At 42.2% G+C, this 576,716-nt stretch overlaps 2 protein-coding genes across 2 annotated transcripts; both read left to right on the top strand.

The window, feature by feature from the left end:
• The first annotated feature begins 134,452 nt into the window (after positions 1 to 134,452).
• SNTG2 (syntrophin gamma 2) lies at positions 134,453 to 573,604 on the top strand. The gene is made up of 17 exons (XM_054979235.1): positions 134,453 to 134,524; positions 318,571 to 318,708; positions 350,403 to 350,459; positions 350,545 to 350,602; positions 381,168 to 381,211; positions 381,311 to 381,352; positions 415,251 to 415,338; positions 425,295 to 425,386; positions 442,634 to 442,761; positions 466,965 to 467,094; positions 476,249 to 476,287; positions 499,884 to 500,000; positions 527,539 to 527,610; positions 533,085 to 533,294; positions 556,938 to 557,030; positions 564,258 to 564,368; positions 573,473 to 573,604. Exons 1-17 carry the CDS (start codon positions 134,453 to 134,455, stop codon positions 573,602 to 573,604), a joined length of 1,623 nt encoding a protein of 540 aa, XP_054835210.1.
• Positions 314,422 to 314,739, top strand: LOC129329693 (ras-related protein Rap-2a-like). The gene has a single exon (XM_054979247.1). The coding sequence runs from the start codon at positions 314,422 to 314,424 to the stop codon at positions 314,737 to 314,739; it is 318 nt and encodes a 105-aa protein (XP_054835222.1).
• Positions 573,605 to 576,716: the final 3,112 nt, after the last annotated feature.

Here is a 576,716-nt window from a genome sequence, read left to right as displayed (position 1 = left end):
AGTTGAACTAACAGAGTGCTGATTCACATCACAACCACTTAACCACTATGCTACAGCAGGTCTTAAATTATTCTCTTCTCCATAACATCTAGCGCACCATTCTCTAGTGATACAATTGTGCTCACATCATTGGCTTGCTACTGCTGGTTTAGGGAAAGGCACTATGTAATGACATCATACTATTGTGTATTATGGACTGGCAGAGGTGAATGCCACCTAGAGCTGCTGTTTTTGCCATGTTGTGTGATATTTACTTATGTCCTCAAAATGGATTCTCATTTGTTCCTCATACCTAATTCAGAGGTTTTCTTTTCCTACTCCATATCCCACGAAAACATATTTCAAATCTTAGGAATTTGCTATTAACTTTCATGCGTTTTCTCCTAGAAGAGTGATCTTGTGCAAGAAGAGTAACATTTAAAGGGTTCCTGAATCACTCTTCACCTGGCCAATGTCTCCGACATCAAAGGAGAAATTATTAATAATCTCTTTATCCAAACAAGCAGCAAGCACTTCAGTGTAAGAATCCTGCCCAATACTGAAGGATTAATGTCACCATTTTAGGGGACTGAACATGTGACCCCAACTTCCAAATTGCCTACCATTAGAACTGAAATGTTTAGTTAATTCATTAGACCAACTGAAAGAAAACTTTTCTACCAACAAAGGTCTCCCACATTAACTGAGCAGCCTATTTTTAACAAATAAATACAGAAACTGCAGGTGACAGACACCATCTTAGAAGAGGCAGTCTCCATTTTCAGTATCAAAAGAGAGAATGCCTCTTTTAACTATTTCAATTACGTCAGAACTCAGAATTCTATTATGTCTTTTGTTATGATGTTGCACAAGAAAAGTAAAACTAATTTTAAAGAGGTTCTTCCGCTTATACAAGAACTTGCACAACCTCTCACACAAATAGAAGCTATTCATATACTTGGAGGACTCTCATAGAACCTCTTCTGTATACATTTATGGAACCGTACTACAGGCTTCTCACAGTGGAAAAGCTTCTGCTCACAGAAGTAAAACAATTTTCTCAAGTTTAATTTTAATTTTATACATGACAATCTTTAAAATTATCATAGTCAAAACCCAATAATGATACACATCATTAACAAGGACATATATCTTGTCAAAATCAGTTCTAGCTTCCTGAGAAATATGCAAAAAATATATTTGTCATAAAATGTACTTGGTTGAATTCAAGTGCTTACTGGAAGATCATCAGTGTTAAATTAATCAAGTCACTTAAACATATAAGTATATCACTTAATGAAGGTCTATTTCAACTAACCATTTGTACCACATTGTCCATTTGTAAGTTCAAACAAGAGCCAGAATGGTGCAGTGGCTACAATGTTGATATAGAACCTTCAACCATAGGTTCAAATCCATGAAACCTGCTGGATAACTGCAAGCTACTGTGTGCTGTCCTGAGTAGAGATGGGCACAAACAACAATACGAACAAAAAAAGGCCACGAACAGCCCAATCTGCTGTTCATGAACAAGCTGTTAGTGAGGCCCCATTCTAAATGAACAGGTGGTCATTACAAGCCTTATTTGTTGCTGTTCATTGCTGTTCGTCAAGCCAGACAGTCCGGCACCTGCAGTCAATTCTCTTGGCAATGTAGGCAGGGATTGTCTGAACTCCTGCTGTTGCCCTGGAAACCCCAATCTAAGCCCAATTTAGCTTGATAGGCAGGTCTTCCTTTCAAGTGTGGAACTCCAAATTTGTTACGAGGGAGCAAAGAGCAGGGGGGAGGTGGGGGCTCCCAGCTCTGGCTTAGTTTGCAGACAGTGGAGAGGGAGAGAGTTGCTGTTGGCATTTTGATAGAGAGTGCATTGGAGCTTGAATTTTCTTTGTGTGTGGTGGGATAGGGATCTACCCCTTCAAGTTCCAGGGCTGCTGCCAAGCTCTGGGCCAAGCTATTATTTATTATTGGTACCTTTCCTGCTGCCTGCTCAGGTAAGGTTTCTGGGAGCGTTGCGGTAGGGATCTACCCCTTCAAGTTCCAGGGCTGTTGCCAGGCTCTGGGGCCAAGCTATTATTTATTATTGGTACCTTTCCTGCTGCCTGCTCAAGTCAGGTTTCTGGGAGTGGTGCAGTAAGTATCTTGACTTGGATGATGGCTGGAGGAGAGCCTGCTGGCACCCACGAACAGCCAACCACGAATATGTTCGTGAACAGGGCCATGTTCGTGGTTGTTCCTGAGTCCCTGTTCGTGGATGGCAATGAACAACAAACATCATGTTCAGTTTTTTTTCTGTTCATGCCCATCTCTAGTCCTGAGCCCCTTGGTGGAGAGGCATGATAAAAATGTACTAAATAAATAAATTATGTATGTTGTGATAAAGGTAAATCAGTAGCTTCATTTGTATTAATATCTTTTCAACCAACAGCAGTTGCATGCTCTGGGAGTCACTTGTTTGGAAATACCTAGTGTTTTAGTTAGCAAGGAAGGAGGAACAACTCAACAACAGGTGACAAATCCATTAGCATGCACCAAAACACATGTCATGAACATATTCATCTTGTATATATTCCTAATGTGAAAGGTTGGTAACTTCAGATAAATTTGCCAGCTGACTGTTGTGTGGTCCCAGGTGGCTTTCAGCTGTTTAAAACCATATGCAGTCATTTGTCTATAAACAATACATCTCCCAAACTAAACAGACTGCAGATATCCTGCTGAGGTTAAAATGCAATCAATTATTCTGTAACTTTCTTTTTCTTTGTAGGCAGTTGTGGAGATATGCATTCTAACTAGAAATGAGCCAAGCTGCTTAAATTAAAAAAACAACAACAACAACACTTTGAGTAAATGTGCCAAGATGAGAAAAAGCCCTCACTACTGAAGGAATGTAAATGTTTGGCACTTCATAAAAAACTATGTTTGTTGTTGTTGTTTAAATTCAATGCTTCTGTAAATGTTCCAGAACTCAGTGGGGGTGGGTAGGGGGAGGTCTTTTGATACTATCCGTTTTCCATTGCTTAATATCAAACTTACATAACAAGATAATGCGCATTTAGATTATTGTAGCCCCAGCAGAACAGCCTGGGCAGTGGTGGGGAGCTCCTGAAAGCCTGTTTACATGGCTGGGCTAGAAGTGGCACATTATTTGAGAGGCAGGACTTGGCCTAGCCACTATACCCTTCAAAAGCTGGTGATGAGCTAACCAAAGGATGGGAGGAGGAGCAGTAATGGAAGTCAAGGAAGTTCCTGGATTGCCAGGAGCCAAGAGCAGTGGGCACAGCAAAGCTTGCACTAGTGGCAGAGTGGCCTGGCTCAGAGGCTTCACACCAGGAGCTTCTGGGGGCCCCAGCTTGAGGACAAACCAGCAGTACAGATGCAAGAAACCCTGCACAGGCCTGGAAGAGGTCAGGGGATGCAGGGGGTAGGAGGCTGCACAGAGGGCCCTTGGTGGGTGGCAGAGCCCTGAAGACCCACAAGACTGGAGGACAACTGGGGGGAATTCCCTGAGGAACACCAAACAAGATGTCATACCTACCAGGGAGGGGGACAACCATTGTTGAGAAGAGGGCACAGAGGGGAAAGGATAGCACAAGGCAATTCATTGTGTAAAGGGACCCCTACAGATGTCAAGGAGGAACCCAAGGGAACCGTTCCACTGTAAAGGGACTAGGAATCTGGTGTGAGGCCACAGAAGGAGGTGACAATTAAACTTTGACAATAGACTTCCGGTTTGGGATTCATGGAGGTCTAACGCAGCTCCATTTGCGGAGCTGACCGGACTGCCGTTTTAAGCGGCCGGCGAGGTGAAAATAGCCCGCGGCCGACTGCTCTCAGGCGGAGAGCAGGCAAAGAACGCTCAAGACCCTAGGGTGAGTTAGATCTCGGACGAGGGGGGGCTCTGCGCAACGGGTCCCCTCCCGATCCTTGAGGTCCCACCCTGCGACGGGTCGGCTACAATCTCTGCGGCAGTTTTGGGGCCAATTCGACTGGCATAAGACCTACATACCCAAGCTTCGATTGGGGGAAGAAGTGGAAAGGAGAACTTAAAATCGAAACAGCGATTACAACCCGAGAAAAGTGAAGGGAAGGTAAAGATCACTATCTTCCGATACGGGACAGATTGATAAAAACAGAGAGGAAAAAAAGTAGATTTTTAAACTGCAACAGACTAGTGAAAAGGAGGGGAAGACTCGGCAGGAGTTGTATTTGAAAAGAGACTAAGTTTAAAGAAGTTATTAAAGAAATCGGACTATTGTTTTGAATACCTGTGGCTTTGGAGCTGTGAGAAAAAGACACCATCGCGAGATCTGCTGTGGGAAGACGGGAGACAGGAAGTGCGTAACAACAATAGAGCGGCTGGAGAGAAGCGGCCCTTGCTGGAGGGCAGGAAGAAGGGAATCGCCATCTTTGAGAGGGGAAGGGTCGCGGCCTCAGCGGAAAAGGAAGTAGGCCATTTTGGATTACAAAATCATAGAGAAACCATAGAGAAAAGACGCCCGACATTTTGGACCCTTTAAAAATTAATTTATGCAAGAAGACCGGGACATTTGAAATAAAAAAGGTACCAAATTTAACGCCACGGAGCTAAGGAAGAGAGCGGACTCGTGGGAGCGAGCTAAAGCAAGCCCCACGATGTCGAAGAAAGAGTGGCAATCGGCAATAGAAAACCTGGACAAAAAACTCTTAGAGGTGATCAAGGAATTTAAAGACATGAAATTGGAGCTGATTAAAGAGGTTAAACAGACAGTAAAATCGGAGCTGTCAGAAGTAAAAGCGGAGCTGTCAGAAGTGAAGAAAGGTATGGAAACAATACAAAGTGAATTACAAGGGACGCAGCAGAGAGTTAAAACAGTAGAAGGAGCGATGGAGAACTTAGCAGACACGCAACAAACAGAGATGAGACTGATGAGGGGAAGGATGGCGGTTGCGGAAAGTAGACACATGGAGAAGCAGCTGAGATTTCGCGGTCTGCCGGAAATGGAAGGAAAGTCAGCGCAAGAACAGATGACTGAGGTGTTAGCTGAATACCTGGGGAAGGAGGAGGAGGAAGTTGTGGCTATCCTAGATGTGGCATATTGTGTGAACTCGAGAATTGCAACCCAGAGGAAAGTACCAAGAGACGTGATTGTACAATTTACAACACGAAACATGAAAGAGAAGATTGTGACTAAACAGTTTCAAGATCCATTGGAGATCGATGGCAAGACAATCATTATAATGAAGGAATTACCCAGATCAGTGTTACTAGATCGGAAAAAATATAAAGCGCTAATCCAGATGTTGAAGGACATGAAAATCAGGTACAGATGGGAGCTTCCAGAGGGCCTGTCCTTTGAATTTGGAGGTGCCAAAAAGCGTATCAGATCTGAGCGGGAAATGGAGCGATTTATAAGGGACAATGAAAAAGACTTACCAACAAGATTATGAGTATGGAGTGTAAAGTATTATCTTGGAATGTAAATGGACTAAATTCACCGAATAAGAGGAAAAATATCTTCCACTGGCTATTAAAACAAAAATGTGATATTGTTTGTTTGCAAGAGACTCATATTCGAAAACAGGATGTAAAATATTTAAAATTGGGAAAATTGGGCAAGGACTTTGTAGCGGCCTCAAGCAAGAAAAAAAGAGGAGTGGTGTTGTATGTAAAAGAGGAGCTACAACCAAAATTCATAATGAAAGATGTTGAAGCCAGATTTGTAGCAGTGGAATGTACTTGGAACTTAAAGAGAGTGTTGGTAGTCGGAATTTATGCACCTAATGGTGCAAAAGAAAGCTTCTTTGAGGATTTGAGGAAGCATTTAGACGATCTTTCATATGATCAGATAATTCTTGCTGGAGACTTCAATGGAGTGACAGACTTGGAACTGGATAAAAAGACTACAATGGTACAAAAGAAAAGAGGATTATTACCAAAGCTCTTTTTTGAGTTGATTCAACAAGAGACTCTTGAAGATGTATGGAGGAGAGAATATCCTAAAAATAGACAGTTTACTTTTTATTCTGCAAGGCACTCTACATTATCAAGAATTGACATGATCTGGGCCTCAAAAGACTTGGCGTTATGGACTAAGGAGGTAGAAATAATGCCGATGGTAGGCTCAGATCACAACCCAATTATGTGGAAACTAGGGAAAAGGAGAAAAAGGAAAGCATGGAGAATAAATGAGGACTTGCTACAGGAAAGAGAGAGCATGGAAATATTGAGAAGAGAGACAAAGTTTTTCATACAATACAACGTGAATAAAGAAGTACCAACTGATAAAGTTTGGGATGCTTATAAGGCGGTTATAAGGGGCATACTAATGGACTTAAATGGTAGAGCAAGAAAGAAGAAAGAGGAGAAGAGACAAGAGATTGAGGAGAAAATAAAAGCCAAAGAAATACAGCTAAAAAAGAGACCAGGGAAAAAGAAATTATACCAGGAAATTAAAATACTTCAAGAACAGCTAACAGCAATGAGTAATAAAGAACTGGAGTGGAACCTTAAAAGGCTGAATCAGAAAGCGTTTGAGGGTGCAAATAAACCTGGGAAGTACCTGGCATGGCAACTGAAGAAGAGAAGGGAAAAGAAAACAATAAATAAAATTTGTGAAGATAATAAAACGTATTTGGAACAGACTACCATTAGTAGAGCCTTTTATAAATTCTACGCTAAGTTGTACAATAAGAAAGAAGTAAATAAAGAATCAATAGCGTCATATTTGGAGAAAATGAAACTTCCAGAAATCTCGGAAGCTTGGAGAAATAAATTGAACAGTGAAGTAACGGATGAGGAAATAAGTAAGGCAATACAATCTGCAAACCTAGGAAAGGCGCCAGGGCCAGATGGACTTACGGCTAAATTTTATAAGACAATGGCCAATGAGCTGGCACCATTCCTAAAGGAGGTGATCAATGGAGTTCTAAGGGATCAAAGGATTCCAGACACCTGGTCTGAAGCGAACATATCATTGATCCCAAAAGAGGGCCAAGACTTGACTAACGTGAAAAATTATAGACCTATATCGTTACTTAACAATGACTATAAAATCTTTGCGAAGATATTGGCGGAGAGACTGAAGGGGTGGCTCTCGGAAGTTATAGAGGAGGAACAAGCAGGCTTTCTGCCAGACAGACAAATAAGAGACAATTTAAGGACAGTGATTGATGCTATTGAATATTATGACAAGCGTTGTGACAAAGAGGTTGGTTTCTTCTTTGTTGACGCTGAAAAGGCGTTTGACAATTTAAACTGGGACTTTATGTTTGCCACTATGGAAAAGCTACAATTGGGAGAAAGATTCATCAGAGCAATTAAGGAAATCTACAGAGACCAGACTGCAGCAATTGTGGTGAACGATGAACTGACTAAGAAATTGACTATAAGTAAAGGAACAAGACAAGGTTGCCCGTTGTCTCCACTGTTGTTCATTTTAGTATTGGAGATCCTGATGATACAAATACGACAAGACGAGGAAATTCGAGGAATAAAAATAAAGGACTATTCATACAAGGTCAGAGCATTTGCGGATGATATAATGTTAATCGTAGAGGACCCATTGGAGAACATGCCAAAAGTGATAGATAAGATCAAGGAGTTTGGAGACTTGGCAGGTTTCTATATTAATAAAAAGAAGTCAAAGATATTATGTAAAAATATGACTAAGCAGAAACAACAATTGTTAACGGAAACAACGGACTGTGAAGTAACAAGTAAGGTGAAATATTTGGGAATCGAACTGACTGCAAAGAATATAGATCTATTTAAAAACAATTATGAAAAACTATGGACTCAGATAGAGAGAGACTTGATTAAATGGAATAGGCTCAATCTGTCATGGTTGGGTAGGATTGCAGCAGTCAAAATGAATGTGTTACCAAGAGTGATGTTTTTGCTACAGACAATACCAATCATCAGAGACTCTAAACAATTTGAAAAATGGCAGAGGAAATTATCAGATTTTGTATGGGCAGGCAAGAAGCCTCGAGTGAAAATGAAAGTTCTACAAGACGCAAAAGAAAGAGGCGGAATGCAACTGCCCAATCTGAGACTTTACCATGATGCAATCTGCCTAGTGTGGCTGAAAGAGTGGATGACATTAAAGAACAAGAAACTATTAGCCCTAGAGGGATACAAAAAAATATTTGGATGGCACGCATACCTATGGCACGATAAAGTAAAGGTCAACTCGATGTTCCTGCATCATTTTATACGGAGAAGTCTATATACAATCTGGAAGAAGTACAGAATTTATCTACAAGAAGGAACTCCTTTGTGGGTAGTTCCATATGAGGTGATAGACCCGAGAGCTGTTGACAATGAACAACAATGTTTAACTTACAAAGAAATAACTAGAATTGAAGTATCTAAACTCAGAATAAAGACACAAGAGGAACTATCACCTTACTACGACTGGTTCCAGTATAGACAGATCAGAGACTTATACAATTCGGACTCTGTAAAGCGAGGTATACGAACAGAGAACTCGGAACTAGAGCAGACCCTTCTTAAAGAGGATAAGAAAAGAATATCTAAGGTATACCAAGTACTGTTGAAATGGTATACTGAGGATGAGACAGTTAAAACTCAAATGGTGAAATGGGCTATAAATTTCAACAAAGAAATAACAATGGAGGCATGGGAATACTTGTGGAAGACTACAATGAAGACAACGACATGTACTAGCATTAAAGAGAACATTTACAAAATGATTTATCGTTGGTACATGACACCAAAGAAGATTGCGCTAGGGAATTCTAACACTTCTAATAAATGCTGGAAATGTAGGAAGCATGAGGGCTCCCTCTATCATATGTGGTGGTCGTGTGAGGTAGCCAGGCAGTACTGGGGGGAAATAATAAGGGAAATGAGTGAAATTTTACAATTTCAAATCAATAAGAACCCAGAACTCCTGCTACTAAACTTGGGAATGGAGGGAATTCCAGCCCATCATAGGACGTTGATATTTTACATGACGGCAGCAGCTAGACTTTTGTATGCGCAAAAATGGAAAGTACAAGAAGTGCCAACTATCGAAGATTGGATTTATAAATTGCTGTATATGGCAGAAATGGACAAGATGACAAGAAAACTGAGAGATCTGGACTCAGGGCAGTTTAACACGGACTGGGAGAAGCTGAAACAATATCTGGAGAAGAAATGGGAGGTGGGAGGAAAACTGTGGCAGTTTGAGAACTACTGAAGTATAATAAAATGTAGAGGGGGGTGACTTTACCGGGGGGAGAAGAGATAAATGGGAATTTATAAGCAGTTAGATTAACAGACATATATATAGATATATATAGGTTAATAAACAGAATATCGATAGAAAATAATTAACTATAAGGATTAAATATAAGGATTGATTAACCAACAATATTTTTTTTCTTTGGTAAGACTTGTACAATGCACCAAACTGAATGTCTGAAGGTATAGATGAGTCAAATTGATTGACTATGTGATGAGAGGTATATAGAATTATTATAAAAAGACAGAATGAGCAATATATAGAGAATAAGTCAAATTGTTTGATTTAAATGAATGTATGATTTACATGGTTTATGATATATAGAAGTATTTGAAATTCGAAAATGGGATAAATTGTTTATCTAAGATGGAAACAAAGACTTACAGTTTGGGTATATAATATTAAAAATAGTTAAGGATGTACTGCTTAGAATAATGGAGAATATATATTTGTTTTAGATAGAGGAATCTAATAGAAGTAAGGGAAAAGGGACAAAGGGTTGGAAAGCTGTTGGAAGTCAACAAAAGGGGGGGAAAGGGAGGGGGTTAGAAATGGAAAATTGGGGAAAATTGAATGTAAATGTAAAAATAATGGATTCTAACCCAATAAAAATCTTTTCAAAAAAATAAATAAATAAACTTTGACAATAAATGCAATATTGGTAATACTATTTTGTGTTGAAGACTTTGTTTATCTCTCACTACCATATCTTTCTTAGATGCCTATTCTTTTATCCCCTTCTCATTCCTTTTAATTTTCTTTGCTTTCTAAAAATTTTAAGTAACTATATAATTTGTGTTTCATGTGTGTAACTGTGTCAGTCTGCAGTAGATGAGCAAGGTTCAAGCCCAGCAGCACCTTACCAACCAACAGTTTCCTGGGTTTAAGCTTTCAAGAGTGAAGCTCCCTTCATCAGATACAAGCAGGAATTTGTATACTTAGTGTGTATAATTTTGTGTGTATACTTTATATCCCTATAGATAGAATGGCTGTGATCCAGAGTAGTTTCTTGAAGTTGTAGAAAGCACTCCTATTTGTCTGAGGGACAGTAAGAACATAAGAAAACATAAGAAGAGCCTTGCTGGATCCAAAGAGTGATCCATCCAGGGCAGCATCCTGTGTTACACATTGGACAACCAATTATTCTGTGGTCCAACAACAGGGCATAGAGGCTGAGGCCTCCCTCTGATGTTGCCTCCTGGCACTGGTATTCAAAGGCTTATTGTCTGTAAATGTGGCGGTTCCCTTTAGTCACTATGGCTAGTAGCCAGCCACTGATAGACTTATCCTCCATGATTCTGTCTAAACCCCTTTTAAAGCTGTCTATGCCTGTGGCCATCGCTACATCCTCTGGCTGCGAATTCTACATTTTAATTACTCACTGAGTAAAGAACTGCTTCCTTTCATCCATCTTTAATCAATTGCCTATCAACTTCATTGGGTGACCTCAAGTTTTCTGGAAGAGGGAGAAGAAGTTCTCTATGTCCACGTTCTCTAAATTGTGCATAATTTTATAAACCTATATCATGTCTTCCCTTAAATTGTCTCTTTTGTAAACTGAGAAGTCCCAGACTCCTCAGCCTTTCATTACAGGAAAGGTGCTCCAACCTCTTAATCATCTTGATTACTATCTTCTGACCAGAACGGCACACAGTAATCCAAATAAGGCTACAGCATAGATCTATTCAGAAGCATTACAAGATTGGCTGTTTTATTTTCAATCCTGTTCCTAATAATCCCAAGCATAGAGTTTGCCTTTTGCAGTGCTGTGGCACACTGGACTAACATTTTCATTGTGCTGTTCACTATGAAACCAAGGTCCCAGCCTCGACAAGTTCAGAACACATTACTTGAAGTTGAGATTTTTTTTTGTTCCAATGTGTATCACCTTACACGCACCTACGCTGAACTTCATTTGCCACATGCTTGTCCACTCACTCAATTTGTGGAGATTCCCCTGGAGCTCTTCATAGTTGGCCTTGGTTTTCATCATCCTGAATGGTTTGCAAACTTGGCCACTACACTGTTCACTCCCAGTTCCAGATCATTTATGAATAAATTAAATAGCACCAGCCCCAGTACCAATCCTTTTGAGACCCCATTGCTTACTCTTCTCCATTGCAAGAACTGTAGATTTATTTCTATTCATTGCTTCCTGTCATTTAACCAATTAGGACCTGTCCTCTTATCCCATGGCATTTCAGTTCTAACAGGTAGTCTTTGACGCTGCTCTGATGTTGTTTCTATTTTTTTTAAAAAGATTGAATCATTTTTCCATATTGTTATTTTCATATACTTCATGATGGGGGGGCAGTGGAAACAACAAAGCCCCCCTCCTTTTTGCCCTTCCATTGTCAGGCTGGGCATCTACCAGGCCCAGTGGGATGCAGATGCAGCTTGTAAAAATCCCCACACCAGTCTTTCACCAGTCTCTCACAGGCTTGGCCATGCCCCCAAAAGGCTTCTGGGTAGAGGGAGGCATGCTCTAGGCCTGGGTAGAGGCTTGAGGGAGGAGGCTGGTACAGATAGATCAGCTCTAGGTCCCAAATGAAAAAGAAGTACAGCTAGAGAAGAGGGGGTGGAATAGAATAGTTCTCAATCCAGCCCCTTTCATCTGAAGCCAATGTAGGGTTGCCAGTGTCTCACAGGGGCAGGGGAGCCATTGGCCCTATGGTGTGATGCCATGCCTTCCTAGGAATCACTGGAAATTCCATGGTTTTCCCAGAAGTGACATCATATCAGTGCTGACAGTTGTTCCCCATATCCCCCCAACCCAGTCTCTCACAGGTAGCCAGGCCTAGCAACCCTTGACCAAGGGAAACCCCTTCAGCTACATTGGACCCTGGTGTGTGGCAGCCAGGGCCTGAGCTCCCACAATGATATTATGAGGCTATATATTTATGAAACAGCACCCCAAAACAAGGCAGAAATTAACTCAACAACTAACCCTGGTGGACTTACAACCTAATTTAGATAAACTATCAGACAGAAAAAAATGGAATACTAAAATCTGGAGGAAGATGCCAAAAACAATTAGACATAGAATAGCTATAATAAATGAGTCTGAGGTGTGTGTGAATTTTTAAAAAGGCAATTGTACAAATATCAGATGGTAAACATTTTCCTAGGCAATGAACAATAAGAAGAAACACAAATATGCAATACAGAAAATAAATACACAAATTAGCAAGCAACAAAGAATCAGAGAATGCAAAGAGCATGGAAGGGGAAAAAAGCTCCCAAAGAAGTCAGAGTGGAAAAATAGCAGCACCAAGAGAATGAATACAGATTGGATATAATTAACAGAATCTGAAAGGCAGGCAAAAAGGCAAAAGTAACCAGTGAAGAGAAATCAAAGGGGGAGAAACAGATTTGTGCATAGAAAAAATAAGGTTCCTGACAGAATGTGAAACATAAAGAAAGCAAGCGTCATGTAGAATGTTGGATTAGGATCTGAGACACCCAGGCTCAAATTGCCATTTTGCCATGGAAACTGGCTGGGTGTCCTTGGGACAGCCACATAGTTGTCAGCTAACCTACTTCACAGGGTTGTTGTGATGATAAAATGGAAGGCTGAAGAATTTTAAAAACCACTTTTGTTCCCTATTGGGGAGAAAATGAGGGCCGGATGGGGTTGCACTTCCCCTAAAAAAGAAAGTTCATAGCTTGGGGGTGCTGCTGGACCCAGTTCTCCAGCTGGTGAAGGAGCTGTGGCCCATCTTGGACAGGAAAGTTCTTTCTTACCACTGGTAACACTGGTAACATCTAGATTAGATTACTACAATGCACTCTACACAGAGCTGCCATTGAAGACTGTCTGGAAGCTACAGTTGGTACAGAATGCTGGCAGCCAGAATACTGACTGGAATGAGGGACCATATCACTCCAGTCTTGTTGCATCTACACTGAATCCAAATTTGCCTCTGGGCCCAATTCAAGTTGCTGGCATTGACCTTTCATCTGTGTAGAGCTTGGGGCCAGCATACATGAAAGACCACCTACTCCCAGATAAATCTACCCAGCCACTCACTCCGGTCATCTCTAGAAGCCCCCGCCATCTACAACTAGAAAGGCAGCAACTTGAGAAAGTCCGGTGCTGAAACTTAGGAATTCCCTCCCCAGAGAGATTTGTCTGTCTCCTATTGTTGTCTTCTGGCAGTTCGCCAGCCTTTTTGTTTCTGACCTGAGAATCAAAATCCTTCAACAGAAGAACTTCAAAAGATGATTAAACTGAGATTTAGCCAAAGGTCTCTCATTACTCTCCCCATGCCCGCCCAGCAGAACAGATAAAACAGTTCTAAGTACAGTTATGCCCTTCTACACTCATAGTTTCAGTGGATTTAGAAGGGTGCACACATCTATTTAGGATTGCACTGTTAGGATTCTTATCTCACTATACCTGTAAATGATAATAAAATCCGTGATTTCCTATGCATTACACATGTTAACTAGTTTAGTATAAGTAGTGGTCTCTGTACTTCTTCAGGATTAGCTCTGGCATTTACACAATTGCATTCCACTCCATACTTCCTCCTACATTTCACGATCCTTTGACCTTGCTGCTTGCTTTTCCAAACCACCAAAATGAATGCAAGGCGATAATTCATTCATAGCATTTGAAAAAGTCCATGAAGGCTTCAGCAGGAATATAAGTTTATTAGTCTTTAAGTTTCTTCAGGACTCATCTTTGTTTTTCGTACAGCAGACAACATGGCAACCCCTCTGGAACATACTGTTAGCTACCTACTGTGAACCTGGTGTTAGGGTGACCAGACCCGGAGAGGAGGTAGGAGGGAAAAAAATGGCCATTGGACCATTGACATCATTTCTGGAACAAAAAAAACAAGAAGTGACATCACTCCTCTCTAGGAATTGTTAGAAACAGAAACAGTAAAGTTTTATCATAGAGTTTCTGGCACTTCCTAGAAAGGCATAATGTCACTTACAGGTTTTCCCCAGAAGTAAAATTATGCCATTGCTGACAGCCTGCCCCTCATGTTCTTGCTTCTCCCTGCCCCATGTCCTGCTGGTTGCTGTATCAATACTACTAGTACAGAACCATGACTTAGCAAATGTGCCTCTTTAAATGAAAACATGCATGAGTAGAGTGTGTGAGAAAATATGCTTTAAAAGGCCACAGGAATATGTGGTACTAAACCATACCCTTCCCTCTGCACCTCTCCTGCAGCTAGGATGCAAAAATCCTGAGTGGAAGGATTGATTGATTGATTGATTGATTGATTGATTGATTGATTGATTGATTGATTGATTGATTGATTGATCGATCGATTGATCGATTGATTGATTGTCTGCCTTTCTCACTGAGACTCAAGGCAGAATGCACAGTGTAAGTCAATACAGTCAATGACTGGGACATCCAATAAACTGTAAAATAGGGTATGGAGTGCAGAAATTTGAAAACAAGCAGAAATCCAATACAGAGGTGAAACAATGCCAAAACAGAACGTAACCAATTTAATATGACATGTTAAACAACATGGAAACTACACAGTAGGACCATACTTGTAGTAACAGACAGTACACAGCAGTATAGTCTCCTATCTCTTTACCAAAGTATCTCTCTGAAACAATTTCCTTGTAGCACAGCTCTATTACCTGCGTAAAAATCCCTTTTTAATGAAGAGTGTGAGTAAAGGGTGCTACTGAAGACTTTAAGCATCTAAAGTCTCCTATCCCTGTGTGAACTTCTAACTGTTTAAAGTGCACTGCCCTTCCCCACTTTACATGTGATGGAGGGATGCTATGTTGGAAGCCATGAGTGTAGTCTGGGTCTAATTAGCCTAGTTCTACCAATGTTTTCAATTGACCTTACCAAATGGTTAGCTGTTCATTCAGAAACTTAATAGATCATAAATTCAGTGCTAAGTGATTTGTTAAAACTGTATGACATTACCCTCTGACATTATAGCCCCGCTTATGTATACTCTGTATAAAAATTATCTTTGCCGCAAAGGAGGGGGGAAAACATAATTAAATGGTAAAGTCTATGAGTGCTGTGCTCTGAATTTTAAGAGATCTATGCTAACAAGATTAACTTTAATAATACTTGTTTTGTATGGTATTTGGATGCTGGGTTAGTGATTAATGCCTCTCCCGTCTACTATAATAAATCTTTGAAGCCTCTAACCTCCCTCCAGTTTTACTACTTTTCTAAAGATAAATAATTGACGTCTCCTACATATATGATTCACAGCAATAGTTATGCACAGCTCCACTTGAATACATTGTTTGCTTGATGATATTGCCCTTTGTGATTATGTGAGCAGTAACTGCATATGTGCTTGAATTAGTGCAGTCATAAGAACATTTTCCTGGGAGCAAGCCTTATTGAACAGACAAGTGGAATTCATAGACCTGCTTATGATTGTTCTTACTTACAGTCTAAAGTTAATTATTGTCACCCAAACAATCTTTGAAGCGCCTTGTGATGTGGTTTGCTGACCCTCTATCTCCCACTGACAAGCTGATATTACCCTGGAAGACTAACAGATATTAGGGAACTATCAGTGCAATCCTAAGCAAGTCTACTGAAGAAAGTGTAACTTAGGGTTGCGCTATGAGGCTGCAGATTTGTGCATAAATTGGAAACAAGCCCCACTGGCAGGAGTGGACAAGGAGGACAAAGCTCCTCTTGCAGGGCTGAAAAGCCACCTGGATAGAAAGAAGGTGCCACCATGTTCCTCCTTGTCAGTTGTACACCTAAGCCAGCAGGGCAAAGGTGGGCACTGCCATGTTTCTCCCTTCTCTCAATGCACTATGCCTCAGCTGGTGCAGGGTAAAGCCAGGCGCTGCTGTGTTTGTGCTCCTGCTCACCAACCCAGATATGGTGGGGAGTTAATCTCAGCCCCCTCCTGCATCTTGGTTCACTGCATTCTGGTGCTCTCAGCAGTTTTCTCACATCTGAGCTCTGATGCTGAAAATAAGCCAGACTTGGAGAAAAGCAAAGTGCACTCTTAACTAGAGATGGGCATGAACCAGAATACGAACCAAAAAACCCCCGCGAACCAGTGGTTCATGGAAGCTTGTTTCCACGAACTTCCATGGAACTGGTCTACTGGTTCCGTTTAGTTCGTATTAAAGGGCAATGCCCCTTTCCCTGCCGCTGCAAAGCGTCAGGGAAAGGGGCAGTTTAAATGGCCATTTCCCCAGGCAAATGGCCATTTAAACATTTCCTGCTGCTTGCAAGCGTCAGGTCCCTTTAAACTATCAGCTGGCAGGTGGCGGGATCCTCCCACTCGCCGTCTGCCTGCTGATAGCTTAAAGGGACCTGCCACTTGCAAGTGGCAGGGCCCTTTAAATGGCCCAAACCCTGTAAACCCCAGCCCCAGCCCTCCACCTCCCACCCCAGGGGGATCCCCCCCTGCCGCCTGCCAGCTGATAGTTTAAAGGGACCTGCTGCTTGCAAGCAGCAGGAAAGGGCCCTTTAAACGATCGAATGCCCCTTTCCCTGACACTGCTAAGTGGCCAGAAAGGGGCATTTAAACCCCACGAACCACAAACTGGTTCGTGAACTTGCCCCAGTTCGTAGGAGTTCATGGTTCCTGGTTCATGGGAACCCCACTAACCACGAACCCATGGTTTGGTTATTTTGTGGTTCATGCACATGTCTATTCTTAACCAAAACAGAATGGCAGACGTTGCCTGCATCTAGGGGTGGGGGATTACAGCATTATATATGTATTTCTTAACACATTAGCAAGACAGTAGAGTATGTGGTGGTAGCTCAGATCCAAGGTTTCTTGGATGATAGATAACAGGAATCCAGTGGCACCTTAAATCAAACAAAATGCATTTGAATATAAGCTCTTGGGAGTTTCGACTCACTTCATCAGCCTCTGCAAGTGGAGAGGGAGGGGGGACAGTAACCTTGTCACCTGCTCTACTAGTATTCCCCATATAGACCCTGAATTGGAATATCATGCTGCTACAAATCTTTAGTATTTCAACAGCCACTGCTAGAACTGAGACTACATCCAGATGTCAGAACACAGCAGGTAGAAAAGGATTAGGCTCTCCTCAGGGCCAACTAAACTTACATCTCCATTGGAAAGGAGACCCCACCCCCCACACACACTTTCAGATCTAGAAGGCAGAGAGGCAAAGGCACAACACATCAACCTTTCCTCCTTTCTCTTTTAACCTCTCCCTGTTTGTCTCCACCACTGTCCCCCTTCCTTCTATAGGCTTCTACTCATAAGTCTGGCTTCTCTTGCCCTCTGCTCCCATTGCCCCTTCTCCTCCAGGCCTCATTTGAAGAAACTGTACCCTGTACTCTGCCTTCTCCATCCTCACCCATGGCATTCTGCTTCTTTCCTCTCCAACCTGCTCACCCTTTCTCTGTTGGAGACACCACACACACACACACACACACCACAACATGAGAGAGTTCAGTTGTTGGACTAATTATGAGAAGAGACATCCAACTTAAATGCAATGGCTTTCACTAGTAACTGTAGAAATTAGTTGTTGGTTGCTTGTCTCCCAATTTGCATAATTTACATTTATTTTAAATTCATAACGTTGCATTGCATTTTGCTGATTTTAGTATATTTCCCAACCTTGGTATATTGCATTGCACTTCCTTTACATCTACTTTCTTTTTCTGCTATTTCTTTCTGGTTTGCATGTTCAATAAAGACCAAGTCTAGCTCGGTTCTATGATGCCCTCTGTCTTGCACCCTCTGGGCTAGCCAGGTTAGACTCCTTGAGACTAGGGCCAGCTGTTTGATCAGCTAAGCTTGGGAGTGTAGAGCAGCAGGGGTCTGAGGCTGGAAGTTTGGATCACAGGGCTTACACCTAGCAAACCAGTTGATCCAGTAGGCAGCCTTCTCAAGCCTCAGCCAAATTGGTTGGGTATTGATCAGGCTCAGCTGCACTTGCCGGCCAGTGTTGCAGCTCTTGAGGCTGTGCTGGGCTCTGTTCAGGCTCCTGCAAAGAATTACCTCTCTCAGCTCTCTGCTCTGGATCTACAGGAAGGTTGCACATAGCCTCCTTTGTGTCACCTCAGCCTAGGCCTTCCACCACTGCTGTTCCTCCAGAGTGACAAAGGATTTTGAGGGACTATGAGCCTGGGTATGTGTCCTGCCTGGCAGAAGCCTAGTGGTGATCTCAGAGGCCAGTGGTAAGGGCTTGCTTGTAGGCTTTTGCAGAGTGGCCTCTGGTGCTGCTGGAAGAGGGTCAGCAGATGCCTCTGCAATGTCAGGCACTCCCTGATCCTGCTGGTCCTCTTGGTCTCCCGGCCTTGGTTCCTCAGGTTCTCCTCCTGAGCACTCTGGGTAAGGACACTTGAGTCACTGGGCTGGTCAGAGGGGAGAGCCAGTCTGGTGCAGTGGTTAAGAGTACGGGACTCTAATCTGGATAGCCAGGTTTGATTCCCCACTCCTCCACTTGAAGCCAGCTGGGTGACCTTGGGCTAGTCACAGCCCTCTGGAGCTCTCTCAGTCCCACCCACCTCACAGGGTGTTTTGTTGTGGGGATAATAATAACATACTTTGCAAACTACTCTGAGTGGGTATTAAGTTGTCCTGAAGGGCGGTATATAAATCAAATGTTATTATTATTGTTATATATAGGGTTGCCAAGTCCGTACCCTCCCAGCAGGAAGAGGGGACCTGGCACTTACCTTTTTCAACATTTTCAGGAAGCGACATCATTACACAGGTGCTGGGAGCACTCTTGCGCTTTGCAGTGGGCTGATTTGGGCCCTGAATATGCCCAATTCGGCCTGTTTGGGCCCAAATTGGCCCACTGTGAAGCACGGGAGCACTCCCAAGGTAGCACAATGACATCACTCCCAACAATGATGTTGCACCTTCCTGGGAATGCATCTGGGAGTCCTATTCCCCCACCTTTCCCCCCACCAGCCAGGTAAGTGGCATCAGGGGGTGGAAGTTGGACCAGGGTATCCCCCACCCCCACTAGGGGACCTGAGATCCCTAGGATCATGATGTCCTTTCCCTACTGCTTTCCTCTTCACAATTCCACTTGAAATATTGCTCCCCAAGACTGCGCCTCTGTATACAAATACTTAGATGTTTTGCCTTAAGAACTGGATGTGTAAAGGCTACACACTTGGTAACAAGCAGAAAGGCAAGGTGGGAAAGTTCCTCTTTGCAGAGTCAAGTGTTGGCTGGATATGCACATTTAAATAATTATAATAACCTACTGGGGTGGCCAGGTTGCCCATTAAAACAGCCAACTTCCAGCCCTCCATTTTCCTATACCCTGCCACCACTCTATGTGGCAGCAGGAGCAAAAATAGGGAGGGAGATGTTGTTGTGTAATACGTGATATCACCATATCAAGAGATGCTCAAGGAATTCCTAGACCGTAGCTTGATATGGGGACATCACTTCTGGGTCATTACCATGAAGTGATATTGCTGAATCAAGTGATACTTCCCTCCACATGCCCTACTCCCCAAACCTCCTGGGATTGCAAGGTTTATGCCCATATAATCCTATAATCTACAGATAAATAAATTGACTATGAGACTATTGTAGTTATGAAAAAAGACTGGGAAAGACTGCCTTTGTCAGCCACTGGTCCGGGATGAAACTTTCGTCTGCATCCACTGACAAGTAGGAGATTCATCTTTCCTTGGGCTACTATGTGCCCTTTCAGGTCAGATTTTCCATGTATGTATGTATGTATGTATGTATGTATGTATGTATGTATGTATGTATGTATGTATGTATGTATGTATGTATGTATGTATGTATGTATGGCTTTACAACCGAGGAATTTTGGACATTAACTTCTGCTCCTGTCAGTCTTTTATCTTATTTGAGTGTGCATGTTTATGCTTTTAATATTGTAGCAGACTTTTCATTCCCTTTGTCAGAGTAGGCTAGAATATTCATCTTAGTTGGGAATTCCACCTTAAACCACATGGCTGTACACTTGGTAATGCAACAAGAATTACACTGCTTTCATTTTATAAAGTCTGATTTACTAATTGCATGTCTGCCTTCTACTATTCAGCAAGTGCAGCTCATTACAGCCTTCCCCAAAATGTAAAAATTGTGGCAAAAAAGAAACTTGTCTCAAGCTCTTGCTCCTTAAATTCACTGTGCCTCATTCCAGTTCAACTATCTGAGAATTAAAGATTGGTTGAGATGGAACTGACATTTCAAGATATCGGAGTCTCCTTGCTGCAAAATGTTTAATATTTCATAGCTCAGTATAATTTTATCTGGGAGGTAATTTCCATACCATAAGACATTAAAAAGACACATGTTGGAAGGAAGAGGAAAGCAAGGAAGCATTTGGTTGTTAAGGCAGTGATTCAGCCCAACCTAAAAGTATTGGTGGCATTGATGCCATAGAATTCAGTGTACCAAGCAGTTCTGCCTAAATCTGCACTTAAACCTTGTTCAGGTCTACATAACCTGTGCTATGTATACAGTCTCTTTCTTGGTATTTCATAAATCTCCAGGTTTCGCTTCCTGTCTGGGATTACAAAAGCATAGAAATCATCCAGAAGTACCTGCCAGGTCACATGTATCACTTTGGCTTAGTGAGTAGGCCTGACATAACACAGGCTTGAATGGTACCTAACATCCATCCTGTGTGAAAATGCAGTATATTGATACTAATCAATACATATTTATTAAAACACATTATATGATAAGGTATAATAAGGGGAATGGAGTCCCCTTCCAACAAGAGACAGATGAGTCCATTCTTCTTTTTTACATGCACTGCTCAAGTTATATTGGTCTGGAGAAACTGTTAGCTGAGAATGGTGATAATGGATTGGATCCCGCCAGCTTTTCCACCCAATTTCACCAAATTCTCCTTTCTACAGTCCCTGTACTTGCAAAGCTTTTGTCCATACATGTCCCATGATGTCCAGTATAGCCTTGTTGGTGGTCTACTTCCTTCTTCACCAGAGGAAAAGCTGGTTGGATCTAACTCATAGCATCAGATAGTTCCATAACGACAAGTATTTTAATCGTGTCAAAGATTTTCTGTTAAAAACAAATAAATGGTGCTCCTGCCCCAGTATTAAACGTTTTGTGCTGGCTTTGGGTTGTAGTTGTGATAACCCTTGAACACTCTGCACTGAAGTTTCTTTTGAGGAGTTTAGGTACATAGCACAGCATACCAATTTAAAATGTTGATGCACAATTTGGGTTGTAGACAGCTTACCAATACCCAGCTGATAATTATTATCTCCCATAGTTTATTGTTATACTTGAAGGACCCTCTGCACATAAATAATGTCTGGACTAGAGCCTTGCACTGTGCAGCTGAGAAATAGATTTCTAGAATGAGTCGTTAGCTGTCATTGGCATTAAAAAGCCCAGGAGTATTCGTGCTTCTTGAACAGCCTATTGTGAAGCTTGTACCGATACCTTGAACACATTATGTGGAAGAAGGCCACATGGATCACATAGAGGATAGTTGAAAGTATATTTATTTCTGAATTACTATCTGCCTTTACAATAGCTCTTATTTCTGACCTTAGTGTCCTCTGGAAAGTGAGAACTTCTCTGTAAGGGCCATAAAGAACTTGCTTCCTTGTCTTTGGCATAGAAAGAGCTGTATAGGTGGGAATTTAGATTTAACCAAACAAAAAAGCACTTTCATTAATATAGATACAATAAATCCAAAATGAAAAAACAAACAAACAACTTCTTCTTATATATTTCTCTTCTAGACAGATTTGTGCCCCACTCAGAGCGGTAAATCAAATGAGTGTATTATTATCCTCACAATACAATTGAGGAGCTAGGGCTGAGAGGGGAGGCTTACTGAAGGACACCTGCTGAGTTCAGGGCACTAGTGAGATTCCAACTGACAGAGTGCTGATTCACAACTAGAGATGGGAACAAACCGAAATACCAACCAAAGTTTGTCATGAACCGGGCCAGTTGGTGGTTCGCAAACTGGTGGTTCATCAGAGCCCATTTCTGACGAACCATGATGAACTTTAGGCCAGTTTGTTTTTTCATTTCATTACTGCAGACAGCCTGGCACTATCAGTCAATTTCCGAGGCAACCAGAGATGGGCTTTCTGCAGCAGAGGTGTTTATCCAGGGGCTTTTCAGCTGATAGGAGGAGTTTGAAAGCAGCAACATTTTTCTTGCCTGCAGGCCCTGTTTTCAAAGGGCCTGCCACTTTTTCTGCTGAGAGGAGGGGCATCCCCCTTCCATCAGCTGAGGTCCTTTTTGCACTGGAACTTATTTGTTCTGCTTCCCATGTTTGCAGGAGTTTGCTTATTCCCTGCTGGCTTTAAAAGCCAGAAAAGGGTTAAATGGCTGGTCTTTCCCTTCCTCCTTTGGGGTATGCACACACACACACTTTTTTTTTCAAAGGCACTGCAACATTGCAACATTGTAATGTTACTGCACATTCCTCCTGGTTTTAAAAGCCAGGAAATAATTAAATGGCTCCTTTTTCCTTCCTCCCAGGCAAGTTTCAGACTTTGAAAAATGTGTGTGTGTGGGGGGGGGGGGGCCAAGCATTTTGCACAGTCCTTTGGAAACGAAATGGCAGGGAAGCTGCTGCTGCTTCATCCCCTCCCAGCTTCCCTGCTACTTTGTTTCCAAGGGCTGTGCAAAATGCTTGGCTTTTTCTCTCTTTTTGAAAGCCTGAAACATGCCTGGGAGGGAGAAAAAAGAAGCCATTTAATCCTTTCCTGGCTTCTAAAGACAGGAGGAACGTGCAGTAACATTGCAATGTTACAATGTTACAACCCTTTCTTGCTTTTGAAAAAAAAAAGAGTGTGTGCATACCCCAAAGGATGAAGGGAAAAACCAGCCATTTAACCCTTTCCTGGCTTTTAAAGCCAGCAGGAAATAAGCAAACTCCTGCAAACATGAGAAGCAGGACTGGTATTGAAACGCTTTAAAGTCTGTGTGGAAAGGACCTCAGTTGATAGGACGATGCCCCTCCCCTCAGCTGAAAAAAGAAGCAGGAGCTTGAAAGCAGCAACACTTTTCTTGCCCTGCAAGAAAAGTATTGCTGCTTTCAAGCCGGCTGATGGGGGATCTCCCTCCCATCAGCTGAAAAGCTGCAGGCATTTAAAAGGGGGAAACTGGAAGTGCAAACCCCTATTCTGCAGACCTGCTGCTGCCCTGAAAGTGATATTTTCACAAACCAAACGAACCAGTTCATGAACTGGGGCAAGTATGTGAAAGTTCATCGTTTGAGAAATGTGACGAACCAGGAACCACATGGTTCAGATTTTTCCCAATTCGTGCCTATCTCTATTCACAACCCAACCACTTAACCACTTTTTGCTGTTATTTTGGTGCTTATCTTCCTGGCTTAATGAAAAAAAGTGACTCAGTAGATATGTAACAGGCAGAGGCATTTTCCAGTCCACAGAACTATACACATCATTCCTGCCTCCAAAGAAGATTGTGCTGAGGGGAATGGCTTTCCAAAATGTTATTTACCCCAACCACATTGCTGACTATAGGCTTTAGTATGATTTCTTTCTGAACAGTGCTGCCTCTTTGTTTGCTATTCTAATCTCTCTAGTGTTCCTCCTGCTACTGGAAAACAATTTGCTTGCACATGCAGGCATACAAGCAGGCAGTAATGCTTAGCTTACTGAGTGGGGGAGATATCCTGCAAATGTTATATCTGCCTCTTCCTCTCCAGGAATAGCAGTGCTGCTCAACAGAGAAGAAACATTTTTGCGTGCATAGCATACACTGGATTCTTTTAGGCAATGCTGCAGAATTTGGCGTGGAAAACATGGCCTGGCAACCAGCAGAAGATGAGGGGAGTGGAGACATGGGATGTGCGATGTCACTTCTGGAGAAAACCCAGATGATATTTAATAATATAATGATCTCATTAGCTTCCTTTCCACACCTAGAAGTTTCCATTCGGCATAGTACTACCTGCTGGTGGGGGTGGAATCACACACAATATGTGTAGAAGTGACTTTACCAAGATTTCATTAAAAATCAGGGTAATGCTTTGAGCCAGCAGGACAGTCTCCCACTGGCAGAATGAATTCATCAAGACTGGCAGAAGTAAACAACTCTAATGGTAAGCTTCACTACTCCAGTGAGCTTGTCCACCTGCACAGACTGTACAAACTGGAAGTATTCATCAAAATAAAACAGGAAGCCCTAGGTACATCCCCAAACCTGATTACTCAGAATATAGCTAGGATTTTTTAAAAAAATGAGGATGTAAAGTGTCTAAATTCCATTGAAAATCAATTGCATTTTCTCTCTGTTATTGAATAACAAATGCATAACACCAAAATGTGTCTGCAAAAAAAATATCCATATGTACAAGAAGGAATGCATAATGTAGATTTTGTGGGGGGGGGGGGGAAACAGTTGTTCATTGAAAAGGGCTACATAGCCATGAAAATGAAAAAGCTTTGGTACTGTGAGGCTTTAAAAGGATGATGGGATTAAAAACTCTCTGTAATTACAAAACCTTCGCTTTTCTTTTAATTGGTTCCAGGGCAGTGTGGAAAGATGAACCCTTTCTTCTCTTACAATACTGCTAATGAGTAGAAATGTTCAAAGTACTCCCCACCAAAGGCAACAACTAGAGCATTTTTTTTTTAAGGATGATATATCCACCTCCTTCTTCCCCTTCTTCCCCAGTGATTGCAATTAATGTCCCCAGTTTATGCAAAGCAGATGAGATGCTAAATGGAAGAATATTTATAGGAATCTTTTGTGGAACTCATCCTGCAGTGAATGAAATACTGAAATTCTCATTCAACGTATCCTGTACAAATACTCTACGATTTGGGCCACACTTGAGTCCATGGTGATCTGATAGTTTAGTTGTCAAAACCAAGCCAGCACAAAGGAAATCCCAGTGAGTCGCTCTCCTCCTTCCGATGATACAGGTCCTAAGTTGCACCTGCTGCCTTCCCTGTACCCCATCTGCAAGGAATCTACAAGCTGTGATACTGGGTTGGAGACTAAAAGGATCTGTCTTTGAATTTCCCTTTCCTAAAACTACCCCCCGTTGTAGGGTCAGTTCTAATATATAAACAAATACCTTGAGTCACAGGGGAAATGGATGGCTGCCCCTCTTCTCTCTTGCACCAACAGAAATCTTCCTCTGAAATGTGAAGGAAGAAGACGGGGGCGGGTGGGACTGGTCCCAATTCCATCAGTGCATCTCCTGTGCCTTATGGCCTTTTGTCTACAAGGCTCACAAAGCCCTTCATTAATTTATTAGGGGAATGTCAGGAAGCTGCTGGGGGAAGAGAAGGCAGAGAAAGATCCACTTTGCAAAGTGCTTGCAGAATTGAGCTAATACATAACAGCTATCATATATGTATATGCATTTACATAAGTGTAGATGACGGGGGAAGGCAATGGCAAACCACCCTGTATCAAAAGTCTGTAAAGAAAACACCGTGATGCAACGTCCCTCCATGGGTCAGTAATGACTCGGTGCTTGCACTTTTATCTTTACCTATGTATATACGCAAGGAAAACGAGCTCTTAAGGTACAAAGGAGCTTGTACCTTTAAGCACTCCTCCTTTCATTTCTTCAAAGTTTTCAAGCAAAGAGATGTCTGTGCAGTTCTTCCTTGCAAAATGCTTGTTTCTTTCATACAGATTCAGATATGTTGTGTACATCAGTGTTTCCCAACCTGTGGGGAACCAGAAATGGCTTGAAAAGCCTCTGAAATACATTTCAAGCCAGTCACCCCTAATGGTAGCTTCTGCCCTTTGCACCCCTTTTCTTTCTTTCCTCTCTATCTTTTTCCATTCTTGCCTCCTCTTCCCCCGTTGTGACAATAATGATCTGGCAACTATTACCTTTACAATAGTCACTGGAAGAAGTGGGGGGGGGGGGAAATGCTGGAGAATGAGTGAGAATGGGTGAAAAACTAAGAGGAGGAGAGTGTCATGTGTGAGCATAGGCTGTGCCTGGTGCTGCTCCTTAGCAGCCTAACCTCTTGCCCAGCCCTCTCCAGTGCCTTGCTGCCATCTGCTTGCTTTAAGAGATGTATTGCACTGAGCCACTTGCCATCCACCTCTTTGCTAACTTCTGCTATATTCCTGAATATTCTCGGTGCACCCCCACCGACCCTGGCCCCTTCTCTGTCTTTTGAACCAGCCCTGGATGGGTAATCCTATGAAGTGAATTTCAACTTGTGAGTCATCATACTAAAAAGGTTGGGTACTACAGGTGTGCATAATTCCCAACATTGTGCACAGAATTCTTGGCCCTGCAACAGGGCTTAATCCCTTCTCATGAGGCCCTGTGGTTTATAGATTTTGCCAAATATTTATTTATTTACATGTTGCTTTCCTTTCTTCCGTTTTATGCTAATAACGAAAACACTATGAGGTCACAGGCTGAAAGGGAGTGATGGCCCAAGATACTAATGAGTTTTCATGACAGAGTAGAGTTTCAGAACTGGGTCTTCTGGTTCCTGGTAGAGCACTATACTGTATTGGCTGTCTAGTAGTTAGTATTAGTACTAGAAATTATTCATAGTATTCTTAAGACATTCTTTACACATTTACCACTGAATTATGCTTCTGATTTGATAATACTAGCTAAGGTATAAAAAGATACTGGCTTAAAAGGAGAATGATGCCTTTTTATGGCTGAAACAGGAAAATATGATGCTACATAGGCCAATGATGTAAGAGGGTTCAACAACCTAGCATAGATATGGGTTTTTGGCTGCCAGTACCCAAAGGAAGATGTGAAGTTGGCAGATAACAGGATTTGGTGACTAATTGGAAGAGAAGAATAATGATATCTCACTCTGCAATTCCTACATTTCATGTTCCTGTTTACAACTTTTTTTTCTTTATAATCTTGAATAACTATGTCTGCATTGGTGGTGAATACCCAATGCAGACATCTGATGAAGTGGGCACCAGTCCACGACAGTTTATAGCGGAATAAAAATTTGTTAGTCCTTAAGGTGCCAAATGACTCCTGCTTATTTTTGCTGCAACAGACTACCACAGTTATCCCATCTGGAATTGAAATAATATAATTTTAATTACTTTTATAGTTTTAACTATAGTTTTAATTACTTATAGTTTTAATTACTTTTTAAAATAATTTGGGAAAAAATTACAGTCTATCAGGTGCTTTTTTGCATTTCCTCAGGGAAAAATATAATTCTTAAGAACCATTTACTCAAGGAATTTTATTAAAGATTTTGGATATAAATTACCCAAACTATAGACACGTCTAGTTCTTGCTATACTGCCCAGATTACTTTTCAAAAGTATTACTAAACCAAATCTTATAGGGCAATTTCTTTGACAAAGCAGAAGACAAAATTTAATTTAAGAAATATTTTTCAATATTGTTTCATATTTTAGAATAGGAACCTTTCATTCACTGCCACTGAAAATGGAGATTCTATTGAAACGTCTTAACTAATTGCCATGATAGAGCTATTCTCTGTGAATTTGGAATCCCTATTTGAAGTCATCTAAGCTTGTCACTATCATCATACGCTGTAGTACTGAATTCTGTAAGTTAGTTCACTGATTGATTAATATTTTATTTGAAATTTTTTTGTTTGCCTTTTCACCAGAAAGGTGGGTTCCTGGTAGAGGTGGGCATGAATCAAAATATGAAGAAAAAATGCACAAACCAGGCTGATTCATAGTTTGTGAAAACGCAGTTCGTGGGACTGTGTTTTCCACGAACTCCACGACTTTTTTGACCCGGTTCATGCGAGTCGTCAGCGGTTTGTAAAACCAGACAGGATGGTGCCGCTGATCGTGTGTGAAACTGACAGCCCCATTCTCCTGCCACTCAAGTGTCAGTTTCACAGGCCCTGCACTGGGCTGAAGCGACGCGGGGTGAGTGAAACTGACAGCTCCCATTCTCCTGCTCAGGGCGGCAGGAGGAAGGGGGGAGAGTTTGAAGGGAAGAACGTTCCCCATGCCGCTTGCAAACGGTGTGGGGAACCTTCTTCCTTTCAAACTCTCTCCCTTTCCTGCTGGCTGGAGGAAGGGTGGAGACTTTGAAAGGAAGAACTGCCTATGGGCAGTTTTTGAGAGTAAAGAGGAATTCCACCACATCCCAGGATTATAGGAAAGATTCAGAAATACTTCAAACACAACTAATTACTAGGGGGTATTCAGTCCACATTAGAGTAGCTAGAAGAAAGGCTGATAGCATTGATAGGAAGGAATTATTAAGGGAAAAGCCACTTCTTAGAAGTAACAACATTTCATGTGCATTGGATTTTTCTCCTTTAGCGGTCACCATTAAAAATATCATATACAGACATTGGCATCTAGTGACCAGTTTACCAGGATGTAAGGAGAAGCCAAAAATAGGTTTCAGGAAGAATAAAAGTATCAAGGATTTCCTGGTTAGAGCAGATACAGCTATTGCAAAGGAGAGATGTAGTCCAAGTAAATTAACAGGTCACTTTAAATGTGTCAGGGCTGTGCTGCCTGCAAGTTTGCTGTAGAACTAAAAGAATACACACACCCTCAGAAGGGGTATACCACCATACTAAAAGATTTCACCAACTGTGAATAAAAAAATGTAGTATATTTAGCTTTTTGCCTATGTGGCCTCTATTATGTAGGCGTTAGTACAAGGGAAATTAAAGTAAGGATGTTGGAACATGCATCTAGGATCAAGAATAAAATTGTAGAGGCTCCCTTAGTGCAGCATTTTTTAGACAAACAACATGTCTCTGAAGATTTAAGATACTTTGCAATTTACAAACATGACCCTAAGCCCTACAGTCTGAAGGATATTAAAAAGACTGTAGACTCCTAGAGTGCTGCTGTTGATATGCTTGGTAGGGCCTTGAGTAAGTATTTGGCTGTTGCTGGTAATGCCTACCAGACCAATCATAGCATTGGTACTGATACTGATGTAATAGTATTGGTACTGATACTGATGGTTTGTAATAGCGTTGGTCAGTAAGAACAATGCCCAAGGATTTCGCTGTTTGGCGATTCTTCCATTTTTGGGCTAGAGCCTCATCAGTTGCAGCCACAAATAGGGTAGTTCCCTCAAAGGGCATCTCCTCAACCTTCGCCCTGGTCTCAGGTGGCAAAGAAGTAGATCGAAGCCAGGCATGTTGTCTCACCAGGATAGCACTTGCCATGCCCTTTGCTGATGTTTCCGCAGCATGCCTACCAGCTGTTTGGACACACGAATAGCCTCGGTCTGCAGGAGTGTGAAGAGTGCCCTCTTGTCGTCAGGAAGGCCTGTAACATACTCTGTTAATTTTTCCCAGAGGTATAACTGATATCCTACCATGACAACTTGGTGGTTACCAATTCGAAGACCAAGGGCTGATAAGGAATATTGACGTCTACCGAAGCCATCCAATTTCCTACCCTCTTTGTCGACAGGGGTAGAATGTGCGCCCAACTGTTGTTTCTGGAATTCTTCAGTTACCAAAGAAGAGGGAACCGAGTGCTTGAAAAGCGACGACCAGGGATTCGGTTTCGTTTTCTCAGCCATGCCGGACGCTCCTCTCGGCTGGTCCGGGAGGAAACGACCGGGCACCCTGACCGGGCGGCTGATCCGCAAGGATTAGCCCCCAGGACTCCCAGGGAGGGAGCCAGGGTCCGGGACGCGGCGGGAAGAACTCCCCGAAATCAATGCGGGGGGGGGAATTGCCCGTTTGTCCCTATGGAGGCCGGCAGATGTGCGCGGCGCCTCGAGTGCCGCCGGGCAACGAGAAACGGCAAGTAAAAGAAACAGGCGGAAGCCTGTAAACAAGCGAATCCCTTCTGTTCTACAAGCGTTTGTGAAGGAGAGGTTGATCTGAAGAAGACTCGCTCTTCCCCTTCGTGGAGTTCCTGAATTTTGTTGGCGCCCCCCCCCCCCAAATGGCAGCAAAGAAGCAAAGTCCCGCTCTCGGTAAGTCAATCTCGGCTACCTTGCAGAAAGGGGAGTCGCTCGAAGAGTTGGTGCGCAGGGCGGTGGGGGAAGCCATAAAACCCTTTGTTGACAAGCTGAACGAAACTGATCAAAGGGTGGGCTTAATTGAAAGCGAGGTGAAAACCATTAAGGCAGCAGCGGGGGGGGCAGAAAAGTCTGCTCTGGAAAGTGCGTCACTTGTGAAGGCTACAAAAAAGGAGCTGAAGTTGGTGGAGAACCAGCTGATCGGGCTACAGGTGGAACGAACGCAGACAATTTTGCGTCTCCAAAACGTGAAAGAGGAGGAAAATGAGGATCTGTGGGATTTGGTCTCGGAACTACTGGCAACACCCGCGAGGACGACTAAAGAAGAGGTTAAAAGCGCCATTTTGGAGGTCCGTCGGGCTTCTTCAAAATATGCAACAAAGCGACAGTTGCCTCGTGAGATCATTATTGACTTTTCAACTAAAAAGATTCGGGACACCATCCTATATAACTCATACAATGCGGATTTGGACTTTATGGGTTTGAAAGTCAAGATTTTGAAGGACGTTCCATTTCTAGTCCGGAAACGGCGTTTTAAATATAAAAAGTTTGCAGCTCTTCTGAGGGACCATGGAATAAAGTACAAATGGTTATTCCCGGAAGGAATATGGTTCAGATATAAAGATCAGGCCTATAAGATATTATCAGAAGATCAACTAAAGGATTTTGAGAATAAAAACCCAGAACTCTGCTGCACCAAGAACGAAGAAAAGGAGGAGCCGGAGGGGGGGGGAGGAGGAGGAGGAGGAGAGCATCGCAACAGCAGTTGCACAGAGAGAATTGCGTCCGGGACCTAGAAGGGGGAGGAAAGTTTAATCAGAATTTGAAATGTTTATTTTCTGTATGATTAACCACTCCATCATTATTCTATGGAGCTATTTTTGTATTATGACAGTATGAAGGGAAACATTGAAGTGTAGTGTTTAGTGTTTGTAGTTCATTCCCCCCCCTTTTTCTTTTTCCACCCCCCTTTGTCCTTTCCCTCTCCCCTTTCCTTGTGATAGTCTGGTGTAGTGTTTTGTAGTTATGAAAAATAAAAAAATTTATAAAAAAAAAAAAAGAAAAGCGACGACCAGGTATCATGCTTACCTTGTACATTGCTTCTACCCTTTTTGAAGTGGGTGGCATCTCTGCTGGGATGCCGTCTCTGCTGGCATCTCTGCACCTTATGGTCTCAATAATGAGATAGATTACACTCCCTTTATCTAAAGGTACTTTAAGAAACAAGTGTAATTGAATGAAGATTTAACCATGATAACAGAGGTAAAGACATGCAGATCTCTGGAGTTACCGACTGAGATGCATTGAAAGGAAAGGAGAGGTGGAACGTACATCTAAAGTAGGAGGTGGATCTAAAGTAGGAGCAAGCTCACAAGTTGTATGTTTATTGCGTGTAGGGTGAGTTCACTTTTACAAAATATGTTTTCTATACGTATGTGTGTAAACATTTTTTTCTCCAGTCTATGCTATTTCTTGCACAGCTATTTGTGAAACATGACTCTGAGGAAGGCATTGAAATGCATGCTATAACTGGATATGTGTAGGTCGTGTGCTCATTAACAGGACTGTAGAAGATGAAAGACTGAAACAGTGGGAAGAACAATTCCTGTACAGTGAGAATGACTTTTGTTTGATTATATTTCTGCCTGTACACACCTTGTTTTATTTGTTAAGTATTGTTAAAAGTAAACTCTGTATTGTGAATTGCCAGCTTATAGCACAGTGTTAATTCGTCAACTCCTCCTGCTCGGGTGGTAGGAGAACAGGGCTGTCAGTTACTCTCACCCCACATCAGCTTCAGCCCATCGGCTGAACCCAGCAGGGGTGAGTGAAACTGACAGCCCTGTTCTCCTGCTGCCCGAGTGAGAGGAGAACGAGAGCTGTCAGTTTGACAGACCCCATGCCGGGTTCAGCCCATGGGCTGAACCCGGCATGGGGTGAGTGAAACTGACAGCCCTGTTCTCTTGTCCCCCGAGTGGCAGAAGAATGGGAGCTGTCAGTTTGACAGACCCCACACCCATGGGCTGAAGCCAGTGCAGGGTGAGTGATGCTGACAGCCCTGTTCTCCTGCCACTCGGGGGACAGGAGAACAGGGCTGTCAGTTTCACATGCCCCGCGCCAGCTTCACCTGAATGGTGTTTTGAAACTGACAGACTTCTCCTACCTCTTCAGGGTGACAGGAGAAGGGGGCTGTCAGTTTCAAACACCGTGCACCAGCTTCAGAAGCCAGCACCGGGTGTTTGAATTCCATGAACTATGAACCACAAATCGATTTGTGAACTGGTAAAAGTTCATGGAAGTTTGTGGTTCCTGGTTCGTGGAATAGCAACGAACCATGAATCAGGTGGTACGTGGTTTTTTTTTGTTCATGCCCATGTCTAGTTCCTGGGGGCAGGTAATGAAACTACACTTTATCCCCTTTATTCACAAGCATGCTATGTTCATTTCTCTCTTAGTCATCTTTCTTCTAAACTGAAACATTCCAAACTCTATAACCTTTCCCCTTTGATCATTTTATTTGTGGCTTTCACCATCAAATCGAATCGAATACCTTTATTGGCATAACAGGACATACATATGCACAGTCAGCAAGGAGACAACAACAACAAAAAATCCCTTGCCCCATCACTTAAACCATTCTTCTCTTCAATGCACAACAAAGAAATTTAGCCACAGACTCAATGATCATTAGTGCGCTTTAATGTTCTTCCTTCTGCGGTACTCCATGGGAGATTTAAGAAAATTCCTTACTCCATAAGGTATTGTGCCTGTGGCTTGAGGGATATAGAAAGTACTGAACTTGTTCTCCTGTACTGCTTATTGTATTGTGATATCCGCACCATTTATCTAGAACCTTTGCTTCAAAATCATGAAGTTCAGTTGGACGGCAGTAAGACACGCCTTTTACTATCCACACATAACGCTGGGCTTTCATCATCTTCCCAGCTTTTCCATAAACTTTTTGAGACAAAATAACAGAAATTAATATAGTATTCTATTCACACAGTATCACCCTAAACAGAGATATGCCCTTCGCAGCCCATTTACTTCAGTGAATTTAGAAAGGTATATCTTTGCTTGAGATGCCACCGCAAGAAAGCAAATCTAAGCAGTTATGTTTAGATTACTATTCAGGTCTATTAAATTATGCTTACTCCTAGGAAAGAGTTTTTTGGATTGCACTACAAAAGTGGCCACACAATAGATCTATACAAGGACATTAGAATCCTGACTGTTATGTTCTGTCACTTTCCTAGTAATCCATAGTACAGAATGTGCCACTTAAAAAAAAATTGTTCACTAAATACATTACTAAAGCTCTCATACTTTTCTTTGTTATAATTTAACATGCTTAAAGAAAGTCAAGGAACAAAGGCAAAAGTGTGATTGTGTTGTGTGAGTTTGTATTGGAAAGAAAAATGAAAAGAAAACAATACTTCTCTAAATGTGTAATCAATTCTCAAACAATAAAAGCAACAATTTATCTTTAGCAAACACATCATGAGTTTTATTGGCAGCTATTCCCTAACAAGTAATATATTTGCTATAGTCATCCTGGCAGAAAGGAAAGCAACTGCGAAGCAGAGGAAATAAAATAAGATGTCATGGCAGTAATGCAAGGGCTATCTACAGGAGCTCAACAATATAATAACTGTCATTACAACAATTATGTCTCATTGTGGTGGTCTTTATCTAAAGAGCAGCTCAGAACTGCTCCCTGAATGTAGTTCAGGTTTGTCAATAACAAGATTATGCTTGAAAAATGTATTTGTCACAATTTGAATTGGACTTGAGAGAAGTGGCTAAGAATTTAGCAGGATCTAGATCTGCAACAAACAATATTATTCCACAGTTATACTAAGTGCCCTTGAGGGAATTTGGAGGCCATTGCTTTGCTCGTTTCCTCATTAGCTATTCTTGATTATTGAGCATTTTCTATCTGATTATGTTTCTAAATTTTTGTGTGACTACTGAGAATATTGAAACTCACTCCTGGCTAATTTTCTTGTTTTAAAACTTTGTTAAGTGTTGACGTTATGAAATTAGATAGTTCATGTTTTAAATTTTCTCTTATCTCTCTTTTTGTTCTGATGTGACATTCCCCCCATGGGTTAGTACTGACTTGGTGCTTGCACAGAATACCTTTACCTTTTAGTGTCGACTTTATGAAATCAAATAGTTCATGTTTCAAATTTTCTCTCATCTCTCTTTTTGATATTTTAAATGGAACACATTAATTTTTAAAAGTTTTTCCATGAATAAAAGATATCTGCAGGATAAAGTATATTCACAGAGAAAACTAATATCAAATCAATATCATATACAGTAGTTATATAGTATTTCTTTACTTTTCTGTTTCTTGAATTGTAGTCTTCTCTTTGATCTTGAATTTATTGTAACTATTCTGAAATTTCTTTTATCTTGCCTGAGAGTCGGTTTCCAAACAATGTTTTCTTAAGAGAGGGGGTTGATTCACCGGACTGTATCTAATTTTTCCAAAAATTCCAAATTTTCTTAAGAGGGGTGGTAATTTCTGACAATGCCCCCCCCCACACACACACACATTGTAGCTTGCTGAGTCCCTGAAATGTTGTACCTGGAATTCATTGAACCTTGAGAAGGATTGGGGTAAAGTGGGAGGTCTGCTGTAGGAGCAGGAAATGGAGGAAATTGCTGCCTAAAAAAACTTAAATGCTCTTAGTTGAATACAGATAACTTTTTAAAAACTTTCCTGAAGTATTACATATTCAGTAAACATTTTTAAAGTGTTTACGCTTATACAAGCAGGGAACAGAGAGCACTTGCAGGGATCATCTCATTTCCCCCTCCCTCACGACTTCCTTTTTCCTGGAAGGCTCCATAGTCTCTCCCCTTGAACAGTTGGACAGTAACACGCGTCAGGTTGTGTGGTAGCAAGTAGCCTGGTGGTTGCTGCCGGGCCTTGTACCAATGAGTCCTCTCTCAGAAACCAAAACATTCCTGGAAAGGGCCTGTCACCTTCCGCTGCCTTTTCCTGAGAGAAACTAAGTCTTGAAGGCTGGCAATACGTCTATGGTTGTTTAGCAATGGCTATCAAGAGCATTTGTTTCTTAAAGCTGCATGTGCTCCTTTGAGCATTTTGGGCTTTTTAACATCCCTATTTTTTCAGTTTTTAAAAAAATTATAGGTTTCATATTTTTCTGCAAACCTGGGACTTTTCTTTCTGTCCAGGCCCCAATTATCAGGTTTAAATATTTGGCCATGTTAAGAATTAGATGTGCTGAGAAGTCAGAAAAAATGCTTATTTTTAGGTGAGCCAGAAGTACCAAATCCACCTGGGCAATTTCTCAGATCCAGAGACTGTGAGATGAAAAGGTAAACCTGTATGAAGAAGGGGGAATCAAATCTCACCTCAGTGTTTGTGCATGTTAACTGAGACTCAGGTTCAATGTGTAATCTCCCATTAGGAAAACTAATAATCTTTGGACAGTAAAGTTGAGAGTAGAGATGGGCATGAACAGAAAAAAAACTGAACATGATGTTCGTTGTTCATTGCCATCCATGAACAGGGACTCGTGAACAACCAACACTGGATCCAGTTCAAGCTGTTAACCTTGGTGTTTAAAGCCCTTCACAGACTGGGACCTGCATACCTGCGGGACCACCTCTTCCATTACGTTCTCTACAGGGCATTGGGTTCTGCAGACAAGCAACTGCAGACATCGGTCTGGCCACAACCAGGGCCAGGGCTTTTTCTGCCCTGGCCTTGGCCTAGTGGAACACTCTCCCGCTGGAGATATGGGCCCTGCGGGACCTGTTATAGTTCCGCAAGGCCTGTAAAACGGAGATGTTCTGCCGGGCCTTTTGCTGAGTACCAGTGGGTGTCCCCCTTCTTCTATCTAAGACCACCAGTTTCTGGGGTTGCCCGTGGCCATCTACTATGCCCATCTACTATGCCTATATATGGATTCCCAAATATTTATTTAAGTAACCTGCACCTGAACTATTTTACTGACCTTTTAAAGGTTATTATTGATTTTATGATTTTGTGATGAACTCACTGTGTTTTATTAGTGTTGTTAGCCACCCTGAGCCCATTTGTGGGGAGGGCAGAGTATAAATAAAACAAACAAATAAATAAATACATAAGGTGCAGGGGAGAGAGGAGGCACTTCCCCTCACACTGTAGTATTGGGCCACGACAGCATTTGTAAAGTAAGAGAATTTCAGACATAAAATGTGATAAAAGCCAATGTGGTATAGTGGTCAGAATGTTGGAAGCCCAAGTTCAAATCTCCACTCTGTCAGGGAAACATGCTGGGTGACCTTAGGCCAGTCACACCCTCTCAGCCTAATCTACCTCAGAGGGTGGTTGTGAGGATGAAATGGAGGAGAGGAGAATGATATGAGCGGCTTTCAGTTCCCCTTGAGGAGAAATGCAGGACATAAATAAATAAATAAGAGGCAGTAGTGTCCTCAGGGACACCATAGCATCTACTTTGGCCTGAAGTGGTAAAGTAAAATTGTAGAAGTATTGCTTTGAGTGGCAGCCTAAGAATTTTCCTTGTCAGTTGGGCTGTGCACATATTGCTCAAACTTGATAAGTGATTAATGTACTAATTAGCTATTTTCAGTCAATATGGAGTAGGAAGGCACTAATGTCTGGTCCTGGTGTTTCTTGAACAGAATTTTCTGCTCAGGATCACACATGCATAACTCTGGTTACCAGACTGAGTTAGTAACTACCACATGCATATTGCCTCATTGAGTTTGAAATACACACATGAAAAGGCCTACCTCTGTGCATATGTTTCCTAGACTTACAGTGCAATCCTATGGAGAGTTATTCCAGTCTAAGGCCATTGAAAGAATGCTGCAATGCCAAATGTTAATCCATGTTTCATAAATAATTTATCAGTACTGGTACTATGAGCTTTGAACAGCAATGTAATTCTGATTTTGGAAAAGAGAACTTAACTGTACGACTAAGTATTTTCCAGAACAAAAAGACTTTGAAAAATTCCCAAAATGCACAGGCTCAACTGGAATCAGATAGTTTGGAATTGCTGTAGCCATTAGTTTTAGCAATGATTACTTTGAAACTAGTCACTATGGGGTGACTGTAGAATATTATTATAGGAATCCTTCAGACTCCTGATCACATCTCTGACATCACAGGTTCTCAGGCTTGGCCACAGTTGTGAGTGTCATCACCTAGGAGCACCACAGGGCTGACAGTGGGGGGTGGGGGTGGAGAGCAGAGTACCTGCATGCTCTGTATGAAGACTGTGAGGGATGTGGGCTGAGGGGCATAAAAATAATTCTGACCTGTAGAAAAATATTTAGTGAATGTTTTGGTATCATAGAGCTTCCTAATTCCCACCTCATCTTCTGCCTACACCATTAATAGAGTAGATGATGCCTGTGCCTTCCCTGAAAAATATTACGTGGGGAAAGGCAGTGGCTTTCTTTATCCTTTTACCAGGCAATGCATCACAATTACAGATACCAGATAATTCCTAGAAAAAGGAATTCCATATGAAACCATAACCATATGGGAAACCCTGACCTACACTGAGTCAGGTGACGTTTTAGCAGAAACAACTATATTTCTCAATTTCCATATTCTATACATTGCCAAATGACCAAACTACACATTTTTCTAAGATCTGGGGCATTATGTGAATCAATCTGAGGTGAGGATTTCCATATGGAAAGAAAAAAGGGGATACAGTAAAAAGGGGAGTTTTAACATCTGCGGCTTTCTCATCTCTGTATGCCAAATTGCCTCTGCCAAAATGTCCTCTTATACACAAGCATGAAACACATGGGAATCCTGTTTTATGTGTGTGTGTGTGCCCACTGTCCTTCCCAAGAGGAAGTCCACTATCTTTCACATACTATTTGCTGTGATATTCTTAGGGAGAGCTCTTCCAAGCAGTAGGCAAATATATGTCTGATACATATATACAGAGTACCATCAATGTTATGACTAGAGATGGGCACGAACAGCAATACGAACAAAAGAAAGCCACGTACAGCCCAATCTGCTGTTTGCAAACAAGCTGTTCCTGAGGCCCCATTCTTAATGAACAGGTGGTCGTTGCAAGCCTCATTCGTGGCTGTTCGTCTTGCTGTTCATCAAGCCAGACAGTTTGGCACTTGCAATCAATTCCCTTGACAACTTAGGCAGGGATTGTCTGAACTCTCTCTGAACTCCTGCTATTGCCCTGGAAACCCCAATCCAAGCCCGATTACTTGATAAGTAGGTCTTTCTTTCAAGTGTGGAGCTCCAAATTTGTTACAACAAGGGAGCAAAGACCAGGGGGTAGGTGGGCTCCCAGTTCTGACATTGCAGATAGTGGAGAGACAGTTGCTGTAGGCATTTTGATAGAGAGAGTGCATTGGAGCTTGAGTTTTCTTTGTGTGTGGTGGGATAGGGATCTACCCCTTCAAGTTCCAGGGCTGCTGCCAGGCTCTGGGCCAAGCTATTATTTATTACTGGTACCTTTCCTGGTGCCTGCTCAGGTCAGGTTTCTGGGAGTGGTGCAGTAGGGATCTTGACTTGGATGATGGCTGGAGGAGAGCCTGCTGGCCCCCACGAACAGCCAACCATGAACATGTTCATGAACAGGGCCATGTTCATGGTTGTTCGTGAGTCCCTGTTCGTGGATGGCAATGAACAACGAACATCATGTTCGGTTTTTTTTTCTGTTCGTGCCCATCTCTACTCTCAACTTTACTGGCCAAAGATTATTAGTTTTCCTAATGGGAGATTACACATTGAACCTGAGGGCCAAGCTACACATGACGAATGACACTTGAACGGCAAGTGGATTGAGTGGAGGGCAAGTGAACAGGGAGAAATACACTTGCTGTTCAAGTGTCATTCGTCATGTGTAGCTTGGCCCTGAGTCTCAGTTTACATACACAAACACTGAGGCAAGATTTGATTCCCCTTTCTTCATACAGGTTTACCTTTTCATCTCTGGATCTCAGAAATTGCCCAGGTGGATTTGGTACTTCTGGCTCACCTAAAAATAAGCATTTTTTTCTGTCTTCTCAGCACATCTAATTCTTAACGTGGCCAAATATTTAAACCTGGTAATTGGGGCCTAGACAGACAGAAAAGCCCCAGGTTTGCAGAAAAATATGAAACCTATAAATTTTTTAAAAACTGAAAAATTAGGGGTGTTAAAAAGTCCAAAATGCTCAAAGGAGCACATGTAGCTTTAAGAAACAAATGCTCTTGATAGCCATTGCTAAACAACCATAGACGTATTGCCAGCCTTCAAGACTTAGTTTCTCTCAGGAAAAGGCAGCGGAAGGTGACAGGCCCTTTCCAGGAATGTTTTGGTTTCTGAGGGAGGACTCATTGGTACAAGGCCTGGCAGAGCTTACAAAAGGCTTCATCATAATCCTGGCAAAGCTTACAAAAGGCTTCATCATAATCTAGAGCCGCCCCCTCCCCAGCTAGGGCATGAGCACAGAGCACATTGGCAAGATGGCCAGACTGCCCTCCCGTCGCTAGTGGCCCACAAACTCCAGCCCCGTTGATATTGGGTTTGGTGGCTTATGAGAGGAGGTAAATTCACAGCCTGTTCTTTACGTTAGTCTTTTATACCTCAAGAACTATAGTGAATTTATCAACACAGGTCATGTATTCACTCAATTTTCTTAATAAAAAGATTTGTACTTTTAGCATGTGCACTTACTAGTATGAAGACCCACTTTGTTTATGCAATAGTTTCTTCTGTATGCAAAACCATAAATATATGCATTGCCCAGGAATAAACATAGGTGCTCACAGGGCTTTTTTTCTGGGAAAAGAGGAGGTGGAACTTAGTGGGTTGCCATCGGAGAAAATGGTCACATGGCTGGTGGCCCTGCTCCCTGATCTCCAGAAAGAGGGGAGTTTAGATTGCCCTCCGCAGCACAGCGCGGAGGACAGTCTAAACTCCCCTCTCTCTGGAGATCAGGGGGCGGGGCCACCAGCCATGTGACCATTTTCAAGAGGTTCTGGAACTCCATTCCACCGCGTTCCAGCTGAAAAGCCCTGAGTGCTCTGAAACACAGACCATTTCTTCTACTTTTCTTAAATGTCAAAACAAAATTCATAAACTCCTGAGTCTTGTAGTACTTGTGTTCAAGTTGGTCACTTGTGACTGTCTGCATTTTTCAGTTGTGTGCTTTAGAACAGTTTCACAGCACTATGAGCCTGCAAGATACTCTGCCTTCAGGAACAGTGCATTAAGGGATGCCAATTTTGGCTTTGGAAATTCCTGGAGATCTGGAGGTGCAGCCTGGGAAGAGCGGGGTTTGGGGAGGGAAGGACCATAGAATCCCCAAAGCTTCCATTTTCTGTAGAGGGACTAATCACAGTAGTCTGAAGATGAATAATAATTCCAGGTGACCTCCAGGCTTCACCTGCAGGTTGGCAACCTGAGCACAGTTTTTTATCTAAAGAAAACAGGAGGAACTGGGCACTGAAGTGAAGCATGGCAAATGAAAGAGGTTTCCTATGCCTCATGTTGCCATAACATGGTGCCATCCTGGATACCTAGATGCACAACTATTTTGGCATGATAAGTAATTATTATGAAATGTGAATTGTAACTAACAGTACAGCCTAACAGTACATAATCTGTATATTCTTTGGCCAAGTTAAAATGGATCAGAGCCCCAAAGAACAAATCAGTCTTATCTGCCTACAGTTTTCTTTAGCACTGTGGCCTGCAAAGGTTATCAGAATCAGTCTCTAGCAGCGTTATTCGAAACAGTGTGAGGATAAAAATCAGCAATCTATCTTTTGATATTCTACTAAGGCATACTCTCTGATACTCCATTTCCCAAGCTATCACCGATAGTTTATTTTTTAAAAATCAATAAAGTAAGTATTGATTAGGTGGTTTTTGGCAACCTCATTAGTAAACTGTGATTTCAAGAATAAAAGTGCCATTGAGGTTGAGAAAATAACTGTAATAACAGGTAAAAATATTCTTTTTTGCACAGAGCACAGAAAGAACACAGAACTCTTTCACACACAACTGAGTTTCAGCCATGGGTACCACATGCGGAGGTAGCCATGAGAAATTTGACATACTAACAGAACCCAGTGTGTGTTAAACCTTTAAGCGTATTTGTCTCAGAACCCTCACAGGGTAGCAGGCTCGCTATCAGAGCAGGCAGAGTTCTGTGCATGCTGTCAGACTTCATGGGACTCCTTGCATGTGGTATTGCTGTAGTAGGGGGGAACAATTCAGTGTGCACTAGGGGAGCTTTGCTGAAAGCAAGAATTGGCTCATATATCTTGATCTGGACAATAAAATTAGTTCTGCTGGTTGCAGATTCCAGTGGAGTAGCTGCATTAGCCAATCTAGCAATTCTCTCAGTCTCTTTAGTTGTTAAATTGCAGGATGTAACAAAGTAGTCAGTGTTATCACCCGTTGCAGTTGCTGTGAAAGATAACTATGTTTTTCTGTCTACTTTTCAGTTTTACATAGAAATGTTACAAACTAGGCATCTATAACTCAATGTTCACATCCCACCCCTTTCATCCTGCTGTGTATAAAAATCCTACTAGCTCAGAATTTATTTCACAGGCCCATGGACTCAGGCCCATGAAGGCTTAATAAATGTGTTGGTACTTAAGGTACCACAACACTTGTCCTTTGTTCTCAACCAGTTATGAAGAAATGGAAGATCATAAAAAGTCTATCTTCTGCTAAACTATTGTCTTTTTTTTTTAGCAATCAGATGCAAAGATAGGTGGTTACTGCTGTCAAAACTGACAGCAAGTGCCCCTCCACTTCCTTATGCAGAGATCTTTCCCAGCTGTACAGCCTCCTTTGAATGGAATTCAATATTGGTTTCATACATGAAAAGAATGCACTCTATCTCAATACAACCACTGATCCTTTAAATTATTATTTTTGCTTTTTTCCTAATGGACCTTGCTTCTTCTGAGCTTGCATAGATGCATTTCTAGTATTCTTTACTTTTCAAAACCAATTTATTCATTCGGAAAGTTTAAAATCATTGTGACTTCCCTTTCTCACATGCAGGGAAACTTTTTTGATCTGATCTCATGCAGCTTGAAAGAACATAAACAAGTGCAAATAAGAAATCACTTGACAGTAACTCAGCTCTGATAATCTTCAGCACAGTCCAATTTAAATGGTTTTTGACAATCCCAATAATTATTTCAGCGCTGAATAGACCATTCCATGTTGCACTGGTAAGTCTCATGTTTCCTGCATAGTTTGGACTATTTCATGAGTAAAATACTGCGTTTTGGTTTTGAACTTGCAAAAAATTTCCACCCTAATATTATTCTTGTAGAGTGCATATTCTTGAAGCTATGACAAATGACGAAAGAAGTAAAAGCATTCTTTTTAAATACATTGTGCAGTATAAGTCTTTGAAGTGCTACAAGGTCCTTAGCGGTCAAAGAAAGTCTTGTCTGTATCATGTCATTTCATGAAATTTGCCCAGCTATGTAATCTGCCTTCAGTCTCAGTGAGAAGGCAGACTACAAACAAACAGACAGACAGACAGACATTTTTATTTATTTAGAAGGTTTTTATCTCAACTTTTTAGTATAATGGTACTCAAAGTAACATACAAATATAACATTTTAAAACTCAGAAGTAATAAAACGCCTGTTATACAACAAAGCTAAAAACAAGCAAACTAAGCAAGCAGCAGCAAAACCACACCCAATCATAAATAAAGATGTTTGAGCACCTGCCGATTCTGCTCACCTGCTCACTCATCATAATCAGAGAGCTGATTCTTTGGTGGACAGTTTAGGTTGTCGGTGAGCAGCTCAGGCCTGTTTACCAAGTTATTTTCTGTGCACAGAGTGCACATAAACACTCCTATCCATTGCTGGCACCTTGTGACTCTGTCATCAGTTGTTTAAATGAAGAAGGAACAAAAACAATCACACTGCCATTTTATGTAGTTACTTCAGTCTGAGCCCTCTGAAATCAATCAGGTTGATAGGGTTCTACAAATGGTGAGGCCTACCATGTGCCCTATGGACACCTGCCCATTATGGCTGGTGAAGGCCAGTGCTGATGGGCTACCAGCCCCCTTGGAGATCACTTCAATCTGTCCTTGAGTGCCAAAGTTTTTCCAGAAGAGTTAAAGGAAGCCATGTTGAGGCCTCTCCTGAAGAAACCATCTTTGGATCCCACCGACCTGGCCAGTTACCACCCAGTTTCAAACTTCCTGTTTCTGGATAAGGTGATTGAGTGGGCAGTGGCAGAACAGTTGCAGATTTTCCTGAAGGATTCCTCTGTCCTGGACTCATTCCAGTCTGGTTTTTACCTGGGCTGTGGGATGGAGGCGGCACTGGTCACCCTTACAGACGATCTTTGTAGGCACTTGGATTGGGGTTGGTTGGTGCTGCTGGTGTTATTAGATCTTACAGCAGCGTTTGATATGGTCAACTATGATCTGTTGACCCACCACATTGCCGATGTGGGGATATGTGGGACTGCCTTGCAGTGGCTCATCTCTTTTCTCCACGGACAGAGACAGAGTGCTGCTCTGGGGAAGAAGTTGTCATCCTACCACCTGTTAGTGTACAGCATCCCACAGGGATGATACTGTCCCTGATGTTATTTAACATCTATATGTGTCCCCTCGCCCAGCTGGTATGAAGTTTCAGACTGGGGTTCCAGCAATATGAGTATGACAGCCAGTTGTATCTGTTGATAGATGGATGGCCTGACTCTACCCCACAAAAAGCTGGAGCTTTTGAGGCCCTGACTGGGTGGTTAAAACAGAGTTGACTGAAATTGAATCCCACAGAGATGGAGGACCTGCACTTGGGTTGTGGGCTGTTGAGTTCAGGAATCCTGGCCCTTGATGGGGCACCACTTGCACCTGTTTCAACAGTTAGGAGTCTGGAGGTGATCCTGAATGCCTCCTTATCAATGGAGGCCCAGGTCACACCTGTGTCAGACCAGGCAGCTTGTACCTTACCTTTCAACCCATGACCTAATGACAGTGATCTAGTCAATGTTCACCTCCTGATTAGACTACTGTAACTCACTCTATGCAGGGCTACCCTTGGGTCTGGTCTGAAAATTACAACTGGTCAAGAATGAGGCTGCATGTGTCCTCATGAAAACATCATATAGGGCATATATAACACCTGTTTTATGCTAACTGTAAATGACTCCCATTGGAGTTCCAGATCATGTTCAAGGTTTTGGTATTAACCTACAAAGCCCTTAGTGGACTGGGACCAGCATATCTGCAGGACCACCTCTCACTATATGTTCCCCAGAGGGTGCTTTGTTCAGCTGATAAGTAGCTGCTGGTGGCCCCTGGCCCCAAGGTTGCTTGCCTAACCTCCACCAGGGCCAGGGCCTTTTCGATCCTGGCACCAGCCTGGTGGAACTCTGTTCCTGTTATATGTTTTACTGAATCTTATGTTTTAATGTGATTTTATTGTGGTTTTATACGATGTTATCTGCTCTGAGCCACCTTGCATGGAGAGCAGATTATAAATTTAATAAATAATAGTACTAATAACTTGGATTAGGATTGCACTGCCGATCATATAGAAAGAAACACAGTGTAATTTTAAAAAAAAAGACTTACAACTTGGTGTTCATTTATGTCTCTCTGATCAATAATAATGGCTGCCAATATATCTGGATTTGCAGCAGTTTTCATATGTGCATTTTCTCACATCCTCATAGGAGCCATAGTTTTACATATACATCCCTGGCATTATTAAATTACCTAACCCAACAATCCATGAACTGGGGAAAAATCCATTGAAACTACCGTGCAGGTCCAAAAGTGGCCTGAAGACAGATGGAAATTAAACTCTGTCACTACAGCTCCTGATCAGCCACAAAACTCTTCAGCACACTGCATAGAGTCTGAGCTGGATGGTGATGAAGAGAGGAAATCCAAGGCTTAGCTCATGAGTTAGTGCAGCTGCTGAAAATGGTGTGTTCACCTGCTGAGCATACTCATAACAAAGTTGTCAGGATTCCCTTATTATAAATCCATAACAGAAAGGCATTAAACCAGAAGTCAGCAATAAAAATGATCTACATCCTGTCAAGGAGTCAGTTCACTTCATTCACCATCAAATGCCCTTTTGAAACAAAATTTTTGGAAGTTGAGGGAGTTAGATGCATGGGAAGAGCAATGTGCTTTTTAATATTAATGACAGGAAAAGATATGCTGTCCAGCACTTGATTATACTGAATGCTCAGTTAACCAGCATTACTCAGGCCAGATTGTCCACTTCAACTACCACACCTCCCACATCTTCTGGTGCATGCACATCCCACTCCCATTGTTACCCTTTCTCCTCAATGGGGACCCAAAGCAGCTTATATCATTCTCCTCTCCCCCATTTTAGCCTCACAACAACCCTGTGAGCAGGTTAGTTTGTGATGAGCCCAAGGGCACCCAGCAAGCTTCCATGGTCGAGTGGGAATTTGAACCCGGGTCTCTTAGTTCCTTGTTGGACTCTCTAACTACTATACCATACAGACTTTCCTTCTTAATATACAAGTTGGGAATTGGGTTAATGTTGCAGTGCACTACCAGTCTCTTTTCTCCTTCAGGTGTCTGGGACTACATTTCCCAGTCTGCACTAAAGCCAAACTAGAGAGAGCATCCTTGATGCTGGTGGAGATAGGCAGGTTTGGGAATAGAGATTATTGGCCCTTACTGGCCTGTGCCAGCTGCTTTATCTGTTTGGCCTGTGCCATAGCAGCAACAGGCTAACTTCAAGGCCAGTCCACACTGTTAGTGTAAGAAAAAGGATTAGGAGATCCAATGACAAGAAAACAGGTGTTTTTTTAAAAGAAAGAAAACAAGCATGAGAAAAAAGGTACGTGTATGCACACGCGCACACATACACATACACACAGTGGGATTATTTTTTCAGTTTTATTCTTTAAAATGTATACCTTTTATTATATATCTTCAGACTGTAGAGCAATGCAAGTTCAAGTTGAACAAATTGAGATACTACTGTTGGGTATGATGCAGAATTTAGCAGAATATATTTTAAGATTTTATAAATGTCTTTTGCTGTGAATTTTGTAGATCAGGCTTTCACAAAGCCGAACTCAGTTCACCAACGTCTTCCCTCTCCACTCCCCTTTGTGCTTTTTCCCCCTCCAGCCCCTGCCAGGTATCAAAACCCAAAAAGTTATTGGGATGCATTCAGCAGCTTCTTTTTTGCCTTCAGCAGGCCTGTGCAAATTGATATTGTGCTTCTGTCACTGCTGCTATGAAGAGGAAATGCAAGTGGGAAAAAACAATGTCCCTTTGTTTTTCTATTTTTTAAGCAGCCTTTTAAATTGGTATTTTTTTTCTTCTGGTCTCTTCTATCACCACACAAATTTTCCTTATGGGTGTTTGAACAAAAGAAGCAGAATAAAAGACTGAAATAAATTGCCACTTGCATAAATCCATCTGTGAGGAATGTAAATAATATCCTTTGCCTTCCCCAACCTCTCAAGCTCAGTTATAAAACTAAGACCGAACAGAGAACATTACAGAGAGCATGAAATCTTGAATTTTTGTATGGTTGGTGAGGAATGGATCACATGTCACACCATTAAATCATAGATTTTCATGTGAGTCATCACAGGGCATTCTGGAGAGGAGCTCTGCAACTGCATTTTGGGAGTATTGAATCTCATCAACATAATGGCTTTAATTTTCAAATTGGAAAAAAGTGCATGTCAAGAGTGCTTTTTGTCTCTTCTTCTGTTTAACTGCAGCATAGAAAGATTGGCCAGAAAATATTGGTCATACAGTCAGAATTTTGGAATAGAATATCATGGATTTGAAACAAAACTTATGTTGTATGCTAATGATATTGGCTTTAAATGAAGAAACTCTATACCTAACTAGGTAAACGTATTGTCTTGCTTTGGCCAAAGTTACAAAGTTAATGCAAGCAAACCTACGTCATTTGGACTAAATACTAAGAAAAAAACCCGAAATTGCTACAATTACAGGTTTTAACTGGCAAACCAAAGGTATCAAATATCTAGAGGTGTTTTTCTCAGAGGATTTATTTAAAAAAAAAAATTGGATGGGTCAGTATACAAATCATAATATTCAATATCAATATCCATCACATTATGTTACTCCCACCCATTCCCCCCCTTTTCAGTTGACTTCCAACAGTTTTCCATCCCCTTCATCTACCTTACACTACATCACTATCTCCTATAGTATTAATTTCTATAATACACAATATAGCATATCCATGTCTACCATATTTAACATGAATCTCTAATATTAATTTCAAAATTATAATATAGAATATTCTATGTTATTCTTAGTTATACATTATCCATATTTTCCACTTCTACCTAATATGAAGTAAAGATCCATCCTCCCCTCTTAACAATTATCCAAAGACCACATTTTGCCTTTCATGTCCCACTTTTTTTCAACATAGTTTTTCAATTTCTCCCAATTCATAACATATTCCATAGTATCTTGTTCTTTCAACTTCCTTGTCAGCTTGTCCATTTCCGCCATATTTAATAATTTCAAAATCCAGTCTTCCACTGATGGTATCTCTTGAGTCTTCCATAACTGTGCATATGACATCCTACCCGCAGTAATCATGTAAAAAACCATCGTTCTGTCCATTCCATCAAATTCATCTAGGTTCATACTTAATAACAACAATTCTGGGTTCTTAATCACATTTTTCTGTAAAATATCTGACATAACTTCTACAATTTCCCCCCAGAATTGTTTAGCTTTTTCACAAGTCCACCACATATGATAAAAAGAACCTTATTTTGTTTTATGGACTACCTCACCGTTCGTTATCTCCATTAAATCCTGTTGTTCTTGTTTAGACATATTTTTACATATTAATTTTGATTTACTCTTATTTACATAAAATCCTGCTAAATCTCCAAATTCTTTTATTTTCTCCATCAATCTTGGCATATTTTGGATTGGATCTTCCACTATAACCATAATATCGTCAGCAAAAGCTCTCGCTTTATATGAAAAGCCTTTAATTTTCAAGCCTCTTATCATATCATCTTCACGTATCTGGCTCAGTAAAATTTCCAATACCATCACAAACAACAATGGAGAGAGTGGACATCCTTGTCTTGTTCCTTTACTTATTTCCAACTTTTTTGTTACATCACAATTTACAATTATAGCTGCAGATTGGTCTTTATATATTGCCTTTACTGCTTGAATAAACATCTTGCCCATTTGCATCTTTTCCATCATAACAAACATAAAGTCCCAATTTAAATTGTCAAAAGCTTTTTCTGCATCCACAAAGAAAAAAACGACTTTTTTCCCTGGATTCTTATCATAGTATTCTATAGAATTCAGTACTACTCTTAAATTATCTTTTATTTATCTATCCGGCAAAAAGCCTGCTTGTTCCTCTGCTATAAACTCCACCAGCCAGGTTTTAAGTCTTTCAGCCAATATTTTGGCAAAAATCTTATAGTCATTATTAGTCAGAGATATCGGTCTATAATTTTTAACATTCGTCAAATCCTGTGCTTCTTTTGGTATCAGTGAGATATTGGCTTCATTCCATGTTTCCGGTATTTCCTGTCCTTCTAATATTGCGTTCATTACTTTTTGCATCAATTGTACTAATTCATCCGTCAAAGATATTATGTAAAAATATGACTAAACAAAAACAACAGTTATTAACGGAAATAACAGATTGTGAAGTAACAAGTAAGGTGAAATATCTGGGAATTGAATTGACTGCAAAGAATATAGACCTATTCAAAAACAACTATGAGAAATTGTGGACTCAGATAGAGCAAGATTTGATCAAATGGAATAGATTGAATTTGTCATGGTTGGGAAGAATTGCAGTAGTCAAGATGAACGTGTTGCCAAGAGTGATGTTTCTGCTACAGACAATACCAATTATCCGGGACTCTAAGCAGTTTGAAAAATGGCAGAGAAAAATATCAGATTTTGTTTGGGCAGGCAAGAAGCCTCGAGTGAAAATGAAAGTATTACAGGATGCAAAAGAAAGAGGCGGAATGCAACTGCCCAATCTAAGACTTTACTATGATGCAATTTGCTTGGTGTGGTTGAAAGATTGGATGATGCTGAAAAACCGCAAATTACTGGCCTTAGAGGGATATAAAAAAATATTTGGATGGCATGCATATCTGTGGTATGATAAAGTAAAAGCAGACTCTATGTTTTTACACCATTATATTTGGAGAAGCCTCTTCACAGTTTGGAAGAAGTACAGAGATTACCTACAGGAAGGAATTCCCTCCTGGGTGGTTCCTTATGAAGTAATAGATCCGAGAACTGTCGATAATCAACAACAGCGTTTAACGTACAAAGAGATAACACGAACAGAATTTTCGAAATTAAGAATAAAGACGCAAGATGAGCTGTCTCCAAGTTATGATTGGTTTCAATATAGACAGATTAGAGATCTTTATAACTCGGACTGTGCGAAGGGAGGGATCAGAATGGAGAATTCGGAATTAGAGGAGGTAATCCTACAAGAGGATAAAAAGGAAATCTCTAAGGCTTATAAAGTGTTGTTGAAATGGTACACTGAAGATGAGACAGTTAAAGTGCAAATGGTGAAGTGGGCTATAAACTTTAATAAAGAAATAACAATGGAGGCGTGGGAATACTTGTGGAAAAATACGTTGAAGATCACGACATGTACTAATATCAAAGAGAATGTCTATAAAATGATCTACCGTTGGTATTTGACACCAAAGAAAATTGCGCTAGGGAATTCGAACATGTCTAATAAATGCTGGAAATGTAAAAAGCATGAAGGATCTTTGTATCACATGTGGTGGACTTGTGAGGTAGCTAGGCAGTACTGGGGGGAAATAATAAGAGTGATAAGTGAGATTTTACAATTTCAAATAAATAAGAACCCAGAACTCCTGCTACTGAACTTGGGAATGGAGGGCATTCCAGCACAATATAGGACATTGTTATTTTACATGGCAGCAGCGGCCAGGCTTTTGTATGCGCAAAAGTGGAAAGTGCAAGAAGTGCCAACTAGGGATGTGCGTTTCGGCATTCAGAATGCCGAAAGAATGCCGAAACAAAAGTGTTTCGGCTTCTTTCAGGGAATGCCGAAACGTTTCGGGGAATCCCGAAACGTTTCGGGTAGCCGAAAGAAAAAAGCCGAAACGTTTCGGGATTCTTTCGTCTTTCATTCGGCTTTTCAATGGGAAAATGCCTCCGTCTTCCCGGACGTCTGGGGGAGGCATCTTCCCACCGAATAAGCCCAAAATTGGTGGGGACCTTCCTCTAACCCTTCTCTAACAACCACCCAAGTTTCAGACAGATTGGACATTGGGGGGCCATGTTATGGCCCCCCAAAGCAGGTCCCCCCATCCTCCCATAAAGGAGCATCTTCTTCATTATTTCCTATGGGGAAAAAATGAAGAAGCAGGCTTCCTTTGCCAGGGGTGGCATTTTGCATGCAAAATGCCCCCTTACCCTCAGGGGCCCTTCTCCCACCCCTCCTCCCACCCCCCACCAAGGCTCAGCCTGCTCCCACTTGGGGGGGCCATTTCATGGCCTCCCCAAGTAGGTGCTCTAATCTCTACCACTGACAGCTGGGGGAGGCTTGTGTTGCCAGGGGTGGCATTTTGCATGCAAAATGCCCCCCAACCCTCTGGGGCCCTTCTCCCACCCCTCCTCCCACCCCCCACCAAGGCTCAGCCTGCTCCCACTTGGGGGGGCCATTTCATGGCCTCCCCAAGTAGGTCCTCTCAGCCCCTAAAGTCCACCCCTTACAGCTCCACACAAACCCAATTCCCCCCAGCTGCCACACACAGACCCAAATCCCCACATTAGCCCCTCACAGACCCAAATCCACCCCCACCTGCCCCACACCCATAACCCCAGGAACAGGCTGGCAAAGGCCAGCCCTCTCCCTTTGTTCCCTATGCTGGGAACTTCTAAACTCTCTTTCCCTGGGCAATTCTGCACAGCCCAGGGGTGCCACAATGGTGGGCACACTTCTGAGTGCCAGCTGGTCCCTGTGAAAGAGCACCTGAACCACAGACACCCTCCCTCAAATTCCCCCACCACCTACAGAGATGGCTGGCCAGCCAGCCCCATTGTTCCCTATGATGGGAACCAACTGCACAACAAAGAATAAAACAAGAACAACACAAAATAAAGTTTTTTAAAAATTATTTTCTCCCTTCCAAAGTACAAGTAGGCAAAGCATTATGACACATAACACCAGCAGTCCCCCACACAGAAAAATAACACAACTCACTTAACATCAGAGAATCACAAAGCACGATTCCTGTCAAAAACACTTTATTTCTTGAACAGCTTTAGGCTACACAGCAGGGGGGGAACACCAAAGGGCATGGCAGCAGTATCTTACACAAAAATAACACAACTCACTTAACATCAGAGAATCACAAAAACACAATTCCTGGCAAAAACACTTTATTTCTTGAACAGCTTTAGGCTACACAGCAGGGGGGGAACACCAAAGGGCATGGAAGCAGTATCTTACACAAAAATAACACAACTCACTTAACATCAGAGAATCACAAAAACACAATTCCTGGCAAAAACACTTTATTTCTTGAACAGCTTTAGGTTACACAGTAGGAGGGCACAAAAGGGCATGATAGCAATGTACTACAAAAAATAATACAACCCACTTCACCGTTTTTGACAGCAATTGTGTTTGTGTGATTCTCTGATGTGAAGTGAGTTGTGTTATTTTTGTGTAGTACACTGCTTTCCTGCTCTGTGGTGCCTTCCTACTGTGTAACCTAAAGCAGTTACAGAAATAAAGTGCTTTTGACAGCAATTTTTTGGGGTGATTCTTTAATGTGAAGTGAGTTGTGTTATTTTTGTGTAAGATACTGCTTCCATGCCCTTTGGTGTCCCCCCCCTGCTGTGTAGCCTAAAGCTGTTCAAGAAATAAAGTGTTTTTGACAGGAATTGTGCTTTTGTGATTCTCTGATGTTAAGTGAGTTGTGTTATTTTTGTGTAAGATACTGCTGCCAAGCCCTTTGGTGTTCCCCCCTGCTGTGTAACCTAAAGCTGTTCAAGAAATAAAGTGTTTTTGACAGGAATCGTGCTTTGTGATTCTCTGATGTTAAGTGAGTTGTGTTATTTTTCTGTGTGGGGGACTGCTGGTGTTATGTGTCATAATGCTTTGCCTACTTGTACTTTGGAAGGGAGAAAATAATTTTTTAAAAACTTTATTTTGTGTTGTTCTTGTTTTATTCTTTGTTGTGCAGTTGGTTCCCATCATAGGGAACAATGGGGCTGGCTGGCCAGCTATCTCTGTAGGTGGTGGGGGAATTTGAGGGAGGGTGTCTGTGGTTCAGGTGTTCTTTCACAGGGACCAGCTGGCACTCAGAAGTGTGCCCACCATTGTGGCACCCCTGGGCTGTGCAGAATTGCCCAGGGAAAGAGAGTTTAGAAGTTCCCAGCATAGGGAACAAAGGGAGAGGGCTGGCCTTTGCCAGCCTGTTCCTGGGGTTATGGGTGTGGGGCAGGTGGGGGTGGATTTGGGTCTGTGAGGGGCTAATGTGGGGATTTGGGTCTGTGTGCGGCAGCTGGGGGGGAATTGGGTTTGTGTGGGGCTGTAAGGGGTGGACTTTAGGGGCTGAGAGGACCTACTTGGGGAGGCCATGAAATGGCCCCCCAAGTGGGAGCAGTCTGAGCCTTGGTGTGGGGTGGGAGGAAGGGTGGGAGAAGGGCCCCAGAGGGCTGGGGGGCATTTTGCATGCAAAATGCCACCCCTGGCAACACAAGCCTCCCCCAGCTGTCAGTGGTAGAGATTAGAGCACCTACTTGGGGAGGCCATGAAATGGCCCCCCCAAGTGGGAGCAGGCTGAGCCTTGGTGGGGGGTGGGAGGAGGGGTGGGAGAAGGGCCCCAGAGGGTTGGGGGGCATTTTGCATGCAAAATGCCACCCCTGGCAACACAAGCCTCCCCCAGCTGTCAGTGGTAGAGATTAGAGCACCTACTTGGGGAGGCCATGAAATGGCCCCCCCAAGTGGGAGCAGGCTGAGCCTTGGTGGGGGGTGGGAGGAGGGGTGGGAGAAGGGCCCCTGAGGGTAAGGGGGCATTTTGCATGCAAAATGCCACCCCTGGCAAAGGAAGCCTGCTTCTTCATTTTTTCCCCATAGGAAATAATGAAGAAGATGCTCCTTTATGGGAGGATGGGGGGACCTGCTTTGGGGGGCCATAACATGGCCCCCCAAAGTCCAATCTGTCTGAAACTTGGGTGGTTGTTAGAGAAGGGTTAGAGGAAGGTCCCCACCAATTTTGGGCTTATTCGGTGGGAAAATGCCTCCTCCAGGCGTCCTGGAAGACGGAGGCATTTTCCCATAGAAAAAAGCCGAAAGAATGCCGAAATAATGCCGAAAGAATCCCGAATCCCGAATCCCGAAAGAGATTCTTGTTTCGGCTTTCAGCTTTAACGATAGAGAATTTTCTTTCGGCTTTCTACTTTCGGCTATAGCCGAAAATTTTTGGCTTGCACACCCCTAGTGCCAACTATCGAGGACTGGATTTACAAATTGCTGTACATGGCAGAAATGGACAAAATGACAAGGAAATTGAGAGACCTTGATCCAGGACAGTTTAACACGGATTGGGAGAAGCTGAAACAATATTTGCTGAAAAAATGGGAAGTGGGAGGAGAACTGTGGCAGTTTGAAAATTACTGAAACACAATAAAAGAAGAGGGAGGTGACTGTACCGGGGACTGGAGAGTTAAATGAGAATTTCTAAGCAATTATTTTAGTTGACTATTATATTTAGTATTAAGTAATAGAGGTGGTATTACAAGAATTATAAGGATGGAAACTAACTAATTTCATTTCTGACAGATAACTGTATAATGGAGAAATAATATAATTAAAATAGAATGAATATAAGTAAGGTGGAAAGAAATATATAGTAACATATAGAAGATAAGTTAAATTGATTGACTTATACTGAAAGTATATTGTGTTTACAGCAGCATTTAGAAATGTGCAGATTATGGGTCAAATTGATTGACCATTTTTGGTAGATAGCTGTATAAAGGAGAAATTATATAATTAAAATAGTATGAAGATAAGATATGTAGAAGGAAGTAATAAGTAACATATAGAGTATAAGTTAAATTGATTGACTTATAATGAATGTATACAATGTTTATAGAAGTATTTAGAGTTAGGTAGAATGAGGGACAAATTGTTTGTCCCATAAGGAAGACGAGAATAGAAGGAGTAAGACAGAGTACAGAGTATTAAAATTAGATAAATGATTATTATTATTATTAAAGAATATATGCCAGAAATGTAATATTTAGTTGATATAGACAAGCTTAGAAGAGAGTGAAAGTATATGTATAATAGATAAAATAAGTTTGAAATGAGTAGGGGAAAAACGGACAAGGGGTTGGAAAACTGTTGGAAGTCAACAAAAGGGGGGAAAGGGAGGGGTTAGAACAGGAACATTGAAAGGAAACTGATTGTATTGATTATATTGATTTCTAATCCAATAAAAACTTAAAAAAAAAATTGTACTAATTCATCCTCCAATACTTTGTAAAATTTAGCCATAATTCCATCTGGTCCTGGCGCCTTTCCCACTTTCGTTGCTTGTATCGCCTCCACAATTTCTGTTACTGTAATTTTAGCATTCAAATTGTCTTTCAATTTCTTAGGCACCTCTGGCAAATTCATTTTATGAAAAAATTCCTCCATTAACCTTTTGTCAATAGGTTTTTTCTGATATAGTTTCGCATAATATTTATAAAATGCTCTCCCAATTGCATTCTGATCAAATAACTCTTTTCCATCTTCTATAATTTTACTTATTATTTTCTTCTCTCTCTTTTTCTTCAACTGCCATGCTAGATATTTCCCAGGTTTATTGGCTCCTTCGAAAGATTTTTGCTTCAATCTTTTCAGTTCCCATTCCACCTCCTTGTTTTCCATCGCTTTTATTTGTTCCTGTAACATTCTAATCTCATATTGCAATTTCTTTTTACCTGGTCTTTTCTTTAATTGTTGCTCTTTTTGCATTATCTTTTCTTGAATTTCCTTCAATTTCAATTCTTTACTCTTATCTCTGGCATTTAAATCTATCAATACTCCTCGAATAACAGCCATATAGGTATCCCATACTTTATGGATTGATACACCTTGATCCACATTGCATTGAATAAAGCATTTAGTCTCTTTTTTAAGAACATCCAAATTTGCTTGGCTAAGCAGGAGATCCTCATTTATTCTCCATCTCAGTTTTTTTCTTTCTCATTCCAAATCTCCACAACATAGGGTTATGATCTGAACTAATTTTTGGCAAAATATCCGTTTCCTTAGTCCACATTGCTAATTCTTTAGATGCCCAAATCATATCTATTCTTGACAATGATTGGTGACTTGCTGAAAAAAACGTGTATTGCTTAGTCTTTGGGTTATGCTTTCTCCAAATATCTTCCAAACTTTCTTGTTTTTGAAATTCAAAAAATGACTTTGGCAATTTTCCCCTCTTGTTCTTACTCATACTTGTTTTTTTGTCTAATTGTAAGTCCACCACACCATTAAAGTCCCCTGCCACAATCACTTGATCATATGTCATTTGAGCCAACTGAGTCATTATTTCGTTAAAAAATTGTTCTTTTGCTCCATTAGGCACATACATTCCCAAAATCAATGTTTTCTTCCCATTACTCTCAAATTCTACCGCCAGATATCTACCATCTCTATCACTAACAATCAGTTTTGGCTGCAATTCTTCTTTTATGTAAATTATAATTCCTCTTTTCTTTTGCTTTGTTGCCACTACAAATTCTTTTCCCAATTTCTTATTTTGTAAATTCTTATTATCTTGGTCTCTTATATGGGTTTCTTGTAGGCAAATTAAATTACATCTTTGTTTGGTAAGCCAATGAAATATTGCTCTGCATTTTGATGGTGAATTAAGTCCATTTACATTCCATGATATTAATTTGTACTCCATATTTAAAGCCTACTTGTTTTAGGTAAGTCCTTTTCCTTCTCCAGCAGGAACACTTCCATTGCATGTTTTGATTTAATCACTTGTCTCACAGATTGAAACTCAAAACTCAAGCCTTCAGATATTTCCCATCTATATCTTATATTCATAACTTTCAATTTCTCTGTCAAATCCCTGTATTTCTTTCTCTCTTGCAAAACTCTCCTCTGTAACTCCTTCATAATTCTGACCCTTGTCCCCTCAAGTACCAACGGGGATTCAAAATGCATTCTAATAATTTCCTCCTTCATTCTTTTTGTAGTTAGCTGGACAATAACATCTCTTGGTAGATTCTTTTGCTCTGCATATCTTGAATTCACTCTATAGGCTATATCCAGGTTGGCCACCACCTCTTCCTTTTCCTTATTTAAAACTCCTGCTATTATTTCAGTGATTTGTTTCAGAGTTGATCCTGCCATTATCTCTGGAACGCCTCTAAAACGAAGTTGTTTTTCCATTGCTTTGCATTCCATCACAGCCATCCTATCACTTAATGCCGATGTTTCTGCTTTTATGCCATCCGTTCTGAGTTCCACCTCTTGTACCTTCTGCTGTGTTGTTTGTAACTCTTTTTTTATCTCATCAATATTTTTCACCAACTCTGCCACTTCAGATTTTATAGCCTCTTTAATATCCTTCAATAAATTTTGCTGTGACTCCTGTATCTGCTTTTGTGATTCCTGTACCATTTCTTGTGTCTTTTGTATAGTTTCATTTATTTCTTTATTTATCTGTGACTTTTTTGTCCAAGCCTTCAATCGCCATCTGCCAATCTCTATCTTTATCTTTTTTTGCCATCGCTGTACTTGCCTTGGCACCCCACGAATCCGCTCTCTTTCTCAACTCCGTTTTCTCACCTGTCACTTTAAACTCCCGTATTGAATCTTAAATTAATAGTCTGATTTTTATATCATTCAAAATGTCGGGCATCTTTTCTCTATGGTACAGTCTATGGTAAAGTTCACAACCTTCCCTTACTCAAAATGGTGAATTTCCCTTCTTCTTCAAAATGTCGGGCATTTTTTCTCTATAATATAGTCTATGGTGAAGTCTTCGACCTTTCCCACTTTCAAGATGGTGAGTTTCCGCTTCCTCTTCAGGTCCTCTGTCCCACATTGTTCTCCTTCTGTTGCTCCCCCAGCACACTTCCTGCCCTTCTAGCCGCAGCTCGCTGCTTTTAACAAGTACACAACTTCTCGTGATCTTTCCGCCGCTTCCCACACTCCTTCCCCGCATTGTTATCTTTCCAACCACAGGAATGCATAACAAAACGTCTTTTTCGCTCTTTTCAACTCTCTTATATTCAAAAAGTCACAGTTTCCACTCCCAATCACTTTCTTACTTCCTCCGCTTTAGGTATATGTCTCTTTAATTGAATATACTTTGGTCTTTGTTTAATTATCAAGTCCGTTAGGGGAGATAGCAATCTCTACTTCTTTTGTTCTTCTTGGTTGTACTCACTATTTCTTTGGTTCAATCTACTTTAATTCCGTTTCTGAAGCTTGGGTACAATGGTCCTGTGCCAATTAAATGACTCCAAAAGCTGCTGCAGAAATAATAGCCGCCCTTCTACGAGGGGACCTCAAGGCAGAAAGGGAATCCTTTATTCAGAACCCTCCCTCTGCCGAGATCACTCACTCTTAGGGCCACAAAGCGTTCCTGCCCGATTTCTGCCTGAAATCAGGGGGCTGCGGGTGGTCAAGGCAGCGCACCAGCCGAAAAACAGCACCTCGGATGGTCCAGCTCCCTGGATCACTTCAGACCGCCATAATCCCAAACCAGAAGTCAGAGGATTTAGACAATATAGACTTAGACAATGCCAATTCACTCTTTAAAAATATGTATTGGTTTGGAAAAATTGACAAAGATTAACAACTCCTGATGTGGGCAGATTACAGTAATAAAAATGAAAATTCTATCCAGAATTTTATTCCTTGACTTGGTTATATTTTCACTCTTTCCAACTCATTGCTGCTTAAAATTAATCAACTGATGTATTTGGAAGTACAAAAAAGCTAGGATAAAAAATATGTCCGTACAGCTTCCACTTGACAAGGGTGGCCTTGCAGCACCATGCTCAAAAATACCACCATGCATCTAAGCTTGTGGCACTCAAATTGGCAAATTGAACAATTAGATTTATCAGTACCACTAACTTCCTGGTTATGGTTTAAGCAATCCCATTGTAAAAAATGGTGATGTGGTTCCAATCAGATTAGATAGTTACTGAGTGCAATTGGGACAGATTTAGGGATGAATTTTTCCTACTTACGCATCTTATTTTTATCAAGATTTTATCCATGCTATGAAAGCAGGGAGCTTCAAATTGGATTAATCTAGGTTTAACTATTGATTATACTAGAAAAGGAATCATTGTAGCCTGGGAGGTAACCTGTCAGGCAATGTAAGATTTCAATATCTTCAGGTCAGAAACCATATTCATAATAAGAAATTGTACGTAAATATTTCCAATCTGGTTCTGATCTGTGATAGAGGTGCTCTTTGGCCAAAGGCACTTTAATTCCTATTTGGTGGTATTGTGTAATAGTGAAAACATTTTGGGCAGAAGTAGGAAGAGTTATTGGTAAGATCTTGAACTGTCATTGCCCACTGAGTCCAGCTTTGTTTCTTGCTAAGCTTCAATGAGTTAAAAAAAAAACCCAGAAAAGAAGAATGGAGCTTTATTAAGGAAGCTTAACTTAGTTGCAGCCAGATCACTCGTAGCCAAATTTTGGTTGCTCTAAGTGGTGCCCTAGAGTGAATGTTGGGTGAAGAAGCATAGGTAGATGACTGGCTGATGAATAAGATCATGACATATAAACAGCCTGAGGCATAAAAGGAATCTGTACTGATTCTGTGTATACAATGGAGTTCATTTATTAGCGAAACCAAAAGACAATGTTTCAAAGTACTGAAATATTTATATGTGACATTTAATTATGATCTACTTATCTCACTGTTCTATGGTTTTAATATTTGTTATTTGTATTCTGTTGATCTCTCTGAATGTAGTATACTCCTGTGATGGGATTGGAGATTGATATTAAATAATACAAAAGGATTTATGGTTCTTCCTTTTTTATATAAATAATTTCAAAAATTAAAACAAAAATAATGGTTTTCAGAAACTCTGCAATTTGGCATTGCTTACTGGTTCTAGGTCTGGGAGATTTCACCACAAATTACTTCACCTGGTAAACTCTGAATGAGTAAGGATTCTAGAGAGCAAATCCCAGGATCAAATAAATTAATATTTATTTACTTCCTTCCTTTACACCTGACCTTTCTTCTCATTTGGGACCCAAAGTAGCTTACATTGTTCTCCACTCTTCCTTCTTCTCTTATAACATTCTTGTGAGATAGGTTTCATTAATACAATTCTCTCCCCTCTCCCCCCTCTTCTGTATTTGACCAGTTTGTATCATGCATCTGACGAAGAGAACTTGATTCTCGAAAGCTTATGCTGCAATAAAATTGGTTAGTCTTAAAGGTGCTACTGGACTCTTTTTGATTTTGCTACTACAGACTAACATGGCTAACTCCTCTGGATCTTTGACCATGGAAAGCACCGCATTCAGCCGAATGGAGAGGAAATCCATCAACCTCATGAAGAAACTGGCACAAATACAAACAGACATCATCTTTCTTTCTAAATGCAAAAGACTGGACATTCTACCCAAGGGACTTTGTGTGAGGAATCCATTGAAATCCACTTACTACACAGACTACAGTGAGAAACTGTGCAACACCTTATCCAGGAAACTCTTAATTTACCTCATTGGACTGATGTACAGCAAGCAACAATGGATCAAGCAAGAGATCTCTGAACTAGACTCTTCCATGAAAAACACTCCCTCTGCACAGACCGGGAACTGGCAGATGTTTACCACAATCTATTCACTGAATTACAGAACAAGAAGGAGAAGAAATTATCAAAACTCCTGCCTGCAACAGAGAGCAAAAACACTTTGGATCCACCAAGCAACATCATTAATCTCTCCAGCTACAAGCTGAGCCCAGCAGAGGAATCTGTCCTCTCATGTGGATTATCTTTTTGCCCAGCCAGACCCACACAAACCATACAACTTTGTGGAGACCTGGAGGCCTATTTTAGATGCCTAAGACTGAAAGAATTCTTCAACTACTCTGCTGAACAAAACGATGAACAAAGCACTGAACAGACACCATCACAGCAGCCCCCACCCCCCCAACCCAGCAATACACAACCATCGTTACAAAACTCCAGAAAAAAGAATTCCACATGGACGCCCCCTGAGGGTCGCAACTCCTCATTGGACTTTTACATTGAATGCTTCCATAGACATACTCAGGCTGAGATAATTGACAAACAACAACACCTAAAGCAGAACCTCAGCCGTGGAGAAAGAGAGGCCATAAACAGCCTCCAAAATAATTCTGGCATCGTAATCAAGGAAGCTGACAAAGGCGGAGCAGTTGTCATCATGGACAAACATAATTATATACAAGAAGCAGAAAGACAACTCTCCAACACAACATTCTATAAAATACTACCTTCTGACCACACGGAGCAATACAAAAGGGAACTCAATAAAATATTAAAAACACTCCCCATGGACATACAAGAATGCATCCATACGAACACACCCCAGGAACCACAACCAGGAAGATTCTACCTACTACCCAAAATCCACAAACCAGGTAACCCAGGACGCCCGATTGTTTCAGGAAAATGCACTATCACAGTAGGAGTCTCGGGATACATGGACTCTATCCTCAGGCCCTATGCCACCAGCACACCCAGCTATTTACAGGACACCACTGACTTCCTCAGGAAAATACAGTCCATTGACAACCTACCAGATGACACCATCCTAGCAACCATGGATGTGGAGGCCCTGTACACCAATATCCCACATGCAGATGGACTGCAAGCCATACGGAATATTATCCCGGACAAAACCACAGCACACCTCGCCACTGAACTTTGTCACTTCGTACTCACTCACAATTACTTCGAATTTGGTGACAACTTATATCTACAGGTTAATGGCACAGCCATGGGCACACGCATGGCACCACAATATGCTAACATATTCATGGCGGACTTGGAGCAACGCTTCCTCAGCTCCCATCCACTGGAACCACTACTATACTTAAGATTCCTGGATGACATCTTCATCATTTGGACCCATGGGAAGGAAGCCCTTGAGAGATTTCATCAGGACTTCAATAACTTTCACCCTACTATCAACCTAAGCCTGGACCACTCTACACAACAGGTACACTTCCTGGACACCACTGTACAACTACATAATGGACGAATAAATACCACCTTATACCAACAGACCGATACTCATATCTACATGCCTCCAGCTACCACCCTAAACATACCACTCGGTCTATTGTCTACAGCCAAGCGTTACGTTACAACCGTATCTGCTCCAATGCTCTCGACCGAGACTCACACTTAAGAGATTTACAACAAGCATTTTTGAGACTACAGTACCCACCAAATGAAGTGAAGAAACAAATCAACAGGGCCAGACTAGTACCCAGAAACAGTCTGCTCCAGGACAAACCTAAAGGAACTAACAACAGAACACCACTGGTTGTCACCTATAGCTCCCAGCTCAAACCCATCCAACGTATCATCAGTGAGCTACAACCCATCCTGGAAAATGATACCTCTCTCTCAGAAGCCCTGGGTGGAAGACCTTTCCTTGCCTACAGACAGCCCCCCAACCTTAAACGACTTCTCACACACAATCATGAATCGGCCAGCAGAGTCACCAGCACAGGTACCAGGCCCTGCAACAGACCCAGATGCCAGCTCTGCCCTTATATCTACCCAGGGAATACAATTACAGGACCCAATGGCATCAACTACACTGTCTCTGGCTCTTACAGCTGCTCATCCTCCAATCTGATATATGCCCTCATGTGCCAACAATGTCCTTCTGCTCTGTACATTGGACAAACCAGCCAAAAGAATACGCAAAAGAATAAATGGACACAAATCTGACATTAGAAATGGAAACGTCCAAAAACCAGTGGGAGAACACTTCAATCTACCAGGACATTCCACCAAAGACTTAAAGGTCGCTGTGGTTCAACAGAAACCTTTCAAAAACAAAATCCAACGGGAGGCTGCTGAATTGGAATTCATATGCAAATTTGACTCTGTCAAGCTGGGACTGAATAGGGACTATGAATGGTTATCACATTATCACAGGTAACAGATTTCCTTTACAGCGGCGTGGTCTGGGGGAGCCCAGTTACGCCTGGTGTGGGCTTTCAGGGACCACAGTTCTCTTTGTCAGATGCATCTGGCAGGGAGAGCTGTGGTTATCGAGGGCTTATACTACATAGAAATTGGATGCTTTTACTGCTGCAAACTAACACGGCAAACTGACTACACACCAAAAGGAGATGTTTACATTTACTAGCAAAGGAATGTTTTGGTTGCCTCCCCCCTAATTGCATCTTGTCCCTCCTCTCCTTCTCTCCCCTCTCCCCCCTCCTCTTCTGTATTTGACCAGTTTGTATCATGCATCTGATGAAGAGAACTTGATTCTCGAAAGCTTATGCTGCAATAAAATTGGTTAGTCTTAAAGGTTGCTACTGGACTCTTTTTGATTTTATTAATACAGTTGTTAAAGATTAACAGTATTTCTTCTGGTATGAGCTTTCATGAGCCCTAGCTCAAGAAAATTTATGCTGGAATAAATGTTGTTAGTCTTATTCTGGAATAAATGCTGTTACTGTTTAAGGTGTCACTGGACCACTATTTTGTTTTGCTAATTTGTAGTGCAATCCTAAACAAAGTTAGGTCCTTCTAAATTCACTGAATTCTTCTTTGTCCCTGGACTTGTATCAATTTGTGTCCGCCTAAAATCATCTGATGAATATTTATTTAACGCCAGAGCCTTTTAACTCAATTGAAAATTAAGACTGCCATCCTCTCCGCTCTTGTGCTGGCACTGTCAAGTCTTAGCTGACTTAGGACAACCCTGTGGGGTTTTCTGGGCAAGAGATGTTCAGAGGTGGTTTGCCATTGCCTGCACTCTTTCTTCAGAGTAAATGCCATAGGAATCTGCAAAAATTCTGAAACAACTTTGAAAGGAGCAGGCAGTAAATTCTACTATCAGTACAGGCTGGTCTCCTATTCTGCCAAATGTCTGTTCTCTAGTCTGTAACAGTAAATTTGAGAACATTACATTGATTTTTCCAAACACTGGTAACCTTTGGCTTTACAAAGTAGCGTTGAAATAGTTTTCACATCACGCTTAACAAAGGAAACAGTACACTTTTCTTTTATTAAAAGAAAAGGGTTTCCCCCCCCCCTTCCCATCTCCCACAGAAGGACAAAATGGTGAAGAGAAGATTGAAAAAACAGATTTTACTTCCAAAACTTTAAATGCTATTATACTACATGTAATAGCTACCCACGATATTGGAATTGATCTGATTCTGTAGAAGACCCGCTGCAAGTTGCATCTAGATATGAGCCATCAGGATTCATACAGAACTTTATAGTTAGATCAATAGCGCAAACCAAACCATTTAGTAAAATTATTCAAGAGGGCTTCATACTCATATAGTAGGGCAGTATTATAAGAAAATGGTTCAAAGAGATGCACTGGTAAAAGGACAAAGACTATACTACTGTGTATGGTCTGTTGCTGGAAGTATGTAATATTTCCCTTTTGAGCAGACAGCAGCAGGCTCAGGGCTGGATCAACGGGGGGGGGCAGGGGGGTAGTCTACCCCCAGCACTGCCAAAGAGGGGGTGCCGGGTGCAGCTGCCAGCTGCCAGGAGCACACTGGCGGCAGTGCAGGGAGCTGAGCGGAGGTGGGGAGGCTGCCTGCACCATTAGCCTGCCCTGCATGACAGGGAGCACGCGGCAAGCCAGCCACCCCCTCAGCAGGGCAGGTGAATGACATGGGCAGCCTCCCAGCCACCCGTGGTGCCGCCGCTGCCAGCTCCACGGCGCACAGAGCAGAGCAGAGTCACCTGGGCTCAGGAGCACATGGTCTGCAGCTGCTAGAGGAGGTAAGGGCTTTTTGCCTTTCTTGGCTGTGGTGGGTTAAGCTGAGAAGCTAAGGGTGGTCCTCTCTAGCTTTGGGGCTTTTTGTGTGTAGTTTTGTGTTGATTTGAGAGTAGTTTTGAGGCTGAGTGTGTTTGGGCTTGATTGTGTTTGAGGGTGAGTGTGTTTGTAAGGCTGCTGGGGGTTGCTGGAGTACAAGCCACACACCCCCCCCTTTGTGCTCACCTCCTGTGCTTAGCAGGAAGTGACCTTTTGCATTGAAAAGGCAACTGCTGGGCAGGGGCAGGGCAGAGCAGAGCAGAGTCACCTGGGCTCAGGAGCACATGGTCTGCAGCTGCTAGAGGAGGTAAGGGCTTTTTGCCTTTCTTGGCTGTGGTGGGTTAAGCTGAGAAGCTAAGGGTGGTCCTCTCTAGCTTTGGGGCTTTTTGTGTGTAGTTTTGTGTTGATTTGAGAGTAGTTTTGAGGCTGAGTGTGTTTGGGCTTGATTGTGTTTGAGGGTGAGTGTGTTTGTAAGGCTGCTGGGGGTTGCTGGAGTACAAGCCACACACACCCCTTTGTGCTCACCTCCTGTGCTTAGCAGGAAGTGACCTTTTGCATTGAAAAGGCAACTGCTGGGCAGGGGCACGAGCCTTTGGCGCGAGCCGAAGGGCGAGAGCTAAAGGGCTCTTGGCCTGTGGCTCTTAGCCGGGGGATCATAGCCGTTTTCTTTCCTCTTTCTGTGTTATTCCTAAAACAGAATAATGAAGTCAGAATGCCAGCAGGGGGTTGGGGGCTTTCCAGTGTATTGCACTGAGTGTCACATGTATGACTATCTGCCTTCTGGTCAGAAGTCCTGGATGTGTGCTCGCTGCAAGGAGCTCCTGGTTCTCAGGGAACGAGTACGTACCCTTGAGGCCAAGGTGGCTGACCTGGAGAAGCGGAGACAGTTAGATAGGCACGAGGACAAGATTCTCAGGGACAGGATAGATGTGTCCCACTCTAAAAATGGCAGCGTTCTTGTTGTCAAGGAGAATGAGGATCTTGTGGAATCAGGGCACTGTACTGAGGATAAGGGGAACATGCCCTCAGAAGGGACCTCTTCTTCAGTTGGTGAGCAGGTTTCCTTTCGCATCAAGGAACCATCCCTGGGTGGGGCGGGAGGGAGGCTCTTGGTAGTTGGTGATTCGATCCTTAGACAAGTAGATAGCTGGGTGGCACAACCGCGTTCTGACCGTATGGTGACTTGCCTGCCTGGTGCGAAGGTAGCGGACATTACGCGTGTTATAGATAGGCTGGTAGATAGTGCTGGGGAAGAGTCAGCGGTCGTGGTCCATGTTGGAACCAACGATGTTGGGAAATGCAGTCGTGAGGTCTTGGAACAAAAATTTAGGCTGTTAGGCAGGAGACTCAAGGCCAGGACCTCCAAGGTAGCCTTCTCAGAAGTGCTACCTGTTCCACGCGCAGGGCCAGAGAGACAAACGCAGATCAGGAGTCTCAATGCGTGGATGAGACGATGGTGTAGGGAGGAAGGGTTCAAGTTTGTTAGGCACTGGGATTCTTTTTGGGACAAGCGGGAGCTGTACAAGAGAGACGGTCTCCACTTGTCCCGAGAAGGAACCCGGCTGCTGGCACTTAAAATCAAAAAGGTGGCAGAGCAGTTTTTAAACTAAATGCTAGGGGAAAGCCGACAAGAGATAAAGTGTCTCTGGTTCAGGATGGTTCATCTCAGAGAGATGAAGGGCTAGGTATAACACTTCTACAGGGAGATAGATTAGAGTTGTCAACTGAGATGGAGACAAACAGTGCAGATGACCTAACTACGTCTCGAGGCAAGTGTGCCGGGGAAGTTACAGGTGTTTATATACAAATGCTAGAAGTGTCCGAGGTAAAATTGGGGAGCTGGAATGTTTAGTGTTGGGCGAATCCATAGACATTGTGGGCATATCAGAAACTTGGTGGGATGAGGAAAATCAGTGGGACACGGTGATTCCTGGATATAAATTATATCGGAAGGATAGGGAGGGAAGGGTTGGTGGTGGGGTGGCTCTATATGTCAGAGAAGGTATACATTCCAGTAAGATTGAGAAGGTAACTGAATTAGATTCGCTTCTGGAAATGCTATGGGTTGAAATTACGGGCCCAAATGGAAACTTAACTGTGGGAGTTTGTTATCGCCCTCCAGATCAGAAAATAGAGGAGGATTATAAAATGATGACAGGATTAAAGATGACTGCTAAACAAAAAAACTGTGTTGTAATGGGTGATTTTAACTACCCACACATTGACTGGGCCAATGGGTGTTCGAATCGGGGGAGAGAAAGTGAGTTTCTAGACTGTCTCAATGACTGTGCTATGGAACAGATGGTTACAGAACCTACTAGGGGAGAGGTGATCCTGGATTTGGTCCTCAGTAATGCTGAAGACCTGGTGAGAGATGTAAATGTGATTGCACCACTTGGGAACAGTGACCATAATGTTATTGAGTACAACATATGTATAAATAGGAAATTGCCAAATAAAACCAACACAGCCATGTTTAACTTCAAAAGGGGTAACTTTTCTGAGATGAGGGGGTACGTGAAGAAGAAACTGAAAGGGAAAGTAAAAAAAGGTCAAAACACTTGGGGAATCTTGGAGACTATTTAAAACTACAATCCTGGAAGCTCAAATTAAATATATACCGCTGGTTAGGAAAGGCACAAATAGGTTTAGGAAAAGGCCAGCATGGTTAACAAGCAATGTAATAGAAGCTGTAAAAGGTAAAAAGGATTCTTTTAGGCAGTGGAAAACTAGTCGGAGTGAGGTTGATAAAAAGGAGCATAAGCTGTGGCAAAAAAAGTGCAAGTCTGTGATCAGACAGGCAAAAAGGGAATATGAGGAGCATATTGCAAAGAACATAAAGAAAAACAATAAACAATTCTTTAAATATATTAGAAGTAGGAAACCAGCTAGGGAGGCAGTGGGGCCCTTGGATGACCAAGGCGTAAAAGGATTACTAAAGGGTGATAGGGAAATGGCCGAGAAGCTGAATGCGTTCTTTGCTTCTGTCTTCACTGTGGAAGATAAGAAGTGCATGCCCACTCCGGAAGCACTGACTTTGGGAGGGGTTTTGAAAGACCTGAGTCACATTGAGGTGACGAGAGAGGAGGTTATGCGACTGCTAGATAATTTAAAAACTGATAAATCACCGGGCCCAGATGGCATACATCCAAGAGTTCTGAAAGAACTCAAGTGTGAACTTGTAGATCTCCTCACAAAAATATGTAATCTGTCATTAAACTCTGCATCTGTTCCTGAGGACTGGAAGGTAGCTAATGTTGTCCCCATCTTTAAAAAAGGTTCCAGGGGAGATCCGGGAAATTACAGGCCAGTCAGCCTGACGTCAATACCGGGTAAGTTGGTGGAAACTATTATCAAAAATAAAATTAGTGGGCACATTGATGACCAAAAGCTGATGAGGAAAACTCAGCATGGGTTCTGTAAGGGAAGATCTTGTCTCACCAATCTGTTAGAGTTCTTTGAGGGAGTGAACAAACAAGTGGACAAGGGAGACCCGATAGATATTGTTTATCTTGACTTCCAGAAAGCTTTTGACAAAGTTCCTCATCAAAGGCTCCTAAGTAAGCTCAGTAGCTATGGGATAAAGGGCCAAGTCCTCTTGTGGATCGAAAACTGGCTAATTAATAGGAAACAGAGAGTGAGTATAAACGGGCACTTCTCACAGTGGAGGGTGGTGAGCAGTGGGGTGCCACAGGGGTCGGTATTGGGTCCAATGCTTTTTAACTTGTTTATTAATGATTTGGAATTGGGATTAAGCAGTGAAGTGGCTAAATTTGCAGATGACACGAAATTGTTCAGGGTGGTGAAAGCCAGAGAGGATTGTGAGGCACTCCAAAGGGATCTGTCGAGGCTAGAAGAGTGGGCATCCATGTGGCAAATGAGGTTCAATGTAGCCAAGTGCAAAGTAATGCACATTGGAACCAAAAATCCAAAATATAAATACAAGTTGATGGGGTCTGAACTGGCGGAGACTGACCAAGAGAGAGATCTTGGAGTCATGATAGATAACTCACTAAAAACGTCAGCACAGTGTGCGACTGCCATAAAAAAAGCTAATGCTATGCTAGGGGTTATTAGGAAAGGGATTGAAAACAAATCAGCCGGTATCATAATGCCTCTGTATAAATCGATGGTGAGGCCTCATTTGGAGTACTGTGTACAGTTCTGGTTGCCACACCTTAAAAAAGATATCATAGCACTGGAAAAAGTACAGAGAAGGGCAACTAAAATGATTAAAGGGTTGGAACACTTTCCCTATGAGGAAAGATTGAGGCGCTTGGGGCTCTTTAGCCTGGAGAAAAGACGACTGAGGGGAGACATGATAGAGGTTTACAAGATAATGCACGGGTTAGAGAAGGTAGAGAAAGATGTGTTTTTCTCCCTTTCTCACAATACAAGAACTCGTGGGCACTCTATGAAATTATTGAGCAGTCGGGTTAGAACAGATAGAAGAAAATACTACTTTACACAAAGGGTGATAAACACATGGAATTCGTTGCCACAGGAGGTGGTGGCAGCTACAAGCATTGCCAGCTTCAAGAGGGGACTGGACAAATATATGGAGCAGAGGTCCATCAGTGGCTATTAGCCACAGGAGATAGATGGTATTCTCTTTGTGGGGAGGTGGTGCTCTGTTGTCTTGGTGCTGGAAGGAAGGCAGTGGGAGGGCTTCTGGTGTCCTGGCCTCACTGACAGTCCTTTAGATGGCACTGGATTTCTAGCCACTGTGTGTGACAGAATGTTGGACTGGATGGGCCACTGGCCTGATCCAACATGGCTTTGCTTATGTTCTTATGCACCATGCGCCGGGGCAGCTGGCTTGCCACACTGGCAGCACGCTCCACCATGCATGATGACATGAAGAGAGGGAAGCCCATCTTGTTAAATCAAGAATTATTGGCAGAGCATACACACACACATCCACTTCTAGTTCTATACAAATCGTGGTATCTCTAATTGGGAAACGTGGCATATAAGTTACATGAGACATCCACATTTACAACATTGAAAAGACTCTATCATGTGCTTCTTCCCATGCACAGCTGGACGTGTGGAATGAGCTTTTTGAACCACTTATGAATTGTACGAGCAATATTTGAAAATTTTTACTCTTGGTGATGTTTTTAAAAGCTGGAAAAGAATGTAATTAGAAAGTAGTTTTTTTTTCTTCCAAGTGTCTTTTCAAAATTAATTTCTGCTCTAATTTTATTTTGTAGGCTGGCTACACCAAATATATGTTACCATAATTTTAGTATAAGAACTTTATTAATTGCTAAAAGCCCTCCTCCCCCCAACTTACCTGGAACCCGTGTTTGTGACCCATGGGGGATGGAGGGGTGTGGAGCACGACAGCTGTCATTTCGGGTCCAGCAGCCTGCAGATGGGTGGCACGGCAGCCAGGAGTTGAAATGCCCAGACAATTGGCAGCAGGTTGGCAATGCTTGTGTTGGTGTGGGTCTTCTGGCTGGCAGGCCTGGTAGATGTAGTTTTCCTCCTGGTCCACCAGCTGTGGGGGGGAGTGCAGAGCTAGCTGTGGCAGGGGGATCCACACAGAGGTTTGTGCCCATGTAGAATCAATCCCACAGCCTATTATCCCGTGCTTTCCCTCTTCAGCTGGTGGGTGGAAGGGGTCAGGGGGTCATTGGACAGCAGGTGGGGCAGCCAATGGCCTTTTTTAATTCCAGCAAGTTTTCTGAGTCTTCTGTCACCTTGCCCTTGCCCCTCATCCCCTTTTGACGCTGCGCCTGTCAAAACTGAACATCGTAATGAAGTATTTTATGTCTGATTTGAACTCTACAATTAACACCTAAGTAAATATTCAGTAATAAGCATTATCCTTTAAATGCTTTACAAATAAATCTCTGCAAGTACACATTAGTAAACTCTTCAGGAGTCTGGGGATGGTTTATGATATCTCATGGCAGCTTATTGATCAGTGCTGTAGCGTGATGCATTAGAAAGAGGCCTAAAAGCACTCCTCCATCATGCACAAATCCTCCACTCTCCCTTTCAACAGCCTCCAATACAGCCATTAGTGAGATGTCGGGAAACCAGGTGCTCTTCCATTGTGCCTGGGTTCAGTTCCCCCTTCAGCCTCCTGCTGCTGTTGATGAGGGCATCACATGAAAGGCAAGCACCAGACGGGCATTCCTGCACCCGATCTGAAATCACTGCCCACTGAGGAAGATTTTATATTTAATTTTTGTGGTCATTTGTGTTAGATTTTGATAAAGATGAACTGCTTTCGGAACTAATTTGGGTTTTAAAGTAGGAAAAGAATATTGGGATAGATCCAGACACTCGGCAAAGTTTTAAGTCTTCCTCCGACTTAAATTCCTCCTTCCTTCAATGGAAAAACTACTTAAGGTGGATGAAGGCTCCTTAGATTAAAGGAAGTCTTCAAATTTTTCTGAGTAGAGTGGCTAGATCCACCCCATAATAGATTAATATGACAATACATGTCAACACTGTCCGGGGTCTGAGGCTCTGCCCCCGGACTCACCGGGAGTAGAGGGTGGGAGGCGGCCTGGAGACAGCAACCCCGCTGTCCCAGTGGACACCCAGGTAGGATGTCAGGCAGGCTGGTGCCCCGGGCAGAACCTGACAAACACAACCTTTATGATATGATATGGGCATGTAAATGTGTCTAAGTTCTTCATACCCATGTAAACCTGGACTGGGCTGTTCTGTATGTGTGTGTTTGTAAAGTCCTGTCAAGTCACAGCTGACTTATGGCAACCCCACAGGGTTTTCAAGGCAAGAGATGTTCAGAGGTAGTTTGCCACTGCTGGCCTCCTCATAATGATCTTGGGCTGATTTCGCAAACATCGGATAATGCACTTTCAATGCACTTTATCAATCGTTTGAGGTGGATTTTTTGTTCCGCACACAAAAAAATCCATTCCAAATGATCTATAAAGAGGATTGGAAGTGCATTATCCAACGTGTGCAGAATCACTCATGGACTTCCTTTGTGGTCTCCCACCCAAGCTTAGTTTCTGAGATCTGAGAAGATTGTGGTAGCCTGGGCCATCCAGGTCAGGGTGACTGGGCTGCTAGCCTCCGAAAACTATTTTTTCTCCTACATTGACCTTATTCATATGTTTTAACTTTAATTTAGTATTCTCATAGGTTATTTATTCCTATGGCTATCTTTAATGAATGTATTTGTTTTCTAAGGTCTATAAAGGGGCCTTATTTTGTTGTGAATAGTCAGGAATGTTGTGACAGTATTCTGAATTAACAAGCACAAAATGTTGTAGATTGTAAAGACAGTTGTGCAAAGTTGCCAGACACTCTTTCACATTTGTCCCCTCCCTGCAAGACACACCTACCTTTTTTACTTCCTTGTCAAAGATCCCTACCTGCTTCTCTCCTTTTTCCAAATATCCGTGCTTGTTCCTCTCCCTTTCCAAAGATCCTTTCCTGTTCCTCCTTCCCCATTCCAAAGAACCTTCCCAATTCCTTCCTCTTCCCTTCCCAAAGACCCTCCCTATTTTTGTTTCCTGCCAAAGATCCTTTCCACTGTTGCCTTACCTTCTTGGTTCCTTGCAACCTCTACCTTGTGTCTTCCAGGTGATGCTTGGGCAGCTTGCTGCTGCTGTGCCCAAGCTTGAGCCAGCTCACTGCATCACGCCACTGCAGCTGGTCATGGGGCAGATCACCACCATGCCTCTCAGGCTGGAGAGAGTTGACACTCAATCCCAGGCCACAGAAGTTGATTGGCTGCCAGCTTTTGATGAAGCTGATGGCTGAGATGTAGAGTTCCCAGTTGTCCACCAATGGCAGCCCCGTTTGCCTGCAGATCGCTGGGTTTGCCCCATTGCCTACAGATTGCTGGTGATTGGCAGGAGGTGGCAAACTGCCCAGTGGCCGCTCAACACTGGCAGGAAACCTGGGCAAGCATTCAGCAGGTGTCTCCTAGCAGGGCATGATGATGTCACTTCCTCAAGTGATGTTGTTGCACCAGTGGTGGGCATGCTTCTGTGCTTTGTAGCAATTTTTGCCCCAGATTGGCTGAATCGGCCCTGTGCAAAGTGCAGGAGCACATCTGCTACTGGCATGATGTCAGTTCCAAAAGAGAACCCTCCTGGTAAGTACTGGGTCTCTTCCCCCCTCCTATTGGGAGTGTAAAGGCACATGGTAACCCTACTGGGATGGGCTCTGTTACTCTGGCGGCAGAGTGATGCCACTTTCAACATGGTCTGTCCCATCACCGAGTGGAGGTCGGTGTGTGTGAAGACCTCAGGTAAGTGTATGGGAGGGATTAACCCTTCCCCTCCATTTTTTCAGGTTTCAGAGTTTTATGCAACCCTGTAGGATCCCATAAGGTTGCTGAAACATGTTTTCCCCAACTGGTATTGATCCTCTAGTTTAAGTATCTGTAGATCAGAGACACCTGGCTGTTAGTATATGTGATTTACTTCACTCATAAGGAATGGCCAAATACAAATGTGACACTCTGGGTTTTTTTTATCTCACTTGCTCGAAGAGGGTTTTTTTTTAAAAAAAGAGACTAGGACATTTTGATTGACAACTTCTTCATGGAGCAAGACGTGCTCTATTATAAACCATTTCCTGCAGAATAAAGGGAAGTGATGTGAGCAAACTTTCTGTTTGGCCATGTTGAGGAAATGAGTCAGATTTCATAAAATAATAAAAAGGGCAAATGACTAGGCTTAATATTTTATCCTAAAATGAAAAGGGGAAGAACCATATACACCCCCTGAACTACTCAGAAGGAGGGCAGGATAAAAAACTGACAGACAGACAGACAGACAGACAAACAAATGACATAACACTTTTAAATAAGATGACATAAATGGCCCAGATTATAGTAGAATAGTATGGCCTTGACACAATGCCCTTTAGGGTGTTAGCAACATGGCCATGCAGTGCTTGAGTGGGCAGTTTGGGGATGTATAGGCAGAAAACTAGAAGGGTGAAAAGAAAAATCATTGGAGCTAAGGTTTTCATAAAATCTGGAGCCATATGGACTACATGGATAAACGTCAATGCTCTCTATATTCATCATGGTACTGACCAGCCCATTTGTTGGAACATACAATGTTGATACTTCTATCATCTTGAGTGGTACTCTGTTTTGTAGCCCAATTCAAAGACGAGGTTAAATCCCTAATGATTTGGGAACATGATATCTGAAGGCTCACTTAAATCTTCAAGACTGCTCTCTGTCTGTATCTCCATCTGACATTTGTTGGGTGGACTTTGTCAGTGCTAGCACCTAATTCTGTTCACAGGCCAATATACATTTTTGTTTGTAAGATTTGCTATTTTTAACATTTTCTTTTTTACCGTTTTATTTTTTTAGTCTTAAAATTTCTATTTCTTCCAACATTTACTTCTTGAGAAGTGATGCTCCAAGTACAAAACAACAAAACACTATGTTCTCAGGCACAGAAATTTCCCAAAACTATATAAATTGTACATGAAGCTGCTCTTCTTCTGGGGGTTGGGGTTAGTTATAGCCTTAAGTTATAGCCTGGGAGCCACCTGGCCTGATTTTCAACCATTACTACAACTTGAAGTGTATCATTGAGTCTCCGTGGAGCAGCAAGTAGCAACCTCATAGGACTGGAGGAATTTGCCAGGAGGCAAAAAAAAAAGTGTCCCTGAACATAGTTCAAGAAGCAATTCAAACACTGGGAAAAGGAATCTGGCTTGGGGATCCCTAATAGAGATGGGCACGAACAGCAATTTGAACCAAAAAAAAAAGCCACGAACAGCCCAATCTGCTGTTCGCAAACAAGCTCTTCGTGAGGCCCCATTCTAAATGAACAGGTGGTTGTTGCAAGCCTCGTTCATTGCTGTTCTTCAAGCCAGACAGTCTGGCACCTGCAATCAATTCCCTTGGCAACTTAGGCAGGTATTGTCTGAACTCTGTCTGAACTCCTGCTATTGCCCTGGAAACCCCAATCTAAGCCCAATTTAGCTTGATAGGCAGGTCTTCCTTTCAAGTGTGCAGCTCCAAATTTGTTACAAGGGAGCAAAGAGCAGGGGGGAGTGAGGTTCTCAGCTCTGGCTTAGTTTACAGACAGTGTAGAGGGAGAGAGTTGCTGTTGGCATTTTGATAGAGAGAGTGCATTGGAGCTTGAATTTTCTGTGTGTGTGGTGGGATCTACCCCTTCAAGTTCCAGGGTTGCTGCCAGGCTCTGGGCCAAGCTATTATTTATTATTGGTACCTTTCCTGGTGTCTGCTCAGGTCAGGTTTCTAAGAGTGGTGCAGTAGGGATCTTGACTTGGATGATGGCTGGAGGAGAGCCTGCTGGCCCCCACGAACAGCCAACCATGAACTTTGTTCATGAACAGGGCCATGTTCGTGGTTGTTCGTGAGTCCCTGTTCGTGGATGGCAATGAACTATGAACATCATGTTCAGGTTTTTTTTTTCTGTTTGTGCCCATCTCTAATCCCTAGGAGAATTGTGGCAGCATTGATCTATGTGCATTAATCAGATGATGTGATTCTACCTACATATGAAAAAAATTACTCGGAATGGGTTTTTAACAGATCTAACAGTGTGCGGTTCCATATCAATACTTGCCATTTTTGCAGATGTAGCTTCCTCTAATGGTATAAGGAAATGTAACTGGTCTCTTCAGCAGTGGGAAATGTTATGGCAAAAACCGTAAAGCTCTAATACTGCATTACATTTGGCTTTCCTCCCCTCCAGAGTGAGATCATTCTGAGGACTACAACTCATAAGAACAAGCCCCACTGGTTTCAAGGGGACACTCAGGGTATTATTTTATTGCCATAGGCATGTTATACATGTGGCTGAACATCAGTGACATCATTAAACATCAGATACATCCAAAACTCTGTAGAATAAACAGTATTATAAGTTTTGGGACCACACAGTTCCTCAAGAATCCATACCTTTCCTGAAGGTGCTTATCCACCCAAAGCTATTGAAACCTCATGCAGAAATCTAGGCTATCATTTTTGCTGTGGTATTTAGAAGCAATACGATCTCATGATTTGATTTTCATGACATATCCCCAGAGAAGCTCTTTCTTGTCATATCTATTTTATCATGCCTCCTACATCTGATGCAAGCCAAAAATATATTAGAATCCACATAAACTCAACAGGCATTAGTTAAGACAGAATCAAGTCAGTTTTACCGCAGAGAACATTTCCCACTCAGGAGCATTAAATAATTTTGCAGTGCCTCTAATTTACATAATAAAAGCTGGCAACACACCCTCCACTATTAATTGCATTTTTCCTTGCCATAAAGCTTTCATTCTTGTTCATCATAAAAATTATGTTTATAAATTAAATTTACTGATGTTTTGTTGGTCGGTTCTTATTAGTGAAAACTGAAACAAAGAAAAAAAAGAGTAAAATATAAATTGTGCTACAGAAAGCAAGAATCCAGAATTTGGCTCCTTTCCCTTTCAATTCCACCAAATTAGTTTCCTGGACATTTCAATTACAGCCAGCATAGGAACTGCACTAAATCTTTTCTAAGAATTGCTGTACATTAACTCCAATGAGTGACATTAGATACTGATTAGGTATAATTTTTAAGCAGTGGTAAGAAAACACCTCCTATAAAATGATAGTGGGTGTTTGTTTGTTTGTTTGTTTGTTTGTTGAAGATGCCACAAAAAATAAATTAGATTTCAAAGTCACATAGAATTTGGTTGTTGGGGGTTTTCCGGGCTGTATTGCCGTGGTCTTGGCATTGTAGTTCCTGACGTTTCGCCAGCAGCTGTGGCTGGCATCTTCAGAGGTGTGGCACCAAAAGACAGAGATCTCTCAGTGACACTGAGAGATCTCTGTCTTTTGGTGCTACACCTCTGAAGATGCCAGCCACAGCTGCTGGCGAAACGTCAGGAACTACAATGCCAAGACCACGGCAATACAGCCCGGAAAACCCCCAACAACCATCGTTCTCCGGCCGTGAAAGCCTTCGACAATACATCACATAGAATTTGTTTAATGAGAAGATAATCTCTGTATGTGTGCTATGAACTCAGTGAAAGTATTGTATTTTAACAAGAAAAGGATACATGAAAGTAGCAGTATACTACAGGGTGTCCTGTGCTTATTTCCACACATTAGAAAAGATCAGGCATCAATGATAATTACTCAGAAATACCCTTGGAAATAATCAGGGCCAATTGAAATAATTGTTTTCTTGGTAGATTCTTTGGCAGGTCCCTTGTGGTTGAATGGAGATTTGCATCTACCTGTTTTTTTAAATGTGAAGTTTCAAAGAATGGGTCCCATGTAGAGCTCCATGTCCTCACCGGCTCAATCTCTAGGGGTTTGTGAGGGTTACTGAGATCTTACAAAAAGCAATACTTCAGTACTGATTTTAGCAACTTGTGTTTAACTGCCAATGAATAAGCTGTAGAATTGACAGTGGGAAAAGCTTTAGAAGCAGTCATGCTTATTCCCTCGAGGTGCATCATGAGACTTTGTGAGACTCTTGCTTCAGGTGGCACTGCCATCTGCGATTCATATTGAAGGCCTTCTTGTTAGTGGCACTTTCCCTATGGAACTCTTGACTCAAGGAAGCTTATCTGGCCACCTCACTCCTATCGTTCAGGCAAGGTGTTGTTATTCAGAAAAGCATTCCCAGCACCAACAGTAGTTGAGCACTGGCTTTGTTGACTGCTTTTGACATAGCTAGAGCTGCTTGTGTTACAATACATGGATTGTTCATGTGTCAGATATGTAGCCTATAATATGCAGCCAATACAAAAAAACCTATACATACTCTGCCCTCTTTGAATATTTATTCCCATTGTGCCATGCATATTTCAGACAGGAAAGCATTAAAGTGAGGGAGAAAAGAGAAGGGTCAACCAAGAGATTGGATGTCATTTACGGTGACTTATGGCATTCAGAGTCCAAACAATACAGATGGATTTAACTGAAGATTTGGAGTTGTAGAAGGAGTTACTTGGCAAGGTTGACAAGAGGGGATCCAGACAGCAATTCAGATAATATTTCAAAGAAAGATCCAGAGGGTACAAGATGGGATGGTAAGAGTCAAGAGCCATAGCGCACAGATAGGATTATAAATCTGAGCACGAGATGAACGAATGAGGGCAACTCTTGTTATAGGGGTTGGCAATAATAGAAACAAACTCTTGGTTCTTCTAAAGTAAACCCCAAGACTGGCTAAGTGCAGAGGTAAATGGAAACCTATAGGTAGAAAGGAAATGTGCTCCAGAGGAGTTCTCAGAACAAAAGCCTTTCCAGCTAAGGAGAATGAGAACCAGACAGAGCGAGGGCATCTTTTCATTGCAATAGCCTCCTTTCATTCCATATATCGAGATCTTTTCTGTTAGGTTAGATTAGCTAGGCAGGTCATGATGCTTTGATTAAATCAAAATGTCCTACAATAATATCTATGCAGCTGACCCTGCCTGAATGTTTAATCTGTCCAGCTTGTCCTTTTGTGCTAAGGCTTCACTTTTCCATGGCTGAGCTATTGAGGCTAGACACAGACTGGGAAAAAGCCACGGACTGTCGGTCCATGGTCCATTGCATTTCACGGACCATAGACCATTCATGGACCCACCCCGCTTCGCAGACCAGTTTGTCGGTCCATGGTCTGTCACTTCCAGGGGCCTCATTCACACTTGCAGCGTGTCTTCAGCACACTCTCCTCCAGCCACCATGCAAGTTTGGCCAAGATTGGCCAACACCCCCTTTTGTGACTGGGGGGACAGCCACATCATTGGTGAGGTGAGTTCCGTCTGTGTCTGCCCCCTCTTTAGGGGCCCAGGAGGTGGTCGTGGGGCCTACCACCCTTCCTTTCTTTCTCCGGGGTGACAGGCTCCTGTACTAGGGGTGGGGCAGCCCCCAACACCCCCCTTTGTGACTGAAGGGCAACCCAATAAGCTTGGTCCCAGAGCCTGACTGCAACCCTGAGACTGGGTTGGGGCAGATCCATATCCCAACACCACAAATAAGAATTGAAAGGGGGGGAAGGAGACCGAAGAGTGAGCCCTCAGCTGAGGAAACCCAATAAGCTTGGCCCCAGAGCCTGACTGCAGCCCTGAAACTGGGGTGGGGCAGAACCCTGAAAGAGTTAGAATGTTTACAAAGTTATACTGTTCTGAATGTTTATTATGTAACTATTTAAAATGTAACTTTATAATTTTATAACTTTACAATTTTGTACTGTACAGGAATGAAGTTTGTAAGTAGAAAGAATTGTAAAAAATGAAAATATATTTTTCCTTTAAAAAAATTCCAAGGCTAGCCCACCACCCCACAGTCCAATAAGAATTGAAAGAATGAAAAGGAGACAGAAGAGTGAGCCCTCAAAGAGCCCAATAAGCTTGCACCTAGAGCCTGACTGCAGCTCTGATCCTGGGTTGTGGCACAGCCCTAGGCTAGCCCACCGCCCCGCAAGCAAATAAGAATTGAAAGGGAAAAAAGGGGAAACAAGAATGAGCCCTCAGTCGAGGAAACCCAATAAGCTTGCTCCCACCTACAGCCTTGCTGCAACACAAGCCCCAAGCCTCCCTCTGGTGCAATCCAAAAAACCCTGCCACGACAAGCAGTTCCTCTGAGCTGGTAACCAGCTGGAAAGTGAAACTGCTGCTCCACACTGTGTCTTATATACTAAACACTCACCTAGAGAATAATGGGAACTCTCTTGTTGGCAACCAGTGCTGCCTATCAAGATTTTCAGGGTAAGACTGGTGTGTTTCAAGGGCAGCAGAAGGTCTGCAGGTGGCTCCTACGTTGCCTAGGGAATTGATTGCTCGGTGCTGGGATGTCTGGACCAACAGACTGACGGACTGGCCAAAGGTAATCACATCAGTGAATAAAGGCACATCCCACAACCCGCTGGCTTGTGAATGCCGAACCGGCCCAGTCCGTGTAAAATTTTGGTCCATTTTTTGGTCTGTGCCCACCTCTAATCAAGACATTATACTCCATGACAGAAATCTATACATTCACTTTGAGGTTTTGAGCAGTGCCAGCCCAAGAATTTCGGGCACCCCAGACTGTTCCAACATGGTATGGAAACCACTGCCTGCTGTTCTCACCACTTCCCATGCTGTGAGGAGGTGATAGACTGCCCAGTCTCCATACACTCTGTATTGCAGGGATGTGGGGGGCACTGAACACACTCCTTGTCCAGTGCCAGACTGCAGGGAGCCAGGGGAGAGAACAAGGAAGAGGTTCTGTTTCTACCCCATGACAAAAAGAAAGAAGAAGCAGGCTCCCCATGCCTCCCAGGGCTGCTGTATGCAATAGGAGACCCCAGTATTATGTGTGGGGTTGTGACAGGGCTGTTGGTTCCCCTCTGCCTCTAGTGCTGTAGATTATCACCTAGGTTCTCCTAGGGGGTAGGCTAGCTCTGGTTGGGAAGGTTAATGTTTTAATTTATTTTTACTATGTCAGGTTCATGTATTGGCTTTGGTGTAATTTTTGATTTATGGAATATTTAAAATGAGCTTTGTGAGTGGCACACATCATTTTTGGGCTACAAGTCCTCTGCAAGATTTTGTAGCCTGGTAGAAGAAATAATGGTGAAGCTCTTCTTTGTCATGCAGAGTAACTGAATCATCAGAGAGAAAATGATAAAGAACAGTATTTTGTGCATGGATAAATGCAAAACGTCTTGTGTCATACTGGCCTTATATCTTTTTTCTCATGAAAAACATTTTTTCTGGATTTCAGTTCATGTTTTATGATACAGAGATAGAGATTGAGAGGAAGCACCATGTCTGGAATATGCTGCTTACCATGACGAGAATGAATGATCTGTGTTTCTTCATGGTAAGATTGGACCTAATTGTTTGTTTCATATAGCACGCCATGTAGTTTCAAGTGGAGAGTTCTTTTTGATTAAGATTCTGCGGCATGGTTGTTAATCAGAACTTGAGAGTTAGACACGACCAAATCAGGAGCCTTGAAAAGGAAATAAACAATGAAGTTTTGCTAAGCGCAGCTAAACACCGTGACAGAAATTTATTTACAAACTACTGGTGTAAACCTGAACACCTTCAATTTTTTTTAAAAAAACACTCTTCAAAAGGAATAGCTCTTATATTTGGAACTCTGCCTTGCATAAACATGCATTTCTACTAACATTTATTCCTTGAGAATAAATGTCATGAGTATGAGTACAAAAGTGACACTTTGCTAATTAAAACCAGATACTGTGGTCTCAGCCATAGACATTTTCTGAGACTAAGTGGTTTGTTTATAAAAGGATGCTCTTCAAATTGATTTATCAAAGTGATGAGAAAATGAAGGATTGATGAGAAGTGATGAGAAAATGAAGGATTTTCAAATATGAATGTATTAGTTTGACAGAAATATAACTCTCTTAAGGTCTTCAGAAATGATTTTCTTTGCATTTAATAATACTTGCTGCTCCCACTTTCTGTATTATCATGGTAACACAGTGGCCATGAGGATGCCATCATGTCTAGCTTGGCCTTTAATATGTGCCTTTGCTAATGTTAAAACTCAACCCAGCAGCTCTGTCTATAAATATGCTACTGAGGCTAGATAGTTTGTCTACAGTGATGGTCTAAGGCCATTTTCGTAGGTGTGGCCCCTGCTGAAGAAAAAATAGGGCCACATTCATATGAACACGTGTCCAGTAGAATACATATGCCCAAGCACACACAGTATACTTGTAAGCATTTCTGCTCTTACCAGCCATCATGGGAATAAAATGTCCCTTCTAGAATCCTAATAGTGCAAGGCCATTACATGCAAGTCAATGTACATGTTTGGTGTAGTGGTTAAAAGCGGTGGGGCTCTGATCTGGAGAACAGGGTTTGATTCCCCACTCCTCCACTTGAAGCCAGATGGGTGACCTTGGGTCAGTCACAGCTCTTCTAAAGCTCTCTCAGTCCCATTCACCTCACAAGGTGTTTGTTGTGGAGATAATAACACTTTGTAAACCGTTCTGAATGGGCATTAAGTTGTCCTGAAAGGTGGTATATAAATCTATTGTTGTTGTTATTGTTGTTATTGTTGTTATTGTTGTTATTGTTATTAGCATTGATTTTCAGTCCCTAAATTTTTTTTCATTCCTGAGGGTAGCTAACAGTTTGTATTGCTGTATCAAAAATCTATGGGGGTTGAACTCAGCATGCACCAGCAACAGCCTCTGAATTTCCTTTCTAGAACTTAGTAGTAGTTGAACTTTTCGTCATGATTATGATACTTTTTGGTGGTCACACGACAAGTTTAAGATGTATATAATTCAAGCAACACAGCTCTTTGGCTCTACAATTTGCCTATCTCAGCCTGAATAAATGCCCTTGGGAGTTAGTTTCATTGAAATCAATGAACATTCTTTCCAGGAAATGTGATTAAGAAAGCATTAACTGATGTTTCCAGTGATAATGTCAACAGCTTTTGAAATCTAGAAGCCAAATATTTCCAAGGTATTAGCTGCTGTATAGTATAATCCTTTGCAACTGAGAACATAGGTCACTTACACATGAGTTATTTGTTCCAGCTTGGATGCTGTGGGGAAACAGGTTTTTTCCTGCTTCCCCACAGCACTGAGGTGCTTCCATATACTTCTCTGGTTTCCCCTGTCTTTCCTGCAATTTTTCCAAAACCTGCTTTGTGGCAATGTTTTGGGAAAGATCACAGCAAGGCTAGGGTGGCATTCATGTGGACAGGAAAGCCTGGATGTCCCAGGTCTCACCCATATCTGCACCATTTCCCATGCCACAGTCCCCCATGGAGGCTATTTTCCCCTGCTATCTGAGGGCTTTTTTTAAAAAAAATCAGCAACTGAATTATTATTGAATTATTAATGGCATTATAACATTACAGCAAACCAGGGCTTTCTTTTCTGGGAAAAGAGGTGGTGGAACTCAGTGGGTTGCCCTCGGAGAAAATGGTCATATGGCTGGTGGCCCCACCCCCTGATCTCCAGACAGAGGGGAGTTTAGATTGCCCTCCGTGCCACTTGGTGGCACGGATGGCAATCTAAGCTCCCCTCTATCTGGAGATCAGGGGCAGGGCCACCAGCCATGTGACCATTTTCAAGAGGTTCCGGAACTCCGTTCCCCCGCATTCCTGCTGGAAAAAAGCCCTGCGGCAAACAGTATATCACCTTCTTTGAATTCCCCTCTTAATTTTTTAAAGAAATAAACCTGAGGGTTTCATTGCAAAGATATACCTTTCCCTTTGTATCTCCACAGTGACAAGTTAGAGACTCATTTTAAAACTGGAATTCACCCAGCCTGATGGACAAATGATACTGTACAGGGTGAGCAGAGTGGAGGGTATGGGCACTTCCAGGAGACTAAAACATGGAAAATGCAGAGAAGCCTGCTATGTGGGAGCTCCATTGCCAGTACACTGTATTGGCAGCTGCAATGCAGAAACAACACAAGCTGATCCCTGCGTGGAAAATGTCACAGATTGTAAACCCTTGCATTCAACTGCATGACAAATGCATGCTGACTTCAAAAATACAGCATAAGCCAGCCTGCTGAAAATTTCCACTTATAAAAAGACTACCATCATCAAATCATGTCTTCATTCTCTCTCCCTTTCTGCTGGAGCCCAAAACGTCTTCTGGAAGATGGCGGACCAGCAGAAACTGCATGCATGGGGAGCCAGAGGTTTACAGCAAAAAGGAGGAAGTGACATTAAATACATGCCCTTCCATCAGTGGAAATTTATTTTTATCTCTTTATTCAGGAAATGTATATGCCACTTTTTTGGAGTCCTGCTCAAGGTAGTTTGCAGGGCCAGCTCTAAGAGATAAGGGTGCTTGGACAGTCAACAAATACACACAACACATTGTGTGGAAGAAAAAGGCCACAACTTTATTGGTTACAATGATGGGAGTGTTGGCCCAGCGTAGGGCATGGATCCCAGCATCGACTGACCCACCTGCCAGCTGAGGACACCTCACCCTTCAGCCTGCCTGCCGAAAGGGAACCCATGGGATGACAGGTATTGGAACTCATGAAGGGCGGCAGCCTCTGTGTGGTTCACCTGTCACCTGGAGGCAGGCATGCCCTGGTAGTCCCTGAGCTGGGCTTGTCACTGGCTATGCCTGGTCCAAGGTCCCATATGGCGACCCCCATATGGGACCTTGGACCAGTCATGTCACAACTTGGATCACCCCAAGTTGTGACATGAATGCAACCAACTGATACCCGGAACTGTATGCAAAGATTGAATTAACAATTGCCTATACTGTGTAAATAATACATACAATTAAAACTTAACAAAATGCAGTGGGGGGGGGATTGCTGTTCAGAGCCCAACTGCTGCTTGCCTGGCCAGCTCCCCTTTAAGTATTATGGAGGAGGACCTAAGAGAAAACCTCTTATCTCAGGTCGGGGACTGAATCCTCACCCTCTCTTACCCAGCCAGCCGTTCTAATTGGCCGGCTGGGTTCTTTAAATAAAGCTATTCCCCGCACAGCCCTTGGCTGTGTTGGGAGTCCATCCAGGGAAGGAAGGAAGGAAGTAGAATTGCTTTCCTTTTGCCCTGCAGCCCGCAAACTACGGCCCCATTGAATTGGGGCTGGTGGCTTACAAGTAAAACAATAGCATAAAATCATGAAAACAATAAATAATGAATATAAAACAAAGCAAGACATTAAAATCAAGCCAGAGGCAAAAAAAAAAGAACCACTAGGCATATGGGATCCAACCCAGTAACTGTGGCTAGATAAAATACTAATTTTATCTGTATGCATAAGCTAAGCCCATGAATCCTGCTCATCAAAGTGTTCTGCCAAATTCATGTAAGTGTTGTTTATGCTGATCAAGTGCTATGCTGATCCCTTTGAAACCAAATTTTGCCACCTTACTGCTTGCCTGCAGAATATTATATGTACAGGTCCAGAGGAGTTAGCCCTGTTAGTCTGTAGTAGCAAAATAGCAAAAAGTCCAGTAGCACCTTTAAGACTAACCAACTTGTGCTTATGCTACAATAAAGTTGGTTAGTCTTAAAGGTGCTACTGGACGTTTTGCTATTATATCTTGGGGTAACAAAACGTCATGTGCCTCTGGAAAATAATCAAGTTATTAGAACACTGTTTTATAAGATTACTTCCCCCACTAAAACAGTAAAGTATTATTCTAAAATAGCATTGGCAATATATTCTTGCGCTGATTTAAAATTATTTGTTTGTATAGGGTAATTGCTTCTTTCTTCTAATATGAGGGAGGGGTTTTCATAGAATTGTTTTTCTACCTTGTAGATGATGGTTATACAAGGACAAATGTTTGTAAGATTTTTTTTAAAAAAATTGAAAGAAGGTCAATAAAGCACAAAGGGGTAGTTGACAGAGAAAGAAGATGATTGCAGTGGTTTTCAGATCAGTGATTCACATGGAGCAGAAGGAAGAAGAGTAAGAAATAAAAGAGAGATAAAATACACAGTGAAAGCATGTATCTCTCATAATGGGCTGTGGCATTACAAATGTTGAATTACTCATGCCAGAAAGATTCTACAAAGATACAGGGGGAGGTGAAGGAGATAAGTGTCACCCTAAAAGATGAGCACTGATAGTCACTCACACGATATTGGCTATGTAGAATATTTAAAGAGGGACCCCTCTCTATTCCAGTTTCATGTAGACAGAGATGAATTTCAATTTTGAAAATAAATATTGCTATTTGTTATCTATTGATGTTTTAGTGGATGAATCAATAGGGATCAGTTTCATCGGTAAGGGCAAATTTTAATTGGTGGCTGAGAAGGTATACTTATTTACTTTTAGCAGCTACTATGATTCAGAAGCGCGTTTCTGCAACAGAGAATGAAAAAGAATATTAAAGCCTAACTAAGGTGCATTAAGTTTGATGGGTATTAAGTCTGATGGGTTGTTAAAACTAAATGGATTACTGTTAAGAAAGAACCACAGCAATTTATCAACCATGTAACTGATTCCAAATTCTTCATAAAAATACACTGAAATAATATTGAATAATATTTGTTATTAGATTTCATGATGAAGATAAAGTGTTCTTACATATTAAACGTGTGGGCATCCCATATAAAAGAGAACATAATGAGGCCTAAAAATGTTAAATATAAATATTTAAGTATTGTAAGAAATACTTATGAAACAGCAAGATGATTAGATGGTGAAATTACTTATATGTAGGTAGATTGTGAACAGCACCAGAATCGTCTTTCATGGATGTTGTGGTCTACCTAGGGAGAAAGGCTGTTTTCACATGCCCGTAACCTCTGGAAAATCGTGCAAAACTCATGGCACGAAGCATCTTCCTAGTGCAATTTCCCATCATGATCCCATTTAATGGCTCAATTTCTGATGTCATCGTGCCATTAAACGGGATTGTGACAGGAAATCACGATAGGAAGACACTTTGTGCTGTGAGTTTTGCGCAATTTTCCAGAGGATTACGGGGATGTGTGAAAACAGCCAAAATCTGGCTTTGTAATGAATGATACTAAAGATACTTGAATCTCTACCAGTTTGGCTTACATTCTGTTCACCAGTTGTGAACTGAGAACCAATTTTTCTTTGAGCAGTTTGGCTGTTCACAAAAAGTTTCAGCGTAGGCATTGGGTTACTTTCCACGTATTCAAGCAGTACAGTACAGTGCAATTGGCGGTGTTTCAAGCATGTGCATTTGTGCACAGCTCAATGGGATTCCTGCATTGCCTCCTCCCCCCACTGACCTGTTGTCATTGCTTGCTGCTCAGCAACCAATCATATAAATGAACAGGGAACAAAAGTCAGTGAACGATTATAAACATAATATTTTACAGATTATAAACATAATATTTTACAGAACCTTGTAAAATTGGCATTTGGATGTAATTTGTATAATTACAGAAATGAACATTTTCACACATTTTGTGCCCCCCCTGTCATTTATTTACCTAATGATCCATTACTCTGGGTAGAATCTTCTTGCCATCTGCTCAGATGCAAAAGCCTTTGCAAGACAAAGAATTTAAACTCTACCAACACTGCTACTGTGCAGCAACAAAGCTGACAGCTGTTCAAGGCAGGCAAGTAAACAAATTGGATGTTCAGCTTCACAGGTGATCACAGCTTTAGAACACAGTGTGTTTACCTTTTGAACTGCAACATTCACAGCATCTGTATTTGATACACAGGAGATACTGGGTAAGATTCCATGAACTCTTACAACAGAGCTAAAGCAAGATCAGATCTATAACGTTCAGCCACACTGGCTTTCGGTCTACTTTGTACAAAGAAATGTGTTGTGTGAATCAGCCCTAAGATTCTGATGTGATAATGATTCTGTAGATGGACAGGCTACAAGTTTAGAAGGGCAATGGATGCTGGGCCTAATGTATTTAACAGTGTAAATGAGAGGAGCGTAATGGATATTTGAAGGATTTCCGTGAATAAAAGGAAGGTGATTTTTGACCATTCCCTCTTCCCTTTGCAGATTCTTAGAGGGTCCTGTAAAGCAGCATTGTGGGGTGAAGCAGGAGGGGGAGCCAGGGAAACCCCACTTTGCTAGAATTCCCTTCTCTCCGCAGAAATTTTCAATGGAATCTAAGCTCAGCAGATAGGTCTTTTATTACATTTGTTTATTGTGCAAATAGTTTCGAATGAAAAATAGTTTTGTCTGCATTTTTTAAATTAACCATTTTATGCTGTAACCATTTTATGAGTGTGTCCCCTTCACACAGAGAGGGAAGTGAAACATCTAAAAAATACAACAAGAATAAGAGCAAGCACCATATAAATGAGTAATGTAAAATGAACACAAAGAAGCTAGGATCTGTTAAAGTCAAAGAAAATTGAAAACACAGCTTGCCACCATCTAAAGCAGAAGAGTTTGTCTCCTATGTAATATATTTCATACAAGCATATACACAGATTATTCAGCCTGTCGCAACTGAAGATGTTCTCATTATCTACCTCAATATTTCTTTAGCACGTCTGACTTCTTGACCTCAGTGCAGCAGTTTCTCCTTCTATATATTAATTATATGGTGTGTTTAAGATGCTGTTCTTTTTAGCAGTTCTTATTTTATAGCATTTCAAAGTCAGTGACGTTGCTTTTGAATTCTGAGAAGAGATAAACAGAAACATTCATTTAACTCTGCAAGTTTTCTTACAGTTTCCTGTGTTCAGCTTTTCACTCAACCTTTTTAAATAGCTGCCCCAGTCCAGAGCCCCATGTGTGCTACACTGGATGGAATACACTGAGCTCCTGCTCAACCAGGCTTTCCAGTTCATTCACGGAATGGGGCAGTCTGTTGAACTGAATAATAAAGCTTTCTTTCTTGGGAGCACACCATGATATATAGACCTAAGAGCTCCATGTATTATTTATTGTAGCTCTTGAGAGGACGATCCAGCAGTAGAAGAAGCTCCTATTAAATTTCCTCTTGGCACAACGGATCAGTGAATTGTGGAGAGGGTTTCCATGTTCAAACTGTATTTAACCAGAGATTCCCCTTTTATTCTAACAGTTCTTTTTCCCTTGAACATTGTTGCCAAAATAAACATAGGATACAATCCAGTCCCAAGTTTAACATGTTTAAGATCTAATGATCAGAATGGGTGAGATTTCAGCATGTGCTTAATTCTCCCATTGTGACAGATGAGACTTAACAGCAAGCAGCTGGATTGTGCTTGCAATTATAGGGAGCCATAGGTCTACTCAGAAGTAAGTTCCATGTTATTCACTGGGGCTTACTTCTAGGAAATCGTATCCTTAGTGATATGAATTGGTCAAGAAGAGTGTGGTTCTTTTCCTCTCTTCATCACAGTCAAGTGTTCAGCTGTGGAATACATCAGTTTAATACACGTTGCTTTTACATAGCTGTGCTAAAGAAACAAAGAAAAACTAGTGACTGCAAAAAAAAAATCATCTAAGAATTTTCTCTACCAGGAACCTCTCTTTTTAACATTTTACTACAAATATTGCTAATTACAGGGTTTCTTTCCTCAAGAGGCCAGCTGCTGTGCCTGATTAAGAAGCATTTATAAATCAGGAAGATGGAGAAGTTATTACTGCTTTACTTATCAGGGAATCTAAAAATATTTTTATAAAAAATTTAATGAGTCAAATACTTAAAGTGCCTTGATGATGGCAAGGAAGGCTGGTGAGGAATGGATATAGTCCTTACAGGAACAGAGGAACTAGAAATAATGTCCATAGGCATAACTTGTGCTCTCTGGATCTCATAGAGCATAAGAGGTTGAAATAGGGGCTACTTAGCATGCCTGGACACTAGTGAAGGGTGTGTGCGCTGTATTTCCCTTTTATAAGAACCAGAATTTGTAACTGTGTATTTGTGTGATACCTCTCTTTGAGCTAGAAGCTTCTATCTGACTCCTTTTCTTTCTGCGCCTTTGTTCTCTCTTTCCTGCTGGTCTTGCAAAAAGCAAGAAAGTTCTGCAGAGCTCTCCTGGGCAAGCTTGCAAGAAACACTCACACAGACCCATTCACATATAGGAAGATTAGCTAGCTACTTGTAATAGGGAATAGTATTATTTAGATTAGGATTCTACTTTTAATTCTGCTACTGCAAAGATGCAAGTGAATGTGAGTCAGCTTCAATAAAAGTAAGTTTTATCTGTTGCAATATTCTAGCTTGAAGCGTTTTCTGACTGTGCAACTTTGTTGCATTACATTAATGGACAAATATCCCCAATACAAGAAAAGCAGAAAACTTTGCTCGATATTTCCCATGGGCTATTTCCTACCAAATAGGCTATTTCAGGGTTTAGAGCTTTTGTAATATTTAAAGGCCTACTTTTCACTACAGTGAAGCTTAAATTGCAAAAACCAGTACACAGGTATTGAATTCGGTTGCTTTAGTTTTCTTTATTTCACAATAACCAGACATAAGGTACTTCTGAGGAATATTCATAAATATTATGAAACTAGGCTTGTCAACTCTAGCCTGGGAAATTTCTGAACATTGAGACTGGTGCCCATGGAGGATGGAGTTTAGGAAGGGGAGGAAGCTCAGCAGGACTGTGATGTCATTCTAACATTTCCAGTTTTTTATATACCATAGAGGGCGAAGCTACAAGTGACGAATGACACTTGAATGACAAGTGTATTCCTCCCTGTTCACTTGCCCTCCACTTGCTCTCCACTCGATCCACTTGCCGTTCAAGTGTCATTCGTCACTTGTAGCTTGGCCCTGAGTCCACCATGGTATGTCCTGACCTGAATAGCCCAGGTAAACCCAATCTTGTCAGATCTTGGAAACTAAGCAGGGATGGCCTTGGGTAGTAATTAGATGGGAGGGGTAATGACAAACCACCTCAGTTAGTCTCTTGCCTTGAAAGTCCCAACAGGGGTCACCATAAGTCAGCTATGACTTGATGGCACTTGATGGCCCCCATGGTGTACCAGTTGGAATCTGCCTTCTGAAGCTGCCATTTTTTTCTAGGGGGACTGATCTCTGTAGTCTGGACATGTTGTAATTCCAGGAGAACTCTAGGCCCTTCCTGGAGGTTGTTAACTCTATTAGAAACAGAGGATCAATAGTGCAAACAAAGGTAATAATAATAACAATAATATTTGATTTATATACCGCCCTTCAGGACAACTTAATGCCCACTCAGAGTGGTTTACAAAGTATGTCATTATTATCCCCACAACAAAACACCCTGTGAGGTGGGTGGGGCTGAGAGAGCTCTAGAAGAGCTGTGACTGACCCAAGGTCACCCAGCTGGCTTCAAGTGGAGGAGTGGGGAATCAAACTCGGCTCTCCAGATTAGAGTCCCGCACTCTTAACCACTACACCAAACTGGCTCTCTGGCCAAACAGGTAAATAGGGATCCTATTCACCTGGGGTGTGTGAAGGATCCCCCATTTTTACTCTCTGCCCTCCACCAGCACTTACTTGGCTGGTGGAGGGAAGGCACAGGAACGGGCCTCCCAGGTGCACACTTGAGGTGGCGTGACGAAATCACTTCCCAGGAGTGACATCACTGTGCTGCTCTGAGTGGCAGGTGTAACTTCCTGGAAGTGACATCATTGCAGAGGTGTGTGTCAGAAGGGCACAATGTGAAAAGCAAAAAGGTAAGCACCCCCCCCCAGGAGGGTCAATGTCCCTGGCAACCTTAGAGATAAACCTTAAGGAACAACTCCTAATGCGGGGGGGGGGGGAGAAAAAACATTTTTGGATCATTGAGAAATACTTTTAATATCTAAGTGGAGAGAAAAATAAACTTTGGCCCTTTTCACACTACATACCTGCTTCCATAACATTGTGAAACGCAGCGCAAAAAACACGGAAGATAGCGTCTTCCGCATTTTTTGTGCTGCATTTCACGATGTTCTGGAAGCAAGTATGTAGTGTGAAAAGGGCCTTTGTTGGAGGAGAGAGAAAAGAACTTTGGAGGCAGAGGAAAAAGACTTATAGGTGGTAGTAAAAAGATATGCAAAACAAGCTTTTAAAAACATCTGCACTTCAATGAGAAAAAAATGGCTTCTACTACATGGGATCTCTGCTGCATGCTAGGAAATGCATGCCCCATAAAACCAAGGGCAGAGTACATGGGTATCCACAGGGGGAAACTCCCCCCATAAACTGAATTTTCTGAAACATTGTATTGGATTGTTGTTGGGGGTTTTCCGGGCTGTATTGCCGTGGTCTTGGCATTGTAGTTCCTGACGTTTCGCCAGCAGCTGTGGCTGGCATCTTCAGAGGTGTAGCACCAAAAGACAGAGATCTCTCAGTGTCACAGTGTGGAAAAGATGTAGGTCATTTGTATCTACTCAGGAGGGGTGGGGTTGAGCTGAGTCATTCTGTAAGAGTTTCCCAGGGTGTGGAATGCTAATGGCGGGAGGCTTCACTGTATCCTGAGGAGGTTCTTTTGCATATGGATTGGTGCTTGATGTGCTAATCTTCTCTGCAGGGCTATTGTCGGGTGTGGAGTGTTTTGTTGGCCTGGTGTTTTTCAGAACTGGAGCCCATGCTCTGTTCATTCTTAAGGTTTCTTCTTTCCTGTTGAAGTTTTGCTTGTGCTTGTGAATTTCAATGGCTTCCCTGTGCAGTTTGACAAAGTAGTTGGAAGTGTTGTCCAGTATTTTGGTGTCCTGGAATAAGATACTGTGCCCTGTTTGAGTTAGGCTATGTTCAGCCACTGCTGATTTTTCAGGCTGTCCAAGTCTGCAGTGTCTTTCATGTTCTTTTATTCTTGTCTGGATGCTACGCTTTGTGGTCCCGATGTAAACTTGTCCACAGCTGCAGGGTATACGGTATACTCCTGCAGAGGTGAGGGGGTCTCTGCTGTGGAAAAGCATAACCTTCAAGCAGTATTCAGACCCACCCGAAAAATACAACAGATGCTACGATCAGCAAAAGACAGCAGAGACCCCCTCACCTCTGCAGGAGTATACCGTATACCCTGCAGCTGTGGACAAGTTTACATCGGGACCACAAAGCGTAGCATCCAGACAAGAATAAAAGAACATGAAAGACACTGCAGACTTGGACAGCCTGAAAAATCAGCAGTGGCTGAACATAGCCTAACTCAAACAGGGCACAGTATCTTATTCCAGGACACCAAAATACTGGACAACACTTCCAACTACTTTGTCAGACTGCACAGGGAAGCCATTGAAATTCACAAGCATAAGCAAAACTTCAACAGGAAAGAAGAAACCTTAAGAATGAACAGAGCATGGGCTCCAGTTCTGAAAAACACCAGGCCAACAAAACACTCCACACCCGACAATAGCCCTGCAGAGAAGATTAGCACATCAAGCACCAATCCATATGCAAAAGAACCTCCTCAGGATACAGTGAAGCCTCCCGCCATTAGCATTCCACACCCTGGGAAACTCTTACAGAATGACTCAGCTCAACCCCACCCCTCCTGAGTAGATACAAATGACCTACATCTTTTCCACACTGTGACACTGAGAGATCTCTGTCTTTTGGTGCTACACCTCTGAAGATGCCAGCCACAGCTGCCGGCGAAACGTCAGGAACTACAATGCCAAGACCACGGCAATACAGCCCGGAAAACCCCCAACAACCATCGTTCTCCGGCCGTGAAAGCCTTCGACAATACATTGTATTGGATTGTTGAATCTAGGAAGTATTTGCACCCCTGCTAGGTGGCTGGTATCCTACAAACAGATGTCTAAAACTATTCCTAGCAAGAGAATAGTAGCAGGTTTTCAGGCTGAAAATCCCAGGCCTGGAATCTTTCTTCTAGAAGAGGGTCTGGGCTGGGGCAAGGTTTGGACACCCCACAGATAACAGGAAATAAGGCTGCATAAATATACCATTAAGCACAATCTTCTACAAATTAGTTCCACTGTTCCTTTCATGGTAATGGACTTCCAGCAGCCCATTCTTGGCTCCCCTAGACCCCTGATCAAATGTACCCATTCCTCTGCCCAGAGCTTAGGATCTGCCAAAGGCCCTTAGGCTGCTCTGGCTCTTGCCCTCTCTTCCTCCCCAAGCAAAGCTAAGAGGAAGATAAGCTAACCAGCATTACTAGGATTTTTTTGTCCTTTTATGATTGTTTCTTGTTCTATTTAGCCATCACGGTTCTATAGCCATTAACAGACAAATGAATTTGTTATTACCCTTTAAAGCCCCTTTGACTGTAAGGGCTTAGACGCTCCATGTAGGATTGGGCTCTAGATCAGCAGCATTCTCTGCATTGCTTTAAGATGCTTTCCATAGACTGCCAGATGGTTTCTAGGATAGTGGAAACTCAAAATTATACTTTCATAACAAGAACACCTGCAGACAAAGCAAGATAGTGTGGTTTCTTGTTGAAGCAAAATAGATATTTAGTTTCCCATTTGCCTGAAAAGCTTTATTTTCTGCATCCAATTTCTGTTTTGCTTTTTAAAAACTCGTGCATGCAAACATTTTAAAAAGTTTGTTAGAGCAAGAAGTTTGTTGAATCCTACCCCATTTGACTTGTCATGGCAGAATTCCATCACTGCTCCTCCTTTTTCTGATTTACCAGCAAAGCACACAGGCTACATTCAGATTTCATGCCAAGTGAATGTTAAGCCTTAATATGCAGAAACTCTGCTTCTTCTTGGACTTGCACAGATGCTTCACTCCTTCCCTCAGGGTTTCCTCCAGGTTTAGAATTACAGCAGCCAGCTCTATAGTGGGATAGCTCCCAGAATTAGCCCCTGTTCTCAGACTGGTGGGGGCAATACTGCAAATAAAACCAGTACCACTAACCACACCAGGCTCTCTCAGCAGGCCCCACAGGATTTCCCTATTTAGAATCCTGGAGAGGAAAACTAACTCCAGGTAAGCCATGCACCTGCATTTGTACACTACAGAGCAGGCTGGTACTGTGTCTACATCTCCACACTGCAGTGACTCTTCTCCTCCAGGAAGCTTTGGATCCAGTCCTGGTAGTCTCTGACATCAGAGGTAAAATAGAGTAGCAGCAACTAAACTTGGTGGACTCAATCAGCAAGCCCCATGGCTGAATCGGACAGCCCTAGGATCCAGGATCCCAGTTTCAAGTCAGGTTACCAAGAGCTTGCTAGAAAGGCACACCTACCTTTCAAAAGAACAAGGCTTGCAGTTCTGTTTTGTGTATCATATTAAATGCATGGAAGAATTATTTAGTACAGTGGTACTCACTCAGTGAGTTACAGAGAGCCACATCCAAAAGACCCACATTTATTTCTATACCACACATGACAACTGCACCTCAGGGAGGCTTACAGCTTTCCTATTCCTCTAGTGGCAGCTGTTTCAAGGTGGGATCCAATGGCCAATCACTGGCCCACTTTCCTGGAACATAGTGTAGGTGCCATTAGGGAATGGTGCTCAAATCAGCCACAGGTGGCTCCTGGTTTAGTTTATTAGTAACATCAGTAATTTTGAGGACTTCCGGTTTGGCTAATGGCGGGCTGAAGCGGTCCAGGGAGCTGGACTGTCAAGAGTGACTGTTTCGGGCAGGCCAGGTGCTCTGATCACCGGCTGCCACTCCCCTCCAGGTAGGAGAGGAGCCAGAACGCTACAAGTTCCAGAGAGAGTGAGATCTCAGCAGGGGGAAGGGTCCAGGACGATGGATCTCCCACATCGCTTTGAGGTACTCTCAAAGAAGGATGAGCTAACATCTCTGCAGCACTCTCTGAGTCACTGTTTGGCATAAGCTCGCCAGGACCCAAGCTTCAGAACCAGATTTGGCTAATGGGTAACAAATGAGGCAGCATGAAAGATCCAAACGGAACAAATCAAGGTAAAAGATCTTTATCTGGCTTTCGGATTTAAAAAGAGAAGGAAAATTTCTACTAAAAATGAAAATTGTGGACTGAGATGATAAAATAAGACAGGAGCAAGATATCTTGAAGGAAGATTTGAAATTTAAAAGATTAAAAAGCGTAAAAGAAGAGAACATAACTTTTGTTTATGCATACTTGCGGTTTGGAGAGAGATAGCTGGCTGTGAGAAAAGGGGAGGAGGTGGAGGAACGGCTGTGTAAATATCGCGAGAGAACGGAATGTAAGAAGAACACCGAGCGGAACTGCCTAGAGAGGCTTGATTTGGAAAACAGGAAGAAGGAAGTAAAGTAGCAAAGAGGACCCTGAAGAAACAACGCGAGATATAGCAGCGAGAAGGTGAGAGGAAGCGGATATTCATTATTTTGAATTACTTTAAAGTTGCCACAGAGACTCTCTGCCTGATATCTGGTGAGATTAAAATAATACGAATATTTAAAGTAAAAAATAAGGAAGATGTCGGGGGGGAGAAATCTAGTGCAAATTTGAAGAAAGTGGAGAAGAAACGGCAGGCTGCCATGTGATCAGCTATAAAATCGCTGGGAGAAAAAGTTGTAGAGGGTCACAAAGCATTGATACAACTTATTCGGGAAACGAACGAAAGTCTAATTAAAAGCATCAAGGATATAGTTAAAATAGGTGTGGAATGGAGTGATGAAGAGCAAGCAACTAGGCAGACAACTCAAGGAGAGGAGCAGGTGGCAGAAATTGAGTACGAAACAGCAGGATGTAAACAACAAATACGCGTGAGATGAGGAGAAACGGAGCAGTATTTGCAAGAAGAATTGAATGAAGATGCATCAGGATTTTTAAAGAATCAAGTGCAAGGATTAGCAACAAGCATGAAAGAGAGAGCCATCCCCAGTTACTTCAAATGGAAGAAGCCATCAAGTGATAGAAGAATTCAAGTGAAGAAGAAAGCTGAGAAAAGTAATATGAAGACAAGAATCAAGCAACAAGTGGGAGTTACTTAAAAGACTGAGGCCACAGTTTAAAGTTTGAAGAGTTTATTTTTCATTTCTTAGAATTGAGATGTATGTTGTTTTTAAGATTAAAAGTTAATGGAGGAAATTAGTAAATTAGAATAAATTGAATAAGGGAAATGTAATGTATAGTTAACTAGGTAACTGATACCAAATAAATTTATGTATAAAATGGTAGAAGGAATTAAGAGGAAGATTAAATTGTTAAAAGTTTTTTTTTGTTTCCTTGTTTATTGGTAGGATGCAAATGAAATGTCGTGAGTTAAATGAAGAAATTAGCAAAATAAGACAAATGGAAAAATTGGGAAATGTAATGTAAAGTTAACTATGCAAATGGATAAAGAGAAAGGTTAAATTGTTAATCTTAATCTATAGTGCTATTTGGGAAAATATTAAGCTAAATGTATCTATATAAAAAAAATGGGAATTATAAATGAATGGTCTGAAGAAACGTATATGAGCAAAAGAAATATGTTTTGATGGCTTTTTTGATAGTTTATTAATAGTTACAGAATTGTATTAAGCAATGGTAAGTTAGGATTTTACCTCTAGTTAGTAGGGACAAATGAAAAGTAATATAGAACAAATGATAAGAAAATATGGGACCGTAGTGCTGTCGGGAGTCTGCAAAGAAAAGGGGGGAGGGGGAGGGGTTGGGATGCATCTAGGGTTAAAAGGGGAAATGTATCTGTAAGATATGAATGAATTGTATGTCAACCCATCCAATAAAATTGTTATAAAAAAAAAAGTAACATCAGTAATTTTATTGAAATCTCAGTGGGAGAGAGGAGGGAGGAACAGGATGTTTTAGTATATCCTTAAATTGGAACACAAGTTTGAAATAATTTTTTGGCTTTCTGCATGTGAGCAGGAGGGCAGAAAGGACTCAATAAGGGTTCAAAAATGTGAATCATGCCACCGATAGACATGTCAATAATGTAATATAAGGAGTTGATGAGGTACATTTCAGCTGTCTAAGACCAAATTGTCATCCTGTCCGCTCAGCTTGTGCTCAGTATGTGAGCTGCCACCACCCACTGTGGCAGTGCCTTCTCTTGTCCTCTTTCATTATCCATACAGGGCTAGGCTTGTTTACTATCATTCATAGAACTGTTTGCTGAATCCTTGTTTTATTGTTTCTTTCGCTTTATATCTCGGTGGCTTGCTGACTGTTTTGTAACTAACCTTTCTTCCAATTGTTTAAACATTCCACAACTATTTCCAATGTTTCCTGCCTCTGGAAGAAAAATGATAAGAAATGTGTACAAGTTCTCCTGAAGATGGTACCGGGTACGGTTTTTAAGTTTACAAGCTTGTTTACCTGTTCTGAAATCAATAGGAAAATTTCTTAAAGTCTCAGCTGGGAGTGTTAGTTGATGTACTTTGGCATAGACCTATGGATCTGCCCCTGGCACTCAAGTTGCACCTGACATTTCATTCTGGAAAGTTTTGAGTTGTAAGCTGAAATGTTCTAAGTTTGGAACAGTTCTTAATTTCATTTTTTCCCTCAACTTACTACTATGCTGCTTTATCACATTGGGTGATTCTGCAGGTCCCAGCATAGCGCTATACTCACACAATGAGGGTGTCTTCCTGCTATTATTTCTGACATCTTCGCACCACGATGCCGTTCTTGAGGTGCAATGACGTCAGAAATTGTGCCAAGAATACGCCCGCATTGCGTGAGTATAGCACTATGTCAGGACGTGCGGAATCGCCCATTTTGATTACAATGACAGACATTGCATTTTTACCTCAATAAGATTGTCTTAATCAATGTTATATCTTATTTTAGCTTTATGTTTGGCATCTCTTTACTGTTATTTGGATTGTTGGACTATACTTATTATTCATTGTCTGAATTATAAGCGCACCAATGGATCTAAAAGGTTGTGGAATGGTAAGTTTATACAAGTTTGTACATCACTGAATATTTGCAGCACGAAGTGATGACTTGCCTATATGAAATAATCATCTCATATCAATCACCACTGATGCAACTTTTATAAGTTACATCAATTACTGTTATTTCACAATAATTTTCATTTTAATGGAGACAGTATGCTGAGAGACATTACTGAGTGGTAGTTAAGCGATTTCAGTGCAGTTCGTCTGGAGTAACTCTGCAAAGGATTGCACTCTTAGAGACAAAGTAGAAGACACAGTGAGAACCCCATCCCTTTAAATAAAAATAATAATAACATTCTATGCTGCCCTTCTGGACAGCTTAACACCCACTCAGAGCTGTTTATAGTATGTTATTATTATCCCCACAACAATAATCACCCTGTGAGGTAGGCTGAGAGAGCTATGGAAGAGCTGTGACTGACTCAAGGTCAGCCAGCTGCTTCAAGTGGAGAAGTTGTGACTCAAACCCAGTTCTCCAGATTAGAGTCCTGATGCTCTTAACCACTACACCAAACTGGCAGGTCTTACCCCATCATGCATAAAATGGAAGGTGAAAGTTCTATTAATTAGAATCCGTATTAATGTTCTCTGTTTTCAGTTACGCATTCTCCTAATCAAAGCCTGTGACATATTCATGAGTAAGCATGCATCAGATGGTGCATCTTACTATATAATTGAGTAAGCGTATTTCAGACAACTCACTTTATACCCTGGTGCACCACCAGAGGGCAGTGCCATGAAGGGAAGCCTAGGCAAGGCACCATGTCCCTCCAGAAAAAGTGCCATGGTGGGAAGTCCAGGGTGGGAGCAGGTGGCAATGCCCGCCTCCTGCCTTCACCCAGCTGGTATTAGGAGCAGAGCAGTTGGCAATGCCCACCCCCCACCTTAACCCAGTTGGTATTAGGAGTGGAGCAGGTGGCAATGCCCATCCTTACCTTAACCCAGTTGGTATTAGGAGCGGGACAGGTGGCAAAGCCCACCCCCTGCCTTAACCCAGATGGTATTAGGAGCAGAGTAGTTGGCAATGCCCGCCCCTGCCTTAACCCAGTTGATATGAGGAGCGGAACAGTTGGCAATGCCCATCCCCCGCCTTAACCCAGTTGGTATTAGGAGTGGAGAAGGTGGCAATGCCCACCCCCTGCCTTAACCCAGCTGGTATTAGGAGTGGAGCAGGTGGCAAGCCTGCCCCCTGCCTTAACTCAGTTGGTATTAGGAGTGGAGCAGGTGGCAATGGCCACCCCCCACCATCACCCAATTTGGATCAGGAGTGGAGCAGGTGGCAATGCCCAACTCGCGCCTTCACCTAGCTGGGATCAGGTGCAGAGCAGGAGGCAGTGCCCTTCTCTTCAACCAGCTGTTATAAGGAGCAGAGCAGGTAGCAATGCCCGCCCTCTTCAACTTACTGGAATAAGCCACTGAGCAGGCTGCAGTGCCCACCCTGTCTTCACACTGCTGGAATCAGGAGCCAAGCATGCAGCAATGCCTACTCTCCCTTCAACCTGCTGGAATCAGGAGCAGAGCAGGTAGTAAAGCCCACCACCCATCTTCACCTGTCACGCTCAGGTGCGGAGCAGGAGGCAATGCTTGTTCCTCCCTTCACCCAGCAGGGAGCAGGTGGCAATGCCCACACTCCTTCACCCAGCTGGGATAAGGCTCAGAGCATTTGGCAATGTCTGCTCCCCTTCACCCAGACGTAGTCAGGTGCAGAACAGGAGGCTTTGCCCCCCTTTACCCGGCATGTATCATGCATGGAGCAGGTAGCAAAGCCCACCACCCCTTCACATGGCCTAGATCAGACAGATCAGGTGTGCAGCAGATGACAATGCCCCCCCTCCTTCACCAGCTGGAGTCAGTGACAGAGGAGGAGAGAATGCCTGCCTGCCCACCCTCCCCTTTCTAGAGCCCATTGTATTTTTCCCCACAATGGGCTTTGTTGCTAGTCCAATATAATTAACTATATCTAAAACAGTGTTTATCTCAGAAAATATAAAAGAAATCCCCACCTACCCTGCATGGGAATCCTCATTCTACCAAGTCAGCACATAAAAGCATGAACCGTATTTAAATAATATAATAATGTTATTCTGCTAATAAAGTAAGCAATCCTGTTCTGTCTTGTCTTGTGAGTTATAAATTCATCCAAAAGCCACCCACAAAGCACATCTCTGCAACTTCAGTCAAATTCTTAACTCACTCTCCCCATCCATAGTAGTATCTGACCTTTTCTTTAGCAGCCTCTCTCATACCATCCCGGTAGTATTCAAACCTTATTGTAACATCAGTCACAACAGCCTTCTGGTCTTGCATATAGATCAGGTCAGGCTTCTGTAACACTCCTCCCATCATCCTAAAATGTGGTTTGTGTTAGATAACCTCTCACATCGGTTTTTTTAAAAAAAATCTTCCTTGGCCCTAATAGAACAGATCTTACTGTGCTGCTGGGCATTGTCCTAATATGTGGGAGCAAGATTTGACATTGGCATCACATTTCCTACAACTTCAAGCATAAGCAGGCTGAGGAGTGCAGGGGTGTAGCACAAGGCAGCCAACATTTCCTTGGGGCCCAGCAGCTCCTGGCAAGTAGCTGGCCAGCATTTTAAATTTCCTGGCCAGCCAATCAGTGGTGGGCTGGCCAAATTTCTGGGGGGCTGGACACAGCTGGTGGACCTGGTGGATGCAGTCTTTATTCATGTCTACCAGTGGCACATAAATTGGGAGCTCGTTGGGCTCCTGAAGCACTCAGCTTTTCATCCTAAAAGAACTCAATTTCACTACCTTGACAGTTCATTCTTCCATTTCTCAAACTCTAAATCCGTGTATTTGACAGGAATGGGATACTTGACCACTTCTTTCTTCCTAATCTACCTGTTAACACCATCAAACTGATTACTACTGCTTTCCAATTTGCATTCTTTTTTTATAGAAGCCAATCCCCGGAGCTGATGTGTGTCTGCGTGGAGCACAGGTTGGCTTTGTGAATAACTCATAGAAGAAGTAATGTGTAGAATGACGCATAGTTCCCAGTGCCTTAACTGCTGCTTGTATATTTTGTATTTATTTTAAGTTTTAAATTGTTTTAACAATATATTTACATATTGGTTTAAATGGCTTTTGAGATTAAATTTTAATCTGTTAGCTGCCTTGGTGACTCCATAAGGGCAGAAAGGCGAGTGTGACAGAGTTAACCAGCTAGAGGACCACACTCACCTGGGATCAGGGGGACTGCAGCTTGCAGAGAGTCGGGAGTTGTTGGTGGAAGGGAACTGTCCAGACAGCATTGAGGAGCTGGCCTCAGGAGGGCAGAGCCAGCCTCAGGTGGAACACCTTTTGGCTTCCAACCCTGGGCCAGAGGAGGGCTAGTAATTATCAACAGCAGTAGCTGTAAGAGGGTGTAGTAGCAAGGCAGGTAGGCCAGGATACTTGTGAAAACAGGCTTTAAAAGCAGCAGCAGCAGCAGCAGCAAGAGGCTCCTTGGAGTGGCTGATGTAGGGAGGGGACGAGAGGAAAGGAGTTGCAGAGCAAGTGGCAGAAGGGGTGATATAAACCAGTTCCTTGCCTTGAATGTATGAAGCCCTGAATAAACATCTGCCATTTTGATGTTTGTTGAGTCCAGCATATCCTTGGAGGAGAAAGAGGGCCCTAGTATATGAACCTTTTCATCACCTACCAGGGACCCAGAGCTTCAGACTACTAGGATGTCACTCAGCCCTGCCACAGCATGGTAAAAACATTGTTAATAAATAATAATAAATGTACCCTTTTGATCTTAAAGTGGGCCCTCTGGACTCTGCTTCAGACAGATATAAAGCCTGTGTTTTAGAAGTCCCCAACTTTTTTGATCCTGGAATGTGAGAAAAGTTATTGCGTGCCTCCACAAAATGACTGCAATGGGGTATGTGCTGCCAATGACAGGATGACTGTCATGGGAACTGAGGCCAATCACAAAATGTTGGTGGATCACCAAGTCAAGCGTCCACCTGTGAGGGAGGCAGCTGTGCTCCGTGCAGACAGAAAGGTGGTACTTCCTGAGATCTTCTGAAGCACCTCCTACTCAAATGCAGTAGAGAAAAGCCAGGATTGGCTCTTTGCTTTTGGGAAGACATGCTTTGCATAAGAAGGAAATGGATGCCAAGCAGCACATTAGTAGCAATATATTACCTGTTGGTGCTCTGTTGGGCATCAATGCTCTATTTAAAGAGATGGATCTAACATTATCATATATGGTTTGACCTTACAGCATGAATGAGAACTAAGCCAACAAAGATGAGGCACAATAGGAATAATTATAACCCCCTGCCTAGTTAGAATAGTTATTCAAGTTCCCCTAAATGAGGTAACCTAATTTGCATATGGAAAACATACCTTTACCTTACCCTTCATTTGTGTCAGGATATACTCAGGCTTTCTTCTGAGACAGCAACAAAGCTTGTCTGGAAGAGGAAAAGATGGAGCAAGGCATTGCAGCATATGGTTGCTGCCTTTGGTGCTCCAGCATTACAGGGCTTGGGCCAACTGCTCAATTAATATGCAAGTAGAAGTTCCCACATCGCAGTTCCTTTAATAAACACTGTCCTTCTATATTTTTAAAAGAGATACTTTGTTTTTATTGTATATCTATTACGGATTTTTTGTAATAATTCTGAAATGCACAAGAAGGCATAAGAAATTATTCCTTAAAATAAGGAATAGCCAATTAAATGCTAAGAAGCAGGAAACACAGTTACCAATTATTGTTGCAGGCCATCTTTGAGATAGAAAAATAAAGCATTCCCTCGGACTCCTTATACTCAGTCCCAGCTATGCCTTTCCCCATATTGGCTAGACAAAAGGGAAGTTGGAAAGCATTTGTTTCCATTTAATGTATTAACCAGAAAACGGATTTCAAATTTTTCTTGTTGTCTCTATGATGTAAGCCCCACTCTCTCCCCCTCACTGTAAGGAAGATTTTCTCTCCAAAACTGTCCAGATTGCTTGCTGTGGCTGGGCAGCCTCTGGTAGTGTGTTTCTGGGTGAAATTTAAAAGTCTTTTTGTCCCACACTTAAAGTTTATATATTTATGGCTTATATCCCAGCCTAAATATTTGGTAGGGCTCACGTCTTCTTTAAATAAAACGGCATTAGAGGCTGAGTAAAGATCAAAAGGAAATAGCAGGCTTATTAAACAGGCAGGGTTGGTATATAGGTAGGCAGGAAAAGGAAAGCTGAGGTAAACTTTGATTGTAAAACAGAATACTTCACAAACATGAGGCACAATAATCTTCTTAAAGTTTAGTTTCAGTAGTTACAGATCTTAAAAAGTGAGAGGTTGGTAGTTTCAGTCTTAGGTTACTTTAACAAGGTTTCTTCATAGATTTCACTTTACCACTTAGGTGTTCTGATGTCAACACAGCACTATTTACCCTTTACATCAGACCCAGAGTCTTCCTCAGAGCCACCCCACCCCTTTAGACACCGGGCAAGAATTATTTTTCTCCAAAAGACATATCCCAGATCATTTAGCTGAAGGGCAGTCTCATTTCACTACCCACTACCTCTGCCAAGAACACTCCCCCCCCCCCCAGTTCTATCTTGTCTATGTAAATTAGTGCTAGAAGTTTTCTATAAACATAAAGCTGTCCCAGTTAGGGCAAATTTTCTCTTTTTTCTCACACAGAGGGTTATTAATCTGACCTTCCTTGTTAGACTCCAAACTTCAACTCCTTCAACAATTCTGTCAGCACCAATTGTTACATTCTTACAGGCCAATCACAGAGAGGGAGGAGCAGCCTGTCAATCATTCTCCCTTCAGACAATTTTTAACTCTTTCCCTTCCACTCTCTGAGTGCTGCACTTAGTAAACCTTTCATTTAAAAGCCTGTTCTGTCAGTCTCTGACTCTAGATGCTGTAGAGACTTGCTGTTTTTAATGAAAGTTGAGGGTCTGGGTACTGGGCTGCATACCCAGCTAAAACTCAAGCAACTTGCTTATTAACTTACTTCTTTATACCCCACTTAGCTTCCCAATGGGGACCCAACGTGGCTTACAACATTTTCCCCTTTATTCTCGCAACAACCATGTGAAGTAAGTTAGTTCTGAGAGCAAGGGACTAGCCCAGAGCAATCCAGAGAGCTGTCATAGCAGAGTGGGGATTCAGAACTGAATCTCTAGTGGGTGCCATAGGTCAGAAGATACTGAATTTGTTCACTGAGGAAGTGGAAGAGAGAAACTATCTAGGTCTGACATAAGTGTCTGAGAGGCATTCTTATGAAGTGTATGGGCCATGGAATAAATTTGCTCAGCTAGAAGGTTCATCGTAGGTGAAATATATATGTTTCCCAATTAAATGCTTGGCTGCATATGGAGCCCTTTTGTTTGTTGTAATTATAACATTTGGTGAAAAAGAAGGGAAAGGTTAACAATTTTATTTAATTGAACTTGTTCCATGCTGCATATCACTTGGTAATAAGTGACTTTCCCCCTTTTTAATTTGCATTGTTTTTTATTTTCTCAACTTAAGGACATTATAAAAATGGTCACCAAACCCAAACGTGCACATAAGAGCTGCAGTCACAGCCCACAGAGGCTACTTACATAAATCTGAAGTAAATGGGAATTGAAGAGCCTCCCAAGGATTACAAACAAGGTTACTTATTGTTGGCTGACTTCTTATGGTAATGCGAGAGTTTGCTACAAATGGAAAATTCCAAACTGGCTTTAGTCACTTGCTGAGAAGACATCTGGCCATTTCCCCTGTCATGACTTTGGGTGGGGGGTGGGGTGGGGGATCGGCAAAGTATCAATGAGGCAATGACTTTTCACATTTTCCCTATTAAAATTAGCCATTTTACTTAATTGCTTGATTTCTGCTAATGTTGTCTTCTTAAGAATTTTTTAATGCTGTCCTTCTAAAAATTGTATTTTGGCTGTAATTTCATTCATCTGTTTTACTTTCTCCTTTTTTTTCAAAGTCAAAGCTATCAAATTCCCTCACATAAAAACAGACTCTTGTTCAAGAAGATGATTTTATAAAGGGAACGTGACTGTAGTTTATGCCAGTGTGTATGGTAGGTATTATTTGTTTGTTGTATGTATTTTTCTGGTCTTAGTGCATTGCTTCTGCTTTTGAATTCCATTTTCTACATCACTTGACATATATTGGATACAGTTTTGCACTGTTTCTAATTTACTAAGTCTAGTCCTACTGCATTGCTTATTAGATTTCTCATGCTTTGATTGCACTGTTTTACATGGTGTAATCTGCCTTGAGTCTCTGTGAGGAAGTTGAGATATAAATAAAGTAGATGAATATATAAGTAATATCCTACTATGCCTCCATTTAATGAACAGGGCTTTTTTTTCTCCAGGCAGTTGGTGACCCTAGTTAGAAATTACATTCCAGTAAATGGACAAGGCCAGGGGTCATTTCGTAGAAAAAGAACTGCAGGAACTCATTAGCATGACTCATTAGCATATCTCATTAGAATATGCCACACCCACCCCTCAGGCCCCTTTCCCCCCAAATCTCCAGGTATTTCCTGAAAATAAAGCAGTATGAAATCAAAGTAGCTTACCCTCCTCTAGAGAGCCAGCCCCAGCAGCCCTGCTTGCACTCACTCACTCTCTCTCTGTCTCTCTCTCACTCACAAGTCAAAATGAAAATAAAACAGAATGAAATCAAAGTAGCTTACCCTCCTCTGGAGAGCCAGCCCCAGCAGCCCTCCTTGCACTCACTCACTCTCTGTCTGTCTCTCTCTAACTCACAAGTCAAAATGAAAATAAAGCAGAATGAACTCAAAGCACCTTACCCTCCTCTGGAGAGCCAGCCCCAGCAGCCCTGCGTGTACTCATTCACTCTCTCTCTCTCTCTCTCTCTCTCTCACTCACTCACTCACTCACTCACTCACTCACTCACTCACTCACTCACTCACTCACTCACAAGTCACAAATGAAAATAAAGCAGAATGAACTCAAAGCAGCTTACCCTCCTCTGGAGAGCCAGCGCCAGCAGCCCTGCTTGCAGTCACTCACTCTCACTCTCTCTCACTCACAAGTCATGAATGAAAATAAAGCAGAATGAATTCAAAGCAGCTTACCCTCCTTTGGAGAGCCAGCCCCAGTAGCCCAGCTTGCACACACGCACGCACGCATGCTCACTCACACTCACGAGTCATGAATGAAAATATAGCAGAATGAATTCAAAGCAGCTTACCCTCCTTTGAAGAGCCAGCCCCAGTAGCCTGGCTTGCACGCACGCACGCACTCACTCACTCACTCACAAGTCATGAATGAAAATAAAGCAGAATGAATTCAAAGCAGCTTCCCCTTCTTTGGAGAGCCAGCCTCAGCAGCTCAGCTTGTACTCACTCACTCACTCACGAGTCACAAATGAAACAGAATGAACTCAAAGCAGCTTACCCTCCTCTGCAGAGCCCTCACTGCTTGCAGGTCTGGAGGACGGGCCACGCAGCCGCCCCCCCTTGTGGCCGTGCCCCCTCATGCAGCTGCACCCACCCCAGGTTCCTACCATGGAATCCAGGAGGTGATGATGGGAGGGGGTGGAGTGGCAGCTGCTGCCGCCTCCATGACTGCCTGCTGCTAAAGACACGGGCAGTGGGGAGCCAGCAGGGAGGAAAAGGAATCACGTGGGTGGGGCCAAAACCCACATGACCTCTTTTCAGATGTTCCGGAATGCCATTCCGGTACGTTCCCCCTCCAAATGAGCCTAGGGCAAGGCTAAAACTATGTCTCATAATGTTTGTGAATGAGAACGAAATGATACGTTGTATTCTACGTGGAAGGGTAAAAGGTACAGCATGCAGTGAAATTCTTCCAATAGTTTGCCAACGCAGTAGCTGGCTGGCTATGGCACAGAGCAAAGCATTTGTTAGACATTGCAAGACCAATGGAAACAGAGCTGTTCAAGAACTGTGAGCTGACATAAAAGAAGAGTTGGCTGTTTCTATAAGCTGTACTGCTCAGCTGCCTGAGCTGAGCTGACACTTGAAGTTGTAGTTATCTCTTTACCATATCAACTACCTGAGCTGAGATCCTGTGCTGAATTCGACACTGTAGCATGGCCATCTCTTCTTCAAACTAAGACATCGAGACTCTGTTGAGGAGTGAGCTATATGTACTAGATCTGATGCAACAAGCCAGGGAAGGGAATGCCAAAATGATGGGCATATAGCATTTAACGGCAATTGCTATACCCCAGAAAAGCTAGGATCAGAGGTTCATTACTTTTGAGATATTGCTGTTTGTGTAAAAAGAAGCTGGTTTTTCTTTTGTATGTTTGTTAATCTACTTAGTTCAGCAGTGCCAAATCTTTATTTTCATGTTATTCTATTGTATTTTTATTTTATTTTATTGTTGCTTTATTTCAAGTCAAATATTATTTTAAAAGAAAGACAAATGTTTCTTCTTGGAAAGAGAAATGCTTCCATTCGTAAGAATTATGATTGTGTTCAACAGGGCAACACTGGAATAATTCGATCACCTTTTGTAACCATGAAGTACAGTTGTTCATTTTTTATTATTAGAGGTCTGGGTTCAAGTCCTATTAAGAATGCTTTAAAAATCAAGTTCATTAAGAATTCTAGATGACTTACTATGAGCAACTGATATCGTAAAACATTATATCAAAGGTTCCCCTCATAGTGCCCATGAATGCCATGGCACCCGCCAACACCTTTCCTGGGGTTCACCAAGTATTTTTTAGAAAATGGGTGGGGCCAGGTCAGGATTTTGCTGAGCAGGGCTTTGGGGTGGCCATTGGAGATCTGTTTGGCTATGCAGATTTATAAAATGTTGCTTTTGGTAGCAGCTGCCACCACAGCACAGGGATCTTCAATGTGCAACTGAATGTAGGCTGTATTTATGCAAGAAAATATTTGAAAACAATATGTTCATTTTAAAAGCATCCTGTTAAACAGAACTGCTATCTGAAAAGCTGAAGAGTTATACATGACCTCATTCCCCACCATTTTGTGGTTGGTTTCACATCTTGTGGCAGCCATTTTATAGTTGCACGCATCATCCTGTGCAGAATTCCAAAGATGCCTGTAGGCTGGAAAAGATGGGAATTCCTGCATTAAATGATAAATCTTGTACATGTTTTTGGATTTGACACACCTTTAAGTTCATGTATAGCATAAATATAGACATGTACAATCAAGTATATTGGACTGCAATCCTCCCCTCCCATGTGGGAAATCTCACTGATTTACAAGATAATGCATGAATATATATGGGAGGTCCTTATCTGTGGTAGCCTACAGGCTCTGAATTCCCTTATCCAATTGGCTCCTTTGCTGGTAGCCTTCCAGAGATCAATTACAACTATTTTCTTCTTGAGAGCTTCTGAAGTGGGCTAAATTATTCCACAAAATAATCATTTTGTACCTGTTTTTATGTGTGGATTTGGGGGGGGGGGGTATCCGTTTTTCAAGTTATTTCAGGGTACATTTGAATATTTGTTGTTTATGACCCACTCATGTGGGTAGGAAAATACTCTTGCTGGCTGCATTGACATAGAAATTGGAATCTGAGATTCTCTGTATAGAGGCCTTAAACTAGGAGGAATAGAAGAAAGAAAATTCATAGACCGTGAACTTGGTCCTTTGATCTTTTCAGGATTAAAACATGTGTTTATAACATGCAGATCCTTCTAACGAGCAACAGAAATATTTGATGTGGAGGGGGAACCTTTCTGTCTGAACAGAAAAAAGTAATATCTCTAGTGATTTGAAACTTAATGTTTACCACTCTCTTTTTATTAATATAGATGCTTTGTGGAAATTCAAATACTGTGTTATTACTTATCTTTGTCACTGTGGTAAATGGATGTCACAATCAATGTCTTGGAGTATGCATCCAAAGGAATGAAAACTTACAGTGATATATTTCTGTTTACTTATGTGTACATAAATATGCACTTGAAGTCACTTTTATTGAAGTTACTTATCCTAGAAGCATTTGACTTCAAATAATGATTGATAAAGGGAAAGGAATGTTTCTGGAAGGAATGTAACAGAAAAACTTAATTTAAGCTGAACAGAAGTCTTTTGGTAATTTTGGTTGGTTCTCCTTTGTATATAATCCTAAAAATATTCAAGAAATAAAGTGTTATTGAAAGGAGAATTATGGTGCAATTCTAAGCAGACATCAATGGGCCTAGAAAGGTATAACTCTGCTGTCACTCTGATCTAATGTGTGTTCAGTGAGGCTTACTACCAGGTATGTGCACAAAACAACAACAATAACAACATTCAATTTATATACCGCCCTTCAGGACAAAATGCCCACTCAGAGCGGTTTACAAAGTATGTCATTATTGATGGTTGTTGGGGGTTTTCCGGGCTGTCATTATTATCCCCACAACAAAACATCCTGTGAGGTGGGTGGGGCTGAGAGAGCTCCAGAGAGCTGTGACTAGCCCAAGGTCACCCAGCTAGCTTCAAGTGGAGGAGTGGGGAATCAAACCGGGCTCTCCAGATTAGAGTCCCGCGCTCCTAACCACTACACCTAACTGGCATAGGCTTTTGTATCTGTGTTTTGAAGTAACTGAGTTCAAGGGGCATATGTCAAAGTAGTATGCACAGAATTGTAGTTTAACAGGACAATGAAGTCAATGGCCTTAGAAGGGACCAACTCTGGTTAGGATAGTAGTACTGTTAGTTATCTGTGTGCCTGAGGCCTTTTACAGGATTTCTAAGTAGCAGAGGAATAAAATAATGGTAAGGTATTGAAGTAGATATCTAGGTAGTTTCTGAGACGTTGTTTCATGTTTTTATCGTAAAACTCTTTGAGTATTCAGTGAAGGGAAAGGCAGCCTAGAAATATCCTAAATAAATAAATAAATGCCACTCTGAAAAGGGAGGGAACAGAGGGAACAGTGTAGTTGCTATGCAACTGCAAGAGCAAACACAGCCTTCTGGGGATCTTATGAAGGATTGTCTTTGTGGTTGCTTAGCAATTGCAAGATAATGCTATTTCTCTTTTTCTAGATTTGTTGAAACTAATTACACATGAAACATGGGAGGCTGCCTATGCAATTTTGCCAAGAATAGAGAAGTGAATAGATGTAAGGCCACTTCAGATAGATGGAAACCCCTCCATTAAGTTTAGGCCAAGCAGCCTCATAGACTCAGAAATGTGAAAGTAGTCATGTCTGATATAGCTCGCCATTGGTTACAAACATAGATATGGTTTGTAGGGTGGAATGAAACAATTAATCTTATATATCAAGGCACCTGTTTATATTTACAGATAGTATCTTTTAAAAAGTGGCACTTTCCCCCTCCCATCCTACTCACAATGAAATTATATGAAAATGGCTGTTGTATTGATGAGATGACCAGCGTAGCCCATTATAAACCTGTAGGTGTAGTGAATATTAGATCGGGCTGTTCTCATTAACATATAATCTATCTGCTCACTTTGAGGTACTAACAATGTTTATTGTGGCATCTGCTAATATTATTGTTATGCAAGCTTAATGATAGCAGACACACTCGTTCTACTATGAAAGGTTAAGCTGCAGTTCAGCTGCCTCCCTTTTCTAATATGAATGGATGTGCATTTCACTTGATTTTAACATCTGTGGATGTGATAATCAAATTCAAGAAAGAGTTCATCAAACAAATGTTCCAAAATTGGCTGACTTTCATAAAATCTAATGCCAATATTTTACTATGTAAGCAGAAACATGAAAAATATGTTCCTCAATTAAGAAATTATTGTTTTATTAATCATAGTGGTTGTGAGCTACCACTCTGCTCAATTTTGAGCTGTGCATTTCATCAGCTGAAGCAACCTTTTTACTGATGGAATTCATTGCCTGTAGCTGGGCAGAATAGTATGATACCATCCCATAGCTTCTTGAAACCTCCACCCATTTTTTTGTATTTTGTTTTTCATGTACTTTCCCCAAATCACACCTTATTTGTCCATCCTCATCCCAGATCCGAGATGCTTTCCTGTCTCCCAGAATTGCTTTCTCTATAGCTCTTGGCTTGGATCACATTCCTATGAATATTTGGGGGTAGGATGAACAAGAGAAGCTATCACCTCCTCTCAGATTATGCAGCAACCTGACTGTGGACAAATGTCCTTCATTTGAATTCAAGAGAGTGCAGAGAGGCTAGTTTTGCCCTGCCACTGTCCATTACCTGAGGAAAACAAAAGGAGGAGGAGAAAGGAGAATGGAAAAACAGGTTTCTGTGAAGCACAGTGGAAGACACCTCCTTCTTCCAGTTCTCCTGCTCTTATTCCTGTTTCATATTGGCACATATGTGACTGGGAGTGGGGGTACTACTCTAGCCATTAGCCCATTTTAACCACCTTGAAGAGTACCTCTTTTCAGGTCCCTGAAAGCTTCAGCTTTATCTTCCACCATTTTGTTTCATTACTCAGAATTAGAGATGGGTACGAACAGAAAAAAAAATGAACATGATATTTGTTGTTTGTTGCCATCCACGAACAGGGATTCACGAACAACCTTGGCTGTTCGTGGGGGCCAGCAGGCTCTCCTCCAGCCATCATCCAAGTCAAGATCCCTACTGCACCACTCCCAGAAACCTGACCTGAGCAGGCACCAGGAAAGGTACCAATAATAAATAATAGCTTGGCCCAGAGCCTGGCAGCAGTCCTGGAACTTGAAGGGTAGATCCCTATCCCACCACACACAAAGAAAATTCAAGCTCCAATGCACTCTCTCTATCAAAATGCCAACAGCAACTGTCTCTCCACTGTCTGCAAAGTCAGAGCTGGGAGCCCCCCTCCCCCCTGGTCTTTGCTCCCTTGTTGTAACAAATTTGGAGCTCCACGCTTGAAAGGAAGACCTGCCTATCAAGCTAAATTGGGCTTAGATTGGGTTTTCCAGGGCAACAGCAGGAGTTCAGACAGAGTTCAGACAATCCCTGCCTGAATTGCCATGAGAATTGATTGCAGGTGCCAGACTGTCTGGCTTGATTAACGAGGCTTGCAATGACCACCTGTTCGTTTAGAATAGGACATCACAAACAGCTTGTTCGGGAACAGCAGACTGGGCCGTTCGTGGCTTTTTTTAGTTCGTATTGCTGTTTGTGCCCATCTCTAGTCCTAAGCAGAGTTACAACCTTCTAAGTCCATTGGGTCAATGTGTTTAGAAGGGTGTAACTCTGCTTGGGTCAAAGACATCCCTAAGTTTATACCATATATCCCTTTTTTATTCAAGGCTTTCCCAGATTATCCTGTAAGACTTATACTTGCCTCAGTAAGTTGGCACACAATATATTTAATCAAGAATGTCACTGTGAACAGGGCTTGGTGTTTTTCAGTTGAACTGCAAGTCCTACTGTGCAAAGATGAATTTAGGTTGTGTTTAGCTCCCTTAATGAATGGAGCAGACTGAATACTCTACCACTCTCTTAGCTGAGGGGCTCTTCTCTGCCTTTGTATAGCTGAGCTCCCCCATCTTGCCCAGAGTGTGTATAAATAACTGATAATGGAGTGGAAATCTCTGTGTCACTCCCTTCCTCATCTACCTGTTTTCTCCTCACCTCTTCTCTATGACTGCAGGATGTGCTCTGACACGAACTACATGGCGGTGGAGTTTAAAGGGTTATGCTGGCTCTCAAAGTATATTGCCAACTCTGTGCAGATGTAAAAACATGATCTGGCTCTTTGCACTCACACAGAAACACATTTTATTTCCCTGATGATCTCTTTCTCTGTCAAACTTGGCATTGTATCTGCAGTGAGCTTAGAAAGTAGCTGGCATGACAGCAATTCACAAGCAGCCAGAACACTGGGCAATGCAATTCAATTCTGTGCAAGGGAGAAAAGATCATTTCTATAAAGCATCTGGATAAATGGCACTAACCGTTGCCTAATAAGGCAGACCACTCACATGAGTTTATGTAAATGCAGTATTTAAAAATAACATTAACAATGTAAGGGTCATTTATGGTAAGTTTATATATAGTTAAATTCTTCTTTGAGTGGTTGCAGTAAATTTTCATAATTTACATTACAAATGCCAACCTTTAAACCAGAATTTAACCCAATTCATTATAATAGGCAAGATAAAAGTTATCTGAAACAAAAAAGTTGTTTCATATTCGTTTATTTCTTGTTCTAAAAGAATATATAATGAGTAATTATGAATAATGATGAAAATCCAGAATTGAACCTATTAGGTTAGAGAGAACCAGCTTTTCTGCTGATAATGACGGGTGGAGGGGTTCCCTTTAACCATAAAAAATAATACGTTGGAGGCTGAAGTAACTAGGAAAATTGTTAAGGCACTACTTTGCTAAGACACTGTTTATGAAAGCAGCTTACATTATTCGCCTCGATTTTATCCTTGCAACAATCCTGTAAGGTAAGTTAGGCTGAGAGTGCGTGACTCTCCCAAGGTCATCCAGTAAGCTTCCACGGCAGGGTAGAGATTAGAACTTGGGTCTCTCAGATCCTAGTCTGGCACTCTAACTGCTCCTTTTGTCAAGTAGGATAGACTGAAGCAAAGCCCACACATTCCCTTGCTATAGCTGCAGCAATTACATTAAACACACACACACACATTGCTCATCCAGTTTGAAGCAGTCGCCTAAGATATATGGAAACAGTTTTTCCTGTGCATAACCAACTGGATAGGGATCAGGTAAGCAAACAGCTTCTGTGCACAAGGTTCTGTCACCCATCCAGCAGTCAAAATTGCACATGCAGAGTATTTTTAAAAGTTAAAATTCTTCTTTTCAGGTGGGATTATTGGGGATGGATTCATTCCTTTCCCACTCCTTTCCTGCTGAATATTTTATCAACGGAGTTTTACTGCCACTGGGAGTGTATGGGGAAAAAATTCTGTTTCAGTTTTGGATCTGAAGGTTCTGAAACAACTATGTACAATTACTGTATTTTTCTTGCTGAGGCATTGCTGGTTCAGATCTAATCCACTTGGGGGATTTGGTTATCATGAGTTTCAGCCCCATTCTTTGCAATGTGAGCTTCCAGGCTCTTTGGGGCAGCTGTTTTTGCACATAATGGTACCAGGCCCAGAACACAGTCTTCCCTCTAAACCATCAGTCCACCCAGTTTTTCCTCATTCGTACTCCATACAGACACAACAACAGACCCTAAAGAAGGTGAGTGTCAGAGGGTGAGTATTATGATGAGAAACTGGCTGGGAAAGGGGTAGTGGGGCAGAGGCAGAGGCATTAAAAACAATCCTGCTTTATGTTCACCTTTTTCTTTTCTTTTTTAGTGTCAATAAATTATTACCTTGTGCTTACTCTCAGGGAAGTGTCTTTAGAATTGAAGTCTTCCAGGACTTTTATCAAGTTTCCCAGTGGCACTTTTCCTCACATGTATACAGCCCTTCACAAATGATACAATCAGTATGTGTTTTGTACTAGCAAAGCACAAAGTTTCAAATGAGTCTCACTGATTAGAGTGGAAACTCATTCCAAATCAGTGTGCTTTTTATATTATTAGGGCTTTCTTGTTCAAATGATGCTGGATGGTCCTCATCCCTTTAAATTTCTGCTGCGTTTTTTCCTGATATATGTACTGTGGATGTATGTGGCTCCCCCCCCCCGCTTTCTTTCAAAATGTGACAATTTAAGGGAACTGAGCAACAAGCTCTCCATTATTTTTGTGGCAAAAATAAAAACTATATGTGCTACTAGACAAACAGAATAAGAGTTTTAAGGAGACAAACTTTTTTTTTCATTTGCTATTTGTTTTTAACATAGTTTACTGCTAAGTAGCAAAGTCTCTGGGTATTTTGCAGGCTATAAAAATCAGCAATAAAACTGTTCCTTTCTGTAAATTGTTCACATTTAGTATTATATTAATCAAGTGGAGCTGTTCCAGATAGAAATATAATGATTGTTCTTTCAGAGCTTGGACAATTGGTCTGAGCAGCTGGTTAGAACAATTTCTGCAGTACATGGCATGTACTTGGAATACTCATACATGCAGAGAACAAGAAGGTAATTTTGCTTCCTCAATGTGTTTATATTTTGTTATAAATGCACTGGAAGCATTTTTAAAATATTTCATAAGCAAGGTATTTACTGTATAAATATTTACTTTGCCAACAATGGAAAAATAGGTATTGTCTCCCATCGTTTGAGGGGAACCAATGGCTCATAACCTAGCAGAGACAGCATAGAAGCATTGATTGTATGAGTCATTGTTTCCCCATGGGGCTTACATATGTATCATCAAAGCACCTTGTAAAAGGATTGCCTTCAATGACAATGCCATTTGTGCATTAGACTGGAGAGATACAGAGTTAATCCTTCATTGAATGTGAGATGCCGAAGATAACTTATGCAGCGCGCTTGTGTGAAGTTACACATAGCTCTTGATAAAAATCAGAGGGCAGGCCAGATTTATAAACACATCACAAGATACCTTATTTACTTTATATAGGAGGCCACTTGAAAAGCAACTGCATGGAGAGAATTGTAAGTCTCTCAAGCCATTTGTATGAAATCATTTCCAGTGAGTTCAGCTACACCAAAAGAACCCCTGGCTGAAATTTATTGGAGCACATGCAGCCTTCTCCATTCAAATGACCTGCCATGGGGAAGTCCCTGCCATGTTGAAGAGTTCCATTTCAAGCAGCTATCTTTGTATCAAATTGCAATATATATATCAGGCATAAGGGTTTATAAGTGAAGCAAGGTTGCTACCAAATTGTTCACAGGGTAAGTCTTCTAAAAGTTGATAGTGCTCTTCATTTTATAGAGAAAGCACTCGCTCTGAAATTGAGTTCTCTTTTTAGTCCTCATCAAGGATGCCAGGTCATATTTGATTCTGCCTGAATGAATGGTGTTGTTCATCTCCGAAATAAAATATATTGGAAATATTCTTTCCTTTGGACATTTGACTGTGAAAACTTTTGCCAGTAAGCTTAACCTAGAATTTCTATTCCTCATGCGTAGATTGGGGAAGCCTACATGAGGGTGAGGATGGTCAGTCATTATGACGGAGGTAAGAGCTTTTCCTATCTGATGGTTCTCTGTTGCAGTTATATACTGTAGCATAGGATGGGAGCAACTGGTTGCAGGACAAGGGAGCTCATGCAGTTTACAGTTCTAATTATCACAGAATTCAGGAACAGGGATTCCATCCCATGAGATTAAACCAACACATTTAAGTATCAGAGAGGCAAGCAGCTGATCTCTCATTGTCCACAAGTAGGCAGGGTGACAACTCACAGCAAAAGCCTTCTTATGCTCCCTCTAGGCATACAGTGAATGCTACTAAAGGAATTTGGTATGAAATGATGTTAGTGATCCATTTGCAGACTGTCATATTTGTAGTTTCTATAACGTATATAAAAAAGAGTTTTGGTTATTCTAAAACTCCCTGTTCATGCTCACTGAAATCTAGATTGCTAAAATGGCAATATTTTAATCTCATTCCCATATTACATTGGCCTGGGGAATATGTAAGGACACATCACTAGCAGCTTTTGAAATGGTACTCAGGTTTAAAAGATGGTTCCTGTGTACCTTCAGAAGCTGCTCTTCAAGGACCACTACTCCAACACTTGCCTGGGCATCAGGACTTTCTTTCACAATCGATTGGATCCGAGCTTGATGTGGAATTGGCATCTTAGCTAGAGATATAATACAAAATGATTAGAGTATCAAAGTCATTGCTATCTTACTTGAATTGACCCCCTACTCCTTTTCTGTGAGTCAGTTGAAAAGGTATCCCACAAGATCTGTCCAACTCAACTTAGCGTTTGTTAATGCAATACCATTGCAAAGTGTATTCCACATGGCCAGTGCTAAAAAAAAATGAAGCAGCCCTATCTGAGCACAGCCATGTGTGCACATCGGATCCAGTAAGAGTGCACAGGAACCAGTTCATTGGTTTGGTAGGTAAAGAATAGATAATTTTCAGTCCTGTTATGAGCCTGGGCCTAGTGAGGCCTAGTGGCTCTGGGGAAGCCTGCACTAAAGTGACTGCAGAGCCTACGTTTCCCAGGTTACTTTTGGCCCTGTGATTGGGTAACAGGGGATTCAGAGGGAAAATTGCACCAATGTGACTCACCCTGCCGCTGCTTGCAGCCTTGGCAGGGAGTCGTTCTTTGCAGCCCCACCTGGAGGAAAGGAGGCAGGCTCCCTTCCCAGGCATCCGGGGCTTTGGCCAGGGGGCGGAGCCAAGTGCCATCTTTAGGCGGCTCCATTTTTCCCCTGGCCACAGTTTGTAAAATGCTCGGAGGAGAGAGGACGTGCTTTTCTTCTCACCTTCCGAGTGCGTGGGCAGCCTGAGCCGGGCGGACGTGTTGTCGGCCCGGGGAGGGACTTGCTCACTAGAGCTTTCGTGCAGCACTTTCAGCCGTGAGTTTGTAGGCACCCGGTGGGGGGAAGGAGCTGTTTTCTCCTCGGCTGCCTTTTGACGGCGTCCGTTTTCAGCCAATTCTACGGCTGTTTAGAGGCGGCATCGGCGGCCTTGTGGCCTTGTGGGGCGCCCTTGCGGCAGCGGTGGAGCCCTTGCGGTGGTGGCGGTAGCTGCCTTCATTTGCGGCGGCGGCAATGTTTGCTGTAGGTGGGGCGGCAGCTCTGGGTGGAGCGGGGGTGTGGGGTGTTATCCCCATACACCCTCCCGCTCCCCCTGTGGGCCAGTTAAGCCCCCCCTTTTTCAGGTGGTATAAGTTAAACAAATACACTCGCCAGGCTTCACCTCCCCCCACCCACCCCCGCTCCTGCATATGTCACTTGGCCCTGGTGACAGTTGGGGTGTGTGGATTTACTGTTGGGGACCATACGCTGGGAGATAGGCCCCATTCCCAGCAGTCTTCCTGCCTGGGGGCCATTTTGGCTTTTGCCTTCATTTTGTAGCTCAGGGCTGCTTGTTTGCTGTTGGCGGCAGCCATTTTGTCATTTTGTTAGGCTGGCGCCACCTGGTGGCTGTTGGGGGGTCAGTGACCAGCTGAATTAGTCAGCATATTGGTTGCTGGCTTTGGCTGTGAGCTTCTCTGACACTGGACAGTGGTCAAGTGGTTGGGCTGTGAGCCAGTGGGACATAAATAATTCCATAGTTAGGCGGTGGGTAAGTGAGACTCATTCCATAGCGATATAAACGAATTGATAAAGTAAAATAAATTGGGTTGGGACATTGGCTGGCATGTGCCCAGTTATAATGCCTCCCAAAAAGGGAACTGGCCCATCTAAGGGCAAGCAGCTGGCTAAGCGGTCTGCACCTAGGAAGCTCCTGCCTACCATTTCCTCATCAGATGAGGATGACAGTGGGCCCACTAGGCGGGAGCTTCTTGAGAGAATTGCAGCTTTAGAGAAGGATAGGAGGCCAGGGCAATTGATGGCTCCATTGAGGCCATGGCGGGCCGCAAAGAAGGTGCCTAGGAATGAATTTTATAATGATTTCTTTTCTAGTCTGTTCGCTCTGGAGGGATCGTCCAGGGATATGGCTGGAGAAGGAAGTCCTTCGACCGTGTTACCCGAGGGTGTTGTGGATGTCAAGGCGGAGGGGACATCTGATGGAGGTCAGGTGACCATAGCAGTGGACCCGCCTTTTGCAGAGGGTAAATCATCTATGCCTCAGCAGGTGGCCAGTTGGCCATGGGGCCTTATGGGACAGCAGGAGGCGTCTGGGGCACCCCAGCCGATCTCCTATCCCTCGCCTACGCCGGGCTGGCCTACATATGGTGCACACGCGCAGGGCGCCCCTCCCACGGCATTTCCTGTATGGCCGGGTTATGCCTCTGGGCTGGTCGGCCAACAGCAGACCCATGGTTTTCCTGCCTGTGGGGGGACAGCCGGTTTGGGCAGCCACGGTCTGCCTCTTTCCACCCCGGGATGGCCAGGTGGGTATGGGGCTCATCTGAGCTCCCCCGCTTTGGGCTTTTCTCCATATGGCACTGTCGCGTATAGCACTTTGCCTCCCGGGGACACGGCTTTGCCTTTGGGGGATCATTTAACTCAGGCAACACGGGAGAAAATTCTAAGGGGCAAATATGTGGAGATTTTTACCCTTCTCTTCAGGGAACTGGAGAAGAAGGATAAAGATGACCTAGATGAGAAGGACAGAGAGAAGACCCATCACAGGCAGATTGACAGGTCCTGGGCTCATTGGCTGCCTGAGTTCCTGATTTACGCTGGGGTTTTGGCCAGGGCGCAGCCTTCCAGGGCCCTCCCCCTGTTTCAATATATGAATATTATATACAGGGGTTATACTGATTTGAGGGGGTGGCATGGCTCCAGTACGATGAGGAGTTCCGCATGCGTGCGGCCTTGACCCCAAGCCTTCCCTGGGATCAAATATTGATCCAACTTTGGGTACAGGTTATGGCCCCCTCCAAGTCCAACCTTGGGGATAGGATCGATAGCGGTCACATGATTATCTGGCCTGCACAGGGTACAGGTTCCCGCACCTCCGCGGGGCAGCAGGTTCAATTACGGCTGCTCTGCTGGGACTTCACGTCCAGAGGGGTGTGCAACCGAAGGGCCTGCAGGTACAGGCATGAGTGCCCGGTATGTGTGGGTCCCCACACACATTCTGCCTGTCCCAAGGGGCAACAGGGGGGATGGGGGAAAACGCTTTGGGGGTGGCAGCGGACACCAGGGGCCTGGAAAAGGGGCCCAGTCCAGTAAGGCTGAGGGTACTTGAACGGTTGTTTCAAGTGTACCCAAGACACAGAGATGCTGATTACTTACGTTTAGGTTTTAAGTTTGGGTTTCAAATTCCACTCTAGGGTCCCAGGACACCTTTTATGGCAGCCAACCTTAGATCAGTGGCTGGCATGGAAGACATGGTCTGGCAAAAGATTTTGAAGGAGTGTGCTGAGGGCAGGGTCTTGGGGCCTTTTGACGCCCCTCCAGTCCCATCCTTGAGGGACTCTCCTTTGGGGGTGGTGCCAAAAAAGGCACCCGGAGAGTTTCGCCTCATTCACCAACTGTCTTTCCCCAAAGGGGGATCGGTGAATGATGGCATTCCAGATGAACTCTGCACGGTGCACTACACTTCCTTTGACCAGGCAGTCAAGGTTGTGCGCCGGTGTGGGGTGGGAGCTGAAATGACAAAGTGCGATATCAAGTCTGCCTTTCGCCTGCTCCCTGTTCACCCAGAAGACTTTGATCTTTTGGGTTTTGCATTTGAGGGCAAGTTTTATATGGACAGGGCCCTTCCCATGGGGTGTTCCATATCTTGCTCGGCTTTTGAGTGCTTCAGTTCCTTTTTGGAATGGGAGTTGCAATGCCGCTGTGCCTGCCCAGACACCATCCATTATTTAGATGACTTTATAATGTCTGGGCCAGCTGGCATGGGGCAGTGTGCCAGGTTATTGGCAGGGTTCATGGAGCTCGCTGAGGAACTAGGGGTTCCTCTGGCTCATGAGAAAATGGAGGGACCAGCTGTTGTCCTGGTGTTTTTAGGCATTGAACTCGACACGGTTCACCAGATCTTGAGGTTGCCATTGGAGAAGGTGGTAGACCTTAGAGCCAGGTTTGAGGAATGCTTGAGTAGAGACAAGGTATCTCTCCTTGAGTTGCAGCAATTAGTTGGCCATTTAAACTTTGCCTGTAAGGCAGTGGCACCTGGGAGGGCTTTCCTCAGGTGGCTGTGTGATGCTATCGGGAACTTGCGGTTGCCCCATCATCGCTTACGAATTAACAAGGGTATGCGGGATGATTTATTGGTGTGGAAGGAGTTCCTTGACACCTTTAATGGGGTGACTTTTTGGAGGGAGGAGCTTTTGCTAGAAGCCGAACTTCAAGTCACCTCAGATGCCTCCGGGTCTACTGGCTTTGGAGTCTTTTTTAGGGGACATTGGTGTGCTGACCAATGGCCCGCTGATTAGGTAGCCCGGGGATTGTCCAAAGACCTTACGTTTTTGGAGCTTTGGGGACCTCAATTGGCTAACCAGGCTGTCCACTTCTGGTGTGACAACCTGGCTGTAGTGCATGTGGTCAACACCATGGCATCTAGATCTCCCAAGGTCATGAGGCTGGTACAGGCCTTTACTCTGAAATGTTTACAGTTAAACATTTTATTTAGGGCCAGGCACATTCCGGGTATTAACATTGGTGTGTCAGACGCTTTGTCTCGCCAACAGATGGAACGATTCTGGCAGCTTGCCCCTTGGGCCGACAGGCAACCGGCATGGATGCCCCAGGAGCTGTGGCAGCTTGGAAGGCAGAAGCGAATAGAGCGATCCAACTGTCCATTGCCCCAGCACTCGCAGGGCCTACGACCGGGCGGAATGGCAGCTTTGCGAGTTCAGGGCATCGGCTGGGCTATAGCAGTCATGGCCCATCCCACCTGAACACCTGATGCACTTTTGTGTGGTGCAGTGTGGGACGGGTCTTTCTGTACAAACTATCAGGGGACAGCTAGCTGCTTTGGCCTTTGCTAGTAAGGTGCATGGCCTTCCTGAATTCTCGGGTGCTTTCAGGATTAGAAAGATGCTGGAGGGCTGGGCCAGGGAAAGGAGAATGCTAAGTGACCCCAGGCAGCCCATCTCCCCATCTGTTTTGAGGGGGTTGGGGACCGCTTGGGGTGAGGTGTGTTCCTCGGCATTTGAAAGGAAGCTATTTCATGCAGCTTCCTTGACAGCCTTCTTTGGAGCTCTGCGAGTCAGCGAGCTAGTGTCCTCGTCTCGTGGGGACGCTTCTGGCCGGGCCCTGGAAGCCAAGGATGTTAAGTTTGTGGGAGATAAAGTCTCCCTTTTGATTAGGCGGTCCAAGACGGACCAGTGGCAGCGGGGGAACACTTTACTTCTCGGCTCCTGCGATGAACAGGAGCTGTGCCCTGTTAAGGCCCTCAGGGAGTATGTCACACTTCGTGGGGAAGGCCAAGGGGTCTTGTTCCACCACGAAGATCAGGCCCCATTAACTAAGTTTCAGTTTTGGGCTGTGACAGAGAGGGTGCTTAAGAAAATTGGCCTGTCAGGGGTCAAATTTGGCACCCATTCCTTCCGGATTGGGGCGGCCTCTACGGCAGCAGCCATGGGATACCCTCAGCAGGCAATACAGAGAGTGGGCAGGTGGCGGTCAAGGGTGTTTCGGTCCTATATCTGGCCCCTGCCTCAATGTTAAATGACGAACTAATTGCTCTTTCCTCAGGTGCTGTGTCGGGCCAGGTGAGGAAGAGGATCCTGATCTGTGGCCACAGCATGGTGTTCTGGGCAGCCCACCAAGCCAGGAGAACGCCGATTGGATCTCAACTGGGTCTGAGTGCTGTGGCCACTGTGGAGTGGCAGGGCCGGCGCGGCCTTAAATGGCCTGGCCTGCTGCCCCTTCTGTTTCAGGGACGGAAGGGTCCTCCCCCTCATATTTTGGTCGTTCACCTTGGGGGTAACGACCTGGGATTTACACGGGGCAAGGCCCTGTCATTGCAGGTAGCTGAGGACCTGAGATTTATAAGCAGCCGATGGCCGAACGTGCTTATACTTTGGTCAGAGACACTACAGAGACGGGTTAGGCAGGAAGCCTTAGATCCCAGGGCAATAGAGAGGGCCTGGCGTAAGGCTAATCACGCCATCAAGAAATCTTTGGGGCAAGGCTTGGGCATTTATTTGCCACACCCCAAGAATTTGCCCACCTCTACAGAGGAGATGGTGTGCATTTGTCACCTGAGGGCAATGACATTTTTATGGATGACCTGTGGCAAGGGCTTTGGGTGGTGCTAGGCCACCTGTGGGGCGTGAGGGTCTAAGCAGAGGCTTGACCCTTAAGGTGGCAGGAGATTTTGGGAATAGGGTACGGGTCGGTGAGCACCCTGTGGCGCTTCCCCTTGGGTGGGGAACAGGGTCTGCCATTAAGGGCGGTATGCTTGTTTACGGCTACCATACACTGGCAGAAGCCTGCAGGGATCCCCAAGCACAAGGCCTTCCCTCATGCCGTACGGCTGGGGCGTTAGGTGCTTGATGGGGGGATCCATTGCCTGGCTGGCTGGGTTGCAGCCATTCAAAGAATGGCCTACACTCGGGGCATGGGGTTCTCCCAGACAGGTCAAGGTGGTAGGTCCGGAGTTGACCTCGTGGCTTGACCTGTACCGCTTAGTTGGCCCTTGCCTTGTTCATGTTATGGCCATTTAATAAACGGCCCTTTAATTCCAAGCCTGTGTCTGTCTCTTCATTCCAGCTGGGGTTGCAATGCGACTCATCCTGCCACTGCTTGCAGCCCTGGCGGGGAGTCGTTCTTTGCAGCCCCACCCAGAGGAAAGGAGGCAGGCTCCCTTCCCGGGCATCCGGGGCTTTGGCCAGGGGGCGGAGCCAAGTGCCGTCTTTAGGTGGCTCCGTTTTTCTCCTGGCCGCAGTTTGTAAAGCACTCGGCCCACCCACCTCTCCCTGTTTTAGTGCAGGACTAGCTGGCTGCTGTTCCAGAGCCAGGTAGGAATTTTTTACCTTTTTTCCCAGATTGGCTGCGGGAAACAGGGTTTTTTCGCCTACCATGCACTAATGGCAGTGTGTGAGGCATTTTGAGGTGGTGCCGTGGGGTTTTGTCATTGGCAGGAGATTTTGGGAATAGGGTGCGAGTCAGTGAGCACCCTGTGGCGCTTCCCCTTGGGTGGGGAACAGGGTCTGCCATTAAGGGGAGTATGCTTGTTTACAGCTACCGTACACTGGCAGAAGCCTGCGGGGATCCTCAAGCACAAGGCCTTCCCTCATGCCGTACGGCTGGGGCGTTAGGTGCTTGATGTGGGGATCCATTGCCTGGCTGGCTGGGTTGCAGCCATTCAAAGAATGGCCTACATTTGGGGCATGGGGCTCGCCCAGACATGTCAAGGCAGTAGGTCCGGAGTTGACCCCGCGGCTTGACCTGTACCGCTTAGTTGGCCCTTGCCTTGTTCATGTTATGGCCATTTAATAAACGGCCCTTTAATTCCAAGCCTGTGTCTGTCTCTTCATTCCGGCTGGAGTTGCAATAGGAAAGTAGGGGGATCGTGCCTGAGAAAAGAGTTGTTCCGCCAGGCTTATGGCTGAGGCTGGGCCTCCACTGGCGGGAGGATATAACATCTACTCCCCTCCCTATGAGAGCTGCCCACTACTGTTCTGAAGCTGCTGCCATGTTCAATTGCACTGTTGCACTTTCTGTAATCGCCACCAAGAAGAGTGCTGCTATTTTTAATATCTTTATACAATGCTTTTAATGTTTTATGTTTAATGTTTAATGAAATGTTTTAAATGTTTTAATGTTATCCGCCCTGAGCCTGCTTGCGGGGAGGGCAGAATATAAATATGATAAAATAAATAAATAAATAAGATAAAATAACAGTGGGAGGATGTTCTAGGGTTGCCAGCCTTCAGATGGTGGCTGGAAATCTCCTGGAATTACTAGTGATCTCCTGGTGACAAAGATTAGTTCCCCTGGAGAAAATGATTGCTTTGGAGGGTGAGCTCTCTGGCATTATACCCCACTGAAGCCCCTCCCCTCCCCAAACCTCACCTTTTCCAGGTTCTACCCCCCAAATCTCCAAGAATTTCCCAACCTGGACCTGGCAATCCTAGTGTTCACTTCTAGGAAGCACAGCTGAGGAGAGGCTGCTGCAGACTGAGTGATCCCTCATCCAGAAGGATGAGACAGTTGGAAGCCAGTCACCAGGAGACAGTTAAGAACAGTCTAGTTAGATGTGTTAGTTTGTTTATTCACCAACCTTTACTATTATATTTATTTTACAAAGTTTTGAACCCGTTATTAATCAACCTTTTAAATAAAGTTCTTTATTATTCTACCTGGGTCCTCATGCCTCATTCGGTCACGTAATAAATCAAACCTACTGAGAAAGAGTAAACAGAAGGGATCGGTTGGGAGCTCTGGGCTCTTCCAAGGAAACCTGTACCAGAGTGAAGGCAGCCTACAGAGAGCTTCCCTGGGCCCCAGCCAGCAGTGACAAGTCCATTATGGTAAAGGACACGTTCTCTCCTTCTGTGAGAATAATTTTTGCAGTCTCACTTGCCTCACAGGATTGTGTGAATAAGGTGGAAATGGGGAGAATGATGTAAACTACTTCTGGTCCGCATTTTGGGGAAATGGGGTATAAATGCAGTAAATATATATGTCTATTTATTGTTTTAAACAGCTATTTCCTTATAGTAATGATGTTTGTTTATCTATGCCAAAGCAGGGAAGAAATATTAACTTCCTGTAATTTTCTATATTCCTTACTCAATAACTTATTTAAATTGGTTTCAGTTTTGTTCTGTCACCAACCTGCTTAAAACATCACTATGTAGACTATAATTTCCAACAAAAAACAGAGTCAAAAAATTAGTGCATGACCCAAAGTCAGATCCAGTATTTCAAACATGGTTGTATTTATTAGCTAGGGAGAAATAATGTAAGTGAAACAAGGCTTTGCCATTTCAGTTGCCCAGAGAAAAGCATTATGAACACAAGCAAACAAGGAAGTAAGAGTTATTACTTTAGTTATTGATTTGGAGATTGCTTCACAACAGCAGCAACATAAAGCAAGATTTTAAGCATCTTAGTTACGTTTTGTTTTTAAGAAAGACGCAAAAGTCTTGTCTCCATAGTTGTCTAGATACATTTTAAAAAAATATAAAGTTACACAACCGCCTAATATTCCTAAGTGAAGATTTCATGCTTTACTTTGGCTGCATAGATTTAAATAATATGACTTGGATCCCTAGCAAATTCCTAGTTGGATCCCTGACAGGGTGACCCGGCAACCCTACCCATCCCCGAGGAGCAGTATTTTGGGGGGCACTTGGAGCTGCATCAGAAGAGAAACTTCCCTCTGCTGAAATTTTAGGTAAAATCCAATTCTATGTCTTTAAGTATAATTTAGTTTAGAGTTCTTAAATCTGTAACACTACTATTGATATTTCACAGTCTTAAAAAATCTTAATAAATGATACAGATTTTCTTTATGAAATTGGCTTGCCTTTTAAAATAATTAAATTATAGAATTCAAAATTATTTGGAAAGTTCCATCAGTATTTTAAGGCACATGTGAATTTCTTGTTTGTTAATTGGCATTCTGTAATTGGATTTATCATTGCAGAATGATCTTTTCCATATGAAACAATATATTCGTATATATTTAAAATGGGTAAGTGTAAAGAGAATGCAACTTAATGAAATGTACACATAAAACCTGATCACTGTAAATGTCAGAAGCTTCTAGGCTATATAAGAAATGCTAACCAATTTTCACTGAATTGTATTAACATTTTAATTAAAAAAGATACAGTTGGATAAGAGTCTCGGTGTGTGTTTGTGTGTGTGTGTGTGTGTGTGTGTGTGTGTGTGTGTGTACACATATATATCTTTATCCAACACATGAACACACATATTCTTATTATTTTAAACTGATGAGAAGTTTATTAATTAAAAAGTAAATAGTATAGACAATTAGAAATTCTCTGTAAATTAATCACCACCCTATTTATCTCCAAGACATTCTCTACTGGAGCCTGTTATTATTTTGATCAAATTTAATATGACCTTTATTTTTCCCTTTTTACATTTTATTGACATTTTCACTTTTTACTTATATAAATTATGGTAAGATGGATGAAATAATAACACACACCTTAAAATATTGAAGCACATTAGATGTCTAGATACATATGTGTGTATATGGAGGTAAAATCCGAAGCATTTCTGCCTGAAACTGAGTCCCATTTTATTCAGTGAAGCTTACACTCAGAAAATTGTTCTTGGGATGGAACTGCTTGTGCACTTTCAGGATATGAGTCTATAGACACATAATGTGATACCAAGGCAGAGCCATAGAGACTGTGTTATGTATTAGAAGATTCTACCTGCTAACTATCAACTACAGGAGAACATACTGGAATTCCTGAGCTAGAAATATGCAGGGAAGTCGCTGTTTTGGGTTGTTACTCTGATTTTTCGGAGTGGTTACAGAAATTTAGGACTTAAGCATTATAAAAAACACATACCCCTGAAAAGTCTGTGTGTTTTTTCTGTTCAGGTGCTTACCATTATCAGCACCAGCCAACTTGTTTTTCTTTGATTCTCCAAATTTCCCAGGTAGTGCCATTTCTCCTTTACACTTAGAGCTGAAACACACAAACTACATGTGAACAGCATATGTTCGGTCCTGCAAGCTTCCCTGGGAGCGGTAGTCTTGCCATCCCCCCTCTCCAAGCTCCTGGAGGAAAACTGAGCCGAGTGGATTTTCTTACAAAGAACAGCTGCTTGACTGAAGAGATTCTCTCTTTCAGGAGCTCAGAGACAAGCTGCAACAGATTAACACTGCCAGCGTTTACAGACCCTATGCCCTTCCTGTGTGCAGTTCACCCAGGGAACAGGACAGTGGTGATTGGGGCTGGAGAGGGGAGGAGATGTGTCTGCTCCAGCAAGGGGGGTGGGACAGTGTCTGGGTTTCACCCTCTCTGGCAGCACTGTTGGTATCTGATAAGTCATGCAGGTTGGGAGTGCAGGCACGCAGGAGGCTCAGAGTGGATGGGGAGCTAGGGTGTGGCACAGAGGGATTGTGAAGGGATATCTCAGCCAAAATGATGGATGTCTTGGGTGTCCCATCAGCAGGGCCATCCTGTTCTCCCCTTCGCAGTTTGCAGGGGAGAAATGTTAGCTGCAACACTTCTGCCTGCTTCTGGCCTCTCCTCATGTGGGGACTGAATCAGGAGCCCTGGCCATTCTATTCCAATGCCTTTCCACTGATCCACTGCCAATCTTTGCCACATTTGTCTGCCCAGTCCCATATGGTTGGTAGCGACGTCAGGGCTGCAGGGGTGTGCCTAGTGCCTAACAGCTTGCCTCCTTTGTCTCTGCCTTCTTGGTCCAATGGTTAGTGTGCTAGTCTTGGGTGTGAAGGCTGTGAGTTTGAACCTGGTCTCTGTCTTTTTTTTCTCTTTTAGGTGAAGGGGGTTGAAGCAGAAGGCTTGGAGCAGGGATGATTGCATGTTGGCATAACTTTTTCTGTCAGTCAGATCCTTGCCACATGGACAGATGGGCATCATATCTACTATGTGGGTGCCTTTCCCCTGTGAGCTGTTGGGGGATGCTCAAGCCACATACCTCTGTTGAGGGTGCATTGTTGCTGAGTCTTTACTCCCTGAGTTCTGATGCTCCATAGGGGCAGACAGTGGTGTGGAGAGGCAGTGGCACTGCAATAGCAAAGCTCATTGGCACAGCTTTCTATTCTGAGTAGTGGGTGTTGCTGAGATTGCTATGGATTCTGGCATGCTTCCTATGCTATCTGCCTTTGTGAAGGGGTGCATATTGTCCCTCTCCCCCCCTCCCCCCGGAATAGCCGCAGGAATCCAACCAGTGGTGTCGCTATTACATTGGCAGATGGCCACCGCTGCTGTAGTATTCCTCAGGATCGAGCTATCAGTTAACTACTGATCAATTACTGGAGAAGGAAAGGAATTGAGATTGTGGATACCAGATGAATAATCTGTGTTGAGAATTTGTCCCCCTCTTCCCCTTGGTATAATAATTTAAAGCCTGGGTATAGCTGGAGGTGCAGAAAGTAAGGAAACTGGAACAATCAAAGTCAGCTGAATAAGCCTTGGACTGGGCACTTATGCCTCCCTTTCTGCAGCTACTTTAAAATTTGGGTGTGTCCAGAGGTGTGAACTGAAGGGCTTTTTCCCCTTAGCCTGTCACCCTGAGTGTGTACTCATACGCATGTGCACCACACTTGCAGAACTATCACTAGCTTGGGATGTCACTGTGGTTCAATTTGTGTTTGTCAGGACCTGCTGGGGTACATATATTTTTATAAATTATACTCTTCTTTGGATCTCTGTTGTGGGAGAAAAGTGAGACAGAAGTATTCTAACACTGATTACTTCAGGTCTTTTTTGCACAGGCAACTCAGAAGAGAACCCTTGAAACACCACATTAAAATATGAAGGGAAAGTTAATTATCAGGAATTCAGAAGAAAACTTGAAGAGGTCCAGGACCCAACATGGCAAAAATCACGAGTGGAAAAAAACCTTAATGACTTTGCATGAATAATTTTTCTTATAAAACCTACCTAGATGTATTTGCAATCTTAACATGCCACCGATGTTTTATCTATACTGTGACATATATATTATATGCATAATACAACAGGATGTAACTTCTAAATCTTACTTGGATAGAGGAATAGTTCTTCTGAAGGTGAAACACACAGTATGGGGAATCTTTGGGCCTAGCATGGTAGAAGGGAATCACTGGAGCCAACACATGCATTCTCCAATGCTGAGTAGAGTATATTTATTGAGAACTTTGCACTGGATACTTTATGTACATAATTCAGAAAAGGCATGCATAAGTTTATGTAAGCAAAATATACCTATCTGAGAAGCCTGTGTACTTGTGGTTTTGTTGTATGAATGTAAGAATAGTCTTCATGCTACTTCCAGGTGAAAACTGAACTATTAAAAATTAGACAGTCTGTTTTGAATTATAGGAAAGAGGAGCGAAGGGATTATGGAAAATGAAAAATGTATGCAGATAAGAAGAGTACAAGTGTGAATTCTGTAATTATGCCAATATCTGTCATAGAGAACATCGAAAATGTTTCCTATATATATTTTTTCCTTCACCCCTTTTCTTTTTTATATCTTTTTATCTTTTATTCTTTTTTACTTCTTTTTTCTTTTTTTTAATTTGCATGTGCCTTTGAAAATTCTTAATAAAAATAAAATTAAAAAAATATTCTAACCTGATTATTAGGTTTAATAATAGTACCATTAGTTTTAACAAGCACAGTGTGTCTTTGTATCTCCTACCTAATATAAGCACATTAAATGTGAGTGCACTACTCCTACTTGTGTGTGTGCACACACACATACGCAGACATATTTTAAATATATTTGTCTTCTTCATCTACATAGCTAAGTGAGTGACAGTAAAAGGGAACAGTCTGTCTATAGAAATTCTCTTTTGGCGGTAGCAGCATGAGCAACCTTTGCTGCCCCTGGGCATTCATTGCCTGTTGGTTCCTTATATTCACAGCATTCTTGATCCAGCAGCCTGGAAGAGACTGTATGTCAGATAAGCCCTGCATATCTGCCATGTATCTGATTGTATCTGTATCTGTTGTGGGCTCTCTGAGTACGTGCAGAGTGAAACCTGATTTCTAGGGTGCCAGGACTAATTGCTTACCTTACAGGAGAAATGTTTTCATGCTGAGTTCCTGCCAAGCTGAGAATTTGACCTTGGAGAAACCAAGCTTCCTGTTTCCTCCTCCCATCTTCACAGAGACTGAACCAAACTCCTCTTTTCCCCCTCCCTTCTTCCCAGGCCTTGCTGCCAAAATCCCTAACTGACTTTCTTTCTCACTGGGGGTGGGGCATTACTCTATAATTGATTGGGTTTTACTAGCTTTAGGCATTCTGGCCAATTCCGTTGTCTGAGCTGCTTGATACCGGTATTAATCCTTAATAAATATTTTAACTACTTCCCCCAAGTGATGCAGTGGAGTGTTTTGGGGAACTACCTGGCAAGACCTGACACAGTTCTCAGAAGAGGCTGCTTTTACCTGCAAGTTTGTTTCCGAAGACATTCTAATATTGGGTTGGAAAGAAAACACGTTACATTGGAAACTGAATCAAGAGGAGAAGTGGTCATCTGGAGTAACTGTCACTGCCAAGGTTGACAAGCTAGGGCTGATGAAATGAATCTGTGCCAGAGCTTTCTGATTATGAGAATTATCACATATGCACAGTAAAATAACCATTATAATTCTACTCCATTCCTTCTGCTTCCACTTTAGTGCTTAGCTTTGGAATGATATTGGAAAGAAGGGTTCAACCATCTATTTCTTTGACTTTTTGAATCGTGTATTTCTAGGGCACACACAAAAGGGTTTCCCAGCAACCATTTGCTTTTTTGTCACAGCATCTCTTCCTCAAAATAAAGAGCCAATGCTAGCTCTGCCTCACTGGAACAGGAGAAGCTTCAGGAGAAGGTAGGAGACGACATGTGTGCAGAAAGAACCCATTCAAATATGATTGCCTTTGTCGTATTAGGATGCTTGACTTGCAACCTCATAACATTTTGTATTGACTCCAGCACCGTGACAGCCATTTTGTTAGACCCAGTTCTCAAATTTTTAAAGTGTGTCCTAGTTTGTTTTTTTTAAAATCATTCCTGCCCAGTGTTCTGGCTGCCAGCCCTAGAACCCTTTCTGTTTACAACCTGCTATTCTAACTTGGGTATTAAAAAGTGATTCAGAGATAGCAGTTGTAGTATTGTTCTGTGCAACAGTCTCTATTGAACACCTCCCAGTGTTGTGTTGGTCTAGAACCACAAGCTGTTTCTCTGTGTGGAAAGGTCTCATGAAAAAAATTTTGTAGCTTTTCAAAGATTGGCTAACTGGAAGATTCAAAATGCCATCCAAAGCACAGTTACCCAAATCTATATATAGAAAGACAAGTGTTCTGACTGATTCGTCAAGGCCCATCCCAAACCTCTGGACCTAGAAACATGAAATTTGGGGAGAACATTCCTTTCACAATGTAAACACCCACTAAAAAGGGATTTTAAGACATTCGCCCCGTAAGGGGCTAAAAAGGGTTAAAAAGTGTTTTCTCAAAGGGCTACAGCTTCCTTGTGTAACTGGCAGGCTGCTGCCTGCTTGCGCCCCGGCCAACTGCCAGCTCAGCCACGCTTCCCTGATTGGGCCAACCTTTCAAGGTCATTTGCATATGCGGTCTGATTGGGGTTTACAACATTCCACACCTCATTCCCTCCAGAAACAGTTGGAACACAGAGGTCATTTGCGTATGCAACATGATTGGTCCTCACCCCCCCCCCCCCACCGCCATTCTAAACAGTATGCAGTTGCTATTGGGAGTCATTGAATGTGTCCTGAGGAAAAATGCACCTCCCAGTCTTCCCCTAAAAGTTCACTAGGGTTGCCAACTAAAAAAAAACAACCACCCACAAACCACAAAATGTTATGTACCCATAAGTATTATAACTAGATTTAAAGTAGTTAAATACTGTAGCGAATCACAAGTATCAAGCTAGTTGTTTACAAACAAATAGATGTCCCTCACACAGGCAACGAAAGCATGATGTATAGTCATCAGACTTTGCCAAGTTTGCTTTACATCAAGAACATTTTTTGAGTAAAAAATTTTGAAACATGAAGGCAAAACAAGTGAAATGTGAGGCCACGTCTTTCCTTCAAGAAATGCCCTCAGAACACAAATGCACACTCAGTGCAACAAGAATTCTTCTGTCCATGGTGATGAAGAAAGAACTTTTTAGAGACCTTCTTTCTTCTTCACATAAAATGAAATCAGGAGAAGGACTGGAGGGAAGGGAGAGCATATACCATGCGTGATTTCACAAGATCCCATGCAACAGACGTTTGTGAATGCCTCCATCCCTTTTGGAATGGCCTGCCAGATGAATGATACAAAACCTCTTTGGCAAGATGTAGAAAACTTTGCAAAACAGCTGTCCTTAAGACCTGACAATTTTGAGTATGTTTGTCAATGGTTGTACTGGTATTTATTTATTTTTAGACTCTGATGACTATGATATTTGGGGTTTTATTGCTGGCTTTTGGTGCAGAACATTTTAGTGGGTTTCTTTGGACTATTTATTTAATGGGTTTTATTGGTTTTAAAATTTTTTTAATGATATTTGTAACTCTGAATGTTTAAAGCCACTATGAATGTAGTAGAATGTGGAATTTTTTAAAAATAAGTAAATAAATACACCCAGAACTAAGTCCTATTGAATTCATTGTGCTGCTCTCTAGTAAATACTGTCTAATATTATGCATGTTTGACAAATACCCATGAAGCTTGCTACTATGCATGCTTATTCAGAACTCCCATTTACTTTAGTGGGTCCTACTCCAAGGTAAATACTGAGCATTAGATTATAGTCTTAGTAACATAGGAAATTTAGCTTCCTTTTACTGATTCAAGCTACAAGTTATGCACAGTTTTGTGTAACTTTCCTCCAACTTTTGAGAATGAAACCAGCCCTAGGAGGCTTTAGTCTTCAGCAGAAGACCAGGGATAAGAGAAGCTGTTTAACCTTTCCCATACAGGTCATTTTCACACTAAAATTCCATCACCCATGAAGAAAACTATACAAGAGCTGAATTCTCTCCCCCAGCAGAACTTGGTGGGGAATAGTTTGGGGCAGGAAAAGCAGCCAGCCCAGTTCATAAAGCATTAAGGACCTTCTGTCCTTTATTCCTTCTACTCATTGAAACCACCTGTACCTGCTTTTGTTTTAAAATAAAATACCAATCATAAACAAAACAAAGAGTGCTCAAAAATAAGTAGTTTATAAAAAGAGAGTCAGTGCCAGAAAGCCACAACCTCGGAGCTGGATGATTTGTCCCTTATGCCAGATATGAATATACATGTGTGTGCACTGTGATTTCTCAGCGGAAATGGAAGGTACCCAATTCTTATTACTAGTTTACCATTTTGAGTGCTGATGTCTGTTCTGGGGCTGATATTTGACTAAAGTGAATACTCAAGATGATTTAGTATATTAGTTACCTTGATCTTGATCTTAATAGGTTAGTTACCTTGATCACCCTATGGTACTTGGCAATGATAAAAAGGTGGATTTTCTTCCTCCTTTTGCAAGTGGAGTGGGAATTAATCTGCACTGTTGATTGTGAATTAATATCTATGTCAAAGCTGATCCACACATGCATGAATACTAAACTGAAGCTGAGAACTTTGTCCATTGGAAATGGTTTTTTAAAAAAAATTAAGATGAAAGTTCTGTCTGTGGTGTTCTATCTTCATACTCATTTGCAGTCATTAATGAAGGTATCATGTGACTTTTGTTCACCTTTGGTTCTTCTCAATTGCTTATTCAATTGCAAGTTTTCCAACAAGCCCATAGTGCTTATGAAATCAGTACCCTTCCCCCCGCCCCCGCATCATAATCTTCAAAACTTCTTTTCCCTCTGTACCTTCATTTTGTAACCCAATACAGCACAAGGATGCAATCTTCTGCAGAAAGCATCATCAAATAACAGAACGTGCTATAAATTTTTAAAAGACCTCTGTCAACCCCAGGTGTGTGTGTTATGTGCCTTCAAGTTGCTTCCAACTTCTGGCCATCCTATGAATGACAGACCTTCAAAAAGTTCTGTCATTAACAGACTTGCTCAGATCTTGCAGACTGGAGGACGTGACTTCCTTTATTGAGTCAAGCCATCTCATTTTTGGCCCTGTTCTTCTCCTACTGCCTTCAGCTTTTCCTAGCATTATTGACTTTTCAGAGAATCTTTTCTTCTCACCCTATGATGAGACAACTCCAGACACTAGAAAAAAACTCTTAAAAGATTTTTTTTCTTTGAAAATTATATTTAGGACGTTTCATGTGTGTTTTGAAAAGATGATGTCAGGGGCTCCTACCTTCTGACAGATGTGAGCTGTGATCATAAGAACACATTGCTGGAAGCAAGCCCTACTGAATAAAAACAAAACTTACTTCTGAGTAGATCAAATGGGTAGCCGTGTTAGTCTTTCTGTAGCAGTAGAAAAGAGCAAGAATCCAGTAGCATCTACAAGACTAACAAAATTTTTGATGCTTTCGTGAGTGAGCAGTGACTCATGAAAGCACATACCCTATCACAAATTTTTTTAGTCTTATAGATGCTACTGGACTCTTGCTCTTTTCTATTACTTCTGAGTAGACCCGCAAAGGACCGCTTCGTTTAAGTCTGAAATCATCAAGCGTAGTTACATTTTTGCATACGTAACCCCTCACAGATACACAGAGAGCGATTGAGCGAGCGCGCTAGCTGTCAATATGTGGCTGGAAGGGGAAGGGAGCCGCTGCGACCTCCCGAAGGAGGAGAGCGCAGAAGTTAAATAGGGAGGTCCGCAGTCGCTCGTTTTCCTCACAGGCTCCCTGTGTGGACACGGCCTGTGACAGCCCGCTTGCCTGCCTCCAGGCAAACGCAACCCCGAGCCCCGTCAGCTCCACCAATTGCTCCCCCCCTCCCCTTCTTCAATTAGCGGGAAGGCAGGCTGCAGATCCGTCGCTGCCCCTTGCCTCGAAGCAGCTCAGACGGAGCGCGGAGAAAGACAGCTGCCCGGCAGCGCCCGCCTTTTCCTCCTCCGCCTCTTCCAAGCTTTCCCGTGGCTTGCTCGAGCCGCCGCCGCCGCCTGCAGAGCTGCTCAGGGGTGCGTGCGCGTGTTGTCGGGAGATTCAATGCCTGGCACGAGCCTCGCTGAGTTCGCCGTTCACAGAGGACTACTCTAGCTGCATGGGAGGAAATGAATGTGGCGGGGAAGCCGTCTCCTTCAGCCCCGCTGGAGCGCCCGGACAGCCTCCTCGTCCCCACTTGGGCAAGTACCCCCACTTCTCTTCCTAGTCCCCTCAGCGCCCCAGCCGCACGCCGCCTCTTCCCCCCTGCCTCAGAGCAGCAGCGGGCGTTCCGGCTGCCTCAACCCCAGCGGAGAGCTCGTGTCTCCTCGTGCTCGTTCGGGCAGCCAATCTTTTTGCCCGCTCCTCTCATCCCTCGGCTGGGTGGGCTATTTCGCGGAAACGCTGTCTCGTGCGTGAAACTTGAGGAAAGCCCTCAGAGTCGCGAAGGGGGTGGCGAGGCGCGAGGAGAGAGCGATCCCGCTCTGGGCTTGGTTTGATTGGTTGTTGGAGGGTCAAAGAAAGGTCTCTGGGTTCAGGGGAAGGGGTTGCCTCAAGCCAAAGGAAGGGTTCTGCTGTGATGCAGGGAGCAGAGCCACAAATGTGTATTTGTTCAGGTCCCTTTCACAACCAGGGGCATAGTTAAGTGTTAAGAAAAGTTAGCTCCTTAGAAACTGTCTTCTCTCTTGCTGAACTAGACCTTAGGGCTGAGCTAGACCTGAGTACGCAGTTGCATCTATTTGCTTCTCGCCTTTAAAAAACAAACAAACCCAAAAGCAGCCTGTGAGAGGTGAGCGGGAAGGGCAATTTAACCCCTTTCTCTCTGGTCGCTTTTCCTTTCCTCATCGTTGCCTCCCCGTGCTTCTTTTCTCGGTGCGATGGGGGAAATACCTACTGCGGAAATCTGTGTGCGATCTGTTATCTTGTACTGTTGCGCTTTTTGCCAAGCTCAGGCATCTTTATAAAAGTTTTTTAAAACCCCAAAGATTAGCTTTAAATATAGTTCATGTATAGCTCCTGGCACCCATCCACCCTCAGAAATCTTTCACTGGATTTGCACTGCTTTATTTTATTTTATTTTTAAGTGGCAGGGAGTTGTGGGTGGAAGAGAGGCATGGTAAATTATAATTTTACAGCTCACTCGTGTGAGAGTTCTCTTTTAAGCCAAATTGAATCCTACCTTCAAAAATACTTGGCAACAACTCTTTAAATGAAGTAGTGGGTTAAGATTTTGGATGCAGAGGGGGAGACAGTGTGCAAGTTATATTCTACAAAGATGTGCTTAAAGCTGTTGATTTCAAAGGGAATTAAGTGCACATGACTATATACTGGATTGTGGCCATCTTCTATAACGTTAGACAGCTCTAAATTTGGAAATTATCTATATTTCACATGTTGCCAGAAGGTAAGGATGTTTGAAGTGTTGTTGGACAGTCATTCTGAAACTAAGGAATGGTAGGTAGTGTTTGCAGCAGTGCAAAGTGCATGAAGACCAACTTTCTGCGCTGAGATAAGAAGCATCTTTCAAAATATTACCAATAGATGAGTCTGTACAGTAGAAGAATGCAGTATGTTTTAAATCATGTTCACAGACACAGGCAGAGAGAGGGTCCAAAGTTTGCCATGTCAACGATTCTTGTAAGATAAGTTTTACGAAGCATGTTGTTGTGATGGCTATTGTTGAGATACGGGGAGAGAACCAGTTAACTGCAGTTACCTGATGCAACTCCATATGTATCTTGCCAACCCATTGTATTATTTATCTGATCAGTTTTTAGGAGTTTAATAAAACATTGGTGTTAATTAAAGTCTTGACAGTCTTAATTTCTCAGTGAAATGCACATATTGCTGCGATCACTTTAAAATGAGTGTAGTTCAACTACAGGAATCTAAACTTGGTGGTTAATGGAGCCAGGCAGAAGAGCCGTTTTATGAATACATTAAAATAATTTATAAAGAATGTCCTCTATTGATGGTTTATTATCAGTAAATGGCACAGTCTCTTGATGGTTGTTAAAAAGTTATCTGTGCCCAAATCCATGAAATCAGCTAGATTTTGGTTGAAATGGTAAATCTTGGTTTCTTCTGTGTTAAAAATAACTTTATTTGCCTATATTGGGACTCATGAGATGTTACTGAACAAGAAATATTGGGCATCTCAAGAACAGTGGCCACATTTCTTTGTGGAGCTGCTAGTTGCACATTTATAAGGAATGCAGTACATGACTTGACTAGGCATTGATGATAATAGTAATTACTCCTTTTATCACTCTTAATTATTGTTACTTAAAGTTAATTGCCTGGTTGGCTTGTCAGCCTTTCAAATATCATGTTGTTGCTTCTGAAAAAGTGAGCTAGTCTTTATACTCCTTGCTAATATTTCCTGCAAACAAGACTACTCTCACCTATTTTAATTTCAAGTAGATGAGAGTTGACTGAATATTGTTAATGAGATCAATATATACCCTGTTGTCTTTTGGATGCTTCTACAATTTTTATAGATTTTGAGATTAGTCTGAAAGGAAAATAAATTTAATGTTTTCTTTAATTTGGTAAGAATATTGGGGGTAGCTCTGGAAAGTTAGCCAAGGCTTGCTCTTGGCATGCAAAATTTTTATTTTGCATTAATGTAGGATTTGTGTTGATAATTCTTGTTTTCATGAGTACAGACAAACTGTCATAGACTATAGGGGTGTGCGCTGGAAAAAAAATCCGTAAATTCAATTCAGTAATACTGGACTTGGAAAAAAATCAGTATTCCCAAATACCAAATTGATTCTCTAGTTTGGCTTGGTATCACAGAGCAAATGTGGAAACATTCACCCATTGTTCCCTATGGGAAACTCAATTTGGGTATTTTTTCAGGGGCCGTGTGTGTGTGTGTGTGTGTGTGTGTGTGTGTGTGTGTGTGATTTTTTGAATTTCACCAAATTTTCAGGGGACCTACTCCTAACTGTCCTCTAACTACTTGCCAAGTTTTATAAAGATTGGACCCTGGGGGGCATTTTATGGCCTCCCAAAGAAGGTGCCCCCAGCCACCTCCAATCTCCATTATCCCCTATGGGGAGAACAATGGGGGCTATCCAGGGGCCTGTGGGTGGCATTTTGCAAGCAAAATCCCCCACATTTTCAGGAGACCTACTCCTAACTGTCCTCTAAAGACACTTCAAGTTTCAGAGAGATTGAATCCTGTGTCCAGTTCTGTGAGCCCCTGAATAAAGTGCCCCTAGCCACTCCATTTGTTCCTATTGTGGGGAAAAACTCGAAGCAGACTTCCACTGCAAAAACACATGGACCAAGGCTGCCATGGTCAGAGGCACACTCCCAAATACAAGCTCCACACCAGACAATCCAAAAGGATCAAACGGTCACCCCCTCCCCCAAAACCCAGCGCCCCCTGAGGAGGCTGACCAGCCACTCTCCGTGTTCCTAAAGATGAGAACTTTTACAAGTTCTTTTCAGGGGAAGTAAGTACAGGGTGCCACAGCCAAGACACATTCTCAATGCAAGCTCATCCCTGGGGAAACCCAAGATAACCAAACTGACACCCCTCCCCAAAACCCCAAGCACCCCCTGAACAGCCTGGCCAGCTACTCTCCATTGTTCCCTATGAGGACCAACATAACACCAGAGAATCACCCAAAGCAAGGGACAGTCCTGCAACTAGAAGCAAATTGAAGCAAGTGAATGGAATCCCTCAAGAACTAAAGAGAAGCATCGGAACCAACTTCCCACCAGAGAATCACATCCATTCCGCCCAAACCAAACTTAAGCAAGGGACACTCTTGCAACTTAGCCCAACAGAACCAGTGTCATTCACAGCAGCCAGGCACTGGGTTCAGTCAATGGGGGAACATACACCACAGAACAGAACAGAACCAAGCAGTATCCAGCCACACACTAAAGGCAACGGCAGGCAAGCACAGTTGCATAAGATGGATTGCACCCACCTACGTGGGATATTTGGGAAACCCAGGTAATACTCTCTTTGCAACTGCCTTTATCATTGGCCCCCCACCTGTGCAATGAGGAATATTAAATTAACATTAGAACAATACATTACATACATTATATTACACAACAGCATTCTGTAGCTTCATTGGGTATTTCTGTGGGTTTCCCTCTGTGACACATAGTGTGCCATTCTCTACTTTCCCTAACATCTCTCTCTGACTCTTCCATTCTCAGTAGCAAGGGAAAAACATTTCTGGGGGGGTGCCCCTGCAGCTGCTTCAGGAAAGAGGGCCTTGCAAACCCTCTTGCCTTCACCAGAAGCCAGGTTGGTGAATGGCAGCTGCGCTGGGGTGGGCCTCCTCTGTGCAGGTGGGCGGAGAGCCACAACCCTCCCCTCCTCCTCCTCTCCACCTCTCTAGTCTTATCCCTCACCTTCCCCCGAGGGCTCCTCTCTGGTCTTCTGTCACTCGTTTTTCTGCCCCCTGGAACCTACACTAACTAGTAACTAACCTTATTAAACAGTTAAATTACCAAACTGCCCAAAGCACTTAGACAAAATTGAGAATTTCTTTTAAAACTTACCCACCTACTCTGAAAACTTGCTTTGTGGGTCTAAACCTGGAGATGGACACACAAATCTCTTTTTAAAAAGCCAATGATCTACAGGAAAACATATGACAAAAAAACTACTTCTTTTTTTTTTTTTGAAAAATTTTTATTGGGTTAGAATCCATTATTTCCACATTTACATTCAATTTTCCCCAATTTTTTCATCTCTAACCCCCTCCCTTCCCCCCCCCTTTTTGTTGACTTCCAACAGCTTTCCAACCCTTTGTCCCCTTTCCCTTACTTTTATTAGCTTCCTCTATCTAAAACAAAAAAACTACTTCTAATGTGTCTGGCCTGGCACCAAGGGAGCCAGAGGTGGGCAGGGAAAGCCTAGCTAAATGTCTCTATCTATAGAATTTGAGTAGAATACAAACACACTTGAACCCTTCTTAATTCCTACACAAACCTATTCAAGGAAGGAAAACTCTGTTTGTCCCTAAAAATTAAGTTTTGTTTTACAAACCTACAAAACCTTCAACTAGCCTATCTGAAAAACACTTTTTAAAAGTCCACACAACCCTCCCTGAATACCCAAAGTACACTCAAACACCACTAGGTAAAAGTGAACCAAGCAACACCCCTACACCCCCCTCTCTGGAGAAGGACCAACCAAAAAACACACCAAGCCAAACCTCTGTGCCAACAGAACTGAAACACCAACCAAAGTACTATAAAGAAAAAGCACCCCCAACAAGGGAAAACACCCCTCCAATGAACCAGCAAAAATGTACAGCAACAACATACCCACAACACAGAACCCCCCTCCCCCAGAAGAAAAAAGTGAATCTAATAAGCAGGAAGGAACTATAAAGCAGCAAACAAAGTACCTCTACAACACAATAAAACAGAAGAATCCCCTCCAGGAAGAACAGCAACATGAACGCTAACCATAATAAGTAAAAGCACTCCCTCCACACATACACAGAAAAGCAAAACCAAACTGCACCTCCCCACACACACACAGCTAAACACCCCAGCTTTTAAAATGCAAACTAGAAAAAAACTTTTCCCTTCCCTCCCCCTCCAACCCTATCTCTCCTAGACACCAGGCCAACCCCCTGTCCCCAAATGCAGAAAAAAACCCAGTGAATCTATGACTCTCAAACCAGGCAGCAGCAGAAGTCCTCCAGGTGCAGCAGCAGGGTCGAATCCACATTCACCCATTACCCGCATGTTTATTGGATAGCTTCCGTTTGCCTCCAATCTGTGATTTTTTCCTCTTTGTTCACATTCCTGCTTCCAATCCGTCTTTCTCACGTGTCCCTCTGGTCACACAGCCGCTTGAAAACCGCTTTTTTGGGCGGGACCTTTTTTTCCCGCCCATTTTTAAAAAAAATTTTGAGCGCACTTTTCCGTTATTTCGATCTTGCCTTATAAAGAAACATCATTGAAGATAATGATGCCTCTCTTTCCCCCACTGACAGCACTGATGGCTCTCTCCCGTTTCTTTTTTGGAAATTTGGAAGCATGTGGGAAGCTTTCGTGAGCATTTCCTATGCAGGACAGTTCAGTGCCTGAATTTTACTGAATTTTCACTTCCTTGGAGTGTCATTATTTCGATATTTCGTAATTTCGATATTACAGTAATATAAAATAAAAAAAATAAAAAACAGTTAAAAAGGAAGTTTCGCGAGTCTGTTCTGAGGATGGATTCACCCCAAAATGATTTTTCAAACTACCAGATTTGATTCAGAAACAGCATAATCAATAAATCCAATGCTATGAAGTCAAAAACAGTCTTTTGCAGACTACGGAGCACTTGCAAGTTGAATCAGCCAATAGGAACTCTCGGAACGGCCGGAGAGACAGGAAGGGGGGTGCTTTTTAAAAAAAACGCGTAAATTGTGCATTGGCCTGTTCACGGCCACTGTGAAACTCCCGTTGAAAACCTGTGACCACATATTCGGGAGAAATGCAAATGAAATGCATCTGTTTAATGAGGTAATGTGACCGGCACTCGGGATTGCATGGGGAATGCGGGGAACATGCCACTTAGAATAAGTAATGTGGATTCGACCCAGGTCTCAGCAGGCAGCAGCAGGAATCCACTCGCTGGGCAGTAGGATCCAGTTGCAGTCCACATTAAGTCCAAAGCAGCGCAGGCCCAGTCCAGACCACAGAGAAAGAGTCCACACAGCCAGCAACAAGCAGGGTTTCGGATCTCACCAAGGAGCCAGAGCACTCAAAATGGAGGCTGCTTTGAGGCAAGCCTGCCTTAACTCCTTGCAGAGGAAAAAAGGGGGGGAACCCTGCAGGAACCACAACAATGCGTGCTCTCTTCAACAACTTATATATTAAGTCCCCCCCCCTTTTTTTCTCAGCCAGTGCTTGCAGGAACAGCCATTGTTGTACTTGTTAACTCCTTGCAGGACAGTTTTTAAAATGCACTCTCCTTCTAGATAATCCTGAAAGGGGATTTAATTTGTAGTACTCTGCATTTTATTCATAACCCCCTTTCAGCCCATAATTTCACATAGAATCAAGACATCAAAGCAATTATCTTCAAAGAAATATGGGTTTTTAAAATTATTAATAAGCCCATGACACTTTCTTCATTTCAGAAAGACATGTGTAACGTTGGAGGGCTTTATATACCCTTCAGCCCTAATTGTTTACAGAATAATTGTTATTTGTGTACAGAATATAAAATCAACGGTTAATACAAATAAGTCTTCAGAAGTACATTCCTCAGGATACATGACATCCAACAAGCCTGATTGACAGGACAATCAGATCTCACTGTAATATAAACATGTTAAATGTCTGGAGCCACACTTTTGTTATGGGTATAGAACCTTCCTAGGAGACTGCTTCTTCCAAGGCTAGTATTTGATTGCAAAGCGAAAAAAGATAAATTGTTGACATTCTCTCTCCACTGTACGGCCAACTCGACCTGCAGCTTAATCTGAAAGAAAGAATTTGTTTACTTTGCCTCCTGTGTAAGTGTTTTAGCTTTAATAATGCTCATATAAGTTTTAGGTGAGGGGTCCTTAGAAAATCCCCTTAAAAACCCCATTGGCATTTTTAAGATAAGGAGATCTTAACAAAGGAACAGCCCAGCCACTACCAAAGTTTACCAAATTAACCCAAATTAATTCAGTAAACTTTTCAGTTCAGGAATATCGAATCTGATTCAGTATTCTCTTTTGAGTTTGATTTTTAAAGGAATCCTGAACCCGAATTGCACACCCCTAAGACACAATAAAATAGTTAAGAAAGAGTCAGTCAAGTCATACAGATTTCTTGATTAGAATGTCCTTAAATAGAGTGCAACTTACATAGGGAAGAAATACTCTCTTGTATTTCCTGGGGGTTCAGTTTGATCTACAGCTTGGTGCTAACGTAGGTTAGTTCCAAGACTCAACTACAACATTCACAAGGTAAATGAATTGTAAAAATATGCTGTCTAAAGAAATGTTATTTTTTCTGTTAGTACCTTTCCTTTATATTAATAATATGTAGAGATACTATAGAATAGAATGGCAGTTCCCAAACTTCTTGAAGCTGTGGCACTTTTGGAATATTGAAAACATCTACTGGGCACCGTTACAAAATGGCTGTAATGAGAGGGAGGGTGTAGCTAAGCACAGAATTCCTGCTATGGGTTGGGGGACAATCACAAGATATTTTAAGGTTCTATGATGGTGGCAGTTATATCTAAATAGGTGTTTCTTGCAGATATAAAGGGGATAACTCATGAACTCTTCGAAGCATCTCCTGTTCTAGTGAGATTGAGGGAAGTCAGGATCGGTTCCTTCAAAAGAAATATTTTTGTAAAGGAGGTAGGCACCATGTTGAGGATCACTGGAATAGAATCTACCCATCCTTGTAAGTTTGACCATTGTCAGGGGTAAATGAAATGTACCCTTGAATATATTTATGTGGACAGGCCACTGAGGTCTAGTACTTGCAATCTTCAGTTCTATTTGTATGGACATTAAAACCAATCCGCCCATATGCCCTGCAACAAATGTCTTGAATTGAAACCAGTTTATCACAGATACAAGTCAACTTCAATTCCTAACAGTACAGTGGTTGGATAGGTTGCTGGTATGATAGGAGTTACTGAAGCCTGTGTATATTATTACCCATTTCACACAATGTTACCCATTGCATACATTATGTTTATTATTACCCAGTTCACACACATTTAAGTTCATGCTTTTATTTGCTTGAATAGAAAGAATACTTTGAACTGCCGTTCTGACTGCTAGATCAAACACAATGTCAACTTCATGGTTAATTTGCTTGCAGCTAGAATCTGTTTCAGAAGCCACTGTTGTATCCTAGAACTGCACGGTGGAATCCTATACATACTTACTATTAGGTAAATCCATAGAATACAGTGGAGCTTTCTTCTGAGTAAACCAGCATAGGATTGTACTATGAATTTCCTGTATTACGCATTAGCTAAGATTTTTGCCCCCTATTCAGGGTATCTAGAAAAGAGTGAGTCTGAACATCCTAAAGCCATATCTCATACACCTGGCTGGGAGGAGGGACAGATATCCAAAGGAGGAAATGGAGCTTTTGAGGACTTACTCCAGTACCTCTTTTAATAAATTAAACAGCAATCATTTATAGCACTGGAAATTCAATGCTTTTGATAATGCGGTTCTTATCCATATGGAACACTTAGTGTGATGTGAACATACTAAAGCCACATATGCAAAATGTTTTGGTAAATCATTAAAGTAATAGATTACTTTAATACATTAAAGCATTTATAGGCAAATAAGGGCTTTAGGAATAGTAGTTCATGCTTTAAGACACATTATTCTGGAGCTTTAAATTTGAAAGCCCTGTTCTTAAAATGTGAATAACAATTATCTTCAACGTTAGCTTATTGTGTGGGTTGAAAACTAATGGCTGGCAATTTTGGAATATTTCTTTGTGAAAGGTGAAGGTTTCTGCCTAACCTATAAGATTAAAAACTGAAGTGTTCTCTTGCAGTAATGTAGATGTCTAATCATTTATGGCCAATCCTGCTCCCTTTGGCATAGACAGTAAAACACTCATTGCCCCATGTTGAGGAAATATATACTTTTAAAAACTTTTATTTATTAAGAGCTTTATGTCCCGCCCTTTCTTTGTTCAGGGCAGCTCTCAACAATATAAATAAATCCTACAATTCAATAATAAAAAAAACCTTAAGATTGCCTGAATAATTAAGTATAATAAAAACAAGAATAATAAAAGTATACAGCTCTAATACCTGTTATAAAACACCTCTCCACCTACTCTGTTTTAAAAGGATTTTTTTTTTACTTTGCAAAGAATTGATTCCACAAGGTGGGTGCAGCCACAGAAAATATCCTAAACCTTGCCCTTATTGATTTACCATAATGTTTGGAAAGGAACCACTGGAGAGATATAATGGGATCTCAGTAAATGAATGGGTTCCTGTACTGAGGAGCACTTCTTCAGGCATGTAGATCCAGGCCTGAAGACTTGAAAGATCAACAGCAGCATCTCAGACCTGGAATTAGATTGGTAGTCAGTGCAGCTGCTACAATGTTGGTTGCATATATGCTAGGTACCATGTTTCAGGGGGATGATGGGAAGCCACGTCCTGAATTTGCTGATCAACAACATCAACAATAATAATAACAACGAAAGACCCCCCAAAGAATGTTTACTTGGACTGACAGAGATACAAGGACACAATATGTGTTAAGGGTGTCCATATTATCAAACAATACATTCCACTTCTCTAAATTTCATTTTAGCTTGTTACCCTAACTTACTTTCTCATGGCTTCAAATACAGATCAGAGATTGTCACCAACCCCATTACATCTTCAAGGCTATCTAGCAAGATATTATTATCAACCATATCAGAGACCACTGAAAGATCTAGTAAGGTTATCATAGAGGTACTCCCTCTGTTCATTACCAAGCACAGACTGTACACCACAGTACTAAAGCCATCTCTGTCCTGTAGCTAGGTAGGGAACTGAAATGAAATGAGTCAAGTAATTTTACTTAAGAAAGCCTGAGGTTTCTCTGCCACTACCTGATCAACCACCTTGCATAGAAATGGGAGATCCTAAAATTGACTAAGGCGTCTTCTGCATGTTGAACTTTGCATTGAGCTTGCTGCATATTCAACCCATGAGGATTGGATCTGCTTCATTCATCAGTTCTGGCCCAATACTGTTTCAGTTCTTTAATTCTTCACTTTGAGGGAGCTGAACCAAAATAGTGTCTGTTTTTTATTTCTGCACTAGAAAAATGCCCTGTTTCTACTGTGAACTTTGAGAACTGTTTAGTTTCTTGAGTCCATCCACTGAGGACTGGTCAGTTACCTGAGTTGATTGCTGAGGAAATTTTACAAGTTTTTTTTTTAAATGGTACCAATGTTGCAATGTTGCTGTTTAAAATAAATTAAAAATGCCAAAAAAGAATGGACTAAAAAGTACAGGTAAAACAGGTAAATTTTTTAAAATATCAAGTGGGCTGTCTGTAGAGTTTTTGAGTTAGCAATATTGCAGCACCCCTCCCCCCCCCACGTGCAAGTTTGTTTGTTTTTATCTTTAGGTGCATCAACATTGCTATTCAGTTTTCAAAAACAGGAAAAAACTTGATTGGTTGCTGTTCAGCCAATCAGGATGCAGAGGAATAAAGGGGAGAGCAAAAGGTGGGGCCAGGGGCCAGGCCTCACATCAAAGAAAGAATTCTGCACTTCAGAAAAGCCCTGGTTTGACTTTCCTGGGGGGCGGGGTGGAGAGAGATGTGCACAGGGAGAAAAGCTGCAGAAAAGCCACGGAAAGATCAATTCTGCTGCAGATGCAGCTTTCTCTGTGTGGAAAGCAACAAAGTCTGGGAAGCAGTTTGGAGACTGAATTGGTGTATTTTGTCTGTGCGTGCAGAAGTCTGGAGAGAAATGGATGCAGTATGGGGCCAGAACCAATGAAAAATACCTATGCAGAAAAGACCTTTGTCCAAGGTTGGCTTCTTTAGCAGGAGACAAAGTATGACTATCTTCTGCCTAGGAAGCATTGATGATTTTAATAATATATCAGGAAGGACAAGGATCTAATTTTCAAGTACTGTCCATAATGACCCTGCACAACCAATCCATTTCAGTTAGGATGAGCGACCTAAAATGATCTATCCAAAAATGACAAGCTGGTGCCTCAGACATACCTGCTGGTGTTGGGTCTGCAGTCAGTGTCTGCTTGAATATAAGCAGCTTTGTAAGTGTCATGTGAAGATATTGCAATAAGCGTAAGGCCTCACTTTTTGGTTTGAATATAGAAAAGATCCTGAACCAGCACAGTTTCAGTTGATGCAATGAGGAGGGAGAAAAGATCCTGCCATCATCACCAAATTAACAAATGTATGAACAGTTCAGAACAGGAAATTGGATATGGCATGCGACTCTTTCCCACGTGTCCTAGATTGGATCTGGCAAGTGGTGCTTTCCCATATTTCCCAGATTGGATCTGGCATGTGATCCTTTTCCATGTGTCCTGGATTGGATCTGGCATGTGACCCTTTCCCACTACAACCTAGGACAGTCCCAAGGATGCCACGGAAGCCACATATTCTTGAGCAGAACCTGACAAGGAAGACTTGGCGTGAGAGTTGAAGTCCCCCACCATTCTAAATTAAAGGAACTCCAGCGCCATACTTGAGATCACCTCTGCTGGCAGAGTCAGGGCATCTGCTGGATGGTAGATCATCAGAATTCCTAATCTGTCCTCGAATCCTAACACAAGAAACAGTCAAACTTTTGATATCTATGAAAGAGGAAAGATGCTTGCAGGATCATAGTCCCATAATTTCTCTGCCCTCTCAGGTGAAGCTGATGATGAACAGAGTGCCCAGCTAGAACAAGGTAAGTTAAACGTGGTTCATGCTAGTCATCCAGCCAGTCTCAGGAAAACATGTCATCTATGGTCAAGTTTTGTAACAGTGATCTCTTTATTCATGGCTCTAGCATTAACCAACACCAGTGCTGAATGGGAATTTCTAGGGCTTGCAGCACCCTTATCTCTTTGGATGGATTGGAGATTAGATGAGGAAAGAGCATTCTTATTATCTCTTCATGGTTCATAAATTTTTCTCCTTTCCCTGCCCTTTCTCCCTGCCTGCTCAGAATGTGAATGATGAACTCCAACATGTAGTCTACAATCACTCTGATTGAGCGTTAAGTTGTCTTGAAGGGCGGTGTATAAATCAAATGTTGTTTTTGTTTTCATCATCATCAAATACCAAAGAAATTCTCCAAAACCCCATCAAGATGACAAACATCCGATCCCTCTATCTCTCTATCCTAGATGTAGTCTCATTGACACTCCAAGTGGATTATACAAAAATATTGCAATCAGAGAAGCATAATAATATTATCGACAGTACAATAAAATTAGAGGGTAACACGCTAAAATATAGTTATACACAAGAGGACAGCATAATACATACAACAACAAATGGGGAAAATGGATTACAAAATTAGTGACATGTTATTATGATATGAACAAAATAATGGAAACTACCTAAAATTGCACAGAGGAATCTACCTAAAATTGCACAGAGGAAACAATGCATCCTGGCAGGATAAAGCCTTCCGGTATGGCTTGAGGATGCTGCTTCAGCAGTGGTGCTGAGGCAGAGAGGAAAGCTGTCCCAGGAAGTCACTCTTCCAGGCCATTTGAGGGCTGGTAGAAGATGCTGTTCTTTTCATCAAAGGGCTCTTCTTGATCAGCAGATGGCAGAGAAGCCAAGGCTGATAGCTTAAAACAGGCCAAAATGGCCGCAAAGATTCAGAAACGAAAAATGTAGGCAGCCTTTCACCAATTGTAAAATTTTACATCGCAGCCAAATTCTCAGGTTTTTATACCCAAGAAAAATGAATACCAATGGGCAGATAATACCTTCAAGGATCTAAATTACTGTATTTTAGAATTCAGTTTTCAGTGAGTTCCATAATAATTTCTCATATGCCTGCTGAGCAAGTTCAAATACCCTTCATGCCTTTTACAAACATAATAGAATTTTATTGCTTTCATAACCTGAAAAAAATGTTGCTGTTAGGCATGAGGTAAAGGTGTTTTGTAGAAATAATATGAGCAGATACTAGCTGCAGATGTAAATTGTACCAGAAGGATCAGCAACCTTCTAACATCAATATATTTAATTCTTGATGTAGCCAAATCTGTGGATATTTAAATCCAGAGATTGAAACTATGAAGCCTCAGGTTTGCAGAAAAATCTGAAATCTAAAAAAGAATGTGTTCTGAGGAGGTGAAAACCTCCCAAAATGATAAAAAGTGCCTTTAGTATTAAGAAAAAAGATTCCTCTGATTTATTTTATTGGACTTATACCCCGCCCTTCCCATGAGTGAGCTCAGGGTGGTTTCCAACAAAATATATTATTAAAATACAATAAAACATTATTACAAGTAGCTTAAAAACCAATATTAATATACATATCAACAGCATAAAAAAGGTGCTACCAAACAAATCTGGCCACTACAGAATCTCGATAACCACAGGCACCGCCATGATGTAACTCCAGGGTGGCTGCAAAAGGAGGGTGTAGCAGTCAGAAGAGGGGATAAAAAGCTGGCCCCTAGTCAAAGTCCCGGCAGAAAAGCTCCATCTTGCAGGCCCTGCGGAACTGTAAAAGGTCCTGCAGGGCCTGGATCTACATTGGGAAAGCATTCCACTGGGCCAGGGCCAGGGCAGAAAAGGCCCTGATCCTAACTGAGGCCAACCAAATGTCCCTCAGTCCAGAGACCACCAGAGGCAAGGCAAACAACAGTATTGTCAAGCCTTTCTTTCTGTCACAAAAATTAAGAGGGAGGAGTCTGTGGCCGTCGTCACACGGGCTTTTATTTAGCGCTAAAATGGCGCTATTTCCCGGCAAACACCCACCTTATTCCAACACTGTAGCGATTTTCTCTCTTCTGCTTTGTGCTTGATAGTTGCGCTATTTTGTGCCTCAGTGTGAATGCCTCACATCGATGTATTTCGCCTGGCAACGTCCTATGCCCTCCCTTCAATCCCAGAATCCATTTCTTCCTGCGACTCCCCTTTTTTTATTTTATTATGTCCTTATAACGCCATAACGACATAACACAATGCAAACTTTCTGCTGAAGTAAAAATGACTCAATCGCCATGGCAGAGTCTTCAGCGATGGGGATCATGTCAGACAGGGAGTTTTCTGTGGGCAAAGGGCTATTTATATAATTTCAAAGTTGGAAAAACAAAAGGGTCGTAATGTTTTGCTCTAACGGAATGTTTATATGCTGTTATTCCGTTATAGCGGAATTAAACGCCAGAATAATAAAAAAAGGGGGGGGAGGAGCTCCTTCTGCGCAGTTAGAGAGAACAGAACAGAGTGCTTCGGTGTGGACAGCTGGTGGCGCGAAGAGCCGTTAGGTGACCCAAAGAAACGTTACTGTGCTGATAACAGGTAGGACGCTATATGCTGTAAATTTAACGGAAGAGATGCCCATGTGACGACGGCCAGTGTTCAGGGCTGTTTTGGCCTTTGAGGGACGACTCATTGAGGTCAGGCCTGGCAACAACCACAAAACAACTTGCTACAATAGGGCTTACATTACTCACGTAAGCCTAGCTGCTTGCTACTAGCAACCACCTCATAAAAGGCAGTGTGATGGAGTGATTAGAGTTTCAGATCAGGATCTGGAAGGCCCAGGTTTAGGGTTTCTAGGCCCCCCTGTCCTCCTGACAGGAGGTGGCAGCCCTGGAACCTACCTGCTTCAGTGCCCCTCAAAGCATGTGTGCGCTTCTGGGCCCATACGATGACATCACTTCTGGGAAGTGATGTCATCATGCAGACCATGGCAGCCCAGGGGTCAGGCCTGTTTTGGGCCCAAATCAACCTGGAATGGGTTGCTGTGGAGCGTGGCAGTGCTCCTGCACTCCACAGCATCCCTATCAGGGCCAATTCAGGCCCAAATTGGCCCAGATCGGGCCCAAATTGGCCTAGAATGGGCCGCTGTGGAGCGTGGAGTGCGTCCGCACTCCGCAGCGGCCTGAATCGTCCTGTTTTGAACCTGAATCAGCCCGTTTGGGGCCTGATCTGGGCCAGATCAGGACTGCAGGAGCATGCCGTGCCCCCCAGGAGTGAGCCCTGGGAGGCCCGTGCCTCCCCCGCCAGCCAGGTAAGTGGGGTCAGGGGTGGAGGGTGTGAGCATGGAATCCCCCGCCCCCGGTGGAGGAATGTTAACCCTACCCAGGTTAGAATCCTCACTCTGGCATGGAAACTTGGTGACTTTGGGTGAGTCACCCTCAGACTAACCTATCTCACAGGGTTGTTGTGAAGATAAAATCAGGAGAAGAGACAAGGTATGCTGCTTTGGATCCCTATTTTGGAGAAAGATTGGATATAAATTAAGTAAATAAACAATAAATATAGGAGAAGATTGGGGAGAGATAAAAGGAAGGTAGGTTGGTAGATAAGTGTGAGGAGAGAAGGAAGCAGGGAAAGGTAAGAGGATATGGTTGCTGCCAGGAGGAGGGAATGAGGAAATAATATGGGGTGGGAATACAAGGGAAAGTGAGGTAGCTTAGTGGTTAAGTGGTTGGATTGCAAATCAGCAATCCTACTATTTGAATCCTACTATTGCCATGAAATAAGTAGGTGGCCTTCAGAAAGCTACTCCTCTCAGTCCCAGCTCCCCAGCTGTATTATGGGGATAATAACAATGTTGACTTTGTTTACCACTCTGAGATGTACACTCTTTTGTCTAGAACAGTGGTATATAAGTGCAGTTTTTATTAAGTCCTTGTATATTCTCTACTGTGTAGCTAGACCTGGCTCAGCTGATGCTGTACAACTTGGCCAGAACTTTTCCAGGGAGAGGCTACCAGAAGGGAAGGAGGGAAAGCTGAAGATGGGGTGAGGGGGCAGATAAAGGCAGCTTGGTGGGTGGGAAAGCAAGTAGCAACAGGGAAGAGGCTATGGGGGCTTTCAGGAAAAGGAAAGAGGAAATAGCAGGGTAGAGGAAATAAGATGCCACTGTCATGCCCTTCTGGTTCCCCCACTTATACAGTACTGTTATGCACTTCTCAATTTCTCAGGTAGTGAGAAGTTCCAGAAGCTGTGCTTGCCTGGGTTGGTTCCCTTTGCTTCTCTCTGTCTTTTCTGCCATCTCTTAACTTCTGTTCCTTCATGCAGAGACACCTCTGCCCCTCCCTTTAACTGGGAGGACAGGGTTGCCTCCTCTAAGCCTTCATCAGTGCTTGGACAACACCATTTCCTAAGTCTTAGGACTCACCAATGTAGATTTCTATAGCCATTAAGAAACATTGGTCAGATAGTTTTTAAATTCAGTCTCACCTAATTTCCCTCTTCGCTACAATCTCCATCCCATTTGTCTTTTTCTCTATACAGATCTCATGATCCCCAGCATACTACACATTTAAGGGCTTTTTAGCAGTATTGCATTGGTGAGGCATTCCATGCAAATGAGTGATGGAAGCAATACATCCCAGTCCCATCATACCATTTGCAGTTGTGGCAATCTCTGATGAAGTAGTGAGCTTTGGGATGATATTTCTCCATGGATATGATGCACCAAGCTGCATTTTATAGCATTGAATAGCTGACTCTGTCCAGATCAGCTGTTCCCTGAGGGTGTGTCGTCACTAGAGATGGGCACTAACAGAAATAAACCCGAACATGATGTTCGTTGTTCATTGCCATCCATGAACAGGGACCCACGAACAACCACGAACATGGCCCTGTTCACGAACATGTTTGTGGTTGGATGTTTGTGGGGGCCAGCAGGCTCTCCTTCAGCCATCATCCAAGTCAAGATCCCTACTGCACCACTCCTAGAAATCTGACCTGAGCAGGCAGCAGGAAAGGTACCAATAATAAATAACAGCTTGGCCCAGAGCCTGGCAGCAGCCCTGGAACTTGAAGGGGTAGATCCCTATCGCACCACACACAAAGAAAATTCAAGATCCAATGCAATCTCTCTATCAAAATGCCAACAGCAACTGACTCTCCCTCTCCACTGTCTGCAAAGTCAGAGCTGGGAGCCCCCCTTCCCCCTGGTCTTTGCTCCCTTGTTGTAACGAATTTGGAGCTCCACACTTGAAAGGAAGATCTGCCTATCAAGCTAAATTGGGCTTAGATTGGGGTTTCCGGGGCAACAGCTGGAGTTTAGACAGAGTTCAGACAATCCCTGCCTAAGTTGCCAAGGGAATCGATTGCAGGTGCCAGACTGTCTGGCTTGACAAACAGCAACGAACGAGGCTTGCACCTGTTCGTTTAGAATGGGGCCTCATGAAGAGCTTGTTCGCGAACTGCAGATTGGGCTGTTTGTGGCTTTTTTTTGTTCGTATTGCTGTTCGTGCCCATCTCTAGTCACCACCACCAGGTTCTGTGGCTGCTGTGTAAGTTGGGAAATTTAGACTCTCTCCTACCAGAACAGTAGGCCATTAACAATATACAATATGTACCACTACATTGTAGAAGCTCCATTATTTCTACAGAATGACATATTGCTGCTCCATTAAATCCTGAAATTAATGCAATAATCAAAAATATTTTTCAATAAGCTTTTAGTTTCTGCTTGAAGTAACTTGTGCTACGTGTTTGTCTCCCTTGGTTTTATGTTATTATCTAACTGATTTTCAGGTGGTGTATATTTGCTTTTGTTGTGTGAAACGCAATTCTCCTGCACGGAATTTCCAATTTGCCTGTTTCTTAAAAAGAAATTATTCCTATTCAGAGGGGTCAATATTTTAACAAAACATTCAGTAATGCACCTATCATTTTAGTTTAATTTAACATTTTTTGATATTTATTACTATGTATCTCACATATTTTTATACTGTAGCCTGAAAAGAGGAAAGGAAGTAAGAATGCATAATGATATTTCATATTATTGATATATACGTATTTTTGAAAGTAACAGTGTAATCAAAATGTGTTGGAGTCATCTATGAGGCTAAGTTATGTGGAATTAACCATAGCTCACTGGTACAACACATGCTTTGCTTGTACAAGGTTTAATTTCTGGTGTTACCATTTTTAGATATGGGAGAGACCTCTCTACACAAGATCATGAGGTCACTGATGGGAGGTCTGGCCTTACGATTATATTTAAACTATATCTGTCTGTATCTACAATGGCATTAGTCTTTTTTCATGTGAAGTGAAGTTTCATCCAAAATGATGGCTTTGTTGCCATTATAGCAATTGTGATGGAGAACAGACAGAAGCTTTAATTCGCACAAGATGGAAGTAATACTGGTTGGCAAAGCTGGGGTTCTGGAGTGGACTGTATGTGCTGATGGACCTGGTTCTTTTACCAGGGAAGCAGGTTGGAGCGATAGCAGCGAGTGCCTTCAATCAGCAGTCGCTACTTTGGTGACTCTGTTAGCCCCAACTAATATAACCATGCTGATCCATGTGACAGTAATCTTGAGGCTGGACTATTGCCATGTGATCTACTTGTCTTTAGAGACAATTCGGAAACTTCAAGTAGCTGGAGTTGGCCATTATGTATATACATGGGGAAACTGTGAGGACTTGTATGGTGGAACCTCATGTTCCCAATTCCTCTCTCTGTTTTGTTTTTTGTCTTTGCCTCAAATTGGTAAAGCTCTTTCCTTCTCTCTCACCACACTATCTAACAACCATTTTCTGTTTCTCTCCTGGCAACCTCTTCCCCTGGCCACTCACCTACTCTGTTTCTTTCTCCCATCTTCACATTTTTTTTGTTCTTCTCCAGTTTTACTTTCCTTTTCTCCTATCTTTTTAATGCATTAGTTTCTCTCTCTCTCTCTCTTCCCCCTCCCCCATGCTGGCACCGAGACCTGGATTTCTCATCAGCGTTGGCTGTGGGTTTCCTAACAATCCCCAAAAGTAGAGTTGCCAATCTCCACTTGGTGGCTGAAAATCTCCCGGGGCCCAAACCTGAGGATGGGGGGGGGGCATGGGGGGCATGCAGGGGAAACTAGTGTTGGGGTTTTATTTATATCAAATCGGCCCTGCACAGGGTGTGTGTGTGTGTGTGTGTGTGTGTCATTCCTGGCATGACAAGCAAGTCCTCTGGAGCATACAGAGGCCGATTTGAGAGCCAGTTTGGTGTAATGGTTAAGAAAGCGGGAGAACCTGGTATGATTCCCCACTCCCCCACTTGAATCCAGCTGGGTGACCTTGGGTCAGTCACAACTCTCTAGAGCTCTCTCAGCTCCACCCACCTCACAGAGTGATTGTTGTGCAGATAATAATAACATACAAAGTTGTCCTGAAGGGCGATATATAAATCAAATGCTGTTGTTGTTATGCAAGAGCATGTTCCAGAGCTCCCAAGCTCATTCACTGCACCTTTCACCTCTGCCAGCCAGGTAAGCAGTGGTGAGGAGCAGAGGCTGGGAATGGGCAAGCCCCCACTCCCACCAGAGGAACAAGATCTCTAAGCTTATCCACTGGGAATGGGATCCCAAAGCTGATCTCCAGGCCATAGAGATCAGTTCCCATGGAGAAAATGGATGCTTTGAAGGCTGGACTCTGTTATTTTACTTTGCAGAGCCCCCCGCCCCAAACCCTGCCCTCTTCAGGCTCCACCCCACCCACCCCTAATCTTCAGGAAATTCACAACCTGGACCTGGCAACCCTATCCAAAATGGCCACTTGCATCTCACAATGCAGTCTCACAAGACCTTAAAAATTTTCTTATTTTTATTCACGCCTCAGACTTGATTAACAGGAGTCCCCAACCTTTTTGAGATTATGGGCACCTTAGGAATTTGGACATAGTGTGATGGGCACAGCCACAAAATGGCAGCCACAGGAGCTGGAACCAACAACAAAATGTCAGGGTATAGTAACTGTTCAACATTTCATACATAAGCTCTGTTTAAGAGGATACCTTTTGAAAATGAAGATATTATTTTTAAATATTTTCTTGCATAGTTATCGCTTATCTTCAGTCATGCAATAAAGATCCTTGTGCTACAGCACCAGCTGCTGCCCAAGCAACATTTTTAAAGATCTACACAGCCAATAAGATCTCCAGTGGCCAGTATAAAAACCCTACTAGAAGAAATCCCTATCTTTGCTGCACTAGTGTTGGTCTAGGATCTGGAAGATGGAAGTTCAAATTCCCTCACAGCCAAAGTCACTGGGTAGCCTTGAGCCAGTCTCACTTTTTCAGCCTAATCTACCTCACAGGGCTGTTGTGGGGATAAAATGGAAGGAGAATGGTTTTTAAAGTACTTTGGGGTACTTACTGGGGAGAAAAGTGAGTTATAACGAAATAGATAATAATGGCAAGGCCACTGATATTACACACATTGTAATAAGCACATTGTCTCACATAGAGGTTCCACAAATGATTTAGTCTGAGGGAGGAATGCATAGGATTACAGCCCTACAATTCCACATGCATCGATAGGAGGGGGAAGTGGAAAAAGATAAATAAGGATAGCTGACTTTGATGCCTAGGTGACCCCATCTTCTTGCCTATGCTTCCTTCTAAATATTCCATCCTCATTTTCCTTAATCTGGATTCAGCTGTGACTCGACTCTTACACATGTTCATCACCATAACATGTAGGTTGGTCCCATGTTGCCAAGGAAAGAAATGTCATAATTGCTTTTATAAATATGTTTAAATTCTTTAAAAGTTTGTCTTCTAATTGTGCTGTGAACTGCCTCAGATACTTCTTAGTTGAAATAAATATTTTAATAATTGCATTAAAAATGGCAGATGTCTGTGCAATTAAAAGGAATTAAATATATATTTAAAGTCAACGAAACCAACTATAAACTATAGATTTTGTTTATCCTTTCTGGGTGCTAAATTATATTATGAAATTAAAAGCCATCAGTCATTTCTGCCAGACTGATGACCATTCAGCCTTCTGTATAATAAAGTTCAAGGTGTTTGTTATATGCATTTATTGTTTTAAATAAATGCAAAGTTATTTTTCAGATATTGCACTGAAACTGACTGCTTATGTTACTGCCACATATTTTTGGAAAGTGGCAGGTTAAAACTTCTTTTTTACTATCAGCAGCAACAAGAGAGAATAGATAGGAAAAATGAAAACAGACAGATAAGTGACAAAGAAGTGCTCCGTTTATATGAAGGCCATATAGTGAGGAATGTTTACTTGTTAAAAAATTGACAGGCTGCCTCCATGATTTCAACTCCTGCATCTATATATTGTGCTGAACTTTCCAGCTCAAGAACAGCATGGTGGTGCGCAGAATGCTGTCATGCTGGAATTCCTCTGCCACTCTCTTTATTCATATATGTCAGCAGACAGATTTCTATAATAAGATTTACTAACTCTCCAAAGGATATAACCTTGAAATGCAGGGGCTCTTTAGCACAGTCTAATCAATATTACCTCATTTATCATCTCCTTGTGAAGCTTGGATTGTAGCAGGGCTGAAGATGCATTTGTTACATTTAGAGAAGTAGTTTTGGGCAGCAAAATCAATAGGAAAACGCAGTTGTTTTGCACAATATTATAGTGATGCTGACTAAGATCCCCTAAGTCTATTTTGACTGATAATGTGGCTTTCTATACAAACATAAGGCAATTGGCCAATTAGGTATACATACTCACATGTAGACTTACCATGTGTCCTCTTATGGTAGGCAGTCTCCTGGAGATTTGTTCTGTTGCCTGCCATCCCTCTGAGAAGTGGTGGGAGAAGAAAGGGGGAAAAGGCTTCGGCCTAGTCATTGGCACATAATTCCAGGTACAATCTGGAAGTGATGATGGAGAGTTCTAGGAATTGCCAAAAACTTTACAGTAAAACCATATGTCAGAAGTGCGTCAGTTTCATGACCCAAACATGACCCCATGGATGTGTGTTTCTTCTGTGATAATTAAGATGATTTGAGTTCTTGGACTGGGTAAAAACATCTGCAAACTGAATAATCTTGATTATGTAACAGAAGTTGATATTGCACAGGAGCAAAGCAACACAATGCAAGGCTATGTTACAGAAGAAATTTGCCATGAAATTGAAGAAATCCAATCAGGAACTTGCTTTGCATGTCTAGCTTTACCATGTCCAGTAGCATCTTAAAGACCAACTAGATTTCCAAGGTATTACCTTTCAAGAGTTAAAGCTCCTATCATCAGCTCATGCCTTGGAATCTAGTTGGTCTTTAAGGCGCTCTTGGACCTGGATCATGCTCTTCTACTGCAAAATCACATGGCGACCCACCTGAAACTAGCTTTACTGGGCAGCAAACTGGAGAAGGATTGATCAGCTAATATCACCGGGTGCAGCTGTGCAATCTGCTGGGAATAGGGTTGTCAGTTCCCAGTACCCTCCCAGTGGGAGGGTGGGACCTGGCACTCACCTGCAGGTTTTTTAGTCATGTGCGTTTCTGCCACCAATGCGATATCACTTCAGGGAAGTGACATCATCGCACTGGCAGGGGGTGTGCTGCTGCGTTTCACACAGGGCCAGTTTAGCCTGTTTGGTGCCAAAATTGGCCATTGTGAAGCACGGGAGCTTGCCCACTGGTGGCACAATTACATCTCTTGAAGAAGTGCCATCACACCCCACTGGGAACATGACCGCTGCATGCTTGCCCAGTTGCCTGCCAGTGGTGGCTGATTGCCAGGGGGTTGCCATGTCTCACCGATCGCCAGCAATCAGCAGGCAACAGGGCAAAGCCATGGGAGATTTCCTATCTCCAGTGGGCAACTGGGAACTCCAGCTGGGAATATACTAGATTATTGCAACACTGCAATAATATACACATGGTGACCTGTTATACATAGTTGGTATGGTATGAACAGCATGCAAATTGCTGACTTACATATCTGGTCACACCAAACTGAAAAGTCAATTTAGAAGCCCCGAATTCAATAAAATATTTCTGCAGCTATTACGAGAAATATTAGATGTGTAATGAAGATAGTGGAAGAAGATTAGATGACAAATTTTGTGGAGGTTTTTTTTTTGTTCCCCTACTGCATTGTAGGTTGACCTGTTATCTTTTTGAAAATTTTCCCCAATAGATACATACAGATCTTAAATGTGGTGATATGATCAATTCTGAAATAAGCTCCTTAAATAAAAAAATTCACCTTCATCGTCTTTAATGCCCAGAGGAAAAATACTTTGCTGTCCACATCAGTTGGAAATCCTCAGCAATCCACACACGAACTGGAAAACTCAAATGGAGAGTTTACCCTTTTCAACTATCATCCTATTTTTAGTAAAGTTCTTTTCATATTTTAATACCCTTCCCATGCTTCTACTTATGTTCCAAATTGAGATTGCTTTTAAATAACATTAGTATGATAAAATCCTTGCAAAATGTGCATTTGCATTGCCCATCAGGAAACCGAAATTTAGATTGAAGGTTCTTTGACCAAGGGAGGCAACGTGTTTATCCAGTTTGAAGCAAAGCTTTAACTTATGGCATTCTGATTAGCTGCAACACTATAAGATTGAAGATGTTTGTACAATATAGGCCTAGAACATAGAAAATCCTTAGGTTCCTCTGTATCCTTAGGTTCTTCTCTGGATGGCATTTAATACAACCCCTCCTAGTAGGGTTGCCAGGCTCCAGGTGGTGGCTGGAGATCTCCCAGAATTCAACTGATCTCCAGGTGACAGAGACCAATTCCCCTGGAGAAAATGGCTGCTCTGATGGGTGAACTCTGCGGCATTATTCCCCACCTCCCCAAACTCCACTCTTTCCTGGCTCCACTCCCCAAATCTCCAAGAAGTTCCCAACCTGGACCTGGCAACCCTACCTCCTAGAAATGTTAATTCCAAAGTTATTCCTGCAAAATTAGTGGAGTTATTTGTAAATCCATTTATTTAGAAATGTAACCTTAATGAGTAAACAAAATATCTGAAGCCATTTTGTTTAGAAAATTTGTATGCTGCCTCTCCAGAGACCAGCTCAAGGTTTGGGTTAAATCCTGATAATGCTGTCTACTGAAAACAGTTCCATAAGTGGTTAAAAAGAAACATTTTGGCCTAGCATCTAAAATGCAGTAATGTAGATGCCAGGCAAGATTCAAGAAGTAAGGCATTCCCAAGTTAAACCCAACCTCCAGGCAATTTGACACCCCAAAGGTAAGAACCACTGGTTTGAATTGAGTCTGGAACCAAAGAGGCAGCTAGTGCAGATGTTTCAGCACATCCCTGTATCCCTTGCAATACTCTGAGTGCAGCATTTTAGGCCAAATAAAATTTCTGGACAAAGGCAGCCCCATGTAAAGCATCTTAAACTGAACTCATGAAGCTGCCTTATATTGAGTTAGTCACAAACAAGCAGGAAAGTCTTCCTCTGAAAAACACTAAAGCAAGGGGAGCCAAAAGCTCGAGGAAGTACACCAAGGAACACCAAATTGTGAGAACCGTGCGACTTATATTACCAATAAATAAACAAGTGCTACATAAACCGTACATATAATGTTAAAGTATTCGCACAATTGAGTTCAAAAATAAAGTTCGTATTGAGTAAAGTTCATCCGTGGAGGGGCTACTTTGTGCCCAGATGCTGGCGGGTCACGATAACCACACCGTCGACAGTCTGCAAAGGCAATGAGTCAAGCACCGTCAGCAGTCTGCAAAGGGAATACGTCAGGCGACGAGCCGTGCCGGCCTCCTTTCTTCACTCGTTCCAGAGTATTCTCTTTCCTCAGGCCATTACATTTACAATTTTACCGCCCTTGAAATTCAAATGAAATTTCAACTCTGTAGGGAAACAATATCCAATTCCTGGGATGGAATTGAATCCTTGAATCTGATCCGGAATTCCATGGGAAGCCAGTGTAAGTGCTGGAAGATGAGAGTAATATATGCCGTATACAGAGTACTGGTTAGGACATGCGCAGCAGCATTCTTGACCCATTGTAATTTCCAGACCCAAGGGAAGCCCTGCATAGAGTGAATAACAGTAATCCAGCCTAGAGGTAACCATTGCATGGTTCGCTGTTATTAGATCATGGGTCGAAAGGTAGGGAGCAAGCGGCCTGACCTGCTGAAGATGGAAGAAAGCAGACCAGGCAACTGCTGCAACCTGGGTCTCCATTGATAAGGAGGTGTCCATAGTCATCCCTAGGCTCCTGACTGCTGGAATGGCACAAGTGGTGCACCATCAAAGGTCAGGAGCCAGAACCCCAAACCCAATGGCCCATGACTCAAATACAGGACCTCCATAACAACAACATTTAATTTATATACCACCCTTCAGGATGATTTAATACCCACTCAGAGCAGCTTACAAAGTATGCTATTATTATCCCCACAGCAAAACACCGTCTGAGGTGGGTGGGGCTGAGAGAGCTAGAAGCTGTGACTGACCCAAGGTCACCCAGCTGGCTTCAAGTGGAGGCGTGAGGAATCAAACCCATTCTCCAGATTAGAGTCCTGCGCTCTTAACCACTACACCAAACTGGCCCAACTTCATGGGATTTGATTTCATGGGATTCACCTTCAGTCGACTCTGCTTCACTCATTCAGTCACAGCCTCCAAACCTCTAACCAGTACTTCCAGGGCAGAGTCAGGCCAGCTGTCCATCAACAGATACAACTGGGTGTCATCAGCATACTGGTGACAACCCAGTCCTAAACTTCATACCAACTGGGTGAAAGGACACACATAAAGATTAAATAACAAGGGGGAGGGTATTTTCCCTTGTGAGGCACCATCCACCAATGGGTGGCATGCTGATAACTGCTCCCCAAGTGCCACCCTCTGTCCCCAACCGTGGAGAAAGGAGACAAGCCACTGTAAGGCAGTCCCTTGTATCCCCACAGCAGCGAGGGATGTGATCAGAGCTTGATTCAGATTATACTTTTTGAGGGGTACCCATAACTGGTGTTGGTATCAACTGAAGCTGACAAAGCAGTGCCATAGAGGGAATCTAAACCTTCAACCATAGGGCAGGATCCACCAGCATACTTAACCTGCTCCTTCATGGGGAGTGCAACCCCTGTCCAGGATGGCCTGTCTCCTCAGTCCTTGAATCCATAGAGCCATTTCCCCACAACAAAGCCATTATGGAGAATAGCACTGGGTGTTGTCTGCACATTGTTGGTGTCTCCTTCAGATCTCTGGATGATTTCTCCCAGCAGCAAATCTATCGAGAAGTCCAGGAGAATCAACTCCACCTGTCACTCTGCCAGCAAAGAAAATATCTGCTAAGGTGACCAAGTCATTTCTATCCCCAAGCCAGGGCTGAATCTGAAATCGCCTGATAATCAGTTCCTTTCAAGACCTCCTTAGTCCTTACCTAACATTGTGCAGCCACCAGCACTGTACTCAAAACTTTATCATACAGGATTCCTTGGAAACCTATGAAGGTCCAAAGTCCTTTCAAATCACTGGAAATTACAAAAATGGAGTGCTTAGAGGGAAGAATGTGAACGAGGGGATACTGCAAGTTGCGCACTTTCCCTCCACTGTGATTTTACTGTAGTATCTAAGTTTGGTCAGCAAGCTTTTTAAAAAAATACAGTCTCTTAACAATCAATCAGTCATGTAATGAAATTAAATCCATTAATTTTCATGGGTTTTATATAAAACACATTTTTTGCCATTTTTGATGGGTTTTTTTTGCAATCTATGACAAGCTTCAAACCACTGAAATTTTTTTTAAAGAAATGTTTTTTAAAATTAAGTGTAATGAAATTGCATATAATGTGTATTTTATTCAGTAGGTGGCAGCTGTAGCTCAGTGGGCACGGCAGATTAGTGCAGCCTGGCAAACCTTGTTTTTATCTGTGAGTTGTTGATGCTTTGCAATTTATGACCATGCATGGCTTGTGCCATTATTACTGGCAATCAACATATTCTGTTAATTTTATACGACCACTTGTATGGCTGTTCACTGTAAAAACGAGTAATTATTGTAGCATCTGGTACAGCAATATGGCGAGACAGCGGTCCTGAAAAACAGGATACCTTCCTAGAGCACAAGAGAGCAAAGAAAAATTATATATGAGCAATCTGACTTCCACTGAATAATACAGAACCAAGATACATATCCATTATCCAAGGTTTAATGAAGCTTTATGGAAAAATAAACGTTGCACAAACCTGTTTCACATCTCTTTTCATGGAAACAAATGCTCTTATTTTAATTGTGCTTCTTTTTCCTTAAAATAAGTGGCATCAGGAGTTTTGGTAAAGATAATGGACTTTGTGAATAGGGACCATTACAGTATTTATACTACTGATTAAACACCTGCTGACGTTTATGGAGCCAGAGATTGCAATGACCGAAAAAGCAAATTGCTGTTTATTTCTGGTGCTTTGATGTTTCTGATACCAGTACTTTAGTTTCTTAACTTCTCTATTTTCACGTGTATACATGTCACTGAGATTAATGTTATCATTTTATAGATAGGAAGCTAAGCCTCAGAAAAACAGTCGCTTCCTAAAATCACACAGGAAATCAATGGATGGATCCCCGAGAAGCATAGCATCCATCCTAGAGAACTTAATAGGAGATTAGACTGTTCTTTCTATATGCAACTATAAGTCCAGTCATTGGAAGACCTAAAACAAGCAAGGAAAATCGGGAGGAGTATGCAGAATGGTGAAGTTGGATGCTTCAGGCCATCCCAAATCCCTGACTAGTTTCAGAGATAAAATGTGCAGGTTAGAGAGGTATATGACCAGGCAACGGGGTAAATCCTTGCAGTTAATTTTCCATTATTGAGCAAGATGCTAGAACAGGTGGCTGCTTCTTTGCTCTACAGACGAGCTCTTGGAAGAGACTGATTTTCTAGAACCAGAAGAGTTAGCTGTGTTAGTCTGTAGTTGCAAAATAGTAAAAAGTCCAGTAGCACCTTTTAAGATTAACCAAGTTTACTGAGACATAAGCTTTCGAGAACCACAGCTTTCTTCATCGGCATCTGTTGAAGAGAGCTGTGGTTCTCAAAAGCTTGTGCCTCAATACAGTTGGTTTGCCCCCTCAGTTGGAAGAATGAGACGGACACAAGGTATTTGGAACTAAGGGCTGCTTTATTAAATACATGGACTCTAAACTGCAGCAAAGGCAAACTGGCGGTACAGGTCAAGCCACGGGGTCACTCTGGGACCTCCGCCTTGACCTGTCTGGGTGATCCCCACTGCCCCAGGTGTGAGCCATTTTTGGAATGGCCTTGACCTGGCCGGCCAGGCAAAGGGTTCCCCCCATCAAGCTCCTAAAGCCTCAGCTGTACAGCATGAGGGAAGGACTTGCTCCCGGAGTTCCCTGGAGGCGATATGCACATGTGGTGGTAGCCATGAAGCATACCATCCCTCCTGATAGACTCCATTTCCCCACCTTTGGGGAATTGCCAAAGGGGGTGCTCATCATCCCGCTGCCTGCCGGGGCAACCTACTAGACACCACTCCAAAAATTGCCTCAAACCTCTGCTGCAGCTCAAGGTAGGTGAAAAGCCCCTTCCTCTCCATGCCAGTCAGGGAAATGAGAAAAAATTCCTACCTGGCTCTGAAACAGCAACCGGCTATTCCTGCACTTAAACAGGGCGAGAAGGGTGGGCCAAACTCACAGAGCAACTGAAGCATCGTGTGTGTGTGTGGAGATGCCTACTAAGGTGTGTGTCTCTGCCCTCTGCTTGTACCTGGATGCCCGGGAATGCAGTCTGCCTCCTCCTCCTTCTGAGGAGGCAAACTTCAGCCTCCGGCATTAGCCGCTGTGCGGCTGCTGGGAAAGGGCCATATTGCCCCTTCAGTCGGAAGAATGAGACAGACAAAAGGTATTTGGACCTAAGGGCCGCTTTATTAATTACAACATCAACTCTAAACTGCAGCAAAGGCAAACTGGCAGTACAGGTCAAGCCACAGTGTCACTCCAGGACCTCCACCTTAACCTGTCTGGGTGAGCCCCTCTGCCCCGGGTGTAAGCCATTCTTGGAATGGTTTTGACCTGGCCGACAGGCAAAGGGTTTCCCCCCATCAAGCTCCTAAAGCCTCAGCTGTACAGCATGAGGGAAGGACTTGCATCTGGGGTTCCCTGGAAGTGATCTGCATAGGTGGTGGTAGCCATGAAGCATGCCATCCCTCCTGACAGATTCCATTTCCCCACCTTTGGGGAATTGCCAAAGGGGATGCTCACCAGCCCACTCCCTATTCCACAACTTTCTCCTGCCAATGCGAAAGCCCAAACCTCTGCATAGGCCCTTGTGCCCCACAGGTGGCCTAGTGCCAACCTGAGCCCTTGCCGCAGGTCATCTAAGATGTTGCCGCCAGGAACTGACAGGTGAACCCCATCTTCTCTGTAAAGGGTGACATATGCAGCCTTGATCCTAGGGTGAGGCAGGTATATTCCTAGGCCCTCCCCTAACACCTTCTGTATGGCCCTACTGGCCCTATGTCCAGCCCGAGCCATACCCCTAGGGTCCAGTGTCTCACTCCAAATGCGGCGAGGGAGAATTTCAGACCAAAAAATATACATGCTGGCCCATCAGTCTTTGATCACCCTAAAGTCAGCGATTGCCTGTAAAGACAGGGCCCTGCCTTGCATTAATCCCAGGTCATTACCACCCAAGTGGATGACCACAATATGCAGGGGAGGACCCATCCTACCCCCAAACTGGAGAGGCAGTAACCCTGACCACTGAAGGCCCTGTCAGCCCCACCATTCAACTGTGACATTTGCACCCAGCCGAGCTGAAATCTGACCGACGACTTCCTGGCTTGGATGGCCACCCAGAACACCATACTGTGTCCCACAATGAGGACCTGCTTCCTCCCTAGGTGACCCGCCACGCCTAGGAGAAAATTCAATCACTGTGATATTCAAAGGAGGGCAAAGGATGAATGTAAGACTGGTAGGCAGATGAGCGCCATCTGCCCACTCGCTGAATGGCTTTGCCAGTATACCCCATAGCCACTGCTGTAGAGGCAGCCCCAATTCGAAAGGGATGGGTGCCAAATTTGACACCCGACAGACCCAACTGACGTAATGCCCTATCTGTCCTACCGCACGCTCATATGCTCTTCAAGTGCTGGGTGCAATGGCCAACTGAATTGCTCTGCTCACTTCTGCTTCCCAAGCTTCCACAGCTCTAGGGGCATTCTGGTAGGCTAGCTGTTGGCCCCAGGGGCTAGTTACCAGAAATGGTCCATCTGTTGGTGAGACAAAGCATCCACCACTCCATTGTCAACACCTGGAACATGTCTAGCCGTAAACAGTATATTCAACTGGAGGCATTTCAGTGTGAATGCCCTTACTAACTTCATTACCCTGGCAGATTTGGAAGTGAGGGAGTTAACTACCTGCACAACCGCCATGTTGTCTCACTAGAAGTGCACTAGATGGTTAGCCAGCTCCTGCCCCTAAATACAGACAGCTACTAGAATGGGAAAAAACTCCAAGAAAGTTAAATTCCTAACTAGCCCACTAGCTGCCCATTCAGTGAGCCACTGGTCTGCACACGAGTGCCACCTAAGATAAACTCCAAATCCTGTAGACCCTGAGGCATCAGAAACCACCTGAAACTCAGCTCCCACCAGCAATTCCTCACGCCAAGAGATCATCCCATTAAAGGATACCAGGAATTCATGCCAAACTTCTATGTCGGCTCGCATGCCCTTACGTCTCCTTCCAAGGAGGCAATTTCAGCCCCCAGCATAAGCCACTGTGCAGCTGCCATGAAAGAGCCGTATAATCTTAAAGGTGTTACTGGACTTTTTACTGATTTTCTGGAAACATTTCAATCTGGTTTCAGGCCAGGATTTGGAACAGAGATTGCTCTGGCCATTTTGGTTGATGACCACTGAGAATTAGACAGGGAGAATGTGACCCTGCTAGTCCTGCTAGATATCTTAGAGGCCTATCAAACATAGTATTCTACAGAGCTGCCACTTAGTGCTGGGAGGACCCATGTTATGGTGGTTTGAGTTCTATCTGGGAAGTCAGTCTCAGGAAGTGGTCTGGGGGATTCCTGCTCTGCCCCTTGGCCATTGGCCTGTGGTGTTCCACAATGTTCAATCTTATCTCCCAATATCTATATGAAGCCACTGGAAGATGTCATGAGGAAGTTTGGGCTGTCACCAATATGCAGACAATTGCCAGCTAATTCCTAGGATTTGAACTCGTGCATGGACTTAGTAATGGGCTGGATGAGGGTGAATAAGATGAAACTGAATCATGACAAGGCAGAGGTTCTCTGGATTAGTAGAAAGGCAGACCAGACAGTCTTAAACTTGATATCTTTCTTGTCTTGGATGGGATTATAAATCCCTTGAAAAGCCATGTTCATCCCTAGGGAGTGCTGCTTGACACAGCAGTGACCTTAGAAAACCAGGTGGCTGCAGTGCCAGTGGTTGCTTTTCCCCAGCTTCAGTCAAATCTAGCCACAGTGATCCATGCCTTAGTTAATTACATCTAAATTGGACTATTGCAATTAGAGGTGGGCACAATAAAAAAAAATTACCGATCAAGCTGATCGGGGATCGGCACCGGCAACGACCCCAAATCACCGATCCACACCGGTCATCTCCCGTTTACAATCCGTGGATCAGGGATCGGGGAGGCCAAAGCGGAGGGGTGCCCTGCTGTTCCCAGCTATGTGGGAAGGTGGGTGGTGGCGGCAACCACCAGGTCCGGTGGGCACGGGGAGCCGCCTCCTCTCAGGGAGGGGACGTTCACACACACACACACACTTAGAGCAGAGGGGGGGGAGGTTTTTAAACCATCCCTGCCTCTCCAAATAGAGAGAGCGAGACACCCCGTCAACATGTTTCAGCCAGCTTTTAAAAAAAAAGCAGGGACAGAATCCTCCATTCCTCCCCTCCCAATTTTAAAAACAAGCAGCCAGTCTTCCAAAAGCATATTTTAAACACACACAGCCATGAATCAGGTTTTCCCACAAAATACAGTGTTTTAAAATCAGGTTAAAAACAGAGAGTGACAGACAGAAAAACAGCCATTCCTCCTACAAAGCCCTGTTTTTTTAAAAAGCAAAAAACGTTTGGAGTGCCCATGGCTACAGAACACCCCCTTCCCCCTCCTTCCCCTGCCTGTCTTCCAACTGGTGAGTGCATTGCTGCTCCATGGTTGGAAGGAAGCCATGCTGATCAAGGCAAGCTGGGCTTCCATTCGGATTTCCAGGGTGACAGAAGGAGGGCAAACTCAGCTCAGGCATTCCCCTGGCTCCGTTGCCAGGGGAATAGATTACTGGCGCCGGAGTGACTGGATCTTCGATCAGATACCAATCGCCCCGATCAAGCCCCCCCCCCAAACGCTGGATCGGTCGCCGTGGACGGCACCGATCCGCTGGGTCCCGATCGCGCGAACACCTTTATTGTGGGTATTTTTCTATCGTAATGCCGATCGTGCCCATCTCTAATTGCAATGCACTCTACTTGGAGCTCCCCTTGAAAAGAAGCTTCAGCTAGTGCAGAATGCTGCAGCTAGACTGCTGTTGGGGCCAGCTATTGGGAACATGTGATCTTGGGGTTGCCAGCTCCTGGTTGGAAAATTCCTGGCAATTTGGGGGATGAAGCCTGGAGATGGCGGGGTTTGAGAATGGGAGGTACCTCTGCAGGCTATAATTCCATACAGTCCACCCTTCTTGATAAAATGAAAGTTCTAAACACTTTCTAGGTGAATTGTTCTATGAATGTGGTGACACAACTTATGCAACAAATAAACTTATTGGCCTTTATGAAGTTACAAGTTACTCTTGATTTCAATTGTTTCAGGTTTCTAAACATTAATAATTCAAGCTGTGTGCATGCATGTCTGAAAATGAGCTTACTGTAATAGCTCTCATTTATTTGAAAATCCCAAATTTCAGATTGGTTCACCAATATATTAATTATATTATTTATTTGTTTAAAACATTTTCACCCTGATCTTACAACCAAATGATTATTTACATGGCATATACAAAGAATATTGTTTACAGGCTTATGATATGTGATTTAAGAAACAGAAAAATCAACAAACGTTAACTTTGAATCTATGTGGGTTGATTCATTATATTTTATAGTAAGTTGTCAATGCTAGTTTCCTTATTTTTATTAAATGGGAGCTATTGATATTGTAGACAGTTCAAAAATGTTTATCATGTGGTCAAATGTCATTGAAATGGCTATATCTTGTAATGGTAGAGTAGTGTGTTGGTGTAACTATTTAGTTGCCTACCTATCAATCAAGCTCTCCCTCAGTTTGAATATGTCAGCATTTATACAGAGAAACAAATGTGTGCAAGAAACAGAACCCAGGACACAACTAGCCATCAATTAAGGTCATTACTGAGAATCTTCAACATGGAACCTTCCACATGGAAGTGCGGAAGATATCTACTAGACAAAATTTCTTTTCTGGGATAGCATTCATGTTCTGGAATTCTCCTTGGGGCTGTTTGCCTTCTGCCATTTTAGGAGACACTACAAGGTCTCTTGATGGAATGTAGGCAGTAGGCATTTGGGAAGAATTTTTTTTTTGCAGTTTTATTGTACTTGTGTCTTACAAATTTGGATATTGTACTGATAGCTTACACATCTGGATTTGTAAACCACCAAAGAAAGGCAGGATATAATACTTTAATAAATAAATAAAAATGACAGCATCAAGATAATTTGTGTTTTACCACTGCCCATCAATTTATTGTGTTTTACCAATGTCTACATCAAAAAGAGAACTGTACAAAAAGGAGCTTATGTGATCTGGGACTCACTGAGGAGGGCCTAAACCACCTCCTCTATACTAGTAAGACTGCAGACTCCAGGAAGTGGTACCCAGTTTGTATTCCAGTATAATGTATGGAATCTATTGCTATAAAACACCTTTATTTTAATATCAGCAAATTGATTTATGTGGAAAAAGTAAAGCATTGCACTTGAGGATACTGTTGTGGTAAAGAAGAGGGAAATGTCCTGTATTCATCCTATTCCTTCCTCTAGATAGCTGCCCCATACTGATAGAGCCCCTATGAAAGATACATTGGATCTGTTTAAAGACTGCAAGTTTGTTCAAACTACAAACTTAATTGAAATGCGTAGTTGAAAAATTATAATTGGCCCTTTTCTTTTGCAGTTTATACCTTTGAGTTACTAAAAGAACAGATTAATTTCTAGCAGTTCTGTTCATTCACGTAGAGCTGGGTTTCACTATACTTTGTCTTCTGCAATCTAATTTTTAGTAATTGGGTTATTGAATGGCTATAATAGATGTCAAGAATTGAAGTAATAGGTATGGTCAGGACAATTTCATGCTTTTCAGATAAGATTATATTATACTTAGGCTGGGTCATGACAGACTTCATGACTTCACCAGTTTAATTAAGTCTAATATCTAAAATGGAATAAAATTGCCTGGCTAAATTGTCATTTCTAAATAATATCATTTGGATGTTTTATTTTGCTAGTCATCTAACATAAGGTCTTTACTTCAGTAGATATGGCTTGACAAGTTTACATTTTGAGAGATTCATTACCAGTACCTGTAGTAGGTTTCAATGACCTTGCAGTTTTGAAAAGTGATGCAACTTAAAATGCTGTAGAAATTCTCCTGATCAGTTATATTCAGAGTGCTGCTGTTGATTTAAATAGCCCTGTGCAGAAGTTTCTAGGGATTGCTTGCAGCCCTATGGACCTGCCCATAGTTTAAGAACATCTGGAGCTGATGTGCTGGCCTTAAGTGAGGTGGGCATATGGCAGAGTATTTTTAGCTGCAGCTCCCAGATAGGAATTCTGTGCCATTGATGTGTGAATTCATTGCCTTTATTGTTGGCTTTATGGAAGCTATCAAAAAATATGGTTCTCCAGAGGACCTTTGAGAGAAGGCTAAAACCCAACAGGTTGATTTTCATTCCAGGGCTTTTATCGGGGTTGGCGAGGGGTGTTAATATGGTGCTGTTGACTGTAGTTGTATTTATATCTTCTTATGCTTTTCCTGCTTCCAAAATACTGTAAGCTACTCTTAGTATGAAGTAGAAGGGCAATATAGAAATGAAAAAAAAACAAATAATCTTGATGATGTTGAATCTGGTAGTATGGAGTTCACCCAGGTTTTCCATAGGCAAAAAAAGTTTTGCATGTTGATGCATGTTTCATTCTTCCTTCAAAATTGTGTTGTTATTTCTACAAAGTTGTCCTATACTATTTTGCATTTTTCAAATTTTTAGAACAGCTTTAAGCTGATGTTAAATGCTTGGATGGTAATTTTTAATAGGAAAGATCCTATTTCCCTGTTTCCATTGTGTTTTAAATTAGTTCTTTCTACACCTGGGGATTCACATTGATCTTCTGGTGAAGTTCATGAACTTTATAGAGCATAACCTCAGCTGTACAGAGAGAATGATCCTTTTGTCCTTCATGAATCTTTTCTTGCCCCCATTTCCCCCCAATGTCTGTACATATGCCCACCATGCAGGAATTCCTGGAAAAGTGTACCCAGGGCCTTGATAAAGTTCCCTGCTGTCTGCAAGGGCACTCAGTAATTTTTAAAAGCCTTTTTAGATCCTTGAGTGCCCATTTTCACTATTTAGGCATTTTTGGAGAAGCTCATCCAGGGAGTTATGAAGATTCTCTACTTCTGCTCTTAGTGGTCCTCTAGTGTGATATTACATTAAATATCACATTAGAAAATCTGAATATATTGATTTTCTTATGTGACTTTTAATAACACACTGGAGAATGACTAGGTCGTAACAGAGAATTCTTGGGTGTGCTTTTCCAAAGATGCCTGAATCGCATAAATGTTCAATGAAGAACTAAAAATGTTGTTTTTCCCTGATTTCAAGCTTGGTAGACAGCAGGGAGCCTTATGTAAGCCTTAGGTGTATTTTCCAATAATCCCTAAATCACAGATGTGCACATCAATAACACTCTTAATCCCCCTCCCCCCCCCAAACTCTGCAGGCATTAGAGGAAAATTGGAGGAAGGAGTAGGAAGAACCATACCAAGGTGTGAACCCCCACAGAATTGCCTATAGGAGGTTTCATAGATCAGGTTCAATCCATTAAGCAGTTCAACAGGAGGCTACTTTTGATTGATTTCTCTTCCTTTGAGATCATATGTGACTTTGAAGTTCCAAGAGCAGATTGCTCAATGTGTAATTGTAATGATTGAGATTGTTGGTTATGATTTGGCTTAGTTCAAATCCTTCCTCAGCTATAAACTTGCTAGGTGATGGTTGTTGTGGGTTTTCCAGGCTGTATTACTGTGGTCTTAGCATTGTAGTTCCTGACGTTTCGCCAGCAGCTGTGGCTGGCATCTTCAGATTACTAGGTGATGTTAGGCAAGGTACTGTGTGTTAGCTTCAACCAGTATGGAATAGTGGTTAGAGACCTGGGAAACCCAGGTTTGAATTGCCACTCTGCTGTAGAATCTTGCTGTAGACTTAGACTATATGTGATGATATTGTTCTTTTACGAGAACTTTTGGCTTAAAATAATTAAAGAAATAGAGTGTATGATAATTTATAAATTATCTCTGATAGCCAAAGTTTTATTGGGTCTAATAGGAGATTACATACCAAGTAAATATAGAAATATAATTCAAGATTTATAGATAGCAGCCAAATTGTTAATAGCAGAAACCACTACAAACAATGTTAAACTGTGGATGCAAAAAATATGGTATTTGCTGAAATTATCTTGATTAACAAGGGATGGAAGACAGCAAAACAAGGGGTTTTTTAAAAATCAAGTGTTAGGAACCTTTTCTAAGGTAGTAGAAACAGGCACATGATTTAACCATAGCTGTCTATAATTGTTCTTCCTTGCTGTAAGCATGTTTATGTATTAATTTTAAAAAGTGATATGATAATATTGTATAAATGGTAATAGCTGTAGTAAGCATCATGTTTTATAGTTGTGTTTGAGTTGTGTTAAACATACAACAATAATAACAACAACAACATTCAATTTATATACTGCCCTTCAGGATGACTTAACACCCACTCGGAGTGGTTTACAAAGTATGCCATTATTATCCCCACAAGAACAATCACCCTGTGAGGTGGGTGAGGCTGAGAGAGCTCCTTGACTGTGACTGACTCAAGGTCACTAAGCTGGCCTCAAGTGGAGGAGTGGGGAATCAAATCTGGTTCTCCATATGTGTTTACTGTCTGCTTATCTCACTTAAAATAGAATAAGGTAAGTGTTGTGATGAATCATTTGCTTAATGCGTAATTGGATAAGGGTTATTTATTCAATTTGTTTCATGGAATTAAGATGCGTCTTTTATGAAAGTTAAAATTCATACTATATATAACAATTAAAAGATACTATCTGTTAGCAAACGAATGTGGTGTAGTGGTTAGAGGCCTGGGAGACTCAATTGTGAATCCTCACTTTGCTGTCAAAGCTTGCTGCGTGCCCTTAATCCAGCCATACAATCTCAGCCTAATCTACATACGGTTGTTGTGAGGATAAAATAGATGAGAAGAAAATGATGTAAGCTGACTTGAATCCCCACTAAGGATAAAAGTGAAGTATAAATGAAGTAAATAAAACCTCCCATTTGCAGCATGGGAATAATCAATAGAGAATTGTTTGTAAACATTCCTGAGATAAAGTATGTGAAATGCTTTGAACAATAAAAGTTATATTAAAACTAAGTATTATTTTATATTTTTGTATTAGTGATAATGATTTAAACTTCTACTTGGATTATTTTACATCCAGACACCAGAGATTATTTTAAATGGCTTGATTTATTGTTCTAGAACAGTAGTAATTCCATTATAAGGCCTTTTGGAAGCAATGATAGTTATGAAAAAAAGATTACCAACAGTTTGTCAAAGTTTATCTTCTATAACTTTTCTTTTTCCTGAGAGAGCTCCTGGAGAAGTTGCTTGAACCTTGGTCAAACCCTGCTTTTACCTCCCAAGCAAACAGTCTGAAGGAAGGGAAGCCAGTGGTAGGGAGGATCACTCCAGGTTGGAGAACCCCTCATTATGAAGGCCTGGATGGGTCTTAGCATGATGATGAGTGTAATTTCATGCTAGGAAACATGGGATCTGAAGTTTCTTCCATGGCCCAGCCCAGTTAATCAAATAATGAGACACAGGAAGCTACTAGTGCAGTCCCAAGCAGATTTAGACCCTTGAAGCCACGGGGCTTTGAATGGTACAACTCTGCTTATGATTGCACTGTACATACACTCTGTCAGGAAATTACTTGAAAAATGCCTACAATTTCCTTAATCTAGAACCAGTGTTGCCTGGTCTCCCTACCTTAAAACCAGGAGACCATTGGCTGCCTGGTGGGGAAGGGATTACCTTCTTCTCCAACCATGGGAATGCTTTATGTGCACTCTGCATGGCTTCTAATGACTTCACTTCTGGTGACATCATCTAATGATACTAGTTCTGGTTTAAACCAGAAGTGACAGGTTCTTAGCAGGGCCAATTCTTTAGAAATTGGTGTAAAATATAAGGGAAATGAAAAAAAAACCCATCACTTCTGGTTTAAACTGGATGTGACTAGAGATGGGCACGAACAGAAAAAAAACCGAACATGATGTTCGTTGTTCATTGCCATCCATGAACAGGGACTCGCGAACAACCACAAACATGACGCTATTCACGAACTTGTTTGTGGTTGGCTGTTTGTGGGGGCCAGCAGGCTCTCCTCCAGCCATCATCCAAGTTTGGTCAAGGTCCCTGCTACAACACTTCTAGAAACCTAACCTGACCAGGCACCAGGAAAGGTGCCAATAATAAACAATAGCTTGCTCCCAGAGCCTTGCAACAGCACTGGAACCTGAAGGGGTAGATCCCTATTGCACCACTCTCAGAAACCCTACCTGAGCAGGCAGCAGGAAAGGTACCAATAATAAATAAGAACTTGTCCCCAGAGCCTGACAGCAGCCCTGGAACCTGAAGGGGTAGATCCATATCCCACCACACACAAAGAAAATTCAAGCTCCAATGCACTCACCCTGTCTCTCTATCAAAATGCCAACAGCAGCTGTTTCTCCCTCTCCACTGTCTGCAAAGAAAGTCAGAGCTGGGAGCCCCCCCTCCCCACTGCTCTTTGCTCCCTTTTAACAAATTTGGAGCTCCACGCTTGGAAGACCTGCCTATCAAGCTAAATTGGGCTTAGATTGGGGATTCCAGGGCAACATCAGGAGTTCAGAGAGTTCAGACAATCCCTGCCTACGTTGCCAAGGGAATTGATTGCAGGTGCCAGACAGTCTGGCTTGACGAACGGCTGACGAACACAGTGAACGAGGCTTGCAATGACCACCTGTTCATTTAGAATGGGACCTCGTGAACAGTTTGTTCGTGAGCAGCAGATAGGGCTGTTCGTGACTTTTTTTGTTCATATTGCTGTTTGTGCCCATCTGTAGATGTGACATCAGTAGAAACCTCTTAGAGTGTGCATGCACCCTTTTGCTGTGTGCTCCAGCCTCTTTCCCTATCCCTACATCTCTTCACCAGCCAGGTGAGCAGTGGTAGGGGATTGGAGGTGGTGGAAGCAGGCAACCCTATCTAGAACAATAATAATTTCTCTTTGGTGAGTACTAGCAAGTTTTGAGATCAATATGAATTAGTCCTATACCTGCATATATTGGTATCTGATAAAGGGAGCTTGATTTTTTGAAAGATTACACCCTGGAAATCTTATTTATCTTTAAGGTGCTACTAGATTCTAATATCTTACATGTACTGTTGGCAGGAGCGGCACCAGGGTTTCTGGTGCCTGTGGCTGGCCGGCCGGACAGGTGCACGCACGCACCAGCCTGCATGATGACATCGCGTGTGACATCATCACAAGCATGCTCACGAGCTGGCCCAATTGCTGCAGCGGGCAGCTGGGACGGTGTGCATGTGGCCTCCCAGCTCTCCCGCTCGGTTGCCCATGTTCCTTGTAATGAAAAGCTCAATTACACCACCCAATCAGCATAGAAAGGCTCCAGTGTGTCATGGAAAGTGGTTAGGTGTTTATATATCACCTTAAAGCCAAAGTACAAATAATGTTGCAGTTTAGCCCAACAGCCCCTTCGAAGACAGATCTGCTCACAGTGAGCAGAATGAATATGTGGAACTGCTCCCCCCCTCGTGGTACACACAGCTGCGGACATTGTGCAGCATGTCAGTTCATCCTGCTGGGTGACTCTTTAGATTTGCCTGGTCTTAACAGAAAATTGTTCCTTAAACATTTCATCACTTGTCAGACAATTGGGGTTGTATATTTAATTATGTGCCCCTGTCCCAAGTTGTATGTGGGCAACACCATCCACCCCTTGCATGTAAGAATATTAGAACATGCTTCTAGGATAAGAAACAGAGTATTAGAAGCACCTCTCACGCAGCACTATTTAGAATTCAAGCATGACCCAGCAGATTTGCGGGTTGTGGGACTTTATGCCACACCCAAAGGAACAGGATACCAATGTGATCTGTTGAGGAAAGAAGCAATGTGGATACATTCTTTGGACACAATGGTGCCCAGAGGTCTGAATAACGACCTGTCTTTGAAGTGTTTTTTGTGATATACTGTCTCTTTATTTGGGAAACATCTTGGCTTTAAGTGCCTAAAGGTCCAAATAGCGATCTGTCTTTGAAGGGGCTGTTGGGCTAAACTGCAACATTATTTGTACTTTGGCTTTAAGGTGATATATAAACACCTAACCACTTTCCATGACACGCTGGAGCCTTTCTATGCTGATTGGGTGGTGTAATTGAGCTTTTCATTACAAGGAACATGAGTAAGTTAATGGCAGCTGGAACATGTTATTTAAAAAACTTTATTTCGGTACTGTTTTTGTGGCATGTTGTATATTATTCTTTGTGTCAAATGCAGAGAGAGATAATGAATGCCCCTGAGGAAGTCATATAGACGAAGAGCTGAATGGAAAGTCTGCTAGCCACAGTTCTGGGCAGTTTCTTTGCACACCAGTTGGGTTTTCCGTATTCTCCCATGTTTCATCTGAAAAAGAAATGATATAGAGGATACCACTGTTAGTACCATCTGCAGAGATCCTTATAGACTTACCCGTACCATCATAGCCCTTTTGGGCTTATCGTGTGGATCTCGGTCTTTTCGCTTGCTCCACCTAAAAAAGAAAAAAGAAAAAGAAAAGCCATCTTTATATACTTTACGTATGAAGAGAATTGGATTTACTTGCATAATCAATATTTGTTGGACTCACCTGTGAAACATATGGGGTGTGTCTAATTGGGACATGTGCAATTTTCCTTGCATGTTGTTGTATATAGGGGTGGTCAATTGAAATTAATATTGCTTTGAGGTTACACACCCATGAACCTATGAATTATTGCTTTGCTGTTATATGCGTTAATTTGGTGTATAACCTGTGGAAATATATGAATTCACTGATATATTGACCACCTGTAATAATCTGTATTCTCCTGTGTGGCTTTTTTCCGCTTCTAGTTTTTAGGATGTGTGTGTTGGCAGTGGAAGCAGCGCGGGGCAGGAGGGCTGGGAGGCTGCAGCTCCGTGGTGCACGCTTCTGCCCCCAGCACCTCTTCTGGTGCCCCCTCCAGCGCCCCGCACCCTGAGGCAACCGCCTACCTGATCTCAATGGGCGTGCTGGCCCTGACTTTTGGTAGCTCAATACTGAGCTAAGATACTAACATCCCACAACAATTTAATTACTCCAGTGTTTCATAGATGAAAAGAGAGATTCCTGTGCACATGTGGCTAGAGCAAATGGCAGCATAGTAATGTGGGTCCAATGTGGGTCCAAGTCGAACCGTATGGACGTCTCGTTTTAACTCTGGTTGTGAGACAGGGCAAATTGCAGTGTGTATGCGTTCGTGTGTGTGTGTGTGTGTGTGTGTGTGTGTGTGTGTGTTTTGAGGGATATGGATTTTTCTAGGGTTATTTCCAACCTCATTTCTGGTTTTGTGATGCCTCCCAGTGCTTGTTGGAGATTCCCTCTGCCTTAACAGGTATCAAAGCACTGCTTTGTTTCCAGGTTTTGACAGTCTTTATTAAATATTTTTGAACTTTCTCACTAATACCAAGGAAGACAGTGGTTGAGAACAAAGAAGTACTCTAGTCTTTACATGATGTGGTGCTTTCTCTGCTTTCAGTGGCACTAGTTTCTGCTGACAATTCAACTAAGATCATTATGTTGAAGGAAGTAGCTCTCAGACTTAGACTGAAGGAGAGACTGGGTTGGATCCAGACAGCTAGGTTCATTCAGGCCTGTCCAGTTCCTCTCCTTATTACATTGCCATTTCACATGACTTTTCTCCACGTATGTCCCATGGTCCCAAAATTTGCCATTTTGGTGGTCAAAGGAAACTCCTTCTTCCCTTTTTCATTGATGGTAAAACTAGTTGGATTCAACCCAGTGTACTTCCACATTAGGCAGGGCAGCAGTGGTTGCAGTGTAGGGAGAAAGAGAAAGGCCAATCAATTAGAAGGTATCATACAATTTAAGAAGCTGTAAAAATAGCTTCTTAAAAATTGTAACATGAAACCAGTTTCATTTTCAATTTTATTCTCTATAGCAATCTAAAAGTGTGGGGGATTTTCGTTTTTGCTCTATTGCTTATACTCTTATCTATATTTAATAATCATCATTATCAACAAAATGAGTAGGAGTTGAATGAAATTAAATATAAATCATTTCTAATGAAAAAGTAACAAGGTACAAAAGTGAACAACTTGTAGGCAGTCTAGTATGCAAATTCACTTACGAAAAGTATAAAGACAGCTTTCAGACTATAAAATAGAATCAAAGATACTTTTCAAAATATTCACATTGTTTGATGTGCCTTTGTATTTCATAGGTGACTCCATTGTCCTCTTTTTACAACGTAGTATGTGCAGCCACTGATATCATATATTTATTAAAAGAATTTTACTGAATTATTGTTTGTAAAGCTGGAAGCCACAGGCATTTGTACTGACATGTAACACAAGAATGCTCTTTCAATTTTATTCAAAATTATGTATAGTTCTACTTTCTTTTATTAGGCAGAGTAGTGCAAAGAATATTATAAAGTAACATAGCAAATATAGTTTTACAAGTTGCTACCATAGATGGATATAATTCATATGAAGCTGGTCCTGAATTTAAAATAGCTCAATTATACCATCAAATTTTGATAGGCATACATCTCTTGGGATGACAGAAAAGTGAATGTAGTTGTTGACAGTATGAAGCAAATTCCTGTTGGGGCAGTAACTAATTACAGCAACAGGCCAACTCTTTCTTACTTAGTGGTTGCCCAAGATTGCATTTGTTCCCATACCAACTGGTGTTTCTTTATTTAGATTATGTATAAAATGGCAGGCATACAGTACTTATTTTATTTATGTGTATGGAAAGTAGATGTAGGGAGATACTGTGAAGGCTATTTTTGGGCTACCAGTTTCTGTTAGAAATACCTGAAGTGCAAGTGTTTAAGGATGACAGCATTGAAGTTGCTTAACTAGCATAAATTAAGGGGATACGAGAGGAAAAAAATTCTTCAATAATAATAATGTCTAACTTCTTTAATGCTCATAAAAGTAGTTTCAATCATGTATGTGTGGATACGTGGTAATCAGTTATTGTCCCTCTTTTAGACAGAATGTTAGATCCTTAGCACTGTAAATGTAGTCATCATCAACATGTCAGCTTGTTCTCTAATTACACTTTTTCTTCCAATAGTAATTGAAGTTAATTGCACCCTACTGTATCTAGAATTCTTACTTCTTTTAGTGTGATGACTAGATTAATGAGATTCATTGGTACTGATTCTCTTGACAACATTTCTTGAAGCCGGATATAGTCTTTCCTTTCAGACCTTAAAAAGAAAAAGCCACCCTGATTTATGCAGTTCAATTAATCACGATTGTAGCATGTTTACAAGACTGCTCTCTATAGAATACTAGTGCTTGTGTAGAGATTGTGCAGTGCAGTAGATAAAAGCTTTTGATCACATTTTTATCTTGCCCTTTCACTTAACCTTTTTTGCAACTATGTCTTAAGTGTTGATAAATTATACATTAAGGACAATACAGTGGGTTGGATCTAGTGGCACTAGAATTGCCAATGCAGCCTCTCCACAGCTGCTCTGGAGGGGTCTTTCCAGTTGTCTGGAGCCAGTCTAGTATGGGGTCTGTAGATAAGTGAATCAGCAGCACTTTCACTTGCACATGTAAGCACGATTTTCTTAGGGTTATTCAATTATTTATGTTCATAGGATTCACTGGGCGCCCTTTTGTTTTTTTCTGAGAGGACTGTGTAATAAATTAGAGGTATGGAGAGAATGGGACAAATATTACAGATCTATTATGCCAGGGTCAGATTTGTGACTCACTTTTAGAAACAGGTTACAGATTATAATTAAGACTATTTTATTAGTAAAATGTGAGTAAAAATGACTTGATTCAAGGTGAGTTCTTTTCCATGTGTCTTCTCTGACAAGTTGCCAAATACTGCAAATAGTGCAGATCCTGTATAAAAATCCTTTTGGATGCACAGTTCTTCTTTTCATAGCCTTCATTATTGTATACTATAGGCAGTTTTCAGCTGATCTCAGGACTGAAACAGTATTTACTAGATACATTGATGTCAGTGCTCATTAGGTAGGCAGAAAAGAAGCTTCTAGAATGGAGTGTAGCAACTTGGTTGAGAGTGACTATCAACCTTGATGAGGACTGCTACATCTATCATACTAGGAAGCCTTTGAACAGCTGCTCTGATTACAGTATTTACACTTGGGATTTTTTTTTCTTCAAAATTCCCTTATTTGATTCCTCTTATACTCTTTTTTCTCTTTCAGGAGCAGAATTTCTCTTTTATTTCTCTTTGAAGGGAAATCAAGGTGCCCGTTTATACCTTCAGCTCTTGCTGGTGTTGTATATAATAAACCTTAGGGTCATGCTTTAGCAGTAAGATAGGAAGGCTTGGGAAGACATTGCCTGTTTCTGAGCATTTACAGAGAAATTCTGAAATTCTGCAGATCCTCCCTTCCTGCTCCCGCTTTTTTCAAATTTCTTTTTGATCAAAAAGGAATTAATTACAAACTAACTCAAAAACTCCTAAATGAAAAGGATTACTGGATTTCAGGGAGAAACTGGGGAGAATTTCTCTTAACAACCCTAATTTTAAAGACAATGTAAAATTAAATATTAGCTAGGGATGCTAGCCTCCCGGCCCTGCAAATCTGGCCAGTGGGGAAGTGGGGAGGCAGCCTGGGAGTCTCTGGAGCATGTAGTGAAATAGCATATGCTCCAGAGGCCCTGATAACAGACTTCCAGTTAAAAAGTGGAAGCTGTGGGGTCTCAGTGGGGCCAAATTGGCTCCAAACAACGTAAAAATGGTGGGTTTGGAGCTCATTTTGCCCCTGCTAAGAGTTCATTGGTTCCATTTTTCAACCAGAAGCAACATCATCAAGGCCAGCAGAGCATCCATGAGAGGAAGCTGGAATTGGCCCCCGTGCCTGCCACACAACCACCTGCCCCCCACTTTGGAGGTAAGGGGGTCTGGCAACCCTAATATTAGCCCACAATATAAAATGCAAATCTTCCCTCAGTGGCTGATTCACTTATTATGGAGTGCACAGGTTGCATTCAGTGTAGGGTTGTTAGGTCCCTATACCCTCCCGATGGAAGGGGCGGTACCTGGCACTTACCTTGCACTCCCCTGCTGAGCCCTGGTTTCCACTGACAGAGTTCCACCAGGTGGGTGCCAGGACCAAAAAGACCCCGGCCCTAGTCGAAGACAGGTGGGTGTACTTGGAGCCAGGGACCACTAACAGCTGTTTATCAGTTGACCTAAGTATCCTCCAGGGAACATACAGTGAGTGGCGGTCCCAAAGATATGCTGGTCCCAGGCTGTTAAGGGCTTTATAGGTTAGAACCAACACCTTGAACCTGATCTGGAACTCCATAGGGAGCTAGTGCAGCTGATGCAACACAGGTGTTATGTGTGCCCTGTATCGTATCCTTATAAGGACACGTGCAGCTGCATTCTGGACCTGTTGCAACTTTCAGACCAGATTCAAGGGAAGCCCTGAGTAGACTGAGTTACAGTAATTTAATCTGGAGGTGACCGTTGCTTGGATCACTGTCGCTAGGTCATGGGCTGAAGGTAAGGGACAAGCTGCCTGATCTGTCACAGATGGAAAAAAGCAGATCTGGCAACTGCAGTGATATGTGCCTCTGTTGATAAGATGGCATCCCTGATCACCCCTAGACTCCTGACCACTGAAATTGGAGCAAGTGGCACCTCATCAAGAGTTGGAAGCTGGATTCCTGGCCCCAGCAGCCCACAACACAAGTAAAGGACCTCCATCTTCATGGGATTCAATTTCAGTTGACTCTGTTTCAACCATCCAGTCATAGCCTCCAACACTTCAGCCAGGACATCTTGGGCAGAGCTGGGCCATCCATCCATCAACAGATACAACTGATGACATCCCAGTCTGAAACTTCATATCAACTTTGTGAGGGGATGCATATAAATGTTAAATAGCATCGGGGTGCCACTGTAGGACACCACACACCAATGGGGGCATGATGATAACTTCTCCCCTAGCGACATCCTTTGTCCACAACCATGGAGAATGGAGATGAGCCACTACAAGGCAGTCCTTCATATCCTCACATCAGCAAGGCGACAGGTCAAAATATCATGGTTGATCGTGTTGAACACTGTTGTAAGATTCAATAACACCAACAGCGCCACCCCGCCCCAATCCAGGTGCCTACGAAGATCGTCAGTGAGGGCAACCAGTGCTGTCTCTGTCCCATAGCTCAGGCGAGAACCGAACTGGAATGGATCAAGGACAGAGGAATCCTTCAGGAAAACCTGCAGCTGTTCTGCCACTGCCCGCTCAGTCACCTTATCCAGAACTGGAGGTTCGAAACTGGGTGGCAGTCCAACAGAGTTGGACTTCAAAGAGCGTAACCCTGCTTAGGATGGCCTACTTAGGAAACCTCAATCATAAAATGTGAAAGGTGACATATGAGATAACATTTCCAAATGGAGAAAACTAAGAAACAAAATTGGTAGTAATGGCCATCACAAAGCAAATGCATGATCTTTCAGAGACCTCTGCCCCTATGTAAGAAGGAAACTGAGTATACTAACATAGTTCGCTATGTTTCTGTTGTTGCCTTTACTGCTCAGATTTGCCTTTACTGCTCAGATATATAAAAAAAAGAATAGCATGTAATCACTCTGTATCTAATCATAAATTATGTTTAAGGTATATCTTGGCTAAACCATTTACTAATGCCATTTTTTTAAAGTCTGAAATATTTGAAATGATAATAAAACTCTATATTTTTTAGTTAAGAATTCATGTTATGTGCCCATTGGCAGAGAGGTGAATCCCACCCCCCAAGTTTTCATGATGAAAGAACTGTCGACTTCAGCAAAAACTACTCAAAAGTTTCTTTCATACTAACATGTTGTCTTCTCAGAAATTTGTGTATTTATAGGAACAGTATTGTTTAAACCTGTATGTTAGCTTTGTGTAAAACAATATTCCCTGGTTGATAAGAGCAATTATGCAGCCAATTCATAATAATTTCCATTCCAGGTGCACAAGTAATATATTATCACAATCAGGTGTCGGTAACAAAAATAAAACAACAAAATAGAACTTGACACATCAGAGTAGTTTCTCAGCAAAGTAGACAGTTAAAGATTTAACCTTTCTATTTCTATCTTCAGTGAGTAGTTCGGTAATTGCTTTAGGCTCTCTGAATGAAATAGTGCCACTTTAAAAACATCTATGCCTTCTTGGAACACATGCCAGGTTTATATTGATTATGTGAGCTAAACTTTACATGTAATGGCACAGCAAAGGCTTCTGTTAAGTGCAAAGTTAAGTGCATAAGGCCTGCTGACCAATAAAGTTAAGTGCATAAGGTCTGCTGACCAATAAAAATATATCCTCTTTGGGAAAGAATTGCCTCTGCTGATTCAAGCTTTCATTTTGGCTTCACTCACAGATGAAGAGGCAAACAATTTTGAACTGAAAACAAGATGTATCTTTTTATTGCTGTGATCATTTCAAGTACTCAGGGTTGCCAGGTCCTCTTACCCTCCCAGCAGGTAGAGGGGACCTGGCACTCACCTTTCTGGACATCTTCATGCGTGCATGAAGTGTGGGAGTGCTCTGGGGGGAGTGGCACAATGATGTCACTTCTGGGAAATGATGTCATTATGCATAGGCCAGGAGTGCTCCTGTGCTTTTCAGTGGGCTGATTTGGCCCCAAACAGGCCTGATTCTAGGAAATGATGTCATCGTGCAGGGGCTGGGGGCACTTCTGCACTTTGTAGCGGGCTGATTTCAGTCCTAAACGGGCCTGATTTGGTCTGTGGCCTGCTGTGAAGTGCAGGAGTGCTCCCAGGGCAGCGCCTGGGAGGTCTATTTCTTCACCTTTCCCCTCCTGCTGGCCAGGTGAGTGGGGGGGGGACAGAGGGTAGGAGCAGGGGATCCCCTAGCTGAAGGAGCAATCCTAAACAGATCACTTGAAACGAAGTTTCATTTTATTCATTGTGGCTTATTCCCAGGCAGTTTCCTTAGGACTGCAGCCTGAGTTGCACATAACTGTGATCCCTTATATCTTTGCAAGTTTTTTGGATTTCAGCCTTGGTTAGGACAACTATGTCATCAAAAATATGGAAAATCAGAATCTAGCCATTCCTGTCCTAAGGAGCTAGCATGGTGGTCTTTATGCATAAAGGACTTGAATTTTATTTTAGGGGAAGGCATTTCCCATAGTTAAAGCATATGTTTAATGTAAAATTGGAGGGGCATCTCACTCTGAAAGGGCATATAAGAGAACTATAATCCATTTATGCGTCTGTTTCCTCTGCAGGCAAGTAACTGTGCTTTGCTGGATGACCCAATTACACCCACTGTAATGTGGCAAACCCACTCACCCCTAGCAGTCGCTGATTGCAAGAGCTGAGATCAGAGTAGGAAATCGTGTAGTGACAGGAAGAACAGCGTATTCTGTGACTGAGAACTCTGGGGGCTTTCGAAAGACTTAAAACTATTTGAATGAACTGGATTCCTTATGACACATGTAGGTCTACACCACTGTTTGGGAATTAATTGGCAGGAAGTCCCCTTACATTTTCTATATGCAGTTCATTAATAGGAAACCATCTTTACAGGTTAGGAATAAATAAATGAAAATATGTTTTTTTAAATATATGTTTAGTTCCTTCCTATACATTGACATAAAAAATATTATCTACATGAATTGAAATCAAAAAGTTATAGACACTATTCATAAATATCCATGCTTTGTAGAGGATTTCATTCCTTCATCGCATCATGCATAGCATGATGTGCATCACACTGAGCAATGAGAGCAGAAATCGCTACATTTCATGGAACTTAACAAAACCTTTATTTACGTTTATTTCATTGTAAATATAGAGGATTTATGATCTAGTACTGTTACCATAGAAAACACGTGCTCTTAAACAACAAGTTCAGCAGTGTTTCCCTATAGTCAAAGCAATCACAATATGCCTGGCAGTTTGGGGTTTCTTCTTGGCTGACCAGGCTCAGTAATACTTGTTTCCTAAATAAGCAGAATGCCTGTTAAAATAATAATGACTGTGAGTACCTGTGATTTAAGAAGACCAGATGTTCCAGCCTAGTCAGCCATCGTGCACTGACAGTATCCATATTAGATGGCTGCATGCTTTGTCTGTGGATTGCCTTTCTGCTCTAAAATACCACTTGGTTCAGTGCAGCAGCTAGATGGTTGGGTTTCCCCAGATCTTTAGTGGCTTCCTGATTATTTCTGAGAGCAGTTCAAGGGCTTGACCCTAGGGACTGCACCCCCATATCAACCTACTTAGTCACTGAGGTCATTGTTTGAGATCTTGCTCAGTGTGCCTTCCAAGGATACCCAACCTAGGGATACCAATTCTGGGGTGGAAAAGTTTCTGGAAATTCTACTTTTGTTCTTGACTATTTGTTTTTGTGGGTTAGAGTCACATCATGATTCCATTAATAATTCTTTAATTTTACATTTAATGTGCCCTCCGGATGTGTTCTTTCCATTCATTTTATCACCTATTCTTTATAAGATTTTTAGAACGAAAGATTTGTGTACAAATCATGCTGCACATGGATAACTGCGTGCACTCATGTTGCCCTGGTGTCTCTGAAGCTGCTGCTGCTCTGCCAGTTCTCCCAGTGAGGCTGGGGCAGGGGGTACGCCTAAGAAGACTTCTTTGGGGAGGAGCTCATAGTGCGGCTCCTCCCCATACAAATGGTAACCCTCAAGAAACTGGGTTAATGGTAACATGGAGAGGAGGCACAGCATGGGCTCTGCTTACACAATCCGGGCATGGAAACAAGTGGCACTGCTGCAGCTCCCGTGCTGCTGGTATTATGTGAGTCTCAGGCCTCTCCCTGTGAAATCAATGGCTTTGTCACAGCATTCACTGAAGCAGGGTGAATTAAGTGAGAACATCTATTTAAAAAGGAAGCACTTGTAATTGTAGATCCTGAATGTTAATTCCAAAGCATCTCCAAACCATCTCTTCCTAAAATTACAAATCAAATTAACTGCTGCTCATTATTAAACTTGCCTTTTGTTGTTGTTTCAGTGAAGAATTTGATTAGGCTGAATTAGAACTGATTGAACAGAAATTTTACGTGATGTCCAAAGTGTTAGACCTTTCCCAATGGTTGTCTATGAAAGCACCTGGGTGGAGGCAAGAGCACATGGTGGAGAGCTGCTGCTAGAAGCTAAGGGGTTGTTGTCTTTCTGCCTTTTGCCTTTCCTAGCTACTGTGTGAGAAGCTGAGGGTGAGTGGGTTCTGTGTAGCTTGCTAGAGAGTGGTTCTGGTTAAGTTCTGTGTGGGGCTGTTGGGGGCTGTGTGAATTGCTGGTTGCTGCTGGTTGCTGTTGCTCTTGGTTACAAGCCCTGCCCCCTACTGTCCTGGGGCCCTGCTGGGCTAGGCAGGAAGTGACCTTTTGAAACAAAAGGCTCCTCCTCGCCAGAGGCAGAATAGAAGCACCCGGGTAGAGGCAAGAGCACATGGTGGAGAGCTGCTGCTAGAAGGTAAGGGGTTGTCGTCTTTCTGCCTTTTGCCTTTCCTAGCTACTGTGTGAGAAGCTGAGGGTTGAGAGGTGTGAGCCCAAGGGCGAGAGCTAGAGGGCTCTTGGCCTGTGGCTCTTAGCCTGGGGATCTGCCTGGGGGACCTGAAATTCTGCTGGTATACCGGTACTGCTGGTACTCTAGGTATATATTTGGAAGGCAATCATGTCTACTGAAGCCCCCTTCGCAGTCACCTGCATGGAGTGTGCCATGTTTGTTTTCCTCCCAGAAGAGAAGATGGAGTTCACTTGCCAGAAGTGTAAGCTGGTCAGACTTTTGGAAGAAAGGGTTCAGAGCCTGGAAGAGAGGATCACCACTCTTCAGGAGATCAAGGAGGGAGAGGTTTTTATTGAAAAGAACCTGGGGGCCTGCAGAGCCAAGGAGAGGAAAGTTAAGGAGAAGATAAAGTCGATCTCCCTTCTGAGCCTCCTCTCAGATCTACGGTACAAACCCAAAGATGCTCTGGTCCACTTGAGCTGAGGAATCGTTTTGAAGTGCTAGAGATGGTGACGGAGATGAGAGTGGAAGGAGAACCGCAAAGATCTGGAAGAGGGTGTGCAGAGGACATGGGGCCACACAGTAGTGGAAAAAAACGGAAGGTGGTGGGCGTCGGGGACTCTCTGCTCAGGGGTATGGAACGCCACGTCTCTAGGCCAGATCCCCTATTCCAAGAGACATGTTGCTTGCCAGGGGCCAGAATTCAGAATATTACTGACCGGCTGCCGAAACTCATCAAGCCTGCTGATAGGTACCCGTTTGTGCTGATTCATGTGGGAATGAACAACACGGCTGCAAATACTGTCACAAGAATTAAAGAGGATTATGAAGCTCTTGAAAGGCAGTTGAAGACATTGGGGGCTCAGGTGGTATTCTCTTCTATCCTCCCAGTCATAGGAAGAGGAAAGCGCAGGGAGTGGACCATACTTGAGGTGAATCATTGGCTGAGATGGTGGTACCAGCAGGAGTGCTTTGGGTTCTGGGACCATGGAATAGGTTTTCTTAGAGAAGGCCTTCTATCACATGATGGGCTTTACCTCTCAAGGGCAGGAAAGAAAACGTTTGGAATGAACCTGGAGAACTTCATCAGGAGAGCTTTAAACTGCCGCAAGGGGAAGGGGACGATCAACATGGGGGTTTCAAGGATGAAGTGAAAACAGTTGGGACCCACCTGGGTAGGACAGGTCAAACAAAGGTACAAGGCTACAAGTGTCTATATACCAATGCCCAAAATATGGATAATAAGAAAGAAGATCTTGAGCTTCTATTGCAAACAGAGGGCTATGATATAATAGGAATTACTGAGACTTGGTGGGATGATTCCCATGACTGGAATGTGCTAGTGGATGGGTATGAGTTGTTCAAGAAAAACCGGAAGGGTAGAAGAGGAGGTGGAGTGGCGTTGTATGTGAGGAGAGGGCTTGATTGTCAAGAAGTTATGGAGAATGAGGCGGACAGCCCGGTGGAAAGCATATGGGTAGAAATAAGGGGAGGAAGGACAAAAAGTATTATTGTTGGAGTCTGCTACAGACCACCTGACCAGAGAGTAGAAATGGATGCTGCCCTCTTTGAACAGATGGGTAGAGTATCCAGACATCAGAACCTTGTAATTATGGGTGACTTAAACTTCCCCGATGTGTGCTGGGAGCAAAGCATCATGAAACACGCAATTTCCTGACCTGCCTGGCCGATAACTTCCTTTTTCAAAAGGTGGAGGAAGCTACAAGGGGCTCAGCCATACTAGACTTGATATTAACCAACAGGGAAGAATTGGTAGATGAGATGAAGGTGGTGGGGACCTTAGGGGGAAGTGACCATGTCCTCCTTGAATTCCAGTTGCTGTGGGGGGCCAAGGAAGTTCGTAGCCAGACTCGTAGGTTAGATTTTTGTAGGGCGAACTTCGATGAACTCAGAGGCTTGATGAGAGTCATTCCATGGGGGAGGGTGCTGGAAGGGAAAGGAGCGAGTGAAGAGTGGGCCCTTCATAAACACAAGCTTTTGCAAGCTCAAGCCCTCACTATCCCAGCAAGACGGAAACATGGTAACGGCTCCAAGAAACCGATGTGGATGTACAGAGAGCTCCAGAATAAGCTAAGGGAGAAAAAGGAAATGTTCAGGAAATGGAGAGAAGGACAGACCTCTAAAGAGGAGTATATGAGGGTTACTAGGTACTGCAGATCAGCCATCAGGGAGGCCAAAGCTCAGTACGAGCTGGGTCTGGCCATGAGGGCTCGCAACAATAAGAAAAACTTGTACAGATATGTGAAAAGCAAACACAAGGTAAAAAAAGGTAATTATACCACTGTTGGGAGTAGATGGAGAAACTCTGATGCAGGACAGAGAAAAAGCAGGCAGGCTTAATGACCTTTTTGCCTCTGTTTTCTCCTTGAAGAACTCAGGCACATCTAGAGATAGTAGAAAATGTAGCAGAACACCTGAGTGGCTAATTGACATTGACAGAGAGGTTGTGGAGAGGCATCTGGCTGCACTGGATGAATACAAATCCCCTGGGCCAGATGGGGTGCACCCAAGAGTGCTGAAAGAACTTTCTAGAGAACTTGCAGAACCCCTGTCCATCATCTTCAAGGCCTCCTGGAGGACTGGGGATGTTCCACAAGATTGGAGAAGAGCAAATGTTATCCCAATCTTTAAGAAAGGGAAGAAGGATGACCCGGGAAACTACAGGCCGGTCAGTCTGACTTCTGTTGCTGGGAAGATATTAGAACAGATTTTAAAGGGATCAATCTGTAAGCATCTGAAGGACTGCTCAGTGATCTGGGGAAGTCAGCATGGTTTTGTTCCTAACAGATTTTGCCAGACCAACCTGGTTTCCTTCTTTGATCGAGTGACCAGCTTACTGGATCGGGGGAACTCTGCTGACGTGATTTATCTAGATTTCAGTAAAGCTTTTGATAAGGTCCCCCATGACATTCTGATGGGCAAACTGGAAGACTGTGGACTGGACTATAGGACAGTTCGCTGGATAGGGAACTGTTTAGGGGACCGCACCCAAAGAGTGGTGGTCAGTGGCATTTCATCAGATTGGAGGGAGGTGTCCAGTGGGGTGCCACAGGGCTTGGTTTTGGGCTCAGTACTTTTCAATATTTTTATCAGTGATCTGGATGAAGGAGTGGAAGGGCTGGTCATTAAGTTTGCTGATGATACCAAATTGGGAGGAGTCGCAAACATCCAAGAAGATAGAATTAAAATTCAACAAGACCTGAATACTCTGGAGAAGTGGGCAGCTGTGAATAGGATACAATTCAACAAAGACAAGTGCACAGTATTACATCTGGGCCACAAAAACGGGAAGCACAAATACTGGATGGGGGATACACTTCTGGGCAGTAGTATATGTGAAAGGGATCTTGGGGTAAGAGTGGACTGTAAACTAAATATGAGCAGTCAGTGTGATGCGGTGGCAAAAAAGGCTAATTCAATCTTGGGTTGTATCAAAGGGGCCATAGCGTCGAAATTGCAGGAGGTCATAGCCCCTCTCTATACTGCCTTGGTCAGGCCACACCTGGAGTATTGTGTGCAGTTCTGGAGGCCTCACTTCAAAAAGGATGTGGACAAAATCAAGAGGGTGCAGAGGAGAGCGACGAGGATGATCAGGGGTGAGCCCTATGAAGAAAGGCTGAGGGCCTTGGGAATGTTTAGTTTGGAGAAGAGGAGGTTGAGGGGGGACATGATTGCTCTCTTTAAATATTTGAAAGGCTGTCATTTGGAGGAGGAAGCCTCAAGAGGAACCCCTCCACTTTATAAACAATCTTTATAAAAGATCACTTTATAAATATCCCTCTCAGAGCTATTTTCGTAGACAGCAATCAAGTTGATACATATAGACTTATGGATACTCAAAGACCTGACATTTTAGCTTGCATCCTGTTTGCTGGTTGCAAACAGACTAATTTTTTAGTGAGTGGTTTTCTATCATATGTGGGGTGTTGTTAGCGATCCCATGTCCCCTGGTAGGCGCGGGAAGTCTCTTGGTTCCATCCTCTGCACCCCACCACCACTCAACTAGCCGGTAGGGGGGAAAGGCGGGGGAACAGGCCTCCTAGGCACACTTCCAGAGCAGTGTGATGATGTCACTCAGGAGTGACATCATCGCACCATCCCGAGAGTGCTCCTGTGTTTCACAGTGGGCCAATTTTGGCCTCAAATCGTTTGGGGCCCAAATTTGCCTACTGCGAAGCTCAGGAGCACTCTCAGGATTGTGACATGACATTATTTCCCAGAAGAAGAAGCAAAGAAAAGGGATGTACCAGGTCTCCCCTCCCACCAGGCAGGTACGGGGTCCTGGCAACCCTAGGTGTTCAGCAGGATGTTTCATTGTATTCCTTACTAACCATGCAGTGCATAACTGGCTTTCCATACATGCACATTTTCATAGAGCCTAATTAAGTTCTACTATCCCCCCTCCCATCCTTGTTACAAAAGTGCTCTGCTCAGCAGGCAATTTTTTAAATAGACAATTTGATTGCTTACAAATCATATAAAGCAATCATCATTAAATTCTGTTTCTATAAAACCTACCCAAGAGCCTTCCCTTGTGTTCATCAAAGTAATCTTTAGTGATGTTAACGCCCACTGATTAGTTTGAGCTGGTAGTGTCTTTGTACAGGCTGTTTTGGGAAATTCCAATACAAACTGGTTCAGCGGGCATTTGTAACTGCTCAGTGTTAACCAAGCAGACCTAGGATTACCTAACATCTGATTGCTGTCTTTGAATATGGTAAGTTTGATGGTCAAATGTGAAATTTGCAGCAGCCCTGTGTAGAATGGGTGGAAGGAAGATTAGCATAACTAGAAGGAAGAATGCTGTACCTGTCACATGGGAAACCCATTCATATGTGCACAAACAAACCTATGCACATGCATATCTTTACATCAAGAATGTACAGCTGTTTCTCAAAGGGCTAAGGCAGGGGGAGGAAGGACAGGCTTCATCCTGGCACTTTGCCCCTTCCCCACTTGTCACGAAGTCACATGCTATTGAACCTATAGGTGGTTATCTTGTCTGGTTTTTCTGAAATCTGCAGCAGCAGGTTCGTGGTACAAGCTGTAAGAATATGACAGCTCATAAAGGAGCAGAAGAAGGGCCAACTTCTCCTTTCCCTATTATAGCCTTTGCAGTGCTAAGTCAGAAAATGAGCAAAGGAAGGATAATGATTACTACAAGCCAGGTTCAAAACAGATTAAACATGATCAGGACTGACTGACGTATTATGCTGTATACATTTTAGTTTCAAAATTAATAAATTGCTTAATTTGTTTAGTTCCTGTAAGATACTGTAATTACTGTTACAAACTAAAATTGGGTCTGACTTATCAAGGGAGCCTTTGTTCTTGAGGTGTCATAAGTGAAAATGTTGGGAACATAAAATATTTTAATGAAATATAAATAGACTTGGTTTGCAAATTATTAATATTTGGGAAGGGAGGCTTTAATCTAATAGAAGAAATAGTTTGGAAATTCAGTAAAGCTCTTTTCAAGTCACTTCGATTTTTAAAATCCTCTTTATCAAAGAGGGTTTACATTCACCTAAGAAATTTCTTTTACATTAAGAAGGATAAGGATTATTTTTTCCTGTAAATTTCTTAAGCACCTATTAATGCCAAAAAGCTTTTTGTTGTGGACAAAAGATTTATTTTTGACCTTTAAAAAAAGAGTAGTTCTATTTCTTGAACTACGCTTTAGAGGAAAAAAACATTTTTCATAAAATCAGCTCTTTGTAAATGAGCAACTCCCTTCTACTGCTATGTTTCTCATTGCATTTTTCACTGAACTGTTTATTATAAGACATTTTCTAGATATATGCTTAGCTAGCTCATGTAAGGAGATGATACTGTTATTTCAGGTTTCACAGCAGCAGCTTGGAAGTTGCTTGAAGTTAATAGGACGAAAGAGACACAACAGCAGGGGGGTGTATTGTCTCTTACCTCCTGCTGTGTGACAAACAGTGTAGAAAGAGCAGTATTGAAAAATTTCTTTCTCTTTGACTGCAGATATTAGATTTCACTCTATAAATCAAGGTGAGAAATCTATAAGAAAAGGATTACTTAAAATATCCATGCATTTCTTCACATGAAGAAAAGACACATTTTCGACTCAAGACTAGAGATGGGTACGAACAGCAATACGAACTAAAAAAAACCACAAACAGCGCAATCAGCTGTTTGTGAACAAGCTGTTTGTGAGGTCCCATTCTAACCAAACAGGTGGTCATTGCAAGCCTCGTTCATTGCTGTTCGTTGCTGTTTATCAAGTCAGACAATCTGGCACCTGCGATCAATTTCCTTGGCAACCGGAGGCAGGGACTGCCTGAACTCTGACTGAATTCCTGCTGTTGCCCTGGAAACCCCAATCTAAGCCCAATTTAGCTTAATAGGCAGGTCTTCCTTTCAAGTGTGGAGCTCCAAATTTGTTACGAGGAAGCAAAGAGCAGGGGGGAGGGGGGCTCCCAGCTCTGGTTTTGCAGACAGTGAGGGAGAGACAGTTGCTGGTGGCATTTTGAGAGAGAGACAGGGAGAGTTCATTGGAGCTTGAATTTTCTCTCTGTGTGGTAGGATAGGGATCTACCTCTTCAAATTCCAGGGCTGCTGCCAAGCTCTGGACCAAGGTAATATTTATTACCGGTACCTTTCCTGCTGCCTGCTTAGGTAGGGTTTCTGGGAAGATTGCGGTAGGGATCTACCCCTTCAGGTTCTAGGGCTGCTGCCAGGCTCTGGGGCTAAGCTATTATTTATTATTGGTACATTTCCTGCTGCCTGCTCAGGTAGGGTTTCTGGGAGTGGTGCGGTAGGGATCTTGATGGCTGGAGGACAGCCTGCTGGCCCCCATGAATAATGAACAACGAACATGTTCGTGAACAGGTCCTGTTCATCAATGTTTGTTGTTCGTGGATGGCAACGAACAACGAACACCATGTTCATTTTTTTCTGTTCGTGCACATGCCTACTCAAGACTAACACTGTACTCTTCCCCATGTACTATAATATGTTGCGATTTTGGTATAGACCAACCTTCAGTTCACTGAACCCCTCTGACACTCCTCTAGGAATGCCAGGTCTCCTGGGGCTGAAAGTGGGGGATGCGGCATTGTTGGGTGGGGCACACTGGCGGGGCCTTACCTTGTGCATGCATGTAACATACGTATACTCCAGAACTTTCCCATGTCATTTGGGAATCCCCCCTCCCTGGCCAGGTGACAAGTGTGTCTGTCAGAGGCTAGGAACAGGGGATCCTCCACTCACACTGGGGGGGGCTAGTAACCCTACACTCCTCCCTCTCCAGCTCAACATGCCATTCCTCAGAAGTCTTGGAGGTTTCCTAGGAAGGCTCCCACAAGCCTCAGAATGGAAATAGGAATGTCTTGCATCACTTTATTCCTCCTTTAGCCCTGAGTTTGTTGTCTCCCAGACAGAAGAGTCACACCAGCATCTTCCCTGGCCTGTCCCTGGAGCCTCTCTTTTGTAGGCCTCTTGTTCTGTCTCCCCGTTCCCACCTGCCACTCCCCCACATACCCAACTAGGCTAGTGTGTCCAGAAGGTGGGGAGCACTCTCTTTGGCTGGTTGGTTGCCAGTCACCCCAGCCCTTGCCACTGTGAGAATGGTGCTGGCAGGTATAGGGCAGAGGGCTCCAACCTGCCTGGCCCCTGCTTCCCCAGGACCTCTCTAGTTGGACTCCTGCCCCCTGAACCTGACTTCAGGGGTTGTCTGTCCACTGCTCCTGCCAGCCCCCTCTAAGCAAGAGGGAAGGCTGGGATGCCAACTGAGCCAGCACAGCTATTAGGCAGGCGTTGGTTGCTGACAGCGCTGCTGGCATCAGCTGTGCTGCAGGCCTCTTCGTCCACTTAGGTCATGGTGGATGCGGCTCCTGTGGGCCTAGTGTTGGTGGTAGCTTATCCTCCCCTGCTGTTAAGTTGGGTCATGGGGGAGACATTGCCTCTACTTGCAGCCCCAGGAAAGGGTCTGTGAGTCCTTGCGGCAAGAAAACTAGCCCCAGGTGAGGTGGCATTGGGCGTTACCAAGCCAGGCCAGGTGTTAAGTATTGACAGCAAGTTATACTGGATGTGTCATCTCTACTTGTAATGTGAGAGTTTGCACTGCATAAGTGATGGTTTATATTGCCTATATTGTTTGACGGTCAGAGCCATTCATTGATAGTAACTTGAACTGGACAGCTGTGGTTCTTTGAATGTCTTTTTTGAATATTTGCTATTTATTTATTTATTCCGCCTGGTTTATTGTAGCGCTTGGAACACATTGCTTGTATTGCTCTGTGTAGGCAATGTTATGACAATTACTAGACACTGTATTTCTATATTTGTGTATGAATAATAAAATTCATTTTAATAGCATACAGAATCTATTCAAATATAATTCATACCTTAGCATAATTTTGTATTCATGGTGGTTCTTTGTGTTTAACAAGTGAATAGTAGAAGCATCTTGGTGACAGATCTAATATGGCCTTACTTCCTTCCCTATGTGTCTATCTGTCACAAGGGAAAGCTTTTGCAGGTACCATCTGCACAGCACTTCTCCCTTGCAGTGTCCTGTACTTGTGGATCAGGGTGATGTCAGGGAGAGTTGTGGGAGCATTGTTAGGTTGCTTGCTTCTCTATATAGCTAACATGGAAATATGGTTTGTGTGTGAATGTGGTGTTACTATGGACTTCAGTGTAGCGGTGTGCATTCTGGAGTTCCTGAGCCAAAAATATTCATGAAAATTACTTTTGGGTTTCCAGAATGGTCATACAATCCAGGATTCTTAGACATTATGAAAAATATCTCCTGAAATATTTGTGTAGTTTTTCATGTTCACCATCATCATCTGCAGGCATCTTGTTTTTCTTTGATTCTTTGAATTTCTCAGGCAGTGTCCTAAGCAAGTAGGCTGGACCCTTTTTCTCCTCTGCAAGTAGGATGGCTGTGGTTACTCTGTTCAAGAGCCTGTCGAATTGGACCCCTTGGTCTGATTTTCTTGACACTTGGGAGGTTCTTTAGTGATAGGTAGCACTAGCTCCCTTGCAATTTTGGTGTTATTTTGTTGTTCCCTCCTTCCTTCCTCACTTTGTGACTAGAAAAAAACAATAGAACACAACAAGGGAGGATGGCAAACACAGAATTTTCAGTGGAAAGGTAAAACAAGCAATAATTGTAAATCAGTCACAATAAGAGTAGGAAGGTGAAATGAATGCAGATAGGTGGGTTTTAAAAAAAAGATGGTGGCTATTTGTCACTCTCCTGCTAGGCCACAGCTTGACCACCACAACTCCATACAAATCAGTAGAGAGAAGTGTGCCTGTGCTGACAGGCACATGCCTGGGCTGTGTGTAAAATCTAATCCCTGTGTTCAATCTGTTTGAAATTTAGGGGATCTTTAGGTTAAAGATAGGACTATGTTCTGTGCAAATTTGGTGACATTATCTTTATAAACAGCTGCCCCAAACCTTCAAAAACATTCCTTATTGAAAATGTTCCAGAAACTCCAGAACTCTAAGAACCACATGGATTTGAATAACAACAAAAACATTTGGGCCTGCTTAAGCCCTCTGCAGAGCACAGGAGCTCTTCTTGCGGGTGGCTGCTGCCCACATGATGATGTCACTTCCTGGAAGTAATGTCATTGTGCGGGCCGGGAGCGCATGAGTGAGGAAGAAGGGGGGAAGGTAAGTGCCAGGTCCCCCACCTCCCACTGGGATGACAGGGGGATCTGGCTCATGTTTTATGTCCCCAGTTCTCTTTGTCTGTAGTCATTGGCAATGGTAAGATTATAACTCTGTCTCCCCCTTTTTCATTTACATGACTGTTTGTCATATGCTTGCAGATCAGTAAGTCTCTAGGTGTGGAAGCAAGGAAGAGTACTGCCCTTGGATTTTTTTTTCTACTGCATTCTGTACAAGTTGATGAACCAGTAATGCCCTGTCCAAAAAACAACAACCAGCTCCTACCAGCTGATTCAGAGCACATTACTGTATTTTACCTGTCATAGTAATGTTACTTTGGGTGCTGGATTCTACCTATCAGCCACCAGTTGGCCATTTTTGAACTACTTTATTTTTCTCTCAAAGGTATGTTTTCATACCTTTGAAAGGTATGACAGAATACCTACCAAAAGAACACCAGGTGTTTAGATTTTGTGGGAAGTTTAGTTCTACTTTTGTCTCCTTCCTTCCCCCATATGCTAAACTGAACATGTGTAATGAACTCAGTAGCACATTGTCTTGTTGCCAGATTCAGTGGACCACGAATAGAATAGAAGGTAGCAAGTGGGCTGTGACAGGAACATTTCTGGACTACAGCTAATGTTTAATTGAAGCTTAAGGCAGTCTTGAAATGAACAAGCAACTTCTCGTACACTATATAAGCAACAAACCCAACACCCCCAGACAGAATTGATTTCCGCATAGCTGTTTCCAAAAGGAAATACTATGAAGCTTACAGTTTCATGCCCATTATGATATTTGAATTTTGTAAAAAGAAATGAATAAAAGCTGCTGCTCAACAACCTCTGCACTTTTCTTCCAGTAATGTGATTTTCTACCTCCCCTTCACTCCAAGGTTTTCTCATCTTAACAAGCTTGCCTCCAGAGTTTGTGCGGCTTCCTGTACAATCAACAGGACCGAATTGCTGCCAGAACGTCTTTTACGTTGGCAGCTATTATATTTACTTCATCCTGAAGACTTACCAGATGATTGGAAGCCAGGTAGTGGAATGCCAATCTTTATACAAAGATCCAGGAAATTACAGATTTGTCAGTCTGACTTCTGTTTTAGGTAAATAGGTGTAAAGCATTGTTCATGGTAGAATTGCCACGCATACAAGACAGCATACCTTCTTGAGGCACAATTTGGTGTGCCTTTTTGAGCAGAAGGGCAAGGTTTACATTTCCAGAATAAAATAAAAGGGAAGTCCTACTTACTAAACTTCTGAAATTCTTTGAGACCCTCAAGAAGCATATAGACATATGTTTCTTGAGCATATGCTTCTTCATATATGCATATATGCATATATATGAAAACATATGCTTCTTCATATATGAGACATACACTTCTTCATATATGTATATATAAGCATATATGCATAGACATTATATAAAGTTTAGTATTATCAAATGCTTCAAATGTGATAGAAATCTGTGTTATACAATGGGTATTTCCCCAAACCATCCTCTTCATAGTGTACAGACTGAAAATATGCATAAAAGTGAAACCAATACAAACCCACTAGATGAATTTGTGGAGAACAGGTTTATTAGCAACACAGTTACAGTAGTTAAAAGGTAGTATGTTTCTGATTACCCAGTGCTAGATAGAAATAATAAAGAATGGCTACCTTCATCATGGCTACATTGAGTTTACCGTGGGTATCTGTATGTCCATTTTTCAAAAAGTGAAAAAAATATTAAGCATAGCAGCTTTCCAGATTGGAATTACCACTCTGATCCAGTTACATGCCCTCAGCCCAACCTACCTCTTAGGGTTGTAGTGAGGACAATATAGAGGCAACTGCTTTGGGTCCCCATTGTGGAGAAAGGTAGTATAAAGATGAAGTCAATGAATCAACATAAATGGGGTAAAAGGTAAATCGTTTAATGGATTTGAAGGAGAGAAGGATATAGAGAAATGTAAGCATATGGAGGCTGCCAGGAGTAGGAAAAGAGGAAATCGTGGGTGGAAGTGGATACAGGCAAAAGTGAAGTACCCCCCAAAAGTTCTTACTGGTTCCCCACCATGCAACTGGGCCTGGCTCAGCCAACACCACACAATTGGGCCATAGGGCCAGCCGGGAAGGGGAAGGGGAAAAGGTGAGAAGGGGGGTACAGGCAAAAGTGGGTGGGAAGGAGAAAAAGGGGGAAAGGCTGTGGGGTTAGAGAAGGGGACGTGGTGGGGGGAGGGAGAAATGATATATAATCATAAAAGTCCTTGCGGGTCCCCACTTGTATTATTATGCATCTAAAGCATCTCAGAGCAAATAAATATGTATTTAGATATTTATTCTCCCATAATATACTTCCTTATTTATAAACAGGAAAGAAATACACGTTGCAATGGGATGGGTCTAGCTAGTTTTCATGTTTTGAAAAAGGAAGACCCCTCTGACCACCAAAAAGGCTTTATATTGCATCATGGGAACTGCATGGGGAAAAGCCATGTCCGATGGGGACTCTTGAAAAACCAGAAGTGACATAAGTATGAATCTCTAGAAATATTATAGTTTTTTCAGAGTTTCTGGTGATTCCTATGTTACTTGTGTCACTTCTGTTTTTTTTTTAAACAGAAGTGATGTGAGACAGCATATGTGATGCTGCGGGGTTGTTGGTTTTTTAATTTCTCCCACCACCATTGTGAGATGTGGCAGGCAATGGAACTGGGGGGTCTCCTGCTACCTCCAGAGGAGTGGGTCTCCAATAGCATCTGATTTATACCTTGTCAAATACTTAACTTTTGGAATTATTCTATCATTGGTTGTTAGCTGAATAACAATATAGTAAAGAGTCCAGTAGCAGCTTTAAGACTAACCGACTTTATTGTAGCATATGCTTTTGAGATGCATCTGACGAAGAGAGCTGTGGCTCATGAAAGCTTATTATGCTACAATAAAGTGGGTTAGTCTTAAAGGTGCTACTGGACTCTTTACTATTTTGCTACTACAAACATGGCTAACACCTCTGGAACTGAATAACAGACATTTTTAATGAAGTATCGTTCAGGCTGTATGTTGTCTCTTTCAGTTGAATCTAATGGGTCTCAATTTACAGATTTTCATTATTTATACTGTGAGTTTCTGGTGGTAATTTGCTATTCAAAGAATATTTTGGACAGGTAGCTTTAATGGCTGCTTTCAACAGGTAGCTTTAATGGCCGTATCTTCTCTCTTCTTAATTGTCATTGATCTTGATTATTTTCTGTGTCTTTTGTTTTGGTTTTGAGATACATTGTAGTGTGAGGGAGAAAGAAATTTCCTGTGTCCTATTCCATAAAATCTGGGGGGATTAGAAAATAGACATGTGTCCCATTCCTTTATTGGGGTAGGTCCTGTGGTTGTTCCCTTCGTCTGCTCTTCTCATTTTGCAAAACTCACCACTGTTTGACTACAGTTGCAATCAGTGGGCTTAGACTGGAGTAATTCTGCATAGGATTACACTGTGACTGTGCTACATCAGTAGACCATTGTCATCTATAGACAGAAAAGCTTTCCTGTCATTCCCAACAACATCTTTCTCCCCTCCTCCCAATTTTCTTTGCTTGCCATGCAGTCTAATAAAAAGTTCTGGAAAACTGAAATGCTTTCTCACCAATTTATGGCATTTTAATTGGTCTTAATAAAGGTACTGTGGCTGCTGTTAGATTGTCTACCCTGTTTCATATGTTGTAGTTTTGCAAAACAAACTCTTCAGGTACAGTACATGCATTGTCACATCTTATTCTAATAACATGTATTATTTCTTTTTGTTATGTGAATGAAGAACCAATCATATGCAGAGCTTGACTCATAACTAAAGAAGTGAAGATTTATTCATTAATCTTCTCCAGTCCTATTTAATGAACTTTATTATTGAAAAAAGAATTAAGAACTTTTGTATTGTAACATGAATGACTTAATAAGCTTTTGAGCCTTGTCCTTGGATGTGTGACAATGATGAATGAACTCTTGTGTTTTTTTTTAAAATCAATGTAATTTAACAGAAGGTAGGGGTTGTATCTTTTCTTCCAACCTCGCACTAGATTTAAACAAAAATAAGTCAGAAATTTTAATCTTGATGAAATGGCAAAATATGTCAGAGACGCAAGCGCCCTAAGTCAGATGACATTCCAGTATGGTCTAATTATCTACAGAAAGCAACTTTATGCTTTAAAATAATCTTTTCAAAAGAAGTCTTTCTCATTCTGCAACTGGGCCGTGGGAAGTAAGGGATCCCTTTCAGCTGCAAGACAGTGCCAGTACAAAAGTGATATAATTCCCTGCCTCCTAGCTGAAGATCTCTCTCTCTCTCTCTCCCCGCCCCCCCCCCATGGCTCTAAGGCCTGAGGATGATGAGGTGTCACCTAGAGCAAACAGTTTTTCATCTTTATTGCCACAGCTTCTATGTTTTCCCTTCCCGCATAATCTTCACCAACAGAAAAGAGTCTTCTACACAACAGTTGCACTGGGTGTGTGTTGCCACCTGTATCCTCAGCAATATTTCCTTCCCAATTCAGTTTTTCACCATGTTTTTAGAAGGGAAGGTTGTGAAGACAATTCTCACTGCACACCTCAATCTTCCAACTTGTGGCCTAGAAAAGAATTGATTTCTCTGCAAACAGTTCACAAGACTCCAGCACAGAGGAATGGCTAGGGGGAAAATTTGATATCAGAGCAGAGTGGAGCAGTTGTGCTAAGGGGCCATTTCCCCATCATTCATTATTTGCTGCTTGAAGCAGGAGGCATCAGGGCAAAGATTCCTACTGAAGTAAGCCTAGCTCCTGACTCCTGAGGATGTCAGACTGCCCATCATGCCTCCTAACCAAAGGGGAGGAGAAGTCCTTGGAGACTGATGATCTCCTTGCTACTCAAGAGAAAGTGCTTTCCATGCACACAAGTACTGGTTTAAATCCAACCAAATGGCTAAAGGAGGGGAAAAAACTGCGAAACAAGCACTGGTGGGTAGTAGATTACCTGCTATGGAACAGAGTAGGACGGAAAGTATTACAAATTTATTTAATATTCATTTTGGATTCTCAAAAAGATATTATGCGATATTATGGCTAGTTAGGATAGGAACTCAAAGTTGTGATTCTAAATTTCCTAGATGCTTAGATATTTGTATATATATGAGCACACATTTGTTAAAACAGCCCTACATGAATTAGAGATTGACAAGGGAAGGCTTTTGTTTCCTTGCTTCATAAGGAATAGCAATGCTAATAATAGCTGTGAGATCTATGTAGGGCTCTTTGCAAAAATGATAGTATTACTGTGTGCCTCCTTATGTTTAGAATGGGATGTAGATGTAACTCACATTTTTCTGAAACAATTACACTTTGTTCTTGGTATATAACTCATTTTAATCCGATTGTTTTAAAAGAAGAGCCACATTCAGCTGAGTTACTTGCAGATAAACTCAAACTGTACTTCAAAGCTGATGACAATTTAGCCAGTCTCAGGCTCAGCAAGAAGTCAAAGGCAATCAGGAAAACACTGCTTTTGCAGTTGTAGGAGGGAAGTAAAAGAGAGCATGCAGTCTCTGCTTAATTTGTTAAATGATGGAAATATATGCACACAGTAGAAACTCTCTAATTTCCTATTCAGTAATCTGAATACTCAGTAATTTAGGCAGAGAACAACTCATCTTTCCCTAACTTAGCAAAGATTTAGCAAAGCTTGGCTATTTTATGAGCAATAAAGCACATTTTTGTGTATAGGAAAGCATTGTTCTCGCTCTATAACTAAAGCACAAACATGAATAATGTTTGAGTATTAGTTGTAGAATAGCTTCAATGTTGTGATTTCCATCACAAGGCTCTCCTCATTCCCCATAATCTTTGAAACTAAAGTAAAGACCATGCAGGAGAAAACATTGTATTGGAAAGTGGGAATGAAGCAATGCTTCCGCCTTCCCTTCCATGCTCAGTGTTAACATTGGTGAGGTATACATGTCTGTAACATCTAGGGTGGCCAGCCTCATGGTACGGCCTGGATAGATCAGTTCCCCTGGAGAAAATGGCTGCTTTGGAGGGTGGAATCTATGGCAGTATATCCCACTGAGGTCTGTCCCTTCCCCAAACCCTGTCTTCTCCAAGCTTCGCCCCAAGGGTTTCCCAACCAGGATCTGGGAACCCTACTTTCAATCTTAATATACCTATAGGAACCAAGGGTGCCTGCAAATCTTGATTTCAGACTGATTAAAAAGTAATCATGTTTTGTTTTGGTGAAGACATAATACAACATTATGGTTAATAGTAATAAAGGAAAGGTAGGGGGAATTTGCAAGGGAGGGAGGAAAGAGCGCAGAAGTGCTCATTGCAGTGGTTGTTCTGAACCTATGGGCAGGGACCATAGAGTGCATCCTAATTCTGCAGCAAGTGGGTCACATGGCTAGGAGAAAGGAGAATGGGCAGAATGAATGGCGAGAGAAGGCTCTAGGAGCCACATGTAGAATTAATTTGACCCAACAAGCTGTTCTTGGTAAGCATTAGAAAATGCCTGCCTTTATACATTGTCACAAGGCAAATATGCAAATAGCAGTTACATTTTAGTACTTTAATTAATAAAAATTATGTACCTATGTTTCAACCACATGATTTTAATGGCTTGTTTAGGTATTCCCATAAGAATTTGAAGGCAGTTCAAATACTGCTATATGGGAAAAGTTTCCCTGATATCAGACTATACCTGCTAACTTTGCACATGCAGGGAGATTTTGGTAAAAAAGCAATTTCAAACAAGCAGCCCTCTAGTCACGTATCTGAAGCTGCATGTTCCCATGATGACTGACTTCACGCCATGATTGAGATTTGCATTGCCACCTAGCATGCATAAGGACTAGTCAATAGATTTAATATAAATAGTTTCCAACATTGGTACCTTATATATGTTCACCAGACTTTAGTCTTATTATAGGACAACTAAGGACTAGCTTCTAATAAGACTTTTTATTCAGCTCCAAAATAGTAAAATGATGTATAGAATCTTCAAAATGATACACAAAAGATTTTCAGCAAGGTTACTGTTTTCTTTTCCAAATTCTGTTTTGAACTTCAAATAGGACACCAAACTGAAAAAGACAATTATTTATATATTTTATTTAAAATATTTCTAACCACCCTGTCGCCCAGTAGATTCCAATGTGGTTTCCAGAATAAAAAGAACATTGATTTTAAACATATCTGTTTCCCATAGATGGGGATCCCCATAAGGGATCTTGGACCAGGCATGGCAGCGGCAGGCCCAGCTCAGGGGGCTGCCAAGGCATGCCTGCTTCCAGGTGATGGGGGAACCACCCAGAGGCTTCCACCCGGTGTGGACCCCTCAAGCATCATCCCGGGGTGTCCCCCTTCGGCAGGCGTGCTGAGGGGGTGAGAGGGTCATCGGCTGGCAGGCGGGTCACCCAATGCTGGGATCCATGCCCTACGCTGGTCAACGCTCCTTTTCCTTTTTTCTGTCACCAATAAAGTTGTGGCCTGTTTTCATCCAAATAAGCTGTAGCGTAATTTTTCTTGCACCAGGACCCTGCCTTGAGCTTGCCCCGCAAGCAGAGTAAAACACTAACAGACTAGAAATAATCCTCCCCAGAATTCCACCAAATCTATACAACATCGTAGAAGCAACTTAAGATAACCAAATGCATAGAGGAGAGAAGTTTTAAGTTGGCACCTAAAACCTAAATAAATTTGTGCCTGTGAAGAAGGAGTTTCATCCTATCTCTGATGACCACACATCTCATTTTTTTAGAGGCATATTGACAAGGGCATTTTCAGCAGTAAATGAGCCAGTTTGTATGTGTGTAAGTGGCCCGTTAAGGCTGCAATACTAAGAACACTTACTTTGACATAGATGGATATAACTCTGCTTAGGATGATTCTGTAAAGGTCTAGCACTTTGAATTGTGCCAAATAGGCAACCGTATAGTTCTTTGAAATTTGGTAAGAGATTATCCTGGAAGTCAATGCTAGGTTCGTCTCCTTCTGGAATTCTAAAGGTATAAGTTACAGAAAACATGGTTTCAGATGCACCTCATCACAGACATAAAGATTTGAATCCAGTGATGGCAAGTGCAATGGAAAATGTACTTGCCCGCCCCCCCCCCCCCCAAAATTCGGAATGAAGAGACAGACACAAGGCTTGGGTATAAATTTGGGCCATTTATTGACTAACATTAAACTTAATAAGGGTATAACTAGCAGTACAGATCAAGACAAGGGGTCAATTGGACCTACTCCTTGACCTGCTTGGGCGAGCACCCCTTACCCCAGGTGCGAGCCATCCATGCGAATGGCTGTAACCCGGCCAGCCAGGTGAATGGTTCCCCCCTTAAAGCTCCATACACCCCAGCTGTGAAGCCCAAGGGAAGGACTTGTACAGGGGGTCCCACAGGCAGTCTGCCCTCTCAGCTGGCAGCCGTACAGCCCTCCAGCCAATCCCTGACAGACCCCTATTCCCCACCAATAGGAAGGTGCCACTGGGTGCTCACCGGCCCGCTCTGTCTACCCAAATCTACCCTGCCAGGGACCTAGGTTACAGTTCCACCACTCCAAATACCTACAAGACAGTACAACGTAGGCAAAAAACACCTCTTCCCTGTGCCAATTTGGGAAAAGGAGAAAAAATTCCTACCTGGCCCTGGTAATCAGCAACCAGCTAATCCTGTACTGCCATAGGGTGCGGTGGGTGGGCCAAGCTTTCAAAGCTGACTGAGCCCTACAGAGGTGGAGCTACCCTTTATAGGGCCAGGCCCACCTCCCAAAGCCTGGATGCCCAGGAATGTAAGGCTGTCTTTCCCTCTGTGCAGTGAGGCAAAAAGTGGCACCCAGCCTAAGCATGTTTCACATGCAGCCGGGTGTGCCATCTTAGTGCAGTTCTTCAGGGTGTATTACCTTGATCTCTTTGGTTCATATTAGGGAGACAGGAAGCAAAGACTTTTAACCCTTTCTTGGTTTTTAAAGCCAGGAGAGATGAAGCAAATGAAGCAATGTTATGACTCTTTCCTCACTTTAAAAAAAAATGAGAATGTATAGCCATAGCCAAGAGGAAGGTAGCGAACAGAGCATCAGCCTTATGAACTGTCCATCACTTTTAAAACCGGGAGGGAAGAAGCAAACGAAGTGGCAGCACTGAGAATCTTACCTTGTTTTAATGATAAAAATAGCAGAAAAAGAGTTCAGAGAGCTGAATAGGGTGGGAGTGGTTACCAGCGGGCAGCCAACCGGGAAGAGGAAAGGGGGGGGAGAGACGCAGTTAGGGATTAAGACTTTCACACACACATAGGACACATCAGCAGCAACTCAGAGGCTGCTTCAAGGAAAAGTTGCACTATGTCCACAGAGGGAAAACTCAGGAGAAGAAGGACAGTATTCGATTCTGCATCCCATGGCTCCCTTGCATGTGTGGAATTCTAGAGATCATGACAAGCAGAATGGAAACAGAACCACTACAAAATGACCATGCAGAAAGGGCCAATGTCTTAGATAGCATATCTGGGTGGGGGGACTTCAGGATTTCAAACAGAGGTGGTTTGCCATTGGCCATTTTCACGTCTTTAAAATAGTGCAAGACTCCTCAAATGCTGGCAGCTTCCTAGTGTGATTTCTAATGCGGGCAGTTACAAGGGTGCTATGAAAACAGCATCATGATGGGGTGACATCAGAAATCTCACCGGCATTCGATGAGTCTTGGTCTATTTTAAAGATGCGTGAAAACAGCTATTGCCTGCTTCTGAAACCCTGGTCTTCACTGGAAGTCTCCCATCCAATTACTAATCAAGGCTGGCCCTGCTTAGCTTCTGCGATCTGATGAGATCAGACACTCCAGTATTTTCTTGCCCTGTGAAAAAGTCTAAAGTTGAAAAAACTGTGTAATTAGGACCTATGATTTTGAGGCTTCTTCCAGAGTATACTAAAGCATGGGTTCCCTCCTTGGTAACATCAAGAGCCCAAAGTTACATGGGAGGAGCTGATGCTATAACTCTTTGCTGGATAGTTAAAAGCTGCAGTTTGGTTTCCTTCAATGTGACTGCAGTTCTGCAACTGTAGGTATGTTAGGTTTTGCATTACTAAGTTTTCAGTATACCCGATCAATCATAGCCAATCTCATCCACTGTATTGTGCCACTACTTTTTGTTGCTTCTGGAAGCAGGAGAAGCCCTTCCTAGCAGGCAAGTCAGGCAAAAATTGATGGATGTCCCAAACAAAGGTGTGTACTCTATTTCTATGTTCTTTCCCACAATCTACATCCATCCCTGTTCTAAACCTCAAAGCTGTGACTCATTGTTGGTAGCTAAGTTAGTAGATGTGGACTCTAGCACCTAAGAAAACATAGAAGCAATCCTAAGCAAGTCTACTCCAAACTTAGTCCCATTTTATTCAGGAAAGTGTTTTTAAGATTGCAATCTATATGACCCAGTTTGTGTTTTCAAGCTTAGCAGCAGATACTTTTTTGGTGCATAACCAACAGGGCAATCTTGAATCCTTTGAAACCAATGGTCTGGTATGAGTAAATCTGCATAGGATTGCATTTACAACTTAAGTAGTGGCTCTACACTCTATATTGCTGTGCAGCGTACAAATGAGTCACATTGAGTAACTTCTACATCGTTAAAAGTGATCTTAGGGATACTGATAGATTTATCAGGTTCCCAATACCCAAATCTGAAAAATATCATTTTATAAACTAAATAAAAAAAAATTTAAAAAATCATTTTAGTGCACAACCTTTACTCTCTGGCATTTTTTTCAGAAAGGCTTTGTGTGTGATGACATTCAAAAGGTGAGTACTGGGTCCCCCCTTTCCCGCCAGGAAAGTAAGGAGACTTGGCAACCCTAATACAGAATATACCTTCAAATTCAGTTTTGCGTCAATTGAACCTTGAAAACACCAGATTAGATATTAGATCCTATTCTTTTAAAATGAATAGAATTGCAGACCCATTAGACTTAATTTTCATTACAGATATATGGTGGGAGAATTACCTTAAACCTATTATTGTATGATTCTGACATTTACTGTTAGGGGGATGTTCAGTAAATGGACATCTTCCCAACCAACCAGCATCACTTCCGTTTCCATTTTGTTTGGGTTCAGTTTCAATTATAGCCAGCTATCCAAGATCCTCCACTTCATCCGGTGGTGATTTGGATGGTGAGATACAAAGCTGGTTGTCATCTACCTATTACTAGCATCCAGTTCTATAGCTACTAATGATTTCTCCTAAAGGCTGTACATAATGGTTAAATAACATGGGATATAAGATTGCACTTTGTGGAATTCCGTAAGATAATTTCCACACTGAGGATAGTTGATCTCTAATAGCTACCCTTTCAGTTCATTCTCCGATACCTACTTCTGCCTCCAAACACCTCAACAACATGGCACGGTCTACTGTACTGAAGGCTGCAGATCCAGGAGAAGCAACAACAAAGAAGCACTCAGACAGAGATCATCAACTAAAACCACTAGAACCATTTCTGTCCCATAGCCCAGCCTGAATCCAGACTGAAAAGCACCAGAGTTATCCAAGAAGACCTCTAATTGGTCAGCTACTGCTTTCAATCACTTTGGCCGCATGGCTCCCCTGTATAAGTAAGGCCCTCCTCCTGTACGACGAGGTGCTGCAGACTTGGAGGGGGAACCATTTGCCTGGCTGCCGGGTACAGCCATTAATCGGATGGCTCACCCCTGGGGCAGTGGGGGCTCACCCAGACAGGTCAAGGTGGAGGTCCGAGGTGACCCCAGCGCTTGACCTGTACTGCTAGTTAGCTAGATGCTTTGCCGTAGTGACAAGTTATGTTGTAATCAATAAAGTGGTCCAATTTTAATCCCAAGCTTTGTGTCTGCCTTTCATTTCAACTGGGGGGGGCGCAAAGGGCAGATGTTGTTCATCTGGGAATTGGAGGGGGAGGTAGGATAGCAGCTTGTCTGTATACCCTGACCCTTCAAAAGATGTGCACTCATCCAGAAAGAAGTGGTAGCTAGACATTAGTAATTTTCTTTCCTTTTCATATTTAGCTGCTAGCATTTGTGTGATATACTTTCATGCTCCCTGTAGTCTATATTCTAATGTGGTAATATAAAAGATCATTATCTGGCTAAGAGGGTGTCCTTGCCGACTCTGCTACTGCTTATCTGTTTGCTAGTACTTTGTGTATGGTCAGAGGTTCACCAGTTTTCAAATGCTTAGTGAAGGTTGCAGCCTATATATTTGGTGATGGCAGGTGCCAAAGGGAAATATGACCAGGAGGGAATGAGGGAAGTCATCCCCCTGACTATAATAAGAACAGAGCACTTGGCCATCTTATGAATGGAACAAACCTAGGCTATTATTCTATTCTCCCAATACTGCCTACCTGGGCCAGCAAATTTTTAGAAGATGACAATATGAGCAGACTTACAAAGCATAAAATTTTACCCTTCATAATGTAATATTTAAATTCAGATCATAAGACAATGTATAAACTTTATATTTGTAAAAGCAAATTACATAAGCACGTTTGCATTATATGACATACAATAAAAATCTTTGTTCCCTTTTAGCATTCTTGCCATAAGAAAATATAACTCTTCTTATGTCAGTAATATATAGGACTTGACCATTGTCCTCAAACCAATTTTTCATGAAGTGAAAAAAAGTATGGTGTGGTAAGTGGTTTGGGAATTTAAGCTTTGACTATTGCTGTACTGAATTCTTATATGAGGTTTTAATGCAAAAGTTACCTCTACTTCTGGAAATGCTATGGGTTGAAATTACGGGCCCAAATGGAAACTTAACTGTGGGAGTTTGTTATCGCCCTCCAGATCAGAAAATAGAGGAGGATTATAAAATGATGACAGGATTAAAGATGGCTGCTAAACAAAAAAACTGTGTTGTAATGGGTGATTTTAACTACCCACACATTGACTGGGCCAATGGGTGTTCGAATCGGGGGAGAGAAAGTGAGTTTCTAGACTGTCTCAATGACTGTGCTATGGAACAGATGGTTACAGAACCTACTAGGGGAGAGGTGATCCTGGATTTGGTCCTCAGTAATGCTGAAGACCTGGGTCAAATCCACATTACTCATTCTAAGTCGCATGTTCCCCGCATTCCCCACGCAATCCCGAGTGCCGGTCACATTACCTCATTAAACAGACGCATTTCATTCGCATTTCTCCTAAATATGTGGTCACAGGTTTTCAACGGGAGTTTCACGGTGGCCGTGAACGGGCCAATGCGCAATTTACGTGGTTTTTTTAAAAAACCACCCCCCTTCCTGTCTCTCCGGCTGTTCCGAGAGTTCCTATTGGCTGATTCAACTTGCAAGTGCTCCATAGTCTGCAAAAGACTGTTTTTGACTTCATAGCATTGGATTTATTGATTATGCTGTTTCTGAATCAAATCTGGTAGTTTGAAAAATCATTTTGGGGTGAATCCATCCTCAGAACGGACTTGCAAAACTTCCTTTTTAACTGTTTTTTATTTTTTTTATTTTATATTACTGTAATATCGAAATTATGAAATATTGAAATAATGACATTCCAAGGAAGTGAAACTTCAGTAAAATTCAGGCACTGAATTGTCCTGCGTAGGAAATGCCCACGAAAGCTTCCCACATGCTTCCAAATTCCCCAAAAAGAAACGGGAGAGAGCCATCAGTGCTGTCAGTGGGGGGAAAGAGAGGCATCATTATCTTCAATGATGTTTCTTTATAAGGCAAGATCGAAATAACGGAAAAGTGCACTAAAAATTTTTTTTAAAAATGGGCGGGAAAAAAAGGTCCCGCCCAAAAAAGCGGTTTTCAAGTGGCTGTGTGACCAGAGGGACGCGCGAGAAAGACAGATTGGAAGCAGGAATGTGAACGAAGACGAAAAAATCGTGGATTGGAGGCAAACGGAAGATATCTGATAAACATGCGGGTAATGGGTGAATGTGGATTCGACCCTGGTGAGAGATGTAAATATGATTGCACCACTTGGGAACAGTGACCATAATGTTATTGAGTACAACATATGTATAAATAGGAAATTGCCAAATAAGACCAACACAGCCATGTTTAACTTCAAAAGGGGTAACTTTTCTGAGATGAGGGGGTACGTGAAGAAGAAACTGAAAGGGAAAGTAAAAAAGGTCAAAACACTTGGGGAATCTTGGAGACTATTTAAAACTACAATCCTGGAAACTCAAATTAAATATATACCGCTGGTTAGGAAAGGCACAAATAGGTTTAGGAAAAGGCCAGCATGGTTAACAAGCAATGTAATAGAAGCTGTAAAAGGTAAAAAGGATTCTTTTAGGCAGTGGAAAACTAGTCGGAGTGAGGTTGATAAAAAGGAGCATAAGCTGTGGCAAAAAAAGTGCAAGTCTGTGATCAGACAGGCAAAAAGGGAATATGAGGAGCATATTGCAAAGAACATAAAGAAAAACAATAAACAATTCTTTAAATATATTAGAAGTAGGAAACCAGCTAGGGAGGCAGTGGGGCCCTTGGATGACCAAGGCGTAAAAGGATTACTAAAGGGTGATAGGGAAATGGCCGAGAAGCTGAATGCGTTCTTTGCTTCTGTCTTCACTGTGGAAGATAAGAAGTGCACTCCAGAAGCACTGACTTTGGGAGGGGTTTTGAAAGACCTGAGTCACATTGAGGTGACGAGAGAGGAGGTTATGCGACTGCTAGATAATTTAAAAACTGATAAATCACCGGGCCCAGATGGCATACATCCAAGAGTTCTGAAAGAACTCAAGTGTGAACTTGTAGATCTCCTCACAAAAATATGTAATCTGTCATTAAACTCTGCATCTGTTCCTGAGGACTGGAAGGTAGCTAATGTTGTCCCCATCGTTAAAAAAGGTTCCAGGGGAGATCCGGGAAATTACAGGCCAGTCAGCCTGACGTCAATACCGGGTCAGTTGGTGGAAACTATTATCAAAAATAAAATTAGTGGGCACATTGATGACCAAAAGCTGATGAGGAAAACTCAGCATGGGTTCTGTAAGGGAAGATTTTGTCTCACCAATCTGTTAGAGTTCTTTGAGGGAGTGAACAAACAAGTGGACAAGGGAGACCCGATAGATATTGTTTATCTTGACTTCCAGAAAGCTTTTGACAAAGTTCCTCATCAAAGGCTCCTAAGTAAGCTCAGTAGCTATGGGATAAAGGGCCAAGTCCTCTTGTGGATCGAAAACTGGCTAATTAATAGGAAACAGAGAGTGAGTATAAACGGGCACTTCTCACAGTGGAGGGTGGTGAGCAGTGGGGTGCCACAGGGGTCGGTATTGGGTCCAATGCTTTTTAACTTGTTTATTAATGATTTGGAATTGGGATTAAGCAGTGAAGTGGCTAAATTTGCAGATGACACGAAATTGTTCAGGGTGGTGAAAGCCAGAGAGGATTGTGAGGCACTCCAAAGGGATCTGTCGAGGCTAGAAGAGTGGGCATCCATGTGGCAAATGAGGTTCAATGTAGCCAAGTGCAAAGTAATGCACATTGGAACCAAAAATCCAAAATATAAATACAAGTTGATGGGGTCTGAACTGGCAGAGACTGACCAAGAGAGAGATCTTGGAGTCATGATAGATAACTCACTAAAAACGTCAGCACAGTGTGCGACTGCCATAAAAAAAGCTAATGCTATGCTAGGGGTTATTAGGAAAGGGATTGAAAACAAATCAGCCGGTATCATAATGCCTCTGTATAAATCGATGGTGAGGCCTCATTTGGAGTACTGTGTACAGTTCTGGTCGCCACACCTTAAAAAAGATATCATAGCACTGGAAAAAGTACAGAGAAGGGCAACTAAAATGATTAAAGGGTTGGAACACTTTCCCTATGAGGAAAGATTGAGGCGCTTGGGGCTCTTTAGCCTGGAGAAAAGACGACTGAGGGGAGACATGATAGAGGTTTACAAGATAATGCACGGGTTAGAGAAGGTAGAGAAAGATGTGTTTTTCTCCCTTTCTCACAATACAAGAACTCGTGGGCACTCTATGAAATTATTGAGCAGTCGGGTTAGAACAGATAGAAGAAAATACTACTTTACACAAAGGGTGATAAACACATGGAATTCGTTGCCACAGGAGGTGGTGGCAGCTACAAGCATTGCCAGCTTCAAGAGGGGACTGGACAAATATATGGAGCAGAGGTCCATCAGTGGCTATTAGCCACAGGAGATAGATGGTATTCTCTTTGTGGGGAGGTGGTGCTCTGTTGTCTTGGTGCTGGAAGGAAGGCAGTGGGAGGGCTTCTGGTGTCCTGGCCTCACTGACAGTCCTTTAGATGGCACTGGATTTCTAGCCACTGTGTGTGACAGAATGTTGGACTGGATGGGCCACTGGCCTGATCCAACATGGCTTTGCTTATGTTCTTATGTTCTTATGTTCTCTATGTACATGCTTGTGGAGAGGAGTGGTCTGTGATCCACCTCTAGTTTTACAAAGCTTCACATGATTTGTTGCACTGGGTGGGGGACTCGTGCTACAAGTCAGAAATTGCACTAGAAATACGCTATACTTCCAGAATTTAGCAAAAGTTTAGCGCAACACCGGGAAGTGTGGATTCAGCCCTAATCTACATTTTGCTATAAGTGTCCAACTGCAAGTTCATATCTTTTCACTAAGAGATGTGAAAAAATCGGGAAAACAGGAATACTTTTTTGCGAGAGGAAACATTCCACAAACATTCTGGTCTCATTCTCAGTTATTAATGCAGTTTTCAAACATCATCTATAATTTACATCTAATTCCCAGGGCTGACATTTTTCTAAAACATTCCACAAAGAAGAAAATTTACACATAAACAACCAGTATACTTAAATATAATTAGATGACTTCTCCAAGAGACATATTATGAATCTGGAACTAGTTTAACTGTTTCTCCAAAGAAACAGAATATCCTTAGATGCTTCTGACAATTTTTCAGCTACTATAATACATAACTGTTACGTACCTTACAAGTAAATTTAAACACAATTTTCTATCTATAGTACAATGTATCATGAATAATTGTTTAGAAGAACACGTTAATGCAGTATCTGGTTAACCAAAAACTAATATGATAAGAACATGGAGTCCAAAATATTGAGTTAGGGAAAAAATAGTATATAATGGTCCTATGAACATACAAAAGGGTGTTTGTTTGTTTTTAGGGTACAGGCTAATTACACTAACACAAGCTGTAGCGTTCTGTTTCATGCAGTTGACATTTTAATGTATTTTTAATATAACAGGACTATAACATTTCAATACAACAAGAAGCCTACAATATTCAAGGCCTACAATATTTAAGATATCATCTGGAACTTCTGTTGCTATTCTCAAAATGTACAGTGAGTCACGCATAAACCCACTTAAACTCAATAACATTCAAACCTCCATAATAAAAAGAACGTAAGATAAAGCATAGGGTCATAACAAGTAAAATGAACAGAACGTCAATTAAGTATTCATAGAGAAGATAATTAGCATATAGGAGCAAAGCTTATATTTGACACTTGAACACATATACAAGGCTGCCTTGGTCCATCATACCTACAGGACTGCCCCTCTCCCTATGCTCCACCATGGCAACTTTGCTCATCTGAACAGGGCCTTCGGCAGGAACCACCTTGAGCATGGGAAAAAATGAAGAACTGCCTGCACGTGTGCATTCTCTGAGGTGGTCCTTACTTTATAGAATGGCTTACCTGAAGAGGTCAAGAAAGCTCCTACTCTCCTAGGTTTCTGCAAACTATGCAAAACTGAATTATTCAAGAAGTCTTTTTACTTAAATAGGAAGACTGGACTGTAAGAAAGTGGTCTTGAAGAGATACAGTCATAAAGAGATAGGGACTATAGACTTTACTACAATGTACTGTCTGTTGCTGGAAGTATGATCCTTCTGGATGTCAGGCTTAGAATTGCTTATGCTCTGTTTCAACATTTCTTCAACTCTGTATTGAATTTCTGATGGTTTTAAATCTTTGCACATTTGTATTTATATACCCTATTACATTGTTTATTGAAATGACTTTGAAATTGACGGTACAGCCTTGCATTGTGTAATCCACCTTGAGTCTCCCTGAGAAAGATGGACTAAATAAGGTAAATAAAAACCAACACAAAGGGCTGCAGATCTTTTAAACCTTTCTTCAGAGAGGTGGACTCCCTCCTTCTCCTGAGTTAGGGCCAGCTTCCCTTCAGGCTTCATAGCATCCCCAAACCTTAGTCACATTGCCCAAGGAGTCCAGGCTTTATGATGTGACCCAAAGGCTAGAAAAACATAAATTTCTCCATCACAGGATAACAGTTAAAACACATGGTGATGCCCAGGCCAACTGCTGAGATCAGCTTTCCTAGGGTCTGATTCAGAAGGTAAATTAAAGACTAGCTTGATATCTAAAGGCCTGTTTGATATCTGTTTAGCATAACAGTCCTCATACCCTGCACAGGCAAAATTATCTTCCTATGCAGCTTTCTAAGTGTGTGTGACGTTGGTGCTCCTTAGTAACCATTCTGTTTTAGATTATCACAGTTCAGAGAAGCAGGAAGCTAAATCCAGATATTGTCCTTATTAGGGTGACTGTGGGCCCAAATGGACATCACTGTGAGTTCTGTGAATGGACCTCCTAGTGTTTTTTCTCTCTCTAAAGTGGTGTGGAAGAGCTGGTTCACATGGCTAGTGTACAGATGAAAAGAACCAGCAAGCTCCATTCAACAAGACCCAATATCATGTATTTGAGCTGGGTGTTGAACTGATGTTTCATTTTAATTTTTTTGTAGTGCTGAAACAGACATCTGTTTGTTTTTACCATTACAAAACAAAATACTTATACTGTGAGAAAAGTATAGGCAAGACATTTTCTTTGCTCTCTACCTGATGCATCTTATTTTCTCTAAGAGCCATTTTGATGGATAAAATTTGGGAAATAATGTATTTTTTCTTAGGATTCTCAATATTAAAATAAATTGTTTAGTGTTAGTTTTGAAGAACGTTTCCATATATACTTCTGTTTGAGAGACATAAATGAATGTACTAAGACACTACGTAAATATGAAACACAAAATTAGGATCAAGGTTTATTGTGTTGAAATGAATAGTGCCCCACAACTTGAGTCTCTGTGCTAAAGGACAGAATACAACATCAGCACAAAGACTCAGACTGTGGGGTACAATTCATTCCAACATAGAATAATACACCCCAATCCTAACTTTGGATACAAGGTATAAGTCTTTTAAAATTTCAAAAAAATGCTTATTTGCGTGGAGAAATTAAGGTAATGAATAGTGAACCTCTAATGGGTTTAGAGAGCAATCTTAAGTAGGTTTGCTGGGAAATAATTTTTATCCGGTGGGGCTTACTCCCAAAAAAGTGTTCTGGAAATTGCATCCACATTATAAACGTCTAATAAAGGCCAACAAGTTTCTCCACTAGGTTTTGGGGTGGGGGTTGCTAGTCCCCCCCCCATGTTTAGATTCTGCTGCTGGTTATTATGAATGTTTTATTGCGGGTAAAAGGTAAAGGTAGTCCCCTATGCAAGCACTGAGTCATTACTGACCCATGGGCAGACGTAGCATCATGACGTTTTCTTGGCAGACTTTTTACGGGGTGGTTTGCCATTGTCTTCCCTAGTCATCTACACTTTACCCCCAGGAAACTGGGTACTCATTTTACCGAACTCGGAAGGATGGAAGGCTGAGTCATCCTTGAGCCGGCTATTTGAACCTGGCATCCACCAGGATGAAACTCAGGTCGTGAGCAGAGCTTGGGCTGCAGTACTGCCGCTTACCACTCCGCGCCATGGGGCTCTTTTGTGGGTACTTAGAGTTTATTGCTGGATTTATCTGGTTCATTGTAGGTTTTAGTTATTGTTTTATTGTTATTGGGAAAAATCATCCACCCTTGCCCCCTTTTCCAATATCATGGCAGTAAACTCTCTGTTATGGTGAGTAGGTCAAATCACCCTCACTACAGGCCTTCCTTTGCAATTTATTTTGTCCCTAGACACCCAGTTGAGAGACTTCCAGTTCCAAAAGTATTCTCAAGGCATGCAGAAGGCTGCTGGGGAAGGCAAGGCTGGGAAAGATCCACAAGCTCTTTCACTTTATGCTTGTAGAGGATCCAACCTATTTTGATTTTAGTCATTGTTGGAAGTTACTTGAGAACAACAGACTTAGAGATAAATAGTTTAAATGAAAATGTAAGTACTTTTGTTTGTATTTAACATTTCAGCAGAATCTCTTCAGGTATTTGTGGTGAAGCCAGCAGCACACACGCAGGCACAGGTAGACAGGCTGGGATTTCATTATGTGTGCTGATGCCTTAAAAAAAAAAAAAACTTTATTATTATGTCACTCTTTCCTGACACTTGCTGGGGAATTGAGGATTGCTTTTGCCAGGAAGGTCTGTTTCAATTGTTAAACGTCAAAAATATGTAGTCATCTACCACGTTTTGGCAGCACAAAATTGTGTGTATGAGTAAATGTCTTTCAGTAAATTGCTGCAACATTGAAGAGAATGAGGAGGAGAGGGAGAAAACCTGTTGTGCTTTTTACATCTGTATCCGTGCTAAAATACTGTCAGTGTTAGAACCAGTAGTTTGAGAGGGACAGCAGGCTGCTCTCATTAAATGACAGGAACATCTGTTGCTGGGAACACATATTCCAGCCATAGTCTGTGACTAACCAGTAATTGCAGTTGTCCTTGCTGTTATTAAATTGTCCAACCATGCAAATACAAGTTCATTTTGTACTCACTTAATTTTGCTAAGAAGAAAGTAGCATGTCTTGTAGCCATTTCAATGTTTACCTTATCTTTCTTGTTTTCCTTTCGGTTTGTTTGCCTTAATTATCTCAATTTGTTGGCTTGTTAATTATATTAATTTCTCTTTCATTTTTTATTTTTTTAAATTGCCGGAATATGTATAAGCACCATTTGATCATTTTTGACTACACAGAAAAAACTCCCATGACAGAGCTCATAAAATCATGCAAAATTGCTCATGAAACCATGCCACTATATGCATAGTGCATCTGTTTAGCTACAGAATGATGTATGTAGTTGCAAACATACATTTTTCTAGTTCCTTTTGTTCTGCTTTAACTATTAACTTTATTGGTGAAAAATCAAAAATGAATTCCAGTTCTGTTGAAGTTCTTGACTGTCTTCTTCAGTTCATGTTGCATAGGACAACATGTGAACTTGGTTTAGTTGTGAAAAAAAGACTTAATATTTTGCGTTTGGGTGAATTAAAAATCTCACCACAGCTTAGCAGGGTGAATACCCCTCACATTTTGGGGGACAACTAAATATTACTAGACGTCACCTTTTTAAGTGCCACAACAGCCTGTTTCAGTGCTTGAACCAGCATGGGGGGGAGGAGCGCTCCTGCACTTCCCAAAACAGGCCCGTTCTGCTGTGGATGAGGCTTGTTTTTGAGGCGCTGCAGAGCGCAGGAACACTTCTGTGCTCCACAGCACCCAAAACAGGCCTGTTCTGCTGTGGATCGGGCCCGTTTTGAGGTGCTGCAGAGTGCAAGAGCATTCCTGCGCTCCATAGTGCCTCAAAAATGGGCGCAATCCGCAGCAGAACGGCCGGCGCGTTCTGCAGAGCCCAGGTCCGCGTGATGATGTCACCCCTGAAGTGATATCATCATGCCTGTGGGGGCGCGTGTGCGTGCTCTGCATGCGCGCACCCCCCTCTCCCCAGAGATCAGTGTCAGGCCCCTGTCCCCCGCTGGGAGATTGAGGGGGCCTGGCAACCCTGGGTGAGAGCCATCTGATTTACCTCTGTCAGAAATGGAAAAATATCATTGCTATAAATCTAGGCAAGGCTATGCCACTATTTGGCGCTGGGCCTGTTACTTGGCTTAGACAACATTCTTCACTCCTAAAATTGCATTGCCTTTTCTCCCCCATGTAAGGGCTCCCTCACCATCTATCGAAACACCAGTTACAATGACTGACATAGCTGTGAAATAAAAGGTGGGACCGTGCAATGTCGGAACACGAATCCCTTATATTTATGCTGGGTGCCCTGAGCATTTAGCATGTGCTCTGTCCAGGATTCACAGCAGCAATACATGAGCATATTCAGAGTGTAACAAATGAAAGCCACCCTATAAATTCATCATTTAATTAGTTGGAACTCTGGAAGATGTAATTATGACTAGGTATTTTATTTCTCCTGCCAGTTATGGAATGGTATCTCACTGAGGAGGTTTTGGTTGAATAACTATAGTGCATCAGCAAATATTTATTAGTCTGATTTGATAATTTCTGTTATTGATCTTTACTCTGTCTGGGTAGAAATTAACTGAAATTGAGGGATCTGTTGCCTCTTATGGGAAGTATGATAATGAACATCAACTGCCACTATTTATTACAGTATGATATTTTGTGCTCTTATTACTGTGTGTTTCTATCTGTATGCCTACAACATATGGCTTTTATTTTTTTAAATAGAGATTTCTGGCTATAATTACTTTTAAAAAATTTACCGAAAAATCTTGAAAAATAGTAAACATGAGTCCGTGTCGGGGAACTGGTGTAGTCATGGGAGCAAGTGTCTGTGGTCATAATCAGCGAGTTTCCATTGCAGAGCGTTGGTTTTGGGAGGCTTCTGCTTCCCTCTCTCCTCTTTTTTCGCTTAGATCCAGCTTACAAACAAACTGTTTTGCTTTTTATCTGGCATGTTTTAAATTCTCCCATTTTCCAATTGATGCCACCACCTCCTTACTCCTTCTTCCTGGACCCTCCCCCCTTTAACTTCCTCCTCCTGCTCTCCATAAGTGTCTTTGATCAGGATAAGGAGGAGATGGGAATAAAGATCGTGGCAACACAATTAAGCATCTGAGCAAAAGCTCAGAAACATGCCTGATACATGAACTTGAAAAGGACAAGGTGGAGGTACTCATTCTTAAGTTCTGCTTGGCAATACAGAGCAAAATTAGGCCATTGTTTCCAAAGGGAAATGTGATTCGGGGCTTTCCATGGTCTGGGGGGCATTTTAGGAACAAATTTTACCAAATTTTCTGGGAACCTACTCCTAGCTGTTCTGTAAAGATCCCCAAAGTTTCATGAAGATTGGACTTCAGGGGGCCATTTGATGGATCCCAAAAGAAGGTGCTCCTAGCCACCTCCAATCTCTATTATTCTCTATGGGGGAAAACTAGGAGAGCTATCTAAGGGGCTGCAGTGGCGTTTTGCAAGTAAAATCCACCAAATTTGCAGGAGACCTACTCCTAACTCTCCTCTAAAGACCCCCCCCCCCAAGTTTCAAGGATACTGGACTCCGGGGAAGGCATGATCTATGGGTTTTTCCAGTTGCTGTCAGTTTCTCTCCACAATAGGAAAAAAATGGGGTGGCTGAGGGCACCTTCTTTGGGAGGCCATAAAATGGCTCCCCAAGGTCCAGTCTCCCACCCTCATCTCCCTAGATAGCCCTCATAGTTTTCCGCAGAGGTAATAATAGAGAGCAGAGGTGTCTGGGGACAAACAGGCAGGAAAGAGTTGATTCTGGCTGACAGCAAGAAACACTGTCACAGCTCCCGAAGTAGGAATTGCCCCCCCTTTGTATAGATCCCCCCTTCCTGGTGGGCTGAGCTGCAAGATCTCAGCAGAGATGTGGAACACCAATTTTTAGCACCCCAAAGGGAAATCTGGTGAGGTTTTTTCCCCAATACATTCAACTGAATAAACAAGTATCCCTCTCAGAAAAGCTGTAGAGGAAGGTTTGCGCATGCACAAAGAGAAAGTGTATCATGGGATACCATCTCTTGTCTGGGACGAATGGGGACAAACATGTGCCAATCCTAGTACAGGATCAAGTACAATGTGGCCGTGGTGTGCAAGTGAGCAGGGAATGAATGGGGAAACACGTGTAAATGCATTCACGTGTCATACATATGTGATAAACATATGAGGAAAACTAATGATTATATAATTTATAAATATATGATAAATTCTCAAGGAAAAATAAAAATGTGACTACAGTTATTGTAGAAAGTAAGAAGATACAATGGCTAGTATATCTTCAGGCAATTTCCAGATTAACAGAAGCTATGAAAGATCACAGAGGCCAACTAAGAGATCTAATGGATTTTGAAAAGATAATCATTCAGCAGAAAGACCATATGTTAGGGCAAATTTATAAACTTCTTCAATATGACACAGAACCAGAACCAGTGAAAATATGCATATTAAAATGTAGTCAGAATCCTGGAGAAGACATAACATTCCCAAAGTGGGAAAATTTATGGCTGAAGGGCATAAAATTTACTGCAAATCAAACATTAAGTGAAAACTGCTATAAGATGTTCTATCGGTGGTATATAACTCCAACAGATATTGCAAAAATGGACAAGAAATATACAGGGATGTGTTGGAAGTGCAAAGAAGCAGAAGGCACCTTTTATCACATGTGGTGGATGTGCAAAAAAACTAAAAGAAAATGGAAAGAGATACACGCAGAGATTCAGGGTATCTTAAAAATGGATTTTGCCATGAAACTAGAAATTATGCTGTTGGGAATATTGCCGATAGTATTGATAGAATACTATATGTACTGCTTAGGTACATGTTAACAGCAGCAAGATTAGTATTGGCAAGTAAAGTGAAAGATGAAAAATGTCCAGCTAAAGAAAATTGGAGAGATGATAGAATATGTGGCAATGGCAAAATTAATGAATTATATAAATAAAAGACTCATTAAAGAATTTGAAAAAAATGAGAAAATTACTTCTTCTTACGGATAAAGATGAGAAATAAAAGATATGAACATAACAATGTAAATTTGGACATGAGCCTTGACTAACAGGTTATAGAAATGTTGTTTATTTTAAGTTTCAAATTTTCTGAAATAGTTTATAGAAACATATACTATTTAATTTGACTTATAATTAGCATAATTTGGTATTATGCTAATTTGGTATGTTATAGTATAATATAGTTAGTATTAAAATGGTTAGATTAGAATATGTCTTATATAATTAATTTGGCGGTAAGAAAAGTATAACAATGAATTTCATTAAATACTTTAAAATACAATATTATATTTTTATACTGCATTTAATAGTGAGATATAGTAAAAGAGAGAGAGGAAATTTCCAAGAATGGTTGTTAGAAACCCGCACATGATATTTAAATGATATATGGTTATTGTGTTCTATAAAATCTTTGTAATGGGTACCTTAATTTTTCTTTAGGGTAATTTATATTCTTGTTCTTCTTTGTTTGTATTCCTTTTATTGGTTAGAAAATAAATATATATATATATATATATATATATATATATATATATATATATATATATATATATATATATTAAAAATGGAATAAAATATATTAAAAGACATAAGTGGATGTTATATTCTAGTACTGTTTTATCATTTCATAACACTTATTTAACATTTCTGAATTCATGAAAATATTAAAATAATTAATGACGTGGGTATTCTGATTTGATAGTGAGATGATCAATCATGCCTTCGCAACATATATTCCTTGCAACTTGCCTAGTCATATATGATAATGCACCATACATTCTACAAACCTTCTCTTTCTGCTGCTTGGGGTGGGTTGGGAAGTGACAAGCCCCTTGCAGACTCTCATATATGGTTGGTGTGCTGCCTTTGGCTTGGTGAGAGGCTAGTAGTACTGCTCTGATGACAATATGACAATTCTGTGAAGAATTGCTTTCCTGCTTCTTTGTCTCCACTCAAGATTTCCAGTTATTTCGATATTTTGAAACTGTCATTCATTTACTCAAACATCCCATTGCTTAATATAGTGTTGGTTCCACCTCACTTGGCAGCATTGATGCTGTAACGTCTCTTCCGGCCCTTTGCAGTGAGAGTATCTGGTTGGAGTTGACATGCTTGTCTGGCACATATCTGCTGGTCTGGTTCTTCCTTCCTCCTTTCCTCTTGTGCAGCATTTTGATATCCCCTGGTCAAATGAAATAGCATCAGTGATAATGGCAGCAGAACACATAGGACTTGCCAAGCCCAAACAATTCTTACTGTCAGAGATGATTTCATTTGAATTAACCTTTCAGGGTTATCTAACATTTGTTTACATTGAATATCATTTTGTTACCCAATCCTTTTGGAGGTATAATCAGGTTACTGTCAACACAGGCTTAACGTCAGAAGTTCTTTTGCGTATATATTTTGTCTATCTTTGCTTAATATAAGCAATAGGATTTCGCTTATACTGTAACATATTCAGTATGATGGTAATATCTCTGTGGGGAAATTGATAAAATAGGCTTTGGCTTTTATCAGCTTAAATGTGACAAATTTGAGAAAACTTTCTCATTGCTTTTTAAAATATTTTTTATCTAGTCAGAGTCAAATTGGAAATTCTCTCTTCTGTCTTTACTCAGGAAAGCTAGCAATATATTGCCTAAAGGCTCAGTTCTGCCTTTAAGGCAAAGTTCTCACTTTGGGAGTGATGAGGGGGAAGCATTGTTCTGGCGGTATTTCTGAAAGGAATTTTGCCTTAGGGATGAAGAGCTTCCTCTCAGGACTATTCATTGTGTTGAGGGAAATTGTTCAGATATTGTATGTACCCTTTACCTTACCATTCAGTTACTGACTGAGTCGGCTAGCATAGACTGCAATCCTAAGAATACTTTTCTGGGAGTAAGTCCCACTGAATATACTTCTGAGGAAAACCAACTTAGGGTTGCTCACACAGTGTGTGGCAGTAATTCAGATACATCTTTTTTATTTGCCCAATTAGAATGCTATGGCAAGGTTTTCTTTCATGGTTTTAGACACTAATTTCACAATAACAACTCTTAATGTTAACCAATTACAAATCCCAGTTCTCACAGCCTACTGTCCTATTCCAGCTACGCTTAATGCCAAATACGTGCATTTGCAACATCATAGTTAGCAGCAGAAAGTAAACTTAAAATTTCTTTTAAATGAATAATTTATTCATAAGCAACTGTTGCGTATGGTGGCTTAGAAATGTAAGCGCTTCAAACAGATTTAATCATTTAAAAATTACCATATTAAAGGAAACCATTAAATACTTTTTTCTCAACAGCAGTTTTCCTCGTGGGGGCTAATCTGTTGATCCCTCATTGCTAGATCATGAAATGGAATTAATCGTTTAGAATGTCAGTTGTGAATCTTTAACTCATGTTAACAATATAATAATTCCCTCTAAGTATCCTTGTCCATTATAATCTGCTATATAATGCTCGGTGCCAGAAAACAGGAAGTGTTAACCTTCAGTGCTGTTGTTGTCCCTCCCAAAGTGTAGTGAAGATTGTATTTTCTATTGAATTGAATTCTGAGTTGTTTTTTTAAAATTTATTTTTCCTTTTTCTTGCTGAAAGAAATCTCTATGATATTCTGTGATTCCCATTGTTTACTAATTAACATAGGGGTCCTCAGGCTTTTTGAACCTGCAGGCACCTTTGGAATTCTAGCACAGGGTGGTAGGTGCAACTACAAAATGGCTGCCCCCGAGAGAGGGAACCAATCACAAAATATCAGAGGATGAGGTTATTCATATATCTACTAGTAACTCTTCAACATTTCAGGCAGAAGCTATGGTTAACAGGATGCCTTTAAAAGTTAACATTTTTTTAAAAAGTTTACATAGCTTCACACAATGAAGATCCTTGTGCTGTGGTGGCAGCTGCTGCTAAAACTTTTTTTTTTTTAACTGCAATCAGATCTCCAATGGCCAATCAGAAACCCTGCTGACAAAAAGCCTCACTGGCCTCACCCACGTCCTAAAAGCACTTGGCACCAGGAAAGGTGTTGGCAGGTGCCATGGTGTCCTCAGGAGCCATGTAGGGGACCCCTGGCATCCTTGGACCTGCTCTATAAGTTTGGAGGCATGCAAACTATTCTTGGCAGTATTCTGCTTTAAAGAGCATAGCCCTTTGTTAACTGCAAACACCAAGCTTACATTGGCTGAACAGAAGTTTGAGATGTGGGTGGGAGGCTAAAAGAAGGGGTGTGCACCAAACAAAACAAAACAAAACAAAAACAACCCTGGGTAATCTGGATCTGGGTTTCAGGGATCAAAAATAATCCGAGATCCTGAAATCCAGGTCAGATTGTCTGATCTGAGTTAGAAAACCCCAGATTTAACTAGCCTTTTTTTATTGGAGAATGTCTATGAGTCTGGGGGGGGGAGTTTTTAAGCAATCTCCACCAAATTTGTAGAGCACTTACTACTAACTGTCCACTAAACACCTCCCCCCCTCAACACACACACACCAAATTTCAGGAGGATTGAGCCTCAAGGTCAAACTCTGCCCTGGACAAACTGCTCCCAGACACTCTCTGTTGTTTCCTATGGAGGAAGCATTTCCAAGCCTTTTAAACTCTATGCCCCACCCCTGCTTGGAATTCTCTGGTTCAACATCTCTCCCTTGCAAGCTTCTTGTTGCCAAAGTGGAGAATCCCAATATCAAATCAAGGAATCCCAATTAAACTAGAGAATCCCATAAATAATCTTTACTGAAACAAGGGGAGGGGGTGAGGCTTGCCAAACCACAGAGCTTAAAAGGCAGGTGGCAGTGGCTTGAAGGAGCTGTTTTGGAGCTCTGGCGGGGGAGGGGAAGAATGGGATAGGAATCTGCTCTGCCTGCTGCCTCCTCCCCTGCCAGCTTTGGTCCATTCTCCTGCAGCAGTGCAGAGCTTGGCTCCATTCACACCACTGGCCTCTCGCCACCGCTTCCATCTCGCCACCACTGCTGCTACATCTCTGCTGCAGCTGCTTGTGGCAACGGCCTATGGCTGAATAATCTGGGCCAGCAAGTGTGAGTGCCCAGGTCCAATCCTGGGGAACCAGTGTAGCCAGATTATGAGTGACAGTAATAGTAATAATAGGAAATAAGGTTCTAATAGGCACAGTTATTATAGTTCACGCTGGTCTACATATACAGCAGAATGAGGTGGTAAAATTCTGGCTGCTGGGGAGGGGGCCACATGCGTAATATATAAATCGATGGTTGTTGTGGGTTTTCCGGGCTGTATTGCCGTGGTCTTGGCATTGTAGTTCCTGACATTTCGCCAGCAGCTGTGGCTGGCATCTTCAGAGGTGTAGCACCAAAAGACAGAGATCTCTCAGTCACTGAGAGATCTCTGTCTTTTGGTGCTACACCTCTGAAGATGCCAGCCACAGCTGCTGGCGAAATGTCAGGAACTACAATGCCAAGACCACGGCAATACAGCCCGGAAAACCCACAACAACCATCGTTCTCCGGCCGTGAAAGCCTTCGACAATACATCAATATATAAATCCTTCCTTAATATATATTAACTTGCTGCAAATAAAAATAATAACATAAGGAACAACAAACAAACAAACAACAAAACCAAATAAGGAGAAAGTTTATATCCAAGCTTTTTGTATGCTGTGCTGGCTTTCTACTTACAGGGAATTGTTAGGGTGAGGAACTTTGTAAAATGTGGTTCCTTCTACCTACAGTCTGAACTGATTCTGCCTTGTCTGCCTATTTAGTGCTCTGTCACCTCATTGTTACCTCCCTGTGTGGCATTTGTAGGCCAGGCCTAAGATTTCCCTTTTACCTTAGGAAACCAGTGGGGCATAGTGGTTACAGTGGCAGATTAGGGCTTCAATTTCATGATAAATCTCCAGAAATGTATGGCATTTTTGTCAACAGAATGGGATTTCTTTGTGTCTCCCACTACAGCCCAAAATGATCCCCCAAAACACTGCAGCTGTGGGAAAGGGGACTCCCAACAGGAGGGGGAGTCAGCAAAAAAAAAAGACCCATCCTTTCTGTTAGTAGAAATTTACCAAGAGATCCAGCCCTCGGCCTGAGAATATCCAGGTTCAAATTCTGTACTCAGCCATGAAATTCACTGTGTGACCTTGGACCAGTCACTCTCTCTCAGCCTAACTTGCTTTACAGGGTGTTTTTTTTTACAAGGGGAAAAATTATATGCTTCCTTGAGCTACTTGTAGACAAAGACCTGCACAGAGCTAATACCTGCATACATCTGCCCTTACAGCCTAAGAAATGCAACAAAATCCTTGTTGTCTGTCCAATATTTACAAAGACTTAATGTAAGTACATACTTTCTTTAAACTTGCAAGTAACGCATAAGAACATTAGGAAAGCACTATACCTTTTTCACAACTTGTTTTATATTTAAACATTTATGTCTCATAGTAACTATGTTACAGGGTAACATAGTAGACTGTGTCCAGCTGGTAAATGAGCAGTCAAACATATGTGTCCTAGGTTGTATCTCAGGGCACACATTTGTCTATCTTTAAAAGATAAATTGCATGTGTTGCTTGAATTCAGATTGGGGCCATGGGAGAGAAGAGAATTAATCACCCAGTTGTTGTTTTTCTTTTAAATTGAAAACAAGCTTCCTATGCGGCCATTAGTGTTTAAAAGGGGCGAAATATGGGTTTTTAAAGGATTTGTCCTTTTCCCTTTAAAATTCTAATACCAACATGGTATAGTCTGGATTCAATTAGGGTTGCCATGCCAATTTCCAAGTGGTAGCTGGAGATCTATCAGAATTCCAACTGATCTCTAGGCCATAGAGGCTAGTTCCTTTGGAGAAGATGGAGGGTGGACTGTATGGCATTATACTCCACACAGGCTCCTTCCCTCTCCAAATCCTACTTTCCCCAGGCTCCGCCCTCAGAATCTACAGAAATTTCACAACTTGGAGCTGGCTACTCTACTTTCAATTAGCAAAACTGAGAGTCTCTCTATACAAGACATCTTACACGGGGACGCTCAAGTGTACAGAGAAATAATGATAGCCAGGAAGAGTAGTTTAAAAAGACAGAACCAAAGGCTCTGTCAATTCACCTCTCTACATGAGAGTAGTTTAAAAAGACAGAGCTGACAGAGACTGCTCCTCAAAGGGTTTGTTAATTTTATCTTTGCCTCCCTGAAGGCTCTGTCAATTTCACTTCCCCTTCAGAGAGGTGAAGATAAAATTAACAAACCCTCCGAGAAGCGATCTCTGCTGGCTTTCTCACTGAGACTTAAGGTGGATTATATAGCATGAGATTAGTGCAATTAATTTCAGGGAGATTTCTATAAACAATGCCATAGTGTAAGTAAACACAATTTTACAAAGACATAGCATTGGTAAGAATCTAATACAGAGTTGAAGAAATGCTGAAACAGAACATAAGCAATTCTAGGAGTGACATTAGACCACATGAAGAACAAGTAGCTCATAGGAGCACATATTTAAGACAACAGGCGACACAGGCAACATAGTGGTGAAGTCTGTGGTCCTTAACTCATTAGCAAGGTGTTTGAGATTCCCTCCCTACAATACAAAAGCCTTTTTGAATAATTCAGTTTTGCATCATTTGCAGAAAGCTAGGAGAGTGGGGGCTCTTCTGACTTCAGGCAGGCCATTCCACAGGGTAGGGGGCCACCACAGAGAAAGCCCATGTATGGGCTGCTGTTGATTTCACGCATGTGCAGGATAGCACCTGCAGGAGTCCCCATTCAGATGAGCAAAGCTGTTGTGGAGGAACATAGGGAGGGAGGTGGTCCTGTATGTATGCTGGGCCAAGGCTATGAAGAGCTTTGCATGTAATAACCAATACTTTGAACTGAGCACAGTAGCTGATAGGTAGACAATGGAGTGACTGCAGAATGGGGGTCATGTTCATGCTCCTTCCTGCTTCTGATAGCAGTCACACTGCAGCATTTTGCACCAGTTGGAATCTCCTAGTTAGTTTGGATGGGAGACCTATGTATAGTGCATTACAATAGTCAAGTCTTGATGTTACCATAGCATGGATCCTTGTTTTTCTAGTATTAGCACTGGATCCAATATAACCCCTGGGCTCTTAACTGAGTCTGCTAGGGTCAGATGGACTCCATCGAAAGTAAGGAGTACAATGTTCTTCAAGATCTCTGCCTTCCCAACAAGCATCATTTCTGTCTTGTCTGGGTTCAATTTGTTCATTTTTAGCTATTGTACTACAGCTGTCAGGCAGCAATCCAAGATTTCTGCTGCATCATGAGGGGACCTGGATAGCGAGATATAGAGCTGGGTGTCATCTAGATATTGGTGACATCCAACTCCCTAGCTGGGAATGAATTCTCCTATAGGTTTTATATAGAGTTTGAATAACATGCGAGGTAAGATTGCACCCTGGGGAACCCTGCAAGATAGCTCCCATTCTGGAGATAACTAATCTCCAAAGGCAACCTTTTGAGTCCGTCCCATGAGAAACTATTTAAACCAGTCCAAGGCACATCCTTTGATGCCCACTTCTGTTTCTAGACACTTCAACAGGATGGCATGGTCTATTGTGTCAAAGGCTGCAGACAGATCCAGGAGGAGCAATAAGGAGGTATGGCCTTTATTTATATTTAGCCAGAGATTATCCACTAATGCTACTAGTGCTGTCTGTCCCATGCCCTGGTCTGAATCCAGATTGAAAAGGGTCTAGAGTGCTAGCATTTTCTTTCCAAAGCTCTTTCCAAAGTTTATGTTCCATTGTGAGATCATCAGAGGATGAAGTGATGAATTGTTCATTCCTCTACTGAAATCCTTTTAAATATTTGAGAATTCTCACCATGACCCACTTTAACCCCTTTGTTTTCTAGGCTGAAAACACTCAGTTTCTCCAGCCTGTCTCACTTTGATTGGTCTTCTGAAATGTTAATAGGACATCTTTTTTTAAAAAATAATTAAACAGTTTTATTGTAATCAAATACATAAGATACAGATTGTAGTTTGTCTTTTACAGAAAACTTTAGATTAAAAAGCTTTACAATAAAGTGTAATAAAATATAGCAATTGCTTATGAGAGTCAGAAGGCGAATGAATACTATTATATACAACATACATAAAAACCCTTAAATTTAGTAAGACACATAAAAGTAATTTAAACATATGAATGTAAATAAAACTGTTTTAAGCCTGGATGGGGTCTATTAATTTCAAGATATTCAAGGAAAGGAAGCCACTTTTCGAGAAAATTTGTGGTTCTTGGGAAGTACTCCATCTGGAGGATTTTATCATGTAATTTCTCTGACATGAAGTGATCCCAGATTTTTATATACCAACTGTTGATTGTAGGGTTGGCATTTGACTTCCAGAGTTCAGCAATTGTACTCTTAGCAGCCACTAGCAGGGTTTCAATGAGGTCTTTCCTTATTGCGGGTATACTAACTTGACAATTGTCCAAGATATCTAAAAAAATGAGTTCAGGCAATAATGGAATATGAAAGTTTGTGATTTGGTGTATTTCATTAAGAACCTCCTTCCAGAATTTTTCTATGTATTTACATTTCTACCAACAGTGATCAAAACTACCTATTTCACCGCAATTTTTCCAGCAGTTTGGGGACTGTGCCGATGAGAACTGAGAAAGTTTTTTCGGAGTTAGATACCATCTATTTAATATCTTGTAAGTTTGTATCTTGGTGACAATTGTTTTGGAATTATATATATTGGAGGACCAAATACGCCTCCAGGTATCAGTATTAAGATATGTTTGGCAGTCTTGGGCCCATTGGGCTTGAATTTTCAATTCTTTAGATTTAAGAGTAGTTAAAATTACGTTATACAATTTTGAAATCAGGCCTTTATTATTGAAGGAAGAGGGCTCTAACATGTGTTCAAATTCTGTATTAGGAGTGAGTAATAGTTTCTTCAGATCAGTCTGATCAGCGAGACCAGATAGTTGCAGGTACATACTCCAAGGTATTTTATTCTTTGAGGTATCTTCAAGTTTAGACTTCTCAAACAGCCCTTTCTTGGAAGTCACATCTATAATTCTTGTGAGATTTAACTGGGTCCAAAATTCAGAGAAGGATTTGCTTTGACCTGGTGGAAACCAGTGTTGGTGTATAAAAGGAGTGTAGCGAGAAATAGTTGGAACTAAATTTTTCCTGTTATAATCCCAAGTCTTTAGTAGTGAGTCTAAAAATATATTGCTATGGATAGCTTTGGAGTGATCTATGGGGTGTTTCCACATGATATCCCTTATAGAGTAGTGTCTAAGCAAAGGTTGGAATATGGTAGCCCAATTTGGAGGATCTGAATGACACAAGGGTTGTGTTATATTAACCAATCTTACTGCAATTTGATATATGTATAGGTCTGGGTAATTAAACCCACCATTGGATCTTTTCCTACGTAATGACTCAAAAGCAGTTCTAGGTTTTTTATTGTGCCAGAGGAATTTATTCAGTGTTCCTTGCCTGATTTTTATTTGTTTCCATGGGATAACAATTGGGATAGCACTAAAATGATAGAGCAGCTTAGGGAAGATAAAAGGTTTTATTAAGTGTATTCTATCATACCAAGAGAGTTGTTGCTCATTCCAATCTTTGATAAGTGTTTTGATCTGTTTCATTAATTTCATATGATTTATATTTATGAGGGAGTTAATGTTGGTTGGAATAGTTATCCCCAAATAACTGATTTGTTTGTAAGCAGTCTGGAATTTGTAGTTCTTGCTAATTTGTTTGCACATGTTTTTGGTCAAGTTGATTGGGAGGATATGAGATTTTGACAAGTTAACCCTTAGTCCTGTAATTGTGCCGAATTCCGTTAATAGTGATTGTAGATGGTTCAGTGATATAAGTGGGTCAGTTAGATAAATTAACATGTCGTCAGCAAACAAACTGACTTTAAATGTCTGAGTTCCCACTTGAATGCCTTTTATTAATTGGTGTTCCCTAATTGCAATGGCCATCTTTGAATTCATTCCAGCTTGTCAAAAACACAGTGTTCCAATTGGACACCAACCAATATGTTGGAACTTGGAACTGATAGTTTAAGCCAACTAGAGCAATCATTTATTTACTAGTAAACTTCCGGTTACTGATTTCATTTCAGTAATTGGGATTTACTTCATGTTGGTAAGGATAATAATAAAAGTCCTGTGGCAAAAGATGAGCAAAAACTATTATGCCCTATATGTTCATTCATACGCCTGAAGAGGCTGTAACCCAAAAACACTTATGACTTAAAACATTTGTTCATGCTACAAGACTTCCTTTATTTTTAATCTACAACAAAGTAACACAGCTGTTCAGCTATGCTACTTCTCTATACTATATACCTAAAACCCATCAACAATATTATGAACAAGCCAGTAACCATATTTCCCAGCAATCAAGAATATTTTCTTTCCTTCTGTTTACTTTTAAAATTCATCTTAGTTTCCTGAATATATTGGTGGTAGAAAGTGCCCTTAAGTCACAGCTGAATTATGGCAACCCCTGTGGGGTTTTCATGGCAAGAAACTAACAGTGCAATCCTTAGCAGAATTACTCTAGTTTAAACCCATTGACTTCAGTGGGCTTAGACTGGAGTAATTCTGTTTAAGACAAGGGCTTTTTTTCTATAGAAATAGGTGAGGGAACTACCTCCCGGGTAACTCCTGGCTGGAGGTAGCACCCCTTCCACTATTTGCGCATGCATGTTCCTGGGGCTTCGTGATGACGTCACTTCCGGGAAGTGTGTGGCCTCCCCGAGAGCTCCCTGTGATTTGTGATGGCTTGCCTCCCCGCCCCTTACCTCGATTACACCAAGGGATGCCGGCCGAACGAGTGAGCGAGCGTGCCACGGGCTGCTGCAGAACAGCTGCGGGGGCTGGAGCACGTGCAGCTCAGCTGAGCCACAGCCAGCGTTTTACCACGCTCCAGCAGGGAGGACTGGTTGGCTGGATGGGTGAGCAAGTGCTGATGCCCACTGCAAAGCAGTGGTGGGGGCTGGCATACATGCTGCTCAGCTGAGCCGTTGTTGGCCGGGGGCAGGGGTCCCAACCCACCTCACCAACAGAGCAAAGGGGGGAGGCGCCCGGCATGGGCCCGCACGCCATTCCCCCGCACTCCCGCCGTGTGTGCTTTCCCCCCTCGCAGGTGCAGACTTACCTTGTAAAACAGGTGGCCATTTCCTCTAGGGGAACTGATCTCTGTCTGGAGATTAAGGGATGGGGGCATCACCATGTGATCTCCTTGGAGAAGTGCCAGAACACCGTTCCAGTGCATTCCAGAAGAAATAAAGCCCTGCCTGTAACAGAGGTAGTTTGCCATTACCTGCCTCTGCAATCCTGGTCTTCTTTGGAGCTCTCCCATCCAATTACTAACCAAGGCCAACCCTACTTAGCTTCCAAGAGCTAACAAGACTGGGCTTGTTTGTGCTGTCCATGTCAGGGCTCTGGATATATTAGAAAATACAAAAACTAGGGAACCACACATATTCACAACAAAAATGGGAGGAAGTGTATGGAAAATTTATTTGCTGTTGAAATTCACTCAGTGCACTTTGAGGCAGTCTGGAATTTGTTCACTGCCTGCTTAAGAGGTTATTCAGCATCCTGTATATGAGGTGGGTCTAACTCCTCTGAGTTTGTCAATGGAGCAATCAGGCTCTCTCGTGGTGGGCTTAAGGACTTCAGCCAGCTTCATCTGCACCCATTCTGTAGTGGAGCCACAAAGAAAAACAGCAGGTTGGACTTGTTACTATCCTAATTTTTGTTTTCTTTTCTACATCTTTAGTTTTTATTGTCTTTTAAGTTTTAAATTGTCTGACAAACATTGTAATAATAATAAAGTAGAGTATAAATCTTCTCAAGACGCATGTTTTTTTGTATTTTTTTATTCACATAAATCAGGTGGCAATGAGCACCATTTCGAAAGAGGTTGAGAGAATTTCTATAATAAATTGATTTTCCGCACACTGTTGGTTACTGTCCCCCCCCCAACATATTTTCCTTGCATTCCAAGAGATCTTATTTAAATATTTTAAAATATCTAGTAAATTATTTGTTTCTTTGTGAAAGAATAGTTTTTAATTCATTAGTAGTAGTACAAGATGAAGCTCCAAAAAACTCAGGGAAGCATACCTTGTCCGTTTCACTCATTTTTATCCTCTTATCAACCTTAGCTATGCCAAGAGTCAGTGATTGTCCCAAGGCCATCCATAAGGCTTCATGAGAAAGTTGGAATTTGAACATGATTCCTCCAACTGTAGTCTGATATTATGCTTGACAGCCCATTGCTGGCAACCAGTGGAAGGTTTAGGGTGGCAAGGACATGAAAATAGGCATTGGAATGGCACTTGTTTCATACATACCCCACCCCCTGTTGACTCCCCACCTCTTTACTGAGCAGCAGCAAACAACTGGAGCTGCCAGCTGGAGGGCTTCTGCTAACACAGGAATGCAAGCAGCACTATCTGTTACCCTAACCGCTAGAAAATGTTATATCAATTATAGATTTTTGTATTATATTGACCCACTGGGATACTGGTGTTGTCTTCTCAGAAAGTGGCGGGGGGGGGGAGGGAAGCTGCAGAGTGAATATAATTTTGGATACCTTCTTCCAAGAGTTTGTTTGATTAGAGAGATTATTCCGCAGAAGAGGTGAAAAGAGACTCTTGCATCTTCTCTCATTTGGTAGTTCTATCCAATAATCCAGGTATTTAGGAAAGGAGTCTGACAAGTAACCTTTGCAGATCCAGCTTGGAAGGATGGGGGTGAGGGCAACGCAACCGAAGACGCAGATCACTCATTGGTATTTAAAAGGCCACAGCTTTATTGGTTGCAGTTTATGGAACCTTAGCACTGCATGGGTCATGGATCCAAGCATCGGGTGAATCAGCTGCTGAGCAATGACCCCCTCACCTCTTCAGTCCACCTGCTCAAGGGGGAAACTGTGGGATGGCAGGCTATGCAATTCCACATGGATACAAACCTCTGCATGGATCCCCCTGCTACTTGGGAGTGATCATGCGCTGACAGTTCCTGATTGGTCTTGTCCCTGCAATACCTCATGTCCAAGATCCTTTAAGACGATCTCTAAGTATGGCCCTGTTTACCCCCAAAAGATCTGTGCCGAATGTTAAAACTACCTTACCAAAAGTTGTGATGAAGAAAGAATAGCCAAGAGATAAAGTAGAGATTTTTACATCCAAAAGCCATTATCGTTACAAACACCCAGTGACCAAGGATGGGATGGTTAGGAAGCTGGTTCAGGAGCCAAGTGCTAGAACCCTGGCAGCTCTGCAACTTTTCCTCCCAGCCAGTGGAATTCGGTTCTCCCAGCAGCAGCATAGCTGCTTAAGCCAGGAGCCTGCTTTTGCAGTCCTGCCTGGAGGGAGGGACAGACTCCCTTCCTAGGCATACAGGGCTTGCCGGGAGCGGAGCCAAGAGCCTCAGTAGGTGGCTCCCCTTCCCCAGCCTGCAATCACTTCACTTGCTTGGTGGAGGCAAGAGCTCTTTCCTCTCCCTCCTCTCGAGCGGCAAAGTGGATTGTGCCAGTTGCAGCGAGTGCCATAGCGACACTTTCGAGGACATTCTCGGCGGTGGCAGAAGTTCAGCGGTGGCAGTGGTTCGGTGGCGGCCTATTCCCTGGGAGTGGGGAGGGCAGCTGTGATTGCTCATTCCAGGCTGCCAGCAGCGGTGAAGTGCTCCGCAGCAGTGGCATTTTTGGTGGCACTGGTGGCCTGGTCCCTGGGAGCAGGGAAGGCTGCTGTAGCCGCTGGTTTCAGACTGCTGGTGTCAGCAGTTCGCTGCAACCGGGGTTTCAGGTCTCTTTGGCAGGAGGCCTGCCTCCCAGGGGTCCATGGTGGTTCATGGCTGGGACTGCGTGTTAAGACCTCACAGGCCCAGACAGGACCAAGGGAACGCTGCTATAGGCCCAGACTGGGCCATGGAGGTTGGGAGCTATGGGCCCAGCTTTGGAGGAGCTGATTTCCTTATCTGCCCTCCTGGCTTACATCCCCTTCTACCCCACCCACCCCTCATTGCCTGTGTCAGCCTGGCCATTTTTTAGGCAGCCATTTTGAAAGCCAGCTCTGGGTGACTACCATTTTAAGTTTCATCATGAGGCTGGCTGAGGGTGCCACCTAGTGGGCTTACTGGAATTTCAGTGGAGAGCAGGCCTGTGCAGGGGGTTACTGCAGCATAGTGGTTAAGTACCTCTGCTGCATTCAGCCTTCTATTGAGCTTGGGCCAATTGGGTACAATAAATACATATATAAATTCATAACTAAATACGTAAAAGATACATTACTATATACATTGAGTGAATATAAAGGGTTCACTATGCCACCCAAAAAAGGGGGTGGTCCATCTAAAGGGAAGCATCCTGCTAAGAGGCCTGCACTGAAAAAACATCTCCCTACACTTTCCCCCTCGGATGAAGACCATAGTGGGCCTAGTAGACGAGATTTTGAATTGTCTTGCTGCGCTTGAAGCAGCCAGAGGCTCAGTGTCTTCGGGGGCAACTGTCAGCGTGTGCTGGCCTTCGAGTTATGACCCTCAATGGGGCCCTCTCCCGTATGGGTCCTCCGCATATGGCATGGTTCCTTATAGGGCATTGCCATTTGGAGACACTGCTTTGCCCCCGGGTGACCACTTAACACAGGCCACCAGGGATAAGATTGTTAAAGGAGAATATGTGAATGTCTTTACCCTTCTCATCAGAGAGCTGGAGAAGAAGGATAAAGATGACCTAGATGAAAGGGACAAGGAAAAGATAAGATGTAGGCGGGTGGATCGCACTTGGTCCCATTAGCTTCCTGGGTTCCTTATCTATGCCGGGGTTTTAGCTAGAGCGCAACCTTGGAGAGCCCTCCCCCTATTTCAGTATATGAATATTATATACAGGGGATACACCGATTTTGAGGGGGCGGCTTGGCTGTGGTATGATGAAGAATTTTGCATGCACGCAGCCCTTAATCCTAGCCTACTGTGGGACTAAATCCACCAGCAGCTATGGCTGCAGGTGAAGTTCCCTGCTAAACCCAATCTGGAGGAAAGATCTGACAGTGGCCACCTGATTGTCCAGTCATCGCCAGCTTCTGGTACCTGCATCCCTGAGGGGCAGCAGGTTCAATTCTGGCTGTATTGTTGGGACTTCACATCCAAGGGGGTGTGCAACAGGAAGTCATGCAAATATAAGCATGAGTGCCCTTCTTGTGCTGGAGCTCACCCATATGCAGCTTGTCCCAAGGCTAAGCATGGAAGTGGCGGTAAACGCTTTGGGGGCGGAGATGGCTGGAAAAGGGTCCCAGCCCAATAAGACTGAGGGTACTTGAACAGTTGTTGCAGGCTTAGGTGCCAGGATGCTGCATATTTAATTTATGGTTTTAAGTTTGGGTTTCATATCCTCTTTCAGGGTCCTCGGATGCCTTTCATGGCAGCCAACTTTAGACTGGAATAAAGTATGTGGTCCAGAACAAAATTTTGAAGGACCATGCAGAGGGCTGGGTTTTGGGGCCATTTGATGTCCCTCCGGTCCTTACTCTGAGAGTGTCGCCTTTGGGAGTGGTGCCTAAAAAAGTGGCTAGGGAATTCCACCTTATCCACCACTTGTCTTTTCCTAGGGGGATGGGCTCAGTGAATGATGGTATTCCCGAGGACCTTTGTTTGGTGCATTACACATCCTTTGACCAGGAGGTTAAGGTTGTGTGCAGGTGTGGGGTGGGAGCTGAAATGGTGAAGTGTGATATTAAGTCTGCTTTTTGCTTGCTCCCTGTTCACCCAGAAACTTCTGGGGTTTGCATTTGAGGGAAAGTTTAACATGTATAGAGCACTTCTCATGGGCCCTATACATTTCTTTTTTGGCGTTTGAGCGCTTCAATTCCTTCTTGGAATGGGAGCTCCATCATCGTTGTGCTTGCCCAGATACCACTCATTATTTAGATGATTTTTTGCTGGTGGGACTGGCTGGGCCGGGCAGTGTGTTAGGCTCCTGAGGGGACTCATTGCACTGGCTGAGGAGCTGGGTGTTCTTTTGGCACATGAAAAAGCGAAAGGTCCTTCCGTGGTGTTAACATTTCTTGGCATAGAATTAGATACGATTCAGCAAACCTTGTGGTTGCCCCTTGAAAAAGTGGAGGATTTAAGGACTACGTTAGCTGACTGTAGGAATAAGACTAAGGTGTCCCTTCTTGAGTTGCAGCAATTAGTAGGCCATTTAAATTTCGCTTGAGTGCTGTGGCCCCTATCGAGTGGCAGGGACGGCGTGGCCTTAGATGGCCAGGCCTACTGCTGTCATGTCTGAGCCACATCCATGACAATACCGATGCTGTTGTCAGCAATGCTAATGCTAATGCAGACCTGTTGTCCTGAACCAATGCTTCATGCTGTAACTTGCTATAACTTGATATCATATTGCCAATGCCATAACTGTTTCTCTCACAGGCTTAGTACAGGTGCTTATCTAATGGACTGTATAATCTTTCAGTGTTCATGACCTTGTATAATAATCACTCCCATTTATTGCTATATCTTGCTTTCTTGGTGACTCAACTTAATATGTGACATGTTCTCACACAAGTTTGCGCCAAAAATCCTGTTTACTATTGGGAGGGGGGAAGGAACAAACGTGTGTGTTAAGAAGAAGGATTTTTCCACGTATCACTATTCCTCTCAATCTTGCTCTTGCTTGCTCTTGCTGCGGAATTGTCTCTCCCCATATGAGCCCCAGAGGACTCTTTGCGCATGCAATAAACATCTATTAAAGATCCCTGGCCCTAGGGAGGCCCGCCTGGTGGAACGCTCTGTCTTATGAGACCAGGGCCTGGCAAGACTTGCTAGCATTTCACTGGGCCTGTAAGACGGAGCTGTTCCGCCAGGCATATGGTTGATGCTAGGCGGTGCCCCCCTAGTTGGGGGGGGGGGATAAACCATATGCCCTCCTATCCAACGTCACCCTCCATCTCTCACATGCTGTTCCTGGAAAAACTGCTTTATGGATCATCTAAATTGTGTGCTGCTATGTCTCTCTGTTTTATATGTATATATATATATAGAGAGAGATGTAATTTTAATGGTAGTATGTAGTATTTTATAATTTTAACGATAGTTGAAGCATGTAATGTGTTTTAAGTTGTATTGTGATCCGCTCTGAGCCCACTGTTGTGGGGAGGGTGGAGTATAAATCCAATAAATTAAATTAAATTAAATTAGACACTTATCTTGCTTCTGAGTAATCCTATGGACATATATATGGAAATGATTTGATTTCTGAATAAAACCATTTAACCAAGAGCCTCGACTTCTTATTGCAATGGTACAGGGATCTGTCTGCCATATCCTGTCATCCATAGCCTGACAAGTGCTGTTTTTGTTTCGGGGAAGGATGGGTCCTCTCCCTCACATTTTGGTCATCCACCTTGGTGGTCATGACTTGGGGTTAGTGCAGGGAAAGGCCCTGTCACTGCAGGTAGCTGAAGATTTCCAGGTTATAAGCAGCCGATGACCGAGTGTGCTTATATTTTAGTTTGAAATGCGGCAAAGGCAGGTATGGCGGGAGGCCTGGAATACGTGGGCAGCCAAAGGGGCCCAACGTAAGGCTAATCAAGCCATCAAGGAACTCTTGGGGGAAGGCTTGGGAATTTACTTACCATACCCCAGAATCAGGGCTGAATTTGCCCACCTCTACTGAGAGGATGGTGTACACCTGTCAATGGAGGGCAATGAGATTTTTCTCAATGACCTATGGCAAGGGCTTCAGTTGGCTTTAAGCCACCTGTGGGGTGCAAGGGCCAAAGCAGAGGCTTGGCCTTGTGGTGGCAGGAGAGTATGGGGAAATAGGGAGCAGGCCAGTGAGCACCCAGTGGCAATTCCCCATGGGTGGGTAATCAGGGTCTGCCAGCAGTGCAGTATGCTTGTGACAGTGACCATAGTATGGGCAGACGTCTGCGGGGATCCCCAAGGGTAAGTCCTTCCCTTATGCTATAAGCCTGGGTCATTAGGTGCTTGATGGGGGGATCCATTTGCCTGGCTGACCAGGTTGCAGCCATTCAGGGATGGCCTACACCCGGGGCTTTGGGGCTCGCCCAAATCAGTCAAGGTGGAGGTCCAGGGCTGACCCCGTGGCTTGATCTGTACCACTTAGTTGGCCCTTGCCGTGGTTATGTTTAATGTTGTATTAATAAATGGCATTTTAGTTCCAAACCTGTGTCTGTCTCTTCATTCCAGCTAGGGTTGCAAAGCTGGATCTTCCTGGCCGTCTGGCAGGAAATCCCTCAGCATGCAAACACAGCCATCATTGCCAATTGGCTGGCTGGACACTTGAACCACAGGCCTTTATGTTGCCCCTCTCAGAGGCTGCTGGGAGCCCCTGGGCCCTATATAATGGTGGTCTCCATGCTCCACCCCTCCTGCGGGCTGCAAACTGGGCCCCAGGTAAGTCTGAGTCCAAGGCTTACTACAAGAGTTCAAGCCAAGAATGAAATTAGTGCGAATTTAATTTTCCAGGGATCTTTTAATGTAAATATTCCATTAGGTCAGCTGGTGATACTGAGATGTGTCTGAACATATCACATGACCTGTTGATAAATTTCTATCCAGGTTTCAAGGTGGTAACTCTGATATCCTGCAGTGTTGGTGATATGAAGTTGATAATTGACATACTGGGCTGCCCCTGTATCTGCTCAGTGTTTTACAAAAAGGAAAAGATGAACGTATAGTAGTATGGTACGAAATGCCAGAGGAGGAGTCACAGTATTCTATTGTAACTAGGGAGGCTTGAACACCATGACATGTTCATCTTCATGGTGGTTTGTAGGGTTGCTAATGCTATATTCCTTCCCAGTGTTGCACAATAAAACACAATTCACTACCATGCACAACTGACAGCTCTCTCCTCCCACTCTGATTTGTTGCTGTTTACTCCACAGCCAGAGTTAAATTAAATATATCAAATTAAATATATTGAATAAATCATTTCAACACTGTATTTCTTTTTTTAAAATCCTACAATTTTCTATTTTCTTCTGTATTTCTTAGTGACAGTAACAGCTGCGGATCTTTTTGGATCAGGAACATTTTATCACATATGAGATTTTGCAGAGTACCATGGGAGTTGTATTGCCTTCCTTGTGTTTGTTTTGTTTTTAGAAATTAAAAATGAAATTATGCAGCACAAGAAAAGCACACCAAAAGAAACATTTTTACTGGACAGCCAATTGTATCAGAACATGTTTCCTGATTGGCTGCTTTCACATGCTCAAGCAACTAAAATCTAGCAAGCACAGTTCGTATGGAGCTGCAAACCTGTTTACAAGTCATTTGAGTTGTTTGGCATCAAACTGAACAAATCTAGGGCATAGCTGTCAAACCAGATAAATTTGACAGTTAAATGCATTTGCCATAAAATATGTGGCATAAAGACTGATGCATTTATTGTGGCATAAACAACATTGTGGTAGACTACAACTTAGTTTTTCACATGCATCAAGTGCCTGTATTCAGGTAGCAAGCATACTTGGGTACTAAGAAAAAAGGTGATAAACAGTGCGGCTAAGATTATGAAATGCAAATGGCAGCAGTTGGTGCATCATGATTCTATGCAGAACAACATGTATATGAAATAAAACAGAACAACCCATTTATAACTACTTTCCCTTCGCTAGATCTATTTTTCATTAGAAAGCTTGGTTCACATGATCGTTTGTCTACAGGACTGCTCTTAGATTTTCTGGCTGCAAATTGGATCAATTAATTGCTGCTGCAATCAGTTGTTCTTTGAGCCTTGACATTATGGAAAAATAAAACAGGACAGTTTTGCAGGTGGAGTCATGGGATGGCTGGGATCACCCAGAAGAATACCTTGAACGAATGGACATGAATAGTACATATCTGCAACTGGGGTGTGTTATATTACCTCTCACTCTCATCCAGGATTGAACTAAAACTAACAGTGCGATCCTAAACAGAGTTGTATCCTTCTTACTGTGAAATGCTAAGCAGAGTTACTCCAGTCTAAGCCCATTGAAAGTTCATTAAAATTCTTATCTTGCCAAACTTGTGACTCCATACATGTTAAGGGTGTTAATTAGCATAATGAATGATCTCTGTCTTTTTAATAGATTTTAGTTTTAACAATTACTTTTCAGTCTGTAGCTCTTCAATTCATGATATTTTGATCCTTCTGTTGCCCTACCCACAACTTTCTGAAATACATGCAAAGTGAGCATTTACTCATAGTGTCTGAAGGTGTGCTGTACATGAAAGCTTATGCTGGAATAAAATGTTGCTAGTATTTAAAATGCCACAAGACTGTGGCTAGCTCTCTGGAATTATGTATCTGCAGCCACCACAGTGTAAGTAGATGTGATGAGTGTACTATGTACTGACTCTCATGATTGGAGGTGGTCGCTCAGGAGCCACAACACTTATGAACACTGGTCCAAACAAAGGTTTACCATGTACTTCCTTCTGGGGCTTATTTCAACATTTTAGTTTTATGTCACACAAATTGAAGTGTTTTAGTGAGGTAATTTACTCTGAAGGCTCCCATTCAGTGAAGCGTCCAGAACCAGAACCACCAAGTATAGCATTTTGAGCAGAAAAAATTTTAAGGAAAATATCCAGTGACCAGTCCCTGGAATTGTTGTATATGAAGATTTTAGAGAGAAGACCATGCAACCAAATAATTTGTGTAATAGTTTCATATCACATAAAGGATATCTGGTAATCTGAAGTTGTTTTTATCTATGTTATATGAAAGATTTAATTGTTTATTTTATTAAAGTTTATTTTAAAAATTATTGTACCTCATCTTGAACCCTTTGTAAGAGAAAGTCCAACCCTTAAAAAATCAAGTTTCTTATTTTGGTTATATTTCATGTCAGCACTATTTTCAGGTTCATTCTTTCTATCTTCATAAAGGCACTGACTTCATAAAGGCACTGACTTTGAACAAACTTAGGTTTGTTATTTACAGAGCTCTCTTCATCTGTCACTTTTCTCACTATGCTCAGGTCGAGCAGAACCAAAACAGAGGGTATGTGTTGCCCTTGTCTAATTCCTGGTTCCTCCCAGGAAAGACAACATGACCAGTCCTTTTTTATATTGCAGATTTTCCCACCAAAATTCAGTTCACCTGCTTTGGCTGAGCAGCCTCAAGTAGCACGTTAATGGTTTGAAAGTCTGTCTGTCCCACTCTGAAAGTCAGATATAAGTTTGGCTTTTTAACCCAACCCAGGCACTTGATAGGGAGAAGCAGGAGGCCTCTTCCTTTTTGTTGGAAATGGCATTGGAGACTATATAATGTTCAAAAAGAAAATAACTTATTTAATAGACAAGGATTGAATAAGTATAGTGAGGAAATTAAAGTGCTGAGGTAAAATTTTGCTGTAAGTACAGAATACAGTTTGAGTAATACTTTGAGGCAAAATAGTTTCCTTGAAGCTTAGTTTCTTATATTCTTGTTTCATTGCAGTGAGTGGTGTTTTACTTTAATATTTTAGTTACAGCAACAATTTTTCTTCACAGTTTGGTGTAGTGGATAAGAGTGTGGGACTCTAATCTGGAGAACCATGCTGACGACAATGCCTCCACACAGGCCATTGACCTGGTGTCCTCCATGGCGGCCCTAGGACTCTCCCAGTTTGTTTCGGCTCCCATGCATCAAGCAGGTCACATGCTGGATTTGATTTTGGGGGCAGGGATGATGGTGGTCCTGGATGCCTATGATGCAGTGCCATGGTCGGATCACTTTGTTCTGAAGGCTCATCTGAGCATGCCGCTCCTTTCCCGGGTGGGCGGTGAGCGGATTTACGCTCGCCCGTGGAGACTTGTGGATCTAATTGGTTTCCAGGCGGCTCTGCGGGATCCGATGCCCTTTGGCAATACATTAGATGAGCTGGTGGATGATTGGCATGGCCGACTTTCCGAAGCCATCGACGTTATTGCCCCCTGCCATCCTCTCCAAGCCCGCAAATGGGTAGCTCCTTGGTTCACTGAGGAGCTTCGCCAGATGAAGCGGTCTCTGAGACGACTAGAGCAAGTGTGGAGGCGGGGGCTCCCATGCATCAAGCAGGTCACATGCTGGATTTGATTTTGGGGGCAGGGATGATGGTGGTCCTGGATGCCTATGATGCAGTGCCATGGTCGGATCACTTTGTTCTGAAGGCTCGTCTGAGCATGCCGCTCCTTTCCCAGGTGGGCGGTGAGCGGATTTACGCTCGCCCGCAGAGACTTGTGGATCTAGTTGGTTTCCAGGCGGCTCTGCGGGATCCGATGCCCTCTGGCAATACATTAGATGAGCTGGTGGATGATTGGCATGGCTGACTTTCCGAAGCCATCGACCTTATTGCCCCCTGCCATCCTCTCCAAGCCCGCAAACGGGTAGCTCCTTGGTTCACTGAGGAGCTTCGCCAGATGAAGCGGTCTCTGAGACGACTAGAGCAAGTGTGGAGGTAGGGGCACGACGAAGAGGCAAGAACATCTTATAGGACGTTTGTAAAGCCTATGAGGTGACAGTGAAAGCAGCAAAGAGGGATTTCTTTGCTACTTCCATTATGTCCGCTAGCTCATGCCCGGCTCAATTATTTCGAACAGTTCGGTCCTTGGTCTCCCTCTCTCAGGGAGACTACCAAATTCTTAATTCAACTATTGGCTGCGAGGCTTTTGCGAGCTATTCTGCGGACAAAATCCTGTCCCTTCGCCGTGGCCTGCCGCCCACTGTTGATGCAGTAAGGGAACCGGAGACCCCTTGGCCGTCTTCTGGGTCCATATTAGATCATTTCAGGCTGCTCTGCCGGGACGATGTTGACAGGATCCTGCAGGGGATGAGGCCAACCACCTGTCCTCTGGACCCCTGCCCATCCTGGCTGGTGAAGGCCAGCTTGGAGGGGCTACGGGACCATTTGGAGGCCATTGTTAACATCTCCCTGAGCTCTGGGGTTTTTCCAGGAGCGTTAAAGGACGCGGTAGTGCAGCCCCTCCTGAAAAAACCATCTTTGGACCCCACCGACCTGTCCAGTTACCGCCCAGTGTCGAACCTCCCGTTCCTGGGCAAGGTGATTGAGTGGGCGGTGGCGGTACAACTGCAGGAATTCCTGAATGATTCTGTAGTCCTGGACCCATTCCAGTCTGGCTTCCATCCTGGCCATGGGATGGAGACGGCCTTGGTTGCCCTCACAGATGACCTTCGCAGGCATCTGGATCGAGGCGGGTCAGCGCTGCTTGTGTTACTCGATCTCACAGCAGCGTTTGACACGGTTGACTATGATTTGTTGGCCAGCTGCCTTGCCGACGTGGGGATTAGGGGGACAGCCTTACAGTGGCTGGTCTTCTTTCTCCAGGGTCGGGGACAGAGGGTGACACTCGGGGGAGATCTATCGCCCCGTCACCCTTTGGTGTGCGGGGTTCCCCAAGGGGAGATACTCTCCCCGATGTTATTTAACATCTACATGTGCCCCCTCACCCAGTTGGTGCGGAGGTTTGGGCTGGGCTGTCATCAATACGCGGATGACACCCAGCTTTTTCTGTTGATGGACGGACGGCCAGATACGGCCCCAGACAATCTGACCAGAGCTCTGGAGGCTGTGATGGCATGGTTGAAACAGAGCAGGCTGAAATTGAACCCAGTGAAGACGGAGGTTCTGCAGCTGGGACGGGGGCTGCCAGATGTTGGGATCCAGCTCCCTGCCCTGGATGGGACACCACTGGCAACTTTGCCAGTGGTGAAGAGTCTGGGCGTGCTCCTGGATGTCTCCCTGTCGATGGAGGCCCAGGTCACGGTGGTTGCCAAGTCTGCATTTTTCCATCTTCATCAGATCAGGCAACTTGCCCTCTACCTGACGCCCCAGGACCTGGCTACAGTGATGCATGCAATGGTCACCTCCAGGCTAGATTACTGTAACTCACTCTATGCTGGGCTACCCCTGGGCCTGATCCGGAAACTACAACTGGTCCAGAATGCAGCAGCGCGGGTCCTGACTAGTATATCTTACCAGTCACATATCACACCTGTCCTGCGCCAGCTGCACTGGCTTCCGGTTGAATTCCGAATCAGGTTCAAGGTGTTGGTTCTTACCTTTAAAGCCCTGAGCGGGTTGGGACCGGCATATCTTCGGGACTGCCTCTCCCTGTACATTCCCTGGAGACCGCTTCGATGAGCGGATAAATGTTTACTGGTGGTCCCCAACCCTAAGGAAGCCCACCTTGCTTCAACCAGGGCCAGGGCCTTTTCAGTCCTGGCCCCAGCCTGGTGGAACACTCTGTCAATGGAGACCCGGGCCCAGAGGGACATATTATCGTTCTGCCGGGCCTGTAAGACAGAGCTGTTCTGCCAGGCGTTCGGTGATTGAAGGGGGCGGTGCCATGTTGGCCTCCCACCTTTGGGGTGGGGGAGGGTTCTCCCCACCATTGCACTTATTTCATTATTGTTTTGTATATTGATTTTAGTATTGTTGTTTTCTTGTTTTCATCGATTTTAAACTGTTCACCGCCCAGAGCCCCTAGGATGGGCGGTATATAAATTGAAATATAAATAAAATAAATAAATTCTGCACTCCTCCACTTGAAGCCAGCTGGGTGACCTTGGATCAGTCACAGCTTCTAGGAGCTCTCTCAGCCCCACCCATCTCACAGGGTGATTATTGTTGTGGGGATAATAATAACAAACTTTATAAACCACTCTGAGTGGGTGTTAGGTTGTCCTGAAGGGCTGTTTATAAATCAAATATTATTATTATTATTTCCAATGACAATTCAGGTTTCCTGCAGTTAGTTTGAAACTGTTTTCCCTTCACAACTGTTTTCCAAGGTCCTCCTCAGAGCCAACTCCCTTTAGAAACTGGGCAGGAAGTAATATTCTTCTCCTAAGAAGATACAACCTTTCTTCTTTTGGCTTGAAAGGGAGTCTCCACCCACTACCCGATCACTCTTGCCAAAACACACTCCCAGTGTTTTGCTTCTGCTGACACCAATACTAAGAATTCTTGAATAGAATTCTTCAGGACAGTGATGTTACAGTTAAGGCATAGATTTCCTCTTTCCTCACTCCAGACCCTCTCTCTCTCTCTTTCTCTCTCTCTGAACAATCCTGTCAGAAACCGAACTGTTTTCCCTTTGCAACTGTTTTCCAAGGTCCTCCTCAGAGCCAACTCCCCTTAGAAACTGGGAAACCCTTTCCCTCCCAGCTCTCTGATTGCTGCATATGGGAAACCTGCTTTCAAATGCAGCTTGTCACAGCCTGTGAGTTAAAAGTTGCCAAGTACAGGTTAGGACATTCCTGGAGATTTGGAGGTGGAGCTTGAGAAGGGCAGGGTTTCAGGAAGGGAGGGATCTCAATATATATATATAATGTTATACAGTCCACCCTCCAAAGCAGCCATCTTCTCCATGGAAACTGATATTTGTGGTCTGGAGATCAGTTGTAATTCCAGGTGATCCACAGACACTACCTGGAGATTGGGTACCTTACTGTGGGCTTATCCATCCACTTCTCATTATTAACACATATCAGTTGCGTATACTAAACCATAACCAAACTTATATGTAGCTGGCTCAAGTTTAATGTTGCTTCCCCTGTAGTTACTGTTTTAGGGTCGCTTCCTGCATATCAACAACTGTTCTTTTGAATAAATGGAAACCGTGGATGAGAATAAATTCTTTATTGGAAGTATTTTAAAGTAGCATGGACTGAATAATACATTTCTATACCCTTATGTGATTTTATATTCATGTACCTGTACCAGAGTACAAATGATTGCACAGGAAACTATCTTTAACCACAGGGTCAACTTTATTACTCTTTCTACAAGTGATCTTATTTTTTTCTGATGAGAAAATTTAAGTCATGCTGCGTATGTAACCTTTCAGCGATGTTGCTTATACAGTAAACATTCACATTAGCAAAGGAATCTACAGAGGACTGGTCTGTAGTGGAGATGTCATAGAACAACTGTGTCAGGAAATGATGTAAGTTTATCATAATCACCTTTAGATAAGCTTCATGAACAGAATTTTATTCATGCAATGTCAGGCAAATGATGCAGAGCAGACTCTGCCTGCCATGATCCTTGTCAGCGTTATCATATATCACCTTCGTAAGAGCATTCAAAAACATCTATCTCTAGTACAGGAGCTTACACATTAAAACCATTGCCTCTGTACTGTACGTATTTTATGGTTGCATTCATTATACATGCTGTACATAATGTGCTGCAAGGTGATCAGAGAAGAATAATGCATTTTGTGCACTGCTATGGGTTAATGATGTCATAAATATTCCTTGTAGAAGGATAAGGTACATAATATGCAACTTGTCAGTATAAATTTCAAAGGCAATATGACTGCATAACACTTTTATCTGTTGAGTAGAACAACTAGAGATGTTTACAATATCCCCTGAGATTAGAAGAAACTATGAATTACTTCTTCTTCCTTTCTGTTTGATTTTAAATGAATACTATAGAGTTATTATGTTAATAGGCTCTTCAGACTTCTCTGGTATCATCTTGCCAGTCAGCCTCCAGATAAGAAAACGTAGAGAAAGTTGGCAGTGAATAAATCATTAAGATGATGCATGCTGTTTCCAAGACGAGATTGTTGCAAAGATGCAGTTCTACACAATCTATTTTGGGTTTATGCTTCAGGCAAGATCTGGAAAACAATCCCAGGACAGGATGGACTGCTAGTGAACAGCTTTGAAATTCTTATCCAGCCATGTGCTTTGCATAGGTATGGAATGTTGTGCTAATAATTTTAAAGAACCCTAGCTCCACTGAGATTATGCAAGTTGTGACTAAATTGTGGGAGAATGCTTTCCAAAGGTATAGCCCATAGGTATAAACTACGGGGGAGCTCAGGGGCTCGAGCCCTTCCAGATTTGGCCAGGGAGATGAGCAGTGACAAACTCACATGAGGGACTCAGTTATAATGGCAGATGAAGCACAGGACTGTCCACCCTTTCTGTTGTATCATATTACAATTCCCATGATTCTTTGGGGTTTTGTTCCTGTTTTTTGCTCTTATGTATTTCTGTGTTTTTTAAGAATTTATAATTTTAAAAAGGAGTTGCAGTTTATATAAACAATTTAAAAATAAATGTTACAGAAGAATTAAGAGGCTCTGATGGAAGATATATGATTTTTAAAATCAGGCTCCTTGAAGGCAAGATTTACACACTAGCAACAATATATGCACCAAACAATGCAAGAGGAAAAAAAATTGAAAATGTTTTCCAATCCATTTTGGATTTTCAAGAAGATAATGATCATTGGAAACATCTTTGGTGTAATGGATGTAAAAAAAAAGATAGGTGAAAAAGAACCAAAGAAGGAAAACTTCCCCAAAATGTGTTGAATTATATGAAAATGTTACAATTGGAAGATGCTTGGAGAATCAAAAATATGAATACTGGAGACTATATTTTCTTTTCTGACAGACACCAAAGACATTCAAGGATTGATATATGCTGGATATAAAAAAAAAAATCCTGAGTTATTTATATTGTTTATTATATGTTTACTCTTTCTTTTATTTTTCTTTTGATGTAATTATAATTGTGCTATTGTTTTTATTTTATTTTCTGTTCTTCTTATATTTATAAAAATAAATTTTATATATAAAAAAAGAATGTATATACTACCTTAAAATATCTATGGCTATGGACCACACTAAGTAGCTTAGTCCTTAACCCTGGCTGGCTGCACCCACTTTCAATGCAGCAACAGTCAGATTGCAAGGCCTCTGTTGGACATAAATGCAACATAATTGCTTGGCTCCAATTTAAATTTGAAAAACAAAACAATGGCCCACAGACAGGAAACACTCAGTCTACATTACAATTCCCCAAAAAGAGGATGCCAAAGAATGCAGCAACTATCGAACTATCGCATTAATTTCCCATGCAAGCAAAATGATGCTCAAAATTCTAAAGCAAAGACTCTTACCATATATGGAACAAGAAATGCCAGATTTCAAGCTGGATTCAAAAAAGGAAGAGGCACCAGGCATTGCAAATTTACGATGGCTAATGGAACATAATCAGAATTTCACAAGAAAATCAGCCTGTATTTTATAGATTGCAGCAAAGCTTTTGTCTGTGTGGATCATGAAAAGCTATGGAGACAGTTAAAAGAAATGAGGGTGCCACAACATCTGACTGTTTTTATGCACAACCTGTACTCTGGACAAGAGGCTACTGTCAGGACAGAACATGGGGAAACAGAATGCCTTTCTAATTGGCAAAGGGGTCAGAGCATATCATAAGGAAAACTGGATTAGATCTAGAAGAAGGTGGAGTGAAAATTGGTGGAAGGAACATGAACAATTTGAGATATGCAGATGATACCATGTTACTAGCAGAAAATAGTGAAGACTTGAAACGACTACTGATGAAGGTTAAAGGAGAAAGTGCCAAAGCAGGATTACAGCTGAACATCAAGAAGACAAAAGTAATGACTACTGAGGAATTACACAATTTTAAAACTGAGAATGAGGAAATTGAAATTGTATAAGATTTTTTATTCCTTGGCTCAATCATCAACCAAAAGGGAGACTGCAATGAAGAAATCAGAAGAAGATTGAGACTTGGAAGACCTACTGTGAGGGAGCCAAAGAAGATCCTTAAAGATAAAGATGTCTCTCTGGGAACCAAGATCAAGATAATCCAAACTGTGGTATTCCCCATTACTATGTATGGATGTGAAAGTTGGAGAGTGAAGAAAGCTGACAAGAAGAAAATGGATTCATTTGAAATGTGGTGCAGGAGGAGAGTTTTGCAGATACCATGAACAGCCAGAAAGACAAATAAGTGGATACTCGATCAAATCAAGCCTGAATTCTCCCTAGAAGCTAAAATGACAAAACTGAGGCTATCGTACTTTGGTCACATCATGAGAAGGCAAGACTCTCTGGAAAAGTCAATAATGCTAGGAAAAGTAGAAGGCAGTAGGAAAAGAGGAAGACCTAAAATGAGATGGCTTGACTCAATAAAAGAAGCCATGTTCTTCAGTTTGCAGGATCTGAGAAAGTATGTTAATGATAGGACGTTTTGGAGGTCTTTCATTCATAGGGTTGCCATAGGTCGGAGGCAATTTGACGGCACATAACAACAACAACAGGACTCCATTTGTAACGCTGTCCCTTTCCTCAGGTTTCAGAGGGGGAGGAACCACAAAGTTAGAAAGATAGACAAGTCAGGGCATCTGTTTACTGTTTACTCTTTTACTGCCCTGAACTATCCTTTGATGTGTAGATTGCTAATCTCAGAACTTCCTTCTCAGGAATAGATCGTTAGATAGGAATCTATCTCTCCACTTTCCTATCAAAGTATGGAACTCCTATAATAAAGAACCCTTACTTCTTTTCTACAATTTAGGCAAGTATAAGTTTGTTATTTTCTCTTTCACACTCACACCAACCAGCACACTCCAACAACCCATCATCATGTTTTCTCTGCAATCAGTGCTACTCTGTTAAGGAACAGTTTTTGTTCCTTTTAATAGGATAAAGGTGAGTCTCTGTTTTATTTTACTTTTCCATTACTTTATCATTACAATATATTTTGGAAATGGAACACTAGGAAAGGGTAGACCCTATGTTTCCTTGTTAAAAAAAGCTTTTTCTGTTTGCTTGCTTGCTGTTTTTTTTGCGGGGGTGCTGAGTGTGGGAGAACAATTAGTTTTTTCATGGTAGTGGGGGAGGGGAGCTTCTTCCACCACTCCTAAGCTCCTCTTTCAATTTCCATTCCATTTTAAAATGGAGATGTGTTATCTATTGCAGAAAAGGACAATTCTTAAAATGGCAGCCTGAGTGCTCTCTCTCTGGAACAATGAGAAAGCCCATCTGCATGAACAAGACTAAAGGGAGGGGGGTGCAGATCAGAGACTTTTTAAAAATTTCCTTTTGCCCTGTGTGCAGCCCAGAGAGAACATTGGCAAGGAATGTGCACTTAATTATGTGATTTTGTTAATAATGTGTTCTGAATGTCTGTGTTTTTAAGGTGGAGTTTTTAGGCAGTGTGCTAAGAAAGCAAGTATATACAATCCTAGGTAGTATAACTGTGAGTTTTCTTTGGGGTTGTGACTAGCACTTTTCTGAATTGCCTCAAAATGTGCTTGTACTCACTTGTACGTTGTGAGTTTGAAATGAGAAGGAGATTGCTACTACTTTGAACTCTGTACATTGCTCAGAAATCAAGTGCACAGAAACTATTTTATATTCTGCCCTGGTTCAGACTTCAACCACACATTTACCAAATGAAGGCATCTGTGATACCATCATTTAGTAAATTTCAGTAAGTCACCTTTATGAATAAGGCAGCATCAAGACTCCTGTAAATGAATGTCCAGGAAAACTTAAAATTTTTTCCTGTACAGACTTTTCTGTGTTGCCTTTCTTAGTGCCAAATTTGTGACCATTAGTTTATCCTATACACATGGTATGTATATTTGTAGATCTTAAAGTGACTATCCTAAAAGTGAATTTCAAAAACAGCAAGAGATCGCTGAGATAGCACTCTAACCACTGGCCAACTCCCACCTTTTTCTAGGTTTGGCTCAGCCCTGGGGCATTGTTAGGAGGGTCCCCATGGGTGCCTGGGTCCCCCTAAATTTGTGGGGAGCCCTTCCCTAAATCCCCCATGGCCCCGCCTTCATAGATGGTGGCAATGGAAGCCCCTCTCTGTTATGTCATTGGCTTCTCCCTGTGATGTCACTGGGCCCTGGTTCATTTAAGGACCGGATATAGCAGTGCCTCTGCCCCAGCCCCAGCCCCCCTCCCCCAGGAAATTGGAAAGTCTATGCCCCTGGTATAGCCCATATTAATCTGTTACAATAATAATGAAAGAGGTTGTTGTATTTGCTATGTCTTTTGTAATTTCTTTTAAATTAATAAAGTAAATTAAAAAGTAATAAAGGAGGAGGAGGTAAAGATTAACAAATTGATACGGGTTTAAACTTTTGTCATTTACAACCAACTTTGCTAGATGTGTAAACTTACTGGAATTTGTACACACAGTAAAAAAAAAAGATAGCCATGGTCAATTATACAACATCAGAGAAATGATATTAAGTAAAGTTCTTCCTATTTTAATTTCTGCTTCAAGTAATTTCTGCTTCTTTTCTGACAGACACCAAAGACATTCAAGGATTGATATATGCTGAATATTAAAAAAATCCTGAGTTATTTATATTGTTTATTATATGTTTACTCTTTCTTTTATTTTTCTTTTGATGTAATTATAATTGTGCTATCTTTTTTATTTTATTTTCTGTTCTGCTTATATTTATAAAAATAAATTTTATATATAAAAAAAGAATTTACCTGCAATCAATTCCCTTGGCAACGTAGGCAGGGATTATCTGAACTCTGCCTGAACTCCTGCTGTTGCCCTGGAAACCCCAATCTAAGCCCAATTTAGCTTGATAGGCAGGTCTTCCAAGTGTTACAAGTGTTACAAATTTGTTACAAGGGAGCAAAGATCAGGGGGGGGGCCCTCCCCGCTCTGGCTTTCTTTGCAGACAGTGGAGAGTTAGAGAGAGCTGCTGTTGGCATTTTGATAGAGAGACAGGGTGAGTGCATTGGGGCTTGAATTTTCTTTGTGTGTGGTAGGATAGGGATCTACCCCTTCAGGTTCCAGGGCTGCTGCCAGGCTCTGGGGCCAAGCTATTATTTATTATTGGTACCTTTCCTGCTGCCTGCTCAGGCCAGGTTTCTAGGAGTGGTGCAGTAGGGATCTTGACCAAACTTGGATGATGGTTGGAGGAGAGCCTGCTGGCTCCCACGAACAGCCAACCACGAACATGTTCATGAACAGGGTCATGTTTGTGGTTGTCCGTGAGTCCGTGTTCATGGATGGTAACGAACAACGAACATCATGTTCAGGGTTTTTTGTCTGTTCGTGCTCATCTCTATTTTAGAGTAGGAACAAAACTCAGATCCATATTTAAAATATGCTGTTCTTGAAGAGGAAAATGTCTAGATGATAAGTTAACCTCTAGAGCCCCCTCCATCCTCTCTGGAGAGGCTGCTGGGTAGGAAAAATGCTCCCTAGTTTTGATCTTATTATTTCTAAATGGATGTCTATAGTTGCTATCATCCCCTAATATAGTAGCCATAGTCTTCAAATAGGATGATTTTTGCAATCAGTGTCTGACTGAGGAAGTATATTGTGAAACAGGAATATATTTGGGTTCCTGACTTCTTTATTCTTTTTTTTTTTTATAAAATTTTTATTGGAATTAGAATCATTTGATTTCACATTACAATCAATTCCCGTTTCCCAATTTCTAACCCCCTCCCTTTCCCCCCCCTTTTTTTTTAGACTTCCAACAGTTTTCCAACCCTTTGTCCCTTTTCCCTTACTCATTTTAAATTCGTCTATCTAACAAACATATACTTTCCCTTTAATCTAAGCAATAATTCTTTAACTATTTTTAACACTCTGTACCCTATCTCTAAGTCCCTTCTTCCGTATTAGACAAACAATTTGTCCCTTTTTCCATAATTTCATAATTTCCTGGTTTCAAATATTTCTATAAACCATATACCATATAAACCATATAATCCATGCGTTCATATAAGTCAACCAATTTAACTTATATTCTGTATATTACTTTTTCTACATATCTTGTCTTCATTCTACTTTAGTTATATTTAATTATATTATTAATTTCCTCTTTCTTTAATTATACATCTATATAACTATCGTCAAAAGTTATCAATCAATTTGATCCATATGTTTCTTCAGGTAGACTTATTCAGTTTAACATGTTACACGTTTATACCAGAAACAGTATTAATTAGTCGGTCCTTATAGTTAGTTATTTTCTATCCATATTCTATATATTTTTCTATATATAACAATCTAACAAGATAACTGCGTAGACATTTTCATTTCTCTCTCTACCCTCCGGTAAAGTCACCCCCCTCTACATTTTGTCATGTTTCAATAGTTCTCAAACTGCCACAGTTCTCCTCCCACCTCCCATTTCTTCAACACATATTGCTTCAGCTTCTCCCAGTCTGTGTTGAACTGTCCTGGGTCCAGATTTCTCAATTTTCTTGTCATTTTGTCCATTTTGGCCATATACAGCAACTTGTAAGTCCAGTCCTCAATAGTTGGCACTTCTTGTACTTTCCATTTTTGCGCATACAAAAGTCTGGCCGCTGCTGTCATGTAAAATAGCAATGTTCTATATTGGGCTGGAATGTTCTCCATTCCCAAGTTCAGTAGCAGGAGTTCTGGGTTCTTATTGATTTGAAATTGTAGAATCTCACTTATTACTTTTATTATTTCTCCCCAGTACTGCCTAGCTACCTCACACGTCCACCACATATGGTACAGAGAACCCTCATGTTTTTTACATTTCCAGCATTTATTAGAAGTGTTCGAATTCCCTAGCGCAATCTTCTTTGGTGTCATGTACCAACGATAGATCATTTTGTAAATGTTCTCTTTAATATTAGTACACGTTGTAGTCTTCATTGTGTTTTTCCACAAGTGTTCCCATGCCTCCATTGTTATTTCTTTGTTAAAATTTATGGCCCACTTCACCATTTGTACTTTAACTATTTCATCTTCAGTATACCATTTCAACAGTACTTGGTATACCTTGGAAATTTCCTTCTTATCCTCTTTTAAAAGTGTCTGCTCTAGTTCCGAATTCTCTGTTCTTATGCCTCCCTTTGCACAGTCCGAGTTGTAGAGATCTCTGATCTGCCTATACTGAAACCAGTCATAGTTGGGTGATAACTCGTCCTGTGTCTTTATTTTAAGTTTGGAAGATTCTATTCGGGTTATCTCCTTATATGTTAAACACTGTTGCTCAGTATCGACAGCTCTCGGATCTATTACTTCATATGGAACCACCCACATGGGGGTTCCTTCTTGTAGAAAGTCTCTGTACTTCTTCCAAGTTGCAAATAGGCTTTTCCGTATGTAATGATGTAAGAACATAGAGTTCACTTTCACTTTATCGTACCATAGGTATGCATGCCATCCGAATATTTTTTTATATCCCTCTAGGGCCAATAATTTCTTATTCTTCAGCGTCATCCAGTCTTTCAGCCACACTAGGCAGATTGCATCATAGTAAAGTCTTAAATTGGGCAGTTGCATTCCGCCTCTTTCCTTTGCATCTTGTAAAACTTTCATTTTCACTCGAGGCTTCTTGCCTGCCCAAACAAAGTCTGATATTTTCCTCTGCCATTTTTCAAACTGCTTAGAGTCTCGGATAATTGGTATTGTCTGTAACAAAAACATTACTCTTGGTAACACGTTCATCTTAACTGCTGCAATCCTTCCCAACCATGACAAATTCAATCTATTCCATTTGATCAAATCTTGCTCAATCTGAGTCCATAATTTTTCGTAGTTATTTTTGAATAGATCTATATTCTTTGCAGTCAGTTCAACTCCCAAATATTTCACCTTAGTTGTTACTTCACAGTCCGTTATTTCCATTAACAGTTGTTGTTTTTGCTTAGTCATATTTTTGCATAGTATCTTTGACTTCTTTTTGTTAATATAAAACCCTGCCAAATCTCCGAACTCCTTGATCTTCTCTATCACTTTTGGCATATTCTCCATTGGGTCTTCCACAATTAACATTATATTGTCCGCAAATGCTCTGACCTTATAAGAAAAGTCTTTTATTTTTATTCCGCGGATTTCTTCATCTTGTCGTATTTGTATCATCAGTATCTCCAATACCAAAATAAATAACAGCGGAGACAACGGGCAACCTTGTCTTGTTCCTTTACTTATAGTCAATTTCTTAGTAGTCTCATCATTCACCACAATTGCTGCATTCTGGTCTCTGTAGATTTCTTTAACTGCTCTTATGAATCTTTCTCCCATTTGTAGCTTTTCCATAGTGGCAAACATAAAGTCCCAGTTCAAGTTGTCAAACGCTTTCTCTGCATCAACAAAGAAGAAACCAACCTCTTTGTCACAACACTTATCATAATACTCAATAGCATTAATCACTGTCCTTAAATTGTCTCTGATTTGTCTACCAGGTAAAAAACCTGCTTGTTCCTCCTCAATAACTTCCGAAAGCCATCCCTTCACTCTCTCTGCCAGTATCTTCGCAAAGATTTTATAGTCATTATTGAGTAAGGATATGGGTCTGTAATTTTTCACATTAGTCAGATCTTGGCCCTCTTTGGGGATCAATGAAATGTTAGCTTCCTTCCAGGTATCTGGGATCCGTTGATCCTTTAATACTCCATTGATCACTTCTTTTAGGAATGGTACCAGTTCGTTGGCCATTGTCTTATAAAATTTGGCTGTAAGTCCATCTGGCCCTGGCGCCTTTCCCAAATTTGTTGATTGTATTGCCATTTTTATTTCCTCATCCGTTACTTCTTTGTTCAGTCTGTCTCTCCACGCTTCCGAGATTACTGGGAGCTTCATTTTCTCCAAATATGTCGCTATTGATTCTTTATTCACCTCTTTCTTATTATACAATTTAGCATAAAATTTATAGAAGGCTCTACTAATGGATGTCTGCTCCAAATACGTTTTGTTATCTTCACATATTTTGTTTATTATTTTCTTTTCCTTTCTCTTTTTCAATTGCCATGCCAAATATTTCCCAGGTTTGTTTGCACCTTCAAACCCTTTTTGATTCAATCTTTTAAGATTCCACTCCAATTCTTTATTATTCATTGCTGTCAGCTGTTCTTGTAATATTTTAATGTCCTGATAAATTTTCTTTTTCCCTGGTCTCTTCTTTAACTGTATTTCTTTGGCTTTTATTTTCTCCATAATCTCCTGTCTCTTCTCCTCTTTCTTTTTTCTGGCTCTTCCATTTAAGTCCATTAGTATGCCCCTAATTACCGCCTTGTAAGTGTCCCAAACCTTGTTGGTTGGTACTTCTTTATTCATGTTGTATTGTATGAAGAACTTTGTCTCTCTTCTCAGAATCTCCATATTCTCTCCCTCTTGAAGTAAGTCCTCGTTTATTCTCCATCCTCTCCTTTTGCTCCTTCTCCCCAATTTCCACATAATTGGATTATGATCCGAGCCTACCATCGGCATTATTTCCACTTCCTTAGTCCATAACGCTAAGTCTTTTGAGGCCCAGATCATATCAATTCTCGATAGTGTAAAGTGTCTTGCGGAGTAGAATGTAAATTGTCTGCTTTTCGGGTTTTGTCTTCTCCATACATCTTCTAAGGTTTCCTGTTGTATCAATTCAAAAAACAACTTTGGTAGCAATCCTCTCTTCTTTTGTGCAGTTGATGATTTTTTGTCTAAATCCAAATTTGTCACTCCATTGAAGTCTCCAGCAAGTATTATCTGGTCATATGAAAGTTCATCTAGTTGCTTCCTTAAATCCTCAAAGAAGCTTTCTTTTGCTCCATTAGGTGCATAAATTCCAACTACCAGCACTCTCTTTGAATTCCATACGCATTCCACTGCTATAAATCTGGCTTCCACATCTTTCATTACAAACTTTGGCTGCAGCTCCTCTTTAATATAAAGCACTACTCCTCTTTTTTTCTTATTAGAGGCCACTGCAAAATCATTGCCCAATTTTTTTGATTTTAGATACTTTACATCTTGTTTTCGAATATGGGTCTCTTGCAAACATACAATATCACATTTTTGTTTTAATAGCCAGTGAAAAATGCTTTTTCTCTTATTCGGTGAATTAAGTCCATTTACATTCCAAGATAAAACTTTACACTCCATAATCATAATCTTGTTGCTGGTAAGTCCTTTTCATTGTCTCTTATAAATCGCTCCATCTCTCGTTCGGATCTAATGCGTTTTTTGGCCCCTCCAAATTCAAAGGACACTCCTTCTGGTAATTCCCATCTGTACCTGATTTTCATGTCCTTCAAAATCTGAATTAGCGCCTTATATTTTTTCCGGTCCAATAACACCGATCTGGGTAATTCCTTCATAATGATAATCGTCTTGCCGTCAATCTCCAATGGATCTTGAAACTGTTTAGTCACAATCTTCTCTTTCATATTTCGGGTCGTGAATTGCACAATCACATCTCTTGGTAATTTCCTCTGGGTCGCAATTCTTGAATTTACACGGTATACCACGTCCAGGATAGCCACAACTTCCTCCTCCTCCTTCCCCAGGTATTCAGCTAACACCTCAGTCATCTGTTCTTGCGCTGTCTTTCCTTCCACTTCCGGCAAGCCGCGAAATCTTAGCTGCTTCTCCATGTGTTTACTTTCCGCAACCGCCATTCTCCCCCTCATCAGTCTCATCTCTGTTTGTTGCGTGTCAGCTAGATTCTCCACCGCGCCTTCGACTACTTTAACTCTCTGCTGTGTTCCTTGCAGTTCATTTTGCATTGTTTCCATACCTTTCTTTACTTCTGACAGCTCACTTTTCACTGTCTGTTTAACCTCTTTGATCAGCTCCGGTTTCATGTCCTTAAGTTCTTTAATCACTTCTAAGAGTTTTTTGTCTAAGTTCTCTATTGCCGATTGCCACTCTTTTTTCGACATCGTGGGGCTTGCCTTAGCTCGCTCCCACGAGTCCGCCCTCTTCCTTAACTCCATGGTGTAAAATTTAGTGTCTTTTTAATTTTTAATTTAAATGTCCCGGTCTTTTTGCAAAGAAAAAACTTTTAGAAAATCCAAAATGTCGGGCGTCTTTTCTCTATGGTTCTTGTATGGTTTTTGTAATCCAAAATGGCTTACTTCCTCTTCCGCTGAAGCCGCGGCTTTTCCCCTTTCAAAGATGGCGATTCCCTTCTTCCTGCCCTCCGGCAGGGGCCGCTTCTCTCCAGCAACTCTATTGTTATTACATACTTCCTGTCTCCCGACTTCCCGCAGTAGCTCTCGCAATGGTAAAATTTTCTCACAGCTCCATAACCGCAAGTATTCAAAACAATAGTCCAAATTCTTTAATAACTTCTTTAAACTTAGTCTTTTTTCTATTTCAACTCTTGCCGAGTCTTCTCCTCCTTATAGTTAGCCTGTTGCAGTTTTAAAATCTACTTTTAATCTTCTTTACTTTTAACAATCTGTCCCGTATCAGAAGATAGTGATCTTTACCTTCCCATTCACTTTCCGTGGGTTGTAATCACTGTTTCAATCTTCGTTTCTCCTCTACTCCTCTTTCCCCTGTTGAAGCTTGGGTACGTAGGTCTTATGCCAACCGCATTGGCCCCGAAACTGCCGCAGAGATCATAGCCGACCTGTCACAGGGTGGAACCTCAAGGGTCGTGAGGGGGCCCATCGCGTAGAGCCCCCCCTCGCCCGAGATCAACGCGCCCTGAGGTCTTGAGCGTTCTTTGCCTGCTCTCCGCCTGAGAGCAGTCGGCCGCGGGCTATTTTGCCCCCGCCGGCCGCTTAAAACGGCAGTCCGGTCAGCTCCACAGTTGGAGCTGCGTCAGACCTCCATGAATCCCAAACCGGAAGTCCCTGACTTCTTTATTCTTCATGCAAGACCTTTCTCTATCTTTCTCTTCATCATGCAAGATTTGTTCTGTGTGTGAAAAGATTTGTGTTGTTCTGTATGAGAAACATACTGCTATGCTCCTATGTATGCTTTTGCTTGCTTTGGTTTGCAGGAAAATTTGTTTTGGGATATAGAAGTGTGTATTCAATTGTTAGGCATCAGCTGAAATTTGAAATGTTATTTATAGTGTCTCATTCCAGTGTGTGCTTAGGCATTTTTTTAATTTTGATTCTGTATACTGGGGTCCTTCTTTTGTAATTGTGCTCTCTGTGAACAAGGTATCTGGTTGACACCTCCTTCAGGAGGAGAGTCCTCCAGCAAGCTCTGGCTGGTAAGATTTCAGATGGCATACCCTGGGGTACATTGCTTTAGTATGTCCTATTGGTTGTGACTGGCTTCTCCTGGATTGGGAAGTTTGTTCACTTACCATGGGAGTTAATGTTTTTATAGTTATGGGGGTTAAATGGCTTCTGGCCTGGTCTGGAAGATGAAGGAAAAGCCCCTCCACTAGAAGCTGGCAAAAGACTAATGATCCTGCCTGCCTCCAGGGAGTAGTTTAGGTGGGTAGCTGTGTTGGGCAGGATTTGAGTCCAGTGGCAACCTTAGAGACCAACAAGATTTTCAGAGTGTAAGGTTTCAAGAGTTAGAGCTCTCAAAAGAAAGTCAGAGTATCTGAAGAAGGGAGCTCTGACTCTCAAAACCTTACAGTCTGAAAATCTTGGTGTCTAAGGTGTTACTGGACTCAAATCCTGCCTCCTGGGAAGAACTTCTTCCCATTCACTGTAGCGAACAAACTTTCCATTTATTGGAATAGGGCATGGAAACAAGTGATGATAACATATATTATGTTTTGTCAGACATTATCAACAATTGAGGGGTAAAAAAAAACACAAGGTTGCTGTTTTTAGAAGCAGCCATGCATTTCCTATATAGTCTACCTCATTCAAAGTGCTTAACCTACTTCTCACATTATGCTACTTCTCACATTATTTCCGAAACACATCCGTATGTGAATAACTGTGAAAAATGCAGAAGCTATATTTATTCCCAGTGAGATGATATATAACCATCTGTAATACTTAAGGAATTTCTGTCTACACATCTCGTCTCTTGTGAGGCAACGAACAGCTATGTTATAATTTTGGCATTGTTGTCACGGATGCTAAGACATGGGTATTCCCAAGAGTGCACCTGTGTCAAAAGCATTCAACAACACCACAGCAATGTGGAAATTTCCTGAATAACAACAGTTGATGTGCCCTGTGCTTTTCACTTTGCTCAACAGCCTGCTTCATGCTCTGAATCATTATGGATGTTTCCCTCATGAAGAAGAAAGAGGACAATGACCAGGTTAAATTACTTTTGTGAATTTAAAAATGTTACTCTTGTTTACATTCAGTTAATTTTAGGCATCTTCCAGCTTCCTCTTCAAGTGTTGCTAATTAATATCATACTTGATTAAATAAACTCACAGGAGAAGTTCAGTGGAATGAATATTATCAGCATTAGCATATTTTCCATCTTCATTTAGCTCCCTTTCTATGAATGTCCACAAATTAGAGTTGATTTTCTATGTCGAGAATCTTTGGGGATAGGAAGCAAATGTAAGCCTGTACTGGAAAAAGGGTTTGGGGCATAGGACCTAGGCCTGATTAATAGACTGCAGATACATAGACCAGACTAATAGATAACTGAGCTGTACCTAGGGTTGTTTAATTTGCATGTTTAGCAAAGGCCCATGGGGCATATATATAAAAAAGAGGTCACCATGACTACGAGGAGTGGTGTTATACAGAACTAGGCTAGCTGGAAACACTAAAGAAAAGAAGAGCTGAAGCTGCTACTTTTTTGAAGGCAAAGCTTGTTTCCAAGCTTTGGAGCTAAGAAGATCACAGAGCTGAATCTGCTAGCTGGAAGAGCTGAACCTTTCTGCTTGGGAGAACTGCAGTAACTGACAAGAGCTGAAAATGCAAGGAAGAGCAAAGAACAGGAACTGCTGGCATTGGAACTCATTGATTCTTTGAGACCAGCAGCCTAGTACAGAGCTGCCCCACTTCATCTTGCTAAGAGAAAAGGAGAACTGCTTCTTGGGCAACAAGAAAGCTCCAGGATTCAGACAGCATCTTCACAGAGTCCTGCTGTGGCAAGGCCTTTTGGATATTTCGGACTCTGTTCTAGGCATAGCCTCTGGCCAAATCCACAGAACTGTCTGCATACTTTAACAAGGGATTGTGAGTAAGACTTGGCACTGGGGTCACTGGTTACTGATCCAGTATTGATAACTTTGGGAATGTTTCATAGTTGTGTTTAAATAAATTACATTTATATTTTGAATTGATAAACATTGAACCTGGACCTCTTGACTCTGGGGGTTACACAAAATATTCATGATTTAAAGAAAACATGATGGAAAACATGATGCATGGAGGGTAAGAAGAAACTGGTCAGATATATAGGTGGAGAGGGGAGTAGATGCAATCAGTAGCTTCTGATAATGGGATCAATTTGCTTCTGATAATGAAATCAGTTACTTCTGATAATGAGATAACCATTCATAGTCTCTATTCAATCCAAGCCTGACTAAGTAAAATTTACATATGAATTCCAATTCAGCAGTTTCCCGTTGGATTCTGTTTTTGAAAGGTTTCTGTTGAACTACAGTGACCTTTAAGTCCTTGATGGAAAGCTACTGGACTCTTTTCTATTCGGTCCCTGATTGTTTGGTCTAATGTGCAACTACGAGTATATAATCCTTGTTGGAACATCACTGACAATGACAATCAGATGTTGGCTGTTGATCTCCTTTGTCTAGCCCCTGAGTTGGATGCTGAGTTTCTGAACCAGCTGTACTTTCTTAACTACTGGTCAATCTCAGCTGTATTCTGAAAAAGAACAACTTAACAAGGAAAAGTGCCTTTCTCAGCTCTACTACTTTTAATTGAATTGAAATTGTGATGTATGCATAGTTTTAAGTAGGCCTGCAGGAGCTAGTTTCTTTTTTTTCTTTAGGGCCCGTATCTGAGTGGCCTCAGTTTTATCTTCTGCTTGTGTTGAGGCTATGGTCTCTTAGTGTGTGTTGGAGTTCTCCATTAGTAAGTGTCCTCTACCAGGTAGAGGGAATAAAGAAACATCCTACTTAAGCTTCCAGAATTTTCTGTGCATTGGCTACAGGACAGGACAGAAGGATACATTAATAGGAGGATAGGCATATGCAACCACTACCTACCAAGCCTAAGAAAATATTATTGCATCCAGTCAGCTTTTCTGTAGTTGAAACAGGTAGGAATAGTCCATCTTGGCTACCAAAAAAGTCTGTGCTGGGTATCATGGGACATGCATGTACAAAAGCTGTGTGGAACTAAAGAGGAAAATAAGTGAATAAAAAAGCTGACTGGATCCAGCTCTTTACATACATATCTTTTTGTTCCTCCACTGTATGGATATGGATGATTGCATCATACCTATTATTTTTGAATTGGTTGGAGTGTATGGCAGAGAATATGTTGACTTTTGTATCATGCATTCTGTTTAGGGTTGCAAGCTTGGGAAATTCTTGGAGATTTGGGGGGGGGTGGAATGAGGAAGATGGGGTTTGGGGAGGGGAGGGACCTCAGCTGGGTATAATGCTATAAAGTCCACCATCCAAAGCAGCCATTTTCTCTAAATAAACTAATCTCTGTCACCTGAAGGTTGCTGGTAATTCCAGGAGATCACCAGATGCAACCAGGAGGCTGGCAAACCTAAATCTATTTAATTCTGAATTCCAAGCTACCTGTAACAGCCAAAGCCTTTACAGCCTGATAAAATGTGTTAATTTGAAAGAAACCCGCTGAGTATTCAATGCAGGGTTGCCAATTTTGGGTTGAGAAATTCCTGGAGATTTAGGGGTGAAAACTGATGACAGTGGGGTTTGGGGAGAGGAGGGACCTCAGCTGGGTATAACGCCATAGAATCCAGCTTCTAAAGCAGCCTTTTTTTCCAGAGAATGGATCCCTGTAGTCTGGAGATCAGTTATAATTCTAGGAGATCTCCAGGCCCTAGCTGGAGGATGACAACTTTAATTTAATGGTGATTTCTTCTCAGTAAATAACTTTATAAAAGCAGCTTTTGGTTCATTTCTGGAAAACACCAGTTTGGTTTGATACAGTGGTCAAATCTATTTCATTTCCTGCTGGATTATGTATCTTTTGTAATTATTGTGCTTCAGGGTAGCCTTTCTAAGAGTCATATGGCAGGTTCAAGCCTCAGTTTTGTCTTGTGTCCTGGTGACAACGGTTCCCTACTAAATTATGGCATTTTGGAGTGGGAGGGAAAGTCTTATAAAAGTGAATTAGCATATGGTGGTCTTGTGGTAGCAGCAATCTGTACAAGGAATGGCACAGTTCTCAAGCTGAAAGAAGCATGCGGTGACAAATGGCTGATGATAATCCACGCCTAAAAAATTCTTCTGGAAGCAGTTTGTAATTTATTTTCCTGACAGAATTGTCCATGACAATTGATCTTTCTGTCTTGAATTTCTTCTTTGGGGCAAGTGAAATGGTCTTTCCAAAGTTCTGTGAAATGTGGAGACCTTTGAAAGAATAATGGTTCATAAATTATTTGTTCTGCCCTCCCAGTAGATGCCCTTTCCTTCATCAGCTTTGGAACAATGGAGTAGTCCCTTTTTGTATCATAGAAGTGAGACAATTCAGTTGTCAACTTGAAGTACTGCCTTTTCTATAGAAACATTGCTTTTATAAGCACACGGGAATAGCATGTAAGGCTGGCTAGGAATTTGGTAATCTCTAAAAGCATTTTGTATTGAGTTAACTGTGATTACTTCTCTCAGAGCACCTTAATTATTTGATTGGTAATGGGGAAGTTTTGTTAATGAAAGTAAATGCATATGCTTTTGGCATTGTACTTTGAATCCTATAAGAAATCTGAGCACATTATGGGAATATTTAGTGCTATCAGAATTATATATTCATTTCTGCATGAGTTTTCCTCCTTGTTTTTTGTAGAATCCCTATGGATGCATGAATTTTAAAAAAATTACCTCTTTCAGGAACTAAATTGTTTGGAAGTTCAGGTGTGAAACCAATAATTTGTGCCTTCCTTGGATCCGTAATTCATCTTGAATGAGCTGTTCCTTCAGTTTTAGCTCAACCATTCATCAGACCAGCTTTCCTGAGGGCATCTTATCAACTAGAACGTTTTGTTAGTTACATCTGCCATTTTTTGGCTCCTTCCTGTAAACTCCTAACTCAAAAGCTGTAACTTCACAAATTTTTCTTCTTTAAACTTCTTGATTATTAGGGCTTGGAATCGTTTTTTAATTCAGGCCTTTTTTTCAAGGGCCTTCATTATAGGAGGGACTACAACTCATTGGTAAGGCACCGTTTTCTACTTGTACAAATTTAATTTCCTGGCATCTGAATCAAAAATTCACAGGTAGTAGTGCTGAAAATGACTGCTATGTGATACCTCCTCAAAGAGTTGTTGCCAGTCAGAGTAGCCGGTAGCGGACTGGAAAGACCAAGGTAGGTTCTGGCGTGTATGTAACGAGGCATTGTCTTCACTATAACCAGAATTTCAAGCTCCTGCTTCATTTTAACTCTTAAATCTGGGAACCCACTTCAGACATTCAAATCAAGAGATTAGATTTTTACTTATTTTTCTATCCTGATTATCTGAAAAAGGCTACATACATTTAAACTGCATTTGTCACTTGAACTAAGGGCCTCATCATATCTTTTGGGGGGGGGCAGCAATATTAATGTTCTTGCTCAGCCCTCTATAATGTCCCCATTAGTCATTTCTTTTCTAAACTGAAAAGTCCCAAATTCTTCAACCTTTCCTCATAGGAAAGGTGCTCCAACACCTTAATCATGTTGCTTGTCTTCTTCTGTACTCTTTCCAGTTCTACAATGTCTTTTTAAAGATATAGGCCATTTCCGCATGTCCTTATAGACACAGCCCACCCTCAGAACTGGCAGCATTTTCCCAGGCTTCCTCATGCCTACATTTGCAAAACGTTTGCATTCTGTTTTGTTACTGTTTTTTCAGTGTTTTTTTTCTGGGACTGCACTTTCACTGGTGTTTTCTTTTGAAGCATGTTGATGGAGCAGTTCTTTAGTATTGTTTGGCATCTGAATGTAATTTCTTAGTTCCCTTTTGGACCCCCTTTTAATAAGCAGCATAATATTTGCTATTCTTTAGTCTTCTGGTACTGTGGCTGATTTTAGTGATAAGTTACATACATTTGAATTTACTCAGAACACTTTTTCACTAAGAACCCTTGGGTGTATGACCACAGGCCATGGAAATTTAATTTCTCCAGTAAGTCTAGAACTTTATCTTTCATCACCTCAATTTGACTCATTTCTTCAGCTTCCCTGCCTGAAAATTGTGGCTGTGGCATGGGTACATGTCCTACACTTTCTGCACTGAACACAGGCCGTTTCCACATGGCTTACCTCTGCCCGTAATGACCCGGTAGATCGCACAAAAAACGCGGAAGATCGACATCACGTGATGTCGTGCAAATCTCGTGTGAGAAAACGCGATCTTCCGCGTTTTTTGCATGATCTACCAGGTCGTTACGGGCAGAGGTAAGTCGTGTGGAAACGGCCACAGATGCAAAGATTTCTCTGCTATTTTCCTTTAGCAACCCTTTTATTCCTTGATCATCCAATGGCCCAACTGCTTCTCTAGGTGGTTTCCTGCTCTGGATATATTTAAAGAAATGGTTTTTTTGTTTGTCTTGATACTTTTAGCAGTCTGCTCTTCAGATTTTCTTATTACTTCTTTTGCCAGACTATGTGCTCCCTTCTGTTTGCATTACTGGGACAGAACAGAACTGCTATTTTTTTAAAAGAAGCATTTTTGCTTTTTATGGCTTCCCTGACTTGGGTTGTTAACCATGCTGGCATTTCTTAGACCTGACAGTACCTTTCCTAACCTGAGGAATGCACTCTATCTGGGCTTCAATTACTATGGCTTTAAATAGCTTCCAAGCATCCTCTAGGGATTTGATTATTCTCGTATTTCCCTTTCAGTTTCCTGTTAAATGTTCCTCTCATTTTTGTGAAGCTCCCTCTTTTTAAATCAAATATTACTGTTTCTGGCCTTAGGGGTAACTTTCCATTTACAAGAATGCTGAACTTAATAGCTTTGTGGTCACTGTTTCCGACTTGTGTAACAGCATCTGTATCTCTCACCGGGTCCTGGGTCCCATTCTGAATCAAGTCCAAGATCACTGTCTCTCTGTTTGGCTCTATGACTGACTGTTCCAGTGTACAGTCAGTTATGGTGTCTAGAAATATATCTGTTTATTAGCTATGACACCGTGGTGTTAAAATTTCCTGTCGTTTCACCAAGGGAAGAAGGATCAACTCCTGAACTGTTTCAGACATTTTTGTCAATAGAGAGAAGATATGAAAGGTGACAGCCTGTCTTACAAAGTGATTTCATTTGTGCATCATGCAATTTAGACAGGCTAAGTGCTGAGATTATTTTCAGTTAGTGTTTGTTTAATTTGTAGGTTGTTGGATTATGCTGTTGTTGGATTCTTGGTAGACCTTGTATCTAGGATTGCCATCCTCCAGGTATGACCTGGAGATATCCCAGTATTACAACTGACCTCCAGGCTATAGAGACCAGTTCCTCTGGAGAAAAATGTCTGCTTTGGAAGGTATATTCTGGTTTTATATGTCATTGAGGTCTCTCCCCAAACTCTTCCTCACAATCTCCAAGAATTTCCCAAACTGGAGTTGGCAGTCCTACTCCCCAAACACTCTCTCTCACACACACATGCACGCACACATACTCCCAAATCTTCAGGAATTTCAAAAGCCAAACTCTACCTGTATAAAGGCCCGGTGCCAGGTTTTCTGGCGCCTGAGGCCAGGGGCAGCTTCAGTGCTGTTGCTGCCCCCACACGCATGCGCAAAGTATGCACGCGCACCTGGACTGCACGATGACGTCACGCGGCAGGCAGCTGGGACGGTGTGCATGTGCCCTCCCAGTTGTCCTGCTCACTTGCTCCGCATGCCGCCCCAGCCGCCTGCTGTGCCTGGCCCACAGCTGCTGTGCCTGGCTGGGAGCACATGCTGGTGGCGGTGGCGGCAGCATGGGACAGCTGACCAGGAGGGCTGGGAGGCTGCAGTAGCTGTGGGCCAGGCACAGCAGGTGGCCGGTGCAGTGCGTGGGTGGCTTCCCAGCCCTCCAGCGCTGCCTCCGCCAGCTCCTCGGTGTGCGCCCCCACCCCTGCCACCTCCTCTGGTGCCTCAGCGCTTGAGGTGGCTGCCAGACCTGCCTCCATGGATGTGCCGGCCCTGCCTGTATCCTGTGCAATCTCCCATTTTTAAACATCTTGCTTATTTTTGAAATGAATGCTGTACTTTTTAAATTTCCTCTAAATGAGTCTTAGAACAACAGTAGCTTGAAAACTGAACAGAAAATGGAAAAGGGATAAGGAAACAGTGAAATGAAATCTAAAAACTAGGGTTTTTGAAAGCTCTTGAATTTGCAAGTTATTTTCTTCAATATAATTATCCCTTGAGGTACTGTAGGTTTTAGTTATGTGAGCTAAATGTTTATATAAAACACCAAAGCAAAGTACAAGTAGTGCATTTTACTTAATACAGATGAATGTCGCTTAATACCCTAAAGCCTTTCTTTTAATGAGGAAAGGTGAATCATTTATCTTTTATTCTGGAAGAAATGTTCACCTGAAAAATATCCATAATTTTTAAAACAACAAAATAATACATTTCTAATAATGGATTGTGAACTTATAACTACAGAATAATTGCTATGGAAACAAACAGTGCTTCCACTTTTCTATACTCTAGCAGGGATTTAGGTAAATTGTTTTTGAATATGCTATGTAAGAGTACGCACTGGATGCATATAAAATGAATTTTCTGATACTTGGAGCTTGAACAGAAGTTCATCAGTGTCTTTGGACTCTCTAGTTCACCCCATGTTTGCCAGCCAGCCATTAAGGGAGTTACTGTGCTACCCCTTCTGGTGCTCTGCCTTCCTGGTTGCTGTAGGGAAAGGATACCAATAAGCTTAGCTGGAGATCTTCAGTACAGCTGGCACTGGTGTTCCAAGGGGTGAGCAGAAGCAGGCACTTTGAGGGTCACTTGCCACATTGATGAGATCATCTCTTTGGACAGGCCCTCTTCTGTTGTTGAGAATGCTAGGTTTTTCAGGCTGCTCCAAAATGCCTATCCCTGGTACATATCCCTGCTTTACAGCTGTGGTGCCCCCCTTATATAGGACTGCTAGGAACCATGTGAAGGTACAGTTGTCCTGTCTTTGTGGGAGAGCTGTGCACTTTGCATCCAACATCTGGACCTGCCCTCAGTTGTAGCACGTCATTAACTGCACACTGTTGGCAACCCAAGGGCCTTCTGGGTGGTGTTGGGGCAACCAGTGCTAGGTAGGGTGAGAGGGGCCACCAGGCTAGCTGTTGCAAGGCTTTGCTCCACACTGAAGTACTGGATGAAACATATGTGGCAAACAACATCTCTGCCCACACTGAGAAGCAGTAAGTGGCATAGGTAGACAGAGATATCTCCATGGGCTTCATGGTGACTGTAGTGCAAATATAGAGCAGCAGCAGAGATTTGAAGTGCATATGATGTGCAGCTCACCTCTTTCAACTGGTGTTGAGGGATATCCTGTGTTTGGGTTTGGCATAGAATCCTGAATTGGACACTGCAATTTAAGATTTCCAATGTCTGCTCCAGAGATGCCAGAATCTCACAGATCACTTCTGGTACAGTGTGAAAGCTACACTTTGTCAGATACTTACTAAAGGAGTTTGACTCTCAAAAGCTTATATCCTGTGTAAATTAAAAGAGTTTGATACACTAGCTGGTTTTAAAATTAATAAACAGAAAACAAAGATTTTAACAAAAAATATGAAATTACAAGAACAGGTTGATTGGATAAAAAACAGATTTTAAGGTTGATAAGAAAGTAAAATATTTGAGGATAATGTTGTCAAATATGAATTGTATGTTGTTTCATAGTAATTAAGACATGGAAATAAATCAAAAAAGACTTAAGATGAGAAACGTTACAGAACTTTTCAAGCTACAGAAACTTGAGTCCATCACAATCTTAATAATAATATACTAATGAATATGGAAAACAAAATAATGGACCACAGATTGGAAACATTCTGTAAAAAGAAAACATCAAAGATTTCAGCAACTAATGGCTCATCACATTAATTTCCCATGCAAGCAAAGTGATACTCAAAGTTTTACAACAAAGATTCTCATAGTATATGGAACAAAATGCCAGATGTTCAAGCTGGATTCAGAAAAGAGAGACTAGAGATCATATAGTATATTTTTATTTACCAGAGCATGAATTTCAGGAAAAAAACTTTTTTATAGTGCTTCATTGTCTACAGCAAAGCTTTTGACAGTGTGGATTATGAAAAACTATAGATGCTTTTAAAAGAACATCTGATTGTTTTGATGGCAACCTCTGCTCTGGACAAGAAGGTGTTAGGACAGAATATGAGGAAACAGGTGTTTCCAATTGACAAAGATGTCAGACAAGGATATATTTTATCTCCCTATGCATTCAATCTATATGCAGAACAGATCATACGAAAAACTGGATTAGATTTAGATGAAGGTGGAATGGAAATTAGTAGAATAATCAATTTGAGATAACACCACCTTACTAGAAGAAAAGAGCAAACACTTGATGTGACTACTAAAGAAGAAAGTATAATAACTAGTGAGGAATTAAACAACTTTAAGGCTGACAATGAAGAATTTGTAATTGTTGAGATATTATTATCCCTGGCTCAGTCATGAACCAAAAGGGAGACTGTAACCAAGAAATGAGGAGGAGCTTGAGACTTGAAAAGATAGCCATGAAAAAAGATCCGTAATTGTAAGTGTCACTGGAGACCAAGATCAAGATAATTCATACTATGTGATTCCCATTACTACATACGGAGTTGGAAATTGGAGAGTGAAGAAAGCTGAGAGGAGGAAAATTGATTCATTTGAAATGTGGTGTTTGAGGAAAATTTTACAGATACCATGAAGTGTCAAAAATACAAGTAGTTGAGTCCTAGATCATATCAACCCTGAGTTCTCCCGATAAGCTAAAATGACTAAAGTGAAACTATCATATTTTGATCACATCTTTAGAAACTGTTTTGTAACTTGAAAAGTGGCAGTTTCATCACTTGAAAAGAGGCCAGGAGGGCCAGGAGGAAACACCATGGGCCTGATCAGGACTGGGCCCTCACAACATTTTTTAAATGGTCAAATTCTTCTGTAAAATGATGTCAACAGCCTCAAGTCAAACTTGGGGCATGTAATTTAGCCCTCAAGTACAGCAGACTGGTTATCTGATTAAGGAAAAGCTATCTCAATCTTAAGGAAAAGTGATCTTAATAGAGAATGAGTCTGTCTTCTGAGAGAAGTAGACTAAGACCCCTGTCTTTAATAGACTAAAGTCCCCTGTCTTGCTGGTAAAAACCTGGCAAGAAATCCAGGCCCATGGCAAAAACATTCCTTGGTTGACTTATCACCAAATAGTATCAAGATTGAAGGATCAAATTCTCAAAGAAGGCGGCAGGCTGAGAGAAAAAACACAATATGAACTATTAATATCTGGAGACTTGTTGCGCCTTTTGGGGAAGATTTACAAAATATTACTGCAATACCAGACAGAAATGGAGCAAATTAAAACTTGTATGATAAAACTGATGCAAATTTTTGAGGAAACTATTCCATTGGACGTATGGGAAAATTTATGGATTAAGGATGTAAAGAAAAAATGTTATGTTTAAGAGTATATGGGAAGCCCTTTTGAGAACTGGTTTGGAGGCTTCGTTTAGAGAACTCCCTTCCTCCTTGGAGGCTTTTCGCTTTCACTAGCAATAAGTTACTTGTGCTTCTGTCCTTGAGTCAAGATAAGCTGTTCTTGCTGGCTAATTGGTAATTAACTTCACACCTGTAGATTTGGGGCGTGTGCCAAGAGCTGCAGACTTGCCACACCACCCTTTTCACACTTGTCAGGTGATGTAGTCAAGCTAGGAACGGGTGTGGTTTCAGGCCTGCCTCACTTTGGTTCCAGCTTGAACCTATATAAACTAACTGTTAAACAACATAAAAAAGCTTGTGGTGAGCGTCTACTGCAGACCTCTGCCTATGCTCTTTTGCTTTGCTTCTGGCTCTTTTTGATGAGGACTGAAGCTTCCATCTTTTGCTATTTTGTGGACCCTTTACCAGGGACTTTTGCCTGCTGCGCTTGAGAAACCGACTTGCTTTGCCTCCTAAGAATTCAGTGTGGTATGTAGAGCTTACTGCTGTAGGGTTTTTTTGTTTGTATTCACTTTGTGTCTTGTGTGTGATAACCTTGCACCTTGAATTAATAAACCTTTCTATTTTTGATGTATTGTCGAAGGCTTTCACGGCCGGAGAACGATGGTTGTTGTGGGTTTTCCGGGCTGTATTGCCGTGGTCTTGGCATTGTAGTTCCTGACGTTTCGCCAGCAGCTGTGGCTGGCATCTTCAGAGGTGTAGCACCAAAAGACAGAGATCTCTCAGTGTCACAGTGTGGAAAAGATGTAGGTCATTTGTATCTACTCAGGAGGGGTGGGGTTGAGCTGAGTCATCCTGTAAGAGTTTCCCAGGGTGTGGAATGCTAATGGCGGGAGGCTTCACTGTTTCCTGAGGAGGTTCTTTTGCATATGGATTGGTACTTGATGTGCTAATCTTCTCTGCAGGGCTATTGTCGGGGATAGAATGTTTTGTTAGCCTGGTGTTTTTCAGAACTGGAAACCATGCTCTGTTCATTCTTAAGGTTTCTTCTTTCCTGTTGAAGTTTTGCTTATGCTTGTGAATTTCAATGGCTTCCCTGTGCAGTCTGACAAAGTAGTTGGAAGTGTTGTCCAGTATTTTGGTGTCCTGGAATAAGATACTGTGCCCTGTTTGAGTTAGGCTATGTTCAGCCACTGCTGATTTTTCAGGTTGTCCAAGTCTGCAGTGTCTTTCATGTTCTTTTATTCTTGTCTGGATGCTACGCTTTGTGGTCCCGATGTAAACTTGTCCACAGCTGCAGGGTATACGGTATACTCCTGCAGAGGTGAGGGGGTCTCTACTGTCTTTTGCTGATCGTAGCATCTGTTGTATTTTTCGGGTGGGTCTGAATACTGCTTGAAGGTTATGCTTTTTCATAAGCTTTCCCATCTGATCAGTAATTCCTTTGATATATGGCAAAAACACTTTTCCTGTAGGAGACTGTTTTTCCTTGGTTGTTTGATTCATCCTGGGTTTGATTGCTCTTCGGATTTCATTTCTGGAGTAGCCATTTGCCTGAAGTGCGTGGTTTAGATGATTAATTTCCTCATTGAGAAAGCGCGGCTCACATATCCGTCTTGCACGATCCACTAATGTTTTCATTATGCCTCTTTTCTGTCGGGGGTGGTGATTGGAGTTTTTGTGTAAGTACCGATCAGTGTGAGTTGGTTTCCTGTAGACCTTGTGACCTAACTGAAAGTTTGCTTTGCGGATGACCAGGGTATCCAGGAATGGGAGTTTTCCCTCAATTTCTTTCTCCATTGTGAATTGTATGTTCAGGTGGATGTTGTTGAGATGATTCAAAAACCCCATCAATTCTTCCTCCCCATGGCTCCAAATGATAAATGTATCATCCACAAACCGGAACCATACACTAGGTTTGTGGGGTGCTGATTCTAGAGCTGTTTTTTCAAAATGTTCCATGTAGAAGTTTGCTATAACTGGGCTGAGTGGGCTCCCCATGGCCACCCCATCCATCTGTTCATAGAATTCGTTGTCCCATTGGAAGTAACTGGTTGTCAGACAATGGTGGAATAAGGCTGTTACATCCTCTGGGAAAATCTGATTAATAAGTGCAATAGTGTCTTTTACTGGAACCTTGGTAAACAGGGATACAACATCAAAACTGACAAGCATGTCTTGTGGATTGAGTTTCAGAGAACTGATTTTGTTGATGAAATCTGCTGAATCTTTGATGTACGACGAGGTTTTCCCGATGTGGTCCTGCAGGAGATCGGCCAGATGTCTAGCTAATTCATATGTCGGTGAACCAATGGCACTCACAATGGGTCGGAGTGGGACTGAATCCTTATGTATTTTGGGGAGTCCATATAGTCTAGGTGGCTGTGCTTCAGTCTTGCATAGTTTTCAGTGCGTGTCGGGATGTAGTGAGGAATTCTTGATCAGCGCATTTGTTAGCCTGGTGATTTTGCAAGTGGGATCTCGTTTTAGTTTTTTGTAGGTGGAGGGGTCCAGGAGTTCCTTAATCTTCTTTTTGTATTCCTCTGTTTTCATGATCACTGTAGCATTGCCTTTATCAGCTGGTAGAATGATGATGTCTGGATCTGCATTGAGGGTCTTGATGGCAACGAGATCCCACTTGCAAAATCACCAGGCTAACAAATGCGCTGATCAAGAATTCCTCACTACATCCCGACATGCACAGAAAATTTCTGGAAATGTTAAAGGAATTGAAGGAGACAAAACAGGAGTTGGTGAGGGAAGTTAAAGATGTCAAAGAGACAGTATGCTACATTAAATTTCTATGTGTGTTGTGTGTTTGTGTGTATGTATGTTTGTGTTAGTTATCAACATTGCAGAATACCAAAACATTAAACTTTGAAGAACAGATACATGGGTAAATACAGAAACCTCCTATTCAGCAAGTATTCCTTGAGAAAATACAGTAGAATGGTGATAGTAGGGCTGCCCTTGTATCAACAGACTGTGTATGTGATAGACACATTGACTATTCCCCTGGAAAGTTCTTATTGAACATTAATATATTTCCCTTATCAACTTGACCTTGCGCTGAATAATAAGAGAGCCAGTGTATTGTGCTGGTTAAAGTTTCAAACCAGAAGAACCCAGTTTGTATTCCTACTTTGCCATGGATGCCAGTTGAGTGACTGATAGATGTGTACACAGAAAGGCTTTTTATGGCTGGTCCTTTTCTAAGTGTCAACGTTAATGAAACCACATCTATTTAAACAGCCACGGAGGGACAGTTTATACCAGGCTTGTGCAATGTGTGACTCACAAGTCACAACACCAAGTGGAGTCCATTATGCACCTGGCAAGCCACAGCAATCCTCCTATTTCTGCACTCCCAACCAGGCAAAAGAAAAGCCAGTGACTCCTGAACCCTTGGAGGGCTGCAATAAATGACTGTGAGCTGCAGGTTCTACTTGCCTGAGATCAATTATATGGGGGTGAAAAGTCATGACTAGACATGGGCGTGAACCGCATTACGAACTTAAAAAAACCCACGAAATTGGCGATCGTGTGATCGCGTTCTGGCAGTTCGTGATTGTCCACGGCCAATGAACCAGCATTCGGAAGAAGCCTGGTTCGGTGCGTTTGGCTGCAGTTTGGGAAGCCAGACAGTCATGTGCCATCAATCAATTCCCCTGGAAATGGAGCCAGGGGAATGCCTGAACTCTGTCTGCGCTCCTTCTGTCGCCCTGGAAACCCAATCTCATCCCTGCAAACCCTGATAGGCAGCTCTGGCGGCCAAACACAGACCTCCTGTGTTGCTCTATGGGACCTCAGCTTATAAAAAGCACTGTGATCCCAGTTCTGGTTTCACTTTCAGTGAGCAGTGGAGTGGGACGGAGCTCTTGCTTGCTACTTGCTAACCTTTGGGGAGAGACAGAGTATAATTCAGCTGGGATTTTTGGGATAGGCACCTATCTCCTCTGGTTCCAGGGCTGCTGCCTGGCTCTGGGGCCAAGCTTAGTGGGCACCTCAGCTGAGGGCTCACAGTAGTATTACTGCCTGATCTGGTCAGACCTCTGGGAGTGGTGGGCTAGGGCTCTAGTCCCTCCCCTCTGGTGCCAGGGCTGCTGCCAGGCCTTGGGGCCAAGCTCAATGGGCACTTCGGCTGAGAGCTCACAGTATTATTACTAGTGCCTGATCTGGTCAGGCCTCTGGGAGTGGTGGGCTAGGGCTCTAGTCCCTCCCTCCCTCTGGTTCCAGGGCTGCTGCCAGGCCCTGGGGCCAAGCTCAGTGGGCACCTCGGCTGAGGGCTCACAGTATTATTACTAGTGCCTGATCTGGTCAGGCATCTGGGAGTGGTGGGCTGGGGCTCTAGCCTCAGCTTCTGGTTCCAGGGCTGCTGCCGGGCCCTGGGGCCAAGCTCAGTGGGCACCGTGGTGGAGGGCACACAGAGTCATCTCCTTTCCTGTTCTCCTTAATTCTAGTTTGGTGGCACAATGAGTCTTCCTGTTGTGTTGGCTGCCAAGGGTGGTTGTGGGGTGAAGTGCGATGGCAGTCGTCCTGGTTTACTTATGGAAAGCAGTATTGGGTGTGGCTCGGAGGCTGCAGAGAGTCCTCCCGCTCCCCCCAATTCACCTGTGGGGGCTATGGAGGAGGCCAAAGAGGTCTTTCTGCAGGGGGAAGAGAATCTCAACATTTTGAGGAGGGGGTGGGGCAATGGATCCCTGGAGGAATGGTTTGTGTGTTACATATCCCTCCTGTCCCCATCCCAAACTCTCGGTGGTGTCCCCGCCTGCAGTCCACCCCTCACCCTGTTGTCTGTGGCCAGCTCCGCAGTGCAGCCTGTAACCGTTCATCCTCCTTCCCCTGGGAAAGTTAGCGGTCCACGTTTCAACGCCTTTGTATGGAGGCACTTTCGGGCCCTTCCTAATGACCCCCGTGTGGTGCGGTGCCGTGCCTGTGATGTCCTGGTGTGCAGGGGCAAAAACCCGAAGCACCTGTCTTTGACGGCCCTGACTCGGCACCTGAAGAAGCACCACCCGAGCCTTTCTCCCTCCTCACCCAGTGAAACATCCATTGGGGGGAGAAAGGGGGCGGCCAGCTTTTCTGAGCGGGGGTAAGTGGGAGGGTCACTTTGCCCTGAGGGTGACGCTGGTGGGAGCAGAGTGCTCCGGCAGGCCACGCTCACGGAGGTTGTCCCCTCGGGGTCTGGAACAGTGCCGCTTAGAACCTTGAGGCTGATGGCTCAGGAGGCAGGCCTTCACATCTTGGCAGAAACGATTGCCCTACATGGCTTGCCCCTATCCAGCGTGGACTGCGTGGGCTTCCGCAGGGTACTAAAACATTTAGCCCCTTGGTTCTCCATGCCATCGCCACGCACCCTTGCCCATAGAGTCCTGTGGGTATCTCGAATGATGGCTGGCACATTTGGGTCAGGTTTAGCCAGGTCCAGTCCCACTGCTAACAGGCTTCTGAGACCTTGATATGCCTTCCTGGCACAGCCAGATCATCATAATGCCTCCTTTCTGCGAAGGCAGGAAAATGGGTGATGCTGGAGGCAGCCTCCTTTGGGCACGTGTGCAACAGCTCAGGAGCTGTTGCACATATAGTTGAGCCGCACGGTGCCCCTATCCATTGCAAACGCTGAGCCCTCTGAGCAGGGGGGAATGGGTCCCTCCACTCATGTCCTTCCCGCAAAGGCAGGAAGGTGGCCAATATCAGCTGCTGCTGCTGTCCCATTTCTGTCTCCCCCTCTCAGGAATCACTCTGACCCATCCAAGCAATGTGTCATGTCCCATCCATCCCCTCCTTTACACGAAGGCAGGACGGCGGGTCATGTCAGCCCCCGCTTCACGAGGGACTATCCTGCTGCTGCTCCCTTCTTGGTCACGAGGGACAGCTTGACTGCGATTGCGCAGCCAGTTGTATCATATACGGATACAGTTGGTTGTACAGTGTGGCAGCTCCCCTGTCAACAGGACTGATGGGACCCCTTTCAGCTGGGTGGGAATGTGTCCTGCAACTCCCGTCCTTTCCGTCAAGGCAGAAAGGTGGGTGGTGCTGGCTGCCACCAGAGAAATCCTCAGGGGGACCCTTGGGTGAGGCTCTGTGGTTTCTGGGGGATCTTGCCACTTCCCCTCCAAGTGACATGCGAACATGACCCATCCATGGATAAAAGGATTGAAAATCAAAAACAAAGAAACATTACAGAATGTATAAGTAGAATGAACAGTACCCTCGAATGTATGTGCACACCTTAGAGAATGTCTGTTAACAGTGAGAGAATGGTCTATATTGGGAGAATTGTATGTAGAAAATGATAGAGATAGAAAGGGAAAGAGAGGGGACATCACCCGCCCACTGGCCCTCGCGGGGAATAAACGTGTGCTCCTGTGAGGCCAGGTGGTTGCAGAGGGATCTTCCCACTTACTCCCCACATGACATGTTCTCTCCCTCCCATCCTTTTCGGCAAGGCAGGAAGGTGGGTGCTGTTGGCTGCTGCCGCATTATTCCTCAGTGGGACCCTTGGGTGAAGACCCGTGGTTGCTGGGGGATCTTCCCCCTCCCCCTCCTCATGATGACAGGTCCTGTCACTCCCATCCTTTCTGGCAAGGAAGGAAGGTGGGTACTGTTGGCTGCTGCCGCACTGTCCCTTAGTGGGACCCTCGGGTGAGGAACCGCGGTTGCTGGGAGATCAGGCCCCCATCTGAATAACATCTCTCCCTCCCATGCCAGGAATACCAGTGCGCTCCTCTTTGGCCTGGCGGGTGGGCACATAGGGGGTGCCTCTGGAGAGCAGCCAGACCCCCACCCCCCTAAAGGGGAGGTGGCTCGTTGCTGCCTCCCTGTGCCCGCCAGGCCCGGCAGCTGCCGCCAGTACTCATCTTCCAGCCTGTGCCGGGAATATCAGTGCGCTCCTTTTTGGCGTGGCCAGCGGCACATGGGGGTGCCACTGGCAAGCGGCCAGACCACCCCGTCCCGTAAAGAGGAGGTGGCTCGTCGCCACCTCCCCGAGCCCACCAGGCCTGGCTGCTGCCGTCATCAACCACCTTCCAGCCTGCACCAGGAATGCTAGTGCACTCCTGTTTGGCCTGGCAGGTGGGCACATGGGGGGTGCCACCGGTGAGTGGCCAGACCCCCTGCTCCCTAAAGGGGAGGTGGCTCATTGCCACCTCCCCATGCCTGCCAGGCCTGGCAGCCGTCATCACCCACCTTCCGGCCTGCGCCTGGAATACCAGCATGCTCCTCTTTGGCATGGCCGGCGGCACATGGGGGTGCCACTAGCGAGCAGCCAGACCCCCTGCCCCTAAAGCGGAGGTGGCTCATAACCGCCTCCCCGTGCCCACCAGTCCCGTTGGCCGCCAGCAGTACTCACCTTCCAGCCTGCACCGGGAATACCAGCATGCTCCTCTTTGGCCTGGCAGGCAGGCACATGGCGAGTGCCACCGGCGAGCAGCCAGACTCCCCCCCGCCCCGTAAAGGGGAGGTGGCTCATCGCCGCCTCCCCATGCCTGCCAGGCCCAGTGCCTGCCAGGCCCGGTGGCCGCCGGCAATATCCACCTTCCGGCCTGCACCGGGAATACCAGCGTGTTCCTCTTTGGCCTAGCGGGCAGGCACATGGGGAGTGCCGCCGGAGAGCGGCCAGACCACGCCTCCTGTCATGAGTCAGCCTCAGCTGGCCACCTTACCCCTTGCCCCAGAGTCCTCCTCAAAAGATGAGCAGGAAAGGCCAGCAGGATCTCCTCTAGAGCCAGAAGCCCCTGCAGAAGCTATTGGAGAGGAGGAGCAGTCAGAAACCACTGCTGCTGCTCCGGAGGGAATTCAGCAAGAACAGCCAGGAGCCTCTGCAGAGGCTGTCGGGGATGAGGAACAGCCAGAAACCTCCACAGAGGCTGTAAGAGACAAAGACTCCCCCAGGGCGAAAGCAAATCCCGAGCATTTGGAGCCAGCTGAGAGGAGGAAACATAGAGATAAGACAGCTCTGCTGGAGAGAAGGAAGAGTGCTCGTTTACAGGCACAGCATCGACTGGGGCTATTAGATAAAGAGGCAACAGCTGTTCCTCATTAGGACAGCATAAAAGGGAGACGCCGAGGAAACCAAGCGTGGAAGCAACTCAGCTCGCCACTCCCTGATACCAGAGCTCTACGCCTGGACGCTTGTGCCTTGCCTTGCGCCCTGCTCTGCTTCTTGATTGGACTCTGACCTCGGCCTGCCTTCTGACTTCCCTTCTGCCTGCTCCTCTCTCTGACTGACATCTTGGTCCTGACACTTGGCCTGACTTCTGGATCCTGGTTTGCTGCCTTCTGGACTACTGACCTCCTGGCAGTATCAGTGAGCCTCCTGCCTGTTGTGTTCAGCCCTGCAGTACCAGTGAGCCTCCTGCCTGTTGTGTTCAGCCCTGTGCGCGACACCTCCTAACGGGGAGGTGGCTCGTCACCGCCTCCCTGTGCCCGCCAGGCCCAGCGGCCGCCATGAAAACCCACCTTCTGTACACTGGACCAGCGTCAACCGGTGGCTCTAATTGCATTGAGTGGGAGTTTCCTGGGGGCCTTGGATTGGAGAGGGTATAACTCCAAGATCCCTTTTGCAATCTTGTCCAAACTGGGGTGATGGCTGTAGGAGAGCCTGCAAAACACTCCCCGGGAATATGGTCTTTCTAAGTGCAATGGGGGCCGTTCTGAGCCCCACGAACTGTGAACCGGTTCGGCAACGGAAAATGTTTGTTGCATTTCGCGACCTTGGGATCATCGGCGGTACCGAACCACGAACCGTGGATTCATTAATTTTTTTGGGTTCTTGCCCATATCTAGTCATGACAGGGCAATCGGATATCTATAATTTCCCCATGGCTGCAAGTGCTTGAGAATCTCTAATAATTATTTATACTAGTTTTTTTAAACTTCAGCTTTTTGAAGTGTTCTGTAAAATTTCTAAAGAATATAAATTACTCTAAGCTGGTCAACTAGAATGGATGGCATTGCACACCTCTATATTTTATTTTTATTTTATTCCAGGTGGAAAGAAATTTGCCAAGAACACGATAACTCTGCGGTCTTGTGAACTATGCAATATTCAGTAAAAAGACCTCTCACCTGATATGATGATTCCCTTCTGAATGTCAGGCCCATATGAGAGATATAGACATAGCTGGTATTGATTGTGCCTGATTAATTCAAATGCAAGCTAAAACATCTCCTCCTTTACATTTTAGGTGAGTAGCCATCTTGGTGTTCAGTAGAACAGCAGGATTGGAGTCCAGTGGCTCCTTAGAGTCTGACAAGATCTTCAATCTTCTGGGGAGGGATGTTACTTCCGGGAAGGGATGTCACTTCTGGAAGTGATGTCACTTCCTGGAAGTGACATCATTGCTTGTTTCCAGCGGTGCGCACACACGAGATGATAGAGTGTTCCACCACCTCTTTTCCCAGAAAAAAGCCCTGCTTAGGCTAAACTAATTGACACAGAAGCTTAGAAAGAGGAAGGGAGGGAGAAGGAGAAATGCTTTGTATTTAGGTTTAAGGAAACTTGAATGTATTGCTTGTTTTACACCCAAAGCTAGTATGCCTATATTGTTTATATGTTTATTGGTTGTATAAGATAGTATAACTTCCAATTTACTGTCTAATTTAGAATCTGTATAACTTTTATATTATGCACTTACTTTATTTCAATTTCTTTGCTTTAATAACATTCTTAATTTTAAAAGAAGCCCTGCAGAAATGGTGCAGGGGCAAGACCAGAGCTTAAGGAGCTGGCAACATAAAGTACCAATGTAATTAAAGTGCCTCCATTACAATAAACAAACAAACCTGTATTGCTGTGACTGTGGGTTCTGCTGGTTTGAAGAACTCTTGAAATTGGAGTGGTCATACACTAGTTAACTGAACTAGTTTTCAGTTAGGAGTGAAAGTGCACTTTAGCTTTGAAAGGATTGGGGTTATCTTATATTTAAGCCTACTTGTAACAGTAATTCTTTGAAAAAGAAAAAAAATTGTGAAGCTATGTTATTTCAGTAACATTCAAACCGCAGCTGTTTTTTAACATGAGTGTTAAACCCTGCTAAGAAAGTAAACAAATATATATAATTGTTTTGTAATCCTGCCTCCCATGCCTCAGTCACTTTTATAAATAATTCATCATTCCTTACAATAATAAACTCACTAATATAGCCATCAGACTAAAGACTGGGTCATGTTATCTTAGACCTCATTGAGGGAGATTTCTGTCATGAATAGCCAAGATAAAGGGCAGGAACAACACCCTGTGGGACACCCTGGAGCATGGCAGGACTGGTGAGGCAGCCTAGCCAGCTCGGCAGAAGCTGCAAGCATAATAGCATCTTCAGTCAACATCTTTAGTCTAAAGGGAAAAGAGAGGAGGGGGACTCGGATTTCTTGCCAACCTCTTCCCTTCTCATATAGCATCACACAATATGCTTTGCAAAACAAAATCAACATGCAGACAAGAAAAACAGAGAAAAGTTCTATGTGGTTGGGCAAAACTCTTAGGGTCCACCTCCTGACCAGGAGCAACTCGGGGTAGCTGTGGATCTGTGGGGAGGAAGCAGCCATTGGGGAAATGTGAGGATGGTCAAGCCAACAGAGACAGAGGGGTCAGCTTTTCCAGAACATCAGCTGGGTGAAGCCACGAATGCACTGTATAGGACAAAGCAGTTGGCAGCATCTGCAGCAGCAGTAAGGGGCGAAGGTGTATGGAACTGCCAGACAAGGAAAGAGGAAGGGACAGACTCTAGGGGTTGATCCATCTGTTAAGGAAGGCCTTAAAGACAGTCATAAGGCAGAGTTGGAGGGAGATGCCAGAGGAGGAGGATGACAAGGGTCCACAAGGCATCTGATAATAGTGTTAACTTCCTGGTGTGGCCTCAAATGAACAGCCAAATAAAGGGTGTTCTTGGATTTCACAGAATCACAGAGTTGGAAGGGGCCATACAGACCTTCTAGTCCAAACCCCTGCCCAGTGCAGGATGAAGGGGAAGCTCACCACCTCCCTAGGCAGCTGATTCCACCTTTGAACTACTCTGACCGTGAAAAAGTTTTTCCTAATATCCAGCTGGTACCTTTCTGCATGTAATTTAACCCCGTTTCTTCGAGTCCTATCCTCTGCTGCCAACTGGAACAGCTTCTTGCCCTCCTCCAAAAGACAGACTTTCAAATATTTAAAGAGAGCAATCATGTTGCCCCTCAATCTCCTTTTCTCCAAACTAAACATTCCCAAGGCCCTCAGACTTTCCTCGTAGGGCTCAGTTTCCAGACCCCTGATCATTCTCGTCGCTCTCTTGTGCACCCTTTCAATTTTATCCACATCCTTTTTGTAGTGAGGCCCCCACATTGGTTTCTTGAAGCCCTTATGTTTCTGACTTGCTGGAATAGTGAGGGCTTGAACTTGCAAAAGCTCATGTTTGAGAAGAACCCACCCTTCACCCGCTCCTTTCCTTTCCACCACACTCCTCCATGGAATGACTCTCATCAAGCCTCTGAGTTCATTGATGTCAGCCCTACGAAAATCTAACCTATGAGTCTGGCTACAAACTTCCTTGGCCCCCCATGTCCGGGGTCTGAGTCCCAGCTCCCAGACTTGCCAGGAGGGAGCAGTGGGAGGCAACCGGGAGGCAGTGGCCCTATCACCCCAGCCAGCAACCAGGTCCAGAACCTGCCCACTCCAGGGGGAAGGGGCGAAAGGCCAAAGCCTCAGAGGGCTGGAGGGAGCAGGGAGAGACCAGCCAGTCCCACCCTCCAGGGGGAAGAGAGGGGGCTAAGCAGGACAGAGGAAAAGGGCCAAGGCAGGGGGAATAGGACCCAGCAGCAGCCCAAACAGAGCCCTTACCAGCCAAGGAGGAGAAGCAGCCACTACAGCCCAGAGCCACACCCCGGCTAGAGGACAGCAGCCTGGCTCAGGAGTTGCTAGGAGCCAAGCCCCTCCAGGTGGAGCTGCCACAGGCATTCTGGGGGAGAAGATGGGCAGCCCCACCCAGCATCAATGAGCAGGCAGCCCAGAAGCTGGCCAGGGCAATTCCTTGCCAGCAAGGCCAGGCATGCTCAGCAGCGCAGAAGCTGGCTGGGGCAGCTCCTCGCGAGCAAGGCCAGGCATGCTCAGCAGCACAGAAGCCGGCTGGGGCAGTTCCTTGTGAGCAAGGCCAGGCAAGCTCAACAGTTCAAAGGCCTACTGGGGCAGCTCCTCGTGAGCAAGGCCAAGGAGACCTCAGCTGGGATGGCTCACATTCAACCCCACCCTGCCAGCAAGGCAAGGAAGCCAAGAAGGGATTAGTGGTAGGAGGGAAACACCTGAGGGAAGGCACAGCTGGGCCAAGTCAGGAGAGGGAACAAGCCTAGAAGGAGGGCGGGGCGGGGAAAGGAAACCCTATATAAGGTGGCTAGGAAGAGCTCTGAGGTGGCGGGTGTGAGTAAGGAGTGATGGTGTGGAGTGAGAGCAGAGCAGTGCGAGAGCAAAGGCAAGGAGGAGAGTGGATGAAGGAGGAAGAGATGGTAGAGGCCAAAGAGGGTGAGTGGCACAGGTTGAGCAGGCCAGCGAGTGGATTGAGGGTGATGTATACCGCCCCTCCCTCCACAGAGCAGGGTCCTGCAGAATCCCTGGCCCCCCTTTGATGTCAGGAGCAGACCGCCCAGCACCCCGCCCAGCAGCAGCCGCTGCAAGCCCTGACACCCCACAGCAACTGGAATTCAAGGAGGACATGGTCATTTCCCCCTAAGATCCCCACTGTCAAGTTCTGTCTTGGGCATCGTCCTGTGAGGTGGCGGCCCTCCTGACCTTGAGATGGGGATGCCATCAGGGAATATGCAGGTTCACACTCTGTGGACGGAGGGGGGGGCGGTCTACGTAACCCTCACTCCCTCTCATTCCCCTCACAGGCCTGCTCCACCTGACAGAGTCCTGGCTGCCTTCCCTCCCTCCTCGCCTTCTGCAGCTCCCAGACTCCTGCCCCTTTCTCTCCTTTATCTTCCGTCCTCTTCCTTCTCTCAGCTTCTCTTGTTCTCTCCTCAACTCCACCATCCTCCTACACAGCAACCTACCATGCCCTGTGGGTGGATTCTCCTTATATTCTTTCCCCTATTCCCAGCTCCACCTTTCAGACATGCCCTCCCCTGCAGTCTAGCCACAGCCTTCAATGTCTCAGGCAGCTACACTTGGGTTTTCTCTGCTGTCTGCCTTGATCAGCCACAGCTGTGCTTTCCTGGCTGGCTGCCAAGCTTTCCCTGCTGATTGCCTCAGGTTGCCACACCTGGGATGGCTTTGCTCCCAGCTGTTCCTGGTACTGGCTAATCACCTCTAGTTTGCCTGGAAGCTGGGGCATGGTCCTGAGCTGTCTTTGCTGCTGCTTTTCCTCCCCTGCCGGTAAGGTTGCTGGCTGGCTTGCTGGATGACTGCTCTTGCTTTCTGAGCCTTCTCCCTTGGGGCTGTTACCTCCCTGGTGGTCCTCACTCTCCTGGCCTGACCCTTGGACCTTTCCCTGGAGGGTGGGGCTAGCTGGCTTCCACCTGCCTCGCCTGACTCTCTGGGGCTTCGGTGCTGCTCTACCCTCCTGAGACTGGAGCATCTCTCTTTCTCCTTCTGTTGTCAGCCTGGTCTGGTCCTGGGTGTCCATTGGTGTGTCTGGGTAGCAATCCCCCAGCTGCCTCCCATCCCCTTCTTCTGGCAAGTCCAGGGGCTGGGCCCCAGAGTCCAGATGCCCACCACCTTCACCCCATCTACCTATTCTTCCCTGTTAGGTAATATTAAGTCTAGGGTGGCTGAGCCCCTTGTAGCTTCACCATTTGAAAAAGGCAGTTATCGGCCAGGCAGGTCAGGAAGTTGTGTGAGTCCTGTCACTTTGCTGAGCTTGTCTCCCAGCACACATTGGGGAAGTTGAAGTCACCCATAATTATAAAGTTCTGATGTCTGGATATTCTACCAATCTTTTCAAGGAGGGCAGCATCCATTTACTCTTCCTGGTCAGGTGGTCTGAAGCAGACTCCAACAACAATTTGCTGTGAGTCTCTTGCATCTTTGTTAAGCGATTGTAAGGATGGAGTCCGGACCCACACCCAGCTAGCCTTCCATCCCGAACAATATCACAGGACTATTTATCAAGCAGCTTCCCCTTTACATACAGGATGATGTTGAGTTTTGAGTTGAGTTGAGGAAACTGTTGAGTTTCCTCACAGCTTCCTTTTCACCATGCTCCTCCCACTTCTTCTACGCTTTCTGTACTTTCACAGAAAAAAACTGATTTTCTCCTCCATTTTGTTGGGAATATTTTTCACAGTTCCACTCCAATTTTCTTTTAGGTAATTCTGTCCCATCAAAATTCTCTTCTAACTTGACATCTAACACAGTGCTCATGCCTGTTTTTATTTCAAGTGTTTCGTCTGCTTTTCTTAATACACAATCCATCAGTTTAGAAATTGGTTGCAGCTTTAAAAGTATCTCTTCAGAAAACGCCATTTTGTCCACTCACAAATGTTCAATCACAGATCTTTTAAATCTGGTAAAAAGCTCCTTTGCTCTTACTATTTGTAATTATAAAGTTTTTTTGCTCTCCATCCCAGGAAACCACTCCTTACGCCTCACTTCTTGAGTGTCAGTTTCCTAGTCCATGAGGTGGCCACCTCTCCGGGGGATAATAAAAAAACCCTCATCAAGTTGTTTAGCCGTCGTAAAGCAATAAACAATACTCTTACTTGGGAGAGATGTCAGGTAAAATCACTCTTTTTTGGTCTTTCAGTTGTCCTATCTTGTCAGGAATCCTTGCTTTGTTTTCACTTGTTTCAAAGTCTCAGAGTTCGTAGCTTATGCGCCATTAAGTCTTCTTCCTTGGTCCTTGCCTTCGAGCCAGTGCGGGGGCTCCAACAGGGGGTGCCAATCCCCATGAGCTTCTCCTCCTTGCTCTGGCCTACCCCCCTCTCCGTGGGGGAATCTTGGGGGCCTGAATCCTCGGGTCCCAGGGGATCAGGAAGATCACGGTACTGAGCTCATAAACTCAGCTGCTGTGACAACGCCATGCTATTCTGGAAGTGAAAATGGGAGATATTTAATTTGTAAAAGAGAAAGAAATTGCTGTGACAGGGTCAGACTATAACTTTCAACTATGATAGATCTTTAGTACTACGCAATGATCATTGTTGCCTTCAAGAAAGTCCTTATGCTTCTCCATCACCAACCCTAAAGCAACATTTTAATCAAATGGTCTGTATGGTTAGTTTGTATGTTTTTAAAGGATCAAAAGGACAATAATCACATTTTAATGAAATAGAATTTAAACTGGAAGAAAATTAAATCTATAAACAAAAAATCTACTAGAAGTGCCTTTCTGATGTTTAATTTTCTATCATTATATTTTCCAATAATACTGTCAACTAAATTGGCACAAATAAGCTTTTTACTATATATTAAAAGTGTTCAGCAGATGTATTTTATATCAATACCCTATAATTTAGTCCTTACAAGCAGATCCATTTATGTCAAACAAGTTTGTTTTTGCATAGAAAAAAATTGATTTTGTGTTACATTGGAACAAAGAAAGAGGTCAAATGTATGAGTTCTATATACCAATAGCATCACAAAATTAGTCTGCTTCTATCATTGAAAGAAAAACAAACTTGTAAACTTTCTGAAAATTTTAAATTTTCCAATGTGATCAGAGTTTCCCCTGTTTTGAATACATATGCTATGCTGGCAGAGAAAACACAAACAGGTAACATTAAATGTTGGCTAAGGGGGCTTTGGCAACTAAAAGTGCATAATAGAGGAAGAAACAAGACATATATTCCTGTAAGTAAGCAAAAGGGAAAATGGTCCTTGCAACATGATTTCAAGGCAGTGTCCTCTGGGCTGTGTAACACAAGAGGCCATGTAACACAATATGATAGACCTTTCCTTAGTAGGGTTGGCATTTCAATGGGATTCTGCTCAGAGTTTTGGACTGCGGCCAAAGAAAGAAAGATAAAACAAATAGTGCTGGCTACAAAAAAAACTATTGGCAATTAAAAATGAATCCATCATTTGCAGTTGCCTTCTATATGCAGTATGTTAAAATGTTGATGTTTATAAGGTCTTCAATTCTGTGAATTACATGAAGTAGGTTTTTGTCTTTCTAATGTGGAAGTATAAGTCTTTTAGCAAGTGTAAGGGCACAGAGGCGCCATTTCCATTGACCATGGGTTAGATTCCAAGAAATAGGCAACTGGTTTAACAGTGAGTTAACATCCTCAAAAGTAAATGAGTTTTCAGGATTCGTTTTCGTTTTCTCAGCCATGTCGGACGCTCCTCTTCGCAGGTCCGAGAGGAAGCGCCCGAGCACCCTGTCCAGGCGGCTGATCTGCGAAGATTAGCCCCCAAAACTCCCAGTGAGGGAGGCTGGATCCGGGACGCTGCGGGAAGAGCCCCCCGGAATCAATGCAGGGGGTTAATTGCCCATTTGTCCCTACGGAGGCCGGCAGACGTGCGCGGCGCCTCGAGTGCTGCCAGGCCATGGAAAACGGCAAAGAGCAGAATTAGGCGAAAGCCTGCAAGTAAGCGAATCCCTTCTGTTACTACAAGCGCACGCGAAGGAGTGGTGGGATCTGAAGCTAAGAAGGCTCGTTCTTCCCCTTCGCTGAGTTTCAGAATCTGGTTGGCGGTTCCCCCCCCCTAAAATGGCAACGAAAAAACAAAGTCCCGCTCTGGGCAAGTCAGTTTTGGCTGCCCTGAAGGGAGAGTCGTTGGAGGAAGTAGTGCGGAGGGCGGTTGGTGAAGCCATAAAACCCTTTGTTGACAAGCTGAACGAAACAGATCAAAGGGTGGGCTTAATTGAGAGAGAAGTGAAAACCATTAAGGAAGCAGCGGGGGGGGCAGAGAAGTCTGCTCGGGAAAGTGCGTCACTCGTGAAGGCTACGAATAAATAGCTTAAGCTGGTGGAGAACCAGCTGATCGGGCTACAAGTGGAACGAACACAGACAATTTTGCGCCTCCAGAATGTGAAAGAGGAGGAAAATGAGGATTTACGGGGTCTGGTCTCGGAACTACTGGCGACACCCGCGAGGGCAACTAAGGAAGAAGTAAAAAGCGCCATTTTGGAAGTCCATCGGGCTACTTCAAAATATGCAATGAAGCGTCAGCTGCCTCGCGAGATCATAATTGATTTTTCATCTAAGAGGATCCGGGACACTATCCTATATAATTCATACAATGCAGATTTGGACTTTTTGGGTAATAAAGTTAAGATATTGAAAGACGTCCCATTTCTAGTTCGGAAAAGACGTTTTAAGTATAAAAAGTTCGCAGCTCTTCTGAGAGAACGTGGAATAAAGTACAAATGGTTATTTCCGGAAGGAATCTGGTTCAGTCACAAAGATCAAGCTTTCAAGATATTATCAGAAGATCAACTAAGGGATTTTGAGGATAAAAATCCGGAATTTCAGTGCACCAAGCAAGACGAAAAGGAGAAGTCTGAGGGGGGGGGGAGGAAACGAGCACTGCGGCTGCAGTTGCTCAGAGAGAATTGCGTCCGGGACCCAGGAGGGGAAGGAAAATTTAATTTGAATTTAAATTGTAATTTGCATTTAGTAAGGTCAACCACTCCATCAATATAACATAAAGCTTTAACTTTTGAATAATGGCAGTATGAAGGGAAAACATTTTGTGTAGCATAGTGGTTACATGTTGTAGTTGTTGTTTTTTTTCCTTCCTCCCCTTGTTCCCTTTCTTCCCTTTGTATTGTTAGTTAATGTAGTTAATAAAAAATAAAAATATTATAAAAAAAAAAAAGTAAATGAGTTTTCTAACACAAAATTAACATGACTAATAACTTCCTCCCAAAAGGGCCAAACAACTGAATATAACCAAGGTATATACTTAATAGATGCATTATTACACCGCCAGTAGTTAGACATTGTGCTTAAACCTTTAGTAAAAAGATGCTGTGGTGTCCAATATACCCTACAGATAATTTTTTGCTGAATGAGTCGCAATTTAAGAGCCATAGTCAGAATTAAGATTTTTCATTTTGGAGATAACCTTTTTGCATTTGGTAGCATCTCTCGTGCCCTTAACATTCCATGATAACATGTTGAACATAAACCTATAAATAGTAAATCCAACAAATAAAACTCTCTTCCCTTATCACTGAATAAATGCAAGATATCACATATAGAATCTTATTAGAAGTAAAATATTTATCAAAAAATAGCAGAAAAGTGTACATCTTCTTACTATATAATTGAGTAAGTGTGTTTCAGACGACTCACTTCATACCCTGGTGCACCACCAGAGGGCGCTGCTGCAGAGGAAATTTCAAGTAATTCACCATATCGCTCCAAAAAACGTGCCGTGGTGGGAAGCCCAGGCAGGGAACAGGAGCGGAGCAGGTGGCAATGCCCTCCCTGTACCTTAACCTGGCTGGTATCAGGTGCGGAGCAGGTGGCAATGCCCACCTACCCACCTTAACCCAGCTGATATTAGGAGCAGAGCAGGTGGCAATGACCCCCCTTCAGCCTGCTGGTATTAGTAGAACAGGTGGCAATGCACACCACCACCTTAACCCAACTGATATGAGTACTGGAGCAGGTGGCAATGCCCACCTCCCTTCAGCCAGCTGGTATTAGGAGCAGAGTAGGTGGCAATGCTCACCCCCTCCATCAACCCAACAGATATTAGGAGTGGGGAAGGTGGCAATGCTCTCCAACCTTCACCCAGCTAGGATCAGGAGTGGCGCAGGTAGATATGTCCACTCTCCACCTTAACCAAGCCGGTATTGGGAGTGGAGCAGGTGGCAGTGCCCATCCCCAGCTTAACATAGTGGCTATTAGGAGCATAACAGGTGGCAATGCACATCCCTGCCAGGCCAGGAGTGGAGCAGATGGCAATTCCCACTCTCCGCCTTAACCTAGCTGGTATTAGGAGTGGAGCAGGTGGCAATGCCCACCCTCACCTTAACATAGTGGCTACTAGGAGCATAACAGGTGGCAATGCACACCCCCGCCAGGCCAGGAGTGGAGCAGGTGGCAATTCCCACTCTCCGCCTTAACCCAGCTGGTATTAGGAGTGGAGCAGGTGGCAATGCCCACCTCCACCTTAACATAGTGGCAATTAGGGGCATAACAGGTGGCAATGCCAGGCCAGGAGTGGAGCAGGTGGCAAAAAGCCAAGTCATTATATCTAGGTTGGTGTTATGCCAAGATACCATCAAAACATGAAGAAAAAACTTTTTAAACAAGGGTTAAAAGAAAAAAAAAGGAGGACTGAAGGGAGCTGGCTTCTTTCCACATTCTATTGTATGTGAATAATTGCTTTTGTATTTTTTCAGATGGTCAGCAAAAACATAGGTTTTTTAGATCGATGAGGTAAACTTCTGCTGCCTTAGGGTTATAAAACTTCTTAATTTGATCTTGGTACTAGACACTAAAGATGGCAGGATACCTGATGTAGTACTGTAGCTTCAACTCTCTTACAAGAGCTTTTGGTTTTTGTAAATTGGTGACGTAATATTGACACTTCTTTCGTATAATCTGGGTAAAGCATGGTGGTGGTGGAGAGTGCCCTCAAAAGTCATAGTTGACTTAAGGCGATCCCTGAGGTGGTTTGCTATTGTCTGCCTCTGCAACCCTGGTTTTCGTTGGAGGTCTCCCATCCATGGCCTACCCTGCTTAGCTTGAGATCTGACGAGATCTGGTTCACCTGGACTATATAGGTCTGAGTAGGTAAAACATGATCCGTTCTTTATTAGGATCTCAATACAAGAACTGTTTCTTGCCAAATGTAAAAAGTGATCTCTCACTGCCACTCTTAGAAACTGAACTATTATAGGAGCTGGTTTTGTTTACACTGCTTGGTGCCCGAGGAATCCTATCAGCTCATTCAATTGGCAACTGATAATCAACAGGAAGCTGCAGATCTTCACGAAGTAGTATCTCCATGAATTCAATCAGCCTCTTCTGTTCTGTCTTTTCAGACTCTTTCTGATAACCCAAAATAAGAATATTTAGATGCCAAATAATAAGTCTCTAGGTGAGCAATTTGGTTAGAGAGAACATTATGTGAATCTGAGATAGCAGACTTATGAGTGATGGTTTGGTCTTCCAAGGCAGCAATTTTAATCGCCCTCTGTTGAACTTGTATACCAATAGCCTCAGTCGACTCTCAAAGTTGTTGAATTGATTTATCAATTGACTTACCATTAGTAGAAAGTTCTTTTAGTTTCTCAGATTATTTTTCCAGCTGAGCCCCTATATTTTTCAATAGAGAAATTACTTCTCCTTGAGCTTCAGCACCAGCTCCAGGGGAGGAAGGGGGGGGTGTCTTTGTATCTTTTCCCTTACACTTCATAGTTGAAAGTTATAGGCCCACTTATCTCAAATTGAAAGCAAAAGAAAATATAAAACAGTAAATAAGGAAAATTACTGCTGCTTCAAAGAAGACAGGTCCACATCAATGCATAACGGGTGTCCTTGGTAGGTGGTGGACTCTCCTTCTTTGGAGGTTTTTAAGCAGAGGCTAGATGGCTATCTGACAGCAATGCTGATTCTGTGAGTCTGGGCAGATCATGAGGAGGAGGGCAGAATGGGTTACATCTGTGCTTAGTTCTCGTGGACCTTCTTACCTGCCCAGGGTAATGCTGATAGCCACCTTGGTGTCAGGTAGCAATTTTCCATAGGCCAGTTTGGCTAGGGATCATGGAGGTGTTTTTCCATGTTCTGGGCATGGAGCAGAGGTCACTGGGGCAGTTGGGGGGGTGGGGTTGTTGAGAAATTCCTGCATTGTGCAGGGGGTTGGACTAGATGACCCTAGAAGTCTCTTCCAACCCTATGATTCTGTGATTTTAAGAGACAGGAGTGGCACAGAGTTTCTTCTGAGTACTCTGTCATCTTCACTGCAAGTGGGGACAAAGCATCCTATGAGCATGGCATACTGGGACGTGTAGTTCCCATGATGATCAATACCCCTGTTATGGACTCAGAACTACATTTCTCAGGTTCTTGTGCACTTGAGATTTTGTTTGTTTCATGCTACTAGAGAGGGAGGGAAGCCTCACAGAGAAGCCTCCAGTGAAACCTGCTTGTTATCTCTGCAGGATCATCTGTCTTGCTTGAAAAAAAGCTCATGACATGAGCTCTTAAGAGTACCCCCACCTTTGTGGAATTTTGATGGCATTGGTATACAATGAAATAGTCAACATTATAAAATTTATTTCTCAGTATTTCTATGCAGGTATTCTTTGTTATTTAACCACATTTGTTTCTTGGCATACATTATGAACAAATAATTAATACTCTATACTTCCTGACTAAGGCAGGAGTTAGGCTGTCATAAGCAAAATAAATCAGATGATGGCCTGGAATATTTACTATGGTTCTTCATTTTAAAAAATTCTGGACCATTTCATAAAAACTGCATTAGTGAAGACCATTATAAAGTCAAGTACAGAAGCCAATGTTTGTCTTTAATCATCTAATTAAATCAATTGCACTAATAGAACTCTCTGCTTAGTTGGAGTAGGAAGAAGGAATTAACTTGATGTGCTTGAAACTCTTATTACATGGATGTCTAGTGACTAATGTTGCTCTCTGTATACGAGGTCAATGTATACCACAAATGCCAATATTTGCAGTGGTCTATAGAAGAGTTGGCAGATGACCAGAAAACACCCTACTAGTTTGGACATCCAACTCTTGCTCATAGAACAAAAGAGGAAATCAGTTTTCCAGCTGAGCCCCTATATTTTTCAATAGAGAAATTACTTCTCCTTGAGCTTCAGCACCAGCTCCAGGGGAGGAAGGGGGGTGTCTTTGTATCTTTTCCCTTACACTTCATAGTTGAAAGTTATAGGCCCACTTATCTCAAATTGAAAGCAAAAGAAAATATAAAAACAGTAAATGAGGCAAATTACTGCTATTTGTTTTTTTTTAAGTTGTGTTTGCCTTCATTAACTTCTTTGCTCGTGCGTGTGTGTTGAATCTGATATGTGTGTCTGTGCATGGCATAGGAGAAATTCAGGTGGCCATCTGCTGCCACACACTGTGCGTGGCCAAATTCACAGCTATCTCCCTCCCTCACCTCCCCCAGTGATCCCTGCTCTATGCCCAGAGGAGGGTAAAAACCCTCCAGGATATCTGGCCTGGGGGAAAATGCCTTCCTGACCCAAAGTGGCAATTGGCATTACTCTGGGCATGTAAGAAAGGACCATGAGGGCCTAGCAGTGGCTCATCCTTTCATGTCCTCTCTCTTCTAGGGTTACCAGGCCCCTCTGAGGTTCAAAGTGGGGGATGGGGGGTTGTGTGAGAGCTGAGCTGGAAACACTTACCTCACATGAGCACTTAGCACACACAGGCTCTGGATTGCTTCTGCATTGCACTGGGAATGACTTCATTCCCGGAGTGACATGGAAGCTCCAGGGGGTGAATGGGTAAAAATTGACCCCCCCAGTCTAACATTCCCAACCCATTCACACACCTTTCCCCTCTGCTGGCCAGGTGAGAAGTGGCAGGAGGGGCGGAGGCTGGGAGTGAGGTATTCCCCACCCCTACTGGGGGCATGGGGTTCCTACCCTCTCCCAGTCTGCGTATATTCATACTGAGTCATAAAATCATCATTGCTGTCTGGTGACCATCTAGTCTTTTCTTAAATATCTCCAAGGAAGGAGAGTTTACCACCTCCTGAAGAAGCCTGTTCTATTGAGGAACCACTCTGTCAGGAAGTTCTTCCTAATGTTTAGCTGAAAACTCTTCTGCTTTAATTTTAACCTGTTGTTTCTTTTCTTGGGGCAACGGAAAACAACTCCACTCCTTCCTCTATGTGAAAGCCCTTCAAATACTTGAAGAGGGCTATCAAATCACCTCTCAGTCACCTCCTCTCCAAGATAATCTCCTCCTTCTGATAACTCTCTCAAACTCTCTCAGCTCGGAAGGCAGTTGGGTGTATTTTTCTCTTTTTCCTATCCAGTTTGTTACTTCTATTAATAAAGCTTTGTTATTAATCAGTTCAGCATCCTGACTGTTGCTCAGGCATTCTGCCAACATATAAAAAGATGTGAGAGTGAACGTCTATATGGATATTCAGAAAAGGGAATTTATAATAAATTGCTGTTTCTAGATGCTCATTTCCTTGATGGTATATTGCATATGTATGCCCTGATCTGTAGTCATTTTCTTTACTGATGTGCTCCATGCAATCTCAATGGTCCCATTTGGTAAATATTTTCTAAACTGTCTTTTAAATTTTTAATTCCTTAATAATTTGTGTGCCATAGATGTGACTTGATATATAGTTTGCACTTGCTGTTTTTCTGTTTGAATAATCAGCTTTGCATGCATCTGTCAACATACTTTCTGCCTGTATTATTCTGGGATTGTGCTGAGTTATTATGTAGCACTCTGATATCATGAGGATGGCATTGGTTGGTAGGAGATTTGTAGAGTTTTCAAAATGTATACCTTACATTAAGAGTGTTCTCTTGGGGCTTCATCCCTCAACTTCTTCAGCACTGCCCATTTAGCAGTATTTACTTTTCAAGAGTCTACAAACTGATCATGACTTACTTTACTTGGTTAATAATTGGATAGGAGACCTCCAAAGAAGAGCAGGATTGCAGAGGCAGGCAATAGCAAACCACCTGTGTTAGTCTCTTGCTGTGAAAACCTCCTCAGGGGTCACCAATCACCATAAGTCAACTATGGCATGATGGTACTTTCCTCCACCACCACAACAAAGAAAGTATTTGCATGGGTAGTTGGTGATCTTGCCTGTTTGCATAGTAGCCCCTGCAGATGTTCCTGAACAGATGAGTGAAGCTGTCATGGCAGAACTTAACAGGAGAGGTGGTCCTGAAGATATGAGGGATCTAAGAGTTTTGTGGTAGTCAGCCACTGTTTTCCATGTTGTGAAACCTTTATGTACTGTTTTGCTGCACTGATGTATGCCCAGAATGTATTTACAGATTGAGGCACAGAAAAGCCTTGGTGAGAAATGTCTCTGATTCAGAGTGTTGAAGGTTATTATGAGCTGAACAACTTTGTATTCTGAATCAGATAAATGCAAACTGCAGTAGCATCACTTATTTCTGAACGGGTTCTTGGGCTCACAGGAACCTTTAGTGACTTAATTGCATGCCCATCAGGACACATTAGAAGACCCTTATACCCAGTTAGAAGATTGAGTAAAAGGAAGTAATAGGAGGATAACAGTAATTTTGTTGGATTCTATATATTTTTACAATCCAAAAAAAGGTAAGAAACCATATTTGTGCATGGGGGTGGGGCCGTGCTTTGCACTGTAATATAATTAAACAGAAAAAGTATAGAAGGACTTAATTATTCATAAAATCAAAACAGTTTATCTCTGGAGAAAGAGAGAAGTAAAGGTCAATGAGAAGTTTAGTTAGGATTCAGGTGTGATGTCAGTTTGCTGCTACCTTCTGCTTCTTCATCCTCTTGGGCCAGATTGTTCATATGACCTTTTGAATTCTCCATGACCTTTTTCAGCTTTGCCATCTGCCAGACATCTCAGATAGATGGGAATTCTGCTATGTGAGATGCCATATATTATTACATTATAAGATGAATGGGGAAACCTAATCACCTTCTTCCTGGGGAATTTAGCTCCAGGGTTTATTTGGATACTTTCTTGATTTGCAAACATATATTTATAAAGTGTATTCATGTGCAGATTTTACTCAAGGCTAGTCCCTACTGGTGGTACTCCTGTTACAGCTGAAATGAATGCATTTAAAATCTATAGAAATATAGAATATAAAGTGGCATACAAGAATAAAAACTATACCCAGGCCATTCAAACAATCAGTTCAGGAGTGGAAAATGCAATCTGAAATGTGTTTGAGTTCCACTGGCCAAGGAATGATGGGGCTGGATTAGAACTAGTGCTATACTTACACAAATTGTGATGGAAGTGACCCTGAAATTCTGTGTAGGGAATTCTTCATGAGTCATAGTCTTTCTTTTCATGGCATATCTACTAATGCATAGCTGGACAAGGTTTTCTTAGAGAGCAACCCTGAAACAATATCTGTCACTTCTAAATATGGTAGAAAACTAAAGATCTGGAGGATTAAAAGCAAACTTTATTTTATATACTTCATTTATACTTGCTTTTCTCCCTCTGAGGCGGAGGACATCTTGGGTGTTTCCCACCATCCAATCGGGGAGGCAGGAAGTAGAATCTTTCTTCCTCTTCCTTTGGTGTGTGGGACCACCCTCTCTCTCCTCAGTTCTTTTCCTGCGTCAGGGGAGAGCAGTGCTCAATAGGTTAGCTAGGCTACCCTTCTTGGCTTAAATACCTTTTCAGTCTTTTTTCAGTCTTATTTCCTACTTGTTTTTTGTTTGTCTATCCCTATACTTTCCTTGTCTGCCCCATTCTCTCTCCAACCCCATCGTTACCTGACTGGTATCCTTCCTTCTTCTGACCTTTTCCTTTAAAAAAAAAAAAAAGAGGGAGAGAGAGAGAAATGGAGCAACAGAGGAGAGCGGAGGAGTCATCAGACTCAGACGAGTCCTTTTTGGAGAGGGCTGAGGGCTGTTCCCCGGGAACCGTCCGTCCGACGGTGGGGACAAACCCGGCCGGGTCTGACTCGCCTAGGAGGCTTGATCGGCCCCCCGGCAGAAGAGCGCACACCGGCGCGGAGCAGCCCAACAAGAAACGGCCCCGTCTGTTGCAGACGGAGCCGGGGACAGCCGCATGCAGCCAACGGGCCGCAGAAGAGAGCGCGGCTGCGAGAGGCCCCTTTTCGGCGGGAAAAGACGCTGCGGCCGATTTCCCGCCAAGACGCATCGCCGAGGTTGCCAACCTCCCGGCGGGGGAGTCAAGGCAAATTTCTGCAGATCCGGCGCAGGGCTCTCTCCACGGCATTCCTGATCATAATGTAAGTGCTTCCAGTGTATCCCCCGAAATGCTTGCAGCCATTAGAAGGTCTCTTAGGGAAGAGCTAAGAGCCCTTTGCCAAACAGAAGGCTTAGGGAGCAGTTCCTCTTTCTCAGCTGAGCTTCCAGGAACATCCCAAACTCAGAGTGGTGTGCCTGCATCCTGGCCAACTAAAGCAGCTAGAAAGCAGCAAGGAAAGACCCCAAGATGGGATGAGGAGGACCACTCTCTTAGTGAGGTTTCTGATGAGGGGGAGTTCCTCTCAGAGGAGGAACAGGAAGCGATCTTGGTCACTCCAGAACAGTCCAACAGGCTGTTTCAAATGGAAGACTATACATATTTATTGGCCAAAACCCTTTCAGCCTTGGAGCTAAAGGAGTCTGAAAAGGGGGAGGAGGAGGAGGAGATCCCCTCCCAGGGTTCAAAGGGGAGACCCAAAGGGAATAAGGAGTTCTTCCCTAGATCAGAGAGCAACCCCAGAGTATTTCCTTTTCCAGATTACTTTGAGCGACAACTCAAGGCAGAATGGTCCAACCCAGCTGCCAATAAGCAGATTCCCAATGTGATGAAAAAGCTATATGTGTTGCCTAACTATACTGCTCAGTTCCTGCAGGTTCCTGTGATTGACGCGCCAGTGGCCGCTCTCCAGTCCCAGGGACTTCTGTCTGAAGATGGGCAAGGGATGATAAAAGATGGCCTAGACAAAAAAGGCGAAGCGGTGCTAAAGAGGGCTCACGAGGCACTGGCTACGTCCATCAAGGCGTCTTCTATAGCCTCCATGGTGTCCAGGGCCGCAGTAGTGTGGACCAGGAGGTTAATTCAGCTTCTTCCGGAAAACAACAGGAGATTGCTGGAAGGAGCCAACAGGATACTGAAAGCATGCACCTTCACCGCGGATGCCACCTTAGATGCAATGACTATGTCCTCCAGAGCGCTGGCATCCTCCTCATCAGCCAGACGACTCTTATGGCTTCGCGCCTGGCAAGCGGACCTCCAGGCCAAGCTCATCTTGATGGCGTACCCTTTCCAGGGCGACAAGCTCTTTGGTGATCAACTAGAGAAGATTCTAGTGGAAACCAAGGATAAGAAAAAAGCACTTCCAAGATCCTTGAGAAAACAGGAGAGACGATCTTTCGGATTTCAATCATTCAGATTGCACCATACCTTACCTAGACATCGCCAGGACCACAAACGCAATTGGACCGGGACCAGACCACAGTCTCGGAGAGGTACATTTCAGGCCAAATTCAACAGGCAACAAGGTCTTCGCGGCAACAGGCACGACTCGGAGGATAAAAGCCAGAAGCCCTGACTCTCAAGATGCTTCGGTGGGGGGACGACTGCTCATGTTCCATCACACATGGGCGGAGTCCAAGGCGGATGCCTGGGCATTGGAGATTGTATCAAAAGGTTATCTGATAGAATTTCATTCCTTTCCACCGGAGCGATTCATAATCTCACCCCTCAAGAAAGACCCACACAAGCGTCACATCACCATTCAAGCAGTGCAACATCTCCTACGGATAGGAGCAGTCGAATACGTCCCTGCAGATGAAAAGGGGCAGGGGGTGTACTCGATATTCTTCACAGTCCCCAAAAGGAACGGGGACTGGAGATCCATCCTGGACCTAAAGTATGTAAACAAATTCATCAAGCTGAAGCGGTTCAGGATGGAAACTCTTCGATCCATAGCAGAGGCCTTGCAACACGGCGAGTTCTTGACATCAATAGATCTTACCGAAGCGTACCTCCACGTACCCATCGCTCCAGCTCACCAGAAGTTCCTGAGATTCTGCGTACAAGACACACACCTACAATTCAGAGCAATGCCCTTCGGACTGGCAACGGCACCCAGGGTATTTACAAAGCTGCTAGTGATACCAGTGGTCAGACTCAGGGAGAGGGGATTCCAATTACATCCATACTTGGACGATGTCTTGATAAGATCCGCCTCCCGGGAAACGTCAATCAGAGAAACAATGGAGGTCATTCGGGTCCTGGAGGACCATGGCTTTCTCATCAACAGATCCAAATGTTCTCTTCAACCGACTCAACGCCTGGAACACCTGGGCCTTACCATAGACACCAGGGAGGGCTGCATGTTCCTTCCCAGAGAAAAGAGGATAAAACTCATTCGCTTGACTTCAGAGGTCATCAAACAATCATCATCCTTACTAATGGAACTGTCAAAATTATTGGGCCTGATGGTGGCACACTCAGAGGCAATTTATTGGGGGAGATTCCATCTCCGACCCCTGCAGGGCTTGTTACGTCCGTTCCAGCTTCAGATAGCCCGCAAAGCGACTCTCAAAGTACAAGTTCCTCTCTCGGTCAAGGAAAGCCTGCGTTGGTGGACGGTCGAGTCCAACCTACTCCAGGGCAAGAGCTTCCTCACTCCTCGCTTCACTCAGATATTCACCGATGCCAGCTTAAAAGGTTGGGGAGCAACTCTAGAGGGCTCGCCGACACAGGGAGAGTGGTCCCCGAGAGAACGCGAACTTCCAATCAACGTTTTGGAAATGAGGGCGATTCTGCTAGCCTTGAAGTTCTTCGGCAGTCAGGGGACACTCGAACACGTGCTAATCAGGACGGACAACATCGCAGCCAAAGCTTATCTAAACAAACAAGGGGGAACCAAGTCGTCCCGCTTGCAGCGAGAAGCCAACAAGATCATCAGCTGGGCAGAACACAACCTCAAGTCTCTACAGGCAGAGCACATCCGAGGAGTACTCAATATCCAGGCAGATTGGCTGAGCAGAGAATCTCTGCATCCCAGTGAGTGGGCTCTGAAGAGAGAGATCTTCCAGATGCTGTCGGAACACTTCGGGAATCCGGAGGTAGATCTGTTCGCATCTCACAAGAACAATCAACTTCCAAGATTCCTGTCGCGGTATTTCCATCCACGAGCAGAGGGGACAGACGCACTTCATGCACAGTGGCCTCGGGGCCTTCTGTACGCATTCCCCCCTCTGCCGACTATTCCCAGACTCCTGAGGAAAATACAGGAGCAACATGCGACAGTGATCCTGGTTGCACCTTGGTGGCCAAGAAGACCATGGTTTGCTACACTACATCGGATGTCGGTAGCTCCACCTCTCAGGCTCCCGAACCACCCGGACCTACTACAGCAGGGTCCAATATGGCACCCCTGTCCAGAGTGGTGGGCTCTGACCGGCTGGAAATTGAGCGGGACCATCTCCGATTAGAGGGTTACCCTCCAAATATTATAGCTACTCTTCTAGCGTCAAGAAAGGAGTCCACAGTCAGGATTTACAACGCAGCCTGGAAGGCATTCCACCGCTGGTGTAGACGAAAACAAATTGATCCTACAAAGCCCACTAAGTCTTCTATACTGTCATTCCTACAAGAGGGATTAGATAGAGGTTTACGTCCAGCTACGTTGAGAAAACAGGTAGCTGCTATTGGCACGGTGCTACCAACGATAGAGGGAGTTCCCCTATCTTCCCATTACCACGTAAAAAGGTTCCTGAGGGGGGCTACCCTACTCAAACCTCCGACGGTGCATAGGTTTCCAACTTGGCGCTTAAGCGTGGTTCTCTCGGCACTCACACGACCTCCGTTTGAACCAATCAAGGAGATACAACTGAAATGGCTGAAGCTAAAAACCATATTCCTCGTGGCTATTACTTCGGCTCGTCGTATTTCAGAGTTGAGTGCCTTGTCCGTTCGGCCAGACCTATGTATATTTCATAGAGACAAGGTTGTCCTTAGGACCGATCCGTCCTTCATGCCTAAGACATACTCCATGTTTCATAGATCACAGGAAATATGTCTTCCTTCGTTCTGTCCGAGGCCAAGCCACCCGAAGGAACGGGAATGGCATAACCTCGACGTGAGGAGAGCTCTTAAGGCGTACTTGATAAGAACTGAATCGATACGCCTTTCGGATTCACTTTTTGTCAATGTTTCTCGTCCAAAACTGGGACAGCGAATGTCATCCACTGCCATAGCTTACAGCATCAAGTCGTGTATACAAGAAGCTTATAAAACAATGAAGATGGAGGTTCCATCAGGGATCACAGCACATTCGGCAAGGAGCGCAGCTACAAACGCTGCTCTCAGAAGGAATGCCTCCATAGAAGACATTTGTAAAGCGGCTACCTGGTCTTCATCATCTACATTTATTAGACACTATCATATGCACACTTACGCTTCTGCAGACGCTGCCTTCGGACGCAGAGTTCTTCAACATGTGGTAGAGGACGAAGGCTCCATCCCACCCAGGGCTTAGTACACTGCTTTGGGAGCACCCAAGATGTCCTCCGCCTCAGAGGGAGAACGGCCCCTTGGATACTCACCGAGAAGGGTCCTTCTCCTCTGAGGACAGGAGGACATCTTGCCCTCCCGTGAGCTTCGTCTGTGTTTTTTCCTTTTGTCTGAGTCCTGGATTGTTCTTTATATGTTCCGGCTATGCGATGGCCTTTACTGCCGGTCTTTGTTATGTGCATGTGTTGAACAGTGTTGCACTTTGTTCTGTGTTCCTGTGTTCTTTCTATAGATTACAGTTTAAGATAGTTCTATAAAAATAGAGAGTACAAGATACTGCTGAGGGGAGTCACCCGAACTGAGGAGAGAGAGGGTGGTCCCACACACCAAAGGAAGAGGAAGAAAGATTCTACTTCCTGCCTCCCCGATTGGATGGTGGGAAACACCCAAGATGTCCTCCTGTCCTCAGAGGAGAAGGACCCTTCTCGGTGAGTATCCAAGGGGCCGTTCTCCCCAGTGTGGACCCAAAGTGTTCTCCTGTTCTTTATTTTATCTTCACAACAACCCTGTGAGGTAGGTTAGCCTGAGAGTGTGTGACTGGCCCCATGTCACCCAGTGAGCTTCCATGACAGAGAATTTGAACCTTGGTCTCCTATATCCTAGCCCGGCACTCTAACCACTACACAACACTGACACACTCTGGTAGTGTGAAGCAAAGTAGTTGGGGCGGGGTGGGGTGAGATATATCTGTTGATGTTTTCACCTTCCTAAAGCACCTAAGTCAAACCTATTCCAGCTATATGTTTTGTAACAGGACTTAATATCAATGAACTGATATATTCATATGAAAAATTCTTGCAATGAAAACACTGCTTCTCATTAAAAAGCCTTGTAGTCTGTACAGCTTCAGATAGCATTCTGTGTGTCTGTGTGTGATAATTTAGTCTGCTTTCACATGGAAAGCTTGCTTTGAATAGAAGGTTCTGGCCTACTCTTCTTCCTTATACACTAGCTTTCCATGTAATATGATGAGAGAATTATCCTTGCTACAGGAGCTACGCTTAGTTTCCATTCATATTTTTACTAGTGCCACTGTAGAATCAATATATACAGTATCTGTCTTCAGTTTAATAATTTACCCCAGTATGTGGGCAAAATATCCATTCCAGAATAGTTTGGGGACACTATTCTTATCTCTGTCCTGCATAGCAAATACTATAGTTTTATTGAAATTCCAGTTCTCATCTGTTCTCAGTCCCAATATAAATCTCTTCTTTTTAAATGCTTTTTACTGAGAATTATTATTTAAACATTCATTCTGTACCACAGTTTCACCTTCTGCATTCTCTCTTGTGCCGTAGGCACTTTTGACAGGTAATACACATTTTAAAGAGCTCTTATTGAAGGAGACACTTGTCAACCTACTCAGAGTTTGATTCTCATTAAATTTGCCACAGTGTGTTGAGGAAGTAGCCTGAAAATGCTAACTATATTGTGTTTAAACATTTAGATTATTCTCTCCTTCCCCCCATTCTATGTTTAGGTGGTTATTCCATAGGATTAAGATCTTTATGACATTTTAAAAAAATAAACGTCACCTGTCAGCAGAGAGACCTCTTCATTTTAAAGATCCTTTTAAGAATTTTTAAGCAATGCTAAAATTAATTCCACTTTACAAATGATTTGATCAAAAAAATCACATATTTGTAATTTTTCAAGAGCTTTGCACCAATGCTAAGCAGATAAGGGCCATTCTAATGACTCTCTGGATAATATACTAGAGAATGTGGTAATCTCCAGCATGTGGCAACATATGAATGTAATTATGGGGGAAGATAAGACCTGTGCAGGTGTTACATTCACGCGAACTGGAAGTCCTCCAACTGCACATTATGGTAGTGTGTGGTTGACATGGTGCATACAATATGCATGATTACCTTAGCATCTTAAAACTGGACAAGAGGTGGATTTTCCATGTGCATACTGATTCCTTGTATACAAAGCATAGAAAATACATGCGTATTGGGTGCATGGAGGACTGTGCACTCGTGATTAGACATGGGCACGAACCAAAAAAATTTAACAAACCAGCGGTTCGTGGTTCAGCGCCGACGATGAACCCGAACTAGCGAACCACAATGAACATTTTCTGCTGATGAACCGGTTCGAGGTTCATGATTCGTGGGCATCAGAATGCCCCCCGTTGGACTTAAAGAGCCCATATTCCCAGGGAATGTTTAGCAGGTTCTCCTCCAGCCAGCAGCCAAGTTTGGTCAAGATTGCAATAGGGATCTTGGAGTTATACCCTCTCCAATCCGAGGCCCCCAGGAAACTCCCATTCGATACAGTTAGAGCCACCAGTTGATGTTGGCCCAGTGTACAAGGGGTTGGCCGTCAGAACTGCCTATCAGGGTTTGCAGGGATGAGATTGGAGTGTCCACGGCTACAGAACACCCCTCCCCCTCCCTCCCCCCAGGTGTCTTCTCCCATGTAACCAATTGTAACCAATTTGCAGCTCCATGGTTGGAAGGAAGACCTGCCTATCAAGGTAAGCTGGGCTTTGATTCGGGATTCCAGGGCGACAGAAGGAGTGAAGACAGAGTTCAGGCATTCCCCCAGCTCCGTTTCCAAGGGAATTGATTGATGGTGCCTGACTGTCTGGCTTCACCAACCACAGGCGAACACAATGAACCGGGCTTCCAATGAATGCTGGTTCGTTGGCCATGGACCCTCGTGAACCACCGATTCGCGAACAGACAATCAGGCGGTTCTTGGGTTTTTTTGGCTCGTAATGCGGTTCATGCCCATGTCTATTCATGATACATGTCTATTCATGATGCTAGAAGTGTCCGAGGTAAAATTGGGGAGCTGGAATGTTTAGTGTTGGGCGAATCCATAGACATTGTGGGCATATCAGAAACTTGGTGGGATGAGGAAAATCAGTGGGACACGGTGATTCCTGGATATAAATTATATCGGAAGGATAGGGAGGGAAGGGTTGGTGGTGGGGTGGCTCTATATGTCAGAGAAGGTATACATTCCAGTAAGATTGAGAAGGTAACTGAATTAGATTCGCTTCTGGAAATGCTATGGGTTGAAATTACGGGCCCAAATGGAAACTTAACTGTGGGAGTTTGTTATCGCCCTCCAGATCAGAAAATAGAGGAGGATTATAAAATGATGACAGGATTAAAGATGGCTGCTAAACAAAAAAACTGTGTTGTAATGGGTGATTTTAACTACCCACACATTGACTGGGCCAATGGGTGTTCGAATCGGGGGAGAGAAAGTGAGTTTCTAGACTGTCTCAATGACTGTGCTATGGAACAGATGGTTACAGAACCTACTAGGGGAGAGGTGATCCTGGATTTGGTCCTCAGTAATGCTGAAGACCTGGTGAGAGATGTAAATGTGATTGCACCACTTGGGAACAGTGACCATAATGTTATTGAGTACAACATATGTATAAATAGGAAATTGCCAAATAAGACCAACACAGCCATGTTTAACTTCAAAAGGGGTAACTTTTCTGAGATGAGGGGGTACGTGAAGAAGAAACTGAAAGGGAAAGTAAAAAAGGTCAAAACACTTGGGGAATCTTGGAGACTATTTAAAACTACAATCCTGGAAGCTCAAATTAAATATATACCGCTGGTTAGGAAAGGCACAAATAGGTTTAGGAAAAGGCCAGCATGGTTAACAAGCAATGTAATAGAAGCTGTAAAAGGTAAAAAGGATTCTTTTAGGCAGTGGAAAACTAGTCGGAGTGAGGTTGATAAAAAGGAGCATAAGCTGTGGCAAAAAAAGTGCAAGTCTGTGATCAGACAGGCAAAAAGGGAATATGAGGAGCATATTGCAAAGAACATAAAGAAAAACAATAAACAATTCTTTAAATATATTAGAAGTAGGAAACCAGCTAGGGAGGCAGTGGGGCCCTTGGATGACCAAGGCGTAAAAGGATTACTAAAGGGTGATAGGGAAATGGCTGAGAAGCTGAATGCGTTCTTTGCTTCTGTCTTCACTGTGGAAGATAAGAAGTGCATGCCCACTCCGGAAGCACTGACTTTGGGAGGGGTTTTGAAAGACCTGAGTCACATTGAGGTGACGAGAGAGGAGGTTATGCGACTGCTAGATAATTTAAAAACTGATAAATCACCGGGCCCAGATGGCATACATCCAAGAGTTCTGAAAGAACTCAAGTGTGAACTTGTAGATCTCCTCACAAAAATATGTAATCTGTCATTAAACTCTGCATCTGTTCCTGAGGACTGGAAGGTAGCTAATGTTGTCCCCATCTTTAAAAAAGGTTCCAGGGGAGATCCGGGAAATTACAGGCCAGTCAGCCTGACGTCAATACCGGGTCAGTTGGTGGAAACTATTATCAAAAATAAAATTAGTGGGCACATTGATGACCAAAAGCTGATGAGGAAAACTCAGCATGGGTTCTGTAAGGGAAGATCTTGTCTCACCAATCTGTTAGAATTCTTTGAGGGAGTGAACAAACAAGTGGACAAGGGAGACCCGATAGATATTGTTTATCTTGACTTCCAGAAAGCTTTTGACAAAGTTCCTCATCAAAGGCTCCTAAGTAAGCTCAGTAGCTATGGGATAAAGGGCCAAGTCCTCTTGTGGATCGAAAACTGGCTAATTAATAGGAAACAGAGAGTGAGTATAAACGGGCACTTCTCACAGTGGAGGGTGGTGAGCAGTGGGGTGCCACAGGGGTCGGTATTGGGTCCAATGCTTTTTAACTTGTTTATTAATGATTTGGAATTGGGATTAAGCAGTGAAGTGGCTAAATTTGCAGATGACACGAAATTGTTCAGGGTGGTGAAAGCCAGAGAGGATTGTGAGGCACTCCAAAGGGATCTGTCGAGGCTAGAAGAGTGGGCATCCATGTGGCAAATGAGGTTCAATGTAGCCAAGTGCAAAGTAATGCACATTGGAACCAAAAATCCAAAATATAAATACAAGTTGATGGGGTCTGAACTGGCGGAGACTGACCAAGAGAGAGATCTTGGAGTCATGATAGATAACTCACTAAAAACGTCAGCACAGTGTGCGACTGCCATAAAAAAAGCTAATGCTATGCTAGGGGTTATTAGGAAAGGGATTGAAAACAAATCAGCCGGTATCATAATGCCTCTGTATAAATCGATGGTGAGGCCTCATTTGGAGTACTGTGTACAGTTCTGGTCGCCACACCTTAAAAAAGATATCATAGCACTGGAAAAAGTACAGAGAAGGGCAACTAAAATGATTAAAGGGTTGGAACACTTTCCCTATGAGGAAAGATTGAGGCGCTTGGGGCTCTTTAGCCTGGAGAAAAGACGACTGAGGGGAGACATGATAGAGGTTTACAAGATAATGCACGGGTTAGAGAAGGTAGAGAAAGATGTGTTTTTCTCCCTTTCTCACAATACAAGAACTCGTGGGCACTCTATGAAATTATTGAGCAGTCGGGTTAGAACAGATAGAAGAAAATACTACTTTACACAAAGGGTGATAAACACATGGAATTCGTTGCCACAGGAGGTGGTGGCAGCTACAAGCATTGCCAGCTTCAAGAGGGGACTGGACAAATATATGGAGCAGAGGTCCATCAGTGGCTATTAGCCACAGGAGATAGATGGTATTCTCTTTGTGGGGAGGTGGTGCTCTGTTGTCTTGGTGCTGGAAGGAAGGCAGTGGGAGGGCTTCTGGTGTCCTGGCCTCACTGACAGTCCTTTAGATGGCACTGGATTTCTAGCCACTGTGTGTGACAGAATGTTGGACTGGATGGGCCACTGGCCTGATCCAACATGGCTTTGCTTATGTTCTTATGTTCTTATACATGTGGTTGTCAAAGTTCCAGTTTGTATGCACATAATATCTGCAGAAGGCTGTTGCAAGTGATCAAGTGTGGTCTTTATTCATTAAGTGCTGTGTGATTTTTTCAAATTAGAATATTTTGATTAGAGTTCATTATGTTTAGTGATTTGTTTGAGGTACTGTTTGCAGGTGTTCACATCATAAACCCACAAAACCTAAAGCACTGATAAGTGATAATCAAACTAAAAGGTAACTTATTTGAGAAAAATTTCAGAAGAAATCTTTCTTGTCCATTTTAGAGAAGAAAGCACTGGAAGGGGGGCAGGATCACTAATCTACATTTTGGCATGTTTTGCTATATAGAAAAAGTAGTATGGCTATAATTTTACTATGTGTCTGAGCAAATAATGTTGTTTGTGCTCGTGTATTTTGGAAATTTTTTAAACAGAAAATATATAGTTTTCTTGATCAATGAATTGTGTTATATATATATATATATATGGATAAACTGTCTTTATGCTGAATAACAGTGAACATTTTTGTATTGACATATGGTAATCTCTTACCCATCATGTCTTAGCTTTGCTTAACTTTCCTATAATCCTTCTTTGGAAGGTTTCTTGTTTATGTGATTGTTTTCAAGGGCATCTGTTTTGGTGACCTTAGACTTCTAAATGCTTCCAGCTCTTATTTATCTTTGTGATTTTATGGAGATTTGAAAGAATTTCATGCAACTTTTCAACTTTTTAATAATGGTGCCTGATGAACAAATCCAAGCTGTACTGCATATCTCCCAAGGTAACATTTAATATTTAAACAACTCTTATGCCTGGATTAATGTATTTTCTGACCATATTTGAGTGCTAAGGAAGAGAGCATTCTTCTTACAATGGGACAAGTGAAGAATGGACAAAGAGATTATGGGGACATGCTAAATAATTGTGAATGAATTTCAAATCCTTTCTTGTATACTTTAGGGCCATTTACTGAATCAGATTTCTTCTTTGGTGGCTTCTTCCCTGACATTTGATTAATCCAAATTTAGATGATCTCTTCTAACCAAATTTATCATTTGGAAAGAAATCTGACTTTATAAGTGCATGGTAAAATGCTAAATATTGGTAAAAGATTTGTTTGCTAAATATTAAGATATTATTTGTCATTCATATCTGAGTTACAATAATAACTTTGGGTTTTACTTTTATACTAATTTATGTTTAGAGGATGGAATCTCATGTAGAGATGGGCACAAACCAAATACGAACCAAAATTCATGACGAACCAGGCCAGTTTGTGGTTCGTGAACCAGCGGTTCATCATATCCCATTTTGGATGAACCGCCACAAACTTTAGGCTGGTTCATTTGGTTCGTTTTTCAGTTCATCACTGCAGACAGCCTGGCACCAATCAATCAGTTTCCTAGGCAACAGGGGATGGATTTCCTGCAAATCTTCTGTTGACCTGGAAGTGACCTTCTGCTGACCCAGAAGTGACCTTCTGCTGACCTGGAAGTGGTGGTTTGCTGGCCCGGAAGTGACATTTTCACAAACCAAAACAAACTGATTCATGAACTGGGGAAGGTTCGTGAAAGTTAGTGGTTTATGAAACGTGATGAACCACAAACCTCATGGTTCGGGTTTTTTTCTGGTTCATGCCCATCTCTAATCTCATGCCAGAGCAAGAGAATTTTTTAACTTCTAATTTCAGTAGCAGATCCTTGCAACCTTCCCCCACACCTGAAGTTAAAGACACTCTAGAACCATGAGGTACAGGGAGATGCTATTAAAAGAAAATAGTTACACCTCCTCCCATTTGTTCACTCCCATATGGAAGTGTCTTTGTTCATGCGGGATATTCATGCGAGTAGACTGTATGTCATTATACCTTGCCCTCCCCTAGGCTCCACCCCCAAGTCTACAGGAATTTCTCAGCCCAGAATTTGCAGCCCCACAGCGTAACCTTGGCCCATCACACTCTCCTACTTTAACCTATCTCACAAGTCTGTGGTGATGGTAAAATGGAGGGAAATGCTTTATGCTTTCTTGAACTCGGGGGAGATTAGCTGCTATGGGCACTGGGGAAAGTCTTGTTGGTTGATGGCCCTCGGGTCTGGGTCTCCTTAACTATCCTATTTGGCCCAGCTGGCCAGGGAGGTAAGGAGTCTGACATGAGTAGCTGTTAGACAGAAGGAGACCATTGTGCTGCCTGCTCCCTTGGTGAGTCTCACAGCATCATCCAGTGCCACTGCCACCCAGCCAGGGCAAGTTTACAAATACTATTTATAAACTCCTTAAAAAGCAGTCACTTTTTAAGGAGGAAAAAGCTAAACCCTTAATATAGCTAAACCTTTGTATGCAAAAGTGAAGTTATGGACATTTTAGCAATAAATCTACACATTCAATTGTGATACATATTTACCTTTCCGTTTTATATAATAATGGTCAAGTTTTGTTTCAGAATTTCATTGAGTATTACAATGTCTACTTCAATGTCATTGACTGCTCTAGCAATTCAGTGATAGCCTTTCCAGTGGCAGTAACATTTTAATACCTGTCTTTTTACAGAAAGTGACATTCGGAAAGTTCATTCTGAGCATGCATTATTGAATTCAAATGTTTGCGTCTATGTCTTGAGTAGAGGATGGGGTTGACAATAATCAATCATATCTAATTAGCTGGTGACACACTGTGTTTACAGTAATTAAACAAGCCATTACTGCTTACTTTCTCATGATTAAGATCACACAGATTGAGAACCAGCTGTTAATCACTCCTGTTCCAAGGCTAATATCATTAACAGAAAATGCCTACATTATAACCCAGGGCTATTTTTAACAAGACTTTTAGTTGAGAGACTTGATATAAGTAATAAATGATGCACATTATAAGACTGTATAATGGAAATGTTGGAGACAATTATATCACCTCTGATTGCACGGTCCTGCTCATCCCATGTTTTATGGTTGAAAAGATAAACTACAAATCCTGTTCTTTACCTGAGAAATAGTCTTTCAAGAACATATTTTTGTCATGCCTGTTAAACATAACCAGCCCTGGCACCACTGGTGATTGACAGTACCTCTGCCATTATCTGGTTTGTTAACAACAAGTATATGCTATGAAACCAGTAACTAACAAACTTGGAAGAGTTTTTCTGTTAGGAGATCCATAGCTCCAAAGATTCTCAACCATGGCACTGCATGCTGCAGTATTGCTTGTGGTTGCCCAGTTTGTTCTACACATGATCCAGACCTCGATGCATCTGTACCTGGCATAGCTCCAACACATCGTGAGAAAGCGTAGCACCTATGTCCACTTCTGAGTTGCCCTGGAACGTAGGCAGAAAAACATAGGCAGGAAAATGTTGCCCTGGAATGTAGGCAGTATTTCATTTTTTAAAAAAACCTCACAATGAGAAATGGCAACAGCCAGTTGCCTAGGAAACTGTTTTCAGAAACGACTGGCAAGATTGGTCAGAGGAGTGTTCGAACTGAGAGTCAGCGACAGTGGGAGTGGCCAAATAACCATTTGTGGTGGTACTTGGGAAAAAGCGGTTTCATGCATTCTTATGCATGGGGGAAATATCAATCACTCTAGATTTCACCTGAAAAACAGCATTTGGTCCATATGCTATACCACTATTTCATCAGAACCTAAAAGCATAGCAACTGCACTAGGAACCATAGTAATGTCTACCAACAACTACTCATCAGGGAGCGGTATGACAAAGCCCATATGTAAGCCATATATCCAACATATGCTGACATGGCCAGTTTCTCTCATGTTATCCTGACCTATCTACTTTTAAGGAAGAGAACAAAAGGAACTCAGCACTCTCTGCTACAGAAAAGACTGTCACATTCCCAGTTGGAGCCCTTTAACTGCAAAATTACTGGAGCTCTCAAGATGGGTGTTTGAATCCCCTCTTGCAAACACATTCCCTTTTTGGTCCAGACAGATTCACGGGGAAGAAATCATGACCACCAGATAACTCTTCAGCTCACTAAACAGGGGAAATTTGCACAGAAAAGCCACAACCTCTCCCAAAACAAGGGTTCAGGTTCTGAGGGACGGGGGCAGTGTTCCCAAGGAGCAGCACTTTGCAAGACACAAATGTGCTGTCCACAAGCCAGTCTGTTACACAGCTTTGCAATAATGCAGGAGGGGGCGGGTAGAACAAGGGCAAACCACAATAGAGCAACTAGATGCACACTGGTTACTGCTGTTATTGGTTATGCCTGTAGAAGCAGCTAGTCTTTGGTACTTAACTGTGAATAGGCCCCTTCCTGGCCTCTGTCCCTGTTGGAGGAGTCCATGCCCACCTTGGTCTGCTCTCCTGTCTTCACCTTCCCCTCTTCCCCCTCCAGGCAGCCTGTCGCCTGTGGCCCAGTTGCAAACACATCCCCTTGTGCCAGCTGAGCCATGCCCAGTTGTATGGTGGGGAACCTGCAATGATTTGCTGGGGATACTTCACTTTCCCTGTATCCCCTTCTCCACTCTATCTCATCTTTCCCTCCTCCTAGTAACCTCCATATACTCACCTTTCCCTGTCTTTCTCTCCTTCAAAACCACAAAACAACTTACCTTTTATCTGCCCCCAGCTTCACCTATATTTCTTAATTTACTTCATTTATATACTGCCTTTCTCCACAATGGGTACCCAAAGCAGCTTACATCATTCTCCTTGCCTCTGTATTGCTTCTGGGCCTAGCCCCAATGAATCCTCCATCAAAGACCAAAACAGCCCTGAAAAGGATCCTGCCCCCTCCCACTACCTTGTCCTGACAGTAATCAAGCCTGAAATATTGGCTGAACTATTATGGTTGCCTAGCAATAGCCACCGAGGGCATCTGGTTAAAGCTATGGGTGTTCCTTTGATCATTTTGGGTTTTTTTTAACCCCCCAAAGTATCTTTTTTAGATTTCAGGTTTTTTCCAAAGCTGGAGCATTTTTCAGGCATTTAGGAAGTTTGTCTTGTACATTCATAGCTCCAGTCTCCAAATTTAAGTATCCTCAGATCTTAAATATACTCTTAAGTATCCTTGACTGTTAGTACATAAGATACTGCTTTGAAATATACTCCTGTTATCTTAAATCTGGGATAAAGACTTATATCTTAACTCTAATTCAGAATTTTAAAATATTTCAATTTCTGCTAAATTGAAATAATATTGTTTAATTATAGAGGATTACTTATTCAAAATTAAACTCTCATGCCCATTTTATACCCCTACACGAAGGGGCTAGTGCAGCATAGGTTAATCTAGGATATACTTGTTATGCTGGCAGATGGTGAACATTGTCTCCTTGGACAATGTTGGATGATGTCTCCTTGTTCCATGAGCAGGTCTGTCTTTCTAACAAGAATGTGGGGCCGAAGCACTGTCCCTGCTTGCTGCCACCGATCCTCACTGCACAGCACCCAGCTGAGTCTTGCTGCTTTGCTGCCAAACTGAGCCCTGCCACACAGCTGACAGACCTTGGGCCCCCACTCCTCGTGCTGGGTAAGAGCCACAGGGAAAATGCTTTGCTTTTACCTGAGCATGAGGCGTGACTGGGACCGGGGGGGGGGGGCAGAGCACCTAAAGCGGCCAGCAGGTTCCGCCCCTGATGCAGATCCAGATGCCCAGGAAAGCACCTGTCTGCCTCCCTCCATCTGTGGAGGCAAATCACGGTGCCTGGCTAAGGCGGCTATTGCCACCTACTGGGAGTGCTGAATTCTTGGCTGATTCAGCAGATCTCTTCCTGCATTTTTGCCTGGAATAAACCCAAATGGGGTACGGGAGTGATGACCAGGATTCCTTGTGTCATTTCATAAGTATCATGATGTACAGTTTCGTTCTGTAGCACCATAATAATCTTTAAAAAAAAATAATTTATTTCAGTTACTAAACTCAAACATATACACAAAAAACATAACTACATCATATGATCATCCAAATCATATCTCTACAGTCATCAACTACTTCAGTCATCAATAATCATCTGGATCATATATGAATCTAAACACAACATCTAAATCCTACAGGAGAGAAACATAATGAATTAACTACAATCAATTAAGTCAAATTGTCATTAATTAAATACAAGGTACAAGGTAGGTGTCATGGCCCAGTCTGAGAGTGAGGTCTCCTCTGGAGGAGAGGAGCCTCGTGTAGCCAGCCAGGACTCCTCAGGAGAAGAGGAGCCCTGTGTAGCCAGCCCTAGCCCTGACTCAGCAGAAGCCAGCAATCAGGAGCAACAGCTGCTGGCTGATCAGAGCTTGCACACCAAAACAAAAGAAAGCACGCCCAGAGACAAACCAAGGAAATAACTCCATGAGGTATGGAAACGAAAACTATTATTATATAGTGTCTCCGTGAAAAATAACACTACATAACACTGAAATTACACAAAGGGAGAGAAACGGCAATAGCTCAATCCAGTTGTGAAAAATGAAAATTCTTTAAAGTTTGTGAAAAGGTGGCAAAAGTAACCAGCTGCAGGCAATTAGGCTGTGAAGTCCTCGGATCAATATAACGAGGTGAGGTGGTAGCGCTGTGAGGGTAGCGCTGGAAAGCGGAGGGGCAACGAGCGTAAGCCGGCCAAATTCCTCTTCTCTCGTTTCAAACCATAACGATCCTTCTTCAGGCCACATTATATCACAAAATCAGACAACCTGACTTATTTTCCGTATCTCGAGTCCATATGCTTGGAGCCAATGCCAGCTGCTGGAGAGTGACAATGAGTAGCGTCAGGATGGAGCCCCAGCAGCTGGCTGAAAACCACGCCTGGCTATAAGAGCCAGTCTGGAGGAACTGCCAGGCGTGGAAGCAACGTGTCTACTGTCTGCAACCACTCCGTGTTCCGTGGACCTTGCCCGTGCCTGCTTTTGGACCTGATGCTATCGGTAACTGACCTTGGACTGTGCCTGACCTTGCTCTTGGACTCTGGACTCACTCCTGGTGTTATCTTGTGCTCTGACCACCGGTTTGACCTGGCTTTAGCTCTTGGAACTCCCCTCAGACTCTGGCATTAAGGTTTGGACTTGAACCACCCTGCTTGGGCTGGCCCGGCCCAGCCCATGACAATAGGTTTATTTACAGTTAATAACCAATAAAAACTTGTAAAAACATAAGTGAGTATCCTATGCAAAATATACCACTTTATAAAAAACAATTGTATAAAAACTTAACAATATAAATACAAATGTGTGGGCTTTCAGGATTAAGGGTAAAACCAAATGTTACTCCTTTGCACATTTCCTGCGGATTCTACAAGCCGCAGCTAAAAATCTGGCACTAGCCAACGTGATCTGAGGATTGGCACCTAACAGGAGCTTATTAGTTAACTCTGTGCTGGGAAGGCTCGCAAGTTTCTTCAATACAGATTGGATATATTTTATACGTATTTCATGGTAGAACTTACAGCAAAGCATAATATGCTCAATTGTTTCTACTTTCCCTATCTTGCATGGGCAAACATGCTCAGCCATTGGGACCTTTTAATAACGGCCTTCAAGTACTGCAGATGGAAATATATTGCATCGGGCCAATGAGAAAGCTCAACGATCGGACGGGATTTCCAGACTTGATAGATAGGAGGCTGGAGAAACCACATAGCTTGTTTGTGGGGGGGGCTAGGAAGTTTGAGACCCTAGCAAGATCCCTCTGTCTTTTGACATCCAATATTCACTGTTTGACCACGGCCCTTGCCTGGTTTGAGGCCATCATCTGTAGGGATTCAAATGAGAAGCCCAACATTGTTAATTTCTGGTAGATGGTCCCGAGCCAGGCAGAACAGTACCTGTCTTTAAGAATCAGGGAAGTGATATCTGATGGACAGTGGCTGAGCTTAAGCCAAATGTTAATTGAAGCCAGAGTTACCCTGGTCTCTATTCTCAGCAGTCCAGTTTCCAAACTTAAAATGAAGGTGGCCCCAGCGACAGGCAGCACCGCCCAGGGTGCTGCGCGGGGGCACGGCTCGTCACTGCCTGCCTGCCTCCTTCCCTGCCGTGGCAGCAGTGGCGGTGGTGGTGGCAGGGGGTGAGTGCCTGAGGAGGAGCTGGCGGCGGTGCAAGTGGGTCGGGTGCAAGGGTGGTGGTGGCGGCGGCGGCAGATGCAGGAGTACAAGGTGGTGGTGCTGGGCTCGGGCAGAGTGGACAAGTCGGTGCTCACCGTCCAGTTCGTTACTGGCACCTTCATCAAGAAGTACAACCCCACCATCGAGGACTTCTACCTCAAAGAGATCGAGGAGGATGCCTCGCCCTCCGTCCTGGAGATCCTCGACACGGCCGGCACTGAGCAGTTCGCCTCCATGTGGGACCTCTACATCAAGAACGGGCAGGGCTTCATCCTGGTCTACAACTTGGTCAACCAGCAGAGCTTCCAGGACATCCGCCCCATGCGCGACCAGATCATCCGCATCAAGAGGTGACCCCTCTGGCTGACGCCCCCCAGCCCTGCGCCCACTCCCCCGGGAGAGCCAGCCCAGCCACGCCGGAACTCTCCCGGGCATATCAGCGCGGTGGTGCGGGGGGATGTGTGGAGTGGGTGGCTGCGAGGCTTGGCACTAGGGTTGTGGGCAGGTTCCGGAGGCCGGGCACCAAGGGGCACGGAAGGATGCTCTGGCGTTGCAACCAGAGTGCCCCATCCTGCTTTGGTAAAAGAAAAAAATCATATACCTATGTAGAACATGCCCATATATATTCCTAATTACTTACTTCTATTTAAATATCTTTCTGTTTATTATCATATTTAATAATAGTTCTTAATTAATCTTAGTTTTCAGCTACATAATAAAAAGTATTTTCCTTTTCCCCTGGAATTCTTGGATAGGCCTATCTTACTATATAATTGAGTAAGCGTATTTCAGACAACTCACTTTATACCCTGGTGCACCACCAGAAGGTGCTGCCATGAAGGGAAGCCTAGGCAAGGCACCATGTCCCTCCAGAAAAAGTGCCATGGTGGGAAGTCCAGGCCGGGAGCAGGATGGGAGCAGGTGGCAATGCCTGCCTCCTGCCTTCACCCAGCTGGTATTAGGAGTGAGGCAGGTGGCAATGCCCGCCACCCAACTTAACCCTGCTGATATTAGGAGTTGCTCTGATTTATTTGCATGTTCAAAATAGTTTTGTTTAGCAAACCTAATATTTTGTGCAACCTCTTCCATCAATAGAAAATTTATTTGGTTCTGTAAGGCTTTAATATTATTTCTCAGCCTTACATTTGAAGGATCTTTTTTAAAGTCTTGCTCTTTTCTTTCCAAATTTCTCATTAAGTCCTTGTATCGTTGTTGCTTCTCCCTTTTTCGTCTTGCCACATATCTTATGGCCAATCCTCTAAAGTATGCTTTACTTGCATCCCAGACAATATTCGTATGTACGTCAGAGTTTATATTTTGCCAAAAATAGTTTCTAATTTCTTCTTTAACATCATTCAGAATTTTTTTATTTTATAGAAGCTGTACGTTCAATTTCCATCTAAATTTCCTTCTTGTTTCTGCTGTTTTCAATAGTAAGGGATTATGATCAGCATAGGTCCTTGGAAGTATATCCACATCTCTAACTTCTTGTATCAGACCTGTAGATATCCAACACATATCAATTCTGGACCAGGATTTGTGACCGTCTGAATAAAACGTATAGTCTTTCCCTGTTGGGTTCTTAGCTCTCCACACATCAATCAACTTATATTCTTCTGCCAATCTAAGAAAGGATCTTGGAAGAAGTCCTTTAGGATTTTTGAATTTCTTTGTTGTCTTTCTGTCTAAGTCATAATCAAATACAGCATTAAAGTCTCCAATTAGACATGTCTCTATGTAATCAAATCTTGCCAAGATTTCAGTCAAATTCTCATGAAACTTTTCCTGATGGTCATTTGGTGCATAAATCATTGCCAATAAAGTCTTCTTTTCCACAAAGAAGATTTCAACCAGTAATATTCTACTGTCTTCCGCTGAGTATATCAGAGATGATTTCAGTTCTTTTTTAACATATACTACTACACCTCTTTTCTTAGTTGGATCTGCAGTAGAAAAGATGTCCCCAAGTTTTTTGCACTGTAGATAGTGCTGATCTTTCTTTCTAATATGGGTTTCTTGTAGACGTAATATCTGCATTTAGATAAAAAAATGGGGGGGGTTCTATCTAGAACAAAAAGATTTTGAAAAACTGCTATGTGATTCTGATGAAAAGTTTATTAAGAAAATGAGTACCTTCCTAATGCAAATGAAAGAAAATGAAGGGATGGAGAAATGTAAAACTTTATGGGCACGGAATTTAGGTAATAATATTGACCCGGCGCAGTGGAATAAGATATGGAAAGTAAATATTAAAATAACTAAATCTGCTGCATTCAAAGAGAACTTATATAAGATGTTTCATAGACTGTACCTAACACCAGATAGATTGGCTAAAATGTTTAAAAATATGTCAAATAAGTGCTAGAAATGTAAGAAGTGTACAGGGACGTTCTTTCATACGTGGTGGTCCTGTAAAGAGGTGCATAGATACTGCATAATAGTACACAAACTAATACAAACTATTTTGCAGATATCAATTCCTCTTTTTTTTTTTATAACATTTTTATTGGATGAGGTAATATACAATCATTACTTAATACAATATATTTATCCAATTTAACTCTTCTACATGTTTATATACCCCACCCCTCCCCTCCCCCTTTTCTTTGTTGACTTCCAACAACACTCGAGCCCCCTGTTTATTCATAGATATTATTATTGTTACACTATATTGCTAATATTTATACCATGGTATAGATCTTAATATATTTTCTTTTGTTAAAGTCCTTTGTATAAAATTTAAAGTCCCTCAAAAGACGGCAATTGCCCTTTAACATCGCATTTCTTTTCCAAATATTTCTTGAACTTCTTCCAATCTTCCAAGAAAATTTCTGGATCTTGCTCTTTCAGATTTCTAGTTAGTTTGTTCATTTCGGCCATGTACAACAGCTTCCTTGTCCATTCTTCAATATTCGGTATTTCTTCTTTTTTCCAATACTGAGCATATAGAGTTCTTGCTGCTACTATCATATAATATAGCACTATCTTATCATTTCTATTAACCTCTTCTAAATGTAAAGATAATAACAACATTTCTGAATTTTTTGCAACATTATATTGTAATATCAAAGACATTTCAGCACATATTTTAGACCAGAAGTCCCTAGCCTTTTGACAAGTCCACCACATATGAAACAAAGAACCTTCATGCTCTTTACACTTCCAACATTTGTTTGACAACTGTTTGTTAGCAATGGCTAGCTTTTTTGGTGTTAAGTACCACCTATACAACATTTTATACCCATTCTCTTTAATACTGGTGCAAGTTGATATTTTTAAGGTATTTTTCCATAATTGTTCCCATACTCAGATATCAATTCCTCTCAAACCAGAAACTTTTTTACTAACTTGTATGCCGGATATGAGTAAGGAGCAAAGACATTTGACAATTCAAGTAGTAATGGCGGCTAGAATTTTATTAGCAACTTACTGGAAACAACAAAGAATTCCACAAGAAGAGTTAATAGTGAAAGTAATGGAAACTGTGGAAATGGACAAATGAACTTAGCTAATGAAAGGGCAAATGGAAGAAGATTTTTCCGCACCATGGGATCCCTTCTACAAATGGATGACAAATAAATATAATGATTAAATGTAATATAATACTAAGGGTAATAGTATATGATACAATAGAATTCACAGTTAATGATGTAGTAAGACGAAATACAAGAGGTGAAGAACCAGATAATGGATATAGACAAGCATAATGATAACTGTCTCATGTCTCTTTTATATATGTGTGAAAAACAATACAAATATGTTTTTTTAAAAAAAGAATCATTTTAAATGATTTCTTAATCCAGGTGGTTGTTGTAAGGATAGAGTGGAGGAGGGGAGGTCCACCCTGAGCCTGCTGGAAATGTGGGGAGGGAGGAATATAAATTGAAAATGAATGAATGAATGAATGAATGAATGAACAATGTAATAACCTGCTTTGGGTCCCAATTAGGGGGGAAAGCAGGATACATTTTTTTAGGTGTGAAAGAGAACTCTGATAGTTCTTGTTTCTGTTCCTTACTATTTCTTCTATTCTTACCTGTTACTATGGTCTTTGTCCAAACAGATGCAAACAACTGCTATTTTAAGCACATGAGACACTCTTTATAAAGCTGTCTTTATCTCTTGTCATTTTCCCTCATGTTCTTGACACCTTTCATTTGTATTTCTATTACCTTGCTTCCACAGACAAAAACTGGTATTGCTTTATTATACGACGAAATAACTGAAAACGCCTATGAAATCCGACTGAAGCTTACAAAAGAGGTACTAACAATTCAAAAACAAGATGTCATCTGTGTTAGTGGAAGTGATCACAGTGCAAATGTAAGTGCTTCTATAACTTTGTGTTCCCAACCATGTATTTCTATCTTGCAAAATTACCTGAAAGTAAACTGTGCTAAACAGGTAATATCAAAATTATGTCACAGAATACTTTTCAAATAGAAATATTTAATAGTTTTCAAAGCAACAGAACCGCTACATCCTTAGAAACCTGTACTATGCTTGTATGTAGGAACTGATAATATAATTTCACATCACCAGTGTTTCCCTTTTTTGAAGAAGCGGTTTGTCCCAGTGAAATATTTCAAAATACATGATATATTCCCTGTAGGACCAACTGTTCATCTGAGTATCAATCTCTGATACTCCCAGACCTTTTATTTTAGCTTCCCATGGAACTCCATTATATTGCTGCCTTTTCTTTTCCAAATGCCAATTCATAAGCCCTCGGATATATGATTTAGCTATGCAGACTTTTATTTTGATGTCATTGGAAGAAACTCATGTATACTGAACAGTTGAACTTCTGCTGAAGTTGATTTAAAAAGGACAGGCCTATTTCATGAGGGGGGTATTGAGACCACATAGCCAGTTCCCTTACAAAATTTCATGTTTTATTTGTTTGTTTTTAAATTGTAATACTTGGCTTGATTTCAAGGTTGGTTCTTCTTGTGCAAGATGGCGTGGGGCAGTTTTTCCCAATTTCTCATTTTCTTGCAAACCTCCTCAGTATTGCATGTAAGGTTGCCAACCTCCAGGTGGGACTTGGAGATCTCCCAGAATTATAACTGATCTCTAGACAATGGAGATCAGTTCCCTGGATAAATGGCTCCTTTGAAGGGTGGACTTTATGGCATTATACTATGCTGAGTTCCTTCCCTTCCCCAAACTCCACCCTCGCTAGGCCCCACCCTCCAAATCTCCAGGATTTTTCCAAGCCAGAGTTAGCACCTTAATTGCATGACATCTTGTTTAAGAGCAGTCCTGTGTCCTTCACTAGAGGCAGGAAGTCACTGAGTGAAGAAAAAGGCAGGAAAAAAAATCTACTTTTTTTAGTTAGGTTCCAACCCTAAAATGTCTAGCCCTTTTCCTTATAGAAAAATAACCCCCCGAATGCCAACAGTATTCAGTGTACTTAGGAAAAGTAAACCTGCTCCCATGATTCACTATTCTAGCTAGCTGCATGCAAAGGCACTGTGATGCCTGACCAACACCTGAGCACCCATTTATTTATTTTTAATGATGTTAAATCTGGATCCAGCTATATCCACATCAGATTACTCAGCGCTGTACCAGTCACACAGCAGATATTTGTGGATAGGTCTCTGTGGAAGGCACAGCCTGCTTATACAGTTTAGACATCTTTAAATTAAATGTGAAGGCTAGTGCTTAGGGAGATAATGCAAGTTTGTGACCCTTTCCTGAAGCTGAAAGGCAAAGACTGAATTATACCATGCACTTTTGACAGAACTAATATTTATGAAACTTTTGTTTAATGTCATCTGGGAACGCTGGAGAGCATGTTTCTAGCACAACTATTTTCTCTCTCATTTACCTGTTTCAGAAAGTCATTTTAGGGAACAAACTCTGTACAATAGGAATAATTTATCCAAATGTCAAAGGGGACAGGAAGGTGTTGTGATATGGTAAGATGCGTCTCAGTGAACTGAAATGTATTTTTAACAGACCGACTGGCTTCGTACTGAAGGTGACTTCAGCCAAATGAAGTGGCATATGGTACACCTTGCACGTTACTGAGAACAAACGCTGCAATTAGATTTCTAGCTTGTTAACACTTAAGTACCAAACAAGGTTATTCATGGAATTTAGCACTGAAAATAATTACCAACATTTTTTTTAATGTTGTGAGGTTGAATAAACTAAATATTTCTGAATAAACTTATTTTCAACAATGTTGAAATTTTATTGTGGAACCTATCATTTCCCAATATCATTATTAGTCCTATTTGAGGCATATATAGGTAGCTTCTGGTGGCCACTACTTTGCTTAACTTTAAACCTAACTTTAAAAATCTACTTTTAAATCTTATTATTAAATATAAGGCTATAGCACAACAGTAGCATTTTTTTATATATTGGGTAGGGTTGCAAACCTTCAGGTGGAGTTTGGAGTTCTTTGAGAATTCCAACTAATCTCCAGACTACATAGATCAGTTCCTCTAGGGAAAATGGCTGCTTTGGAGGGTGAACTCCATGGCATTATATCCCTGCTGAATGTCTTTCCCCTCCCCAAACTCTGCCCTCCCTGGGCGTTGCCCCAATATTTTTCCAAACTGGAGTGGGCAAGCTTAATGATAGGGTATTCTTAAAATCCAATAGCATTCATTACTGGCAATATTGGGAATGAGATTAAAGTTTTCTTTTTGTAAGAAGGTGAGTGTTGGAATTTTTTCCTCCTTGATGATTCCTCCCATTTCAATTTATCACAACTTTTCAGCATGGCAATTGGAAGGTTAGATGCCCTCCAGACTTCCAGTTTCCCCCATTAATATACCTACGTGTGCATAGGGAGGGCAAGGGAGGAAAACAAACTCTGTTGAATTTGGAGGAATACTCTGTGAGTGGATGCTGTACCTGTAGTGGCATGGATCATGCCTTGACACAATAATACATTTTGTATGTATATTTTTGGACATAGAGAGACAACTGGAATGAGGAAATAAATGCAAAAATTAATAAAGGTGTCAACTTCTGAACATGTTGTGCATATGTTTTGCCATTTTGGATATAAAGTACTAAAGTTTACAGTCCTCCTTTAAACTTTCCAAAACTTTACTTGAAAGCAAACTCAGAACTAATATAATGAAAGTTATTTTATATTATACAGAATTGTATTGTTTTCGTTTATGTCTTTGGTTTTTGTCTTTTCTGATCCTCCTCTTCCTCCATTTTCTTTTCCATAACTGCAATGCTAATATTACTGTTACCAAGGAATTCAATACAACCTGGTGGTAATCTTTCCAGCCAGGAAATTAATCTCTCTCAGCATCCTACTCACCCTCATAATCCTATATATTTCACCTGTCAGCCTCCTGCCCTTTTAATTTATCACCTCAGCTTCTTTTCAACCATTACAGTAGAGTTGTCCAACTTGTGTCTCACCAAACCAAATGCAACTTGTATTGTGGCCTACAAGAGCTACCCCCCCCTTTTGTCATTGAAGGAAAACAAGGAAACACTTTGTTTCCTTTAGATGCTTTCCTGTTGTCTGCTTTGGGATAGGACATTGAATCATATTCTATTGGGATATTTGCATAGGGAATGCAGATTATATAGGAATCACTGGGAGAGGTAAAATTCTAGTAAAGTTGATGAAAATTGCAACTGAAGATAGGAACTTCAATAGTTACATTATACTTAGATTGTTAGCCCGAGTAGGGTCCCATTATATAGAATGATGTGTACATTAATTTGTCTACCTTGGTATCCCTTGTTTCTATGTGTTGTACTCAGTGATAAAGATGACCTAAAGAAAGGTAAGAGGAAGAAAGTTGGTATGGCCGTGAAGATGTGGGGACAGAAAAGTCCTTATCTAGGCTAAGAGGCAAATGCAGCTATTTGGTGGACACAGTTGGTGGGAACAGTTCGGAACCCAATCCAACCACTTTTATATCTCCACAAACCCTGGAGTAGAGATGGGCATGAAATGGGAAAAAAACGAACCTTGAGTTTCATAGTTCATTGCATTCCACAAAACACAAACTTTCACAAAATTGTCCTGTTTCGTGAAACGATTCATTAGGTTCGTGATTTGTCAGGACCCTACAACAGCCCCTTCATACCCAGAGATGCCAGATATGCAAGGATACTTCAGCAGGCTCTCCTCCAGCCACCGTCCAAGTAGCTCTCTTCAGGCTCTCTTTGCTGACTTTTCCTTCCTATCCTCCCGTCTTCTTGCTGCTCTGACATGCCCTCCCTCCCACCTCCAAGTTCTTGAAAGAAAAGCCGAGCAGAGCTGATCCGCTCAGGATCTGCTCCAGGGAGCTTGGGGGCGGGGGTGGGTGGGAAGGCATGTCAGAGCAGCAGGAGGACGGGAGGTAGAGAATCAGGGAAGGGTTCATGAAGCTGGTAAGCAGTGAGCAGCAGCAGCAGAAGCTGCTGAGGCTGTCACCACTGCCGCTACTCCACCATCCTGTTCTTTAAAATGGAGAAGGGAAACAGAGAGGGGAAGGAGTCTCCAACTACAGTTCCCAGGTAAACTTGCGCAGACCTGCAGAGCTCAGCTCTCAGGTTAGCATGGAGAGCTGCCTATCAAGGTTATGTGGGCTAAGATTGGGGTTTCCATGGCAACAAAAGGTCTGCAGACATTCCAGGTCTATGTTGCCTAGGGAATCAATGGATTGGCGCCATGAAGCATTCACAAATCAAAATAAATCAAATGAATCAGCCCTAAAAGTTGTGGATTTTGTGAAAAGCAGCCCCATGAAATGCGTTTTCGCAATATGCGAATCGGCCCAATTTGTCATGAAATTTGATTTATATTTCGATTTGTGCCCATGTGTGCCCTGGAGAACTTGCTGTAATATGCTAATATCAGAAGCCAGACAATGTGAGGTGAAAAGAAAGACTGGAAAGGGAGGGGTAATAAGTTTATGAGCAAGTGAAGGCTATGATCCAATAACCAGATAAACCGTGCCGTGAAAATGCTATATATTATATTGAAGAAATCATTACATAAAAACACAATAAAGCTGGCCACACATTCTTCTTTAGTCTCAATGACCTTTTTACACTGTGGAGAAGATCAGGGGCCAACCAGAACTTCCCCCTTCCCCCATACTTCTGCAGTCATGGAGATTGAGAGTCTCAAGTTTAGAGGGCATCAGGCTGAGGAGGAGTGACACAATCCCTTAGAAAGGACCCCCTCCTTGGATGATGGATCAATATAATACTGAGGATACCCATCTGGGGTTGGGGGAGGTGGGCTTCTGGTAATGAGTTATCCAATTATTAAGAATATAGACAGCAGGGTCTGTGACAGGCATTTTACAGCATGGTGAATTGCCTGTCTAGTGTTAGGGTTGTTTTATTTATATATTTATATTTATTTATATATTGTTTACATCACATGCTATCTAGATAGGTTGATAGTGCTGAGGAGGTGCATGTTGGCACCAATGGCATTGGGAAATATAAACATGTGGGCCTGGAGGAAAAACTTAGGCTATTAGGCAGGAAGTTAAAGGCCAGGAGGACCTCAAAGATAGCATTCTCAGAACTGCTACCAGTTCTACATGCAGGGCCAGCTAGACAGGCACAGATTAGGGGTCTCAGTACATGGATGAGAAGGTGGTGCTGGGAGAAAGGGTTTAGATTTTTCAGTGGGTTACTTTCTGGGACATGCAAAGCTCTATAAAAAAGATGGGCTTCACTTGAACCAAAAGGGAACCATTCTACTGGCACTTAATATTAAAAAGCCGGCCAAGAAACTTTTAAACTAATCACAGGGGGAAAGCTGACAGGAGCCAGAGAGCCTCCAGTTCAGGACAAGCCAGAGCTAAAACACATGATACAAATTACACAAGGACGCTGAAGTGAAGGGAGATGCAATGTTAGCTGGGAAGACGAGTTTTAAAAGACAGATTGGAAAGCTTTGTCAATTTTCCCTCTCTAGAGAGCCAATGAGATCACTCCTCAAAGGGTTTGTTTATTTCATCTTTGCTTCCCAGAAGGTTCTGTCTGTTTTAACTCCCCTTCTAGGAGGCAAAGATAAAATAAACAAACCCTCTGAGGAGCAATCTCAGTGGCTCTGTAGAGAGGGAAAATTGACAAAGCCTTCCAATCTGTCTTAAAATTTGTCTTCCTGGCTAACATTGCATCTCCCTTCACTTGAGTGTCCTTGTGTAATTCATCTCATGTGTTTTAGCTCTCAGTTGAAAGGGACAATAGTATAAACACTTGGGTTATTTTTTCAAGAATGCAATAGGACTTGGGGGTGACAATAGGATGGCAAAGGAGGGCCATGTGCAGAGATAAAGGGACCGAGGAAACAGAGGGTTGTTGGAGAAGAAAATGCATTATAGGTGTCTGTATGCCAGTGCTAGAAGCCTCCAAGGAAAGAGTGGGGAGCTGGAGTGCTTGGTACTAAATGACAATTAGATATAGTGGGTGTCTCAGAAACATAGTAGAATGGGGGAAATCAGTGGGATATGATTATCCCTGGGTATAAGCTCTATAGGCATGACAAGGAGGAATGTGTTGGGGGAGGGTGTTGTGTTGTTTATCAAAGAAGGCTTAGAATCAAATAAATCAAATTAGGGGAATGAACTCCCCAACAGAAACATTATGTGTGGAAATTTACTGGGCCCTAAGTGTTACTTAAAAGTGGGGGTGTAGTATCATCCACCTGATCAACCCTTTAGGCTGATCTCAAAGTGGAGAAGGGAATAAGGAAGGTGACCAAAGCAGATAATGTTGCATTAATGGATGATTTTAACTACCCTCACATTGACTTGAGTGTACTCGAGTCAAGCTGTAGAAATGAGATACTGAGACATCATAAATGACTGTACAATGGAACAATCAGTCACAGAGCCAACCAGAGGGGTAGTGATCTTTGACTTGGTTCTGAGGGAGGCTGAAGACCTGGTAAGAGATGTAGATAATGTTGCATCAGTTGGGAATAGTGACCACAATGCTACTAAGTTCAGCATTAATGTCAATGAAGTCAAAAACAGGTTTCTTGATTTCAAAAGAGGGAACTTCACAAAAATGAGGGGGATAATAGTTAAAAGGAAGTTGAAAGGGAAACACAAGAGAGTCAAATCCTTAGAAGATGCTTGGAAGCTATTTAGAACCTTACTAATTGAAGCCCAGGTAGATGGCATTCCCCAGGTTAGGAAAGTGCCAAGTCTAAAAGAAGACCTGCAAGGTTAACAACTTAAGTCAAAAAAGCCATAAAAAGCAAAAAGGTTTCTTTTGAAAAGTGAAAGGTCTGCCCCAATGAAGTGAACAGAAGGGACCACAGGGTCTGACAAAAGAAGTGTAGGTTAATAATTGGGCACATGAAAAGAGAATTTGAGGAGTGGATTGCTAAAAGCATCAAGATAAGCAATAAACATTTCTTTAAATATATACAGAGCAGGAAACCAGCCAGAGAGGCTTTGGGATGACCAAGGAATAAAAGGACTGCTAAAGGAAGATGGGGAGATGGCAGAGAAGCTCAATGAATTCTTTGTTTACTATAGAAAGTGAACCCATGCCACAGCCACAATTTTCAGGAACGGAGTGTGAAGAACTGAGTCAAACTGAGATGATAGATGAAGTTTTAGACCTATTGGGGAAATTAAAAACCAATAAGTAGCCAGGTCTGATGGCCTACACTTGAGATTTGTTCAGGAATTCAAATGTGAGATTGTTGATCTACTAACTCCTATATGTCATATTACTAAAAGCAAGCCCTCTATCAGAAGACTGAAGAGTAGCAAATGTTACACTGAGTTTTTTAAAAGGGGTTCAGAAGTGAACCGGGAAATTACAGGCCTGTTAGCCTAACATCTGCCCCAAGCAAATTAACGGAAACTGTAATCAAAGATAGAATTATTAGGCACATAGAGAAACAAAGCCTGCTGAGAGCCAGTTTGGTGCAGTGGTTAAGAGTGTGGGACTGTAATCTAGAGAACCAGGTTTGATTCCCCACTCCTCCGCTTGAAGTCAGCTGGGTGACCTTGGCTCAGTCACAGCTTCTAGGAGCTCTCTCAGCCCCACCCACCTCACAGAGTGTTTTATTGTGGGGACAGTAATGAAATACATTGTAAATCGCTCTGAGTGGGCATTAAGTTGTCCTGAAGGGCGGTATATAAATCGAATGTTATTATTATTCTGAGGGAAAATCAGTATGGCTCCTGCTTCACTGATCTTGCAGTTCTTTGAAAAAGTAAACAAGCGTGTAGGTAAGGGCAACCCAGGAAACATTATTTCTTGGACTTTCAAAAGTCTAAGGTTGACAAGATTCCTCACCAAAGATTCCTGGTTAAACTTAATAGTCATGGGGTAAGAGGACAAGTGAAATGACAGGAAGCAAAGAATAGGATTAAATGGATAGTTCTAGCAATGGAGGGAAGTAAGCAGTAGGGCCCCCATGGATTGGTATTCGGGCTAGTGCTATTTAATTTGTTCATAAATGATCTGGAACTGGGGATGAACAGTATGGTGGCCATATTTGCAGGTGACATAAAACTATAGAAGATGATGAGAGCCAAAGCCAACTGTGAAGAGCTCCAGGAGGATCTCCAAAATGTGGCAAATGAAGTTCAGTATAGGCAAGTGTGAAGTGATGTACATTGGAACGAAAAATCCCAACTTCACATATATGTGAAAGGGGTCTGAACTTGCTGAGACTGAGATGGAAAAAGACCTTGAGGTCTTAGTGGATGGCTCAACTCAGTGTGCTACAGGATTGAAAAAAAGTAAATTCTATGCTGGGGATCATTAGGAAAGGGGCTGAAAATAAAAAAGCCAGTATTACAATGCCCATGTATAGATCTATGATGTGACCTCAGTTGGAATTCTGTGTGCAGTTCTGGTCACTGTATCTCAAAACAGAGCTGACAAAAGTACAGAAGAGGGCAACCAAGATTATTAGGGGTTGGAACACCTTTCCTATGAGGAAAGGCTGAAGAGTCTGGGACTTTTCAGTTTGGAAAAGAGACAGCTAAAGGGAGACATGATAGAGGTTTATAAAATTATTCACAGTGTAGACAGGGTGGACAGAGATTACTTTTTCTTCATCTCCCATTATACTAGAACTTGAGGGCATCCAATGAAGCAGATGAGCAGTATATTCAGGACTAGAGATGGGTATGAACAGCAATACAAACAAAAAAAGCCACGAACAGCCCAATCTGCTGTTCACAAACAAGCTGTTTGTGAGGCCCCATTCAAAATGAACAGGTGGTCTTTGCAAGCATTGTTCATTGCTGTTCGCCAAGCCAGACAGTCTGGCACCTGCAATCAATTTCCTTGGCAACCAGAGGCAGGGATTGTCTGAACTCTGTCTGAACTCCTGCTGTTGCCCTGGAAACCCCAATCTAAGCCCAATTTAGCTTGATAGGCAGGTCTTCCTTTCAAGTGTGAAGCTCCAAATTTGTTACAAGGGAGCAAAGACCAGGGGGGAGGGGGGCTCCCAGCTCTGGCTTAGTTTGCAGACAGTGGAGAGGGAGAGACAGTTGCTGTTGGCATTTTGATAGAGTGCATTGGAGCTTGAATTTTCTGTGTGTGTGGTGGGATAGGGATCTACCCCTTCAAGTTCCAGGGCTGCTGCCAGGCTCTGGGCCAAGCTATTATTTATTATTGGTACCTTTCCTGCTGCCTGCTCAGGTCATGTTTCTGGGAGTGGTGCAGTAGGGATCTTGACCACACTTGGATGATGGCTGGAGGAGAGCCTGCTGGTCCCCAAGAACAGCCAACCATGAACATGTTCGTGAACAGGGCCATGTTCGTGGTTGTTCGTGAGTCCCTGTTCATGGATGGCAACAAACAACGAACATCATGTTCATTTTTTTTTCTGTTCGTGCCCATCTCTATTCAGGACAGGCAAAAGGAAATACTTCTTTACATGACTAGTGATTAAGATGTGGAATTAACTTCCAGATGAAGTAGAGATGGCCATAGCCATAGTCAGCTTTAAAAGGAGATTAAACAGAGTCATGGAAGATAGGTCTATCAGTGGCTACTAGCCATGGTATCTAAAGGGAACCTCCACATTCAGAGGCAGTGAACCTCTGAACATCAGTGCCAGGAGTCAACTTCAGGTGACGGCCTCAACCTCTATGCCCTGTTGTTGGCCCTCCAAAGCAAATGGCTGGCCACTGTGTGAGACAGGATGCTGGACTAAATGGACCCACTGCTCTGATCCATCAGGGCTTTTCTTATGTTTTTATGTTCCTAATGGCAGTATACTAGAGTAATTTGGCATAGGACTGCATCGTTATGGATAAATCCTATCAAAAGGAAGGCCAATTTTCAATATGGCTTACTTTCAGGAAAAAGTTATAGCAGAGTTATACTTTTGGAGTCCACTGGAGTCAGTGTACAAATGGCACTGTTATTCTGTTATGTTCAGCCCAGCAGGATTCTAGTACATCTTGAGCAGAGACACTCTTGGCTATAACCTCTTTGTAAACACGTCTCAAAAGTGCAGATGAGACAGTGAGCATGTAAGGAATTCCATTACTTGAAAGCACGATGAAAGAGTTGAGTTTATTATTCAAACTAGTTAAGATTTTAGTAGCTATGAAAGGATAATGACTATCACAGAGCAGGATGACAAAAGCGACATGGCACATTTTTAAAGAAGGGGGGGAATGCACCTGAGGTGTAGTCAATAGTCCAGCTGAGAGAGGACACAATTATCACCTACAGATAAAAGAAAGTAGCATATCATTAATGCTGCTAGCTTGTAAAACATGCAGGGAAGCATAAATCATTAATAAAAGTAGAATTGATCTGCAGCTGTCTGCAGAATCTTTCAGGACCTATAAATTACAGCCATATAATTCTCATACTGTTATAAATATTGAGACAGAATTCTGGGGGAAAGTTAGGGTTTTCCAAATAGATGGTAGAATCCAAAGTCCTTGCCAGAGACCAATGCTCCAAATAGTGACAGCCTTTTGTGTCCATGGGTTCCAGATCACTTTTTAAGGTGTTGAAAAGTGTGCTTGCAAGTTGTTCCTGTGTCTAAGGATGTAACAGAGCAAGGGTTTCTATATCGGTCCAAGAGAAAGCCAGGTGAATAAGCTGAAAAACCCAGGATGATCTATAGTATACCAATGGTTTTCTTAAATGCAGATGAATGTATGGACTAATCTGAATGTTATTGGAAATATGGCTGCTACTTCACTGTAGCTGTATCCTACATACTTGTGTGCTTCTATTAGTAGGTCTGCTTAGAGGGATATAATTCTGGTGTTGTGATCACCTGGGAGCTTGTAGATCTGGGCAAGACTTGACATTTATTTCCATATGAATTTTTATTGGGTCTAAATGGTGTGATGGGTCTTAATCATCTAAGCAGGGAACAGGTGGATTGTGTGAAAATTTCCCATGATCCTGTGGAGTTGTCATGCTGTATTGTTGTCTGATATGTTTCAGCTCCCTATTTTATTCTGTTGTTATATTAGTGGAGAGGGGTAGTTTTCATTTACACGAAAGAAGCAATTGTGCTGCTTTTTGAACATCTATTATATACATTATTTTATTATTTATTTTATTTATGTAATTTTATTTATTATTCTCACTGAGACTCAAGGCGGATTATACGGTATGAGATTAGTACAGTCAGTATCAGGAACATTTCCACAAACAATGCCATAGGGTAATAGATACAAGTTCACAAAGACATAGCATTAGTAGGAATCTAATACAACATAGTGGTGAAGTCTATGATTCTTAACTCATTAGTGGATCATCTGAGATCCCCTCCCTATAATGCAGCCCTCCTATCTGAGTTAAAAGCCTTTCTGAATAATTCAGTTTTGCATCATTTGCAGAAAGCCAGGAGAGTGGGGGCTCTCCTGACCTCCTCAGGCAGGCCATTCCACAGGGTAGGGGCCGGCCACCATAGAGAAAGCCCTTGTATGAGCTGCTGTCGATTTCGCTGATGTGCGGGGTGGCACCTGCAGGAGACCTTGTTCGGATGAGCGAAGCTGTTGTGGAGGAACATAGGGAGGGAGGCGGTCCCATAGGTATGCCAGATCAAGGTTGTGAAGAGCTTTGTAAGTGATAACCAATACCTTGAACTGAACACGATAACTAATAGGTAGCCAATGAAGTGACTGCAGGATGGGAGTGATGTTCATGCTCCTGCTCACTCCTGATAACAATCAAGCCACAGCGTTTTGCACCAATTGGAGTCTCCCAGTTAGTTTAGATATTAGACCTATGTATAGTGCATTACAATAGTGAAGTCTTGATGCTACCATAGCATGGATCCAGGTGGCCAGGTCGGCCATATCATGGTAAGACGCCATTTTCCAGACTAGGGAGAGGTTGTAGAAAGCATTTTTTGCAGCTGCCTTAACTTGTTTTTCTAGTAATACTCCTGGATCCAGTATAATCCCTAGGCTCTTAACCGAGTCTGCAAAGGTCAGATGAACTCCATCAAAAGTGAGGAGTATAATATTCTTCGGGATTTCTGCCTTCCTAACAAGCATTACTTCCATCTTGTCTGGGTTTAATTTCAATTTGTTCATTTTCAGCCATTTCACCACAGCTGTCAAGCTGCGATCCAAGATTTCTACTGAATATTGTGGGGACCTGGATAGCGAGATATAGAGTTGGGTGTCATCTGCATATTGGGGATATCCAACTCCATAGCTGTAAATGAGTTCTAAAGGCTTTACATAGAGGTTGAATAACATGGGAAATTAGACTGCGCACTGCAGAACCCCGCAAGGTAGCTCCCATTCTGGAGATAGCTGATTGACCACAGCCCTCTGATTCCATTCCATGAGAAACGATTTAAACCAGTCGAAGGCACATCCTTTGATACTCTCTTCTGTCTCTAGATGCCTCAACAGGATGGCATGTCTACTGTATCAAAGGCTGCAGATGGATCCAGGAGGAACAATAAGGAGGCATAGCCTTTGTCTGTGTTCAGAGATCATCTACTAATGCCATTAGTGCCATCTCTGTCCCATGCCCTGGTCTGAATTCAGATTGGAAAGGGTCCAAAGTGCTAGATTTATCCAAGAAGGTCTGGAGTTGTTCAGCTACTGCTCTCTCAATCATTTTTCCCAGAAAAGGCAGATTAGAGACTTGGCGATAACTGGCCACAATTTTTGTCTAGGGATGATTTTTTAATTAGTGGACAGATAACTGCCTGTTTGAGTGGCTGGGGGAAGGTGCCCTGGGTTAGCGATTGATTTACGATAGACCTCAGTGGTTCACTTATGTAGTCCTTACTTGATTTTAACAGCCAAGATGAGCAAGCATCGAGCACACAAGTAGTGGCTTTCATAGATTCAGAATCCTGTTAAGATCTATCATTGTAATTGGTTCAAGGCAGTCCAAATGTAAGCCAGATGGTATATTAAGCATTTCTTTTATCTCATCTGCATTGCAGCTAGCAGCTAGATCAGAGCATATTTCTGCTATGTAATACAGCAGCCGACATTCTATACTACTGAGTATCTGTGAATCAAGCCTATGAATAACTTTAAAGGCTGAACAGCACAATATGGCTACCATATAGAAGACTCTAGAAATGTTTCGCATGGAAGTGGCTTCATAACACACTCACAATGTGTGACAGGCGGACTAGTCACTAGATGGATACCCTGAATTACACATAGAATTTCCTCCACTACCACTGTCATAGTTTAGAAGCAATAAACTAAGGGCAACAATGTAAATATTAAGCTGATTCCTGACAATTTAAACATACAGTTGCTCCACTGTATGATGTTCAAAACATTTAATATGTATAAAAGTAGCATTCTTCTCAGGTATGCTGTTCATTAAAAAAAAAAAAAATCCTGTCCCAAGCTTGGCTACTCGATTTCCAAAGGACAAAATAGAAGATTGAACAGCATAACAATAGATGAGCATAACAATCGGAGTGGATGAGTGAAGGAAAACAAGCAATTGGGTGCAGCAATGGTTGACTTGTGAAGAATCACAGAGGAGGGGGATCTCCTGTTTCTCCCTCCCATTCCTTTGATACTGTTCTTCTGGCATACCTGATACTGTAATGAACTTTGAAGAGATTGCCTGAGTAGGCAGCAATTCTGCTTTCTCTGTCAGACTCTTCGCTGCTTAGCACATTGGAAGAGCACCAACAACATCCTGGAAACCTCAATTCATTAAAAAAAAAACACACACACAGCTGAAGGAAAGTGATCTGTAAACTTTAGCTTTATGGCCACCCCATCAGTTAGAGTGTGGGCCTTGTAACTCTGCTCTCAAACGACCAATATTATATGGAAGTGTAGCCCTGTTCTACCCTTTCAGAAAGATTTACTTATAGGTTTGTTGTGAGGACAAAATAGTGGAGGGAGAGAACCATGGATACTACCATGAACTCATTGGAACAAAGATGCAATATAGATAAATGTGAAATGCCTGAGATCACGTAAGTATAAGGAACAAGGAATTACAAAGAACAGAACTGGAGTGAAGTCTTTAAATGTAGACTTTAGTGCCACAGTATGTGAAGGTTTGAATAACCAATTGTGCCTGTTTTGTTACTGTTATGAGCCCCTTTCTTTTTCTGTTAGAATTTTCTTTTAATTCTCTTTTTATACCCACTGGGTAGATTGCTGCCAGCAGGAATTATATTCCAAATTAAGTAATTTAAATTTCCCTTTTAATAATGTGCCCAAGTGTCAGGCTCCTTCATGGGACTATTGGTCCTGAGGATAGGAATGGGATATATAGGAATAACAGATACCCTGGGATTAAAAAAAATAAAGCTTTTATTTTTACAAGAAGCGTATTGGTTTCACTCTAGTACTTAAAGTTAATGGTTTCAAAGTTCTTAAAGTTTCCTCACATAGGCTCAGTCACACAGATATACATAAACTTTCTCAGGTGCACACACTATTTGCCTGCTTTAGACAGAATATTCTCTCATGGACACACAAAGGTCAGGCTTCCATACAGGTTGCCTAACTGAACTATAATGAGAATTCCCTCAGGCTTCCACACAGGTTGCCTGCCTTGCCCAGCCTGAATGTTCTCTCTCTGCTCAGTAACTAAAACTACAGTTCACTCTGTCCACACTCTCCGTCATCAACCAATCATCTCTCACTCATCCCTCTCTTTCACACCCACTCTTCATCTGTACCGCACTAAACATTTAAAGACACACACACACACTTAAAAATCATCACAGTTACTCTTTTTTTTTTAAAGTAATACACCTTCAAATACTGGTTTAGCGGTTTGGCAATAATAGTTTGGCATGCCGGTTATCACTCATATCAAAAGGAAACACCGTTTTTTCATTAATCTTTGAACTGAATTTCCAGCGTTTTCTCCTTTTGTAGCTTCTCACTCCAGTGATATTCCAGGTTTACAAAAAAATCCACAATAAACCTTTAAGAAACAGGGAAACAAGGCCCAGAAATTAAAAGCAGAAAAGCAAGCAAGATTTAAATAGTTTTCATGGCTATAGCTCAGGGGTGGGCAGCCCCATAGTATTTCTGAGTGGGCATAAGTGCCTGATTTACAGCAGAGCTGCCTTGTCCTTCTGTCTTGAAAACCCAGTAGTCTGAGTATATTATTGATGTTGTGATGATTTCTACTGGAAAAATTGAAACAGTAATATCCCTGCCACCTCAACCCTCCTGCTGGTTGCCAGGCACAGCACAGCCTGGCAACTCTAATGTTAAACTTAGCGAATGTGACAAAAGAATGTTAACAAAAGAAATAGGACAGCTAAATCCAATTGTTATATGTTTATACTATTCCTTGTAGAGTTGGAGGTGGTACAAGTAGGACAATATAAAAATCATACCGTTTAGGAGATAAATGTGTTTGCTCTTCTCTATCCCCCCCCCCTCACTGTTATCTTGTACTTTCTGCTTTATAAAATTCAAGATAAGCTTGGAAAAGTATACTACATGTATTGGTTAGTATAGCCAGTACAGGTGGATTGATATAAACACTTCACATAATACATTTTTTTCTCTTCATTGTAGAATTCTGTTTCCACATTATGAAAAGGCTTTATCTGTAAAAGCTGACATGTTATAAAAGATTCCAGTGTCAGTCATGCTGCCGCAAGGAACCTGTAGCCTTTGGAATCCACTGACACATGATAATCTGCTCGTTTGATACTTTGGTTATGTCAGCTAGTGCAGACTAAACATTTTTAATTTGAATAAGTTGTAGCAATGCACAACTTCAGAAGCAAGCCCATTGGATTTAACTGTAAGTGTGTTGAACTTAATTGTATGTTGTGGATTGAAACAGAAGCACTATTGTATTGTAAGTGCAATCCTAAATACAGACCATCTCTAAACAAAACGAATTACCCGAGGATGCTCAAGTGAAGTGAGACACGATAGCTGGGAAGCCGAGTTCGAAAGGAGGCTCCTCTCCTTTCTGTGTCTCTATTTCACTTCCTTCCTCATGCTGACTTACATTATGGGAAATGAGCATTTACAGATTAAGACAGAGGAGATGTTTCATGAGCCAGCAACTTGCCTGGGGGAAGCCATTTGCTAAATAAAGAGTCCAATGAGAGAGAGAGAGAGAAAAAAACTACTACCAATGCCCCTCCTGACCTGCAGCCAACTTCCTTGCTATGCCAGATCCATTCCCCTTCAACGCATCCAGAGGATCTTTTTCATCATCTACAAGAACCCTTTGCTGTGCCTCTCTGTCATCCTTGCTTTTGACCCTTTTCAAATATCTTTGATCTATTTCATTCCGGAGATCGATAGGCATTCATGATGGAAGCAAAGGGAGAGGAAAAATTAGGTGAAACTGACAGAGCCTTCGAGGGAGGCAAAAGGAAATAAACAAGGAGCATCTTTGCTAGCTCTGTACAGAGGGGACATTGACAGAGCCTTCCAAAACATCCCCTCTGTCTTAATCTGTAAATGCTCATTTCCCATAATGTAAGTCAGATGGAGGAAGTGAAATAGAGGTGCAGAGAGGAGAGGAGCCTGGCTTTCCTCTACGTTGCCCCTGATTTTTCAGTCGGCACTATGCCAGGGAGACGCTCTCTGCTCGCCCCCTCTTGCCTGCCCCCCTCCTTCCGAACTCAGTTTCCCGGATAACATTGTCTCTTTTCACTTGAGCATCCTCGTGTAAGAGGTCTTGGATAGAGAGACTCACAGTTTTACCGATCTAAGCCAATTGCCTTCATCAGATTAGAAAATGGTAACTTCTTTGCACTGCAGGTTCTTCCTTTAAGGCATTAGGGTTCCCTGTTTTCATATTAATGGTCCCTAAACTCTGGCCAACATACCCAGATTATGTTCCTAGACATGTGACAAGCTTATTGGGAAAAAATCTATTTATATCTTGGGCATAGCTCTTAGCCACAGTCCATACACTTCCTCAGACACATTAACTGATAGATATCAACCCCAAATGTCTTGTTCCCATTTTGTTTTTAAATACCGCGTTGCATGTAAATTTATTTAAAGTGTATTTTTTGCAACCTGGTTAGAAAAATGGGATGAAAACATGCCATATAAAATAAATATTTGCAACACCTATTTCCTGAAATTTCCTCTGACTTTCAATACATATGCCTTATGCAGTGTATTGGATTCTTCACGGACAGAATAGATTACCCTCTCTTTCAGTAATAAAAAAATGGACACAAAACATTCTTTATCCTTCTCTGGCTGCATGCATTATTACAGTATATTACAGAATATAACAAAGTCAGTTCAGCATACTAAATCAGTTAAGCATACACCATGAGTACTTTGGAGAAAAGATTTTAATAAATGCATGGTTATTGTATATTTATTATGTACCCAGAGCAGGAAGTCACATGGTATAGCAACCTTCCTGAAGCTAAGCTGGTCAGATTTTAAAAGATCTCCTGGGAACCTTCCACGATGGAACAAAGGTGGAATATAAATGTAATAAAAACATTAACAGGTCAAATCCAAAATATTTATTTATTTAAAATATTTTATGCCAGTTTTCCACCCAAATCAACTCCCCAAAGCGATGAATATGAAAAAATTAAAACATCTGAATATTGAAACATTTAAATATATAAAATAATGCAACAAAACATAAATAAACAAATAGCAAAGTTGAAAAGCAGAAAAGAAATATGCAAATCCCAGGACTTCCAGAAGTAACCTATTGGCAACATCGGGGAACTTACCAGGTCACAGGGGGCTCACTAGTGATGCCATCACATTACTACCAATGTGGTAGGGTTGCCAGCCCCCAAACCTTTAAAGTAGGGAATGAGGGGATCACTAGGCAGCCCTGGTGCCCCAATCCGTTTATTTATTTAGACTTTTATACTGCCTCTCCCTCAAATGAGGCCTGAAGTGGTTTACAGTAGAGATGGGCACGATCCAAAAAAAAATACTAATTAAGCTGTTTGTGGATCCGGGCCACTGCCGAACCCAGGCCACCGATTCTAACTGGTCAAGTCCCATTTCCAATCCGGAATCAGGAAGGCCAAAGCGGGAGGGTGCCCCGCTGTTTCTAGCGATATAGGAACGGTGGTTGGTGGCAGCAGCCGCCAGGCCTGGCGGGCAGGGGGAGGCAGCGATGAGCCGCCTCCCTTCAAGGAGGGAGGGGACATTCACACACACACACACACACTTAGAGTAGAGGGGGGGGTTTAACCCGGCAATGAGCCGCCTCCCCTCAGGGAGGGGACATTCCCAGGGCCGGATCTACGGTTGCAAGCACCCAGGGCAACTGTAGTCAGGCTCTTGCATGCGTGCGAGCGGTCCTGGGTTGCCCCCCCCCAACAGCAAGCCGGCTGTCCCGGTGCGCTGTGGAGCTGGCGGCAGCACGAGTGGCTGGGTGGCTGACCACGCCGTTCACCTGCCCCGCAAGACAAGGGGTGGCCAGTTTGCCTGCGCGCCCCTTGTCCTGGGGAAAGGCAAACGGCGCAGGCGGCCTCCCAGCCTCCCGTGCTGCCTTTTGCCTTTCCCCAGGACAAGGGGTGGCCGCTTGCCCACGCGCCCCTTGTCCTGGGGAAAGATGAATAGCGCGGGCAGCCTCCCAGCCACCTGCACTGCCTTTTGCCTTTCCCCAGGACAAGGAGTGGCTGGCTTGCCCACACGCCCCTTGTCCTGGGGAAAGACAAACGGCGTGGGCGGCCTCCCAGCCTCCCTCACTGCCTTTTGCCTTTCCTTTGTGCCCATGGCTTCAGAACACCCCCTTCCCCCTCCCTCCCCTGGGTTGCTGCTCCGTGGTTGGAAGGAAGCCTGCTAATCAAGGGAAGCTGGGCTTCCATTCGTGTTTTGAGGGCGACAGAAGGAGGGCAAACATTAGCTGAGTCATGATGGCGCAAATGCCAAAATCGGGGGGGGGGGGGTTGAAATCATAATTAAGATCGTGCCCATGTCTAGTTTACAGTGTTAAAAACAATAAATACTATATATTAAAACTTAAAAATATTACTTCAATCCATGTGTTTGTCACGTGTGTGCTCCAAAATTGCCCCCAAATTTGGCCCTGCAAAGACCTGTGGCTTCCAGTTTTCAACTGCAAGTGTGTCATCTGGGCTTCTGGAGCCTGCATCTGCCATTTCGCTTAACTCAAAGCTGCATTGTTTTGTTGCCAACCATTAGTCCCCCTCCTAGTCTCAAAACCCATAATTCAACTAGTTTTTCTGGGCAGGATAAAGTTCCTCCTGGTGCTCCTTGTTCCATTATCTTCAGAGGACTTCTTTAGTCACAGTGGTTGTACCTAATCAAAGGACAGCAGCGGCAGAAGGTCAGTGAATGGGGCAACCTGATCCCCACATGCTTGGGTCCTCCTCAGCACTGCTCTCCTTTAATAATTCTTTATTATTTCAAATTTTAGCCCTAATTTGTATAACATGAGTCTTTGTGGCAGTCTGAGACTCAGAGGCTGGAGGAAACCCCTCCCTCCTCAAACTCATGTGTGTCCACCTCCATGGACATTGGTTGGTTGCTTGCCAGTCATTCCTTACATTGTGTGTAAAAGTGCACACAAAGGGACTGGCAAGGTGAAACCAACAGTGCTATGCCATCCACTGCTCCCTTCCCCAGGGCAAAGAAAGCCTTTTGCAAATCAGAGCCATTTAATGCTACCAATGCCATTGCCCAGGAAGTGCTGAAGAAAAAATGCATTTATGTGCCATGCACACATTCTTCTTCCTGCCAAAAGAGTTATGCTCTTTGCCTCCGGAAGGCTCTGTCAGTTTCACCTCCTGTTCTAGGAGGTGAAGAGGAAATTAACAAAACCTCTGAGGAGCAATCACCCCTGCTGTGTAGAGAGGAGAAATTGACAAAACCTTCCAATCTCTTTTAAAACTCAGCTTCCCAGCTAACATTGCGATTCCCTTCACGTGCAGTCCTCGTGTAATTCATCATTTGTAGCATGGCTCTCAGTCTCTTCACTTTGGATCCAATTAGTTGCTTGCCATTAAGGAAAATAGTTAGATATGCTACCACCTGCCATTGCTGGTCCAATGCCTGTCTGTGCTGCCACTGCACAGTAAGGAATGAACTGAAATGCACAAAGTTACCAGTGGTGGAGAATCGTGACAGCTTCATTGTCCGAATTTGTTTCACCACTATGGAAGCCACTTTAACAAACCAAACCAATGATTCCCAGGTGTATTTCCGGCTCATTTGGTTCACTTTGCATACCTCTACTGGCTACAATTCTCACCTCTACAAGGCTCTGATCAGGGATATCATTTAGGGTTTCAGTTGGACAGGCAACATTCAGACATTTCACAGTATTTTAGAATGTTATAAGACAGTGTTTCCTAACCTTTTTCCAATGGAGGAATCCCTAAATTAATTTTTCAAATCCTAAGTAATCCCTATGAAAATGTTTACAGGCCAGAAAAAGTTGATAGTGCAGTGCATGATTCAATTACTAATAAATTATGGTTAAAATTTCATTTGTAAAGAACTACTGTCTCTCTCTCTCTCATTTATTCACTGCTTGGTGGTGGAGAGTGCCCTCAAACCATAGCATGGTGACCCCTGGCAGGGTTTTCATGGCAAGAGACTAACACAGGTGGCTTGCCATTGCCTGCATTTGGTCTATGCTGGAGATCTCCCATCCAATTACAATCCAATGCTGACCCTGCTTAGCTTCTGAGATCTGACAAGACCAAGCTCACCTGGGCTATCCAGGTCAAGGTCCCTAACTGCTTTCATAACCTTAACAACAGTAATATTTCAAGGGATATTTGAATTTTTTGTGGTTTTTGTGGAATCCATGGTTCCATAGAGCCCTGGTTAGGAAACACTGGTATAAGATACGTAATCTATGACGAGCAATTTAAATATGGGGGAGGATTAGGTTCATGCCTGTTAGACTTGATCCTGACCAATTCATGATACCCCAAGACATATAGACCCTGAACTGCCATTTTGTACCTCCAGTTTTGCAGGGTACATTTAGTTCATTCATTGCTGGAAGTATGTTTGCATAGTTCTCTGTGTACACATTCCAATGACTGTATGCATTTCTGGGGAAATGCACAATCCTGTTCCTCAGGAACAGACTGGACATTTAACTTTCAGGGAAATTTCCTTTTTGGTAGTTGCCCTAGAGGGCTGTTGCTGGCCAGGAACAAGCAAAATCAAGCCTCAGCAACTTTGCCAATGCCTCAGGAGCCACTCAGTTTAGACCTCTCATTAGTAATGACAGTTTTCTCCACATGTGCTGCTGCTTGTCTGAAAGAAAATGCAATGAGTCACCTCACTGAATTGAGTGGCCCTGAAGCATTGTCTTGTCTAGCACAGGGTCCACTTAACTTGGCTTACTCCATGCCCATTTTCACTTCCCAGTTCATTTCTGCAATTCATCTCTTAACATGTTCATTTCTATCCTGTTTGACAATTCTAAAGCCATATAAAATATGGCCTGGGACACAGGGTAGGGGGAGAATTAACTCGTATGTCCCACATAAATGGTATTTATGGGCTTACATGAATTGAACATATGGAACATTCTGTGAGGCTGAAGATCCTTATGCATCTTTATTTAGAAATAAGTCCTGCTGGGTCCAAGAGGAGTTACGTTACTGTGTATAAGAATGGATTAGTAGTTGCATAGAGTTTTTGTTTATCTTGAATCCAGATGAATGTGCATAAATCCCTCAATAAAATAAATTTATGATTCGGTTTTGTTTTCTCGGCCATGTCGGACGCTCCTCTCCGCAGGTCCAGGAGGAAGCGCCCGAGCACCCTGACCGGGCGGCTGATCTGCGAAGATTAGCCCCCAGGACTCCCAGTGAGGGAGGCAGGGTCCGGAACGCTGCGGGAAGAGCCCCCTGAAAACCAATGCGGGGGGTAAATTGCCTGTTTGTTCCTATGGAGGCCAGCAGACGTGCGCAGTGCCTCGAGTGCTGCCTGGCCATGGAAAACGGCAAAGGACAGAACTAGGCGGAAGCCTGTAAGTAAGCGAATCCCTTCTGTTATTACAAGCGCACGCAAAGGAGTGGTGGGATCTGAAGCTAAGAAGGCTCGTTCTTCCCCCTCGCTGAGTTTCAGAATTCGGTTGGCAGTCCCCCCCCCCCTAAAATGGCAGCGAAAAAACAGAGTCCCGCTTTGGGCAAGTCAATTTCGGCTGCCCTACAGGGGAAAGGAGAGTTGCTTGAGGAATTAGTGAAGAGGTCGGTTATCGAAGCCATAAAACCTTTTGTTGACAAGCTGAATGAAACAGATCAAAGGGTGGGCTTAATTGAGAGTGAAGTGAAAACCATTAAGGAAGTAACGGGGGGGCAGAGAAGTCTGCTCGGGAAAATGCATCACTCGTGAGGGCAACGAATAAAGAGTTAAAGCTGGTGGAGAACCAGCTGATCGGGCTACAAGTGGAACGAACACAGACAATTTTGCGCCTCCAGAACGTGAAAGAGGAGGAAAATGAGGATTTATGGGGTCTGGTCTCGGAACTATTGGCAACTCCCGCGAAGGCAACTAAAGAAGAGGTAAAAAGCGCCATTTTGGAAGTCCGTCGGGCTTCTTCAAAATATGCAACGAAGCGTCAGCTGCCTCGCGAGATCATCATCGATCTTTCATCTAAAAGGATCCGAGACACTATCCTATACAACTCATACAATGCGGATCTGGACTTTTTGGGCAATAAAGTCAAGATACTGAAAGACGTCCCATTTTTAGTTCGGAAAAGAAGATTTAAGTATAAAAAGCTCGCAGCTCTTCTGAGGGAATGTGGAATAAAGTACAAATGGCTATTTCCGGAGGGTATTTGGTTCAGTTTCAAAGATCAAGCTTACAAGATAACATCGGAAGATCAACTAAGGGATTTTGAGGACAAAATCCGGAATTTCAGCAAGACACCAAGCAAGAAGAAAAGGTGAAGTCTGAAGGGGGGGGAGGAAACGAGCACTGCGGCTGCAGTTGCTCAGAGAGAATTGCGTCCGGGGCCCAGGAGGGGGAGGAAGACTTAATTTGAATTGTAATTTGTATTTAGCAAGGTCAACCACTCCGTCAATATCATACAAAGCTGTAATTTTTTTTTTTAATAATGGTAGTATGGAGGGAAAGCATTCTGTGTAGTGTAGTGTTGTTATATGTTGCTGTTTTTTTTTCTTTCCTTCCCCTGTCCCCTTTCTTTCCCTCTGTATCGTTAGTTAATGTAGTTAATAAAAAGAATAAAAAATCTTTAAAAAAATAAAAATAAAAATAAAATAAATTTATACTACTACATACCCTATATATATATATATATATATATATATATATATATATATATAGTTGTTTTAATTAAAATTACTGACATTTAGAATAAGTTAAGATTTAGTATCCTGGTTTTTCAATTATTTTAATATATTTTAAAGCAAAGTAGTCAACCATACTGTTAATTAATCCTCTTCAAAAAATACTAAAATGCTACAGTTAATATGAATAGTTAATGTTTTGAATGCTTTACTGGTTATAGAAACTGTTCATCTAGATTAAATATTCATCAGTTTGATTAGTTAAATCTAACTGGCAGCTCTATTATCAAGTACATATTTGTTGGAGCTTAATTAGGGAGTTCTTTCAGTACATTCCTTTTGTTTTCTTTCCTTTCAAGAATTACTAATTGCAGTTTATGGGACTACATAAGAATCTGTGATCTTAGATGGTTAACATGCTTCAAATTCATTAGTCCTCTAATCCTTAACATCTTAATAGACCTTAATTTATTTTAATCTTTACTACTATTACTGTCTTGAGTGGAGTAATAAAATGTGTTAGAGCCAAATTCCCTTTTCTGAGAGTAGAAAGACACTAACTTTCATGAGTGCTGATTCTTTCTTCCCACTGCAGATCCTCATATCATGCTGTTCCCAAGGATCCCCCCATTCTTCAGGAGCAACTTTTCAGGGATCACAGGAGAGAGGCTGCAACACGTAGAGCCAAGCTACAAGTGACGAATGACACTTGAACGGCAAGTGAACAGACTCACGCGTATTCCTTCCTCCCTGTTCACTTGCGCTCATTTGATTATGCAAGTGAACAGCCACTACGTGATCAAGTGGAGCGCAAATGGAGTGCAAGTGGACAGGGAGGAATACATGTGAGTTTGTTCACTTACTGTTCAAGTGTCATTCATCACTTATAGCTTGGCTCGTAGGGGAAGTCAGGAAACAGCTGTCTGCAATCAGAGCACTTGGATCTCACCTAATGACTCTCTCTCCATATAAAGCAGAGCAATTACATTGTCATACATTCAGTATCTTGAACTACATCTACTGATAGTTTTCCACCTGGAGTTTGGAACATACTTCTTATTGTTCTGGCATTTTGACCATTTTAAAATAATTCAGGCAAGTCTTCTCATACTATGATTTTTCAGATATAAGTTTAGATGATTAGTTCTTTTTTCCTTCTACATTTTGTGATTCCTGCAGTTACTACAACTGGATAGTCTGATACTCTCCGCAAGATACAAAAAAACCCCTGGCTGAATATTATCAGTTCACATTTCAAAGCAGTTTTTTTTAAATGCTCAGAGCACTTCACATAACATTAGCTAAAAAATCTTCAGACAATTTTTTGTGGAATGTGCCACCCATTTTTGCCTAGCCCAAACTTTCACTAATGGAATTCCTACAGTAAATGAGGCTAACCGCTAAAACTCAATAGTAGCAAAAAGTACACAAAAAGACACAATTGTGTATGGTTTCCTTTCCTGAGTATTGCTTTTGGAGAGTAGCCAGTGGCAGTGCTATAGCATGGATTGGGCCTATGAGTGTACTGCCCCACTCACTAATGGTTCATAAAAGCATATTTTTAAAATTTATGATGTGGCAGCTTCCACTGAAAATCATACAAGCTTGTTTTTTAGAATAGAAAAATGACTGGTTTAAAATAAAATCAGTGGTAACTGGCACCCCTCCCAAGTGGTGATGCTTCAAACTTTTCCACTCAAGATATTCCCTAGCTCAGTGTGGATTTTCATTCATTAGCACCCCACCATTTTTAAGTCCTTGAAAATTTCCCCCTTTCCTGCTGTGTTGTCTTCAGATTTCTACTTTTGATGACTTTATGTTTCCTTTAAATAAAATAGCTTCCATTGGGTGGGGGGTGAGGGGGTAGTTAAAGGGAGGGGCATCCCTCTATCACCCTTATACCTGACTGGACTATCATGAACTCTTCGCAACCCCAGCCGGAATGAAGAGACAGACACAGGCTTAGAATTAAAGGGCCTTTTATTAACATGACCATAAACATAAACCATGACAAGGGCCAACTAAGTGGTACAGGTCAAGCAATGGGGTCATACACAGACCTCTGCCTTGACCTGTCTGGGTGAGCCCCAAAGCCCCGGGTGTAGGCCATCCCTGAAATAGCTGCAACCCGGCCAGCGAGGAAAATGGATCCCCCCACCCCCCCACCTAACGCCCCAGCCGTACAGCATGAGGGATGGACTTGTCCCTGGGGATCCCCGCAGGCATCTGCCTGTGCTATGGTAGCCATCACAAGCGTACCGCACTGTTGGCAGACCCTGTTCCCCACCAATGGGGAAGCACCACTGGGAGATCTCCGGCCCGTGCCCTATTCCCAGAACTCTTCTGCCACTGCAAGAGTCAAGCCTCTGCTTAGACCCTCGCGCCCCACAGGTGGCTTAAAGCCAACTGAAACCTTTGCTGCAGGTCATCGAGAAATATCTCGTTGCCCTCTGTTGACAGGCGTACACTGTCGCCTCGGTAGAGGTGGGCAAATTTGGCCCTAATTCTTGGGTGTGGTAAATGAATTCCCAAGCCATCCCCCAAGGGTTTTTTAATGGCACAAGTAGCCTTCCGTTGGGCCCCCTCGATTGCCCTAGGATCTAAGGCTTCCTACCAAACCCATTGTTGTAGCATCTCAGACCAAAATATAAGCATGCCCGGCCATTGGCTGCTTATAACCCGAAGGTCTTCAGCTACTTGCAGTGACAAGGCCTTTCCCTGCACCAACCCCAGGTCATTACCACCAAGGTGGATGACCAAAATGTGTGGGGGAAGACCCGTCCTTCTCCGAAACAAAAGCGGCAGTAGGCACGGCCATCTAAGGCCATGCCGTCCCTGTCACTCGACAGTGGCCCCAGCACTCAAGTCTAATCGGTATTCTCCTAGCTTGGTAGGCCATCCAGAACACCATGCTGTAGCCACAAATCAGGATCCTCTTCTTCCCTTGGCACGACACAGCACCTAAGGAAGGAGCAATTAGTATGGCCTTTTAAAACTGCAGCAGGGGGTGTATATAGGTCCTGAACGCACCTGACCTCCACCTGCCAACACTCTGAATCACCCAGTGGGGATACCCCATAGCTGCTGCCGTAGAGGCAGCCCCAATCCTAAAGGAATGGGTGCCGAATTTGACCCCTGACAAACCAATTTTCTTAAGGGCCCTCTCCGTCACAGCCCCAAATTGATATTTATTGAATGGGGTCCAATCCTCATGGCAAAACAAATTGCCCTGGCCCTCACCACGAAGCTGCACATATTCCTTGAGAGCTACAGCAGGGCAAAGCTCTCGCTCTGAACAGGGGCCAAGGAGGAAGGTATGTCCCCACTGCCTGTGGTCTGTCTTGGCACACCTGATAGTAATTTAGACCTTTAGACCACCTGAGTAGTGGCAGGCGGTGGAGGGTGAAAGCGGGGGATCCCCCACCCCCACTGGGGGAATGGGATCCCTACCCTGCCCCCATTCCATGACCGGCCCTAGGTTATCCTACAGGTTTAACTTATTCTAAAGCAGCTTGCAATTTATCTTTTACTCCTCTGGGTTCCTAGATGGAATCCTTCCAGCAGAGAAACTTCCAAAAATATCCCAACCAGGAAAAAACAAGGAGAAAGAAAACAAATCCAGTCACCCTTAAAAAGGTAATGAAGGCAAACAGAAGCAAAACAATAAGGCAATATAAACAATGAAAGGAAGGAGGAGGAAGTAGTACTAAAGTTGAGGCAGAAAAAGGGTATAGAACTTCAGAGAGGAAAGTCTGATTATACTGTGTTCTGATCGAGGCTTTCATCCACTTTTTCAATGATCTGAGGCAGTGCCTTCTGTTTTTAGGAGAAGTGACAGTTTTTTTCTGCTTATCTAATTATCCAAATTTATTCCCCAATTCTTTCCTTTTGAGAGTTCAACTTGACTGCTCTCTTCCAAGAAAACTCACTTCCTTGTCCATTGTTTTCATAAAAGGAACATATTTAATTATCCCATCTTTATCAACACATGTTCACAATGTCCAAGCAACTCAGAGACTCTCACAGCATTATTTTATCATTTCTACAACCAAGACATGACACTTCTGTCTTCTCGTTAAGCACACTGTTGAATTATCATCTTCACCTGGACTTCACTGCATATCTTAGATCCAGAGATCACAGGGTTAAGCTGCTACTCCTTACTAAAGATTCTTTTTGGTCATAGTACCTTGGCCTGTAATAAGGGCTGCCAGGTCTCCAGCACCATTACCCACTTCCATGTTGGTTAGTTTGCTAATCATTCATCATGCACACAGACACAACGTAAGAACAACTGCCACTGTTGTTCTTCAAATGGTCATCTGCGTATTCATACAACTCATGCACTTTCCCTATAACCAGTGTCTTTAAGCTTTTTCAGGCTCACTAAATATTTCCTAACTATTCCTAACTTCATTCTAAACTCACAGTGAATAACTCTCACTTCCTCTGTACACTTACTTGCGACTAATCCTATTGAATATACTGAGGCTTACTTTTGAGTAAAAGTAAGAATAAGCATATAGATGTAAAAGCTGGGGTTTTCTTCAAGTTCTGTCATAGCTGACCTCTTGCTTTTTACTACTACTCAACATTATCCTCTAAATCTTTTAGAACCGTTATTCTTGTGAGTATGGCAGGATGTTTCAGAGGGGGTAAGCTTTAAGTTACAGTTTATGCCTTTTAAACATCCTACCCAGCCCCGGTGCCTGAGGTAATCCTTGCGCGCGCGCGCGCACAGCACGCCCGAGCTGCATGACGTCATCACACAGTGACGCCGGGGCCATTCACCGGCGGGTGGCTAGGGAGGCCATCCGCACTCCACACGCTGCCCCAGCTGCCTGCCGTCCCTGGCCTCAACGGTGGCGCTGGCCCTGATCCTACCATATAGTCATAGGCAGTATTTAGGGTTCCCTGGTGCTGGTCTGCCCTTGTGCCCACTGGTGGCAGGCAATCAGCAGGAGTTCGCAAGCTGCCCGGCAATTGCCCGCTACTGGTAGGAAACCTAGTCAAATGAACAGTGTGTGCACTCCTGGCTGGAGGCAATAACATCACTTCCAGAATTTACATCATTGTATGCAGGCCATGAGCATCCATGTGCAAAGCATGCACTCAGGAAAGAACACTGGTGAGTACCACTCCACCTCCCACCAGTTGCTAGGGAGACCTGAAAACCCTAGCAGAATTATTTTCAGGATTATTTAAGAATAGCGGAGCATAAAAACTCATCATACAGAGAAATACAATCCAGCCACCCACATATTTGCATCACAATAGCCTTTTAAATATGAAATTTATCTACTTAAGGTGTTTTTTCTAAGTTAGAAAAAGCTATTGAATTTGAAAGAAAATATTCTTATTTAAAGTGAAAAGAGTTGGTGAACTGTAAAATTCACAAATACTTGATTTGAAACAGGGTTGCAGAAGTTTATTTGGTAGGAATCAGTGATTTTCCATTCATTTCTCATAAATGTAGCATTTTAGGGACTATGATGGACTATCCATCTCAGACCTATAATTGTGTTCTAGATCACAATTACACACGTTTTCAGTTAAATCCCGGGTTCATTTCGAGGGGGAACGCGCAGGAACGCGTTTCCGGCAGGTCCCCAAAGAGGTCACATGTCAAGTGGCCCTGCCCACCTGACTCTCGGCCATTTGGGGCCCGTTTCATCCTGGATTGGGCCTCTGACGGGTTGTGGATCAGTCTCCTGTTTAGCAGTAGCCCAATCCTGACCATTTTGGGCCCCTTTTTGGCCATTTTCAGCCCCTTTTCGCCATTTTGGTCCCAATTTCGGCACTGAATGGCCAGGATTGGGTCCAAAACAGCCAGGATAGGTGATGTCAGGGGATGTGGCACATGCAAATCAGTTACGCTAATGATATTTCTGGTTATGGCAAGGGGCGTGGCATATGCTAATGAGTTGTGCTAATAAGTTCCTCCAGCTCTTTTTCTATGAAATGACCCCTGGTTAAATCCATGGACTACTTGAACCGAAAGGTCATGCAACTGATTTTGCAAAGATGGATTTGCTTATCTCCAATGTAGCATCAAAACATTTTTTTTTATTTTTCCTTGAGCTAACTTTTTATGTTTAACAATATAGAATGGGTAAGAATTGAGGTATATACTTGGAAAGTGAATTTTGTAAAGCAACAGTTGTATTAAAATTATGAGCAACTAAAAGAATCTTAAAATCAACAGCAATAATGTTCCCTTGTACAGAATTTTTAAAATAACCTTGAAATATCCATGCCTGTTCCTGGTGATGAGAGATAGCATAGAAGATAGAGCTATGCTCAGCGTGTTGCTGAACTGTATTACTATACGTTTACTGTCAATAGATAAAATGAAGCTGTTCATGTTCTATTATTATGTCAAGCACCAAGAAAAGTGAGCATGAATAAAATGTCAAAATGCAAGATGCTATTAAATGTGAGATAAATTGCTACAGCAAATGTCCATAAAGATTTTATCTCACATACTTGCTTCAGAAAAAAGTTATTAAAGAAATAACTATGAGAAATAGATTAATGTTCAAGGGAGTTCACTGTAGGAAAGTCACCAGATATGGAAAAGATCAATTTGAGAACTGGACAAAAATGGAAATAAAGAGGATACATTAATGATGGCAACAAAGAAAACAAGCTTGTGTACAGACATACACATGAAGCAAATCTGCAGTTTCTGAAAGGTTTGGCAAGGGCAGATTTACCAAAAAAAAAGAGATGTCAAACATCTCTGTGACTGAAATGTTCCATGCACAGTTTTTGTTCTTTTTGGCTGTTGTGGATTTTCCGGGCTGTATCACCGTGGTCTTGGCATTGTAGTTCCTGACGTTTCACCAGCAGCTTTGACTGGCATCTTCAGAGGTGTAGCACCAAAAGACAGAGATCTCTCAGTGTCAAACTGTGGAGAAGATGTTAGCAGGTAATTTATATCTACTCAGGAAGGTGGGTTTGGGTTGTGTCATCCTGTAAGAGTTTCCCAGGGTGTGGAATGCTAATGGAATGCTAATGCTTCACTGTATCCTGAGGAGGTTCTTTTGCATATGGATTTGTGCTTGATATGCTAATCTTATCTGCAGGGCTATTGTAAGATGTAGAGTCTTTTGTTAGCCTGGTGTTTTTCAGGACTGGAAACCATGCTCTATTCATTCTTAAAGTCTCTTCTTTCCTGTTGAAGTTGTGCTTATGCTTATGACATTTTTTCTCTCTCCCTGTGATTTGTTGGCCCATAGAGCTGGCCATCCTAAGCAGGCCTACTCAAAATCCAACTCAAGTCTACTCAACAAGGCTTATGTTAGAAGAGGAGGGCTCTATGCTGTCCATTTCCTCAGGTTTCAGAGAGGGACAAACCAAAGAGTTAGAAAGATAGAGAGGTCAGGGCATCTGTTTACTGTTTACTGCTCTGACTATACTTTGATGTGTAGACTGTTATTCTTAGGACTTCCTCCTTGTGACATTCTTTTCTTCCTGGGTTTGTCACAGCCACCTTCTCCTCCTTGCAACCATGGATGCAGGACATGCCATCCATGTCCATCCTTAGATTAAATAGGTAGATAGGATAGCCATTTAAATTCATAAGCATAAGCAAAAGGATGATGCAACCCAAACCCACCTTCCTGAGTAGATATAAATTACCTGCTAACATCTTCTCCACACACTGACATTGAGAGATCTCTGTCTTTCGGTGCTACACCTCTGAAGATACCAGTCACAGCTGCTGGCGAAATGTCAGGAACTACAATGCCAAGACTATGGCTATACAGCCCGGAAAATCCACAACAGCCATGTTCTCCAGCCGTGAAAGCCTTCGACAATTTGTTCTTTTTGTCAAGACTTCTTTTAAAAGACAGTAACTGCAATATTGCACTTACTGGTGGTGACCTATAGGCTAAGCACACAGCTAACCCATATGTATATGTGTTTCTCTGTTCTCATATGTAAAGAGGAGACTAGACTAAATTCCTGCCAGGAAATCAAGAAGTCTCGGTATTTGGCTAAACTGAATTAACAGAGGATTGTATAATTTAAGGTACCAATGAAATGGATATTACTACAGAGGACATGATTCTTTTCTTTCAATATGTTGTTAAACATAAAAAAGCATAATTGTGGTGATCCATTGTTAATTCATCTGTCATAAACCAGTGATTCCCTTGCACTATGTGAAAAGTCTTCCTCCAATGGAACTTCCCTAGGAAGAAGACTTCTTCTGTCAGAGAAGGAAGTTATTGGATCCAACCAGATATTCTTCTATGAAGTATAATCTTTGAATGTTTAGAGTAATTTATTTAAATATGAAATAGCACACGTCTAATATGCTTACATCTGATACTGTATTTTCACCTAAATTTATTTTTTCTACCATTTTTTAAAGCACAGAACTGTTAAACTTCATAGACAACCAGTTGGTGGCTTGGGCTTAAGTATAAAGGTATGGATAACTACCTCCTTGTTGATCTTTGTGCTTTTCAAGAGATGAGGTAAAACGAGCTAATTTTGTAACACATCTCTTACAGGGTGGTGCTGAGCACAAAGTGCCTGTCGTCATATCAAAAATATTTAAAGACCAAGCAGGTAAAGCAAATGTCTTTGTATATATAGTTTTGATGCGGAATGTAACAAACTAATATTGATGAGCATCACAGAATTGGCTGCCATTCAGTGTTGAATAGGATGGTGTTTCACAGTATCCATTATGGTGTTTTTGTGTGGTCCATGGGAAGTGCAATCATGCAAAATAGAAATTTACACAATTTTTTCATGTGATGACATATGCTTGTGTGCAAGACATTTTTCCTTCATGGAATATATGTTTCCTTGCATGAAACTCAACTTTTTGTACAAAAAAATATCATGTCTTTGAGGACCATTTCAACACCATAGTTGTTAGTAATGTTGGAATAACCTTTCACAATACCTAATCTTTGTTTAAAGAAGGTGGAGGGAAGATATCATTGGAAGCTTTCTGGAAAATCATTGTTAAAAATTGAGATAAAAGAATTAAAAAGCATAGACTTCGATGGGCAAATAAAATTTTGGAGAGAACAGTAGATACTTCCAGTATAACTAAAGGAGTTTTATATTCCAGTGGCACATAATGAAGATAGCAATCTAGACTGTAATATAGACCAGAGAGGATACTATTAAGGAGAGTGTTACATAACAAGCAAAGAATTATCCAACCAGTATTGTGACTTCAGTGCTATAGAAAATCCCTCAAATACTTGCTTAAGAAGTAAAGGATCCTGATAGGAGGAGCTTTGCTTTTGTTGAGTTCTTATAATGTGCGTTTTCTAAAATGATGCATTCCTTCTTTTATCATAGTTTGAAGAATCCAGCTTTCTTCTCTAGCACAAATATTGGACTGACAGGCTGAGAGGGGTCACAGCTCAAGTGACAGTGCATATGCTTTGTATGCAGAAGGCCCCAGGTTCAGTCCCCAGCAGTTAAGAGATTCTGGTAGTAGCTGATGTGAGAGATTTTGATCTGAGACCCTGGAGATAGGGTTGCCACTTACCTTCTTTTGACAAGCAACCTCCTGCTAATGCTCCCTGTCCCATGCCCTTGCTTATTGGAGTGGCCCCAGGAAAGGGGGGAGGGGAATGGTATCAGTTTGACCAGAATTGGAAGTGATGTCACAATGCTCTAGGAATTTTCAAATCTCTACAGTAAAAGGAACAGAGATTTAGAAATCCTAAAGCATCGTGATGTCACTTACTATTCTGAACCCAGAATTGTCATTCTGGCAGTCTCCCCCCCCTACCCCACCCTGCATGCTTCCATGCAGAGTTCCTGAAGAGCTGCTGCAAGTCAGCATAGACAATACTGACTTTGATAGACCAGTAAACTGATTGGGCACGAGGTAGTTTCATATGTCCCATAATCACTGTGCTTAAGGTGAGGGCAACATTTTGGATTCTTCTAATATTGAGATAGAAACATTTTGGTATCTTTAGTTATGCTTTTCGGACATCTTTCCTCCTCTCTTGTTTTTTCTCCATTCCACAAGGGTCCTTTGTTCTTTCTAATAGCTAAACCCGTTAGGACGGTAGTCTCCAACCTTCCTAGCCCTTTAATCGCAGGTGGCAATATAGGACCCACTGAGTAGCAAGCACATGGCAGAAAGTCACTCAACACCATAGTCACGTAATAGTAAGAGGAAGATTCAGAATCTTCATGTGCAAAAAGGAATCATCTTCCACTAGCAGCAGAGCCTTCCAAAAAAAATCATATGACATTATATAAGAACATGACTCAGCATATGAGGTTCTGAGAACCTTATATGGGTCTTCCTGACCAAAGAGTTGAATGAAGACCACTGCATTAGGAAAGATGGCTAGAATGTTAGACTAGGCCCGAAAGACCCAGGTTCAAATCCCCACTCACCCATGAAACACACTGGGTGACTTCAAGCTCAACTCTTGGCTCTGCCTACCTCACAGGTTTTGGGGAGAGGAAAAAATAAAGAAAGAACATTATTATTCTGACATCCTTCAAAGAAGTTGGGAATAAGATTGGATAGATAATTTTGAAGATTGCCTCTCCAACTTTCTCTTGTCTTTCCAAGAAAAGACATGAGCCTCTCTTTGAGCCAGAACAGATCTTGTCACAGTTTGCCAGTTATACCTCCTTCCAGGGCCGACTCCAGCATCACCGGCACCTGAGGCATCTTAAGGGCTGCCTCTGGGCTCACCGGACTGCATGATGACATCACTGCATGTGACATCATCACGCAGGGCTGGTGCATGTGCGGGGGGCCTTCCAGCCCTCCCGTTCAGTTGCTCTGTGGGCCAGGAGCAGCCGGCCACTCTGGCCGCTGGCTGTGCCTGGCCCGCAGAGCAACTGAACGGGAGACTGCCTGCTCAGCTGCCCCACGCTGCCACCGCCAGCACGTGCTCCTGGCCAGTGGCAGCAGCGGCAGCTCTGTGGCATGCGCCCCTGCCCCTGGGCCAGCACCCCTCCAGCGCCTTAGCACCCTGAGGTGGCTGCTGGGCCGGCCTCAATGGGCAGGCCAGCCCTGCCTCCTTCACAAACCAGGATCTTCACTGCCCTCTGTTCTGAATATTGGAAATGAATAGGAAGTCAGACTAAAGCAGTTACGGTTGCAGGATATTGATTTGAAGGCTAAGTCCTAGGATGGGGTGGTGGTGGTGAAATGAGTACAGACCAGATATAGTACTCTCCTGAAAATCCAAGCCTTCTCTCTAGAACTGAACAAGAGTACCAAAATATGATTTTGCTTAGGACCTGTGCAGAGATAACATCAGCTGTTTCAGTTTGTAAAATACCCCATACGCCTGTGTGAAATAGTACGTGCATAAGTAAAATGCTCTTATTTTTCCTGTAAAGATAAAAACATTTCCATTAGAAAGGAGATAGTGTTCAGGCATGAGTAAAATATCAACAATTGAGAGTATCTGCACTCTGAAATTTCCATGCTTTAATAGAGTTGTTGTTGAGTACCAAAAAAGTGCTATCTTCTGCATTGACAGGCTATAAGATTTGTTTCACTCACTGTTTTTCAATGAGTCCTCTTATATCAGTCATTTTTTTTAACATTGATTCTATCACTATTCATATCTTCCACCAGTGATGCTGCAGTGAACTTTTGTTGTTGTTGTTTTCTGTTTGAAATAAAATAGTATTTTCACAGCTGTGAGAAAGTTGCCCTGTTTCCTAAAAACTTCCCCAAAACCTAATATCTAAAAAGTCAAGTTGTGATTTGTGGCACAAATTTTTCCACATTTAAGTTAAACACCGTATTTTGTACAATAATCAAGAACTCTATGCAATAGCAAGCCAATGAATGTTTTGAAGGATGTCTGCCCTTGCTGGATATTGCCACTTCTGGATGTGTTCTAGTCAGCAGAGTTATGCAGATGTTGCCACTGAAGACAATCTTTGCAAAGCGTTTTCCCCAGTCACACTGCTGGCTCACTGGCTTAAGGTAGTCTGATTCTAAATAAGATGTAGCTCCTGTTTGTTCAAGGTATTCTATTCTCTGGAGTGGTACCTGCTAGGAAAAAGGACACATAATTTGGCACACTTGGCTATGCTGCAGACAACCATGGAAGGGATATTTGTCCCTCCTCATGGTAACTGGTGCTATCGCCAGAAGCATGGCCTGAGATAAATGTTTTGCTTGTTCCTCTGTGAGAGTAGATAGACTGTTGGAATTCGATCTTGGTAGAACCAAGTCCAAAGCCCCACTTCCACCATGAAAGCTCATTGGGTGACCTTTGGCCAGCCACACTCTCTCAGCCTATCCCACCTAACAGGGTTGTTGTGAAAAGCTGGCGAAGGAGGGAAGAATGTTCTAAGCTGCATTGAGTCCCCATTGTGGGAGAAAAGGATATAAATAAATAAATGCATTGCAAAGACATGTCCTGTTCCTGTTCTGCAAGCAAGGATTTTAACAGCCTACAAAATGGAGATGATTTCTCTTACTAGCACATAGGATCCCTTACGTAATGGGTATGATTCCTGAGAATCCTATCCCAATGGTTGTGGGAAGGGAGAGAGTTACAGCAGGAATCTGAAACCAATGGAAATGAAAAACCTACAAGAGAAGTCTAGCTTCCATTAATCTGAAACAACATTTGTGCTTTGATGGAGAGGGTGGGGACAGGAGGACTCTGGGCCCAGGAATGGCTGTCCTCTTTGCCAGGTGGCAAGCAGCTTTCTGCAACCCTGCCCCATGGGCTAGCTGCATTGATGGGAAGTGGGCAGGGTGGGCTCCCTGCATGACCATAAAAGGGAGGGGGGTCTCCTGAAGGGAAGAGTACATGGCAGCCAACCTTGGAGCTGTTTCATTGACTGCATCCCCAGATGGATGGTGATGGATAGAAACAGTGATTTCTGCAGCTTCCAACCCAAATACCAGAACTTTCCCCCGCAATTATCCCAAGAGTTAGGTTGGGGAAGACGCTGACAGCAATCACTCATTGTCCCCAACTTTTGCTGTGTCAAGACCTAAGGTACCTGAAATCAATAAAGCTGTGACCTGATTATGGTTGCCAGGAGGGAAATTTATTGGGTTGGGGGGGCTCACCACCAACATCATAACATCACTGCTAGCATGCTGACTTAACTCCCCGTGTGCCCAGCGGTGATGTCAGCGGGTTGCCAGGAATGCTCTGGCATTTGGACAATGCTCTATGTTTTATTTATAGAATTCTACCCAAATGCCAGAGAATCTCTGACAATCTCCCTGCCCCCTGCCCCGCCCCAGTGATATGCTAACAATATGTCTGGATGCATGGAGGATGACATCAGTGTGTCAGGAAGCTTCTGACATTCTCCCCATTTACCACAATTTTTCCTCCACTGGCCAGTTGAGTGGTGGTGTGAAGCGCTCACTGCTGGTGAGATCCCTTGCAACTAGCAGCGGTTTGATAAGCCTAGGCCCAATTCTCCTCAGCACAGTGTGTCTCTGTCATCCTTCCCCCTCCTGAAGGGCTGGTCCCCACTCCAGGCAAAATAAATAAAACTAATAAAAATTTAATGGAACCAAACTCGCGTTTTAAAAGGAAAACAAACTGAAAATGAATAAGGAAATACTGTAAACATTACTAATCCCTATGAGGTTTATCTTTAAAAGGCTTTTGAAAGACAACTTTAACTGTGACACAGCAGCCTTTTAATCAGCAGCACCCTCTTCCTCAACCCACCCTCAGGAAATCCCCTGCACCTTTTTGTTGCTGGTTTCAGTTTATTTTGCCTGGGTTTGACAATGTCACACAGTTTAGCAGCCCACATCCCAATCATGCGTGTGTGTGTGTGTGTGCGTGCGTACGTGCAATGGGCAGTCAAGTTGCCTCTGACCTAAATAAATAAACAAACCTGTAATCACAGCTCTTATGGTCCAGTTTATGTTACTTTTAGTATTGTATCCAAAGCCATGGGCATGAGGCATTCCTGTGATGACATAGAACACCTTGTGAAAAAAATTAATGTCCTTCATCCTGTCAGTAAGTGAGTTAGATGGAAAGGGCGGGGGGGGGAGGGAAAGAGTGCTGACAAACTGACTATGAAATATATTAATGGAAAAGCTAATATGGACAATTTGAACAGGAAAGTGTTCTAATCACATACGGAATAGTAGTCCCCTGCCCCCTAAAACAATGGTAAGGATCAGATAGCCTACAATGGTGTGTGGGAAGGAAAACAGTAACAGGAATGTATTGAAGACCACTCTTCCTGTGGATAAAGCCCAAGGGTATTTTTTGTTTTATTAAAAATAATATCGGCGAAGCTACAGGGATTCTTTTCAAACCAAATGACTGCATAATATTGACTCTGGTGTAACGATGCTACTTTCTCGCTTTTCCATTTCCCTTGAAGCTGCAGGACTGTAATATCATTCTAAGTCTTTTTCGGTTCTGCTGTGTCTGCATCTGACAGAGCATGTGGAGTCAGACAGGCAGCAAGAACAAGACAGAACGGCCTCTGCTGAAACAGACTGATGAATTTAAAGTGAAATCCTTACTCCAGTCTAAACTCATTGAAATCAAAGGGCTAAGACTGGAATAACTCTGCTTAGGATTCCACGGTTAGTTTAGCAAAGCATGTTGAAGATTACAGCAAAAAAAAAGTTGGATATGGTAGAATGTTTAGTGGGGCAGTTTTTAAGTGAATGCCTAAACTGATAAAGATCTAATCTTTAAAAAAATGGTCATACCCATTAAAGTACTAATGCTGATTTATTACTTACTCACTGCAGTCCTGGAAACACTTTCTATTTATTTCAGCTTGAGTGTTAGATTCAGTGACGAGAGTAAGTCCATGAATTATGGCTGCTTTAAATGTTATATTTTCAAATATATTTTCTCTATGAATATGTAAATTTTAAACATTTGAAATTCTTAGATATAATGTGGGTTGCCTATATTTGGTTTACAAGACTATACATGTTCCTATAGGTATTTTATCAGCTTTACTGGGGTGGTAAGTCCAGCACAGAAATGTCAATACTACCCATTCTGAAGGTATTTATTCATTGACTGGAGCCTCTAAGACTCATGATTTTACATCTCTCTTTTAAATAAACCCTTTTCTTTTTCATCTTCTTTTTTGTATTATTCAAAATGCAGTAATCAGAATATGAAATGTTAATTATTATGTTCAGAAAAAGATTTTAAAATCTGTATAAATACCTTATTACAACAGTTAACTTTATTTGTCAATGGCATGAACCACACCATTGTTTGCATAGGAGGGCAAGCTGTGGAGGTACCCCTGAACATAAAAAGCTCTAAAGTCCTCCATGGAGAAAAAACATGTTCACCCTACCTCACATGCTGCTCCATGGATGGTATATGTAAAAAGAAAAAAAATGCAGTGCCATTGTAAACTCAGGCTGTCATCTCACAATATAATCCTGAACAGAGTTATTCTTCTAGAGAGCTGGTTCAGTGATTAGAGTGGCCATTTTTGCACATCCTTACAGGGACAGCCCACTCACGGAACACTGACGGCTTTCCCCCAAGATTCCAGACATCTCCATTTGCAAAAAGTTTTTACAGTGCCTTTTCTGGGACCGCACTTTCCCACGGTCCCAGAAAAGGTGCCGAAAAAGAGATACCAAACAGCCTGCACCATTTGCAAATGGAGATGTCTGGATTCCTGGGGGAAAGCCACCAGCATTCTGTGAGTGGGCTGTTCCTATAAGGACATGTGGAAATGGCTAGTGTCAGACTAGGATCTGAGAGACCTAGATTCAAATTCCTATTCTGCCATGGAAGCTTGCTGTGTTACCTTGGGTCAGTCACTCTCTCTTAGCCTAACCTACCTCATAGAGTTGTTGTGAGGATAAAATGGAGGAGAGAACTATGTGAGCTACTTACTTTTGTTCTGTTGGGAGGAAAGGTGGAGTATAATTAAAGTAATAAAATAAATAAATTCTAGTAAAGAGTTCAGTAGCACCTTTAAGACTAACCAACTTTATTGTAGCATAAGCTTTCAAGAACTACAGCTCTCTTCATCAGAAGAATTCTAAATTCTTTGAAGTCAATAGGCTTAGAAGGGCATAGCTCTGTTTAGGATTGCATTGTAATCCACCTAGCAGGTGCATGGCTAATATAAAATTTAAATGTGGACTTCAGAATTCATACTCATCTCCATCATAACACAGTTTAGCAGTGATATTCATTGCTAGAAACAGTGGCAGCAACCATGTGCAGTGCTTTGTTTAATCCTGGGTTTACATTTCAACTCAGCCACGGCACTCACAAGTAAATTTTCAGCCATTCACTTTCTATCAGCCTAACTACCTGCAATAGAGGAGTTGTGACAATAAAGAGGAGCTTTTCCTACTGTTCTGTTTATAATTAAGCCATGTAGCTTTTTTTTTGCTATGTGTTGTAACCAGGGCTCATTTGGAGGCGGAACGTGCTGGAACGGTGTTCCGGTAGATCTGAAAAGAGGTCGCGTGGGTTTTGGCCCCACCCACGTGATTCCTGAGTGAATGAGTGCAAGCCGAGTGGGGCTGGGCTCCAAAGGAACATAAGCTGCTTTGAATTCATTCTGCTCTGCTGTTTTATTTTCATTTGTGACTCGTGAGAGAGAGAGAGAAAATGAGTGAGTGAGTGAGCAAGCTGGGTGGGGCTGGACTCCAAAGGAACGTAAGCTGCTTTGAATTCATTCTGCTCTGCTGCTTTATTTTCATTTGTGACTTGTGAGGGGGGGGGAGAGAGAGAGAAATGAGTGAGTGAGTGCAAGCCAAGTGGGGCTGTGCTCCAAAGGAACATAAGCTGCTTTGAATTCATTCTGCTCTGCTGCTTTATTTTCATTTGTGACTTGTGTGAGAGAGAGAGAGAGAGAGAATGAGTGAGTGAGTGAGTGAGTGAGTGAGTGCAAGCTGGGTGGGGCTGGACTCCAAAGGAACGTAAGCTGCTTTGAATTCATTCTGCTCTGCTGCTTTATTTTCATTTGTGACTCGTGAGAGAGAGAGAGAGAGAGAGAGAGAGAGAGAGAGAGAGAGAGAGAGAGAATGAGTGAATGAGTGCAAGCCGAGTGGGGCTGGGCTCCAAAGGAACATAAGCTGCTTTGAATTCATTCTGCTGCTTTATTTTCATTTGTGACTTGTGAGAGAAAGTGAGTGAGTGAGTGAGTGAGTGCGTGCGTGCGTGCGTGCGTGGGTGGGTGGGTGGGTAGGTGAAAGCAGGGCTGGCTCTCCAGAAGAGGGTAAGCTGCTTTGAGTTCATTCTGCTTTAAGGAAATACCTGGAGATTTTGGGGGAAAGTGGCCTGAGGGATGGATGTTGCCTTCTGACACACTTCTGGTGATGTCAGGGGTGTGGTGCATATGCTAATGAGATATGCTAATGAGTTATGCTAATGAGTTCCTGCAGTTCTTTTTCTAGGAAATGACCCCTTGTTGTAACTGCAGGCATCTCTGAACCGGAATAGGGACATACCGTTCAGGAGAAAGTATAAATCTAATATACACTGGCTATTGGTGCAGCTCAAAGATCCAGGAACCAGACTATTTCTGTTTGTTTGTTTTTTTTAAAGAATTTTTATTGGATGGGTTTACGAACATAAACATAATAATCATTATCATTTTCCACCCCATTGCATTTTCCCCATCCTTTCCCCCCTCCCTTTTCTAATGACTCCCAACAGTTTTCCATAGCCAACTTAACCTAAAGAATATATAATATAAATTCTTAAAATCTATAATATATATAATATATATCTATATAATACATACTAATCTAGTCTATTTAATTGTATTAACTATCTTAATATAATACTTATCTAAATTAAGAGTATAAAAATTATATAAGTATATAATAGGTACATATACTAACTAAAAGAAATATATGTGTGTGTGTGTAATATACTATTCCTTAAATACCTATTATCTATATTATAAATCTATTACTTCTATTACATCACTAAAATACCGTGTATACTCCCTATTACCTATACAACCTTATTGTTCAACCTTATTACTTCCTATATGAACATGCTATCTTACTCTTAACTTTATAACACTGTAGTACTATAACTCTATACTAATCCAATAGAATATAATAAAATATACCCCCTTTTTAACCTTAAGTAAGTTTCTATCTCCCCCTTAACAACTATCCAAAGGCCACAATTTCCCCTTCATGTCCCACTTTTTCTCCACATATTTCTTGAATTTTTCCCAGCTTGATGTATATTCCAATACTTCTTGCTCTTTCAATTTCCTCGTTAATTTGTCCATTTCTGCCATATTCAGAACTTTCAAAATCCAGTCTTCCATAGATGGTATCTCCTGAGTCTTCCACAACTGTGCATAACACATTCTGGCCGCCATACTCATATAAAATACCATAACTCTGTCCATTTTATCAAAGTCTTCTAGGTTCATGCATAATAACAACAATTCCGGAGTTTTAATTATATTCCTTTGTAAAATATCCGACATAACCTTTACTATATCCCCCCAGAACTGTTTTGCCTTGTCACAAGACCACCACATATGATAAAATGAACCTTCATGCTGTTTACATTTCCAACATTTATCAGACATCTGACTAATACCATTGGCCAACTTCTTCGGTGTTAAATACCATCTTATACATCATTTTATAAACATTTTCTCGCACCGTGGTACATACTGAAATTTTAACTGTATTTTTCCATACCTTTTCCCAAGCTTCCATTGAAATTTCCCTATTACAGTTTATTGCCCATTTAACCATCTGAACTTTAACAACCTCCTTCTCTGTGAACCATTTCAATAATATCTTACATATTTTAGAAATCATTTTCTTCCCCCCCTGAAGCAAGCAGTTCTCAATCTCAGAATTTTGTAGCCTAAAACCATTTTTCCTTTTGTCCTCATACAAATCTTTTATCTGCATGTATTGAAACCATCCATATTGGAATGGCAATTCGTCATTGTCTTTAAGCAAATAATTGTTCTGTTTTATCTCAAGAATTTCTTTATATGTCAACCACTCTTCCCCTGCATATTCTGTTCTTGGATTTACTACTTCCGCAGGAATAATCCACATTGGTATAGTCTCTTCCATATATTTCTTGTATTTGGTCCATACAGTAAACAAGCTTCTTCTTACATAATGATGTAAAAACATAGAATCTGCTTTTACTTTGGTACTATGGTACTTTGCCGTACCATAGATATGCATGCCATCCGAATAGTTTATTATATCCTTCCAATGCTAACAGCTTCAAATGCTTCAATGTCAACCATTCCTTTAGCCAGTCCAAACATACCGCTTCATGATATAATTTAAAGTTTGGTAATTGTAAACCTCCTCTTTCTTTTGCATCATACAGTACCTTAATTTTAACTCTGGGTTTCTTTCCAGCCCAAACAAAGTTTAATATCATTCTCTGCCACTTTTCAAATTGTTTACTATCTTTAACAATAGGTATTGTCTGTAGTAGAAACATCATTTTTGGAAGAACATTCATCTTAATTACTGCAATACGACCTAACCATGACAATGTATTGTCGAAGGCTTTCACAGCCGGAGAACGATGGTTGTTGTGGATTTTCCGGGCTGTATTGCCGTGGTCTTGGCATTGTAGTTCCTGACGTTTCGCCAGCAGCTGTGGCTGGCATCTTCAGAGGTGTAGCACCAAAAGACAGAGATCTCTCCATGTCACAGTGTGGAAAAGATGTTGGCAGGTCATTTATATCTACTCAGGAGGGGTGAGGTTGAGCTGAGTCATCCTGTAAGAGTTTCCCAGGGTGTGGAATGCTAATGGTGGGAGGCTTCACTGTATCCTGAGGAGGTTCTTTTGCATATGGATTGGTGCTTGATGTGCTAATCTTCTCTGCAGGGCTATTGTCGGGTGTAGAGTGTTTTGTTAGCCTGGTGTTTTTCAGAACTGGAAACCATGCTCTGTTCATTCTTAAGGTTTCTTCTTTCCTGTTGAAGTTTTGCTTATGCTTGTGAATTTCAATGGCTTCCCTGTGCAGCCTGACAAAGTAGTTGGCAGTGTTGTCCAGTATTTTGGTGTCCTGGAATAAGATACTGTGCCCTGTTTGAGTTAGGCTATGTTCAGCCACTGCTGATTTTTCCGGTTGTCCAAGTCTGCAGTGTCTTTCATGTTCTTTTATTCTTGTCTGGATGCTACGCTTTGTGGTCCCGATGTACACTTGTCCACAGCTGCAGGGTATATGGTATACTGCTGCAGAGATGAGGGGGTCTCTACTCTACCATGACAAATTCATTTTATTCCATTTAATCATATCTTTATCTATTTGTTGCCATAGCTTGTCATAATTATTCTTATATAGATCAATATTTTTCGCTGTCACTTCCACTCCTAGATATTTAACTTTGTTCACTACTTCACATTCTACCTTGTCCATCAACTCCTTTTGTTGTTTAGTCATATTTTTGCACAATATTTTGGACTTCACCTTATTTATAACAAATCCAGCTAAATCTCCAAAGTCTCATTTTCTTCATCAATTTTGGCATGCACTCTACTGGATCCTCCACTATCACCATTATATCATCGGCAAAAGCTCTAACTTTATATACAAATCCTTTTGTCCTCAGTCCTCTTATTGAATTATCCTCTCTTATTTGCCTAAGTAAAGCGGAAAGCAGACACCCTTGTCTTGTTCCTTTTCTTATTTCCAGCTTTTTTGTTACATCCGAATTAACAATTATATTTGCAGATTGGTTTTTATATATTGCCTTTATTGCTTGTATAAATTTCTCTCCCAACTGCATCTTCTCCATTGTTGCAAACATAAAATCCCAGTTCAAATTGTCAAAAGCTTTCTCCACATCCACAAAAAAAACCCCAACCTGCTTCCCTGGATTTTTATCATAGTACTCAATGGCATTCAGCAATACTCATAGGTTATTTTTTACTAGCCTTTCTGGTAAAAAAACCAGCTTGATCTTCTATAAATTCCACTAACCACACCTTAAGTCTTTCCGCTAATATCTTAGCAAATATTTTATAGTCATTATTAGTTAGAGATATTGGTCTGTAATTCTTGACATTACTTAGATCTAATGCCTCCTTCGGTATCAGTGTAATATTAGCTTCATTCCATGTGTCTGGCATCTCTGCCCCCTCCAATATCTCATTCATCACTTTTTGCATCAGTTGTTTTAAATCCTCTACCATCACTTTATAAAATTTTGCTGTAATTCCATCCGGTCCCGGAGCTTTACCAACTGTAGTAGCTTGTATTGCTTGCACCACTTCCAATGTTGTTATTTCAACACCAAGCTTCCTTTTCAGCTTCTCCGGCACCTTAGGTAAATCAATCATGTCAAAATAGTCTCTTATCTTTTCATAGTCCACTGTTTTTTTCTGGTATAGTTTTGCATAATATTTATAGAATGCTCTCTCAATCAGTCCTTGATCATATAATTCCTTCCTCTCTTCCGTAATTTTACTTATTGTTCTTTTTCCTCTCTTTTTCTTCAATTGCCACGCCAAATATCTCCCTGGTTTATTAGCTCCTTCAAATGATTTTTGCTTCATTTTCTTCAGTTCCCACTCCACTTCCTTATTTTCCATAACCCTGATTTGTTCTTGCAATAACTTTATTTCATACAACAATTTCTTTTTACCTGGCCCCTTTTTCAATTGCTGTTCTACTTGCATAATTTTTTCCTGAATCTCTTTTAACTTCATTTCTTTTTTCTTTTTGTCTCTACCATTTAAATCCATCAACACACCTCTAATTACTGCTTTATATGTATCCCAAACCTTATGTGTTGACACTCCTTTATCAACATTACATTGAATAAAAAACTTTGTTTCTTTTTTAAGCACCTCCACACATTCTGGGTCTCCCAAAAGATCCTCATTAATTCTCCATCTCCGTTTCTTATTTCTCATTCCAAATCTCCACATCACAGGATTATGATCTGAGCTAATTTTCGGTAAAATATCAATCTCTTTAGTAAATACTACCAGCTCTTTAGACGCCCATATCATATCTATTCTAGAAAAGGATTGATGACTAGTTGAGAAGAAAGTATATTGCTTCGATTTAAGGTTGTATTTTCTCCAAATATCCTCTAAATTTTCTTGTTCCTGAATTTCAAAAAATGACTTTGGTAATTTCCCTGCCCTTACTTTACTCGATGATGAGCTTTTATCCAACTTTACATCCACCACTCCATTCATATCTCCAGCTATAATTATATGATTATAAGTCCATTGTTCCATTTGCTCTCTTAAGTCTTTAAAAAATAAATCCTTAGAGCCATTTGGTGCATATACTCCAAGTATCAACATTTTTTTAGCATTACATAAAAATTCCACAGCCAGGTCTCTTCCGTTTTTATCAGAAACTATTATATATATAACAATTCCCCTCTTCCTTTGTTTTGTTGCTGAAACAAATTGTTTTCCTAACTTCTTATTAGATATTTAACATCTTGATCTCTAATATGAGTCTCTTGGAGGCAAATCATATTACTTCTTTGTTTGGATAGCCAATGTAACACAGCTTTTCGTTTAGAGGGTGAATTGAGTCCATTAATATTCCATGAAATTAATTTATACTCCATAATTATAATCTACTTGAACTAGGAAAGTCTTTTCCATTCTCCATCAGAAAGACGTCCATTGCATATTTTGACTTAATCACTTGTCTCCCTGATTGGAATTCAAAAGTCACTCCTTCCGTCAACCCCCATCTATATCTAATTTTCGTGGTACTTCTTTCATAATTCGAATCCTTGTCCCAGCAATTTCCAGTGGAGTCTCAAAATGCCTTCTAATAATTTCCTCCTTCATTCTCCTCGTGGTCAATCGGACAATAATATCTCTTGGTAAATTCTTTTGTTCTGCATACTTTGAGTTGACTCTACACGATATCCAAATGTGTCATCATTTCCTCCTCTGTTTGTCCTAAAAAATTTGCCAATATTTCAGCTACTTGTTTCAGAGCAGATCCGCCCATTTTCTCCGGCACCGCCCTCATACGAATTTGCCTATCCATTGCTTTACATTCCATCATCACAATTCTTTCACCCATGCCCATAGTCTCTGTCTTTATAGCCTCTGTTTTTTTCTCCCCATCCTGCACTATCTGTTGTGTTTCTTGCACTTTTTGTTGGGTATTCTGTAAATCTGTTTTTATTGTCTCCATCTCCTTTTTAACCTCTGTTATTTCCGTCTTAATCACTTCTTTAATTTCCATCATTAAATTTTGCTGCAGTTGCTGTACCATTTCCCGAATCTCTTTATTTCCCTCCGTTATTTTTTTATCCAAATTCTCCATAGCAGCTTGCCAGTCCATTTCTTTTTTTGAAGCCATCGGGCTTGCTTTGGGCCCCCACGAATCTGCTCTCTTTCTTAACTCCGTCTTCTTTTTAATTCAAGTCTCTATTCTTGTATATCAAAGTTTTAAGCATCTGCCATCAGTTAAAATGGTGGTTAAGGCTTCCCTTACCCTTAAGATGTCGGGCGATGTTTTTCTATGGTATAAAATGTCGGGGAATCTTTCTCTATGGTAATGATGTCAACACAATGATCTTCCCTTACTTTCAATGGTGGGTGCTCCGCTCCCTCTTCCAATGTTGTTTTCCTTCCAGCTCTTCCTGACCTCTCCCTCACCACTCTATCTCCTCTCCATCTATTATAGTCTACTGTAGCCACTTCCTGCCTCGCATCGCTTCTTCCGCTTCCCACGATCCTCCCTCCGCGTCGCTATCTCCCCAACTGCAAGTATGCAAAACAATATTCTTTCTTTGCTCTTTTAAGCTCTTTCTCAGTCTCAAACTTCAAATTAAACAACTCAGTTCTTTGGTATGCCTTTTCCGCTTAGTATCTCAGTTTTTCATTTTTATAAAATCGGTCTTTGTTCAGTAAAACAGTCCGTTGGGGGAGATAGTAATCTTTACTTAACACAAACTTCTTGGGTTGTACTCACTGCTTTAAATGTCCAATTCTGTCAAATTCTGTTCCCGAGGCTTGGGGAACAACGAGCCTATGTCAAATTAATGACTCCAGAAGCTGCTGCAGAGATTTTAGCCGCCCTTCTCCGAGGAGGATCTCAAGGCTTGGGAGGAAAGCCCTTAATTCAGAGCCTCCCACCCGCCGAGACCCTTCACTCTCGGGGCTTCGAGCGTTCCAGCCTGATTTCTGACTGAAATCAGGGGGCTGTGGGCGATCGATGTACCCTACCAGCCAAAAACAGCACTTCAGATGGTCCGGAGCTCCGGATCACAACGGTCTCGCCATTACCCCAAACCGGAAGTCCTCAGACTGTTTCTGTTTGTAGTGAAGAGAGAGAGTGATTCCATCTGGTGTAACACAACTTTTGAGATGGACTAAACTTTGAAGTTAGCATAATTATCTTTGTTCAGCATTGCCATTAATCAGTTCTTGAATATTTAGCTAATATTTGACAAACGTTTGATCAGTAAATTGGCAACCCTGCAGGGCTGGAAACTTTGTTCCTCATTTAGTCAAGAGTGACTGGGGGTGGCTGCCGGTACCCTGTGAGGTGAGCCCCCCTCCCTACCCCAGCATTGTGTTGTGCTTCATTTGGTGGGTACTGTAGCCCCAAAAATGCTTGTTGTAAATTTCTTAAGTGGGAGTCTCAATCAAGAGCATTGGAGCAGATACGGTTGTGCCCAGGCTGAAATAATTGACAAACAAAAACACCTACAGTACCCACCAAATGAAGTGAGGAAACAAATCAACAGGGCCAGACGAGTACCCAGAAACAGCCTGCTCCAGGACAAACCTAAAGGAACTAACAACAGAACACCACTGGTTGTTGCCTACAGACAGCCCCCCAACCTTAAACAACTTCTCACTTACAATCATGAATCGGCTAGCAGAGTCACCAGCACAGGTACCAGGCCCTGCAACAGACCCAGATGCCAGCTCTGCCCCTCTGTATTCTCTGCCCAGGGAATACAACTACAGGACCCAATGGCATCAACTACACTGTCTCTGGCTTTTACAGCTGCTCATCCTCCAATCTGATATATGCCCTCATGTGCCAACAATGTCCTTCTGCTCTGTACATTGGACAAACCAACCAACCTCTACGCAAAAGAATAAATGGACACAAATCTGACATTAGAAATGGAAACGTCCAGAAACCAGTGGGAGAACACTTCAATCTACCAGGACATTCCATCAAATACTTAAAGATCGCTGTAGTTCAACAGAAACCTTTCAAAAACAAAATCCAACGGGAAGCTGCTGAATTGGAATTCATATGCAAATTTGACTCTGTCAAGCTGGGACTGAATAGGGACTATGAATGGTTATCTCATTATCACAGGTAACTGATTTCCTTCACAGAGGCGAGGTCAGGGGGAGTCCAGTGGCACCTGGCGTGGGCTTTCGAGGACCACAGTTCTCTTTGTCAGATGCATCTGGCGGGGAGGACTGTGGTTGTCGAAGGCTTGTGCTGCAGTGGAATTGGATAGTCTAGGGGTGCTGCTGAACTCTTTTTGATTTTGCTACTACAGACTAACACGGCAAACTCCTTTGAACCTTTACACAAACAAACTGATCCCCACACCAAAAGGAGCTGTCTGCATCTCCATATCAAAGGAGTTGTTTACATCCCCCCTCTCCTCCTCCCCCCTCCCCTCCCCTCTCCTCCTCTATATTTGACCAGTTTCCTTCTGCCCTCCATGCATCTGACGAAGAGAACGTGATTCTCGAAAGCTTATGCTACAATCAACATTGCTTGGTTTTGAATCAGGGAAAATACTTAGGGTCCTTTTAACCCTAATCTACAAATGCAGCAGAATGAGGTAGCGAAGCCCTGATGCTCCAGCTTGGACTCATCCATTTAGATTTCAAGTAGAAATTCTGGGGGGGGGGGGAATCTGAATGTTTACCTTTGAGAAGGTGGGAAAGTTCAGGATTTAGTGAATATAGAAACTTGTTAATTAATAACCAAATGACACCATATAATGATATTAAAGATATTTTGGGCTCTAGTATTTCAGCATTTGAATATCTCTAAGTTAGAGCGTATCTATGTGAACTGATGCAAAAAAAGAGTCATACTGAGGCCTCAAACAGAGTTTGAGGAATTGCTTTTAGCAAATGATAAGGTTATTATCTCTAGTATGTATTCTTGCTTATTAAGAACAATGCTGAAACCTGATCAAACCTTTCAAAGTAGATGGCAAAAAAATATCGGGAACATCTTAGACGATTCAGCATGGAAATTTATTTTCACTCAAAGCACTACCTTTACAGTTTGTCTCTCTTTTAGAGAAAACTTGTTGAAAATGATTTATATGTGGCATTTAACCCCTCTAAGGTTAGCAAAGATATATAAAACCAATACTGACACATGCTGGTTTTGTAAGGGAGACAAAGCAGATTTCCTTCATATGTGGTAGATGTGTATATGGGCTTTCAGCTTCTGACAGCAAGTAGCAAAAATTATATCAATCATATTGGAGGTACAAATCTTTTAGAAACCAGAGATATTACTGCTGAACTATTTACCTAATTTACCTAAAGATCAGCAGATAATTGCCATACATTCGATTACATCTTCCAGAATGGTTTTTCCCGGACAATGGAAACAAAAACACACCCCTAAACTACAAGATTGGTTGTTGAAAGTAAACAAAATTTTAGATGCAAACAAAACAATTCATTTTGAAAGCAGATACTTATGAGTGCAAGCAAAAGACATGAGCCTATAAAATTTGGAAGGTGTGCAAGGAACAAATGTGTATATGGTGACTGGAGGCAAGATTCCCTGATCTTAATAGCATGCATTTGAGTTTACTGTTGATGAATTAGTACTACATTCTGCTCCTTGTAGGGCTGCCAGTCCCTGGTGGTGGCGGGGGAATCCTCACTCCCAGACCTTTAGAAACTTGATAACTGCTAGCTTTCACTTGGCGTAATACAGTAATCGTACAGTATATTTTTGAATATAATTTATTTTTACATATAATCTTGCATATGTTTTTAATGGTAACACATTCGAAGAACCTAGTGGAAGAATGTTATAAGTAGAGATGGGCACGAACAGCAACACAAACTAAAAAAACCCACGAACAGCCCAATCAGCTGTTCGCGAACAAGCTGTTTGTGAGGCCCCATTCTAAATGAACTCTAAATGAACAGGTGGTCATTGCAAGCCTTGTTCATTGCTGTTCGTCAAGCCAGACAGTCTGAGACCTGCAATCAATTCTCTTGGCAACCTGATGCAGGGACTGCCTGAACTCTGTCTGAACTCCTGCTGTTGCCTTGGAAACCCCAATCTAAGCCCAATTTAGCTTGATAGGCAGGTCTTCCTTTCAAGTATGGAGCTCCAAATTTGTTACAAGGAAGCAAAGAGCAGGGGGGGAGGGGGCTCCCAGCTCTAGTTTTGCAGACAGTGGAGAGGGAGAGACATTTGTTGTTGGCGTTTTGAGAGACAGGCAGGGAGAGTGCACTGGAGCTTGAATTTTCTGTGTGTGTGGTGTGATAGGGATCTACCTCTTCAAGTTCCAGGACAGCTGCCAGGCTCTGAGCCAAGCTATTATTTATTACTGGTACCTTTTCTGCTGCCTGCTCAGGTAAGGTTTCTGGGAGTGGAGTGATCATGATGGCTGGAGGAGAGCCTGCTGGCCCCCACGAACAACGAACATGTTTGTGAACAGGTCATGTTTGTCAATGTTCATTGTTCATTGTTCGTGGATGGCAACGAACAACGAACACCATGTTCATTATTTTTCTGTTCGTGCCCATGTCTAGTTATAAGTAGGGTGTGGTTCTGTTTAGAATTGCACTATTCACATACCAAAATTCTCCATCCCCAAGCCAACTTGTGGAGACCTTTATATGTATCAGCTTAAGCTTTGTATAATACAAAATGTGTTTTTATCACTGTGTAATACATATCATCAGTGTATTTTACTACAGCATGTGTTTTTTATACAGGAACATTTCTACACCTGAAATTTACAGAGTAAAGTAAAAAAAGGTGGGGTGTTAATGAGTTGATAGTACTTATTACTAAATTATGTTTTTTCTATGTTTACTCATTCATCTGCATAATTAAATAGGGGGGGAAGCCCTTCTGTTACTTCTTCATTCTTTCTTCTTGTTTTGGAGTTTTTTGCATGTCTTCTTCCGGTTGTCTTAAGGCAAGAAATAATAAGATCTCTAGTTGACATACAGTGTCATCCTTTGAATGGAAAGATTGACGACACCAGGCTGCTTTTCTTTTATTTCCTTTATAAAACTTTAAATATTCATTACTTCAGTGGATTCAGTGTCACATTATTCAGCTCAGTAAGCTTTTTTTACCTGAGATATTAATCATGCCTATGTTGGTGCTAACCTGCCTGTTCTCAGTTATTAGAGTATATTGTAGTTCCTTTTTTAAAAAAGAGTGATTTTTTTGCTCTGCACAAAATAGTGGATTTGATGCTTTGTTCAAGAAATAGATTTGGAAACTTAAAAGGAGTTTACAAGGTAAAGTTCTTTGAATTTTTATGACAAAGGTGGAATTGACATTTTTTACTTTAAAAGTGTAGTTTGGCTTGGAAGAATTCCATAAGACATTATATTTGCGCATAACTACATAGATCTTATTGTCGTCATACCAGTTGAGGAATATTATCCACCCCATGGTGTGGCTTCCTCAACCCCAGCCCTGTCTGTTTAGCAGACAGCAGGTCATCAGTTTTATTATTACCAGAGCATAGTGACTCCTTTTTTCCCAGCCGATTTTCTTCCTCCCCTGTTTCTTCATTTATGCCAGCGTCTAAGAGGCTGCTGCTCTGAAGCCCAGGCCAGACTGCTTTTTTACTCTCATTTCTCACACATGCATAATCCTCTTTGTCTCTCTTTCTCACTCACGCACAGCATGGAGTGAAGAGCAGAGGTGCAACAGCAGAAAAGTCAGACAGTGGAAGAACGTACTTTCTGGCCGTAGCTAGGAAAATAATGTTTGTATCTGCTCTGCTTGGTGGCCTTTGGCAATGGCATTACCCAAAACAGCCTGATCCTCACTCTGCTCAGCTTGTTCCTTGGCAGCACAAGCAGGATTTGTAAGATCAACTGCCACACTGACTGAAGGGGCTACTATGGCCAGCTACAGCATCCATTCTTCAGCCTTGGTAGATACCAAGTAATCAACAGAAATGTACATAGTGGGAGGCAAGGATGATCCTCTTTAAAAAAAAAAACCTCATTGGCTCACCTTATCCTCCTCACTTGAATCAAGGATGTGGTCCTTAAAATAGTGTAAAGTCTAATAACACTGGCTCTGGCAAGTATCCAAACTGGTATAGCCATTACGTCATCTCAGAAGAAAGTTCTCCACAAGAACTGTAGAAAATGGAAGCACAAGGGCAAGAGCAGCCTCCACTCCTGTAGCTGCTCAGACAGTAGAGAGGGCTAGAGAAGAGAGCTCTACTGAGATTGCCCTTCAACAAGGCCACTTTCTCTCCTCTCCATCACAGAAGATGTATAGAAAGGAGAATAGTCTTCCAGAACGAATCAAGGCTAACCAGGAAAAATAGTAGTATTTGCCTGGATCACAATTCCATACTTTCTGACTATTCAGATATTTCCAACCAGAAAAGGCGGACTTGTTAGAAGAATAACACTCAGAGGGAACCAACCAGACACATCTCTTTATCTGGGAAATATTTCTCAGATTATTACCCAGGTTCTTTAATTGTTCTAGAGTTGTCTGTCATTCAAAAAACAAACAAATAGGCATACATCCAGTCAGTCTAAGAGATCCAGCAATGCTTTTCCTCCATAGGGGATCCAGGTCTTTGGACCTTCCTTTTCTGGAAATTTTAATAAAAGTGGGGGAAGCAGGATGGAACTCTCCAGCTATTCAATTTGGATCACTACCTGATCTCCAAGTTTCATTCTCTTATCTCCAAAGCGCCTGTCTGTCTTTTACCACCTTTGACATGGCAACTCTTTGTTTCCATTCTATTCTACCAGAATCACATGGCCTCCATAGGGATCCCTGCTATAAAAGGATTGATTTATCACTGAGAAAGAACTCTAGAAATTTGTAGCTTGATGGCTAAGTCTCCATTTTCAAGGCTTCTTATTTATGGTTTCATGCCAGCTCCTTGCTGAAAGTTCATCCTCTTTATGAAAATCCAATAGCCAGACAACATTATTGAATGGTATCCATTCCAACCAATGTCCATGACTAATACATGGAAGATTATTCTAGAATACTCCCTTTAGGGTTCTGATAAAAAGAAACGCCACTCTTCTAGGATAGGGCAGTCCATCTACATGGGGCAGTGGTGCAAAGACCATGGGAGATTGGAAGCCAGAATGAGCATCTGTCATTCAGAACTCAGAGCCATTTAAGAGGATTCTATGGTCAGTTGGTGAACAAGGACTTTCTGATTGTCATGGACAATGTGTCCTCTAAAGCTTATTTTATTTTTCAAGGTGATACCAGCTTAAGCTCACTGTACAAATAAGTTGTGAAGATCATGGGATAGGTAGAACAATATCTGAGATCAGTCAAAACAATACACACATCACAAGGGGGTGCCAAATAGCTAAAACAAAGGAAGCTGGATCAGAATGAGTGAGACCACATCCCAGGGTATTTAGGAGCTGTGGAGTGGTCAGAAACTGGTTTTAGGACTGACTCAGACGGTCATCTCAGCCACCATGGCATTTTCCTCTGTGCCAGGAACTTCTGTGTCAGAGGCCAGTGAAATACCCCCACTTAGAACTACTGCAAATAACAGCCTGGAGATTGTGACATCTGCTCAGTAAGACAGGTCACTCAGTGAAGGTTATCTGAAAGCTTAATGCTTCTTGAAAGGCATCAAAAGATTATACAACAATTTTAGCAGCTTCCCCCCTCCCCCCCATCTTGGCATTCTCCCACGTTGTTAGATCAAGTTACCGGTGGGGGAGGTTCTGGAATTTCTATAGTTTAGCCTCAGTAATGGTCTTAGTACCAGCATTTTGGAGCTCCAGGTGGTAGCACTTTCAGCTGAAATTGGAGTTTAGATACAGCAAAAGATTCCTGCACCATCAGTATGTTAACCAGGTTCCTCAAAGGGTCTCACTTCTGAACACCCTTTCCCCTAACAACAACAACAACAACAACATTCAATTTATATACCGCCCTTCAGGACAACTTAATGCCCACTCAGAGTGGTTTACAAAGTATGCCATTATTATCCCCATAACAAAACACCCTGTGAGGTGGGTGGGCTGATAGAGCTCCTAGAAGCTGTGACTGACCCAAGGTCACCCAGATGGCTTCAAGCGGAGGAGTGGGGAGTCAAACCCAGTTCTCCAGATTAGGGTCCTACACCAAGCTGGCTCTTCACCAAACTACACACAGAGTGCATAGGTTTCCCACTTGGGATTTAAAGATTCCATTATGAGCTCTTACAAGGATCCTGTTTGAACCCATGGCCATCTATTCTCTTAGGGAACTAACATTCACAATATTCTTTCTGATTGATATTATGTCAACTTGAGAATATCAGAACTGAAAGCTCTCTCAGTCAATGAAGAGTTTGCATCTTCCAAAGGGAGAATGTGGTCCTGAGGACCTTGCCTTGAAGTTAATTCTGTTTTCTACAGGGAGGGGGAAATTAACTTGCCAATGTCCCCCCTCCCACACACACAATCCTTACCATCTCTGACAGGGGGGAATGGCATTGCTTGAATATTAAAAGAGCCTTGAGGCTTTATATATCCAGAATTAAAGACTTTAGAAAGTCACAGTCATTTTTATTTCATTGAGAAAGTCCCTGGGATCGAGGACAAGAAGGCAGATTAGAAGGTGCATATTTAAAGTTACCCATCTCTGAATCTCTTAGGAAAAAACAATTTTGTTCATTTTCCAAGGTAGGGCAGTTTTCCCACTGATGCCCATATGTTTGAGTTGTGTGCAGTATCATACAGATTTGAGAACCTTGAGATAGCTTCTTTAAGGGTAGCCTGCGGATATCATCACAGGCTTAGATAGTATGAGTCTAGTGGAATGTTGTTCTTTCTCTAAGCTGCAGAACATTTTCTCCTCACCTGTGGGGCCAGTTAGGTTTTGGTATGTGTGTGTTTTCAAGTCGTATACAGAAGAACTGCTGGTCTGGGGATCATTTGGGAAGCTGCTCCCATTGAAATTTTCAGAGCCTGAGACCCTGTCTGCTTCTGACTATAGAAGGCTATTTTCTAGCAATAGCAAAGAATGGAATGAAAAGTCAAAGTAACTGAACACAGTTATCTTTTCTTCCTTGAAAGATATCTTCTTGCCATTTCAGAAGAGACATATTACAACTTTTTAATTCTTTGCACATACAAAAAAAGCAAGTCACTGTTTCAGCTCTTGATATTTATTTCTTGTGTGATGTAAGCAATGGAAGAATACATGTTCTTTTGTATTAGATTTCTGTTCTATTAAAAAAAGTTGAAGTGTACATCTGAAGAGTTAGAACTATCTTAATTCGTATATTATTGTCTTAGTACACATGATGCTATTACAATCCAGCCTCATCAATGTCGGGATGAGAGAAAATCATATAACTACTCTGAACTTCCCACAGGAAGAAGGAGGATGTATATGTAATAAATATACAGCCTATTGTTCTAGATGTTTCTAAATCACACATAAGCTTCATTTTACTGACTTTAGACAACTTAGGAGTTTTATTAAAGCAGAAGACTTAAATCTCTAACCTGTTCCTTCCTTTCCCCTTGGTGTTGTTTCGAGTTAATATTCTGTTATAAAAAATTCATATTATTGTCTCTTTATCACCACTGTAGTAAACTTATGTTTGAGCACCATACCAATATAATAAGTACAAGACTGTAAATAAAGTCTATGAAGCTGTGTTTTGATTGATGTGTCATCTGGGGAAAAGCAGAAGCAACTACAAAATAAAATACATTTTAGATAAAATGATCAGGTTGGCAGCACGAGTTTTTCCATTATCCAGAGGTAGCAAGAAATCACAAGAGAAGCATCATCCTATTAATCCTCGATAGCTTCACAGGTGCAGGCAGCTCTGTCTTGCTGGCAGTTGAATCTCCCTCCAGTCTTTTGTCTCATTTGAACAAACACGTCAGAGGCCTGTAAATGAGACCATGTATTCTCCCTACTTTTCAGTGCTGCTGAAGTTCTCTTTCCATCAACTGAGCACCGGTACAAAATCTTGGTGCCATGTTCTGGGTTTGATTCTAAGTGATGGCACTCCTTTGTCCTAATCAACCCACAGTGCAGTAGCAGAGTTACAATCTTCTTCAATTGACTTCAATGGACTTAGGTGTAATGCTGCTTAGGAATACACAGTCAGTTGCTTTTAAGATTGTGTAGGCAAGCTTTTGCACTTTCCTGCACACTAAGTCGGCATTCAGACATCACGATAAACTATGCTTTAAGCAACAAACCCCAGTTAGAATATCAGTAACTAAAGACAATTTTAAAGTGAGTTGCTGTAAAGCAAAACTCATTTCCTCAGATGCAAGACAATAAATACATTGGTACATTAATATGTATATAAATAGCATCCAATCTGTGAATAAAACACAGGTAATCTGCTCTTGCACATTCTCTACCTCCCAGAAATGAACACATCTCTCCTATACTGCCATATTTATGTCTTGGCAGCTCCAAAACATGGTTTGTGAATTCAGATGTCACAACAAATCACAATTAGTACCAGCTGTAGTTAACACAACCGCTACTGTTCAAGGATTGATAGCTAGCATCAAACCAAAATTTCAAACCAGGAATTTTTGAAATTTTGGGGTGATGCCAGCTATCAATCTTTGGACAGTCTACAGTCAGGTGTTACAACTAAGCAAGAGTTGACCAAATCATAGTTTATAAACCACAGTGTAGTATGATGCTTGAAATGCAACCTCAGTCATACTGAAGTAAGTCAATATATCTGTGTAATAGGATGCAGGATGGCAGCAGTATTATGAGCAACCATTGCTGGCAATTCATGCTAACATTCTGATCATTCTAATTCTGCAGTTAGAATTCTAACTGTAATTCCCAACAAACTTCCCACCAAAGAAGGGTCTGACTAATAAATTATTTGCTCAGGATGCTTGAGAGTGCAAAGTGTAAAGGAAGCAGGTAGGATGCAGAAGGAATTAATGAGTGTCAGACCAAAGGAAGTTCTCCATTGATTCCCCCCCCCACACACACACACTTGTTGATAATTGTCAAATCATTTGTAACAGATGGCTGTGACAGAAATGACAGGGTTGCCAAATGCTGCATCCAGCAAGAGGCAGGTAAAGGCTTGAAACAGTAGCAGAAAGGGAGGTTGATTGACAGATCCCTTCCCTCTTCTGTGGCTAGCCTGAAACAGAATGGCAGTTGGTATTAGAATGATGAGCTGACAGTTTGTGCTAGCAGAAAGGGGTTGACAGTTGGAGTTAAGTGAAGAGTTGGGGGTTGGAATCTGGGAATCTGACCAGAGAGGGTCAGCCAGAGAGTCTTCTGTGTGAGGAAGAAAGGGAAAAGTGTACCTTTATAGTAAAAAAAAGTTTCTGAAGCGCTTTTAGTCCCTGTACATAAGTGGGACAAGCAGCATTAAATCTTACTGAGACACAATAAATCTAGAAACTTGTAGTGGGCAAAGGAAGTGGGTAGAAAAGAGTCTCCCCTTTCAACTAGAGGAACAGGGTTATAGCTTTGGTATAACTCCTGCTAAAGATGGGCACGATCCGCGTAACGATCGGAAAAAACCCACAATAATGGCGACCGCGTGATCGCAATCCGGCAGATCATGATCGGCCACGGCCAACGATCCAGCAATCGGGAGAGGCCTGGATCGGGGCGTTCGGGCTCGGATCGGGGATCCAGACACTCAGGCGCCAGCAATCTATTCCCCTGGCAACGGAGCCAGGGGAATGCCTGAGCTCTGTTTGCCCTCCTTCTGTCGCCCTGGAAACTCAAATGGAAGCCCAGCTTGCCTTGATCAGCAGGGCTTCCTTCCAACCACAGAGCAGCAAAGCAGTCACAAGTTGGGAGAAGACACCCAGGGGAGGGAGGGGGAAGGGGTGTTCTGAAGCCATGGCACTCCAATCTCATCCCTGCAAACCCTGATAGGCAGCTCTGACAGCCAAACACAGACCTCCTGTGTTGCTGAATGGGACCTGAGGGGAGGCGGCTCATCGCTGCCTCCCCGTGCCCACCAGGCCTGGCGGCTGCCGTCATCACCCACCTTCCCACATAATACCAGCGTGCCCCGCTTTGGCCTCCATGATCCACGATGCACGGCTTGGGAACGGGAGATGATCAGCACAGGTTGTTAATTCGGGATCGTCGTCAGCGCTGATCCACAATCCGCTGGATCGTTAAAATTTTTTGGATCGTGTCCATCTCTAACTCCTGCCCAGTATCTGAAGAGTTTTTAACTCAGTGGAATACCCTAAAGTCTGCAGTGAGAGGGAAGAAATTCTCTGTGTGTACATAAATTGGAGCACTTAACCTGTGAAAGGGTGTCAAACAACAACAAAAAAACTTTAAAGAGTTCAAGTCTGATAACACCAACCTCTCTCATCTAAGACAGCAACCTAAGAAACTAAACCACACCAAGTGTTTTGTGCCTCATACCAGTGAGGTAATCTGTGCCAAAACCTCCTACTTGAGCTTTCAATTATCTGCCTTCCTGTAAATAAACCTTCTATAAGCCTCGTGTGCCGGTTTCATTTCTAAGGGAAATGTAAACCCCTGTTCTTCCCTTTACTGAAACTTGTCTGGGTAACATCACAATGTAAACGTTCCTTAAGGATGGGACAATAAAGAAAGTTAAAGCTTTACCAAGACAACCACATTACTGAAGGCTTCCCAGCCCAGAAAACAGCTTTGGGAGGATTTTTTTTACCTCAGAGTGGGGGAAGGACAGTACCAGCTAGAGAAAGCAAAGGGTTTGTGAGTTGTGTGACAATGGCCTGGTATGATATATGTATGTTGATCCTCCCCCCCACCTCCTCAAATCTGGGATGCTTATCTGCTTTGTTTAAGTTGTTATAATGGAGTTTTTAGGTCCAGAAAAAATTGCACTCAGAATTTGGTCTGTGCTCTACTTAAAACATAAGAGTTGTCTATAGCAGAATCTAAAAGATTATTTTTAAATACTCATTTAATAAAGAGCAGAGCACTATATTCCTTTAGTACAGCAGATTTGTCAAATGGAGTTTTGATGCAATCTAAGAAGCTTATTTGCTACCTCTACCTTTTATATTCATAATAGTACAGTTTCAGACCTAGGACTGATAAATGTTATTTGTAGTGTGGCATTTATGAGGAGGAAGTTTGGCCTTTATTGTAGATGTTCAATTGTATTCATTTTGCTGTGAATGAAACAATCTTATCAAATCCTCAGTAATGTTGTTTGGGCTATAGCTTTTTGTGTATTTCTCTTGTCTTCTCAGTAATGATAGCAATAATTTCAGCCCCTAATATATACCTCAGACATTTTTAGACTTTCAGAAAAAAACATTTCTGTGCCATTTCATTCCATTTCTCACTTTTCTTGATATAGAAAATAAAAATAAAAGCATCATTATGGAACAATCTTTTTGAAGGCTGAGCTAATCATAAGCTCTTGCCAATCAAATTGTACAGAATGTGCTTGTGTTCCTCAGAAGACAGGGAACAACTCTTCAGGACATGTTCATGTAAGTGTTAAAGATGAGGATACTTGGATTCTTCTCATATAACATGAAGGGTGTCCTGAGCTTTGAAGAATTAATCTGTAAATGTTCTTGCCTTTTAAAAAAAAACTCAGAGCCTACCAAGAAGCATTTTATGTAAAACAGGAAATGGCAGAAGTAGGCTATAAATTCAAATACTACTTGAGATTTAAGTATTATACCTAGATCTGAAATGCAATGCCATTCAGATTGGATGCAGCTGATATGACATGACTTGATATCTTTGCTCTTCTGCCATCATGTATCCAATTGCATGATTATTTTCCTATTGTCATCTAGATGGGAAGTAGGTTTATGAGTGGATCATAAAGAATCAAGCAATGGGACCCACTCATGATTCCCATATTCAAGGGTTTACCAAATCATTATGATCAAGAAGCAGCTTCCACATAGCATTGAGGGCCCAATTTAGTGTTAAACAAGGATTGTATTGAGGAAAAGAAAAGTTATAGCATGAATTTGGCACACAAGTTGGTTACATAAAAACAGGAAGACATGAATTTAACCTAACTCTTAGGAAGAGCTGGGTTATCATTAGAAATGATAAAACATGATAACATTGCACAAGATTTTGTTTTATTTTGACTTGGGTGAGCAATGTTTTGAGTATTTTCACACAAACCTTGTTGTGAGTTTCTGGTGTACATTATAATTCAGAGGTGGCAAGATGTTCAAATGTACTGAATTGTAGCTGTATCCTTATCTTCAGGAACCAAGATGATGTTTTTGGGATACAGTTGCCAATAGGACAACAGATCCCAATTCTGTGTTGTTGCAGAATTTGCCCTTCTGCTTAAGGACTTTTCATCATCTAAAAGTTCCCATGTTGTTATTTGTTCTATACCAGTTTTATTTAATTTTTCATATATACAGATTTCTCTATCCCTTTGGAAAAATTAAAGATTGTACTGTGATTGTATGGGAGGGGGACAGAAGCTAGATTGCAATAGCATTCTGCCCATTGTCTACGTATGTTGTGCATAGGCTGAGAAGTGTGTCAAGAGCAGGTTCCCAAGTCAGCATACAAGAGTAGATGCATATGGTCCGCTCACAAAGACATCTAAGTGCATATGGTCTACTAGCAAGGCATCCTATATACAAACAGGGTTGGGGTGCAGCCTGATGTAGCTATCCTGCTCCTCCTTTTCATCCTATAGTTCCGACAAAGGATATTTGTACCCTTCTGCTATTATTGTCTGTCTTTGAATTTGAAAATATTTTAAGCATTACGTGACGACTGAACACATAAGTGAAAGCTAAATATATAATATCAAAGGTAATATGCTCACTGAATGTAGAGAAATGTTGGTAGCATATTGCTTTTGTATGATAATCCAAAGCTTCTAATGACTGGTTTTCCTCATGTGGGAGTGGAGGGGTGCTTGTTTGAAATCACTCAGTTTAAAAGTTCTCTACTTTTGAAGCTAATTCTAAACTGAGTGGTGATATTCTCAAATAAGCAATCCTCACATGCCTGGACTTGAGTATATAAACATAAGCAGGATTATGCCAAAGCCTGTCCTGAATATTCATCACAATGGTCTCAGCTTCACAAACAGTAGCAATTTTAACTAAATATAAAACCATGTATATCCATGCAAGTGCAGAGAAATATGAACTGAGCACACTCAGCTGTGGGAAATTCAGCAGTAGCAACGCATCGGTGAACTAGGCCCTTAATAATCTACATTTTAGCTGTTCTCTAAAACAACATCTTTTAAAAACATTGTGTCTGACTGAAATGCTAGGTGAACACACTCAAACAGTGCAATCCTAAGCAGAGGTATGCCAATCTAAGCTCATTGATTTCAATCGATTTAGACTGGAGTAACTCTGTGTAGGATTGCACTGAAAAGCTTGTACTTGTTAATTTTCAATATTTTGGTTGGTCCTAATAAAAGATATACTACAGGTTTTTTTAATGTAACAGAAGCTTTTTCAAAAAAGGTAAGAATATGGATTCTATAGGACGCTTTGGTATGCATACTGTTGGCAAGGTGACATTTTTTTAATTTCGTGTTGCTGAAACATTATAAATTACTGGTGGAAATAATAAACTATGTTTCTCTAATGAAGTGGATTCAAAGTTCATGCCAAATTGCTTTATTAAATTCTGTGTGCATCCCCTTTGATTATAGAAGTCTTTGCACATCTTTTCAGGAGGAAAGAACAAGAGATGCAAAATTCCTATTTTACTGACTTACCAAAGCTCATGAAAAATATGAACCACACTTCTTCCATAATTTGATGAAATCTATCATTAGTGAGAAACGACATTTGTGTTACATATTAAATAATCTTTTGTGACTGGAAAGTAGCTCTGTTAATTTCCTTAGAATTGTTACCAATCTATTTAGCTTTGCTGGATGATTGCTATGCTACTGGCATTTTTACAAGACAGGCCGTTTCAGAAGTGGCCGTTACAAGAACAGTACTTAAAACAATTGCTGTAGTGAAAGATGTCATAATTTTAAGTTTCTCAATTAATATGTGATTCTTTTATAATTCTACAGCGGACCAATCAGGAATGTTATTTATAGGAGATGCACTTATGCAGGTCAGTTTATTCTATACACCTGATTCAAGCATGTCACTATTTTGATGCTTGAATTAAAGGCTGATATTAACCTGATACTTCAAATGTGACTTTTTATAGGTTAATGGCATAAATGTTGAAAGCTCTACGCACGAAGAAGTGGTAAGTTCTATATCTTTCATTGTTCCCCTTTGTGTGCTGCATTTTGCTGCCTTAGTTGCCTTGACCTTTTTGTGAATTTCTGAGTACACTTTTAAAATTACAAAATGGGTTCAACTGCTTTTTCATATAGACTCATCCAGTATTCTTACTGTTCTGGCATTTCTTTTCATGAGGCGAAGGAAGAAGTTACTCCTTATGTCTCTCCTCCACCTCACACGTTCCGTAACATGAGTCAGATGCTCTCTTTGTGGATCAAACCACACGAGACAAAGTACACTTGAAAAGAAGCTAAATGGAAAGCTGCAACTTGTGGGAAACTTATCCCCCTCCAATATCATCATCATTGCCCATGAAAACAATTGCTTTAAATAACCCTATCTTGTTTTCCCCACTTTTAAAAATGATGTTGGATCTATATTTTAGAAAGGAATATTACTAGGGTTGCCAGGCCCCCTTGATCTCCCAGCGGGAGATTGGGGCCTGGCTCTTACCTGGAGAAGGGTGTGTGTGTGGGCAGAGCGCGCACGCGCGCTCCTGCAAGCGTGATGATGTCAGTGCCGTCACCACGCAGCCTGTTTGGGCACGGAGCGGGCCGTTGTGGGCCCCTGTGGAGCACAGGAGCATTCCTGCGCTCCGCAGGGGCCCACAACGGGCCCGATCCACGCCAAAACGGGCCCAATCCGTGCCCATTTTGGCGCGGATTGGGTCCATTTTGGCATGGATTGGGCCCATTTTAGGCCCCTGTGAAGCACGGGAGCGTTCCTGCGCTCCGCAGGGGCCTTCAACGGGCCCAATCCGCGCCTAAATGGGCCTGATCCATGCCGAAATGGACCCGATCCGCGCCAAAATGGGTGCAGATTGGGCCCGTTTGGGCGCGGATTGGGCCCGTTGTGGGCCCCTGCAGAGCGCAGGAACGCTCCCACGCTCTACAGGGGCCCTGATCCAGGCCAAAACAGGCCTGATCCTGGTGGTTGCTGTGTGCGGGGGCACGCAGCACCACGAGGGGGGCACGCATGGAAGGTGTGCTCCCCCCGCCAGCCAGGTAGGGAGGGGCAGGGGTGGCAGGGTGGGGGCAGGGTATCCCCCGCCCCCACCGGGGGTCTGGCAGCCCTAAATATTACATTTCTAAGAACTGGGAGAGAAGAGACCATAGTCTCTGTTGCTCATTTATTGGCCTAGCTTTGGTATGTCTTTGTGCCTATGCTTGCAAATATATGCAGCACATTATATATCAAAAGAAAAGTTGATGAGGTCCTCAGAGTTGGCTGCAGCCATTTAGGTAACAGTAGATTACTGAAGATCGGAGAGGGATACTTGGGCTTTGAATTGGAAATTTAAATTGGGATCATGTACCATTTCAACTATGAATATGTGGTTGTCTTCCATCTTGTATTCCTTGATCTTACTTTCCTGTATATGTACAATTAAGACTCTAAGTCTTACATTTACGATTCTTCTCCTGCTGCTGGGATTCTTTGGGCCTAAACTGCAAAGTACCATTACACTTTAGAGCTGCATAAATGGCAAATCACCTAATATTGCAGATTAGAAAGCAAAATATATTCCAAATACAGGTGACTGGATTTGATTTATAGCTCATGTGTATGTGGTATTTAAGAAATAAAAGAAAGTACAACTAACCCTTTTCTGCTATGCATCTTAGACCCCAACTCTCTTTTTTTCTTGCCCCCACTCCCTTTTTCTGTTGTGGCTTGTCTAGCCATTATATCAGTGTGTAGTACAGAGTGGGAGACAAGGAATAAGTAGAATTGCCATGCCTTGACTTGGCAATCCTCTGAGCTTTGGGGGCTGGAACATGAGACACCATTGGAATGGCAGTATGACATCATTTCCTGGCTGAATCTGGAAATGATGTCACACTGATTTAGGATTTCATTGAATCTTTGAATGGCATGACATCACTTCTAGGTTCAGCCCAGAAATGATGTCACACTGTTGGGCCAACTGTGATTTATATATATATATATATATATCCCCTCCTCTTGCCTACTAGATAGCAGTGGGGATTTGAGGGTTGCTGGTGCGAATTTTCCCACCATAGCAGGAGACCTGGCAATGCTAACATCATATTGTTAGATAATCATTATCTTTTATTCAAAGTCATCAATAAACATTAACAAAAAAAAAGAGAAAGAGAGAAGGAGCGTCTGTTTGGAATCTTAATACTATCCTTATCTTTTTCCCACTTCCCTGGTTTTCCTTCTTTGCATTACTCATTTTAAAAGTAAAAATACACAAGGACCTGTAGCTCCTTAAAGACTAACATATTTATTATGGTAGAAGCTTTCATGGAATGAAGTCCACTTTATCAGATGTGTTAACACTGTTAGCTCTTCAGATCAGTGATCCATCTCTTCTTATTTTTATAGTATGTGCTTTTTTTCTCTTGTTTATGCTCTAGTTTCATCTTATCCTCTACTTTTATTAATAGATAATAGTAGCAACCCTCATTTATTTTAAGAGCTATCCATGTGAACAAAATTTATTAAACGTGTGTGTTTGTTAGCTTGGGAAGGGGACTTTCTGATTTATTGCTGATTAGATATTGCTATAAAATTCCTTATCTCTTAACTGGATAAACTTACACTGGCATGTAAGAAGCATGTTACTCTGAAATTATCCTGTGTATTTCTTGGCTAAATTCATCTCGATAGTTAATACTTTCCCAAAATGTGCTTTATTCCTGGAGCATGGGTGTTTATCATCTCTACCCAGCATTTCCCAAGATCAACTTTTAGTGCTTAGTAAATCAACATGCCATACCACATGGTCATTTATGGTCTCTTTCTCCTTTGTTAGTACCTGTGGAAAATAATAAAAGCACCTCAGTGTATATTCCCGACTCATCTAGGGAAATCTTCTAGGGGAGGGGCTGTGGCATATTTAGTAGAGCATAAGGTACCAAGTTCAATCCCCAGCATCTCTAGTTAAAGAACTCAGGTAGTACTCTGTGAAGGATCTTGACCTCAGACCTTGGAGATCCCCTGCCAGTCAGAGTAGACAATATTGGCTTTGATAGACCAATGGTCTGCTTCAGTGTAAGGCACCTTCATGTGTAGAAGCCATCCCAAAACAGTCAGTTAAGAGGTCACTTTTACCCCATTAAGTCCATGGAGGAAGGGTGGTTTTAGGACATGATAAAACCCACATGTAAGTAGAATGAAAAATCTGCTCAAATTGCCTGGAATTGCAAAGCAGAACTGAGTATGTAGAGTTGCACATTGGTGACAACCCAACACAGGTCTGGGGTGACCTCACCCAGTGGTTTCATGTAGATGTTAAAGAGCATAGGTGAAAAGATAGAAACTTGTGGGGCACCACTGGCCAAAGGTCAAGGGGCTGATCAGAAGTCCCCCAATACCATCTTATAAAACCTAACCTCCAAGTAGGACTGGAGCCACTGTAAAATGATGCCTCCCAATCCCAGCCTAAAAAGCTGATCTAGAGGCATACTATTATCAATGGTATCCAAAGCCACTGAAAGGTCCAGTAGCAATCCCTCTGTCCATCTCCTAGCATGGGTCATCCAGTTGGGCAACAACTGCTGTTTCAGTCCTATAATAAAGACCTAAAACTTGAAGTTGTCCAGCCACCGCCTGTTCAATCACCTTGCTCAAGAATGGAGCATTTGAGACTGGTCAATAGTTGTTGAGATCTCCTGTTAGGGTTGCCAGATGTTCACTGGGGGCAGGCAAACTCACAGCAATTTGCTCCTCTGCTGATCACTGGTGGTAAGCTGCCCAGTGATCTTCTGCCACCAGCAGGCATCCTGGACAATAAATAATATTAAAGCATAATCTATTAGCAAGCTGTGTTAGACATGGAATCTATATTCCATGTCTCACAAAAGTGGTTTGAACCTTCAAATCTCAGATGATTTCACTAATCAGTTCCCTCCACAATCATAGTACTTTAAAAGGAAAAGATGATGTCACTTCCAGAAGTGACATCACCACGAGGGGGAGCATACACTCTTTGCACCAGAGCCAATTCCTTAAAAATTGGTCCCAAATATAGCGTATTAGGTCAATGCTTAAAGAAGCAGCCATAGTACAAAGTGTACACACATTCCCGTCCCTCCATGACTACATCACTTCTAGAAGTGATATCATTGCAGTGGGTGCAAAGGTGCGCATGTATACATTAGGGAAGACATGGTAAGTGCTGCCACCCCCCTGTGCCTCCCTCCCAATCTCCTGACAGTTGCCACTTGCCAGGGTGACCTGGCTATCCTATCTCCTGATTCCAGGCTAGGCTTCTTTAGGAGTGGACACACCACAGCATTAACCACCTCCTAGACCCAGTCAGCCAACTACCCTGGCAGATTTAAGTAGCCAGGAAGAGCAAGGGTAATACAAACAGGTGGTAGGCCTCAACCCTCCAAGGCTCCTGTTCACATCCTCAGGCAGAATAAACAGAAAATTATCCCAAGCAACGGGACAAAGAGGCACCCTGGCACAATCTGACTCTGTCACTGCTAATGTAGAGTCCAAATTGAAATTAATACAAGTTGGGAAGCTCAGAGGAGACTTAAGTGATTTCAGCAAGAGTAAGCCAACTGTGGGGCTGGGGTAGTAGATATGTTTCCTGTAAGGGGTCTGATGTATTAGGAATACTGCAACAATGTTAGCCCTCTCCCTCGGGTGTTACTGCTCAATGCCCTTTCTGTGGTGCTAAGTACCCACTGTGTGCCTTTCCCACTAGTACAGGGCAATTCTGTGTGGTCTAAGTGTACATGGCAGGAGCTATGCAGCAATGTGCCTCACACCCTATCATCACAATCTGTAATCCTGGCAGGAGGTGGGCTTGAGTGCACGGGGGAAGGGTTAGGGTTACCGTGAATTAGATGTGAGACTGAAAATATAGTAGGGGGAGCATTTAGACTTCTCCTTTGTATAAGTATACAAAGGTAGCTGGTGGCTACCTCAGCGGGCCGCTAGTGTATCATCTAACTTCCACATAATCATCTAACTTCCCAAGTACATGATGTTTTATCTATCTGTCTGTCTGAGACTCAAGGCAGTTTAATATTCCTGCTGGAGGAGCCACAGTGGAATAACTAGTAAACTGGACTGATTTTGGCATAATAAATCTTCCAGTGAACAATCACTTTTTCTGGTGCATTTGTGTGTTTGATATATATAAATATAATTCAGATATGCCAACAGAGAATCTAGAAATCTGTCAAATTTGAAGTTGATGATATACTTTTATCATGTTGAGATTAAAAGTGATGCCAAAATTGATTTCAGTGAGATTTAAAAGAGTCCTTGGCTGGAATGCCCCTTTGTTTTTGTTGTTACCCATCAATTTATCTGTTGTTAATCAAGCCATTTCTATGTTTGGTTAGTTTTGCAAGGAATCATTCCAAAAACACCTGTGCATTAAGCCTATATGGTTATTTCCTCAGCAAAGAGACATGAAATTTCAGAATCTGAGTTCTGGTAAAGTCATTACATGATTTTGTCAACTAAGAGTGTGTTAGTATCCCCCACCCCCACCCAATTTTAAATTAAGATACAGTATATTAATTCAGATAGGAGCCCCGTGGCGCAGAGTAGTAAGCTGCAGTACTGCAGCCCAAGCTCTGCTCATGACCTGAGTTTGATCCTGCTGGAAGCTGGGTTCAGGTAATTGGCTCAAGGTTTACTCAGCCTTCCATCCTTCCAAGGTCGGTAAAATGAGTATCCAGTTTCCTGGTGGTAAAGTGTAGATGACTGGGGAAGGCAATGGCAAACCACCCCATAACGAAAGTCTGCCAAGAAAACGTTGTGATGCAATGCCCCCCCATGGGTCAGTAATGACTCGGTACTTGCACAGGTGACAACCTTTACCTTTACTTTTTACCTATATTAATTCAGATAGCATCTTTCTCTTTTCCTGTAAATTACTTGCATCAGCAGTCCTGCTTAACTAGTTTATCTCAGTGTAACTAGCAACATCTGTCACCATTGTCATGGAGCTTCTCAGAAATGTTAATATCTACTATAAGGAGATATTAACAAATGTAACATTCATTATCCAGGGCCTATTTAAATCTGTGCATGTTTTATTTTACAGCAATGTTTTGTAGCTTTTTAATTGCAGTTGGGGAAACAGTGGATTGTTTCACAGTAGTTCAAGTGGCATCTATTCTTTGGCAAGCAGGTCAAAATGATTGAGCTGTTTTCTACTACAGTTATGTCCTTGCTACAGGAGAGTGCTACATTGCACCAGCTTTCCTTTGATACTATAGGTCACAAGGATGGCTGTACTGCTGCCAGACTGGCCACACTTCTTTCCTTCTTTCCCCCCAGCAACATAGTCCTAGGGTACTTGTCTATGCTTGTGCAAAAAAGTAAGCGGAAGACATCAAATCCAAAATTGTTTGCCATACATGAGAGTCTAAGACAGGTTTCCAGTGTAAAGTGTGAAACATCCCACTTAGAGTGGTGTCAGGAACTTTCTGCCTGTTACTGTCAATTTTCTATGTCTCTGGGCCACTGTTTATAGACTGTATGTATTATTTATTCTGTTGTGTGTGAAAGTTAAATCTGTTTTTTCTGAAAACGTGCTTGCTTTATGTTTATATTGAAAGCTTACTGATCAAATTTTTGATAGTTCATCTATGTATATATTCAGTTCTGATACACATATTTTGTTCAGAGAAAGATATTAAGAATTCTGTGCTTTGTAATAAAGAGAGCATCAAAAAGACAAGAGGCACATGCAGAGCGTTAAAGAATCTGAGAGTTCCAATAGAACAATACATCATATATTTCCAGCCAAATTGTTTCTTCGTTTGCTAGTTTGTGAGTGCACTTCAGAAAATGAAAACACTCAAAGTGAATTGGGATGTTTGTGAATGTCCTTAGATTGAAAGTGACACTTTAACATAGGGGTACCTTTACTGAATTTTATAGTTTAACTGTCTGGTTTTGCCGTTTAAAAAAAACATTGTTTTCACTCCTGAGGGATGAATTGTGATGTCAACAAAACATTTTATGTGAAGTTATCTTCAACTTCACATCAAACTCTTGTATGCACAGCAAGTCTAGAATCCAAAGGGAAAAATATGATTTCATGCAGAATAAACAAGTGCTGTATTCCACACCAATTCAGTGAATGCTTAATACAGATCTTAAATACTTCAGGAGAAAAGAAAGGGAGTAAGCAAGAGTTTGGACTTTGCTGTTATCTATTATTGACATATTAAATAATTAAGTCTGAAGATACAGTTACCTTATTTTCATAATGGCAATAACTAGTAAGCTATTTGCACCTCGAGTGCTGAGAGCTCCATTTAAAAAGGCATAAATGAAAACGACATGATCATTGTATTAACAAGGCAACTTTTTAAAAGATCTTAGTGATGCATGCTTGATTTTTTAAAATTTAGTTGATAAAGTATTAACAACGTTATCCCCTAAAGCTGATGAAATGTACCATCGATAAAAAGAAAAGTTTGAACAGGCATTAATGTCTATGTCTTGCAGTTCTGCTTGGATGTACATGGATGTTAAAGCATTGAACACAAAAATAATACATTGAATTGGACAGTATATCCTTTTTATTATTATTAATTTAATTAACAAAATTAACAAAATATTGTACACATATGAAATATTTTCTAATCCATATGTTCCAAACGGTGTAATAACAATTATTAACAGGCCCCACATGCTGTAGAGGGCGTACTCTTGATCTGGTGTTTTCCTCTGGGCACAAAGATGATGATCTTCAGGAGAAAGGATTGAAGATGATCCCCTTGTCATGGACAGGTCACTCCTTGCTGGGGTTTAGACTTACAGGGAAACCAAGACTCCACAGGGATCAATTACGATGATCCACGAACATAGCCTGATAGTTCCAACTGGTTTTCTGACCGTACTACTGGATTTTCCTGCTCCTGTCAATACTTTGGTTGACCTCTGGAAAGAAGGAATGGCCTGGCCTGTCAACATGGCCCGGCCTGTCAACATGATTGCACCTTTCTCACATCTAAGATCCTGGGCAGCCCTTGGTTTACTGAGGGGCTGTGATGATGAAAAGACAAGCGAGACAGCTAAGTGACAGTGGCGAAAGACTCAGGATGAATCTGACAAGTCAAGGGCTCATTTTAAAGCCTTCTCTCTGGCAGTGATGGTGGCAAAGAAAAAATATTTCTCCACCACAATTGCATTCACACAGTGTAGACCTGCAGGACTCTTCTGGGTGGTCAGGGGACTATTGCACTCCAGCCTACAGGAGGAGATGAACTGCTCTGCAGCCTGCTGCAATCGTTTTACAAGCACTTTGCAGATAAAATCTCTCGCATCCATTCCTACTTGGACTCTACATTAGCAGCAACAGAACCAGATGGTCCCAGGGTGCCAGTTCATCCAGTAGTATGGGATACCATTCAGCTTGTACAGTCAGAGGTTGCACATAAGATTCTTGGAAGTTTGACACCTACCACCTGCTGATACAACCCTTGCCTCTTCTGGCTGCTTAAATCTGCTGGCAGGGCAGGGCAGGAGTGGATGGGTGGGTGGGCTGGCAGACTGGATCTGGGAGACGTTAAATGCCTCCCTGAGAGAGCGTGTGGTTGCTTCTGCCTTGAAGTGGGTTGTGGTGCATCTTTTCCTAGGACCCAGGAGAGTTGAATAACTACAATTCAATCACTAATGTACCATTCTTGAACAAGGTGATTGAATGAGTAGTAGCTGGCCAGCCCCAGAGATTCTTTAGTGAAGCAGATTATTTGGATCCATTCCAATATGCTTTCAGGCCTGGTTATGGGACTGAAGCAGCCTTGGTTGCCCTGGTGGATGTTATATGCCAGGAAATGGACAAGGGGATTTGAGCCTGTTAATTCTCCTGAACCTCTGGCAGCTTTGATACCATCTATCATGGTATCCTTATGGGACTACCTTCTGGGGTTGGAGTGGGAGCCTCTGTTCTGCAGTGATTTCAGTCCTACCTCAAAGGTAAGTTTTAGAGTATGTTGAAGGAGGTCTGATGCTCTGCTCTTTGGCCTCAGGCCTATGGGGGGTCTGCAAGGTTCCTTATTTTCCCCTATTGCTTTTCATCTTCTGAGAAGCTGCTGGGTGACCTCATCCAGAGGTTTGGGCTGAGTTAACACCAATATGCTGTTGACACTCAGTGCTATCTCATGCTCCCAGCAGATCACAGAGACGATGTGCAAACTGTGAACAGGTACCTGGAGGAAGTTTTGGATTGGATCAAGGCTAAGAAGCTGAAATGTAATGCTGACAAGATCTTGCCACTGTAGTGGCAGGAAAGATCTTGCCACTGCAGTACATGCCCTGCTAACATCTAAATTAGATTACTGCAATGCGCTTTACATGGGGCTGCCTTTGAATACTGTTCGGAAGCTGTAGTTGGTACAGAATGCTGCAGCCAGAATGCTGACTGAAGTGGATCATGGGGACCATTGCACTTCAGTCTTGTTCCATCTATGCTGGCTTGCAATTTGTTTCTGGGTCCAGTTCAAGGTGCTGCTATTGTCCTTCAAAACCCTATATGGCTTGAGACTAACATACTTTATTTTTTTCCCCAGTATTTTTATTAAGAATTTTCAGTTATTTACACAAGGGAGTGATGCGAAAATACTGCAAAGTAATATTCTTATATAACTTGATTATACATCCAATATAATAACTAATATAAGTTTCATAAAATAATATACTTGGTTGTCAAATTCAGCTTAAGATATATGTCTTTCCATCTGTCTACAAAAGTTTTGTTATTTTCTAAATTCAGAATTGAGGTAAGTCTGTCCATTTCTATACAATGTAACAACTTCTCTATTAATTTTTTCTCATCAGGTACACACTTTTGTTTCCAGACCTGTGCATAAACCAGTCTTGCAGCAGTAATAATATGTTGCACTAAGTATTTTTTTCCTTTGAAAACTTGAGACTAGCATACTTTATTAAGGACCATCTTCTCCCGTATGAACCTACCCATGTCCTACAGTCATCTTCAAAGGCCCTGCTTCAGGTGCTCCCACCATCTGAGGCTAGATATGTGGCAACTCAAGAAAGAGCCTTCTCAGACAAAACTTTGCAACTCTTTCCCTGTGGAAATTCACCTATTTCCCTCTATTGCTGTTTTCTGCTAGCAAGTGAAGCTTTTTTTGTTTTGTTTGGCATACCCCCCCAACATTGTTATTGGCCCTCTTCTCTTTTCTTGGTGGTTGTGTGTTCATGTTTTACTGAGTTATTTTTATACACTATTTTAAAAGTTTTAAATTTAAATTTTTAAAAATGTTTTAAATTTTTTGATGTTCATCTCTTTGGGAAGCCTATTTGGGTACAAAGATGACATACAAATATTTTAAACAAACAAACAATCTCTAAATATCCATTTTAAATTACATTATTTTATTTTAAATTAAATGTATCCTTTTTATATACAATACTAATTTTCTTTTTTAATGTATGATCAATCTTTCTTTCTTTCTTTCTTTCTTTCTTTCTTTCTTTCTTTCTTTCTTTCTTTCTTTCTTTCTTTCTTTCTTTCTTTCTTTCTTTCTTTCTTTCACTACTCCTCTGACGAGTAGGTCTTGAGTAGTATTTGAGGAAGAAAGGAAGAATTCAGGCCAGTGGAAGTTAGTATATGAACTACAAAAACACCAGTTTCTTGTAGATTGCCCAAATTCTCATGGCTTGTACTAAAATTTTGGCTAAAATAAGAAAATGTTCTACTCTATGGTCAGTCTTTCTTTTCAAGGATACTACTGCATGGCTTTAAAGGGAATATTATGGCACTAGCAATAAAGCCCATTGTGGGGAAAAATTACAACAGACTCTAGAAAGGGGAAGGTGGGCAGGCAGGCATTCCCTCTTCCTCAGTCACTGATCCTGGCCAAATGAAGGTGGGGGAGCAGGTATGGCCACCTCCTCTGAACCCGATCCTGGCCAAGTGAAGGGGGAGGGCATTGCCACCTGCTGTGCACCTGATCCCAGCCGGGTGAATGGGGGACAGGCATTGCCTCCTGCTCTGCAACTGATCCCAGCTGCATGAAGAAGGGGCAGGAATTGCCACCTGCTCCACTCCTGATCCCGGCTGGGTGAAGAAGTGATGGACATTTCCTCCTACTCTGCGCCTGATTCTGGCTGGGTGAAGTGGAGAGGGGGCATTGCCACCTGCTCTGTGCCTGATTCCAGCAGGTTGAACGGGGGACAGGCATTGCCTCCTGCTCCACGCCTGATCCTGGCTGGGTGAAAGGGATGGGCATTGCCACCTTCTCGCCTGACCCTGGCTGGGTGAAGGGGGCCGGCATTGCCACCTCCTGATCCCTGCAGGGTGAAGTTGGAGATGTGCATTGCCACCTGCTTTGCTTGTGATCCCACTTGGTTGAAGGTGGGGAACTGGCATTGCCACCTGCTCCTCTCCTGATCCCAGTTGGGTGAAGGTGGGTGTTGGGCATTGGCACCTGCTTTGCTCCTGATCCCACCTGCTTGAAGGTGGGGATCAGGCATTGCCACCTTCTCCCCTCCTGATCCCAGCTGGGTGAAGGTGGAGGGCGGATATCGCCCCCTGCTCTGTGCTTGATCCCAGCTGGGTAAAGGGTGGGCAGCATTGCCACCTGCTCCACTCTTGATCCCAGCTAGGTGACATTGCCACCTACTCCACTCCTGATCCCAGTAGGTTGAAGGTGGAGGTTGAGCATTGCCACCTGCTCCCTTCCTGATCCCAGCTGGGTGAAGGTGGGCAATAGGCTTTGCCACCTGTTCCCCTCCTGATCCCAGCTGGGTGAAGTCAGGGAGCAGGCATTGCCACCTGCTCCCCTACCAATCCCAGCTGGATGAAGGGCAGGCAGGCATTACCACCTGCTCCGCTCCTGATCCCAGCAGGGTGAAGGCTGGGGACAGGCATTGCCACCTGCTCTGCTCCTGATCCCAGCTGGTTCAAGGTGGGGGGAAGCATTGCCACCTGCTCCGTGCCTGATCCTGGTCTGGGTTTCCCACCATGGCACGCTCCCTGGAGGTCTGGCTGCTTGATCTGGGCTTCCCTCCACAGCAGTGCCCTCTGGTGGCGCTCCAGAGTAGGAAGTGAGTTGTCTTGATACGTTTAGCCTTTTATATAGTAGGATTACAAAATATGCAAAATGAAAGAGGAAGAGCTACACCTTCTACTAACAACATACCAATTTTACCATAGTAGTACCATTTAGACTTCATGTAAGGAAACAATACGTTTGAATATTTTTCCTTATCAAAAGCTTTCTACAAATAACAAGCCACATGTCAAGGAAATAATTTCTTGCCTAGCTTTCTCCCAGACACTCACTTGCAAGTTCACTTATGGGAACATAATTATCGGGTGCACAGGGCTTGATCAGAACATCCTCATGTCCAATGGTAAACCAAAAGATTTTTATGCATTCATGCATGCACGCACGCACAAACACATGTGTGTGTATTTACTTAATTTTTACCTTACCTTTCTCCTCAAGTGACATTCATCATTCTCCTCTCCTCCATTTTACCCTCACAACAACCTTATGTGGTAGGTTAAGCTGAGAGTCTGTGACTAGCCCAAGATCACCCAGCGCACTTCTGTGGCAGAGTGGGTATTTGAACCTGTGTCTCCCAGATCCTAGTCTAATACTCTAACCACTACACAACACTTCCTACCACACTGCTGCACATCTCTTCACTGTACAAACATCTTCCTTTTGGGTGCTTTGTTTTAGCAGTTGAAAACTCCCATCCCCTCCACAAGTGATTTCTTCCCATTTGGGGTTTCTGTTTCAGCATGATGCCCATCTAAGCCCACATTCTATGCAACTGCCTCTCTAAATTTAGCAGAAGTTAATTGAAACATTTGCAAAAGGTATCAGTCTATTCCTTTTTCCTTGGATGTGCAATTGGAAATTCTGTGGTGAGCTGGACAGGCAAGAAAAGCCCTTTCCATATGATCAAAAAAGCTATATTTTATTTATGTTGCTACAGAGCTGACCAGATGATTTTAAATGGATATTTGTTTTTATATAGGGTTGCTCCAATTTTACCATTAAATCATATAGCACGACCTGCTTAACAGACTGCTCACCCTCACCAAAAAAACCCACTACTTTGCAATGTAAAAGTCAGCATAAAAAGCTTAAAATGAGATCTCTTCCCAAAGAGTTTATAATCTAGAAAGTAGGAGAGAGAGCAGAGACAGAGGTAAAAGACTCCTGAATAGGGATTTTATATAAAAGTCGGTATGGCAAGTGAGTTGAGGGAGGACTGCTTCTCACATGGGCAGTTCTATGTGGCCTGCTGCAGAGTGAGCTTACCCAGCAGCTTGGTGATCCTAGCGCCTTAGGGAGAAACCTCCAATATGGGTCAAATCCACATTCACCCATTACCCGCATGTTTATCGGATATCGTCCGTTTGCCTCCAATCCGTGATTTTTCCCTCTTTGTTCACATTCCTGCTTCCAATCTGTCTTTCTCGCACGTCCCTCCGGTCACACGGCCGCTCGAAAACCGCTTTTTTGGGCGGGACTTTTTCCCACCCATTTTTTAAATTTTTTTGAGTGCACTTTTCCGTTATTTCGATCTTGCCTTATAAAGAAACATCATTGAAGATAATGATGCCTCTCTTTCCCCCACTGACAGCACTGATGGCTCTCTCCCGTTTTTTTTTTTTTTTTTGGAAATTTGGAAGCATGTGGGAAGCTTTCGCGGGCATTTCCTATGCAGGACAGTTCAGCGCCTGAATTTTACTGAAGTTTCACTTCCTTGGAGTGTCATTATTTCAATATTTTGTAATTTCGATATTACAGTAATATAAAAAAAAATAAAAAACAGTTAAAAAGGAAGTTTCGCGAGTCCGTTCTGAGGATGGATTCACCCCAAAATGATTTTTCAAACTACCAGATTTGATTCAGAAACAGCATAATCAATAAATCCAATGCTATGAAGCAGTCGTTTGCAGACTACGGAGCACTTGCAATTTGAATCAGCCAATAGGAACTCTCGGAACAGCCGGAGAGACAGGAAGGGGGGGGTGGTTTTTAAAAAAACCACGTAAATTGCGCATTGGCCCGTTCACGGCCACCGTGAAACTCCCGTTGAAAACCTGTGACCACATATTCGGGAGAAATGCGAATGAAATGCATCTGTTTAATGAGTTAATGTGACCGGCACTCGGGATTGCGTGGGGAATGCAGGGAGCATGCGACTTAGAATGAGTAATGTGGATTTGACCATGGTCTAAAAAGAGGTCCTTCAGTAGAAAAAAACTGTTGTATTTTTCACTTTATTGCACTACAATCTTTTCCTTTTAAAATCTCTTCAATAAATATTACATTTCAAAATTTACTTCATCAGTTTTTGGCATCAGCACGCTTCGTTTTATTCAAACAACTTTGTGAAGCTCAAGTACTATGCTGTTATACTACAAAAACAACTCAACCCCCCCCACCTAAAAATATTACATACACATAAATATTATAACTAGATATAAAGTAGTTAAATACCATAGTGAAGCACAGGTATCAAGCTAGTAGTTAAATAAGAAAAAGTCTGTATATTCTCCATGAGTGGTCCCATTTTCAGTATTTTTGTCCAATAATCTTTCTACTGCTGGCTGCCTCAACTTCATAACTACACTTATGTAAAAAAGTGGACCTTGATGTTGGATAGATGTTCTCCTAAACAAATGAAAGAACATGTAATTAATTCAGTTACATGGTTTGGGGCCAGATCTTGTGGCTCTTTCCTGTGGATTCAGACCATGCTGAGAACAAATGCCAATTCAGTGGTAGAAAACAACAACACATGATTGAGATTCACTCATGCAGCTGGACCATTTATGCGATCTCCCAAGTTCTCATATCTTATGGCTAGATATTTCAGTAGCTCAAATATTATTGACTCAACTTATACAACCATATGATTGCTTTTAGAGTTCCATGAGAATATAGTCAACAGTCCATCTGTGGACAATCAATTATTTCTCAATGGACATTTGTTTAAGACCTGTTTAAAATGCTGCTTGCAGCTGGATTCATGAGAGAAGAAGAGCAAGCAAAATGCATTACCATTTCAATCTTATGCTACTATCAGGAGAGTTTCTTTGCTCACTAGATACAAATCTTTAAATAAATGAATGAATTTCCAAATAGCAATTTAATGTTCGATGCTATGATGGAATGCACTTTAAAAGAAGGTTTCCTAAGTGCAGCAATCAGAGAGCTGGAAGGGAAAGAATTAACAATTGCCTGGAATGAGAGCTTGATTGACAGGCTGTTCCCTCCTATTTGATTGACCAGTGAGAACTAGCATTCAGGCTGACGGTTGCTGACAGGATTTTTTTTCAGGGGGAGCGTGAGTAAGTCAGACAGGTTCCCCTCTGGAGTGAGGGAAGATAAACCTTTTGCCTTAACTATAATATCACTTTCTTGAAGAAGAATTCTAGTTAAGAATTCTTAGTATATGTGTCAGCATAAACTGAAGCCCATTTGACACAGGGGGTGTGTTTTTTGCAAAAGTGATTGAGTAGTAAGTGGAGGCTCCCTTTCAAGCCAAGTGAAGAAGAGTTATATTTTCTTAGGAGAAGATTAATTCCTGCCCAGTTTCCAAAGGGAGTTTGGCTCTGAGGAGGACCCTGGGTTTGTTGTAAAGATAAAACTCCAGGAAACCTGAGTTGTCAAAGGGAACTCTGTGAAGAAACATGGTTGCTGTAACTAAAGAATTAAGTAAAACACCTCTTGCTGTTAAGAACCAGAAACATAAGAAACTAGCTTCAAGGAAAATATTTTGCTAATTACTCATATTATAATCTGTATTATAAAAGAATTTTACCTCAGCACTTTCATTAGATACTACACTTTTTCCATCCCTGCCTGTTCAATAAAGTTATTTCTTTTTTAATGTTATACACACTCCAGGACCATTTCCAATACAGATGAAGACGGCTCCTGCTCCCCCCCACCCCCCATCATGTTTCTGGGCTGGGCTAAAAAGCCAAAATTATAACTGCTTATCAGGGTGGGACAAACAGACTTTCAAACCACAAATAGAAGCATGCTACTTGGGGTTGCTCAACCAAAGCAGGTAAACTTGAATTTTGGTGGGAAAATCTGCCTCATAGTGGGAGAGTGAAAGGGGGGGGGGTCTGTCATACGTGCTAAATAATCTCAGAAACATGTTTTCCTCCTCCTTTCCATTTTTAAACATCATATATGTGGCATTAAAGCTTCTAACAGTTCCCCCTGTTTTGATCTGGATAAGTTTTTCCCAACCAGGCTTCTGCGGGATATCATCAGGGGTTCTGGAAGAAATCAGCCAAGAATTTGACATTTGTGTAAAAATAAACAAGCCCAAATATCACACTAAAAGTAAACCATACTAAATTTGAATGTGAACATTATTTTGATGCTTAAGTAAACTTTATTTTGATTTGATATTTTGATATTTTAAAAAAAAGATAATATAAAAAAGACAGCAAAAATTATTTAGAAATACATTTTCTTAACAATAATATAGCAGTAATTGAATTGTACTCCCTGTGTTACAAGCTTTTCCTGGCTTGTAAACATTTTCATAGGTAGGGTTTCCTTGGGATTTGAAAATTTAATTTAGAGGTTCCTCCATGGAAGAAAAGTTAGGAAATACTTATTTGGACTATGAAAATTTGCTCTTGGAGTCCAAGCCAAAACCGTATGTTTTGTTTTTCACAATTTCATTCATGCATTGTAATTTGGTTTATTGAGATTTCACAAGCCATCAGTGTTGATTCGCAATTAAAATGGCAATAGATGTTCAAAGCATCTATTATGATTGGAGATGGTCCATAATGTCACTCTTAAAAAAACGCCTACACCTGTAACCTGCCACCTGAATTGTACATTAGAGTTTAATTACTTCACATACTATGCTAGGACACCCATTTATTGTCTGTGATAAGACAAGAAGAAATTGTTGTGTGTAAAGAATTCACATGTTGATGTCTATATAAACAATATAGCAGGAATACAGGATTGCAGAATTGGAAAGCAATGCAAACAAAAAACTGACAAAGTCAACAGAAACTGCAACTTCACAGAGTTTTCTTCAAGGGTAGACCCATGTAAAGTGCATCACAATAGTCTAGTCTCAAGATGACAAGATAATCATACCATGGGGTCCATATGTCCAGATTAGCAGATTGAAGGTAGGGGTCCATCTTCCAAGCCAAATAAAGCTGGACGAATGCATTTTTATGACTGCAATAAGTTGCTTCTCCAGTAACAATGGTGGCTCCAGTATAACACTAAGGCTCTTAACTTATATATCTAATCGTATTATAAATATCTTGATATAGTTGCAAAAAAAATGCCAATCTGTCCTATATAACTTTGCTATACAACTAGTCAGTATTAATTAGGAGATAAGAATATGCATCAACATTTTATTTATGAGAGGCAGTATCTCCATTAATATAAACAAGTGGGGTTTGTTTAGATGGTATGTGTAGTGTTTTGCCTGAGCTTAATTGGTAACTGGATAAAAATCAAAACAGTTTATGAAACGTTTTCAAAACAGTTGAGAGAGCCAGTGTGGTGAGTGTGGATGTTTGCTGGGTGACCTTAGGCCTGTCACACTCTTTCAGCCTTGCCTACCTCACAGGATTGTTATGAGGATAAAGTGAAGGAAAGAGAACAATGTAAGCCACTTGATGTCCCCACTGGGGAGAAAGGCAGGGTATAAATGAAGTAAATAAATGAATAAATGGTATTCCTTAAGAGCCCTGACCTGATCTCATCAAATCTCAGAAACTAAGCAGGGTCAGTCCTGTTTAGTGCTTAGATGGGAGATCACTAAGGAAGTCCAGGGGGTCTACACTGAGGCAGACAATGGCAAACCACCTCAGAAAATCTCTTGCCTTGAACTTTGGAGTCACCATAAGTTAGCTGTGACTTAACAGCATTTTCCACTATCACCATGCCTTAAGAAGGCATGATTAGGGTTGCTTAGTCCCCCCTGCTGGGTGGGGGCACTAGATCCCCCACTGCCAGCCTCCATCCCCCACCATCACTCACCTGGTCAGCGAAAGAAAGGTGGGAGAACAGGCCTTCCAGAGCAGAGCAATGACATCATTTCCCAGAAGAAAAGTGAGTGGCAAGTCTCCTGTCTCCTGCTGGGAGGGTAAGACAACTCTAGACATGACCCATTAAAATTGTTATAATTCAATAAATTGAAGGAGAATCTTATTAACATATAACAATTTTTGCGACAGGAATTTACATGAACAATTTGCTGTACGCTTGAAAATCATTACACTACCTCTTTCGCATCCCGCCAAAAGGCATCCTTAGAGCAACTGCTTCGTTTTACTGTAGCAAGTGTAGATCTTGTTAAGAACATAAGAACATAAGCAAAGCCATGTTGGATCAGGCCAGTGGCCCATCCAGTCCAACATTCTGTCACACACAGTGGCTAGAAATCCAGTGCCATCTAAAGGACTGTCAGTGAGGCCAGGACACCAGATGCCCTCCCACTGCCTTCCTTCCAGCACCAAGACAACAGAGCACCACCTCCCCACAAAGAGAATACCATCTATCTCCTGTGGCTAATAGCCACTGATGGACCTCTGCTCCATATATTTGTCCAGTCCCCTCTTGAAGCTGGCAATGCTTGTAGCTGCCACCACCTCCTGTGGCAACGAATTCCATGTGTTTATCACCCTTTGTGTAAAGTAGTATTTTCTTCTATCTGTTCTAACCCGACTGCTCACTAATTTCATAGAGTGCCCACGAGTTCTTGTATTGTGAGAGAGGGAGAAAAACACATCTTTCTCTACCTTCTCTAACCCGTGCATTATCTTGTAAACCTCTATCATGTCTCCCCTCAGTCGTCTTTTCTCCAGGCTAAAGAGCCCCAAGCGCCTCAATCTTTCCTCATAGGGAAAGTGTTCCAACCCTTTAATCATTTTAGTTGCCCTTCTCTGTACTTTTTCCAGTGCTATGATATCTTTTTTAAGGTGTGGCGACCAGAACTGTACACAGTACTCCAAATGAGGCCTCACCATCGATTTATACAGAGGCATTATGATACCGGCTGATTTGTTTTCAATCCCTTTCCTAATAACCCCTAGCATAGCATTAGCTTTTTTTATGGCAGTCGCACACTGTGCTGACGTTTTTAGTGAGTTATCTATCATGACTCCAAGATCTCTCTCTTGGTCAGTCTCCGCCAGTTCAGACCCCATCAACTTGTATTTATATTTTGGATTTTTGGTTCCAATGTGCATTACTTTGCACTTGGCTACATTGAACCTTGTTAAAGTCAACTGTGAGAATTCTTTGTTTTTTCTTAATGCATGAACAAGGTGATAGTAATATAAACAGAAATGGAACAAGCAGTGCAAATAATTGTTCAATATAAAGGATAGTTAACTTAGTGAATATCGTGAATACATGCCAGAGAGCATTAAACATGCTTAAATCTTAATGGGATAATGGCACATAATGTTCATCCTTTTAATTACCTGTGGCTTGTGCTCATTGCCTTATTTTATGATTAAATTTGATAATCCAGCACAAGATCTCTAGAAGTCCTCAATTTTTGTACATTTGGTCTTCTTGTGTTTATAAAACAGATGACTGAAAAATATGTACCACAGCAATTACAATCAGATGTGAAGTATTTTAATGTACAACTTCATGTTTCGAGATTTATGCAGTATAGGATGTAATAATTCCAAAAGAAATCTTAAATAATCCAACATTTAGATTTTTCATAAATGCTTGGATAAATTTACCGCTTGGCAAAACAAGGTGACACAGTGTGTATATTAATGACAACTTAGAATTGTCTATATTGTCGTTTCATAGCACCATTAGCGGGAAAGTAATGAAATGATCAGAAATGATACCTTTTGAAACTCACAGATTTAATCAGGAGTAATCGTTTCACTTAATAGTCCACTGGCATGAGAAGTTTACAGATACTGTCTGATAAGAAAATGAGAAACAAGATTATATCTCCATCTGTATTTAGTCTCTATATATGACTGTACACAGTGCTCACTTCACTCAGCCATAATTAGTTAACTGTCAGATAAGAATGTTTTCAAAGCACTAAAAGGAATCCATGCTATTTGCTAGTCCATGGACACAGAACTTTTGAAATACATGTAGGATAAATTAACTTTTTAGCTTGTGGGTTAGGGTTACCTGAATCACTCAGGGTTACCTCCAGCACTGAAAGGGGCACCTCAAGAGATTGATGTGAATGAGGGAAAGAAGCTAGGAATAATCCCTATGGGTTGGATACCACAGAACATTTCTGGTTACTCAAGAGCCCTTGCACAAGTGGAAACAAAAGACAGTCATCACAAATTTTCCAGCCTTCGAAGTAAGTCAACTTTGACTGCATTCCAACTTGAACGTTTGCTTGTACAGGCCATTGTACAAGGTACATTTCAGCAGCCCCCCATAATAATGATCTCTTTCAGTCAATTCATATCATACTTCCAAATTGAATGATACTGACTTTCAAATATACAACACTGATCAGAAATTAAAAATTAAACCCTTAATGTTACAGTAGCTCTTGTGCAATATCTTAGTAAACAGAATTGCATTTAGTAAAATTTTTCTCCCACTGTGTCATGGCAGGATCCAACTAAATGTCTGAAACATCTTTTATTTCTCCATTATAAGTTCCACAGTACAAGTTTTATCATCCTTTACTTGAATACACAGAAAGTTAACTGGTATCTGAGTTAACAGGTTGGCTTATGTGGTCAGTGAATAGGGAGAAGAGACAGCAAACTGTGGTGGCAGCTGAAAGAGTGAAGCTGCACAGAAGGGCTATCAAGACAACTAGGGAATAAGAGTGAGCAAACAGCAAAGACAGTAAGCCACTTGAAGAGTGAAGCCACTTTGCACAGTAGGGCTGCCAGTTCCCCTGGTGAGGGATCCCCCATTACCATCCTCTGCCCCCTGCTACCACTCACCTGGGCGGCGGGAAGAAAAGTTGGGGGAAGAGGCCTCCAGGACACGCTCCTGGTGCGGTGTGATGACATCTCTCTCAAGAGTGGCATCATCGCACAGGCCCCGGGAGTCCTCATGCACTTTGCACCAGGCTGATTTGGGCCCCATGATGGGCCTATATGATGATGTCACTCCTGGAAGCAACATCATTGCACTGCACATGCATGAGGAGGGAAAAGGTGAATTCCAGGTTCCCCCATCCTGCTCGGAGGGTAAGGTAACCTGGCAACCCTACTACACAGGAAGGAGACAAATGAGAGCGTGGCTGGGAGAAAGCCTCAAAACAAAAGCTCATGGTATAAACATCAAGTAACCATTGCATTTCATTAACTGGCATCCCCAAATACCATGAATGCCAGATAACAAAATGTGTAATATAGTAATTATTATTTCAGGTGAGTAGCCATGCCAGTCTGCAGTAGAAGAGCAAGACTTGAGTCCTGTAGCACCTTTGAGACAAACAAGATTTCCAGTGTATAAGCTTTTGAAAATCAAGCTCCCTTCATATCGTACAAAGGGAACTTGATTCTTGAAAGCTTATACCCTGGAAATCTTACTGATCTTTAAGGTGATACTGGACCCAAATGTTGCTCTATTTATTGTTACGTTAGCATATTCCTTTCAATATACAGAATTTGTCTAATGAGTGAGTTAAACTTAGTTTATTGTGAGTTCCTTTCTCCTTTATGTACCCTGGGCTTTTTTATGTAAAGTTCACTTTTCAATGTTGACTCTTCTTGAGCTACCTACCAGGAACATATTTCTCTATACCACTTTACACAGATGATTAACATGTTTTTTTTGCTGGATATTAGATACATTTTCCCATTTCTAATATAAAATCATTATGCATAGAACAGAAGTTAGCTTTTGTATTACTTCAGAATCCTATTAATTGTAATGTCAAGGTGAGTTGTCCCATCAGTCTGTAAATTTAGAGAAACAAGCTACCTAGAGAGCAGTCTAAATATCAGGAAGTGATAGCAGAAGGGTACAATAGAAAAATGCTATAAACACATATTAAATTGTAAAATAAGCTAAAATTGTATGCTAAAAACGTATATATCTTTTGGCACACAAGGGGTTAATTTCGAAGAACTTCATTTTTATCTTTTTTATGTTACACAGAAGTGTTGTCATGATGTTGCACTTCTCTGGAAAAACATGAAACAAAATTAAAATTCCATTTCACACCCTTCCCCAACACAGAAGGCTTGCGTAATTCCATTAAAATGAAAAGCCCTGCACTTTAAGAGAAGAGTTCATGCCCCTACAATTTCACACATGCTCCAATGGCATAGAAATTGTAAGTTAAGGCTGCCAGGTTCACTTCCACACCAGGTGAACAGTGCAGCCATTTTATATTTTGATATTTTATTCTTGCTTAGAACAGGTTTCATATAGCTAGATCTCCCTTGTATATTTAGCTCAGGTTCTTTTCTTATTCCATTTGGTGGGGAAGCACTGAACATAAGGTCAATGCTATATAAATGTTTAATAACAATTTGGTTCATGTTGGAATTAATGACAGGGAATGCCCATCTAAAGGAATGGATGAAAAAGTAAGGGGAGATACATTTTTGGAGCATGATCAAAATTTTAAGAGCTTGAACTCTTCTCTTAGATCCAAGTTCTTTTCAATTTTCCTGAGTTTGTTTTCCTTGCTGTTCTGTTAGCAGTTTTATGATGAAGACAGTGTGTACATGTTTAGAGTATTCAGTGCTCATAGTGGGAGAGGGTTTGTAAACATGTTCCGTTTTAACTGAGTTTGTTAAACATGCATCTGACGAAGAAAACTGCAGTTCTCGAAAGTTTATGCTACAAAAAAGTGCTTAAAGGACTTAAAGGTGCTACTGGACTCTTTACTATTTTGTGACAACAGACTAACACGGCTAACTCCTCTTGAGTTTTAAGAGTTAGTGCAAATAAATGCAAATAGTGCAAATTAATGTTGAGAGAGAGTTTGAAGAAATTTTGAAAGGTTGATATACCGTGCTTTCTTTGAATTGAGACAGCACAGTATTTATTCCTCCTTCAAGATCTTTCAATAAGACATAATAGGCATAATATTCTAAAAGATGCTTAATATTCTGAAAAAATCACCATTCTCCTCCATGATGTATCTGTATTTAATTGTTTTACACAATTTACAGTAAAAGGTAGAGGTGCCAGGTGCCCTAGGGGGCCAACTAAGGGTGTGATAGCAACAGGAAGCGGCAGCTTATCCCTTGCATGTGCACTTAGCATATGTGTGCATCTGCACCCACCTTCTTCATTGGAAAGTGACATCATTTTCCAGAGCAATGAGAAAGCATGTGTGCTCTTTGCATGCATGCCTCTTCCCAGGCCCCTTCCCCTTCACCAAGCAGGTAAGCAAAGGTGGGGGGCAGGGACTGGGGACAGTGGATCCCACCCTCATCTGGAGTGTGGAAACTAGATATGGGCACGAACTGAAATATGAACCAAAATTCATCACGAACCTGGCCAGTTCATGGTTCATGAACCAGTGGGTCATCAGAGCCCATTTCTGACTAACCGGGACGAACATTAGGCTGGTTCGTTTGGTTCATTTTCAGTTCATCACTGCAGGCAGCCTGGTGCTGATCAATCAGTTTCCTAGGCAACCAGAGATGAGCTTTGTGCAGTAGAGGTGTGCACCCCGCTGCTTTTCAGCTGATGGGAAGGGGATCCCCCATGAGCTGAAAAAAGTGCCTGTGTTTGAAAGGAGCAAGGTTCTCTTGCGTGCAAGAAAAGTGTTGCTGCTTTCAAATGTGGGCTGGAACTTTAAAGTGTTTCAGTATCTGTTCTGCTTCCCATGTTTGCAGAAGTTTGCTTATTCCCTGCTGGCTTTAAAAGCCAGGAAAGGCCTAAACAGCTGGTTTCCCCTTCCTCCTTTGCGGTATGTGCACACACTCTCTCTTTTTTTTCAAAGGCAACAAAGTGTAGACTTTGTAATATTGTAGCATCGCAACGTTGTAACATTACTGCACTTTCCTTTTGTCTTTAAAAGCCAGGAAAGGATTAAATAGCAGCTTTTCTCTTCCTCCAAGGCATGTTTCAGGCTTTGCAAAGAGGAAAAAAAATCAAGCGTTTTGCACAGCCTTTTGGAAACAAAGTGGCAGGGAAGCAGCAGCAGCTGCTGGCATTTAAAAGGGGGAAACCGGAAGCTCACACCCCTACTCTGCAGACCTTCTGCTGCCTGGGAAGTGACGTTTTCACAAACCACACAAACTGGTTTGGGAACCGGGGCAAGTTCGTGATTCGTGGTTCATGAAACTGTACGAACCTTGAACCTCCCAGTTTGTTTTTTTTTTCTGTTCGTGCCCATATCTAGCGGCACCCCTAAGAAAATGTGTTGGGTGTGTTGTGTTCCAATATGTTTATACAATAAATTCATCAAGAATATATGCAACTCCTGAATTTTGAGTGACCAACATGTTTATTTGCTACTTACTTCTAAGCAGGCTTTGCTCCCTTTTTGTATGAAATTGCTTTGTAGCATTATTTTTCTATTCTGTGAGTGAATCTTTCATCACACAATAGGATTATGTTCAAACTAGAACATAACATAATACAATAGTTTCTTTGTCAAGACTGGATAGCAGAGTGTAAAATAGGATATAACCTTGTTAGTTCTTCCTATATTCTGCAGCAGGCAGCAGCATTGATTTTAATGGAAAAAACTTTCTGACATATTTAAGGATGTAAGTGGTTGAAATAACCTGTACTGGTTATAGGTAAATAACAGAATGGCTTTCTCAGTGTGCCAACTTGATAAGCTGGTAAAGATGATTGTTCATAACCATCACTCTGCTTTGAAGATGCCTAATTGCTGCTGACACTTTCAATGGAAAGAGGAACAAGCCATGCTGATGAGAGCAATTCATTTCTGTAGAGAATCTCTGGTTCATAGTATACTTAGCAAAAGATATCTATTCTATCTTGATTTATAACATGAAAGAAGTGGACTCTTCACAAGCCAGAGGTTAATTAGCCTAATTATTTGCCAGCTTGAAGACAACATATGTCAGAAGCTGACAAAGGAAGGTAGAAACTATGCCCTTTCTCATGGAAAGTATAAATGTTAACCGTAGGAAAGTCTGTTACTGCTTATGTAAAGATTTCTTCCATACAAGCAAGTAGTGAATTTCCATGCATCCCAGCAACCACCCAATAGATTGCATTCCTGTGTCCAGAACAGGACTCTCATATTTTAGTCTCATTCTCAATAGCTTGAAGTAGAGCTGATCTTGCAAAATACATTTTCTTGATTGAGTTGGTGGTCATATTTTTCCTCCTAAAAGAGTAGCTTCTTGGAGTCACACACAGCGATCCTACTGTGGTATCCTAGTATAAGTTATTTGAGATAATAAATTATCCTTAAAAGTTCTCTTTTTTATTGTAAGCCTCTTGGCAAAGAATTATTAAAAATGGGAAATGAACTGAACTACAGGGTTTATCCTTCATCACCCAGGTGAAACTACCTAGATTTGGTGTTCCGCTACTCTTATTATCCCTCTTCCATGTCTGTATGTTTTTATGTGTTGATATATCATTTAAATCAATAAAGAAATATTCAAGGATTCTTAAATGTAAATGTGTTGATCTTCTAACAAAAATATTAACTTGTTGCTAAAATTGGCCTACTTTACAATGAATTAAAAGGAAGAACATCTAATGCCAATTTCTAAAATGGCATCCAGAGGTAGGCTTCCCATCCCCCCTGTGGCACCACTCATCTGGCTGGGGGGAGGGGGTAGTATTAGAGGCACAGTATATGGATACACTCGCATTGTTATGACCCCTTCTTTCTCTTGGGTAGATTTTGCCTTTAATCTTTCCCTTACACCCTCTGGGTAGATTGCTGCCACCAGGAATATTATATTCCAAGATATTTTATTTAAATTTTCCCTTTAGTAACGTGCCCAAGCAGCAGGCTCCTTCGTAGTTCTATGTGGCTCTGAGGACAGGAATGGGATATAGCAATGACAGATAATCTGAAATATAACAAAAACAAAGTAAACTTACTTTTTTCAAGAAGCATATCTGTTTCATAAGAGTAGTTCTCAATTCCTAAAGTTACTTCACTTAAACTCATTCACACAGATCTCTTCTAAGGCTTCACACACAGTTTGCCTGCTTTTCCCTGACTGAATGTTCTTTCACAAACATACTCAGATCAGGTTTCCACATAGGTTATATTTCTCTCAGTAATACTTAAACATGCTAAAGCACTACACAGGTAGCCTCTCTTTTCCTCACTCAGTATTTGCCCCCCCCCCCAGTTGGAAGAATGAGACAGACACAAGGCTTTGGAATTAAGGACTGCTTTATTAAACACAACATCAACACTAAACTGCAGCAAAGGCTAAGTGGCGGTACAGGTCAAGCCATGGGGTCACTCCCTGATCACCTTGACCTGTCTGGGTGAGCCCCACTGCCCCAGGCATGAGCCATTCATGGAATGGCCTTGGCCCAGTGGGCTAGGCAAAGGGTTCCCCCCATTAAGCTCCTAAAGCCTCAACTGTACAGCATGAGGGAAGGACTTGCGTCTGGGGTTCGCTGGAGACAGTCTGCACAGGTGGTGGTAGCCATGAAGCATACCATCCCTCCTGACAGACCCCATTTCCCCACCGATGGGGAATTGCCAAAGGGGTGCTCACTAGCCCGCTCCCTATTCCCAAATTTTCTCCTGCTATGGGCAACCTACAAGGCACCACGCCTAAAACACCTCAGACCCCTGCTTCAGTACAAGGTAGGCAAAAAACCTATTCCCCTCCTTGCCAATTGGGGGAACAGGAAAAATTTCCTACCTGGCCCTAAAAAAGCAACCAGCTAATCCTGCACTGAAACAGAAAGAGGAGGATGGGCCGATCGCACGGAGCAACTGAGCCTTCAGGGGCGGAGACACCTTTACAGGCTCTGTCTCTGCCTCCTGCCCCGCCCCCCCCAAGGTAAGGATCCGGATGCCTGGGACAGCCATCTGTCTCCTCCTTCTGACGAGGCAAACTTCAGCCCTACAGCCAAAGCCGCTGTGCGGCTGCCATGCATGGCAGCACACAGCTAGCCTCTCTTTCCTTGACTGAAAGTTCTTTCTCCACTCTCAGTCTAAAACTGTATTCACTCCGCCCACACGCTCAGTCATCAACCAATCATATCATTCACTCATCCCTCTCTTTCACCCCCACTCTTCACCTGTATCACACCAAGCATTTAAAGACACATGCACACATTTACTTAAAATCATTACACACATAGTCCTCCATTGTGCTGAAAAATGTCATTTTCCAGTGCAATGGCACAACTGCAGGTTGCACTGAAGCCCAATTCAGTAAAAATGTCCCCATTTAGAGGCCATTTTTACTCAACTAGGCTTTAATGTACCTCTTGGCTCTTTAGTTGTGCTGGAAAATGATGTAAAAATGATGTAAGTACCCCACTGCCCTCTGGTCCCCAGCCCCTGCTTTGGCCGTTGGATCCCTGGAAACCCCATCCAGAGGAGAGCCATGATCTCTCTGAACTGGGTGAGTGGGTGAAACATGGAAATGAGATTCAGTGTGAGTAAGTGTAAAAGTGATCCATATTGGGGCAGAAAAAGCCATTTAAATATATGCTGATAGTCTAAAGTTGTGATTACCAGGAAAGTAGTTGCCAATCTCCAGGTGGGGCCTAGAGATCTCTTAGAATTACAACTCATCTCCAGACTACAGAGATCAGTTCTCCTGGAGAAAATGGCTGCTTTGCAGGGTGGACTCCAGGGCAATATAACTATTAAGGTCCCTTCCCTCTCCAAACCCCACTCTTTTCAAATCTCCAGGCATTTCCCAAAGTGGAAATGGCAATCCCACCAGAAAGAGATCATGGGATTTTGGTGGATAGCTTGATGAAAATGCCACAGGGCATGGCAGCAATTTAAAACAGGAAATTCTGTGCTAAGGATTGGGAATAAAATTGTCAGACTTCACACAAGTCCTTGATGCAGTTACAGTTATGAAGAACTGCTGTTACAGGCTGAAGCATCTTCCCCATGAAGCTAAGCCAAAGCACACTGGGATTTTTAGTTTAGAAAAAATATGCTTGAAAGATGAATGATAGAAGTCTACAAAATTTAATATGTGGTGATATACACTGACTTAAACAGATATAAAGAGGTCAGGCAAATAGTTCAAGTTCAAGTTAGCCTTTATTGGCACATGGCAGCAATTCAAGTTATCCACTTACAAAAAAGAAAGAACAAAGTTAAAAGAATACTGCACTACAAATACATAAATACATTTAGAGTTTATTTCCGTGATATCCTTTGACGCAACTTCAAAGCAGAATGGAGAAACTTATCCACCTTCTCGGTGACATCTTGAAAGGAATCGTTCAACAGCCTATAGACTTTGAGCACGTCAGAGCAATCCATCATACTAGCTAAAACAGATTTTAAGTATGTTTGACGTATACCAGCGTACAAATGACAGTGCAAAAGAACATGTGTAATTGACTCAACACATTTTTGTTTACATAAACAGCATCTAGCTGAATAGTCTATCCTGTTAAATCTGTCATGTAGAATGGCCGAAGGCATAGCATTGCACCTGGCCCAAGAAAATGCTCTACAAAATTGTGGCACCTGCAGGGAAGATAAATATGGAGCCATCCTCCCTACAGTGAGAGGGACTTCAAAGCTCAGGGGGGAGCAGGTTTTAGTAGCCAGGCTATATAACTTTGGGCGTTCAATATCTAGCAACCTACTCTTAATTTGATGAAACGCAGCATTTGATGTTAACATAGACAGTGAGTCCACAGATATACCCATGGATTAGGGCCTTTGACCGGGTCATCAAACGTGTTCAATCTACATTTCTGCGAAAAATCCTGGGCCTACCGAAGTGTGTTCCATATGCAATTATTTGCTTAGAAACTGGTTTAATTTTAATGGAAACAAGGGCATGGCTTATGACATTTAAATACTCGGTCAGGAAAATAAAAGCAGAATAATCTCTATACCCTGCTTGTAGGCTTTTGGGGGACATATGATTGGTCACTGTAACAGAATGCTGAACTAAATTGTTGCTCTGATATTCTTATGTTAGATTTGTGTTAAAAGCTTCGGTGCATATATTATTTAATAGCCTTCCACACGATTAATTCTTTCACCTGAGTACAGAAATTGATTTTCTCTTTTTCTTAGGGGGAGGTGGTATGTGAAATTCTATACTGTCGGTCCTTTAGCTATCTTATATAAATGTAAAATCCCAGAATATGGTACAACATTAGTAACTTTCAAATAATTTATTTTGATAGCTTTTGTTTGCCCCTATATTTTTATTCCAAACCATTATTTTAAGAGATATTTAAGTAGTATTTTGATTATAGCTCATGCCGTAGTTCTAGCCTTAACAGATAAGTATAGCAACTTGGAAGAGGGGGAACTGTTTTAGTATAAAGTTATATTAAGTGTTAGTCAATTCTTTATTACTTGTTTCCCTTCCTGCCATTTGCAGATTTTGATGGTCAGATCTGTTGTAACCACTTTAATAATATCTTATTTATAGTTTATTTATAGACTGGCCAACAAAAGTTCACAATTCCATTTTAAATGCATGCTATGGAATGCAGCTTTGTTTGAAGGTATTTAAATTAATTTGCCTTATGGCTGTACTTTTCAGGTATCTGATGAAGCAAGCTTTAACTCATGAAAGCTTGTGCTGGAATAAATTTGTTAGTCTCAAGTGCCAGTAGATTTGTGTATTAATTAGATACACACAAACTATTGTTATGGCAACAGCCCCAAAACAATTAAAGCTTGAACATTATGTTGATATCAGAAGATGCTATGTGTCAACCCCTTTTTTTGTACCACCCCATACTAAATAAAAACATTTGCCTTCATCAATAGGCTATTAATTGCTTATCTCAAACAAAGGTTGCAAATGAGATGGTGGCCTCTTCTCCATAGAGTTAATGACATGATTTCATCAAAAATCTATACCTGTTTGCTACAGTTATTTGCTTGCTTATTTCATAATGATCTGTAAACCGTGAATTCATTTACTCCTTCAATACCAGAACATATTTGTTCTGCAAAAAACTAAAAGCATCCAATGCTTCTTTGAAGGCTTCATTATCATGCAGAGTAACAGAGAGAAGAAAGTGATTAGGTGATGTGGCTAGAAGACATCTACTTATCCCAAACTTTAATGTGGATATTAATGGCGTTCAGGAAGCCACATTTATAAATTTTAAAAAAGATTAGGAAACAAATACCTTCTCTGTAAAATATGGACAAAACTCTGCCAAGAGTTTTGTTCACCTTTACTTGAACAGATAAGAAAACAATTCTTTAAGCTGAAGATTCAGAAGGTTTAGTCTTCTTTTTTCAGGATTGAAATAATCACCACATGTAGTATGAAGAATGGATCTCCTTCTGGTTAGGGTGGCTAGACTCTGGTTTGGGAAAGAATGTTGAATCAATGTTGGAATGCATGCTTCACATGTATGTTGCTGATTAAAGGGTCTTAGATAGCACTGCTGGGAATGACCTGTGCATATGACCTTGAAGAACTGCTGTCAGTTAGAGTAGATAGTACTGGGCTATAAAGGCTCAGCAGCTTCATGCATTTTATTCATATATTGGCATATGCAAGAGTACAATGTAATATCAAAGTTGTGCTAAGGTGAAGAAGGAGAAATGACCGCCTCCTGACTTACCAGGGAGCTGAATTGTGGTCCACAGGGTGGTGGAGGGATGTGGGGCTTGACAGCTGCCATGTGCTCGTCAGCAGCCCTTCACCCCGCCCCCACCCCACATTTGGGATTTTCAAATCCCTTGCCTGGCCAATCGGGGAGCGCCGCACTGGCCAGGCTTGCGGGTGGGGCTGTGCATCGGACTGGGAGGATGCGGGCTCCTCTCAGGTCCACCAGCACAGTTCTTAAGGCCACCAGCTCCTCCCTCTTCATTCTGTGTTGCACGGCAACCCACCTACAGCTCCCTAGTTTCAGGTTCTTGTTTGTGGGTTACCCTCTTTGTTTTGGGACTGATTGATGTTTTGCTCTTCTTTCCATTTATCATCACAACTTTGTTGGACAATTTGTCATGGGGATCGGATTCTTTTGGGGGGAGATGGGGCCTGCATGCCCAATCTCCCTGTAAGGGGATTCCCCCAAGGAATCTTTGGAGTGAGTATGAGGATGCATGCCTAGTGGAGGCTGCAGGGAATACTCACACTCAGGAGATAGGGGAGCCACACAGGGGTGTTGACACTCACATGGTTCCCATTGTCTGCTACTCCTTGGTTCCCCCCCCCTCAGCATGGCTGAGGGGGTGTGGCAGTTCATCAGCTGGCAGGCGGTTCAACTTAGGATCCAACCCCCATACATTGCCAACGCTCGTTTCAGCTGTTATTTAATAAAGTTGTAGCTTTCATTCATTCCATACAAATGTGTTCATGGTTTCTTAGTCGCTGTGCCCCTTCCCTTCTCCACCCCTTAGTGCTGGGCTGCAATGTGGTGCACTGTTCAGAGTTTCAGTACAGAGTTTCATTGCAACTTCCACATGTACAAAAATCTTGAATTTTTCCTGTCCTGTTACTCTGCTGTTGGAAAAGGCATAGAGTACCAATTTATCTTGCTTCCCCCTCCTCAATGCAGCTGCAATTTTCATTTATGCAGGTTCCCTAAACCTCAGCATTGCCTTTTTGAGGCTCACTGGAGGCTGCTAAGGGAAGGCGACCCTATCTGAATGGTACTCGTATTACCTGCACTTAAACATTTTGTTTACTGTAGGTCTGACCTGCTCTGCTTTTTTGTTTTATCTTCTGGCCTGTAGACAAACTGGAATGTACTTCTTTGCTAGTAATAAATATATCTTTAGATCATGTATAGAGAGTTATCATCAAATGCTCAGTCCATTACCAGCACAAGAATCAAACACTTTGCGTAGGATCTCCCAAGTTCCTTCTACTTCACTGAAATCAAAGTTGAGAATATTTCTTTTTGATTCCCACTTACTGGGGATGTGTTGCTCAGAATCTTTTTCTGCCATTGCTTCAGGAGCCTTTTCATTTATTGTTACATTGCTGCTCTTGGTATGCACAGTGATTATTTGGATCTATATGTGGTTCCAAACAAGATCCTAATAGAGAAGGCAAGTGATGTCTTCTAGCCATCAAGCTTGTGCTCTGGTTAAACTATAACCTAGTGATAGACTTTTGCTGATAACGTCTCTAGAACAACAATGGCTACAATGCAAAACAAAATCAAACATACCTAAGCCTGTTAATTTGAATGGGCCCTTAACAGTTAAATGTCTTATTTTTCACTTCTGAAAATACTACCAATCTATCTCCCTTGCTAAAGATGGAACTATATATTATGGAGGGAGAGAGAGAAATTCTTCATATCCATACTTTAAAAACTTTTTCTAAACAAATATAATGTGGCCAATTACCACCTGGTTTCTAATGTGCCCTTTCTAGGCAAACTGATTGAGACAGCAGTAGCAAACCAACTCCAGGTTTACAGTCTGAGCATTGCTGTTTGATGTTCAGCTGACGGCAGTACAGTTGATCAGTTCTGGCCTGTGAACTGACATTGGTTCTTTATTCATGCTCTTGCATAGGATTTTGGCCATTGCCACCTTTGTTTAGTTTAGTTTATTCAGTGTTTAATCCTCACTCCCCACAAGTGGGCTCAGGATGGGGTACAACAGTCATACAATACAATTGCAGAGCAAATTCTACAATAAAATCCAGCAATTAAAATTATATATATACAAAAACCTGATATAGTTGGCTACACATTCCTGCCCCCAACATGCAAAGAGGAGGTAGACAGACACACGAGCTGTACTCGAATACCGGAGACCAGTGGGAGGCTCAATGATGGTCCTGATGCTCGCCTCAACCATAAGCCTGGTGGAACATCTCCGTCTTGCAGGCCCGCCGAAATGATACAAGATCCTGGTGGGCCTGAGTGCCCTCAGACAGAGAGTTCCACCAGATTGCATCAGTATGCTGCTGTTATGAGCTGTGTGGTCAGATGAAGGCATTCTTTTTCAAAGGGTCTTTGTTAAATAGTACTGTACATAATATCATTTGGACCCATTATTTTTGTTGCTTGCATTATTGTATGCTGCTGCTTAATTATTATGTGTTCTATAACCATGACAATTATTCTTTGGTTTTATAATTTTGGATTTTTATTGAGCATTTTTACTGCTGCTGGTTGGTAATTATGAGGTTTTTAAATAATGGTTTATTATATTTTTGCTATTTATAAGCAATGATCTCAAGTGTTAATTGTTATATGCCATCATAAATGCCTATGTGCAATCTAATCTTACATATGATAAAGAAATAAATGCATGAAATCCTTCCCTCTTGCTCTTGAAATTGTGCATGTGGTACAGTCTTTCTGTACTACTGGTGGTTAGCTTGTCTAACACTTCTCAGGGAACTGATTGTAGCCAAAAATTCAGGACCACAAAACTTCAAAACAACATAGCAGGATGTAGCTACAGATATGCATTTGAACCCCCATCATCTTGAATGCAAAATACAAGTATATGCTTTATGTTTTCACTGTAAAATAAACATGGGTTTAAAATGCTCAGCTTTGTGTTCCAACTGTATTATATGAAGTGTCTTAGAAGCATATCAGGGTTTTTTTTTCTCTCTTGCTGTATGCAGACATGGATTGTCCTTCAGATTTTAATTTTTCAGACTCTGCTGTGATTGTGGTTAGAACTGCCTTTATCATTTTTTTGTGGTTTGATCCTCAAGATATTCTTCATTCCAACAATAAACATTAATATTGGATTCCTGACAAAGCTACTGAGATGTGGGTTTTTTGATGTAGACTGTTTTGCTCTCTCTAGCTGGTTCTTCTTTGGTATAAAGTAGCTGTTATTTGTCACACTGACAGGTGCATCTACTGCGAAATGCTGGCGATGAAGTTACCATCACCGTTCAGTACCTCAGGGAAGCTCCATCATTTCTAAAGCTCCCATTGGGTAAGGCAAAATTAATGGATCTCAGTGAAAAATTTTCCTCTGTAACATTCTTATACCAGACAGACACTTGCACACAAATATTATTTCATTCATTGAGTGTTTTGGTTTGGAACAGATTGTATATTTTAATTCTAAATTATTATTTGTTTATGTGTATCTTCTTTATATATCTATAGACACATGCAAGGCAGAGTGAAGCTCAGTGGTCCAACACAAATGCTTGGTATGCAGAAGGTCACAGGTTCAGTCCATCTTAACTCTAATTACACAAGATCTCTGGTAGCAGAGCTTGAATAACACTTCCCTTAGGACAACTGTCTTGGATAGTCAATCAGAATAAAAAAATATTGTGCTTGATGGGGATGGGAGAGGCCATGGCACATGATGGAGCATCCACCTTGCATGCAGGAGATTTCAGGTAGCATATGTTAGGAGAGACTTCTCTGCCTAAGACCATGGAGAGTTGCCACCAGTTCAAGTATACAATACTGAATGACATGGCCCAATAGCAGTTGCATATGCATAGAGCTGGAATGTACCCAAGGTTCATCTAGTCCAACCTCCTGCAACTACTCCTTCCACTCTATGACCCTTGCTCTATGTCCAGAGGAGGGTTAAAAAAACCTTCTAGTTTTCCTGGCCAATCTGGTCTGGATGAAAATTCCTTCCTGACCCCAAAGTGGTGATCAGTGTTACCCCAGACATATAAGAAAGGCCCACGAGAACCTAGCACCAGTAATCCCATCATGCCCTCCCTCTCCTGATCTGTGTACATTCATCTTGATACCTAATCCTCTTCCTTTTGCTGTTGATCCACACAGCTACAATGTATATATAAATACAACAACTACAGGAGTGAGATCATGTAGGTCTTTTTCATCAAGAGCGAGGACAGATTGGGTGAGAAAGACTGGTACAACTAGCCATACCCTATGGTAGTGCTAGGCACACACAAGGTGGAATAGTGTCACAGGGAAGCAGATCCTAATCAGCTGCAGAGTGTCAGGTTACTGCAGTGTCCAGGAGAGTTTGTGTATCTCCTTTTGAAAACAATAAGAGTTATCTGCACCTAGTTTGGCTCAGTGCTACAATTAATACAAAATTTTAACAAGTGTGTTTTAAAAAAAAAACATAATTCCATTAAATTGGGAACAGATTGCCATGTCAGCTATTTAAAATATTTTGAAATTTGGTTTGTGTAGGGAATTTCTAACCCTAGGGTCCACTAATTAAGTTTTACTGCCAGACTTGAGAAAGATGAAAATACTGTCAAAAATGTAACGGGGGCTTCTTCTTTTTTTGGCACAGACAAATGTGTATTTTGAATTTCAAAGTAAACAAGAAACAGACTGTCCAGTTTCAGTACAAGAAGATAAAAATGCCTTCAATCAAATGGCCTTCAGAATAGTGCTTTTCCACATTTCTGGAATGACAGGAAAAGAAACATTCCCAATGGCTTCCGCAGAACCAATATGGTGTAGTGCTGAACTGGACCTGGGGAGACCCAGACTCAAATTTTCATTTGGCCATGAAACTCATTGGGTGACCATTGGTCTGTCATTCTCTCAAAGAGTTGTTCTGAGGGAAAAATGGAGGAGGGGAGAATAAGATATCCCCTCATGAGCTCCATGGGGGAAGAGTAAGATAAAAATATAATTACATCGTATGCTGTAGGAGCCATGACACTTTGCAGGCCTACTATGTTGATAGGAAGGAAACAAATGTTGTCAGGGCTTGTTGCAGGTACCACTGGGCGGAGCACCAGCATACCTGGCTCTGACTTCAGAGGGGTGTCAGGGATATTGCAGGACGGTGCTCTGTGGAAGGAAGGGGCAGTATACATCACCCAGACTCCCTCTCAGTCCACTCGCTGGCCTGCTCAGCCAGCTCCCAGCATCCCCCTCAATCTCCTCCTTCATCAACTTACCTCCTCTCTCTCTCTCTCTCTCTCTCTCTCTCTCTCTCTCTCTCTCTCTCTCTCTCTCTCTCTCTCTCACTCACTCACTCACTCCCTATGAGTGGACTTTCCTTATATCTTACCCCTCATCCCAGGCTCCACTTGCCAGGCCACACTCCTCTTTTGCCTTCCAGCATCATCCTGAGCTGCCTCAAGCAGTTGCAGCTGGGGTAGCTAATTTGGCTGCGGTTGGCCAGCTACAGCTGTGTCTCGTTGGTTGGCTGTCAAGCCTCTCTGGCTGAGCTGATTGCTGAAGGCAGGCCCAGCTGTGGCTCTTTGGCTGGCTGCCCAGTTTTTCCAACAGAGTACATCCAGCAGCTCCACCTGGAGTTGCTTTGCTCCTGGTATCCCCTGAGCCAGGTTATTGCCTTCTAACTGGGCTGTAGGCTGGGGTGTGGCTCTGAGCTGCTGTGGCTGTTTCTCCTCCCTGGCTGGTAAGGTCTCTGCTTGGTCAGCTGCTGTCTGTCTGTCTGTCCACAATGCCTTTGCCCTCTCCCTCTGCTCTGGCCCCCTCTGGGTTGACCCTACTCTCCCTGCCTGGCCCCCTAGACTCCCACTGGATGGTGGGACTAGCTGGCCTCCACCCACACCTTATAACCCTCTGAGGCTTGGGTGCTTTTCTTCCTCCCTCTTGAGTAGGTAAGGCTTCTCTCCCTCCCTCCTGTGTAGGTAGATCCAGGCCCTGGGGGCCTGCTGGGGTGGCTGGGCAGCTGTCTCCTGGTTGTCTCCCGTCCTCTCCTCCCGGCAAGTCCGGGGGCCATGCTGCGGACCCTGGACACATCATCATTTTATTTCAGCCAGATTCTATGTTGAAGCAAACAGAATGCTTTTGTTGTCATTGTTGTTAAATTGTAAGGGAAGGTTAACTGAATACAGTATTTTGAAACCTGGTTACTGTAGAGCAAGGACAGCGATGGCCTCCATGATTAAGCCACTTATAAATGGGATGATCCCCTTCCATGATATCAGTGCCCTTTTCTCCAAACTCTATGGGCACGGAGACTTGACACATGTCTTTTGAGATGTTGCTGTATAGGTTTCTGTAACAAAGAGTATTGACGGATACCTATCATCTCTGCTGACTATATGAACTAATTCTTTAAACAGTTCAGTATTGGTACACAAAAGTAAGATTCCTATATGAGTCATTTTGGCTTTCTGCATATCTCTGAGTTTTTGTGTGTGTGTTGATGCTGAAAGAAGAAGGAAGGAGAGGCAGTTGTGTGCAGCTTTTGTCCATTAACGTGGTGTGGTTTAGTGTGTGCTAGCACTGGATGAACGATTCTTCTTCCTGTTGATTAGAGTTTTAAATGTTGCTTGTATATGTCAGACTTGATGAAATGCTGGAGCTGAAAATTGATTGAAGGATGAAAGTTTTTCCCAGCTTATTAACACTCTTTAACAAGCATTATTGGTTAGAATACTGAAGAACTTGCCATTCCATTCCGTATGTTTGAAAAGGATTTTAAGCATACCAATGTAAATCAGAAATAGAAAAAACCTATTTGTGCTGAGTGATAGAAAAGGAAGAATGATGTTTATTGTCAATGTGTCCTAGCCAGCAAAAACAACTTTCGAAGCAATATGATCAGTTGTTTGTAATATGAATGAAACTGAGATGGAATTTTTTTTAAAAAGACCGACAAATATGTTAAGGAAGCATTTTAAAGCTTTTTGCAGTTACTATGTTCATAATAGTTCCAGACTATCCACCGAATTCCAGATAACAGAATTTTTCCTGTCAGTTTCCCTCCTATCCCATTACACTGGGGTAGTATATACCCTATGTATATTTACTTGGAAGTAAAACCATTGACCTTATTTAACATACTGAGCATATAAGATTAGGTTGTTGCTCTAAAGTCTGTTTTTCTATACCCACCTAAACAAAATGAGAACCTTTAATTTATACAACAACATTGTTGTATGTAAGTAATGTTGAAATTACGCTTTTCTTAATGTTGGTTGTTGTGGGTTTTCCGGGCTGTATTGTCGTGGCCTTGGCATTGTTGTTCCTGACATTTCGCTAGCAGCTGTGGCTGGCATCTTCAGAGGTGTAGCACCAAAAGATAGAGATCTCTCAGTGTCACAGTGTGGAAAAGATGTGGCAGGTCATTTATATCTACTCAGGAGGGGTGGGATTGAGCTGAGTCATCCTGTAAGAGTTTCCCAGGGTGTGGAATGCTAATGGCGGGAGGCTTCACTGTATCCTGAGGAGGCTCTTTTGCATATGGATTGGTGCTTGATGTGCTAATCTTCTCTGCAGGGCTATTGTCGGGTGTAGAGTGTTTTGTTAGCCTGGTGTTTTTCAGAACTGGAAACTATGCTCTGTTCATTCTTAAGGTTTCTTCTTTCCTGTTGAAATTTTGCTTATGCTTGTGAATTTCAATGGCTTCCCTGTGCAGTCTGACAAAGTAGTTGGCAGTGTTGTCCAGTATTTTGGTGTCCTGGAATAAGATACTGTGCCCTGTTTGAGTTAGGCTATGTTCAGCCACTGCTGATTTTTCCGGTTGTCCAAGTCTGCAGTGTCTTTCATGTTCTTTTATTCTTGTCTGGATGCTACGCTTTGTGGTCCCGATGTACACTTGTCCACAGCTGAAGGGTATACGGTATACTCCTGCAGAGGTGAGGGGGTCTCTACTGTCTTTTGCTGATCGTAGCATCTGTTGTATTTTTCGGGCGGGTCTGAATACTGCTTGGAGGTTATGCTTTTTCATAAGCTTTCCCATCTGATCAGTAATTCCTTTGATATATGGCAAAAACACTTTTCCTGTAGGAGACTGTTTATCCTTGGTCGTTTGATTCATCCTGGGTTTGATTGCTCTTCGGATTTCATTTCTAGAGTAGCCATTTGCCTGAAGTGCGTGGTTTAGATGATTAATTTCCTCATTGAGAAACTGTGGCTCACATATCCGTCTTGCATGATCCACTAATGTTTTCATTATGCCTCTTTTCTGTCGGGGGTGGTGATTGGAGTTTTTGTGTAAGTACCAATCAGTGTGAGTTGGTTTCCTGTAGACCTTGTGACCTAACTGAAAGTTTGCTCTGCGGATGACCAAGGTGTCCAGAAATGGGAGTTTTCCCTCGATTTCTTTCTCCATTGTGAATTGTATAACCTCCAAGCAGTATTCAGCATAACCTCCAAGCAGTATTCAGACCCACCCGAAAAATACAACAGATGCTACGATCAGCAAAAGACAGTAGAGACCCCCTCACCTCTGCAGGAGTATACCGTATACCCTGCAGCTTTGGACAAGTGTACATCGGGACCACAAAGCGTAGCATCCAGACAAGAAGAATAAAAGAACATGAAAGACACTGCAGACTTGGACAACCGGAAAAATCAGCAGTGGCTGAACATAGCCTAACTCAAACAGGGCACAGTATCTTATTCCAGGACACCAAAATACTGGACAACACTTCCAACTACTTTGTCAGACTGCACAGGGAAGCCATTGAAATTCACAAGCATAAGCAAAATTTCAACAGGAAAGAAGAAACCTTAAGAATGAACAGAGCATAGTTTCCAGTTCTGAAAAACACCAGGCTAACAAAACACTCTACACCCGACAATAGCCCTGCAGATAAGATTAGCACATCAAGCACCAATCCATATGCAAAAGAGCCTCCTCAGGATACAGTGAAGCCTCCCGCCATTAGCATTCCACACCCTGGGAAACTCTTACAGGATGACTCAGCTCAATCCCACCCCTCCTGAGTAGATATAAATGACCTGCCACATCTTTTCCACACTGTGACACTGAGAGATCTCTATCTTTTGGTGCTACACCTCTGAAGATGCCAGCCACAGCTGCTGGCGAAACGTCAGGAACAACAATGCCAAGACCACGGCAATACAGCCCGGAAAACCCACAACAACCATCGTTCTCCGGCCGTGAAAGCCTTTGACAATTTAATGTTGATGGAAATATAGAAACAATATTTAAATTGTATTAAATATTGTGAAGTATTTTTAAAAAACACAACTGGTTTATATGCTTTTGGAAACATATTTATTCATAATAATTTATTTGTAGAACCTGGATTGGCAGCAACATAATCATCTGCCGTATGCACCTAACACATTTCAAGCATGAAAAAGTAGGCTTGCCAATCTCCAGGTGATCCCAGAATTACAAATGATCTCCAGACAACAGAAATCAGTCCCCAGGAGGAAATGGCTGCTTTGGAATGTGGACTCTCCTGATGTCCCTCCCCTCCCCAAACCCTGCCCTCCTCAAGCATCACCCCCAAATCCCTAGGAATTTCGCAACCTGGAGATGGCAGCCCTATGAAAGAAACATTTCAGTTTGGGAATATTAAGAAATAGGAGACTTTAATCGTTATGCAGAGGAGTTAGCCGTGTTAGTCTGTAGTAGCAAAATCAAAAAGAGTCCAGTAGCACCTTTAAGACTAGCCAACTTTATTGTAGCATAAGCTTTCGAGAATCACAGTTCTCTTTGTCAGATGCATGACGAAGAGAACTGTGATTCTCGAAAGCTTATACTACAATAAAGTTAGCCTTAAAGGTGCTACTGGACTCTTTGATTTTAATCGTTATGTTTGTGGTACAGTTGCAAATTAAAAGGAAAGGTACAAAGAATGTTTGGAGAGTTATGATGATGATGATATATGGATTGATCTCTTGCTTTTTATCATCTCAAAGATGATGTGTTTCCTCTCAAGCTCGAAAATGGGTCTATAACAAACACGTCTGAAGCTTAAAGCAGTGTTTCCCAATCTTTTTGATACGGTTTCCCACAATGCCAAATATATTTCATAAGGTGAACATCCAGGGCTGGCCCAAGAGATTTAGAAGGTGTGGGGGTGGGGGGTCGCTGAGTTGGAGATATGTGGGAAGATGGTAGATGTCAGCAAATGGGTGGCATGTGGCTCAGTGCAGTACATCTCCCACAGCACTTCTGGGGGCTGGGCAAGAGGTTAGGCTGCTGAAGGATCAGTGTCAAATCAGAGCCTATGTCTGCACACACATTTCTCTCCTCCTTTTGTTTTCCCATGTGCTGAACAGCTCCCACCTACTCTCCAGCCTCCCCACCCTTTCCCCACCTACTATTGTAAAGTTATTAGTTCCCAGACAGCTTCCCCCCTCATTAGGGAGGCAAGAATCTAAGAAACTGGTGAGGAGGAAGAGAAGTGTGCAAAGAGCAGGAGCCACCATTAAAGATGGCTGGCCAATAACCCTCTTTCAGAGAGAAGTGTGCAAGGAGCAGGAGCCACCATTAAAGACGGCTGACCAATAACCCTCTTTCAGAGGCTTTGAGACCCAATTTTGGGTCTCAACGCACAGGTCTCAACTGGCTTAAATGATGCAACTTAACAAAAATGATAATAACAGCTGTTTCATGCATAGAACACATGACATAAGGAAGGTGTGGGTCTAGCCTCCTAAAGACATACAAGATATAAACACTGTTACTGAGCGTTATAGCATTCTTTTCCTATCCCTAAATATATGAAGCTGCTTAGAGCTGAAACATAAAAAATCAAAGATATTCCTTTAGGTGGGACCGAGGACCACCTGACCTCAACGATGTTCATCTTTCAGTATGAATGCTGGATTTATCCCCTTACTTGTGCTGCCAAGATAACACAGATGTCATAGTTATTACTTTCTGAGTACACTGAGCCAGTTAAGTTGGTCTGTTTGTGGAGGCCTACAAGAGCAGATGGATCTTTGAACTCCTGGGAATTGTCCCTAGATGGCTACTCTGTTGATAGGCTTGTTGGCTTGTGGTTAAGATGGTTATATCCAGCCATATTTTCCCAATGCATTTGCCCTAGTTTCCTATCACTTAATGGCTACAGTTCAAGATGAAGGTTTTTCTTGAGCTGAAATAATGTTAATGGTCTGCCTCTGTGTATACAGTCTGCTTTCTAAGCCTTTGTTTTTCAGGCCAGTCAAGAATACCATGGAGACAGTGCTGTTAATTATAGAGAAAAAGAAGAAAGGGGGCCCCACGGGCCCAGGAGCCAACAGAATCAGGGGTCAAAGTCCCAATTCTTACCGAGTATGGGGATAGGCTGCCACCATTTTCACCAATTAAGCCCTGGTGTCGAGGGGAAAACAAGCCCCGGACTTTACCAGATTTTACCTGAATCAGCTGAGTCTCCACTAAAAGGTTACAAAGATATCTGGGTCAAATCTGCCTAGGAACTTATTTATGTTAGTGCTGAATTTATTTATTTATTGAATTTGTAGCCTGTTCTCCCTGCAAGCAGGCTTAAAGCAGATAACAACACCATAATAAAACAATCATAATATAAGCTAAAAACATTAATTACAATTAAGATAAAACAATTCAAGATGCAGCACTCAATATAGGATCACTCCTAAATATTCAATTTCTATGGGGCAGAGGGGCGTGTTCTTTAACTGGACAGCTGAAAACAGGGGGAGCACTTTGTCCCTCCCCCAAGCAGAGCCAGCAGGAGAATTCGCCCTCCTCAACCACCATAAGTCTCTCAGAACATCTCTGTTTTTTTGTTTATTGAAATGTGTGCGTAAAACAATCTATCTGGAAAGTATGCAAGAAGAATAGATGAGACAATAGAAATCTAGCCAGTCCGACTCCTAACACTATACATACCAGGCAGTCTTTGCCAATCTTAGTCATAACAATACATTGCAGGTATGACATTCTTAGTCAGCAACAAGTGCTCAAAGCAAAACACATAAGTGACCTTTCCAGTTTATGCCCAGTTGCCTAGTAACGTGGGTAGATCCCACCAGCGAATCCGTACCCTACAAAGTCATGTGAGGTTGGCGTTCTGCAGTTACATCAAACCCACATAGCACCCCTGATGAGCATGTACCATCTCCCATGAGAACCACAGATGGGTTAAATAATCCTAATTAGCTGGGACACTCACCATCGGTGCCAGGGTTTCTGGCACCCACGGCAATCCCCACATGCGCGCGCACAGCACGCATGCACCCCCGGACTGTGTGATGACATCATCATGCAGCAAAAGCCAGGCCCATTGGCCGGCAGGTGGCTGGGGTGGTGCACGGAGGCTGCTCGTGATCCGTATGCTGCCCTGGCCACCTGCCGTGCCTGGACTGTGGCTGCTGCACCTGGCCAGGGGCGTGTGGCAGTGGCAGCGGCGGCAGCAGCAGCACGGGGGTGGCTGGCTGTAGCCAAGCATGCCAGCTCCATGCCATGCGCCTCCACCCCCAGCACCCCTTCCAGCACCCAGGCGCCCGCAGCGTCCACCTCACCACCTCAATGGGGACACTTCGGCCTTACCTCCCTGACCTTGGAAACTCCTGTAACAACACTATAGCACCTGGGCAATTAGAATGCTGAACTAGCAATGCTTAATGATAATGCATTAGACTCTTGCCAGAAGGCCTAACTCTTTTGACCAAACAAGACTACATCCATGTGCCAGTTCTGAACACCAAAAAGTGTGCAGAGAAGCATTCGTGGAGATTTTTCCTCAGCTTAGCTCCATTAAAGGTTGGCTTTAATGCCTTCTGGAATAATTGCCTGTTTTGGCTGACTTGTAAAATGTGTGAAAGTGTATGTATTTAGTCATTTTGTTTTTGTTGCTTTTATTTTTGTAACCAGTCTCAAACCATTGGGAAAACAAAAAAGTAAAATAAATAAATACTTTTGAAACTAGATAATTGGTATGTATACTCATTGATAATTTGAGGGAGCACATGAACACAACTGCAAAGATGCTTAAAGTAAAAAGCTAATAATTGTTTAAATTGCTGTCCAGTGCATTTTGTTGCATGGACAGCAGTATAAACTATTATGTTTGATCTTAGGCAACTTTACTATACAGTGAACTGACTGATGTTTTTGTATACAATTTTGCTGTTGTTATTAAGAAATATATGGCTCATGATCAATAGCAATTGCTAATTATTTTTATACATGAACAATTCTTTCTATATCATGTTATTTATTTGTTGTTTGCTTAATATAGTATAACAAGTATAAAGCAGTTTTTTAATGCCACATTGCAGGTTCTCCCGGACCATCCAGTGATCACAGCAGTGGTGCTTCCTCCCCTCTCTTTGACAGTGGTTTACATTTAAATGGAAACTCTACAAATACAGTGAGTGAGTTAATTTACTAGTTGCATATATGGTATGTGATGCAATAGCAGAAGAACAGGTGTGTTCCACATCAATATACAAGTATCAAGGATGATTACAGCAACATCTGCAAAAGAGCTAAACAAAAGTTAATCCGGTCTTGGAGGGCTAGAGTGTGGTAGCAACTAGCAAGAGATCTAGATTTGCAGTGATTAGATGACAGCTCTTTAATCTGCTGAGCAGGTACTAAATTATTATTTAATATACATGTGAAATTGTAGGCAGAGAATTCCAAGATTTGGATTGATATGTTTGTTATCACAAGCATATGACACCCAGTTCTATTTTCACTTGGATTTAGGAACAATTGTTATATTCTTACTTTTAAAAATAACTACTTCAAATGTTTTTTTGGTTTAGCTTCAGTTGACTTAGGGGCCAGGTAAATGTTTTTGCTGCTTCCAAACATGGAGATTCTCAAGCATTTGTCTGGTGATCTTTCACAGCTGAAGGGATGCGTTCAGATCAGTGGGTCAAGTTTTGCAAAACTTTAGGATGTGTATGTTTGTAACTACTTCTTCATTCATCAGATGATGGGGAAGGTGTTATAATGTCGTGTATTACTGTTATTGAAAACTTTACTTCTTCATTTTTTGTCACTGTACATTATGGTTAGAATGACATGTGTATGCCAAAGCAAGAGAGGAGAGAGATTCCGGACATTAGAAGTTGATAATAAAACTGAGAACAAGGGAAGTATTTTGGGGGGAGCAGAAATGTATGCTAAATGTTTGCAAACAGATGCTATCTGAAACAAATATAGCAAGAAAAAGAGTAGAAAGGACGCAACACCCCTCGCCCCTGTAACTGGCCATGTAATAATGTCACAACCTCCCTTCATCACTCACAAAAAGATTTGAACAGTGGAAGATGTGCATGTTCCCCAGATCAAAAGGCAAGATTTCCAAATGTCTGGGAAAGAAAGTGGCCCCAGCTTCTAAAGTGGCTTGTTGAAAGCAAAAGCACAAGGAAGCATTTATCAGATGGAACCATGATCAAAACGAGCAGATGAAGAGGTTGAAAAATGTCAGTAACAAAAACCAGAGGCATTTTCTCCCTGAAGAAATGTCATCATTTGTTCAGTGAAACTGTGCAGTGCTTTTTGTCTCTTGTGTGTTCCTTTCCTCCAAAATTGACCTACTTTTTAAATAGCACCTTGTGACATTTTCAAAGACTATCATACTAGGTCCTACATTGACCTGCCTCTTTCAACAATGTGGGAGTATGGAAGTGGAGCACAGATTTAAGTCCGTTAGCATAGCCCCTGATACTGAGATGAGATTACCATTTCAACAGTTGCAACTATGATACTGATATCCATATGGAGAGGCACTGTTTTTTGTCTACTGCTTCAGATGCTCAAAGGTTGAAATGGAGGTCTTGTGTCTCCAGTCCTGTGAGATAAGTTGGTGATACCAAATAATTTGTGAAAAGTCTCAGTCCCAGCTCTTATCTGACAAGCAAGCATTCTGTTTTGCACACAGAGTCCTACTAAACAGTTGTTGTTTGCCAAATTCTTTTGGATTCTAAAGGCAGAATATCAGAATTAAAAAATTCAATGGAGAGATGACTTACACGTACTTTATCTTAAGTGGATCTTAAATGCCAAAATGCTAGCAGTGAAATCCTAGTGCTAGAATAAAAAATATTTTTAACATTTTATATTTTATATCTTTTACAATGATTTGGATCCACTGGAGTCTCCAAAATTCAAGGATTCCCACCCATGGAGTGAGACTTTTTTGCTTCACTCATCCCATGGCAGAGAATCCCCAGGAAAATAATTTGAGTTATTTCTTGCTGCTGCAAAGAGGGGATCATAAAGTTGTGCTCTACAGTTGAAATCCTTTCACTGAGGAATAATTCCAGTGGATCCAAGCCATTGTACATAACAATGGTCAGTCACTCACATACTATCTCAAAACACTGGTTGAGAAAACATAGGAATCCATGCAATGTCATCAGTTGGAAGGGAAGAGAAGACGACTGAAAATGATCTCACACAGGCATAGGTTACATACTGCTGGAGTGTATGGATTATAGTTTTCAGAGAATTGTAATGATGTAGCTAGTGTAAACATTCCAGAAGGGTCTATCGGCTGAGGGAAGGGGTGGACTGTTGAAATATTTATGATCCTTCTGACAAAATTAAAGATAGTGAATTAATACAACATGACACTAAATGACCTATTTTAATACTTTTATATACCCTGTTGAGTGTTTAAATGCTTGTCCTCCAGCATCAACTATTAACCAGTGATATTTGAAATAAAACATTCATCAGTTTTGAAGAGTTCATCTCCTGTTGAAGGTAGATTTTTTTCACTTTCCACTGAAACTAATCTCTTTTGTTATCATTACCTGGATATTTACCAGTTAATTGAAGCCAGTCTACTAGGCAGGTGCTGTTGGGTGAGCAGTTGATTGAGTGCACCTTGCCAGACGCCTTGTATTATTACAGCTGCTCCTTATCCCAGCTGGTTGAAGAGAAGGGCACTGCCTCCTGCTCTGCGCCTGATCCCAGCTAGGTGAAGGCGTGAGTTGGGCATTGCCACCTGCTCCACTCCTGATCCAAAATGGATGATGGTGGGGGGTGGCCATTGCCACCTTCTCCACTCCTAATACCAACTGGGTGAAGGCAGGAGGTGGGTATTGCCATCTGCTCCCATCCTGCTCCCAGCCTGGACTTCCCACCATGGCACTTTTTCTGGAGGGACATGGTGCCAGCTGGGTGAAGGTGGGGGGTGGGAACTGCCAGCTGCTCCGTAACTAATACCGAGTTAAGGCAGGGGGCGGGCTTGCCACCTGCTCCACTCCTAATACTAACTGGGTTAAGGTGGGAGTGAGCATTTCCAACTGCTCCACTCCTAATACCAGCTGGGTTAAGGCAGGGGGTGGGCATTTCCACCTGCTCCGCTCCTAATACCAACTGGGTTAAGGCAGGGGTGGGCATTGCCAACTGCTCTGCTCCTAATACCATTGGGGTTAAGGTGGGGGGTGGGCTTTTCCACATGCCCCGCTCCTAATACCAACTGGGTTAAGGTGGGGGTGGGCATTGCTACCTGCTCCACTCCTAATACCAACTGGGTTAAGGTGGGGGGGTGGGCATTGCCACCTGCTCCACTCCTAATACCAGCTGAGTGAAGGCAGGAGGCGGGCATTGCCACCTGCTCCCATGCTGCTCCCAGCCTGGACTTCCCACCATGGCACTTCTTCTGGAGGGACATGGTGCCAGCTGGGTGAAGGTGGGGGCTGGCATTGCCACCTGCTCCGCTTCTGACCTCTGCTGGGTGAAGTCAGGACACAGGTATTGCCACCTACTCCGCTCCTAATCCCAGCTGGGTGAAGGTGGGGGCGGGCATTGCCGCTTGCTCCATTCCTGATCCCAGCTGGGTGGAGGCGAGGGATGGACATTGCCACCTGCTCTGCTCCTGATCCCAGCTGGGTGAAGTTGGAGCACGGGCATTGCCACCTGCTCCACTCCTAAAGCCCATCTGGGTGAAGGCAGGGGCAGGCATTGCCACCTGCTCCGCATCTGATCCCAAGTGGTTGAAGGCAGTGGGTGGGCATTGCCACCTGTTCCACTCCTGAGCCCTGCCAAGTGAAGTTAGGGGGCAGGCATTACCACCTTCTCCATTCCTAATCTCAGCTGTGTGAAGGCGGGCATTGCCACCTGCTCTGCTCCTAATCACAGCTGGGTGAAGATGGGGGTGGGCATTGCCACCTTCTCCATTCCTGATCCCTGCCAAGTGAAGTTAGGGGGGCAGGCATTACCACCTTCTCCATTCCTAATCTCAGCTGTGTGAAGGCGGGCATTGCCACCTGCTCTGCTCCTGATCCCAGCGTCGCTCTCCAGGTACTATGAAAGAATTGTAAAAGACACTGTGCAATACTGACATGCCCCTGAGGAAGTCCGTGGGGATGAAAATCTGCATGAGAAAGAGCCGGCCCCGGTTTTAGGCATCTGGATTCAATCACCATCAATCCACTGGTCACATTGCAAACTGAAAGAAGAAAGAAAGAAAAGTTTATATTTCAAGGCTATTTGCTGAACTGACTTACCTTGTACCTTGGATATATTTCAAGGCTATTTGCTGAACTGACTTACCTTGTACCTTGGAGTCTTTACCTGTGGAGTTTATTACACAATATGTATTGACTATGAATTGTTGTTGCACATAAGAAATTGAGTACTTGCCACTTTAAATTGTTCTAGTAAATTTTGAATAAGCTTTAGACTTTGCAGGGGTTTTTTCCCTCTCTTGTTTCTGTTCATGATCCCAGCTGGGTGAAGGCAGGGACGGACATTGCCACCTGCTCTGCTCCTGATCCCAGCTGGGTGAAGGCGGGGGACAGGCATTGCCATCTGCTCCACTCCTAATCCCAGCTGGGTGAAGGCGGGGTGTGGGCATTGCTGCCTGCTCCGCTCCTGATCCCAGCTGGGTGAAGGGGGGTGGGCATTGCCACCTGCTCCACATCTGATCCCAGGTGGTTGAAGGCAGTGGGTGGGCATTGCCACCTGTTCCATTCCTAATCCCAGCTGGGTGAAGAGGGGTGGGCATTGCCACCTGCTCCGGTCCTAATCTCAGCTGCGTGAAGGTGGGCATTGCCACCTGCTGGGTGAAGGCAGGGGACAGGCATTGCCACCTGCTTCACTCCTAATCCCAGCTGGGTGAAGGTGTGGTGCGGGCATTGCCGCCTGCTCCACTCCTGATCCCAGCTGGGTGAAGAGGGGTGGGCATTGCCACCTTCTCCACCCCTGAACCCATCTGAGTGAAGGCGGGGGGCAGGCATTGCCACCTGCTCTACATCTGATCCCAGGTGGTTGAAGGCGGTGGGTGGGCATTGCCCCCTCCTGATCCCAGATATGTGAAGGGCAGATGAGCATTTCCACTTGCTCCACTCCTAATCCCAGCCAGGTGAAAACAAGGGGCAGGCTTTGCTTCCTGCTAAGCTCCTGATCGCAACTGGGTGAAGGTGGGGCATGGGCATTGCTGCCTGCTCCTCTTCTGATCCCGGCATGGGTTTCCTGCATGGTGTGTTCTCTGAAGGTCTGGCTGCCTCATCTGAGCTTCCCTCTACAGCGGCGCCTTCTGGTGGCACACTAGTGTAGGAGTGAGTTGTCTTGAATATGCTTAGCCTTTCGTATAGTAGGAAGAGGACTTTCGGCGAGGAGAACTTTCGTGAGTCAGCCTCAGCCTCAACTGGTCACCTTACCTCTTGACCCAGAGTCCTCCTCAGAAGACGAGCAGGAAGAGCCAGCAGGGTCCACTCTGGAGCCAGAGCCAGCCATGGAAGAGTCAGCAGGGTCTACTCTGGAGCCAGAGCCAGCCATGGAAAAGCCAGCAGGGTCTACTCTGGAGCGAGTGCCAGCTGCTGCTCCAGAGGAAACTCAGCAGGAGCAGCCAGAAACCTCTGTGCAGGCTGGTGGAAACAAAGACTCCCCCAGAGCAAAAGAGAAGCCTGAGCTCCCTGGGCCAGCAAAGAAGAGGAAGAATAAAGCGAAGGCAGCACTGTGGGAGCAGAGAAGGAGTGCTCGTTTGCAGGCTCAACACCAGCTGGAGCTATCAGGCAAAGAGACAACACCTGCTCCTTGTTAGGACAGTATAAGAGAGAGAAGCTGAAGAAGCCATGCGTAGAAGCAAGTTCGCTCACCACTCCCTGCAACCAGAGCCCTGTGCCTGGAAGCTCCTTGTACCTTGCCCTGCTGAATGACTTACCGGACTCTGACCTTGGCCTGCCTCCTAGACTCTCCCTGCTGCCTGCTCCTCCATCTGACAGACTCCTTGACTCTGACCCCTGGCTTGTTTGTAGGACTCCCGCCTGTCTGCTCCTCTGTTGGACTGACACCTTGGCTCTGACCCTCGGCTTGCTGTGACTACTCGCCTGCCTGTTCCTCAGTTGGACTGCTTCCTCTGGCTTGGTTGCGACAAGAACAGAGCTTGAATCAAGAAGGGTGGAGATGAGAGAGATGAGAGAATGGAACAAGTGAGTATGATTGTGGCACAGTAGGAGAGAAGATCACAAATAATACTTTGGTAAGAAATCTTAGTTGTGATGCAGACTGTAACACAGCTACTAAGGCACTTGGATAATAAAAAGTAGGCTGTACTGAAGGAAATTGTGAAATGATGTCAGCAGAGCCAAGTATAAGAGAAGGCTTGACATGGTCTTATGGGATAATCCCAGAAGCGGAGTAGCTGAAAGAAGTGAAGGGATCAAGGTGTGACTAAGACAGGCCAAAGAGCAGATGGCGGCTAAGGCAAATGAAGGTGAAACAGTTCAGTCTTTTCCAGATGAAATGGAGGTAAATTGAATCAAAGGTAAAAACGACTCTCTCAAAGATTGGTCACATGGTCACATTTGAAAGGAACAAGAAAAACTACATATAATGGAATGTTAAAGTAAAATGTTCATTCAATGGAAATGACCAACGTTTCTTTTCAAAGTCCAGGGGGGGGAAATACCATTCAGGCACTGTCAGACAATTGTGCATGCAGGAAAAATGCTGTGATTGACTGCTATCTAAAATTGTTGAGGAAGGTTTCTACCTGCTGCAGATGTGCTTTGTGCTTGATAGAAACACTGATTTTATAGAAGAAGCACAATTATGTGGTGCAAATTGAATAACTGGCCAAAATGAGAACAAAGACCACAGATAAATCAAAGAGAAATAAAAATCAGTATAAATTAAGGATACAGTTTTGCCAATATTATGCATTTCCCTGTCAGAGCTTTCTCTTCCAAGTTCCTGCTATTTAATTTTAACAGGTACTGGAAAGTATTAAGTTTACTTTTTGATCTGGGATTCTGTGAATAGTTTTATAGACTTCTTTTTTGACTACTGTTTTACTCTCTGATGCAGAAAGTGTGGTATTGGCCTGGTGAGCTGTATTACAATCGATTATTAGTTGGATCCTGCCTAGGATTTTCACACACACAAGGAGCAGAATGATTTTCTCTGGCAGCATCCCCAAATGCTCTTCACCGATGCTACTGCTGTGGGATGGGGTATACCTTTGGGAAATCAGAGGAATCCCTGGAAGTGAGGGATAAATAAGCAAAAATCTCGGTAGATACAGGGCTAACCTTTAATGTCAATAATTATAATGATATTATGTTTTTATTATTTTTATCTTATTTTATGTTTTGATCTGCCTCAAGAAGCATATGAATGTTTTGGATGGATGGATGGATGGATGGATGGATGGATGGATGGATGGATGGATGGATGGATGGATGATGGTTGCCTTCCTTGTCATAACACTTCCTCACATTTTGTGTGTGTAAAAAGGTCATCTGTACTTGAAGGACTGTGGTCAGTGATGCTGGATGGCAATCGTATTTTCTGTCTTAATAGATATAGTGCTCCAAGTAGGCTTCCTATGTTATGGGTAGACTTTCTCACCTTTTCTCAGTGTTTTGTCTGTTTTTGCAATTTCAGCTGTTCTTAATGTTCAAAGTCTTTACAGGTTTTGTTTGAGCACAAAGTCAATTGTTTTGGGTATTGAGCGAGTGTATATATGCTTAGTTCTTTTTCTTTTCTTCCATGGAAGCGCATTCTATTAAAAATTCTGGTTGTCTGCATGCTGAAGGGTAGGGAACATAGGCACATAGATACATTCATTTTTTTATTGCATAAACCCAAGTTTCATCACAATATAAAAGGCTCTTGTATGTCAAGCAGACTATGACAAAGAGTAAAGTAAATCTCTTTTGAACAGACAGATGATTAAAAGAATGGGTACAGCACCTGCAACAATAGCATTGTGCACAGAGCTCAGAAACACCCTAAAATAAGTGTTCTCTAAAGATGGAGGTATTGTAACCACTCTTTGTATTATATAATTTTAAATAAGGGTCATTTCAGTTTTTTGTTCTTTTAAAAATATTAGTATTACAAAAATACTACACTTATGATGTGTAGTGCATATATATGCATTGATGATCAATTTATTAGAAGCTGTAAAAGTGACAAGAAAAGAACTCCAGTTCAGATAAGGAGATGTATGCACAGAATAATAGACGGTTTCTCCTTAGCTAGATCAGCACAAGTCAATTGTGCTTTCAAATACGTATCAGAGTGTGGATGTAGTTTGTCTATCCACATTGCTTTAAATGTGCATTTGAATGCATATCCTCACTCACATTTGGAAGAGCAGCTGAATGTTTTTTACATTTGTACAGGAGCACAAATAAAAACTTGATTTACACTGCACAGATTTGCAACAGCAAATGCTGTGAATATTTTCATTCAAGTTTATACAACACTAGTATCGCATAATGAAGGCCTGACAGGAAGCAAACCTAGGGCACTCTAGGTGCAATGATGCCCTTATGACCACTATGAGGATGTTATCACCATTCTAAAATCATTTTAACATGGCAGCAACTGCCTTGGTTGTTTTGGCACTTTCAAAAGCAGGTGGTATGGAACAAGAGTGGACCAAATCAGGATCACCCTTATCGCAGTTTTACAGGACTTTAAAATGGTGGCAGCATCCTCATGATGGCCACAAGGATGCTGTCATATCTAGTTTGCCCCGCCACACACACACACACACACAAGTGAAAAAAATGAAACATAGATTCCATGTAGATCCACTTAGGATCCCCCACACACCATGTTTTCTAGCAAACAATATTCCAAACCCAAGGATTAACACACAGTATTTCATCTAAGATTGCCACAGGACTATACAACAAAGCTGATAGCTATTGAATACTCCCTGGCTTGGATCCTTGAGTCCCATGTGTGCTAGATAATATCTACTTCACAGCAAGCTTCCTCTTTCACTTGCCCTTCCATTTGCACAAGGCTTGCAGAATACCACTGATCTTGCACAAACAGAAGTACTAGAATAAGAGTAAGTGCACTCCACAAAAGTGGGAAAAGTGAAACATGGAGTTACTGAACTCTTCTGTATACCATCATTCCATTGGCTGTGATCACACTTATGAAAATATTAGTTTTCATTATTACCAAGATGTTGGAAATAAGTAAGGAGGATGTGGAACTCACAATTACAATGCTTTTCATTTCTCCTGATTTCCTAGTCTGTATAGAAAGATCTTTCAAGGACTGAGTCCATAACATTTCACTGTGGAGAATAAGATAAATAATTGAAAAATATCCACCTGCTACCCCTCAGGACAAGTCCATGAAAATTACATGCAATCTGTGTTGATTACATGCAATTAAAATATACCAATTTGTTTGCCTTCCAATTTGTAAGAGATTTTTTTACGTACTAAGTAGTTCATCCCTGCTAACAGAAAAAAATTTGTAGTGTTTTCATTGAGTGTCCATTAGATAAAACAAACATTTCCAAACTTCCGTGTGTGTGACTGTGTTGATTTTTCAAGAGACAACCTTAATCGAAGCTTCAAATTAAATTACTCAGGAGATCTAAGGAGTTGTTATTTTTTCCTTGTAGAGCTTCACAATCAAGGAGAGAACTAAAATAGAAACTTGCCCAAGCGCTGCAAATCATTTGTCACAGGAACATGAAAAGCTGACAAGCTCTAACCGTGATCCTATTTTTTTCCCCTCAAGTATGTGGTAGGCACATTACTGTAGAAGGAAGTTTGATTCGTTCTGCTACTTATACAGGAACTGATTGCTTGGGCCCACTTTGAACTATTGAGCATTGTCTTCCAATATGCTTATTGTTTCTCATTTTATAAGGCCAGTGGAATGACTAATACTCTGAATATTGGTTTCAAGTGGTCTGCAAGAGAACAGCAAGATTTGAGTCCAGTGACACCATCTCTAAACCCAGAATTCTTCCAGTTCTCCCCTGGGAGAGGAGGAGCTGGAACCAGCTCTGTCCATCTCAGGGACCTTAAAGACCAACAAAATTTTCAAAACTTATACCTGAAAATTTTTGTTGTTCTTTAAGGTGCTACTGGACTCAAATCACTCTGAAGAACATGAGCAATTATAAAAAAATTTGCATTATCTGGTGCTCCCTACATTGATTACAATGGCTTAATGAAGGATGGGAGATTTAACCTCTCCCAACTATGCCCCATGGTTATTCAGTGATGCATCAGCATAAGCCTGGCAGGCAGTGAGATGTTGTTACTGTAGTCTATCAAAATTCTATCACTCTGGCTGGATGCTCTGTCCAGGGATCTGCTCATGTTGAGAGTATATATCTAGTATTGGGAGTGTGGGACAGGATTGAGATTCTCATGGTGCACTACCCACCACACTGCACAACAGTCTCCCTGTTTGAGCTGGTGGAGGTACTTTTAGAGATGGTGTTGAGAACTCCTAAGCTGATTGTTTTGGGAGACTCCAACATCTATGATGAGGCTCCCATGTCAGAAGCAGCTCAGTATATCTTGGTATCCATGACAGCCATTGGACTTTCTCAGGACCTGCCCCACACACTATGGGTCACACTCTTGATCTGGTGTTTTGCTCTGGGCAGCAAGAAGGTGATCTGAAGATGGAGGAATTGAAGACAGTCTACTTGTAATGTATAGATCACTGCTTGCTGGGGTTTAGACTTATAGGGATACCAAGACCCTGCTGCACATGGGAGAAATCAACAGCAGCCCTTACATGGGCTTTCTCTGTGGTGGCCCCTACCTTGTAGAATGGCCTGCCTGAGATCATGAGACCCCCCCCCCCAGCTTTCCACAAATAATGTGAAACTGAATTATTCAAAAAGGCTTTTGTATTGTAGGGAGGGGCTCTCAGATACTTTGTTAATGAGTTAAGAACCATAGGCTTCACCACTATGTTGCCTTACATACTACCTGTTGTCTTAAATATGTGCTCCTATGAGCTACTTGTGCTTCATGTGGTCTAATGTCAGCCCTAGAATTCGGTTCTGTTCTGTTTCAACATTTCTTCAACTCTGTATTGGATTCTTACTAATACTATGTCTTTGTAAAATTGTTTTTATTTATCCTATGGCATTGTTTCTGGAAATGTTCTTGAAACCGACTGTACTAATCTCACACTGTGTAATCCAACTTGAGTCTCAGTCAGAAAGGTGGACTATAAATGACATAAATAAATAAATAATAAAATAAGACATTGCAGGAGTGAGGGACTGATTAAAATGATTCACTCTTGTAGCCTCTGTAGCCTAATGGATCCAATTGGAGATTTTCTTGCTGATATGGTTGACATTCATTTCAATGCCATACTTGACCTCTGGAATGAGGGAATAATCCAGGCAAATTGACACAAGTGCTCGTACATGGCCTGTCTCAGATCTAAGAGCCCAGGCAGCCCCTTGGTTTACTAAGAGGTTGTATACAAGGAAAACATAAGGGCTAGAGTGACAGTGGAGAAAGACCTGGGGTTAATCAGACAAGACACAGGGTAGAACTTATTTTAAAGCCTACTCAGTGGTAATGATGGCTGTGGTTGTGGAGAGTGCCCTCACGTTCTAGTTGATTTATGGAAACCGCTGGCAGGGTTTTCATGGCAAGAGACTAACAGAGGTGGTTTGCCATTACCTGCTTCTGCAGCCCTGGTCTTTGTTGGCAGGTTAGAAGTTGGGGGAAGTGAGTGGACCGGTAAGCACCCTTGACATATCCCCATTGGTGGGGAATTGGGGTCTGTCAGGAGCAGCTGGCTGCTTCACAGCCCAGTTGCAAGGCCAGACTGCCTGGTGGGGAACCCCTGGACAAGCTGGTCCTCCTCCAGCTTCACAGTTGGGTAGTTGGAGCTTTAAGGGGGGAACCAATTCGCCTGGCCAGCTGGGTCCCAAACATGTACATGGATGGTTCACACTCAGGCAGCGGGGCTCACCCAGACAGGTTAGGGCAGAGATCCAGGGGTGATCCCAGGACCTGACATGTACAACTAGTTAGGCCCTTGCTGTTTTGACAGCTGTGTTGTTGTAGTTTAATAAAGCAGCCCTTTAGTTCTCAGATCTTGTGTCTGCTTCTTTATTCCAATGTGGGGGTGGGGGCAAAGAGCCAGCGTGCATGCGGGAGACATAAAACTCCCACTGCATGTTTGATACAAAGTCCTTGTGTTATTCCCCAAAAGATGTGAATGTAATATGGATGGAGACTCAGGCTAAGTGGGCCTGAGCCTTTATTGTTGTTGAGGAAGGGCAGAAAAATCCTGCCTGCCAAACTATCCCAATTTCCATCATTAGTCATCTGCATGTGGGCTGACTCACTCCAGATTAAGGCTTGGAAGAATGGTATGAATACGTTAATGCAATCAATATTAAGCCTATTTGTTGTAGCATTACTGACGAGCAGCCTTTCTTTTAGCAGAAGACTTCAATTTCAGAAATGATAAGTAAACGTTTTCTTGAGTTTTTGTATTTTTGTAGCGCAGTTTTTTTAGCTATTCATTTGGGAGGTAACATTCTATCCCCCTTGAAATAGCTTTAATTGGTTGACCTGCTTATGGATACATTTCTTTTGTGTTGGTTTCATTATTTCAAAGTTAATTATCTTGGACTCCCATTCCTGGGATTTCTGTTCCCGTTGTTCTCCCTTCTCTTTCTGAGCCTCCATCAAATATACTGTAAATATTGACTCATATATTGATTCAGAGACTATGCCCTCTGCTTGTATAAACCAGATTCTTAGATACTTTCACTGACCTCTGCTAACACATTGGAGAAGACAGTTGAGTGATATGGATTATATAAATGCCAAACCAGCATCAAACTTCAGAGAAGTTTTTGCCAAGATAAAATAATGTGAAAAATATTCAAGAGCCATTATCACAAGGTTTAGAAAACCCGATAAACAAATAGCATCAACTCTTTTCTGCCGGTTTCAACAACATGATTGAGTTTCATTTTAATTACTTCTAAAAAAATTAAGTGTGGTTTGGCATCTTCCAAAGCAGCTTAAAACCTCACATGGATTTCACTTTTATTTCATTTTTCCTTTGCCTTTTACAAATTTAAGTTTCAAATGCAAACCACAGACTAATTACAGAGTGACTAGTCTATCCTAAGACATAAAAGCCAAACCATGTTGCCGATGACTCACTTTTTATCCCCGCACATGCGCAGTATGTGGTGTATGCGCAGTATGAGAGGATAAGAAGCACGCAGAGGAAAAATGGTTTGCCTCCCCATTGCCTCCTCGGAGCCTCCACAGGCCTGGAAAGGCCCAGCGCGGCAGCATGAAGGCCTGGCGCCTTGGCAGTGGGCCTTCTTGCTGCCTCGGGGCTTTGGGAGGCCCAGGAAGACCCGGCCCAGTGACAGGTAGACCATGTGCTCTGGTGCTGAGCTTTCCCACCACCGAAGAGCCCCCCACCACGGCCCTACACCCAGAAGCTAAGGCCACCCAGCTGGTGTCTGGAACATAGTGTCTGGGCTTCTGCCTCCTCTCTCCCTTCAGACAGCTGTACTCAGCTACAGAGAGCCCGGTGAAGCCCAGCCTCTCCTGGCCCTCCTCTATCCCCGCAGGCATTCCGGTGTGGAATGGATTTTCCATAAAGGTCTCTGGGCCCAGATAGACCCCATCTCTCCTTCTGGACAGCTGCACTCAGCTGCAGAGAGCCCAGTGAAGCCCAGCCCTTCCTGAACCTCCTCTGTCCCCGCAGGCATCTCGGTGATTCCCAGGAGGAGAAGCTCACCAAGGCTGGGGGGGGGCTGGTCTAGCTTCCGAAAGAGACACACGGAGAGGCTGTCAGGAGGAGTTGGCAGGGCATGTACTAAAAGGAATGACAGGATTGCCCATTGAAAATAACGGGAGAGGCTTCAAGGACCATTGGAGAAAATGGGAGCCCAGAATGCCAATTTACTTGCATGGGCTCCATTGAAAAGCATTACAGCACAAAAACAGTTGCAAAGAAATGCTGAATGGATTTTCCATAAAAGTCTCTGGGCCCGGATATACTACTCTGGGACTGATAGTGTAGAAGCATTCTTGGAATGACAGTCCACACAATGGAATGACAGCCCCTGGGAGTAGCAGAAGTGTTCTTGGACTGGAATGACAGAGTAGAATGATTGCTCCTTGGAATAGACTTTCCCCTAAATCCACAGTGAGTACAGCACCAAAGCATTTTGTTTCACTTTTCTATTGGCCTACCGAGTGTCATTGTTGTATTGTTGCATTGCCATGGCAGCGCCCTGCCCATCACTGTCAGCCCTGCCATTCATCAGGGCCTATGTAAGAAGAAAGGCTCTTACCACTATGCACAAAGGTAGAGGGAGGACAAATGGGTAGGAAGGAGGGAGCTAGCTGGAGGAGGAGGCCAGCAGAGGGAAGCATGCAGGGGTCTGCATCTCTCTGTGTGGTATTCTTTGAAACTCCTCATCTGCAGGGCCCTGGGAGGGTGAGGCAGCCCTACAGGGCAATGGTAGAGCCTGGCCTGAGAGGCTGCTTGCCACCGGGAGGGGTCCTACCAAATCCATTTTCTAGAACCCGTTGTATTTGTTCACACAACGGGCATTGTTTCTAGTCTACTAATATATGACTTTCTGGAATAAGATCAAGGCTGATCCAAATGAGACATGTAGTATTTCTCTAACTCAATAGATGATCTGAAAACCATCATACTTAGGGCTGCCAATCCCCCACCCAGGGCCATGGATCCCCTGTTCCCACCTCCTCCCCTTGACCCCACTTACCTGGCCAGTGGGGGGGCGTGCGGCATGGCGCAGTCCTGGGCAGCGCGGCGCTCCCCCACACCCCACTGCAGCATGCTCCCGTGCCCCTCAACAGGCCTGTTTCGGGCTGAATCGGGCCCGCGAGGGGGGTGCGAGGGGTGCGAATCGCGAGGGGGTGCGATTCAGCCCTTTGGTGAGTGCGGGGACGCACACTGGGCCGCCCTTTGACCCACATGATGATGTCACTTCCAGAAGTGATGTAATCATGCACACAGCGCGGAGAGTGAGTACCAGGTTCCCAGTCCCCCGCTGGGGGACTCAAGGGGCCTGGCAACCCTAATAATACTGCTTGAGATATCCTAATGGCTGTGCATTTGTACCTACAGTTGCAGATACACCACACAACATCAGTGCAACTTAACATCACTGGAAACCGTAACTCAGATCAATTCCATGGGCCCATACAAATGAAAATCAAATTCACTCTTCATGCCTCCTACCATAGCCACAAGCTTAGGTTTCTGATGAAGTCAGCAGACAATCATATGCTATCATAACAGCCTATCACATATTTCCATAGCAGCCAGTTGCAGTTCACTAAGTCCTATATAAATCCCAGCTGGGACACCTATTGCTCTCATATTTTCTCCAGGGAGAAATGTACATCTCTAGCTTTTTTGACAAGACAGAAGTATTTAGTTGTTCATGCTGCTATGTAAAACCATTATAAGTATTCATGATTGCAGAACATACACATAACATAAATTTCAGGCATAATGGGAAATGAGCTGCAAGCACCCTTTTATCTTATTGAACAAGAGATTCTTTCTTGTCCACAATTGTGAAAGGAAAGAAATGATTACCCTGCTTTTGGGGGGAAATGTTATTTATATAAATATTGGAACTAAATAGGATGAAATGACATGAGTTCTGGATGGAAGCTTTCCATTTCTCACTGAGGTCTTTCCTGACATTGAGGGAAGTTCTAGTGAAAAAGTACTTAAATAAAAGCAAAAGATTGCAATCAGTATTTATATGACTACATTGCAATGTCTCACTGGTCACAAGATCAAACATTGCCAAAATACTGTCCAAAGTTTAAATTGCTGGACAGGCATTTAATGTTTCAGTCATGAGGCCAAATGAGGGTATTCGCAAAATTGAAATATTCAGTTGGTGGATGGCTAGGTAAGTAGACAGAGTGAGTAAGTGAATATGTGAGTATAAAGGACTGCGAAATCAAATCTAAAACGGCCTTTACCAGTCTACCAAGTGAAATTATTTTAATGCCGAGTACATAATTTTCAAGGAACCTAAACAAGATGATCAATTCTTTTCTTGTTAAGTTTCAGTTCCTTTCCTGTGGCAAAATGAAGAGCAATGAACAGCCAATGATTTTTTCATGTGAAATCTGGAAATGTCTGGTTTTGTGAGCTCTGAGATTTTTCAATGCATCCCCATTTCGTCAGATACATTCCCTAACATTAATGGCAAACTTTTTAATCATTACAAGCTTGGCTGTAGAATACAGCTGGGAAATGACTGATACATGCTCCCACTTCTGTTTGTAACCCTGTTGCTTCCCTCAATTTCTTGGTACTTTATGTGCAAGATACAAAAATGGAATAAATTGATGCTCTAAATTGTCTGTGGTAGCATGCTGACTTGCTTTTGTTTTCAGTCAGTAGCTTGTGTTTCTTCACAGGCTAATGAGAGAGTATTTCTTAATTGCTTCTTAGTTGGCAAACTTAGTAACACTTTTGCAGTAGTTTACAGCTTCAGGGTGTAGTGGAAACACTGTAGTTTTTTAATCGCCTTCAGCTACAAAGCAAACAATGCTATTAAAACACTCATTACCTGCAAGGGGGTGGCCATTGAAGCAGCTGGAGCTACTAATTGAAAGAATGTTATGACTGGAGAAGCATGAGGATATTAGACCTTGGCCTTCGATAACCTTTCCAGTATGGATGGATTCAGTTATCTTCTGGGATCAAAAGTGGCCATACCAATAGAATCCCATTATCATTGCTAAATATTTTCATCTTTCTAAAAGTATGGAGGAATGCTTTGGTATTAATAGCACCACTATTTGGGTATCTATGGAATAAGACATCACAATTTTAGTTTATACAGGTTTTTGTTCAATAAACGTGAGAAATGCTTTTACAGAATTTGCATGTAAATATATATTTTAGTAAACATAGCATACTGGTGCTAGAGTGATGATGTGCATATGAAGAATGTTGTTCTGAACAGTTCTTTATATCAAAATATTCTGCTTTCCTCTGTCAAATGTTAGGAAAGAAAATAATTCCATGACTTACAATTGGCACTGTCCTCTTGATTTGTGCTTTTAAAATAGTAAACTTGATTTCAGAGGAAAATTCTGTATGTAAGCATTATTTTTGTCCTCAATTAGCTCTGAGGCTTATGCTTTTAACTTAAAAGCAATCTTACCATTACACAAATAATATAGAAAATCAGTTCAGACCACACGTTTCATTTCACAATAAATGATTATTTTATTTCCTTCCTGCTCTCTGAATTTCCTAAACAATGGTAATACTCTGACTTCTACAAATGCATATTAATGTTTGCTTCACTGTTGGATCCAATAGACTATTTCAGACTCTCATTTATTTTTTACAGGCACCATCGTCACCTTCTTCACCCATAGCTAATGAACCAAAATATGAGAAGCGTTGGTTGGACACCCTATCTGTTCCCTTGTCAGTGGCTCGAATCTCAAGATACAAAGCTGGAACAAATAAATTAAGGTTTGTACTTTTGAAATGGAAGTATTAGGTCATTTAGTTTGTGATTTGGGGGGGGAGTACAGTAACTGTATTGGTTGTTTCTAAATCCACTGACAAGAATTGTAGAAGTCTATGATTCTTATTAGGCAATGGCAAACTACCTCTCCTTCTCAATTGACTTGAGAGTCACTTGCTGGGGTCTCCATAAATAGGCTGATAGCACTTACATATGTATGCACGTTTCAGGTAGGTAGCTATGTTGGTCTGCAGTAGAACAGTAGGATCTGAGTCCAGGGGCACCTTAGAGACCAACAATATTTTCAGGGTATGGGCTTTTGAGAGTCAAAGCTTCTTCATTAGATAACGTATGTATGATTCCTGTCAAATCGAGCAACACCAAGTCCTCCCACTAATTTTATAAAATGCTCCAGTCACATATAATAAATATATCATCAAACAACTTATACTAGGTTAGTGCATGGAAAACTAGGCAGCTGTCTTTGGCAGTTGGGAAATCCAGCAGAAGTGGCCAGTGAAAATTTGTCTCTTTTCAATGATGTGGTTGAATTGTTTATATTTTTAGCCTGCTCCATCCTCATGGCTTGGGGCAAGTAACAATGTTCCTAAAACTTACATATGTCAATTATGACCATAATAACCAAGTATAACCATAGTAAAACCGATATAATGTGGAACCAAAGATATATTTGTATATCCTTGGTATTTACTGATTTCCCCCTGAAATTGGCTGCCTGGGGATATGGTGGGTTTCCCCTCATTGGCAGTCTTCAAGGTACGGCTGGATGAATACTTGTCAGGGATGCTTCGTCTGTTCCTGCACTGAGCAGAGGGTTGGACTAGATGGTCTAGAAGACCCCTTCCAACAATATGATTCTATCTGCGGCTCCCAAGCCACATTTCAAGCCATTCTAAAAAGTGCCTGAAGTGCAAGAGTAGTTGCACTTTTTCCCCAGGAGCAAAGGGGTTGCTGTTGGACTGGGAAGGTGGAAATATTGCATTCCAGAAACAGAGCTCAACTCATAGATAATTAGGTTCTGATATTTGAGTGCTGGAGATTTCCTTCTCTACCAGGAAATCCAGCTGCCAGAACCCAGCACAAACCACTATTTCTTTCTCTGCAACATCATGCTATGATGTTGATACGAGGGATACGCCAGGTAGACTGCCATCTCATTCCTGTGAAAACACCTAAATCAGACCACATTTCTCTCATATATGAAATGAAGAACTGATGTGACACTGAAAAGACACATCCCTCATGCTATCTGGAGTTTCTATAGCTGCTCCTTTCAACTGCTGAAATATTTACATACAAATTAAGACTGAAGAAACAGCTGAGAAAAGGTGAGAAATCTCCCAGTACTTGAGGATAGCAGGACCTAGAAAGCTACTATCACTTCTTCTGTGTACACTTTATACTCAAGATGTTTACAAATATTATACCAAGTACAAGTATCATTATATGAATATGACACTACAACATTTAAGGACTGACTTGATAATGCAAAAAAAGGCATTCTATATATTGTTAATATTCTAGATGACAGAAACTGCTACATTACTGACTCATGAACTTTGAAGAAGACAGTAGATTGGATCCAGCCAACTTTTCTGCTGGTGAAAGGTGTGTGTGTGTGGGGGGGGGGGGTTCCTCCTTCAACTAACAAAAAGACTAAGCTTGAGGTCATGACTTATGAGACCTGCGTGGTACTTAACAAGATGGAGTAAAAATGCTGATTGTATCTAACCCAATAACAATATGGGCTAAACAAGCCATCTGTCAAGTGTTTTTCACATGAAAATACCATTAACGTCACATTTGTTTGATACTTCTGTGAGCTTGGAGACTTTTACATGATTTTTTTGTAAGTCCTGATTTTTCCACGTTCTGACAATGCTACTGATATGATGGCTTGGAATTATGGTTTTTTTCAGCTTCCTTTGGACGGTTTCACTGTGGCAATGAATACACTGTAATCATTCATCCTTTGGATTCATCTAATTTTTGCATTAAAATGTCTAGTCTTTTAGCTGACTTAAAAGCCAGAGGGGTGCAGTTATATGTAACTTTTCCCCAAGCATTTTTTTAAATGCAGCTATGAAAGCTGACATGTGCTATGGAAGACCCATATGGGAGTGTGTGTTTTGCCTGCTGAAAATGACATTCTCTATGTTGTTTTTCTCCCACACAGAAGATACTAAATATGTGTCAAACCAAAGGATCAGCAGGATTGCCAGCTCCCTCCTGAGGGCAGGGATCCCCTATCTACAGCTTGTACCTCCCCATGCTGCCATTCAGCTGGCCAGTGAGAGAAGAAAGTGTGGGAAACAAGAGGGAGTTACCAGAAGTGCAGACCCTTGCTGGTGAAATGCTGATATCGCTTCCAGTACATCTGGAAGTGATGTCATCATTCACTGGGTAAAGCCTTGGTATTTGGCAAAAAACAGTTTTGTTTACCCGAATACCAGAGCAGTTTTGGTTGGCCAGCAATGTGATAATGTCATTTATGGAAGTGATGTCAGAGAACCTCATCAGAAATGTCATGCCACTGGCAAGTGCCCCAGTAGCTGGTATGTTCTTGCTCCCCCAAGTCCTCCACATGTCTACCCTGAATAACATAGACACTGTTTTGTATATTGTATATTGTGCTCTACTAATACATGTAAGCATATGAATAACCCAGAACTATTTCTATAAGAAGGGTGTCTAGGAATGCTGTTGGATTAGGGTGCTCTCCTCCACCCCACCATCACAGCTACCACTGCAGCCTGAGTGCCTGGCATGGCTCTTGACATCATTGCTGTGGCTGGAACACATAGTACAGCTCCTGGTATTGGCCAGAGCAGCTGAGACTGGCCCAGCCAAGGACAGGGGTGGACAGGGAAGCAGGCTCGCACCTTCTATCCAAGATCTTGCCTCCACAGGTTCCCCAAGAAGCCACAGGCATTGACAGCGCAGGAAGAGGCCAAAACAGGAGTAACAGGGTGGCCAAAGCACAGATGGGCCTGGGAATAGCTAGAGCAGTGAGGCCAGGCGGGCAGGCTTAGGAAAAGCAGAAGCAGGCCCCAAGTGCTTGTGTCCTACCCTGGGCCAGCCTTCTGGCTCAACCAATGTGGGGGGGGGGGGTGGCTGTGAGACGGAGAATGGCTGGTATCCATACCAAGGGGAAGAGGGAAGAGGGACCACCTGCCCCTTCCTTGAGCTAGGCCAAGCCCATGGAGTGGCGAGGCTGATGGGGATTGGTGGGTGGAGATGATAGGTAGGGCTTTAAAATAGGGTTCTATAAGAGTCCGAGAAGGAAGGTGAGGGTACAACTCTAGTTCTGGGACAGCTGCTGTCTTAGGGAAGAGAACCAGATGACACAAACCCTTTCCCCCATTCTGCACCAATGAACTAAAAAATACAGGAAACACAGAGACTCCTGTACAAAATGGCATCCTACATACCTTGTGTTGGTCAGAAGACAATTTCCTTCTTACTGCAGAGGTTAGCATGCACACACAACACATAATAAACAATTGTGACATTTCTGTGTGTTGATTGATTGAGGTGTTCTGGAGGGAAACTTTAAAATATTAGGAATTCAGGGCTCTCTGCAGAGTTTTTCTGTTAGTCATATTGCAGCATTCCCCCCCCCGCAACAATTGCAAGAGTTTTGTTTTTGTTTTAAATAACAACATTGCAGTTTTTGTTTAGAAAGAAAGAAATCTGTGTTGGTTGCTGTTCAACCAATCGGAATGCAGGGGAATAAAGGGGAGGGTGAAAATCAGGGCCGGACCTCACACTGAAGAAAGTATTCTGCACTTCAAAAAGCCCTGGTTTGACCTTGCTAAGAAATAAATCGGAGTATGTGCTCAGAAGAGAAGACGTAGAAAAGTCAGGGAAAGACAGATTCTGCTGCAGATGCAGCCTTTTTCCATGTGGAAAGCAAAGAAGTCTGGGAAGCAGTTTTTAGACTGAATTGGGGTATTTTGACTATACGTGCAGTAGTACTCTGGAGAGAAATCGATGCAGTATGGGGCTAGAACTGAAGAAAAATCCCCATGCAGAAAAGACCAAGGAGACAGTATATACCAAGGAATTGGGATGGTCTATTATTTATTAACATTTGTACCCTGCCTTTATGCTAATATTAGTGTGCTGTCCCCTTTAGGTTTGGATGTCATCAACTGGTTTATAGATATGTTTATCCAAATAATTCTAGAGATGGTTTTAAAATCAGATTAGATTGGATTTCTAAAATGACCGTGATAGTCAGGTCATTTTTTCTTATTTTACTGGCTGACACTATTATCATTTTTGGCCTTCTCAGTATCTCATTCTAAATAATCTTTTTTCAAATATTCCTGACAGGTTCCAAATTTCTGCACAAAACAGAGATTGCCTGTCCTAAGGTTATAAACTATCTGATCCTGGGTACTTCTCTATCTCTGTTGTTCACTTCAGTCTTCATACAAACTGTATCATATCAGTATTTTCAACACTATTGATTATAACATCTTGTTGAACTTTCCTGACTAGTTTTTCACAGATGTGTGTCATATAGTGCCTAAAAACCTCCAGTGCAGTTGCAAAACGATTGCAGAGAATACACACTCATTTCAATGTTATTTATTCAGTGTTATGTGTTACAGTTTAGATATACTTAAATGTGAGAATGTCTTTTAATAGTGTCTAAAAACCTCCAGTGCGGTTTCAAAACGATTGCAGAGAATACACACTCATTTTAATGTTATTTACTAAACGTTATTTGTTACAGTTTACACATTCTTAAATATGAGAATGTCTTTTAATACCTAAACCAGTTCGTGTTGTTATTACAGACATATTCTCTTCTAGATAGATAGTAGTTTATTTATTTGACTCTGCATCATGTCTATAATTTAAAGGGCTGTTTTACACCAAGCCATTCCAGCAAAATTAGCAGCTTATATGGGAACAAAAATGGAGGACTGCAAAGTTTCTTTCCTTCCTGAATCATTCTAGGAGTGTTTTTATTTTCTCTTTTGCTATCTGGCCATTCCTGATGTTGTCATAAAAGCTTTTGCCATGATCAGGGCCGTCTACATTGTAAACGTTATGTGTGCTGCTCATATACTTGGAAACTTTTTTCTAAGTGGAATGAGGAGCATAACAGGAAACCCTGTTTGTGAGACAAATAGTAAGGAAAATCCTACAGGTCATTTTCCACCTTACAGAACTTCATCATGTAAATAACTGCATAGGAAGAAGTAAAGCAATAATAAAGTGACCCTCTAAATTGGAGTTAGAATGCTGAAATAATTTATGTGTAACTAAGATAGTTCCTTTGTTGGTTGTTATTGTACTCTTGCACAGAACTTGAGCTTAGTGCAATCTTTATGATAATATATATTTAAACCAGTATTAACTAAACAGCATTAATTCAGTACAATGTCCATTATTGCTAAGTCAGCTGCATACTGTTCTGGAAAGTTGTTTCGGTATAGTCTTTTGTAAGTATAACTTTGTATTTTCATTACAGATCATTTCTAGTTATTTGAATATTATAAAAGTTAAATGGACCCAAAATTCTTCCTGATATGCAAGGAACCATTATGTGTAGATTAAAAATCAAATATTTATATGGTTCATTTTCCTGACACCATAAATTATTGATGTTGTTTTTTCAAAATAAAATGAATAGTTCTAAAGTAACAAGGACACAAAGTCTGAGTTAACACAAATTTTACCCTCATTTATTAGTTGACAGAATGTGTATATTGGCATTGTTACACAATAATAGTAATCTAAAACTGCCACTGATTCATGTTATTTTTCATTAACTGACCCTTATTCATGCAGAAAGTTTAATATTTCACACAGAGGATACAATTCCTATAAAACAATTCAGGTGGGAAAATATTCTAAACCACTCTGTTCAAACAAGACAACAAATTACATGCAGGGAAAGGATATGATATTAAGAGGCTTGCCTTTAGATGTAGTGGGACAAGCAGCAAATACTTAAGCAGAGTAAAAAGTGTTCTGCTCGCTCTAGCATTCACTATGTAATTTTAAAATCTGACTCCATTAATACAGGGGTCCCCAACTTGTAGCCTGTGGGCGCAGGGGTGCCCGTCGGCACTTCTTTATGCAACTGCTGAGGCTTTTCAGGAAGTGGGTGTGGCCAGATTGGGCTTGCGCTGAGTAGGGCTCATTCTGCTTGAGTATCTGCAGCTGTAGCAAGAGGATCTTATTTTCCTGAAGTAAACTACCCTCCTAGACTTTTGAAATGATCGGCCTGCCCAGGGGAGGGGGGGTGGACAGAAAAGCTCCTTTTCCCACCCCAGGCCTGCTGCTCCAAGTGCTACAGCCTGAACAAAGAACATGGACAGAATGTGCGGGGGAAAAGGAAAGCTATTCCCACTCAAACCTGTTGCCCTGAGTTTTTGTCTGTACTGCAGCCGCCCGAGGAGGAAAGCAAAGTTACCCACCCCCCACCCCAGCTAGCTGGAGCCTGAGTAACAGCGCCCAGGAGAGGAGTCTGCTGGGCTTGTGGAGGTAGAGAAGCCCTCTCCCCCCCCCCCCCAAAAGCCAGCCAGAGCCGAAGTTCCTTTTGTCACATTTAAAGCTCAATCCTGGAAAATGAGTTGGTTTCTACTGGACTCAAATCTTGCTCTTCTACTACAGACCAACATGGCTATTCATCTGAATCTCTTGACATCAGGTTATAATGGAAGTAGAAAAAGGGGTAGTTTTTTAAAAGAAGGGTCTACTTGCAATCTTTGGGTTTACATGCAAATTAACGCTATTTTTTATTTCAGTCAACTTGGGTAATTGATGGGTTTTGTGTTGATAAAGAGTATGCAGTTCTTTATTATGATGCTTTAATATTTTGTTCATGTTTCTTTTAAGTGAGATATTTTGAGTGTTGGTAATACATGGTTCAAAAATCTAATAAAAAAGGGCACTAGTAGACTGTACCAAGGGCATTCTTGTCCAAGATTGTGTTTCTACCATGATGCAAGAATGGTAATGTCAGAACACAATCCCAGTAAAATAATGGGATTTGATCATGATGATTATTGATGTATATTAAATTGATTGTAATAGGATTTAGCTACAGGTAAGTGCTTCAGGATCAGAATTTTTTTGTGAGTGACTGTTGTCACTAGAGTTCATTCTTGATCTTCGGTAAGCACAAGTGTGCTCAGCTTCTACATCTGGATTCAGGATTGATGGGTACAGAGAAGATGTGTCAGCATTTCTCCAAAATATTGCCAAAGAGAGGTTGTGTATATATGTGTGTGTTTGGAGAATTTATGGCTCAGGATCATTGGGCACTCCAGTAAGACCTGCCTCCATTTTTTTCCTTTCAGGGTCAGAAAAAGACTTTACAATATACAGTTTTCATTAGGTGCACTCTGCTAATCTTCAAGCAGGAAAGTACCATCCTAATCTCAAGGAAGATGTCATGGATTACAAGCATTCATAGTATTTTTCTGTGAATGGAAAAGGTGATATTGAAACTTCTCTGTTCACATTCACACACACATAGTTTTCTCCTTCTTTTCACATTCACACACATACAATTTTCTCCTTCCTTTCTTACCAGCAGAAGAGATAGCATTATCCAACCCAGTGCATAATTTTTTCAGAGCGATATGCAAGAAGATACTTGTTAAAGTCTGCTTTGAAATATACTGCCTCTACCCATGGAGGTTCATTGTCATTCAATAACTGAAAGATTTCTGCTTCCAAGGAAGACAGCAGTTTTATGCATACTGGTTCTGGAGTGTATTCAATTAAATTCACAGGGTCTTAGAAGTAATGTTAACCCACTTGTTTCTGAGATTTAGAAAAAGAAATTGTACCCCCAGTCGGAAGTAAGAGACAGACACAGGCTTGGATAAAAGGGCCGTTTATTAAATGACCATAACAATAACATTCGGCAAGGGCTAACTGAGCGGTACAGGTCAAGCCCTGGGGTCAGCACCTGACCACCGCCTTGCCTGTCTGGGCGAGCCCCCAATGCCCCGGGTGTAGGCCCTCTCCTGAAGGGCTGGAACCCGGCCAGCTAGGCCCTGGGATCCCACTCAAGCACCTGTTGCGCCCCAGCCGCCAAGCATGAGGTGAGGTCTTGTTCCCGGGGATCCCCTCAGGCGTCTGCCCTCCCTGACGGTAGCCGCCCATGCATACCGCCCTAACAGCAGACCCTGTTCCCCAACCTTGGGGAATGCCACAGGGGCTCACCAGCCCGCACCCTATTCCCAAAAACTCCTGCCAACGCAAGGGTCAAGCCTCTGCTTAGACCCTCGCGCCCCACAGGTGGCCTAGCGCCACCCGAAGCCCTTGCCGCAGGTCATCTAAAAATAACTCATTGCCCTCAGGTGACATATGGACACCATCTCCTCTGTAGAGGTTGGCAAATTCGGCCCTAATCCTGGGGTGTGGCAGATAAATGCCCAAGCCCTGCCCCAAGGCCTTCCTGATGTCATGGTTGGTCTTACGGCGGGCCCTCTCAATAGCCTTGGGATTCAAAGCCTCCCGCCAAACTCGACGTTGTAGCATCTCGGACCATATAACCAGCACACCAGGCCATCGGTCGTTTATGTATGCTAGGTCCACTGCTACTTGCACTGACAGGGCCTTACCCTGTACCATGCCAAGGTCATTCCCACCCAGGTGGATGACCACAATGTGCGGGGGCGGCTGCAACCACCCCCTAAACAGGAGAGGCAAGAGGCCCGGCCACCTGAGGCCCCGCCGTCCCTGCCACTCCACTGTGGCCACAGCACTCAGGCCCAACTGGGATCCAATCGGCGTGTTCTTAGCTTGATTGGCCGCCCAAAACACCGTGCTGTGGCCACATATCAGGATCCTCCTCCTCTCATGGCCCGACACGGCACCTGGAGAAAGAGCAATTAGTTCGCCATTTAAAATTGCTGTAGGGGTCGGACATAAGACCTGAAAGCTCTCGACCGCCACCTACCCACTTTCTGAATAGCCTTAGGGGGGTATCCCAAAACTGCTGCCGTGGAGGCCGCACCAATCCGAAAGGAATGAGTGCCGAATTTGACCCCCGACAAGCCTAGTTTCTTGAGTGCCCTCTCAGTTACTGTCCAAAATTGATACTTGGTCAAAGGAGCTTGGTCCTCGTGTAAGAACAACAGCCCCTGGGCATCACCCCTAAGTGCGGTGTATTCCTTGAGGGCTTTAACCGGGCACAAGCCCGCCTCAGAACAAGGGCCCAAGTGGAAGGTGATTCCGCGCTGCTGCTGGTCCGTCTTAGACCTCCTGATGCAAATGGAGACGTTGTCTCCCACAAATTTAATATCCCTGGCCATCAAGGCCCTACCCGATAAATCAGAGCGCGATGAAGCAACCAACTCACTAACTCGCAGGGCCCCAAAAAATGCAGTTAACGCTGCTGCATGGAAGAGTTTATGCTCAAACCTGGATGAGCACACTTCAGCCCATGCCGCCCCAAGTCCCCGCAAGACCGAAGGAGATATGGGTTGTCTAGGGTCAGGGGGCGTCCTTTTTTCCCTAGACCATCCCTCCAGCACTTTCCTAATCCTAAAGGCCCCTGTAAATTCTGATAAGCCCCGTGATTTGCTGGCAAAAGCCAGAGCGGCCAGTTGGCCCCTAATAGATTTAACTGCAAGTCCCCTGTCCCTCTGCACGACACAAAAGTGCAGTAAATGTTCCTGCGGAATGGGCCAAACATGCTGGAGGTTGGCTGACGACCTAAACTGATGAAACTGTCCTACCGCACGGTCGTAGGCCCGGCGTGTGCTAGGAGCAATGGACAGCTGGATTGCTCTATCTACCTCCGCCGTCCAAGCTCCCACAGCTCCCACGGCATCCTCGCGGGCTGCCTGTCGGCCCAAGGGGCAAGCTGCCAGAATCGTTCCATCTGTTGGCGAGACAAAGCGTCTGCCACACCATTGCTAATGCCTGGAACGTGCCTGGCCCTAAAAAGTATGTTCAGCTGTAGGCATTTAAGTACAAAGGCCCTCACCAGCCGCATCACCCTGGGGGATCTGGAGGTCATGGTGTTGACCACGTGTACCACCGCCAAGTTGTCACACCAGAAGTGGACAGCGTGGTTTGCCAACTGAGACCCCCACAGCCAAAGCGCCACTACCAGGGGAAAAAACTCCAAAAACGTAAGGTCTTTGGACAATCCCCGGGCCACCCAATCAGAGGGCCATTGGTCAGCACACCAATGCCCCCTGAAAAAGACTCCGAAACCAGTGGAACCGGAGGCATCAGAGGTGACTTGGAGTTCAGCTTCTAGCAACAAATCCTCCCTCCAGAAAGTCACCCCGTTGAATGCGGCAAGGAACTCCTTCCAGACTAACAGGTCCTCCCGCATTCCTTTATTAATTCGTAAGCGATGATGAGGGAGCCGTAAGTTCCCCATAGCATCGCACAGCCGTCTAAGAAAGGGCCTGCCGGGCGCAACAGCCTTGCAAGCAAAATTTAAATGGCCAACTAACTGCTGCAACTCAAGGAGGGACACCTTGTCCCTACTCAAGCAGTCCTCCAGTCTCGCTCTAAGGTCTGCCACCTTCTCTAGTGGCAACCGCAGAGTTTGTTGCATGGTATCGAGCTCGATACCTAAAAACGTCAGGATCACCGACGGTCCCTCCGTTTTTTCATGGGCCAAGGGGACCCCTAGCTCCTCAGCAAGCTCAGTAAAGGCTGCCAACAGCCGGGCACACTGCCCCGAACCCGCAGGCCCAGACACCATAAAATCATCTAAATAGTGACAGGTGTCCGTGCAGGCGCAGCGGCGACGCAACTCCCATTCCAAAAAGGAACTGAAGCGCTCAAATGCAGAGCAAGATATGGAGCACCCCATGGGTAGGGCCCTGTCCATATAAAACTTGCCCTCAAATGCAAAACCCAGGAGATCAAAGTCTCCCGGGTGAACGGGGAGCAGGCGAAAGGCAGACTTGATGTCGCACTTTGCCATCTCGGCTCCCACCCCGCAGCGTCGCACCACTTTGACTGCTTGGTCAAAGGAGGTGTAATGCACTGAACAGAGTTCCTCGGGTATGCCATCATTCACCGAGCCCCCTCTTGGGAAAGAGAGGTGATGAATGAGGCGGAACTCCCCCGGCGCCTTCTTCGGCACCACCCCTAAAGGAGAAACCCTGAGGGACGGGACGGGGGGGGCATCAAAAGGGCCCAATACCCTACCCTCAGCACATTCCTTTAATATCTTACCACGCACCACATCTTCCATGCCAGCCACTGATTTAAGGTTGGCTGCCATGAAAGGTGTCCTAAGGCCGTGAAACGGAATGCGAAAGCCAAACTTAAAACCCGAAATTAAATATTCAGCGTCCCGACGCCGCGGGTAAACCTGAAGCCATTCCTCAAGTACCCTCAGCCTTACCGGGCTGGGACCCTTTGCCAGCACCAGGCTGCTGGCCGCCGCCGCCCCCAAATCGCTTTCCTCCCTGGCCACCCTGCCGTCCCTTGGGACAGGCAGAGTGGGCATGGGGTCCAGCACAAGTGGGGCACTCGTGCCGGAATTTACATGCTCGCTTAAAACAGACCCCTTTGGACATGAAGTCCCAGCAGAGCAGCCGTGATTGAACCAGCTGCCCCGCAGGGGTGCGGGGACCCAAACCTTGAACTGGCTTGATAATCAAATGACCGCTATCGGTCCTATCCCCCACCGTTGACTTTGAAGGAGTCATGACCTGGACCCAAAGCTGGACCCAAATCTGATCCCACGGCAAACTAGGGGTTAGGGCGGCCCGCATTCGAAATTCCTCATCGTAGCGCAGCCATGCCCCACCCTCAAAATCAGTATAACCCCTGTAAATAATATTCATGTATTGAAACAGGGGAAGGGCCCTATGCGGCTGCGCCCTGGCGAGAACACCCGCATACACCAAAAACCCTGGAAGCCAGTGGGCCCAGGTTCTATCGATCCGCCTCCGGCGGATCCGTTCCTTGTCCCTATCCTCAAGATCATCTTTATCCTTCTTCTCCAGTTCCCTGAAGAGAAGGGTAAAGACATCGACATATTCTCCCCGCAAAATCTTCTCACGGGTGGCCTGCGTCAGGTGATCCCCCAAAGGCAGCGCCGTATCCCCGGTAGGTAGGGCCCTATACGGAACCACACCAAATCCTTGCATCCCATAGGGGGGCAGGCCGGGCTGAGTCCCGTAACCATAGGGCCAACCAGTGCTCGATGGATTATGCCCCTGCCGGTCCCAGGCAGCGGCCCCTGATGGCAACTGCTGGTACAAAGAGCCACTGGCACACGGAGGCCAAATGGGCTGTCCTAATGGGAGCCAAACTTGTGCGTTATAACCGCCAGAGGTAGAAGGAAGCGACACCCCTGAAGGAGTGGACTGCCCTCCAGCCCCCCACGGCCAAACAGCGTTCTGGTGTGTGTGCAAGTGCGCCTGATATTCCGTACCTTCAGCCAGAGGAGAGTCCACCGCCACAGCCACCTGTCCACAGTCTCCCGGCCCAGGCAGATAGCCTTCTCCTTCCGCTTCAGGCGCAGTAGGATGATGATGACTGGAGCTGGGTTCCCCTGTACTCAGGGCTGTCATCTTCTCTAGTGCCAACAGACGAGAGGCAAAGTCTTTGTTAAATCCCACTTTTGCGACTCGCTTCGCACCCCTACGCGGCTGAGGTAATTCCCCACCCGCAGCCAAACCCGCTGCCCTTTTTTCCAGGGCAGCCATGCGCTCCATCAACTCCTGCCTACTAGGGCCATCCTCATCATCCGATGAGGACAGAGTTGGAGGAGGTTTCTTGGGTGCAGGCCGTTTCACCGGCTGTTTGCCCTTAGCAGGGCCCCCTCCCTTTTTGGGTGGCATGCTTTAGCAAGCTCAAAATGCACTATAAGTAACAAAAGTAACCGCCTTGTCCCAGTAGGTGTCACTAGGAGCCCCTGCCAGACCAGTTACCTCTCTCTCCAATAGGAGTCGCCCAAACCTCCCTAGCAACAAGCCAAGGCTGCAGTGACCACACCCCCAAAGATGTCGCACCACTTTTCCCCAGCAACAGGACCAGGAGTCACTTGCAGTGCGGCTAACACCCACCAGGTGGTGTCAGCCGCACACACCCAGCCAAATGACCCCCACTGACAAGCCAACAGACTTCTGCACTGGGGGAGGGGCAATGGGGGGAATAAAAGCCCCGGTTGGGGGGGGCCCTAACGGGGCCGAAAAGCCCCCAACAGGCAAGGGTAGTGCCGCGGGCCAGACCCACTAGGGCCAATTCACAAAGCCCCCGGGCCCGCAAAGATCCGAGCCGCGCTTAGCCGCCGATACCGCGGCGGCGCCGCCCTACACCCTCTGCCGCCGTTACCACGGCGGCAGTTCGACAACTCAGGGCCGTGCGCGGCCCGCAGCAAGCCCAGCTTACACGCTCCGCCGCCGTTACCACGGCGGCGGCCCAACAACTCAGGGCCGTGCGCGGCCCGCAGCAAGCCAGCCGGCCCAGCCAAGTTCCTCTGCTGGTCAGCCAAGCGCCGGAGCACGGAGCAAGCCCTCCGTCCCCTCCGAGCGCTTGAAAGTTCTAACGCCGGGAAGGGGCAGAACGCGCCCAAAAGCGCCAAGCTCCGCCCCTTCCCAGAACCCGGATGGAGAGGGAGGGAGTCTGCCTCCTTCTCCGTCCAAGGGCTCCAATTGCCGGCTCCCAGCTTACGCGGCGAGCCGCGGCTGGGAAAGCCGAAATCTCTGAAATGAAATCAAAATTGGCCTTGCAACACTATTGTACAAGCCTTGAGTGCAAAGCAAAGGATGTAAATACTTTAAATAATTATTAAATATTCGTAAGTATGAGGTTTTGTAGCTGGTTCCATCTCTTCCTGCAACCATTTTGTGCTTGGCTCTGCCTCTTCTGACAGCCATTTTTGCTTGTTCTCACCACCCTCTGTCAGGATTCCAGAGGTGCCCACAAGTCCAAAAAGGTTGGGAACCCCTGCATTAATACTGAATTCTGTTGTACAGTTTTTCTGTATAAATCCTTTACAATTTTTACCTCATCAATTATCAAACATAATGGGGATCGTAGATACACAGGGAATCTCCCATGGACTTAACACATCTCACACTTTACCACTGTGTACCTGAGCCTGTTTGAGGCACCCTGCTCTTCAAGTGACATCAGGAGCATTTAATCAAGCACCGTGACTTACAGCACACAGTATGATATTGACCAGTAATGACATTCATGACATGGATGTGTTTGGGAACAGGAATTCAGTTTATATCATTATAGAACATCCACAAGCAACTTTGAACTCTGAAAATGTTATTTTTTTGAAATTATGGGGTATTTTTGTAATGTTTGTAATTTTTAATTTGTGGTCACATTTGTATCATGAGCGCTGAAAAATGTTTTTATCAAAATCCTGATCTACAGAGACCATGGCTCCACCTGAGTCTGAATCACTAATGGATGGTGTAGGATGCTGTGATAACGTAGCATTGTTCTTATTGAAATAAAACACAGTGATAGGCAAACATGACCACCAGCTGTACTCTCAAAGGTTTAACAAATGTTCTTCAAGCACATCCATTACATTATTTGGATTATAAAAATGAAGTATACTGGATCATCCCACAAACTATTGTGCCCACTTAGGAACTTTGGTTGTGAAACAAAAGCACCAATAAAGGAAATGTTTCAGAGGGAGGTGAACAACACACTTGATTTTATTTCTGCAAGGATTAGAACAGTGATCCCCAATGTAGGGTCTCTGCTCACCATGTCTCACTTGTTTCTCCCCTAAGGCATCTCTTCCCCAAAGCAGAGAGCCAGTACTAGTTTTCCTCCACTTTGTTGGTATAGGAGGTGCATTAAAAGAGTACAGGAGCCATTTCCTTTGTGTCTTCAGGAAGTACTCATTTGGAAATAGTAGCTTCTATAATAACCTTCTAACGTTTTGTAGCCACCATTTTGTTGTTGCCCCATTGTGTGTTCTCAAAATTCTAAAAGTTCCTGCAGGTTCTACAAAAAGGGGAACCCTGAATTAGAACATCAATGTATATAGCAAATAAGCAGATAGAGGTACTGAAGCTAGCTCATGTGATATTAGTAAAGAGAACCTCCATATTCAGAGGCAGTAAACCTGAATATCAGTACCAGGAGGCAACTTCAGGGGAAGGCTTCACCCTCTATGCCCTGTTGTTGACTCTCCATAGTAGCTGGTTGGCCACTGTGTGAGATAGCATGCTATATTAGACGGACCACTGGTATGATCCAGCAGAGCTAGTGTTGCCATTGGCAACCAGCAGGAGGGAGGTGGCTGGGACGGGTTCATTGTCTTTGCACAGATGCCCTGACAGCACCCTACAATTACATCACTTCCAATACAACCTAGTAACACTGGTGTTGCACCAGGCTGATTCCTAAATAATCAGTCCCACTGTGATGCTGTTGCTTCAGGTTGTACCAGAAGTGATGGCATTGACCAGAGATACGTGCACATTCATGCCCATATTCCTGGACTCCTTACCAGGTTCTTACCAATGGTAGGCAATATCCAGGTGGCCTGCCTTTTCTCCCCAACAACCAGCAAACAATGGGCAAAGACTGCAATCATTGGGAGTTTGCCCACCATTGACAGGAATCTGACAAGCCTAAGCAGAACTCTTCTTATGTTCTTATTTTCATTTAACATGATCCTTAGGGGATGTTCCTTATAGCCTTCTGTTTCATGAATCAGCATGGTGGGCAAGTTCGTTGAACAAAATTGGTACTTGAACGCTAACTTCATATGCCTGACCCAAAGAAGACCTTGTTGAGAGAAGGATCTCATCCAGCCCAAGACTATCTGTCATTTTGCCAGGCCCAGGACTACTGGCTATAAGCCTCCATCTCCCTCTAGATTGTCAATTTATAGGCCCTCATTCAGTCGTGGTTCAGATTTAAAGAAGAACTAAGTCTGGCTGTTATTTACATTTTTAAAAATGCTTTTCCAACATCAAGATGGAATCAAGATTGAAATGAATCCAGTTAATCTATTTCTTTATAAAAGCATCTGAAGCTGTTCAGCTCTCATCTCCTTGAATTCTTTGGCTAAGAAGGGGAGATTCAATACAGAGTTCTAATTTCCAGACTGGGAGGATCAAAAAAAGGGGGTTTTCAAGAGATGTCTCTCCATAGTCCCTGTTAGGCTGGATAGAATTATTCTTTCCCATCTGAAGAAAGTATAAACTATGTTAAAAATACAGACCACAGATTTCTTTCAGATTGAGTAATGCTAGTCAAAAATGGGTACTATTTTTCAAATGTGATCAGGATTTAACATATAAGAACCTCTGGAAATTGACTCTATGCACGCCTAATCGACTATCCGTTTCTGTGGCCTGATTCCTCTGGGAAGCTGTGAAGGCAAAGACTTTCTCCTTTTGCCGGTCCTCAGCATTTGGTATCCCAATCTGTACTGCCTTAAACAATAGGTTCCACTTAGCTATCACTGATAATATATATTGATAGATCTGACCTTTTTGACTTACAGGCCATTTTTCTGGATGTTTCATGGGCTCAGAAAATAGAAGAGAGATGAGGAATTGGTGTCAGCATTAATGAACGATCATTTCACAAGTTCTCTTGCAGTCTTGGGAACTGCAGGAAGTTCAAGGCAGAAAGTTATATGACTTATTTTGCACATCTCCCGAATGTACACATATAGCCATTGTGCATAAATAGGTATGACACTATTCATATTCACTAGCCAATATTAATAGGATTAATACATGTAGATAGCAGGAATAAAAGAGGATCTTCAGTAGATAATTGGCCATTCAAAATTTAACTATAAAGGAGTAAGAAGCTTAGTGTTCCAGTGAAGCCCATTAATACCATTCATACCACAGATTACCTTTGGGGCATGGAATCAAAGAGTATCAGAACTGAGAATAAAATGGCTGGGCAGTCTGGTAATTTTCAACTGAATCTGGATTTTTTTTGCTAGCTATTTTATGGGTCAGGGAATACCAAGAGCAGGTATTACATCTTCATATTGAAAGTACTGACCTATCAAACTAGCTGTAAAGTTATCATTAAGATAAATGCAGTGTGCCAACACAGTACTGAATAAATGACTTCAGAGTGGGTTATTGTGCAATCCTTTTGCCATCTCCTACATAATCCCATTGTAGCATCCTGAAAAAAAATAGTGATTCTATTTGCAACCATTGTCATTTATTCCACAGGAATGATGGCCGAAAACGCCTGGCATCTATTTCACCAGCAGCATTAATGACTATTAAGAATAGAGTTCAATGTTTTACTCCATTGATATTCTGTGGTTCCATTTTGCCTTGGCTTCCACTTTAGTTGTCTTCCAGCAAGAAAGAAGAACTTTGAAAAGTAGGTAATGGATTTTTTGCAGGGAACATTGAGAGTTATCAGTATACACGAAAAAAAAGAAAATTCCCCCAAATGAAAAGGTTTCCTCTCTATGGAAATGTAACAGCTCAGCAATACTCTGTCCAATGTAAAAACAAAATTTTAAAAACCATTTCACAAGTAGTACTTGTGCCTCTCATGATATGTAAAATGCTGCAGTAAAATAACTTGAACTTTTCAGCAATGTAAAAATGAAATGAACTTCCATCTAGTCTTCCTTCCTTCCTTCCTTTCAAAATGCTATATTGGACATAATGCTACATTGCTACAACTTTGTCCATTTAGGACATTGTCACATCTGCATGTTAATAAACAATGTCCCCAAAGTACAGTTTATTGCTATTTACAGTTTTCTATCTGTAACATATAACGATGGGTCAATCCCCATATTTCATTAATTTTAGAGGATTTGTCCTGTTTACAAAGGGTAGTTTGGGCAAATGAGGTTAATTTTACAAGTTTGGGTTTTTTATTGGTATCATTTTTATGTTTCTATATTAAAAAGGTAAGGTAAAGGTAGTCCCCTGTGCAAGCACCGATTACTGACCCATGGGGGGGCGTTTTCTTGGCAGACTTCTGTTATGGAGTGGTTTGCCATTGCCTTCCCAAGTCACCTACACTTTACCCTCAGGAAACTGGGTACTCATTTTACCGACCTTGGAAGGATGGAAGGCTGAGTCAACCTTGAGCCAGCTACCTGAACCCGGCTTCCGCCAGGATCAAACTCAGGTCTTGAGCAGAGCTTGGGCTGCAGTACTGCAGGTTACCACTCTGCACCACGGGGCTCTTGTATGTTTCTATATACAATTCTTTTTTTAAAAAAGAATATTTCTATATACATTTTTTTTAAAAAAAACTTATAGATTCTGACATTAAAAATTTCATTCTGATAAACCTTTCTAATAGTGTAGAACCTAGGGAGAAATTTGCCATAGAAAGATTCCATAGGAATAATTAGAATATATAGTAATGATTTTCATATTTACACTTCTAGAAATTATGATTTGAGACAAGGATGATAACCTTATGGAACCTCAGACCATTTTAATGTGGCTTATCACTAAACCCAAATACTATCAAAATAAGCTTACTCAGTGGTTCAGACACTCCTAATTCTGTGTGGATAAAGAATGTGTCCATTGCATTCAAGAACTGTTTTATTTTGTGCATAGTGTGTAGTACTAGCGGCCATTTATTTGGCACCTAAGTAATATTCCTCTCTAGGTATTTAAATCTTATGATACCCTCCCCCACCTCAATGTTTTATTTATATCAGTTCCTTTCCTTCCATATCCCAGGAATTCAGAATGGCTTGCAATATATTCTTATATAATTTTACCTCCATAAAAATTCTAGAATAACAGTGCAATCCTAAACAGAGTTAGACTCCTCTAAGCCCATTGACTTAAATGGACTTAGAAGGATTAAACTTTCCTTAGGAATGAATTGTAAATTAGGCTGAGAGTGCCAGCCTTAAAGCCTTTTAATGACCTGCACAGCTGATTTTGAAGGTTTGGTTGGTTCTCTGAATTCAAGCGCAATACTGATGACCACATCACACTGACAAAAGAAGAAACATTCCCTCTATAAGTAGTTGTTTCGTGTTTGCATATAAACACACATTTCCATGAACACATAAAACTGCCTTTACTGAATCAGACCATTGGTCCATCAAGATCTATCGTCTATTATGACTGGTAGTAGCTCTCCAAGGTCTCAGGTACTTACATCACCTACTTACTTCCTGCTTCTTATAACTGAAGATGCCAGGGATTGAACCTGGAACCTTCTACATGCAAAGCAGATGCTCAGCCACTAAGCCCCAGCCCCTCCCTCGTTGAGCAAGGTGTCAGAATGGACCAATGAATAGTGGAGGGATCCAGAGGAGTTAGCCGTGTTAGTCTGTAGTAACAAAATCGAAAAGAGTCCAGTATCACCTTTAAGACGAACCAACTTTACCGTAGCATAAGCTTTCGAGAATCACAGTTCTCTTTGTCAGACGTGTCTGACGAAGAGAACTGTGATTCTCGAAAGCTTATGCTACAATAAAGTTGGTTCGTCTTAAAGGTGATACTGGACTCTTAGTGGAGGGATGAATATCTGGTAATGAGGAAGGTGGTAGACCATGAGTGTTTGCAAAAAAAAAATTGATTGGGGGAGCAGACATCAATAAAGCAGCATTTGGGGAATATTTGGAGCTGCAGTGGCAGAGGGAGGTAGAGATGTTATGTTCCACTGACTGAAATCCTTTCTGTCTACAAATATTTTAGTGGATTCTGATAAACATCAGCCTATATATACTTTTTAGAATCATAAAGATCACAAGCAAGGGACCCTTTGCCACTGGATCATCTAGACAGCCCACTCTCCTGCAGAGCTGCCACCTTCACTTGCCTGGCAGTGGAGGGATAGCATTGGTGGCTCCCTTACCTGCTTCCCCTGTCTGTTTGGCTCACATAATGACAGTTCTAGTGGTAGCGGTGGTGTATCCTACTTCTCTGCCCCCACTCGCCCACCAGAAGCATTGAATGTGGGAAAAGCAGCTCCTGCTTTTCTTCACCAGTTCACTTGGCTGGCTCACGTAGCAGCAACTCTTCTCCCCTATCCTTGTGGTTTATGTAGCAGTTGTCAGCTACTGCTCCTTTTCCAAAGTGCAGCTGGGATCTTGTGATGTACTTTCATGAGACCTTGGTCTTTCCCACCATTTTCTTCTTTTTTGTAATTTTCTGCAAACCTGGGAGGTCAGCCAGATCTATAAAAAGTACCCCCTATCTGTACCAGTCCCCATTTTCTGGCTTTTAAAAATCTTCACAAGGGTCAGGTTAAGAATTAATAAGGGATGCGGGATGAAAGAGAACACTAGGAAGCACAGGTACTAAGAAAACCACAGATGCAGTTTTCTTTAAAAAGTCAGAAGTCAAGGGTAATCCACATTCGAACACTTTATGGGGGGGGGGTTAAAATACAACAAGATAATTGAGAATGGACACTGCAGTGTCCCAATCCAGACAGCAGCAATTCTTTAAAGTTAGAAAAGAAACTGTAGAACTTAACACCACAAACCTCAACAGTTACATGCTTTTAAGCTCACTAACTTCAGTTGACTTAGAAAGGTATAACTTTGCTTATGATGGCACTGTAAAGAGAAATGAAAAATATGTGAGTTTGGAAGGAGAAATTCTTTAAGGATGAAAAGTCATCATGTCTACACTGGATTACAGGAAGAGCTAGCATTTACATTCAGTTTCCAGACACTGATAATAGTGCAATAAGGCTGACATAAAGGTGTGTGACAAAGACATTTGTAAAGAAAAACTCATAAAAGTTTTTAAAACATTTTTCTAGTCTATTTTAAATTATACTATCAAGTAGAGAAAAAATATAACCATAATGTAGAATGCCCTTAAAGTGTAGTGAAGAGAAGCTCTATAACTATACTATCAATAAAAGTGGAAGAAATCTAACCATCTAGCAAAGTTGTTCTTATAAAGCAACAAAAAGGCATTAAAATAGAATAAACACATCGCAAGGGGGAAAGAACTCTTCAAGTTAAAATAACATGTATTCATAACAGCACAAAGCAAAGTTCCATACGTTTTTATGGTAAGTATCATAAAATCAGATTACAGAAAGGACAGTAAGAAAGGGTGAAAGAAGCTAAACAAAAGTGCATGCACTAGGGTTGGCAACGCTGGGTTGGGAAATTCTAAGAGAATTAGGGGTGCAACCTGGGGAGGGTGAAATTTGGGAAGGGAACTCAACAGGGTAAATGCCGTAGAATCTACTCTCCAAAGCAGCCATTTTCTCTAGGGGGATTTATCTCTGTAGTCTGAAGATTAGTAATAATTCTGGGAGATCTCTAGTCCCCACCTGAAGGCTAGCAACCCTAGCATGCATTGAACAGAAATATAATAGTAGCAAACAGCTGTTTAAGAAAGTTGTTGGAGCACAAAATATGTATTTATATATTAAGAAATCCAAAGAAATTCAGAATGCTAAGCAACTTTTCATTTTCAATTCCTGTATGTGAGTATTGCTCATTTCAGTTACATGAAACATACTATCAAATTAGAAAGGTAGCTCTTTCCACTATTTCTACAAAAATTCTCAACTGATAAGCACCTAATTTTGCTGTATTTCCTAGCCAGTTTTCACCTATGTAATAGTGTATTTCCTGTTACATTTGTGGTACTCAATTTTAAAAGTCCCTTTGGACAGAGAACATATTGATGGTTGTTGTGGGTTTTCCGGGCTGTATTGCCGTGGTCTTGGCATTGTAGTTCCTGACGTTTCGCCAGCAGCTGTGGCTGGCATCTTCAGAGATGTAGCACCAAAAGATAGAGATCACTCAGTGTCACAGTGTGGAAAAGATGTTGGCAGGTCATTTGTATCTACTCAGGAGGGGTGGGGTTGAGCTGAGTCATCCTGTAAGAGCCCCAATCCATATGCAAAAGAACCTCAGGATACAGTGAAGCCTCCCGCCATTAGCATTCCACACCCTGGGAAACTCTTACAGGATGACTCAGCTCAACCCCACCCCTCCTGAGTAGATACAAATGACCTGCCAACATCTTTTCCACACTGTGACACTGAGAGATCTCTGTCTTTTGGTGCTACACCTCTGAAGATGCCAGCCGCAGCTGCTGGCGAAACGTCAGGAACTACAATGCCAAGACCACGGCAATACAGCCCGGAAAACCCACAACAACCATCATTCTCCAGCCGTGAAAGCCTTCGACAATACATAGAGAACATATTACTTTCAGACACTGGGAAGAGTATATCACAACATAAATTTCCTGAAGAACAGTCTATGCAAGTCAATGTTAAAATTTTTCAGCGTTCTATTTAATTTGTAGGGAAGGATAGGTGGAGACTAGAGGTGGGCACGGATTGAAAAAATGGACCAAAATTTGACACAGACCAGCCCAGTTCGGCATTCACGAACAGGCAGGTCATGGGACACACATTCCTCATGGATGTGACGACTTTTGGGTCGGTCCGTTGGTCCATGAAACCAGACTTCCCAGTGCTGAGCAATCAATTCCCTAGGCAATGTAGAGGAGTCACCTGCAGACCTTATATTGCCTTTGGAACACACTAATCTTAGCCCTAAAAGCAACTAGCTGCCAACCATTATTTTCTATGAGAGCAAGCAGTATATATAACACCCAACACTGAGCCGTGGTTTCACTTTTCAGCTGGTTACTGAGAGAGGAACTGCTTGTTGCAGGAGGATTTTTTTTTATTGTGCAAGAGGGAGGCTTGAGGCTTGTGCTGCAGCAAGGCTCTGGGAGCAAGCTTATTGGGTTTTCTCAGCTGAGGGCTCACTTTTCTGTTTAATTTTTAAATTTCAATTCTTATTTGCTTGTGAGGAGGTGGGCTAGCCTAGGGCTCTGCCCCCTACCCAGTTTCAGAGCTACAGTAAGGCTCTGGATACAAGCTTATTGGGCTCCTTGAGGGCTCACTCTTTTTTTCCATTTCAATTCTTATTTGATTGTGGGGTGTTACGCTAGCTTAGGGCTCTGCCAATTGCTGCAAGCCAATGCAAATCAATTGGCGTTTGTGGTTCCTATTCTATCTACCGGAAGTTTCCTGGGGCAGCCACTTTAGGAGTCTGTAACTCAGACCTCGGAAATGCAATCTTGGCCAAACTTGGAGGGTGGCTGGAGGAGAGGTTGCTGAAGACTCGCTGCAAGTTTGGCATCTCTGAGTGTGAAAGCCCCCGGAAGGGACGGACCACAAACCTACAAACCGGGTCCGTGAAAAGTTCTCGGTCCGTGATCTGTGAAATGTGACAGACCAATGGTGTGTGGTTTTTACCCTGGTCCATGCCCATGTCTAGTGGAGACACTACTGAGTGAATACATGTAGACCAATTCAATTTTAAGAGAATCCACTGGTGTCGAATGGGATTGTTCACATGTAAGCATGCATAGAATTACAGCTTTATGGACCACCACGTACATTAGTTTAAGGTCTGTCAAGCATGATTATAATCCCTCTTTCTTTGTACTGCCATTTATGTGTCAGGCAAACAGCATATCAATAGGAATATGAGCCATGAGAACCACAGCTGACTTACTTGTTTGTACACGCATGATTTTTCCACTCCCTTCCCAGAATTCCCACTATTTTTGTAGTACCAACAATGTGCTAAGCACCTTTGCAGTTCAACTATAATTTACCAATTACCCTTTGTTCAGAAGCTTTGTGGTGTGTGTTGATGAATTCTTGACCTGGCTACATAGCACAGAAGTCACAAGAAGAAATTCAGCCCAGTTCCTTTCAGTGGCAACATTTAGCATTTAGCATTGCTTTCCCTTTGTGCTTCCTTATCTCAGTAATCCTATCAAGTTACACAACTGTTTTTATCCCCATATTGCAGATGGGAGAGTTGAGCCTGAAAGACAGCTGCTTGCTTAAGGCCACTAATTAAATTTACAGCTGAACTGAGGTTTGAACAGCAGATTTTTCAGTGCAATCATAAACAGAGTTACACCCTTCTAACAGTCTAACTCTGCTTAGGTATAGCACAGTATGCCACACAAATCAGCTTTCTTGATCCTCCATCTTAGTGTAATTTGTTGCTGTGATTCAGCTCCAAGTGTGCTGTACCTGCATAGAAAACTGTTTTGAAAACTCAAACACCTAATCTTCAAGGAGCAAGCAATTACAGTACCTAGGCCTTCTTAGGCTATAACTCTTCTATTGTGGCATTTGCTTCTGCATTGTAGTACTAAACAGCACCAATTTGCACAGGCTTTTAAAATAAGAAGTAAGGGCTAATAACTACTGGTACAGTTTCCTTGATGGTGTATATTTCTTCTTGCTGCAGATCTAATGCATTTGAAGTACTGGCGCTCGATGGAGTTAGCACTGGGATACTTCAGTTTTGTACAGCCCAGGAGAGTGCTGACTGGCTGAGAGCATTGTCAACTAACACCAATGATTTGACACTACAAAATGTATGTTGCTTTCTAGCTGCTTTTTTCCTTTTTCCTTTTTTTTTGCAGTGAATCAAAGTAGTTTTACCACTTACTCAAATAAGTAAAAGGTGTTATGTATAAAACACAACAGGTGATTTTGGGAGGTGGCGATCAGATTTTTAAATGTGTGCTTTTGTGCCATTGCCTTCACACACCCTTATTCACATATACATGATACTCTCCTGTGTCATTCATATACTACTCACATAAATAGAACGTTCCAACACACACACAGAGGCTAGGTTCAGATATAATGATAAACCATGGTTAATTCATGAAACCTGCTCATAGTCACTCAGCTGATTTGCCTAGATAAATACTAGTTTCATAGTTACTTGGGAAGTTATCACCAGAGACAAGCCACGATTAAACCAAAATAAAGCCAGAACATCTGTATTTGGATATTATGTGAAACCATAGCTAAATGTGCACAATAATCTAACTTTAGATTCTGGTTTAATAGACTCAGACTAACCATAGTTAGTGGAGCAGCTGGCATTCAACCAGTCATACTAACCATACTTAATTAAACCAGGGTTCTGTACAGTGTCTGAAGTGAGCCACTGTCTAATAAATTGTCAGCACTGTGATAGTGTGTTTATCTTCTGTTTAACCCTTTCCTACTAAAAGCTCATCCGCCCTTAAACCTTGTGTTCTGACAGCTTTTAAGATCCCAGGTACTTGGAACGTTTTTAACATGTACACATTAGCAACTGAGCTAATGGCTAGGAAGGCTCATTTCAATAAACTGAAACAGCAGTTAATTGCTAAGGACATTTCAAAACTGTGGCCTGTGTTTGCCCCATATTTTCCCCTTGGTTAAGTTTCTCTTAGTCAAGTTTATCTCATTTCAGAGTGAATTGGCAAGAAGTGTTAACTGTTACCCCTTTCCCCCTGATGGCCAGAATATGTGCTCTAAAAGATTATCCAAATATGACATTGATTTTGTAAATAGATACATAGATTATGACATTAAACTTCTGTCTTCACAGAAGAATGGAGTTAGGAACCACGCTTCTAGGCTGGTTCAAAATTGTAACATACTCTTTCCCCACTCCCATTCAATATGTATAATCTCACGAGTCATGGACGGGTGTGTGTGTGTGTGGAAATGCAAGTTTTTTTTAATAAAATGGGATATATAACAATTCATGACTAAACTTGTCCAATCTTGGACCTGCAGTTCTGAATAAAGCGTACCACCCCCACTACCCATAATACCTGGCCCTTGCCTGGAAATTTCTCAAAATATCAACCTACATTGATAAGTAGAAATGCAAGATACAGAATAATCTTTCATATATCACTATGTTAGGAGGATTCATCCACAAATTTGCTAGATATTTGTGAAAAGAGATGACATGGTCCATACTGTGTCATGTAATCTACTTGGATTTATCAGTATATAGGTTGTGCTTTTTGAAAAAGAGATAAAGTTTTCTGAATGTAAAAAAATCACATTGTGCCCCCCCTTCCATCCATTGTATCTCTCCCAGTCATTTTTCTACCTCAATAGAAGAACCATTTTTTAAAAAGCTGAACTTGTGCAACATGATTCTTTCAAAAATCCCTTTAAGAAAAACCCAAATTTGGCTCTGTCATCATGGGCCTATATCAGGGGTTTTCCCTCTCTTTTTTGATGCAATACACCAAGTGAATACATCAATACGAAATATCTTTATTATGAAAAAATAAATCTTATGTATGCAATGGCATTTTCTTTCTTATCAGGATGGTAGAGGGAAAATAATGTTCTAGTAGTCAGCTGTTTATATCATTTCTACTGTACATTTAAGTATTTATCTAAGCAAATCCAACTCTGCTTCATAGCAGTTTTGTTATGATATATCACATACAGTTAATTTGTATGGTTTGGGAAAACAGCTTTTTTCAGTAACCTACTCTGAGCTTTGGAGATAGGATGGGATAAGATGCAAGCAAACAAACATTTTAGGGGACAAACAGCGGATCTAGTTCAGAGACTACACTGCTATAGCTTGTAAAATGGTTAACATAGTGGATTCCTTTAGAAATATTTTTGCAATGGTTTTTTAATACTGAATGGTAGGCATGTGTGGTCACTGTGAGAAAAGGACATATGCTATATTCTTGCTGCCTGCCAGTTTCCACTGCCACTGGTGATGAAGTGCTCTCTCCCTCTTCCCAAGCAAGATTGACTTAAATTGTGTGTGCCGAAAAAAAGGAACTAGTGCACATGCTGAAAATAATTATCTATGCATAGGTAAGCTTGCATGAGGCAAAACATTGCACATAGGCAGTACGGTTCAGGTATACACTATAAGTGTAGTGTTGCAGCATACTGCCATAACTATCTAGAGTCTTTAAAAAAAAAAAAACAATCAGAGCTACCTCATTCATTTCATCACAAACAGCCAATCACCGTATACATTCATTTCTGTGTCGGGGTTTACTGTCCTGTTTGAAACAAATGTGGCAGGCAGCCCATATCTTGCCTGTTTTGATTTTTGCATTAGACATTGTTCTTTCAGCAGGGTAAATTTTTCAGACAAAAAAGTAGACATACTATGTTTAAAAAAGAAGTTTCAGATTAAGAGGGATCATCTCATCCTTGAACATGTGAGGCTCCAACGTTTTAATTGCTCCCCTGCAAGCCTTAAGTGCTGATTAAAAGCTGTGGTGTCCCTCCCTCCTTATCCCTGCCTTCAGATTCTTACTTGAGCTGGCAGGCTCCCAGTCGAACTGAGGGGATGGGGATGCCCAGTGCTAGCAGAGCTGGGACTTGGGAACTTCTCTAGTGGGACCCTTTCAGGTTAAGCCCCTTTCAGTTCCCTTGTCAAGGATGTGGAGTTTTTTCCACTGTGCCTGCTAAGAGCTTTTGAGAGACTGCACAGCCTTTCAGCTTAGACCAGGGAATTTCTCTAGCTTGTCCTTCTAGGATTTACAAGGGAATTGCAGAATTCTCTTGGATTGGCTCCACCAAGAAGTCCGTTTTTTTGCTATTAGTTTGGTGCCTTTTCTTGATATGGGAATATTTATTACTGCATTGTAAGGGTGAGATAAATTTGACAAGAAATGTTTTGTATCATTTACAGTTTTGTTTTTATTTTCTGGACTTCTGCTTCTTGGTTTTTTCTGTCTTCAGAAAGCTTCGCTGAGCCTCCTTAATTTTTATGTTTTATCTCAAGGTGTTGTTTACAATGCAGTAAATTATCATAATGGAAGTAGAATAATGTTGCTTTATAACTAACAAATAATGATAATTGGACGTTGGCATACTTATATGAACACAACCATATCCTGACAGCTTTTGCTATAATTTTGTAGGAACAGAGTAATCAGGCCACAGTTATTTCCTGTGATTAGATTTATTGCAGTCTGATCCTGTGCATGTTTACTGAGCAGTATGTCCCAGTGATTTCAGTGGGACATCCTGCCAAGTAAATGTGCATAGGACTGCAGCCTACTCTTTTAAAAGGGTGCTTCCTTTTTGTGTTAATCAATTATTCATCCGCCTCTATAAATCATTCAGTGACTGTAGTGGGAACTGGGAAGTGCAGAAAATAGATCACTAAAAATATCTTTTCTGCATACCTTTGTGTTATTTGTTCCTATTCAAAATGCTTTGCGTTTTCATTTTTCTGAATATTAGCTCATCTTACTCATGTTGAACTGTTGTGAATGTGAAACCCCTCCCATGTTTCTTCCTTGTAACTGTCTCTTCCTATCTTAGTGTTCAAAAAATGTACAGCAGAGGGGGCAAAGGGACATCAGCGATGTATGGGATATATGCGGGAGAGAAAACCAAATAGATGCAGAAGCCATTTTAGTAATCTGAATCTGGGTTTGAACCGAAAAGCTCTTTCATGGGGAAATTTGCTGAACTATTAGAAAGATACAAATTCACTGTACTGTAACTTTATTCTGCTATTCACGGAGGGGCTGTCTCCAAGATTTTTCTAAGGTCAGCAATGCCTCTCTGTAACAAATCATTCCAGCCATCTTAAGGCTGAAAAGTTTGTAGAAGAAGCATGCAAACTGAGAAGAGCAATATTTATTTTTAACCATTTAACCATAACCAAAGATATTAAACAAACAAATCGTTTGTTTATTTGTTTAATATCTTTAAGAGTTGGGATGTCTCAAAAATTTGCTTCTGAGATTTATATTATAGAGATCTTTAGAGCATTCACATGCATACATATTAGTGATCTTGAGAACCCTGAAGAAAAATATTAGTATTGTTCTCCTATTTCTGTAATGGACTTTATGAAACTGAAAGATGGGGTGGCTTGCCTATAACCGTGCAGAGAGTTCATGCTTGAAGTGCAGTTTGAACGGGGAGTTCTCTTATACAACAGCTTGGAACTACCAGAGCATTTCGGCAGAACGAAGGATTTACACCATGAGAGCATGACTTTCTCATATCCTGTTCCTGAAGCAGCCCCAAATGCTTCCAACCTGCTGCTCCTGGGGGTCGCTGTTCCCCAGGAGCAATGTTTCATCAGCCATTTTGAACTGCAGTAGGAGGGGAAGTCGCACTACACAAACAAAAATTCTTCAATACGTAGAAACCAGATTCATGTAGTTGCGTTCATGTCCAGTGTTCATATGGATTTTCCCCCTTTCTTTTAATTTACAAAGTACTGCTTTTCTGCATATTGGGGAGTTCCACAAATATGCAGAAGCATTTTCTATGCAACTGGCCTCATTCATCTCCCTGCTGATAGAGATGGGATCTTTAAGTTCACTTATGGAAGTTGTGGTGACACATTTTTGACATGCTATGTTCTTAAATTGGTTTTATGTTTTGTTTTTACATTTATTATGTCTGTTTTTAATTAATTCAAGGTTTTGCACTTGATTTGACTGGGCCATAGGAGAGATTTTAACTGCTACTGTTTACTTTGCTTGCTTGTATGAAGGAACAGGCTCACAAGCCCTTTCCTGTACCTTCTGATTGGATCTCTGGGAAGTCAGAAGGACCAGAGGGGTGCCAATGACACTTAAGCATGCTTACTTCCAGACAAAGTAATACATCTAACACTGTGTACCTGCACTGTCATTTAGATGCCTTGCCTCTAAATGACAGTGACCCTTCTATTGACACGTGACCCTTCTAAAAATCAAGTGTGGGGGCAATTTATTACAACTTTCCACTTTAGAGCTATTGTGCTCCAATAGCCCTGCCAGTTCTATGGTAGGGGTGGGGGATGCCCAGCTCGCAGCCTCCATCCCCTGCCACATCTTACCTGGCCGGTAGGGAGAACATATGACAACATGGGTGGGTGAAGTGCACCTCACATGCTCTAGAGTACCCCTGTGCCATGCCAGAAATGACATTGTTCCTGGAACAATAATGGGTTGCACCAGGGGCTAACTGAGTAAGAATCAGGCCCCAATTTAGAGTTTGGGGCCAATTTTTACTCAGTTGGCCCCTGGCACAACCTATTATTTCCGTGTCATGCCAGAAATGACATGGTTGAGGTAAGTGCCCCCTCTTGGAACCCCGTCCCCCACTTTCACCCCCCCCCCAGGGACCTGGCAACCTATGCTCCAACGATAGAGAACTCCTCTGCTGTCCCTCCCTCATGCCACACTTCAAATAAAAGACCAAATAGGGGCAGTGTTTTTCCAGCAAAAAGACTTAGAGTATTTAAAATATAAGAAAATTTAATAAATTAATACAATAATATATATGTTCCATTCAAGCAATTTGGGCTTGGCAAAGAAACAAAGGAAAGGTGAAAACACACAGTTTTCCATCCCTACATTAGTTACTTCGCATATGATGTAGAATTTTAGGACAGGCTAGAGTTCATCATTATTTTAGATATCCAGATTGGGATTCTTCTCCACTCCTCTCCTCTTCCTCTGCCTTGTGAGAAAAAATGGAGGCCCTTGGTGAAAGCTTAATCTATCCTTGCTTTGCAAATCCAAAGAGCTCAAAATAGAAGAAGTGAACTCTCTCCAGAGTTTTTATAACCCTCCCCCCACACACACACACACTTGGGATGGCCTTCCTGTCCCAAAAGAAGAGATTCCTTTCTATCCCTTTAGTCTTGCCCCCTCAGTCTGAATGAAAAGGCAGACACAATATTTGGGTTCTAAAAATGGGCTGCTTTATTAAAATTACAATAAACAAACATCAACTATAGCAAGGGCCTAACTGGCGGTAGAGGTCAGGCCCTGGGGTTACTCCTGGACCTCCGCCCTGACCTGTCTGGGTGAGAACCCGCTGCCCCAGGTGCAAGCCATCCATCGTATGGCTGGGACCCAGCCTGGCCAGGCAAAGTGGTTCACCCCTTTAAAGTTCCCCCACCCAGCTGTACAACAGCCGGGGGAGACTGGCTTGTCCAGGGGTTCCCCACTCAGGGCATTTGTCCTTGCAACTGGGCTGTACAGCAGCTAGCCGCTCCTGACAGACCCCTATTCCCCACCGATGGGGAGGTGCCAAGGATGCTCACCAGCCCGCTCAAATTTTCCCCTAACTTAAATCCTGCTCCCATGGGAATGATCTCAGTTCACCAAGCCAATTACCTCCCACTTCTCACAGTGTAAGGTAGGTGAAAAAATCCCATCCCAAGTGCCAATCAGGGACAAGAAGAGAAAAATTCCTACCTAGCCCCAATAAGGCAACTGGCTAATCCTGCACTGAAATAGGGTGAAGTGGGTGGGCTGAGCACGAGGTGCAACTGAGCCACAGAGGGGGCGGAGAAGCCTTATAAGGCTGCCAACTCTGTCCCCCGGCGAAAGCCCAGATGCCCGGGTGTGTGCCATCTGCCTCCCTTAGTGTGGGGTGCAGTGGGGTAGCAAGCTATTTGCATAACTGTGCTGAGAGTGCTCTGTGGTGGGAGCTTGATGGCTACTATTTCCAACCTTCTCTCCCTTCTGTCAGCTATCATTTTGCATCACAGTAACTAAATCACTGGGGTGGATTCTTGATTTGAAGGTATTTCTCAACAGCTTATATTAATTTTATTATTTTAGCACCATTGTTTTAAATAATTGCTTTTATTTCTTTGATGCCATTATGTTGTTCTTATGTTGTAAAATACTCTAGTTTTTTTAAGTAGGAGGATACAATATAAATCTTAAATAAATAAGTGTATTATAAAAACAGGAAATGATTTTCCAGAGAATATAATATTTCTAGAGTAATAACAGTTGTGTACCCTGTAGAAGGAAATGAAATGTTAATTATTTTAAACATGTTCTGTGATTTTGAATATAAGTGGGCTGAAGCATTTCTGAACTGGGTACAGATAGAGCAGTAAGGACACATTAGTCAGATCTCTGGGTGCAGTCAGGAATTAAATTCTAGTTTGATGTAATAGGCATGACTTGTTCATCCTCTTCCTTATCTCCTCCCCTCTCACCTTAATGGCAAACAAGAAAACAAACTACAATTGAAAATAAACTCCAAATGCTCGTGACATTTGATTACGGGCACCCAGGCAAATTCGAGTTTGTTTCTATCCTCAAATGGGATCCAGATTTCTCACAGACCATCAGCTTGTAATATATATTTTAATAATATTCCTCTACAGTGTGAATTGTGGAAAGCTCTAGAACTGGTTTTGTTGAAAAGAATGGTTATTTGAATGAACCCAATAGATCCCCAGTTTAATCCTGATTTGGAGCCAGGAAAGCAAGCCATAGTTTGTGGTTTAGACACAATGATAAATCATGTTTGGCAGCAAAAGTAGAAACACAGACAAGGAAAGGACAAAGGCTACAGCATGCGACTTCAAGGATCCTCCAGCCTTGTCTACTAACATACTAAATCTTTTTATCCAATTAGGTTACAGTAAATATTGTTTTATATTATTTATCATTGCTGCAAATAAATTTCCTTTCACAATTTTTCCGAGTTTCTTAAGATTAACAGAACATTTATAGATTCCTTCTTATTCAATACAATCCTAAGCAGAGTTTAAGGTTTCCAAGTTCATTGACTTCAATGGATTTAGAAAGGGGAATCTCCACTTAAGACTGCATTGTTAGTGCCTTGTATATATGGCTGGTATTTCATATATTTACTTGTATGGTTATCATTGCTGAAACTCATATACAGATGCATTGTATCACATTAGATTTTTGGTCCTATCTAATCCTGCACTGCACAGATTGGAAGATCTCAGATTGGGTTACTTTCCAGCCCTGCTAAGTGAGTGCCTTGATACTGGTATATTCAAGGAGTGAATGTGGAACCTCATGCACGCAAAGCTTTTGCTGTATCATTGAGCAATGTTCTGTGGCTCAAGTTACAGACAAAGAGAGCTCAGTAGAATATATAAGTTGTGTCTGCAGAATTAGAATTTTGACACAGGTCAAAACTGGATCTACCAAGCAAAATTCAGGGTAGCCTTTTCTTCTCCCATTGTATAGTCTGCATTTATTAAAACAATCATGCAGTCCTAGTGGGCATTAGGAAACTGCTTAATTGTTTATTCTAGGAAAACTGTTGTGGGTAAGAAAGTCATCTGAGGTTGAGGTAGTCTAATATTTTTCTTCAGCATATGCTTCAGCCTGTACAAGCATACTTTGGAAGCTACATCTCACATTAAATAGTACAATACTCCAGTGGCTCAGCTTGCAGTGGTCTTACTTATTTCAAGAGGCACTCTTGACGACATAAAAGAATTGATTCCTAGTGTGGTTAATGTTCCACACCAGTGAGGCAAGAAAATATTTTACATTCTTTCAGAAGTTCCTTTGGGTTTACAAATGTTTCTAGGAAACAGAGTTGTAGTACATCTTAAAGCCAACTTCCCTAATCTATGATATATATAATACAGCTGTAGTTCTGTCTCATCTTCCCGTAGTGATCAAGTGTAAAAAATGCAGTGATCAAGCTACCAGAAATTAAAAATCATAGCTGTGTCCTAAAATACATTGATGGATTGAGATCCTATAAGCTAATTAAAGAAACAGTATCATCAATTCCTTATTCTAAGAAGGTGAAGATTATGCAGAAAGACATATTTTTTATTACCCAGCCTTAATAAAAATGCCTATATTAAATCATATTGAAAATAGCTATATGGTTTGCAGCACTATTGTGATTGGAATGAGATTGTAATTATGTATGAAATTTGTGACTATTAGATCGGTTGATCTAGTAATACAACTATCTGGGTTCTCTCTGCAGATAAAGATGGCAAATAAATGCTGTTCTCCCTCAGACCAGGTATGCTATTCATTATATTATTGCTAAATATCTGTCACTTCCTTTTCTACTTCCAATTATTCGAAAAACAAAGAGCATGATGTGGTAAAGTTATATTTTTTTTTAAAGCCCCTGGGTTGCTTTCTTTGAACAATGAACAAAAGAAATTCATTGAAAGGAGCTTTCTCCTATCTTCCTTCCTTCTCCTGGATCTCTCAAAGATCTGCTCTTGAGGGTCAGGGATATATGTAGAAAAATTGGGATAATGCAGAAATGTGCAGCTTGATTAGTAGAAATTTCCCTTCCTTCTTGCATGACCCCTTCTGTTAACTTCTTCCATTCCTAGTTCATTGTATCCAGTGCTTATGTTTTTGGCACAAAGTTTAACATATGGTTAAGCTACTCTGACTGAAATAATGAGTTCTTTTTACATAACAAAATGTGCTGAAATTGCAAATTCTGAAGAAATGTTCTTTTAGGATGTTTTAACATCTTGTTAACTTAAGAAACTATCCATAGTAGAATTTTGGAACTTCTCAGAAGTAGAACATTTAATGGTGGCAAGGAGATAATTGTGTATGACTAAACCTACATTTAATGTGTCTTGCTGGATATGTCAAAGCAAGGAATCAAGAACCTTGACATACTGTTAGTACAGAAGTACACAAACAATCAACATATTTCTTGGAAGCACCAATAGAATGCGCTTTTTCCTGCTGATTCACAACTACTTGTAGTTTCTTATCCAAGAGCATCTTGGACCAATTATAGTTCCCAGTCTTCATGAATAGGTTTGTATACAGTGTATTGCAATAATCTGGATGCCACCAAGGCTAGGGTGACAGCACTAATATATTTTGGTTTTAGTACTTGAGTTCTGATGGCAAATCAGCCAAAGCTAATTACAGCTATTATTTGACATGCTGTTAACAATGCAGGAGCCAGGTGAATTCCCAAGTTATGAAGCTGATCCTTCAGGGAAGTGTAATCCTCTCCATGATAAAAAATTTTCCTGGCCCGCATATTTCCTTACTGTCTGGATTAAGCTTCAGTTTATTCACAAGCACCCTGACCGCTTCCATCTCCAGACATACTGTTGCAGTGCATGCACCAGATGAAAAGCTCAAATAGAGCAGGATGTGTTTTGGGTGCTGCTGGCAATACAGAACTCCAGATAACTGGCTGATCTATGCCTGTGGTATCATGTAAACATTTAAACAGAATGGATGGCAAAACTGAACTGTGAAGCACATCATGGGAAAAGTTTGATAGAGAGAAACAATAATTTCCCAGCACCACATTCTACTTTCCAAGAAGAACAACCATCTCCAGATGGTACACTGTAGTTCCAATCCAGAAAGCATACAAAAAGAAACGATTGATGATATAAGCAGTTGCTGAGAGTATCAACACATATTCCCTTTCTCTTTCCTAGTACTAGTTATCTACCAGCAACCAAGGGAATTGTTCCCCAAACCAGGCCAGAAATCAATCAATATGGTTCTAGATAATCAGCTTCATCCAAGTGTAGCTGTGGTTGACCACCTATCACCCTCTCATGTATCTTTCCTGCAATGGTAAAATGGAGACTGGCATATAATTACTAGATGTGTAAGGTCCAATGTTATCTTTTTCTGTAGAGGTTTAACCATAACCTTCTTTAAGGGAGATGGTACATACTCAAGCATTACGGAGCACTAAACAGATTATGTCATCAAGACAGAGCCCTGCAGCTGTGTACAACAACTATGCAAGATGGCATGTGGCACAAGATTATTGCAAAGGGGTAGCTGTGTTAGTCTGTCATAGCAAAAGAGAACAAAAGTTCTCCCCAGTAACCCACGACAGCTCATATTGAAATAAATATTATTAGTCTTTAAGGTGCCACTAGATTTATATAGCACAGAACCTTCCAAATACTTTGTCAAGTGCTTTGTTGATAAGCTGAAATCAACTACAGGCTTGACTATTGCAATGTATTATATACATAGGTCTCCCAATCTAAGCTAACAAGGAAGCTCCAATTAGTGCAAAATGCTGCAGCTCCACTGTTATCAGGAGCGAGAAGGAGCAGGAGCATCACTCCCATCCTACAGTCACTCCATTAGCTACCTATCAGTTACTGTGCTTAGTTCAAGGTATTGGTTATTACATACAAAGCTCTTCATGGCCTTGGTCCAGCATACCTTCAGGACTGTCTCCCTCCCTATGTTCCTCCACGGCAGCTTCGCTCATCTGAACAGGGCCTCCTGCAGGTGCCAGGCTGCACCATGGGCAAAATCAACAGCAGCCCGTACACGGGCTTTCTCTGTGGTGGCCCCTACCCTGTGGAACGACCTGCCTGAGGAGGTCAGGAGAGCCCCTACTCTTCTGGCTTTCTGCAAATGATGCAAAACTGAATTATTCAAAAAGGCTTTTTACTCAAATGGGAGGGCTGTATTGTAGGGATGGGGTCTCAGATGCTTCGCTAATGAGTTAGGGACCATAGACTTCATCACTATATTGCCTTACATATTATCTGTTGCTTTAAATATGTACTCTATTGTACTACCTGTGCTTTAAGCTGTCTGTCAATCCTAGAAGTGATTATGTTCTGTTTCAGTATTTTCTTCTACTTTGTATTGGATTCTTGCTAATGCTATGTCTTTTTAAACTTGTATCTATTTACCCTATGTCATTGTTTATGGACATATCCTTGATATTGTATGGAAATGTACTTGATACAGATTGTACTAATTTCATACTGTGCAATCCTCCTTGAGTCTCAGTGAGAAAGGCAGACTATAAATGACATAAAACAAACAAACAAATAAAAATCATCTAAGCAACTGCAACTAGAGAGTCCAAAGTTAATTCCATACAAAGCTTAAATTTAACGTGGTGTCCAAGTCAGTATAGATATGACTGACTGTATCTGCAAAAATAACAATTTTTGATGCCTGAAAGACCTGGGCCAGATTAAGACATACTGCAGCCCTGAAGCATGCCAAGTTTAAGAGGTTCCATAGCATTAGCAAAATATCTGTTATTCTTTTAACACTGAAATTTAGTCATTATTTTGTATTTAGAGACCCCTTATAATATGAGGCTGTAAGGTGTAGTTTGTTTAGCATAATTGTTTGGGCATAATTCCAGCTCTGATTGTGGCATATAAGCTTTCATAAGCAAGAGTCTGCTTCATTATTGTGGCATAAGCTTTTGTGAGCCCGAGGCTCTTCATCAGCTTTGTTATTTTTACACAGCTGTGGAATGTATCTAAAAAAAACTTGAAAGTAGCAAAGGGCTACAAATGGTTCTACCTGAGCCATTTTTTAAGATCTTAACAAGCAGGAAAAGTTGTAGTGAGTAGCATTTTGCAGATGCTATGTTACTGAAGAAGTACTATTTCTTTGCCGTTCACATTGCTGCAGCACAGACTTTCACATGTGCTCAATACAATGCTCAGCCAGACTCAACTCATGTGTTTCACTTCCTGTGCTCAAGCTTCTGTCCCTCCCACTTCACTCTCATTAGTTTCTCTAGAGTACCAACCAAGTAGCTATCTTATTTCTGTGCAGGCTGAGAAGTTCAAGTGGGATCTACTTACATGGATGATAGCAGAATATATATTACAAAAGCAATGTGGTACATAGATCTGAGACCTGTGCCATGTCACAGACATACATTTATAGTTAGGTAATTAATATTCAGAGACCCAATACATAATGACGTGGGCAAATATAGGAAACGAGCAGTTCACAGTTCCTCTATCAGTGCTTACTATTAATGTCTAGAATAGTATATAGTTCCACATCTGCTCTGTGAGGAGGTGTTTGTGCTGAATCCACATTGACAGCATCTGCATCTCTCTCCCCTATAGGAATGTAGAAAGCATGACTTAGAGCCAACAGACACGTGAGTCTGTTCACTTGCCAGGCAAGTGTAATTCGTCACTTGTAGCTTGGCTCTTAAACTTCCTGTTTCTGTACATATCATTAATGTCCGAAATCACGTTACACTTTACTGTAGTTTGTACCTGTATTCATTTATCTTTGCTGAAAACTTCATGCCAGAATTTTTACTATATAGATTCAGAACAGGACAAACACAATCAATCCTGTAAAAGAAAATTCAATACAAGCTTTCCCCCCTACATGTATTGTGTTTCTCCACGAGATTTTTGTTGTTGTTTTAAGGCTCATATATCTGTCTTAATGTGAAAATGAAATGTCAGTTGAATAACATAAACTTGTATATCATCTTGTTGGAACTGGTGAAATGTTTACCATTACTGCTATCCAAATATTAACACTTATTGGTTCTGCCTTGTATAATTTATCATAATGTTCAGAAAATTGAAAGCACTTGATTCTGTGTTATTTTAGGAGGCAGCTAGATTTGTGAGTCAATTTCCAAAAACATACACATCTTTGGATGACTGATTTTTTTTAATGAAACATTAAATTAGATGCTGTTATCTGTATGGTGGGTAAAAAAGCCAACCTGAGCTTTGACTTAAATAGCTTTAAAGGAATTACCCCCACTTTATCTTACTGGAATTTTAAAACAGGATGTTTTAATTAGTATTAATAGAGAACTGTTGATCAAGTATTTTATTGCTGCAGTGTTGTAAAAAGATTGTAAAGCACCTTTCTGGCTTCCTTATATGGAAAAAAGTGATCACTGCCTAGAACCACATTCCATTCTCCAAGCTGTCTCTGCAGTATCTCTTCACAGGGTCAGCTAAGAATGAATGAGAGTAGATGATTCTATGAGCTAAATGTCTGTGTTTTGGTTCTCATAGATTCCATTTCCTGGCTTTTACAGCTGATTCCCTATGCTAGTCAGACTAGGGAAAGCTATGTGGTCATATTGGAAAAAGCTGGGTTGGCTCTTGATCTCTAAAAGGATCTCCACCCCCATTGGGGGCTGGCAGCCATAGTTGGAAGAATGGTGGGATCAATGTTTAACATACTTTCTGTGAAACCCTAAATTTAGTAAGGTGTAACTCTGCTTCAGATTGCTCTGTGTGTGTATGCTGCTAAACTGCAGTGTACTGAACAGTCAGGATGGAGGAATCACAGTGTTTAAACGAGTCAACTACAAGAAAAACACTGAGATAAGGGGCAGTAAACAAAAAATAATTACAATGCAATGAAATTCATTCTTATACAATATTGTGTGTGTATTCTTATGAGAAAATAATCCAATGTGCAATGCGTACAATACAATCCACATACAGTATGGTTTATAAGTATCCATTCCTCTTCTGAGGAAGACTTCAAAATCGGTGATAATCCAGATGCTCATCAAGGAAGAAGGAAGATTAAAGGAGAGTTTTGAAAATGTTTAGAGTATTAGGACTCAACATTAGAGATGGACACGAACAGCAAATCGAACAAAAAAAAGCCACGAACAGCCCAATCTGCTGTTCACAAACAAGCTGTTGGTGAGGCCCCATTCTAAACGAACAGGTGGTTGTTGCAAGCCTCGTTCGTTGCTGTTCGTTGCTGTTCGTCAAGCCAGACAGTCTGGCACCTGCAATCAATTCCCTTGGCAACTTAGGCAGGTATTGTCTCAACTCTGAACTCCTGCTGTTGCCCTGGAAACCCCAATTTAAGCCCAATTTAGCTTGATAGGCAGGTCTTCCTTTCAAGTGTGAAGCTCCAAATTTGTTACAACAAAGGAGCAAAGAGCAGGGGGGCGGGGGGCTCCCAGCTCTGCCTTTACAGACAGTGGAGAGACAGTTGCTGTTGGCATTTTGATAAGAGTGCACTGGAGCTTGAATTTTCTTTGTGTGTGGTGGGATAGGGATCTACCCCTTCAAGTTCCAGGGCTGTTGCCAGGCTCTGGGGCCAAGCTATTATTTATTATTGGTACCTTTCCTGCTGCCTGCTCAGGTCATGTTTCTGGGAGTGGTGCAGTAGGGATCTTGACTTGGGTGATGGCTGGAGGACAGCCTGCTGGCCCCCACGAACAGCCAACCACAAACATGTTCGTGAACAGGGCCATGTTCATGGTGAGTCCCTGTTTCTGAATGGCAACGAACAACAAACATCATGTTCGATTTTTTTTCTGTTCGTGCCCATCTCTACTGAACATTAAGTCTTTAAGTTTCATTTGATTGTATCTTATTTACATTTACTTTTATATATACTATTTGACTATTTGGTAGCAATTGAATATTTATGTGCATAGTGTATAAGAATGCATTTCATTGTATTGTAATTATTTTTTGTTCAGTGAACATCTCAGCACTAAATTGCAGCTGACATGTTGGGGTTTTCAAGGCAAGAGACATTCATGGGGGTTTGCCATTACCTCCCTCTGCATAGAGATCCTGACCTTTCTTTGTGGTCTCCCATCCAAATTCTATGGCCAACCCTGCTTAGCTTCTGAAATCTGATGACATTGAGCTATGTGGACCATCCAGATCAAGTCAGGACTGGACTACATGACAGGAAAATGTAGTGAAAATTTCTTGCAAGAACACCTGATTCTCAAAATAAGTTGTATGCAAGTAGTTTTATAACTGTAAAAACTTAAGCTGTTATAGCATTAATAATTTGTTCCTCAAAACTATGTCCTAAGGTATAATTAAATCAGTTGATTTTGAAGTATTCAAAATACCCCATTATATAACTTTGGCATACCGGCTTGTTTTAGAAGATCTGACTCCTAACCCAGGCACACTTTCTTACAACATTCACCAGCTTTGATTGTCATTTATCTATTCATGAGAAACATGTAGCATTCCAGAGAGGCAAAATCTGCTGCAGCTTTACTTTCCTTAGGTTCCCACCACCCCTTCTTTTTTTCTCCTTGCATATAATTGCTGCCATCAACTTTTCATTTGTATTTGAATAAATAGACCAAACAAACACCCCAAGATGCCTGAAGCCTCAGCTTTCTTTGCCTTGTTAATTTTTTATTGCAGTGTGATGCTCCATGGCAAGTCATTAATTACTTACTTAAAGGCAGAACTTGCTCTCACTGAAGTCATTGTTCCCATTTTCAGTTGTGCAGTCTTATAGTCATAGCAGCCTATGATTGTGGAATACCTATTGGCAGATTATGTTTGTGGAATACCTATCGGCACTCCAGTTTTATACTCAGTTGCTGCCTACATTTTTATAATGATACTTATGATTTCCAAAATAAATTCTAAATGTATAATCTATTGACTTTCAAACTGGCGTTATCTGCAAGGCTTTTCCACAACTTTTTCACTTTTTTAAAAAAGGAGGAAAGAGCATTTCATGGGCAACAGACATCACTGAAGCAAAATTAAGAACATTGTATTTAATTACAAGGAGTTGTAGTAGTATTGTATCTCTAGATCACTTGAGGGTATGTAGCTGAAATTAATAGACTGAAGCCTCTACCAGCTTTTCCCCTATGATACTGGACATAAAAAGGGACTTTCAGTAGGGCAACAGAACATAGCCATCCCCAGATAACCTAGGAGTTTCTGCATACTCAAGTATAACCAAGTATGCAAAACAACTTGAATTTGCATATTAAAAAGAAACAATAGTCTAATAAGAATTTAGCAGTCGGCATGTTTACTGCCTTTAGAAAACTGAATTGACAGTCAGTTAAGGAAAATAAATAGAAAGAGATGGAAAACTGGACAGATTTAGATTTGAGAGATTTAAGTCATTTTATTCCCATTACCCAGTTCCTCAAAAGCACCAAATTAGTATTCCTTTAATTGGGGAACTCCCATTCAATCCATAGCTCCTTGAAGGAGGGTTAAGTGTTTATATCAAAATAAATAGAATATTTATTTTTAAAATTTATTTTGGAATTTTAACTCACTTTTCTTCACTCAATGCAGATTCGGGACCAGGATTCATTATGCTACAATTGGGACCAGGTTACATGATGCTACAATTACTTATATACAAGGCTTTTTTGGGGGGGAAAGAGGTGGTGGAACTCAGTGGGTTGCCCTTGGAGAAAATGGTCACATGGCTGGTGGCCCCGCTCCCTGATCTCCAGACAGAGGGGAGTTTAGATCTAAACTCCCCTCTGTCTGGAGATCAGGGGCAGGGCCACCTGCCATGTGACCTTTTTCAAGAGGTTCCAGAACTCCATTCTACCATGTTCCAACTGAAAAAAAACCCTGCTTGTATATAAAGAAATGCCTCCCTTTCCCGTTGTGCTGTTAAAAGTGTTGATATTGTCCCCCTTAAAGTTCCTATATATTCCTGACACATGAAGTCAGAAAACTTGAAAATACATGAAAGCCATTTTCAGGCTTATCATGGTCTTTGATTTATGGTCATCTAGCAATCATGGCTTTCAGCTTCTTCTGAAAATCTGCAGGATTATAATAATGCCGGGCTTATTTATATAGTTAGAGGCTACAGTCAATAGCTTTGCCTTGCAATTCAGACACCCTGGGTCAAGCTTGTAGGTGGCTAATACATGACAGCCCTCGTAATCCAGACTATTTGCAGATGGTTCATGGGTTAATCAAAATGTCCATCTTTGAAAAGCCAGTCGTGCTTAGGGGAAAATGCAGTTCAATACTAAGTAACATTATTTACAGTACAATCCTAAAAACACTTTTTCGGGACTAAGCTCCATTGAATAGAATTGAGTAGGATTTTGAGTAGACCTGCTTAGAATTGCTAGCAACAACAAGAAACAAATGCAAATTAAGTTTCCTAGAGTCCACAGTAGTAGACATTTTAGGGTGGTTTCCAATTAGATTGTTAATAAAGCATCAGATTCAGACTAATTACACATTCCTCTTATAAACATATCCAGTTCTGTTAAATAAATAATGAAGTTCTTCTTTCTTATAACTTTTCTGGGGAGACTATTGCAGACATTAATTCTTCAGATACAATAAATTGCATTATTTGTGTTTCTCATGTGCTAATTAACAACAATCATTCTGTCTTCTCACTACACAATTAACTCCTCAGAAACACTTGTAGAGCATAGCCATTTTCCCACTTACTATCCATTGTATAGTTAACTGGGCCACAATTGTTTCAGTGTCATTTCACAATGCAGGGTGTCCATCACCATAGCACTTTACTGGTAGTTACAAATATTATTTTCTTCCTGAGCACATTTCACTTATTTAGAATATTTATATCCCATCTTTCTACTTTCTTTAATACACACTTAGGGGAAATACATATTTTAATACACTAAGAAGTGTTTAGTTTATTTGCTGCTATCATCGATCACCCAGAGCATAACAGCATGTTAACAATACATAAAAATAATAAATACATACTGCAAGGGATGCATAGCCTTGTTCATAATTATAAAGTTATTAAATTATTAAACTTACTGCTACCTTAGTAAGCATGCTAAAGCACATAACGTTGCCACCATAAGGGGGGTTTCATTAAACAGATCAGGAAGAATAATGCCCTAAAAATAAAAGCACTACCTAAATAAAATATTGAATAAAATAAATATTAATAATAATCAAATAATTACAAACTAGCAACATTAAAGCAAGACATTGGTACAAGAAACTAGGGACTTAGCCAGTTCAAAAGACACACAAATATTTTTTTAAAAAACTATCAAAGTCAAGGCAAAAAGTTCCATAGCTTGGAATAGGGGTGGGTGGGTAGCAATTGCCATCTGATCCCAGGGAAGTTCATATGGCTGGAGCCAATATTCCTGGTAAGTTGGACGCAAACGCATGACCTTTAAAAAGTCAGGACTAGCATTTTTAATTGCCTCCAAAGAAAACTGGAAAACCCTGGTGCTATATACTTATTGTCATGCATATGCCTAGGACTATAGGGCAATAATTGCTGGATATGACCAAGAATACTGTTCAAGAATCAAGATACCTATGCAAACAGAAACAGTCTGGCCTGGGCCCATAACTAAACAGGCCACAAAAATAGTCTAGAGGTCTAGAATAAAATAACCTTGGAGAGGGGCATAAAACAACAGTTATACAGTTGTATTACCATTTGTAGATTAGAAGAGCCATCTAACTCATACCAATGCATACAATGTATCAAGGCCCAGATGCAAGGAGTATGGCAAGAATATCTACCTTTATAGAAGTTGGCAATATTATAAATGTACTGGTGGAGAGCCAAAATATTCAAATAAGAAACCTGTAATCACTAATTCTATATAGACTCTGTCAACTCAAAAGTAACAAGAAAGAACTAGCTGTTATAGGTTTCAAGAAGATGGTTTAAATATGGATAATTGTGTTTGGTGTATAATATCATAAACATAGTAAGTTATTGGACTTCCAGAATGGCGTGGCGATGTCACGGCCACTGAGTTTATGAGCTCAGTACCGTGATCTTCCTGATCCCCTGGGACCTGAGGATTTGGGCCTCCAAGACTCCCCCATGACGAGGGGGGTAGGCCAGACCAAGGTGGAGAAGCTCACAGTGATTGGCAACCCCCTGTTGGAGCCCCCACACCGGCTTGAAGGCAAGGACCGAGGAAGAAGCCTTAATGGTGCATAAGCTACGAACCCCGAGACTTTGAAACAAGCGAAAACAAAGCAAGGATTCCTGACAAGATGGATGCAAGGACAACTGAAAAACTGAAAAAGAGTAATTTTACCTGACATCTCTCCAAGTAAGAGTATTGTTTATTGCATTACGATGGCTAAACAGCTTGATGAGGGGGGTTTTATTATCCCCGGGAGAGGCGGCCACCTCATGGACTAGGAAACTGACTCTTAAGAAGTGAAGTGTAAGGAGAGGTTCATCTTCGTTCTTCTGTGCCTCCACACATGGGGTACTGCGCACGCGCAGGCCAGCCGCCGGAAGATTCTTCACTGCTTTCCTAGCTCCGAAGGGGCCGTTTGCCGCGCGCCTCAGCGACCGTTTCCCGCCCAAACGGTCACATGCTCCTCCAGCGGCCAACGGCCCCTTCCCTCAGTTCTCTTCTTGCCGCCGCTTGAGGAGAACGTTCGCTTGTAGCTCCGTGCTTGTTTGTGTCTTTGGATTGCCTTTTTCGTGACTTGACTTGGATTCTGGATTTGACTTCTCTTCTGCTTAGTGATTTGGACGGACTGATCTTGGTAGAGTATTTGACCCGGACTGTGTTTGACTTCGCATTTTGGCTTGCCCCTCGGAATGGCTTCTACAGCCCTGTTTAAGCACTGTGCCCAGTGCCATGCTAAAATGGCCCAAACGGATGGGCATAGCCTTTGCCTGCTTTGCCTGGGGGAAGAACATGTAGTCCCCACTTGCAAGGTCTGCCAGGGGTTCACGCATAAGGCCAGGCAGGAGCGGTCCGCCCGCCTCAAGGCTTCACTGTGGCAGCGGGTCTTGGACGCCCCTGGGCCCTCCGAGGCGGAGAAGCCGGGGGCCGCGGAGAAGGCTGGCCGAGCCCCCACCCATGCCGGGGGCCGGTCTCGAGCGGGCTCTGTGGCCTCTTCCAAATCAGTGGCTACATCCCGCCCGGCAGGCAAGCCGGCGTCAAGGGCAAGCTCGGTGGCGAGGTCGTCGAAGTCTCCGCATAAGTCGGCGTCAGTGAGGTCGGAACCGGGGAGGTCGGCTCCGAGGCCGGAACCAAGCGAGTCGGATCCGATAAGGTCAGCCCCGGCGTCGATCAAAGGGCCTGCGACAGTTCCGGGACTGGAGGCTGCGCGGAAGGCGTCGACCAAGAGGGCATCGGTTCCAAAAGCTTCCTCCGAGTCGGTTCCGAAGAAGAAGGCTAAGAAGGCCAAGCATCGCTCTCGGTCCCCTCGGCGCCGGTCTACGGAAGAGGTGGTCCTGGTGTCTCCACCTACGCCATCACCTCACCTGGGCTCCCCTGACCGTCCCCTCCTTGAGGAAGAGGTGCCGGATCCGGGGGCCTATGTGGTCCTGTCGAGCGGACGGCGTTCGCCAACACCGGAATCGAGCCCGGCTCCGCGTCGTCGGATCCGAGAGGCGACTAGGGATCCGTCGCCTGCACAGTCTGCCCATAGCCAGCGGTGTTGGTCCGAGGGGAGTGTCGGATCCGAGCGGGTCGGATCCGAGCGGTCCGTGGCTGCGCGTCACCAGCAGGCTTCAGGTCTACCGGAGGCCTATCGGTGCCTGTGGAAAGGGGCTCCACCTGGCTTCAGATCATCGGATCCGGGGCCGTCGTCGTCTGGCCATCGTGAGTGGTTGCCTCCACCCTTCCCTGAAGGGGAAGTGTCAGCGCCAGCGTCTGATGAGGATGACGAGGATGCGGGGTCCGGCTACCGCTCTGAGTCGTTCTCCGAGCCATCTCCGGACGACAATGTTGGCCCTTCCACCAGCTCTCCCTTCGAGGACCTGCGGATTTATGCAGACCAAATGGCCCGCATGTCCAAGGCCTTGGAGATTGACGTGTCTTCTGTGGTCCCGAGGACGAAGGACAAGTTGTTGTGCAGAATCTATGGGGAGAACCCGACTACAGTAGGTTTCCCTATGTTGGAGGGCTTGGAGGAGATCATCGACAAGGTCTGGAAGTCACCATCTGACCTGCCTGCCACGTCCAAACGCATCGAACAGATGTATAAGATTAAACAGGGGACGTGGCAGTCTCTCATCAAGCACCCTCCACCGTCATCCCTGATAGCCGAGGAGATTCAGCACAAGAGGTCGGGGTCCTCCTCCGTCCCGCCGGATAAGGAGGGAAAGAAGATGGACGCACTGGGTAGACGTCAGTACTCAGTTGCTGCTTTAGCCCTCCGGATAGCCAACTATCAAACGATTATGGCGGGCTATCAGCTCTACCTATGGGAAAAGCTGGCGAACTATGTCACTGACCTCTCTGCTGACAAGAAGGCGGTGGTGTCGTTGCTGCAGACGGAGGCAGTACGATTGTCGAAGCAACAGATGAATGCCGGGAGTCATGCGGCTGACACGGCTGCTCGGGGTATGGCATCAGCGGTGCTTCTGAGGAGGCACTCGTGGTTACGGTCGACTGCCCTCCCGCAGGAGGTGAAGGCCAAGATTGAACGTCTGCCCTTCGAGGGTGACTCCCTCTTCTCTACCACCACCGACGAGGCGCTTAAAAAGAAGAAGGAGGACCGGCAGACGGCACGCTCCCTGGGGGTCACCCCGGCGGACAGGTCCGCGTTCAAGCCTCGGTACCCTTCGAGGTATAATCCCTACCAGTACCGCAGCAGATATCAACCCCGCCCATACTATCAACAGTACCCTTCCTCGCAGCGCCAGTACACTCCAGCGCAACACCAGGGCAGGAGGCGTAGGCCATTCAAGCCCCGCTCGTCTCAACCTCCACCCCAGCAGAAAGACCCGCAAGGGGCTGGAAGGCAGTTCTGAAGGCCCGGCCCTGCGGCAGCCCTGAACTTTTCGGACAGACTCAGACCTTTCTTGTCTGAATGGGAGTCAATAACATGGTTATTGACTCATGGGTCTTAACGATTGTTGATAAGGGGTACGGGCTGGAATTCACTGAACTGCCGATGTGTACTTCACCACTGAGTGCGGTGAATAATACCTTAGTTGAGCTGGAGGATGAAATTAGGTCCCTCTTGGCTAAGGGTGCTGTGGAAGAGGTGCCCTTTGTGGAGTCTGAGCAGGGTTTCTTCTCCCGGTTCTTCCTGGTCCCTAAGAAGGATGGGGGTCTACGTCCCATTTTGGATCTTAGGGACCTAAATGCCTTTTTAAGGGTGACCAAGTTTAAGATGATCACACTGCCTGCTGTAATTGCCCTTTTGAAGAGGGGGGATTGGTTCGCTGTCCTGGATTTAAAGGACGCGTATTTCCATGTGGGGATCTTGGAGGAGCACAGGAGTTTTCTGTGCTTCGTTTACAAGCAGCGGGTATTCCGTTACAAGGTTCTCCCCTTCGGCCTTTCCACAGCCCCACGTGTGTTTACCAAGTGCGTGGCGCCTGTGGTTTCCTTTCTTCGAGAGCAGGGCTGTACCATCTACCCCTATCTCGATGATTGGCTTATAACAGCGGGCTCGGAGGTTAAGCTGCTGCAAGATGTGGCATTGGTGCTAGACACTTGCGAACGCTTAGGCCTCCTGGTGAACTTTGAAAAATCTAAGCTGACACCTAGCCGTGTTGTGCCTTATATTGGGGCAGTGTTCGACTCATTGGAGGCCAAGGCTTTATTGCCTCCAGAGCGGGCACGTTCCTTGAAGGGCCTGGTGTCCTTGTTTAAGCGAAATCGTTTTCAGCCAGTGTGCATGATTCAATGCTTGCTAGGGCATATGGCTGCTGCCACCCCGGTGGTCCCTTTTGCAAGGCTGCGGATGCGCCCGCTCCAGAATTGGTTTGTAAGGAGATACAATGCCTTACAGCATCCTCCGACTGCTAAATTCTTTGTCCCTAGAGCCGTTATATCCTCTCTTGACTGGTGGTTGTCGGATATTAATTTGTTTAAAGGGACCCCATTTGGTTTCCATCATCCCAAGTTCTCCGTGACCACGGACGCCTCTCTGCAAGGGTGGGGGGCTTTCTGTGGGGAGCTATGTGTTCAGGATGTGTGGTCTGAGAGAGAAAGGGGTCTCCATATTAATGTGCTTGAACTGAGGGCTGTTCGTTTTGCACTTATGTCATTCACAGCAATCTTGCAGAACCATCAGGTGCTGGTGCAGACGGACAACACTACCGCCATGTATTACCTGAACCAACAGGGCGGCACGGTGTCCATGATCCTCTGCAGGGAGGCCACGCTCATTTGGGAATGGGCGATCAGGAATGGGGTGACGCTTCGTGCCATTCATGTGGCTGGGTCGGACAATGTGCAGGCGGACACCCTCAGCAGGGTGCACATGCTGAATCACGAGTGGGGGCTCAACGCAAAGTACATTGGGCCGATCTTTCGGAAATGGGGTCGCCCGAGCATAGACGTGTTTGCGACATCGGCGAACACCAAGGCCGAGATCTTTTGTTCTTGGGCAGGGAGCGATCCCCTCTCTATTGGGGATGCCTTCCAATTTACTTGGGCCCGGGGACTACATTACATGTTTCCACCTTTCCCTCTAATACCCAGGGTATTGTGCAAGGTGGAGAGGGACAACATGGACTGCATCTTAGTGGCTCCGTTCTGGCCACGGCAGCTCTGGTTCCCGAAGCTGCTGGAGATGTCCGGCCGAGCTTACGTGGCCCTTCCACCCCGGAGGGATCTCCTCCTACACGGGAAGCTCTTCCACCACGAGCCCAGGAAACTACACCTGACCGCTTGGCGGATTTGGCCCCGTCCCTAGGCTTCTCTGAGCCAGTCGAGAGGGTCCTACTGAACGCTAGGAAGCCCTCCACACGGCATGCCTACAAGGCGAAGTGGAGTAGGTTTGAGGCTTGGGCCGCCTCTAGGAAGGTGGCGCCTCTTAGCAGCCCCTTGGGGATGGTCCTGGATTATCTTTGTGAGCTGAAGGACCGGGGCCTTAGTGTGGCGTCTCTGAAGGTGCACCTTGCGGCCATTTCTGCGTTCCATGATCGGGTGGATGGCTGCACGGTTTTCTCTCACCAGAGGTCCCGCCAGTTTTTGAAGGGGATGCTTAATCTTTACCCGCCTGTGTCACCCCCTGTGCCCCAGTGGTCTCTCTCCCTGGTCCTGGCTAGGTTGATGTTGCCCCCCTTTGAGCCTTTGGCTACGTGCCCTCTGGACTTGCTCTCCTACAAGGTGGCATTCCTCGTGGCGATCACTTCTGCCAGACGGGTCAGCGAACTGGCTGCTCTTAGGGCGGACCCCCCGTTCCTTCGCTTTCATGCGAATAAGGTGGTCTTGCGACCATGTCTTTCGTTCCTGCCCAAGGTGGTGTCAACCTTCCACCTTTCACAGGAGATTTCTCTGCCTGTATTTTTCCCTGAAGCTTCTACTAAAGGGGAAAAGGCCCTCCACAGTTTGGATCTGCGGAGGGCACTGGCTTTTTATTTGAAAAGGACACGGGTGTTCAGGAACAGTCCTTACCTTTTTGTGTGTTTTGCGGCGAAGGATAAGGGCCGCAGGGCGTCTGCTCAGACAGTGTCCCATTGGATTGTGACAGCCATTGTAAGGGCCTACGCCACGGCTAAGGTGGACTGTCCTTTGGGTATCAGGGCTCATTCCACACGGTCCCAGGCGGCATCTTCAGCACTGCTCAGGGGTATACCTTTAGCTAATATTTGCAGGGCTGCAACTTGGTCGTCCGCTGATACCTTTGTACGACATTACGCTGTTGATGTAAATGCCAATGAGGATGTGGCTGTAGCTAGGGCCGTCCTCCACTCCTTGTTTCCCTAGGAGTATGCTGATTAATCTGCTCCAATGGGGAAGGCGGAGTCTCTGTATGTAGTGTGTGTATATATATATATATATATATATATATATATATATATATATATATATATATATATATATATATATATGTGTGTGTGTATATGTATATGTACTTGTTAGATGTTGTGGGGTTGGTATGTTTCCACATGTGTATGTGTGTATATTTGTTGTTCTTTTTTCCTGCTGTATAATAAAATTGAGTTGGATTTCACCCCACCTTCCTTATTGTGTGAAGCTTGGTACTCTCCCATGTGTGGAGGCACAGAAGAACGAAGATGAAGACAGGGTTAACATACCTGTAACTTATGTTCATCGAGTTCTTCTGTGCCGACACACAACCCTCCCTCCTGCCCCGCTGTGAACTCCAACGCAGATTGCTGTACTTTTGGGCTATAGCTCTAGTTGCTTAGTCGGAGTTATGGCTCTGTGTATTGGATGAGCGGCAGCAAGGGAGAACTGAGGGAAGGGGCCGTTGGCCGCTGGAGGAGCATGTGATCGTTTGGGCAGGAAACGGTCGCTGAGGCGCGCGGCAAACGGCCCCTTCGGAGCTAGGAAAGCGGTGAAGAATCTTCCGGCGGCTGGCCTGCGCGTGCGCAGTACCCCATGTGTGTCGGCACAGAAGAACTCGATGAACATAAGTTACAGGTATGTTAACCCTGTCTTTCCTGGGATGGAGAGCTGGGGAGCAAAAAATTTTATAACTACAAATAGTAAGAGCAAAGGAGCTTTTTACCAGTTTTAAAAGATCTGTGACTGAACATTTGTGAGTGAGTAGACAAAATGGCGTTTTCTGAAGAGATACTTTTAAAGCTGCAACAAATTTCTAAACTGATGAATTGTGTATTAAGAAAAGCAGACGAAACACTTGGAATAAAAACAGGCATGAGTACTGTGTCAGATGCCAAGTTAGAAGAGAATTTTGATGGGACAGACTTACCTAAAAGAAAATCAGAGTGGAATTCTGAAAAATACTCCCAACAAAATGGAGGAGAAAATCAGTTTTTTCCTGTGAAAATACAGAAAGTGGAGAAGAAGTGGGAGGAGCGTGCTGAAAAGGAAGCTGTGAGGAAGAGTTTTAGCGTACTGCTTCTGCATGAAGTACAAAGCATACAACATACTCCAATCAAGAAACATATCACAAAGATGAAGAGAGACAAACAGGGACATTATAATGTATTTAACGGCACCTCGCATGAATGGCTAGAAGGCAAAAAGAGCTGGCTATGGCTGATCATCAGAAAGAAAGAGTTTCAATACTATTCCAGAGGGAGAAAGAAGAAGAAAGGAAATGAAACTTAAAGTGTGACCCTTGTTCCTTTATCTTTTCCCCCCCTCTCTCTTCTTTTCTGTTTATACGGCATAGAGCTTTAAACTGAAGTGAGATTAAAAGGGTGGGTTAAATAGGGTTGTTAGGGGCTTTTGCAGATAAGGATGGTATATGGGATATATTGTGATTTTTATATGTCCGTGTTCTAAATGCTATTTAAATTGCTTTAACAAAAAACCTAGAGAATCTGGAAAGGAACTAGGCTTAATATGCCTCCTTCTGTTTCATGCAGTTACTAGAGGGAGTGTGGCAAATGGGTCTTGGTAGTCTTCTATTTTCCTTCTCACCCCTTATTTTCTTCTTTGGATTTCTTTCCTTTAAATAAAAGTATAAGAAAGTTGTTGAGACAAGATATCTTCTAGGATTAATAGGGGAAACACTAGGGAGGTAGAGGAAACCTTGTAAATCTGTTAAATTTCAAAACTTAAACTATTGGTTAAGCTAAGTCTACCTATACACTTTCTCTTGCCTTTTGTAATGAAAATACAAGTACAAAACCTTAGATGGCTTGGGTTTTGATGTATGAAAGATGGAGGGTAGGCTGTTACAAAAATCTTTTTGTACACTTTTCTCCTTTAAGAAATTATTTAGTCAATGATATACACAAATAATGGGACTAATAATAGAACATAAAGATGTGGCTGTTTGTTTTTGGGGGTTTTTAGCTCTGTCTCCCGACTGGCTTAGTACCCTAGACTTCAGATTTAAAGGATTGAAGTGTGCCTTAAGAATCTGCTCACTTCGAACATAAATAATTGTAAGAAATGAGAAAAGGAACTGAGTAGTTGGGTAAAAGAGCAAGGAATTTTAAAGGTGCTTGGAGAGATCTAAACGGACCGTGTATTGTATAAATGGGGGGAAAGGGGGGTAGTTGGTTACTCAGTTTCTTTTTCTAGGGATTGATGTCTGTATTGCAAATTTCTTGAAATTTTGGATGTATAATGACTATCTTTTACACGAACCTGATACTAAAAAGTATTCTTTTTAAACAACCTAATAAAATCTAATATATATATAAAAAGATAGTAAGTTATCCAAGGATCTGAGTCTCTGAAGCAGCTATTGTTGATAAGGTTTTGAAAGCCTATAAATATGACAAGTTAAACTGATAGCAAACTTCATCTTTGAAGAAGCTCTTTGCCTGTGACTTTCTTATCTTTGAGTAAGATTTTGCCATCTCCTGGGCATGGAGCAAGGGTCACTGGGTGTGTGTGGGGGAAGGGGAGGTAGTTGTGAATTTCCTGCATTGTGCAGGGGGTTGGAGTAGATGACCCTAGAGGTCCCTTCCAACCCTATGATTCTATGATTCTAAGATATCATGTAATTGCTCTCCTTAATGGTCTTTGTTATAATAGATGGTATCATTTTCTGTTGATTGAGTGGTTATTAAGAATCCACTCCGGAGTCAGGTGCGGAGTCAGGGTCTGTTTGTATGTTGCCTGAAAGGAAGCAATTGGAAAGGAATTGGATTACTTAGGCTACTGCATATCTGGACAAGGGCTAAAAATGGATCCTGCCAAAGTCAAAGCGGTACAGGACTGGCAAACCCCCTCCACTTGTAAATAATTGCAACCCTTTCTGGGATTTGCCATCTTCTACAGTGATTTCATAGAGGGATTTGCCCAGATCTCCCTACCTCTGACTGAGCTTCTAAAAACAAAAGGGAGAGGGGAGCAGGCAAAGAAACCCACATCCAAATTGGAGTGGAACCAAAACTGCCAACTGGCTTTCGATGAACTCAAAATAAAATTTACGTCCAAACCTGTTTTGCAACACCCCGATGAAAATCGCCCTTTCATAGTACAGGTCAATGCCAGCGATACGGCCATAGGGGGAGTGCTCCTACAGAAGGGGGGAGACGGGAAAGCCAAACCATGTGCATATCTATCCAGAAAATTTTCTGAAGCAGAACGACATTGGAACGTCTGGGAAAAGGAAGCCTTTGCCGTTAAAGTAGCTCTCACAGTATGGCATCATTGGCTTGAAGGGGCACGGCACCCGTTTGAAGTTTGGACAGATCACAAAAACTTAGAAGCACTAAAAAGCCCTAGACGTCTTAACGGCAAACAACTCAGGTGGGCAGAATTCTTCTCTAAATTTAATTTCACCCTCAACTTTTTACCGGGGAAAACTAACTTCCTGGCCGATGCTCTTTCACGCATGCCCCAACATCAGAGCAAAAGGGAGGAGACTATTGACACTGTATTCACCCCCCCCCCGGCAACTAGGGGGTGTGGTTACTACTCTCAGCCAAGCCCAAGCAGAGGAAAAGGGGTGGAGAGCAAAAGTGAAAAGCGAGGTGGAAAAAGAAGGGGAGGGAGCACCCAAAGCCAAAATCTCAAACGGCGGAGGGAGACTGGATTAAAGATGATCGTTTGTATATACCAGCCAGCCTCAGAAAATAAATTCTACACCGCTGTCATGATGCCCGTACCGCTGGTCATTTTGGCTATCTGAAAACCCTCCACCTAATACAGAGGCAATTTTGGTGGCCTGGGATCTGAAAATATGTATCCCAATATGTATCCTCCTGCCCAACCTGTATAAGCGCCAAAACAAGGAAAGGAAAACCACCGGGACTCTTACAACCATTAGAAATACCCAATAGACCCTGGGAAGTAATATCCATGGATTTTATTACCGATTTACCTCCCTCCAGAGGCTGCTCCTGTATTCTGGTAGTTGTGGATTTGTTTTCTAAACAAGTACACTTTATTCTGTGTACAACTATACCCACGGCCAAAAAACTAGCTGAATTATTTATGAAACATATTGTGAAGCTGCACTCTTTTCCCTCTAAGGTGATATCGGATCGCGGAGGACAATTCGTTGCCAACTTTTGGCGGGAGCTTCTCCAATTAACAGGAACAGAGCAAGGGATCAGCTCCGCTTTCCATCCACAATCTGACGGACAGTCAGAAAAAACAAATAAAGTCTTAGAACAGTTCCTACGTTGCTACATTAATTTCCAGCAAGACAACTGGGCGGAGCTTCTTCATTTCGCCAAATTCGCTTATAACAACGCAGTCCACAGTTCAACAGGTGAAACCCCCTTTAAAATCGTACATGGCTACGATGGACAAGCATTCCCCTTTGAAATGCCAATGAAAAACAACCCGCCGGAGATCTGCACCAATGGTGGACTAACATCACAGAACAGTGGGCGGCTATCCAAACAGCTTTAACCAAAGCCAAAGCAGACTACAAAAAATATGCCGATCGCCACCATGCGGCACAATGGGAATTGCAACCAGGAGATAAAGTGTATATCACTACAAAAAACCTCAAAGTGGAACAAACCAGCAAAAAGCTGGCTTTAAAATATTTAGGTCCTTTTCCTGTCAGGAAAATAATAAATCTCGTGACTGCAGAAATTATTCTTCCAAAGAATCTACGCCATGTCCACCCTACATTTCATATCAGTTTGTTAAAAAGAGCTCCTGCGCCAGACAAATGGCATCCATCACCAGCAACCCCTATTCCACCATGATTGATGACCAAGTACATTACGAAGTTGAAGAAATTCTGGACTCTAAAATCAGATGCTATAAACTTTACTATTTAATCCATTGGAAAGACTTTGAGGAGGGGTATAGAGAATGGGTGGAGTCAATTCACGTCAAAGCTCCCCATCTGATCAAACGTTTCCATCAGCAATATCCCAACAAGCTGGGGGGAGAGGGGTCTTAAGGGGGGCAGAATGTCAGGGTCTGTTTGTATGTTGCCTGAAAGGAAGCAACCTGAGTAACGCCATGTTTAATTCTTTAGTTGTTTAATCTTCTTTTCCCTCTAGGCCCCACCACCTGCGAGGAGCCGTTTCCATGGGAGAAGACACTGTCTGATCTTTTCTGCAAGCCGAGTCGACCTTGACTAGTGTTCCCACAGAGAACTCTCCTGCTATGTGAACTCTGGGGGGAGGCTGGGCTCTGAGAGTGTGAAATGTAACAACTTCTGTTCTGTATCTCATTCCTAACAATGCCTTGTTCAGCCAGGGTCTCAAATCCTGAAATATGGACGTCTAGGCCTGAATGCTGTCTTTCAAAATAAAACCTTTTGAAATCAAAAGACCTTGTCTTCTTGCAGAAGGGAGTAAGGCAGACTCTCGTGTCTGGAATGCCATAGTCTGACACTAAGTAGATATGCTGTAATAATAAAAGCTTTAAAAGGAAGCAGAGACTCCAGAACTTATCCAGAACATTATCATGATGGGTCCTTAATTGGTGCATTTTGATTGAACCAGTTGAAGATTCTAAACATTCTTCAACAGTAGCTCAACATATAGAACACATTACAAAAGTCTAATCTGGATGTTACCAAGGTGTGTGTGAGACAGCAGCCAGGTCTGGTTTCTCTGGCAATGTACACAACTAATGAATTTGCCTGATCTGGTAAAAAACTGTTCTGGCAGACTCTGTAATCTGATTTACCATTAAAACTGATATATCCATGAGCAACCAAACTGAACCTGATCCTTCATGAAGAGTCCACTTACATTCAGAATCGATTGTTTTTTTGCTCCCAAATCAATTAACCTCTGGTTCCTAGTACTTCTATCTTGCTTGGATTAAATTTCAATTTGTTCACTCACAACCATCTCTCGATGGACTCCCAATACCAGTTCAGATACCAGTTCATTGAAATTAGATGAGAAGGAGAAGCATAATTGAATGTCATTAAAATGTTAATTAGATTTGTTCTCCAAATCTCTAAATGTTCTCCCCTAGCAGGTTCATACAGATGTTAAACAGAATGGTGCTAAATGGAACCTTGTGGCCAGTGGCTAAGGAAGGAAACAATAATCTTCAATACCACCTTTTGATACCTACCTACCTATCACCTTTTTATCCTGCTCCTCTTCTAAGATCAGAGTTCTGTACATGTTTCTTTTTTCTTCCAATTTATTCTCACAACATCCATGTGATATTATTTAGGCTGAGAGAGTTCTGGGGAATTTGAACCTGGTGTTCCAATTCCTATGCTAAAGAACAGTGTAGTTATGTGTCTGTCATTTCTAAGAGTTCAATAAAGAATTAATAACAATGTTTTGGTGAGAAATTTATTTGGACTGTGAATATGCACGGTACTATTGACAAGAGGAACACTTTATTTGTTGCTGTTTTATATATAATGTTATTTTAAAATTAATGCTATAGTTCAAAATGAAATGGGAGATAATATTTGCAGAGTAATGAGAGTTGAAAATGTGTCTGGATCTTTCAAAAACTTTAGAGCCTTCTGTGCTCACATCCATAAGATGCAACCTCTACTGGAACAGCAACAAATTTAAATAAGTAACATAAGAGTAATCTTTATAAAAATGATTATATGAAGCTGCATTATATTGGGTCATACTGTTGGTCTGTCGAGCCCAGTACTTTTTGTGTGACTGCCAGCAGCTTTTCAGGATCTCTTCCCTGCTATGTGAGATCTTATCATAACTGGAGGTGGCAGGGACTGTACCTGATACCTTTTACTTGAGGACCATGTCCACAGGACTGTGCCTCTTCATAGTTCATAACTATGATACATGTACCCAGGGCTTTTTTTCTGGGAAAAACGGTGGTGGAACTCAGTGGGTTGCCCTTGGAGAAAATGGTCACATGGCTAGTGGCCCTGCCCCCTGATCTCCAGACAGAAGGGAGTTTAGATTGCCCTCCACGCCGCTCAGCGGCACGGATGGCAATCTAAGCTCCCCTCTGTCTGGAGATCGGGGGCAGGGCCACCAGCCATGTGACCATTTTCAAGAGGTTACGGAACTCCATTCCCCTGCGTTCCTGCTGAAAAAAAGCCATGCATGTACCTGCTTTGAGATATTTCTATTGCACACTGCTCAGTTTATGCTGCATTTACTTTCATCATTAGATGGTTTTAAGCAGTTTAGACAAAATAAAAACAAAATGAGATTCACACATACAGTGCACTAGATCCCATGCATGATAGAATGGCTCGTTAGAGGGCAAGTTAAGAGAGTAAAAGTTTTAAAAAATGCTGTTCATTTCTATCCATTGTGGGAATGATGGAAAAACCACAGGAATCTTGCTTAAGGTAATGTTCTACCGATCAATTCAGCCAACATTAATTTTCAAAGGTTTTATTCTGCAGGTGATACATATGGGGTGGGTGAATGAGAGACTTCAGGGAGCAGATTCCCCACAGCTGTATAAATTCAAGTTCCTGGCGCTGAAGGGTTCATCGTTCTACATTTTCACCACACCTCCGGTAAGCAACAATTTTGTATGTGATTATTATGGAAATCCTTTGCCGGTACTGAAGAAGTCCCTTCCTATCAGATAATGAAGGAAGGTTGAATCTACAAAGGAAGTTCAGAATAACTCTTTCAGACACCTTTAATCTCTTCCTCCCATGCATAAAACATCAAGATCCACAGGAGCTGGACTATTCAAAGTTTTAATAATGGCCTGTGAGACTTCTTTGCTTTTCAGCTCGGTTTGAGACCCTGGTGGTGTGATCCAAGGCCCCAAAGTGTCACCAGTGAACTATTACATTGCCTTTAATGTGGGATTTGAGGTAGATATGCTAGTATAGCATATTAGGAAGATCAGGAGCACAATGCATCAAGCTTTGAGGTGACTTTTGAATAAGCAGTGGGGCTTTTTGACATTTTTCCTCCATAAGCTGCTTTGAATCTTGGGGAAGTTTCAAAAGTTGTTGGCGATACAGCACTGTGAGTCAGAAGTCTCTCAGAAGCAGAGATGTATATAAACTTCATACACAAAGCTAAACAGGACTTCTCTTGATTGTGTCCCAAGGTGAATCACTTTAAAGATCTATTTTTTTCTTTGCATACTCAGTTTAGAATGCTATCTTTCTTCATTTCCTCATAAGCTTCTCTGATGCTTTAGAAGGAGATACAAAAAAAGTTAAGATATTGGAAGGGACAATGAGCATCTCAGTGGCACAGGATCTGATTCAATATATCAAATGGGTTCTACAGTATAATGTTTGGAAAGGATTTAGTTATGAGAGCTCATAATATGAAAGGAGGGGGGAGAGGAATCTTAGGCTTGGTTCCTAAAAGGCATGAGCGCAGTCACAGAGATGAAGGCAGCTTTACTTTTCCCACTTCTCACTGCAGTCTTCTTTCTCTCCTGAAATCCTTGGGTCAGAGGTCCAGAAGGAACAATGTGAGGCACAAATTGGGAGTCTCCAGCAGGCAAAAGCCATGTCCTTTTCTTTGCAAACAGAAAAGGCTATTGTGCTGGTGGAGTTGCCTCTACCCTGAAGGAACCGCTCCATAGGATCCAACCCAATATTTCTGTCACCTGGCATGATATTAGGTACCATCTACTTACTCTCTCAAAACATCCCTGGTACGAATTTGTTACAGCAGCAATAAAAGCTTAAGAACCCCACTTTTTAATTAAAGAAATCAAACAAGGGAGTAATCAAAATGTTTATAAGTGTATGTTAATTTAACTTATATTTATTTAAACTGTATATATTATATTACAACTAATGCTTGAGATTTTGAAACTCTTGTCATCAGAGGTAAGGCATACAGTGATGATCAGAGCTACTCTCTGGGTAAATAACAGACAGGATAGTTAAAGAATTGAATTGAATTGCATGCCAAGGTGCTAAGGAATTCAAGATACATGCTAGATGTGAAAATAACATCATATAAATACTGATTTAGATTTGCTAATTCAAGGTTGGGAAATTCCTGGAGATTTAGTGGTGGAACCTGGGGAGTGTCAGGTTTAGAGAGGGGAGGGACCTCAGTGGGATATAGTGCCATAGTTTCAGTCCTCCAAAATAGCCATTTCCTCCAGCAGAACTAAGCTGTCGTCTTTAGATCAGATGCAATTCCAGTAGACTTCAGGCAAACCTAATGGACTTGAATCCAGAGAAGGTTGGCAAGCCTCATGGGCTTGTGCTTGGATCCAGAGCAGGATTGCCAGCCAGTGGCTGGCAGCAAGTGGGAGTCTGGGAGGGACAGGGAAATGGCGGGTGCCATTGGGAGACAGTGTTATATCACATCTGTGGAAAACCTGGATGTCACATCTCTCCAGGAATCACCAGAAACTCTATGGTAAAACTAACAGCTCTAACTGTAAATTAAAGCTCTTCAGATATGACAGAAACTTAAGATTTCTGTTAAATTTCATGAAGAGAAGGTCACATAGAAGATATTTATTTATTTATTTATTTATTTATTTATTTATTTATTTATTTATTTAATTGTATTTATATTCCGCCCTCCCCGCAAGCAGGCTCAGGGTGGATAACAACATTTAAAACATTTCATATAAAACATTTAAAACATTGTACAAAGATATTAAAATAGCACCACTCTTTTCTTGATGGCGGCATATTCAAGAGGAACTTGATATTAATGGCAAATGTACATCAGGAGGAAACCTGCATGAAAAAAACTGAGCTGGAAGTGGAAAGTGAAAATGAACTGCAACACTTCCAAGTGTGCCAAGCAAAGAGAGGACAATATACCGTAATTTCTATTTGTTACTTTGTTCATGGTTGTTCAAACAAAATATAAAAAATTAAAACTCAGTTACATAATACATTATACAATTATACAATATGTATACAATATGTCCTTTAAAATTATTTGTGTATGTACACAGATAAACAGAGCCCTAAACACCACGCACATTTACAAAGTAATGCCTATTTTATATATTTATTAGTTATTTATTTATGGCAGTACAGGTACGTATGATTTGCCAGCTTCCTTTGTTTTAATGAGCACCTGTTAAATAAAATGTGTTGACAGATACTTTGACTTCCTATAAACAGGTGTGCTTATTGCGAAAAGCACCACTGTCATTAGCACTAATTAGCACTGCTAATTTGAAGAATGGTCAAGAAGAATGCGCTATTCTTAATCATTTCATTGAAGTAAACACTCTATGAAGGTTAGTCATATGGATATGGTAGATCAAGTTTATTTGGCATACTCTTCACAATTATTTAAATTTTGTTAATAATGACTACATATAAAATCCTGGCAATTCTGAAAATGCATTGATGTTTCCATTTTTTATACATTTCATGTTATTAGGCAATGATTTTATCTTCATTTTATCTGTTTTTTTAACACTACACTTCTGAGGCCAATTAAAGTGAGCTGTCTACTGTTTATAAGATTTCTTAGACAATATATTTATTTGGTTTTCATGTAGCAGTCATGTAACTTTCATGGTTCAGTTCATACTTTATCCAGTACTGGAAGATGACAACAGCCCCTGGGCCCCTTTCCAATCCTGCAACCAGAGCTGCTTTCACATGGAGGACTTTCCCTGCCCCCCCCTTTCCCCGTTATGTCATTCTGCATTTACGCTTCAACTAGGGGTTGCCCATTTTTGTCTCTAAAAGAAACACTTTTTAAAAAACCTGAAAACCTCATATTTTTTTCCTGCAAGCGATTGCTTGAGTGTGCCTTATAATGGGTCCAGAACAGAAACCTTCAGTTTCAGTGAAGGGGAATGCCTTCTCCCTGTCCACCGCTCCCCCCCTGCACCTATACATTAGGTTGCTTGCTTGCTTGCTTTTTACTTTTCAATATTTCTCAGCTTCACTGACAAGTCATAACTGCAGAAGGAAGGGTTTTAGGCTTTTTAAAATATGCTGTTTTCTTTATTAAAAAAACTATTTTGGAATAGCACAGTTACGCTATGCTTGTTATTTCATGTGGATTTTAGCTTTAAGAATAAAAGGGGGCAGGGGATTGCAAAAGAATGAATGGTACATCTCTTCCTCCACCTATATATTAGATTTTTAAAAATGTATTCTTCATCTCTGTAAAGTCATAACGTTGTTACACTGTTATTCAACTACAGCAATTCAAAATCCCATTTTTGTTTGCATCTCCCAGAGTGTCTCTATGCAAGACATCTTATATGAGTAGGATCAAGTGAAGAATCTTACACTTGTTCTCCCATTGTGGATACATGTGCACTGCTAAGGGAACAAAGTACACTGGAATATAAGACCACACAAGAGGGTCCCAGCCTCAGCCTGGCCAAGCACCTGCTGGCCGCCCACAGCTGCATGGCCTTCGGCACGCACCTGTGCCTGGAGCTGGGCCAGCCTGCCCTGGTGGCCGGGCTGTGCCTGGAGCTGGGCGCCGAGCTGCATGCTGCTGCTGAGCCAGGCCAGGCCATGCCGGCCCTCCTGCATGCCGCCGACCTCCTGGCTGCTACCCAGCTGCGCTGCCTGCACAATGTCCCCTCAAACCTGCTGCTCTGTTGGGACCATGATGGCACCCTGGCCATGCTCATGCAGATCCAGCAGCTGGCTTAAGATGCCCCTGGGCCCGTGGCTCCTGCCCCTGCTGCTACCACCACTGCTGCCTCTTCCTCTCCAGCCAACCTTTGCCCAGCGCCTTCCTCGACGAGCTTCTCCACTTACAAGGTGACCCACATCCTGCTCCTGCTCCAGCCGTCGCCCTCCAAGCTGCTGCCTGAGCATGCCCAGACCTTGGAGAAGTACTCCTGGGAGGACCTGGACGCCTCTGCCAGCTATGTGCTGCCTGAGCTTTTCTTGCTGCTCCAGTCAGCCGTTATGGCATGCCAGGAGAAGGACCTGGAGGCACTCAAGGTGCTGCAGAAAGATCTCTGGGTGCTGCTGACTCCGGCACAGAATTACCTCCTCCATTTGGTTGTGCAAGAGGTGATCATCTCCTCTGGACAGGAGATTTGATCCGCAGCTCTTTTCCAAGCATGGTGCATGATTGTTGGAGCTGCCCCAAGACTCTGGGACAAGGCCTTGTTTTTAGACAATGGAGGATCTCCTGTGGAAGTGCTCTGACAGAAGTTTGCTAGTTGGAGCTGATCCTGCGGAGTGATGCCTGCCAGCTTACCATTGTCCGTTGTTTTTTCTCTGTGTCTGAACATCACCACTGCAATACAGGATCTTCTCACCACTTGGGTGACCATTTCCTATCATCCTGAATCTCTTACATCTCTTTGATGATTCCTCATTGGACATTGCTTTGAGGGTAGCACATCAGGACTCTTACAGTGGAATTCTGAGAAGAGTTGCTGCAGTCTAAGCCCTTTGAAATCAGTGGGCTTGGACTGCTGTGGCTCTATTTAGGATTTCACTGTTAGTATGGTCCTTACATTAGGGTTTCCTTTTTGGATTCCACAAGACTTTTGCTGTAACCATTAGTCGCCTGAGATTCTCATGTCCTGTTGTAATCTTTCCCCAAACTGGAATGCTCTATGTTTCCAGTGAGAATATTTTTTTTAGGTAGATCTGGTAAATTTCCTTAATGTCAGCAATTAAATCTGCGTAAGTTTTCATTCCTAAGACCACACAGCAAGCAAGTCACTTGAGCATCCCCATGCAAGATGTATTGTGTAGAGAGATTCCCACTGCTGTAATTACCTTAGAAGGGGGAGGGAGGAATCATCCAGTCTCCTGCCTAGTGCAAGATGTGTGTGTGTGCATGCGTGCTGTAATAGGAGTGGAAGGCTTCAAGGTTAGCATTACTCCTAAGCAGCGCTATATAAGTAGGCAGGGTTTTTTTTAAAAAAAGGCTTGTGTTGTTGTGCCATTCCTCTTCAGCACTATGCATGTACCTAAAAAATTTAAAACGGGAAAAGAGGGTTGTTGGTGATTCATGGTAGAGGAAAGACAGTAGCGAAGGGAGGAGGAATGCATGCCTGATGTAAAAGGGAAAACCAGATAACATTGTGCCCTATGGAGTCTCCATTGCAAGAGAGAATTGGGAAAATATTGTGCCACCAACACGATGAGGACAGTAACACTCCCTAGTGTGGGAGTGCCCCAGAACAGTATTAACAGTAACTCCAAGATTTTCATATCTTGATACAATTATGACCACACAACCTTGCAGCTTCATAGCTCTTTCTATCTTCAGCCACTATACAGAAAAAAAGATTACTGTAGATTACAAACACAGGTTTGTGACCCAGTCCTAAGCGATATCTGAACTAACAGTGTTTCAAATGTTTTAGAATGGCAGGAAGATTTTGCAGGCATGGAGTGATGTTCTGATTAGACAAGGGCACGAATTGAAATATGAATCAAATTTCGTGATGAATCAGGCCGATTTGTGTATCATGAAAACGCATTTCGTGGGGCCACGTTTTTCACGAAATCTATGACTTTGGGGGCTGATTTGTTCGATTTGTGAATGCTTTGTTATGCCAAACAGGCTGGCATCGATCCGTTGATACCCTAGGCAACATAGGCCTGGAATGTCTGCAGACCTTTTCTTGCTGTGGAAACCCCAATCTTAGCCCACATAACCTTGATAGGCAACTCTCCCTGCCCACCTGATATCTCACATTCTGATCTATGAGAGCAATGAGCAGGGGGGAGATGGACCTTCTGTAGCCATGAGAACACCAATCTCAACCCTCCAAATCCTGTTAGGCAGGTCTGTCTGCCAACCATAGAGCTCCTATTCTGCTCTATGTGATCGGTTCTTATATAAGGCACAGCTCTGTGCCTCCTGCTTTCAGTTCCAATATACAGATGGAGAGGGAGGAGCTGTTGTTGGGATTTGGAGTGAATGAATGAATGAATTTATTTGTGGTCAGAGACCATAACAATGGAAATACATCCTTAGCAATCAATAGAATAGTTAAATCCAGCGTAAAAAGGATATAGAAAAATACATTTAGCATTTAAAATCTTATCTTAAAATGTATATAGTTCTCTGGGAACTGCTGTAATTCTAATATTTAAAACACTGACATTAAAATAGTTAAAATCGTAAAAAGAGCAGGACAGACTATGTATGGCTATTCTTTTTATTATGGAATTTAACCAAATAGAGACAGAATTTGGCTATTTGCCTGGAGATAGTTGGATTTTCATCAATTAAGAGTTTCTCCAGGCAGGCCTTATTTGCCTCTGCAATTGGTCTGTCTAAGAGTGGGGAAATAAACTTGTCCCTATAGACTTGATGGAAAGGACAGCGAAAGAACATATGAATAAGTGATTCCACTTCACCAATGGAGCAACGGCAGCGTCTGTCGGGATTTGGAGTGAGGGGGAGTGGATTTGGGAACTTTGGGCTGGATTTGCTGCTTCTTCAAAAGAAACTGAAAAGACTCTTATTTTCTGCTCTTGTCCTTCCTGAGAAGATTGTGGGTGAGGGTGCCTTTGAAGTCTCCCTGTGAGTTTGGCATCTCTGGGTATGAACGGGACCCTTGTAGGGCCCTGGGATCTGATGAATCCTGAACCCAACAAATCTTTTCGTGAAACGGACAATTTCATGAAAGTTCGTGGTTCATGGTCCATGGAACGCCATGAATCACGAAACTCAGGGTTCTTTTTTTCCTGTTCTGTGCCCATCCCTAGTTCTGAATGTATTAAAGTAATATATTCCAATGCAAACATTTAGAATTGGATCAGAATGAATTATTTTATATATAAGCAATTTAAATCATCAATTTAAATTACCAAGAAAAACCACTTATGTAATCCATTGATTTGAATCAGGTTTCCAGTTTCTTCTTCCTACATTTCTTGAACATGTATGCATGCTAAGTGGTTACTATAATATTAAAGATTACTAGTTTGTATTTGAATAGGATCTAGGAACATAATTCAAAGTGGGTCATACTTGGTTCATAGAGTATACATGTCTTTTGTATTGCACATGTTATGTTAACTTAGGAAATTGGTGTGAAATTAAATATTACGTTTGGGTCATTCTTTATACACATAAGGATACCAGGCAAGATCAGTTACTTATAAGTGCCAGTGGCAATAAGAGGCATAAGCCATGCCTGTTACCCTTTCTTGCACCTTTGGCCCCAGCAATGCTGCCAGTGCCCCAGTTGCTTGAGTGAGGCTTTTAAACTTGTTTGTATTACAGTTGGCTCATTTTAAACCAGGGAAATGTAAAACGGATATGTAATATATTTAAGGGGTGATTTTTTAAAAGCATTGATTTTTAATAATACCAGTAAGTAAAAATATTAATTTCCTTTCTGGAACAAAGTAATTTTATACGTGCACAAATAAATGTACTGTAAATAGTAAAACTGAAAACTTGCATTACCTTGAAACCAGTTATTTTAAATGCATTAGAAAAATCCCATAATGGCAAACAAGCATAACTTGTCAATTTAGCTGTAGTTAACAGCCACAGGGTAGAGTGTGCTTTCAGCTCATGTGAGCAGGCCCAGTCCTCCAGCCAAGGCACTTGAGTGACTGTAAGTTGTAAAACAATGTAGAGGGCATTGATGCACCACAGGAGCGCGGCACGCTCCCAGTCAACAGTAATACAGGTAATTATTGACATCCTCCTGGGTCTATGCTGTCATCAGCTGGGTCCAAGCTATTGCAGCAATGCCACAGTGGCTTGGCTTGGACCCAACAGGCAATAACATGGGCCCAAGAGAGGATGGGGGTACCCTGACTGGATGACAAAATACCTTAAACAGACTCAGTGGATGAGGCGTACCTGGCCAGTGCTTGGGATTAACTGACAAGTGCGTCCTACAACATGCCTCTAAATCTTCTGCAATACACAGGGGCAAACTTGGTGATTCTGTGGACCTTGGCAAAAGCCTAGGATAGGGACCCAGAAGTACTGCCACCCTCCCCATGCCCCACCACCACCTCTGCCAGGGCCAAGCAAGAAGCAGCCCTCACCCAGCAGCCTTGGACTGCCTGAGCCTTGTATGGGGCAGTGAGCAGGTGGCCCAAAGCCCAAACAGGATGGGTGTAAGTGGTGGTGGCAGGAGCCTGCTCTTTTCTTTCTTTTACCTCCTGCATTTGTGCATGGCACTGTAGACAGTCTGGCCCCTGCAGCTGCATCTGTTGTCCATTGGCTAAGACTTCCCCTGGCAATCCACATGCATACTTCAGCAGACAAATCCATGTGTGTGTTCAAAGCAAAAAAAAAATGTAAATTGCTTTACTCCGTTCAAAACTCTGCAATTGCAATGCACTTAATTTCCTGTACTGAAGGCTGGTAATCTTCATATAACATACTTCTGAAGCACACATTTGGACTTCAGTTAGGCTACTCCTGAAACAGCAGCCAACACAGACTGAGACAAACACATTGATTAAATGCAAGTTGGATGAAAGTTGTCTGGAAGTTCTCTAATTATAATAAGGACCACAGTGTTGTCAACTGTGACATTCAATTAAGTTTAAAAAATTTTAAATCTTGAACACAGATGTAAACAAATGAGTGTCCTCACCGTCCCCATATCTTGTTTAAAACGCTAAAATGAAGCAGAAAGGAAGTATTAAGACAATAAATTATATATATATTGGGAAAAAGTGAAATTCTATTATGACTTTTAATTACAGCTTTCTGGCCTATTTGGAAGGAGAGCCTTTATTAGTGTTAAAGTGACACAAGCCTGAAAAAAGATAACTTAATGTATCCAAATTTTGCTGTAATTAAAACATCCTGTAATGTTGTTCTTGCAATACCTTGATTACATCCACTGTTTTGCTTTCTTTCCATATAACATTCTGATACAAAAAGTGAATTATAGACTAGTGCACATATGCATGTTTAATTGTAATTATATTATTTCTTGAATTTATACCCTGCTTACTAGCTAATTAAGCTAAGTTAGCAGCTCAAAAAGAATGTTAAAATATTTCTTATTGTCAAATATCATGAAAGAGAAACCTACATCTGTAAACCTTAAAAATGGCTTAGATCAGTAGTAGGATGTTAAAACGTACTCCCAGTGAAGTGATATTTATTCAGTGGCTTGGAACCTGCTTGTGAATCTTTGACTTGCTACTTGTTGCTCTTCTGAAAAGCATTCCGTGAGGCACTCATCCTATGTTCCAGGAAACTGGGCAATTTCTTTAACAATCAGAATCAGTACTATGGGCCCAAGATAAAACCTATTCATTTTTAATATGCAACACAACTTGTCTGTGATGATATCATAGTTGCAAAGATGAAGGGGTAGGTGTATGAGAGACTATCCCTCGTGTGCATGTGCATCTGAATGAAGTGGTGGAATGTGGCATACCACATTGCATTGATTAATGCAGCATATATAAATAATCTAACATGACAGAAAGAACTTTCATGTCATCTTAAATCATCTCAAATGCTATGTTTTTAAGTGGGCACCGTTCACACATTCAGCTACTAATCCTCTAGCATTAAATGATAAAGTTACCTTCATGCACTTGTTAAGTGGTTTTTTAAAAAAAAGAGGTTTATACAGGGCTTTTTTTCTGGGAAAAGAGGTGGTGGAACTCAGTGGGTTGCCCTCAGAGAAAATGGTCACATGGCTGGTGGCCCCGCCCCCTGATCTCCAGACAGAGGGGAGTTTAGATTGCCATCCGCGCCGCCAAGCGGCGCAGAGGGCAATCTAAACTCCCCTCTGTCTGGAGATCAGGGGGCGGGGCCACCAGCCATGTGACCATTTTCAAGAGGTTCCAGAACTCCATTCCCCTGCGTTCCCCCTGAAAAATAGCCCAGGGTTTATATATAAATAAAATTAACTGCAGGTGAACAGGATATAAGCCAGATGTATAGAAAATGTTGAGGAGAACATTCTCAATACCAATCCTTATATTTGCTCCACTGTTTTGTTGTTTTATGCTATAAAACCTAGTCATCCTCTAATATTTCATTCCAGAATTAATGTGCTCATTTCTTTTACTAATTATTAATCAGTACAAGAAGACAAAATCATTTGTGCAAAATCGTATTCTCCATAATCATGAATTGCTGGCCCATAAATACATTTGTCATTTTGATTAGTATTCTTGTATTGGTACTCTCTTACTCATATTTCTTTTGTTATAAAACACCATAAGCATCCTAGCAGGTTGGGTTGCCTACAACTTAGAGCAGAACCACAAGTGACAAAAGGCACAGATTGGACACTTGTCAGCTTCCCTCAAGTTTTGATGGGAAATGTAGGCAACTTGGCGGAATGTTGGACAAGTGACAGTTGAAAAGTCCATTGGACAGCAGTCAGAGAGCGAAGCTGCGAGACCAGGATGCCTACATTTCCCATCAAAACTTGAGGGAAGCTGACAAGTGTCCAATCTGTGCCTTTTGTCACTTGTGGTTCTGCTCTAAGAGGGGGAAAATGGCCTTCCCTTTTAATACAGGGAAGGGTAGGTTGCCAGTAGGCTTGCAAGGTCCCCCCTGGCAGCTGGTGGGTGGTGGGCAGACTTACTGGGTTGTGGAGGGAGCTCACTGGCAATGTCATCATGTTTCCAGCAACATGCTGATGTCATTCCCATGAGCCTGGAATGAAGTGGAGGATGCCATGATGCTCTGGTATTTGGGCATAAGACTATCATTTAATACCAAAGTATCTCCGGTGTGGAGTTTTGCTGCCTTTATGTGACCTGTATATGGTAATGGCACTTCTGTAGTGGCACTTCACTATAGGGCTCTGAAATGGCCAGTATTATGCTGCCGACCTACTTTTTACTTGTGTTTCAAAATAGTTTTTGCTGCCACCAAAGCCTTTTTGCTTTAGATCTCTTCAGTTTGTCTTGTATTATAGGAAGGCCTAGTTATAAATGGCAGTGACATAATGGTCAGTGTGTAGGGGTGGCTATAGGGTTGCCAGGTCTCTCTCCCCTCCTGGTGGGAGGGGGGACCTGGCACTTACCTCATGCTGTTCACGTGTCTCTGTTCATGCACATAGGGAGCATGCATGCGCTCCTGGCATATGTGCAACAACGTCATTTCGGGGAGCGATGTCATCGCACTGACTGCGTGAATGATTCCGAGCTCCACGTGGGGCCAAAATTGGCCCCAAATGAAGCGTAGGAGCACTCGCATGGTGAGCATGACAACATCACTCCCAGAAATGATGTCATCACACACCCCCAGGAGCGCATGCACTGTGCATGTTCCCAGGGTACTTACCAGTGGTGGGTGACCTCTGGGAGGCTTGCCACCTCCCACTAATCACTGGCAGATAAGCAGGCATGGAGGCAAAGCCCTGGGAGTTTGCCCACCACTGATGGGCACCTGGGAACCCTAGGTGGCTGTTGGGGATCCTATATTCCAAATGGAACAGGTGTTTTGCTTAACCAGAAATAGAATTTATTTGTAAGTACATATGCATAATAGTTGCCGTTTTATAAACATAACAGTTTCAGAGTAGGTTCATAAGCTTGGTAGTATCAAAATAGGTATAGATCTTATGTTTATTCACAGACTCAGTCACAAAGACTAATTTTCTACACAGTTGCCACTTAGGCTAAAAATGATAAACACTCAGTCACGAAGATTTATTTCCCTCAGTTGTTCACTTCTGGAATAACAGAATAACTCTCTCCTTATCAGTCACACAGAGTTCCACACAGACTGACTGACTAAATTTCCCCTCAGCACTGACTAAAAACTGCAGTTCACTCTGCCTGCTAGGGTACAGCCACCATCCAATCAGAGCCAGCTTCAGTCACCCATCCAGCTCCCCTCCTACATTTTTAACCATGGTAAACATACGTTCAAAACCCTCATATTAAGCAGCAGAAACAAAACAAAAACTATTAATATGGCAAAGCATTACACCCAGCTTCCCTTAGTGATGTGCTCATGTCACTTCTGGGTGTACAGGGAGTGATGTTAGCACATTGGGACCCTGCTGATGTTCTCCTTTTTTGCCATCCCCCACCCCCAGGCCAGCTGAGTGTCCGCTGGCAGCAGGAGAAGATCCCTTACTTCAAGTAGGAAAATGGAAGGCCTGTCTACCAGCCTTCAGTTACAGCCCAGAGTTCTCCTGGCATTACTGCAGATCAGACTACAGAGGTCAGTTTCCCCTGGAGAAAATGACAGTTTTGGAGGGCAGACTCTATGCCATCACATCCATGCTGAGTCCACTCCCCAAACTCAGCCATCTCAGGCTCCATCCCCACATCTTCAGGAACCAGAAATTGAACCAAGAGTTGGCAACCCTAAAATAGGTATCACTTCTTGGCCTTTTGGCTAAGATCAAGTGCGGTTTCCTAAAATGGGTAGCTGATGCTTTTCATGGCATGGAGGAAATGTCACTGGCAAGTCACATCCCATTAGACTTCTATTATCAGTGCAGGAGATTTTTTTCCCTCCAAGTTGATGGGACCCCTACTAGCAAGAGATATACTTGTATTATTAATCAAAAATCTAGTAACCTTAAGTAAGTCTCTGACTCAGAGTTTTACATTTGCTCTAATTTTCCACCTACTGTTTCCTGCTAGCTACTTCTGTGCTTGTCAGGAAAAACTAAGTAAAAATAAATCATGGTGCACAGGACCTAATCCTACCTGTGAAACTGTGAAACAGTTACACTGTGAAACAAAAGTGCATACATAATCTGTTTGCCTGATGCAAAATGTCAGACCTAATGAGACCTATGCTTTCCTCTTAGTGGCTTCCTTTGTTGTAGGATGAATAAACTGAAGATATCAATATGAGTTTTCCCTATTCTTGTGCTTTTTAAATATACAGGGTAGTATCAGGTCTTAGACTGAAGAATCCTCCAGCCTAACAAGACCTACCTTCAACTTGGCTCTTCTGTTAGAAAAAGAGCAACTTAAACTGGAGGAAGGCTTCAGACTTTGTTTTGTGGAGTGGTAGGAAGCAGTTTCCAGTCTTCTCCTTACTCGAACGATTTTGGATTTGAATCTGCTGTCCTAAAATGCTTAGCGAAAGCACTGGACCAAAGTTTGTGAGGCCCTTCCATTACAGCTTTACTATATTTTAGATGAAGTTAATAAGGAAATGGAAAACGCTGATAAACTTCCCTGCAAACTCTGCCAAACTTGCTGTACATTTTGCCTTTTAGGTTTGGCAAGAAATATTTGTACAAAATTTGTTTGCTTGTTTTGTTGGATGAGGTATTTTGGATCGGCACAGGGACGTGTGCCACCTTTTCCTATAAAAACATACCTTTGACGCTTTTCCCCCAGCTTTGGTGCTCCACAGAGGGAAGCAGGGAAAATACTAAAACTACCAGGTCCTCACACAACACACATTGGCACACACCTATTAAGAATACTAAGTTTCTATTAGTGGGAGAGGAAAGAGGCAGGGATGGGGGAATAATGGCACTTTTCATGAATTTTCAGGATTGACATCATATCACTGGTATAACATTGATGAAATGCTCTAGGATTTGGACAGAGTGTCATGGTGGCAGCCCATCATTGACAGGACGTCTGGGAAGTGATTTCAGGTCATTGGCACAATACTGCTTTTTCCAACATTTCCCCCCACCCCTAAAACACCAAGGGGTGGTGGACAATAACAAGGAAGGCAGGCAGGTATCCATGCTGCCAATTTACCATGCCTTCCCACTGCTTTCAGTTCTGCAGGGTGGCAAACCAAAAATCCAGGCACACGTTTTCCCTAAAATCCATCTTCTGTTTCCCCGTTTCAGTGAAGGGGAACATTCTTCATATGCATATCTTTGCATACCTAGAAATATATCCTAGTGCATATTTTCTGGGAAACTTTTTTCCATCAGACTTGCAAGCTGATGACAAAGGAACCCTTCTTGCAGAGATCAGCACATTCATGAAAGTTGAATTACAGCGACAAAGCCAAGTATCAGCATTGTCAATCTTGATGGGTTAAACCAGTTTTTTAAAAGCTAATCTATTATTCAAGAATTGTATGAAGACTTCAGCAAAAACATTGAATGGAAAAAAAAGGCTTAATCCCTTGATCACAATGGCTCCCTTATAACAAAACCGACATCTCAAAATGGTTTAATCTATCTGCTCGGGTTGCATAGTCTTTGTTAGGTTTGGCTTGGGACCTTATCCAAGATATCTACCCTTCTGTGAAAGAAGAAATAAAATTTGCAGAATACTATCAGGAGCATGCTTTTAATCAGATAAACTGATAATTACTTTAAAAAAAAAGAAACTCTGACAGCTTTTCTATTGTTATAATAGAACTAAAGATTACTTTTAATGTTTGCCTAATTTTAGCAATGGCCAATTTGTGGCTTGCAGACCACATCAAATCTCTATGCTAGTTTTTCTGAGACTTCCATTCGCTTTGGCTTATCCAAGAAAGGCGCTGGGAGAGAATCCTGAAATCAGATTAATGGAGAATAGGTTTATCAGTGGCTATTAGCCATAGTGATGAAAGGGAACTTCCACATTTGGAGGCAGTATACCTCTGAATATCAGCACCAGAAGGTGACATTAGGGAAAGTCTCAGACACTACACTGTGTTGGTGGAGCTCCAGAGTAACTGGTTGGCCACTGTGTGAGACAGGATGTTGGACTAGATAGATCACCAGTCTGATCCACCAGGGATCTTCTTCTGTTCTTATGAGCCTCTTCCCTTCCTATTCTGGTCAGCTACAGGCCCATATTTATTTATTTATTTATTTGCACTTTGGAGCATTTTTCTTCTTGTTCTTGAAGTGGTGGCATCAAGGCCACCATTTACCAAGGGCACCAAAAAAAACCTTGGGCCTACAATGGCAGAATACTCAGTACAGTGTTGTGGGTTTTCAGTAGTCTGAACTGAGGAAATTTTTTGATCTGAGGTATTTCTGAAGGTCTGGCACCAATGAATAGAAGCAAAGAGGAAGAAAAGTAATTTTCTCTTTCTTTCAAACATTATCATTTTAACCTGCTTTTTAATCTGTTGCTGCCACAACTCTTTGTAAAAAAAAAAAACTCTTTGAAAAAAAAAAAAAAGATCCCAGGAATGAGAAACAAGTCACTTCAAAGCACCAGTACTAGATATTGAACCAAAACAAGATATAGTTTTTATCTAGTCAGTAGTCTTCAGATTTACATTCAAAATGACAATGCAATGAATGTGCTTCTCTCTCCTGATACTCGTGGAAGGAGGGCAACTCAGGGAAGCCCTTCGGGAGCTTCAATTTTTCATTCCACCTGTAAGAGAAAAAGAAAAAAAGAAAGCATCTTTGTACCAGAAAGGACAGTTTCTTTCCTTTCATTGGAGGATTCATTTTTCCTTTCAAAGTTAATAGACCATTTGTGATATTGATTATTATAAATACTGATTGCATTTCATGTTGTCACATTCGTTGCATTGTCATTTTGAATACTTTGAAGTGACTTGTTTCTCATTCCTGGGATCTTGTTTCCTTCCCGAGGAATACCTCTCGTTTGTTTGCTTACAACTCTTTGTAAAGCAGTGTGGGGATGATGCTTTCAAAATGCATTTACATCTGTTTATGAACTATATGAGAACAGCTGTATCCCTTTCAAACCATGCTTCTTTTTCAGGCACAAGAAATGGCCGTCCCCCATTTCCCTGGGCTACCAGGGCTTTTGCCATTTAAAAAAAAATCTATAGTAGAATATCGTTATATTACTGTACCATTGGTGTAGCAGGTTCTTTGAATTCCCAACTTTCTTTTTTTTAAAGTAACAACAACAACAACAACGACATTTGATTTATATACCGCCCTTCAGGACAACTTAACACCCACTCAGAGCAGTTTATAAAGTGTGTTTTTATTATACTCACAACAATCACTCTGTGAGGTGGGTGGAGCTGAGAGAGCTCCAAGAGAGTTGTGACTGTCGCAAGGTCACCCAGCTGGCTTCAAGCAGAGGAGTGGGGAATCAAACCCGGCTCTCCAGATTAGAGTCCTGCTGCGCTTAACCACTACACCAAGCTGTAGTGGTTCTTAGCCCAGGGGTTCTTAGCCCAGGGGAGAGCCAGTTTGCTGTAGTGGTTAAGAGTGCAGGACTCTAATCTGGAGAACTAGGTTTGATTCCTCACTCCTCCACTTGAAGCCAGCTGGGTGACCTTGTGTCAGTCACAGCTTCTAGCTCTCTCAGCCCCATCCACCTCACAGGGTGTTTTGTTATGGGGATAATAATAACATACTTTGTAAACCATTCTGAGTGGGTGTTAAGTCATCCTGAAGGGCAGTATATAAATCATTGTTGTTGTTGTTGTTGTTGTTAACCTTTTATAACTTAACTGCTCATCAAGGGCTCTAAGACTATAGACAAACAGTTTAATAACTGTCTTAACTTGATTAGCTACAGTAACTTTTCTGATATAGACCACGGGGTGCATATGCAACTGACAACTCTATTATATTGTCAGTCATGCTACTTACCAGGGCTTTTTTTCAGGGGGAACGCGGGGGAACGGAGTTCTGGAACCTCTTGAAAATGGTCACATGGCTGGTGGCCCAACCCCAGCCACCATCTCTACTCCCCGCTGAACGGTGCGGAGGGCAATCTAAACCCCCCTCTGTCTGGAGATCAGAGGGCGGGACCACCAGCCATGTGACCATTTTCTCTGAGGGCAACCCACTGAGTTCCACCACCTCTTTTCCCAGAAAAAAGCCCTGCTACTTACAATTAAAAAATGAAAAAAATGATGCTTTCTCTTCCTTTCTTCTTTTGGCTTGTTAGTCATGGGAAAACATTTTATTGACAGATTCTGCTTCCAATTAGTATTATTTTCCTATTAGAGACCAAAACAAAAAGCCATGAAATACCATATAATAAAACTAACAAAAATAACACAAAACATTGTTCAAGCTTTCAAGTTCTCTTGCACAATGTGTTCTATTGTTTTGTTTGTTCTGAATACAAGAGACTACGTGGCTTTAGGCTTTAGCTTATGCTATGGCTGCCTACTTTTGTTTGATATTAGAGATTTCCCAAACTGATGATAATTAAGGAATTCTGGCATTAATAAACAGGTCCCGAATAAAAACAGCTTGCTTCAAAGAGTTCTTATCTTGGAATTAATGTTGCAGAGTAGAGATGGGCACGAACCAAAATACAAACCAAAATTCATGATGAACCAGGCCGGTTCAAGGTGCGTGAACCAGCGGTTCATCAGATCCTATTTCTGATTAATCACCACGAACTTTAGGCTGGTTCATTTGCTTCATTTTTTGATTCGTCACGTCAGACAGCCTGGTGCCGATCAATCAGTTTCCTAGGCAACAGGGGATGGACTTCCTGCAGACCTTCTGCTGGCCCGGAAGTGATGATTTTCTGACCTGAATGTGACGTTTTCACAAACTAAACATTCCAGTTCGCAAACCAGGGGCAGGTTCGTGAAAGTTCGTGGTTCATGGTTCGTGAAATTTGACGAACCATGAACCACATGGTTCTTTTTTTCCAGTTCATGCCCATCTCTATTACAGAGTTTTGTTAAAGTTAAACTTGGAAATTAATTTGGAGGCACTTGTTCAGGCAAAACATCTAAAGAATTTCCATGGAAGTGAAAAACAAATTAATTAATCTAGCAAACTTTATGTGGTAGTGGTGGTGAGGTTAATATGTCCTAAAGTGAATTTGAACTACTTAGTAGCATCTAAACAAATATCCATAAACTTTCATTTTCTCCACTTGACTAATTGTCTTGCCATTAAGCAGCTACTATTCAAATCTCGATTGCATAAATCTTTTATTTTTCCCACAGTTCCTTGATTTTGAAAAAAGAAATTGGAAGCAGTAGAGATTTCTGAAGAAACTCTTCCTTTGTAGAGCAATTCTGAGCAGAGTCAATTAAACTCTGAGGACTTAGAAGGGTGCAACAGTGCTTAGCCTATCAGGCATTCTACTAAATGCTTCCAACTTGTTCATGGTACCAATGAGCAACATAATGAATCCCTCTTTATATACAATTTATTTAGCAATCTAATTTAAGACATTATTAATTCAATTTGAGTAAAATATTATTCATGATTGCATCAAATACTGTCATAAGAGGATTTAATTAAGCCTGCATGGTTGAGCCACCTAGTTGTATTCTTATCATGCTTCTAGAATGTATATATTTTGGTATTCAGACTGACATTATGATAAGAATACACAATCAGACTAGTTTTGTGATAACCAGGATTTGCTTTACCTTTGGGTAAAGTGGTTAAAATATGACAGGCCCTGTGAATGGCATCACAATGGTCTCTGTAGGAATGAAACAACTCTTCAAGTTTTGGGCAGGTGTAAGGCTTGGCAATTATTTTGTAATCATAGTTGCTCAAGAGGCTAATTAGAGACTGAAATGTTATGTTTGTGTCTTGTTGCTGGCAAGGTCTTTTGAGCTGTTGTCCTCTAGACACTATTGTGTTAAATAAAACAGCAAACAAATATGATTACTGAATATTCTCAATAAGCTATTGGTAGGCATTTTCCACTTCTAATTCATTTTAATTATGTTTACTATTAGAATTTTACAAAATGGATGCCAAGTAAGGACTTCTGGGAGTATAGGACTGTTTTTTAAAAAAACAGCCCCAACAATTTGCAAGTGTACAAACTGATTAAGAGTTGAAACCTTATCCTAATAAATGAGGGTTGAAGCTGGAAAGACCACTGAACCTTAATTATTATTATACATTAATGCCAGTGCAACATTGAGGTAGCACTGGGAAGTTGGATATCCTGCTAGATTTCACGCAAGCGGTATCAGATACACACATGTTTGCCATCATCCTGGTGGGGCCTGGAGTTCTTCTGGAATTCCGACTGATCTCCAGACTACAGAGATCAGTTCCCATGGAGGAAATGGCAGCTTGAGAAGGGAAATTATATGATATGCCATAGATTCTAGGTGCAAACTCTTCCCAAATTTTTTCCTCTATCAGTGCCCTCTCCAAATCTCCAGGTATTTCTGAGACCACAGTTGGCAATTTTAAATGCCCTAGTCCTGTCCCCCGCCCCAATTTACTCCCTCCCTAGAAAAATGTTCATGCATGCTGAGGACTATCTATGTGCAGAACTAGAAATAGAGTTTAGACCTATTGTATTGCTTGGAATGAGGAACTTAGAAATTAGCATTCTGCCTTCCAAGAAAAATGTGTACTAAGCAATGGGAACAGTAATTTTTTTCTCAGTGGTGTTCAGATGTACTCTAGCATTCTAGGTTTAAACTATCAGCAATGCACAGGCTGGCTCTTGTCATTCTTTAACTAAAGTTGACTAGGCAATCAGCCTCTTCTTAACTGCTGAGGCAATAACTCAAGCTCCTTACTCCCCCCTTCCAAACAGATGCTGGGGTTATCACTGCTGAGTCTGGATATGTCTGTCTTATTTGGGTATATTTGGATAAATCAATATTTACATTCCTTACATTCCTTAATCATTCGGATGTATCCAGGAATCACATTTTAAAGGTTTCAGCAGCTTGTTTTTCTCCTTTTGCAAGTTCTCCAGGCAACAGAAGGAGGGGAGAGAGAACAGTGTTACTCTGTGTGTGTGTGTGTGTGTGTGTGTGTGTGTGTGTGTGTGTGTGTGTGTTGCTTGCTTGCTTGCTTGCTTGCTTGCCATATGCCATTTCCTGGTCTGGCTGGCTGCCTTGGTACTACTGGCTTGCCAGATTGGGTGCTGAGATTCTCTGGTTTGACATTGGTTCCATTGAGCTTGCATTGGCCCTGAGTCCTGCCTGGCATCTGTGTGTGACATTGGTTTTGTTGGGCTTGTAACAGTGTCCCTTTCTTCAGTTTGTTTCTTCTACGATTCTCTGGTTTGGTATTGATTCTGCTGGGATTATTTGATGTTGGTTCTGTTGGGCTTTGTTGGTTCTGTTTACTTTGAGAAGCCTTTGGTCAGTGACTGCTGTGTCCTGGAGAAAACCTTGTATTTTTTGCACCCATAAGTGGAAGTCCCACTGAATGCTGTGTACAAAGCTCTCCAAATTAGTGACTGTCAGTGTTTAGAAATAGGACTGAATTGAAACTATCTCCTTTCTTCTTCTTCTTCTTCTTCTTCTTCTTCATCCAATCAGTCCTTGGATACATGAGCCCACACTACATTTGTATCCTATTGTCTATGGCAAGCCCCCCCCCCCGCCAATTTTAATCATTTTGTGGGCATTTTTGTAATTTTGATGGGGAGTGGATTATACCACAAAATGGCTGCCATGGTGGGGGGACTCATAACATTGCTATCATGGAAACTATCAGCATTCACAAAATGTTTGGAGGTTGCAATGCCAATTCCTACAGTTGGTCAGCTGTTTCTGAATGGGTATTTTTGGAGACACAAGGGTGATACTTCTTTGGCTTTCCTGAATCACTTCCTAATCCAGTAAGATGAAGGAAAGCCAAGGCTAGTTGTTTGCACTGGCAAAGGGATATTTTGTCAAAGAAACAAATGGGAAACAGGAAACCTTTTTTGGGCTGGGCAGCTACAGTCACCACGTTGGGAATCACTGGTCTATGACAACCTACATGCTATTGATGATGCTACATCTGGCGTGATAACATCACAGATGATTTCAAATGAAATCATATGGGTTGCAAAGGCCAATCTAATCAGAATGCTGTGTGAGCATGTCAAGAAGCACGTGTCAAGAGAGTAAGAGGCTGCTAAACGACATTGCAAAAATGTCAGTGTAAGTGTCTTTTTGGTGATTCCTTTGGTTGTGCTAAATGTCCTAAATATCGGATTCAGTACAGCCCAGTCTGTAAATCCAGATTGCACTCCCCAGAGACTTCTTATGTAAATTATCAGTTAAAGATCAGTAGAAGCTACCTAATACACATCATCATGATATCCTGGATATTAAATATCACATATTTTAATCCTTTTGCAAGATAATTTGGCTCAGTGCCAATTATATGACTGGAAATCCATCAGGAGCTGCATTCTGTGTCACTTCACCAATTGAAATTCTGTACATGATAGAGGTGTTGAAGGCACAGAAACACTTTTCAAGAAAAAAAGGTGGTGATATAACTTAGATAATACTCAGTGGGGAATAGTTTAAGAAGTTCTGAGTTTTTTGTGTTATGAAGCTACCTAATACACATCAATATTGCTTTTGTGTTATGAAGCTACCTAATACACATCAATATTGTGTATAGTATTTTTAAATAACTTTTTGCATCTTTCATTCACTAATACAGTTTTTGTGGTTTTGTTGCTGTTGGTAATCCAGACAGCCTATAATTCTTGGATTTTTCCCAGCCATTCCTTTATTCTTGAATTAAAGTTTGTATTTTTCCAATACCTAGCAAAAAAAATAAACGAACTGCCATTCATACATTAGTTTGAAAATCAATTGGTATCATTGCTGTGAAAAATTAGAAGAAATGTTTCAGGAGGCAAAGGTATTTAAACCAAAGAACTTTCAAGATGACTTTCCAACAGGCCTGTGCCCTAGAACACTCTCTCTGAAGTCAGAGGAAAGAGGTGTTGCATTGAATACAATGCCAGCATTTTTAGTGTTTTTTTAAATTAAATTTTAGCACTCTTTAAAGGGGACAAATGCCACTATAGCATCATCTTTCTAGAATTGTCTCATAATAATACTCTGAAAAGGTAACACTTTTTCAGAATAAATACTGTATACCTCTTGACTAATAACATATCCCAAATCATGGTTCCTCTGACAAAGCATATTTTGATCAAGCAATATATTATGAATTTTCATCAAAAGACCTTTTGCATTTTGTTGGGATAGTGCTTGAAACTCTGTGATATGTCTAAGGGACAGTCATATTCATAGCTGAGCAGTACAAAAGCTTTGAATCTGCAAAACTTGGGAAAACTATTGGATTCCATTATCTTTTTTTTAGCCACAACAATGCATTTAGAAGTATATCAATAAAACTCTGTTCCAGGGAGTCATCCTTCTTTTGGGGCGACAACTGGTTTAAGACTCCAGGAAGTTTAGTTACACGGTAGTATAATTTCAGACAGAGAATGGAAGGCCACCCTTTGTCCAGCTTTCAAACCTAGTGATCAAGCTAACGTGATTTTGTGACATTCCTGGCTGGTGGCAACCACAGCTTTTGCCGGAGGCTGTGATTTGCCTACCCAGAGGAGGGGGAGACAGCTGTGCTTTTCCCGGCCATCCGGGGAATTCTGGAGGGGTGGAACTGAAAGCCTTATAGGGCTGTTCCATCTCTCGGGATCTCAGTTGCACCTTGAGCTCAGCCTACCCACCTCACCCTATTTCAGTGCAGGTTTACCCGGTGGCCATTTTGTGGGCCAGGTAGGAATTTTTTCTCCTTTACCACAATTGGCAATTTGGGGAGGAGTTTTTTGACAACCTTGCACTGTTGTTATGGGAAGATAATTGGCCTTGGTGGGTCATTGTTAACCCTGTGGACAGATTAGAAGTTGGGGGACATCAGTGGAATGGTGAGCACCCTTGGCATATTCCCATTGGTGGAGAATTGAGGTCTGTCAAGAGCAGCTGGCTGCTTCATGGCCCAGTTGCAAGGACAGATGCCGTGGTGGGGAACCCTTGGACAAGCCAGTTCTCCCCAAGCTTTACACCTGGGTGAGGGAGCTTTAAGGAGATGAACCACTTTGCCTGGCCAGGCCGGGTCCCAGCCATATGACCCCAGGGCCTGACCTGTACTGCTAGTTAGGCCCTTGCCATGTTGACATATATGTTGTAATTTTAATAAAGCGGCCCTTTAGTTCTCAACTCTTGTGTCTGCCTCTTCATTCTGACTGGGGGAGCAACTTCTTATCCCATATGTAACCCAGAAAAATCTTCTGCAAGTTTCTTAGACTACTATCAGAAAGCAATATTGGGACATTTTGAAAAAGATAAACGCGTGCAAGGAGGATCACCATTTTCAAAGAATTAATTTTTCCAAAAAGGAATAACTTAAAAGGCATCCGAAACTGAATCTTATTTTAAATATCCTGTATCATAAGGATATTACAAATTCTGTATCATAAGAATATACAAATCTTTATTATCATGTAGGATTATTATCCCTAAACATTTACCTTTTTTGCTTTTCTCCATATTTCTCAGCTGTAATGGGATATCTAAGGGTAAATCCGACCTTTCAGATTTATTGAAATTTGTTCTATAACCAGTCACTAAGCCTCATTCCCATAAGATTTTCCAAAGTATTACATTAGTATTCACCACATTCACACATATGTTTGTAACTTTTAATAAAATCACACTTCCTCTTCTTGAATTTCCTTAGTGGTTTCATGCCAGCAGAAACCTTCAAAATTGCCTCCAATTTGCTCTGTGGTGCAACTCAGGGGTATGTTGCTTATCTTATGGTATCTTTTGGTTCATTTCAGAATTTCTTAGATATTACACCCTTATTGGTACCTTCAGATCTATCTCAAAATTTTGCTTCATGCAGAATTTCTAATATATAAAAATGGAACATGTCCAACATTGAATAGCTTTGTTAAAAATTATTCAAGATATTTACATTAGTCTTCAATGTAAAAAAGAAAATAAAAAGTAAAGAATTATTATTTGTGACAATAGTTTATCCCTTCTAGCAATTTCATGTTAATGCAAGAAACATCATTTTTGTTTTAAGGAAGAATCAGTGTAGTAGTAGTAGTGCTCTGGATGCTATTTTACAGTTAGAGATGATGTGACAGTTCTAAGGAAGAAGACTGCTAACATTGTCAGTTTTCCCTTTAGGTAACATCTCTTTCTGTATTGTGAACATTTTGCTGCTTGAAAGCCTGTAAAATGTCACTCATGTTCTAATGATGACCTTGCACAATGGGATATGCAGTCCGTTGCAATATAACTTTCGGTATTATAGGGTTTTCCTTTGTAACACTCAGAATAAAACACTTCTGGGTATACTGGTGCCTTTTGTGATCTATCATCCCCAACCATCTTTGCTGCAAAAAGTATAGAAGGCTGAAAGAAAAAAAGAGTAATCCTAAACATAATGAATATGGGTGATGGGCTGAAACTTAGTGATAAAAGAAGGTCACTTGTGTCCATTTTAGCCTGACACCAAGAGCTTAAAGGCAAAGGCATTTATCCTAACACAAAAGGAATGAGAAACTGTGGGACAGCGGTAGGTCAGAGACTAGGATATAGTATCTCATCCATCTAAGTCAAAGCATGTGGATTTTAGGGAGGGGGTGTGCATTTTGGAGTTCCAAAGTGGAAAATATACATGAATATCACTGTTTTGGGTCATTGCTGTGATTATCTGGAACAGTTACACAAATCTGGCATTCTTAGGCATTACGAAAAACACCCCGAAAAATCTGTGTAGTTTTTCATGTTCAGGTGCTTTCCATCATCAGCAGTAGGCATCTTGTTTTTCTTTGAATCTCCGAATTTCCCAGGCAGTGGCTAAGGGAAGGTAGCTCCAGGCTGGTACAACCCAGGACAGGACCCAGCAGAGCCACAGTTCTGACTTGTTCCTTCTCCTTTCACCCATCCATTGCAGGGGATGCTCCTCTGCAAGTAGGATGGCTGGGAGCACCTTGTTCACGATCTTGAAATATAGGAGTTGTGGGAGAGAGATATAAAGCTAGCCTTTAACTGATCCTCTAAGATCAATCCCTGAGAAGCTTATCTTTTCCCAGAAAGGGCCCAACAATAAACCATTCAGGTATCACCGAGTAAGCTAACCATTTGTTCAACTGTCATCCTAGGCTAGAGCAATGACTGTTTTCCTAACTGTTCATGGCCTAATAAAGCCAGAGCCAATGGGTAAGACATGATGGCTGAACAGGGTGGCATAAAGGAGGCTTCCTCAACTCAGGAGAACAGTTTAAAATATCTGTATGCCCTTAGTCTGTGTATGTTCACCTGGGACCATGAGTAAAGGGTATAGAGGGGTGGTTTGCCTCTATCACTTGACAGTCTAGCAAGATGCATACCCCTCCCTGAGACAGTTTGAGCTGCCAGATAATCTCAGTGACTCAAGTTAATTTAGACAGAATGCCTCCCTTTGTATTAGCTGCCTAGCCTTTATGTCATTGTATTTCCTTCTGTGCATTTTCTGTGCTCTGCATTATAACAGTAAAATTATTTCTTTTGTTAAAAATAAGCCATGTCAAAGTTTCTTCCTCATGTGCCCAGACATTCGCTCACGCTGGCACTCTTCATGTACTCAGAGGCTTACCAGGTCCAAACTGCTGGTGAAAGGAAAGCCTGACAGACCAGTCTGGTGGTGGCAGAACCAAAGGAAGTATAATCAAGAAGAGAGGGTTTGCCCACTCAGACACAGCAAACGCACTCTTTCCTCCAGCCATCACAGAGGCAGAACTAACTCCCTTGAAATTTTGGTGTTATTTGGTTGATAAAACAACCACTCCACACACCTCAAAGTCCCCAACAGTGAATAATAGCAGAGCTGGGGTTCTCCTTCCCTCCCTTTTCCTTCACTTTGTGAAAGGAAACAACAGACCACAACAGGGAAGTGTAGCAAATGCAGAGTTTTCAGTGGAAAGGAAACTTTTTTATTGTCAGTCTGTCACTGTAAGAGTAAGAAAATGAAATGAAGGGAGGGTTTGGGATCACATAGAGTGATGCTTGCCAGGATCAAAAACAGAGGAACCAAGCAAAGAAATCCAGGTAAAGATCCAGAAAAGAGGGGAGGCAAAGATGAAATGTGTATCACAAGTCAGTAAAAGGAAACTGCTGAAGCACCAAATGAAGCAGATGCTAGCAGAAACACTCTCTTCCAGTGGATTTTGTCTCCAGTTACACACCTAGAGAAGCCTGAACAAAATATAGTTTTCCTTCTCCTGGGTCTTGGAGAATGGAGGAGAATCCAGGTGTCTCTCCAGGAAACTTTTCCAAATAAAGAAAATAGGTTGTGGAGCGGGAAGGAGGAATGTTAGGAGCAGCGGTCTGTTATGATGGTCTATATGACTATATTCTTATCCTTGGGTGGTTTAAAATGCTGGATTTTAATTAATATATTTAAATGTTTTGTTTTTAATATTTTTTTATTTTGTAAGTTGCCTTAGGAGGTTCCTGGAGTTGCAGCATGGAAAAAAATCTAAATAAATAAATAAATAAATAAATAAATAAGCAATACTGCTTACCTCACTAGAATGAGGAGAGCCAGAAGTAGCTGTCATCTCTGTCCAGGCTTGCCATTGAGGATGGGCTTGCCATTCCCCCACCTCCACCTGCCATGTCCCGGCACCACTCACCTGGACAGCAGGAGGGAGGGCACAGGGGTGGGAAGAAATGCGTGCATGCACTTCACACTTCCCTAGCACACTGGCAAGAGAGGAATTGTACGCACTGAGGCTACGTGCTATACATGCACTTCATACTTCCCTATCACACTGGCAAGAGAGGAATTGCGGTACGCACTGAGGAGGCTAAGCGCTGTGAAAACTGCCCCTCCACTGCAGTGCGCACAGCAGCTCCACCATTGCACTCCTTTTCATTTGGTGCAAGGAGCGCCATGAAAACTGCCTCCAAGGGGGTGGTTTTCACAATACTCAGCCTCAGTGTGCACTGCGATTCCTCCATACCACCAGAAAATGACGTCATTCTCACCTGCCACTCTTATTCTCATATTGTGAATGGAGAGAAATAACAAGTTCTGGGGTCCACAAGATGGAGCTAAAAGGGAAAGGCACAGTACGGAGGCAACAATACCGTTTGAGAATAACTGTACTCACATTCACTGTTTTTTAATAAGTGTATATATACATATAGAGTGAAATGAACATTCTCTCCAACTGACAAAATAAGAAAAAAATTAAAAGAAACATTAGTAAAAGACGGGGCAAATGCCATAATGGTAGCACAAATAGGGCCAGTTGTGTTTTCCACTTCTCTGTAAGGAAAAATTAGGGTTTAGCTTCTAAAATTAGAGGCTCTAAACAGTTGTTTGTTTATTAACATGAATACATTATAAAAATTTACCAAAGGTTATTCTAAAATTTGAGGACTCATATGATATTATCAGAAATTTAAAAAACAAATTAGTTTATTATCTAAAAGGTTCTACAGTATCTGTGATAACAGAAATTCAGTGGTATTGATGATGCACGCATCATTAGCAACTTTAAACAAAATTACCGACCTAGATGATGACATAGAACAAAGTTTCAATAGCACTTATTAAATTCACTATGTCTAATAATATTTATTTTATTATTACAGGTAAGCACATTAGATTGGATACGAGCTGAAAAAATATATAACCTCTGTGAGGTTCTATTTAAAGTTCACAAGGTAGGTCTCGAGTAAATTACAAAGCATTTAGTTTCAGCATGCAAGTTTATTTTTCTGTTATTGAAAGAGAATTAATGGTACATTTAGATTAACCTCACTGAACAAAACTTTATTGTTATTTCTTAACAGTGAACTATTACAGTTATCTGTATAAATAGTTGATGGCTAAAACTGGCCCAGTTTGGTGATACTCTCTCTGACTGATCTCTGCCCTGTGTTTGGAAAACGAAATCTTGCATTCCTGCCTCACCAGCCTTTTCCTCTTCTCCATACCTCAGTAGCAAAACATCTATGTAGAATGTCCTTGTTCAGTCTTGGGTATCTTCAATGAAAAGATTCTCAAGTAACACAACTGAGAAAGACCATTGTTGAGACTCCGTATCAGTGATACTGAGTATATGCATTCATGTGTGGGATACATGGACAATTTCCTGACACGGTGTAAAGCAGCATCATATATTTGCACATCCATGAATAGGCATAATATTTGGATTTCCCATTTCCAATCACTTTAAATATCATGGAAATTCTTCAGTAGAGATTGAAGATCTAGTTTTATAGATTGATTGATGTATAGATTGATTTTATACCGTCTCTCCCTCAAATGAGGCTTGAAGTGGTTTACAAAGATTAGACTGCAATAAAGAATGTAAATTAAAATTAGGAAAATCCTACCAGAATACAGCCAGAAAAACAATGTAATCCTGAAAACTGGGACAACCCAAAATTAGTCAACCAGGTGGCAAAAATTCCAAATACTGCATCACGGCTGGTTAAAAGCCTGCTGGAACAATTCCACCTTGAATGTTCCATGGAACCGAAAGAGTTAATTGTATCATTTCTGAAATATAGATTGTTTTCCCTTTATTTGTGTGGTACCATTGTTAACATTGACACTTGGTTCTTCCCTCAATATTCTGGCAACATTAATCTCAAGAACAAGTCATTCTTAAATCAAATTCCATGGCTGCATTCTCATTTCAAGGGGAGAAAAACAGTTGGGCGAGGGGGGGGGGGCTGCCGAAGACTCAGCCCTTTATGTTCTTGACTTTTTAATAAATGAATGCTTAATTGTCAGCCCTGATGAATACATTAACTGAAACACAAAAGCTTAAATGTATTACTCTAGTCTCTGTTCTGTTGACACTTCAGTATAAATGATAATGAAGAAAACATAGAGCAAATCAATTAAATTGGAGTAAACTTAATTTGAGGAAGAGATTAAAGCTTCTCCATTACCCATTCTAAGGTTCAGTTTGCCCTCAGAAAATGTTCCTGAGCTATTTTTATAAATCCATTTCTCTTAACAGACTTGATATAACAAAGGAAAAACATATTTTACATTTTATAAAATTTGCAAAATGGATACATTTTAAAATGTAATGTCCCAGTTCACAAATATATAGGCACAGCAGAATTGTTCCTAAACTTATTTTCCATGCAGCGTTGAAGGAAATTTTTAGGAGCATTAGATCTGGTTTTTTCATGGAACATAGAATTAGGTGGTCGACTCATGATTAGACATGGGCACAAACGGAAAAAAACCCCAGAACACCCTGTTTGTCGTTCGGTGCCATCAACGAACAACGAACATAGATGAACATGAACTGTTCCCGGACATGTCCGTTGTTTGTTGTTCGTGGGGGCCAGAACCCCCCACCCCCACTTAGCCCCCCTCCCCTCAAACCCACTTACCTGGCCCTTTAAAAATCCCTTTAAACTATCAGCTGGCAGGCGGCAGGGGAGATTCCCCCCTGCCGCCTACCAGCTGATAGTTTAAAGGGCCCTTTCCTGCCATGTGCCCTTTCCTGCCACCTTCCTAATGTCCAATACCCACCACATTTGCAGGGGGCATAGTCCTCACTGTCCTCTGAAGACCCCCCCCCCAAGTTTCAGAGAAAGGCATGATCCACGGGTCTCCCCATTGGCTGTCATTTTCTCTTTCCGGTGGCAAAAACGGGACTCTCTGCTGGAAGTACTTTGAAGGGTTAAAGTTAGAAGGAAAGCCAAAAGGAGTTCAGACAGAGTTCGTCCCTCCTTGCCTCTGGTTGCCAAGAGGATTGATTGCAGCACGTGCCAGACTGTCTGGCTTGCCAAACGGCTGCTGAAGGCAACGAACAAGTCTGTTAACGACCACCTGTTCCTTTAGGATGGGGTCTCACAAACAGCTTGTTTGAGAACAGCAGATTAGGCTGTTCGTGGGTTTTTTCTGTTCATAATGCTTTTCGTGCCCATGTCTACTCATGATCATGAGGTGGTAGAGTATTTTAAGAGCTTCCCTGAATTTTTTTTTTTTTAATTCTCTACGCTTAGAAAACTAGCATGGTGGGAAACAGGCTGAGCTAAAAGAACTTTTCTCCCAGGACTGCTCATTTGTTTGTTGAGTCAAAAGGAGCATCTTTTAACAAGGATGATCATTGAGAAAAGAACCTTCTCATACCCACTACATGTAACTGCATGTGTACACAATGCCTGAGTCTCATGTATATATTACTGTAGCAATTGGTGTTTCTAGAACATGGGCAATAAACAGTGCAATCCTATGGTGAGTTACTCTAGTCTAAGCCCATTGATGTCAATGAACATAGAATGGAGTAATTCACGATAGGATTGCACTGTAAGAGACTCGTTGCATTTTTTACAAATTTTTCCAGTCCTTATCTCTGCCTATAAGCAGTCAATATGTTATTTAAATGTTTCTTTCATTTTGATTCATTATTTCTTTCCCATCCAGAGAATTATTCCAGGTCAGAGCCTTAGACAATATTTATTCTATGGGTTTAATCTTTCCAGTCACCCTGTCAAGGCTCTTACAGTAGCTAACAATAAATTAAAACTCATATAAAATACAATGTAGGCAAGCATAAAACCAAAACCCCTCATTTGTATATCTCAAATCAGTAAAGCCAGCCTAGTAACAACTATGGCACGAGCCCAATAAAACAAATCAATCAAGAAGATTCCCCCTCCTTCTTGAATAAACTCAGCAAACTGGCCAGATGCCCCGACTAGATAGGCACTGGAGTCATTTAGGGTTCATATAGGCATAGAAACAAGCTTTCCTTGAATGTCCTAGCTGGATAAGAAATCAATCTGGGTGTTGTACACACAATTCCCAGCAATCCTACAGCTAAGACATAGTCATAACAGTAGTAGTAGAGTGGCACCTCTTCCTTCCATGTGCGTTCTGCCTCAGCAAATGCCTGGTGATTTTGTCAGTGGGGCCTAAGAGACTGGAGTTTGGGGAGTATGTGACATCATTTCCAGATGGCATACTAGGAGTGCCCCCTAATCTCTATGGCAGAGAGACAGGGAAATTCCTAGAGCATCACTATGGAGGGCCACTACACCTCAACTGGGGCTGAGGACAAGGGTATACCTACAGCAGGCAGGCAAATAGCTAGCCTATTGCCATCTGCTGTGGCCACCATTTTATTGTGATAAAACTAGAAATGACTGTTATGTATGCACATCAATGCCATGCTTAGAGAGTTATTGTATTTTCACCAAATAGCATTACTTCATATAGGAAGCCCAATCTGTTCTTTCAAGTAAAGTGCTAGAAAGATTTTCATACTGTCTTGATCACTGTAAGGAAGCTTTAGACAAGTCACAGTCCCTTCATCTCTATTGTGGGAAAGATTTGCCCTGATTTTAGATTCTGGGATCCCCACCCTCACTCCACATTTCTCTCTCTTACAATACAGTGGAATGGTTACACTGTAAGCTTTTCAAAATCACACTGTCGGACAGTAAGAATCTCCTAAACAAATTAAAAGCTATGGAACCAAGAATAAATTATAATGAATGTCCGCAGGACTATGCAAGTCTCATTTTATTCAATTGGTCTTACTCCTGGGAAACTTTAGGATTGCAGCCCAGTGCGCAATCCTAAACAAAGTTATATTCTTCTAAATCCATTGAAGCCAATGGGTACAGAAGATATAACTCTGTTTCAAATCATACTGGTAATCTCTGAGGCTTGACTGTATTTTTTTGCTATTCTAAACACTGAATTGCTATCCTGAACTTCCAAATGATGTGTTGCATGTGTAACATTTAAAATAAATTATCTACAATTGAACATCAAGATGATATAATTTAAGTGTTGCATAACTGCTATCAGACACATTTTATTATTTTTTCAAAAGGTGTATCCATTTTGTTTTTGTTTTCTTCCTGACATTTTTAAAAAAGTCTTACATTCAGAGTATAATTAAGCAATTTTTAGTCTTGTGGGATTCCATTACTTGAATGTTTTTTCTCCCACTGGAGGTAAATTTTCTCAACTCTAATGCTTCACAAGGATGCCATTATGAGGATATTTAAACAGAGCAATCTGTGAAGCATAAAGCTAATATTATAAGCTCATAATTAAAAATGCTGCTTGTTTGATTTACATGCTCTGATGTGCAGGATTTCTAACGGGTATACCTTTTATTAAAATCTATCAACATGGAAGTATTGTTTGTTTAAAGTAGCAACATAAATTCAAATACATAAGTGCAGCTATATCATGTCATGTGGTTATTATTATGAGTAATAGTATAATTTGAGTGTTGCGTTTTATTCATGTACCCACTTTTGAAACAGCTTTATCGAATTTGCCTTCAAAACCATTGTCTTTGAGAAGGTTACTGTTTGCATTTAGCTGATGGTGCACTTAGGCCAGGAAACGCTGTCTTGTCTAGCACTCCTTTGTCATCCTGATCTGCCTCATTTTGTGTAGCAGTGTATACATTGAGCTTCCATATATGTGGACATTCCCATTCAACGGTTTAAATAAATACATTGTAGATAGAATAGCTCTTTGTCCCCAAGGGAGCTTCCATGCTTACAATTAAGTGTGGGTCAAGGATCATACCCATAGTAGGAGTTCAGTCTCAGGTATCCACCTCAGTCATCTCAGGTATTCACCTTTATTGACTCCACCTCAATTAATCAGAAGCAACTTGATGGTACATTACTTGTACACTCCTGAGAACATGGTGATATTAGAACATATATTTTCTGCATTTTTGAGGATTCTGTTTTTAGGACAGAGGACATGTGTTGAAACCATTTCCACAGCTCTTTACATATATGTATTCACCTTGAATGCAGAAAAGAGGGCCACCCCAATGCAGAGTCAAGAAATAGACCACCCCAATGCAGAGTCAAGAAATAGAAAGAAAAAAATAATGGTGCAGTGGAAAAAATTATTTCATTCAAAATAAATCTTTGAGTGAAATAAAGTTCTTTTTTCCACTGCACCATCATTTTCTGTGTTTCAAAAAGATAGGATAATTTGTAATAATTCAGCAATATATAAATTAATTTAAATTAATAAATTTATAGATTGATTAATTAAAAAGACAAATTATTAATGGGAAAAATTATTTAGATGGCAGGCCTGATAATTATATTTAGAGCAACTATTCTTTTTCCAGTATTAATTTCTAATGAAATATCTCCTGCTAAAATGTGTCTTTCAGCTCTGGCTTAATGATGATTGCTGGCTACAAGCAAACCTGTATTTAGGTATTCACCAAGATTATGAACTTGAAGACCAGAGGCCATATTGTTTCAGTGTTGTAGTTGGTCACGGCAAGAGTCATTACTTCAATGTAGAACTGGGAAGTGAGCTGGGAGTATGGGAGAAATCATTTCAAAGAGCAATTTTTTTGGAAGTTCAGAAAACAGGGGTAAGTAAGTAGTAGAAAATATAATTTTCAAATGCATTCTGAATATGTCTCCTATTGTAAGTTTCTGTGAACATGATTTTTTTTAAAGACTTAAACAACAATCAGGCTGTACAAAATAAATTCTGGTATTACATGACTGCTCCCCAAGCTCCCAAGAGAATTTATTTTCTCACTAAGAAAAGAAAAAATCTCATTGAATTCAGTACTACTTCTAGTTTTTATTTAATAGAAGTTGAGATTTCCAAAACAATACATTAGCTACAGATTCCCAGTTTATTCAGATCAACTCTGAGTATCTTAGGTTATAAGAAGAGTTCTTCTAAATCAGATCAGGTAATATGAAAGAGCACAGTAAAAATTGGAACCAGAGAAGGCAAACATCAGACTATACCAACAAGAGGATTTTAAAAGCATCAAGCATTCATCTAGTTCAGCATTCTGGTTCCAAAACCAGAACTACGGAAAACGAGTTTCTCCATAGATTTTACAATTCTTGTCTTGTTTCTGAAGTTCAACTCAAGTATTACGAATTCTCAATTGATTCTTAATTTCCAAATTTAGTGCAGAGCACTGTGCATGTGTATTTTGCAGCGTCTTGCAGTTCCTCTCCTATATTTATTTTATTGCTTCATTTATATCCTGCCTTTCTTCCCATATCAGCTTACATTCTTTGCCTGTCCTCCATTTTATCCTCATAACGACCCTGACAGGTACAATAGTCTGCGAAAGTGTGTATAAGGTCATCATCCAGTGAGCTTCTGTGTCAGAGAGGAGATTTGAACCTGGATCTCCCAGACACTCTAACAACTGTATCAAACTTTATCACATTGTCTCCTGTACATTACCATAGTGTACAAAGGAATGACATCATTCCCGGAGTGACAAGGAAGGCCCCCTACGCTGAGCTGATTTGATAAAAATCAGCCCCCAACACTAGATTGGGAGCCAATTTTTATCAAATCAGCTCTGCAAAAGGGCCTTCACTTCTTTGTCGCCCTGGGAATGACATCATTTCTAGTGTGACAAGGAAGTGCCCCAGAGCGTGGGTGCACTATGCACGTATGCAAGGTAAGTCCTCCAAATGCAAGGGCCCCCAGCCCCTCCTCCATCTCCCAGTTTGGGCTCTGGGGGAACTGACAACCCTATTTCTACCTGATATTAGTTTGGACACCGTAAGTCACCATCTACACATTACAGAGTCCTCATGTTTGTTGTAGAACAATATGAATACTTTGCATAACTTTGTGATGGGAGTTTTGTGCCTCTCAGACACACACTGGCCCTTTTCTCTTTGTAACTGAAGCAGGCAGGGAGAATCAGTTTTAGCATCTCTTCCCTGCTGTTTTCTCATCTGTAAACTATGCCATGGAGTCACTCTGTTGTGAACTCATGTGTAGCCCAGTCAGTAAAGTGATTTTTACAATGGAGCCAACAGCAACTCTACAGGGCAGTTTGCAGATGTGAAAATAGCAGGAGAGGGAGGCAAAAGCTGCTCCTCTATGCATGCTGTGGTTGCAAACAGAAAAGAGCTGCTATGGATCTGGGGAGGCACAAAACACCCATTGCATGTCTGATACAAAGTTCCCCAACAAACATGAGGACTTTGACATATATAGATGGAGCCTATGAGGCTACTTATCAAGTTCACCAACATTTGAACTATCCCAGCCTAGCTTCAAACCCAGAATGATAACAGCTGCTCTTTGCTTGTCCTTGTGAACAGATTTTATTTCCTCTCAGATATTTATTTGTAGAATAGTTACTTAGTATGTTTTGTATATTCATTTGGTACCAAACATTTTGGCAAAGCTCTTCTTTTGGAGCCAACGAACCTTTCAACTGAGTAAGTTAGCTGTGATTGATTGCAGGAACTTCTATGGATCAATGTAAACATGGTTTTTAATGCATTGGTTTCAAATTTGATGTTCTTTACATGTGAATGTTTAAATTTATGTCCCTAAACTTCTTAATATGAATTCTCATATAGAGCAGACACTGAGGTGGCTGTGTTATATCTGTAGCAATCTTGACTAATGTATCTTTCCTGTAATTTCATTGGCACAAATATCACTTCCCTGCAGGTCTATTTCAGAGTACTGTTGCTGATCTCATTTTCATGGCTTGTACTAATCATGTTCTTTTAACTGCCTCCCCGTTTGGGGCACATCAAATACTAAATTATATGCCCCTGCTGATGTTTTCCACTGTTGCATATTATTGTACAATCACCTAATGGTAGAACAAACTGTAAAGTAGCCTGTATAAAATAAAAGTGTTACAATTCTCTACACACTCATAAATGCTTTAGAAACATTAATATTAGTATGCTATAACAAAAAAGCCGCTGGTAATTTTATCAGTTCTCAACAAGTATGCGCGCGCGCGCGCGCACACACACACACACACACACACACACACACTCTTGAATAATTTTGAAGAAAATAATGTAATCATGGAGTTTCTGGATTAGGAGACCAATTGAATACAGTTTGTGGAATATTCTATGGGTGTGCATTACAAAATCCCAAGCTGTTGGGAATTTTGAGCTCTATCAGCTTTGGGTTGATACTGTTTTTCTGGAATGGTAACACAAATCTGGGATGCTTGGGAATTTCAAAAACCTTTCCCCCAAAAACCATGTTATTTTTTTACGTTCAGATATTTACCATCAGAAATTCAGCAAGCATCTTGTTTTCCTTTGATTCTACTGATTTCCCGGGCAATGGCTGGGAAAGGTGTCTCCCCATCCAGCATAAGCCAGGTGCAGGGCCCAACAGAGCTGTGGTTCTGGCTTGCTTCTTCTTCTTCCCTCCTTCCTTCCTTTTGGATTGGGACCCTTTTTACCTCTGTAAGTAGGATGGGTACAGAACAAGGATGGTATAAGAGCCAGTGTGGTGTAGTGGTTAGAATGTTGGACTGGGATCTGGGAGACCCAGATTTGCATTCATACTCTCCACTGGAGTCTGGCTGGGTGAGCTTGGACCAGTCACTCACTTAGCCCCATCTACTTCTCAGGGTTATTGTTGTGAAGAAAAAAAATGGAGGAGGGGAGAACAATTATGTAAGCCACTCTGGGTTCCTATTGAGAAAACAAGTGGGGTACAAATAATAAATAAACCTGAACTATATCATCAACTGATGGGATCAGAACATCCCAATACATTATTCCATATATGTGTTTTGGATTTGTTAGTGTAAGCTATTTCGGAAGCTGACAAGTAATTAATACCCTTTGTGGGGAAAAACTAACACTGCAATCTTATGCAGAGTTACTCCAGTCTAAACCCATTGACTTCAATGGGCTTAGACTGGAGTAGTTCTGCATAGTAATGCTGCACAGTAAAAGTCTTTTCAGCTATATAGATGCCCCTCGCAAGCTTACCCTGGAAGGGGGACGGGGTCATGAAAGTTACCACCCCTAGTTGTAGTCTCCAGCATCAAGTAAAAAGACGAATGTCATCTCTGCACATGGAAATTCCTTATTTAGCTATCATGGCTAATAGCCAAATTCATAGACCTCATGTCAATTGAAGACTACCTATTCTATTAAAACTATGTCAACTAAATCACTAGCTCATGAATTCTAAAAGTAGTGATATTGGGCTGAAACTGAAGGTCATTTTGGCTGATAGAAAGTACTTCTGCTAATAGAATAGAACTTTCCTGCCAGCTGCAGTAGCCCAATGAACCTCCAAAATGCTGATTCTGGGAAATAATGAAACCTCAGGAACAGGGGGGGGGGGGGGTCTGCAGGGGAAAGTGGAATCTGGCAAATATTTCTCACTTCTTCTGGTGGAAAACACATTTCAGATCAGCTGGATTGGTTACACCATTGTAGGTTTGGTTCACTAGCAGATACAGCACATCATCTCTACCGCATTACTGCTGGTACAGCAAATGTTAAATTTGAGCAGTAAATAAAGTAGCAATATACTTTTTTAAAAAAAGATATTCAATCATCTCTCTGGGAAAACAAAACAAAATAAAAACTCTCAATAACAGGCTCTATAAATTCAAGTGAGATATTAATAGCAGTTAAATTAGGCTAGATTTATGGGGTCATTAAAAGATAATTATCTGTTTGTTACCAGAAGAGTACCTTTAATTACACAATTAAAGCTGAGATTGTTTTCATTAGGTATAGTAACATATTACACTTCCAGTTTTCTTGGTCATTTTTTGTTATGTCATTAAATCCAATTCACATCTAATTTTAGAAACTCGCCATCTTAAGAGCTGCATGGATGTGTTACATATGCACCTATGGAAACATTAAGGGATTACATTGAGCTATTCATCAGTTGCAAAAACAATACACCAAAGAACAACATGTTTCCCTTTTGCTACCCACTAGTGCAAGACCTTCACCTGTCCTGTATGCATTTAACTCTAACATTAAACAATATCTATTACAGTATCACATGAAAATCCAGAGAGGTAGCCACGTTAGTCCATAGCAGCAAATTGGAATCAGTGGTATTTGCTATAACTTCAAAATAGTAGATATTTCCCCGCAGACACAGAGATCACAGATTCTACTGGTGACTTGTCATGTCACTGTGGGATAAATGTATTTTCTCCCAATATAAAAGTAGTGATCTCAATTCACTAAAGGTGGCCAAAAGGATGGTCAAGAAGACTATGCCATTGTGTCCTGTAACAGAAATATTCTTTAAGTATGCAAGCTCCAGTGTTAGATCAGGGTGTAGCGACGGTTAATTCAAAATATAGCATGCAGATGCACACCCCAAGTGAGCCTGCCGCCAGAGATACCATTAAGGGCTGGACTTTGGGGTGCAAGGCTAGAGCCATCAGCAGTATAGAGCACAAATGAAGAGGTGGGAGCTGAAGAATAGCTAGTGGAAGAAGAATATCATGTGGTGGCTGCAGGAGGATTAAATCAATTCATAATTTATCCTGCCTGCCTCTGCGTACTGACCCTGACCTTCCTTGGTGTTCTCTTATCCAAATACTGACCAGGCTGACCCTGCTTAGCTTCCAGGATCTGGAGAGACTGGGCTACCTGGGCCAGTCATCACTAGACCTGGCTAAAACATGGTGAAGCTTAAATATATACTTTGCTTGTTATCTAAACACTTTTTAAAGTTTGTTTTTAAAAGCTTCTAACTTGTCTTTCTCCCTAAAGGGATCCAAGGCAGCTTTAAAAAACCCAAGAATCTTAATAAAAAACAACTGACTAAAATGAGCTGAAACATCACAAAGATGACAAGGAAACCAACCTTCCTGTCAGATATGCAAGCAGGCACCAGTCCTGAGTTCACATCATTCAAATCTCAGCAGAACCACCAAGCTTTTTCTGAATTCTGGGAGATTTGAAGCAAAATACACAGCCTCTGTCAGCCTATTCCACAGCACCACAATCGACACAGAAAATACCCAAGAAATATATATCTACAAGTGGGGGACCCACAAGGCCTTGGTGGGGGGACATCTTATTTCCCACTATTTCCTGTTTCTTTTTCCTGAAAGCCCTCATAGGGTCTCTGCTTTTCCTGCTCCCTTTTCTCCTTTCCACCCCCATCCAATTTAGCTTTATCTGCCCCCCCTTTTCAGTTTTCCGGCCTTCCCTCCCAGGGAAAATTGAATAAAACAAAAAAGTCACATAAAAGACATAAAAACACAAAGAAGTCAAAATGGGGTGTACCTGCATATTCTTAGGATAAATGTATGCACTTGAGGGTAGTTGGACACAGTTATTCACAAAGTAACCCTGTCACAATTATGCTTGTAGCAATGTTTTTGCATGTGTGAGCCTGTACTGGAAAAAGGGTTTGGGGCATAGGACCTAGGCCTGATTAATAGACTGCAGATACATAGATAGGCCAGCCTAGCAGATAACTGAGCTGTAGCTAGGGTTGTTTAATTTGCATGTTTAGCAAAGGCCCATGGGGCATGTATATAAAAAAGAGGTCACCATGACTAGGTGGGGTGGTATAATACAGGAGTAGGCTAGCTGGAAAGACTGGAGGGAGGGACAGAAGAGAGCTGCCCCACTTCATCTTGCTAGGAGAAAAGGGGAACTGCTCCTAGGGCATCAAGCAAGCTCCAGGATTCAGATAGCATCTTCACAAACAGAGTCCTGCTGTGGCAAGGCCTTATGGATATTTTGGACACTGTTCCAGGCATAGCCTCTGGCCAAATCCACAGAACTGTCTGCGTACTTTACCAAGGGATTGTGAGTAGGACTTTGTGCTGGGTCACTGGTTACTGACCCAGTATTGATAACTTTGGGAATGTTTCATAGTTGTGTTTCAATAAATTGCATTTATATTTTGAATTGGTAAACATTGAACCTGGTCCTCTTGACTCTGGGGGTTACACATAGCTCTTCAAACTTAGTAGTCGCATAAGACATTGGATATAAAAATAATACCTACATTTCAACTGATGATACTTGGTATGTTCTAACAAAAGTTGTGGTATGTTGTAGTTCCATCTTATTACCATTTCAGAGAAAAATGGAAATAAGTATACAGGATAAGTATACAGGATACGTATACTTTTCCAGGAAAGTATACAGGAAATAAGTAATACATTTTCCAGTGTATTATTTTCAGCAAGATGCACGAAATCAACATGATTATGATCATAGAAGCTGAGTCTGAAATTGATTTACCCTCTGATCAAGCAGGCTTACTTTTAGCACTGTCTTTAACAGGTTTATAGAAAGCCAAGATGAGGAATCAGGTGTCTGATCAACATCTCCTTTGGTTAAAAACTTCTGTAAAAAACAAGAAGCAGACACACAGTCTATAGCAGGTCCATATACATTGGAGCCCTCAGGGAACTGTGACACCTTCTAGAAGAACACAGAAGGGTGTAGCAAATTCAGGGAATATTGGAGATAAGCCAGCTTTTCCAGTTCTGCTTCATTATTCTTCCATGCATCGGCTCTTCCCTGCATCTGCTCCATCTGTCTTCTGAATTTGTTTAGAATTTTATTTGTTTCAAAATTGGTGCATGCTCAGATTGCCTCCATTAATTTGCATTAGCTTTTATTTTCATTCTAAGTGACCCATGCATGTATACTGAAGAGTGGGGATGTATTTTATTTTATTTTTTAGTGTACAGTACTCCACATGAATACATGTCCTCATCAAAGAACAGATGACATAAATTATGAAGAGATGTTTATTAGGCATTGGATTTTAATGTGCATATTTGCTTATGCACATGCAGGGTTGCCAGATCCTTTCTGTATGGAGGGGGGGGACTTATAGGGTCATGGAGGGGCTCACCTTGCCAGCAACGTGCTGACATCACTCTCCATGTATCCATGCACCCAAATGCTAGAACATGCCAGCATCTGCCTGCAATATACTGACATCACTTCTGGGCACACAGGGAGTGATGTCAGTGCATCAGTATGCTGACAATCTCTCCTCCCACCCCCCGCCAGCTGAGTAGCTGTAGGAAGGAAGCCCCAGTTGGCAGTGGGATCCATGCCCCAAGCAGGTGGACAGTGAGCCTATGTACATGGCATATATATCTATTTGTTGTATTTTTACTCCATGCTTCCTCTGGGGAATTCAGGGTGACATGGCTTGTTCTCTCTTCTCTTGCATTCTGTTCTGATAACAACCCTGTAAGGTAGGTTAGGCTGAGAAAGAGTGACTGGCCCAAGGTTACCCCATAAGCTTCATGGCAATTTGAGATTTGGCTTACAGGAAGTGATGTACAAAGTGTCCTCCTCACTCGCCCCAAAAAACGTATGGTTTTTGTGTGTGTGTGTGTGACTTACTGGCAATATCTCAAGGAGTTTTGTGAGCATTCAAAGGAAAGAATATTTGGGGGGGGGTAAAGTACACCCATTCCCTTACCGTTACCTCAAGCAATAAAACCTACTTGTTCCTTTGAAAGAGGAAGGGCATAGCAACATAAGGGGTTGATAGGCACAGCAGGAACTTCTCCTGGGCCTCTCATGAAGTTTCAGTGATCGTTCCTGACCATCATTTTCTCCCAGGGCTTATGTGATTTACAGTTCTCCTGCAGTGTATAGGAAGGGGCTTTTCCTGCACATAGGAAACTCTGCTATCACCATCTGCACATACCCCCCTTTCTCTTTCGAAGATAAGTTTTGATGCTTGGAAAGGGATAAGAGGCAGAGAGGGCTGGTTATACACATCACTAGCTGAGGATTGAACACACCAACATACCTGAATGATTGTGCAGGTTATAGTCTGTGATTTCTTGAAAAAGATTTATGCTGAAATGGGATTTAAAGGCTCTAAATGACCCGTAGAACAGGATTTGATCACAGCTCTTCCTAAATCTGCTTGTATAACTATCTGACACCTTAAGAATTGAGTAGTTGATGAATCTATTCAATAAGGACTGAATGTACATGGACCTTAAGATTTATTGCCTTGGACCCTTTATGAACTGACTCAGCACTTTATTATTGTTGGAGCAATATGAATTGAATTCTTATGGAACTGTGCAATAGCTCATGTTTATTATGTTTAATGAGAACTGAAGCACATGCACTGTAGGAACAGCAATTAACTGTTATTTGAGACTTAGGGCAATTCCACATGTTCCGGCATAGCGCTATACTCATGGACTGAGAGCATCTTCCTGGCGCGATTTCTGATGTCATTGCTAGAGATGGGCACGATCGGCATTACGATAGGAAAATACCCCCGATAATGGCGTTCACGCCATCAGGACCCGGCTGATCGGTGCCGTCCACGGCAACAGATCCAGCAGTGGGGGGGGGGCGCACTTGTTCAGGGCTTGATCAGGTCGATCGGTATCTGATTGTGATCCAGACACTCTGGTACCAGCAATCTGTTGCCCTGGCAACGGAGCCAGGGGAATGCCTGAGCTGTGTTTCCCCTCCTTCTGTCGCCCTGGAAACCCAAATGGAAGCCCAGCTTTCCTTGATCAGCAGGGCTTCCTTCCAACCACGGCACAGCAACGCACTCACCGGTTGGGAGAAGAGACCCAGGGGAGGGAGGGGGAAGGGGGTGTTCTGTAGCCATGGGCACTCCAAACTTTTTTGCTTTTTAAAAAAATGGGGCTTTGTAGGAGGAATGGCTGTTTTTCTGTCTGTCACTCTCTGTTTTTAACCTGCTTTTAAAACACTGTATTTTGTGGGAAAACCTCATTCACGGCTGTGTGTGTTTAAAATATGCTTTTGGAAGTCTGGCTGCTTGCCAGACTTGTGAGGAGGAATGGAGGATTCTGTCCCTGCTTTTTTTTAAAAGCTGGCTGAACCATGTTGATGGGGTGCCTCTCTCTCTCTATTTGGAGAGGCAGGGACGGGTTAAAAACGTTTTTCCCCCTCTGCTCTAAGTGTGTGTGTGTGTGTGTGTGAATGTCCCCTCCCTGAGGGGAGGCGGCTCGTCACCGCCTCCCCATGCCCGCCGGGCCTGGCGGTCGCTGCCACCACCCACCTTCCCACATAGCTGGGAACAGCGGGGCGCCCCTCCGCTTTGGCCTCCCCGATCCACGGATCGGAAACGGGAGTTGATCGGTGTGGATCGGTGATTTGGGTTCGTCGCCAACACGGATCCACGATCAGCTTGATCGGTAATTTTTTTTGGATCGTGCCCACCTCTAGTCATTGCACCTTGAGAGCAGCATCGTGGTGCAATAATATCAGAAATCATGCCAGGAAGATGCTCTCAGACTGTGAGTATAGCACTATGCCGGGACATGCGGAATTGCCCTTATGTAATAATGGTTCTATGGTATATGCCACTTTAAGAGAGCAAATCCTTGTTGATTCAGTTATAGAGTACTTTGCTTGTTCATCCAAAATTTTGTGAATATATATGAATAATTGCTTTTCTGACTCTCGAGTAAATGATTCTGTGTATTATGTTTATTATTTGGTTATGATATATTTAGTAAGATTTCACGAATTGTGTTTGTGGTTATAGTGAGAGGGCAAATTCAGAGGAGGCCAGACTACAGATGGTACAACATTTTGAATTAGAGTGGGTGGGTAGCAAAGGGAGGGTCACCTTGCAAGGGAAGGGTGTGTATTACATCCTTTTAAAAAGTGTTATTCCTTTTGAGCTAGGGTCCCCAATCTTTTTGAACCGGCAAGCATCTTTGGAATTCTGTCGAAAGGTGATGGGCATAGCCACAAAATGGTTGCCATGAGATATGGAGCCAAGCAAAAAATGGCTGCCACAGCGGGCAGAGCCAAGCACAAAATACCAGAGACCAAAGTTATGTATAACTCTAATAGTAACTGTGAAATAATGGGAAGCTGAAGCAAGTATAAATTGCATGGTCAGTAATGTTATGCAGTGTGGGAATTGTGTCTCGAACAATGGCGGATTTCTAATTCACCAGTGACCAAAATAGATAATTCTAGGGATCCCCCATTCCCACCTTTTGCCTTCTAGTTACCACTTATCTGGCTGGTGGGGGAAAAGGCGGGGAATGGGTCACCCAGGCTCACTCCTGGAGCTGGTACAAAGATGTCACTCGCATCATTGCACCACCTCAGAAGCATGTGTGCATTTCACAGCGGGCCAATTTTGGCCCACTGTGAAATGCCCGCATGCTCCCCAACCTTTGCATGATGATGTCATCACACCAGTGCAGAACTGCATGCGTGCAAAGCATGGGTGTGAGGTGCATACCAGGGCAGCAGGAAGGTAAGTCCCAGGCCCTCCCACCGGGAAGGTAACAGGACCTGGCAACTGTAGATAATTCAGAAGCACAAAATCTGGAAATAAATTTGGAAGGACTGAATTTTGCAAGCATCCCTAGTGAGTCTGTAGCTATTTGGCCTTCATGCATCAACACAAACCATTCTAAAGGTTGATGAGACAGTCTGACTGATTGCTGCATTTGCAATATCTGAATTTTCCCTGAGGGCACCTTTGATAATGACCTTGGAAATGTTTTGCTTGGTTCACTTAGTATAAGTCATCTGAAGCCTTTTTAAAGGATCTCTCTGTGGTACATCAGCTCTGGTCTGGATATATAACTGGTCTGTCAAGGGCTGGAAACTGGAATTTAAACAAGACTGATGGTCATGCAGCACACTGGTTGCAGCTGTTGATTAAGAGAGACTAACAACATAGTAGTATGATAGCATAATAAAAATATGCAGTCATTAACACTCTAAATAAGGCTGTAACGCTTATTGAATATATTCTCTCAAATTAACAGCTCAGGCAAATTTCCCATAGGTTGGAAAACTAGCATAGTGATCCCCAGCCACAAAAAAGGAAACAAAACCAATCTGCATAATTATCGTCCCGTAAGTCTCCTTGATACCACATCAAAACTTTATTTGCTTCAAAAATTAGAAGACCGGGCAAATGATAACCATATTTTATATCCCCACCAAGCTGGATTTAGAAGAGGCCAAAGTACAGTGGACCACTGTCAAACACTTTACCAGTTAGCCCATTCCAGCATGAATGGTCCAACTAAAGCCTTGTATGCGGTTTTTGTTGATTTAGCTTCAGCCTTCAATTCCATTGATAGGACCCCATTTATGGGACAAGCTTGAGAAGACTAATATTGACAAGAGACTATTGTTCTTAATTCAGGAGTTATACACAGACATTTGCTAAAATCAAAGTGGACACTTTGGCTCACTAATGCGGGATATCCCTGTCAGCAAGGGAGTGAAGCAAGGGTGCGTTTTAGCCCCCCTACTTTTTAATTTATGTATTAATAACATTGTTCAGAGAATGTCAGGCCCTGAATTTACTACTCCCTCCTTAGATCAGCAAAAAATATCAATTTTACTATATGCAGATGATATGGTTTTGATCTCTTTAACCAGAATGGGACTGAAGAGGCTTTTGCACAGTCTAGGTGAATATTGTAAGGAAGAAAAACTTATAATTAATTACTCTAAAACCAAAGTTATGGTTTTTCAGAAACGGCCAAAAGTGTTTAAATGGAGCATACAAGGGACTCCAATAGACCAACGTAAATCATATAAATACCTAGGTTTAACTTTTAGCGAAACCCTCAAGTGGGATGTTCATCTAGAATCAGCTAAAGCATTAGCCCTTAAGACAATGGGAGTTGTAATGAGATTTTATTACACCAGGGGAGGTCTCCTCATAGACCCACCGTTGAAATTTTTTGTTAGTAAAATTATCTCCCAATTGCTGTATGGTATTGAGATCTGGGGGTGGAAAGAACAATTACTTCTAAAGTCAGAAAGAATCCAAAACCTCTTTATGAGGTGAATTCTGGCACTCCCCAAAGGGACACCAGCTGCCCATTTACGAGCTGAGTTGGGACTCCCTTCAGTGAGGGCTTGAGCCCACCTGATTGTGGGATTAGCAAATTTTAGTAAAAACCTTAAATCAATCATGTAATCGTAAATTTACACTAGTAAGAGACGCAAAATGTATTCTCTATGCATGTCTTAAATAACTAGTCCCCGCAGGGCCTCTCTGCCTACATACCAAAGAAGAGGGGAAAAGTTTAGCCTTCAGGAGATAGATAACTGGACATTCCTGTGATGCAGAGGCAGAAGTAGAGACAAAAGAAGAATTGTAAGTTCTCCCCCCCTCCCTTTGGTGTGTGTGTGTGCGTGCGATGCTGTCGCGAGAGTGAGAAATGGAGAATGGCCAATCTAAAGGTGTAAAAAAGATCAGATGCTTATTTTGAATGTGACTTTCATTTCTCCAAAATGATGTCATGAGCCCTTAAAAGTAGCATATGCTCCTTTGTTCTCTAGTACACTCTGAGCTCATTTTGTAGCTGGTACCCTATATTTGCAAATATACTCTGTTACAACAGCCCTTATCTGTCTCCTCTCGTTTGCTCAGCAGATTGAAGGGGCAAAGGAGAACGCACTTTTGTGCAACATGATGATTATAACCTTTTGGGGGGGAAACCAGCTAAAAACTCCTGTCTCATACAGTAAACTTAGTTTCCATCTACTGAATAACAAAGATAATGCTTGCCTTCAATTTATTAACTACATCATTGCCAGATATACTACCCCTGATGATTGCAGCCCTCAGGGAATAGCATTGATCTTCGCGATTGCGTCGTTAGAAAAGATGCCCTAATTGATGCTTCTCTGATTTCTCAATCAAGGTGTACCGGTGGCGGTACAACTGCAGGAATTCCTGAATGATGCTCTAGTCCTGGACCCATTCCAGTCTGGCTTCCGTCCTGGCCATGGGACGGAGACAGCCTTGGTTGCCCTCACAGACAACCTTCGCAGGCATCTGGATCGAGGCGGGTCAGCGCTGCTTGTGTTACTTGATCTCACAGCAGCGTTTGACACGGTTGACTATGATTTATTGGCCAGCCGCCTTGCCGACGTGGGGATTAGGGGGACAGTCTTACAGTGGCTGGTCTCCTTTCTCCAGGGTCGGGGACAGAGGGTGGCGCTCGGGGGAGATCTATCGGCCCGTCACCCTTTGGTGTGCGGGGTTCCCCAAGGGGCGATACTCTCCCCAATGTTATTTAACATCTATATGCGCCCCCTCGCCCAGTTGGTGCGGAGGTTTGGGCTGGGTTGTCATCAATACGCGGATGACACCCAACTTTTTCTGTTGATGGACGGCCGGCCAGACACGGCCCCAGACAATCTGGCCAGAGCTTTGGAGGCTGTGACGGCATGGTTGAAACAGAGCAGGCTGAAATTGAACCCAGTGAAGACGGAGGTCCTGCAGCTGGGACGGGGGCTGCCAGATGTTGGGATCCAGCTCCCTGCCCTGGATGGGACACCACTGGCAACTTTGCCAGTGGTAAAGAGTCTGGGTGTGTTCCTGGATGCCTCCCTATCGATGGAGGCCCAGGTCACGGCGGTTGCCAAGTCTGCATTTTTCCATCTTCGTCAGATCAGGCAACTTGCCCCCTACCTGACGCCCCAGGACCTGGCTACAGTGATCCATGCAACGGTCACCTCCAGGCTAGATTACTGTAACTCACTCTATGCTGGGCTACCCCTGGGCCTGGTCCGGAAACTACAACTGGTCCAGAATGCGGCGGCACGGGTCCTGACTGGTATACCTTACCAGTCACACATCACACCTGTCCTGCGCCAGCTGCACTGGCTTCCAGTTGAATTCCGAATCAGGTTCAAAGTGTTGGTTCTTACCTTTAAAGCCCTGAGTGGGTTGGGACCGGCATATCTTCGGGACCGCCTCTCCCTGTACGTTCCCCGGAGATCGCTCCGATCAGCGAATAAATATTTACTTGTGGTCCTCGGCCCTAAGGAAGCCCGCCTCGCTTCAACCAGGGCCAGGGCTTTTTCAGTCCTGGCCCCAGCCTGGTGGAATGCTCTGTCAATGGAAACCCGGGCCCAGCGGGACATATTATCGTTCCGCCGGGCCTGTAAGACAGAGCTGTTCCGCCAGGCGTTTGGTGATTGAAGGGGGCGGTGCCATGTCGGCCTCCCACCTTTGGGGTGGGGAAGGTTCTCCCCACCACTGCACCTTGTTAATTTGTTTTATTATTTGTATATTGATTTTAGTTTTTGTTTTTATCAATTTTAACTGTTCACCGCCCAGAGCCCCTGGGATGGGCGGTATATAAATTGAATAAATAAATAAATAAATAAAGGTTTGCCCCCTGGTTTAATATGATTAAAAAAGATCATTGTAAGGCCTCCTACTTAACTAACATAACTGTGTATAATCTTAGGAGGACCTTTACTTCATTGCGCTTTCAAACAATGCCTATGGAGATGCTAGTGGGTCGATATAAAAAGACGCCAGTTGACCAACACATCTGTATATGCGGTCATTCAGTGGAGGACCTCCCTCATTATATCCTGGCTTGCCCTCTATACGCAGAACCTAGGAATAAATTCCTGGCTAAGATCTTTTTTGCTCTATATCCCCTGTCTGACTCTAATAAGATTGTTACGATGCTCTCCGACAAGGATTCTTTTATTTCACTAAGATTGGCGCTTTTTGCTTTAGCTGCTAGGAAGATCAGAGCAAAGGAATCAGCCATTGATTTGCTGTGATTGCTTTTACAAGGTTTTATTAATTTTAAAGGTTTTTTAGTAGGGCGTTTTATGTGGTTTTGAAGTGTTTGATTACCTGATTATTTTGATAATGTATTATACTGATGTTTGAGAGTGTTTTGACATTGTGACAATGGCCATATACAATAAAACAAATCTGATCTGCTTATTTGAATATATACACCATAGAAATTTGAAAGAAGGGAGCTGAGAGAATGTTATGCCTTGTGTCTAATGTAGAACTGGATTCATGCCTGATAAAAATTAGACTGTTGCACAACTTTGGCTTTCATATGGTAGACTAGGTCCTAAGGAAGACTCTGCTTGAGCAGCATCTCCCCTACTCCCCCTACACATCAGTTTTAAAGAAAAAGAAATGCTAAAAAGAACCAAAAGGAGAAATATAGATATTTATTTATTTAACAGAATTTATATCCCACTTTTCTGCCCTCATAAGTGCCACCAAGATGGCTAACAAATTAAAACATACATAATAAAATCATATTTTAAAACAATTAAAACCAACCAAAACAACAACAACACACTGTTAAAAGAGTTAAAACCAGAACTAAAAAAACATACAAAAGTAGAAAAACATCAATTAGATCATTTAAAAGAATTAAAACATTGAGCATGAAGGTGAGATCACTGAGGAAAGCCAAACAAACCAAAAAAGTCTACACCTTCTGGTAGAAGACGGCAATGGAGAGGGACAGATGAATCGCCGTGGAGAGAGAGTTGGTGCCATGACCAAAAAGCCCTCTCCTGGGTTGCCACCCATCTAATCTCATAAAGCAGTAGCACCCAAGCAGGGCTTCTAAAGATGACTATAGTGTTCAAGTCGGTTCATAAGAGAGTAGGCAGTTTTTCAGGTCCGTTGGTCCCAAATCATATAGGGCTTTGAAGAGCAACAACACTAGCACCTTGAATTATGCCCAGAAACAAAATTGGAGACACTGTAGATTGACCAAGACTGGACTGATATGGTCCCTACGACCCACCCCAGTCATCATCCTTGCTGCAGCATTCTGCACCAAATGACACTTCTGAACACTTTTCAAGGGAAGCCCCAGAGAGAGCACATTGTAGTAATCTAATCTAGATGTAACCAAGGCATGCACCATAGCAGCCAGATCATTTCTAAGCTGGAAAGGTTGCCGCTGGCTAACCAGACAAAGCTGGTAAAAGGTACTCCCGGCCACAGCTGCCAACTGCTTATTCAGCAGTAGGCCTGGGTCCAACAGCACCCCCAAACTATGAACCACTTCCTACAAGGGAAGCAGAACCACATCTAGAATGGGTGAGACCTTAAAGCCAGGATCAGACCGTCTGCTCACCAGTAGTACTTCTGTCTTGTCGGGATTATGCTAATTTTCTTAACCATTAGACACGGTTAAATATCACAAATGGTTTCTATAAGAATGTAAGCACCACAATGATGGATCAGAACAATATTCCACCTATTCCAGCATCTTGATCCTACTTTTCTAGGAGTAAGCTCCATTGAGTAATCTGGGACTTACTTCTGAGTAGACCTGCTTAGGACAGCTCTGATAGTGGCTGGCTAGATACCCCAGAAGACACACAAGTAGGGCACAATAAGCCTTCTTTTGTTGTTGGCCTCAGCAACAGGCTCAGTAACTGGCTCTGAAGATGGAGGCTCCTTTTAACCATAATGGTTAACAGCTATTGATGGGCCTGCCTTCCATGAATGTGTCTAATCCCTTTAAAAAGCTTTTAAGCAAGTGGTCATCAATGGGTTTCATGGCTGAAGAGCGGACACAGTTTGTTTGGTTTAAGTTCTGTGTTGAAATTTACCCAAGAAGAAAAACCCTGTACAAAGATAAAATGTGTATATCTGAAACATAAGATATTTGGGGGGGGGGGGGGTTTGCTTCCCTCTGATTCAGAACTAAGTTAGTTTAATATTTAAACAATTACATTTGTAGCATTCAAATTTTATAACATAGTTTAAATTGTACAACATGGTTCTGTGAGAAAATTTAGGCATTTGCAAATGATGTAACATTCCACAGCTTTTAAAATTGCTATCCTTTTAGCAGAGCTTTATTAGTAGTTTACTGATAGCTCCTAAAAATGAGTGTCAGCTTAGCTGCATTTTGAATCAGCTTCATATCTAGAGATAGAAAATGGTAATACATTCATGGAGCATTAATTCCTGAGTGGATTTAATTCAAGAGTCTAAAAAATGTGTAGTTTTAAATTTAAATAATTTTGTTTAAATTTTAAAAAGAGAGAGAGGGAAACAGAGTTTCTGTGTACCTTAAACATTTTCACCCAGATTTTAGAAGATGGCAGCAAATTAACATTTTTAGTGGCATACAGGAGCTGCACAATTAATTCCCCAATTGTAATTCAGACTGAAGTAACATCTCCTTTAACAAAACAGGGAAGAAATTAAAAAATGATGGTAGATAAAAAGTGGATGAGTTTAAAAAAGAACAGGGAGATAAAATGATCAAGAAGATTGTTATCGCAAAATATATAGCTCATGTAACTTGTTGGAGGCTTAAAGCCAATCTGAGAATTTGTATCTATATTACTTTCTCAGCCCCAATTTGAATACTTGTCCTGATGGGGAAGTCTTATAGAGTAATCCTAAACAGAGTTACTCCATTCTATGCCCATTGAAGTCAGTGGGCTTAGACTTGAATAACTCTGTTTAGGATTGCACTGTTAGACTCTTGGATACTGCAATTTTGCATGCAAACACATACTAGGTTGTGGTTGCTTTAGGGAGTAGTCCTCCTGACTGTGGCACTTGTAGTTTGCATTGCAGTGATTTCACTGTTCTAGATCATGCAGCAGAGTAATGGTACTCATATTGCACCTTAAAAGTCTTTGACCAGGTTTCTATTTCAGTTGTGTCTCCCAGAGTGTTGTTTCCAGTGATCCTTTACCATGTTGTCTTCTTTTCAAGAAAAACCTAAGCGAAGTGGCTAGCCCAGATTTCTTTGTCTCTGTCCTGTCTCTTCTCCTTCCTCTTTTAATCATGATGTCGGTCTTCATGTTACCTCCCTTCACTTTTTCTCCTTTGTTCTAGTGTTTAATTTCCACAAATACAGCAGGGCAACCAAACCAGGATTGTATGAGGCTGCTCTCTCTCTCTCTCTCTCTCTCTCTCTCTCTCTCTCTCTCTCTCTCTCTCTCTCTCTCTCTGACTCACCCGACACCCCTTGGTGATCCTGGAGATCTCTTGGGTATAGGGCCATATTATTCATAAGGCTGACTAGGCTGAAGCCTAGGGGCCCTGCAGAGACTAGGGGCATGTCAATTTTTTTGGCCGAGGCACTGTTACCTGCACCCGAGGACTCCAATGGTTAAAGGCACTTTGCAGTCCGCACTGTAGCAATACGTGTATATATATTTATATATATTACTTTAATATATACAGGGCTTTTTTCTGGGAAAAGAGGTGGTAGAGCTCAGTGGTGGAACTCAAGACCGCACAATGACATCACTTTGGGTCAGCTGGAACAAGGGAAGAGTTTTTTAAAGTTAAAATTGCCCTCGGCAAAAATGGTCTCATGGCTGGTGGCCCCGCCCCCTGATCTCCAGACAGAAGGGAGTTTACATTGCCCTCTGCACCACTCAGCACGGGGGTCTGGAGATCAGGCGGCAGGGCCATGAGACCATTTTTAAAAGATGCTGGAACTCCATTCCACCATGTTCCCGCTGAAAAAAAAGCCCTGAATATATATATAAAACTTTAATGCCATATTACTTACCAATGCTAGAGGGAGCCAGAAATACCTGAAAGCCTAGGGGCCCGGCCATGGATTAATACGGCCCTGCCTGGATAGACTCCCCCCAGGCATCAGAATGGGCAAAGTATGGGAGGTGCAACACCTTGTTCATCCTTTAGCCCAAAGTTTGTGGTCTCTCAGACTGTAGGGTCACACCCAGCTTTCTCCATGGCCTATTCCAGGGGGCTCCCTTCTGTAGGCCTCAGCTCCCTCTTCTCTACACCCACCTGCCAAACCAGGCCCTTCTGGTGGGAAAGTGGAGAGAGCTCCTTTCAGCTGCCTTGCAGCTAAACCAATTTGCTGCCACCTGTAGCAGTTACAATAGGGTTGTCAGGGGTCTCAGGGGCCCAAGAGGGGGTACAGGGGGCTGGAGGCTGCCCCTCCACAGAGGAATCCTGGTGCATGCTGAGTGAAAATCGCCCCTTTGGAGGCAGTTTTCACTTCTTCTTTCAAATGGACAATGAGTGGGACAGAGGAGGGAGGAGTTTCCTTCCTCCTTCATGGTGATTTCAGTACAAGTTAGACAGTTTAACATAACAAAATACAAGTTATTAGAGTTTAAACTATCTGTACAAGTAAATGGTACAATAAAATCCTTGAATAAAATATATTTAAATTTTAATAAAATTCTTGTGGAAGCTAAAATCTTATAGGGACAGCCAGGATTAGTCTCTTCCTTACGTTTTTTGATAGAAAGATAAAAGTAGCCACCTTAAAAGTAACAGCTGCCAGTAAAAATGCATTTCTCCTCTGAACCAGAGATATTTGTGAGAAATGGATTCAGGAATTTATTTCTAATGAGCTCGTAATAGGGGCAGTATAAAATGTAGTGAAGGGTTGGTGATATCAGCCACTGCTCACTCCAGGGCCTTCTCAGTGCTGGCTCTCACTTGGCAGAGAAGCTTGCCCGTCAATGTTAGAAGGGCCTCCCACTGTTGGCTTTTAGGAAGCTCTGCAAAATCAAGCATTTTTCTAAATGTTCAGCCTTGTAGTTCTGTAGCAGGGGGTTATATTGTTTAGCAGTATTTATTGTTAATATTTCTGTATTTGTTTTAATTTGATTTCTAATCCACATTTGAGAGAAAGGTGGGCTAAAAATAACATGAAAATCATATAAGTCTCCATAAATGTTTTGGTTGAGCATTCTGTTGTTTTCTACCATGTACTGAAGGGTTTCAGGTATGAGTAAGTGCTGATCTTTTTATTTTTGAGGAAGAATCTAATATCTCTCCTCAACACTGTACAGATGTTCCACTGTTGTATCTACTTTCCAATGGAATGCTGACCTACTAACCTGCCGTCAATTTTTGGTCTTTATTATCTTGCCAGATGGCAAAAAGTATTTTATAACGTTTAAGGTATATGTGTGGTAAAATGTCTGACAAAGTGGTAATTAATATAGTCAGGTCAGACAAAGAGTCTTTCCTCTAGAGGCGGCTGAAACATTTCATTCTCTATATGATACAGAAATCAAATTGTCACAGATATAGTTAGAAATGCCCTCACTTGGATAGCCCAGGCAAGCCTGATTTCATCAGATCTCAGAAGCTAAGCAGCTTCTTGATTTTGGTTAGTAATTGGATGGTAGCATTCCAATGAAGACCAGGGTTGCAAAGGCAGGCAATGGCAAATCACCTCTGTTAGCCTCTTGCCTTAAAAACCCCACTAGGGGTCAAGTCAACTATGACTTGAAAGTACTCTCTACTACAATAGCTAGAAATATAGGGGGACTGTTGCTGGATTTGATTAAGAAGATCATAGAAAATGTCTTGCACATAAAAACAGGGCTGGCTTAGTCCGATTACTATACAAAGGAGGTCTAGAGGCCTAGGATACTCTTGGAGAAGGGTCTGAAACAAAGTGTAATATTTTGCATTTGAATAGTTTAGATTTTATTTCTGCTAGCTAATGCGGTTTTTTTTTTAATGTTGTTGCTGTTAGTTAAAATGCAGGCCTCTGAGGAAAGAAGGAGGAGTAAGGATCCTATTCCCCCAATGGGGGCGAGGAATCCCCCGCTTTCTCCCTCCACACTCCCCACCTCCATTTACCTGGCTGGCGGGGGGAAAGACTCAGGAACAGGCTTCCCATGTGCATTCCCAGGGCAGCACGACAACATCACTCCCAGGAGTAACGTCATCATGCCACCCTGAGAATGCTCCCACGCTTTGAAGTGAGCCGATTTTGCCCCCAAACAGACCCGCTGCAAAGTGTATGCACACCCCGTACATATGTGACTTCCTGAAAGTTACATCATTGCACTGGCATGGGGGCAACCATGTGCTTTGCACACACACAAGGAGCATCATGGGCCCAGTGAGGAGGTAAGTGCCAGGTCCCCTGCCTCCTGCCAGGAGGCTAAGGGGACCTGGTAACCCTAAGGAGGAGTGAAGTGAAATCTAATTGGTCAGTAGCTGCACCCTAGGGTGAACTGGAGTTTTAAGAGAGTGTGCTGAGAGAAAGTATTGATTCTGGCCTAGACAGGCGAGCTGTGTGCAGCCTGAGAGTATGTATGTGTTTCTGAGAGAATATATTGATTCTGGGCAAAGCAGGCAACCTGTGTGGAAGCCTGAAAGCAGTTTTATTCTAGATCACTCAGGCAATCTGTGTGAAACAGCCAAGCTTAAGAACTACTCTGAATCCTATACACTTATAAATACTCTGCAACCATTAAGCTTATGTACCTCCAAATAAAATCTACTTTTGTTTAAGAAAAAAAAGACTTTATTTTCCTCACAATGACCCTCATGTGCTGACTATTCTGTCACACTACCATATATAACCAAGCCTTCCTATATTACAAGTTACAACACAGAGATCTAAGGTTAAAGCCTTTGGTGGTAGCAAAAACCTTTTGAGGGAGTCAGGGAGGTGACAATGTACAGGCCAGACAAACACAGAAGGGATGGTATTCTTGAGGTAACAGCTTGGATAGAGAACACCTATGCTCTGTGTGAGTGGAAATATAAGGAGTGTTTATTAGGACCAGAGCCATCCTGAAGTATAAGTTTAAGGAGATGCTAGATTTAAGGTCTTAAAGCCAAAGGTACAAAGTTTAAAAGGTTTAAAAACAAGCAAACCTTTACAGGATGGATAAAAAATAAGCAAAAATGTTACAAGAGGGTATCAAAAGATAAGCAAAAACATTACACAAAGGAGTAACACAGTTGTGTGGCCTTTTGTAGATTAGAAGAGCCATCTAACCCATATCAATATATACAGTGGCCGTTTTCACATGTCTTTAAAATAGCACAATAGTCACAGAAGGCTGCCGGCTTCCTCATGCAATTTTTGACGCCATCCGTTTACAAATCGGACGCAGCCACGAAAGTGCCATCATCGCGGATGGAATAAAAAATTGCACAAGGAAGCCAGCAGTCTTCCATGAGTATATCACACTATTTTAAAGACATGTGAAAATGTTCAATGTGTTGAGGCCCAGAGCATCTGTGAATGGCTGGAATGTCCTACTTTATAGAAGTTGAAGATATAATTCAGGGATGGGTGTCTTGGTTAAGGGTCAAGTATGTATGAAAAAAATTGTAATAACAAATTTTACATAGACTTTGGTAAAATAACAAATAGCAAAAATGAACTAACAATTTATATACACTTTAAGAAGATGTTTCAAATATAGATAACCTTGTTTGATGTTTGAAGTCTTAAGATAATTAGTTTGCCATGAATATAAGCCCGTTTGAAGCGGGACAGTGAGGTATTGTTAGGAGATGATTTTGAAACTCTATAAATATGAGAAGCTGAATTGATCAGGAGTTTCTTCTTAGAAGGGGCTCTTTGCTGTGACCTGTTTATCTTTGGGTAAGATACTTTTTTGGACTCATGTAATTGTTCTTCATTAATGATGTATGTAGTTAGAATGGATGGTATGTTTTTTTGTTGATTGAGCTAATATTAAGAATGTTGAATGACCATGTTTTAATAATAAAGACTTAGAATGGTAGCAGAGATTCTGTAATTGTATTACTTGTGTACAGTACTTGATAATGAATCTAAAATGTTATTTTTGGTGTACCTCTTGCCAGGAGTTCAGTGATTTGATATAGGAAAGCTAACTAGATGCTTAGGGCTTCTTAAGGGTATGCCTATATTTTAATCAGGTCTGATCATCCAGAACAAAATTAATGCTATTTTTTATAATTGCAAAAAAAATTACACTGAAATATCAGGGAAAGGAAATTGTATTATTTTCTTTTATAAGGTATTATTGCCCCTGCATTGCCTTGAGCATCAGCATCATACACACAGACTTAGAAGGGTTGTAGAATGTGGAAATTGAAAGGAAACAGAAAAAGGAACTCTTTGATGACAAACGAAATGCGTTTCTACAAAGATATACTGCTAGATCTAAGAACTTGATCTTTGTAATGGTCCACATGACCATTATCTTGTTTAAATTAAGCCACCTTGCATGTGCATGTATGTTGCCATTTGCAGGGTGCATGGTCTGGCAGGCACTGCCTTTGACATGCTAACACTGCATGGGTAGCCGTGGAAGGCTCAGTTTAAATATGATGCTGGTTATGTGGCCACACAGGTAAATTCTTTTTACTCTTCCAGTATCATGCATTATGGGCTGAATATCTGTACTGGGTCATAGCCACTTCAGTCCTGTTATAACCCTTTGCAAAGTCTTATTTTGAGGTTCTAGCCCTTTTTAATCTTACCTTAACTTTTAAAACCTTACCTTATTTTTATACTGCATTCCTAAACATGCTTCTTCAGAAGTATGTCTCAATCAGTTCAGTGGGACACTGCCAGATAAGCATGCCTAGAGTTGTACTCCTCATTGGGTTAAACCAAAGACAATATAAATCTCATTTGTTGTTGTTCATGTTAGATTGGAGAATGTCAACCAAACTAAAAATATGTTATGGCTGCTCATACAATATATTTTATCTTTATTCTTTTTTCCAGTCTAAAACCTATATGTGTAGCTGGCAAGGAGAAAGCTTGTGTTTTACTGTGGACTTTGCTTTGGGATTCACTTGCTTTGACAATAAAACAAAGGTAAGAGGAAAACAGAAAACAAAACTAAAGTCTTTTCTATTAGGAAGCTGGAAGATTGCTAATCTTTACTGGTGACAGAAAACCAAGAATGAAACTAACCAAACACAGTTTAGAATTAATTTTGATGGCCTATCCTGTGGTACTGACAGTGGCAAAGAGGGTAGTCTTCTAGATTTGAGTCCAACAAGACATGCAGGGTATAAGTTTTCATCAGAACGCCCTTCTTCAAATTCAAGGATAAGTGGAGAGCCCTGAGCTTTTATATGCCAGTCAGGAAGTGGGAGGAGTGAAGCAAAGAAGGGAGGTACAATGTTACAATACAACTTGATTAGGAAATTAGTATCCATAGTGATAAGAATCCTATATAGTATTCTGTTTATCTTTGCTTTGGCTGAGTGAAGTCCAGTGCAAGAATAATCTCTGACTGCAAATAGTGCAAGCCAGTTCTCTGATAAAGCTACTATCATTAGTACATTATCATCTGCAGAAGGGCCTCTGCTTTCCTGAATTTTTGGGATCAGTTTCAATTGCCATTGCTTAAGCCACCCACCCCCATATAATAGCATTTATTAAGATGAATCAAAGTAACACAACAGTAACAGCATGCATGCTTGGGTGTTTGTTTCTTTATTTACTTCATTTATATCCTGCCTTTCTCCCCAATGGAGCCCCAAAGCAGTCTGCATTCCTCCTCTGCCCTCCATTTTACCTACTGTATCTCCAGGACTCTTCATCAGATTTTTTTTTTAAAAAATGACATATCCAACCTGGTTAAGAGTTATGGTGTTGTGTGATTTTGTTTGGTCTTGGTAAATAGAATTACATGGATTTTATTATTGGATTTTGCTATGGCTAATGAGTTGTTTGTTGCTGTAGGAAATAATGAGAATCTTTGAGGAAGTACTTCCAGCCACAGGTTCATGGTTCTTTTCCCCATAGCTGCTGAAAACTGATCCTGAAGTGATTCCTCCAACCATGATCCTCACCTTAAATAACATCTTGTAGCAGGAATATATGCAACAATCTCTATGAAGGAGCTGGTGGTATTCTCCATGTTTAAAAAGCTGGATCTTCCATCTGACTGACAACTTTAGTCCTATTTCTAATTCTATATATTTGGGCACAGTAATCTACTAGATACTGTTGAAACAACTCCAGAGTTTCTTAAATGAAACAAATATCCTACATATGTGTCTATCAGGGTTCAAAGCAAGGTTTGGAACACAGGCTGATTAAAGCTGTAATCCTAAAAACACGTTCCCAGGAGTAAACCCCATTGATTAGACTACAGTCACATTCTGAGTAGAACTGCTTGGAAACGGTCAGTAGATCTGGTAGACATCCTTCATCTGGAGTTTGGAGGGGAAGGTGGACAGTCTTGGCAGCTTTTGACATGAAATCCTTGGGACTTGGAACACATGCCTAAGTGCTGCTAAGGGCTACATGGAACTCAATTACCAGGACTCTGGAGAGACAGCACAAATATTTCCTAAACAAGTAAATAAGTTGAAACTGAATCCCTTCAAGATAGAATTTAGCAGCTCTGGGAGTCTAAAGCTTGGGTATGCTGTTATGGACTACATGAAGTGTAGCTATTGCATGTTATGGATGGAGTTACAAATCTCCCTAAAAGATCAGGAATGTAATATGGGGATTCTTCACTTTATTGACACACCATCTCAGGTGGAAAGGGCATAATTGGCAGCTTCCCACTGGCACTAGAATCTTATCAGAGAGAGTTGCTACAAAAAACCCTTTGAGGTAAGTAAGGCTATTTACCCAGCATGAACAAGTATGTCATGAGTGGGATACTAGAGATTTAAAAAATAGTTTAAAGACACCAAACATGTAAAATTAAGTTATTTTAAAAAGCTAATGGAAACCTGGCTGTATATATCAAGTAAGACCTTTTCAAACACATTAAATTAGATTTTAAGACTGCCAATTTAATTTAAAGGAAGAAAGCTTACTTCATATCAAATTAGCCAATACACTTTTAGTAAGAGTGAGAGGACTATTATATCTGCATTACTTTTGTCAATGTTTAACGACAGAACAGAATGCTTGATCAATAAATACTGCTCCAACTAAATCCGTTTACTTTTTAAAAAACTGAAGAGCTGAAACATAGCAATGAGCTCACATTGATTCTCTAATCGGAAGAAGAAAGCTTGAAACAAAATTGAGCAAATACTCTGCACTATGACAGTAAAGAAAAGAAAAGCTGTACAGAGATACTGTGAGCATACCTATACCAAGAGGTCACCATAGTTAATGACTGAAACTTGGGGATACACAAATGCATGTTGACAGCGGCATTCAGGGTTCTTATCCAAATAAAAATCTCCATTGCATCCCAGTGAAGTATTTTCACCCTCTAGAAAGGTTATGGTTATCACAGTTCTGGTTGTTGTTTTTCTTCAGTCCCTTCCGGGCATCAGAAACTTCAAATTGTTCTAAATAACAATTCCCTATGACTTAGGAAAGCAAATGTTGCCCTTCCAGCTTACAGTACTATTTAAACCCCCACCACAGGTTTGTCTGTGTGTTTGCTTATGTACTGAAAACTTCTAAACCATTATTTCACAAGACACTCTACAAAATGAAGTACAATAAAACAGTGTTTCCCTTTCAGCACAGAACTGTTTGTAAATAGGGATGAGATTATTCTTCTATGCCATTCCACTTTTGTTCTATCTTTAATCGAGGATTTTCCTTCTGATGATTTTCTGTCATATTTTGTGCTCCTTAAAGAAGCATAACTGAAAGATTAAAGAGAGAATCCTTTACCCCCAACTGAGCCATACAGACTATGGACAAAGTCTCATAGATGTGCTTCCAGAATTCTGAGAATCGAGGGTCTTAGGAAAAGTGCACTCATGTGTTTCCACATAAAATCAATAACAACACATGCCTCCTTCAAAAGTAATCCTTTGTTGAATGACACTTTAAAATTAAAAAATAAAATTTTCAGCACACAAAGGGATAATTTATGAGTTTCTATTTTTGATTGTTTCTGGAATAGACAAGAGCATAATAGTACATCTTTGCAACAACAAAAAAGTTGTTAATCTGATTGTGGTGATCAATTAACTTGCAGATGGGATACTAGTCTCTAATCTTCCCTTTCTAGGCAAAGTGATTGAAAGAGCAGTAGCAGACTAACTCCAGGTCTCCTTGGATAACGCTTGTGTTTTGGCCTCTTTTCAGTCTGGTTTCATGCCACGCTATGGGAGATGGCTCTAGTGACTTTAGATGCAGAGGGGTTAGCCATGTTAGTCTGTAGTAGCAAAATCAAAAAGAGTCCAGTAGCACCTTTAAGACTAACCAACTTTATTGTAGCATAAGCTTTCAAGAATCACAGTTCTCTGAGTTTAGTTGATGACCTCTGTCTGAAGGTAGACAAAAGCCATGCTTCTTTGTTGCTATTACCAGAGCTATCTGCAGCCTTTGATACAGTAGACCATGCTATCCTGTTGAGATGTTTGGAGGTAGAAATAGATCTCAAGGGATATGCCTTGGACTGGTTTAAATCATTATTCATGAAACGGATTCAAAGGGTTGCTGTTGGAGACCAGCTATCTTCAACATGGGAATTATCTTGTGGGGTTCCACAGGGCGCATTCTTATCCTCCCATGTTCAACATCTGTGCAAAGCCTTTAGGAGAAATCATTTGTAGCTATGGAACTGGATGTCATCAATATGCAGGTGATATCCAGCTCTATGTCTTGCTATCCAAATGCCTGGGGGATGTGGTAGGGGTCTTGAGCTGATACCTGACAGCTGTGGTCAGTAGCTGAAAGTGAACAAACTGAAACTGAATCCGGACAAAACAGAAGTGATGCTGGGGTTCAATTGACCTTGCAGATTCGGTAAAGAGCTTAGGGTTTATACTGAATCCCACACTGCTGCTAGAGAAGCAAGTTAATGCTGCTGCAAAAAAGGCTTTCTCTCAACTCAGTCTAGCTTGGAATATGGCCCCCTATGTTGACATGGATATCTGGCCACCTGGATTCACTCCCTGGTATTGGCAAGACTAGTCTACTGTAATGCATTCTACATAGGTCTCCTCTTGAAGTTAACTTGGAGACTCCAGTTGATACAACATGTTGCTGCTTGGTTATTATCAGGTAGAGAAAAAATCCACTGTTATTGTCTATCTACAAGCAATAAGAAACTTTATCACACAATATCTTATTCACTCAAACCACAGTTCAGAGGCAGAAATTTACAATCATTAATATTTATCTATGAGCTCAAAATGTATCTGATAATAACAACAACAACATTCGATTTATATACTGGACAACTTAAGGACAACTTAATGCCCATTCAGAGCAGTTTACAAAGTATGTTATTATTATCCCCACAACAATCACCATGTGAGGTGGGTGGGGCTGAGAAAGCTCCAGAGAGCTGTGACTGACCCAGGGTTGCTCAACGGGCTTCAAGTGGAGGCGAGGGGAATCAAACCTGGTTCTCCAGATTAGAGTATCACCACTCTTAACCACTACAGCAAACTGGAACTTGGTGGAGCATGCATATTACTCCCATTTTTCAGTCACTCCATTGGCTGCCCATCAGTTATTGAGGTATTCAAGGTATTAGCTATCACGTACAAAGCCTTGGTCTCTCATACCTACAGGACCACCTTCTGCAGGTGTCCAGACACTCATATTCTCTGTTATGTGCATGCATGCACGCACACACCCATGAAATGGCTTGCCTGATGAGGTTAGGAGGGTTTCCACTCTCCTGGCTTTCTATAAAATATGCAAAACTGGAGGGCTTTTTATGCAGACAGAAGGGCTATATTGTATCAAAATAGGTCAGAGAGATACTTTGGAAAAGGGATAGGCACTGCAGACTATATTACTGTGTACTGACTGTTGCTGTAATCTATTACATTGTTTATGGAATGTTCTAGCCGTAGTTCATATTGATTTACACTATGTAATCTGCCTTGAGTCTCACTGGCAAAGGTAGATTATAAATAAATAAGTGTTTGACTTACAATAATATCCATTGACACCTAGGGAAGAAGAAAGAAATGATCCTTTTATGCCCCATTCATTTTTAAAGAATACATTAAGTTTGCCATAAGGAGAGACATCTTACTTAATAGGTAAACTAAAGTAGCCCATTCACACCTCTGTGAAAGGGAAGATCATCATACAGAAGAACACATTTCAGTTGATTTAAAAAAAAATAGATGCCAAGAAAAAAGTGTAAAAAATGATATTCTAGCATAAGGAAATCCTAATTCATTTTTTGTCAAACTGGTTAGCTTTTTAAAGAAGTCTAAATGAAATGAAAATGTACAAGTTTGTTCATCCCTAGGGATGCACAGATATCTAGATTAGAGTATTGCAATGCACTGTATGTGGAAATGCCCTTGTAGAGGGTCTAGAAAACTACAATTCATACAGAATGCTGTGGTGAGAATGCTGACTGATGTGAGCTGAATCCATATCACTTTAGTCTTGTTCCAACTACACTGGCTGCCAATTTGCTTCTGAGCTCAATTTAAGGTCCTGATATTGACCTTTAAAACCCTTCATGGCGTGAGACCAGCATATTTTTAGGGCCACCTATCCCCTCATGAACCTACCCAATTATTATCATCATCATCAATGACCCTGCTTCAGGTGCCTCTGTCATCCGAGGCAAGATGAGTTGCAACCCAAGAAAGGGCCTTTTCAGTCATGGCATCAAAATTGTGAAATTCCCACCTGCAGGGAGATCTGTGTGTCCCCTTCTGTCATAGTCTTCTGCTACCAAAGCCTTTTTGTTGTTCTGCATTCCCATAGTGACGCTCCTTCCTGTGTATGTTTTATTTGCTATTGTATGTATTTTTAATTGTTGGGTGTCTTGAGTGCCCAGATGATGCAGAAAAGGAGGAAATGTTTTAAATAAATAAATAAAAATAAACAGTGCCAAGATTCATTCATTTCCATACTCATTCATATTTATAAATATTTCTTTTTATAAATAAACAATAACAGTTTCAGGATTCAAAACAAGGAGAGACAGAGAAAGAACAGCTGATGTTTGTCACTGGGGGTCAGTTTCCACAACCTGCTACTCAGCTAACTTCAAAAAAAGTTGTTTGTTTCCATGGGCATCGCATTATTAGATTTACAGATTCATACTAGATTGCACCTTGTCTATCATGAACTAAAGCACTACAATTTGCATTCTACTATTCACTTCCAAACCCTTCCAGCAGTTTATTACTAGGGGCTACATCAAGAGAAGTTACATGAATCACTGTTTCAGGTTGAGCGTCCAATTTTTTTTTCCAGTCAGTCTGGAACTGTAGTATGACAGAACTACACAGTGCTGTGTTGCAAAAATAATCAACAGAGACTTCAATGAAGAACTGAGAAATTCCTTGCCTGCTCCTTGTTCTAGAAACCCAGTTACCTGTTGTCTCTAATTGTACATGTGACGTGCCAGTTACAGCATACCTTGGCTGTTGTACTTTGGTATTCCCACACTGGGGAAGTCCTTTCGTTGCTAGCTTTAATGAAGACCTTTAGATTTCAAAGAGATTTTACTTTGAGGATAATTGGGTAATTACTATCTCCTGTTGATTTACAGGATACTACTATAGGATATAAGACAGAATATAAATTCATTTAATTATTAAATTAATGAATATCTATTGGATTCTACTCCAACTCCTAGGAACAGCTGACTGGGTCATTCAAGGGTACACTAATGTTTGAAACACAGTTCCAAGTACCATTAAAAGTTTTTTAGCTGCATTGTCACTGCAGAAACTTTCCAATTCAATAAATTAAATTTTCTATATTCAATAAATTAAATGTTCTATATAATACTTGTTTGAAGAAATGCCATGCAATTTACCTAGCAATTATTTTTGTACTTTTTGAGTGCAGAATTTCAGAACACTGAGGTAAAACAAATATACACAGAAATAAAACTGTGCAATAAACAATATATAAATTTCCCTAGTAGTTCTATGAGTTGGTGGAGGATGAGAAATTAAAATAGTATCTCCTGTTAATATTGTGGATGAGATTCTACTCAGCATTGTATTTCTTTTATAACCACCCCAGTTCCCCAAAGAATAGCTTTCTACTGTTTCTGTTTATTGCATATTTTGTTTCCAGACAAATTTGTTCAATGTGTGTTTTTGTGTGTATATGGTTTGGGGCAGGTGAACATCAAAATGTTAACTGTCTTCCATTTCTTTGAAGAATATCCTCTGGAGATTTAAATTCTCTCAGCTCAAAGGGTCGTCAGATGATGGGAAAACTCGAGTCAAGTTACTTTTTCAGAATACAGAAACCAAACAAATTGAAACAAAGGTGGGTAATACATATTGTAGTATTAAATGAAATTGAATTTATATCAGAGAAACCTTGATTTCTAGTCCACATTGCAAGGGAATGGAGAGGTTTGCATTATCTCTTTTGTGTTCTGTATAAGTTGGGCCACAAATAACTACCCTGGGTTGTGTGTAGATTTATGATACTTGGGCTGTAGTTGTTACTGAGCTGAGCTGAGCTGCATGATAATTTGGAGCTATAATTTTTTGAATTTGCTGGCACTTAGCAGACTGATAAAAGGATTTTGAGTGCTGGGAACAACAAGCAATGTTTTAAAAATGAAATCATCTATGAACTGTAGACAAAAAAAATAATCCTTTTAAAAATTGTATACCTAATTTCCTTACAGCATTCAAAGCAGCTAAAATGTATTTACTTACTTAAATTATTTATATACTGATTATGTGACATAACTAAAATGCAGCGCAATAATGTATGATGAAATAATGCTCAAAGCCGAACTGAATGCCAGAGGGTAGAGTAAAACAGTGCAGCTGATCATCCGTTTAACAGAGTGGTTCCTGCACAATGAATACTGATATCATGTATCCTACTAGCAATGGCAAACCACCCCGTAGCAGAAGTCTGCCAAGAAAACGTCGTGATCTGACGTCCCTCCATGGGCCAGTAATGACGCGGTGCTTGCACAGGGGACTACCTTTACCTACAACTCCATTGACAAAAGTCTAAAGTCTTCCTCTAGCTTAAGGAGTCTTTCTCCACCTTAAGTTCCTCCTTCTCCAATAGAAGAGCCACAAGTTGGAAGAAGTCTCCTTAAGCTAGAAGAAGGCTTCAACCTTTGCCCAGGAGAGTGAAAGGTACAGGGGCAGCCTTAGCCTTAGGTGATTGCCTAGGATGTTAGAGGTGGAGGGGCATCAACCGACCCTATTGCTCCCCCATCCCCTGCCCGGCGACCTGCAGCATCAGCTTCTGCCCTGTGGGACAACCACAGCCCCAGTTGGCAGCCAGTGGTGAGCCTGAACTTCCATCATGGGTGGGACTGACTAAGGGAGGGGTGAGCAGGGCCACTGCCTGGTTTTCACCACAGTGCAGGAGGCAAGGAGGACTGGTGGCACTGTGGTGGCACTTGGGGGAGGGAGGGGAGGCTAGTGGTGGTTTCATGCCTCCCATAGCCCAGTAAAGGGGCAAGGAGGGCAGGTGCTACCACACCTCACCTTACCCAACCTTCAGAAGACGAGGATGGACACCATCTTCTTGCCTCCCTGCAGCATGGGGGGCAGCTTGGGGGTCTGTAACGTAGGGCACCCAAAATCCTGGGCACCAGCCCTGGATATAAACACACAACAGCATCAGTATTCACTGAACAGCAGTCATCTAGCCTAAAGAAAGAACTATCTCCAGTCTAAATTACTATACATGCTGATGTCTTTATAAAACTGGCTGGGCAGCTGGCATGATTGCAAACCTCAATTCCACCCTTAAAATTATCAAATGTATATTTTTAAAATACACTGTTCATTCAGTGTAGAATCATTCAGCTTAGAATATCTGGTTAACTTTGTGGGACTTCTAGTATTTTACTGACATTCAGCAATTGTTGTGAATCTACTCTGAGCCTTCCACATAAGTCACAAGAGAAACAGCAACAAAATAACAATATCCAATGTTTGTATCACTTTAACTACACTGCTCAAATGATTACTGTTCCTGTGTAGTTTGCATTTCCTCTTCCCATTTTTCTTGTTTGCTCTTTAACCAAGGGTTTGCTCATTTAACTTTTGCAAACCAATTTCAAAGTTTTCCCCTTATCACATATACAGCATAAAATATTTGTGCTTGTACAATGGCCTATGTAGATGTAGCTTTAATATTGTGCCAGAAGAACAAGATGAAAAATGATTGATTGATTTGGGGGACAGACCAGTATTAGCTTTCAAGACCTATTTTGGATTCAGAGTCACTGCTAGGACACAGGAGAAAGTAAGGCTGATAACCTGAACATTTATTATTGATGCAGTTTGTAGTAAAGCAGTGACCGAGGCTGTGATGGGAACGAAGGATTTACAGCAAAGTTAGATGGCACTAGATAGGGAAGTGTAGCCCGTAATGAGAAACACAAAATGTTATCAAATAATGTAAGATTCATTCCTCCCAAGTAGATAAGCTGGTAAATGTCAAAAGCAGCCCAGTAAAGAAAAAAATTTAGCGTTTCTCTGACAGCAAACAGCATGATTAAGTAGGTAGGGGGGTTCTCAAAGTACTTCTGTTTGAACAGCTTCATTGTTTGTTGAAAATCTACAGTATGGAATTCAGTTTTATACTGATGGCCTTTGGGCGAAGTTACTAATGGTGTTATTATTTCCCTGTATGAAAAAGACTCTGGGGTCTTTGTAGAGTTGCAAAGCCTCCCACTATGGTGGGAGGCATTCTACCAATTACTTCTGTTGCCCACCACTGCTCCAAGTGGTGGTGGGGATAAAACAAAAAATGCTGCATCCATGCCAGCATGTCACTTCCAGATACAACTCAGAAGTGGCAGTGGGAAGTTCTAGGAGTCACCAAACTCTATGATAAAGCCATAGAGTTTACCATAGAGTTTTTGGCAATTTCTAGAGCCATATGTTGTCACTTCTAGGTTGTACCTAATGTTAATGTAATGATGTTTGTGCCAGCACTGACATCACACACACACACACACACACACACACACACAACCATGTCCCCTCCCACCCACCACAGGACTTCAACACTGCCTATGTAAACTGTTTTGGTTGCTGGTTGCTAATTGTTTTTTTACCATTTCCAACACAACCATTTGTGTCCCATTTCTAATGTGGAGTTGAGCCTAGGATTACTAGTACGTCTACTATGATGGGAGGCCTCCTGCCAGTTGTCTCTGTTGCCTGCTGCCACTCCAAGTGCTACATGAGAAAAAATAATAAAAATGCTGTAGGCTTCTGCACAGATATCTACAAGTGACAGTGAGTAACTCTATTAATTACTGGAAACTGTATAGTAAAAGCATAGAATTTTACCATAGAGTTTCCAGTGATTCCTGGATCTATGTCGAGGTGATGTACTAAAATTGGCAATGTCATTGATGTTACTCACCCCCGCCCCCCCCATGTCCCCTTCCCCTCATCCCTCCCACTTACTGAGCTTTTTTTTCTGAAAACAAACATGATGTTCATTGTTTGTTGCCATCCACAAACAGGGACTTACGAACAACCACAAACATGACCCTGTTCACGAACATGTTTGTGGTTGGTTGGTTGTGGGGGCCAGCAGGTTCTCCTCCAGCCATCATCCAAGTCAAGATCCCTACTGCACCACTCCCAGAAACCCTACCTGATCAGGCAGCAGGAAAGGTACCAATAATAAATAATAGCTTGGCCCAGAGCCTGGAAGCAGCCCTGGAACTTGAAGGAGTAGATCCCTGTCCCACCACACACAAAGAAAATTCAAGCTCCAGTGCACTCTATCAAAATGCCAACAGCAACTGTCTCTCCACTGTCTGCAAAGTCAGAGCTGGGAGACCCCCTTCCCCCCTGGTCTTTGCTCCCTTGTTGTAACAAATTTGGAGCTCCACACTTGAAAGGAAGACCTGCCTATCAAGCTAAATTGGGCAACAGCAGGATTTCAGACAGAGTTCAGACAATCACTGCCTAAGTTGCCAAGGGAATTGATTGCAGGTGCCAGACTGTCTGGCTTGATGAACAGCAACAAACGAGGCTTGCAATGACCACCTGTTTGATTAGAATGGGGCCTCACGAACAGTTTGTTCGGGAACAGCTGATTGGGCTGTTTGTGGCTTTTTTTTGTTTGTATTGCTGTTCATGCCCATCTCTTCTACTGTCCTGGGCCACTTTAAATTCCCAGTCACCTCAGTACGCAGCCTTCTCTGCCTGCCTGCCTGCCTGCCTGCCTGCCTGCCTGCCTGCCTGCCTGCCTGCGGTGAGTTATCTTGGTCCTTCCAACAGACGGTGCCTTGGTCTCAACGTGGTACCCATGGGCACCATGGTGCTCACAGACACCTTTCCTGGTGCCCACCAAATGTTTTTAGGTGGTGTTTTTATCCAGCAAGGTTTGTGATTGGCCATTGAAGATCTGATAGGCTGTGCAGATTTTTCAAAATGTTGCTGTGGAAGCAGCTTCCACCTCAACACAAAGATATTCAATCCGTGACTGAAGGTGTGCTGTTTGAATGCAAAAAAAAAAAATCTTTAAACAATATGTTCATATCTTAAAAAAGAGGTACACAAACTCATTTCCTGACATTTTGTGCTTGGCTCTGCCTTCTGCAGCAGACATTTTATGGTTGTGCCCACCTCCCTGGGTCAGAATTCCAAAGGTACCTGCAGGCTCAAAAATGTTGGGGACTCCAGCTTACCTTTTATTTCTTTATGGTGTCATTTATTAGCAAGGGAAGGAGTAAGTGATGCTTGCCTTTTCCTTGCTCTGTAGCCATCAGGAGCACACCACAGCTCTTACACTTGCTTTATATGCAGACATACTAAAGAGACGAATGGGCCTACTTCCTTCTTAACACACCTGTTTTTAAGTGACTTTTTAAAAATAGTATTGTTATTACTTAGCTTTATTTCTTTTTATATGTATATAAAATTAACTCTAATCATGTTATTCCAGGGAACTCTTTGTAGAATCATTCACATCTATAGGAACTTTAGCTATCTTGGTTTTAAAAAGTTCTAAAAATTCACTGCAATTTTTTTAAAGTTAACTTCATTGTTTCATAATAAAACTTAACCAATTTGATTTTTACTTAGCATAAATATTGGAACCATTGATGATTAAAGTTTTAATGAATGTAGTGCTTTAAAAATATTTGCCCTCCTCTGATTGTATTTAACTTGTCTATTGAACAAATGTTTAGGCACTGTTCTACATTCATCCTAAATTCAAGTGGGACAGCAGTACAATATATAGGCACCACCCGGCCCTCCTGCCCACCTCCTTGTTACTAGAGGTTGTGGTGGCAACAATAATGATGAGTGGGGGGAGAGAATAAATTATGGTGATGGGAGAGTAGAAAAGAGAGATTAGGGAGACTTCTGATGTAACTGCCCTCTGGATTAACAGCTGTCCAAATCTTACACTCTCTCTGCTCTCTTATTTTTGTAAACCACTGCAGCTGCCCACAGTCAATGAAAGGGAAAATGCAATTTATTTATTTAATTGGTTGGTAGTTTATAAGCTTTGTGTCCCCCAAAGGGTTCTTATTTGTGACCCTAATAGAATACTATGGTACATAATTGAGAGGTAAGTATACCCTCTTTCACACAACTATTTTGACTTGAGATATAAGATGCAGATGGAACTGAACAGCAAACATGTATTTACAGGTGGAACACAATAGAGGTTTAGTGTGGAATATTCAGTATGAAACGTACAACTGGCTGTAGGGTTGCCAGGTCCCCGGGGACCAAACCAGAGGGGCAGGGGACAGCAGGGCACTCACCTCCCACGAGCATGAAGTGCATGCTCCCATGCTCTTCCATTGTGCCAGAAAATGGTATCATCTGCTGGTGTGATGGGGGCACTGAGATTGTGCCAAAACCAGATTCATTAAAAACCTCCTCCAAACAGGCAATTTTAAAGAATATGGCTTTGGCATAACGGCAGCTTCCCTGTTGCACTGGAAAATAACTTCATTTTCTGGCACAACAGGGTAACTGCGGGTTGCACAAAACCATATTAATCCAAAATTGGCTGGTTGGAGGCCATTTCTAATTAATTTAGTTTCTGTGCAACCCGTAGCTCCTCCATCAGGCCAGAAAATGATGTCATCTTCCAGCACAACAGGGGGGGCATGGGCACTTCTTCTCCACAGAGCCTCCCTCCTCCACACTGTCTAGGTGAGTAGGGCCAGAGCAGCAGGTGGGGGGGGGATTTTCTGCCCTGGTCAGGGGGCTTGCAAGCCTAACTGTCAAAGGCATTTGCCACAGGTTAAACCCCTCCCCCCATGAGTTAACATATTTGAACTGAACAAACCAAATACAAATGCTAAGGGGAGAATGGATTATTTTATCTCCTGAGAGGATTCCTCATCATTTAAGGTCCAATATAACCTTTTAATCACAGTTTACACAACTACTGGCCAGGTTCCAGGCTGTTCTTTTACCTGTTGGAGCTCCTGGTTATGGAACCTGTACCCAAAAAGCTAGACTTGATCAGTCCTCTTCAGGATGCTTGTTTATTTCACTTAAAACAAGTTTCCTTCCCTAACCTGATCCCAAATCTTAATGTAAAGCCAAAATATTCACAGCCACCAAACTCCTCATCATTGCCACGAGGTCATTCTTTGATTTCTCCAAAATCTTCCTTTGCTCTTCCACACTAGATTTCTCCAAAATCTTTGCTCTTCTACACTAGAGCAATGGGAGAGGAAGGAAAAATAGGCTATCAAAGTAGGAAAGTTGTAGCAAGCATTGGTTAGGGTCATTTGAACTGCATTTTTAATTGTTTGAACAGTTTCTAGCAAAATGGTGCTTTATTGTTTTTCCTTAACCAATGCAGCTTATGGAGTGCAAAGGAAAAACCTAGTGAAAATAACAATGAACCTTTAGATCACTACCAAAGCATCGTACAAAGATATCTTTATTTTGAAAACGTTTTCCCTGGTGGTGTGTTGAGCCTCAATGGCTTATAAGAGTAAACTTTATCTATTTTTATTACATTATATTGACATTAATAGGACTCCTCTGGATTTGCTGCACAGGCCAATAAAAATGGCAAAAACTCTATCTGAAATAACTGGAAAAGACAGTAATTGCATAGGTTTGAATTGAGTTGCTGTAATACATGGGAAATTTCTGAAGTCCAATAACATATGTTGTCTGAAGGGAAACTAGTTTGAAGATTAGTTTTGTCCTCAGCTGCTCGCGTTGAATTATAAACACATTAGATGAGTAAATTTTGTTCAGACCGTGTTTGTAAAATATAGGTGTTTCAAAAGCGACTCAGCAGCACCTTGATTTGTGTGAGCGATAAAGTACACTTTGACAAACTTGGTATGTAGTTGGTGTGCTTAATCAATGCCCTCTTTAAAAAGTAAACACCTTTTCTTCTTAAACTGAAAAACATTTATTGTGGCTGAGCTGGTACCACACACACTCTATCAATACCAGTAACAAATTGATCCACATTTTCATGCTGTGATATATTTTTCTTCTATATAGGTATATCCTAGTTGATAGATTCACAGGGAAAGTGATGGTACTTGACAGAACTAAAGCATGAGAAAGTAAGATTAAGAGGAAATTTATGAAAAGTGACAGAAAACTTTGGCTTTTCATGGCAAGAATTCTGAGTAACTCCTCTAAACTTAAGCTCATATTTTAAATTTTCCAATGCAGACAGTGAGTAAAATCTACAGGTAGAAACAGACATTTCTTCCATGCTTCAAATGATTGCCTGAAGAGTGAAAACCCGTTCACTGTTGGGTGCAGTCTGTCTACCACTACCACTTTCTGTTGCTTGGGAAGGAAATATTGGGTATTAGTAATGCTTTCATGAATGTTTGCTGGTTGACTTATTGATAAACCATTTTCATTTTTTTTAATTTACTTTATAGTCCAGCTCTCTTGCTGAGACTCAAGGCAGATCACAAGATATAAAATAATGTTATTAGGCCGTATACAACATCTAATAAACAATACAATAGGACTAGAACTACAAAAATTAGAAAAACAATACAAAAAGAAAAATCCAGGAAACAGAATTACAATAGTAGAAGACTACAGTATGAGTGGGATAATATATGTAATAAACCTTGGAATAGACTAAAATCCTGTTTCTTTTATTAAAAGCATCTACTTCTAGCCTTGAAACTTGAGCCTGAAAATAACCACCTACTTGGGGCAATAATGATCAGAAATTATTCTTTTCTATAGTGAAACAATTCCAAGCCTTAATATTAGTGAAATTTACTGCTATGTAACCATGTGCAAGACCCCGCCTTAGAAACTGGACAAAGCAGTAATTTAAAAAAATGATGAAGAAATTTGATAGAGAAAGATGTGAGGAAAATCTCTAGTGTTTGCAAAAAAAAAAATCACTTTCACTTTCTATAGATTAAATGCAACCTCGTTACAGCCTAGAGACTTCTGGATCCCTCTGAGAAACGGCAACCTTATCAAATTTCTTAATTTCCTTAAAAATTCATGTTTTTCCTGAAGGGGAACCTCAAGGGTCACTTTGAATTTTGCTTTAGGCAGAATCCGATGACAGTCTAAAAAACAATCCCTCCTTCTTTTGATGTGCACATGCACACACTTTTTTGGAGCACATAGCTCTTCATCCTTTTCCCTTTGGTCCTCTATGTACACACACCTCCCAAAGGAGGGGGGAAGGCCCCGTCACTTCTTTCTCCTTTGGAGTTGTGTGCAGGCATGGCAGTAGCTGCTTGCTCCCGGAGCTTTGTCACCACTTGGAAGTAGGCAGGCAGGTGATGAGTAGGTGGCCGTTTCAGATGTTCCTTCCAGGCACTGTTGCCATTAATTCATGTATCCTGGGAAGGGATATGCATAGACTACAGCCACAAGGTACAGCTGCCCTGCCGCTTACTTGCCCACTGGCTCATTAACACCTTTCCTGGTAGCAAGGGAAACAGATAACCTCAGCAGGTAACTTGCTAAGGGATCCATCCCACCAATTCCAGAACTAGTCCTCCTGATCCTATTGTTGTTTGGCCCTGATAGGAAACATCCAGACGCTCTTCAAACTTTGCTTTAGGCTGAAATTTCAGTGTCAACTAAGGTGGCAAAGATCAAATCCTTCCTTTATCTATACATATACATAGATGGTTTATCAGCATTAAATTTCTACACACTGATACGGAATTGAGGGGTGGGGAAATAGCCAGCTGTTAGACAAACAGTAAGGTGGAGTGGGTGCTTGGACAGAGCCCAGCATATGAAGACAGCACCGAGCTTCTGTTGGCGTACAGAATACAGAATACAAGTGTGTGTGTGTGTGTTGGTTGTATCTGAAAGTAAACTTCAGAGTATAAAAAGAAATAGTTCCTTTTTGTTGTGACGCATGTTGATTTTTAAAATATGTGAAACTTATTATTTAACCACTCTTTCTCACTTTTGTTTCAGGAACTGGAATTTCAGGACTTGACAGCAGTTTTAAACTGCATTCACTCCTTTATAGCTGCTAAGGTTGCATCACTGGATCCATTATTTATAGACAGCCAGAGCATTGCAAGAAAATATACTTACAGTAATTAAAAGAATTCTATGTTGTGATTATGACAGATAAATTATTTTCTTAAAGAAAAAAGTTATTTCATGCACAATATTTCAATTCCATGTGATTTTATAAGAGATATATAGTTGTGTTATCAATAAAAACTACTAGTTTTCACATTTGATTCATCATTGTTAATCTGATGAGTTAAGCATTTATTCAAACTGAATCAGTTTGTTGCCTTGCACCTAAATGAATATTTTTCACAATACATAAATTGTAATTTTATTTTCTGTCTTAATCTTAAAAATGCAGATTAGAAAATTTAATAATAGCAACAGGGGACTAGCATTTACTATTTCTATTACTAATTTCATTTTCACAAACATTCAGTAACTTCCTAATTCAACATCTGCAGCTAAATTACAGACTGACAACACCATTTGGCATAAAGGTCTCATGCTGAGCTTTATAAAGACAATTAACTGTTTGTAATTAATTCAAGTGGTTATGCTAGTTGAAATTCAAGATCCATTTTTGGAAAAAAAATAGATTAGTCTCTTTTGTCTACTAAGAGAGGAGAGGCATTTCAAAGATCTGTTATAACATTCACACTTTTCTACATCAGCAAGAACACCACCGATTGGTTTGCAAATTGAAGATGACATTGCTTTATCATTCTACAAAAATGTTGTTTGTAAAGTTTTTAAATTGCGGCATGTAGAAGCAAACACTAATAAAATACAATCTGTCTTTCATTTAGTTTTCCTCCCTCTGCTCAAGAGAGGCAGAATACAGATATTTTAAATATTATCCACATAACTTAATTTAAAAGAAAGCACTTCAAAAGAAAGCCACACCAGATTTATACTACCTTGCTATCATCTTTAACTCATGTGCTTGTCTTTCAAAAGAGGACATCCAGAATGAGTGTCATTGTAAAGTTTGGTTTTACCAAAGAACAGTACAGGCCCTCTTTTCAACTCTTGCCGTCCTAAGCAGAGCCCACAGTCTTAGAATGGTGTAACGGCTTAGAATGGCACTAGTTTCAGGTGGGGAGCCATGTTGATCTGGAGACAAATGGAGCTTTGACACTTGAAAGCTTATTCTCTGAAAATTTTCTTGGTAAGGTGCCACTACACTCGAATCTTAGAATGGCACGGTTATCGTACCATTCAAAAAATATTTTCCTGAGAGGAAGCCCCATAGAATAAACCTGAGTAGGACTCTGCACAGACTTCTAAACTATAGCAGCTTTCAAATGGCTTCCTGTTGTTGTTGACCAAATTGATTGACTAAGGGGGCCATTAATGTGTTTTACAGCTCCAGTTGACTAATTCTTAGATATTATTTACGTTATATAATTTCATCATTCTAACAGAATACATATATACATAAATAACATTGTTTTAAGTTAATCAGACATCTTTTTCTTGCAATATACCAGGGGATGTTTTCTGACACTATACACTTCCTAGTACACTTTTCAAAGATTGCAATGACAAAATACAAAAATAAATTATTGGATTCAGGCAGCTGTGCCAAGTCTTGTTGCATATAATTATGTGTGGCTCCTTGTGTCAGAATGAAAATATAGGTGCACATTTGGATATGTGTATGTGAATGGCCATCTAATTTAAACTAATGAAGTGCAAGTCTGCTTTCAAAGTGTATCTCATTGAAGTTAACGTATCTGATTTATGCCCACCTTGGTCCAGCAAGTGACATGGAAGGGTGTGATAACCTGCTTCCATGCCCTGGTCTCCTTATCTGAATCAAGGAAAGGAACTTGAGATCTGTAGTTAATAGCAACTATCACAACATGAAAGTTCTAATAAAAAATCATGCCGAGACAGCATAGAAGACAACGTTTTTATTGCAAGTATATTAACAAATTATGGCTTCGTATTTCTGTTTTAAAAAGACATGTTTATAAGATGGCAATATCCAAAATGCTATTTTTATTTTTATACTTATTGAATACAGAATTAAAGAAAGCAATATAGTAGTTCCAGAGGAGTTAGCTGTGTTAGTCTGTAGTTGCAAAATAGTAAAAAGTCCAGTAGATGCATCTAATGAAGAGAGCTGTGGTTCTCAAAAGCTTATGCCTCAATAAAGTTGCTTAGTCTTAAAGGTGCTACTGGACTTTTTAATATAGTTGTTGTTTAGCATGGAAGTTATGATACTTCTATACGATTAAGGGCTATTCTAGCCAGCTTTTTCACATAATCTCACATAATTCCTTCCTTATGAGAGACGTGTTCACACAGGACCCATGATCCTCAGCTCTGTGTATGCCCATGCATACATGCATGCATGGATAAAGGCCTTCCCCCCCTTTTACCAGCTGGAAAAGCTAGTGGAATTTAACTCTTTACAGGTGGAATATATATACACACACACATGTATATGGGTATATGTAAATACACACACAATCTAAGGATAAATTAACTATAATAAACTGATTCTATTCTGCCCAAGCCTCAACCTAGAGCCAAGCTACAAGTGACGAATGACACTTGAATGGCAAGTGAACAGACTCACGTGTATTCCTCCCTGTTCACTTGCGCTCCACTTGCGCTCAAGTGGAGCGCACGTGAACAGGGAGGAATACACATGAGTCTGTTCACTTTGCCATTCAAGTGTCATTCGTCACTTGTAGCTTGGCCCCTACTTAAGTAACATGACTGATTTCAGTTTAGCAATGTGGCTATTCACAAACATGAAGTGGCTATTCACAAACCTCAGTGATTTGAAAACACTGCCTTTTATTCAGGCCATTGATTATCAAACTCAGCAACACCTATTCTGACAGGCAGTAGCTCTTCAAGGCCTCAAGGAATATGTTTTTCCTAAGTCTCGGTACCCAAGATCCTCTGAACAGGAGATGACCTGGAGTGACAATGGAACCTTACACAGGCACAGCATAGGCTCACTCCACTGACTGTCCCCAACTGCTTGAGGCATCAGCATGAGCCAATTATACATTTCTATTTGAAACCTTACTTCCTTGCCATGCCTTGTTGTGGTTCTTACTTTAGACTTTTAAGTAAAGCAGTTGCAGAGTAAGCCCCTTAAATTTGTTAGTAAAAGGCTACTTATGCCAGTGGTGGATGCCGAAGAGAGGGAGGGTGACTGCATCACATTTCATCT

This window comes from Eublepharis macularius, chromosome 1 (genome assembly GCF_028583425.1).
Source record: "Eublepharis macularius isolate TG4126 chromosome 1, MPM_Emac_v1.0, whole genome shotgun sequence".
Taxonomy (NCBI): Eukaryota; Metazoa; Chordata; class Lepidosauria; order Squamata; family Eublepharidae; genus Eublepharis; species Eublepharis macularius.
Note: the sequence above shows the minus strand (reverse complement) of the source record. Positions and strands in the feature narration are given on the sequence as shown.

Excerpts from the sequence above, each read along its gene's own strand:
- LOC129329693 (XM_054979247.1), top strand. The coding sequence starts at position 314,422 with ATGCAGGAGTACAAGGTGGTGGTGCTGGGCTCGGGCAGAGTGGACAAG.
- SNTG2 (XM_054979235.1), top strand. The coding sequence starts at position 134,453 with ATGAATGTGGCGGGGAAGCCGTCTCCTTCAGCCCCGCTGGAGCGCCCG. Across the intron at positions 467,095-476,248 it reads ATGATTTGACACTACAAAAT|ATAAAGATGGCAAATAAATG; the intron begins GTATGTTGCTTT and ends TTCTCTCTGCAG. Across the intron at positions 533,295-556,937 it reads TGGAAGTTCAGAAAACAGGG|TCTAAAACCTATATGTGTAG; the intron begins GTAAGTAAGTAG and ends TCTTTTTTCCAG.